This window comes from Ovis canadensis, chromosome 19 (genome assembly GCF_042477335.2).
Source record: "Ovis canadensis isolate MfBH-ARS-UI-01 breed Bighorn chromosome 19, ARS-UI_OviCan_v2, whole genome shotgun sequence".
Classification (NCBI taxonomy): Eukaryota; Metazoa; Chordata; class Mammalia; order Artiodactyla; family Bovidae; genus Ovis; species Ovis canadensis.
The window spans coordinates 31,680,888-32,155,975 of record NC_091263.1 but is presented as its reverse complement, the minus strand read 5'-3'; the positions used below and the strand labels follow the sequence as shown (position 1 = coordinate 32,155,975).

At 44.0% G+C, this 475,088-nt stretch overlaps 3 protein-coding genes, 3 long non-coding RNA genes and 2 pseudogenes across 58 annotated transcripts; 3 read left to right on the top strand and 5 right to left on the bottom strand.

The window, feature by feature from the left end:
- Positions 1–11,889: 11,889 nt before the first annotated feature.
- On the bottom strand, positions 11,890–255,371 carry SRGAP3 (SLIT-ROBO Rho GTPase activating protein 3). 2 transcript variants are annotated; one of them, XM_069562088.1, is made up of 22 exons: positions 254,587–255,371; positions 134,909–135,101; positions 115,130–115,292; positions 93,208–93,270; positions 78,701–78,886; positions 74,378–74,506; positions 72,695–72,916; positions 71,102–71,203; positions 68,292–68,489; positions 64,144–64,228; positions 56,952–56,979; positions 51,683–51,785; positions 46,578–46,638; positions 44,807–44,884; positions 35,232–35,366; positions 31,965–32,070; positions 31,556–31,783; positions 28,288–28,367; positions 20,785–20,965; positions 19,413–19,562; positions 17,027–17,354; positions 11,890–13,460 (listed from the first exon to the last, which is right to left on the bottom strand). In XM_069562088.1, the coding sequence occupies exons 1-22, from the start codon at positions 254,651–254,653 to the stop codon at positions 13,047–13,049; spliced, it is 3,300 nt and encodes a 1,099-aa protein (XP_069418189.1). In that variant the 5' UTR covers positions 254,654–255,371; the 3' UTR covers positions 11,890–13,046. The 2 variants fall into 2 exon arrangements, with proteins under 2 accessions (XP_069418189.1, XP_069418191.1); XM_069562090.1 differs by lacking the exon at positions 17,027–17,354 and having other exon boundaries at positions 12,399–13,460.
- Positions 38,415–39,508, bottom strand: LOC138424772 (guanine nucleotide-binding protein G(I)/G(S)/G(O) subunit gamma-5 pseudogene; annotated as a pseudogene).
- Positions 255,372–281,190: 25,819 nt separating the features above from the next.
- On the top strand, positions 281,191–296,488 carry LOC138424336 (uncharacterized). Its single transcript, XR_011250757.1, has 3 exons — positions 281,191–281,553; positions 293,282–293,346; positions 294,161–296,488. It is a non-coding gene; the product is annotated as an uncharacterized lncRNA (long non-coding RNA).
- A 43,491-nt stretch (positions 296,489–339,979) lies between these two features.
- THUMPD3 (THUMP domain containing 3) lies at positions 339,980–363,841 on the top strand. Of its 2 annotated transcripts, none has more exons than XM_069561754.1 (10): positions 339,980–340,096; positions 341,545–341,833; positions 342,875–342,952; positions 348,581–349,057; positions 351,113–351,243; positions 354,136–354,205; positions 357,664–357,779; positions 358,772–358,882; positions 359,630–359,753; positions 359,930–363,841. In XM_069561754.1, the coding sequence occupies exons 2-10, from the start codon at positions 341,579–341,581 to the stop codon at positions 360,077–360,079; spliced, it is 1,512 nt and encodes a 503-aa protein (XP_069417855.1). In that variant the 5' UTR covers positions 339,980–340,096; positions 341,545–341,578; the 3' UTR covers positions 360,080–363,841. The 2 variants fall into 2 exon arrangements, with proteins under 2 accessions (XP_069417855.1, XP_069417856.1); XM_069561755.1 differs by having other exon boundaries at positions 340,060–340,413.
- On the bottom strand, positions 351,626–353,038 carry LOC138424575 (uncharacterized). The gene is made up of 3 exons (XR_011250872.1): positions 352,716–353,038; positions 351,887–351,986; positions 351,626–351,797 (listed from the first exon to the last, which is right to left on the bottom strand). It is a non-coding gene; the product is annotated as an uncharacterized lncRNA (long non-coding RNA).
- Positions 363,839–379,632, bottom strand: LOC138424574 (uncharacterized). 2 transcript variants are annotated; one of them, XR_011250870.1, is made up of 4 exons: positions 379,549–379,632; positions 371,325–371,936; positions 370,852–371,080; positions 363,839–367,479 (listed from the first exon to the last, which is right to left on the bottom strand). It is a non-coding gene; the product is annotated as an uncharacterized lncRNA (long non-coding RNA). The 2 variants fall into 2 exon arrangements; XR_011250871.1 differs by lacking the exon at positions 379,549–379,632 and adding an exon at positions 372,558–374,408 and having other exon boundaries at positions 363,852–367,479.
- Positions 379,294–459,899, top strand: SETD5 (SET domain containing 5). Of its 50 annotated transcripts, XM_069561713.1 has the most exons (28): positions 379,754–380,075; positions 414,150–414,209; positions 416,866–417,052; positions 417,610–417,707; positions 417,865–418,089; positions 421,461–421,653; positions 421,936–422,041; positions 422,425–422,576; positions 422,915–422,973; positions 423,485–423,663; positions 424,605–424,643; positions 427,872–428,114; positions 428,691–428,839; positions 429,205–429,322; positions 430,038–430,147; positions 431,081–431,330; positions 431,711–431,794; positions 432,524–432,781; positions 433,457–433,777; positions 434,177–434,419; positions 439,588–439,717; positions 446,744–446,988; positions 449,919–449,975; positions 451,869–452,339; positions 455,070–455,368; positions 456,241–456,374; positions 456,852–456,940; positions 457,291–459,899. In XM_069561713.1, the coding sequence occupies exons 6-28, from the start codon at positions 421,562–421,564 to the stop codon at positions 457,897–457,899; spliced, it is 4,437 nt and encodes a 1,478-aa protein (XP_069417814.1). In that variant the 5' UTR covers positions 379,754–380,075; positions 414,150–414,209; positions 416,866–417,052; positions 417,610–417,707; positions 417,865–418,089; positions 421,461–421,561; the 3' UTR covers positions 457,900–459,899. The 50 variants fall into 50 exon arrangements, with proteins under 50 accessions (XP_069417820.1, XP_069417806.1, XP_069417832.1 ...); XM_069561740.1 differs by lacking the exon at positions 421,461–421,653 and having other exon boundaries at positions 379,734–380,075; XM_069561737.1 differs by lacking the exon at positions 421,461–421,653 and having other exon boundaries at positions 379,734–380,075; positions 422,368–422,576.
- Positions 398,652–399,104, bottom strand: LOC138424573 (large ribosomal subunit protein uL29 pseudogene; annotated as a pseudogene).
- Positions 459,900–475,088: the final 15,189 nt, after the last annotated feature.

Genomic DNA, 475,088 nt, shown 5'->3' with positions numbered 1-475,088 from the left:
ATGGAGGAATAACTGAGCAGACAAGGCCTCAGGGCAGAGATCTAAGAAACCCAGGATGCTGGACCTAGTGGGGCTCCAAAAGGAAGATGGACAGTGGCAGGTTAGGGGGTGCAGTGGGTTTGTGTCAGCCAATCAGAAAAGGGAATGTAAATGAACTCCAGGATGCACTGGATACATTGGATCCAGGCTTCTTTGGATGCACTGCCTAGTTCTAGATGCAGGGAGAGAGGGTAGGCTTGGGAAGATAAAGAAAATGAGACCAAGAGCAGATCCCAAGTCTGCATCAGTAATTGTTCCTTTATGGGACTAGTTGGTTACACAGTTTAAGGTAGCAAAGCACTGAGGAGGTGAGAAAAGGATAGAGAGGAGATGAGAAAAGAAAAAAAGGAATGGGGAAGGAAGGGGAGAGAGAAGACAGAGAAAGAAATGCACGCTTCCCGTTCAACTGGGCTTCCCTGGTGGCTCAGATGGTAAAGAAACTGCCTGCCATGCAGGAGGCCCAGCTTTAATCCCTGGGTGGGGAAGATCCCCTGGAGAAGGGAATGGCTACCCACTCCAGTATTCTTGCCTGGAGAATCCCATGGACAGAAGAGCCTGGCAGGCTACAGTCCATGGGGTCGCAAAGAGTCAGACTCTTCATTCAACTATGAATACAGATTTTAAAGCAGGCATCACTTGTTGAACCTTGGGGTCCAAATCCACCCACGGCTCTGAAGAGCCTCCAGGGCAGCACCCAATGCCATTCACCTCTGAGTTCCTGCCACCAGCTGCTTGGTGAAACTGAATGACTGAGTGAATCACCGGAATAAGTGCACATTCCCATAAATCTCCTCCCTGGCTGAGCAGTTCCCTTCCCACCCTCTTCCACAGCACCAGCTCAAGCCCACCTCTGAGCCCAGGGAAGGAAAGTCCACATGAGGCCACAAGCAGGTTCTGAAAGCCACTTTGAGTTCAGGAAAAAAAAGCATCTGTCTTCCCTCCCCCCATGGTATTTACCTACCCGTGGGAGTCAATCTCCTATAACAAGCTGCTGGTTCCACAGACATTCTCCTTCTATTAGATCAATAAAGAGATGATCTAAGTATTCCTTATTCAGAAGTAAAGTAAAGTATTCCTTATTCAGAAGTAAAAACAAAATGTTCTGTACAAAAAACTCAAGTCAGTGCTCAGTAGACTCTCCTATTGTGAGGATCGGGACAGGGTTGCCAGATTAAGTACAGAAAGTGAAAGTGGCTCTACCGTGTCCGACTCTTTGTGACCCCATGGACTATACAGTCCATGGAATTCTCTAGGCCAGAATACTAGAGCGGGTAGCCTTTCCCTCCTCGAGGAGATCTTCCCAACCCAGGGATTGAACCCAGGTCTCCCACATTGCACGTGGATTCTTTACCAGCCGAGCCACAGGGAAGCCCAAGAATACTGGGGTGGGTAGCCTATCCCTTCTCCAGCAGATCTTCCCAACCCAGGAATTGAACTGGGGTCTCCTGCATTGCAGGCAGGTTCTTTACCAACTGAGCTATCAGGTCAGGGAAACCCTTTTAAATATAAGTAGATCCTAAACATGGCATGTGACATACTTAGACTAAAAAATTATTTACTATGTATCTGAAATTCAAATTTAACTGAGCACCTTGTAGTTTTATTTGCCAAATCTGACAACCTTAGTCAGGGGAATATCTTCCAGCTAAATACAGGGCCTGGTCTGGTTATATCTTGAGAGGTCTTGGCCCTCTCTGCACCTTCCTTTTGGGGGTCTCTCTTCATCACACTCCTCTCTGTCCCCATTCTTCCTCCAGGATCCCTGCCATGCCTCGAATGAGGATGTGTGGATCACCTGGCCCGGAGACTCTGGGACACAGACAGTCCCACAGCAAAGCTAGGGACCACTGGAAGGAGGCAGGCTGGGAATCACTCAGGACAGAATTCTCTGTTGACTAAAGGAACAAGATTCAGAGTCACACAGACCTCAGTTTTCATCCACGCTCTGCCACTGACCAGGTGATTTGGATGGGTCACTTACCTTTCAGAGCTTCAGTTTCCTTTTTCGTAAGATAAGAATATAATGCCTGTGTCCAAGGGCTTTTAGAATAATTTTGTTCTTTAAATGTTTTTTAAATGTTGGGAGGCACCTACTAAGGTATCTGACACATTGTGAGTGGCTGGTTATGGCAGGAGGAGTAATATAATAAATATGACTATTATTATCATTAATACCCATTGTTAACCAGAGGGCAGAGCGGTTAAGAGTACCAGCTCTGAAGTCAGACTGCCTGAGTTCAAGTCTCAGCCCCACCATTGACTAGTGCACAGGTTGGGGGGTCCCTAAATACTGTCCCCATGAGGAAGAATAGGGCTCCTTGGAAACGTGGCTCATTTTAGACCTGGGGCAGAATAGGAGAGGAGCCTGGGAAATCTTATTGTGCCCAAATGAGAAAGTTGCCCAAAATGAATGGAGCCAGCTTAAAGCTTCCCCTGCTGACCTAAGCCACAAAAAGAATATTGACTGTAACTCACTGGAATGCATTGACTGTTTTAAAATCCAGGAATTTATAATGGGTCTCAGCAAAAACAAAGAAAGTCCTCATTTTCTGCCAATGGAGGTAGGGATTGTACTGGTTTCTTACTCTTAAAGTTGATAAATAAGGAGAAAGAATTAAGCATTTATTCTTCTCTTCCAGAATGAACTGTATTTTAAGCAAATACTAGCCTTTGTTGATGAGAATTCTAATTGATCAATGCAGAAGAAATAAAATTATAAAATCATTGTAAGACCATTGGGGTTCTTGGGGGGTGGGATACTTGGTTCCAAATGATCAGGCCACAGTGAAGGGCTGAGGGTGAACCCCCCTGGACCTACCGACCCGCCTCAGCAATCCTGAAAGGGAGAGCCAAACAGCACAGAGCGCTCGATGTGACATGATGTGGAGAACACACCCTCCAGGAAGCGTTGCTGCCCGGAAAGGGTGAAACTGGACCTAATCAAACGTTGAAACCCAACTCTCAAGTTACAAGACTGAATTAGATGAACTATTTGGGGAACACTCAACTGCTCCCTACTGCGTCTCTCTTGCCCCGAGTTTCCTTCACTAGACACACAGGACACTTCACTTTGTACACTTCTGGTCACCAAAAGTGTGGGTTTTCCTCACAATAAGCAATCCTCTACAACCCCTGTAGAGTGTCCTACAAGTCGACATAGTTCTGGCACTGTCTACCCAGAGATGATGTCAGATCCTGAGGGTTTAGTTCTCCCAAGACTCCCTCCCTTCAGATGCCAATCAGAAGCTCAAGTGATCATCACCAGGGCTCTTGACCAATAAATAGCCTTAGATCAGAGACCATGGATCCCACCTGCTATTTTACAAATGGCCACATGATGGCAGTAGGGTATTGAGCTGGATGTGGGCCCAAGCTTTGAGGAGGAAATGCAGAGGCGAAATCACCCCATGTATTCCACAAGTATTTATTTCATCTGATCCTCGCATTTAATCGAGCGTTCACTAAGGGGCCTGTGCTGGGCCTCTGAGCGTCAAAGCATCACATTCAGCCCTGATCCTGCCATCCTGCAGCCACTCGTCTAAGTAGTGTCTGTGTATCTGGGGGCCACCAGGAATCTGGAAGGGTCCGTACAGACATGGGTGTCTATGTGTTTGACATTGCTGAAGTGGATACCTAGGCTGGGCATATTGGAGGGACAGGGATGGGGGCCCAGGGGGTAGCCAGCCACCTCTGTTGTTTTGAGTTGGCCTCTTCCACAGGTATTCATGTTTACCGTTTTTCAACTGTGTGCTCTGCAGAAAGTAACTACTTCTCTGAACCTGATGGGGCTTAATAATAGTTAACACCCTATAGTTTCTCTGTGGGAGGAGAATGAGATCGTCCATGTGAGTTGCTTAGAATGGTGCGTGGCACACAGGAAGTGCTCGGTACAGATGCTTTATAAACATGTATGTTCTCATTTGGGGCCCTGCACTAGAAGCAGTCAGTCAGCTTACACAAAGGCCCCAAGGCCCATTGTGGAAACGGACAAATTTGGCTTTGGGCCTGGGGCACTGGAATTAGGACTCTCCAGAAGGAAAGATCATCTTTATAGCAGTTACATGTATTGAGAGTTTTCTCTGTGCCAGGCACTGTCCCAAGCACGTCTTATGTACTAACGTACCTACTTCTGACAACAAGCCTCCGCAGTAGGTACTGGTACTGTCCCTGCTTTAGAGGTGATGAAACTCAGGGGCAGGACTGTAGAGAACTTTCCTGAGGCTTCTTGGCTGGTAAGGAGGGGAGGGCCAGGCGATCTGGCCTTAAAGAGTCCTCATTCACATGGATGGGGATGGCTGTACTCTTCTCAGGCCATGGGTGCTGTGGGGAGGCAAAGCGTTTACCTAGAGATGGGGGTCACGGGAGCAGAGGAGATATGGAATCCTGGACTTAAAGCCCTTGCACGTGACCCTCCTCATGTGTCAGATAGGGATGCTCACAGAAATGACCCCTGTGGGTGGTCTTAGGTGTTCAGGGAGGTGGAGTATGGGAAGTATTCTGCACTGTGTTCTGGGAAGAACATCCAGCATATGACCGATGAGTATTAGCTTTATTATGTACTAATGCTAAATGCAAAGTTGGAATGTATCTACATGAGCATTTTTCTAGTGTATCAGTTAGCTATTGTTGCGAAACTAATCACCCTACAACTCAGTGACCATTTATTATTTACCACGGTCTAGAGTATGAGGACAACCCCCAGGATCTCCTGATAGAAAGTATGGGTGGGGTTGACACCACCCTGGACATTGGGGCTTGCTTACCTCTAGCTGCTTCAGGGATGACCTGCAGGGCAATTCTGACTAAGGTGAATTAAACTTAAGACTTTCCTTGTGTTGAAGACGAGGAGGTGCAGGCAGGGGGAGCTTCTGTAGCCATCGGGCAGTCGAGAGATATCAGAGTCCCTAGGCTCTGTTTAAGCTAACAGGCAGAGCTCAGCAAAGCCCACCTGAGAGGAAGGGATGGTGGCTAGAAGACAGCACCACGCTCCGAACATCTGTGCCTGGACCTTGTTCTATCTAGCCTGGAGTTCCCAGCTGTGTGGGCCAATATATTCCTTAAGGCTGTTTGGGTTGGATAGTTGGTCATTCACAGAATCCTAAACGGACGTGCCCTGAAGTAAGCAGTCCAGCAATGGACTGCTTTTTGGCTGGCAAAGCCATCAGGCAGCTAAAACATGCCTTTTCTTTGTGCCTCTGTGGGTCAGAGATGCCATCATTTTGAACACTGTCATAAGGAGCCAAAGTTGATTTCAGGATTCTGGAGTGATGGTCTTGTGCAATTAGACTGTGAGCAACCTTAGGGTAGGAAATGGGTCTCATTCATCTGTTTCCCCAGCAGCCAGCTTGGGGCAAGGCTCACACAAAGGTGCTTCCCACATCCTTGCTGAATGAATGAGAGGCTTCTGCTTTGGGGTTCTCAAGTGAGCATGGTTGCTTTGAGCCAGTAAACAGATTACAGAACGCACCCCAAATCCAGCCCCTCAGCAGGTTTCACCCTGTCAGAGCCTGGAATTAGCTAGAGGCCGCCACGGAGTGTTGAGTAGCTATGAGGTTACTGATGGACTCCCTGAGGCTGGCAGAAGATCTTGTTCTCTTCAAAGTCAAGATCAGAGGGCTCATGGGAAAGGCAAGGCCCTGGAGACTTCCTGGACTTACGCCCACAGAGAGCTACCTTAATCATGGGAGTCTGCTGCTAACCCTGCTGTGATGAACTTGCTCCAGGGCAGGCAGGACAATGAATGTATAAGGCTGCAGGGTTAGATGGACTGGGCTTAGATGAGGGCTCCTTCACTTCCTGGGCTTCCCTGGTGGCCAGGGAAAAGGGTAAAGCGTCTGCCTGCAATGCAGGAGACCTGGGTCCAACCCCTGGGTCAGGAAGATCCCCTGGAGCAGGAAATGGCAACCCACTCCAGTGTTCTTGCTTGGAAGCGTCTGCCTGCAATGCAGGAGACCTGGGTCCAACCCCTGGGTCAGGAAGATCCCCTGGAGAAGGAAATGGCAACCCACTCCAGTGTTCTGCTTGGAGAATCCCATGGACGGGGGAGCCTGGTGGGCTATAGTCCACGGGGTCGAAAAGAGTCGGACACAACTGAGCAACTTCACTTCACTTCTTGCTGGGAGCCAGCGTGAGGAATTCCACCCGTGACAAGGTCATGCGGCAAGAGCTCTGATGGCAAGGCTAATCAGACCTCAGGTTTTCCCCCTGGAATTTCCTGAGCATCCAACCCCCCAAAAATAAGAATCTGCTCTGCTTTTCCACTTTTCTAATATTCTGTGGAAAAAGTCAACTCAGGGCTTTAGTCTTCTGCATTTGAAAGGGATGTTTCAGTTAACCCCCTCTGATTGCTCTCTAGCTTGCCTAACAGGTTCCCCGGACCTCTTACAGCTTGTGAACTGCTTACAGTCCCCCAACCTCGAGAGGCACAAAGCTTGAAAGCATCTTAAAGATACAGAGCCTTTTCTAAAGAGTTAAAAATTATATTGGTAGAGGGTTTTCACTGTTGACTCAATGACTGCTGCCAGGCCTCCATATTCTTTATCTTTTAGGCACCTGGAAGGATGTTACTCAATTTAAGCAGGATGTAGAAAAAGATGCATAGTAGTTTTGATGTTAGCAACACTAGACTTTTGAGTTAATTGCTTCTCTTTTGCTGTAAATCACTGTACTCCCTCTACTTGTTATAAGTTGCTGTATCTTTGCTGTGTAAGAATGTAACTTTATTTAGTGCTTTCTGAGAGTGGCACCAGACCTTGGGAAGATCAACACAAATAAGTCTTCTAGTTAACAAACCCTTATCAGAAAAAAGGCTGTAAAATGCTAATTGGCCCTTCTTAGCCAGAAGATGATGTAAATCACCTAAGACTTGTGTGTACAATTAGGTATGCAGAGAGAGAAGCCTGGTTTTGATAAGAGTCTGGACTGCTAACGCTGCATAACGTTGTGTTACCCATTGATCTCCATGTTTTATCAAAAGTATAAAAGGCCTTCTGAACAATAGGGGCCGGAGCTAGTTGCTGGACTCGTTTCCCCCGTGTCTCTCTCTTTTTCCTCTTTACTTTAACTTCAGGCTGAATTCCCATCTGGGGCGCGGAGGCTCGCCAAGTCTACTTACTTGCCCTGGCTGTTAAGACCTGCGCGAAAGGGAGCCTAAGGCGAGGCACCCTTAGATATTCAAGCGAGCGCCGGTGGCCCAACATAGATGGTGCAAATTCCTTGTCTGGGATTTTATTGGCCTTCCGTGTAATCCAAGTTATTCAGCCCTCTTTCTCCACTTAATTTTCCTACTACACTATTGTTTCTTAATCTAATCTTATATTAATAAATAAACAAGTCTTTCCTCGCCAACGCCGTCCACCCTTCGAATTCCCTGGATCCACCCGGGGCTGGACCCCGGCAACTTCACTTCCTAGTCTGACCTTGGACAAATTGTTTAGTCTCTCAGAGCCTCCGTTTTCTCTTCTGCAGAATGGGGTTTAAGAAGGGTTTGTTGTTTAGTCGCTAAATTGTGTCCAACTCTTTGCAATCCTATGGACTGAAGCCCACCAGGTTCGTCTGTCCATAGGATTTCCCAAGCAAGAATACTAGAGTGGGTTGCCATTTCCTTCTCCACCGTATCTTTCCGAACCAGGGATTGAACCCTTGTCTCCTGCATCTCCTGCATTGCAGGCAGATTCTTTACTGCTGAGCCAACAGGGAAGCCAGTTACTTACCTTCAAGGGTGGTTTTGAGAATTTGATGAGAAAGTGCACATAAAGGGCTTAATCTAGTGCCTGGGCAAGAAACTGCTCCCAGGTGACCCTAGTGGTAAAAAACCAGCCTGCCAATACAGGAGACTAAGAGATGCAGTTTTGATCCCTGGGTCAGGAAGATCCCCTGGAGGAGGGCATGGCAACCAACTCCAGTATTCTTGCCTAGAGAAACCCATGGACAGAGGAGCCTGGGGGTCTACAGTCCATAGCGTTACAAAGAGTCAGACACCACTGAAGCAACTTAGCACACATGCACGGGGCAGATATAAGTGATCAACGGACACTTCACACACACATAAAAAAGTCCAGGGGCTGTATCACGTGTGTAGACAACAGATGCTAAAATGCTACGTATGTTCACGCTGGAAGTAGTATCCTGTGGCCTCTGGTGATTTGTCATAAACTCTGGAAGGCCTCTCTGCAGATGGCAGCTCCCTCTCCTACTTGCCTCTACTCTGACAGTTCCCAGCAGGCACCCCTCGCTTACCTCTTCCAGTTAGCTCCGCAGCAGACGCAGCCTTCCTTGGACCTTGGCCTTCACCCTGTTGGGTCTGAGCTAAGGGCTACTTCAGGGATGCTTCCTGGTTGGAAGCACACAGACCACGAACTGGAAGGTAGGAACACCTGTCCCCTCCCCATCCCCAACGGGCCACTTCACCCTTCCAAAAAGCCACCAGAGTACATTTGGGAAAAGTTAAGCTGTTTTATTTCACAGGGTAGCTCCACGTCAAACCAGCAGGCACCATGAGAATACGCAACAGAGGATCCAGTCAGACACTCTACGGCACGGGCGCTGGGTTGTAAGGGAGAGAAACGATGTCCGGGAGAGGGCAACACTTATCACCACATGGGGACAGGCAACCAGCAATTTCCTAGGGTGGTTTCAGTTTGATTTTCCTGACAGTATGGGGAGGAAGGAAACCAAAGGAAACTAAATAGACCAGCCACTCTGAAGCAATCAGAACCGAACCTATTGCCAAACCATGTAAACAGTCACACTGCCGGGGACTAGAGCCTGAGCAGAAACCCTGGCCAGAAGCTACTTCCTTCCAAGGAAAGTAAAGTGCACCCTGGCCGTTCTGGTTCAAGGTCGTCGTTTGCCTCGGACAGTTCACATGGAGAGGAGGCATCAGGAAGGAGCAGTCCCAAAGGATGAGACAGCAGGACGCTGGCAGATCAACTTCGGAGAGGCGAGGAGGACCCCGAGCTGGCAGCAAAGTCCCTCGCCCACCCCCAGCTCCCCCAGCAGCTTTGGATATGTGGGGAATTCTCTACGCAGCTGCTCAGAGGAGCGGGGACCCCAGAGAACCAGGGAAGTTGACATGAAACATCAGCACTAGCTCTGCACAGCAGAAAATCATCTCAGCAACACCTCGGCTCACCCCTTCCTAGCTTTTCCTCCCGACCCCTCCTCCCTGAACCCAGCAGCCTTCCCTCCCCCCACAGTCGTGAGCCAGCCGTGTCTTCTTTCTGGGTTTCTCGGGAGGATGAGGCATTTTCTCTAGTGTGAAAAGTCAGGGACAGAGAGACTAAGAGGAAGAACCATTACATTAGTCCTCGTGGTTTTCCAACAGCCACGTCCACGCACTGAGCGCCGCGTAACGACCAGGACCCAGGAAGTCCTCTGCATCCATGCCTCCTGAATGAGAAAGAAATAACCCCCCCGACAAGGCACTCTGAGGGCCTCCAAAAGGGAAGCAAGCCCCGCGCCAGGCCCTTCCCCGCACTGGCCCCACATGGGTACCACCAACCAGTTGGGGAGTGTTTATAAGGCAGATCACTGAGCTGCTGGTTCCGGCCGGCAGCCGAGGGATGGCTCCACTTCCCTGCGTCTCTTCCCACTCAGATTTCTTCATGCGATAGGAACCTGGTGGGAATCCATTTCTCTCCTGCCCCTGAGGGCCCAGTGACCTCAGAGAAAAGACCCCCCCACACACACACAAGTCTAATTCCCAAGCTGACAATTCCCTCCAGTTGTGCGCTCTGTCCGGGGTTCAAAAGGCGCTTCAAGGTGAGAAATCGTTAGCACTGAAAACAAGGAAAGGCAAGAATTTTTCACAGAATCCCACAGTTCAGAGCAGCTCTTTTAAGAGGAAAGGGGACTAAAGGGAGAGAGGGGGCGTGGGGTAGGAAGCACGGCTCGTTCTCAATTTTATCCAAGAAAGGTCCTTAGCGGCCGGAGGCTGGGCCCCAGGCCCAGGAAACTAGACCAGGAATGAATTTGTTCTTTGGTCAGTTTTAAATGAACATCTTGCTGGTTCATTCCTAAAAGAGACTGAACACCGGTAACACAGAAAGACAAAAGGCTTGACCTCAGGGTAAATTGAAGGTTAAGAAATCATTCTGTGAAGAGCAAAACAAAAAACAAAACCAAAAAAAAAATTGCCCGTTATCAATGAACTGATCAGTACAGCTTCCAGTAATGGTGATGGACAGGTAGGTAAACACCACTTCCCCTTGTACAATTGGTTATACTGAGGACTACTAACTAGGTTACTACATTTCCCCCACACTCACTGTACAGTTAGGTTTCTGGTTTTTGTTTTTTTACATTGATCTATCTACTAGGTGCAAAGATTTGGTGAGTGGCATTGGCTATAATTTCATTGTAGCCTTTTTAAAAATTACAGTTTCACATTTTAACAGTTACTTTCCAGCATTTAAGCAAATACAGCAATATATAGTGGACTAACACAGGCAGGAGTCAGAAGAGAATGCCAATGCTCATGACGGTGGGCGGGCCTGGGTGCGTGTGGAGGGGGCCTGAGACATGCAGAGTGCCAGATGGGTGGGGGGTGGTGGGCAATATTTTTCCATTTGGTTCTGCGTCGAGGCTCAGATTTGGAGCTGGATGAGTGGGGTGTGAGTTTGCCTAAATGTGAGCTCATCGGCCACTTCCCAGTTGAAAAACAGGTGCTTAAAGAAAAGAGAAAGGCCCTGTCCTTCAGGTAGGTCAATTCGGTGAAAGGCAGGCCTATATTCAGTAAGGAAAGGTGAAGTTAGTCAGTTCAGAGGAAAACCCACATGACCTGACCGGTGTTATGTATATCAGGCAACAGATCTGTCAACTCAAACTTTCATGTTTCATCTGGTAGTCATGGCAGAGAATGGAATACTTTGCACAGGAGGCCTCTGTATTTAAGGTCTGGGAGTCTCTCTGGGGACGTCACAGAATCCTTGCAAATAAATGGCTTTAGGAGTCAGACCCAGCTGCACCCTCAGCCATCTATTAAATCTTGGGCAAGTCATAGCCATCCTAAGGCCTTGTTTCCTTCACTAAGCTGTAATGCAGTGGAGGGGGAGGGGGGATTACTTTATATGCTAAATGGCAGAGGGCTCCTAGCTCCATCTAAGGCTCTTCCATTTCCAACTCTAGGCAAAACAAAGAAGGTCGAATTTATCACTAGCCTCTCCCTGGCATTCTCTTTTTGAGCCCTTCTTATTCCTCCCTACTCTCGAGGCCAGTCCTTCAGGCAAGGCAGTGTGGCTCACCATCCCTACACACCCAGGTAAATGTGGCTTCATATGACTCCCTCTCTGGGGACCAGAGGAGAGGGCAAAACTTGATCCAGTGGGCTGACATGGTAATGATGGAATGTCAAGAGGTGACTTATCTGCAGGATTGTGCTTCACGACTCTTATGAAGCTGGTACGAAAATTCCACTGCCCACTTCTCAAATGCCATTAGGAGGTTTCAAGAGGAAGGTGCTAGGTGGTTTTCACCTTACTGATGACCATGAAAAGAGCAACCGTGTCGGCACAGAGCTTCCTAGGTTGCATGGTTTGTTTGCTCACATTTTAGGGAGCAGGAAACTGAGGCTCAATGAGGTGACACGCCCCCCCCCAATTCTTTCCCCATATTTTCAATTGTGTTAAATGCGCTGGAGGAGGTGGGTGAAAGGGAAAGGAAGGAGGAGGAGGCAGCTATTTCACTGCATAAACTCCACCGAAGCATTCTCTTGGATGGCAGGTGACAAGGACTCCCTCCCCAGGCCTGGTCTGAGCTACGTACTTACAGCCCAGTGTGCTTCATGCAAAAGGCCGCCAGCCAGAGCGCGTCACGGCCTGATTTCAAATTAAAAAACGATGGGACTCAAACTCTCCTTGCCTGTTTAGTTCCAGAATCTGACACAGTATAATTAGTAGAAAGAGGAAAAGAAAAAATTAAATATTTTGAAAATGGTATAAGTTAAACCTCTACAGTTACCGCAGAATTGTTCCTACAGCGTTTCTAGGTTTTGAAGTGTTCCACACCACTGTGTTTGGTTTTTTGTTTTTTTCCTTTTTCCCAACCACACATAATACTGTGCTACGATGGGGCTCAGGCTCTCACCATCCCCTCTTCTACTAACGAACACAGGCCGCTGAGGTCAGGGCTCTTCTTGCCAACGTCCTCCATGCTTTTGGGGGTGCAATTGGTCTTGGCCTCCGGGTGGAAAGGCAGGGTCTCTGAAAAGGCAGGGTCTCTGGGGCATGGATGGGGAGGGGGCTCTGTGAAGTGGTCCCCACCTGTGGGAGCAGCCTGCCCAGGGTGTCGCCTGCCCCACACTTCCTTTAGGGGCAGACTGTTCTGGAAGGCCACGACTTCTGGAGACAGTGGGAGACTGGTTTTGTTTTTCTGCAGGTTAGTGGTATATTGCTTCATTCGCAGTTACTGTGGGCCTTTAAATTCTCCCAGAAAAGTCCCTGCAAATCCCACCAAATAACTCAGCGGGAGATGTTTGGTGGCATGGGTCTGAGGTAAATCTAAGTTTCATAAAAAGAAAAAGGAGATCCTATATACATTTTGTATGTGTGTCCAGATCTAGTATATGTATATAGATGCATAAATATATATATATACACACACCTACAGACACATACATTCATACATACGTGTACATATGCAGATGCATACATATACACGTATATATGCATGTAGAGAGAATGTCGAGAGAATAATTTTCCAGTGACGATATGCGGGCGAAGCCATTTAACACTGGCCGTGATCTCGGGAATCGCTCCAGCCGGGGTGCCGCTCCTCACCGCTCGCTCGGGTGTCTGTGTGTACCAGGGAGGGAGGCGGGGGATCCACGTGACTGAAGGCGCGCTGCGGCTCGGACCTGGGACTCAGCTCCGCACAGACCCGCTCCCAGGCTGACCTTCTGGTCCCTGCCCGACAAAGCCAGGAGCCCTGGGAGGGCGCGGAAGTCACTGAGGCCGCCCTCAGCCACGGCGGGCCGCAGCGGGCCAGGGCGGTGCCCGCCATCCCGCAGGTCACATGGTGCCCGACTTGTCAGCCGAGCTGTTGGGGAACATCTTCTCGGTGGGCGTCACGGCTGGGCTGCCTACTCCCGAGCTGCTGCTGCTGCTGGACCGATGCTGGACCACGGGTCGCACCGGCCGCATGGGGGGCGGGCGCAGCTGGGCGCCAGCCAAGCGGGCGGACAGGGCTGGCTTGAAGGTGGTCATCATCTCGGTGGAGCTGCTGCTGCTGCGGCGCATGGCGGCGTCGGGGTCGCGGATAACGATGGTGTGCAGGGGGCTGGCCGGTTCCGAGCTGATGGGGCCTGGCGGGTTCTTCAGGGGCTCCAGGGTGTCCAGCACCACGTCTGGCGCCTGCTTGACCGTGTTTTGCCTCTCCAGCTCTCGAAGCTCGTGCAGAGCCGTACTCATGGTCTTCTCAATGTCCTGGGGACAAAGAGAGCTCTGGTTGGCACAGAGCTGGAAGCTTGGGGCCTGACCCTTCCCGGGTGCTGTCCGACTTGTGGGTTCCTTAGGGAGGCTTCCCCACAAATCTCACTGGCTGGGCAGGAGAATCAGTCCCAGGGTGTCTCATAACCATAAGGGAAAATCAATATGAGCACTGTAGATCTCGCAGAGGCAGGCTCCACAGTCAGACAGACGTGTTCAAATCCTGACTCTGCGGCTTCCTTGTTGTGTGACCCTGGGCAAGTTACCGTACCTCTCTCTGTCTCAGAATTCTCATTTGAAGGTTAAGTATAATACTGAACTCAGGGAGTTGATGAGTATGAAATGATATGGCCCCTTTGAAGAGCATGGCATGGCACCTGGTACATACTGTTTAAAGTGTAAGTGTTCGACTCTTTGCAGCCCCATGGGCTGTAGCCTGCTAGGCTCCTCTGTCCATGGGATTCTCTAGGCAAGAATACTGGAGTGGGTAACCATTCCCTTCTCCAGGGCATCTTCCTGACCCAGGGATTGAACCCAGATCTCTAGTACTGCAGGCGAATTCTTTACCACCTGAGCTACTAGGGAAGCCCCAAATGATATGATCCCTTTGAAGAGCATGGCATGGCATCTGGTACATAGTACTTCCCAAATAATATGGAGGTAACACAGAGCACCAGTGTAAGCCCCCTCCCTAATAATTCATTTAATCCTCATACTTATCTGGTAGGAACTACCATTATGCTCACTTCACCCATAAGGAACTGGAAACTCAGACTGGTTAACTTGTCCAAGGTCACACAACTACTTAGCAGCATAGCAGTCTGACTCCAAAGTTCATGTGCCTAAGCATTAATATTAACAAATCTGTTAATATCTCTCCTTCATCCATAGGAAAAGTGTTCAGAGGTTATATATTAGAACATTCACAATGCTCACCCCAGGGTGATGGGACTGTTACTTTCTTCTATTATAATGGGTTTTTTTTTTTTTTAGAAAAAATTGAAAGGCAACAAAAATCCTCATCTGCCTATGCAGTTCCTGTGGATACTGAGACATTGAAGAGCTCATCAGTGTCAGAGCAGTTTGAATGACACTCAGAGATTCTGACAGCTCAGAGGGTTGGCCTGGGGCTCAGCATTCCAGGAGGGGGCGCTGGAGCTGGACTGTAGCATTTAACCCGGGAGCTCTGGGCCAGGATACAGAGCCTGGGGTGGGGAGGAGAAAGACTGCTTTACCACTGCCACTGGGCAACCTCGGGCAAGGCTCAGTCACTCTGCACCACACCTGGTCCCTGAGCTGAAAGCCCCCACTCGCAGTGAAGACAGAGGAGACAGCTGACGTGGTGATGTGTGTGACCTCTGCTCTCCCCCAGCCACAGTCCTCAGCTCCTGTGGGGTTTCCCAGGGATGCCTCCACTCAGGCTGAGCTGGGCCACCAAGGGGACAATGAGGGACAGTGCTTAGAGCTGGTAATGGAAGATGCTGGCCCCACTTCAGGCTCCACATCACTATTGAGACACACTAGCTTTTCCGCCCTGGGGCAACTCTGGAAAAAAAATGCAAAGTGTGGTTAGACTGACAGGGCTGGTGCCTGGAGGTCTCCCGGCCAGCCTCTTCCCCACCCAGGTCTCCCTTTAGCTTCTTTCCTCCCCGTCCACAGGTGGCTCTTGCCTGCTGGGCCCCCATACCAGGCTCCAATCCATCCCAGCCTATCATTCTGCTTTGTGAAGAGACCACTGGCTAACAGGTCCCAGGTGGCACTAGTGATAAAGAACCAGCCTGCCAATCCAGGAGATGTAAAGTGATACGGGTTCAATCCTTGGGTCGGGAAGATCCCTGGAGAAGCAAATGGCAACCCCCTCCAGTATTCTTGCCTGGAGAATCCCATGGACAGGGGAGCCTGGCAGGCTAGAGTCCATAGGGTCGCAAAGAACGGGACATGACTGAAGCAACTTAACACCAAACACAATATTAGCATATATGCTTTGCCAAGATACTTCATCCTTTGCCCACAACACTGTCTACTTTTAGAAGACACTGTTTGTGCCTTTATCCACAAGGATTAGTGGTGGTGGGGGGGTGGGTCCTGCACGACAGGAAAGAAGGCAGTCCTGTCCCCGCTTTTGCTACCTCCCACCCCTGCAGAGATAAATGGCCACCTTCCACGCCCCAGGCTGCTTAAATTAAGTCCCCCACTGATATCACTGCTCAGTCTGCTCTACTCCAGCAGCACCAAAAGGCAAAACTAATAAGTAAAATATAATTATCGCCCCTTTACCACCATCCCTACCATCCCCACCACTCCACCCTTGCAGAGTGTGGGCCAGAAAGACAGCAAGCTCAGAAAAAGATCAGCTGAGGTGTTTAGGCACAAGCCTGGTGTTAGTCTGAGATGTGATGCCATGATCTCAAAGTGGAGCTGCAGAGAGGCGCCAGGAAGTGGGGACAGTGGCGGGGCAGGGGGGCAGGGGGCAGGGAATGACCACTTTTCACTTTGCCCTGAATGAGACCTTCCCACCTTGGATGTGTGTTTCAAGGTCCCCAACTCCGCTCTTCGCAATAGAATCCTCACCGCCCCAAAGATTCTGATTGTCCCTCTTAACAGGGAGAAAACATTGGGAAGGGGATACCTAATGGGCTGCCAGCCAAATTCCAGGGAGAAAAGTGGAAACTTGAACTATGATAAAACTGTCAAAAGCACATGAAAGTAGTTATGCAAATTATTAAACAATTCAAACAAACTGTTTGGTAACAATTTCTTAAATGAATTTGTGTGCTTTCTTTGGCAAGTATAAAAATCACACAGGTTTCTCATCCAAATTTTTAAGAAGTTATCTAACAAAACAAAACTCTAGGCACTTTGGAGGAGCATGGAACATTTTCTGCTTCCAGCTTCAGCTATTTTGTCCTGCCTACCCTTTGGATCTTGGTACTGTCCCCCACCCAGAGACATCTCTCACTGCCTATGAGCAATCCACACATTTTAGGCTCTCGGAACACAGAGTTCCACTCCTTCAAGACTCCTGACCCAGCTGCCATTTTTACAGCTGTGTGTGTTGGTGGTTGCCATCCCTCTCTTCTCTAAACCCTAAGCTCCACGTGGGCAGGACCTGGGTCCACTTTAGGTCATTATTACTTTCTCAGTGCCAGCCAGTGATTGAGCACAACAGATGCTCCATCAGTATTCATCAATAAATAAATGAACAAATGAATCAGGGAATGAACGAAAAGGTGAACAAATGAAAACATGACTAGCACAATCTTGCCATCTTATGGAGACACCTGCCACTGCCACAACCCCTATCTGGGAATCCCACCTCCAGCCGAGACACCGGGGCCTTGACACAGCCTTGACACAGGAGACCTAGCCAGGAGCTATTCCCATCTAGCTTCCGCTCCCAGGGGGAGGCCAGCAGGGGGACAGGAAGCCAGCTCACTATCTATCCTGTGTCCTAGCTCAGCCTGACCTGGCGTGAAGGGCAAAGTGACTTCCCAGTCTGCAGGGGCCCACCCCTACTCCTCTGGGGGTGTCAGCTGGTGCGCCTGCTTCCTGCTGGCCCTTACTTCTGCCAGGGCCTCGGCCTCCAGGGACTTGTGGTCCCCCAGGCTGCTGTGCCTGGTGGAGCCGCACGTCGACCGCATGCTGTGCCCTTCGGAGAGCACCTTCTTGTCGGGGTAGTTGATGCTGCCGGCGCTCCCGAACGTCGCCATCCTCCGCTTCTCGGGGCTCTCGATCCTTCCCCGGGTGAGGGGGATTTTGTGGGGGCTGCTGGGACAGGCGGCGGCCCGGGGCGGTGTGTCTATGCTGGGGCCCAGGCCCCGGGGCGGGCTGTGTGCGTCGCCCCCGCTTCGGCGCCTGGGGATGGCTGCTCCGTCAGATCGTAACCGCACTCTGCAAAGGAGCCAGGGGGCAGGGGCATGGGGCAGAGGTCAACCCTGGCCGGTGTCACATGGGTCAGCAAATCCCCCAGAGTCCAGACATGCTACACACTAGTCTAGGGAGTGGGTATAGTAAAGCCTCATTCAGCCAGACTTGGCGATTCTGCAGTGAAGAACTGTCTGAAAACAGAACTCAGGCCCGCAAGTTTAACCTGCACACACGAAGGAATCAGGCCTTCTGCTTCTAAGCTGCAGTCGGTGGTGCTAATTACACAGTGAATCTCGTCTATATGTTAAGTCAGAGCCAGGAGGATTGCAACCTGGGAACACTTTGCTCATGGTTAGTTGGGTTCATGATATGTTTTTAAGCGGTTTAGATGTCTCCATGATTCCAGAGGGCTTCTGATTGGTTTGAGGCATTGAGGCTTGACTGTACCACAAGTCACCAGCTCCCTACAAGCACAGTAGGGCCCCTGGGAACTCAACACAGCCCAGTGTTGTCACTGTCCCCCAATCCCCCCAAAAGGGCTGTTTTCCATGAGGCTTTTCCAGACCTTGAACATTTCCAGTCATTAAGAGAAAAACCTGTATCACTGGAATGCCTTTTACACACTTGGATACCTTTCACCCTTCAGGGAGGCTGTGGCAGAGAGAAAAGGGCCCTAAAGTATCTATCTGGAAGGCAGACTCTTGTCCTGTCTCTGTCACTGACTTTGCAGCGACTTCTTTCAGACCCTCTTTATTCATCCGTTAAATGGGTCTAATATTCCTCACCCAGCTTCAAGGGAGGTTCAGTGGGTGGGGGACCACTCTGAAGCAGTTCTACCCACCGGGGATTCTGCTCCAGCCTAGGGAGGTCAGCAAAGACCTGAAGGCACGGTGAGGAGAGGAAGGCTGGGAGGGGTGTGGGGTGGGGAGGAGGGACAGAGTGCGGGGATGGGTTGTGACGGGGACCAAGCTCAATGCAGTCAGCAGTGCTTTACACCCTGTGCCACCAGCCAAGCTAAGCATTGCCTGTGCTCACCCCAACAGGACCACAGCGTTGCTGTTGGAGTGGAAGAGTACTGGCAAAGAAGGGAGAAGAGGAAGGCAGACAAGGGAGGATAGAGGGAGAGGGTAACTGAGGCAGGAGAAGGTGCGGCCCCCCTCGATGTCAAGGGACCTCAACTCTGTCATCCACCTACCCCAACCATACACTTCCCCTGATTCTATCTGCTGATTATCGACACACTGAACTGAACAGAGTTCACTGAAGAGAGGTACTGGGACCTCTGCTGAAATAAATTCATAAACCTAGGTTCCTATTGCAGCTGATTTCTCTGGCTCTGTCTGCAAGCACCCAGCGTGTGGGCTGATCCCATGACCTCTCCATCGAAAACAGAGACTATGACATTTTGATAATCTGATTAAGAAAGCAGTGAGAAACTTCCAGCTTTTCTTTTCTCCTCTTTTCCTTATCGTTTTTTTTTTTTTTAAACCAACAAGTGCTTTGGACTCTACCTGTAGACACAGTGAGGAGCCCATCTCCTTACCTGGCAGCAAGGTCATGTGCCAGTCCTGCCCACATGGGAGTGATGAAATTGGCAAACACACTCCCACCAAATATGTGGGTGGAGCCGTGTCAATTCCCCCCCCCCCCCCCCCCCGCAATGTGTGTGAGACTTCTACTTACGTGGTTCGCTTCAGCAAGTAAGACAGCTTTACATTTTAAAATAAAACAACTTAGGTTTTCAACAGAAAGTGGGGAGGCGGTTTAAGAACTGGAGAGAGAGGAAAAGTACTTGCCAATTTGTAACTCTCCCTCCCCCATGTTATTAGTATTTTAAGTAAAAGGACTGGTTGCCTGTATAAGTCTTTCCTCTTTCTCCTCCTTTGTCCCAAGCTGGATCGCTTTTCTACCTGCCATTCGAGGCCAGTTCCAGCCAGCCCAGCAGGCGTGCCCAGCGTCACATCCTATGGGAAACAACGGGCCACAACAGCCTCCCTCTGTCCCTCCCTTGCCCTTCCTTCTCCCGAATCAGGCCCGAATGGGCACTGCACGAGCAGGAAAGAATGAACCCGAGTTTCCTACCGGCCCATCACCCCTCCAAAGCCGTAATCCGAGATGTGCTCCGTGGGGGACTGCAGGTCGTTTTTGGAGGAGGCCTTGTCGTCCAGCAGCGGCCCACTGCTGGCCTCGCTGTCGGCCTTTTGGCTCAGGCTGTCAGAGAAGGCGTCGTCCCTGGGGAGAAGGACAGATGTGAGCTGGGAGAGCTTCGCTCCCAACAACCCGGATGTATTGAGACCTGAGGGGCTGGATCCACACCCACAGCTCGTGGTTGCGCCGCTGCCGCTTTCCCAGCAGGAGGCGCTCTGGGGCACCACTCTCCCGGTCGACTAAACTGGTCTCTCCAAGCCGCTCTGGGCTAGGACAAGCTGAATGCCGGAGGGTGTGAAGGAAACATGGGAGAGTGGGCCTGCAAGCTAAGCCCTGCGCACTGAGTCTCATGTGGCTCGGGGAGCAGCAGCTTGGGGTTCAGCCAGGGAAGAGGAAGGCATTGCCATCCCTCCCCCGCCCCTGGCTTTGGACAAATGTGAAGGGGCTGGAGTTTGTTGGGGTGCTCTTTCCACTGCTCCCTACGCCCTCTCCCTTCCTCTATCCTTCCTGTCCTTGTCCTCAGAGGCCTGGGGACGTCAGAGGGCTCCATAGGGTTCTTCTGTTGTTTGCCTGACCTGGACTTTTCTCGGGCCCCAGATGGTCTGCTTTGCCATCAAGATGTATGCCTTTGGCCCCCTCCCCTTGAGGCCCAGCCTGCAGCCTGGTAAATCAGTTCAACCTGAGCCGGACTGGAACTCAGAGGGAGTGTACACAGGAACTGTCAAAGCTTTTCCAAGAATGGAAGGTGTCTACTTTCTGGGCCTGATGCTGGGGCTAGGTGTTTGGGATGTAGAGCTTTTTTTCTTTTTTTTTTTAAGGCCTAAACTTTTTTTTTTTTTTTTAAATAGTACCCTCTTAGCTGGAAATGAGAGGATGATTGTTTCTGCCCCTCTCCTGGGAGAGCTATCTCAAGGTAGAAAACAGTGGGCAGTTAAGAGGGCAGTGGGATGGCCACTGGGTTACAGTGGAGGCCCTGAAGGGCGAAGGTATATGGCAAGATCCAGTGGACACTGAGAACCAGAGTGGGTGAGAAATGCCCCGGAGGCTATCAGGTGGGCCAGGATGGCAAGCCAAGAGCACAGAACACTGTCCCTGTGGACTGTGAAGTATGAACAATTTGCTTATATGTTAAATCAATCACCATTCAAAGGGAGCTGAGACATAATCCATTCTCACAGAAGACCAAGTGTGTCACAGCAGGGAGAGCAAATCGCTGGCATATAATCCAGAGCTGCTGTTCCTGTGCCCCTTCCAGACATCACTAATCCATCTTGACACTTCACAGAAGGTCCCAACGCCCACTCACATGTCCTGTACAACTATGTACTGATGTGGGATGAGCCCGTCCACGCCGTTGTGACGACCCTCCCACCAGTCCTCGGAGGCTCGGTGGTACAGCAGCAGTGAGGCTCCCTTCTTGAAGGACAGCTCCCGCGGGGACCGCCCCACGTAGTCAAACTTGGCGATGGCCTCGATCTGCTCCACTTCTGGAAGGAAAGCAAGGGCAAGCACATCCATGAGGACAGCAGAAGGCAGCCCAGGAGCCTCAGTCACAGGGCCCTGGCTCCGTGGGGCAGCGCAGACAGCATGCCTGGTGAGGGTAGCATGAGCTGGGGCTCAGGGTACTGGGCTCTAGGCTCAGATCTGCTCCCCATGCTGACCTCAGGCAGGCCACCTCACTTCCCAAGATGGAAAGTGGGGTCGAAATACTACATCCTTCCTTTCCACTGCCCCTTTTCACATTTTAAAAATAACAGAAGAAAATTCTCTTTCTTCTGTCCCTTAAATACCAGCTCTGTTTCCATTTTCCCATGAACCCCTTCCCTCTTTGTTCACATATCACACTGTTGGTGCTTCTTACCTTGTAGGAGGTCAAACAGGTGTTGTGTGTGGATTCTCTTCCATGTAAAATGCTGTACATAATTTTTGAAGGTTCCCAGAAGCTTCTCTCCAGAGCTCATTGTTATAGACTGAACTCTGTCTTCCCCCAAATCCTAACTCCCAGGGTAATGGTATTTGGAGATGAGGTGTTTAGGAAGCAATTAAGCTTAAGTGATATATGACAGAACTGGTGTCCCTCTGAGAAGAGGAAGAGACAGCGGAGAGCTCTCTTTCTGTCTCTGCATGGGCACAGTGGAAAGGCCATGGGAGGACTCAGTGAGAGGGCAGCTGTCTACAAGCAAAGAAGAGAGGCTTCAGCAGAACCCAACCCGAACGGCACCCTGACCGTGGACTTCTGGCCCCCCAAACTGTGAGGAAACACATGTCTGCTGTTTAAGCCACTCAGTCTGAGGCAGTCCATGATGGCGGCCTGAGCTAACGTGCACAGCCACAAACTTAACTTGGGGGGAGGGAGAATTCTTACTGGGGCTACACGTCAAGCATAGCTCTTTGCATACACACATCTCCCCATCAGGGCTGTAATCTTCTCTGGTCAGTGACAGGCCCTGCCCGGGTTAACCAGTGAGAACACAGTTCTTGTCCTTGAAATGCTCCTACTGCCCAGCTGTCACCTCTTGCTTGTGTGACTTCAGGCAGATTACATAATTTCTGTACACCTCAGTTGCCTTTAGAGGATTAAACGATAAAGCATGAAAGAAGACATACAGATAGATAGGCAACAGGCATATGACAAGATGTTCCAACACCGTTAATCATCAGGAAAATGCAAATCAAAACCACAGTGAGATACCAGCTCACACCTGTTAGAATGGCTGTTATGAGAAAGACAACAAACAAGAGTTGGTGAGAATGCAGAGAAAAGAGAACCTGTGCGCTGCTGGTGGAAATGTGCACAAGTGCGCCTACGACAGAAAACACTACGGAGGCTCCTCAGAAAATGAAAATCAGAACTACCATGTGATCCACCAGCTGCACTTCTGAGTATTTACCCACCGGAAATGAGCACATTTGACTTGGGAAGATACGGTGCAGACCCCCATGTTCACTGCAGCACTGTTTACAATAGCCAAGATACGGAAGTAACCGAAAGGTCCGCAGACAGATGAACAGACAAAGAAGATCGGTGTATGTAGACAATGGAAAGTTGTTCAGCCGTAAAAAGATGGAAATCCTGCCATTTGCAGCAACATAAATGGCCCCTGAGGGCATTATGCTGAGTGAAAAAAGTCAGACAGAAGACGACAACGCCGCACGATTTCACTTACTTATGGAATCTAAAATCAGGAACAAACAGAACTCACTGATACAGAGACCAGACTGGCAGTTGCCAGAGGTGAGAGGTGGATGAAATGGGTGAAGGGAATCAAAAGGCACGTGCCTCCAGGGGCTAAATAAGGCACAGGATGTAATACTCAGCATGGTGCCTATAGTCAATAATACTATGTTGTATATTTGAAACCTACTAAGAGAGTAGATCTTAAAAGGTCTCATCACAAGAAAACAAAATGTAACTATGTGTGGTGATGGATGTTAACCTGACTTATTGTGGTGATCATTTATATCAAATCATTATCCCATATACGTTATATTAAAACTGTTATATATCAATATATCTAGATAGGAAGAAAGACTTCAATATATTAAGGAAAAGAGAATATGTGAAAGTTCTCAGCATAGCACAGACATTAAGTATTCAACTTATAGCGGCTCTTGTGATTATGATTATATAATTACTAATGGACATGAGTTTGAGCAAGCTCTGGGAGATGGTGAAGGACAGGGATGCCTGACATGCTGCAGTCCATAGGGTCGCAAAGAGTTGGACACGACTGAGCAACTGAACAACAAAGAAACAACTATGGCTTTAGCTAATGGGGTGGGACCAGACAAAGAAATCTGCGCTGCAGAGAATTTAAATGTTTGCTCAAGACCATGCAGCTAGTGATCTTTGGGAAGGAGACTTTCAGGGGAGCAGGACAGTTATTTATGCCTACAATCTATTTAACTTGTGTTAAAGCCTGTCTACTGGAAAAATCACAGCCTTGACTAGATGAACCATAGTCGGCAAAGTAATGTCTCTGCTTTTCAATATGCTATCTAGGTTGGTCATAACTTTTCTTCCAAGGAGTAAGCGTCTTTTAATTTCATGGCTGCAATCACCATCTGCAGTGATTTTGGAGCCCCCAAAAATAAAGTGTGACACTGTTTCCACTGTTTCCCCATCTATTTCCCACGAAGGGATGGCACCGGATGCCATGATCTTTGTTTTCTGAATGTTGAGCTTTAAGCCAACTTTTTCACTCTCCTCTTTCACTTTCATCAAGAGGCTTTTTAGTTCCTCTTCACTTGCTGCCATAAGGGTGGTGTCATCTGTATATCTGAGGTTATTGATATTTTTCCCAGCAATCTTAATTCCAGCTTGTGTTTCTTCCAGTCCAGCGTTTCTCATGATGTACTCTTCATATAAGTTAAATAAGCAGAGTGACAATATACAGCCTGGACGTACTCCTTTCCTATTTGGAACCAGTCTGTTGTTCCATGTCCAGTTCTGACTGTTGCTTCCTGACCTGCATACAGATTTCTCAAGAGGCAGGTCAGGTGGTTTGGTATTCCCATCTCTCTCAGAATTTTCCACAGTTTATTGTGATCCACACAGTCAAAGGCTTTGGTATGGATGTGAGAGTTGTATTGTGAAGAAGGCTGAGTGCCAAAGAATTGATGCTTTTGAACTGTGGTGTTGGAGAAGACTCTTGAGAGTCCCTTGGACTGCAAGGAGATCCAACCAGTCCATTCTGAAGGAGATCAACCCTGGGATTTCTTTGGAAGGAATGATGCTAAAGCTGAAACTACAGTACTTTGGCCACCTCATGCAAAGAGTTGACTCACTGGAAAAGACTCTGATGCTGGGAGGGATGGGGGGCAGGAGGAGAAGGGGATGACAGAGGATGAGATGGCTGGATGGCATCACCGACTTGATGGACGTGAGTCTGAGTGAACTCCGAGAGTTGGTGATGGACAGGGAGGCCTGGCGTGCTGCAATTCATGGGGTCGCAAAGAGTCAAACACAGCTGAGCGACTGAACTGAACTGAACTGAAAGCCTGTACCCTAAGAGATGCAAATGGGTAGAAATGCTACATAGAAAATTGGTCATGTATAAGTGTTAATGTGCTTGTATTTTAAGGCAAGCACAAAGATGTTTAATACTATAAAAAGATATATGCATGTACCTATATAAATAGACAAATCTATTAAATGCTAATAAACAAAAGAGTGGTGGCCCCTGCTCTCTCTAGCCTGCAGATATCTTCCCGGTGCTGAGCATCCATCAGGACAGTCTCTTCTCTTGTCCTCATGGATTATCTTGATCCTGTCCATGCAGCCATCTACCTGTCCGTCATGGAGCTAAGCCGACAATACCTGGCTTTACCACTTTTTTGTTTCTACCTGGGTGACCTTGACAATTTGGTTCTGTTTTCTAAGTCTCAGTTTTCTCACCTGTAAAATGGGAGTGATAAGAATAGCACCCACTTTATGGGGTTGTCATAGGACTAAACAAGTTATTACACATGAACAGCTTGTAACAGTGCCTGGAACACAATTAGCTTCATATGAGATGCAGTTGTTGTTATTATTAATACCAGACTCCTAAGGGCCATGGACAGCATGGAAGTCATCCCTTCCTGTTATTCCCCACCCCACCCATGCACATTAGGTCTCTTCTCTGTGAGTAGCTGGCTCAGAAAGACTGGGCCGGTGCCCCCGTGAGATGCAGTGGCCTTTGGGTGGACCCAGTCCTCAGTGCCTGGGACAGCCTGCTATAGAGAGCAGGTGTCAGACAGTTAAGCCAGCTTTCCCCAGCTGGTTCCCTGACAAGTATCTTTGCAAGCTATTCTGACAAAGTTGACTCAAAATGACAGACCGGCTAAATGGGTCAAATAAACTCAGATCTTGACTCAGAGTCACCTTCTCAGTAAAATGGAGAGATCTCTGTACTCTCTGCTGCATCTTTGACTCTCACACCATCCCGATGTTAGCAGCACCTACTAACCTACGTGTCTGCCTGGCTTTACAGAGAGAAAGGCCAGAGGGTTTGCAAGGCCAAGAGCTGAACCCCGAGGGCTGGGTGCTCCTGGGAGTGGCCCCACGGGCTTCTTCTGAGCCCACCCTTTGCACTGCTGAAGGAACTGCCCAGGGCGGAGACTTGCTCAACTCCACTGGCTCCAGCAGTCACTGGTGGTAGACTGGAGTAGGGGGCGGGGGAGTGAGGAGAAGTGGAAAATGTAAGGGGGAGAAAAGAAGAGAAGATGAGGAGCAGAGCTAAGCTGCAAGCTGAGAGAAAGCTCGTGTGTTTGCAGATGTCGCTGTGCAACTGTGTGGGGTAGAAACAGGGATAACAGCTACCATTTATTAGGAAGTCTGTCATTTGGGTTCATCACACCTAAAATAGAACATCTTACCAAATCTCCCTCACACCCCTCCCCAAACTTGCTTCATCCCCTCATCTTCCCCATCTTAGGAAACAGAACAACCATCTGCCCACTCCCTCAGGCCACAGAAGCTAACTCATCAGCATTTCCGTCAAATTGTCCCCTGAATCTGACCAGCCTCACCACCTCCAGTGCCACCCTCTCCTCGCCCGTCCAGGCGTCGCTGTCCTTCTCCCTGGCCACCTTGCCTTCATTCTTGCTTGGTAGAGTCATTTCTCCCCACGGCAGCTGGAGGGATCTTTTAAAATCATAAATCACATCATGAGACTCTTGTTCAAATTCCTCTGAAGGCTCCTCTCTGGTGGGGTGAAGCCTGCCGGGGGGGTCCTGAGGCAGCAAGCCCCTGTGCTCTCTGTCCATCCCTCTCCATGGTCCTGGTGCCCACAGCACCTGCCACCTTGCAGTGAGGAGACGGGGTGGCCACACAGCGGGTGCAGGCTGACTGACAGTGATCTGAGGCCCCAGGAACGCTGCAAGGGGGCGCCTGACCTGCCTCCCCACAGACACATCTGCCTCCACCAGCAGCAGCCCCGACAGGTCTCAGTGCTGAGAAATCAGTCTATCTTGTTGGACAAGAGGTGCTTTCCCCCAGTAGAAGTGGAAGAAGAAAGCCTGAGAGTAAGATCTAGAACAAGATGTACGCACACATGCACATAAGCAGGAGTCAAAAAGCCACAGATGGAGAGAACGAGAAGGGGGCTATTAAAAGTGACAGCGCGAGGAGGAGGACGAGAGGTGGTAGGAAAGAGAGGACAAGAGGAAAGAGAAGAGCACTCCACTGCAAACAGAAGGTGGCAGCCTTCATATCTCCTGAAGCAGGCTCTGCAGGACATTTTTCTCAGCTCAGGGTGGCTTTAATCGCTAAGAATTCTAGCAGAGCTGAACATTATGCCGCGATTTACTTTCCTGCCCTACGACCCAGGCCCAACCCATCAGCTCCCTCTCAGGCCACAGTGACGGATTCTTGCCCGGCTGCATGACTCAAGGCAGTGCAGTGAGACTCCAACCAAGGAACTCTACTGGAATCATTTTGAAAAGGAAGCTTTTTGGGTAAAAGGACAATGAAAGCCTGGAACTGTCAGAGACCACCGCAAAAGGAAGATCCCCTCGGAGGATGAAGTCGACTCAGGGAAGCAGAAGAGCAAGGTGGAGACACATCCCTGACAAGGCCAACCAAGCTCCTGGATCCAGCCGTGCCTGAAGCCATGCCTACCCTGGGATTTTCAAGTGTATGATCTAAATCCCTTTTATGCTTACATCAGTTTGAGTTGAAGGCTCTGTGACTAGCAACTGAAATAGCCCTACTAGAATATGAAAACCCACCTATGTAAGAGTCTTGCCTCTTACACCAACTCCCAGGAAACTTACCGGAGTACATCCCAGCTCTCCTGACCCAAATGGTGGCTAACAGGGCCTGGGACTGCCCCCAAGAGAAACACAAAGGCCAGTAAGAAAACTAGTAAATAATGATTTTTAAACAGTGAAACTATCACAGGGAGAAAAGAGGACTGTGCTCAGTCAACACAGGGCAGCACTGGGGGTCTCAGGCCCAGGGTACCCTTGCTTGCCCGGGCCCCTTCCTCCACTAAGAAAATATCAAAATTGTATCTTATGACTGCACTGACATAAAGATGAAAATAATCCAGGCTCACATTGTTTTTAAAATTTAGTTTGAAATGAATTAGAACATTCTCATGGGCCCTGAAAGCAGCACTGTGGGTCCTGGGCAGTGGGCCTGATCTGCCTAATGGAAACGCTGGCCTCAGGCCCAAATCATCCAGACTGCTCGGCTACACAGTTCACGCTCCCCAGAGGTTAAGTCTGATGCCACTTCCTTATCTAGAAGTGGTGGAAGGTCTGAGGAGTTGCTCAGAGCCCAGGTCGGCCTTTCTCCCTCTACCTGCACACACTCTTCTGGGTCACCACTGTCTGGCCTTGTCTTCGGGGAACCCACTGCACCGGTCACTCCTGTAGTCTGGAATTATCACCCTGCATGGTGGGGAGCTGCTCTCCAGCTGCCAGGTGATAAGACCAGGAGCACCTTGATGACCATGTCTGGTTCATTGGGTGCCCCACATCCCAGCACATGCTGGGTGCAGAACAGAGCCCAGCATGGGGAGGGGCAGCGGACAGAGCCTGCTTTCCACTCAGGACACCCTGGTCACTTAGAATTTGCACTCAGGCCAGGCAGGACACAGAAGGAGGGAAGGCAAGCCATGCTGGGATGTGGTGAACTGGAGGTCTTTCTGGGTCTTTCTCTCTGCTGTCGAGAATGATGTGCTGACTGGCAAAGCTGGCAAGGTGGGGGTGGGGTTTGCACAGATCAGTGCAGCAGGTGGACAGGCATGAGCGGGCAGGTGGGGACACAGCATGAGAAGGCCCCCAGATGAGCTCCTCGCCCTGACTCCCCCTCACTCACCTTCGTCACTGGTGTGAGGCTCCGTGCCGTTATCATGGTCCACTTCATCAATGGTCCCTGGCTCGCTGTGCGGGCTGTCACTGCAAGGAAACATGGGGAGGGGTCTCTTGGGGGACTTTGTACCCTCACATTGCCCTCAGCTTCTCGCAGGCACTGGCCCAACCCACCTCTGAGCCTTGACCCAGATCACATCGAGCCCACTTCATCCCATCTTTTCCAGCTGACCACCCACAGACCTTTGTAACAGAAAACCACTCTGGCCCCCTCACCCATCAGGAAGCTTCCCTGAGTAACCTCCTCCATTTGCCCCAGCTCTAGAGTTTGCTGGGCTGTCTTCTTGGCAATGGTTGCTGATGCCTAAGTGTTCTGTAAGATCTCAAAGGCAGTAAAGCCCTGGTGTTTATCCTTGAAAAGACCCCAGGGCAGAAAAGAAAAGAAAAGAACTTTGGAAGTGTACTGAGAGTCATCCAAGTGGCCTGGCTTTCTGTCTTAGAGCAGAGGTGACATGCTCAGTGAGGTGACTGAAGCTCCCAAGGAACAGGCTCCTCAGGGCTGCTTCTCAGAGTGGCCTGCAAAACCCACAGCAGCCTAGGCGGCCAGCAGGCTGGCAACCATCATGGGCACAGGGATAGAGTGAATCCAGGCCTGGAAAATTCAGTATTAATGCATTGGGATAATTTCATCAGCTGCTGCCCCTTCACTGGATTATAAGCTTCTTGAGGCCAGGGATCATTCACAGAGTCAGCCGATCAGTTTTTTTTAATCAAGTCATTCATTGAGTTCTGATATACTAATATATGCCAGGCATGGTGCCAAGTAGGAGGCATGCATTGATGCATAGTACAGATATAGACCCTGCTCTCATGGGCTGAGAAATAAAAGTGCCGCAAGTTGAAATGTGTTATATAGGCACAAATGAGCTGAGACAAGAGCTGTAAAGAGACCTACACAGGGTGCCAAGGAAGGCTTCTTGGAGGACGTGATATTTACAATACCATTTAAAGGAATATGGGCTTTATTGTGAAAAATTCTCTTGGATAAGGTCCAGACTACACAATGGTTTAAGACCTTCCATAACCTGGCTCCTGCTGGCCCGCGGGGCCTCCTCCCTCACGGTCCCCTTGTCACCTGCAACACTGCAGTCAAACAGAAATGCTTTTTATTTCACTGCATGCTCCAGGCCTGGCACATTCTTTGCCCACTCTTGCCTGGCTGAGCCCAATTCATCCTACAGGTCTCAGTCAAGCCACTGTTTCCTTCAGTCAGCCATTCTAACCTCCCTACGTTGGCTCCGGGCCCCCTACTCCTAGAACTGCCTGTCCTCCCTCCCCCGGCCGTGTCAGGGGTTAGTTCTGGCTGGGTTACCTCCCTGTTGCCCAGCCTAGGGCCTGGCGCAGGACGGATTCTCAGTAACCATACGGGAATGAACGAATGTTGTCCCCTTTGATGAGACCCTCAGCCAAATCCTCCTTTTGGGCTTTGAAAACTTGTCCAAAATTACCATGTAATTAATAGTTAATGGGGCACAAATGGGATTAAGAAAAGCTTGGTTATTGTATGTAGTGCTCTGGTAAGTATGCTATGATCTGTAGGTATCTTCCCAGAACACTAACTAACTAACTCTCTCTCTCTCTCTCTCTCTCTCTCTCTCTCTCTCTATATATATATATATATATATATATATATATATATACACACACTGCAGCAAGAAAAGAAAGCTGGTAATGGCTACAAAAACTTTTAAAACTGAAAAGCTTTTCTTTGTCCTAAAAGTATGCCTGCTGGCTGTTGGATCTCTGTTACAGAACAGGGACAGACCGGCTCCTGGGGCCTCAAATGAGATTAGAGAGCAGCGGGCCCAGGTTTCTATGCAAGGAGGTGTTGCAGAGAAACGATGGGGCTGGAACGTTTCCTTTCTTTGAAGCAATTGCCCAAATGTGCCCACAGAACTAAGCGAGGCAAGAGTCCAGGAATGCTCTGATCATCAAAACACAAACTCCCCTGTAGCACCTGGCTGAAAGCAGGGTGGGTAATACCTAAATAGACAGCTGAATGTTGTCCTGGATTGGGAAGAAAGAAAGACTAGGAGCCCTTTGGCCTTTGTTGGTTGGTGTTCTGAATTTTCTGCCTCCATCTCATCTATAAAAAATGTCCTATTTTCACCACATTTTAAGGTTTTAGCTTTAGGAAGGTAGTCAAGCCTGAGTTTGGTAAGATTCTAAAATGCTCCTCCCAAGGGACTTTCCTGGTGGTCCAGTAGTTAAGACTTTGCCTTCCAGTGCAGAGGGTGAGGGTTTGATCCCTGGTTGGGGGAGCTAAGATTCCCAAATGCCTTACGGCCAAAAAATTAGAAAAAAAAAAAAATTAAAAAACCCATACAGTATAGTAAAGTAAAATAAAAAAATAATGAATGAATTCAAAAAAGACTTTAAAATACTAAAACCATCCTTAAAAAATACTGAAAAAATAAAAGAAACTATTTTTCCCAAGACCCAGCGTAGCACCAAGGCACACAGAGGTGCCCAACTAGCACCCATTGACCTGGTGTGGAGCTCTCCAAGAATGTGAACTCTCTCTGCCAGAAAAAGAGAACTCTAGGTGGGAGAGGACAAGTGTGGGAAGTGGCATTCTCAGTGCAAGAGGCTGAGATGGGGCTTGTCCCCTGCCCTGCTGTCTGAGGTGGGCTTGCAGCTCACCTAGCCAATGGCAGCACTGCCTCTCCTAACTGATGTGATCAGTTCACCAGACCCCAGCTTCAGGAAGAGACAGAATACTTGAGTTTGTGTTGAGGCATTTGGGAAGGAAAAGCTTTTTTCCCACTGGGGATGCTGAGAGAACAGGCTCTAAAAACTGGAGTTATCAGGTGCCTTCTTGAAACTATCAAGGGAGAGGCTGCCTGAAAATAAAGCCAGTGTAGAAGAGAACAGAGCTGGGACTGAGAATTACAGGCCTGAGTCCTGACGATAACAGCTGAACCCCCAGATCCAGCTACACCCGTAGCCATGACCCCAGACTTTTTAGTTAAAAATAAATTCCCATTTAGCTTAAGCCAGTTTGATTTATATTTCTGTCCCTTATAAACCAAGAGAGTCTTGACTGATGTATCTATCCCTCATATAAGGCTACTATGAATCTCAGATGAGAAAATATATTAGGAGTATGGACTAAAAAGCAGTAAGAAAATCAAAGGGTTTCTCACTGTTCTGGCATAACAGCAATAATAACAAGAACAATGATGATAATAATATTAAGAAGAATGGAATCTTACCAATATTCTTCCCCTCCAGCCATGCATTTCTCATACACAGGTCCCTCTAGCTCCCGGGGGCTGGGGAAGATGGCTTCATGATGGATGATGATGGTTTTGATGACTTCGTTGACGTGTGCCTGGCAGGACACAGGGTCTTGCCCATCGGGGATGTGCATGAGGGTGGGCCCAAAGCAGATGGCCAGGTTGTAGGGATCCATCATGTTCTCGTCGCTATACTGTGAGAGGCTATGAGAGAGGAGTACCCATGAGCCAGGGAAAGGTGAATCTTCCCCTGTACTTTCTTTCTTTGGGGGGCTCTACTCAAGTTCAGGAGGGTGCTATGTTCTGCAAAAGCCCCAGGATACCCGCCTCCTCAAGGAGGCCAGGGCTGAGTCAGAGAGGGGCCCTTGTTGGCCAGGCAACTCACTGGTTGAGGAAAGCGAAGAGGTATCTCATGACCACGATGACCACGCGGGGAAGGGTGATGAGGATCTGCTGGATCTGGTGCACCCTCTCAGCTGGGTTCTCCAGTTCTGTAACAAAAGGGGCTTTTCAGGGCATCTTTCATCCTCACAGACCCATGCAAACATTTGTGAGCCTACCTGCGAGGTCTCTGTGGCTCAGACGGTAAAGAATCTGCCTGCAATGCGAGAGACCTGGGTTCAGTTCCTGCATTGGGAAGATCCCCTGGAGGAGGGCATGGCAACCCACTCCAGTGTTCTTGCCTGGAGAATCCCATGGACAGAGGAGTCTGGCGGGCTACAGTCCGTGGTGTGGCAAAGAGTCAGACACCACTGAGCAACTGACACTTTCACTTTCACCTGTGAGATCAGCCCATGTGGTTCAGGGGGAGGCAATTGTACTTGGTTTGAGAGATAGGAATATGACCCTGGCATCATGATCCCCTGGGCATGGGGCGGGGCCCAGGGAGGGGTCCACGGCCTAGTCAGAACCATCAGGGTTGATCCTTGGGACTTGGCTGGAGAAAACACAGAGAAAAGTTCCCTCTTGAAACCAGGTAGAGGAGCAGCTGGGGGCTCAGTGGGAAGAAGATGATTCCCAGGAGCGATGGCATCACAGACATGGAAGGGACAGACTCCTGCAGATGTCATATGAGGTCCGGGTCCAGCTGGGCCTAAACTTTTCAGGTATATGAGCCAATATATTCCCTTCTACAGGTTACATCAGTGTAAGCTGAGTTTCTGTCACCTACAAGCTATGAGTCTCGACAAACACAAGCAGGGACCAGGTTTTATCAAACTCTTTAAAAAGATCAGCTGCAGCACAGGCCCGGCACAGAGTAGGTGCTCAGGAAATGAACACTGAATAAATAACCACCTCCTGAGCTGTATGTTGTTCAAAGAGCCTGGTGATGCTTGGGATCTCATCTCTGACCCCTGTTTTCAGGTCAGCCCTAGAGATACAGACATTTTATCAGTCAAGCCAGAGTTGGGGCTAGTAAGGAGAAAAAAGTGCTTTGCGGGCTTGTCTCTGTCGAGAGAGAGAGAGCTCGTGCTAAGCGTGAGCTATAAAAGCTGCAAGGATTATCTGCAGGGCTGATGCATAAACCCAGGTCAATTTCCTTTTCAGACAAAAAACATGATTTTCCCTCCCAGTGTCCCCTCCTCTCTCCAGCCTCCACATTTTGTCACCATGTTCCTTCAAAAACACAGTTCTCCGCCTTTCTCCTCTGCATCCAAGGCCCTTCATGATGGCGCTTCAGCCAGCCTTGCCTGCTGTATCTCTCAGCTGCCGCCCCTTCTCAAAGTGTCGGAGCCACGTTTCCCAGATGAAGTGGGAGGGGACCTCGGGGGCTCTTTCAAATATGCAGGACATTCTCTGGTGTTGTCAGTGACTAGAGGATGCCACTGGTATCTGGAATCCAGGGGCCAAGGTGCCAAGTGTCCTGAATGTGTGGGATACACAAAAGGCACTGCTCTACCCTAAACGCCAGTGGTGCCCCACGGAGAAGCTGTGCCAGGCCACCTTATCTTCTTTCCCCTGCCGGCCAAAGGCTCCCCTGCCCCAGGCCTTTGCACACACTGGTTATGTCTCTTCTCTGCCCAGCACACCCCAGCCTACTTTCACCCACAGCCTGATGCCTCACCCAGGTCTCCACACAGAGGGGAAGACTCGCACACATACTGAGTCCACTGCCCCTCATTCGGGCCCCTCCATTCCGCGGCTTCAGTCACAATGCCCTAGACCACCTCCATCACCATTTCTTAATACTGTTTTCTTGAATACATTTCCTTAAAAAAGGAGACTTCACCTCACTCTGCAAATGAGAAACCAGGATCACTTGCCACAGTTACAAAGTAAGATAAAAAGATACCACAAAAGCAAAACAAAGCTACCAAATGATAGGCAGACACTGTTTTGCATACAAGTTTCTGAGCCCGAGGCCCTGCCCTTTCTGATCTGCAGGGAGACTGACTTGTACGGGTCCCTCCTTGATGCAATCAAGGCTTTAGGAGGGAACTGAGAAAGGACTTCCTCTCTCTTGTGATTCAAGGCACACGATGCCGTGACCTTGTACCAGAGGCCGAAGACCAGGTCTGCTGAGGGCCCTGCTCTGGAACTGGACTAGTGGAGCTTCTGGAAACAGCGGCTGAGTGAGGGACACGGGGCTCAGACAGGGATGTGCCTTTGTGGCCTGGGATTTCTGAGACGTGGTCTGGAGCCTGAAGTGGATCTGGAAAGATGGGCAGGAAGTATGAGGGCAGAAGTGCGGATGGAGGAAGCGTCTTTCACTCAAGGCAAATAAGAGGTTCAAGCCTCCCTCGGCTCTTATCAAATCCTGGCACACCTTCTTGGCTGCAAATATCCCTCAGAACATTGTGAGAAGCATCCATATGTGAACCTGAGTGTGGGGCAACTTTTCTGCAGCTCAAATTAAAGAGTTTATTTCAAAAAAAGGGTTTATTCCAAAATACTAGTATTCTAGTATTAGTATACTAATATTCTAGTATTCTAAAATAAGAAGTTTATTTTATATATATATATATATATATATATATATATATGTATTTCCAAAAGGTTGCCTTGGATTTCAGCATCGTACAGTCAAGGTGCCTTTACTTCAGCTCTGAGATTGGGCTCTTGCCTTTATCCACAGAAAATACCAGTCAAGAAGGACTCTGACGGCTAGCAAGATCAGAGGAAGCCCCCAGTCAATGTATGTTTTTTTATCATTTCCCTTGTTTGTCAAGTTGTTGACCTCACTCCCAAACCTTCCGTGGCTCCCTAATGCCCAAAGGGAAAAGCTATGGAATCCTTGCAAGGCATTCAATGTCTTCACTTTCTTGTTGCATTTTACCCTTCCAATCTCTTAATACCACGTACTGGGTGGGACACCCTCCCGCTGGTCCCATTGATCTGTCTCCAACCTTCCCGGGATCCCCGAGTCCAGTCCTCCTGGAAGACTCATCATTCCCCCTCGGGGGTGATCTGAGAATCCAAGGCTCCCTTGGCCTCTTCTCTTCTGAGCTCCTCTTATACCCAGAGGTGCACCATGCCCATGAGCCCTTCTGTTATAAACCATCTTGTTATTTCCACAGCTAGGTTTTAAGTTCCAGGAGGAAAAGAGCCATATGGCGTCTTTCACAGCACCCCTCCTGCAGCGATAAGCCTGGAGTGCTGCTTCGATAAAGATTTGTCAAGGAACTGATCATTCCACTGGGGAAATACTTACTAATAGTAGATATCAAATCTTGAAACCTTTCCTTAGGAAAGAGTGGGTTTTCCAGTCCTCGGAAATACAGTTTTAGAACACCAGCAACTGAATTGATGTCGCGTTCATTTTGGTCATCCACAAGGGGGTCTTCACCTGAGAGGAAACAGGAGATGACAATTCAGTGTGGTTAGGAGGCAGGGTGTGTGCAGATGGCAGGTGACGGGACCTGCCCCAGCCTGAACTGGAGGACAGGCAGATGCAACAGCCTCCCCAGCACAGTGTACTCAGAGGCCTCCCTATAACTGATTTTGAAACTGTTCAAATCTATTAGAATATTGTAGAATGAAAATAATGAACATCCATCATCATACACTTAAACTCATCTTGCCATATATGCTTTCTCTCCCATTTCTCTCACTTATTATTGCTCAATTATTTGAGAGTACTCTTTAGACATTATAACACATCACTGCTAAATACTTCAACTCATTTCTCCTAAGCATAAGGATCTTCCCCTGTATAACCACACAACACACAACATTATGGCACATAAGAAAACTAACAAGAGTTCCAAACACCATCTCACGTACAGATTCTGCTCAAACATTCCCCCATTGTCCCACGTCTGTCATAGAATTTTTCAAAAGCTAAGATCTAATCAATGTTCACATCATTCATTCAGTTGTTATGTTTCTTTGGCCTTTTTAATGTAAAATAGACTCCAACATTTTTATTGTTAGTTTGCCTTTCATAATAGTGGCTCTTTCGAAGAGTCCAGGCCACCTGCCTCGTACAATGTCTCACACTCTGGGTTTGTCTGATGCTTCCTCATGATTAGAGTCAGGTTAAACATTTTGGGTGAGAATGTGATGTGGATGACGTCTGATCGTTGGGTTAAAGTGGTGGATTCCAGATCTCTGCATTGTAAAGGTATAATTTCTCCTTTGTAATAATCAGTATAAATAAAATATAAGATATTTTTATAAACAGTAGTGATCTATGAGCCTACCACCATACTCAACATATTTTACCCAGTGTTTTGAGCATCCAATGATCATTTTTCCATCATCATTCCAAATCAGTTATTACCCTGGGGTTTCAACAAAATGGTGATTTTTTTGATTCTGTCATTCCATCTATAGTTACTAGCTGACATTCTTCCACAAAGAAAACCTTTCTCCGTATTCCCACCACCTGCCTCTTTAAAAAAAAAAATTTATGGGCTTGTTTTTATAATTTTTAATTCAATGTGTTTAACCCACTACCCACTATTCATTGGGATGCTCAGATTTTCCCCAAATTTGGCCAGGGGGAGTTCTTTCTTATCTCCTTTTGATGTGATCTCTACTGTGATCTCTTCCTTGCTTTCTGGCATAAAAGATGTCTCTGAATCCTTGTACTTTCCTTGACCCAGACCTGTAATAAAAATACTTCTTCAAGGAGCTCTGTTTGTTTTTCGTAGGGAATGGTATTTAGAAACCAAGATCTAGGTTTTATGTGTGTTCATTGCTACAGGAGTGTTATAAAGAACTTCTAGGCTCTTTCAATAGATATAGAGTGTATAGATATATATGTGTGTATATCTATTTTTGCAGGGCTTTTGTTTTTATATTTTAGGTTCTCCAAATGTGTCTCACTAAACATGTATGATCAAAAGACAGAAAGTAGAGGACTTCCTTGGTGGTCCAGTGGTTAAGAATCCACCTGCCAATGCAGGAGACACAGGTTCAATCCCTGGTCAGGGAAGATGCCACATGCCAAGGGGCAAAAGGCCTGTTACAATTACTGAGCCTGCACTCTACCACCTGCGAGCTGCAACTGCTGAAGCCTGCATGCCTTGGAGCCCATGCTCTGCGACAATGCAATGAGAAATCCGTGCGCTGCTGCTAGAGAGTAGCCCCCACTTACAGTGACCAGAGGAAGTCCTTGTGCAGTAACAGAGACCCGGCACAGCCAAAAATGTAATAGATGAGTACATTTATTAAAGCAAAGAACACAGAAAGTAGATTAGCAACGGGGACTGGGTATAAACGGTATATGGAGTAACTACGAACGGGTACAAGGTTCATTTTAGGGATGATGATAATTTTCTGAAATTAGATTTTGGAGATAATGCTGTTGTTCAGTCGATAAGTACCATCTGACTCTTTGCAACACCATGGACTGCAGCATGCCAGGCTTCCCTGTCTTCCACTGTCTCTTGGAGTTTATTCAGATTCATGTCCGTTGAGCTGATGATGTTATCTAACCATCTCATCCGCTGCCACTCTCTTCTCCTTTTGCCTTCAATCTTTCCCAACATCAGGGTCTTTTCCAGTGAGTCAGCTCTTCGCATCAGATGGCCAAATAATTGGAGCTTCAACTTTAGCATGAATGAGTCCTTTCAATGAATATTCGGGCTTGATTTCCTTTAGGATTGACTGGTTGACTGGTTTGATCTCTGGATTGGCTAGTGATGAGGTACAATTCTATTAATATATTAGAAACTACAGAAATGTACACTTTAAAAATAGGTGAGCCTTAAAGTATGAAATTCAACAGAGCTGTTAAAAGCTGTATGACCAGAGCACATGGTGAAAAGTTATTCTCTGTATGGTTCTCAATCTGATATACAGCTTATTTGTTTCTGTTTCCATTCAATTTGGGGGATTTTATTTTTTTATAAATCTTAAAAAAACTTCGCAATTTTGAAAAAACATTTATGTGGTCCAAGAGTCAAAACCAGATTAGAAAGTTGCTTGCAGAGAAGCCCTATTCTTATCTTTCTCCCACCTACACCTTACATTTAACTATTTTCATTAGTCTCTGATTTGCCCTGCTATCTTTCTTTTTGCAAAAATAAGCAGATACAATACATATATATATATATATATATACATATATATATATATATACAACATTTTTACATTCCCTCATTTCTAACCATGGAAGTAATACCCTCTATTACTACATATACTTGTTTTTTCTCTTAACAGTAAATCTTAGAAATCCCTCCATGTCAGTTCACAGGAATCTTCCTCATTTTTTAAAAAAATGTTTTTATACTAAGATTTTATTATATGCTGCCACCAGTGTATATAAAATAATTTCTTGTGAAACAGAAATTCATGAATATTCAGAAAGGTAGACGTTAAGAACTAACAAAAGTAGAAGTTTGTATAGTACGGCCCATGTTACAGCGAGAGACGTTTGTACAGGCTTCAAATTTAGCTTTCCTTTGAATATTCACCAGCTTATGAAAAGTGGTTTTAGAAAACCATGTAAAGATTCCTTTTGCTGCAAAAAGGAACAGACTTTCTGGGGTCTGGAGGGATTTGTCCTTGAAGATACTCCAGTCAGCAGAATGCCTGAGCATTCAGCAGACAGAATTGTTTCAAATCTGCAGCTGCCTGGGAAACCTTCACCCAGTCGAGTCCAGCCTCCAGCCGGAGCTGTTGAACCACTTTCTTCATAGTGGCGATGCCGGAGAAACCAGGCCTGGAGTACTCTGGGCAGATTGGCGGTCCATTGGCCCCTGGGTTCACTGGGCCAGGCACTGGGCCTTCCCCATTTTGTTTAATGGCTGCAAAGTATTCTGTTTCATGGATAGACCATGACTTAGTCAACCAGTCTCCCACGGATTGACATTACAATCTTTTGCTGTTACTAATAAAGCACCGCAACAAACAGCCTTCTAACTGTGCTTCCTATTCCTACCACACGTCTCTGCGGTAGGTTCCTGGAAGTGGGATTGCTGGGTCAAAGGGTAAACTAATGTGTGGTTTCATCAGATAAAGCCAAATTCTCCTCCAGTGGGGCTGCACCATTTTTCTCCTCCTACCAGCAACACAGGAGAAGGCTGCTTCTCCACAGCCCTGCTCGTGGGATGTCTTTTAAATTTTTGCCAACTGCAGAGGGGAAAACATCTCAGGAGAGCAGCACTTCTTAGTTTCATGGGGGCTGCTGGAGCTGGCAGCAACCTGACACCTCCTTCAACCTCCTCCCCCTTCCAGAACAGCCCAGAGCAATCTAAGCCTGGTAAGCAATGAAGAGCAGAATGGGAAATTCATACTTGGATCTCTCTAAACTCTGCCTCTGTGGGAAGAGAATGTGTGTGAGTGGCAGGCCTCTGCTAGCCCCAACATGCTTTAGTGCAAATTAGAGAAAGCACCCCGCCCCCACCCTTTTCTGAACCACGACGTGCAGCTTCCAGGGCCTGAGCCAGAGTTCAGCTCCCTCTTGCCCTCATGGATGAGTGCCCTTGTGCAGTGCCCAGCCTGAACGACCATCCACGTGTGGCAGCCCAGGCACTGCATTCCACCGCTCAGATGTTCCCACAGGAGGAGATGCGAATGCTTACCCCACAAGACTTTCTCATGGGGAAAGAAGAGAGAAAACATTGAAAAGTATATTGCTTTACTAACGTAGCACTTTTCAAGTGAGAAGCACACTGGCACACGTGATGTCTCTTAATCCTCACACAGCACCACAGGAGGCATGGTTCCAGCACCGCCCCTCTCCTGGGAGAAAGCTGAGGCCGCAAAATCAAACAACTTGCCCGTGGAGTCAAAAACCGACACCAGCAGCTCCCAGGTCTCATGATGCCTGGGAAACATCCCTTCTTCTACCTGTGGTTTTCAACTCTGTCTGCTGCCTGTCTGCACACGGGCCTATGTATCTATTTATGTATGTACCTATGTATCTATTTATCTATCTATCTATCCACACATCTGTCATCTTCCTTCCTTTCCTCCTTCTCTCCCTCCTTCCTTTATAGTAGAAACCCAATTTTTTTTTCTTTCTCAAGAAAAAAGTTCCCACGGATGAGCAAAGCTGCCGTGATTGAATTTAGAGAAAGGTCCAAGCCCCACCTCCTCAGCTCCCTTCTCTAACCCAGCAGTAACCCTGAGGCCCCTCTGAAGGACCAGAAGAGTCTGAAAACTCTGTGCTGTATCAAGCTGTTTCCTTGTTGTACCATGCATTACTATTGTGGTCTCATGATCCAGAAGCACATGGATTTTATTCCCTCCATATAAGCTCCCTTTGTCAAGTATGGTTAATATATTGACTACACACTGACAGACACAAACCCCATGCATTCTTGCTCTTCCTTCCAGAAGGCACTTCATGAGCCTCCAGGGAAGCCCCTCATTCATAAAAGTGAAAATGAAAGTCACATAGTCACGTCCCACTCTTTGCGACCCCAAGGACTATACAATCCTTGGAATTCTCCAGGCCAGAATATTGGACTGGGTAGCTTTTCCCTTCTCCAGGGGATCTTCCAAACCCATCGAACTTAGGTCTCCAGCATTGCAGGCAGACTCTTTACCAGCTTGAGCCACAAGGGAAACCTTCACTCATAAAAGGAGCCATCAAACATTTTTCCCTCCTAGCCCAGGCCTTCGGCTCTCTTCAAAGCTAGCCAACTTGGCTCCAGAAGAGCTCGAGATGAGCAGGGTGGTGTGTGTGAATGATGGCTTTCTCCAGGAGAGAATTAGAGCTAAAATTCCAGGCACATATGAGAGAAAGTTGCTGTTCCAACTTTGCTAGCTAGTTTCCAGGGAGGGAAGTAGAATCATTACCGAACAGCCCTGCCTGCACCCTGCTCTTAGCCAGGTCACCCAGGCATTGCTGAAAGGCTGCAGGCAGGGCTGTACCCAGGGGAAAGTGAACACACAGCGCATGCTCAGGGCTCTAGGGGAACATGCTGCTGGATGGGGACCTGGCAGGAAGACCACGGGTGGCCTCAAGGGTGGGGCTCCGCAACGTGACAACCCCTCCCTGTGTTTCCTGCTCACACCCCTCTTCCTTGGGCAGGAAACAGATCTGAGAAAGACCAGGTCCTGAGTCTAGAAAGTGTCAGACCCTATATGCAGTGATTTCAGCCCCAAGTCCAAACTCTATCTTGATCGGCACAGGATGAAAGGGCCATCGACTCCTGTTCCAGCCACTCTTCCACATAAGGAGCAATCACTGTCAGCTCTCTCATCTTTACATAGAAAGAGGACAGGAGATTGGTTTGGGGGGAATCAGAGACAGAAGACTAGCCTGGGAGAAAACAGTGAACCACAGCTCTCTCCTCGGAACAACCACTGACTCCTACCTTTCCATGATGTCTCTCCTTTATTTTCCCAGAAGATTACAGGAAAAATCTCAGACCTCAGTGAGTTTAAGATGTATTGACGGCAAAATATAACAATAAAAATCATGTGTGTGTGTGTGTTCAGTTGTTCAGTCATGTCTGACTCTTTATGACCCCATGGACTGTAGCCCGCCAAGCTCCTGTGTCCATGGAATTTCCCAGGCAAGAATACTGAAATGGGTTGCCATTTCCTTCCCCAGGGGGATCTTTCCAACCCAGGGATTGAACCTATGTTTCCTGCATTCTACATTGGCAGGTGGATTCTTTACCACTGAGCCACCTGGGAAGCCTCAATAAAAACCATAATCCCAACTAAAACTGTGGTTTGACTCATGTCAAAAGAAAAAGAACGTGGGTTTAGGAATAATAAGCCAAGAGTGGATTTCCAACATGTAATTATTCAGAAACTTAAGGAAAAGAGATCTGTGCTCCTTTCAACAGGAATGTAGGTATGTAGGCAAGAACTTCACCCAGAGAGAAAGAAAGGGGCCAAGGAGGAAAAGACCCCTATCTGTTTGAACAAATGACAAAGGACAGGCACCCTGCAGGGATTAGAGGGTTTAAGATTTTAAAAATAAAAGGAAGAAAGGAAAAACACACAATGCTCTGGCTTAGAGAGAAAGTTCCATCACACATTAGAGCACATGGGCCCTGAGGAGTGGGCTTGGGGCACCTGGTTACGGGGGAGCTGCAGGGAACACAGCATCCAGGCATGGAGAGGGAAGCCAGTTTCAGGAGAAGGGGGAGGAGAGAAGCTGCTCTTGAGGATCAGCCAGGTCAGGAACCCAAACCCAGGGTGGTGAATGTCAAGAAACAGAAGGTAATTTATGTGAAATCTAGGCACCAGGTGCCTAGAGAATCCAGAAGGGTGTTCTCTAAAAGAGACATCCCAGGGACTTATTTTAGAATAAGCCATGCTTTCAGGTAGGCTCAGGTGGAGCAGAAGGACGAGGCTGGCAAAAGAATGAGATTCATTCTGGAGTGAGGGTGAGACGGAGAGGAGCCTCACTGGACACACGAGGCAAAGAAAAAAGCAGTTTCTTCAGCTGAAGTTCAGGTCAGGTGATCTCTGCGGTTTAAGGCTTGTTAGGACCAGAGAATTCTAATGTGCACATCACCCCTCCAAGGCACCCAAGCAAGTAAAGGAGGTACTGACCTTAGAAATCACATTGAGGAAGGAAAGAAAGCAGGGCTGCTGGGATTGGGCGTGGCTGCCTGATACAACTGGGTACTTACTAATAAGACACTGGCAAGTAAGAAAATGCGAGGGGGTTGGGGGCAGTCAGCAGGCTGAGGCACCAGGCAGTGAGTTTACTCACGAGATAAAAGGAGTTCTGTATAGTAGGATGCTCCCAGGAACCAGCAAAGGGTCCAGAGGGTCCAGCTCTGCTCACTTACAATGAACACAGGGCAGCAGGGGTGCTAAGGAGTTAAAGCAAATAAAGAAACCAAACCCCGGCTGGGCTGGCCGGCGATGCCGAGGAGCTCAGGGAAACGAGGAACTTCCAGTCCTATCTGGGAGAATACCTCTTGCTCTGTGGGCTCTGCACATGCTGTTCCCTTGGTCCGGAATGCCCTTTCCCCTCTTCCCCTGACTCTTACCCTTCAAGCCTCAGCTGAGGCATATCCTCCTCCAGGAAGCCTTCTGAGGCTTTGCTATTCCTCCCCCTTCACCCGAGCTGAGCTCGTGGCTCCCACCCACCTCTTACCCCATCCTTGCACTGATCGTGCTGTTTACCTTCCCAGCTAGCAGTGACTTGTCTCTTGTTCCTGTTGTATTTCCAGACCCCAGTCCATCACCGAGTGCACTGCAGGGCTCAATGGAGGCTTGTTGAGTGGATGAATAAGTGCTTCAGTAGGAGCATGGAGCAGGGCAGTTCTGGAGCTCTCTGGTTCTAAGTGCCCCAGATCCTGGAGTGGAATCTAAAACCTAAGCTTCCTGGGACCCTAGGAGGTCACTGAGAGTCACATCCAGCCCAACCCTGCTCTCCACACCCGGTTCCAAGCCAGAGTGCCCAGGGATGTTAGGCTCTGTGCTAGGGGCGATGGGGGTGACAGGCTGGTGTTTCCTCCACCCTGGAGCTAGGTCTCAGGATCGAAGCAGGAGGACAGGGCAAGGGTGAATCAGGCCTGGCAAAAAGGCAGGAGAATTCTAGGGCTGGAGCCTCGGGGAGAGGCCTGCTCAGAGCACAACCATCAGGGACAAAGTATACACCTTCCAAGGCTATTTGTAGGATTATACAGAAGAATGGGTAAGAAAGTGCTTTGTAATTAGGGAAGTGGTGTACTGTGAGGAAATGGGTTTGGGACTGGGGTCCTCAGACCAAACTTGGTATCTAACCGCTCAGAGAGAAAGGCAGCAGATCACAGTTGAGGAATAAACTATGGAGATGTGATGCCTCCAAATGCTGTGAGACTACAGCAGAGGTTTGCTCAGGACGCCCCAACACTGGCTTTTCTCTCCTCCCCAGGATGGACTTTGTTCAGTCACCAGGGAACATGATGTTAGAAGCGGCTTCCCAGGTGGCACTAGAGATAAAGTACCCTCCTGCCAATGCAGGAGACATAAGAGGCATGGATTCGATCCCTGTATTGGGAAGATCCCCTGAAGGAGGGCGCAGCAACCCACTCCAGTATTCCTGGAGAATCCCATGGACAGAGGAGCCTGGCGGGCTACAGTCCATAGGGTTGCAAAGAGACAGACACCACTGAAGCAACTTAGCGTTCATGCACGATGTTTGAAACTATTTCTTTGAACAGAAATGCCCAGACTCTAAGTTTCACTATAGCAGCAAGATATGTACTAGTATCAAAATGGCAGAGCTTTTCCTGACCCTATTAAGTCCTTACTTTGCACAGGCCCTGCCACTGGCCGTCTGTCCGCATCAGGGATCCTGAGGCCAAGGGAGGCTGAACCAAGTAAGCCACTTTCTGGTGGACATTTGATTTCTGATAAGCTTTTATATCAAAGTGGGAACTAGGTAACCTCCCCAAGGGAAAGGGGGAGTCTATGATCTCTTCCTCCCAATGCATAGCTTTGCCAAGAACACTACAAAAAAAGTGAGAATTAAGATGTTCTAAGCCACTCCGTATTATATATATTCTTCCAACTTTTCTAAAACACAGAAAACTTTACAGATTTGCATAATAATTCCAAACCCCCCTTTCCCCAGCAACCACTGCAGAGTTCACCAGAGAAAGTCACCCATGTGTAATTGTAATTGAAAGTCACCCTGGTAATTGTTCAACAGTGGGGAAAAAAGAAAAATTAAAAGGTTTTAGTGTTGCCCAGTTTCTGTGGTGTAAACTCCCGCCTTGGGTGATTTCAAGGTACCAAGGTAAAGTCCCTGAAGGTGAAGCTGGAAAGGGATGTTGATAAAAGCTGCCCCAACAACACTGGCTCCAATAAATGCATTCATACCCACCCTGGCTTCCTCTGGACACAAGCTGGAGATGATCACTTCGTACTTACCTCTCTCAAAGGAATTTTTGATGTCATTGACTTCAACCTGAGATCCTGGCACTCTGAAGATGCCTTGCTGCTGGAGTCCTAAAAGAAATAAACAAAAAGAAGAAGAGGAAGTGCCTTGAGCTCATCAGATCACTGAGAACATGGATGACCCTCCCCACTGCTGTCTCTCTCTCCCATCATCCTTTGTAAGAGCCATTCACAATGGCCATCTCCCAATGGAAGCCCAAAAGGAGCCTTTACAATGAACTTTTTAGCTGGTCCAAATTCTCAGCGACATTCTGCTTTATATGTCTATGGCCTCTTGTTCAGGCTTGAAGGAAACAAGAAATTTATATCAACACTGGACCAGTGAATAACTTCCACTTTAACTCCCAGGTTAGCTCAATCAAATAACTGGGTAGTGAAACGTTGCCTACCAAGCTCATCAGTTGCACTGTTCCAGGTAGCTTGACCTGAGTTAACAAATGCCACTGGGGTTTAACAGTCACAGAGATTTTGAACAAGAATGATTAATATCATCCCTTCAGCCATCCCCTCACCCATCACAGACTCTGTCTTTCTTCAAGAAAATCTAGAGTCTAGACTGCATGCTAACTTGGGATCGAGGAGTTTGGGGAAGGTTCACTTATTAAAGAGACAACCTCATTTTTCTTGTGTTTCTACAAGGCCATAAAGAAGAGCCGACCTTGCTATCTGACACAGCTGTAACGACAAAACAGTGACCTACAGGATCGAAGATTAGAGGACCTCGCTCATCTGAAAAGGAAATTAAGACGGGGATCCTTTCCCCGAGATTCAGTTTTCTACAGCAAACAACTCTCCACGTGATAATTTACGGAAGTGTTTACCCTTAAAGGCAGGCTTTACAGTTTGGTCTGTATACACAGTATGTGCTCAACAAACATCATTCATTTCTTTTGTTAACCAATGCTGAATTTCTACCACCTGGGTCTCTTACCGCATCCTCCTGGCTCAGTCCTGTCCAGGCACGCGGGCCTTCCTCCCCGTACTAGGCCAGGACACTCGCCATTCTCTCCACCTGAACTGCCAAGCTTGGCTTCTACTCAGATACCACCTCCTCGGAGACGGCTCTCCTCACAACCTTAGCCAAGTCAGCCCTGTCCTCCTCTAGCCATTCTCTGTCCCCTTAGTTAGTTCTTAGGCATTATCACTAGCTGAAATTAGACTATGTATCTCTCTGCTCATTCATTTCCTTGCCCTTCTAATTGGTCATGTAAGCTACTGAGGGCTGGCAGCCTGCTTGTCTTGTTCGCGGCTGTGCTGCCCTTGTCAGGAACAGTGCCTGCTCCGCACTCTGGAAATATATTTTTGGAGGAATGAATAAATAAATAGATGGAGGCACACATTAAGTGCTGGGAACACCATGTAGCAAATCCCAGACACTCTTATTTCCTTCATGCAGCTTGCCACAGTCTAGCAGTATTAGCCGACTGGATGGCCAACCTCAGTCAGCGCTCAAAGTGCAGAGCTCTGGGCTTGGGTGGGAGTGAGGAAGGAACTAACATGGTTCTCCCGTGAACCCCCCTGCTCCACAGTGTTCCGAGTCCCCAGGTCTTCTCACCACCACCTTCAGTCCCCCGAACACAGGAGGCTCCATAGACAGCAGTCAGAATAGCAGCTGTTCTACGGAGCATAAGGAGAGCAGTAGCGTGACATCTACCAAGACGAAATCTGAGTCTCATCTCTGATGAGAACAGCCAGGCACCTGTCCTTGAAAGAGCTGAAGACACGGCCCTGAGATTAAGCTTACCATATAAATTGATGTATCGGATACAGCTCTCGACGACCAGTGGTATAGCTTGTCCTGAATCCTTAAGAAAAAAAGTCGTGAGTTGTATTGGACTTGGCAACCACCACAGGAGAGAAGACACTGCAAACACAGATTACGAACTCAAGCCAGAATATTAGTACCATCGGATTAGTAAGAAAACAAGCAAGGAACCACTAATTCTAAAGTCTCCACAAACAGTTAAAATAGGAAGTTTTCTGTTATTGCAGAAAAGGCATAGTTATGATAATTTTAAAGAAATGCTCTGTCTCCTTACTCAGCTGGGAAGGAATCAGGGCTCGGGAGGCCTCACAGGAACATGGCGGAAGGGGAGGGAGCCCTCCGCATGGAGGGAGCTAGAGTCTGCTCTCCAAGACTTCTCTGCCTCCCACTCCCCTCAGTCCCAACTCAACTCCATTCTCCCAGCATTCAGAGAAGGAGCAAGGACTCTGCCTAGGACTGTAGGACCTGCTGCCAGGACCTGATGCTGGCATGAAGAAGGGCTGGCAGGAGAAGCAAGGCCGGCCCCAGGGGTCCTTCTGAGCTCTGAGAAGGGAAGACCAGCTCTATTCATGATGTAACAACCTAAACATCCAGACAGATAACTTGGTTTAACAGTACACATGTTACAAGGAAAACTTCTAGAAAAAATTATTGTCAGCCACTGACCACTGAGTGGTCACCTTAGTCAGAAAGGTTGGCTAAGATGCAGCTCTAAACACATGTATCTGGGGTGTCAATGTCAAGTTCAATGACATTTCCCTAGGCTGGCCCAAGGCCACAGAGAGCTGGGTAAGGGATCATTTTCCTTTGGATTCCATCATTGGTTGACCCTTCTGCTATTTTAGGCAACTTACAGAGCATACAATCTTAAAAACAAAAAACAAACAAAAAAAACCCTCTTTTTAAAAATGGACCAAATTAAATACTAGCCTCCTCAGAAGGTGAGGAAGCAGAAGGCACATGTACTGGTATGCTCACGTAAAAGGGACAGGGGAAAAAAACATGAAATTGGATGGTTTTGTGGCTCTTCCACACCCCACCTGGGAATTCTTAACTAGAACACCTTAACTCTTAACTAGAGTCACAGAGAGGATAATAAAGTGGACTCATTGGCAACAGGCAAGGCGGGCCCTGTGCTACAAGTCAGGACTAAAGACAGTTTCCATCCAGTTGAATGGGGCTAACGGACCTTTCCAGTAAATACCTGGTTCCTGGTTCGAGCATTTCTTCTTCCTCTGATAACAAAAAATAAACAGGCAGCAGAGCAGGAGAAAAAGAAGAGATTATGCAGGAGTAAGATCAGTTAGAGTAAGCAGATCCTTCAGAGTCCGGGAACGCCGAAATGCAATGGCAGCCACTGAAGGGCCAGGGAGATGGCAGGCAGCCTACGAGGCTCAGGAGCTAGGGACCTGCCCCGCCAGCCTTCCAGGGTGGCTGCTTTGGACACCAGAGGGCAAAGAGGCCTCTTTCAGTCCTTGTCAAAGTGCAGGAACAGTGAGCACTAAACCCTTTCCTAACCTCAAGTCTACCTTCTCCTCAACACAGGGGCTGTTTATTCACCAGCAATGAGAGCCCACCTAAGACCCCTTAAGGTGAGCCCAGCTGCCCACAGAAAGGAGGGACACACCCTCTCGGGTATCTGCTGGGACTGTCCCTGCAGTCAGCTCAGGGAACCTCGATCTTAGCTCTTAGTTAACCAAGACTGTATTTCACAGGGGCCCTCTGGATAGGACTCAAGGGCAAGCTGCCCGGTTCCAACTTCACATGGCGGACCATGCTTTCCCACCAAACAGCTGAGGCAGCAGGTCCCAGGTACGCGCTCAACTTTGATCTCCTTCTGCCTGAGGACCCTCACCCTGGCACTGAAAAGCCCTCAGGGAACCCAGAACTGACAAAACCTGGAGTGAGGGAGGGCCATATGGTCAGAACACCTTGGTGATCTCGCAGGCAGAACCAGAGCCTTTGCTTTCACTCAAACCGCCCATTTGTAGAGGAGAACTGCCTTCCTCTTTTTTCCTGTACAGGCAGCAGGTCAGGCTCTGGGGTGCGTACTGTGTCTCATTCAGCTCCTGGTGGAGGCCACCTCCCTGACTGAGAATTAGGAGGATGTGAGCCTCCTCCCTGGTGTCACCTATCCAGCCCCTGGCATCTCAGCTGCTAGGGTCTTCCTACGTTGGCTAAGCCCACCTGAACCTAGGACAGCAGTGACAGATGGTCAGATGGGGACCATGGGCACCCTCCAGAAAGCCCAGGCAGCACTCGCAGCTGACGCTCCCCTGGTGCTTACTCTGCACCAGGCAGAGCTACTTATCTGATCCTCGTCACACACTCACGTGTGTGCGTGTTCAATTGCTTCAATTGTGTTCGACTCTGTGTGACCCTCTATGGACTGTAGCCCACCAGGCTCCTCTGTCCGGGGAATTCTCCAGGAAGAATAACTAGAGTGGGTAGCCATTCCCTTTTCCAGGGGATCTTCCTGATCCAGGCATTGAACCTGGGTCTCCCGCATTGCAGGCAGATTCTTTACTGTCTGAGCCACCAGGGAAGTACCCTTGTCCCTCTAAACCCTCATAACCATGGCATTTCCATGATGTTATTTTACTGACAAGCCTTTCAGAAGTTTGGCATTTCAGAGATGGGGATTCTTAGTTCATGCTGAATCTTCTTTCAGATAGCATGAGAATCATAAGAGGAAATTTAATTCCGTTCATAAAGGTTGGAGGACTGAGTGCATCACACTGCCTTTTCATTTTCTGAGAGTTAACCATCCTTGAGATACTCTGTCCCCAAACTGAGCTCAGAGAGGACGCACAGAAGAGCTGGTTGAACTGCACTGATAATATGTGGTACAAGCGCATGTGACTACAAAGAAATGCAATTGCTTAACAAACAAACTTTGTTTCAGTCAAACTATCCCCTGAGGAAGCTGTGCTCTTATTCCAGGGACGTGCTACTGCCCAGCTCTCTACGGTGTCCCTCTCTGGGGGCTCTTTTCAGAGCCAGTCTCCTGGCGCCCAATGCAGCCTATACCTCTTGCCATTCTGTGGCTCTGGTGGCTGCAAAGCTGGACTCTGAATGACACTTCTCATTCCAAAAGACCGTGCATTCAAAGACAAGGTTTTGGCACCGCTGACAAAGACGCTTGTTGCAGGCTTGCAGGAGACTGACCAGGTGCAGCAAAGCCTATAGATGCAGAAGGACTGACTTCCTCCAAGGGGCAAACACCCCATGGGTGTTGTGATTGTCAGGGGAATAAAGTCAGATGACTTGATTGTCACACATTTTATGTAGGAGTTCTCCATCCAGAAGTTGTTTCACCAAACAAAACACCTTTGCTTTCAAATGCAATCAGGTGAGAGAGCCTTCCAGGCGTCCTGACAGATCGCCTGTTTTCAAAACACTAAGCGTGCTCCAAAACATGTCCATGTCTCTGAGGTTCCGCTCATTCTCTTCCTTCTCCCAGCAGCTCCTCCATCCATCCTCCCCTCTGCAGACACCTCCTTCAATGCTGCCTCTGCTCCGGTGCTCACAGCTCTTCCTGGTCTAGAGTGCTCACAGAACTTATTTCTGTACCAATCAGTCACCAAGCTCTCATCTTGAATCATTTTCCACGTTCAGCTTCTGTGTCAAAAACCTACTGCATGACATGATAAGGTCCTCGAGGGCAGAGAATAGCAAATGGGCCTCAGTCTCCCCTCAGCTCTGGAGTGTGATTTTTTGAGAAGGAAGTCTTGTAGGAGCGAGGACGGAGGATGAAGGAAGGGCTCTTGACACAAGCCTCTCTTCCCATGACCTTCTGGGTGGCAAACTGCTCACTTGGGGTCACCTCCCAACAGTGCCCCTTTCCTGCTGCACCCAGCAGCAGCACCCTGCCTTTTGGGGTCCTCCAGGCCTCCCTCCTTTGAGGCATCTGAGAGCAGCCGCTGCTGTTTCCCACCCCTTGGGCACCCCCAACTGGGGCCCTCCTGTGCCCCTTTCCCTTTCCCAGAACTCAGTTCACAGGCAGAGACAGCCCTGGGCCCCAGGCTGATCCCGCCCGCACCCCCCCCCCCCCACACCTGAGGCCGGTCCTCCCTGCCCAGTAAGTCCTGTGAACGTCCTGTCTGGGGATGGAGGAGAGAGAGCTGGAGCAGAGGCAGCCTCCAACACTCCAAACGTGTCTCAGGCAGGGCCTGGGAGCCTTCAGGGCCTTTTCTCCCGACTGACATGAGTCTTATTTTCTGCAGTGAGTGTCTTTGTTAGAGGGTGGTGGGCTTCCAGTAACTGGTAGGGACCTTCCTCTTGCTCCCCTAAGTAACGTTCAGAGTGCATCTGCCCTTCCCTGAGGATATTTCCCACCTGCTATCCTTTCCAACTCCATCACTGTCTTAACTTGCCTTGAGCTGTTCTATCTGGGACAGCTTGATCCTGCACCCTTTGCAACCGAGAAGCAAGAACAGAGAAACTCACTGAAGTGAAAACCTTCCTTTTCAGTTTAAGGTGTAAAGGGTTAACCTGGAATTCTAAAGGAACTACTTCATCTCTTTTCCCTTCTCCCAAACTGCCTCACAAGAAGCAAAACAAGGTGGAAGGGTTGTCTCTCACACAAATTGTATGTGTTTCCTTTGTTGGTCTATTCTCAACTTTTAGGAAAAAAAAAAAACGTATAAAAATACACTGTTATACAAAGCAGGGTTTTCCTTTGTGTTGCTTCCAACCAGTCTGCTCCTGGGAGATGTGTATGTGACGGGAGGTGAGGGGGTTTCTCTAACTGTCCTTCAGCCTGGTCAGGACTGCAGTTCCTCAAGCAGGGGAGCAGGGCTGACAGCCCTTCCCACCCCCAACTCAGCCAGGGCTGAGAAGCAAGGGGAGGCGGTCTTAGAAGCCACTGGCCAGAGACAAAAGTGCCTCTGAAGCTACAAGCAGGCCACCAGGAGGACCAGCCAGCTACACGGCCTGGCCAAGGGCCCGGATGGAAAGTTTCGGTTGGTCAGATGCCAGTCTGTCAGTAGGCTGGGGCAGGGCTGCTGGCCGGGGTAGGAGGTGGAGGGAGGCTGCCATCACATTGGGCACGTTCGCGGACTCTGTGGCTCCCCAGCAAGTACCTTAATGAACGTTTCCATACAGCCGTTAAATAGTTTATGGCTACACACTGAGAGAGGCCTAGGTCTCCTCATTTTCTGTGGTTTAGGGGGAAGACAGGGGGGCCTAGGGGAAAACGGAACAAAAGAAATCAAGAGAGCAACCAAGGTAAACATTCAACGGGGGAAGACGCTACTGTAACCCACGACTGAAGGAGAACACAAAATGCAAATGGAAGGCCTGAACCCCCAGTGCATTGGTGCCCAATGCTCCATCTGAAGGCTTCTGGATGTTCAAGGGTGTCTTAACTGATCCACAATGAGAGGCAGGACCAAGACTCATGTAACACAAATGCATTCTACATTATGGGGGGTACAGCACGTGTCCGGGAAACCACTGAAACTCCACTCAGAGGCTGCCATCCTGCAAAGCTACCCAGATGGAGGGGGAGTCAGGAGTGAGATATAACCTGTAGCTGAAGAAAGCAAGAGACTTTCAAAGATGATTGGAAGGGTTAATTTTCATTGTTTTGGCTTAAACACATCACCGAGTCTCAGCTCCCAATGTACCAGGGCACTGATCTTCCTAATGCTGCTAAGCATTTCAAATGCACTTGACTAATCTTTATTCCATTGATCTAAGAGCTGGGCAGTTATTATTCTCATTTTAGAGATGAAGAAACTGATGCCAGGAGGGAAGCTGCAGCTTCTTCGGGGGCCCTCAGGGACCCAGGGTGAGGACTATCTCCTGTCCTTTAGTCAAGTACACTTTCAGTTAGTGTTTTCAAATCCACTGTCATACTTAACATCAGCTTAACCCTGCATGTGTGGCCCCATTTTACAGAGGCCTAAGCTGAGCTCTAGAGTGGGGAAGTGGCAGCGCTAGACCCCAAACTCAGCCTCTTTGGCTCTAAGCCCAAGATTTTTCCCCTTGGGTCAGTCATGGAGCCTTAGGGCACTTTCCCATATCCAGCTCAAACTCATCCATTCCATTAACCCTTGCCAGCAGAGGACTGGCGAGGGGGTTGTGGGGTGGGGATCGGGTTGAAAGTGTCTTGCTTGACTTTAGGATCTCCATTCCCTGTGCTCGCTCCATCTCGGACACAGGGAGGGGCGATCACACCACAGTTCTCCAGCAACAGTGAAACAGCCACAAACACTGAACCGGTCTCCAGAGTTGCTCACATGCATATGCCTGTGTTGGCTTATTTGCTCACCTTTCACCACCCAAGTTGGCCTGACTCAATGATGCCAGCGTTCTAGGTCAAAGGACTTTCAAAGGTTAGGAGGAAGACCCCTAACCAAGAGACACAGTTCACTTTCAACTGGCTGAGCTCACAATTTGGGAGGTACCGAGGGGGGACCCAGCCTGACACAGATAATATCCATGTGTGATGAACAGAGACATGGGCCCCCCACATCCTGATTGATTTCTGTGAATGGGCAAGAAATCATACGTCCTGCGGAGCCCATTAAGGGATGAGACCCATGCTGCTTTGCTCACTGGCCTTGTTCGCCTGTCTGCTTCAGCAGCCCCACCATCAAGGGAACTCAGATCAGCTTCCTCTTGGTGTCTGAATACTGAGCAAATACTGCTAGCTCCAGGACATGCATGGGCAAAGACACAGTAGAATCCAAATCTCATGCCACCCAAACATTGGGACCAAAAATAACAGCACAGACCAAAACTTCGAAAAGAAACAACAGGCAAGGTTATTTTGAGCCCATCTTGGATCTATGTCAATTTGGTTAGCTAAGTCCATGTCATTTCTTTTTCACAAGTTACTTATTTTTTTGAGGATAAGGGCACGTGAGAGTGAGTATTTCTTATGCTAGATCTGCTTTTGAATTTATATATGCCAAAGAGAGTGCCAGAAATGTAACAGGGGGCCATAGGTTTTATGTTTAATAACTGGAGTGTAGCAGCTGAGCCACCTTGTTTCCATGGTGATTTGGGTTTCTGTTTTTGAACGTTGTCTGATCATTTCATTATCTCACACTGCACGATATCCTCACAACAACCCTGAGAAGTAGGCAAGAACTATTAAACCTACTTTAAACATAAGGCAAATGAGCCACTGAGAGATTAAGAAACTTGCCCAAGGTCACAGGAATAGAATTCAGCTCTTCCTATTCCAGGTTCTGGTGTGAGTATGGACATGGGGAAATGGGTTTTACCACAGAACACCCAGCAGTAGCATTAAATTATCTATTAAACGCTCATGGTCAGCAAGAGTAGAGACTCAATGCAGATGCTGGACACCAATAACAGAAAAAGCCTAGGGTGCCTTTAAAATTTATTTCATAAAGTTAAGTCCTAAGGATTTTTTTTTTTCTGTGAGTTATAAAATTTCTCCTGCCCAATCCAGAAAGCAAAGGACTGTTAGAATCACATCAGGATTTCTTCCTTTAGTGTGGTGCTCTGGGCACAGAGCAGAATCTCTGACAAGGAAACGTAGCTATCCCAACTTCCCATGACATCAAATTGATACCGACTTACTGAAGTGCTGGGTGGGGCACAAAGTGGGGAGCAGAGGGGCAGCTCAGCCAAGGAAAGTGGGGCAGCCTAAGCCTTCCATCTCTTCTGCTGCTCAGTTGCAGAGCAAAAAGGAAAGAAAGAGAGAGAGAGGCAGGGAAAACAGGAACAGAGAAAGCCACGGAGAGGAAGAAAGAGAAACCAGAGACCAATGTCCCCTTTCTGCCTTTCAACCAAGATGAAAATTAGCACACATTAGCAACACAGAACTTGGCCTCAAAATTATTCTGTGACCAAAAGGATGGGGATTTTCCTAGACAACCTCACAGACGTGGGAGTCAAAATTCAAAATGGCAGCAATATTATAGTTGGATGGTGGTCAGGCCCTTGGAGGCTGCTCATGGGTGTGCATGGGGTTGCATTGTGTGGACAAGAAAGTTTAAATGATTCCACTACTGATTCAGACGTGGACCAAGTTCTAGGTTAGGGAAGCCAGTCAATGGTTTGAAAAACCATAATCAAATGTTATGTTCGCGTTTGACTTAGCCATTTACCATACAACTTTCAAGTGCATTATTGCATCTGGTCAGCCTAATTTTTTTTACTGTTTAGTCACTAAATAGTTTCTGACTTTTTGATACCCCGTGGACTACAGTGCATCAGGCTTCCTTGTCTTTCACTGTCTTCTGGAGTTTGCTCAAATTCATGTTCATTAAGGCGGTGATGCTAATTACAGGGTTATTATGAATTGGGGCTATTCTAAGATAACATTCTAAAGTGTGAGAAAAAAATACAACGTGTTGCAGCCCATATGCAAAACTGGTCTATCTTTACAAGGCCAGTGGCAGCTTGTTGAGAAGATCTGCTCAACCAATCATCCAAAATGACACTGACCTTTGACAAGTAACTATGGGAGATAGAGAGGGCCACAGTATAGAAATAGCTCACCCAGGGCATTTAAGATTAATTTCAAAAATACTTCCAAGTTAGCAATGCACTCTATAATACATTAAAAATGATTTTTAGAAGTAAGAGGAAGCTTTTAGTTTACTAAGAGAGTTGCCTTTGACCTTGGCCAAGGGCCAAAGTGCAGATATCTGGATTTACAGTTTAGTACAGTGCAGTGCAGTATATCTAAGTGGGAGGTCTGTAATCCTAGCTTGGATTTCCCAGGCCCTAGGTCCATGAGGGTGTGGAAGAAAACATCTCAGGGGACTTTATTTTTTAAAAAAGCAAAACCCCTCAACTTTTCTCTAAGGAACACCCTGGGACCTCGCCAAGGGTTTGATGACAGATCTCTCCTACAATCTGCTGGAACCACTATTCCCGCATGAGTTCTAGGAATTAGGAAGAAGTGAGGGATGGCTCAATTCATCCCCCATCTGTTGCACTGTTTGCAGACTTTGGTGTAAAATGTAGCTTCTGTTGTTTGGGGACTATGACAACACTCTCTCACCACAAATAAATTTTTAAAAAAATTTTTTTAAGGGACAACACTCTCCTGCCATAAATAAATAATTTTTTTAAAAGGCAATACTTGCCATAAATAAATTTAATTAATTAATTCATTTTTTTAAAAGGAATTTGTTTCTAAAAGTTTCTTAGAGAGTAAGCCTGCACATCTGCTGGCCCACATGCTGGGAAGGCCTCCCCCGGCATCACGAATCATCCCAGTGTTCCCAGACTGCCAGGTCCGAGAGGAACAGCTGCACAGACAAAGCTTCTGGAGAGTCCCTAGTCTCCTCCACCCTGGGCTCAGTAAACTGAAAACCCCAGAGCTTTCCAAGCCTCTTCCCAGCCAACTCCCTTCCAGATGAGGAGGGAGTTGAGGGTTCATCCTTCTTGTTGCCAAATAGGACAGCTTTCCAGGATTCGGAGCCACTGGGAAGAACTTGTGGGGAAAGGATGTCACTGGGTCACTGGGCCCAGGATGAGGCAAAAACCAGACCTCAGTGATCACATGATGGAAAAGTGCAGGCCTTGAGGCCACCGGCTAAATTCATGTTGGACGGTGGGACAGGCATTGTTGAGGATGGGAAAATGGATGGGCTCTAAGGTACCCGGCAGCGATGGGGCTGCTTAGGGACCTAAATTCTCTGCAGGTAAAGGAAAGGTCCAGTCCTGAAGCCAGACCCTCAACTATCCGCTGCTGAGTGAAAGTGTTCACTGGTTCTGGTCTGCTCCGGGGAAAGTGCAGAGGGTAATGGTGAGCGAGCTGGAGAGAAAGCGAAGCTGTCCACTGTTACTTCCCGAGCAAGCGGCTCCGCCACCAGTCCATCCCAGTGCAGTGAAGTCGGAAGCCAGTGCGGGCGGCGGGCGCTGTGCGTGCTAGTGTGAATATGCGCATGCGTGTGCCCGGCGGTGCTTTGGCTACTGCATCCCGCCCAGCACCTCCCCACCAACCCTCCTCAGCAGTTTGCTCAGCAGCCATAGAACGGATGGGGAGACAGGTGGACAGCAACCTGATCGCCTCCGGCTTCTGGTTGCCCTCAATCACTCTGCAATATATATTACGGTCCCTTCCTCCCACCTGATGGATAGCACCACCGAGGGACCACACCCACCTCCAGAGCAGCTCTGAAAGGCTCCCTTCCTGTCACAGTCTAAAGCTGGAATGAGCGGAGCAGCCAAAGGCCTTTGCCTCCCCTCTCAGCACAGTCACGGCCCCGTGGGGACACTGGGGAGGCGCTGCTCCCTAAGACTCTGCTGCTCTTGCTCCAGCACCGTGCCCGCTCCCTCGCCCTTCCTGCGCCTCCCGCCTCCTCCCACTTCCCACCTCAGGCGGCAGGTGCAGGAAACAGGATCCCCGGCTCTTACCTGGTTGTACCGCATTCCGCTCTCTCGCCTGGAAAGAAAAGTGTACATTAATGTTTAATTGGTTTTGGTTTTGTTTTTGCTTGCTTGTTTATTTTGCTTTTGACCGTGCACATTTGTCTTTTTCTAAAAACATGAAACAACTCACACTTGAACTTAATTATTTATGAAATGGGAAATCTAATTATGCCTAAGGTGTGGTCTGCTGGGAAGAACTGAGTCTTATTAAATCCTCCGTGTCTCCTATTTGTAGGGCCATGTTCACATATATTTCATTTCTTATTGTTCACATAACTAGGCTTTTGAGGTTCATCCATAGCATGACTGAGTAATTCATTCTTTTGTGTGGTGCTATAATAGAGAACCTCTAAGTCAGCACTGTCCCATGGAAATAAAATGTAAGCCACAATTTCTAGTAGCCACATTACAAAACTTAAAAAGAAATATATATATAGTGAAGTCGCTCAGTCGTGTCCGGCTCTTTGCAACCCCATGGACTGTAGCCTACCAGGCTCCTCTGTCCATGGGATTTTGCAGGCAATAGTCCTGGAGTGGATTGCCATTTCCTAAATAGGTGAGATTAATTTTAAGGATATATTTTATCTAACTTATGTCAAAATGTTATTTCAATATGTGTCAATATAAAAAATTAATAAGATGTTATAGGTATATGCAGGCATGCGTGCTAAGTCGCCTCAGTTGTGTCCGACTCGTGCTATCCTAGGGACTGTAGCCCACCAGGCTCCTCTGTCCATGGGGATTCTCCAGGCAAGAATACTGGAGTGTGTTGCCGTGCCCTCCTCCAGGGGATCGTCCCCACCCAGGGATCGAACCTGAGTCTCTTATGTCTCCTGCATTGGCAGGCGGGTTACCACTAGCGGCACCTGCGAAGCCCATTTCAGTTATATATACACATATAAACATATGTGTATAGTCCTAACTCTTTGAAATCTGATGCTCATTTTGCACATTTCAATTCAGGCTAGCCATGATTCAAGTGTTCAATAGTCACTTATGACTTGCGGCCACCATACTGGACCACATTGCTCTAGATTCTAGAATTGCATTCAGTATTCACATGAAGAGACTTTCTAGAAGAAAGAACTGAGTATTTATGCTTCTCTATGGAAAACAATGCTGAATGGAGCTGGGGAGGAAAATGAGGGGAGGAAGACAGTGAGAGAAGTCTGAAAATAAAACTTGGAGCAAGTCAGTACACAATTCCTTAATTCCTGACCAAAGCCACAAGCAGTCACAAGAGTTACTGCAGGTGGTTGAACTGAAGCCAAAGCAGGAAAGGAGAAAAGTGAGGTAAAACAAGAAAATTTGCTCTACGTAATTTGACTGTGTGTCTGGGGTCTGAGGCAAATTCCTGCCAGACACCAATTGGAATTACATTTTCACGTAGACCTAAGACCCCCAGTGAGAGCTAATGGCAACTCACCTAGGAAAGGGTCAGCCAATGGCCTGGGTTGATGATACAACATGTCATTTCCCTTCAGGATGTAGTTAACTGTGCACCTCTGACTGACAGAGGGGCCCTAGGAAGAGGCTCCGGCTCCACCTCTTCGTGGACTGGCGCACTCCTCTGTGTACTCACTGCGGTCCAGGCACAGTGCTCTTCTCTTCTTCTACCTCACCTCATCCCTTCCTGCCTTCCCATAGGCTGTTCCCTCCGCCCCATCACTCTTTCCCCAGGTTTTCATGTGGCAGACACATTCCCACCCCTCAGAAGTCTCAGCCTAAATGTCCCCTCCCCTTAGAGACCTCTCTGATCACCTACGTTAAAGCAGGTGCCCATGCTCCTCAACCCTATACACAACTATTCTCTATATCAGCCCAAATTTTCCACTCAAGGACACTTACCATAATTATAATTCTTTACTTAATGGTTTGTTTCCTGTTTGAGGTCTCTCCTCCCCCAGGAGGGCAGGAACCTTGTCTGTCTTATATATACTGTACCCCCAGTCCTAGCCAAGCACAGAGTCTGTGCTTTTGATGGATGGATGGACAGATGAATGGACAAACAGGGGCCAGGAGGGAAGAAAGGGATAGGGAGGAGTCAAAGGGTCTGGGTCCCAGAAGTAGAATGTCAGAACACACTCAATACAGACTTTGCTCTGGCAACAAATGGAATCGATTCTCCTTCAGCTTTGACTCACATTCCAGCTCTCAAGAACCACTCTACTAACATCTTTTGAAATATGGTGTTTCAACTTCTAACAGAAATAAAAAATGCTATGCCCTTTACTATCTGAGACCTCCTGGGATTGTGAAAATATTCTTTATTGTTGGTGGCTCAATCCTTTTCCAGAAGGTCAGACTGTCTGGTCCTGGTGGACATTTTGCTCCGTAATGGACATTAAATCTTGGCCTGAAAAGGTTATGTCTCATTCCTTTTTATAGACAATGCACCATCTACCCTTGAGCAGCTAGAGTAAATTGAAAAACCACTGTATCTTAGGTGTAAACCCTGGAACTTACTGATTACCCAGAGCAATATAAAAGGTCAGAAATCTAAGGCTCAGAGATGGTAAACTAAGAATTCTCTGGCCAATAAAATGACGTAGCAACAGCCAAAGGCCCATAAGGGTGTGCGCTCTTGTTTCCAGGATGTGGCAGTGACATTTGTAACAAGGAAGGCCAATTTGCAGGGCACCTAGAAGCACTTTGACTTGTATGCCTGGGGTCAATTATGTTCAAAAATTCACCTCTCAGTGAGGGTGACCCAGAAGACCTAGACTTTCCTCCAGCTTGTGGTTTCTCTGAGGCATGCTGTCAAAAGAGTACTCGAGAGAGACTGAGGCACTAGACATGCCATTTCATTTCAGTTTTTGAAAAAAACCTTGTATCTTTCCTAGCCAAAATATTTCGCTTGGCCCCATATTTCTTACCTGTTTTCAAACAACCAGATTATTCCTTCCAATACAAGACAGCTCTCAGATGACAGAAAAAGGCCACTGATGCAGGTGTCACTGTACCCTAGCCCCACTCTCACAAGAACTTTCTACTGAATGGAAGAGTTAACACGTCCAGGTAGACAGGACTCATCTGATGACTCTCAGAGGAGTAAATTAGAAGGTTCTGAGCTTTATCAAACTAAATCAGTGCAAATTCTTCCCTGTCCCTCAATGCCCTGCTGCTGCTGCTAAGTCACTTCAGTGTGTCCGACTCTGTGCGACCCCATAGACGGCAGCCCACCGGGCTCCGCCGCCCCTGAGATTCTCCAGGCAAGAACACTGGAGTGGGTTGCCATTTCCTTCTCCAATGCATGAAATTGAGAAGTGAAAGTGAAGTCGCTCAGTCGTGTCCGACTCTTAGCGACCCCATGGACTGCAGCCCACCAGGTTCCTCCGTCCATGGGATTTTCCAGGCAAGAGTACTGGAGTGGGGTGCCATTGCCTTCTCTGCCTCAATGCCCTAGGAATCCACATATATCCTTACCGTGCAGGGGAAATACAAAAAAGACCGAAGATTTGGTCTCAGCTTCAGTTTTTTCAGTAATTCAGTAATTCATTAACTTTAGTTAATAATAATTTATCAGTATATATTAATTGTGACAAATATACCACATTCATGTTAAATGAAGATGTTAATAATAGGGGAAGTTGGATGTAGAATATATGGAAACTGTACTGTCTTTGCAACTTTACTATACATATAAAACTACTCTAAAATAAAAAGTTTATCAAAATGAGAAAAAACTTCCCCAGAACTGACCAGTCTAACAAGACCTGTGCCAGATATCAAAAGCACCACAGTGGACTTTACTCACTGCTGGCTTATGAGAAAACAGGACTATGGAAACTTTTCTAGATGGCTCTTTTTTAGCTGCCATTGTACTTCTCAAGTTGCATTTCCTGTTTTTTGTTGCTCTTCAGCTCAAAACTCAGGAGAAGGACTCATATATCATATCTCAGAGCAGGACGCAGCTGAAGTCTAAACACACTTGGAAGACCAAATGGGTCAGGAGTCATACCAACCAAAACTAATTATTATTATTATTTCATTAAGGCCACTCAGGCAGGGGCAGCAGTAAAAGCTTGCATCTGGTAGCACTCACAGGGAAGCTCGAGAGAAACACTTTCTCATCTGGGATCTTATTTTTTAAAAGAACATCTTGTTTTCTAAATCCAGGGTGTCTGATTTCGAAAACATAAGTAGTCAGCAACTCACGTGGACCTGCCTTCTGTTAAATGGCTCATGAGAAACACCCCTCAGCGCCCAATCCCATGACCAGAAAAACCGATCCTACAAGCTGTGAAAGCTGCTCCATCACACACTCATCCAAGCTGCTCTCTAGGCCTTTCTGTCTCGTCCCGTTCTCTCCATTCTCACTGTTTTGGTTCCCTCTGTGTTATCCACAGTCCCCCATGGCCCCACTCTCCTGGTCCAATGCTGAAATGTCAGGATGGGCAGAATATAAGGGTTGCTGGGGGGGGGGGGCGGGGGCAGGGAAAGAAGAAAAAGCTCATTGCAACTCACTCTTCCCCCCTCTTCCCCTCAATCAATGAGTTCTGTCAAATATAAACACCCATGTCTAACCTCTACCCAAATCAAGAAACAGAACGTTTCTATCATCCCCAAAAGATTCCCAGCTGTCACCAGCTAGAGCAGACAAATCTAGTCTGTGGCGACAGAAATCAGGTCAGTGTGGTTTCAAGTGGAGATGGGGGGCGGGGTGAAGGTGGACTGCAAAGAGGCACGAGAGAACTTTTGGGTTGTCGCTTTGGGGCTGGAGCTTTTGAGTGCTGGTTATACCTGGGTGTATGTGTTTGTCAAAACTGATGTCTACATATAAAATGGGTGCATCTTATGGGATTTCCATTATATGTCAATAAAGTTGATTGAAAAAAATTCCACTGGTATTAGTTTCAAAGTCTTGGCTATTCTTTCAAGCCCTAGTTATTCATGTTCCTAGAAGCCTTTCCTGGTCTCTTGGGCCCACGGTGAAACCTCCCTTCTGGGACTCACAGTCCTCAGAGCCTGAATTGTCCACCTGGCAATTTATTCAGTATTTCTGTGTGACAATGTTATCACTATTTAATTTTTTAAAGAATTCATGAGTTGTCTCCCAGCTAGACTGCAAATGACTTGGGGCTGGAAATGGTTTCATTTCTCACCGGTTCCTCTAAGGCATGGGGCTCACACATGCCAAGCACCTGCAGAGCCTGGCAGCTCCCTGGATAGCTGCTGAGTGAACAGGACTTGTGTGGCTCAGACACAGCCACTAGAATGCGCACACACAGGGAGAAGAGAGCAAGCCAGTGAAGGGTGAGGGTGTACCATGGATGGCAAACCCCAGCAGCAGTGCCCACCAGCCCACAGCCCAGCACAGCTCTTGTCCTGTCACGCTCATTCCCCAGAATCCTGGGACATCTCTAAACTGCTTCAAGCTGCCATCTCAGGATCTAATGGCCATGTCTCTGATATTGGCCCCATATTTCCCAGACCCCATGCCAGTCGAGCACATCCTTCAGCCAACAGCCCTCTCCAAACAGAACAGGTCTATTCTGAATGTGGCCTAACAGCTTCAGAAGCCCCAGGTCAGCTCCTCTGCTCAAAGTTAAGCCTCATACCAAGCTCCAGGGCCACCAGGACTTGCTCTAAACCACCTGCGCACTAAAAATACCACCTACTATATCAGGGAGGATGTTGCGCCCATCAACCACTACAGCCAACTGTGACGGACAGCCCCAAGGGAACTCAGGATGAAAACACTATGTCCACCACTGAATCATCAGACGCTGCCGCCACCAGCCCTGGCTCCCTGCAGTGGTGCACCCTGAGGACACCAGGATGAGAAAACACAGGATGCTGGCCCCAGAGAGCTGAGGCACATATCAAAGGAGTGATTTCAGTGAGCCCAGACTCTTGCACCTTCCCATAAATAGAAGAGCCCAAATTCCTTCACTTACGATGTCAGGTTTTCTTTGATTAACACCAATCCTTTGGTGTTCTGACTACCTTGTCTTTGTTGCAAAAACTCCTAAATGTCCTGGTTCCTCATTTCTCACTTTGCCTCTACAGAACAGTCTCTCAGAGTTATCTAAGATACTGCATCCTGGGCTTAAGGCCTCAGTTTTTTCCACCTAATAAATAAAATATAATTTTCAATTCTTAAGGTGTTCCTTTTTTGCCAGTTGAAACATCCTTGATCTTGAATGGTTTCTAGTTCTTGTTCTGATGATCTTTCCGTTCAACATTCGTTCAGTGACTATTAATTGAGTGCCTACCATGAGCCAGGCACTGTCCTAGGCACTACAGATAAAGCAGTGGACAAATCAAGCAAGGAAGTTCCTACCCTGGTTGGAGATATAATGCTATCGGGTGTGGAGGTATGATCAATGACAATAAGCAGGTGAACGGATGATAAAGAGGTTGAATTCACATGATGACAACCAAGATGAAGAAAATCAGACAGAGAGAGTGTTGGGACAGAGGTGATGATCCCCTGAGGCTGGGACAACAGAGTCTCACTGAGGAAGTGATATCTGTGCTGAGCCAACCACACAAAGATATGGGGTAGGGGGCATTTCAGGCAGCAGGAACAACAGATGTAAAGCCCCTGAGGCAGGAATAAGCTGGACGAGCTCTGAAATGCAGGAGGGAGCTCAGTGCAGCTGGAGTGCAGTAGGAGAGTGGAGGAGAAGTAGATGAGGTTAGGGTAGCACGTGGAGGTCAAATGATTTCAGGTCTCATGTGCCACTGAAACAGATGGGACTTTATTCCAACAATCGTTGGAAGCTTTTCGGGAGTTTTAATTCTAGCGCCCAGGTCCCTCAAGGACCACGCTCTGCCTTACATGTGTGAATTCTTCTTGGACCTAAAATCCTGGCCCGGCATTCCAACAGTATTCCTGGCAAACAGAATCTGCTAAAAAAGCATCAGTCCAGAGCCCTGTGCCCTGGATCCCACCCTTAACCTATTGGGGACCCATTATCACTTTTTCTGGGACTCTTCCCCACAACTTAAACTCAGACTTGTGTTGGCCCCATAGTTTTGGCAACCAAACTACACACCCCCTCAACATCTGTACCAGTCTGTTTCCCCAGCTCGCTTGTCCCAGTAGGTGGCCCCAGTCCCAGGCCTCATTCTACCAAGTACCTGGGATCTCCATCTGTAACAGCTCAAGGGGCCACACAAGACCCAGTGGGGAGGACCCTCCAGTGCTCACCCCCATCGCTCAACTCACCTTCGCCCAAAGTCTGCTTGAGTAAGTCGTGCTTGGCTTGCAGCTTAGTGATGAGGTTACTGCCGTTCACATACTCTTTAAATTTCTGTAAGACACAGGCACAAGGACGTTACAGATTGCAGGGCCAAGTCCTGGCATCTCTGCCTCTGTAACAGATCTCGGGGTGGGAAGCCACCCTCAAGGCCCCAGGCATGGGTGAAGCAGGGAGGGGTCTCCACATCAGTTCCATCAGGTCCCCCCCTCTGCCGAGCGTGGCTGTCCAGTCCTATGAAACATTTCAGGTCAGTTTTGGAACATAAAGAAAGCTGGCAGAGGTGGGGGATGGGCAAAGTAAAAGGGGCTTTTGTCACGTGAGGATGGCAGGAGCTGGGGCAGAGGGCTTTTTTAGCGATCAAAGTTCCTCTGTGCTTCTGGGCCAAGGGCATGCAGCCGAGGCAAGAGCGTGTTATCGGATCTGTCAGAGAGGAGCCTCAGAACACGTCTTCTTTCATCTGGCTGAGAACTGAAGGAGGAAGGGCACTGCAGGCCTCTGGAGACATTCCCATTAAAATAACCCAAACTGCACTTCGGGGATATGATTTTCTTCTTTTTACAGAGGAGAAAGGTGAGGCTCACACAAGAAGTAATTTGCCCAAAGTTCCTGGGATCCAGGCTGCCTCCAGTTCAGGGGCCTGGCCAAACACAGCGCACTCGCGTGCAGTCCAGGGAACAAGGCACCCAGAACAGAAACACATTTACCTGCCCCCAGTTTAGCACGGCCTCAGCCACGCCTCCACACAGGTACCAGCTTCCCTTGGCCCCCCTCGCCCCGCGTCACCCAATCACAGGCTGGGAGCCCTCTCTGCTGGGCCAAGAGGCACTATTGGCATGGTCCACACCAGTTCCCTTCTGGATCCCTGGTGCTTACAGCTGCACCTGACATGTAGTAGGTGCCGAGAAATTCAGCTGAACCCCTGACCTGGCGGCACTGACATAGCAGAGTAGGAGCAAGACAATGAGCTAACAAAAATGTAAGTAAAATATACAATAGGTCAATGGTGGTGAACGCTAGGGATGGAAACGAGGCAGGAATGGGATCTGGGAGTGGGAGCAGACCTCACTGCAAAGCTGCTATTTCAGCCCCGGCCTGAAGGAAGTGAGGAAGGGGCCACGGGGGTGCACAGGGGGAGGGGTCTCAGCAGAGGGGAATGCAATTACCAAGGCCCTGAGGGGGAAAGCACAGGGATGGATGTGATTGCCCCAAATCTGCCAGCTACTTTCTCACCAAAAATCCATTCTATGCCTCAGCCAGCAGGCTCAGATGGAGCACAGAGGAGCAGAGAGGTGAGCCTCGGCAGCTCAGGACACATGGAGCATCACTCTGCCCGCAGAAGACAGGTCTGGGGTGAAGGCCCACATGTGCCCGGAGAAGCCTGAGTTTGGTGAACCCTGCCCCCCACCCCCCGGCGGGTTTCTGGAGGTTGGGCATTCTTTATTCTTGGCCTTGGTCTTTCTTAGCTCCTAGGGCCTTGTCTTGTGGTTGTTAAGTCATCCCCATTGTATCTGTAGATGGTTTTCCAACAGGTATATTTGGTCCTCACTGCAATCTCAGATCATAAATGACGGAAGCATCGCTGTTCTCATTCTAGGCAGAGGGAGAAACCGCTTAGAGTGGTGGCCACTTCGTGTGTGACCTTGATCAAATTTCTGAACATTTCTGGGCCTCATGCCTTCCTCGGGGTAAAGTGAGGAGACTCATGGTGCTTCTTCTAGTGTGGTGCAGGCACCAGCTGGGGAGAGTGTCCACAGGCAGATTCCTGCTCTGGACTCCTGTGAGTCTAACCCTGGGAGGACACCACAGAGGCCCAGGTGTCCTCACATTTCCAGGGTGCCATCTCAGGGAGGGTAGCAGTCTGGGAACTTGTGCTTTCAAGAAGTTTCTGACAAAATTCAAAAACACACTTCCGTTTGATAGTTACTCACCGAGAGGCTCTCTGGATGCTTCCAGTAATATTGCCCTCTGATTTTATCCTGTGTTCAAGAATTCACCATGAAAGCTGGAGCTGAGGTATAAGTAAGTGTTCTCTCATCCTGCCTCAGTGCCCCAAGCAGGTGGAGCTCTAATCCCAAACTTGTAACTCGTGCTTTGGTGGGTGACTCACTGGTTAGTGTAAATCACAGCCTGGGGCTCTGGGTCCCTGACTACTGCTTCTATGCTTCACCTAGGCTTCATGCGTGAAGGAAAAAATACCATCGATTCATACTGATGTTTGCTTTAAAAGGAGTGTTACATCCTTAAAAATACCTAAATAATGTCACAGCATCAAATCATGAGATGCACTAGCCAATCAGGTTGACAACTTGAATATTCAAATCAAAGTACAATATCCACGACCTCCATAATGGATGCTGTCTTTTCATTTCAAGCAGGCTGAACTCTCATCTTCGACTCTGCTGCCAAAGTGACTTAATGCCCATCCATTTTCCTCCCTTATCTTTGTAACCTATAAATTCTCTACAAACACCTATGCCCCCAGTGGGAGTGGTGAACCCCCGAATTTGGCATGGACTCATTCACTAAGTCTCACTTTGCTTTCTTTCTTGAAAGCCACAAAACTGATCAAGGAAATGGAGTATGTGTTAACCACTGGCTTTCAACAGATATTTGATGAGCAAGAAACAGAGCTGGATGTTAAAACTGGGTGGGTTTGGTACTGGTTAGATGAACACAATCTGACACTGCTAATTAATGGATTAATATCAGCCTAATGGCATGTTTTGAACAACTCTGTCTTTGGCCTTGGCCTTGGCCTAGCAATTCCTTTCTTGTTTGTTTGTTTGTTCTAACTGATAAACTTTAAGGTACAGAAGCCACACTTACTGAATCTCTAGACACGAGGTCTGAAGAGACAGCACCTGTGATGAGCACCTGGATAAGGCTTGTGACAGTTGGAGCCATGAGCTGAATCCATCAAGTGGAAATCAACCTGGTAATAAACGTACAATCCACCTAAGGCATCACCTACACATCCCATAGGAGGACGGTTTAATGGCGGTATGCTGAGAATAGAGATTTACCTGACACTAGCTTTAAAAAAAAAAAAATAGAATGTAATCTTAGGATGTATGAAAAGAGAAGCATAGCCCCTAATGTGGAGGGAGGGGAAAGTTTAGCCTTCTTCTGTGCTGGTCACTCCACTGCTGGGAGTCTCTTTTCAGAAGAAGCACTGACAAACAGAACGTGGTCAGGAAAGAGTCATGCTGAGGCCACGCAAAACAAAAGCTTAAGAGGCCAGATTAAAACAAGTAGATGTGTTTAGCCTAGAGAAATAAAAGCCCAGCTCCTTGCAACCTTGCCAGACTGTCAAGTAGAATTAGCCTCTCTCTGGGTTGCCCCAGAGAACAGAATTAAGATCAATGACCAGAAATCCTCGTGAGGAAGCTTTTTGAAGATAACAGAGATACGGGAAAACATTATAATGTCCATAGCCAGCCACAAGCCAAACAAAACAGTTGTTTGGGGAGGGAGGGAGCTTTTAATCTGGGGCTGTTCAAGCACAATCTGCATGACTCTGGGGCAGGAACAGGGTGGAATAGGATCCAGTGTCAGATGGAAGACCCTCTCCAACCCAACACTGCATATTCTCTCAACACCCATTGAACCAAAGCCCCGATGCCTCTCATCCCTGTCCCTCCCTGGCCAAATGGAATATAAGTAATTTGGGATTTTACATGAAGGGCTGGCAACTCACCAGCTATTTGCAAAAATCACCCAGGGCATTGTTTGCAGAGTCCAGGCCCAAATTTGACACAACTTGACATGACAACCATACACTTAACTTGGGGGTTGTTACTTGGGATGTGCATCTGGCTCTGTCAGCCCTTTTCCTCTCACCCTACTGAGCACAACCCTCTCTGCGTTGTTTCTAGAACAGGAAAGTTGCAATAACTGTCAATCCAAGATCAAGGCTGATGATACCCACTGGTTAGCTCACTTTCTGCACTTCACAAAGCCAAGACAGACACCTTATTCTGAAGAGCATGTTGGAGGAACTGTAGGTCTAACTGACCCATGCAGTTCCTCTGGCTGCCACTAATTTGGGCTGCTCCCCAAAAGTCACTGCCAGCAGGGCTCCAGACAGCAGGTTCTCAGTCAGGATGCCACTTACAGTAAAATAGAACATTTCTGTCTCCTGCTGGTTGGCTCTCCTCTTCGCAATGTTGATCTTGCTCATGTAGGTCTCGGAGGCGGCCGACTTCACAGATTCCGTGGACCGGCTGTGTTGGAAGGCGTCAGAGACGTCAAAGTCCTCCACAGTCAGCATGTCCTGCAAGGTCTGCATGGTGGCATCCAGAGTTTTTCTAACCTAGAGAAACACCACATGTCAACAAAAGTCCTTTAGTCTCAGAATGTCTGGACACCTCAAAGTCCTTTCCCAATCATTCCTTTATTTCTTCCACGTAAAGCCCCCAGAGGTGGGCTGGACAAAGGTGCTTACTTCTGTTAATGGTGATGTGGAAAATAGGGCTGGCACTGGTTGAGGGGAGAAGCCAGGTCACCTAAGCTCAGTCATGTCGCGGGCCTACTTCTGGCACTGAGAACCTTGGAGAACACTGTGACCAGCAAGGGACTCAGGTTTTGAGGTCTGTGTCTGTCTGTGGTTACACAGCCCCAGAGAAGCTCCTCCTGGGGGGCAGGGCCCTGAGGAGGGACAACCCTGGAAGCACTCCCTCTTCTCTTCATCCCGAGCAGGGAGAAGACAGTCTGGATACAGGGAGCTCCATTCTCAGTGGACAGACTCTCATACTGTCGGCCGCTGAGCCCACACAAGCCTGACTGAGAAAAGAGAGCTCGAGGAAGACAGCCCGTGACACGTATGGCATGCTCGGTCCTCCATGCCCGACTCCTCTCCCAGAACCAAGCAGGACCCCCAGAGGCTTCACACACAGGCCCCAGCCTCCCCACAGCCCTTCAGTGAACGGTACCTAAAGGGCGGACTCGAACTTGAATGGAGGGTGGTTTCAAACACAGTCCTGGGAGAGCCTGCATCCACACTCACTGCACAATGATTGCCACTCAGAGCCTCTCTTGGCACTCAGATCTCGACTTAAAAGTCGCCTCCTGGCCACAACTGCATTCTTAACTTACTGGCTGATATTTCATGTCCTCAATTTACTGTTTGCTTGCTTTTGTATTTCAATTCTCACCTGCCTTTTCTCACCAGAATATAAACTCCATGAGAGAAGGTACTCTACACTGTCCCATTCACTCACTTAACTGGGCACTGGACACAACATTTAGAGTACGTGCTGAATCGGGCTTCGCAGGTGGCTCAGTGGGTAAAGAATCCGCCTGCAAAGCAGGAGACGCAGGCAGGCATGAGTTCAATCCCCGGGTCGGGAAGATCCCCTGGAGAAGGGCATGGCAACCCACTCCAGTATTCCCGCCAGAAGAATCCCATGGACAGGGGCGCCTGGCGGGCTGCAGTCCCTGGGGCTGCATGACTGAAGCGACTGAGATGAGCACAAGCATGTGCTGAACAACGATTTGTTGAATGAATAACCGAGTGACTCAGTTCTTTCCAACACAGCCTCACAGAAGCCCAGGCTCAAAATTAAGTGTTTCCCCGGCCGTGAACAGCCTACCCAGAGGAACATGTGCTTCACCCTCCTTTCTGTGGTCCTGACTTCCAACCTAAATTCCATTACCATTACTACACATATATACCACATGCTGTTCCATGTAGACAATTTAAGATGCTGTGGGGGAAGACAAAGGGCATAAGGAAAGGAAGAAAACACTCTGTCCATATCCTCTCTCTTCTCAGGTTGGAGAAACAAATTCATAGTTTGTCTGTAACCTCCCCAGGATTTGTTCATCCTGACCTACACTCTGGTTCACATCTGTCCTGGTTCCATCCTCTTTCAAGACACAAAGCAACCTGCCCTCTCTGTACGAGACAGCCCCCTCGAGGTCTGAAGACAGGGACCATGACTCTCCGTCTCAGCTCTGACTGCACTCCTCACAGATGGACCTGCCCACAATCTTGGGTGACACCCCCATGTCCTGGTGTCCTCCACTTGGGTGACATCCTCCCTGCGTGGGGGCACCCAGGCTAGAACAGGAGGTCTCCAGTTGGCCGCATCAGTGCACATCAGAACGGAGCTCCCAGCTGGTGCTTCCACTTGTGCCCACCTGGTGGGAGCCCTGAGCCACCAGCTGCAGGGAGGTGTGCTGGCCACAGTGAGACAGAAGCTCCGGGGAGCTCAGAATCTGTGACACATTTAGTGTGCCCTGGGTTGTTTTGCTGTGTGATTCAAAATACCTACTCTTATTTCTGATGATAAAAAAATAACATAAACTCATTGCAGAAAAGAGAGAAAAGCACAAAGAAGAAAACAGATATCACCTATATTCCTGTAACCCAGACAAAACCACTACCAGCATTTCAAAGTATTTCCTTCCAGTCTTCTTCCTACTCCTGTGAATACACTCAGAAATATGTACACAGACTTTAGTATACCCTGGTTAGAATAGTACTGAACACAGAGTACTACTTCCTCTTTGCTTTCCTTTAACATCTTGTAAGCATTTCCTGGGCTTCCCAGGTGGTTCAGTGGTAAAGAATTTGCATGCCAATATAGGAGACGGGAGAGACAGGGGTTGGATCCCTGGGTCAGGAAGATCCTCTGGAGAAGGAAATGGCAACCTACTCTAGTATTCTTGCCTGGGAAATCCCATGGACAGAGGAGCCTGGAGGGCTACAGTCCAAGGGGTCGCAAAAGAGTCGGACATGACTGAGCATGCACACACAAGCATTCCCCCTGCCATTAAAGATTCTTGGCGGGTATGGTTTTAATGGTTGTGCATCTTACAGATAAACCCTGACTTCTCACATCTTCCAAGGCAAGAGTGGACAGCCCCCGAGCAGCCGGGCCTTTGTAACGAAATCCCTCACGGGGTAGTGGGCTCACTCACCTCCTCGTTCTCAATCTTGAGAGTGGCCAGTCTGGACTGCAGCTGGTGGTACCGCATGAGCAGTTCTGTCTGGACAGGCTGCTGGGCACTGACCTGGCACACCTGCAGAAACGACAGCCACCGCCTGCGGTTGCCCCAGGCCCTTGGCACCTCTGCAGAACTGGGGCCGGGCCGTCACTAACATCCCCATCAACAGCTGCGGAAACAGGCCTGGAAAGGTTAAGCTACCTGCCCAAGATCACACAGCTCGTACTGGGCAACAGCAGAGCCAGCCAGGAGGCAGGGGCCGCCCTCTCACAACTCTTGGTCTGTGTTTGTGTAGCACACGATGGCTCACTGCTGACACGATGCCATTAAGTGAGACTAACTGGCTAATTTCCAGGCAGGAAGCAGTGCCTAAGAGTAGCTAATGAAAAAAAGGAAGGATGGGAAACAGTGGAATGTGCCCAGCAGGAAGGTGCTCCAGACAGGCAGCCATGCAGCAGCGATCCTCTTGCTGCACTTCTCCCCACGTGGGCTGACTGAGAGAGAAGGGGGGAAGAGAGGAAGACGAGAGAGAGATACAGTTCTCCTACCCTCAGTCCAGCCAAGGCTCTGACTACCATGGGCTGGGCTGCCTGGTGTCACCTGGCTGAGCTCATAAGAGACAGTGGGCCTCTGTTTTTTAACCCAGCTTCCAGTCACCAGACGGTGAGTCAAAGGGCTGGACACGAGGGGCTGGGATGGTGTGGGAGCTGTGGGGAAGCCCGGCAGAAGGCATCTCTTGCAAACGACGGAAGTTGGTAGGGCCGCGGGAGGGCTCAGCTGAAGGCACCTTATAAGGTGCCTCCGGGCTCCTCCCCGCCACACAGGTGCAGTGACAGCCCACACGAGCTCCCACCTGGATCCAGAGGCTGGCTGGGTACCTCTCGCATGTGCCCGAGTGGCGTATCTTAGGTGGAGGGAATGGGGCCACTAGGAGAAGGTTCTGGGCACCTATCCCTGTAGGTAGAGATGGGGAGCCAGATATGACACTGTGGCTGTCCTCCGTTGTTCCAGGGACCAGGGCACAGGGACCAGAGAGGGAGCAATGACATGGAAAAGCTCAGGAGAGATTTTTATGAGAAGTTTTGTGAAACTTGGGTAACTAGTGTGCTGCTTTGGGGCTAGTGACGAGTGTCTTTTCCCATTTTTTTTTTTTTCCCAGAACATCATGAGGATGTGAGCAGCACAAGCCCTGAAGGGAACTCAGCTGGCTGGTGTGCTGAGGGCTCAGGGTACTGGAGCCCAGGCCAGCGAGGCTCGGTGATCCAGGACCATCTGAGGGGAGAATGCAAGATGATGGGCTAAGTGTAGGCGTGGGGCTCCCTTGGGGTCTTCTAGACACAACTATCAGGGGTTTTATGCGAAGCTAAGGTTCTGCAGTTCTGCAGGCAGGGGACTTGAGGCACCAAGATTAGGGGATTCGTGGTAAACTCCTCTGCTGGGGAAGCCCACGCGCCAAGAACTTGACCCCAGGCCTCTGAGCTGACATTCTCCTCCCCTCAGTACTCTGGGAGCTCACGGCAGAGGGACGGAAGCAGCCTCCAGCAGGGGCTCCTGGGAGAAGCCTACCTCGTCCCCCATGTGGGGCTGAAACTCGAACTTGAGCGGGGGACAGAAGACCTGGTTACACATGTCCATGACCGTGTGCTTGTCGCTCCGGGAATCGAGGTTGTCCACGGCATTCTCGATGACGTCCAGCCCCTCGTGGCGAGAGGTCTCCAGGTTGTACTCGGCTGAGAGGTAGGTCCGGAAGGTGCGGGCCAGGCTGGCGTGAAAGCCCAAGTCGCAGCACTTGGAGAGAAGCACGAGAGGGTGTGCGGGTGAGGGTGGTGATGTGGAGAGGGGCCGTCGCAGTGACTTAGGTTACCTCCTGCTCCACAGCCAACCCTTCCATGCTGGAAGCCCTCGTGCACTTCGGAATCTCACCACACAAGTCTTGCCAAAGCCCTCGGGGGGAGCAGTGGGATTACAATCTGGGCAATGACAGTGCTTTTCTCAGCTCCCCACACTCACCGTGTTCTCTCTAATCTCCATGCCTTCACACACTCATACTATCTGCCTGGACGCCTCTTCCTTTCTCTTCCTGTCTAAATATTCTTCCCTTGGGTTCCAGTTTAGAGGTCATTTCTTCCAGGAAGCCTTCCTTGATGTTCTCCCCACTCAGAGTTTACACCAGGTGTCCCGTATCAGGGGTCCACATCTCCCTCTACTTCCCGCAGTGTTTAACACCTGCCACTTGGCATTACATTTGCCTCTAAAGCAGCAGGGTGATGCAAGTTGAGATTCATGAGAACAGACCCACTGGCTCTTGTCCCCTGTTTGCACCTCAAGACCTAGAGCTAGCAGGTACTCAGTACAAACTTGGTAAATAAACAAATGAAAGAGCTGTGTGAAAAAGTAAGCTGAAAGGGAGGAAAAAGGAGGGTTCCCGCCTTGGAAGCAGGAATGGTGGGCATTTGAAGGCAGGGCCAGGCAGCTCCCTCTCTTGGAGGTGGTGATAATGACACTAATGCATCCCTTTGCATCTGAGGGAAGAGCAGTGCCCGCTGGTGCACCAGGGCCAGAGGAAAAGGATGCCCTCACAGAGCCTGACCAAGCACCTGCTGGGCCGGATACCTGTCTTCATGAAGACACACCAAGCAACTCCAGCTCCATCACAGCTGACATAGGAGCTGCCCCAAACCTGGTGCTCACAGCATTCCCGCCCAAATCTGGTTGTCCCACCAGTGCGTTCTGCACAGCTGGCGCTCAGGAGCCAGTGTTCCATTTTCCTTTTACTTCAACTGCCTGATTTCTCCCAACATAACATCCCCAAGTAAAGCTGATCTGCGTAATTCTGTCTCATTCATTATTTTCTTCCCTATGTCTGGAGGACTGGACCCCAGGGGTGCTGAACATATAACCGTCTTTACAATCGTGGGAAGTCCCCAGGGCATGAACTGTGTACAATCACCCCTCTGTCCCCAAAACCAGTAAAGGACCTGGTGTAGAGGAAGGTGTGCCTGGAAAGTGCACACTGAACTACAATTGCCCAGCCCAAATGTGCAAGGGCCGCCAGAGGCCCACTCCCACTCGGGGAGGTAGAAGCCACGGGGTGATACTCCTCTCTCAAATGCTCCCTGCCTGTCTCCCCCATCAGGGCTCCCGGGGCCACCATCCACCCCACACGGCAGCAAAGAGCAAGGGCCAGCCCTCCCACAGCTGATGACTCTCGCCAGGCAGGTCATCAGCGCAGGCTCCCCAGGAGCTCACGTCGATGAGGTCGGAGACGTCGTGGATGTAGTATTTGCTTATAGCCGCATTGGTGGCTGCCAGATTCAGCAAGTAGTCGTTCCGGGCCTTGGTGCACTTCAGCTTGTTCTCAGAATATTTTGCCTGCCTCTGGAGGAAGGAAAAAATGGATGTGAGAGCAAAGCCACTGATGGGAGGGATTTGGGATTTTCTACATGGCCAGTATCTGCAGTCAGCCCCTCATATGGCCCTGGGATGCCTTACTCCACGTGCTGGGTGAGTAGGATCTAGACCCCGTACTCAGAGAGCTCCACCTTATACCACACGTGTGCAGCCGACAACGGCACTGCTGGGTAAGCTGCAGGCTTTTCCTGGGTTTGCCAGAGCGGAGTGTAACTCACACCTCCAGGGCCCCCTACTCAACATCCCCCAGAGGCTGCTCAAACCCCGATGATGGCCTGTGAAACCCTCCCGACCCGGCTCTTCGTCCATGTTCCCATCCTTTATGAGGCCCTCCTCTGTCCAGCCTTTAGAGGCCAGGTCACTCCTGCCTCTAGACTCAGACTCCTTCCCTCCACATGGCAGGCCATCCTTCCAGGTCCCTGCATGGCCTGCTTCTTAACGTTATTCGGGTCCTTAGCCACGGTCACATGCATCAGTGTCCCCAGCATCTTGCCTGCCCCTTCCCATGCTCTATTCTGCCCTATTTTTCCCATTTATTTAATCTTTATTCAATTTTTAGTGATTATTTTAATTTTTAAAAGACTTTTTTAGAGCAGTTTTAGCTTCACAGCAAAACTGAAAGGAAGGTAAAAAGACTCCGGGCATGCCTCCTGACCCCCACACACTGCCCCCCAACCCTCACCACCCTCTACCAGGTGGTACGTTTGTTACAATTGGTGGACCCATACTGACACATTGCTATCACCCAGAGTCTACAGTTTACCCAAGGGTTCAGTCTTGGTGTATATTCTGTGGATTTGAACAAATGTTCCCATCCTTACAGTATCAGAGCAGTTTCCCGGCTGGAAAAATCCTCTGTGCACCACCCGTTCATCCCGCTCTCCCACGTAATGGTTGTAAGCACTGATTTTTTTTTTTTAATGTCTCCATAGTTCTGCCTTTCTTAGAATGTCATATAGTTGGAATCATATAGTATGTAGCCTTTTCAGATTGGTTTCTGTCACATGCATTTAAGGTTCCTCTATGTCTTTTCATGACTTGATAGCTCATTTCTTTCTAGTGCTGAATAACATTCCATGGTCTGGATGTACCACAGTTACTTAGCCACTCAACTACTGAAGGACATTTTGGTTGCTCAGTTTTTTTCATGAGTACTTTTCACCACCCTAAATTATATTTTTTTACCTCTTTACTAACTCGCTGATTTCCAGTGTACCCTGTGAAGTCAGGGGCTTAATGGTCCCTGTTCATGGCTGGGTCTACAGCACCCAGACCAGTCCCTGCATATGGGCAGCATGAAGTGATTGGCACTGGCTGGATGTGAGTGGTGAGGTGAGGTGGGGTGTGGCGGCCAGACGTGCAGTCTTGACCCAGGCTGAGCTGGACCGCCTCCCTGGGAAGCTGCTTCTGTCCTGGGCCCTCCTGGGCAGGAAGCAAGAATGAGTCCTTGGGTTGGAGAGCTGTCTCTTCGCCCCCTTCAGACAGATGAGTCCCACTGCCGAGGAAGAAGAGAGCCTCCTTTGAAACAAGGCTGCTTCCTACCTAGGCACTCTCAACCTTCATTGCTGCAGATCATGTTCTCCTGTTTAGCAGAGACACTCCATTGTCAGCCTTTTAACTCTCCTCAGACATCTCTTCTGACCTTTATTCGGGGTCCACTTATTCTTGAAATGTCTAGCAATAAGCTTTTGGTAGTCATACCCTGAACCAGCCACACACCCAGCCTCCACAGAGAATTTTGATATTCTTGGCCCATTTCCAGGGGGCTACTATGACCCTGAGACCATTTTCAGCCCTTCATGGACTCATAAAAGTTTATACCTGGAAAGGATCTTGAAGATATCCTAGTTTAATTCATCCATTTTATAGGTGAGGAAATGAACACTGAAGAGAAGTAGGTTGTCCAAGAGCCAAACGATTGATTAGCATACAATCCTGAACTCAAACTTAAGCTTCCAGACCTCTCTAACCAATGCTGTCCCTACCCCTCTATAGGTCCCCTTACGCTGTAGCTCTGTAGTGCCCTGCCTGGTTATCTTACTTTTGAAAGTCTATTTCTAGTGTATTCTCAGACATATTGTATCAAACTATATTCCCAGAATATTGTATCAATACAGCCAGCACCACTATCTAAATTTAGAGTATTTTCATCACCCCAAAGGAAACCCTGTACATTAGCAGTCACTCTCCATTCTTTTCTGCCCCAGCTCCTGACACCCAATAATCTGCTTTCTGTCTATATGCACTTGTCTACTCTGGACATTTCAAATAAACAAGAGTCATATAACATGTGGTCTTTTGTAACTGGTTTCTTTCACTTAGCACGCTTGTTTTCAAGGTTCATCCATGGTATATCTTCACGGCTGAAGATTCCATCATAGGGATTTACCATATTTTATGCATCAGTTGATTGTTTCTACCCTTTGGCTATTATGCATGAAACTGCTATCAAGTTCCAGGAGTGGAATTGCTGAGTTATATGGTAACTCTATGTTTAACATTTTGAGGAACTTTCAGATTATTTTCCAAAGTGGCTGTACCAGTTTACATTCCCTCCAGCAATGGATGATGGTTCCAGTTTCTCTATATCCTTACCAACACTTGTGGTTATCTGACTTTCATATTTCAGCCACCATGGAGGGGGTGAAATGGTATATCACTGTGCTTTTGGCTTGGGATTTCCTTAGTAAAGAATGATGCTGAGCATCTTTTCATGTACTTATTGGCCACTTACATATGTTGTTTAGAGAAGTGTCTGTTCAAATCCTTTGCCCATTTCTTAACTGGGTCGCTGCCTGTTTATCATGGAGCATATTTTTCCTTGGCTTTGGAAATGACTCTGATATTTTATTTGCCTCTGGTTACTTTTCCAGCTTACCCAGGTCCTGTTGGATTTTATTTCCACTCAATCTCCTATAATGAGAGCTGTAGGATCATATAATCGTCAGTCTCACAGAATTAGTCTCATAGAATTAGTCTAATAGAAGCCCAAATAAACATCTGATGCAATGTTTGGCAAATAGAAAAAGCTCAGAAATGTTTGCTGATTGTATGGAATGAATGAATGCAGAGAATTCAACAAGAAAATCATAGCCCTTTAAGAAGTTAGGAACCTAAGAAGTAACCTAATCTAGGATGAAAAACAGCAGGATGCACACTGCCCCTTTAAATTCCCTGGCCATGGCAGGCGATGTCATTAACTGATCACCATACTATCTTTAACTAAAGCCTTGTGGGGGCTCACAATCCTCAACATAAGGCTCTGGGTGCATGTGTGCATGCTAAGTCACTACAGTCGGTCTGACTCTTTGTGACACTACAGACCACAGCCCACCAGGCTCCTCTGTCCATGGGATTCTCCAGGTGAGAATACTGGAGTGGGTTGCCATGCCCTCCTCCAGGGGATCTTCCTGACCCAGAAACTGAACCAGTGTTTCTTAGTCTCCTGCATTGGCAGGCAGGTTCTTTACCACTAGCGCCACCTGGGAAGCCCAGGGCTCTGGGTAGCCACTACCAATTGATGACAGTTCATATGAGAAAGGAGATTTGTTGTAATCACTGTCAAATTTTAAAACTAAAGTTCAGAGGCTTGTTATAAATGTGGCATCTTCAAAACTCAGCCTGTCTGACTCCAAAACTAGCACTTTCACCATGTCCCACAAAAGCACTTCTCCAGCATCAATACACAAGGATTCTGTATGGCCCAGCTTTGGCCTGGCAGTGGCAATTTCTTCAGAATGGTTCTTTAGCTGGTTCCCAGGTGTTGGTTGGTACCCCAGTGCTGTTGCCTCTTGTTGGGACACATTAAGGCCCAGTCAGCACCCTTGGCCACTAAATCGACCTCCAGGGCAGGCTCCACCCACACTAATGCCTGGTGATTCTTGCCAGAAGATGCTCCCTGCACAAGAGTCTCGTCACCGTTCAGCTCTCCAGCCAGCTGAGCATCTCTCCTACTGCTGACCTTGGCCAGAGGCCTAACAAGTGCTAGCAGAGGCATGGCCAGCCCTGCCTCCACCATGGCACTGCCCCCCCCAGGGGAGCAGCTGCCGACAGCATTAATCCACCCCCAGATACTCGGGGTGCAGAGCGGGAGGCCCAGGCTGGAGGGAGCTTGACCCCCCCCCTTCCTGCCCCGTCCCAATCCCCAGGGCCTCCGCTCGCCTTCTCCTTCATCTTCTCAATCTTCTTCACAGAGCTGCGGCGCTGGGGCCGGTCCTCATGCCGGAGCAGGTTCATGCTGAGGTCTCCCGACTTGTTGAACTGCTTCTCCTCCTGCTTCTCGGCCTCCTTCAGCTTGCTTTCCGCACTGATGCTCTCTGCGTGGTACATGTGGTAGGTTTTCATGACCTGGGGACACATGAGCACAGCAATCAATAGACTGTTACAGCCCAGCATGGGTGGCCCTTAGTGCTGCCAACTCCCTTCCAACTTCGGTGTTCTGGTCAGCTCTGCCCCTGCCCTCTTCCCATGACATGCTCTGAAACCTCTAGGCTCTTCATTTTTATACAAACTGTTTCTGAGGACTGGAGGTGATGACCATCATCATTAAGGCCTTACTGAGTGCCAGGAATGAACCAGTAAAGAGGAAATTAAAGGGCCACCGCAGCCCCTGAGCTTCTAGGGGCTCTGGGAAGTGATGTAATGAACGTGGCCTTCCTCAGCTGGCCCCCCCATCCACTCAGCCCTGCCAGCTGTGTGGCTTGCCTCCCATCCCATCCCAGTGTCATTGGAAAAGGCTCTCCTTAGGTACTCGTGGGATTTCAATGGGATCATCCTTCTTACTTACACACAAATCATTTTCTCAGCTGTTTCCTTGAGTAAATTTGGCCTGCAAATGGCTCTGTTCCCAAAAGGAATATTATTGGGTAACCGAATAGATATTCTATGCTCTCAGAGATAAACTCATCCTTAGCTACTATAAAATTAATTCCTTTAAAGAAAATTGCACTGTGCTACCCTAATTCCATATTAAGAATTAGATATTGCTATAACAAGGGAATTTTTGAGTCAGAAGAAATTCTTCCCATCATCTACTCCAACCACCAAGTTTTACAAACAGGAAAACTAAGGTGCAGAAAAACAAAGTGGCTTACCCAAGATCATACAGTATTATCAGTATGGTTTCCAGACTTTATATCCATGTGATTATCTTAAGAATCAAGATACCGAACACTCCCATCACACCAACAAGATCCCTCGTGCTCCTTTCTGGCCCGTCCCCACCACTTACCCCAGCCCCCTGTAGTCGCTGATTTGCTTTCTGACACTGCAGACTGATTTTGTGTGTTCCAGAACTTCATATATATGGACCTGTAGAGTATAAACTATTCTACAACTACCCTTGCTCACTCAGCATATATTTTTCGAGATTCTCCCATGTTGCTGCATGTATCGGCAACTCTTTTTTATTGCTGATTAGTATTCCCTTGTATGGCTATACCACAGTTTGTTGATCTGTTCACACATTGATCACTATTTGGATTGTGTGTAGTTTCCGGCTATTATGAACAACGCTGCTGAGAATGTTCACATACAATTCTTTCTGTTGATGGACGTTTTCGTTACTCCTAAGTAAATAGGAGTGGAATAGAGGGTCATAGAGTAAGTGTAAATGATATACGTAACCACAGTAAAAATTTGGTCTCAGACTTTTAATACTATCATATCATACTGTCTCCTTCATTCATTACCATTTGCTCAGCAGATTTATTTGGAGCAGCTTTAGAGCAAGCGAGGCCAGTCCTATACCAACAGTATTCTATCTCCCAGTTCCCAACTAGGCGTATACTTTCCCTTTGCAATATCAAGTTTATGATCGTCTTTCTATGCTAAAAAACACAAGAAATTTCTGGAATTCATGGCTCCTGAGCCTTGTTGGTCCTTTTCTCCTGCTGTTTGGACAATTAACAGCAGCTAATGGAGCAGAGGTGATCCCCCGGGGATGGGACATGCTTCTGCCTAACCAGGCCCTTTAAGTCAAAAAACTGGCCAACGTTATTATCTCCTTCCCGTCAAAGTCCTGTTAAGTTAGATTATTAAAATGAGATTCTAATAAGATTCTGTGATTCTTACCATGAAATCACAGCATTGATCTGTTGTTAAGGAAGTCTGTCATACATCAGGAGTCAGCAGGGTCAACACCTATTGTAAAGCAGGTTAGGTAAGAACGTGGACTCTGGCCTAAATATCTGGGCTGAATCCTGACGCTGCACTTACCAGTTGTGTGATCTTGGGCAAGTCACATAACCTCTCTGACCTCTGCTCCCTCATCTATAAAATGGGGATAATAATAGCACCTATCTCACAGGTTTGTGGTGAGACTAAATAAGTTAATTTTTTGAGATACTGAAATCAATACCAACTACACAGTAAAAGCCATATAAGCATAAGCCACTACCATTGCCACCACCATCTACACGTTTGATTTGGACTGAGGGTTTGAAAATCTTGAACTTACTTATTTGACTTCAGAAAAATACAAACTCTAGAAAACATTAGCTAATGTGGGAAAAAATGTTACTCTACACCACATTTCTCCCTCCTTTCATCCTGAAGACCTCCCCAAATTTCAAAACAATAAATGAAAACTTGTAGTCAACTTGTCTTCGTGGAACTTGGTGAGAAGACTTCTCTGCATCCGGCCCTTTTTTTTTTTTTTTTTCCAGTTGCTCTAAAACCTCTAAAGAGGCCCTTCTTGCTGGTTTCCTCCCTTCCTTCATCCCCTCCGACTTCTCTAGGCTTACTTCTAAACAACTCAATGGGCCAGAAAGTGTGCCGGATCAAAGCGTTTTCGACATCTAGCGGCCAAAGGCGATGACTGCAGGTTTACGGATGACCGACGTAGTTGCCCACTTCCAACAATCTTTAAGCCATGGCTCCTGGAATGGAACGTGACTCAGAGCTCGGAAGCCTGCTGAAGGCCGTCTCTGGGCCCCTTTCCCATTCTCGAGCCTTTCCTTGACCCCTCCACCTTCACAGACACCACTGGCGTCTGCATTCCTGCCCCGTGCTCCTGGTGCTGTTCGTTTCTGAACTCCATTTCCTTTCTGGGTTCAAGGATTCCTGCAAAATCCTTCCCCCCACCCCCCTTTTCAGCTGCTGAGGTCTGCTTATCTCAAGCACTGACTTATCGTGTGTGTTGGGTAGTTCAGAGGAAGAGACAGCATTTCAATTTGCACTTAGAGCTTCCCATCCAATCATTCATGCATCCATTCATCCAAGTGGTCAAGGTCAGCATCCCGGCTGGGCTTTCTCAGCCTCCCACATTTTCCTTTGGTTACTTTTCTACTCCTCTTGAACCTGGGATATTTAAAAACTCTGTTCTTGAGTTGGGTATTGGATTCAGTGATGCTTATTACTACATAGCTTAAAATGAAAAATCAAATAAGTTGATAAATAAAAAGGATTGCAGCTTTTCTACCAATTATGAGAATCTGATATGATTCAAGTTTATGATTAATTTGGCAGTGCAAAGCTCACGTCCCTTTAAAACCATCTACTGTAGACTGTGTAGAATTGGCTCTTCCTCTATTGCATGAACATACCACAGCCAACTCAATTATTCTCTAATGGCCAATCTCTTAGCAGCTGCCATTGTCAGTAAAAAGCACAAACATCAATATAAATAACTGTTGAAGTTCATGTTCTCAATTTGGGAAGTTTGTTCATGGATTTTCAAGAATTTTTTTTTAAACTGGTTTCACATATATAAATAAAATTAAAGAACACCAAATGTTGATCAAGAGGGGGATGTTATATACCAAGGTTCATGATTAATAATTTTTAGGGCCACAGAATGTTCCATTTTGGAGAAGGCAATGGCACCCCACTCCAGTACTCTTGCCTGGAAAATCCCATGGATGGAGGACCCTGATAGGCTGCAGTCCATGTGGTCACTAAGAGTGGGACATGACTGACCGACTTCACTTTCACTTCCACTTCCTGCCCTCCATCAAGCCAGATTCCCAGAGTAGTCTCCGAACTGCATTCCCAAAACCCCACGATTGGAGAACACAGCTCAATGACCCTGGGGTCAAACTCTATGCGATTCAATTGGTAATTCCTGATCCCAAGAATCATAGTGAACTGGACTGCCCAGGGACACATATGTTAGACAGCTGCTACAAGGAAGTTCACCTGGGGACCTCTCTGAAGTGAGTCTATTTATGCTCAGAACCCTCTAGATGCTTCCTTTATTTAATTACCCGAAACAGGGGCTTTGGCATGAAAGGCCCTTAGCTCAATGGTCCAGAACAGTCTGCTTAATACTGCCAGTCCAGGAGGTGCTGAATAATATTTAAGTTTACCTATTACTTCAGACTTTGCAAACCTCTCTTTTTGCTACCCATAAGGAGCATTTCAATTAATCCTGGGAGGCAGCAGAATAATAATAGCAGCTGACATTTACTGAACACTTACTACATGCCAGGCCTCCTTCTAAGCACCTCACAGACGTGGATTCACTTATTTTTCACAAAACCCCAGTGAGGTAGACTATATTCTGCCTGCCTTACCAACGAGGAAACCACGACACAGGGATGAAAGGGCGCTCTGCACCATGGAGACTCAGGAGACCTGCTTCTGAGACTGGACCCTCCCACCACTTGCCGGTGGCTGTGTGGCAGAGGCCTGACCTCTCTGTGCTGCCTGGCAAAGACCTGGGCAAGCTGTGACTGCAGAGTGGCAGGCTGCCAGCAGTGTGGGGGTGGGGAAGGGAGCAGAGGAGGATGCAGGAGTTCGCTCAAGTCACTGGGACACAGTCTTGAACCTGGGATCTCTGGAGGGGCCTCAGAGACACCCAGAGGCTTACTGCCAGATGGGAGTTCACTTTCCAGGCCTCGAGATCCTATCAGGAACAGCCTTTCAGAAGAAGTCTAGCACAGGTTGAGAAGTACTAGGCAGGGATACGTAAGTGGAGACCACTGTTCTTGGCCCCAAGTCAGTTTCATAGGTTCTCAGAGACGGTCCAGAAACCTTGATAGATTATCCTGTCACTGAAGGAGACTGAGGCCCAGAAATGGCAAGTTTGGGGCCCAAGTCACACAGCAAGCCAGATGGCGGGCTGTCAGTATTTCCTCTTCTGGTGACCACGCTGTGCACGCTGTGCCTCCTGCATCTTCCCAAAACCTCAGATCATGAAAATGCTGCTGCTAAGTCGCTTCAGTCGTGCCCAACTCTGCGCGACCCCATAGATGGCAGCCCACCAGGCTCCTCCGTCCCTGGGATTTTCCAGGCAAGAACCCTGCAGTGGGTTGCCATTTCCTTCTCCAATGCTTGAAAGTGAAAAGTGAAGGTGAAGTCGCTCAGTCGTGTCTGACTCTTAGTGACCCCATGGACTGCAGCCCACCAGGCTCCTCTGTCCATGGGATTTTCCAGGCAAGAGTACTGGAGTTGGGTGCCATTGCCTTCTCCAGATCATGAAAATAAGAAAGTATTATCTGTACAGTTCTTCAAATCCAGGTTTAGATGCAAAAGAAGGCAAAGGCAATCTGGAAGTTCACATCATTAATAAAGGGACAGGCTGGGGCAGGATAAGGATCAGTATTTAGAAAAAAAGGTTCTCAACAATGCAATTCTGTGTACGTGTCCTCCACCCAACAGGAAGGGCCATCCCTGGGCCACGCAAGAGTTGTGAATGAAGTGAGACCCTGGGCCAGAGCATAACAAAGACATCCTTAAGGAAAAGAGAAGTACCCAAACTTCAGTCCGACCACCACACTTGTGCTGCCTACGTTCTCCGCACAACTTCTAATCACTGTCTTATTCATTTTTCACATTTATAAACTGCCTCACCCGACTCGAGTGCAAAGTCCATAAGGGCCAGGACACTGTCCATGATCATAATCCCTGTATTAGAGCAGAGATTGGTACCCAGCAAGTATCAGTGTATATTTGCATGAATAAATGAATGACAGCTAGATGGCTGGCTGGATAAAGTGGTGGCTGGATATGTGGATAGGTGGGTGGGTGGAAGGATGCATGCAAAGATGGATAGATGGGTGGCAGGTGGATGAATGGATGGATGGCTAGATAGATGGGTGAGTAAGTGGAAGGATGGGATGGACGAGTTCTATTGCCTTTGCTCTAATGAATATATCATCTTTGGGGGTAGGGCAACAGCTACACCTTCAATTGTTAAATATTTATTGAACAGCTCATGATGGGCCTGGTACTGCACTCGGACCTATACGAGGAAACACTACAGTGTATAAGACAGAGGCAGTCTCACTGAATACACACTCTAGTAGGGAGACAAACAATTATGCAAGTGATTATCACAGCATATGAGAAGTGCTATGATGAGGGGAGTAAGGGCTGCTAAAGGAAGGCTTCTTAGAGGAGAAGTGATATCTAAACTAAACCTTGAAGGAAGAGCAGCTGTCAGATGGGTGAACAGGGTGTGGAGTGGGGGAGGATTGTTCCAAACAAAGGGAGCAACGTCAGTATTAAGCCCAGTAGAAACCTGAGCCAAACAGGTTTGAGGAACAGCTTATAGGTAGAAGAACACCAGGTGCTTGTCTGAAAACCAGCCAACGGAGCCACTTTCTTCTCCTGCCGAGCTTCTCCCCCTCAGCAGACATCTGCTGTTTCTCTCTGTCGAGGATCCTCCAGTCCTCCTGGAATGCCTTCCTGATTTTCTTTGAGGAAATCCCCTGAATTCCCTTCCACCGTTCTCAGCCCATGTGGTTCAAGAGAAACCGACACTACCCTCCAATCCTTGCATGTGGGCAGGAGACCCAGGCCTGACCTGTCAGTAAACATGATGTTAATCTGGCTGCAGCAATGGGACCCCCCAGCCTGGCCAGTTAGAAACAGCCCTGGGGCTCTGCTGGAGACAGGCGGAGGCAGTGTTTGCTGTCCACTAGGAGGCGCTGAGCTGATAGGACGTGAGCCTGCGGGGGTGGGGATGGGGGTGGTGGACGTGGGCCAACTTTATCTCCACAGGAGAGAAGCCTCCTGTAGAGAAAAACACCACCAAATGAGGGAGGGGATGGTGGAAGGAAGGAAGGGAGGAAGGGAGGGGGAGAGAAAGAAAAGAAGAAAAAGGGAGAGAGGGAATAAGACAAAATGGAGGCGATGTCGTTCTGCCTTTGCTCCGGTGAGGATACTGGTGGGGTGGGGGGCAGCTACACTTTCAGTCATTAAGTATTTATTGAACAATTTATTATGTGCAGGCACTATATACCAGGTGCTGCAAATTCTACTGTGTGGAAGACAGATAGGGTCTCTGCCTTTAGATTACACACTCTGCTGGGGAGAAAGACAATGCAATCAGTGGGTCAGCCTCCGAGACTCAGTACGGTGCCACTTCTACGTGCCAGGCTGTCCTGGCTTTCTCTCTTGCTCCTGAATGAGTCCCAAAAGGCCGCCTTCCTTCCCCACTAGGTTTCCCACCACCCAGATCAACCCTGGCCCCTCCTGGGCAGACTTAGTGTCTGACTCACACTGACTGGCTCAACAGGGGCCACTCATCTCGTGTCCCGGCTTCCTGCTTCTTTCTGTGCCTCCCTCTCCACCCAGGAAACTCCACTGTCATTCAGCTCCAATCCATCTCTTCTCCGCTCATGCTGTGTCCATATCCCTGCTGACACCTGTCACGGGGCTTCGCCATGACCCATCCTCTGGACACACAAATCATCAGTAAACGTCAGCTGTGTGAAGGAATGTCTCCATGGGAGAGCTGAGAGGGGTGGGGAGGTTGTCTAGAGGGAAACATTATTGCCCTCATTCTTCTAAGGACCACTGCCAGCCCTAGACGACACTGGGCACATGCCTGGCCAACAGGCTGTGACAGTCTGGCAGGGCCTGCCCTGCCCTGAATCAGAGCCGTGCCCTGGTCTCCCTCCCAGGGCGGCATGAAGAGACAAGCCTGAGAGGATCCTCAGAATTCCTCTAGCTTTCTGCCTTCATCCTGCAGATGTGGAATCGAGGACCAAGGCCCAGCTAACTTGCACTGCATCAGGGTTTCCCAAAGTGTGCAATGGGAACCACTTACTTGTGTTAGAGAAGTGATTTCAGGTGTTACAGACATGTTATCAACTCTTTTTAGTTCTCTTGGAATCCTTCTGATTATATTAGGGGGAAAAACTTAGCTCGGCACTCTCATATCTAATGCCTGCCTTGGAGGCAGCAGCAAGAATTAATATTAGAAGGGATAGTTAGGGAGTTTGGGATGGACATGTACACACTGCTATATTTAAGATGGATAACCAACGAGGACCTACTGAATAGCACAAGGAACTCTGCTCAGTGTTATGTGGCAGCCTGGATGGGAGGGGAGTTTGGGGAAGAATGGATACATGTTTAGGTATGGTTGAGTCCCTTTGTTGTTCATCTGAAACTATCTCAACATTTGCTGATCACTATACTACAATATAAAATAAGAAGTTTTTTAAAAAGAATTAACATTGTTTTTTCTCCATTTAGCTAATGGAAACCTTCTGTTACGCCAGTTTGTTTTCATTCACCAATGTGAAGTGTCATTTCCTTCCAAAATAAATATATATAAGTGTGTGTGTGTGTGTGTGTGTGTGTGTATGTGTGTGCGTGTGCGTGTGCTCGGCGCTCAATCACGTCCAGCTCTTTGCGGTACCATGGACTATAGCCTGCCAGGCTTCTCTGTCCATGGAATTGTCCAGGCAAGAATACTGGAGCAGGTTGCCACTTGTTTAATATATGTGTGTTTATATAAATAGTTGAATGTATTTATGTAAGCAACTTCTGTGAGTAGACTTGGAGCAGGCCCTGCCAATCCCCCACTGGGTGGCCTTGGGCTGGCTACCTGGTCTTTCTGTGCCTCACACTGCTTGTCTCTAAAATGGGGTGGTAACAGCACCACCTACCTCAAAAGTGAACTGGGAATGACAAGAATTAAGACACTGGGTGTTGAGACCCATTTCTGGCATGTGATAAGCACCGTGTAAGAGTGGAGGCTCTAACCCCTAATGAAATGAAACAATCTCCAAAACATAACTACAATAGCAAAACGCAGAGCAAGCTGCGCAAGGCCCAGCTGGTGTCCCTCGTGCAGGGTATGTGTGTCCATGTACCTTGGTGATGAATTAAATATCTCTCCAAGGAGTCACCCACTGAACTAGAAACTAATAACTGGGCATGTATGGGAGGAGGGGGAGAGGTGGGTAACAGGAGACACACTTATCACTTGGTACCTTTTTGTACTATTTAACTATCAGGGATTTTCTCCATAGTGCATGCATTATCTATCGCTAACTTTAAATATCCAACAATTCTTTACAAATGGTCTCTCTGGCTCGAGCATGAAGGATGGGAGGATGGGAGATGGGAGAGCAATCAGGAGGTGGCTGAACTTTTTTAGGCAAAATATTCTCTGAGCTCGAGCTAGCCTAGTGGAGCTGTAGGCAGGAGGAGAGAGGGAAGGAAAAACGAAAAATATTTATGCTTCACTTTCATAAACATACAACGGTTTAACATTGATATTTGCCAGGCACTGTGCTATGCTCTATGCCACTCACTCATGGAATCCAGAGGATGAGGTGGTGAATCCCCGTATTCTAGGGGGCTGAAACTCAAAGGGTTTGACAAGTGACAGGGCCTGGAACCCAGGTCCATTTGGTTCTAAAAATCTGTATTCTTTTCAGTACACATGGCTGCTTCTCCACAAATTAATTACAACAGGGAGAGGTGTGTGTGTGTGTGTTTTTTTTTAAGAGTTGATTTAAAGAAAACCATTAAGTAAATGGCACAAGGCCCAATGGCATGATGAAAGCACGATGGTTATACTTCCGTGATGACAGATGTCAATCCAGAAAGATACACAGTGAGGCTGGCATGGAGCTGAGGCCAGAACCCAGGTTGCAGGATCCCATCTCAAGCTCTCTCTACTATTGCATCCCTGAGAATGGTCATCGATAGGGAGACAGGGAGACGCCACTACAAAAATTTACCTGAGGGCCCAGAATTGATTTCACATGCCTAAGCCCAGTGCAAATCAAATAGAAGATGGAGTAAGTAAAAGGTAGAACCCATCTGTTACTCCAATCAGTGTCCACCTGTCACCAGCAGTGGGCTCGTGTGGATGCTCCTCAGGCCCCCTGCACGTCGCCCTGAACCAAGTCTCAGGGCCCCGCCGGCAGTGCTGGGCTGGGAAGGCAGACCCAGCAGCCCTGCCTGGGGGAGCCTCAAGCGGAGCTCCTGAGCCCGGAGGAAGGGCCAGGTGACAGATGCTCCAATGTTTGTTGGTGCAAAGCACAACAGGTGCATTTTGTGATGTAGAACTAGTGAAAATCTGAACATATTTTTAGCTGAACAACAAAAACAGAATGTGTTGTTTCTGTTTTGTTTTGGCTTTGCTTCTTCCAGAAAGACTGGCCCACTGGCCCACATTCTTGACCTCTGCCCTTCTTTCCTCCCAGGCCAGTACATGATGAGCAAGAGCCATACTGCGTCAGGCTGATGAGAGTCCAGGGGAAAAGAGGTGAAGTGTGACGCGGGGTGTGCATGTGTGTGTGCGTGCGCCCTGGCATGTTTTAGAAAGAAGGGCACCTCAAGGTGATGAGGACTAGGCAGAGGGAAGCCTTGTCAAGTGAATGAATGAATGAATGAACCAATGAACAAATGAAGTAACAAAACACCCAGCCCCGCAGTCTTCTCAGTGTCCTCCTGATCCCAGATGGGGACAAGTCTTTTCCCTAAAGTGGGAGATGGGCGACCGTAAGCATTCATCCCTATCATCATTATGGCCTTACCATCTCTTCTATAAAACATTACAAGAAAAGACATGGGGTTCCTGCACAATCCTTTCTCAACATCATTTCCTTTTTACTCCCTGTGGTCATGACTTGGACTGGGGGAGGAGGGACCATCTAAAGGCTTGCATAACCAGGCATGGTAACCAGAAAGAAATCCCCAATGACAAAGCGTGGAACTGGGGTCCAGAGTGCCCTCAGTAGCGGGGTGCTTTGGTAAATTGTTTACGAAGCTGGCCACAGCAGTGGCTCGATGGCCTCAGGGAGATCACTTTGCGCTGGCACTTCAGAAGCAGTTTACCTCTCCATCCTACAACTATGGACTTGGCTGTGCGACTTGATTTGGCCAATGAGCTGTCAGCACATATGACACAAAGGCTTGAAACCCCACTGGTATTTTCCCATTTGGAGCTCTGGTTTTTTTTTTATTGTTCAGGAAATTGTAGCCATATCACTGGCTCCAGTGGAACCCAGCCCAAATCACCAATCCACAGAATCCTGAGCAAATAAAAGAGTTGTCATTTTCAGACATTGAGTTTTGACATAACTTGTTACACAGTCATTGATAACTGATAAAGCCTTAAGCAAGGCTTTATTTCTTTGTGCCTCAGTTTCTTTACCTGTAAAATGTGTGTTAATTAAATGATACATATAAAGTATCTGCTGCTGCTGCTGCTGCTGCTGCTGAGTCGCTTCAGTCATGTCCGACTCTGTGCGACCCCATAGACGGCAGCCCACCAGGCTCCCCGTCCCTGGGATTCTCCAGGCAAGAACACTGGAGTGGGTAAGTATCTAAAAGTGTGAAATACATTCTGGCCATGGTTGTTATTACTATCCTTGTTTTGACAATAAGGAAAATGAGGTCCAAGGACGATATTTGACTTGGCTGAGCTGGGAGGTCGTGCAGCAGAAATTCAAACCCACCTGCCCCTTTAATGTTTGCTCTGCTATGATCCTGTGTTGTCTCCCCTACTGAGAATTCCTTTTCTCTTCCTCTCTAGCTGTCTGCTTTGCTAATTCCTACCATCTAAAGGCACTGGGCTCAGAACACCCTGGATTTCAGTAAGCCACCAGGAGCCAGCCCTTTACCTTCTGAATCCTCAGTGAGTCTCTCATGAATGCCCACACTCCCCCGTCATTACCTCACTCAGCCAGTCTGTACCGACTGCCTTCTAGGTAGCAGCACCACCCTTGGGGACAGCGGTGGGGACACTGCAGAGAACCTGGAGCCATCCCCGGGGACCCCCAGTCTAGGCGCCCTCCCTCTGAGTCCACATATCCAGCACACGCTAGGCTCTGACTAGTTCACAAGCTTACTAGCATCTTCCTGTGCAGGTTCTAAACTCCTTGCAGACAAAACCAGTTTCATTTATTCACAGATCCCTCCTTCCAGCCTTCAATAAGTACCCTGGGAATAACAGGGATGTACAAGACACTTCAAAGACCAGCTCTTGAAATGCTCACAGCCTGCTGCTCTTCCTCCGGTGGTGCTAAGACCATAGAAGGCAGTCCCAAATATCTGAATTTAAGTGAATTTCTGGTCAACGACGGAAAACTCAGTACAGACAACAAATGCCCTGATGGGGGTGGGGGTGCTGTGGGCACTGCCAGGATCTCACTTTTCTGCAGCAAGTGGCAAAAGGAAAGAGTGGGGAGGGGCTGCCCCTTCCTTCCCCACCAGTTCTGAGGCCACTGAGAGGCAGCTGGGAGACGGGAAGAGGGACCAACCTGCCCATCTGGCCTGTTTGTCTAATACCAAGGGCATGCACTTCTCTCCAGCCACCCTGCCCCACGGCCAGCAGGGACACACATGTGTAAGCACCACCCTCTTAGTCCCTGACAACTGCCTGCCCGATCCAGCCCACAAAGCGGAGAAAGCTCCTATTGCCAACCCGAGTTTCACTGAGAGCTGAAGTAGCCAGGTGTGATCTGAGGCTTTAGGGGTCAAGTATAGTGCTTCTCACCAAGATCTGACTCCAGGGAGTGTATATGCCAGCTGAACAGACAGGGCAGAGAACTTCAAGATAACACAAGGAGGTTTTTAAAACAGGCCCAGAAGTGACGGCTTTCTTAAGATTGTGGAGCTCGGTCTGGGTTTGCAAACTGAGTATGACACAAGTATAAGAGGAAAGAGGGCAGCTGTAGGCAGGAGGAATAACAGGGGTGAAGGAGCCAAGGTTGGGGGAATTGGGGGTGAACAGAGAGCACCCAGGAGGGGCGCCCAGCGGAAGCCCAGAGGAAAGCTTCGAGATCTGAGTGGGAGCAGCCAGGGTCCCAAATACAGACTCAGGTGCTGGAATATGCTGGAATACCATGGAGGTGAAGTGCCTGAGAAACAGGAATAGGTCCTGGATGGAGAACAAACCCTCTGCAGAGAAACATTCCATCTGGTCCCCGGTCTCGCCCCTTTGTCACCACGCTTCCCCGCCGCAGGAGCGCACAGCCTGCCTCACCCTCACACGCTCCAGGGAGGTGGAGACAGAGCGTGAGAGAGCTGTGGGCTCCAACACATTGTGCCTCTGGGCTCTCTTTCTTCTGGGTGTTCTTCACATATCTTCTCTTTTGTTCTCACAACGGGCTATAATAAGCAGGCATTGTTACTTCTGCCTATCAGCTGGATCTGAAGCCAGGTGTCCGGCTCCAGAGTCTGTACTGTAAACCACGAGGTGGTTTTCCCCCACAGTCCCAGCTGCCTCAAAGTCAAGTCATGTTTTCTTCATCAGCAGTGCCTCTTTTCACCCGAAGCAATGATCTAATTAAAAACTGTCAGGGCTCAAATTTTTCTCCTTAACTTGGAATCATAGAAAATATGTGTTTTGACGTTGGTAGACCAACCACTAGGAAGTCTCATCCCCATTTTTCTGATTGGGAGACTGAGGCCCAGAAGAGAAAATGCCTGGCCCAAAGTCTCTCATAGCTGGTTGGAGCCTGGGCAGGACTTCTTATCTGAAGTCCAGGCTCTTGGGCAAAGGCTCTTAGTCCCTGAGGGGTCCACCAGCTACTAATCACACAGGATGTGGCCTGAGAAAGATAACAATATCAACGAGAGGGGCCTTCTCACAGCCTGCTCTTGGTCCTCTCATACCAGGGATTTTCAAATATAATTTTAGCCTCAGAATCCTCCCCTTTTAATGAGACACTTGATAAGTAATCTCCACATACTTAAAACATAACGATTTGATTCCAGCCTGGTGGCCTTAGGGGTGGAAGTCCTGTGGTTCTGTCTGCTGGGCCTCCCTACCCCAGGACTGTCCCTGGGGCTCTCACTTCTCCCCAAGGCAGCCCATGGCTCCTCAAAGCATAGGCTGTAACTTCCAGCACCATTAACCAGTGAGCTTGTGTTCCCCATTCCCTCACCTTCTTGGATTCTAATACCCATCCCAAACCCAGTTAGATCTCAAGCCCAAACAGGCAGCAAGGTTAATTCTGAGCCAAATTGTGCACATTCTGAAATTATTACCCGGAGATCCCTGAGATGGCAAGGCATGCTTATCAACCCCATTCCGGCCTCATGTGACCCTTCGAATAGTACTCCATTTTGCAGATGAGAATACTGAGACCCAGATGAGCTCCACGCCCCACAGTCAGTAAGAAGAGGGCCTCAGCTTCTTCCTGTCCTACCTGAGCCTGGCTCTCCCTATCTCAGCTTGGCATCTTCTGCTTTGAAAGGTAACATGTTCTCATGGCTGGCAGGTAATCTGAATCTCTGTGAACTTTTACAAACTAAATGTGCCCAGGGCCCCTCCCCAGATATTCTGAAACAGAAGCTGGGGCTGTGAGCCATTTCATCCCACCCTGATAATCCTGCTGTCACTTGGGCAAAGGACAGAGCGAAAGGGCCCAGGGTTACCCCAGACCACTGGTCAGCCTCCCTTCAGTGCTGGGCATGGAAGCAAAGGGGGCTCAATCCCAAACAGTAGCAGAACCCAGGGTGAGACTTACTGTGTAGAGCTCGTTGGTGACCTTCAGTAGCTCCTCGTGCATCTGCAGGCCAATCTCCTTGCTCTGTAACATGGAAGAACAAAAGTCAAGGGGGCAGAAGGGTGCTGGCTGCACTGACCAACTTCCTTTTCAACACAGGAAGGGCAGCAATACTTGGGGTCGCGCGAGAAGGGGTACAGAAATCCACATAAACCTCACTGACCCAGATCTGAATTCTTCAACTCATCTCCATGAAACAAATCTCTCAGAGAGAGACTCCTTACAACAGGAATTCCAACTCCGCACAATCTCTCAGAGACAGACTCCTTACAACAAGAATTCCTGGACCATGTAAGCTGGGGAGCTCTATATATCACCTCCCTACCTTGGTGATTCACAGGGACATCATACTAAAAATTCTGAGGAGCTCCACAGCCAATCAACCTGTTCATCTTTCTGTAATGCTGGATATCCTAAGCTGATGTGGTCAGAATATGTGTCCCCAGCTCAGCATTCCTTAACATCTCATGAGACTGGGGTTCCAAAGAACCTGGTTTAACAAATAATTATCTAGCCTTTCAATTCAGTGAACACCCCAAGTAAACAGAGAGTCCACTGGAGCATGAGGCAGGGCATATGGGTTCTAGCCTGGCTGCATCACTGTCTGCCCCATGGCCTTGGAACTGAAGTTATTGAATATATATACATATATATAAATAAATATATATATAAACTTTCAAAAGTTGCTTGAACAAAATGAGACAGGTTTTCTTACTGCAGAACTTTTCAGAGGCTTTCATCCCCTCATATGCGTGGACTTTCTAAGGCGGGGGGGGGGGGGGGCGCATACAGCATGCAAGTGTAGTTGACCTCAACCCAAACCACAAGGTGACATATATATTTAATACATTGAGGGACACAAGTCAAAGAACAATGAACAAATAATTTCCAGGTCCTCTCCAGCCTGAAGAGTCCAGGATTCTGTTATTTTGTGTATTATTATTATTATTACAGTCAGCCAAGTGTTCTGCATCCAAGGATTCAACCAACTGTAAATTTAAAATATTTGAAAAAATAATAATCTAGAGAGTTCCAAAAGCTTCGATTTGCCTTGTGTTGCCAGCTATTTACACATAATTCTATTCACATAGAATTCACAACTATTAACATGGTATTTACATTGTACTAGGTATTGTAAGTAATCTAGAGATGATCTAGAGTGTATATTTAGAGAATGCACATCTATACGCAGGTGCTATGCCATTTTATACAAGGATCTAGCGCATCTTTGGATTTTGGTGGGGCCGCGGTGGGGCGGGGGGAGGTGGCGGTGTTGATGGTCCTGGAACCGAACTCCCCATATTGCTGGATGACTGCATTGTCATTATTAGTTGAGGGGAGGGACAATGCTCTCCCTGTTTTCCCAGGCCATCATGTGAAACTTCCATACTGACAAAGGGAGCTCCGCCCCTTGAGAGGAGAGCCCTCCTGTCCTTTCTCTCAGCTCCCTCGGCCTCCAGCATGGTCAGCAACTGACTTGCAGAGACCAGCCTTCCTCTAGTTCCTGCATAGATCAGAGCCCCGGACTCTGGGGTCGCTAGGAAGGTTCAGCACCAAACATCATGCCTTCCTAGGCTCTGCTCCAGGCCCATCTCATTACCCTCAGCTTCTAGGCCTGGCAGGGCCAAGAATCACCTCTCCAAAGGCAGCCCTTACAGGTGTCAGATTTCCTAACAGAGAACAAGAGCTCTGGGGCAATTCCAGAGATCTGTTTAGATGTCCCTCCGGCTCTGCTGACTAAAGCAAGGGGACCCAATGCAGAAGCTCAGGACTATCTCAGCAGAATTTTCTATGCAGAGCTCCCAGGGAACCTTCTGTCACATCACGGGCATCTACAGAGGCACCCAACAAGCCGTTCCCATCTCCTTCCACTCTCCCTGAGTCTCAGCAGCTGCCTCGGTTTCTCCTGAAGCCCCTCCCCCTGAGGTTTGCTTCAGACTCTCTGACACCCCTCAGTGACCTCCTCTTGGCCTGGCCAACGCCTCTGACACCCAAGACTTCATTTCTTATGTATTTATTTTTATGATATAACTTTTTGCTAGGTAACAAGTGTACATGGTTAAAGAAACTAACAGCCAGCAAAGAAAAAAGTGAAAAATAGGTCTCTTGAGTTCCCAGAACCCCACTCAGAAGCACCTACTATTAAAGGTTTCTTCTGGTGCCTTCTAGAAACAGTCTATGAATATACACACATACAGCTGGATAGCATATGTTCTCTTTTTAATATAAATGAAAGTAATCTACACAAGCCTTTGCACCTTGTTTTTTTCCACCAAACAATATATCTGACAGATTGTTTTCCTTGACAGGCCATGTAGCTCTTGCATTCTCCTTTTCTATTAATAATAGCGCTTCGGGTTCCATACACCAGATATGTCATAACTAATTAACCAGCCGGTTGTTTCCAGTCTCTTAATATTCCAAACAAGGATGCAGTGAACATCTCTGCACTCTGTCACTGTGCTCATGGGCAGGGACCCTTGTCAGATAAATTTCTTAAAGCAGCTCTATTGGGAAGAGTCTGGCCTTCTCAGCTCTGGCCCAGCCAGCTCCCCACGCACTGCTGACTTCCGCTCCCACTTCTCGGTGATTGGCAGCCATGTCATCACCTCCACGGCCCTCTCTTGGGCTCTGTCTGCACGACCCCAAAGACCCTATCTTCAGCTGCTGCAAAACAGTATCATGTGGATGACCCCCTCATCACATCAAATTCAAATTATCCAGAAGAAAATGTGTGATGTTTCCTCCATCTCCTCAGGTTCAGTCAATGGGATAATATCTTCCCAGACATGGCGACTGGAAATTTGGAGCTATTTTTGACACTTCGAAAAAATTCCTCCATCCTCAATCCAACTTGTCACCGCATCCTACCATCAAACTGCCCGGTACTTTGTTCTCTGCAGCAGACAATGCCAGCTCCCTCCCCAGCATCCAATCTTGCCTTTCCTGATTCCTAACAGAGCCATGAATTTGGCCTGTGTTCATCTCTCCAGCCAGTTCTTTCAAGGACATAGCCTACCCCATCCCGACTCAAGATGGTGCACTCTGTATGTGTTGGTAGTCCAGGGGTGAGTATGTGACAACTGCATGGAAGAGGACTGAGAAGGTGGAGGGGAGGTTTTCAGCTCTTCTACTGAGTGGTAGCAAAAGTGCTGGGAGCCTCAGTGGCTATCAGCAGACCTCTTAGGACCAGGAGAGGAAGCAGCTTCGGGTGGCAGAATGAAAACCTAAATCCTAATGACCTCCCTGAACCCACAGGCTGTCTCCTGCAGAACTTCCACTTCTGTGGCTTCACTAGTTAAGTTATTTAAAAGCTGGAGTTTCTGTCACTTGCAGCCCAAAGCAACCCACATTTTCCACCCCCAGTCCCAGAGCAACCAATGGCATCACTGCAGGGCCCAGATTCCTGAAGCTGCCCCTCAACAAAGCCCTGACTCTAGCCCCCAATTCCCATGCCCATCCCAGTGTCATTTCCTAGAAAAGTATTTTACCGTGTTCCTCCAAAGCTGCCTCAATGCCTACGGGATCGAGACCCAGCTCGTTAGCTTGACTTTAAAGGCTCTATGTGACTAGCACAGGGTGGTGTGCTTGTGTGCTAAGTTGCTTCGGTCGTGTCTGACTCTTTGGGACCCCGTGGGTCATAGCCCGCCAGGCTCCTCTGTCTATGGGATCTCCCAGACAAGAATACTGGATTGGGTTGCCATGACCTGCTCCAGGGGATCTTCCCGACCCAGGGATCAAACTTGCATCTCCTGCACTGCCAGGCAGGTCCTTTAGCATTAGTGCCACCTGGGAAGCATAGTTACTAGGTGGAGAGGGCTCAAACTCAGAGCCAAAGGGACGGGGATTGGAGATAGGATGTTAAAAACCGTTTGACCTCTCAGCACCTCTGCTTCCTCGCCTGTAAAAGGAGTGCCTGTTACTGCCCTTCTCTGCACTTATAATGGGAAGCATAGTGACCGACTTGTTTACGCACTTGTCACTTGTTTTTCCAATTTGAAGGTAAACCCCATGAGGTCAAAGAGACTTTCTCCCTGATGAGAGATGCTCAGACCCCCTCGTTGCTGGGACCACTGGCAGCAGACAACCCCCCGGCTGAGAGCATGCTTCAGTGATGGCATCAGAGGGCATGGTGACAAACCCTCCAAAGACTGACGCCTCATCCAAAGATATGAGGCGTAGAAACCAGTCTCTCCTGTTTCAACCTGGACAGCTTTAAAGGGCCGTTCTATCTTTAGAACTCCTTTTAGGGCTGGCTAAGACCTTGAGTAAGACTGCCTGCATCACAGCCTGACTTCACTCTGCTCCCTCCTCCACCCTCCCTAGGGGTGGATCCCAAGTATTTCCCTGTTAAATTTATCTGCTGTTAAATTTAGGCCTCAGAGTCAGTTTCCCGGTCCCCAGCTTGCAGTGTCTCACTTTGCCACTCTTCCCGCGATGCCACAGAGCCTGTCACCCAGTGGGTGCTCATTAAATACGCTTGCTGAGTGAACCTATGAATGAATGTAGTGACGATTCCGCTAAGCCTTACTCTCCTTGTGCATAAACATGGAACGATGCCATGCTGTCATGGAACGATGCCATGCTGTCATGAAGTCCTTGTGAGCTGGAAAGAGGTGACACGTATGGCAGCACTGGTATCATACCAGACACAGGTGAAGAGCTTGGGAAATCGTGTTACAGCCTGAATCAATACCCACTGGATGCCAGGGGCAATGTGAAGAGGTTGCCCAGGAAAGGGAATTCATAACTGAATTTTTTATCAACTCTTCCCAGTTTAGTGGGCTCAAGGGTCAAGAACCAAAATGGCATGATGTGGAAAAGGCTTCAAAAGAGTGAAAGAGGTGATATGGGATGAGGGGATAACGAGGCTGGAGGGACCACCTCACCTTGCATGGGTGGCCAGAGGCGGCATTCTAGGCAAAGGCCACAGCCTGAGCAAAGGCATGCTCCCCAGGAACAGGGGAAAGTATGGTTTGCCAAGAGAGGAGCATAACAACAGAAGAACAGAAGGCATGCTTGACATGGAGGCTGGGCCCAATCACAGAGGCTGACAAAGTGGATCGGGAGCCTCTGAAGGCTTGCAAGCAGGAGTGTCTGATGGGCAGTCTGTGCTCTTCCAAGAAGATGAAGCTGTAGGTAGATGGAGGGTGGGCTGGATGGAGGCAGTAAGTTTCCAGAGGGAAACTGCCTGAGTTTCTGCTCTCTCCCCATCAGCACCAGCCTGGGTGGGACTGGCCACAGCGAGTGCTCAGCCGATAGTTACTGAACTGTGAAGGACTAAAGGCATTTTATTTTTTATGGTTGGGTTTTGTTGGGAAAGGAAATAGTCTCAACTACAGTTCCAGAAACTACTGAATGAGGAACCCAAACCAAACATTCCATCATGAACGAGAGGCCAAATCCCTGATCATCCCTGGCAAACATCATGCCCAGCCCTTGGGGACCCCAGGGACAGTGTATTCACACTCTCTGTCCACATTTCTCACAAGACTTTCACGCCTATAGAGGCTGGGGTGGTGCGTTGCTTCCTTCATGCACAGGAAGTATGCAGACTGTAAAATATGATTATATTGGACCAACGCAGGTTCAACCACAGCAGCCCCGGTTCCTTGGGGATGGAAGGACAGAGCCCTGTCTCTTTGACCCCAAAGTCTGTAAAATCAGGTGGCAGGTGGCCCTGGCCCTGCCTCTATTTTTTGCCCACGGCAAAGGACAGTTAAACTTCCCTTAGGACCAGATAACTCTGAAGGGGGTTGGGGAGCTGTCCTGGGCTTAATTATAAGATGCTTAGCAGCCTTCCTGCCCTCTAATCTCTAGATGCCATAAGCACCCTCTACCCCAATCCCAAGATGCAACAACAGAAATTATCTCCAGACATTGCCAAACATTCCCTGGGGGACAAAATCACCCTGGGTGGAACCGCTGCCCAAGGGCTCCAAGTGGCAGCCTCTCTGGCCTACAAATGTGTTTTATTTGGCCATTCAGAGTGTTCAAAAAAATCTGACTCTTCCCAGTATTTAAAAATGAAAAATTCTCCTTACATGTCCAGATTTTCAGCTTCCCTTGCAAAACTAAAAGATCCAGAGAGGCTGAGCTCCCCAAGTTGGAGAACAGGGCCCCCTCTGGATGGGTCATGCTCTCCGGTTGGCCACAGAATCTCCATTCATTTGTCCATTTGAGTTTATGACCCAGAAACCAGTGGGGTCTCCCTGGGGTGGCTGTCTGTATCCTCCTGGTGCTCATCCCGACAGCCATCCCAGAGCTGCCGAATCTGAACCTGTGAGAGGATCTTTACACAAGCACCCTTCTTGTGTCCCCGCCTCTGAGAGCTGCCGAAGGGTCTGCTTCCTCAGAATGAACCTCCTGACTCCCCTGTGGACCCCAACACCACCACCTTTGTAGAATCCCACACCCCTGAACCCATCCTCCTGCTTGTACTACTGTTTCCTGGAGCTCTGTGGCCAGGTCCTCACCTGCCTTCAGTCTGATTTACACCAGCATTTGTTGAATGGCCTACTAGACAACAGCCTCCATGAGGCACTAGAGACTCAAAGCTGAGTGAGACCTGGCCCCCGTTCCATCAGCCACAGCCTGCATTTCTGGAGTACATTACAACAGTAAACACCGTCCAAAGTCACCTCCATACATTATTTAAAGGAAACCTTTAAGGCAGGTACTATTATACCTACGTGGCAGAAGAGAGCTGGCGGCTCAAATGAGTTAAGCAACTTGCCCCAGGCTATACAGCTAGGAAGGGGCACAGCCAGGCTCAGGTTTTGGTTGGTCTAACCCCAAAGCTGGAGAAGGCAATGGCACCCCACTCCAATACTCTTGCCTGGAAAATCCCATGGACGGAGGAGCCTGGTAGGCTGCAGTCCACGGAGTTGCTGAGAGTTGGACACGACTCAGTGACTTCACTTTCACTTTTCACTTTTCTGCATTGGAAAAGGAAATGGCAACCCGCTCCAGTGTTCTTGCCTGGAGAATCCCAGGGATGGGGAGCCTGGTGGGCTGCGGTCTATGGGGTCACACAGAGTCGGACACGACTGAAGCGACTTAGCAGCAGCAGCAGCAGCAGCCCCAAAGCTGGCACTCGTAAGGACCTTCTGTGGCCTGTTTCCCCAGCACCTAGACGGGATGCGGGCACATGGGTGAAGAGAAGCCACTGGAGTGCTGTCACAGAGATGAGTCCAACCAGAAGTCCAGGCTGCAAAGGAAGACATGCCCTCTGGACTCCACCTGCCCATCGTGTGCACGCTGTCACCACCTGTGCAAAAATCTGCATTCCCCGGTCCTTGCCCTCACCTGCAGGCAGCTCAAGTTCCCCTTGACTTGGTACTCCTTGGCTCGCTCGCCCTGCTACGCCTAAGTCAGCCATGCTGGTCATCTCTGGCTTCTTCCTTCTTCCTTGCTCTGATAATAAAAGATGAGACACGGGAGGAACTGACTGCCGCTTGCCTTGTCACGCCAGATGGTCCATCCGGCACGGGACCCGGGATGACCAGGTGCTCTAGTGCCTTGTGTCTAGTGACTGGGTCAGAGATGGAAACATATTTCAGGCTGAGCTGATGAGAATCTTCCCTGAAGTTTTCTAAGAACCATATTCTCAGATCTTCTTTCCTCTGGGGTTGCTAAGCGAGGACGTCAGGTGTCTTGGGCTGCCCACCACAAGGATTGTCGGGGTCTTGACAACAGTATTTGTGTCCTGATCTCGTGATGCTTAGATAAGATCTACCTGTGGACTTTTCCAGCTTATAGAATCTCGTGAATTTCCACCTTGGCTCATGTGAAAGAATACTGATGCATTCTGTGCTTATTTTAGCATGAAGACACCACAATGACCACGGGGCAAGACAGTTTTCTGAAAACCCTCTACCAAACACCAGTTTTCAAACAGTTTCTGCAAAAGAACAACTTTCCAACCAAGTAGAGAGAGTGTAAGCCCCTTCGAGGCTGGGGCTCTGGCTTCCCAGAGTGCTGATAACAAAGATTGGCAAACAAAAGGAGCTCCGTAACACCTGTGCATGAGCTAAGCAGAACACAGACACTAAAAGGAGGCCACCTTCGACTCACTTTTTTGCAAAAATAAAACAAAACAAAACCACAAACATTCACATCAAGATGGCATCAGCTGACATTTTTTGGCACAATGGTTCTGGAGTGAAATCAATGTTTTCACCAAAAAAGTCCTGCCATGGATGACTGGATTTGGTTTTCAATGCAGAGCTAATCTCAGTTTTAAGAGGAAACCCTCAAAACTGTTACTACAGATCCTAAGACTTTATGAATTATATTTGAAAAGTCTTCTTCAAGGGTATGTCTCTGTCTCTCTCAAGTTAAATGTGGAGCTGGTCACTCTGAACATTTAGAAAACATAAAAATGCGGAGTTTCAATCACAGGACTCCCTCTCACTGATTCAGAGGTCATGGTTCGAAAAAACGCTTCAGGAAACTGCAAGGCAGGGAGTAAGGTGGAGCCATCCTCAACTCCAGATATCTCATCAGGAGCTGAGTCAGCAACATCTGTCTCCCTTTTCTCTTTGCTTGATATTCTCATGTCCGGTTTTCCCCCTGTGGGAACATTCCATGGCTTCCCTAGTTCTGGGGTTCCAAACAAACAATGGGAAACCAATACACAAACCAAACAAAGTAAAAACCAAAAACTCTGTCTCTTTTCATTCTAATCCACTGCTTTTCCACACTCCAGCTTGTTTTCTCATCAAATAACAAAACTGGAGACGCACAGATGTTCCCTATTTAAATAAATGATATATGTGAGCATTGACCATCTCCCAGAGAGACTGTGTTTTTATTTCTAAAGCAAAGGCCTTAAGGGTGTGTCTCGGAGGGATGGAGCATTTCCAAGTCTATCCTGGAAGGCTGGCTCATCCCTGAACACGGCCGCTTGGACAGCTGACTGGCTGATTTCTCCGAGTAGTACCTAGCTTGCTGGTAACTTAGCAGCCAGCACTCTGGCACGTCCCCACCCCTTGCCTCCCAACATCCTCCTCAGCCTACACTCTGCCCTCCTTCCACCTGGACCTCTGTTACCCTTCCCCCTCCCCCCACCCCCTTCCTTTCCCTGCTCCTCAAGACCTCTCTTCTTTCCTCCCCTTTGCAGACTGATGTCTGTCTCCTGTGGCTGCAACTCAAAATGTTGGCACCGACTTGTTTTCACAAGAAGCTGGAACATCCGGGCTGGGAGGTCGGGCTTCAAGGAAACAGGAAGGCCCTGCACCCATTCATCAAATGCCCTGGACAGAGGTGGGCCCCACTGGTACCTCCCCAGGAGCCCTGCGATGGTCTGAGGCAATAAGCCTGGCGTTGTGTCTGTCTAACCCCTTAATTACTCCCACCATCTCTCTGGGACCCTGTTTGTGCGAAAGGCTTCATTTTCAGAAATGCTTAAAATGACAGGTCTGAAGAAGCCCAAGGATACCTTGAAAAGGCATGACCAAGTGACCTGATGTGGTCAAGACAGGAGTTTCTGAATCATTCCTAATAATACTAAATATTATTAATAAGTTATCACCGTTAGTAACAATGCTTAGTACCAGCACTATAATACTTATCATTAAGGATAATAACAACAATAATAGCTATTGTTCCTTTGATCTCTTAGCATGTACCAGGCCCAATGATAATTGCATTATAGACAATACCTTACAAAAGCCTAATATCAGGAATTTATGGGATATAACCCCTATTGTAACCCCACTTTAAAGATTAGGACAGAGAGCCTCAGGGAGGGTGAAGAATTTGCTCAAGATCACGGAGGTAGTAAATGTGATTCTCTCTCAACCATTCCACTCTGTTGTTGGGAGAACTATGACTCTATGTGCCTTTAGATTTTTTTCCCCAAATATTCCAAAATAATAATAAAACACACATATTCCTCTGCCTTACTGTAAAAAGCACGCTGCTATTTAAGAGGCTCTCCTTTAGGTCACTGTCAGTATCGGACAGCACCCTTTAGTAGAATCTCCTGTTTCTATGACCAAGTCCTGGCCCCAACCACTGGCTTCCCGGCCAAGGCAGGAGAACAGGGCATGGACCCCTGGGCTGAGTCTCTGTGAAAACAGAACATACTCAGGAACAGTCTTTCCTGACCATGTCTCAGACTTCTTTTTTTTTTTTTTCTGCAAGGGTGAAGGGACATGAATCTCTTGCAGATCAGCGTCAAAAGGCTCAGGGAATGGTTGAGGGTCTCTGTGTCTTAAGGAGTGTGACAAACCTGTCTTTCTGAAAAACCCATAGCTACAACAACCGAAAAATCCCTCAGCCTTGAGCTGTTTTCTCCCCCTCTGCTTTCTCTTCAAAGCGGATATGGATGTTGTCAGGATTATTTGTTGGATTTAAAACATTACTGATCATTTATTCCTGCTGAATCACTGACCTGAGACGACTCTCCAACCTCCTTGTCATTTTTTAATCTGATCTTCTACTGTATTTGCATTGTTTGTGTAGACGATGTAACAGGATTGCATTAGCATTTCAAAAATGTCCGTACCCATGTATCCACCCATCAATCCACCACCTTCCCACCTATCCACTCACCCATCCATCCATCCATATCAACCTCCCTGACCCAGGCCCCTGTTACCTTCCACGAGCAACTTGTGCATTAGTGTATACGTGTAACAACCGAGTTCAGCAACCCTCTTTTCAAAGCCATCAAACACACCAAATCAATCATCCTTAAACTTGGCTCTGATCACATTACCCCCTATTCAAGAACCTATCTTAGGTCGTACTTAGAAGTGGAACTGCTGGGGTGCAGGCTGTCTACCTCTTCCTTCTCTGTCACTGGGCACTCCCACTCTTCTCCAAAGGGGCGTCCAACTTACATGCTTATTAGGAGGATGCAAGTGGCTCTGCTGTGTCGCATTCTTGCCAGCACTTGGACTGCTTGACCAACCTAAGAGGAGTCAAACTGTGCTTCATTTTGTTTTATTTTACCTTCTTCTAATTACCAGTAAGTTTGAGCATCTTTTCTTATACTTTTAACCATTTAAATTTCCTTTTCTGTGATGCACTTATTTATATCTTTAACCCATGTTCTTACTGGGTTGTTTGCCCTTTTCTAATTTTTTTCTGGTAGGAGCTGATTTTTATATTCTGGTTATTAACCTTTTATTAATTCTTTGCAAGCCAAACATCTTTTCCTTTCCTAGTCTGTATCTTCTCTTTATTTATTTGTTGCAGTTGTTATTGTATAGAACATTTAAATAAAATTTATATAATGAAATCTATCATTATTTTCCTTTATGGTGTATGCTTCTTTTGTTTTGTGCTTTATGTTTAAGCAACTTTTTCCTACCTCTAAGGTTTTAAATAGAACCTTCTACTATATCTTCTTCCAAAAGTATTTAGTTTTATTTCTTACCTTTAGCACTTTAACCCATTTAGAATATTTTTTTTTTAACTAAGGTGGAGGTCTAATTTTTTTCCATATGGAAATAAAAGTGTGTGTGTGTGTTTAAACCGGTTCCTAAAAAAATAACAAGAAATGGACAAGAAACCAGTGGAATCAGCCCCATTTCCTAAACAAGCCATCCTTCCCCCCAGTCTGTAATGCACTGCTGCCATACTGCGTTCCCATTTGTGGGGGGCTGTGTTTCTGAGCACTGATCTGGGCCCCCTGTTAGTTTGCCTAGCACTGCTCTAGCACTACCCATTGTACTATCACATAAGAGGAAGTCTTGATATCTGATAAGGTAAATGCTCCAACAAATACCCAAAAAATATAACCTACTTATTTTCTTTTTATAAGAAAATATTTTCTTATAAATATTTTCTTTTTTATGGGGCAATCAAGCTAAAAATTTAAAGCAAGTAGATGGTTTCAAAGAAAATCTTTGAAAAAATCTTTGGAACTAAAATATGAATAATTCTGAAAAATTTACGGGGCATAGAAGAAACTGCAAAATGGAAATTATGAAATATTTATACCTGAATGATAATGAAAATATCACATCAAAATTTCTATGATGCAGATAATTTATAGCACTAATGACATTAATTTTCAATCATTCTTGTATTCTAATATATGCATTTTTTAATTACATTTTCTAGTTGGCTATGACAAGCATACAGGAACATTATTAATTTTTGTATATTTATCTTGTAATCAGCCATCTTGCTGAACTCTTTAACAGGAAGTACAATATTTACTGGTGGTTTTTTGGTAAATATTCTTTATCAGGCTAAGGAAGTTTCCATTTATTCCTAATTTGCTAAGAATTAAACGGTGAAAAGTTAGAAGTATGCTTTTTAAAAGTCAAGAATGTATTGAAGGGGCTATGAGAGTGGTCTAGTGGTTAAGAATCCATCTTGGAATGCAGGAGACTCAGGTTTGATCCCTCAGGGAACTAAGATCTCATGTGCTTCAGAGCAACTAAGCCCTCACACCACAGCTAGAGAGTCTGTGTGTCACAACAAAAGATGCAACAAAGATGCTGTATGCCTCAACCAAGACCCGATGAGCACTAGGTCGCTTCAGTCTATGGGATCCTCCAGGCAAGAATACTCGAGTGGGTTGCCATTTCCTTCTCCAGGGGATCTTCCCACTAAGACCCAATACAGCCAAATAAACAAATAAATATTTTAAAAGAAATGTATTCAACATCCTGTGATAAACCATAATGGAATATGGTTTATGATGGAATATGGTTTATTGTTTATGGAATATGGTTTATGATGGAATGGAATATGAAAAAGAATGCATATATATATATAATTGGTATATGGCACAAACCAAGACAATATTATAAAGCAATTATCCTTCAATTAAAAATAAATTTTTAAAAAAGATAATATATATGTATAACTGACTTACTTTTCTGTACAGCAGTAATTAACACAACAGTATATTTAAAAAATTAAAAAATTAAAATAAAAGTTAAGAATGCCATTTCTCTCCCCATTTTCCTCTACTGAACCTATTTAGGTCCAAAAGGCAAGTAAAGGAAATAAGAGGTTATTTAAATTAAAAAAAAAAAAGACAATAAGTTAGAAGCAATCAGTGAATGATTTCTGACCCTTTATTTAATCTGTGTGCCCTGAATGTTTCTTTATCCCATCTCTGAACTTAATTCTCACTGCATTTTTCCTCAAAGGATTATTATTTCCCAATAATCATCCTAATAGTAGTTAATATTTAATGACTACTTACTGCATACCAGGTAGACATTTTATATCATCACTTTTTAATCCTTACAATGACCCTAAGAAGGACATTTTTAATTAGCTCCATTTTGAAAATGTTGAAACCATGAGGATTTAGGGATTAGGTTGAGTTCACGCAGCTAAAAAGTAGCAGAACAGGGACCCTGCAGTCTGTCCACAGCCCTAACCATAGCACCATGCTGCAAGGCTGGCCGACCTGCTCACAATACAGGACCAGACTTTTCTGCCAATGGACCCTTGCTTCGGTCTAGAATCCTCTGACTTTTCCCGAATTTCTGCATGTCTGCTGGGGACACAGTGAGGCACCCCTCAGAATGCCTTCAGGATAGGGGACATATTCCCTCACCTGTGGGGAGTACTGTCTATAGATGCCCCACTGTCAGCCCTGTTTGGAACGGCCTCACAAACAGGCATTTGCCCAAGGCCACATCTCCCAGGAGCCACATGAAGGTAGAAAGGCCCAGCTTCCTCCCCACAAACCAGGACAACCTGGAAGGGCCAGCCTAGCCTCAGAACTCCCCAAGGAGTCATTTGAGGCCTTTGTTGTAACTGCATATTCCCTGAGTCCTGCCTCTCTCCCTTCCTTCTGCAAGGGGGTGGACTCCAAGAATACTGGTTAACATATCCCTGCAACATAATCCCTGTTTTGGAGTCAGCTTCCCAGGAATCCAAGCTGGTATAAATCCTAAGCCTCACTTAGAGATTCACTACAAATGCTGCATCCCCTACACAAGACCTTCCCCAAACTGCCCCCTCAGCCCAGATTAAAAGCCCCCCTTCTTCTGAATACTGATATCACACATACACGCCTGTCTTCACTTCCACTGTTCACTGTGAGCTGGGAAGGCACTATGTCTGACTCATCCTTCTACCTCCCTTAACGCCTGCCTTTTCCATTGAGCATGGGCTCTGGGATCAGACAAAGATGGATTCAAATCCCTTCTTCACCTTTATTGGCATCAGTTTCCTCATTTGTAAAATGGGAGTGATGACAGCATCTTCCTCTAAGGCTGTAAGAAGTGAATGTTTAGCCCAGAGCCCAGCACACAGTAGGCACTGATTGTTTGTTATCTATGATTATTGTGTATCTATTGTGATGAGAGCCATAACGCGTGTTTTCTGAGTGAGCTGGGAACTCCTGACAGCGACCAGGTCAGCAGGCTGCACTAGCAGGGTGAGCGCTCACAACTCATCTCCCTGGGAGACAGTGGAGACAGCTGAAGGCTCCGAGCCCCTGGCAGTCTGCCCGTGTCGCTTGCTCTCCGTGCAGGCCTCAGAGCTGAACCCTCCAGCATGCAAGCCCTCACTCTCTCCTGCAACCCAAAAATTTAAAAAAAAAATTTAAATAAATAAACTTGGCTTTGAATCCAAGGCTATTGGTGCTTTTGATCTTGGTTACAAAGCAAGGCAATTATTAGATACAAAAGCCCTGATTTATTTATGAAATGCGACGGATATCTTCAAGAAGGGAACGAGAAAGCTCACTCTAGACCAAGCCTTTATTGCCACACCGTGAATGGCTGCTTTCAAACACAGGGCCCCCGAATGCCCTCTCTTCTCTGCTAAGAGTCTTTTCTCATTAGCGCTTGCTTCAGAACACCACAGCTTCCAACAATCAAACTCACTCCAGGGCTGGGACAAGTAATTAAATTCTGCAGGCATCCGAGCAGAGGATAATGGATGGCTATTGTTAAGGAAGCTGAGGCTGGAAATGAAATGGGCTCCAATGCTCAACCTCAGAAATGGTTGAGGCGGAAAGAGAGAGCAAAAAGGACGCAGATGGACCCTCCCTGCTGGTGCATCACAGGGGACAGTGGAATCAGGGCTGGACCCGGAGTAGGAAACCTGCGTCAGGGGCCAAACTCTGCTCTTACTGGAAAACCAAGAGGTGGGACTAGGTAAATCATTCCCCGTGTGTGATTCCCAGGTCAGCAGCAAAAGCAGCGCCTGGGAACTCGTTAGAAATGCAGGTTCTCAGGCCTCACTACCACCTGGTGCATCAGAAGCTGTGGGCTTAGGGCTCAGCAATCTGTGTTTAATAAGCCCTCCAGCTGATTCTGACGCTAGACTTGAAGAACCACTCCTGTTTCAGAATGAGGCCAAAAACTCAACTGCACAAAGGACCAAGGAGCTATTAAAATAAAGGGGTTGGTGTTGTGCGCCAGACAGTGCAGGGGCTGTGAGGCAGTGGAGTGAGTGTGCCCTGCTTGAAGGGCCAGCAGCCTCTCAGCTCTGGACAGCCACATATGGATCTGGGACTGTCAGAGTTGGTTTTTTGAGAGAAATACAAAATTCTGATTTTTATGTGAAATTTCACAATTTTAAAATATTGGTTGAAGTTTTCTTAACAAAGTGAGGGCCAAGCAGATTAAACTTGAGAACCAAGTTCAGCTGGGGACCACCATTTTGCAGCCTCCATTCCAAGCTGCCTTGGACCCCCATCGTTGACATTCTGTCCACTGTGCTCCAGCCCTTGTCCTAACACTGAACTCCTAACCTCCTTTCCCCACTTGGGAGACTCCTATTCATCCTTCAACGCCCAATTCAAGCATCACCTCCACTGCTGAACTCATTCTCAACTCTCTGTTTCACATTCTATCGTCTCCACTATGCAAGTAGAAAGGAATCAGATGGGGCCAAAGAACTAACATGAATAAGAAGGTAACACAGAGGAGGAAGGCATGGAGAAGTTAAAACAGCCTTTTCCCACAGAGGAGGAAAGAGGAAACTCCTGCAAAAGGGACCATTTTTGCTGTTTGAAAAAATCACTTAAATAAGGACACTGATCCCATATGGCCAGAATCTAATAAAATGAAGTTTTAAAAGGGCAAATATAAAGAAACACAAGTGCAGAATTCATAGGATAGATTAAAAAACATTTGGTACAAAATCCCCAGGAGATTTGAGCTGACAGTTCAGAGTGAGTCAACCATGTGATGAGACGATCATGAAAAAAGCAAGTGCCTTCACAGGTTTCATTATTAGAAATAAAATGTCTAGACAGCCCTGCTCTCTTCCTTGCTGCTCAGAGCTTCCTGTAGAGTTCTGAGTGGTTCTGAGAATCAATTTCTGTAGGTCAGCGAAGCCCTGACGTCTGACCCAGGAAGAGAGAAAATGCAAAGCCAAGTTACAAGGGTCAACTGAAGGAACCTGGTGTGTTCACCCAGAGGCAAGATGGACCTGGGTATGCGGTCATGATTTCTGTATTCAAGTAACAGATAGATTTCCATGTGGATTGATGTAGTGAAAACCCTGGAAGATTTTATCTCAACATTGGGAAGAATTTTCTATTGATCTCAGTTGTCCCTGAATGGAATACAAGATAACGAATGCCCTTTGCAGGGGCCGAGTGGGGGGTGATCTGGCAGAGAAAGAACAGCTCAGGAAGAAGATAAAAAAAGGACTGGAAGAGAAGACCTAGAGGACAGCCATTGCTTTATTTTTCACCCCTCTTGTAAGGAAAAGCACTCAGTTTTTCTTGGGCAACCACCCTCAGCCGTTCTCTGTCCTCTATATCCGGGGGAGTTGAGTGTACACCCAATTTCAGGGATGTGTTTCCCGGGCCTGGCAGGTCTGCACTGTATCTTGCCAGAACAGGTCCAGCTTCAGGAGCACTCATGTGATCCACACTGGGTCAGTCGCAACCTGGGAGACCCAATTCTGAGAGAAGGGACCTCTCACTTTCCGCTGGACTTGAAGCAGGTAGGATGTAAGCCTGGGGCTGTGGGGGCCATGCTGTCATCACAGAGAGAGACTGGCTGTACATCAGCCTTTCTCCCACCCTTCTTAAAACAAAACAAACAAACGAACTGGAAAACAGAAAACATTGGAGCAGAGTTGCAGAGAGACTAAGTTCTGACAACACCCTTTGTGTCACCTTTAAAGCCCACATGCCTGAAGACAGTCTTGGCTCAGAAGAGCAGATAAGCTCCCTTTCCACCCTCAAGTCAGTGGAACTGGGTTTCTGTTGTTTGCAACCGTAAGAGTCCTGATCACTACGGTGAGCACTAAGATTTCATACAGTTCCACTCTGGTGGATCCACTTCTCACACTTAAAGCAATAGCCACCTGTGTGCACAAGCCCATTTGCCCAGAAGAAGCCTAGAATGGCTATGGAATGGGAGCCGCTGCCTCCAGGCATAACACACTGCACTGCAGAAGGGAGAACGGAGAACCAGGAAAGGGTGAGTTATTGAGTCAAAGAGCATTCAGCACTGCTGAGAAGCTGGCAGGGGCCACTGCCCCAGGCCCAGGCCCAGGAGGGACACCTGGCCTGGAAGCCACTCCTGCAGAGGCAATGCGGGAATGTGACTTAGCAGATGGTAAAGGAATTCCATGCCGCCATGCGGCACTGTCTCCATCTCTACTTCCCACATGAGAAAACTAAGTCTCTGAAAGACCTACTCAGGGTCTCACCACCAGTGAGAGGCAGTTCTGAGACAGATCCCAAAGCCCAGGGGTGGTGCCTCCTGCAGACGATGACAACTGGCCATTCTCGGGCTTTACCTTCTCATCTGTAAAATGGGCTGAGTGATGATCCTGTTCCCTAGTCTGACCAGAGACCAGCCTCTGCAGAACTATCCCTCATGTAAGGATGCGGGCCTTGATGCTGAGATCATCCATAACTGATAGGATACACAGGGCCACACTGTGCTAAATCAGCCCATCAGGCTCATCCTCAGCTCTCTCCTGGCCCAGAGGGGCCGGGTCATTTCCTTTGTTCTACAAGCACAGGCCTGGTAACAAGGCAGCCAGGAGCTCAGCTGTAGACATTTCTTCATTATTTTCCACCCTGTTAACCTCCATCACAAGTGAGGCTGCTGTCAGCCTAAATGAGAGCTGAAAAGATTTATCTCACTTGTCCAGGGCTCAGCTCATGAAAAGACCCTCCATTTCCTAAAGGCCCTAATGACCTTTCTCTGTGAGTCCCTCTCACCCAGGAAAAAAGATGTGATGGTGGTGGCTGCAGGCAGGGGCCTGTGATGGGACCAAGTAGTCTGAATCACTTCTGTATGGCTTTGCAAAGCGCTATGTGAATGTTTCTTATGATACTGGATTTACCTTCCTAATTATGTTTGCTTATGCAAATATTAAAGTTAGACTACACTTCAAATAAATAGAATAAAAGCAATAGAATGGAAAAGACTAGAGATCTCTTCAAGAAACCTGCAGGATATCAAAGGAACATTTCACGCAAGGGTGGGCACAGTAAAGGACAGAAACGGTAAGGACTTAACAGAAGCAGATGAGATTAAGAAGAGATGTGAAGAATACACAGAACTCTACAAAAAAGGTCTTAATGACCCGGATAACCACAATGGTGTGGTCACATAGCTACAGCCAGACATCCCAGAGGGTGAAGTCAAGTGGGTCTTAGGAGGCATCACCATGAACAAAACTAACGGAGCTGACAGAATTTCAGTAGAGCTATTTAAAATCCTAAAAGATGATGCTATTAAAGTGCTGCGCTCGATATGTCAGAAAATTGGGAAAACTCGGCAGTGGCCACAGGACTGGAAAAGGTCAGTTTTCATTCCAATTCCAAAGAAGGGCAGTGCCAAAGAATGTTCAAACTATTGAACAACTGAGCTCATTTCGCCTGCTAGTAAGGTTTGCTCAAAATCCTTCAAGCTAGGTTTCAGCAGTACGTGAACCAAGAACTTTCAGATGTGCAAGTTGGTTTTAGAAAAGGCAGAGGAGCCAGAGATCAAATTGCCAACATTTGCTGGATGATAGAGAAGGCAAAAAAATTCCAGAAAAATATCTACTCCTGCTTCATTGACTACACTAAAGCCTTTGACAGTGTGGATCACAACGAACTGTGGGAAATTCTTAAACAGATGGGACTACCAGACCACCTTACCTGTCTCCTGAGAAACCCATGTGCAGGTCAAGAAGCAACAGTTCAAACCAGATATGCAATAATGGACTGGCTCAAAATTGGGAAAGGCGTTATGTCAAGACTGTATATTGTCACTTTGCTTATTTAACTTCTATGCAGAGTCCATCATGTGAAACACCAGGCTGAATGAAGCTCAAGCTGGAATCAAGATTGCCAGGAGAAATATCAATAACCTCAGATATGCAGATGACACCACTCTAATGGCAGAAAACAAAGAGGAACTAAAGAACCTCTTGATGAAGGTGAAAGAGAAGAGTAAAAAAGCTGGCTTAAAATTCAACATTCAAAAAACTAGCATCATGGCAACTAGTCCCATCCCTTCACGGCAAATAGAAGGGGAAAAGTAGAAGCAACGGCAGACTTTATTTTCTCAGACTCCAAAATTGCTGCGGATGGTGACTGCAGCCATGAAATTTAAAGATCCTTGCTCCTTGGAAGGTAAACTATGACAAAGCTAGACAGCATATTAAAAAGCAGAGACATCACTTTGCTGACAAAGGTCCATCTAGTCAAAGCTATGGTTTTTCCAGTAGTCAAGTATGGGTGTGAGAGTTGGACAATCAAAAAAAGCTGAGCACCAAAGAATTGATGCTTTTGAACTGTGGTGTTGGAGAAGACTCTTGAGAATCCCTTGGACTGCAAGGAGATCCAACCAGTCAATCCTAAAGGAAATCAGTCCTGAATACTCATTGGAAGGACTGATGATGATCCTGAAGCTCCAATACTTTGGCCACCTGATGCGAAGAGCTGATTCACCGGAAAAGATCCTGTTGCTAGGAAAGACTGAAGGCAAAAGGAGAAGAGGGTGGCCGAGGATGAGATGGTTGGATGGCATCACCAACTTAATGGACATTAATTTGAACAAACTCCAGGAGATAGTGAAGAACAGGGAAGACTAGCGTGCTGCAGTCCATGGGATCGCAAAGAGTCGGACACAACAGCAACATTTCATAAACACGGCCCCAGCAAGAAATCAGAGCAGACTGTGTGGCAGGAGGGAATTAGCTTGCAGTTACAATTCTGCCAAAGAAGACATCCTCAAAGCGGACAATCCACATACAGACCAGGGAGAGACGACTGTACTTCAAACCAACTTGGCATCTTCCTCTGTGTGTCTGGCAATCCCATGTCACCTCTTCCCTAAAACTGGCACCAGGCAAAAACGGATGAGCTGTGTCATTTCAATAGTAATTGTCTCCTCCACTAGCATAATAACAGCCAGCTTTCCTCAGCATTTATTCAGTGCCAGGCTCTGCTTTCCATGCTTTACAGGGATTAACAACCCTCTCAACCCAAGCAGCTGCCCTGTGGGTATTTCTATCCCCATTTCACAAATAAGGAAACTGAGGCTCAGAGAGTTTAAGTAACAAACCCAAAGACATACAGCTAATAAATGATGCAGCCAGGAAAATGAACTCTGAGATTTAAGAATTCTGGACCCAAGACAACACCCTGAACCACCTGTCAATAACAGCCCCCTCCTTCACATGCACCACTTCATTAAACCCTCACACTGCCCTGGGAAGCAGAGGATCTTAACCTCGTTTCACAGACAAACAAATGAGCAAACTGTGACCTTAAAATTCCTGTTACAGAAATTGATCTTAAGAAAATAGCAGTAGCCCATCAAATGATGAATGAATAAGAAACTTGTGGTGTATATATATATAAATAGAATATTATTCAGCCATAAAAATGATGAAATTCTTCTATTTGGAACAATGTGGACGAACCTAGAGAATATCATGCTTAATGAAATAAGTCAGAAAAGACAAATACTGTATTATATCATTTATACATGGAATCCAAAAAAATAATACAAACAAATGTATATGCAGAAAAGAAACAGACTCACAGATACAGAAAACAAACAACTGGTTGCCAAAGGGGAGAGGAGCAAATAAGTGGTATGAGATTAAGAGATACAAACTACAATAAATGAAATTAATAAAAAATAAGGATATACTGTATAGCACAGGAAAATATAAACATTATCTTGTAATAACTTTTAATGGAGTACAATCTGTAAACATACTGATTCACTATGCTATATACCTAAAATGAATATAATGTAAATAAACTATACCTAAATTTTTAAAAAATAGCAGTGAATATGACAAAGGTCTATATAAAAGACGCTCACAGCAGCAATATTTAAAATAATATGGAAATCACTGAAGTGTTCGACAATAAACGATTGGTTAAATAAACTAGCGTATATCTATATGATGAAATACTATGTAATCTTTCAAAATGTTATGGAATTATACTCATTGATATGGAAAAATTTTATAATACAGTGGTATCCAATTTGTTAGGTAACATAAGGAGTAAAATCATATGCAGTCTGACCTCATTTGGGAAAAGTACACACATATTCTACAAAATGTATAAAGACAAGCAGTCATAGAAAAGGTATTTACATATGTACATATAAAGAAATTCTTTTGACAACCAAAGTGATTATGGCCGAGAGATAACATTTCAGGTGATGTTATTTTCTATGTGTGAGCTCATCTGTATTTTTCCAGATTTCCTAGGAAGAATGTACAACTTACCTAACCATGCAAAGGTTTTTATTTTTGTGGTGGTGGTGGTTGCTGAAGTGGCTGAGATCCCAGCCACATCCAGGACTCAAACCTGGAGCCTGGGGGCCCAAGTCCAATCCTCAGCCTCTTGTCCCCTTCAGCACACCTGCCCCTTGGTCCCATGTTCCCAGACCACACCCTACCCTTGGCAGTCTCACCATAGCCAACCTGGGGCAGAAACCCAGGTGGCCCAAGCACCCACCTTTTTGAAGAGTCTGATGACATCCTCACTGATCTGGGAGAGGCGGACAATGACATTGTTCATGAAGATGTCGTTGAGGGTGGCATGGTCTCGGCTCTCCCGCCTGGTCTGGTGCAGGACTAGATACCAACAGTTCACGGGCGAGAGGAGATACTGGTCTTTCCTATAGAAACCAAGACAGCTTATTGGAATTGTCATCCACAAATGTTCTACGTTTTCACCCACCACAGCTCTTTTGATCTTAGTGTGGCCCTCTCAAATTCGTTTTCCTATAACACATTTAACAGCAACAGAGACCATGAGGGCTGAAGCAATCCTCCCAAGGTCACAGAGCAGTGCTGGGGCCACTTTGCATCTGTGTTTCCTTAAGAAATGAAACATTTCTGTCTTCTCTGTGCTTTACCAAAGACCCCTCTGTTAGCCTTAGTAAAGTGTGTATATACCCTGGTGTCCAGGAAGAGTGAAGGACAGTTAGAAACCAGTGTCAAACCAATAACCCCATGTTGCCACACAGGGCATCAGGGCTGTGTTCTTGACCTATAACCCTTACTCCACTTTCCAAGGTGGAAAGGTGATGTTGAGGCAGAGGCTCATTCATCACCTTAGGGTGCCTGGCCCAAGGTCCAATCCCCCAGGCCTGCCTGGCTCCCCCAGGGGGCTGGCCAGGGTTCTCTCAGGAAACGCAGCCTCCTATCAGCACTTTTTTTTTTTTCAAATACTTTATTTTACTTTACAATACTGTATGGTTTTGCCATACATTGACATGAATCCCCATGGGTGTACATGCGTTCCCAAACATGAATCCCCCTCCCACCTCCTTCCCCATAACTTCTCTCTGGGTCATCACCGTGCACCAGCCCCAAGCATGCTATATCCTGCGTCGGACATAGACTGGCGATTCGATTCTTACATGATAGTATACATGTTACAATTCCATTCTCCCGAATCATCCCACCCTCTCCCTCTCCCTCTGAGTCCAAAAGTCCGTTATACACATCTGTGTCTTTTTTGCTGTTTTGCATACAGGGTCGTCATTGCCATCTTTCTAAATTCCATATATATGTGTTAGTATACTGTATTGGTGTTTTTCTTTCTGGCTTACTTCACTCTGTATAATCGGCTCCAGTTTCATCCATCTCATCAGAACTGATTCAAATGTATTCTATAGAAAGCCCAGAGATAAATCCACTTTTTAACAACACTATCAGCACTTTTGAGGAGGGGAATTCAGCTGACTCCCAGTATGACCATATCATCTTCCCAAAGTCAAGTGGAAGTAAGGGAGAGGGGAGCCCTGAGGGCCTCTAGGCAGCTATGACCGCCCCCCGCTTACTCCACCCAAACCCTGGGCTTGGGAAAGATAGGTGAGGAGAGGTCAGTTGACTTTTCTGTCACCAAATGGGCTAAAAATCTGTCCAGAAAACAGGAATCTGGGAGAAGGGAATTTGGTTTAGACAGAGGATAGCTAGGTTAAAAACCTCTAAGAGAAAGAAAGGAGACATTATGCTATAAGATAAACGAAGCATCTTCTCTTTTGCTTTCAGCCTAGAGAAAAAGCCGGGGCACCGAAAGCCAACAGCCAAGCCTCCTATCCTCCTAATCCCTCGACATTTGCTCCACGTCAGGTCTCAGGTGACTGTGGCACAAACCTGCCTCCCAGGGGCTCCTAATGAGGCAGTGAGGCAAAAGGATTACAGTGGAAGGTGCTGAACGTTATGATGGAGACGTGCAGGGCATCCGTTCTGCATGAGAAGTTGGAGAAGACGCAGAGTTCCGCCTGCGTCCCCGTCACATCATCCCCTGTGCTTTCCTGCCAACCTCTCCCCACTGGGGACTTCTGCATTCTGTGCCTCCGGAGCACATGAGCCCCACTTTTCTCCCTGTCTCTGGGTCTCAGCCTAAATGATACTCTCTGGAGAGCATGCCTCTGACCTCACTCTAGGACTGGAGTTCTCAGAGGTGGAGCCCAGCCCAGATGCATCAGCTCCACTTGGAAATTTGTTGTAAATGCAAACTCTTGGGGCTACCCTAGACCACTTAATAAGAAGTCTTGGCCCTGAGCTCAGCATCTGTGTTTTGACCAGCCCTCCAGGGGACTGTGATGCATACTCAGGTTTGAGGATTTCTGCCTTAAGGAGCCTCCCCACCCATTGCCCTACTTGAAGTTCTTCGAGAGCAGGAAGTGTTTCCCTCTTAGTTACCATAATCAGTGCCCAGAAACATGCCTGACACACAGCATATGCTATGGAAGAAAAACCCAACAAGAAGGTCACATTTGTGCTGGGTCCTGAAGCATAGGTAGGAGCTTTCCAGAGGGGCAGAGAGAGATGGAATTGCAGGCAGAGGGACCTGTGGATACAAAGGAGTAGCTCCGCAGAGCTAGAAGCAGGAGAGCAGAGCTAAATCCTGAGTGTGTTAGGGGAGGATATAAGGATAGGGAGATCGGTTAAAGGCTTGACTGTGGGGAGCTGAATGCCAGCCTAATGAGCTGGGGTTTTATCATCTAGGCCATATGGTTCTCAACTCGAGTTGCACACTAAAATCGCCTGGGAAGCTTTTTAAAAACACCAAGATTCAGGCCCCTTCCAAGACCAATTAAGTCGGAATCTCTGGGGGAGAGAGACTTGGTATTGGTATTTTAAAAACATTCTCCAGAAGGGTCTAACGTGCACCCAATGTTAAGAATGCCTGCTGTGGGCAGTGGGGAGTCATGGAAGTTACTTAAGCAGAGGCATGATCTAACCGACGTGTATCTTACAAAGATCACTGAGGGCAGACTGGAAGATGGTGGATGGACGGGTAGATGGGTGGAGGGATGGTTAGACAGACGAGCACAGGGGTGGGTGGGCGTGGACAGAGGCATGGTGCTGGAAGCAGGAGGACCAATCAGGAGGTGACTCCAGTCCAGGAGAAGAGAGATGATGAGGGCCTGGGTGGCGGCCAGAGAAGGGCAGATTTAAGAGACTGCTCACCGGGAAAGATGAGAATCTTGAAGACTTCCTAGAAAGAGAGAGGAGGTGGTGGCTCAGATGGTAAAGAAACTGCCTCCAAAGCAGGTAGGTCCAGATTCAATCCCTGGATTGGGAAGATTCCCTGGAGAAGGGAATGGCTACCCACTCCAGTATTCTTGGGCTTCCCTCATAGCTCAGTTGGTAAAGAATCTGCCTGCAATGCAGGAGACCCAGGTTCCATTTCTGTGTTGGGAAGATCCTCTGGAGAAAGAAATGGCAACGCGCTCCAGTATTCTTGCCTGGGAAATCTCATGGACAGAGGAGCCTGGGAGGCTACAGCCCATGGAGTTGCAAGAGTTGGACATGACTTAGCGACCACCACCAGGAAGTGGGATGTGAACGGTGATTCTGAGATCTGATCTCAGGCGGCTGGGTGGATGCTGATGACATGAACCAAGGTAAGAACCGCAAGGGGAGATGTGGCTTTGGGAAGGAAATAGTTTACATCCTATTTCCACTGCTTCCTAAGTGGTGATGGGAATGGAAAGATTAAAGGTGAGATGAGATAACCGAGTTGTTACCTAAATTACTTCAGGGGCTGAACTCAGCCTGGGGATTCAAGAATTGAACAGTATCAGGGAAAGGAAAGTGCAAAATTTATGGAAGTCACACCAGAAGGTGAGTTTCAGGGAGAAGGAAAAAGATCTTGAAAGGGCACAGAAGTGCTGGGACAGCTTGGGGACCATTAATTAGGTCACCTGGCCAGGGAGGCTGGATAAGAGAGCAGAAGGGAGCTGCTTTCCTCAGCTGTGGACAGGAGGCAACACAGCCTCACACAGGATTGCAGGGGTGGCAGAAGGAGCGGAGGCAAGGAGAGAATTACCTGGAAGCGACCAAGGACTTGTCAAGCTAAGGTAAGGGGCTGCTGGGAAGATGAAGGCCTTGGTTCCTTCAGGCTTTCACTCGTTCATTGTCGGTCTCTGTGTGGATGTACCAGACAGGCGGGCGAGGGGCTAGGCATGCACCAGTGACCACAGCAAGTGTACAAGCCTCCCACTCAAGTAAGGAAAAAGAAGGCAACGATGCAGCCTCATAAACGTAGTGACAGGAAGGAGATTATGGGGCAGAGAAGGCCCCCTCACCCAGATCTGGCGGAAGGGTGAACATGGGTGGATCCTTAGGGAAGCACTTGTTAGACTGAAAACTCAAGGCTGGAATGGAGTTTGACAGGCAGAGTTTCTAGGTGGAGAAATATAATGAACAAAGGCCTAGACAGAGCAGATTAGTGAGTCAAACCACACTTAAGGGGGTTCGAGCATGGTGTCCTGGAGTGATGGGGGGGAATGAAAAACGAGGCTGGAGAATTAGGCAAAGGCCACACAGGCCTTTAAGTCACAGTAGAGAGTTTGATCTTCATCCTGATGTTGGCCATGACTCCATTGAGGGTTTAGAGCAAGGGAGTGAAAGGGTAAAATTTCACTTTCAAACTCTCACTCTGGCTACTGTGTGAGGATGAACTCGAGGGGGCCGCAAGGGAAGTTAACAGATTCAAGAAACATTTAGGTGGTAAACTGACTGCACCCTGAGATTGACTGGTTGGAAGAGAGAAGAAGATGCTCAGAATGACTCCAAGTCTCCCAGGTTGGGCTCCTGAGAGCGGGGTTGGCATTTACTGTGATGAGGGCACTTATAGAAGCAGAGCAGGAAGGGAAGGTGATGGGTTCCTTCTAAAGGGCGTATGGAACACCCAGAGGATGGTATCTGGCCTAGAGAGACAAATGTGGACGCTGGCAACAAGTCCTTGGATGATATTGGAAACCATGGGGTGACCTGGAACTCTTTACAAATGCACGTGGCCACATGGCAGAAGAGGCCAATCCTCAGGAGGCTATGGCTGGGGGGTGGGGCAGGGCCGGCCTCCTCCTGCCCTGGTGACCTGGAAGAAGCGCAGGATGCGGATGAGGGGTGAGCCCATCCCCTGCAGAGATACTGTCCCAGGCCTGCCTTCCAACCAGCAGGCCCATCCTCTGGGTCCACCCCACACAGGAGGCTGCTCTGGCTCACCCCACCTTCTCCCATCCCTGGCTCCCCTCCTATGGGGCAGCTCACCTGTAAGACTAAAAGACTGGAGTGAACAGGGCTGTCCACAGCCAGGGTCAGGGAAGAGTTGACCACTCTGTGGAGAGCTGCCATCTGTGATCCTGCCACAATGGCACCTGGTTCTCACCACATCAGGAGGAAGAGGGAAGGGCCAAAGACTGGGGCCTAGTCAGCGAGACAGAGAGACACAGTAAAACAGAAGCACGCCTGGACCTGGCTGGGGTGTGGGTCTTCCCCTGCGTCCATACTGCCTGTGTGACTATATGTAGGTCCCTTAACCTCTATGGCCTGGCTACTCAGACCACATTGTCAACCTTGGTGTTAAACACCAGAAAACGCCTCCACCATCATTCGCTCACGGTCACTCAGCAGTTTACCCACTTGATGCACTCTGATCGAATATTTCACATGGACCAGTCTCCAGGGACATAACACGAAGGCTAAGAGACACAGTTCCCACTTCCACGGCGCTCACAGTCCAGCAGGGAGACAGGTAACCCCCAGAGCGTTCAATACGTGCAGATGAAGTCACAACTGCACAAAGTGTTAGAGAAGAGAGTGTGGTGCAAGAGGGCCCACAACAAGGGGACCTGGCCTGATTTCGGGGGTCACTGAAGTGTCCCTAAGGGAGAGGACCTGGGCTCTAAAGGAAGAGATGGGGGAGCCAGATGAAGGTGGGCTCGGGGGAGAGGGTTCCAGGCAGAGGGAACATGACAGGCAATGGCTCACTGGGGGACAGGGAGCTTGGGGCACTTAAAGAACTGAGAAAAGGCCAGTGTGGCTGGAGCCCAGGAAGCAAGGCAGAGGCGGGGGCAGGAGCAGAGTCCCAAGAGTTCTGGCCAGCGCAATGGCTACCATCCCGCTGGCCATCTGCAGTGTACCTGGACCGCAGGAAGAAGCATGCAGGCCACGGATGGCAGAGCTGGATACTGACTTTCTCTTTTCTCTTTCCTTGTCCCTTTTGAAAACAGGATCCCTTTGACCGGAGACCCAGCTCTCCACATTTACAGCCATTTCGCCTGCTGCAGCCACACTTCGGGAAGATGCCAAAATTAATGTGGGCAGGCGCTCTGTCCTCTATGGTACATCCTGAGGACTTTTCTGCTTTCCCAGTCCTGCATCTCTGTGTCTACGCAGCACGTGGAAGCTGCTGAGCTGAGGTAAAATCGAGAACTTTCACATATACATGTGTGTTTTCCTTTTTACAGCCAGAAAATAGCAATGACAATTTCTGGTGAGTCACAGCTTTCTTTCCTTGGCTAGGAGAACTAGGTATGAGGCTCCAAGTGACTGCAGCTAGAGGAGCTAGGCCTTGCCAAGCTGGCGAGTTGGGAAAATGAAATCAGCAGTGAGCCAGCTTCTCCCACTTCCCGGCTGGGGGCCGAAAAATGCTGCTTAGCAAACAGTACCCACTTTCAGGCCTGCTGAGCCCCGCTTTGCAGATGAATCCAAATCCACTGCCTTGGGATGGTGGACCCTCTAGGAGGGAGGGGAGCCCCTGAAGCTCATCCCATCCCCAAGATGCCGAGTCCCTGCCTCTGGCTTCCTGCTCCCTTCCAAGATATTCCCGGGTCTTGCACCGGGCTTGCTTGGGTGGCTGCCAGCAGAGCTCAGGAAAGCACTCTCTCAATCAGTTCTGGGGCCCAAGAAGTATGCTTAACCTCTTGCTACCTAAGTTGCCCCAAGGAGGATTTGGTATTCCTTGTCCTTGCTGAGAGCATGAATGATTAATTATGCAAATATCAACTGGGTGCCATCTTTTGTGCCAGACAGTGGGAAGTAAAATGAGTCATGCTCCCTGACTGATGGAGCTTACAGTCCAGTAGGGGCCTCAGAAGACAACCAACTAAGCCCATAACTAGACAGGAAATGGCGTCAGTGATAAGAGCTATGAAGGAGAAAATGCATGGTGTGTCCCCAGTCTATAATGGCAGAGGTGGGGGTGTGCACCTCACCCAGGGAAGGTGGCGGTTCCTCCTGTCACCGAGACCTGGTCCCTCTTGTCCCTGAGAACTTAGCTGAGAAGTTTCTCCTCACTGAGCCCTTCTCTGCCCCCCAGCGGCTCCCTGGTCTCTAGCACACTACCCTATTTTTACTGTTATTAAACCACTACCATTGCTGGCATCCGCCTATTCATTTATTTTTTGCTTCTGTCTTTGACTCCTTGATAGCTTATGTCTGTCTTTTTCTTTCTTTTTTTTTTTTACAGCAATATCCTTGCTGTCTCCTGCCCTTCCTCAGATAAGACTGATACAGGCAAACAAAGTTTAGGTCTATCTTGTTCACTGTTTCTCTGGTGCCAGGAAGGTCTGGGCACACAATTGGCAGATAGGAGAAAAGTGCCTAGAAGGATGAGCTGGGACCAGAAAAACGGGTAGGGTGTACGGTGGTGGCCGAGGGATCAAGGGGAGAATCCCCCGAAGTCCCCGAGGGCAGAGCAGGTGGACGAGGGGCGGAGGCCTGGCCAGGGGGGCAGAGTAGGCCAGGGCTGGAAGGGCAGGATGAGCGTCTGGGTGGTATATTGCTGGACACCAGGCTGCTGTGTGTCCAGACAGCACCACAAATGACTCACTTCAACAGCAGAAGTGTACAGTCTCCCAGCTCTGGAGGCTAGAAGTCTGGGATCGAAACATTGGCAAGGGTGGTTCCTTCTGAAGGCTGGGGGGGAGCCTCCCTGTTCTGTGTTCTTCCCACAGCTTCTGGGGGTGAGCTGGCCATCCTTGGTGTCCCTTGGCATTTGGCCTTCACCTTCATGTTCACATGATGTTTTCCCTGGATGTGTGTCTATGTCCAAAATCCCCTCTCTTTATGTTACAGGGACACTAGTCATGTTGGATTAGGCCCCACTCTAATGCCCTCATCTTTACTTGATTACCTCTGATAGAAAGACCCTATCTCCAAACAAGGTCACACTCAGGTACTGGAGGGTTTAGGACTGCAACTGTAGATTTTGGGAGGACTTAATTCAACCCATCATAGGCTGCTACCCCAGGTGGATCAAGAGTTTGAGCAGAGTTTGAGTGGTAACTTAGGCATCTTCCCTGGGGTTCATGAGGGAAGCAAATGGACCTTGACATGGAGGATAAAGTCTGACCTCCTCTGCTGGCATTTGAGGCCCAGCCAATCTGCCGCCAGTCCAGCTCTTCCCCTTAACCCCCTCTCTGCTCCAGGCAGTAAGTAGGGGAAGCTCTGAGCCAGGAATGGGTTGCTTGGCTTATTTATTTTTCGCCCTTAAGGAATCTGAGGCCATTTTACTGAGAGTTGAGGAGCATGCTTCAGCTTGTGGCCTTACTTTGCTAACTGGCTGTGTGTTCTTGGGCTTGCAGCTCAAACCCTCTGAGGCTTTCCTGCCTCATCTATCAAAATGGGTGGGTGAGTGATGGAGTGGCCAGTGAGGGCCTTTTGGACCTCTATGACAACAGCCAGTGCATGTTTCAAAACCAAAGGTACACATGTGATCTCACAAAGGATTTTTTTTTCTCTAATCCCACAACTTATTTGATAACAAGAAGCACAAAAATGAAAATGGTGAATGGCTATTACCTCCCTATTTATGTATCTAGCCTCTAAGACAGGGAAGGGAGGCTGCTGAAGCCTGGGAAGAGGGGTAGCTCTTCCGGGGTCATGGGCATTCCTGCCTCGCTTCTTTGCCTTCACTCACTTGGAATGCCTTCCCCTCCTTACTCCACGCAGCAAAATCTACTTCAAAGGCCTTTCCTCCAGGGGTCATCTGAGAGCCACTCAATGTTCCATCTGAACCGCTCACGTCAATCTTCTTACATAGTTACTTCCGGATGACATTTTATCTTCTTGCTTAATTCACTCGTCAGTTGTCCTTCACGCGTGCGGGCTTGTGTCATCACTTAGCCCCTGTGAGGGCAGGAACCATCTCTCATATCTCCCTGTATCCCTCTAGAGCCATTCACCCATTCACTCACTCTTCTAATATCCTTTGAGTATCTGCCACATGCCGGGAACTGTCCAATCCCAGGGAATTAAAAAGATGACTGGATGAGCCTTGAGAAGGCTCACAATCTAGCAGCCAAACTTAAGCCAAACCAAGAATTCTTGTGGCCACTGTCAGAACTCCTTTAGTTGAAGTGATAGAAAAACTTACTTCAGGCTGACTTAAACAAAAACGGCAGTCATGGGAGGAAGAAAAATTTTAAGGGTCAAAAATTGTAATAAAAAATTGTAAAGAGGCATAGCTACATCCAGAGGCTGAAAGAAGGTCAGCAAGACTGCTCTGTCTCTGAGCTCTGCCTTTGTCTCTCTGCGCTGGCTTCGCTCTCAGGCAGACCCTCTCCAAACGGCAAGTACTCTGACCCCTCACACCTCACACCTCAGTCGTTTCACCAAAAGTCCTGGAATCACATGTTGCTAGAGTAAAGCGCTGTGACCAAAAGGGCGCAGTGCTGGTCACAGACTCACCACTGTTGAGGGATGATTCCCCAGAGGAAAATCAAGGTCTTGTTATCAGGAGAAGAAGGGAGGGATGCTGATCCGGGGAGAGTACCAGACGCCTCCTTTGTTATGCTGTTAAGAAAGGGGACCTCAGAGGAGGTGGGGAGGGAGAGGCTTATTCTGCCTCAGGGTGGATGGGGAATCATGGAAACATATGCAGTGGGCTTGAAGTACACGTGAGAGTTTGCTGGGAGGGACATGCAAAGACGGGCACATTCTGCAGGCAGAGAGAAGGCTGAGTGTGAAGCTGTGAGGTCAGACAGGACATAGATGTTCCGGGGCCGAAGAAGTTCTGTCGGGCTTGGGCAGGGGTGATGCAGGACATAGTGAAGAGGAGGCAGCTGCGGCAGGAAGGGAGGAGCCAGACCATGAAGGGCTTCCAAAGTCAAGGTCAAATGAAGGTTCTGAATGGACCAGTGATATGGTCACTGGGCGGGAAGACCACGTGGGAGGCAGAGCAGCTGCCCAGGTGAAGGGGCAGAGTGTGATTGGGGCTTTGCCTGGGAGTCGCCTGGTGGCAGACAACCGGTGTGAGGCTTTGGGGCTAGGGCAACCCCTTCACTCAGCTGCAGTCTGCTGACTTAGAAGCTGCCTTCAGCTGACACCAGCCCTGAGACAGTCAATCCAAAAGGGAAAAACTGCATTAACTGAGTCACCTGGCTGAAGCAGGTTCTGTTTACCCATGCTGGGTGCTATGGCATCAAAGGCTGGGCTCCAAATACCCAGTTCTGCCCCTCACCATCTGGGTGGACTTGGGAAGCTAGCTAAACCTTTTATTTTCCTTATCTGTAAAGCAGGGTGTATAACAGCTAACTAAATTTAAGTGCTTTAAGGATTAAATGAGGAAATTCATGAGACACTCTCAGCATCAAACCCAGCATCTGATACTAATGATAATTATTATTGGTATCACTGTTATTACAATCAGCAAGTCACCAGGTCACTGGGGAAATTCACTGACTGATGTATGTGGATGTAGGGCCCACAGTAGGTTTGCTATAAATATTGATTTTCCTCCTCTCATTACCACCTTCTCCCCTAGGAAACCCTCACGAGTATTTCAAGGCCCGGGGCCAGTGGCCTAGAGATGCCCCACCTGCCTCCTCCACCCTAACGTAGAATTAGTCACCTGCTCGCTGGCTCAGTCCTCACACCTCAGAGTGCAGGCACACTGAACCAGTGCCCAGCAGCACTGCTGAGCTGCCTTTTGACTTGCTGAACGGACTCTGAGTACCAGGACAAAGGCCCTGCCTCGTTAGGCAATGTCCGGGCAACCTCATCTTCTCCTTTCACTTTGGTTTATCCACCTGCCAAACGGGTGCATCCCATAGTGTGTGCAGCACTCTGCAGACAAATGGTGCTGACCCACAGCTCCTCTGGTCAGCTCTTTCACCAATCAGTGCGGGATCTTAAGCGGGACCCACCCTGGCTAGCCTTTGGGTCCCTTGCCTGTTAGATGGGGATGACAACACCGTCCCTGACTCCCCAAGCCCCACCAGGATTCTGGGAGTATTTTAGCAGCCAAAGGCTGGGGAAGTCCTTTGCAAAGTGTAAGGAGCTATATAATCTTGGAAGGTCATTATTATACACTTTGCTTAATGGAATGGAGTCAAAACTAAACCCCTGCATACTACTGCTTGTTAATTATTAGTAACAATAGTTACTGCATACTACTTAATTACCACAATTTTACCTTTATTACAATATCTATTGTTCATTTTTAAAATAAAATTGAAATGATAGGCATGTATCTACGTATATTAAGCATTCATGCACGTGTACTAAGTCATTTCAGTCATGTTTGACTCTTTGTGACCCCTTGGACTGTAGCCCTCGAGGCTCCTCTGTCTATGGGATTGTCCAGGCAAGAATACTGGAGTGGGTTGCCATGCCCTCCCCCAGGTATCCAAATATAAGTAAATCATGTCCTGGTTAATACTTTGGAAGTTGCTGATGAGTCTCTGAAGATTCCAGGACACTGGGTGTAGGATCTGGGGAGGGCCCAGAAGGAAAAACTAGGAGGAAAAGGGGATATAACCACTGCAAGGACTACTCAAGAGGCTGACCCTCCTGCCTTAAAATCCCTCCCAGCAACAAAGACAAAGGTGGAGGATGGAGACAGCAGAGATGAAAGATGTTCACTTCCCAAGAGCCAGGGGCCCTCAGGGTGTCTTATGCTTGCTTCTGGATTTCTGCCACCCTGCACAACACACCTCCCTGCTCATTGCTTCTTTTTACTTAAATGGGTTTATTTACAAAGGGCTCTCCCCAGTCTTGGTTAAAATAAGAAGTTTTTAAAAACAGCATCACTTGCCCTAAAGAGAAGGTAACTGAAAAAGTAAGTGCCAAACAGTATCATTCAATCCTGGGCAGATGCTGATGCCCTGGGTTTGCCATCTGTTGGTTAAAAGGGGGGTTAGAGAGGCGTTAGCAACACACTGGAAACAAACTGTAACCACAAAGAGTAGAAGAGGATTGACTAATCAGTCAGTATTTATGGCTCATGGGCTATGGACGATGCCTCCCTCATTTTGAGAAACACCAATCCATCTAACTAGCCTTCATGTTACAGACGTGTGTTCCTAAAACACCTGGCCTTTGTGCACACACCTTTATGGATTGGGAGCTCACACCTCCCAAGGCAGCCCCTTTAATGCTGGACAGTTCTGGCTACAGGAACATTCTCAAGGTTGAGTGAAAATCTGCTTTTCTGAAAATGTTATCCTTGGACCTCACATCTCTGCTGTGCAGCCGCACAAGGTAAGTCTATTTCCTTCCATTTCTGAAGGAAGTTTTTGGTAGTATCTTGGTCTTTTCAGTTATTCATTCAAAATCCTTTGATAGAGCTTCTATCTGTATGTCAGAGAGAGAGGGGGAGACTGCCTAGAAATGGTCCCTTGCCTTCAAGCAGCTAGCAGTTTCAAGTGGGAGAACCAGACACACGAACTGGATCATTCCTTGATAATCTGACCCGAGCCCCAGGACAGCCTCCTGTGGGAGGCCAGGGGAGGAGCCGCTGACTATGGGGCTGTGCAGAGGAGGTGAGCCCTGAGCTGGCCCAGGGGTGACAAGCATGAGCTGACCAGCAGGAGAAGAAGAGGCCCTATGATACCCACACAAGGAGGATGTGGTCTGGGCTGATGGGTGACTCTCAGGAAACATGAACCCAAACCAGAGCAGCGAGGGGCACACCCAGAGTCGTTCAGCCAGAAGCAGTTTTGCATTATGGAGCTAGTTAAACCAAGATTAGAGTCTTAGCTCTGCCACTTACCTGCTCTGGCTGTGTCCTTCTGGACAAATTACTAATTTCTCTAAATCTCAATATTTCCAACTAGAAAGACAGAGACAGTACCTACCTCAAAGGTCACAATGTCTACCATGAAGGTTAAACGAGATAATGCATGCAGAACATCTAGTAGAGACCTCACATTCGGTGATGTGGACGTTGGGGGGGGTGCAGGGAGGAATATGAAAGATTAAACACCCTGCACAGCACAGACACAGAGCCCTCGGGAAGGACTCATCTGGCAACCCGGCCCAGGAGAACACCAGCTCTGGAGAGCATTGTTGGAAAGCCCTCACTGGTGCGACAGGAACCACAGCGACAGCAGCAGCTATGAGACGCGGGTCCCACCTGGAGGACCTCGCCCATCGTCCCCACCTCAGTCTCAGCAAACCTTTCCATTCTGAACCCTTTGCACATCGATAGGCTCAATTTACTCACTACAGAAGTCCTTCTGTCCCCAGGACTCACCTGGAAGGTTAAGTCTAAATTGTAGCATCTTTGTAGGGAAATGCTACAGCTGTGGAAACAAAACATCCCCCCAAAGAAGCGTTTTCTTGGCAATCGAGTTGGTTACTCACTGAATCCTCCTTCTCAACTCCCCTGTGAAGCTGAGATGCTCCAAACCTACTTCACAGAGAATATTAAACATCATTCATTGACTGGCCAACCACCTTCCAGCTTTTTCCACACTCTGAATTTCCCCATCTTAAACATATTTGAATAGAAGTCCCTGTTCCTTTCATCACAGCTGTCCAAATACTAGCAACCAACACTTAACTTCCGAAGAGAGCATTTTTATCAGGTATTTCCCCAGAAGGTCAGGGGTTTCAAAAACTGAGTGAGTCATAAATAGAAGGGGACTCTCTCCCCTCCCACACTGTTTGCATGGAGCTCTAACATTCCAAAGGGGAATCCAGAGTTTGTCTCAATGGAGCTTTTCAAACTGGGTCCCAGAGAGTGCTAGTTTGGTTAAAAAAAAATGTGGCGTAGTGGTAAAGAATCTGCCAGCCAACGCAGGAAACACAAAGAGACACAGGTTGGATCTCTGGGTTGGGAAGATGCCCTGGAGTAGGAAACAGCACCCAATTCCAGTATTCTTGCCTGGAAAATTCCATGGACAGAGGAGCCTGCTGAGCTATAGTCCATGGGGTCACAAAGAGTCAGACACGACTGAGTGACTGTCCACACATGCACACACTGGGGAGGGAGAATTCTGTGGTCTAACAGCTTCAGAAAGAAGTCAACAGGCTTATTTACTATAGAATCTCTCAGAGTCTCCCATGTCCTAAGGCCCATCAGGAATCTGTGAGGGGAGGTAAGAAGCAGGCAGTCTTTCACCTCTACTCATTTTTTCTCTCCTCACCTCCCCTCCCTCTGACCAGACATCTCAAAGTGTTGGGGTTTCAGAAAACACTTCTCTGCAGAAAGAAGAAGTCCTAGTTCCAGGAAACCCCTAGTTTCCTAGAACTACCTGGGTTGTTTGGAGGATACCCACATATCTTCAGAGGAAGGATTTACGCCCCCGTGTGCCGCTTGCCATGCTGCTGCTCATGAAGGGCTCCCAGCTCCAGGCCTCAAAATGGACAAGGCCAGTCTAGGTCAGGCCTGGCTGCAAAAGGGCACTGGATTATGGATTTTACCCTGGGGGAGCTGAGGGATGTGGAAGGCTGGCATAGGTTGACAGTGAATTGTAAACAGTTTATCATCTAGAAAGTCATCCTCTTGGGCAACTCTTCAATGTGAATGGCCATTGGAATCCCCTGAAGGACTTGTTAAAATACAGGCTGCTAGGCCCCACCCCCAGAGTTTCTCATTCAGCACGTTTGAGGGGAAGCTAAGGGCTTCACATTTCTGACAAGTCCCCAGAGGACGGGGACGCCAAAGCTGCTGGTCAGGACCACACTTGGTAAACTAGAGTGCAGGCCCTGATTCCTTAGTCAGAGAGACCACTGTAAAATCCACGCTGTCCTCTCAGCAACTCTGTACCTGTGCCAGCTACCAGAGTGTGTGGCCCTTCACCCAAATAGCCTCCCCAAGCTCCTAACGCAGCCAGAAGACAAATGTCCCCTTCCTTGACTCCCACCACCCCTAGCCCAGAGCCACTCTAATTACCGTCTGACCTTCATTCATTCAATAAACATCCAGTGAGGGCTGATGCCAGGTGCTAGAGACCCCAAGTCAACAGCCACCCCTTCTGCCATCTTGGAGCTGGCAGCCCAATTGTCAAAAGAGGGGCAGACAAGGAAAATAGATAATTACAACACAGGGTGGCATCTTCTGCCACATCTCCTGAAGTCCCTTCATCTCAGGTCAGATATGGATTCCTCTCAGTTCTACCTCTGAGAGAGTTCCCAGCACCTGTCCACTTTCTTTCTGCTCTGCTGTCACCCAGGCTACCATCATGCCTGCCCGGAGAGCTGTACTCCTATCAGCCTACTGGTCTCCTCAGCGTCACTCTTGCCCCCTCCAAGCCAGGGTGACCTTTTAAAATTGGAAATTAGATCATGCTACTCCCTACTGAGGATGCCTCAGCGGCTATGGCTTCCCTCATCACACTGGCCAGAACCACTGGCCTCTCTTCCCTTCACACTGTCCCCCGCTGCTTCTTCTCAACCCTCAGCTCATGTTTTTGCTTAAATGCCACTTCCTCCAGCAGCCTTCCCTGACTGCCATTCTAGCTCAGTGTGGAGGATTCAAGGGGCCGCAAATCCTCTGAGGGTCCTCCAGTGAAAGCAAGACTTTGTTTTCCCTCCTCTTGAAGCTGAGCTGGAGCTCAGACCACTTTGATCAACAGAATCTGGGCAGGGGATGGAGGTGGGTATTCAAAGAGACTGCAGCTCCCCCACTGCCACCTCGGGACCCTGAGCTCCCATGGCTGAAGTGAGACTCTGACCCCATGAGGAGAGGGTAGCAGCCCAGCTGAGCCCAGCATATAGCTGTCTTCACCAAAGTGCCAGGAAAGGTAGGGGAAGCCGTCTTAGACCTTCCAGCCTGGACTCTAGCAACCATTCCATCCTAGCAATCATTTGATGGCAGGCTGTCTTTCATTTATTTGCATATGTTTGATGCCACATCTCACTCCTCCATGAGATGGTAAATCCCACCAAGGCAGGAACCAAGTCTGTCTCGTTTGCCATTGTAAGCCAGCACCGGGCATTGGTGGGTACTCAGTAAATACTGGCTGAATCAGCAAATCAACAAGTGCAGAATATCGTGGACACACACAGGAGGGCACCAGGTTAGACTCATGGAAGCTTTGCAGAGGAAGTGACACCTAAATGCTAGGCCTGAGGAGCAAGCAGATGGCAGGGTTCAAAGAGCAGGGCCATAGGGACTGGGAGTCTGCCCCAACCACATCACCTATGGACAGTGCCCAAGCTATGTACTCATAAGAGAGAAAGAGGAGGGATTGTGGCTCATTCATGCATGTGTCTTCAGCAAGAAGCATGGTCTAGGAAAATAAGAGATGCTTGATATACACCCATGTGACTTCTTAGGGAGAGAAGTCTGAGCTGAAAGTCAGGAGCCCTGGGTTTTCTCACTCAGAAGCTCATGGTGTATCCTTTGGTAACATCCCACTTAGCTTGCCTGGTGATCAGATGGTTTGAGATAAAACCAATGACTCCCTCACTACATCCCTGGGTTATCATGAGGATTATAAGAGAGCAAAGAAGTCAGAGTGCTTTGAAAAACGTGTGTTAGAACAGAAATATGTGATGGTGGAAGAAGACACACGTGATGGTATTGTTTTCTGAAAGTTCAACCTGCCGCAGGTGAACCCTCAGGGCCATAGGCTGAGCTTTTTCTTGAATGGGGTTGCCACATGGAACTCAGCCTGGGTGAGTCTAGCCCCGACTCCTCTTGGGCATTCTCTGGGGAGCTGGAAATTTTTCAACCGCCCAGGTGGAGACGAAGCAGCTGGGGCCTTAGAAAGACAGAACCCATAGAGCAAAGTAGGAGCATTAGACTTGGCGCAAGAGACATGAGTTTCTGTTGAGGACTGCGTGTCTGTATTCCCCCAGAAGCCACATGTTGAACTCTACTCTCAATGTGATGGTGTTAGGAGGTAGGGCCTTTAGCAGATAAGAAGGATTAAATTAGGTCATGGGGGAAGAAGGGAGCCCTCGTGATAGGATCAGCGCTCTCGAAAGACTCTCTAGAGCTTGCTTCCTCTCTCTGTCCTCCACTCCATGAGGACACAAGGAGGATCAGCGTCTACAAGTCACAGGAGGGAGCTCACCAGAACCTCGTCATGCCGCCACCGGCACCCTGATCTCCAGCTTCCGGCCTCCAAAACTGCGAGAAAACCATTGCTGTTTACAAGCCACCCAGTCCAGAATACTTTGTTATAGGAGCCCAGATGGACTGTGCAGTGGGAATAACATGACCAGACCTGGGCCTGGGCACCGCCCCCCTCACCCTGAGAGGCTACCTGGCAGATAGGTGGACCTTCTTAATGAAGGGCCTACAAGATGGCAGGACAAGGCTTCTCTAGACAGCCAGGATGAAGGACCCAGAGCACAGTCCAGACCTTGTGCACTGAGCTCCAAATAAGAGGCAACCAGAGGTCAGGCTGGTTGGCCCTGGGGTCAGAGCGCAAATCCAGGCATGCCCTGGAGACTTGCACTTCCAAAAGGAATGGGGGGACTCTGCGGACACATCAGCCTGGTGCCCAGGGCCCACAGCAGCTGCACTGGCTTGGCCACACCCTAATTAGACTTTCATGGTGTGTCCAGCAGCCTGCTGGGCCCAACTGCCAGCTGGGGCTCCCATTCTGTCTAGCGGCCTCAGTTAATGAAGCCATGAGGGGCTGACTGAGCTCATTACAGGCAATGCGAAGGAACAGGGTACCCCTGCACATGTTCCCCCAGTGCCTCCCTCCCCCGTGTCCACACTGAGAACAGGAAGAGGGAGCTGAATCCAAATCAAGAGGAAGGAGAGGGGCGGAAGCTGAGCTCCAGCCCAACCACGCAGCCTGAATGGCTCCCGTAACAGCCCAGCCAGAGATGTGGGTTTCTGTACGTGTGTCTGAGTCTGTGGTTTCAGCCGAGTGTTCAGAGCCCATGGCTGCTCTCAGACCACACCCAGGCCTTTCTCATCTCAGGCCAAGCAGGCAGAATGAGAGTGAAGGTTCAAATTTGTCACTTCCCAATAACTGGCCCACAGACATGTTTGTACAAGCCTTTCTGTCATCTCTAAGATGGGATACTGATCTGACTCGAAGCAAATGCTCAGTCAATGTGCTCAATAAATTATTACTGTTGTTACTAAAAGACAGTCACGAAAAGGAACCAAAGCATGAGTTTCTGAATGGCAGGTGAGTGATTTTTTTCTTTTACTTTTCTGCATTTGTAACAAAAAGTGTTTTACTTTTATCTTTTAAAAAAGTACATGCTTCTTCCAAAACATCAGAAAAATGAGATTATGTATGAAAGGGCCCAGACAGTGCCTGGGAGGAAGTTATTAACAGAAGTATCCTCCTGCAATGAAAGTTTGAACAGATGTGATTGGGTAGGAAAACGAGCATGGCATTTGCAAACATGTAATAAGTTGTTGCCCTTTAATAAGGCATTTCTTCTCCCCAAAGGTCAAGGGAAGAAGGCACAGAAGTTGAGAGCTCACAACGCTGAGGCGCCCAGGTAAGGAGATGTTGAGGGGAGCTTGAAGGAAGAGCGCTCCCTGGCCAGGGTAGAAGGCAACACAGAGAGAGAAGGGGGGACACAACTGAACAAAGGGTAGTCTACACACAACAGAGTCTCGTTCACTCTTAAAAGGAGGCCCTTCTGACACATGTCCCAACACGGGTGAGCCTCGAGGATATTATGCAAAGTGGAATAAGCCACAGTCACAAAAGGATCAACACTGTATGCTTCGCATACCTGAGGTCCCTAGAGCAGTCAGATTCATAGAGAGAGAGAGCAGAAGGGTGAGTTCCAGGACGGGGGTGGGAAGGGGAAATGTGGCATTGTTCATGGCGTGCAGTTTCACATTAGTGAGATGAGTGCTGGTGAAGGATGGGGCTGATGATTACACAACAGTGTGGATGCACTTGATGCCACACACTTGTACATTTTAAAATATTTAAGGTGGTAAACTTTATGTTATGTGTAGTTTACCACAATCTAAACCTATGTAGAGAGAAAAAAAGAGATTGGACCCAGAGGAAAAAGGAACAGAACAGACAGGATGGAGCAAGTCTCTGGTCTCCCGGGGTTGAGGGCTCTTCACTGGAGAGATGACTCACAGAGGATGGGGACCTCCAGGAAGCATGGCCGAGGGGGAACAGATGGAGGCAGGGGGCGCAACCTGGTAAGGTCATGGCTTCTATCTGCACTTGGCCGCTGGCCCCTCACGGTCCTGAGCTAGGGGGCATTTACAGCTTGAGGACTCAGCCAGAGATGTGCCCAAGAGGATCAAACCTCCTTTCCTTCTCAAAATCCGAGCTTGGGGTGTGAGAAATTAGGACCTGGAGGATGTGTGTATATAAATAAGCAACTAAGCCTGGCACCATCCTCCAGGGGAGGAAGGAAGAGGAATACTTTGAGCATCTATTCCAAACAGAAACAATTCTGAGGCCACTGTGCTGAAGGAATGCAGACATGAGCTGGCTGATCCCCAGATAAAAGAGAACTGGGTATAGTCAGGATGTCCTGAAAGGTGATGGGCTGGCACCTGGGCCCAGATGGAGGCAGAGCCTGGTGCTTGGTTGCATAATAACAACAGAACCATTTCTTGAGACTTCCTGTCTGTGACAAGTGCTTCTCTCGGTCCATCGTGTATTCCTTTCAGCATCTTTATGGGTAACAACTATTTCTACCCTCACTTTACACCAAGGAAGACTGAGGGCTGGAGATGAAAGTCACCTGCAGACCCTGGGCCTTAAAAGCCCACCATCTGCCCCCAGGGAGTCCTGGTTTCCTTGCTGCTTCCCCTCCCAGCATTGCCTCCCACCGCCCAAGACCCCGAGCCCCTTCTCACTTGAACTGGTGCTCCCGGGAGCTGCGGATCTTGGAGGAGAAGCGCTCGGCCAGCTTCTCCAGGCTGCGGGAATACTCGAGCTCGATCTCAGCTTTCCGGCGGAAAAACTCCTGGAGGTCCTGGAGCAGCTGCAGTCTCGACTCCGACTGCTGCTCCAAGCACTTGAACTGCTCCACCAGCTGCGTGCGGATCTCTGTGGGCAGAGGCAGGAGCGGGCTGTGAGGTGGTGGTGGGGACAGCAGGGGGACCAGCCCGGCCCACCCACCGCCAGTGGCCCAGGCACTGCGATGCCAGCAGCCCCCTCCCCACCACCCACTACCCAGAGCCTCTCCAGGTACTGGCAGGACGATTGAGCAAACGCCAGGTTTTGCCACAATGTAACCCAATGTTTGCCAAAGCTGAATCACTGCATGTCACCACCATTTTTGCCATACCCACACATCACGTGGGTTATTATTTCTTCCATATGATCTAGTAAATTCACTCACTTTTCTTACTGAAAACAACTTACCTAAACCATACAGTTTAATGTCATTATGGCAAGGGTAAAACTAGAACCACTTGCCGTCTTGGTACACAGAGACTTGATTCAACAAAAAACAAAAATTTTGTTAAAATTCTCTCCAGAGACTTTTGCTTACCAAAGGCCCTAAGCCTAAGCTTCTGAGTCTCCATCAACAAGAGGAAAACGGTAGCGTGAGAGGAGTTAAAGACAGACTTCCTCCAGGTGTAGTCAGGACTGAGCAAGGGCTGAAGGGATGCCATTCACCTTCAGGTTTCAGGGTTATTTAAGGGCATGTGTGTTTTCCTCTCTCAGTCACCTTGAGATTCCATGCATCACCATCTCAGGTGCCACCAGAGAATGTAGTCCAGGCTTCAGGAAATCCTGACAGAGCAAACCAGGTCTGTGCACCCAGGGCAAAATTTCACAAGCAGGGGCTCGAGATGAAAATCACAGCCAGATCCCAGTGGTTTCGCCACTGCTGCCATCACCACACAGTAGCCTCTTCCCCACCATCCCACAGGCTGCCCAGCAGATCAGTCTCTCCACACTGTACTCACACCAGCTCCCCGCTCAAAACTCCCCAAGGCCCTCCTCTGGCTGAGTATTAAGCCCAACTCCTTAGCACAGAATTCAAGGCCACCCACTATCTGACTCCAGACTTCTCTGTATCTCCCCACAGTGAGCTCGCTATTCTTTCAAACCAGTCTCTGAGATGTCCAATCCTATTGTAGAAACGGGCCTCCTGTCTGAAAAGGTGGCCAGTACCATCTTAGCATGCTTCGGAAAAGGGGTCTTCAGAGCATGCAGCACTACTCTGGGGCGCTGGAAGCCTTGCCAGGGGGTGCACAGCAGGAACTATTACAAAGGCATGGTTTGAGATCTTACTTCCATTCCCACTCTTCCTTTGCCTGACAATGTGCCTCGGCAACTCTCCTTTCCCACCTGCCTCTTCACAACCATCCTCTCTACTTGTAGAAGACCATCTTCTCCCTTATTCAGAATCTGATTATGGCACAATTTCTCAAAGAATCAAGGTAGAGAACAGTTAAAAACGTTGGCGCTAGCAAAACCTCTTTAATCTAGGGACCATGAACCCTTGCTACAAAAAGTGTGGTCCATAGACCAGCAGCATCAGCATCTTCCATAGCCTTTTTAGAAACACAGCCCTTGGTCAGTCTTGACTATACCTGGAGAAAGTCTGTCTTTAACTCCCCTCCCACTCCCATTCTCCCCTTGTTGATGCAGACAGAAGTCTTAGTCTTAGAAACAATACCCATAGACTTATTAGAAACCTTAGGCCCCAACCCAGACCTTCTGAATCACAATCTGCATTTTAACGAGATCCCTGGATGGTCCTTATGCACCTTAAAGCCATCCCGTCCATCTCGTTCTGAGAAGCACTTCCCATTCTGTCTTACTTTATATTTTTAGTAATTATTTATCAAATTATAAAACACTGATATTATTTTGATGAACTGAATGATAAATCAATATGAAATAAAGATACTTAGGGTTTATGGTCAAAGCAAATTTTTCAATGTCCGTTTCAATTTACATACATATTTTGGACAAAAAGAAAAGAGAAATCAATAAAAAAAGTTCAAGCATGAAAACATACTGTGTAAAATTCTGTGAAGGAAGTAGAAGGGAATTATGAGTTCAAGAAGGTAAAGATAGGAACAATATAGCAATACAATTTCTGACTTGCACAGGTAATTTTTGGTGAGTGGCGGTGGATACAAATGTTTTGTGGTATTTATCTTCAGTTCAGTTCAGTCGCTCAGTCGTGTCTGACTCTTTGCGACCCCATGAATCACAGCACGCCACGCCTGCCTGTCCATCACCAACTCCTGGAGTTCACTCAAACTCACGTCCATCAAGTTGGTGATGCCATCCAGCCATCTCATCCTCTGTCATCCCCTTCTCCTCCTGCCCCCAACCACCATGCAATTCCACCCATAGATCATATCTAGAAGAAATCAGTGTTTATGTCTACCCCCAAAATATGGAAAATACTCACAGCTTTATAGCTAAATATTAGAAACAACCCAAAATGTCCATTAAGAGTACATAAGATTTTTTTTTCAAAGGGGCAGTTTATTTCAAAATACTTGTCTGTCATAAAATATTAATAGTAAAGTGAATTTATGCAAGGAGTGGATAAGATTTTTTAAATGTGAGATATTCATTCAATGGAATACCATATGATAAGGGAAAAAATGATCTACTGCTACCATGCTGATGTCAAGAAGCAAGGAAAAAAATTAGATCATGCAAAAAATAACTTATGGTGACTGAGTTCAGAGAAATGATCACCTTTGGGTGTAGTGACTGAGAGAGGGTTCAAGGTTGCATTCTGGAATACTGGGGATAGACCATTACACCTTCATCTGGTAAAAATTAACTGAGCATTCTACTATACTTAAGTGACACATCAATAAAAAGGCAAGCTAAAAATTGCTGTTATTCAGTCTGCATTTGATACAGTTAAGAGGGTAGCCTAATTTTATTCTACAAGGTTAATATTTACAATATGGCAGAAATGATATCCTTCATAACTCTTTAAATTTCTGGTGAACATTTCAGATGTCAAGTTAAAATGTGTGAGGCAAAAGAGATTTTTTTTCCCCCCAAAGTTCATGTAGAGGGTAGGCAAGCAAAAAAGTTTTAAAATCAGTGTTTTAGAGGCCAAGCACTGCTCCTCCCAGGAAGTCCTGGCTGGCTCAGCCCTCATGACCCCACTCTGAACTCCCATGGTACTTGTAATTGGTCTCAGAGCGCCTTGTGCTGTTTTCTCTTAATTCTTTCGTGGACACATGTCATATTAGCTCCTACAAAAGAAATTTAAGATCTGACAGTGGATTCTCCCAGCACAAATATCAATATCTATATAGCAAACCCCTATTTACCTTTACCAAAGTGCTTTTACCCAAGGACATCAAATGTTGTGATTACGGGAATCTCACCCAACACACACCACATATGCACACACACCCACATACAACGCACACATTACATTCACATACCACATGACCTCACAGTTACACACATCACACACATCTACCACACATACACATACCAGACACACACCGCATCCATACCACAGAAACTCACATACTGCACAAATACCACACATACCACACAATCACCACAACCACCACACACATTCAGACACATATACCACACACCCACACCACTAACACACCACATCCCAAACACACACCACACACAGTCACACACGCCATGCATATACTATACTCATACCAGACATGGATATATTATTGTTACTCCCCTGGTAGCTCACACGGTAAAGTGTCTGTCTAGAATGTGAGAGACCCGGGTTCGACCCCTGGGTTGGGAAGATCCCCTGAAGAAGGAAACGGCAACCCACTCCAGTACTCTTGCCTGGAAAATCCCATGGACCGAGGAGCCTGGGAGGCTACAGTCCATGGGGTCACAAAGAGTCGGACACGACTGAGCGACTTCACTTCCACTCATTTTTACAGTTGAAGAAACCAAGACTCTGTAAACAAATCAGGAGCTTGTCCAAGGTCACATTTTGCTCTATGAACAATCTACACAGGCACTCCGTGATATGGCTTACTTGTTAAACTGGATTGAGATGCCATCACTCCCACAAGCACAAGCCCTGCCATATTAATACATAGTTATAAAAATGTTATCTAAATATTTTAAAAATTACTTTTAGAACATCTACTATTTGGGACTCAAAATAACCTTAATAATAATCGTGAGTACTTACAGAGCACACCATGTGTTCCATGCCTGATGTTGAGTTCTCTGGATATTTATCTCACATAATCTATATAATATCCCCCCTAAAGTGGGTGCTACTAGTATTTCCCCACCTTTTCTCCACAGATGAGGAAGTGGAGGCTCAGAAATAAGTAGCCTCTGGTCATAACAGCTGGTGTGTGGCAATTAAGCTAGGAATCAAGCCTAGGTCCTCAGTTGAGAGAATGACCCTCCAGACACCTCACTAAGAGGAGGCCATGTTATTTTCTTTCAAGATTTTAATCCATCTGTATTCAATTTCTTGTATCCTTTCTGTAGCAAGATGGTGGGCTAAAGAGATAGTATTTATCAAACATGCTGCAGCCACTCCTTTCCTCCATTACAGGGCATTATCAGGAGCCAACATTCTCCTGTTTTAGAGGGAAATCTCATAAATCACACTTCGCTGACAGGAGACGATTTGGAGAGAGCAGAGAAACCTCCCTCAGTTCACACAAGCAGCTGGAGCCTGGAGCAGCTTGGACAGCTCACAGTCAAGCCTCTCTCACAGGAAACGCCCTGGCAGGAGCGACTGCTGCCTGCCTGCCGATGCTGTGGAACCTGCTAGGATCTGATTACTCATCTCCTTATTTCTAACTCCCTCCCAAGTTGCTCCTCCTCAGAGCCAGCACAGATTTGACTTTTCTCATCAGAGATTTCAAAGAGAGAGAAAAATAAATAAATAAAACAACTGCTTGCAAGGCACAGACTTCAATCAGAAGATGGTCCCCCTAGGAATGGTTCCAATCTCGGCACAGCACTGAGTAGCGGAAAAATAATGGGGGTTGGGCAGGGAGGATAAGGGGCTTAGAGAGCTGGGAAAGGCCTTGATATCAGAACTTTTAGAGCTGCAGGTGACCGCCCTGACTCCTCGCACAGCCTCCTGGTTTTACAGAGGTGTGAGGCCCAGAGAAGTTCTGAAGCACAGCCTCCCTGTGTCACTCTCCATGGAGTACTAGGAGAGAACAAATCTAACTCCATATTGCCTCTGTCTCTTTTACATTTTTTTTCTCGTCAAAAGATCAAATTTATTTAACTGGAGGTTAATTACTTTACAATATTGTATTGGTTTTGCCATATATCAACATGAATCCGCCACAAGTATACACGTGTTCCCCATCCTGAACCCCCCTCCCTCCTCCCTCCCCGTACCATCCCTCTGGCTCGTCTCAGTGCACCAGCCCCAAGCATCCAGTATCATGCATCGAACCTGGACTGGCGATTCATTTCATATATGATATTAGTATACTAACGCATATATATGGAATTTAGAAAGATGGTAACGATAACCCTGTATGCAAGACAGCAAAAGAGACACAGATGTATAGAACAGTCTTTTGGACTCTGTGGGAGAGGGAGAGGGTGGGATGATTTGGGAGAATGGCATTGTCTCTTTTACTTTAACCTTTGCCTTCTATTGCTTTTGCTACAAGTTAATCGCAAGTTTATTAAGTTAATTTAATAATGCCTAAAGCCTGAAGTATACAGGATAGCCCGTTCTCAAGGCTGTGTCCCAAAAATCCCCTGTGCTCCACCTATTTATCCTTTCTTCCCTCCTTGCCCCAACTCCTAACAACTACTCTTTTTTGTTTGTTTTACTATCGCTGTGGTTCGGTCTTTTTCTGAATGTCATATAGTTGGAATCATTCATTATGTAGGCTTTTAAAACTGGCTTCTTTTACTTAGTAATATGCACTTATAGTTCTTTCACGTCTTTTCATGGCTTTTTTTCATGGCTTGATAGCTCATTTCTTTTTATTGCTGAATAATATTCCATTATCTATAATAATATTAATGGTTTCTTTATCCATTCACCTTTTGGCAATTATGAATATTTTGGGCAAGTTTTTGTGTGAACATAAGTCATAAGACTTCCCTTGTGGCTCAGCTGGTAAAGAATCTGCCTGCAATGCAAGAGACCTGGGTTTGATCCCTGGGTTGGAACGATCCCCTGGAGAAGGGAAAGGCTACTGACTCCAGTCTTCTGGCCTGGAGAATTCCACAGACTATATAGTCCATGGGGTTGCAAAGAGTTGGACACAACTGAGTGACTTTCACAAGTTATCCTCACTCCATCTGGATAAATACCTTTTTGTTAACTAATAAGCAGATGCTCCAATACTTTGGTGTGAAGGGCCAACTCACTGGAAAAGACTGATGCTGGGAAAGGTTGAAGACAAAAGGAGAAGGAGGCAGCAGAGAATGTGATGGCTAGACAGCATCACTGACTCAATGGACATAAATCTGAGCAAACTCCAGGAGACAGTGAAGGACAGGGAAGCCTGGCCTGCTGCCATCCATGGAGTTGCAGAGTCGGACATGGCTTAGTGACGGAACAACAACAAGACTAAATTTAACAGCAGTTTTAGGTTTATAGAAAAAAGGGGGAGTTCTAGTTTTTAAAATTAGTACAAAATTCAAAAATTAGAAAGGGTATAAAGAGAAAATTCTCTCTCCCACCCTTGTTTGCCAGCCATCTGGTCCCTCTCTAGCAAGGTAACCACGTTTCCAAGTTCATGTTTCTAGAAATAATGGCACATTTGAAAAATATTATCTCCCGTTTTTATACGTATTATAGCATGACATTCACAGTGTCCTGTACTTTTTTCTTTTAAAGAATACTTCAGGGCAGTGGGAGGTGGAGACTTCCCAGGTGGCCCAATGGCTAAGACTCTGCGCTCCCAACGCAGGGAGCACAGATTCAATCTCTGATTGGGGAACTAAGAGTCTGCACGCTGCATGGAGCGATCAAAAAACCAAAAACAAAACACGCATGCACACACACAATACATTGGGGAAATCAATCCACGTAATTTTATAAAGAATTTTCACATTCCTTTTTAAAGCACTATAGAATTCCATATTCTATATTCCAAATGTTAACTTTTTTTAGCCAGCCCCCTTTCCTGGACCTTCAGTTTGTTTGTGATCATTTACCACCATAAAAAGTGCTGGAATAAACAACCATATACAAGCCTCACTTTGCACACATGTAGAGATGTGATCTGTGTGATGAATTCTCCACCTAGCAGTGCCAGATGGAAAGGCAGTGATTGGTCTTAGTATTCTGAGACTGCAAAAGTGCCTTTCCCTGAAATTTCATCAACTTGCACTCCCACCAGAAACTTATGAGAGGGTCACCGGCACAATTAGAAAGCTGACATGCTGGGATTTACTTCAAAATAACCTTGATGGGGGACCAGGGAGTGGTCATACTATGGGTAAAAACAAACAAACAAAAAAAACCATGATTGGCTTTGAGTTGACTGGAGAAGTTTAGTTGCGGTGAAGAACATGGGGAAGAGGCTTCTTACACTATTCTACTTTTTGTAATGTTTGAAACTTTCCACAATAAAAAGCAGAGCAGAGAAAGTCAGTCAAAGCCAGAAATGGGATACAGATCCTGCAGCTTTGATTAACAGGTCTGACCAGTTAGAAATTAAGAATGCCAATAACTTGTCCCCAGAGGCTTCTGCCCCTAGCCCGGGGAGGGCTCTCCTGGGCTAGAGGGAGAGGCCAGAGAATGACTGCAAGAGCAGGCCCCACTCAATCCTCATCCTTGCACCCTGTCCTGAAAATGGGGTAAGTTTTTTGACACTCCCTGGGGCAGCAAGGCCCCACTTTCACAGTCTGTATCCATCCTAAAAATCAAGTGAGTGTGTGTCCCTCTGGTCCACAGAGGCAGCTGGTGTATCTTCCTCAGGATGAAATTTCAGGAGCGAACAAGGAGAATGGTATGTTACACAACTGCACATTCCTGCCTGAGTCTGGTACTGTTCTCACTCCTACTTTATAGATGAACAACTGAGACTCAAGGAGGGGGTGTGAGTACCTAGGGTCACCCAGAAAGTGGCAGAGCCAGGGCTCAAATCCAGAGAAAGGGGTAGACAGGAACCAAGATGATGCAGTCTCCAGTTCAGGGTGCTTTTCCTGGGGTTCTCCGTGCCTTCCCTTCCAAGGATCGTGTCCCACTCCATCTCCAGTCTCCACCCCACACTGCAGCTGTCATCTCAGTGCCATTCTCACTCGCTCTGGCTGTCACCATGTCCCCCACTGCAACCTGACCTTGACCTCAGGCCCTCCTGTGGTGGAGAGAAACATCAGTTCAAATCCTGGCCCTGCAACACTTAGCTGGTGGACTTGGGAACATTTCATTTCTCACAGTCTCATTTCCCCCTGTAAAAATGGGGATGTTAATAATATACCTCAGATTGTGGTCTTAAGTGTTGATAAGTGACCAAGGAGAAAGTTTTTCATATAGTGCTTCATATACATTAGCACTGAACCTAGTGGCTACTAGCCACACGTGGCTCTTTAAATTTGATCAAAATAAAAAATTCATTCCTCAGTTGCACTTGCCACATTTCCAGTGCTCAAAAGCATGGCTACTATATTGGACACTAAAGAATACTTTCATCACTGCAGAAAATTCGACTGGATAGCGCTGTATGAAAGGCTCGACAACGGTTAGCTATGATTGTCATTCATTATTATTGCTTTCTGTGGCCATTTCTCATCTTCTCAGGTGGAATAAAGACCTAAGGCAAGAGTGACATCCATGCTTTATTACTCAGATTTTGCGCTCAACCCCTCCAACTAGAGCCGTGTAATGGGGCCCGCGAGGCCCGCAGAACAGCAAGATGGAGATCCATTCTCATTGCTGCCAGCCCAGTGCACAGCATCCTGAGGGATCCACTGCCATCCTCCTCCGGCCTGACGAGAGACAGCGTGGCAGAGAGGATGGACACAGCAGAGCCTGAAGCCCAGCTGCTCTCAGGAGGTGGACTGCTGTCTCTGCCAGAGGCCACTGTGAGGTCTTGGGCAGACAAGTCATTTTCTCTGAGCTGTTTTCCAGTCTGTGAAAGGCAGGTAACTACAGATATCCTGCAGAGCTGCTGCAAAGATCAGACTAGAAATAACCTGTGGGCTGTGCCAGACGCCTAGAAGACCCTCTGCAAACAGCCTCCACGGAGAGGTGGCAGGACATAGCAGGAAGGAAACAGCCTATAGGCTTTGGGGAGAGCCAGCCTGGGTTCCAAACCTGGTTTTCTTCACTTTGTATAAGTCTCTTTGGCTCTCTGAGTCTCTTTTCTAGTCTATAAAATTGGGAATAACAATAACTTCCTGGTGGGTTTGTCAAAAGGGCGAGAGGTGGTGTGCACATAAGGCTCCCTGTGCCTGGTACCTAGCGGGTAGGAAATAAATGGCAAGAAGGGGGCGTCACTGCCGCTGCAGCCGCGCAGAGTGAGCAGAGCTAGCTGACTCTCAGGCCCAGGCCGCGCCCTCTGTCCACAGGCCCTCAAGGACTGTGCATCGCCCCGCGACAGCCCGGTGAATCATCCTTCAGCCTCTTGGCGCTGGGTTCCCCCCCTCCTTCCCCGCCTCCTCGCCAGCCTGGGCCCACGGTTCTTTCCTTCTCTGAGTCCTGCACCGAAAGCTCCACGGCCCCGGCGCGGGCCCTGCACGCTAGCCGGGTCTCCCAGCCTCGTGTACCTAAAAAGGCACCTTGTCATGGGGCCCCGAAACCCAGAGGGCGCCCGGGTCCCCGCTCCGCGGGCAGGGGCGGAGAGCACCGGCTGCCAGGCCAGAAGCGGCTCCGCGCCGTTCCCCCGGCAACCACAGCCGCCGCGCGCCCGGCCCAGCAGAGCCCGCCTACCCTCTAGAAGCAAGCTCATGTCTGCAGACTCCAGCAGGCTCACAGCACCTTCTATTAAATTATCTCTCTCATTTTTCCCAGGACCCCTACCACTGACATCAGTCCGTCCCTGATTAACTTTGACCAGGCCCTTTCGCATCCTTCATCACTTCTGACCACAGAAATGGGCGGCAGGGAGCGGGTGGCTGTCCCACCATTTTACAGGAAATTGAGGCCCACGAGAAGGTAAAGGACCTGAGGGAATCGCAGGATTCAAACTCCGCTGGTCTGACCCTGCTAGGCGTTGCCGGCTAGCTCTGCTCCCCACCCACACAAGGGATCAGACCCAGAATGGGATTGTTTCTCAAATCTTATCAATGCCTCAGCCCTGATAAATGGGCCACTGGGTGATGCGGTGCCAAGAGCTGAGTCTGGGACCAGACTTGCTGAGTTCAGAGCCTGGCCTTGAAGCTTGATAGCTGCGTGAACTTCAGCAAATCAGTTAGCCTCTCTGGGCCTTGGCTTTCCCATCTGCAAAATTCTGGAAGGAAAAAACAGCAGAAAATGACTGCTTGGTGCTTCCCACAAATTGTCTCCTTAGGAAGAAGTCCCTACTACTGTTATTCCCTTTTGCAAAAAAAAGAGATTGAGGCACAGAGAGGTGAAGTGATTTGCCTAATTTCACCTAATCATTAAGCTCTAACTCATGTATCACTTGCCAGAGATGTTTCCTGGGTGCCTGTGTGTGTGTGTGTGAGTCGCTGGGCTAAGTCACTTCAATCGTGTCCGACTCTGTGCAACACCATAGACGGCAGCCCACCATGCTCCCCGGTCCCTGGGATTCTCCAGGCAAGAACACTGGAGTGGGTTGCCATTTCCTTCTCCAATGCATGAAAGTGAAAAGTGAAAGTGAAGTTGCTCAGTCGTGTCCGACCCTTAACGACCCCATGGACTGCAGCCTTCCAGGCTCCTCTGTCCATGGGATTTTCCAGGCAAGAGTGCTGGAGTGGGGTGCCATTACCTTCTCCCGGGGATCCTCCCGACCCAGGGATCGAACCCAGGTCTCCCAAATTGCAGGCAGATTCTTTACCATCAGAGCCACAGTGGACTCCTGAGCACTTACTATATGTACTATTCCAAGTCAGCCAAGCTTCGATACTCTGTCTTTATCCATCTCATATTACTCAGGGTATTGAAGGCCAGGCTGAGAATAGATGATCAAATCACACTGACTCAAGTCCTCCTTGAAACAAATTATGTCCGCTCCCAGCTTACTGGGGGGTGAAAAAACACATATGCTGGAAAGGAGCTGGGTGAAGTGACTGGCATTTCCCTCTCTGCTTCTCATCACCAGACCCTCCCCCAGAAAGAAAGCACAGGACATGGGCTAATGTTTTGGAAAAAAAATAAGAATTATTTAATGATGGTGATGACCATGCTATTTGTCAACCAGGAAAATCTTCCTCTAAGAGGAAATTATCCGGTTCCAAACAAACTAAGGAATTACAATCATGGTTGACAAGATGAGAGATGTGACCGCCACTCCCCACTGTGATCCAAAGCACAGACCCAGCTCTGCAGCATTGTAAGCCTCCCTACCTCGATTGTTAAACCAGGTCTCTCAAGCAGAGTTCAAAGCCAAGTGGGTGGGAGAGGGGGTTTCCCTACAGCATCTGGGCCGTGTCCAAATAGCAGCCATTCCTTCTCAAGAAGAAGTTAGACAGAAGTTGCCTACCCACCTTCCAGATGTTCAATGAAAAGCAAAGAAAGGTCAGAATAAGGCCATGGCTCCTCCTACCAGAAGCTGTGAGTTAAAATGGGACGTGATCAATTTTCAGCACGAGGTTAATATTCACGGCTTTGCTGCTCAATGGTCCTTGAAAGATCAGCTGCATTTAAATGGGAAAAGATCAGGAATCATTAATTCCTGAATTTCCAGCTGCATCCTCTGACCAAGGGCATTTTCCTTTATGTTTCCAATCCTACCCTGCTCCTAGAATCCAGAAGTCATAGAACTAGGGACCCCTGGAAACATCTAAGTGCTCCCCAAAGTTCAGAGTCATTCCCACATTTCCCATTCTCTAAAAACCCTCTATCCTGTATTTTTAAAAATATATTTCTCTACATCACCTCACTTTTTACACGGGATACTTTACAGTATTGCCATAAATGGAAAAACCTGAGTCACTCTCCATTAATGGAAGGTAACTGTAAAAATAAATACAATGACCATAAAATAATGTTATTAAAGTCTACCTAGAGTCTGTAGCTGAGACCAGTGTTTTGTTTTGTTTTGTTTTTAATAAAAAGAGTTTGGTAAGTATTAGAGGAAGTGTTGAAGATACTCTAGCACCTAACAGCTATTTTCTCCTTAAGAGGTGTTGAAGGAGAATTTAAAAAAATAAGTATCTATTTGTGTGAGTCAATGCTATTTAATTCTGTCTCTGTGAACCACCTAAAATTATCCTATATATACACACCATCAGTGGTGCTCGTCCCTCACTTCAGGGAACAACTGGTCTAGCCCCTTAATTCGCTAAAGGGAAACAGGAACGGAGACCCTTACCCCAAAGTGGTACCAAAATCTATGTCTCCCAGCTTTTTGGCCACTGCTCTTTTGATTACAGTTCTTCATATCCAAGTCCTTTCTTCTCTGTTGTGATGACAGGCACCAAGCACAATGTCAGTGTCAACCACCAAGTTGGTTCCTTGCAAATAGCCGGTCAAAAGAAATGATGTGTTGTAGAAGGCTGAATAATGAAGTCCCCGCTAGGGATTCAGTTCCTAATCCCTGGAACCCGTGACTATCACCTTAAATGGCAGAAAAGAACTGTGCAGATACAATTAGGTTAAGAATCTTGAGATAAGCAGATTATCCTGAATCATCCAAGCAGACTCTAAATGGAATCACGAGTGACCTTATAGGAAAGAGAAAGAAAGAGACTGGCACAGACAGAAAAGCAGGAGGCGATGAGGTTACAGAGGCAGAGACTGGAGTGATGTGGCCACAAGCCAGGGAATGCCTGCAGCCCTAGAACCTGGAAGAGGCAAGGAACGGTTCTCCCCCAGCATCTCTGAAAGGAGTAAGGGGGGGCCCTCTGACGCCATCCTAACTTTGGACTGGTGAAACTGACTTCAGATTTCTGGCTTCTATAACTATGAGAGAATTAATGTGTGTTAAGTCACCAAATAAGCAGTAATTTGTTACAGCAGCCATGGGAAACTTATACAGTGTACATTACACCGTTTTGAAAGCTCTAAAGAATGATAGAATATGGTCTAAGTAGTGAGTGATATAGAAATTCAGATGACCAGAAGGAGGAGGGACCTTGGGGTGCTGAAGAGTGAGCTGAGACCTCACAAAGGAGAAGAGCTGAGGTGGGATTTATAGGATCCAGAGAAGCAGAGAGAAGTAGCTGGGCATCTATTATACAAACCCACAAGCATTTACTGAATGCCTGCTATGTCTGTGTTAGAGAACAAGAGGAGGTGTGGTGGAAATATGTTTACAACAGGATCCCTGCCTTCAAGGAACTGCCAGTGTACGTGAGGATAAGGCATACCTAGGTGAAAAAATAACATGCAACATGAGATGAAACAATTCCCTTTCTAGGATCAGAGGCATACACCAAAAAAAGTATGTGCAGAAATTTATATCACAACATTATTCATAAAAGTAAAAACTTGTACATGACATAATCCAACAACAGGATATTGGTTAAATATCCTCATACATCCATCCAATAAACTTCTCTGCAATTTAAAAATCATACTGTTTACTGTTTACAGCAGCCAAGATATGGCAACCTAAATGTCCATTGACAGAGGAATGGATAAAAAAGATGTGGTACATAAATACAATGGAATATTACTCAACCAATAAAAAGATGAAATAATGCCATTTGTAGCAACATGGATATACCTAGACACTGTCATAGTGACTGAAGTAAGTCAGACAGAGAAGGAGAAATATATCCCTTATTTGTGGAATCTAAAAGGAAATGATACAAATGAACTTACAAAGCAGAAACTCAGTCTTGGAGAATGAACTTACGGTTGCTGGGGGAAGGATGGTAGAAAGGGACACATGGGGAATTTGGGATAGACCTGTAGAGTCCCTTGGACTGCAAGGAGATCCAACCAGTCCATTCTGAAGGAGATCAGCCCTGGGATTTCTTTGGAAGGACTGATGCTACAGCTGAAACTCCAGTACTTTGGCCACCTCATGCGAAGAGTTGACTCATTGGAAAAGACTCTGATGCTGGGAGGGATTAGGGGCAGGAGGAGAAGGGGACGACAGAGGATGAGATGGCTGGATGGCATCACTGACTCGATGGACGTGAATCTGAGTGAACTCCAGGAGTTGGTGATGGAGAGGGAGGCCTGGCGTGCTGCGACTCATGGGGTCGCAAAGAGTCGGACACGACTGAGTGACTGAACTGAACTGAAATGTACACACTTCAATATTTAAAACTGATAACCAACAAAGACCTATGGTATAGCACATGGGACTCTGCTTAATGTTAATGTGGCAGCCTCGATGGGAGAGGAGTTTGGGGAAGAATGGATACATGTATATGTATAGCCGAGTCCCTTCGCTGTTCACCTGAACTATCACAACACTGTTAATTGGCAATACCCCAATACAAAATAAAAAATTTTTTAAATAAATAAATAAATAAATTGTGCTGTATAATACTTAATCATATAATGATCTAATAATTATAGTTAATATAGTAGTTAACATGTAAGTTAATTGGGAAATGCCCCTAATATATAGTTAAATAACAAAAGTGGGTTACAAAAATAGGAGGTATAGTTTAGCCTTCCTAAAATATAACTATATATAGCTATTTATAAACAGAGAAAAACTAAAGAATATACACCAAAATGTGAATTGTGGTTATCTCTACATGGTGGGACTACAGATTAATTTGTTTCTTGGATAAATATTTCCTGAGCACCTAGGTGCTAAGCCATGACTTTCTAAACTTTTTCATAAGGGGCTAGAGAATAACTATTTCAGGTTTTGCAGGCCATACAGTCTCTATCGCAACTACACAGTTCTACCCTTGTAGCAAAAGAGTAGCCATAGACAGTATGGCAATGAATACAAATGGCTGTGTTTTAGTAAAACTTTATAGAAACAGGCAATGGGCCACATTTGACCCCTTGGACCTACGTTTCCAATACCTGTACTAATGACTGTGCTTTCCTACTTCTGTATTTTTCAAATCCTCTACATAATGGGCCTTATCTAATATAGGCAGGGTAGTAAATTTTTTAAAATACTGTCAATAGGCCCTTGAAAGGCCATGGTTGATTCTAGTAAGGCAGCATCTCCTCTAGGGTGACAGCCTCAATTATATCCAGGGGTTAAGCAGGTAACAAAAATGTGATTAGAGAACAGGTATAAGACAATACAGAGCACAGATCTGACCAAATATATTAACATTCACTCTTTGATGTTAATGCTGTATCTGCTAAACAAAAAGGATCTATAAACCTCTGGTTTATGACTCTGGAAAGTCTTCCCAGCAAATGTCACTTTAGCAGGTGCCAGCCCTGATGGATTGGAACCCAGAGCAGGGCAGATCCCACTCTGTCACGGCTGTCCCCACCTCGACCCCATTAACTCATACTGAAATGACCAGTCGGGGCCAGAGTGCTAATCTTCATTGAAAAGGCGCCTCCAGCCATGTGCGCATTCACCTGACAGTAACAGAATGCAGGACGAATTTCCTTGACCTTCTAATGAGAATGCCACATGGAAGAACATCCAAGGCCTCGGTGAAGCCCGAATACCCTGTGCACACTGCAGCTACTGCTCACCGAGGCTTGCCTGGGATGGAAAGGCACCACATCAGGCTGAGTGATTTATGTTTCTGAGAGTCGCATGAATTATTGCCCATTACCTCATCCTGGCAACTTTGCAACTTTTTCCCAATGATTTTTAGAAAGGAGAGAATGAGAAACAAGATGGGTTGGGCCGGTATGCATCCGTGTGTGTGTGTGTGTGTGTGTGTGTGTGTAAAATTCTGCAAGTTTTCAAAGGGAATCTTTGTCCATTCCACAACAGAGGCAGAGGTTAAATTTTCAAGGAGGCCAGAGAGGGGGCCTGTTTATTTGAAGGAATTTTATTTTTAAACTGTACATCAAGCAAGTCTTTACAATCACCACTCTCAGTTCCTGTTGTCCATCAGGAATCTTCAAGGGAATCTCTTCAGGAGACTTTCCATGCCTCAGAGGACAGAGAGGGTACATAAGACACGACAAAAGGAGTCCAGTTATGTGCCTTCTCAAATGCTGTGTCCAGAGAACTTTTAAGAAAAGGCCCAGAAAAAAAAGTACAGAATTATTATGGTTGCCAAATGGCTTAAAAATGGGTTACAAGCCTGAGCACAGATAATGTTAGCACATGTACACGCTGTGGTCTGGTAAGACTATTTCTTACTCAAACATGGACTTGAAAAAAATAGATTCTGAGTTAATTCTAGCTCTGTCTCAAGGTATTAACCTTATCCATCAACTGGGATTTATGAGACTTACCTATGAATTGTGGTAAAAATCAAATTAGAAAATATATACAGACATGAAAGAGTTCTGTAAACAGAAAAGTTAAACAGGTATGATTCTTCTTCATAGTATGATTATTACTACACCTTGTAAGAGTCCATTACCTGCAAATTAGAACAAAATGTGGCTGCGTGTCCACCAACTGCAAGAGTGACACAAGCTCAACCACAGAGGAGGAGGTTGCAGTGTCCTTAGCAGACACGCCTCCAGTGGTACAGCACGTATCGTCAGGCCGGAATCCCATCATTCACACTTGGGCTCAGAGCAAGCACTTACTACCTCAGTATAAATCCACTTGTCCTTCTAATGCAATATGGAACTCTCTGCCAAGTACATATTTCATGTCTTGGGTCCTATTACCAAAGAGGAAAAACACCTCATGTTTACTTGCTTGCCACTTGGCAGCAGAATGTAGTGGGTTCTTTCTGTTCCCTGCTGGGGCCATAATTCTTCATGAGATGGTGGCCAAATAGCCTCACTCTTCTCGGTCAGTGGGTCAATGAATTGCTTTTTTGGTCCTACTCATTAGAGTCCCTTGGACTGCAAGGAGATTCAACCAGTCCATCCTAAAGGAGATCAGTCCTGAGTGTTCATTGGAAGGACTGATGTTGAAGCTGAAACTTCAATACTTTGGCCACCTGATACAAAGAGCTGACTCACTGGAAAAGACCCTGATGCTGGGAAAGATTGAAAACAGGAGGAGAAGGGGATGACAGAGGATGAGAAGGTTGGATGGCATCACTGACTCAATGGAGATGAGTCTGAGTAAGCTCTGGGAGCTGGTGATGGACAGAGAGGCCTGGCGTCCTATGGTCCATGGGGTTGTGAAGAGTCAGACATGACGGAGCAACTGAACTGAAATGATGGATCAAACTCTGGGCTTCAGTGAAACTCTGGGCTTCAAATTCCACAGAAAGCCAAATGGGTATATTAAGGTCTGCTGCTGCTGCTAAGTCGCTTCAGTCGTGTCCGACTCTGTGCGACCCCATAGACAGCAGCCCACCAGGCTCCTCCATCCATGGGATTTTCCAGGCAAGAGTACTGGAGTGGGTTGCCATTGCCTTCTCTGGTATTAAGGTCTATTTCAGCATTAAGAGCTTACTGAATATTAACCAAGTGGGCAATTTCTTAGTATAATACCCCTCTGTGGCCCGTTTGGGCATAATTCAGGTTATGTGCTCTATAGTTCTATGGGAATCACCTCCCAGCCAAGTGCCTACCGCCGGTACTCTTTGCATACAGACGAGCTCCAGCCGCTTGTCCTTCCCCTTCCTCTTCCCTTGGCCTCTAGTGATTTATCCCAACAGTGAGGTGAATTGCTGGCAAGAACACAACAATAGCAGATTCTAACTTCCAAAGCACTGCCTGTTCCCTTCTGTTCAACTCCGATATCCTCCTTCTTGAATGAGGGTGGCTACTGTGGGTCACCTTATGGGGGAAATGAACATAAAATGTCATCTTTGGATCCTGCACTTCATGGTAGGAAATATATGAAATGTCATCAAGGAATACAGGAAAAAATACAAATGCCAGTGGTGCTGATTCCTTTTCAGTATCTGTCTTGGAGAGGTTGAGGAGTGCGAGGCAAAACCAGTCTTTATGAGGCTCTGGGTCCACTGCTTCCCATAAGAAGGGGACATAATGGATCTATAAGCGCCTGCGAGGGAGGGGGTTGATCTGACCTGGGTCCTACTTTCTGGAATTCCAGGGACCTCAATGATCATCAAAGCCAGCGTTTCCTCCCAGGGAGTTCCACACTCCTGTGCCCATGAGCTGTCCCTCACTCCCACCCTGAACCTTCTCTCCCCACATATCACCTAAGTGAGGACACAGCACGTTGAATCCCCTACTCATTCAAGTCACAAACTGGCCAGCACCTTACCTCCCCCTTACACCTCCACCTGCATCCAAAGTCCTTCTGCTGCCCCAGGACTTCTAGATTCATCTGCTTCTCTCCACCTCTTCCACAACCCTGGTGAGAGCCTCTATCATCTCCAACCTGGAGAACCACAACAGCCTCTTCCACCAGTATCCATATCACACTTGTCCCATTTCCAATGTTTTCAAATCAGTTCCTCTTTGGGAAGTAAAAATCTCACTCATGTCACCAGCAGCACGTCCCTCTCCTCCCCACTCTTCACCTCCAGCCTAAAACCCTTCAGTGGATTTCGTCTCTTTCAGGATAACAGACCAAGCCCTGGAGCGGCTACAAGACTCCCTAGGTTGTGCTTTCTCCATCTAGCATCGCATCACCTGGCTTGTCTGCCCCTTGTTCACTGCCCTCTGGCTCCTCGGCTTTCTCTGTTGCTTGAGCACACCAACACCTTTCCTGCCTCAGAGCCCTTCACTTGCTATTCTTCTGGCTGAAATGCCCTTCTCTTCTCTCTAGTTCTCTCTCTTATCCTCACTAGCTCCTACTTATCCTCATGTTTGGAGAAATGGAATAACTCCTTTATGGTGTTGTTAAGATCATTAAAGGAAGTTATGCATGTAATGTGCTTGGCCTGAGTATCCAATATATGTTACATATGCACTATCCATATTCATTTACTTATTTTGAAGCTGAATTTTTATTCAGAATACAATTTAGAACACATTGCCGGAAGAAATACATAATCATTAAGATATAAGGAAATTTATATTGAGTGGTATATTAGGGCACTATCCCTATCTAAATCTGAAAATTCATCCTTATTCATGCCCATGTATTCTTCTTTTCTTTCTTCTTTAAGTTAACTGCTTTAGCTTCACCTCTAGCAAGTCTCTTCAGAATGCTCAGAAGGGAGATAAAAAGTTTCTTGTTTCCACCTAGACCTGGAAATCTCATGGATACTTCCTTTTCTCTCAATCTTATATAAACTTTTACATTTTACTCAAATCAAATCAAAATCCTCCCTTCCTCCTAAGATGTGGATGACCCAATTCATATCTAACTTCCTATTACTATATTCTATCACTCATTTACACTTTCATTCAACATGAGTTAGCATCTGCCAGGCTCCTTGAGAGGACAGGAAGATACAACAACAGGCCTACCCTTGAAAAATTCAATGGAGACCAACAAATACACAAATTACAGCAACGAGCTAGGATGGAGATGTGCAAAAGAGCCTAGGAGCCCACTAAGAAGGAAGCAGGGTCTCTGCAGGGAAGATGGTTAATGGCCAAAGCCATCAGAGGCTTCACCTGGCATCTGAACCTGGCCTTGAAGAGCGGATGGTGTTCACCAGGTGAGGCAAGAACAGAGACAGTCGCGGGAGTAAAGTCAGTGGGTGAGGCCCCAAGGTCTGGAAATGGCCAGCATGCTCAGAGACTGTCAAAAGGCTCAGGGAGCCCACAAATTAAGGAGTTCACAGTATGCAGAACTCATCTGGGAAGGGTTCTTCTGAGCCAGGTAGTGGATGACCTTGAAGGCCATATCTGAGGCCTCATACTCTACCCCACAGTCAATGCAGCCTGGGGAACAGGTGAGAGGAGATGGGAGAAGAGGAGACCAGTCAGGAGGCTACTGTGATCCTACACTCAAAGACAGGGAGGCTCAGCCGAGAGAGAGATTAAGTTCCTTCCACAGAGTAGTCATTGCATGTGATGACTGACAAATCCTTCTTTCTTAACTTTTATAGAGCCCTGGGCATGCAGTGGCACCAGGCCATTTTCAAATGCGGAGTTTCTGGCCGTAGCCACCACACATAGCCTCTCCTTTACCGTGTCTAGCTCAGAGTTCCACTCCAGCTTGGCTGGTGGTGATGAAGGCCAGGATGTGATGTGCTGCCGCTGCCACACGAAGGCAGTTCTGAGCCAAAACTGAGACCAAAGGTGTCAGGCAGGCAACCCCACATCTGCGTGTGTAGCTGAGTTCATAGCCCTATGAGAAGCAGGCTAAGTAAAATATGGGTATTACATTTACGCCTCACTCTGTGAACTCCTACTCATACCTCAAGGCCCAATTCAAATGTCTCACGGGAGACCCTGTGAGACTTCATGATAAAGCTTAGCAGAGTGAGAGAAAAGGGCTTCTCCCACTCACTGGCTTAGAACTGAGATGGCTCTGGGGACAGAGCAGGATCACAGGGGTGCCTAAGGGGATGCAGCTCAGAGAGCACTGCACCAGCCTCTGGAACCTAGATGGTGATCCCATAAGGGCACCCTGCTGGGGGAAGGGGGTGATGCTTCACTCTTGGTTTCTGGCAGGAAGCAGATGTCAACTACAGCATGAGCACACACTTGTTCATGGCACATGTGAGGGACCTTCTGGACATCCGGCACTGCTGGGCCCCTGCCCGGATTTCCCCTTCTGTAAAGAACTTGAACTTGCCATCACAGGAGTCACTGGAGAAATGATATAAGAAATCCAAGGTTGATCCACCTTGAATCAAATTCAAAATCTACCTGCTGGAGGCAATCTAACACAACTGATCTCACTTAGTGTGACTGCGCACCTAGAGGAGCTTGGGATGAGGAAACTGAGGCTCACTGGACAACCACCCCAAGGCCACAGGGCTGCCACCAGCTGCGGCCAGAACCTGAGCCCAGGATGGGTGAGCCCAGGAAGGCTCGTTCCCCTAGTCTCAGCGCCTCGGCTTCCCACTTACCAGGGTACCAGGGTCCCCAGTTCCGGGGACAGAACCGTAAGCCAAATGAACCGCTCCTGGCTAGATTCCGGGCACAATGATTCATGAGAAAGGGAAGAAAAAAATAACACTGTGCTGTCAGCAAGAAGTGTTCAAGCGCTTCCTCTTGCACTTTTGTGGGACCTGGACGTGCTCTGAGCCAGGTGCTTCCACATGACGAGCCAGAAGCAACGGCCTCCGGAGAGACGTGAAGCCTCTTGAAGGACTGCAGCCTATGCTGGAGCCACAGCAGCAGATGTCAGAGTGCAACCCGGAGTCGTTGTGGGCTCAGAGGGGCACCCAGACCTTGCACCCAGACGTTGCATTAGTTTCTCTGACCTCTTCCTCCCATTCTGCAAGGCCCATTTTTCAGAAGCCCCCTTTTCCAAGTTCAGCAATAAAGGTCCGAAGCCCCACCTCCCACCCCCGGGACTGTATCCAGAGCCAGAGAGGGCTGCTGTTTTGATCGAGGTTTTCCTCCCAAGCCAATGGGAGAAATGCCCATGGATCCAGTTTAGCTCCAGTGTCCAAGTGTACCTCCCATTAGCATTTCAGAGATGCTAATTACCAAGAGCCATAAACTCAAGGGAGGGTAGGAGAAGAGATGAAGGAAACGTATGCTTTTCCTCCAGACACATGGACTTTTATCTGAGGGGGTGACCGTATAGGACTGAAAAAAAGAAAATGGGGAGAAAGCACCAACATAGCATGTCTCTACTCTGGGCAGGTGGCAGGCAGGGGAACCTGGGGCACAACCAGCAGCAATTCTGCAGGCAGAGCTGCACAGTGCTCGTGCAGAAAAAGGACACCCAGCAAGAATCACTTGTCATTTTCTTGGGCTATGGAAACATCTTTATAGAACAATTCACTCCCAACCATCTCATCTCCTGGGGAGACAGAGGAAGTGCCATGGGGTAAAGCCAGACTCATCAAATAGCTACTTTGGCAAAGGTGGCCCTGTGTCTAATAATACCTTACAATCACATAATGCTCAATGCTTTTCAAAACCCATTTACATCCATTATTTATTAAACCCCACGTGGCCTCCAGTTCACAATGGAAAACCTGAGATGTGGGAAACCGAGGATGTGGGGCCAGCAGGCAGGTTCCTGGTCTCGCCACCAACCCCTCCTTTGCCCCACCTTTCTCCCCAGTTCGGTTGGGCCAGTGCCCAGGGGAGAGCGATCCTGCTGCCCACATCACAGCACTGTGAAGATTAAAAACTGCTTCCCAAACTCTGAGAGTTGGCCAAAGAAAGAAAGAATGAACTCCTTGTGATTATGAGATGGGCAGGGAGGACAGCATCATTCCCATTTTCCAGGTGAAGAAACCCACCTGATAGGTGTGACCTCCCTGAGGCCCCAGCTAGCGGTGAACTATGCCCAGCCTGCCAGGTTTCATTAAATGCCCCAAACTTCTTTAGCCCCTCCCTGTACCCACTATCTTTGTCATGTGAATTGACAGTTCTTTTCTCACTAAGGGGTAAAGTCTATTTCCCCACCCCATGGGTCTGGGCTGGCCTATGACTTGCTTTGGTCGAGAGAATGTGGTGTGTCAGGTCCAGCCTGGGCTCCAGAGGTTCCAGAGGCCTTGGGTGTTTCCACCTGATCTTACGCCCCTGCCCTCGCCAGGAGCACGTGCCCGGGCTAGCCTGCAGGATGACAGGAGACATGGGAGTGCAGCTGCATCGCCCTGGTTGCCCTAGACCCAAAACATTGCCCCAGTTGTGCCCTTGGCCCATGTGAGTGGGCCCAGCGAAGATCAGCAGAGCTGCCTAGATGACATCCAGCTTACTCCAGATGCTCCTGAGTTGTGTAGGCAGCTGTCGTGCACGGTTCTGTGGCAGTGGCTAACAGGCACACAGTGCCTGTTCCATCTGCCCATCCTCCTATGCCTCCATCCATTCACTCAGCAGGTATCTGTTGAGTGCCTACCATGTGTCCAGTGCTGTGTTCAGCACTGGGGACACAGTGGTGAGCAAGGCAGACCCTGCCATACCTGTGTGGAGTATGCAAATCAGGGAGGAAGCCTGATAAGCAATTAGAATTCATGGAGAAGAGGGAGGTCCAGGAGGCTAGAGGGATTCCTGGAAGGAGTGACACCTCAACAGAAATCTAAAGGCTGAAGAGGAGCCCATGGGTCTAGGAGGGGTGTCACGGAGAATGTTCCCAGTGAAGAGTCAGCCTGGCAGAGGCCTGATGAGGTGTCTGGTGCTGGAGCCTGGAAGTAAGAAGGTCGGAGAAGAAAGGGGACTCCAGAGGGGCCAGCATAAAGAGAGAGCCAGCCATTGCCCCAGACACTTTTTCCATATTTACTTTCAAGGCCAAGTGCAACCAGAAGAGGAAACAGGAGCATTCTCCATGCACAGATGGAGAAACAAAGGCAAAGGCCACAGAACAGTTCTGGTGCACACTCAGGGGAGTGGGGCCCATAGACAGCCCGCTGAGGGCAGCAGCCAGCAGCAGCAGTTCTTGAGTTTTGATCTAAGGGATGTTTGCTACCTGCCTAAAGCTGTAGGTTTGTTGCTGTTTCTCTCACAAGACAGAGTCAGGAAATGAAAGCTTACTACTGAAATCTAGAGCACTCCTCTAAAACAGCCAATCAGAGGGAGACAAAAGTGTGCTCATCTCCATGGAGAAAAAAAAAAAAAAAAACAGAAAATCTCAGAGGGGGTTGTATGTTGTGGCATTCATTCATTCATCCATCACCACCGTTCCTTCAGCCAAGTCTTCCCTAAGAGGCCACATTCTGCACCTTGAGGAGAACTGAAAGATGACTGGCTCTTGATCCTGTCTGCAAAGACCTCCAGTACAGAAAAAACTGGGGCAACTCCAGACTTTCTGTACAAACAGAGCCTCTAGGTGGCAATCTGCTGGAAGAGGACACATGGAAAATTCCTTTGAAGCTGGCTGAGAATAAGGAAAGCCTATTTTCTTTTAGATTATGTATTTATGTGGGGTGACTTGGAGAGGAGAGGCTGAAGCTACACTTTGGCTCAGCTACTAGGTAGGGGAGATCAAGTATGCGTGGAAGGGCCTGCAATACAATTAACAAGTGGGAAGGGATGGCAGTGAGATTTAGATAGAATTTGAAGAGTTCAGAAGAGGGCAAGATGAGCCATTACTGGCTCAGTGAATCAGGAAGAGCTTCTAAAAAGAAAGACGAGTTAAGGACCAAGGAAAAAAGGGAAAAGTCGAGAAGAGGAAGGAACCACCCAAAGGTGTGCAGGTAGGGAAGCCTGGAACCAACCTGGGGACTCTTTCCAGGTGCCTGGAGCATCAACAATAGAGAAAGTAGAAGGTCAGCTGGACAGGCAAGCTGAAGCCAAATGAAGGAGGTTCTGAGATACCAAGAGAAGGAAGCTGAACTCTATCCAGAAAAGAATTGAGTCAAAGAATGTGACATCAGTAGTGCATTTCAGGAATATTAATCTGACCAACTAATGGGTTGGAAAGGAGAGACTGGAGCCAAGAGGAGCAGTTAAGAAGATCTTGCCAGAACTGGTTGGAGGAGACAGATGTGAGAAACAGACTCCAAATGACTGTACAACTGGCTGGATGGAAAGAGCAGAGCTGAAGGTCATCCTAAGGTTTCCGTCTATGAAGATTACTGTGAACTCCACTGCAGGAGGGAAGACGGGAAAGCTGCTGGTTTACGGGCCAAGGAGATCAGACACGGTGGGTTGCACTTCCGGAAGGATGGCCAGCAGGGAGCTCAGGGGAAAGCAGAGGTAAGAAAGATGCTGCTACTGAAAGACAAGCCAGGTTTGGAAATGAGGAGATGGTATTTAGCAACAGGGAGCCAGTCAGAAGGAAATATCTGAAAATGCAAGGGAGAGAGAAGATAACAACAAATCAGGCGCTCATCTCCTTGCTCCCCAGGCACGTCATCACCTGTGCCCCATGGGAGTGCTGTTCAAGGTCCCCAAGCCCTGCCTGGATTGGGTCTTATTTATTTCTTCAGTCAGTCTCCCCTCAATAGAACATGTCTCCATGAGGCTGTTATCAGCTGGATTTTCCGCAATAGCCTCTGTACCTCGAATACCACCTGGCATGTTGGAGGTGCTCCTAAGTGTGCCATAGACATGTCTGATGGAGCCTAACTTGGCCACAACCCCTGGATAGAAGAGGTACAACATGCCAGCTCAGTGACTGGACTGGCAGTGGACGGTGATCCAAGCTGGAGGTGTTAAGAGGGTGTTCACTGACAGGCTGGTCAAAGCCAGCCAGTCTCTCTCATACACTGAACTAAGACACAGGGGTTGAGGGCAGCCATGATGGGCACTGGAACCTTAAACTCATGCAGGCTCTGAGCTGGTGGCCATCGTGGACCTTAAGCAAAGTGCACACATAAGAAAGCCTGTGGTCAGAGAGGCAAGAGAATGGGGCAGAGAGAAGCAGATTCACATGGTTCCTGAGAAATGAGCAGCACAGCCTCCCTTCCTAACCTCCTTGCTCCAACCCTGGAAAGACTGGCCTAATTTAGCTCTCAGCCCCTGAGCACTGGTAGGGGCACAGAATCAGCCAACAGACTCTCCTGAAAGAAAGGAGGCTTCATCTCCCCCAGCAGTTGGGAATGCTTCCAGAAGACTATTCTAGGCTGCCAGCTCCTCTGAAGACTGGAGAATACCGCCTTGTTCCAGGTCACGTCCCTTCCAGTGGCAACCCATGTCCATGACTAGTCAACATCCCATGTAAAGTTCTGGGCTCCTTGCTCCAGCCTGCAACAACACTGAAGGGCCTCTCCAAGTTCCAGAACATCCCATGGAATGGGCTGAGGCCTTCACTGGGACTGCATCAGAGTTCAGCTGCTCCCTCTGACCATTCCCACTGTCTGGGCTTCATCTCCACAGGGGATGACCCCAATCAGACTCCTCAGTAAATGCCCTGCATACCAATCTCCATCCCAGTACCTGTTTCCCAGGGAACCTCACCCTCGACAGCCCTAATACCGCCTATTATATCCTTATAATAAACTCTTTATATACTAGCCAGCACAAGTAAATCTTGATTAGACTAAGGGTACCAGTTCTTTTTTTATTCGTAAGAGCACTTCCTATGGTGTTTTGCAAATAATCAAAAAATCATAAGAAGAAGAAAGGGAGGCGACAAGGAGGAAGAAGAGGAAGAAGAAATCTTTATTGAGCAAAAACTATAGGGAGGCCTGGCTGCAATTCATGGGGTCGCAAAGAGTGGGACACAACTGAGCGACTGAACTGAACTGAACTGAATGTCCTGGGCATTCTTCTAAGCATGTACCAGAACCATTTAAGCTTCACAGCACCCTTATGAGGCAGATACTATAATCCCTACTTTACAGATTTTAAAAGAATAAAACCAAGGCATACTTTCCCAGAGCCACCCAATGAAGTAAGAGTAAAGTCAAAATGAGAACGCAGTCAGCCAGACACAGAACCTGTGTCCTTAACCACAATCAACCCCGCCGCCTGCATCAAGGACACACAGTCATAATGTAAAAAAATAAGTCAATGGTTTTGAGCTGACTGGGGGCCTGTAAATTATCTGGGCCACTCATTTTACTTTACTGAGGCTCAAAACAATGATTTTTTTACACTCAAGGTTATACAATCCAGTTCAAAATACACATGCAGCAAAAAAGGGTTGATAAAATTATAGTTTTAACAATGTAATTTTCTCCATAATTAATGATTTTGTTATATGGACTCTACTCATGGTACTTTACTATATACATTAAACATATACACACATTACTGTATAATGTTACACACACTAAGTCATATACATTCTATTTTAAGGGCGATATCAGGGACTGACATCACCCAGCATGCTGACTTTGGGACCTAAATCCCTGTAAGATGGGTTTCTCCTCGGAAGGAGCTGATGACAAGAGCCAGACTAGAACTGGGGTCTCCTGATTCATGATCCAGCTTCTGTCCCCCACTCCCACCCACATCCCCTCTATTTGTTTCGCTGGTGTTATTTCAAAGAAACCAACCGGTTCAGAGCATTGCAACAACTGCCATTTAGAAAAACTCAGAGCCGGAGACTCAAGCTATCGAGAAATCCATGTGAATTACCACACTGCAGCCATGCTTTCGAGATCACTGTTTCTAATTAGAAGACCGGCTGACACATTACGTAGCTCCTTGGGAAGCATCCCATCACACCACATAATCTCCCAGATGTCCCTGCATTTCTCCTTCTTGCCTTTTTCATTGGTGTTCTCACCCTCATTACCAAGTAGTGCTCATTTACTCACCACTGCCGTCCCTGGGGAATGATGTAAGACAGTGAACTATGTGACTCAAAACAGACCCAGCTTCCCATTCGGAAGGCGGACACAAGGATTCAGGACAATAGTCAAATATCTCTGGCCCCAACCAACCTCACCTCCTCCTCCCAAACCCCACTGCCACTGAATTATCTCCTGAGCCACTACAGATATATTCACACCTCAAGGTCCCAAGTGACCTTCCTGGGACTTCCCTGGTGGACCGGTGGTTAAGACTCCATGCTTCTGATGCAGGGGAGTGTTCCCTTTGCAGGAATAACAACAATCCGTGGTTGGGGAACTAAGAGCCCACATGTTGCACGGTGTGCCCAAAAAATAAAAAGGAAAAAAAAAAAATCAAGTGCCATTCCTGCTCTTCTCCACTTAACTCATATCCACTCTTCAATTTCCAGTCCAAGCACCAGCTCCCCTGAGAAGGCATATCTGCTCATGGGATAGAGACAAGAGAGCCAAAGGGACATTTAAGTATTGCCTGTACCTGAGGTCACAGACTGAATGGCTATACAGTGTCATGTATTATACATGGCTGAGGTTTTCTTGAATCTTCAAAGTGTTAAAGAGCTTGGTGTGTTAAAAATTACTGAATTCGTTGCAAATCCTTAAAACTCAGGAGACTTCACACAGAAGTTCTGGCTTTGTGGCTTGTTTTAAAAGACCAGCGATCTGGAAACACTGGCTTGCTTCCTACATGGCAACAATCAGATGAAAAGGAGTAGAAACTGCCCTCTCTGCACTTCTTTTTTTTTTTTTTTTTTTTAGGCCCAAAAGTTCTGATTTTGCACTATGTAAAAACATAATCAATGGCTATGTGAATTTGCAATCAAACTATTTCACCAATTTCGAGGCTCAGGTTTTTTCTGCATGCTATTTTTTTAAATTTTCATTTTTACTTTATTTTGCTTTACAGTACTGTGTTGGTTTTGCCATACATTGACATGAATCAGTCACAGGTGTACGTGAGTTCCCAATCCTGAACCCCCCTCCCACCTCCCACCCCATACCATCTCTCTGGATCATCCCCGTGCACCAGCCCCAAGCATGCCATTTTTTAACCTCAATATTTCATCTCACTTTCCTTCTCGATAAAGCCAGTATTTCTCTCAGTAAGAATCAGTGTGTACTAAACCTTCTTCTTTCTGTACACCTGAAAATGCCTATCATTCCCCCTCTTGAGTACTGGTTTAGCTGAACAGAGGCTTCTGCACTGACAGCTGTACTTGCTCAGCTTTTTCAAGGTGCTTCTTCACTGTCTTCTGGCAGCTGCTGCTGCTGCTGAGAAGTTTGCCGTCGGGCTAGCTGTTATTCCTTTACAGGTAATTTGTCTTTTCTCTGCAGAGCTTTTAAGAGTTTGTCTGTGTTCTTGAGGTTCTGAAGTTGTGCTACAGTAGGTTCAGATGTGAGTGCATTTTTATTTGTCACTCACGGCTGCTTTTCTCAATGCTAGAACTCACGTCATTCTTTGGTTATGAGACAACGTGCATTCACCACCTTATCAGATACTGCTTCTCATTCATCTCCTCTATTCTCTTCTTCTGAAACTCTGACATACATAGAACCTTTTGATCTATTCTCCTTGTCTCTCAACTGCTCTTTCATATTTTTAATTTCTCACCCTGGAATGGGTCACTGATGAACTCCTCAGTGCACAAGTGCCTGCTAAGTCACTTCAGTCATGCCTGACTCTTTGAGACCCTATGGACTGTAGCCCACTAGGCTCCTTTTTCCATGGGATTCCTTAGGCAAGAATACTGGAGTGGTTTGCTGTGCCCTTCTTGAATTCCTCAGTACTGACTTTTAATTCACCAGTCCTTTCTTCAGTTATGTCCAGTATTGAGGTCTGTCCAGTTTCCTGTGGTTTTATTAAGAAATTCAAAACTATTTATTTCCTGATTTCTAATTGGTTCTTTTTATATTCTATGTTCTTGTTTTGTTTCTGCTTACTTTTATTTCATTTATTCTTTTTCTTTTTATAGATTCTATTCCTTTCTTCTGTCCTTGGAGGGTCTTCCTCATACATACTCTGCAGACATCATTAGCTTTAGCTCTTATTTCATAGAGTCTAAAGTGAATTCATTTCCCTATTGTTGACTGTGCCACCTATATTCCTTTCTTTCTTCCTTTTCTTGGAATAGCGTTCCTCCTTGGAATTTGGAACTATAGGCTTACCTTGAGCGGGAGATTTGTTTTCTGTCTGTTGCATTCTCTAGTTATATATTTATCTGGCATTTTACACTCCACTTTTTCGGGACCACTAGAATCCCCAGTGCAGACCAGACTCCAGTGGGAGCTCGGGCCTTAAATCCCATGGTGACACTGGGGACACTCAAGCTTTCCACTGAGTACTAGGGGACTTGATGGGTACTGTCTGCAAGGATATATCAGTGTATCACTTTGTATTTGACAAAGCTTCAGCCAGCAATCAAGAGAAGTTTTTTTCCCAGTCTACTTTTCTAGGTGAGGGAACCCCACTTCAGCTCCAGATTTCAAAGAATAAACCCTGCCTCTCATGGGGCACTTTGAATTTCCCATTTTCTCTCCATAATGTATTCCAGGAGAATATTCCTGGAGAATATTCCAGGAGAATTGGTCTTATCACTGAAGCACTGAGGCTCTAGCCAGGAGTGGGGAAGAACTGTACTGGTCAAAGGAGCAAGATCTATTAACATATTTCCCAAGGCATTTCCCCTAGATCTGGGGAAGTGAGGGCAGCAGAAAGAATCCCAGGTATGTATTTCAACACACAAGATGCAGCCAGGGAAAACAGCAGGGCCTAGCACCTCAAAGGGGCATCCTGTTGTACACTTCAGTCCCAAATAAAGAAAAATAGTCATGAAGACTATACTCTGTACCCCCAAGTATACTGTTTTCTTTAGTATTCCAAGCATGGACCCATGGTTATCTGAACTTTCCAATCTGCTTGTATTTCAGAGGCACATATTTTTCTTGAGGGTAATGAATACCGAATGTGCTACTTGAAAAAGAAACCTAACATTCATTGAGTGTTCACTGTGTACTAGGTACTATCTAAGTACTTTAAACACATTAGCAACTTTCAGCCTCAAAGCAACCCTGTGAGTCAGATATTGCTGTATTCCTTATTTATTTAAGCAGAGAAGGAGCTTGGTCAAGACCCAAGTTAGCAATGGTAGAGTCTGTCCCCAGAGCTCCCACTTTTGGCTATTACATGACCAGCCTTCTCTAGTTTGCACTGGAGGACACCAGAAACTAAAGTAAGAGGACCCTGAAGAAAATGAAATCCAGATCAAAGGGTGGAAGACAACTTCTACATCTCTAACCCACACATATATAGACATCAAACAATTAAAACACAAACTGCTGTAGGCTAGAGGGACAACTTCCTGTTTCTTGGGAGCACACAGGAAGTAATCCTACAGGAGTATTTTTAGGCTCAAGGGAAAATTCCTTCAGGGGAAACTCATACTCAGAAGTTGCTTGTGTATCATTTAATGAATAACAGCCATTGTCATTCTCACCTAATCCTTTTGTCAAAGTCCTAATCTGTGAAAGTCCAACTAAAATAACTCTTTCAGATTTTATCAAGAAGTAGTTAACCTGGGACTTCCCTGGTGGATTCTTCCCAGTGGTAATGAATCTGCCTGCCAGTAAGGAAACATGGGTTCAATCCCTGGTCCAGGAAGACCCTGCATGCCATGAAGCAGCTTAAGGCCCTGTGCCACAACTATTGAGCCCGTGCTCTAGCGCCCAGGAACCACAACTACAGAGCCCACGTGCCGCAGAGACTGAAGCCTGGGGGCCCTAGAGACTGTGCTCTGCAACAAGAGAAGCCTCAGCAATGAGAAGCCTGTGCACAGCAACGAGAGTTGCCCTGTTCATCATAGAGAAAAGTCCGTGAAGCAGCAAAGAGACCCAGAACAGCCAAAAATAAAATAAATAATTAAAAAATTTAAAAAAAAAAAGTAGCAAGCCTGGCTGGACCTGCCAGAGCTACACAAAAACAAAGCCCCTTCCGATCTAGGGTGAAACCATGGGGCCCAGCCAGGGATTCTATGTGGGTGTCTTGTCTGCTCAAACCTGGGAGGGTTCTGTAGGACATTCCCACAGAGAACACTGGTCCTTGACAAAGAGGTGGAGGTAGGGAGGATTCCAGTCAAACTGGAGGTTGTACCAACCAGGATCATCTTGAGTTTTTGCTCCCTAAGCCAATACATCGTGTTTGTAGCTCCCCCAGGACATCAGTTCATATGTATAGAGGTGCCTGGTGACGATATTAAGATCTTTCAGCTCTCACTGGTTTCAGTTTGTCTCACAGTAATACTCCCTTAGGTTCACATAGCACTTTGCTGTTTGAACAATTATATTCGCATGTCTGACTGAATTGATTCTCCCCAGAACCCCAAGAGGCACATATCAACCATCCCCATGTCCCAGATGAGGAATTATCCCGTATCACCTGCTGAAGGTCTCACAAGAAGGAAGTGGCAAAACTGGGGCTCAAATCACAAGCTTAAATCTCCTCTGCAGGGAAATTTAAGAAGCTATTCCCTCTCTCTGCACAGAAGGAAAAGTACAGAATTGCAGACAAGATTCTACAGCAGTCATGTTCACTGGGTCTCTTGTCTGCAGTGTCGGACTGGGTGTCTCCTAAGGAATTCGACACTAAAAACTCCTGGAGAACAGGTTCACCTTCACTCTAAACTACAATTTGGACAAGTGAAGCCCTCAGAAACCTGCAGGACAAATTGCAGGGGGTTGGCCCAAGTGAAACCCTCTCCCTTTTCCTCAGTCCTTGGACATAGCCCCTTGGCAGCCTAAACTCACTCCAGTCTTTTCCTATTCATATCCCTAAGAGTGAGACCCTCAGACACTAGTTCAGGCCTAAATGAGATGAAAAGATATCAAAGGGCAAAGCGTACCTGTCTCAGAGTCTGGTCCACATCTGTGCTCTTATCCTGCCCATTAGATCCAGGTTGTGATACCTGCTATCTAGATTCCCTTCTCCAGACCCCTCCTGGTTTCTGGTATTTCCCTGTCCTTGAGTCCTCAGCCCATCTCTCGATGCTTGTCAATCTTCGTAGATCCCTGATGACACCTGCTTGGCTGCTGACCTCTGTTAATTCTCCTACCTAATCCTGTCTTCTGAAGCCAGATGCTTTATAATATTCACCTCCCCTGGCTGGTTTGCCCGGCCTCACCAGCCACCTCTGTCTGTCTCTGCCACCCATGCCATGGCAGGGTAGCTACATTCATTCCCTTCACAAACAATCAGTAGGCAAAGCCAGGCAACCTGCTGGGCACTGTAGTGGAACATGAGGGCAACCAAGATACAAGCCTTGATTCTGCCATTTAAAAGGTAATTACATGTAACCCAGGTCTTAAATAATTTCATGTTTACGTTCTTGTCTTCCAAATGAACTCCTGAGGGTAAAGACCATGTCTCATATGATCCCATTTTTAGGTGCCCCACACCAAACCTTGCCCTAATGCTTTGCCAGGCAAAAGAGGCCTGTACCACCATCCTTCCCACTTTTAAAAATATTATTTACACTGCTTTTCTCTGTCTACCTGCAAAATGAGCGGATGGAAGGCAGCGGGTGGAAAGCAAGGCCTCCTAGCTGCACAGGGAGAAAAAGGATCCACATATAGGCCCCAGCAGAGAAGGCAGTGGGGTTTCCCATCACCCGGCACCCTGCTGCATGCTGCCTTCCACAGCTAGGGAGGATGCACCACGTCTCTTACCCCTTGAACACCTTCAGGAATTCTCTGGTTCCTTGCTTCTTCATCTTAACAAAGCATCCAAGACCCTGCCAGAACAGGTATTGGCTGAGAATGTGGGCCCTGGAGCTAAACTGCCTGGGTTTGAATCCCAGCTTTGCCACTGGCTGCATGTGTGACCTTGGCCAACTGGTTAGAGTAACATCTACCTTACAGGTTGATGTAGTATGGATGAAAAAGTCCACAGAAGTTTATGTATTTTGAGGTAGTTTTACAATACGATCACAAATTCTTTGATTCTCCTCTCTTCAAAAGGGGCCTACAAACGTCCTTTATTTTCCCTTAAGTGTGGGATATAGTCAGTGACTTGCATCTAAGGAATGGACTGTGGCAGAAATGATAGTGTATGACTTTCGAGACGAGGTCACGCAAGGCACTGTGGTTTCCTCCTTACTCTCCCTGCAGGATCGCCCTCTCTGGAAGCTGGCTGCCACCTTGTGAGGACTCTCACACAGCCCTGTGGAGGGGTCCCTGTGAAGAGGAACTGAGGCCTGCAGCTAACAGCAAGGTGAGTTCAGTTCAGTTCAGTTCAGTCGCTCAGTCGTGTCCGGCTCTTTGCAACCCCATGCACTGCAGCACGCCAGGCTTCCCTGTCCATCACCAGCTCCCAGAACTTGCTCAAATTCATGTCCATCGAGTCAGTGATGCCACCCAAGCATCTCATCCTCTGTCGTCCCCTTCTCCTGCCTTCAGTCTTTCTCAGCATCAGGGTCTTTCCCAATGAGTCAGTTCTTCGCATCAGGTGGCCAAAGTATCAGAGTTTCAGCTTCAGCATCAGTCCTTCCAATGAATATTCAGGACTGATTTCCTTTAGGATGGACTGATTGGATCTCCTTGCAGTCCAAGGGACTCTCAAGAGTCTTCTCCAACACCACAGTTCAAAAGCATCAATTCCTCAGTGCTCAGCTTTCTTTATAGTCCAACTCTCACATCCATACATGACTACTGGAAAAACCATAGCCTTGACTAGATGGACCTTTGTTGGCAAAGTAACATCTCTGCTTTTTAATATGCTGCCTAGGTTTGTCATAGCTTTTCTTCCATGGCTGCAGTCACCATCTGCAGTGATTTTGGAGCCCCCAAAACAAAATCTGTCATTGTTTCCATTGTTTCCCCATCTATTTGCCATGAAGTGATGGGACCAGAGGCCATGATCTTCATTTTTTGAATGTTGAGTTTTAAGCCAGGTGAGATAGGTTATCTTCAAAGTGAATCCTCTAGCCCCAGTTAAGCCATTACATGGCTGCAGCCCTGAGATCTCAGCTGAAAGCCCATAAGAGAACCTCAGCAAGAACCACCCAGATAACCCACAGAAACTATGCGAGACGGTAAATTTCGGTTGTTTCTAAACGGCTCTGTTTGGGGATAGCTTGTTTCATGGCAATAAATAACTATTACATATGTGAAGAATTTATATATATAAAGAGTTAATAAAGAAACTTACAGTGCCTGGCACATGGAAAGTGCTTAATATTATTATTATTTTGTGTTACAACCACAGGAGTTTATGTATTATTCTCCGAGTGACATTTTAAAATTTATAGAAAAATGATTTGAGCATCAAATAATGACTGTTGTGGATTACAGCCCACTGAATAAAATAGAAATTCATGTTTGTGCTGATATAAATGAATGAATGGACAAACAACTAAATAAAGGAGGGGTGAAGCCTCGAGCATGTAGTAAAATTTCAAATAATAAAAGGAGAAGGAATTATAGAATCATCATTTGGCAAAACATGACGCTAAAACTAAAGGGTCAAAATTTGATGAGGAACAGAATATGTACAAGGTCTCAAAGTAGTTTCCACAAAATGCTTTTTAAATACTGATTTATTAATGAGGACAAAATACTCATTAATCAAGTTTGTAATGGAGAAACCTGGCAAACAGCATCTTAATCAACTAATAAATGTCAATACCCACAGTAATAGGACCAATCAACATCATGTGCCTCTTGACAGGATGCTCTGAGAAGAACTCCCACAGGCCAGAGCCTGTCTTGTTAATTTCTTCATCCCCAGCAGTGCCTCGCAGAGCAGCAGCTCCTGCTGTCTGGCCGCTGGGCGCCTGATGCTGCCCCTGACGCGCTGGACACATATCATCCCATCCGATCTTCACAATGACCCTAGGCTCTGAGAAGCAAGAAAAGGACCCAAAGCCACACAACCAGTGAGGCAGAGAGGTAGATACACACTCTGCTCTGCCCATCTCCACACTGGACTGGCTCCCATGGGCACTCAATAATTGTTGAATCCAGTCCTCTCTGCAGCTCCAGGGGATTTCTGAACACAGGGCAGTTGCCCCCAGGCCATAGCTGCATTCTCCTCCCTTCCTCCTTCTAAATATCAGAGCCAACAATCAGAGGGAGAGAAAGCACTGGACACAGAGCTTGAAGGCTATAATAGTTTTAGCTCTGTCCCTCACCTTACTCATGCTTGCTGCTGCTGCTGCGAAGTCGCTTCAGTTGTGCCGACCCTGTGCGACCCCATAGACAGCAGCCCACCAGGCTCCCCCGCCCCTGGGAGTCTCCAGGCAAGCACACTGGAGTGGGTTGCCATTTCCTTCTCCAATGCATGAAAGTGAAAAGTGAAAGTGAAGTCGCTCAGTCATGTCCGACTCTTAGCGACCCCATGGACTGCAGCCCACCAGGCTCCTCCGTCCATGGGATTTTCCAGGCAAGAGTACTCATGCTTACTCATATCCATTTCCCTCAATTTTGGTCCAATGCTGTGGTTTTCAAATTTCTTTTAGCTACCTCAATATATCATTGCAGTGTTATTTGCAATAGTCAAAAGGTGGAAACAACACAGATGTCTATGGAGGGATGAAGGAATAACAAAATGTTCTCTATACATACAGTCTTAAAAAGGAAGGAGATTCTGACATATGCAACAACATGTATGAACATCAAAAACATTACACTACATGAAATAACTCAGACAAATATTATATATTCTATGACTCCACTTATATATAAGGTCCTTGGAGACAGAAAGTAGAATGATGGTTGTGGGGGGGAGGGGGAAATGAGGAGATAGTGTCCAAAGAGTCCAGAGTTTCAGTTTGGGGAGATGAAAAGCTTCTAAAGACGGATGACGATGATGATGGCTGCACAACAATATGAATATAATTAATGCCACTGACGTGTATACTTGAAAACAATTAAACAATTTAAATAATTGAAGTGCTCAATTTTATGTTACGTATCTTTTGCTACAATTAAATAAATAAATACCTCAGTGTATGCAACAGATGAAGCAAAAATAAGAGAATGGAGTATTAAGATGCTCCCTTAACACCACCCCACCCCACCCACTTCCGTGATTGCAAAGAATCTCAGTCCCTGAGGAGCACATGGACTATTTCAATCCTAGTATCTGGGATTCCTGGAGCGAGGTCTGTCCATGGAGCACGCTACCTACAATTTCAACCCTGAGCAGCCCCTGCTCCCTCTGTTCCCTTGGCCAGCTGCAGCAACGAAGCCCAAGAGTTAAACCACAGTGAGGACAAGCCCCCCCAACACAGGGGCAGAGGCTCCAGGAGGATCCGGCGGGTGGGAGCACTCCCAGGGAAGTTGGCTGTGGGTGAAGCACATGAGGGTGGCAGGGGTGAGGAGGCAGGAGCTTGACAACCTAGCGGCACAGCTGTACTCATTATTCCACAGTTTCCCATCCAGAGCCTCAGTTTCCACTTTTGTAAAAAGGGAACAGTAACAGCAGTAGCTGCCTCAGAGGGTGTGTTGAGGATTAACTGAGATAGCATACATAAAGGTGCCTGGCCTAGTAAGTGATTCAAACAGGGTGATGGCATGTGACAGGGGTGGTGCCTTGTGGCGGTCAAGGGCTGTGCTTTGGAGGCAGGCTCTGTCACTCACCAGCTGTGTGATTTTGAAACAGTCCCTTACCCTATCTGTGCTTCACTTTCCTCATCTATAAAAGTGTACCTACTTCTTAGGTTATTAGGAAGATTAAATGGGCTGATTGAAATAAGATTGTTAGGACAATGCCTGGTCCACAGCAAGTGCTCAATAGATGTGAACCATCCTCAGGCCCGTCTGACCAGACCTCCAAAGGCAGCAGGCCTGGCTGAACTGAGGGGGATGGAGCCCATGTAATGAGGCTGGTGTGACTGAGCCAAACGCAGATTAGACCGGCCAAACCAAACACAGGCCATGGGGGCCTATTCCACAGCCTGGGACCCCCACTCCTAGGAGACAGAATGGCTCCAAGCTGCACAAAGTTGGGGTGGTGGGCAGGTCGGGGGGTCAAGGGTGAGTCAGCTGGGAAAGCAGAGGAGAAGGAGACAAGATTGTTCTCCAATCTTCCCTCAAAAACAAGCAGAGGGCGTGGACCAAGAGCCTCAGAGCTCAGATTTGCTGTTTATCATCCTAACCAAAGGTATTTAGAAAGCGTGGCTGCCTTTTCGTTTTCCCCTTGGCCTTCACCTGTGGCTCACTGCTGAAGCCAGAGGGCTAAATTTAGGCTTCTCTGCTGCTCAGGCCTAGCAGGAAGGCTGCTGCTTTCAGAGTAAAGAGGGGAGGGGGAAGTGGGGGCTGAGGGGGTGCACAGGAAGAAGGAGGCAGACTCCACCAAAGGCTTCTGGATGCCGCTGGGCTCCAGGCCATCAGCCTGGCCTGAAGCATGGTGAGGATCTCGGTTCCAGGCCTCCAGCAAGCCACAGCCTGGGGCAGGTTGTAGACCTGGGCCCTGTGCACAAGCAGGGCTGGGGTGAGTCAGAGACCCCGAGATCCCACCCATGGAAAACATCCAGAGGAAACTCTGAGACTCCCAGTGGAAACCCTTGTCCTTGTCACCACCGCGATAGACTCATCTCTTTACAAACAAGGAAGATGAGGCCCACTGAATGTGCACCCACCATTCCAGCACTGCATGAAGCACCTTAGGGGCAGCATCCCCTTTAACTCCCAGCAGTAACTAGTATTTCTATATTATTATAAATCTAGAGCTGGTAAACAGCTCAGCTGATCTTTCTCATGACCTTGTGCATTTAAACATATAAATTGGGGAACCGAACTGTTCAAACCTCCCAGCAAGTACTGCTGGTGCTGAGCTTGGATCCCTAATCCCCTGACAACCAGACCAATTTACATGCACTTATACACACAGATTTATTCTGAAAAATCTCCCTAACGGAGACATTGGGTGTGGCCACTGCTAGGCCTCTCTTTGCCTGCTGAACTCTACCATCTTCTTCCCACACAATGGAGGCATTTCAGGTGGATGGCATAGCCACGCCCTACTCCATACAGTCTAGATGGTTATTCTCAGTATCCACAATATTTATACTACACCTCACTTTTAGCGGACCTTCCCTTTGATCCTATAAAAACTCTTCTTTTACAGACAGGAAAACAGGTAAAGTCCCAGGCTTGCTAAATAACCCAGATGGAGACGCACATTTTCACACCCAGTTCCAGATGGAAGCCTGGAGTTAATGAGCCCCCTTCCTGTCTTTCCATCTGCTCCCCACCCCTCCTGTCCCTGTGAGCCACCAATCCTGCCCAAGGCGTCCCTCTGTCCTTCCTGTTCTCTAGCCCTTCTGACCCCTTCCCAATCCTTGTCCTGAACCTTCTGTCTATCCTGCTACAAAGACACTACCTCGTGGGCTTAGCTCTTCCCAGGGTTCTGATCATGTCACTCCATCTGCTTCAAATTCATCCTTAGGATAAAGATCAAAATCCTAAAGAACATTCAGGTCCAGTGTGTGCTTGCCCAGGTTACTTTTCCACTGCCCCTCCCCAGGACCACCTCCACCCTGCCTCAGCCACTCTGGCCATCTTTCAAGTCCTCCATCCCAGGGCCATGCTGTTCCCTTGGTCTGGCCGTTCCTTATCTGGTTAACACCTATTCATCTTTCAAATCGTCATTCCTCCTTCCCTGAACCCTCTGTCTGGGTCAGATCCCTTTGTTAAACACTCTCACAGATCTAAATTCTGCTCCTTCAAAGTCTTACATCAGGTATAATCATCCATCCCATGCATGTGATTACCTGATAAATATGGAATAAATCCTGTTAGGAGGAAAATCCAATGATAGTGGGCACTATAACTGTTCTCACTTATCACTGTATCCCCATCACCAAAAGACTGCTGAGTGAATCACGGATGACTGAATGAATGAACAAATCTCCCTCTCCCGACTGCCGAAGCCCCAGTCTCGCCTTCCTTGACAGCATTCTTCCCTCACAGCTCTCTCCTGTAAAGACCACCCACCTCCCTACCCTCACCTGGTTTGTCCACAGCTCTCACTCATCAGCTGTCTCTTCCTCCTCTGAAGACCTCACCATCCAGTAGGCTGTGTGCCCCATTAGGGCAGGCACTGTGTTTGTCTCCTTCTCCTCTGAAATTTCAGGACCCAGCACATAACAGATGCTGAATAAATATCTATTGAATGAATGACTGTCCATCCTTAAAACCACCTGTGCCAGATTGCCAAATGGTCCCACAAATTTTATTCCTTCCTTTGCCCGTAGGGATAAAGTACTAACTGAACTCATAACTGCCCCAGAGAGAAATTTTCCAGCCTCCCTTGCAGTTAAAGGTGACCTGTGACCAAGTGTTTTCCAATGGAATATGAGTGGTTATCATGGGGCCCAGAAACAACCTGTAAGTAAACGCAACATCCTAGAAAATGGCAGAGCCATAGTATAAAAGTCCCACGCAGGCTTCATGGAGCAGAGCTTTGCTGACTGCCAAAGCCAGCAAGGTTGTCACATGAGAGAGAAAAGTACTTAAGCCTAGTATATTTGGGTGTCTCTATCCTAATCAAAGGGATTCCTGTTCCATCCTTGGGTTGCGAATGTCTTTTGGAGGAGAAAGTGGCAACCCACTCCAGAATTCTTGCCCAGGAAATCAATGGACAGAGGAGCCTGGTGGGCTCCAGTCCATGGGGCCTCAAAGAGTCAGACATGACTGAGCAACTGAACACACACACACACCCTAACCAACACACCATTATTTCCAGACCTCCAGCCACACTCACAAGAGCAAATGTACACTTGGCTGCTGGTACACAGCTTCCTCATGACGTGCCCTGTTGCCCTTCTCTGAAACCAGCTGAACACATCACAACGATGACCAATTATCACTCTTGACTTCAGTTTTGCTCTCACCAGTCTAATAGTCTGTTCTGCAACTTCTCAGAGCCCACTCACGCAGCCCCACCCCAGCCTTGTCAGCTCCCAGGAACTGCCCTGCCTCTGAAATCCTCAACTGGAAAATTCCTCTTTCTAGCTGCAGCTCATTCATTATTTCTGCTACTACCTGACTCCCAACAACCCCTGTTCTCCAGTCTCCTAGAGACCTCAGGTCCTGGGTTCTCCTCTTGTGAACCATAGCCTTGAGAAACACATTGCACTCTCACTACCAATGGAAGCTCACTGACAGCAGTGATTCCCACAGGCAGAGAGAAGGGGGCCATTGGTCCTCAAAGGGCTGGGCGTGCTCCTCCGTGGGCTCTTTCCAGCACCCATCTGCCAGCCCTCTCTGTGGCCCCTGCTAGGCCACCGTTTTCTCCCACCACTCAAACCACAAGAGGCCACTGCTCATCTTGCTGGCTTTCTGTCTACTCCCTCTCTACTCTCCCCCTCATCCTCCACAGCTAGTTGCCTTGTGAACGTGACACTTGGTTCCCTGGCATCAATTCTCTTGCTCTTCTCTACTCACATCTCATGTTCTCCTTAAGCAGCCTTGCCCATGCCTGTGCCCCAGCTTCGCATACTTGCTGGCAACACCCACATCTGCGCCCCATCCTCTGACCTTGCACCTGAGTTCCAGGGGCTGATTCCCTGCCTCTAAGATCCAGGCTACCAGATGCTCCTCACCCTTGGCATGCTGAACACCACTTAAGATCCTCTGCTCTCTCCCTAAATGTGAGCCTTCTTCTCCTGGGTTCCCTGTCTTGAGGAATGGCACTCAGTACATATTGTGGAATGAATGGAAGTGTGACTAGTTCTGCAGCACGGATTTTATTTGGACAGGCGTAGGAAGTATGTGCTGGATGGAGGGAACATCAGAGCTAGAGTGCGGAGGTGGGTGTGAGCATGAAGCAATCGGCAGACGGCAAAGAGACCAGCCTAGAAGGAGAAGTGAAGAAGGAGAGGGAAGCTGAGATCTGCATGCCCTTGCCAAGTCCCTGGCCTTGGGCTGGCTTCAGCCTTGGGATGTGCTAATTTTAAGGAACATCCCTGGACAACCAGGATGTAACATAAGGAAGAAGGAGAATCCAGCTTCCAAACTTGCATCTTCTGAAAACCATCAACTTTCCCACTTCAGACTGAAAAAAGCAAAACCTGTTCTCTCCACTTCTAAACAAAAGCCTCAGCCTAAAAATCTCCCATCTTCTGCCCGCCTTGCTGTTTTCTTCCCACCCTCCTCCTCTGTCGATACCACCTCTGAGCATATTCAGTAGATGCCTCTGGGAGCAAAATGCCCCCAGGGAACGGCAAGAAAAGCCACCTAATGACAAATAATGGTAGTTAGAGCATCTGCACAGCCCTTTCCAACTCACAAAGTGTGTGTTGTTTTTTTTTAACAAACATTAGCTCATTGACTCCCCACTACAATCCTCTGCAGGAGGTGACGCTCTCCCCCTCTGCTTGGAAGTAAACAGAAGCCCAGAGAGGTCAGGAGACCTGTCTAGGGATGCAAGGAGCAAGCGCCAGGCCTGTGTCAACAGGAGGTGTTACAAAGTCACAAGGCAGGAGCAGAATGCACAGCTCGACTTTTCAGCCCAAAAGTCCATCACAGAGAACTTGGCCCCAGGCCTCTCCAATCTCTTGCTTTCTCTGTACAAACTCAGATATATGTACAGGCATTTCATCCTAAAGACCCATTTTTGCCTGTCACAGAGGCCCAACCATCAGCTCTACTGTTACCAGCTGCTCCAGGTTCACTCAGAGAGTCAGCAGGGTGGGCAGCAGCCAATCCATCCCGTTAAGGACCTGCCAAGGCCCCTGGAGAACTGAGTGCTCGGGCATCAAGACTAGAACCAGGACCACCATTCATGCACCGGCAGATGTGCAGCTGCTGCAGCTGCTTTCAAAACAAGCCTTTGTTTCAGTTCACCTGTGCCTTTTCAAAACCCATTTAATAACTGTCAAAGGTCCACATTGGGAGAATGGACTTTTTTAGGAAAACTGTATAACACTTAAGAGGTCCAGATGGAGATTTCTTTGGGGGTTTTCAGCCATTTCTTTGTACCTGCTACAAGGTAAGTCAACTAAAAGATGTGCTTCTTAAACCACGTAACCTGTCACGTGATGACTTCCTGCAGTAAAAAGGGAAGGAAGAAAAAGGAAAACCCTACTGGTTCATAATCTCCCTTTCATTTACATTCGGGCTCCTATTCTGTACCAGAGACTAACAATATGAATATACATGTTTATATTCCTGCAATGGCTCAGTGATTAAGAGCCCAAACTCTGGAACCACACCCCAGAGTGCCTGTGTGCCCCTTCCTCCCAACATTTACAGCTCTGCATCAGGGAGACAGAAAGACTTCAGTCTCAACTGGCCCCTCCCCTTGATGCCCTTGGGCAGTGCTCAGCCACAACCGTACATGAGAGCACTGACTTGAATCCTGACTCAGCTGCCTACTGTGTAACCCTGGGCAAGCTTCCAAGCCTCTCTATGAATCTCGGAATTAGGACAAGTAGTGGTGTCTACCAGATAATGTCATGAAGGACGAAATGAGATAATGCAAGGAAAGTGTTAGCACAGAACCTGGCTGCAAGAAAGCACTTATATATTTAAATACTATTATTGTGTATATGCCAAGACATTTGGAAAACTCAGCAGTGGCCACAGGACTGGAAAAAAGTCAGTTTTCATTCCAATCCCAAAGAAAGGCAATGCCAAAGAATGTTCAAACTACCGCACAATTGTACTTATCTCACATGCTAGGAAAGTAATGTTCAAAATTCTCCAAGCTAGGCCTCAACAGTATGTGAACCGAGAACTTCCAGACGTACAAGTTGGATTTAGAAAAGACAGAGGAGTCAGAGATCAAATTGCCAACACCCACCGGATCATGGAGAAAAGCAAGAGAATTTCAGAACATCTCCTTCTGCTTCATTGACTACACTACATACTTTGACTGTGTGGGTCACGACAAACTGTGGAAAATTCTTCACGAGATGGGAAGACCAGACCACCTGATCTGCCTCCTAAGAAATCTGTATACAGGCCAAGAAGCAACAGTTAGAACTGGACATGGAATAACAGACTGGTTCCAAATTGAGAAAGGAGTACGTCAAGGCTGTATATTGTCACCCTGCTTATTTAACTTATATTAAGAGTACATCATTTGAAATGCCAGGCTGGATGAAGCACAAGCTGGAATCAAGATTGCTGGGAGAAATATCAATAACCTCAGATATGCAGATGATACCACCCTTATGGCAAAAAGTGAAGAGGAACTAAAGACCAACTTGATGAAAGTGAAAGAGGAGAGTGAAAAAGCTGGCTTAAAACTCAACATTCAAAACACGAAGATCACGTCATCCAGTCCCATCACTTCATGGAAAATAGATGGGAAACAGTGGAAACAATGACAGACCTTATTTTCTTGGGCTCCAAAATCACTGCAGATGGTGACTGCAGAAATGAAATTAAAAGACACTTGCTCCTTGGAAGAAAAGTTATGACCAACCGAGAGAGAGCGACTGAAATGAACTGAACTGAACTGACTGTGTATAAGACATTGTTCAGGCCCTCATGGAGTTTACCATCTAGTGGGAGATTGTAGAAATATTACAACTATTTATGACCAACGCTGGAGAGAAGAGCAGTAGGACAGGAATCAAGAAGCTGTTCTTGAAGGATGAGTAGGAGTTCACCAGGCAGAGAATGAAAGGAGGCTGGGGTCAGGAGGGAGAACACGAAAGGCTTTGAGAACAGTACATACAAATGAAATGAGGTGTTACATGTCATTACATATTCAGAGAATGGTGAGACGTTTCCACACTATTAACTACTAATTAGGATTTTTGCTGAGCTCAGGTGCTTGGTAGCAGAGCAAACAACTCCCTCAGGGTGAAAAACTTCTGAGTCCAGACACTTGATTTTGAAACTCAAAGTAGCTCTGCTTTGGGCTAATTAGGCCAAAGCCTTTTGAAGCAGACAATGGCGTGGATTAACCAATAGCACCCTTCTCGAGTTTAACAAACACCTGGGATGTAACCGCAAGAGCATGACTCAATGAGGGCTCCTGCAGGTACTCACTGGGCTGCTCCTAGTAGGGGAGGAAGGGGCAGAGGAGATGCCCTAGAAGTCAGGGCACCTGGGGTCCAGTCCGTCCTTCCAGGAAGTCACCATCCCCCCTTGCCAAGCCTCAGTCACTCCACCTGCAGGATGAACGGACTGGGTGAGAGTTTCTTCAAACAGGAGGTTACACCAGAATTGCTTAGAACCTGGACTTCACAGTCAGGTGTTTGATGTTCAAGAGGAATAAAAGAAGGATTTAATATATGTAAAGCACCCCACACGGTGACAGACCCATAGGAAGCACTGAAGAAAGGACAGAGGGTTTTAATCACTGCACTGAAACAGCACTGGCCCGTGGGGTGGATGCGCCAACAGAGGTTTTAGAACAAACAGCCCCTCAGTCGCACCCGCTGGAGAGTTCCACAACCCGCAGAAGCCCCGTGCCAGGGCAGTACAACCAGCTCCATCAACTTCAGACTCAGTGGTATCATCTTTCTGTTTGGCTTGAATGGGTTTTCCAGAGTTTTTTACATGGAAAACACTCACATGACAACCTCAGAGCTGTGTGGCAGTGGTGGGAGGGGGTGAGGAAGACAGAGTGGAAAGAAACTTTCTGGTGATAGAAACCAGAAGAGTGTTCTGAACAGGCCAAAAAACTGCAGAAGAATGTGAGTCACACCCAGACACAACAAGAGAGGCAGAGGAGCAGGGCAGGACTGCTGGTCAGGAAGCAGCCAGTGGCCCCTCACAGGAAAAAGCACTTATGGTCTTTGCCCCAAACACTCCAGGCCGTTCTCTGTTCTCCTTGCTGTGAGCAACACTGAGGTCAACATTAGGAAGAGCTCGTATTTGTCCTTGCCTCCTCGCCTCTGCCAATGGACGCTCTGCTCCAGCTGCTTCACAAGTGTGGGCCCTGCAGGGCAGCGAGGTCAAAGGAGACTTGCCTGGGGTCACACTGTGCGGAGGCTTGAACACAGGCCTCAGACCCACGCTTTACAGCCATTCCTCTCCCCCAGGCTCTTCACGTATTAGAGAGTAATTGGCACTTTCAAAGTCCCGAGAGAGCTGCCAAGTATCCTGGGACCACACAGAGTCTTTGCATTCCAGGTTGCTAGGAGCCCGTGAGACATGGAAGGGGACCCCTCACCATGCGATGAGAGGCAATCCCACGCCCGGGCAGCCAGCTCCCACCTGGAGCCTCTCCTCACCTGCCGTGTGCTGTAAATGACCCAGCAGGGCCCACTCTCACAGTGGGACCTTTCTCCAGCAGAACCCCAAGAACCAACCCCCTGTGGTCACCACAAAGTCCCATGAGATCCCAGTAATGTCCTGGCAGGCTCATGTCCCCTCTTTCTTGGTCTTGAAAGAGGATCAAAAGACTGTGTTGATCCTTGGGCCTCCAGGCAAGGGCTCAGCTGCCCTTGAACTGTCCCATCTGCTCCAAGTTCAGGGGCAGCTGTGAGGGCATGGAAAGAACACGAGAGTCAAGTCAGAAAGCTGACATTTAAACCCAGCTCTGCCGCTTAAGACAGTTACGGACCATCTGCGAGCCTCAATTCTCTCCTCTCCAAAATGGGAGTGCTCACAGTGCCAACCTCACAGGGCCACTCTGACGGTCAAATGGGCTAATAAATAAGAAAGCTTTTCATAGACTGGAAAGCCCTGTAAAAGTATATGTGGGATTATGGGTTGTTTTATCCTTTGCCCAGCTCTACACCGGCTGGAAGGATATTAAAAAGTTCCTTATTAGAATCTTATTAAGAATTCTCATTAGAGTCTTATTAAAAGCTTTTATTATTATTATATATTATTATATTTATTATTATAATATTATAGTATAATATAACATAATTATATTATTACACTCTGCCCAGATACTTCAGAGTAGCCTCCGTATGTTCAAACTAAGTAAGATGGAAACAAACTTGATAGTCAGAGCATCCTGACCATAATCAGAGGTGAGAGGCTCAGAAGGTAATCAATATTCGTTTCCTGGGGCTGCCATATGAAAGTGCCACGAGCTGCACAGCTTAAACAATAGAAATGCCTTGCCTCTGTTCTGGAGGCTGGAAGTCCAAGATCGCGGCATCGCTCAGGGCTGGTTCCTTCCGAGGGCTCGGAGAGAGCCTGTCCCCCAGTTTGTGGAGATTTGCTGGTGACCTTTGGCACTCCTTGGTCTGCACATGCATCTTCCCTTCTCTGCCCTCGTCTTCACATGGCACCCTCCGTGTGTGTGTGTGTGTGTGTGTGTCTGTCTGTCTGTCTGTCTGTCTGTGTCCAAATTTCCCCTTTTTATAAGGATCTAGAAATACTGGATGCGGGCCACCCTAATGACCTCATCTTAACTTGATCTCTGCAAAGACCCTATACCCAAATCAGGTCGCAGTCACAGTTCTTGAGGGCTCAGAACTTCAGTGTCTTTTGGAAGGACATGATTCAACCCATAACAAACATCTTCCCCAACTCTCTAGGGCTCTCAGAGCCTGCATACCCAGCTCATGTCTGCCTCCGCCTGTGTCTATCCACTCATCTGTTTTCAGTCAAGCTCTGGGCTAGGCTGCTATGGAATGTTCATCCCGTGACTTCAAGATCAACCCCACAGGAGTTGGTTCCTTCCTGGGCACTTGATGGAGGAGCCCCAGATACAACATCATGGGTTTCACATGAAAAAGTACACTGATCCTCCTTCACAGTGGTAGAGAGCACTAGGGGTGGGGTGGGGAGTGTGGGCTGAGAGGGCAAGCCAAAGACAGCACACGCTCTGGAATGAGGCCACCAGGAAGGGCCCAGTGCAGGGGCTTCGTCTAGTGCAACAGATTAGACTGGAGGTGGCACAGGGACGCTGCAGGCAGGGAGGCCAGAGACCAAAGTAAACAGAGACAGAAGTCATGTGAGAGGAAGCTGGGAAGCTACCAAGGCCAACAGGAGAGGTGGCGGGGCCTGGTTCCCGGCCACCAACCCCTGAATGCTGTACACTGTGGCCAGGCCGAGTTGGCCAGGCTGGTGCAGTGAGGCTGGACGTCTGTGGGCCGGGGCAAATGCCGCTGGCGAGGTTTGGCCACATCTGGCCCGGCTCTGGCAGAATGCTTCCCACACTCCCTGCTGAGGAGGCCACAGCGCAGGAAAGCTTCTGCCTGCCGACACAGCCAGCCCCACACACTGGTACTGGAGAATGTGAAGCACATCGAGGTAGGGGAGAGCCAGAGGGAGAGCTTCCATGCTGAGTCAATGTGCGCACGCTTGTCCCCTGCCCAGCTGACAGGCCCCAGATGATGGGGGGGGGGGGCTCCTTGTTTAGATGGTCTGGGGACACTGCCAGTGAAACAACTGACCCCTCCAGGGGAGTGTCTGTTGGAGAGTCACTGACATCTACCAGGATATCCAAGGCAATGAACAATAGTTCCTGCATCAAGCATCTTACTGACCAAGAGGAGAAACAGCTGAGCAAAGGGGCAGTTTGAGTGCACTGGAATAGTCCCAGGTGGAGAAAGTGATGGGGGAGAAGAAATAAACAAGTCCTGGAGGTACCAGGATGCTCACCAGAGGAAGGTACAACCAAGTGACATTGTAAAGACTGAACTTCTTTCAACTCCTCCAACTTGCCACCTGTCACCCTTCAGCAGCTTCACACATTCTGTGTGGACCTGCCCGGCTCCCCGCCCCCCATCTCCCCATCCTTCAGGCCACTTCCTGAGGAGGAATCTCCCATTTGGTGGATGAGGAACCCCAGGCCAATGAAATGAAAAAACAACCTATGCTTGTCCCTGGGGACTCAGGTGAGTCATCTGGGGACATGGGAGTGATCTGGCAACACCGGACACCAGTAAGGCTTCCTTCTGTGGGCTGGGGGACAGTGGGCAGGGGCAGTGGGAGATGGCATTCTGTGCACATGGACGTCTGCTGCCCAAGCGTGGCTGGCATAAGAGCCTGAGGACATGTGTTAAGCCAGCAACTCATTTCCACGTCCCTCTCCACCCTGTGGGGCAGGTGGGCAGGAATCCCCTGGGTGCTTCAGAACACATGGCTGCTCACTGGTGTCAGCCAAACATCTGAACTTGTCCAGATGTTTCAATACCATTTAGGCATGAGCTTAAATCCCAAACCAAAATTAATTTTAGTCAATTTTTTAAATTGCTTTTATCTCAGAATTTACACAGCATTTCTCAGTCTATCTTGTACACTTTTTATGATTTCCTATGCATTGATCTGTCTCCCGCACTAGATAATGGATGTCCTGGGAAAAGGAGTCACTATTTTATTTGCCTGTGGATCCCCAATCCCCAACACAGGTCCTGGAGCACAGAAGGTCTTCACTAAACATTTACAGAATGAACGTGTGTTTAGCAGTGAACTAACTCATGGACGTGACTCGGGACGTTCTCACTGAGAGAAGACACAGCTGAATGGTCCAAGGAAGTCCCAGAGCCAGGCTCCTGGTGGGGCAGCCCAGGAGCAGGCTCTGGGCAATGCGGATGTGGCTGTGTGCCCACAGGCACCAACCCTGGCACAAGGGGTACACTGGGAATATTTGTGGAATTGAGTCTGTGCCAGGTACACTCTTCTGGTCTCAGTGCTACTCCACACGGATTAAGACTTCACCAGCATGTCCCAGATTACAGGTGTAGTCCTTGAGATCTTCTGAGTGTTTGCAGAGAAAAGGGGTTCCATTATCAATATATACAGATTCAGTTCAGTTCAGTTCAGTCGCTCAGTCATGTCAGACTCTTTGCGACCCCATGAATCGCAGCACGCCAGGCCTCCCTGTCCATCACCATCTCCTGGAGTTCACTCAGACTCACGTCCATCGAGTCAGTGATGCCATCCAGCCATCTCATCCTCGGTCGTCCCCTTCTCCTCCTGCCCCCAATCCCTCCCAGCATCAGAGCCTTTTCCAATGAGTCAACTCTTCGCATGAGGTGGTCAAAGTACTGGAGTTTCAGCTTTAGCATCATTCCTTCCAAAGAAATCCCAGGGTTGATCTCCTTCAGAATGGACTGGTTGGATCTCCTTGCAGTCCAAGGGACTCTCAAGAGTCTTCTCCAACACCACAGTTCAAAAGCATCAATTCTTCGGCACTCAGCCTTCTTCACAGTCCAACTCTCACATCCATACATGACCACAGGAAAAACCATAGCCTTGACTAGACGGACCTTAGTCGGCAAAGTAATGTCTCTGCTTTTGAATATACTATCTAGGTTGGTCATAACTTTTCTTCAAGGGTAAAGTATTTCCCCCATAGGACTTCTCATGTCTTCAGTGATTAAGAAGACTGGACACCTATCAGATCACTGGGATTTGAGTTCCATATCTACCACTTCCTAGAAGATAATCTGGGATTCTTAAGCCATGCAAGCATTCTTTTCTCTTCTGTAACACGGGGTGATGAGGGCATCCATTGCATAAGATTATGGTGGCTTAGCAGTAAAGAATCCACCTCCCAATGCGGGAGACACAGGTTTGGTCCTTGGGTTGGGAAGATTATCTGGAGAAGGAAATGGCAACCCACTCCAGTATTCTTGCCTGAGGAATCCCATGGTCCATGGGGCCACAAACAGTCAGACACAACTTACCGACTAAACAACAACAACAACATAATGAGATTACATGTGAAAATATGTATGAAGGACCCAGTAAGGGACCTAACACACAGCAAGTCCTTGATAAATGATAGTTACACTAATGATAATTTTAAATATATTACTATTATTAATGTATGTTGTAACTCTCCAAGAGGAGGAGGATATATCAGATGAGACAGTCTTCTCCAAATTTATTAATATTTGACCACAGTTTCACCCAAACTAATCATCCACGGCACTCCACTTAGAACACATCAACTTAAGTCAGTGGCACCTAGATTATCAGGAAATCTGGCCCAGGTAAGGGGGAGGTCCTCATTTGCAAGGCCCTGCTTTAATGTGAGCTGACTGTCCAGTGCCTTCATTTTTCCATTTTTTATCTTTAGATTCTTTAATCTGACGTTCAGAGACTGACTTTAGGAGGGTGTATGCCACTAAGACCACTCAGGAAAAATCACATCTTTAAAGGTAAATATTAATCTGTCTACTAATAAGCATCAACTACATGCCAGACACTCTACTGGGTACTACAGATATAAAGGGAAACAAAATCAGCGCCCTCCTCCACAGAGTCTCCATTCTGCTGGAATAGACAGATATTAGCCAAATAACCACACAAACAATTTTAAACTGCTCTTGAATTAGGTACCAAGGACAGGTTTATGATGCAGTGCGAACAGACACAGGGGTAACATTAACTCAGAGGGAACAGCGAGTCCAAAGCCCTTTGGAGGGAAGCCACATGGTGAGAACAAGGAACAGCAAGAGGCCAGAGTAGCCAACTGGGTGTCTCGGGGAGGCAGGAGAGACCAAACAGGCAGCACTTCAGAGTTTAGGCTATGGAGTCCTGTGCGTCTTTCTGGGGTGGGGGGCACGTGTCACGGCTTCCACAGTAGTCTCAAAGGGGTCCATGACCCTAACACAGTTCAGAGGGCTCCCGTTGTCAGCAGCTTCATTCTGACACAGGCAGGTCAGCCCGTGGACGCTGAGGAGGGCTTCTGCAGTTTTTGCCTGCCTGACATTCATCCCCCCGTCTTCTGGGATCAGCCCTTCTATGTTCCTCTGGGGAAATCATCCCCTCCCATTCTCCCTCCATGTGATTTCTGTGGGATATCTTCAACTCTAGGGGAGATCATGTGACCCCGTCTGGCAACTTAAGAGGCAGGCATCCCAGCCACAAGACCACACAGACCAATGAGTCTGCCCTAGAAGGCTTCTGCAGAAACTTCTGACAGATGGTTTCCTATTGTGAGTTGCAAGGTCTGTAGAAGATAAGCCTGGGGATTCTGGCAGTCACCTTGAGATCCTGAAGGGTGAGCCTGCCTGTGACCCAAGGCATCTGAGTGGAGAAGAGAGCAAAAGATGGAGACAGATACAGCTGATGATACCATCTGAACCTCCAGATCCAACCATCCCTAGAATCAGAACTATTCCTGGACTTTCCAATCACATGAGTTGGAATATTGTTTCTGTCACTTGCAACCAGTGATTCTTACTGATACATCTCTTGAGTCACAGTTTAGAAAACTGAGGCCCAGAGAGGAATCTATATTCCAACTTCACAGTGCTACACAGGGTGCAGCATGTGAGTTTCTAGACTCACAGAATCAGCGCTGGATGCCTGGGTCTCCTGACCCCTCCCTAGGCCTGGGTCCCCTCCACTTTTCTTCCTCCTCCCTGACTGTAGGAGAAAGCAGCTCTGTTCCTCGTCTTCTCTAGTTTCAAGGCCCAGACTGAGAAATAACAAAAAGGGTATGATCTTTGTTCCTCCCCAGACCCAGAAACATCTCTGGGTATTAATTTCCTTCGGTGGCTATGGCGTGGGCAGCCTGCAGCTGCTGGAACAAACTTCAGCTCCTTTGCTGCAGGTAAAGCCCATCTTATCTCTACTGCTCCCCCAAATGCACCCACCAGCCAGAATTTCCTCCTCGTCTTCCTTCCTTCCCCAAGCCCTCTATCCATAGCAGCCTCTGCTCTTCTGAGCTTCCAATCCTGCCCATTGTTCTTTCCCAATAAATCTCAGCTTCAGGAAGCCATCCCTCCTGATGCCCACAGTCTCCACTGCATGGGGTATACCTCTCGGGAGTGGTGAGGAGGGTTGTGATTACTGCCAATCTACCCTCTTCCTACTATCTTGTATAACTTCTGGTTATTTGGGGCATGCCAGGTTGATATGATCAGCTGGATAACCAATAGCATAGAGGTTACAAGTCCAGACTCTGGGGTTAGACACATCTGAGTTTTGAACCTTGACTCTGCCTCTTCATAGAAAAGTGACCTTGGGAAAATGACTCATCCTCACTGAGCCTCAATTTTCTTATCAGGAAAGTGGGACTAACGCTAGGCATGTAAAGGATTTAGCTCAAAATTTGACAGATAGCAAGCAGTTGACGAATGTGAGGTTATGAAGACTGTGCTGTTGAAAATGCCACGAAACACTATCACCAGCAAACTCCTGGGCAACAGTGCACAGTAAAACAGAATCAAGCCACAGCTAAGTAGCTGAATCTTTAGTTCCTGTTCCTGTTCCTGCTCTTAAACCCCTGGGAGGCCTTGATTTCTCACCTGTAAAATGGGTATAAGAACTGCTGCTGCGCCTACCTCACCAAGTAACTGAAAGAATGAAGTGAGGGGATAAGAATTAGCAGTACTCCCTTCACAGAGCTTATAATTTACAACACGCCTACAAAGTGTTGTAGTCAGTCAGTGTAAGATGTGACTGAGACACATAGGTGAGGTGACAAGCTCAGGGTCACCAGCAGGGGTGGCACAAAGGCTGGGACATGGTCCTCTGCTCTTCAGTGCTGTGCCCCTGAGTCCTAGCACAGGGCCAGGCACACTGCTGCTGCTGCTGCTGCTGCTAAGTCACTTCAGTCGTGTCCAACTCTGTGCGACCCCATAGACAGTAGCCCACCAGGCTCCCCCGTCCCTGGGATTCTCCAGGCAAGAACACTGGAGGGGGTTGCCATTTCCTTCTCCAATGCATGAAAGTGAAAAGTTCAAGTGAAGTCACTTAGTCGTGTCTGATCCTTAGCGACCCCATGGACTGCAGCCTACCAGGCTCCTCCATCCATGGGAGTTTCCTGGCAAGAGTACTGGAGTGGGGTGCCATTTCCTTCTCTGCAGGCACACAGGAGGTGCTTAATAAATACCCATTTTTGTCCACATCCCTGGGCTGCCTCCTGGACTGAAGCCTGTGAGGCCAACATTTCCAGCCATCCCCATGGTGTGTGGCATGGGGGTTAGAAAGACCTCTTAAACTGAAGGGCGCTCCAAAGGGCGGGAGGAAGGACAAGAGAGAAGGAGCTTTCCAGATCCAGGGAGTTCAGGCTTGGGGAAGGTATACTCTATGTCACCTCAGCCATGCAGGGGACAAGACTGAGGAAGGGATGCCCCAGGTTCAAGAAGCACAAGTGGAAGATTGCTAAGGAGCCTTTAATAGGAGGGCAGCTGCCCTCAAAAGACAGGCTATCTGGTTCCCACCCACAGAAAGACAAAGAGAGTTAATAAGAGTTATAGAGGGTTAGCAGGGAAGCCACAGGAAGCCAGGCTGGGCAGGAAGTTATTCTCCGCCTGTGTTTCCCTTACCCCCCTGCTCTCCCACCACTGTTCTTTTGGGTGCAACCGCAGGGTGTACCCTCAGCCACCACGATGGACTTGGGTGGGGAGGGCGGCCAAAGGGCATGAGGTCCGCTCACTTCAGGTCTGACCAAGTTCTTGCCTGAAAGTTTCATCAAAGGAACTGGAATCAGAAGCCATGGGCAAGAGGCATGCCCTGCAATCACGCCGGAAATCTAAACACAGCCATCCCCTCCAAGTCCTAGCGCAGATCAGCCTCCTCCACAGATCTTCTCCAGGCCAAGACAAGTTCCAGGGAGCTTTCTCTCATCTGAACTGCGGCACCAGAAGCTTATCCCACCCCCCACTTTAGATCCTGAATTGAAAAGGGCATCAGGAGGCACCTCCCAGTATCCTTCCACAGGTAGCAGGGATCCCTTCCTCAGCATCCCAAGTAAATCGTCCACCAGCTTCTGCTTGACCATTTCTCACCAAAAGGAAGCTCACGCTCTCACACGGGGCTCAGGCCATCAGACAGCTGTAACTGGGTCCAGACATCAGGTGTTTGGGAAAACAGAATCAGCCATGGGCTGTGGCAAAAAGCGCCTGTGATTTGGAAGAGGAAACCTGGCTTGCAATCCCAATTCTGTGAGGCCTTGAGCAAATCACTTCCTTTATTAAATCACATGGTTTCCTGCCTTGTAAAGGGGGAGAATAATATCCCTACATCTCACAGGTCTCCTGGGAGAAGCAAGTGAAATTTTGTGAGGAATTCACTGGGAAATAACACATTCTGAATGGGGTGACAGTATTATTCACAGACTCAAGAAAGTAAACATGAGGTCCCAAGAATTTCTATCACCAAGTCTTTGCCTTAAGGCACTGAAGGGCCAGGGAAATGGGAAGGTAACTATTCCTTTTCTATTACTGCTAGAACAGATTCCTACTAACTCAGCAACTTAATAAGCACAGATTTATTATCTCAGAGCTCTGAGGCTCAGAAGTCCAGGTTGACCCAGCTGTCTTTCTGCTTAGAGTCTCACAAGACTGAAGTCAAAGTATTGGCTGGCTGGGCTCTTATGGGAAGATTCTGGGAAGAATCCATCTCCTTTTGGATTGTGACTGTGGCAGAATCTAGTTCTTTGTGGTTGTAGGTTTGAGGTCATCATTTCCTGGCTGGCTGTCAACTGGGGAGCCTAGTCTTTGTCATCTAGTCTTTGCCCTTGCACAGGCCCCTATGTCTCAGAGCCAGGGGTGGTGCAGTGGGTCATATCTTTCTAACTTCCCCTCTGGGCACCTCTCTTCTGCCCACAGCCAAAGATAGCTCTCAGCTTTTAAGGGCTCATGTGATTAGACTGGGCTCCCCAGATACTACATGATAATCTCCATTTTTTATGGGTTATATTGTGCCTCCAAAAAAAGATATGTTGAAGTCCTAAGCCCCAAATATCCCAGAATGTGACTTTAAGTAGAAATAGGGTCTTACTGAAGTAGTCAAGTTAAAGTGAGGTATTTGGGTAGACCCTGATCCAAGTTGACTGGTGTCCTTGTGAAAAGGGGAAATTTGGACACAGAGACAGACATACACAGGGGTAAGACAATGTAAAGACACATGGGTGCAGACAGCCATGTGACCGGGGTGCTGTGTCTACAAGCCCAGGAACGCCATGGATTGCTGGCAAACACCAGAAGCCAGAAGAGGCAAGGAAGGATCCTCTCCTAAAGTTGGCAGAGAGAGCACGGCCCTGCCAAGGCTTTGATTTCCAACTTCTAGCCTCCAGGACTGTGAGCCAATAAATCTTTGTTCTTTTAAGCCATTCATTTTTTTTTTGGTGCTTTTTTGGTGCAGCTCTGAGAAACTAATGCAAGGATCTTAACCATAATGACATGTGCAAAGTAATTTTGCCATGTGAGTAACACAGGCTCCTGGGGAACCAGGGCCCTTTCGCAGGGGAGGCATTATCCTGCCTACCAAACTCATCCAGTTGATGAGTGATGATCAATCCTTATGCTAAAGCATGTCTTCTTATCAGAAGAACTGGAAGAGGAGGAGAAGATGGTGAAGGGGCCAAGAAACAACGTGAACACGACCAGCGGGGACACATACGCACCCTGCAGTCATATTTTCACTCACCCACCCCCACTTGCCCCAGGGACCTCACCAAGTCCCACTTCCCCCACCTTGTGAATGGGCATCATGACACCCACACTTCACAGAAATAGAAGAATGAAATGAGGTCATGAAAATAAAGAACAACCTCACACTTACTATCAATCCTAGCACATAGTAAGCATTCAACAAAACTTAGCCACTCCAGTTACATATCTAGTACACAAACATTTAATTATGTGTCTAAAACAGTACACACACACACACACACACACACACACACACACACAGTAGTCTGGGAGATACGTCGACAATGTTAACAGTGAGGATGTAGGGTGGGTGGCAAGAGCTTTCAGGGCTTTATTTAGAAGTCTATAGATTTTGATATTTGAATTTTTATTGTATATTTGAATTTTTACTTTTATAGTTTAAAACTATTCTTCATTAAAAACATATATTTCCCTGGGAAACTAACTAGTTTTGAATGCCTTTCCACATCACACACACACACACACACACACACGCTGTAATGTTCCTTAATGACCTTGTCCCTCTCATGGGCCTTCACCCCCAGTCCCAGCCCTGGCCCCTCAGCCCCACAGCGGTGCCCCGAGATGAAATTCAACGCTCTTTAGCAAGGCTTAGGCAGTGGCAACTCCAGGCCCTCCTGCTCTGCTCTCAGTCTGCAAGGCCCACACCCCTTTGAGCCCCTCACCTCAGGAGCTGTGCTCTGAAAGGCTCTTTGTTGCTCAGCAGACTGCTTTCGGAGCTGTTTGAAAAACATTCTCTGCAGATGTTTCCATCCACTCCCGGGGCAAGGAAGGAAAGGACACTAGTCCAGGTACCCAGGTGGTGCAGCCCCTGAATCTCCAGCCCTGTCCCCAGTTCAGTCAATCAATTAATTCACGTACAGAGATTATAAGCAAAGTGATGCTGTAGCCGAGGTGAGGAAGAAACGTGGTAATGCACTGCTGAGCTCTGGCTTTTAACAAAGACCAATATTGACAAATTGGAATGATTTACTTCTCAGCATAGCACAGGAATTAAAAATACAGACTTTGCATGAGACTTCACTTTAATTTGCACTGCAATAGTTACTAGCTGTGTGACCTTCAACACTGAATTTTAAATTCTTTGAGCCTCAGTTTCTTGAAAGGGGATAAATTTGCCTAAAAGTCTTAACATGAGGACTGAATCAGTCAAACATGTAAATCTCCCAGTACCTGAAAGACCTCCTTGATAAATGGACGCTGTCGTTGACGGTCTTCTTCTTACTAGACATGCAGGCGCAGATCCTGCCCTGTTGGGGACCACCTGTGGTGGTCTAGGTGGGAGCTAGGTAGAGCCCCTGAAAGTTCAGTGAGGACTTGGCTACAATGTAAAAGACATGTGGAGACCAAGGGTCTAACAAATAGGAACAAACAGTAAAGAGGGAGCTACTCGCTCTGCAGGAGAGATTAGAAGAGGGAGCTTATTCCTTTTGGCTTGGCTCCTTACCTTTGCATCTCTCCTCCCAAGAGCCTTTACCCAGCTCCAAAAAGACCCATACCAGATAGAAGGTATGAGTCAGCTCTGTCCCATCCTCTCCTTCCCGAAAGGCTCCCAGGAGGATTAGATGGAGGAGCAGGGAGTGGGCCAGCACACAGGGTTCAGGGAGGCAGAGTGCTGAGAGCCCTCCACTTTCCAACCACACCAGACAGCACCTCATTCTCCAGCCTCGTCACCCCTCAAATGCTGGGGCTAGTGCAAACAGTCACCAAGTCTGTTTCACTCATGCCACACCACACCAGTGGATGCTTCCTTAAAGAGCACCAAGCTGTCTCCATCCTCACTGCCCTTGGACTTGCAGTGTCCTCTGCAAGGAATGTCTCTTCTCTGCTCTTGTTTTCAAGGTCTAACTTGAGAGACTCCTACTCTAGGGAAGCCCTGTCTGTCTTTCCCAGAGAGAATCCATTGTCCCCACCTCTGTGTTCTAACAGAACTCAGAATGCCCCTCTATTACAATGTTTATCACACTGCCTTGTGATCATGTCCTGAGTATTATTTATATGACTCTCTCTGTATTGCTGCACTGCCAGCTCCTTAAGAACAGGAGTCCTATATTATTCATTCCAGAACAGCACCTGGGACACTCAATAAATGCTTGCTTGTAGCATCATCAATACCACCTCTTATCAAATGCCTGCTACATGCCAGAGATGACACTAAATTTGTGAGCTAGAAAATCTCATTTAATCCTCATATAACTCTGCAAACTTAAGTATCACTTATCCCATCTTATTGTTAAGGAAGCTGTTCTTTGGACAACCTCAGCGAAATATGTGGGGAAAGCAGGAACCCCAGCTAAATGTGTGCTGTGTCCTTAGGTAGCCCAAAGTAGATGATATTTCTGAGTATTGAAATCTACTCAATTTGAGTCAGCCCAATCGATAAGCGGCTCTTGAATAAACATTGGGGGCATCTGTTATTCCACAGAGGAACAGCTTGTCATGTGGACAGCCCCAGAGCAAGGTTAATTAGACCTTTCTACAGGCAGTGGGTACTAAATTCTCCCTGTTTCTTACTTTTTCTTCAATGAAAAGAGCTTTAATGGCAATCTCTCTAAAAGGCAATGTGCTTCCCAGATAAAATGTGGAAGCAAAGTGCCAGTTGGTAGATTAACTGAGGAAGGGGCTTGGCAGGATTTAATCATTGTCATCCAGTAATTGAGGGTAGATGAGAGGTAATTAGGGGGAGAACCACACCAGCACACACACAAACTCGATGCCAAGCGCCTCTCATCCATTTTTCTCTCCACACATCACCTCCCTTTCACCTCTTCAAAGAAGTATCATTTCACCACCCTCCTAATCCCAAATCCAGTGGGCTGTCTCAGCCCTGGTCCTCCTCACCCTCTCTCTTCCTTGCAGAACACACCGCCCTCCGTGAGCCCCACCTCCACTCCATGGTTCATATGAACCTGGGCTCTGCTGCTTCTTTCTCTCTGTTGCTCCTTCTCCCAGCATGTGCTCCATTCCACCTCACTCTCCTCCTTGGGTCTCCTTTTCCTTTGCCACCCTCTTCAGACAGGGCCTCTGTCTCATTTCACTGGATGTCTGCTCCCTGGAAATCTCATCCAAGCGTGTGTGAGATGAGGCTTATACCAATCAGTGAAGCCTTCAGAACACTTGCAAATCTTCGCATTAACCATAATGGAGATTAGCAAACAACTCCCTGCCAGGTGCCTATGGAACCAATCGATGGGACTCCTGTTCCAATCTCTTTCAGTGTCCATCCCAAATTAAAAGTCGGTCGAGGGAGGGGAAAGAGGACATAATAAAATGATCATAAAGGGTCACACTGTATGCTTATTAAACGTGCTTATCTGTATGTATATTACACTTTACAAACACAGGTGTTCAAAGACCTCCCAAATGAAAAAACAAACTGCTGAGAAATCCCTAGCCTAGATCAAGGTCACTGAATAACTGAAGCAGGAAAGAGAAACCAAAATATTAATTCACTTTCCTTTTCCTATTAATGCCCAGGAAAAGACTGAACAAGTAAAACCTTGTGGAATAGGAGCAGGTAGCTAATATGTCCATCTGTAATGTCGCATAACTATTAAGTCTTCAAAAAAACTTTGGCAGAGAGTTGCAGACCTAGAGGGAGGAGCCTGAAAGATCACTAATCTACCTTTTCATTTTACAGATGAGAAAACCGAGGCTCAGAAAAGGACCGAGTCTTGTCTCAGCCCAGTGATCATCTCTCTACAACTCTTGCCTCCTCTGTAATCTGATCCACGGAGATACTGACCAAAAGTGTGACAAACGGGCCCACAGAGGTCCCAAGAGAGCTGAGATGCACCTGTCAATATCCCCTGGGCTTAGAGGAAAGCTCACAGCAGCCTGACATGGCCAGTTACAGCGAAGCACATCCCATCTCTTTGGTGCCATGTCTTTTTTTTTTTTCCCTTTGATGTATGATCACTTAATTCCCTCCTTGATTGCTTTTCAAAAGCAATCTAAATTAATGCGAACCCACAAAGGGCAAGACTCTCTGTGCATAATTAGTGCATGATAATAAATGCAAGTAGGGAAATTTGCAAAATGGGGCTAAGAACTAGTGCTCCCAGCTCTCCCCACTCACTTTCTTCTCATTGGGAATTCTCTTTACACCATTAAAGAAAGGGTTTTGAGGAAACTTGAGAAAGGGTGGTGTTTTTAAATAGGTCACTGAAGGAAGGCCAGAAGAAAAAAAACAGAAGCTGAAAGAATCAGACCACTGACTGCTGCCTTTTTCATAGCTTCTGCTGACAACAAAACACTTGCCCAAATTTCTGCCATTTAGAGAGGAACTATCATCACATTCAAGGATCCGCCATCACTTGTTCCCATCCATGCAGGATTTCCTCCCACAAACCTTTAGTCAAGCCTATTTTGTCTCCTTTCTATCTCAGCCTATAAGGCCAAATGGTTCCCACTTTATTCCTGCTTCTAACCCTGTCTGAAAGACCTTCCCTACTGTTTTAGACAAATTCAAATCATATACATCTTTTTCAGAGCCCTCTCTGACAACTCCACACTTTTGGAAGGGAGTTCCTGTGATTCCAGGGTACAAGACAGAAATTGCTAGAGCCCACCAATATATCTGCATCTCTTCCCTCCCTCTTGGGCACACAGTTGTCTTTCCCAGCCTTCCTTGAAGTCAGGTGTGGTCACGTGCTTGGGTTCTAGCCAATAAAAGGTGAGCACAGTAGTGGATGCCTTTCCCAGGCCTATCATATACAGAACTCTCAGACATGGTCCTCACTCACTTTTTCCCCAACTATGGCTGAATGGGAAGGACTCGACAGGCCTCTAGGAATGGCCAAGTCACAAAGATGGAAGAAGCCTGGGTCCCTGAATGATTGTATGGAACAGATTTCCCTACCAATTCAACGTGAGTTTGAAATAAACTTCTATTGTGCTTATATTGTTAGATTTTAAAATATTCTAAGAAGATAGTATACCATATATACAAATTTGTCTGATAATTTGTTATGTAAGAGGATATCATGAAAATGAGAACTTTTTGGTTTGATCTGTTTTTCTCAAAAAAAGAAATAACTAGTAACATTTTGCATGAAGTTTACAAAATTTGAGTTTTTTTCTCCATGAATGCAACTAATTTTTATAAGTAAATACGGGGTTTTATGGGCTTCTCCAGTGGCTTGGTGCTAAAGAATTCACCTGAGGTGCAAGAGACATGAGACCCGGGTATAAGCCATGGGTCAGGAAGATGCCCTGGAGAAGGAAATGGCAACCTACTCCATTATTCTTCCCTGGAAAATCCCATGGACAGAGGAGCCTGGTGGGTTACAGTACATGGGATCGCAAAGAGTCGGACACAACTGAGCAACTAAAAAACAAAAAGTCACTGAGACTTTGAGATTTATCCATTACAGAAGCTAGCTTTACATATTTTAACTACTCAAATGACATATAGATTTTACTACACATGCCAACTCTGACCTATGGTAGTGGCTTCCTGGAACTCCATGTAGAAAAGGATTATTGAGCTTACTAGGAAAGACTACAGTGACTGATTCGTTACGTCTGCCATGCTGTGTTTCTCTTTGATTCATAATGTATGTTTTAGTATTAAACTTAGCAACTGATTGCACACAACTCGGTGCTGGTTTTCCAGCCTCAATCCTACCTATAAAGTTATAAACTCCTTCAGGCCAGAGGCCAATCCCTGTCCACATTTGCCTAAAAGAGGACTTATAAATGCAAATATTTATAAATGTGACTCAACTGCATGAACCCCGAGATGGCAGCCCACCAGGCTCCCCCGTCCCTGGGATTCTCCAGGCAAGAACACTGGAGTGGGTTGCCATTTCCTTCGCCAATGTATGAAAGTGAAAAGGGAAAGTGAAGTCGCTCAGTCGTGTCTGACTCCTAGCGACCCCATGGACTGCAGCCCACCAGGCTCCTCCGTCCATGGGATTCTCCAGGCAAGCGTACTGGAGTGGGGTGCCATTGCCTTTTCCGGAACTTCAGCTAGACTACCTTGAATATTATGCAGAGAATACTGAGGTTTAGGAAATACTGCATCCAGTAAGGCAAGCACCTGCTCATCCCCAGCTAAATGGGATACAGTGAGTCCCTTTTGGAGGTTAGTTTTTATCTAGTATCATACTTAATAAGCAGAGTTACATGGGAAGGGGATGGACTATTTGTGGAACCTGAAAATTAGGCTCCATGCACCCCCTTTATTTAAGATTTTAGATAATCAGAGCTGGAATATCATCTAATTCAGGGACAGAAAACAGATTTCAAATCAGGTACCATCTAATCAATTCACAATGACTGCCTTGAGAGCTGTATGAATGAGAAAATCTGGAAGCTCTACGCCCTTCCTATATCTGTTATTCCTGATCTAATCTACCCTCATCATTTTATCATGACCAAATCAAGTCCCAGGAAGAAGAAATGACTTACCCAATGTTACAGAATAAGTCAGTGGAAGAACCAGGACTCAAACCCAGGTCTTCCGGCATTTCCTATTTTCCTAGTATTCCAGGGTTTAAGATAGGACAGATGTGAGAGTGTAACTTAGAGCCACAGGTAATCAGAATACTCATAATCATTTATTAGCACTTAACTATGTGCCAAGTCCTGTTCCTTATTTTTCCGAGCTCCAAAATCACTGCAGATGGTGACTGCAGCCATAAAATTAAAAGACGCTTATTCCTTGGAAGGAAAGTTTTGACCAACCTAGACAGCATATTCAAAAGCAGAGACATTACTTTGCCAGCAAAGGTCTGTCTAGTCAAGGCTGGTTTTTCCAGTGGTCATGTATGGATGTGAGAGTTGGACTGTGAAGAAAACTGAGCGCCAAAGAATTGATGCTTTTGAACTGTGGTGTTGGAGAAGACTCTTGAGAGTCCCTTGGACTGCAAGGAGATCCAACCAGTCCATCCTAAAGGAGGTCAGTCCTGGGTGTTCATTGGAAGGACTGATGTTGAAGCTGAAACTCCAATACTTTGGCCACCTGATGCGGAGAGCTGACTCATTTGAGAAGACCCTGATGCTGGCAAGGATTGAGGGCAGGAGGAGAAGGGGATGACAGGATGAGATGGCTGGATGGCATCACCAACTCAATGGACATGGGTTAGGGTGGACTCCGACAGTTGGTGATGGACAGGGAGGCCTGGCGTGCTGTGGTTCATGGGGTTGCAAAGAGTCGGACACGACTGAGCGACTGAACTGAACTGAAGTACTGTTCTATGTGTTTTCCACATATAATCTCTTTTAATCCTGCCAGAACAATGAGAAAGGTGCTCTAATCACCTCCACTTTACAGATGAAATTGAGATGCAATAGAGGTTAGGTATCTGCTCAAAATCCCAGGATTTAAACACAGAGGGAAGGAAAAACTCAGAAAAGAACAGAACTAGATTTAGAAATATCCTCACAAAATCCATGGATGAGTCAGTAATTTCACCAACATTTACAAACTCAACTGACATTGGAAAAATATCCCAGGAAGCCTTCGTGATCTTTTCAAAGCTCCTAGAGGCTGCCGAATTAGGAGTGAAAAGTCCTGTCGCAGTGACAGGGAGCAGCAGAGAGTGACTGAGAAGACAAGACTCATATAGGACACTGAGCTCCCGGCATGAACACACAGGTCTCACTACGATCTCAAGCATGACAGGCTGGCCCCTAAAGGTCTCATTTTGCTCAAAAGACCCCTTGAAATGAAAAATGTGGTGCATGGAATAGCACTGACTGGCTCGGTCTCCAGGGCTGTTTCAGAACAGAAAGAGGTGCCCACCAATACATTTATAGGCTTAAAGCTGGCATGTAGCTAAGCTACCTGGGGCTGCTCGACATCTGTTTCAGTGCACATTTCCCCCCATTTTTTTTTGTTTGTTTGTTTCACTAGGTTTTAATCAGCCAGTTATTTTGAGCCTGAACTGCAGATTTCACACATATCCAGGGCCAAATGACATAAAAAAAATAAAGAAACCCCATGACCAAAACAGAACTCGGGGCCAGCAGCTCAGCAGGGGCAGTCCCCTGGGAATAACCCCTGCCTAAGATCAAAAGAAAGGCAAATGGTGCGTCATATCTGAGGGCTGGGGGTCTCTGGGTGTGTCATATCTGAGGGCTGGAGGTCTCTGGGCCCTCAGTCTTGAACTAGCCAGCACATAGCACATAGCTCGTCACTGCTTTGTTCCATGACCTTGGCCTGGAAATCTTTTTCCTCCCCTCCTAAACCCTCCAGTTGCTTTAAGGCCTAGCCCAAATGTCAACTTCTTTAGGAAGTTTTCCCTCACTCCATCCCAACCTCCTCCTCCTCCTCCTCCCCCATGTTGCCAGTGACCTCCTCACACCATGGTGAGCTGTCCAGGGCCTGTCTCCCCCACCACACTGAGCTCCCCAGGACAGGGCCTGCACTTTCCTCAAGTCTATGTCCTCAGCCCATTCCCCATGTTTCTGCACAAAGGAGAGAGGAGGAGAGAGAGAACAGTTGAGAACCCCCCTCACTCACATCCTTACAGAGATTGAGGCAACACCAGGCAGCAACCTGGGGGGCTGAGGCAGGCCCAGACCCTATGGTCACTAGGGTTATCATGTGGAAAGCACTGGGGAGAAAAGGGTGAGAAGCAATGTGCACGCTTAGCCGCGCAGTTGTGTCCAACTCTGCGATCCCATGGACTGTAGGGCACCAGGCTCCTCTGTCCATGGGATTCTCAAGGCAAGAATACTGGGATGGGTTGCCATTTCCTCCTCCAGGGGATCTTCTTGAACCAGTGATCAAACCGAGTTCTCCTGAGTCTCCTGCATTTGAGGTGTATTTTTTTTTTTCACCAGTGAGCTATCAGGGAAGCCCTGAAAAGCAACATACTGCCCCAGTTTTTCTTCCCTGCCCAAGTATTACTTTTATCAACAGAAAAACACAAAATAAACATTATTTTTAAGGGACTATGTGTTCTCTATCCTAAAAGAACATACAGTGTTTTCTACTGTGTGGGAAGTAGGCACTGAATGAGCCATGATAACAGAGACATTCACAGAGCGCTATGGGTGCAAAAGTCGGCCTGCCTGGGGGCATCAGGGAAGACTTCTCACGGGAGGAGATGCTTCCCTGGAAGCTTGAGGCTGAGTGAGAGCATGGCAGGTAGACTAGGGAAGGAGAGGTGCAGCAGAATGCAAGGCAAAAGGAACAGTGCCTGCAAAGGCACGGAGGCATGAGAGTGCAGGCTAAGTGATCCAGCTGGAGGGCTGGCTGCATGGGGAGAGTGGTGGATGTGCATTTAAACGATGTACAATAAAGGGTTCACTCAGCAGGCCTGGGGTGCTCCAACCCTGCACATTCCAGAGAACAGACTCATTCTTGACCAGCTCCTAGGAGCTAACCTTTGAGCTCTTGGAATATCCTACCTGTATAACAGGGGCTTTGGGCCACACCAGATGGTCTACGCTAACAAGGCAATTTACAGTGAAGGCCTGGGTTTGCTTCCTAAGTCCAGTCACATGGGTGATCCATGCCTATGTGATGGACCCCCAATGCAAACTCTAGACCCCGAGACTTGGGTGAGCACCCCTGCTCGGCAACACTTCATGCGTGGTCACACATCATTGCTGGGAGAATGAAGTGCTGCCGCAGGACTCTCCAATGAGAGAGGATCACTGGAAGCTTCTGCCTGGCGTCCCCTGGCGTCCCCTGCACACAACTTTTCCTTAGCTGACTTATCCTTCTGCTGTAATAAACCATAACACAGGAGTAACAGCTTTTCTGAGTGTTGGGAACTCTTCTAGAAAATTGTCTGGCTGAAGGGTGGTCTTGGAGACACTCAGTACACAGGGTCAAGCAGCAGCAGAGCAAGAAGAGCTGTGCCTAGAAGGCTAATGACTTTGAACTTCATCCTGGAGGCAGTCATTAAGGAACTAAAGGGTTCTAACCTGGGGCTGGCATGACAAAATCAAAAGCACATTCCAGAAACACTTTGCACAACAGGTGGGGAAGGATGGGAGGAGGGGACATGGCTGGAAGCAGAATAGCCAACACCAGTGAGGAGACTGCTAAACCAGTCCAGGCAAGAGCTAGCAAGCCCTTGGTAGTGGGCAGTGGCCATGGAGAAGGACTGACATCAAGACAGATTCAGAAAACAGATGCCACAGCTAGACTCCTGGGTGAGGGAGAAAAGTCAAGGCTGACTCCCAGGTTTCTGACCTGAGCAATGGGATGAATGACGGTACTACTGTCTAAAATGGAGGATCCTGGAGGGAAAAGTTTGGGGGTGTCTCAACTGCCTACATGGCTTCTCTCACTACTCATTTCTACCATCCAGGGCAGACAGACTGCCTTGTCCATTCTTTTTTCTCTTCCTGAAGCCATCTCTTCAGCCCTTTGCCTTCAGTGATCACTTACAGATTGCTCCTCCTGAAAAGCCAACAAAAGGTATACTTGGCAGATCTCCCTGACCTCAATTTCTCTGCTGGTAGAATCACAAGGAAGGCATTAGTGCCTGCTGTAAAATGGGGAGCCAGGCAGAGGAGACACCCAGGCTGGGTGGCAGAGGCCTAAGGAAACAAGGGACACATGAAGAGACTTCAAACACTGGGATGGCATCTTAGGTCAGACCCCTGGGAGGTGAAACTCAGATTCCTGTCACGTGGAGTGGGGGTGTGGGGCTGAAGGAAATAGTGAGAAGGAAAAGCTTGTTGGTCTGCACAGAAAATCTCCCCTTGCCTGGAGCTAAGTTGCACTTTACAGGTTTCCAGGTGGCAAGGAGTAAGTGTGAGTTGTGGTCCCTCCACACTTGGTCCAGGACCAGACTTCACAGAGAAGCCGGGCCTTCTGGGTGCAAGTGATCCGAGCCATTCCTAAATCAAGGATGAATCCCACATCTCCTGGCTGCGCTCTGCCAGCCCAGTAGCCCCCATCACAGCACAGAGTCTGCAGCGCCCTCGGGCAGGCATCACTAAGAAATGCTCAAAACCAGCCTTCTTTGCTCCTCTGCCCATCGCTGTTGTCCCAGACAAACGGTGGAGAGCACAGTGGGCTTCCAGCCTCCTGGCCTTCCTCCTTCATTTGCTTATTCAACAGTTACAAAGGCCCAGGCTGCAAAGGGCTTACAGCTCACTCTACCCAGAAGAGGGTTCAGGGAGAGAAAGGCAGAGAGTAAGTGGAAAGGAGTGGAACCAACCAGTTTCTAGGTTCCAGGTGGGGACCCTGATACAGCAAGAGCCACGAAGAAATACTTTCCCAATAAGGGCATGCGGGAAACGATTGAAAACACAGGCACCGGAATCCAGTAGACTGGGCCTGGAATCCCAAAGAGGCCATTTACTAGCTACGTGACTGGACAAGTTACTTAATATTTCTGAACCTCAGTTTTCTCATCAGTGAAATATAAAGAACAAATGAACCCTTTGTCACAGGGCTGATACATGGATTAGATGAGTAAGATCTAAAATGCCTCGTATACAGTAAGTGTTCAATAAATGCTATCTATCGTTACTATCTAAGCCTGGGGATGAGAGAGGAGACTTTGGAGTGTTGGGTCCTACAGTACTACAATGAGACATGGTTCCTGTAATGCTCTCAATGCAGGCCAGGTGGTAAGAGGATCACACTTTTGAGGCTGTGCAAAGCCAGAAGCCTCCTGAGAGACCATATGATTCCTCGTTCCATAGGTGAGGGAGCAGAGATGTCCAAGAGCTTTTCCAAGGTCATACAACAAAGCAGTAGCAAAGCCAAGACCAGAACCCAGGGCTCTAGGTTTCTATTCCATTTCTTTCTCCTCCATGAAAACTTATATAAACAAAAGAGAGGATGCCACAGGTGGAATCATGGATAAAACATCAAATGACTTGCTGTTAGCACCTGTCCAGATCATCTCGTCCAGGCCATGCTTCATCTCTCTGCTGCTATGAGTGCTGACTGCCAGTAGCTCACTCCTGCCTCCTTCTCTGGACAATCACTCCTGCCTCAAAACCCCTGTCCTTGCCCTGCTGGTGGGAGCTGCCTCACCCAGATTATAACCAGTGCTATCTTCTTGGTGGCGGGGGAGAGAGGGGCCCCACATTGTGCATTTGCCACTTTCTGCAGTGCTAATACTCCCACCATGGCTGATTTCACTCCCACCAACATGACATGAGTGACTGTGGAGTTCTGAGGGGATGCACAGCAGCTCTCCATGATACGGTATTTCCACCATAAAGACAAAATAGACAAAAATAACCAAAAGAGCAAAGGTAAAAGAAAACTGTAGAAAAAATAAGTAGGAAGTGATGAGGTTTGAACATTTATTGCCATTGTTTTTATTATTGGTTATTTAGTTACATTTATATACCTTTAATAGCGGCTCATACAATTCCTAAAACTTTGACAACTGGTTCCTCTGAGGCCGGTTTTAGCACACCGCTGATTAACATTCTACCCCATTCCTAACAGCTCAAGGCCAGTGACTGACATGAGGATGTAAAAGGCTGACCCCCCCAATCTCATCTAGGGAACAATTCTGTAGTGTGATTCATTCCAGAGCTGCCAGTGGATCAGGCTAAGGCTAGACTTTACATGCCGCCACTTTCCCCACTGGTTCCTCCTCCTCTATCTGGGTCTCCTCATCCCTTACACATTTCTCCTGATGGGTACTCCTTCAAGAAATCACTTGCACCCAAATCCCATCTCAGGCTCCACATCTAAGGAACCCAATCTAAAATGCTACAGAATAAATATTTAGCGAGAAAGTAGACGGGATCACTTGACTTTGCAGGAATTCCAGGAGACTCTCTCAAGGAGGTAAGATTCAAAGGGTGGGTGGGATTTAGGTTTGGAAAAGAAAAGTAAGACAATACTCCAAATGGAGGAAGTGGTTTAATCCAGGTTACACCCACCACCATGCCGATGGCAGACCCCTCTACCAAGCTAGGCAAAGTTCTCACAGGCATGGACCCTGAGACCACCAGGAGAGCTGCAGGAGATGGTGTTTACATGGCTATGGTTGGATGGAGAAAGTTAAACTGTTCCTCTGTTAAAATGGTGTGGCTCTCCAGAAATGACATTATGGCATCCTGGTCGGCACTAAAACATGAAGCAAAAGGTTGTTTTCAGACCGTCTAGTCTCTGATGAAGGGACGATTTGAAGTGGTACAGGGAAAACATTACTTATTTTAATGTTATATGGTCTTCGCATTGGATTTTAAAAAACCTTAATTGTGGTAAAATAGACATTAACGTAAAATTTACCACCTTAACCATGCTTTGTTTTTGTTTTTAGTTACCTTCACTATCTAGCAACACTGCTCACTTTTCCTTTGCAGAAATCTGTAATGTGGCCCTTTAAAATTTCTAGAGAATGGATCTGTTTAAAGAAAAACACGCAGAAAAAGGTGACAGAGATATGGAAAATTCACAAAGGCAAAACCCAGAAACCACACATTTCTCCAACTAGTCCAACGCTCTCATTTTAAGATAGGAAAAGTGCACCCAGACAGGGCAAAGGAGCTGCTTAAAGGATTGCACAACTAGTTCGGTGAAGAAAGACGACAAGAACCAGGTCTTCTAATTCCTGCTTCTGTGTTTTTACTCTGCACCGCGTCTCCTTTAAAGAAGGAAGACAAAATAATGTGTTGCTTTCCAAAGTTTCTGCCCTCCCTCCAAAAGGTACATTTCAGAGAACCCACCAGGTTCTTTGTCATTCATGAAAGAAAAAAGCCACCTTCCCTTTACAGTCAACCTCACTGATGGTTTTCTGAGTAGAGAGGGGATCGGGTGTGCTGACCTGGAAAGGACACAAATCCTCTTGAAATCTGCCACCTCTGAATTCATCATTCTGTTAACATCAGATGTCAAAGCTGGAAAGGAAAGTTGGCATTTTGATGCCAGCATCTGCCTCCAGCTGCTCCATGGGGCATGCCTGTCAAAGAGGTAGCCTATTTATTTTCTAAACTAAAATGTACAAGCAGAGTTGGTTTAAAATCCTTCTTGATAAGAACTGTGACACAAGAAACTGACTACTGTTGCCATTAAATATGTCTGGAACTTTAGGCTCCTGCCTTAATTTCTCCAGGACTCAGTTTAGCCAGTTTCAAACACAGAAAATCATTCTTGTTTGTCTCAATATTGTTTCAATAACCACTAAATGCTTTCCAGGATGACATAAGAGTTAACATAAGGTTTCCTCAGACATTGTCTCATTTAATCTCTATCAGTTCAGTTCAGTCACCCAGTCAAGTCGGACTCTTTACAACCCCATGGACTGCAGCACACCAGGCTTTCCTGTCCATCACTAACTCCCGGAGCTTGCTCAAACTCACATCCATCGAGTCGGTGATGCCATCCAACCATCTCATCCTCTGTCGTCCCCTCTCCTCCTGCCTTCAAGCTATTCCAGCATCAGGGTCTTTCCCAGTGAGTCAGTTCTTCACATCAGGTGGCCAAAGTATCAGAGCTTCAACTTCAGCATCAGTCCTTCCAATGAATATTCAAGACTGATTTCCTTTAGGATGGACTAGTTGGATCTCCTTGCAGTCCAAGGGACTCTCAAGAGTCTTCTCCAACACCACAGTTCAAATTAATCTGTATAATTGTTATTATTTAATGGATGGGAAGAAAATGTCCAAAAGTGGCCGTGTAACTTGTTCACGGTTATGAGTCAAATCCAGATCCTGTGTCCCTAGACCATGCATTTTAAAAGTTTAGAAGTATATCACCAACATTTCCCAAAGCATGTTTTTCTTTTTTTTTTTTTACTTTTTTTTTCATTTTTATTTTTTTTTAGTTTTTTATTTTTTTAATTTTAAAATCTTTAATTCTTACATGCGTTCCCAAACATGAACCCCCCTCCCACCTTCCTCCCGATAACATCTCTGTGGGTCATCCCCATCAAAGCATGTTTTTCTGAATCCTTATTGATTAACAGATAGAGTCACCAGTTATTATTTTTTAGAAGAGTTATTTTTAAATTTTAATAACTAGTTATTTTTTAAATAACATTGTACTAGAAGTGTTAAGGGCTTCTTTGCTGTCATGGGACTTTCATATGAATAGTAAATCTCCAGGCAGGACCAAAGTATGAAACATTTCTAAAAGTGATTTGTCAAATTACCAATTCTGTCAAATTCCTCTCTCTAAAAACTAATGTTCTAGAGGACATTTTGGGAAATGTGATGCCGTCCTATTGTATTCTTAATCTATCACTATTTTCATTAGGTTATCTGTTGCTTTATGGAAAGTGCTAACCTCTCTACTCCATGTTAACATACAGAAAACAGGCTTTCTATAAGACCTTTCAATCCAATAATAACTAAACTGATCAAAGCCTATCCATTGACTCCACAAGGCAAAACTTGGAATGACAAAGCTTTCTTTCATCACATCCAGATATTTTCAGAGAAGTTGAGCATTCTGTGTATGTCTGTGTGGTCCAACTGCTTGTCTCAAGCAACCAATATTTATTTATTATTTATCATGCCTTTTATGTGCATTCAATTGTCTTTCTGTAGGCCAGAAAGGAAGACACTTTCCCCTTCTGAGGCTGCTCAATTTCCACACATAGTGATAAGAGGATTGGGGTAATAAGGAAGGAATACATTTTTAATCATTTTTGAATAAGGGGTCCCATATTTTTTATTTTGTAACAGGCCCTGTAAATTATGCAGCCAGTTCTGAACAGCCAGTGTTTAAATGTAAGCTCTGTGAAGGGAAAGACCATATCTTTCTACTCCCTAGCATCTAGCATTGTGCCCAGCACAAAAAAGGTGCAAAATATGTATGTACTGAATGAACAGGTGCAAGGAAAGGGCTGCAGAGAGGAGAAACCTGGTCCTCCTTCTTCCCAACCAGGCATAGGACCCTCTCCCCTTGAATTTTGAAGGGCACTGTAAAACAGGATCAGTCATTGAGTGAGAATGAAAATTCATACACAGACAAGCTGGAGGAATAGACCAGCACATGAAATTAAAACCCAGCCTGTACGAAAGCAAGTTAGCAAAAGATAGGAAGCAGGCAGACACACTGTCCTCTCCCCAGATAAGGGGACATTTTCCACCGCTTTGCCAGGCGACAGACACTATCAGAGAAGAACGCTAACCTGAATGTGATGCATTTTCCTTCCAGTCCCCATCCAATATCTGTCCCCCCTTCCTTTCCTTTCTAAGCCAGCTATCTCCGATCCCCAGAACCTCTCAGCTGCTAAAAGCCTGAAATGTTTAATCTCCAAGAAGGATGCTCCAGGGCTCTGTTATCAGAGTTACTTAATTCTGCATTTGCCACGGGCTTAATCACCCGCATCAGACCACACTCTCGTGACTCATGCACACACACCCGCTTTATGGGAGCTGAGGGTTGTTCTCACTTCATCAGCACCTCGGAAGCACTAATAAAGTGCAAATGTGCAGAGGCAAAGGTAGGGCACAGGAGGGGTTCAGTTTTCTGTCTCTGTTTCCCAGTAGTATTGATGTTCCAGCTAGCAACAGTCACTGAAATTGAAAAGAAAAAGTTCATGGCATCTCACCCCAACCACAAACTGGAAGATACTCATTGTTTCAAGTTTCCTTCCTTATTCATCCTGTATCATTGCCATGAAAATAAAATCTTTTACATGTTGCTAAAATATTGCATAGGCCCATAGAATCTTAGGTCCATGAATCAAGGCAAACTTGAAGTGGTGAAACAGGAGATGGCAAGAATGAACATAGACATTTCAGGAATCAGTGAACTAAAATGGACTGGAATAGGTGAACTTAATTCAGATAACCATTATATCTACTACTGTGGGCAAGAATCCCTTAGAAGAAATGGAGCAGCCCTCATAGTCAACAAAAGAGTTCAAAAGGCAGTACTTGGTTCAACATCAAAACTGCCAGAATAAGCAAACCATTCACTATTACAGTAATCAAGGTCTATGCCCCGACCACTAATGCTGAAGGTGAAGTGGAATGGCTCTATGGTGACCTACAAGACCTTCTAGAACTAACACCAAAGAAGATGTCCTTTCCATCATAGGGGACTGGAATGCAAAAGTAGGAAGTCAAGAGACACCTGAAGTAACAGGCAAACACCCTCTTCCAACAACACAAGAGATGACTACACATGCACATCACCAGATGGTCAATACCAAAATCAGATTGATTGTATTCTTTGCCTCCGAAGATGAAGAAGCTCTATACAGTCAGCAAAAACAAGAACGGGAGCTGACTGTGGATTCAGATCATGAATTCCTTATTGCAAAATTCAGAGTCATATTGAAGAAAATAGGGAAAACCACTAGACCATTCAAGTATGACCTAAATCAAATCCCTTATGATTACACAGTGGAAGTGACAAATAGATTCAAGGGATTAGATCTGATAGAGTGCCTGAAGAACTATGGACAGAGGTTTGTGACATTGTACAGGAGGCAGTGATCAAGACCATCCCCAAGAAAAAGAAATGCAAAAAGGCAAAATGGTTGCCTGATGAGGCCTTACAAATAGCTGAGAAAAGAAGAGAAGCCAAAGGCAAAGGAGAAAAGGAAAGATATGCCAATCTGAAGGCAGAGTTCCAAAGAACAGCAAGGAGAGATAAGCCTTCCTCAGTGATCAATGCAAAGAAATAGACAAAAACAACAGAATTGAAAAGACTAGAGATCTCTTCAAGAAAATTAGAGATACCAAGGGAACCCTTCACGCAAAGACAGGCACAATAAAGGACAGAAACGGTACGGACCTAACAGAAACAGCAGATATTAAGAAGAGGTGGCAAGAATACACAGAAGAACTATACAAAAAAGATCTTCATGACTCAGATAACCACGACGGTGTGATCACTCACCTAGAACCAGTCATCCTGGAGTCTGAAGTTAAGTGGGCCTTAGGAAGCATCACTACAAACAAAGCTAGTGGAGATTATGGAATTTCAGCTCAGCTTTTTCAAGTCCAAAAAGATGATGCTGTTAAAGTGCTGCACTCAATATACCAGCAAATTTGGAAAACTCAGCAGTGGCCACAAGACTGGAAAAGGTCAGTTTTCATTCCATTCCCAAAGAAAGGCAATGCCAAAGAATGTTCAAACTACTGCACAATTGCACACATCTCACACACTAGCAAACTAATGCTCAAGATTCTCTTCTCAAGCAAGGCTTCAACAGTATGTGGACCAAGAACTTCCAGACGTACAAGCTGGATTTAGAAAAGGCAGAGGAATCAGAGGTCAAATTGCATCCAACATCCGTTGGATCATAGGAAAAGCAAGATAGTTCCAGAAAAACATCTACTTCTGCTTTATTGACTATGCTAAAGCCTTTGACTGTGTGGATCACAACAAACTGTGGAAAACTCTTCAAGAGATGGGAATATCAGGCCACCTGACCTGCCTCCTGAGAAACCTGTATACAGGTCAAGAAGCAACAGTTAGAATCAGACATGGAAAAATGGACTAGTTCCAAAATGGGAAAGGAGTATTTTGAGGCTGTCTATTGTCACCTTGATTATTTAACTTGTATGCAGAGTACATCATGTGAAATGACGGGCTGGATGAAGCACAAGCTGGAATCGAGATTGTCAGGAGAAATATCAAAACCACAGATATGCAGATGATACCACCCTTAAGGCAGAAAGTGAAGAAGAACTGAAGGGCCTCTTAATGAAAGTAAAAGAGGAGAGTGAAAAAGCTGACTTAAAATTCAACATTCAAAAAATGAGGATCATGGCATCCAGTCCCATCACTGCATGGCATATAGATGGAGAAACAATGGAAACAGTGACAGACTTTATTTCCTTGGGCTCCAAAATCACTGCAGATGGTGACTGCAGCCACAAAATTAAAAGATGTTTCCTCCTTGGAAGAAAAGCTATGACCAACCCAGACAGCATATTAAAAAGTAGAGACATCACTTTGTCGATAAACGTCGATTTAGGCAAAGGTATGGTTTTTCCAGTAGTCATGTATGGATTTGAGAGTTGGACTATAAAGAAGGCTGAACATTGAAGAATTGATGCTTTTGAACTGTGGTGTTGAAGAAGACTCTTGAGAGTCCCTTGGACTGCAAGGAGATCAAACCAGTCCATCTTAAAGGAAATCAGTCCTGAATATTCGTTGGAAGGGCTGATGCTGAAGTTCTGATACTTTGGCCACCTGATGTGAAGAACTGACTCACTGGGAAAGACCCTGATGCTGTGAAAGATTGAAGGCAGGAGGAAAAGGGGACGACAGAGGATGGGATGGTTAGATGGTATCATCCACTTGATTGACATGAGTTTGAGTAGGCTCCGGGAGTTGGTGATGGACAGGGAGGCCTGGAGTGCTACAGTCTGTGGGGTCGCAAAGAGTCGAACATGACCTAGCAACTGAACTGAACTGAACTGAAACTTCTCCAATCCCTCTGACACATACTAACCTTTAAAACAGTCGTACCAATGATACAATCGTACTTACTAAGCACAAATCAATTCACAACTGCCCTTTGAGGTAATCAGCTGCCAATGGTCTAGAAATGCATCAACAGAGGCCATGAAGCAGGAGAGGGATGAACATGCAGGTACCTCCTTCAAATCACTTCCAGAGACTGGTCCACCCCTCCCCTTGACAGCCAACCAGGCTGGCCCAGATAGATATATTCCCTAAACAGGCAGACACCATCTTGTTAACTTAAAATCAGTTTCCCAACAGGAAGACTCAGTAACAGCAGACCAGACATGAAGGACAGTGGCAGGAGACAGCCATGCCCCACACTTCTCCTCAACCACCACCTCTCTCACAAATCAGACTGGAAGACCTCCAAGACCCTGAGTGAGGAAAAGGGAGAGAGGTCCTCTGATGTCCATTGGTGGTTGAACCAGCGTTGAAGCTCAGGTGATGGAAAAGCCCGGAAGCCAAGGCAGATGTTCGGCCAAATTAAGTGGCTCCAGGAGAAAATGAAAGCTTGCCGGCCGACACATCTGGTGTCCATTAACCTCCTAAGCAGAGCTGCGGCAGAGCCATCTGCTGGAATAGACTCTCTGGAGGCAAGAAGCCTCCCCCACCTCCGTGTACCTCAGCATGCTCCCAGCAGAGGCCTGGCCTTAAGAAGAGAGAGAAAGACTCTGGTCCATTTGATTCCTTCAAAACTCGGGGGCCAGCAAAGACAATGGTCAAGAGACACCCTATGAGGCTGCAGTCATAGGATGTGATGCTTGCCATCAGGCAAAGTAATCTGACATCAAGGAGAGCTTATTCACTATCAAGTGTCCACGATACTCAAGGAGACGCTGTACCAAGCCTGAGTTCTACTGGAGAAATGTAATTTCTAAGTGGTGCAATTGATCAATACAGAGAGAGGAAAGAAACTAACATCTAATGAGGACCCACCATGGGACAAGCAATGAGCTAGGCATCTCCACATACATTTATCTCATTTAATCCTTACAACTCTACGCCCTAGATGTTAAATTATTTGCATTTTACAAATGGCAAGACTGGTATTCAAACTCACCTCTCCTAAACTTTGAGGAAAATTTCAATACTTCTTTTGCTAGACGACTGTGCCACAGTTAAGCCAGTTTCACTGGTTGGGAGGATGGGTGGGAGGGATGGGGGAAGGGCTATAACAAAAGCTATTTGTGGGACTATAACAAAAGATTATGCATGGATGAGGTTTGCTGCCTTTGATGCTTTTGAAGATGACCAGACTGAGGCTTGAAATGTATCCATGGAAACAGCTACGGTAGGAGCGGAGGCCAAATGAGTTCACCCTTGAGGCAGTTGGGCTGGGGACTTTAGAGACTTTTCCTTGATGGAGAGAGAGTAGTGTCAGCTCCCACTTCATCTTCCAGGCTCTGCTTCCCCTTTCCCCACAGCTGGACCACTGGAAGGCACAGTCTCCTCACAAGACACCAGCCAATCCAGATAGCAGGCTTTCTACGAAGCCAAGCCTTAATCGCCTCAGAGCCCCCAGTTCCAGGGGGCCAAAATCCCTCGCAGGGAGGCCTGAGAACAGGCTGCCACTCTGGCCTGTGCTCGTTTGCCCTGCTCCTCTAGCAAAGACCTGGGCCCCACCCATGAACTCTTGTCTGGAACAGAAGATTTTACCACACCTACTCAGACCTCCATAGAGAAACTATCTGCCTCACCTTGAGTCCCCTTCTATATTCCTGCCTCAGTTCTGTCCAGCCCCTAGGAACCCTTCTTTCTCTCTGTGGGAACACCCAAACTGACATTTGACCTGGTTCTCCACTGAGTACACAGGCCTCGGGCTTTGTGTCGCTACCTAGCTCTCTATTGTTTCTTCAGCATCCACTTCCTACACTAGGATGGCGGTACCGTCCCCAGCTGCCCGCAGGGTTGGCAGCCCAAAGTCCTCAGCTGAGCCCATCTCTACATGTGCTCTGCTGCTGCTGCTGCTGCTGCTAAGTCGCTTCAGTCGTGTCCAACTCTGTGCGACCCCATAGACGGCAGCCCACCAGGCTCCGCCACCCCTGGGATTCTCCAGGCAAGAACAATGGAGTGGGTTGCCATTTCCTTCCCCAATGCATGAAAGTGAAAAGTGAAAGTGAAGTCGCTCTAGGCCTCTCCAAAGGTCATGGCCTCTTTTGGGAGAAAACCAACCCCAGCAACAGGTCACTGTAAGGGTATAAGTTTGGCCACCTCCACAATTCACAACTCTGTAGGCCATTCCAATTTCGGTGCTCGCTGTGAGATCAACTGAGGCTTTTGATATGACTGCAGAGCAGGTCAGGTTCTCTCTCTGCTCAATCCTGCTTCCTTCCCTCCTGTACAGATGTGGATCCTAAGCACAATCCTCAGAAAGCTTACTGCACAGAAGTCTCCGACTCGAAGTCTGTTTCCCAGGGAACCCAGGCTCATAAAGACATTTGTGCCCTCTTTAAACTAGAGAGCACCATGTCCCACGCCTTTCCCAGCTTGTCTCTGCAGCTGCAGTCTGTCCCTATACTGCAACAATCACCAACTCTCCCAAGGTCATCAAAATCACCTTGGGCACTGAACCTAGATTCTGATCCTAATTCTGCCATATACTTGTTGAGCCCCTTAGGGAATTACTTAACCTCTCTGGTCCAGTTTCCTATCTATAAATTAATAAATGAACATAAAGGCAGTTATTCTTACAGCTCATAGCAATTTTTAATTATTCATTTAATTATTCATTCATGTATTGAAAACTGACCACATGTTCTCACCCCTCAGATCCCAGGCTGGATGTCACTTCTTCTAGAAAGCCCTCTCAAACCCCAAAGCTGAGATATATAGTTCTTCTGTGTTCTCGCAGCCCCTGATCTTGCCTTTCCTGTACTTTTTACCCCTTAAATTGTAATCACCTACTTTATGATTTTCCCTCCATTGGACCATGAGGGCAGGAAAGGTATTCATTCACTTTTATATCTTCCATGCCTAGTCCAGGGCCTGGCCCACAGTAAGAGTACAAAGATATTTATAAATTAACTAATTCGGTCATTAAGCTCGGGGCTCCAGGAAAAGCAAAGACAATATCCTGTGTTCACATGGCCCTTCATGGTGTGCAAATTGCTTTCATACTCAGGTCTCATTTGGTCCTTGTAACAACCCGGTGGGTTAGGCAGGGCTGGAACAGTATTCCCAGTTTGTAGATGAAGATGCAGAGGCCAGCATGTCCAAACTGACTTACACCCTGCAGGAGCTGCACCTCTTGACTGCTCGGCACTCTCTCCCTTCTATCCCTTTCCCCTACAAAAGCACAACGTGGTGGATTTCCCTCATCTGGAGACCACCATCAGAACAATGAGTGAAGGAAGCCATGAGGCATCCCAGACCCTTGGAAACTATGACTATTTAGGCCTCAAGGCAGAAGAGCACATGTGACAAAAATCCATGTAACGCTCAGGAAAGCTGGTGAAAGAGAGCGCTGCCACAGGAGTGGGGCCTGGTGCCTGGCCTCTCAACTCCGGACTAAGCGTTAGTATGAGAAGCGCCCCAGGGATGCTGGTGCGGGGGTTCTCGCCCCACTCCCCCATCCCCCAGGCCTGAGCTAACTGTGCGTTTTCTCCCACTGGCTTCACCTCCGAACTTATCTCTCTCTCTGTGGAACACTCACTGTCTCAGCTGCCTCAATATCCTATCAGCCGGGAGATAAAATGAGGAAAGAGGGAGGGGCGTGCACACAAAAGCTCTCTTGCAGCTGCAAAATAGAAATTCTTTTCTCCTTCGCCCCATAGGGGAAAAGAATTCTACACCCAAACATGGTACCAAATGAATCTTAACTCTCCCTGCAGTCTTTTTATTTTTTAAGTCCTAAATAAATGCATAATTTTTCCCTAAAGAAACTGTGATAATACAATTAGTGATACACAGAGGCTTTAGCTGGGAAATCACTGGCCCTCCCCACACCCCAACCCCGGCCTCTGTAGGAGTCAGGCTTTGAAAAGAAGAAATCTATTGTCACTGGAGAACACGGAGCTGAATCACCAATCCCAGCAGAGTGGCGACGCTGAAACCTCCCTTTGTGGGGGGAACCAGGAGGCTGCACGTTAATGGCTGGATGTTATTTGCAGCAACGCGGGCCCAACTCTTCTCTCAGCCTGTTTAAGCTTCCATGGGCCATAAACATTGATCACCATTTAGAGTGCAGCACCTTTGTGATGTAAATCACTTGTCTGCCTGGAGCTCTGGGACAGAAGCTCCTTTCAGACCCCAACCAACCATGGGAGGAACACACAGGGAACTGCCGTTTGACATCTGAGGATAGGCGGCAAACTAGACCAGAGCTATCCAATCAAAAAATTTGAAGTAAGCCACAGTGTCATTTTAAGTTTTCTAGGAGCCACATGAAAAAAATAAAGAGGTGGGAGGGGGACAAGATAGGTGAGAGAATTGAGAGGTAAAAACTACCAAGTATAAAATAAATTACAAGGATATAAGTATAGCACAGGGAATACAGTCAATATTTTAAAACTTTATAAGGATAACTATCCATAAATATAGTGATTACCATGTTATACACTTGAAACTAACATAATACTGTAAGTCAACTACATTTTTACTTTAAAAATAAATTTAAAAAGGTAAAATTACTTTAAATAATATACTTTGCTTAATGAAGAAGAAGGAAAAGGCAATATATCCAAAATATTATGTTAATACATAATCAATATGAAAAGTTATTACTGAGATATTTCACACTCTCCTTACCCGATATTTCACACTCTCCTTCCCCGATATTTCACACTCTCCTTATCCTAGACTAAGTATTTTGCTTTCACAGCATGTCACAATTCGGACTAACGGCATTTCAAAGCTCAGTAGTCACATGTGGCTGGTGGCTCCTGGATTGGACAGTATAAGTCTGAAGTTTGCAGAATATATCTAATTTGATCTTTACAACAAGCCCCCTGAAGTAGATATTAGCATCCTCGTTTCATAGATGAGAGAATTGGAGTTCAGACAGAATGAAAGAGTTGGCCTATGGTATATACGTACAATGGAATATTACTCAGCCTTTAAAAGGAAGGAAATTCTGACAAACACTATAATATGGATGAACCTTGAGGACATTACATGAAGTGGAATAAGCTGTCACAAAAAGACAAGCACTGTCTGATTCTACTTACAGGAGGCCCCAAAAGCAGTTAGACAGAGAGACAGAAGTTGAATGGTGGTTGCCAGGGTCTATGGGACGGTCATTTGTTTGGTCACTTGGTCATTTGATGGTCATTATTGTTTTAATGCAACCTGATGGGAAGATGAAAAAAGGCTCTGGAAGTGGGCAGAGCATAATAATAATGCATAATAATATGGATGTATTTAATGCTACCAAACTGTACACTTGGTCAACTAAGACTCCAAAAGCCAAATGGCCCCTCCCCCAGCAAAAAAAAAAAAAAAAAAACAGTTTAAATGATTAATTTTCTGTTCTATTTTACCACAGTTTTAAAATCAGCTATAAAAAGAAAGGCAAGGGCTGTGCTAAACTATGAGCATTATCACATCTCTCCCTCCTAACAAACCCGCTGGTAAAGTAGATGGGTTATTATCGCCAAATTACTGTGGGGGAAGTTGAGACTTAAACACATAAAGCAAATAGTTCAAGATGCTATGGCCAGTGAGTGGTGCAACCAGGATTTGAACTCAGGGAGTCTGATTCTCAAGCCTGTGGTTTTAAATATGACATCCTCCACAACATCCTCTCTGACGGTACCCAAATAGAAACAGAAATATAAATAATCCAGGAAGGAAATGGAAATGACATGTCATAATCTATTCTCAGCATGTAACAGTCACAAATCCTCCTTTGAAACATAAACTTCATTGTGCCACTTGCCTTCTCCAAACCGACTTGCAATAAAACCCAAGTTCTTTATTCTCAGCCCCCAGGCCCTGCAGGATTATGGTCCCTTGTTGCCTCTCCAATCCCCTCTCCCCCTTGGCTCATCATGTGCCTGCCACTCACCTCCTTCATCTTTCTTAAACCTGCCAACGCCCAGGGCCTTGGCACATGCTATTCTGCCCTCCTGAAAGGCACTTCCTCTGGCATTTGTATGGCCAGTTCCTCTCTACATTCAGGTCTTTAGCCCTTTGGTTTTCTTTGTCCCCTGACCCTAAACTAGGATGCTTACTCACCCAGGGCCCAGCACCACCATCCTCCCATTCTCTTTATTTTCCTTCATAGCATCTACCATTGCTTGACATTATAGTGTGTGTGTGCTTAAATAAAAGAACAAATGTGGTTCATTGCTGTCTGCCCCAACTCTGCTGAAAGGACGCTGAGTAGGCTCTTCAGGTTGTCCCAGGAAGGAACCTAGGGGTGGGAACAGGCCACGATCAGAGGCAATTCTCAAAGAGGGCTGACAGCCAACCGTCCTGGAGGGACCAGGGGACAAGTCCTTCAGTTCTAAAAGGGACTTCCTCGCCCACCACTCCTTGCAACACACATGGCACGAGCTCAATAAATGACACTGTTGTTGTCATTATCATAGGACACAATTCAAGGTCAGGTCTATCTCACTGTGAAGTCGATGTTCCTTCTGCTCTGCCTCCCAGGCTCTTTATCTGCAATTCTCGTTTCGCCACTTCTGCCTGAATTCGAGTCATGTCTGAATAGATTCCATTTTCCCTATTCAGGTAGTGAGTCTCCCTGAGAGCAGGCCCCACACTGACTCATCTTCGTACCGTCTCCCACAGTTGCCCTTGGCACCCTAGACTTCCTAGTTAACTAATACATGAGCAAGAGCATACCCATACTTTCTTGGATCCCCAAGATTTTTAGGGTCTTTAGTACACCATTGCCTATCCAATTTAGGCAACAATATCACCCAGGGCCAAATGTCCCAGGCAGAGCCATTCTCATCTAGACACCATTTGACTTTAGAGCTGGAGTGCAAAGCACCTCTCTTCTCCCACAACCCCCATCTCCCTCCATTGGGCCTAGATTTAATTACCAGTAGCCAGCTCACTCCTACCATGGAGCAAATAGAAAACCCAGAAGGGTCTTGGGTTCCACTCTTCCTGCCCACACCTCCCCAGACTCTGCTGCAAATACATGCCTTCTCTCCTTACAAGAGTTTTGAAGAGTTAAGACTAAAGCCCATAGATCTTGCAGCTCAAGTTGGTGGCCTTCTCTCTATACCATTCCACTTTCCTGAGGCTCTACAGCCTTTTAATTAAGGCCTCCTCAAATATCTCCTTACTGGTTAGAGTTAGGTCAACTCACTGAATGCTTTAGAAGGAAGGATGAGGGAGTCCTGGTTACGCACAGACTCTAGGGTCAGGTAAACCTGAGCCTGAATCCCAGCCACAGCATTTGCCAACTGTATGACTGAGCAAGTTATCTGAAGATCTCTGTGTCTTTATCCCTGAGGAAATAACTACCTATACCATAGAGTAAATGCAAACATGAGCAGGAACACATGGCACACAGTAAGAACTCTATTTATGTCAGCTGTCATAATTATTACTAGCAAGGGGCTGGGAGCAAAAAATATCCCTGATTTAGTTCTCAGGTTTTGCACGAACATGTGGAGGCTGTGCTTATATGACACCAAAACAATTCTGCAGAGTTGAAAAAAATCTCACCCATTTAGTTCTTTGGTAGATGAAGCACATATTCCATTCCTCAGCTTCTCGCCTATCTCCTTCTGGGAATATTACAAATATCTAAGTGATACTTGTAAAATGTTCACAGATCCTTTTTTCCCTGACAGATATGGGGTACTTAAAAATGTAAAATCTCTGTATAGCACCATTATCATGAGCAAAGTTTTTGAGGGCAAAAAAAAACAGGATAAGCTGAGGAATGAAAAATCTGCAGTTCATTTTACAAGCCAAGAGCCAATTTCCTAAAATACAAAGGGTTGTTTCAAAGTTTAGAGAAAAGATAAACAACCCAGTAAAAAATAAAGAAACTGACATATAAATGGTCAACAGTTTCCCCAATAATGAAATACCAATTTAAATGACAATGAAACATTTTTCATTTACGAGATTAGAAAAAAATGAAAATGTTCATTCTTATACATGACAAGTACATGGGAAAATAGTTACTCTCGTATGCTGCTGGGGGTGGGTGGGAGGTATAAATTGGTACAGCTTTTCTTGGAAGACAACTTGACACCAGCTATTGAAATGTCAAATGTTTACATCTGTTGACTCAGAATTTCCCCTTCTAAATATATATCCTTCCAAAACATCCACCCATATGCACAAAGATGTATGAATAAGGATCTCTAATACAGCATTATTTATTCATCAAGAAAATAAAAATCCAAGTAAATGGCCATCAGTGGGGTTTGGCTAAACACACTGTGGCACAGACATAAAATGAAACTCTATACACACACTCAAGAAGAAAGAAATATATCCACACAGAGATTTGTACACAAATGTTTGCAGAAGCATTATTCATAGTAGCCCAAAACTGGAAATAACTCATAATTTACCAACTGGTAAATAAACAAAATGTGGTATATCCTAAAATGGAATAGTCTTGAGAAGGAACAATGGTTTGCTACATGCTACCACAGGACAGAACCTCAAAATATTATGCTCCCTAAAAAAAGCCTAGGGGACTTCCATGGTGGTCCAGCAGTTAAAATTCTTCACTTCCAATGCAGGGAACTTGGGTTCAATTCCTTGGGTTGGGGAAGTAAGATACCACATGCCTTGCAATGAGGCAAAAAAATAAAAATAAAAAAAGTTAGACACACAAACACTATATATATGTCTAGCTTTTTTATTCTATATTATACATTTGTATATATATATACCCTGTGTTTACAATTCCATTTATGTGCAAACCCATAAAAAGGCAGAAAATATATTACCTTATAATAAAGATGAGGATGGTGGTAACAGCAGACTGACAAAAGGAATCTTTTGGGGTAATGAAAATTTTTTAAATATTGGACTGTGGTGTTAGTTGCACAATTCAAAAATTTTACTAAAAATGTAATGACTGCACACTTTGTTAAATTTGATGGCATATAAAGTATACCTCAGTAAAGCTACTTCAAAAATAAAATGAAACAGAACAATAAATGATCACATGCAAAGATGTCCAAGATACATTGTTAATTTTTTTTTAAGGAAAACAGTATGAATGATACTATATGATTGTTAAGGGAGTGAAAGTTGTTCAGTCATGTCCAACTCTTTGCGACCCCATGGACTGTAGCCTGCCAGGTTCCTTCGTGCAGGCCAAAATACGGTTACAGGTAGCCGTTCCCTTCTCCAGGGGATCTTCCCAACCCAGGGATCAAATCCAGGTCTCCCATATGGCAGGCAGACTCTTTACCATCTGGGCCACGAGAGAAACCAGTATTATGGTTAAAGCAATCATAGTAATATGTCTTCAGGTATGCATGCTCAGTCAGTTCCATCATGTCTAACTCTCTACAACCCTGTAGACTGTAGCCTGCCAGGTTCCTCTGTCCATGAGATTCTCCAGGCAAGAATACTGGAGTAGGCTGCCACGCCCTCCTCCAGGGGACCTTCCCAACCCAGGGATCGAACCAGACTTTCTTACATCTTCTGCATTGGCAAGAGAATTCTTTATCACTAGTACTGGCTGGAAAGCCTAATATATCTCTATATGTATATAGATAGAAAAAAAACCTGAAGGAATATAAGACCCTTTCACTCTCTTTATGGGACACTTCTGATACATGATTTCTTTTTTACTTAAATATTTTTGATATATGTTTGAATGTTTTCTCAATAAAACGTTGGGGGGAAAGAAGACATTTCTTTTATAATCTTAAAAAACACAATATAAATATGAAAATGAATAAGTAAATGAAAGAGCATTGTTTAAAACTGTTTTGCTGATACTGCCAAGTCCCAGTTTAAGATGCCACATCTGGTCACAAGATGTATGGAATCTCTCATTCTTCTGGCGCTACCACTGCCTGGAAAAAAAAAATCTGAAAACCACCCAGCTCTCTTTCATTCCAAGCTCCCCAAACAAACTATGACTAATTCTGTTTCCCAGCCACCTTGAAGCTGGGGAGAATGAATGCCCAAGAGAGGTGATTCCCCCCGTGTTAACCTATTGATGGATGCCAGGGCTTATAAAGCAATTTTTGTGACTTTGGCTGGCAAAAAAAGGATTCCTCAAAGGCAGATAAAATCATCTGATTATTCATGAAGCTGAAGAATTGAGTCAAGGGCCTGAGGACTCTCTCAAGACACAGAGACCCCTGGGAGGCCTGACTTACATGCCTGACCCACCTCCCTGTCTTGATTTCTCAAAAACGCAGATCCTGGAAGCTCAACAAACTTGAGTAGCTGTTCCATAACAGTCAAAGTGTCATAAACATACAGAAAAGTGTACATATTTTATGTGGAATATTTATGAAGACTCTAAGGCTCAAGGGTAAATCTTATCCTTTTTCCAATGATGTTTTCCTTTTGGCTTCTCCTAACAAGAGGTGAATGAACTAGCATAGCCAGGCTGGACCCATCTCCTTAGAAGACTGCGCTCAAGCGTATGTGCCATTGTTTCCCAACCCCAAGAGGTGCTTCCAAGTCAGAGGCCAACATTTCACGTCTCTGAGAACAAGGGCTGAGATCAGCTCAGGCTTCCCCAAAAGAAGCTCTCCACAGATGCCATGAAGAAAGATGGAATGACCTCCACTAGAGTATAAACTCCGGGAGGACAAGAAGCATGTCCGTCTCTTCATTAATAAACCCAATGCCCAGTACATAGTAGGTACTCAATAAATGTTTGTTAGAACAAATGGTGACTGACTGGAATAGAAAAGGCAAAGACAGGCCTTGGAAACTGGGCCACAGAAGCAGAAGCTCCAAGGGCTGGGAAAGGGCTACAGCTAACCCAGCTGAGCCCTGGTGTCAGTTGGAAAAGGGCAGCCCTTTCTCCCTGCTGATACACTTCCATGCCAGGGCAAATGCTTAGTGCATGGAGTTTAAACTGGGTTTCAGGCCACATCTCTCAGCCAAGTGCCCTTGTGCAGGGCACAACCTGCACTGCCATACAAGCGGCCTTGCGTTGCTATCTCTACTGCTTCTTGTGCCCATCGAAAATACAAATCATGTAGACTATTCCTTGGGGGCTTCCCTGGTGGCTCAGATGGTAAAGTATCTTGCCTGCAATACCAAAGACCTAGGTTCGACCCCTGGGTCAGGAAGATCCCCTGGAGGAGGGAATGACTAGGCTTCTAGGCAGATGCCCAGTTCTGTCCACAGGAAAAGCTGACCTGAAGCGAAAATCAAAGACCTAGAAAAACCTTCCTCTAGTCAATAAATGCTTGTTGATTAATTATAGGAACATGTAGCCCCAAACCCTGCATCATTTGAAAAGGAAATGCAGAATTTCCCTGTCCCCACTTCAAAGCAGATGGGAAAAGGAGAGAACATCCTGCTTCGCATCAGAGACTGTCCTTTTCCTGTGGAAACAGTGTGTGAACTTCATACCCAGACGTCTCAAGGATGCCTTCAGCTGTGCATCTCGTGCTGTGCAGGCGGTCCTCTCTTGCCTGGATAACGCCAACAGCCCCTAAGTGGCCTCACTGCTTCCTCTCACCTAACCACAATCGATTCTCCACATTCGAGGAGGAAGGATCTTTCTACAGGAGAAAACTGCTCATGTCATCTCCCTGCTTAAAATCTCTAACTGCACACGGAATAAAATACAGGCTCTTAACAAGGTCCACAAGGCCCTCTATGACCCTGTTCTGGAAAGTCTCTCCCAGTTCTTACAGCATTCTTTATCTTGTTCACTTTATTCTTGCCATACTTGCTTTGTTACAGTTCCTTCCCCACATTTCCTTTTTAATTCTCCAGACTTCTTGTTCCTGCCCCAGGGCCTCTGCATTTGTTGCTTCCAAGGCCTGGATTCTCTTCTCCAGCTTTTCACATGACACCCAGGTATCAACTTAGGCTTTTCCTGATCTTTTATCAGAAATTCCAACAATCCCCCTGTATTCTCTATTCTATTACAGTTTTGTTTTTTTAATGGTTACTATTACCTGAATTTATCTTGTTTACTAAGTTAACCTTTTTATTGCCAGTCTCCCTGCCTTCCCTTATCCCTCAACAGCACCCCCACCAATACACATAAGAATATAAGCTCACTTCCCACTCTATCTCTGTACCCAGAACACAATAGAAGTCTAATAAATACTCTTTAAAAGCTTTACAATAATTATAATTGCAAGGCTCTTAACAGGCTTCCCAGGTGGCTCAGTGGGTAAAGAATCCACCTGCAATGTAGGAGCCATGGGTTCGATCCCTAGGTTGGGAAGATCTCCCAGAGAAGGGCATGGCAACCCATTCCAGTATTCCTGTGGAAAATTCCATGGACAGAAGAACCTGGCGGGCTACAGTCCATAGGGTCGCAGAGAGTCGGACATCACTGAAGCAACTAAGCACCCATGCAAGGCTCTTAACAGTTTGCAAAGTATACACACACTCGTTGCTTTACTTAACCTTAAAAACAGCTCTACAGGGCAGGTAGTGCTCATTTTACAGATGAGGAAACAGAGGTTCAGAGAGGCCTAGCAGCTTGCCAAAGATCATACAGCTACAAAGCAGCTTATTCTGTACTCAAACCCAGGTTTTCTCCCCCCCAGTCCAGAGTTCTTCCCTCAATATATGTTTAACATTCACCAGGGCTTCCTACTCCATGAGCAAACTTGGAAACACCCGAAGAGGAACAAAGCAGTTACTTGCTGGATTGAGTTAAGCTCCAAGACAAAAGAGAACATAAGGATATGAAACCATTTTGGAAATCATCAAAATAGACAATTATGTAAAATAAGCCCCCTCTGAAATCCATGGAGGGAGAAGCTGCAAGGCGTCCAGATGTCATATCTTAAGTTTGATCTGTGCTTATGGGATTCCATGATTCAAATGAAGGATGGGGAACTTAGGAGTGGGGGAATATGGAGAGAGATGAAAAGGGTTGTATCTCTACCCAAGAGTGGCAAAAAGAAACTATGACTAATAGGGAAAATTCATTGTAGGAAACTAACCACATGCTGTAGGAGGATCAGATTTCTCACCCTTCAGACCAGAAAGTTAAAGGCATAACAACCAAAACATGTCCAAAACTATCTTCACAGTCCCAGCTCATAAAGAATGAGAGTAAATATCTCTGAGAGGATAAGCTGAAGTGGCCTTTGGGGAAGGGGAGCTGGGTAGATGGGACTACATTCCACTGTATTTAGAGTGCTTTATATACATACTCAAAAATGAACTAAATTTAAACAGGTAAAACGAACAGAATGAGAGAGTTCAGGAAGGAATGTCAGAAGGTCAGCTCTCCCCATCCATCCTTCCTATCAGATTTCATCTTTTCCAACCCAAACAAAGGTGAGCAGCCAGCTCTATCCTTCCCTCTTCAGAGTGTGACATGTAGGGAGTTCTTCCTTCGGTCTCAGCCAAATCCAAGCCGGCTCCCCTTAGAATCCTGGAGCCACCTTCTCCATACCCTCTTTTACAGAGATAGTCTCACAGTCCTCCAACTAGTTAGTAGCAAAACAGGAGCTTTAATGCAGACCCTCTGCCTCCCGGTGCTGTGTTCCTTCCGAGACACCAAGGCTCCCTCTCTGTGCAATACCCAGAGGATGCAAACACCAACTGCTAATATGCGCAGGTTAAGGCTATCACTCACCAGGCCATTCTCTACAGACCCCTCTTTTCCATACTGCATCCACTTCTACCTCTGACCATTCCAGATCACTCAGCTGGTGACTCTCACCTAGAGGCAGGCTCATCCCCGCTAAAGGCAAGGCAAAATCTGTGGGGCAATGTCACAAAACTGGGGTGCACTACCAGCATTCAGTGGGCAGGGGGCAGGGGACATCTGTGATGTAGGGGACAGTCCACGTAGAGACCTGTCCCCCAAAATGCCTCATGGGGCACCCCTGTCCTATCATCTCTGCATCAGTCTCTGAATCTTCCCCCACCCTTCAAAAGCTGAATGTCCACAGGGTAGCAGAAACCCAAAATAATGATTGGACTGGCCGAAAAGTTTGTTTCGGTTTTCCTGTAAGGAACTTTTTAACCAACCTGATACAATCATGGGCAGTGTTTGATGGATCTCATAGCTAAACACTGTCAAAGACAAACATTTCTTACAACCTCGGAAAAAAGAACCCAACTGTTCCAACTCAACAGACAAGGAAACTGAGGTACTGAGGGGCTAAATCAATTGCCAGAACCACACTGAAAATTGACAAGGCTGGCACTCATCAACTGTCTCCCAAATTCATGATTCCAAACACCGTTAAATAACCTGGGCTGTGGGAAATCTAAACTACTGATACAAGCCATCCATGCCCAGTCCCGTGCCTCCAGGGCCTCACTGGGATGACAGACTGGATCTTCCAGACTCTCCAGAAGGCATGGTGACTCCTAATGGGCCTCACCTCAGACAAGCCTCTAGTTTTCAGATCAGATTTCACAGTTCAGTAAAATCCACCCCTCCACCCCCCAAAATGGGAGGAGGGTCTACAAAGGGTGGCCAACACTGCAAAGTGAATTAAGGAGAAAAACTATCCCAACTGTTTAAGAAAGGGTAATTTCACACACACACACACACACACACACACACACACACACACCCCCTAGAAAAGAAGAACATAAATTAAAATAAAGGATAAAGGACAGGTCATCAGTTACACACAGTGAGTTTTACAAGGAAATCCCTGAATCATCCTTAGGTTTTCCATGTTGCTGCAGAATGGGAGACACTTTAAGGACTGACAGCGGTCCAGGGACCTTTTAGGCAGACAACCTCACAAGGAGGCTTTGGACCTAACTGTACTGGCTGCAGGAGCTAGTTCAGTTGAAGCCAAACCACTGAGAGAGTCACAGAGGTAGCAGAGAACTGTGATGGCAGAAAGAGGCTGTGGGGCCCTCCCGTAGCCTCAGCTGAAGCTCCCCTCCCCCACCCCGGCAAGGAGTCAGGTACCAGTGGTCTACCCACGAGACAAATGGAGGAGAGCAGAAGGGGCTGGCTGGTGCACCAGGGGCAGAGATGTTGCCCCAACTGGGTCTGGCTCTCCTACCCTTTCCCCTCTGCCCTCCCCCATCTCCTCCCACCACCCTCAGAATCAGGAGTAGAGTCTGAACTTCAGCTTTATAAACACAGAGAAAAAGCTAATGCAATCTTTCAGCTGCATTAGCAGTATCAACAGATATGTGATGAGTTTTGCTGGCTTCCATATTGTTCCAAGTACTTCTGAAAGACAGTGCTTAGCTTGGGCTACATATTTTAAGGGATATTAATAAATTGGAAGGTTTATCAGTGGGCTGTAGACTCAGACAAGGTCCTCCTCTATTTAGAAAGAGTTTCCAAAATATACTGCTCTACTAAAAACCCCAGTCCGCCAGCCCAGTTGGTTAAATCCACCCTGGAAATGAAATAGGTGGAAGATCTGGCAGCCAGATGGCTTTCAAATCATTGATAAGTTGAAGTGTGGCAGGAAAAAGAGAACAGAAGGTGAGGGAACGAGTCACCTCAAGCACAAAGGAAGAACCTAGCCTGAGAATGCTTCAGAGAAAATGAACATCTTGCACATAACCCACCACTGCTCACCGGCCCCCAGCAGACGTGACCTTCTCCTATCGACCCTGGAACACAGCATCAGAATCCGTATCAACACAACCCTCCAGCGGCCACCACCAACCCGTCCTCACTGGCACTCGGTTGGGCATCGTTCTCTTCCCAAAAGAGAGCTCTCCCCACAAAGGGGCACAGATGGCACGTAAGATATGAACTAGTCCCCATCCCTCACTTAGGAATACATGAAGGCGGTCCTCACATCATGGAACTGTTACCATGGGAATAAGCTTAGACTTATTTTGGTTGTTCCAAAGGAGGTGTCTTACAATTCTATTCAAGGAAGATCCTTCTAGCAAATCTGTCTAAAAAGGGGGATAGTGTGATGCATGAGGTGGTCAGTGCCTTGCTATGGGAGGTTCCAATCAGAAGCTTCACAGTTATTAAGAGATTCCTGCATAGGATGGGGATTCAGGCAAATTCTGGGATTCTAAGTAGGAATCGAGGTTTAGATACAACATGTATGTACTGAGCATCTAACGTGTGGCAGGGCTGTCTTGGTGGATACCGTGACCCCACTTACAGAGGAGGGCACTGCGCCTCAGAGGGACTGAGAACTTCACCCAGTGAGGGAGGAGTTGATCAAGAATCCAAATCCCTCTCAGCCCCAAATCCTGCATGCACACACACACACACCCATCTTTCCTGCCAACCCCCACCCCCACATCTTTTAGCTGCAAATGAACACCCAGAGAAGGCCTCCTCTGAAGCTAACTGATCCTCAGATAGGACCTATGCTGGCTGCTTTTTCCTCCTAAAGATGTTGCCCAGTTGTTATGTGATGGCCCCACACGTGCTGATCTAAAAGTGCTCAGTCCAGGGTCAAAGTACCTGGACAGCTGGCATCTTCTTTGCGCATTCAATCCCCAAACAAAGGGGCACCAATGGAACCTTTGATGTTGCACCTAGTACAATATCTCTGTCCTAAAATCCCAGGCACTTTCTGCCTCTTGGTTTGAGGCATTTGGGGCTTCTGTTCCAATGCAAACATCTCTAAAATGAGTGACACTGCTTCGATCACTGACTCCCCAGATGAGTAGCTAATCATCAACTGTTGAGGTCCTGAGCAATGGGAGGGAGAACAGAGAAGTTTCAATGAGGGAAAGGGAAGAGAAGAGTTTGAACTCTGTTCTCATTGCTGGCCCTGCTCTGACATCATGACCTGATTCAGATTCCCTGGGATTCTGTCTGGTACCTCAATCCCCGCTCTCTCGAGTCCTGCCTTGTCTCACCCTCTGGCAACAGTATCTGCCTTATTCCCCAGCGCAGGAGTGCTGTCTCTGAATTACCCAATCCCTTGGTCAGGTCTTGCCTTTCACACTGTCTTGCTAGTAGCCACACAGAACCCCATTCCAGACACCCAGGACTCCCACCTAGGTAGACCCACACCTGCTTGGACTCCCCTTGCCCCTGTAGAGCTGGGGGCCCCTCCCCTCAGTGGGGGGGATTTCTAGCTTCCAGGCCCTCCTGTTACAACCCCACCTGCCCCCTCCTGCTGCAGTGAACCAGACCCGTGGACCATGCTTCCAGCCATGTTTCCCACTTTCCTAAGTGTGCTTTGCACTGCATTAAAGTCACCTCCCCAATCTTGTTAACAAACCAGACCACACTCGTGTCTGTAATTCTATGTCTTTATGTATACCCTTTATGTATGTATCTCCCTAGTCAAAATTTTTTTGCTTCCCACTTGCCCTCAGAGAACATATACTTGCTGCCTAAAACCCTTCCTGGTGATGCCAGCCGATGACAGCTCTTTTCTATCTTTTTGCACTCAACATCTGTACAGCAAAATTAGTCCCTTATTTATACTATTACCTTCTTCACTGCCGAATGAAACAGTTTAGCACATCTGCCATCTTCATTGCCACTAAGTGTTTTACTTTCCAACTAGTTTATAAATGTCAGTGAATAAAAATAGTCTATTTCACCTTGAACCTACTTAGCCAGGGCGGAACTGTATAGACCACTCAACTTGGGAAAGTGCCTGCCTCATCAACAGGAATAGCATCCTGACTGGAGTTCTATTGTTAGCCCCACATTCCTGGTGACAGTGACTGGTTCAGGGACCACCTAAGCTGGGTCAATCAAGTCTCTTCCCCAGCAACACTGAGGGAGGAGGAAAAGAAGGCAAATGAGACAGAGAGACAATCTTTGCCCATGTTCACTTCAGCTAAAACATGAACTTTGGAGCTGTCTACCTGTCATGTACAAGTATCAGACATTGCCAGTTTGCTAAGAAGGGAGAGTGAAGCTGATGCACAGAGAGAAGCCAAAATGAGAGAAAGCACATCAATTAACAGGCTTCCCTGGTAGTTCAGTGGTAACAAATCCATCTGCAATGCAGGAAATGTGGGTTCAATCCCTGGTCAGGAAGATCCCCTGGAGAAGAAAATGGCAACCCACTCCAGTGTTTTTGCCTGGGAAATCCCATGGACAGAGGAGCCTGGTGGGCTACAGTCTAGTCCATGGGGTCGCAAAACAGTCAGACCCAACTGAGCAACTAAACACCACCACCACAATTTAATTTCTAGAACAAACCAGGGCTCCCTAGCACCCTGTTTCTGGTCCCAGGTCAGCCCAGGGCCAACTGCACGTTCTCATCTGGCTTCCACAGAACATCCTGCATCTTCATAGTAGACTCCATTTTCACTGCCACCAGCTCCATCTGGCTTTAGTTGTACAACCAAAAGTTCTGCTTCAAGTGAGAGCACATGTTAGGTGTTTAGTCTATTCTTATACATTAATTGGATATATTCCTGATTTCTCACCAGAGACATCTCTGACGGCAGTTGGAAGTTATATACTGGGCAAAGCGTCCGACCTCTATGCCACATTCAATAAGACACAGGCACCATGTCACCTGTTCTGGGGGTTGGGAGGGAAGTTCCTACCTAGGACTCTCTGGACACTTCAAGCAGCTTGTCCCAAGGATGTCTGTTCTAGAACAGGGATCAGCAAACTACAGTCCAGGAGTCAAATCTAACCCACAGCTTATTTTTGTAAATAAAGTTTTGCTGGAGCACAGCCATGCCCACTCATTTCTCTATTGTCCACGGCTGCTATTGCACTCAAGAGCAGAGCTGAGTAGTTGAGACAGAATCATATGGCCCACAAAGCCTGAAATGTTTACCATCTGGCCCTTTACAGAAAAAGTTTGAACATCTAGAGAATGACAGTATACTGTAAAAAGAAAAGGGGGGGGGAGAAAGTACCTCAGTTAATGAGTTTAAGAAACAATGCATTAAATTTCTTTTTTTTTTACAAAACTTATCAGAACCTTTAATTATGTAGCCATGTGCTATAACTCTCTTAAGGAGAGAACACACTAGAATGCTTCCTATGCTTATTTGAATACACAGTCCTTTTCAGAGCAGACATCTTGAGGGACTGGTGTTCTAGGGTGTAGAGAGTTCCTCACCTGGAAAACAGAGATAATAACTCAGCTCCACCTGCTCCACAGGCTGTGGAAGATGAAATGCAACAACGATGTGAGTGGGTTGAGCAAACCACAAGCAAATGAGAATTACAACTTCATCCCAATAACTTGGAGGCATTTTCTCTTCATTTCCCACCAGCCACTCTGAGAACAGACACGAATATCTTTAAGGAGTCAACTATTTCCAAGAACTTGCAGAGTCTATAAAAACTTGCCTGGCCTCCACAGAAAAATGAACTACTAGAAGCCTAATGGGAAGGGTTTCTGAGAGATTCGATTTGTTTCCATTAGCCAACATCAATCAATCTTGATTCTGGGTGGAAGACAGTCATCTCTTCTCATGAAGTTTTGATTAGCTCCCCACACCACAGGAATGACATGGGCTCCAGACAGGTTGTTTCTTCATGCAAAGCTGTTCCACCAGCCACGGTGTTCTGATGGGGACAGAAGCTCCTCCAGAAGGAACATCTGCTCCCCTACCTCAATAGACTCCTCCTCATACTCCACACATACATGCTCTGTGCCCCAAGCTTTTCCATGGAAGGCCTGTAGTACCAACTGGATTTTGTCACCAAATATTACCCAGGGTGCCCAGATCAAGGAACAACTCTTTGAGACACAGGACCTCTCTACTGCTAACTCAGATGAAAGGAAGTACCCAGGGAAGGCTGAGCAGGTTAGGAAGGGAATGGGCAGGGCCCCAGATTAAGAAACAATGATGATGTTATACGGAGATGTCATGCTATTTACCAATGGATATAGCCATTTCTCTTTACAAAACAAGAAGTGAGAAATGTGGGGAAGCGGATAGAAGGAAGACTGTAGGAAGAGAGACAGACCTTATGGAAAACCCCACCCACTCACTCACCACCCTGCACTGCTAACCCTCTCCAGGCAGTTCAGATGACATCTTCTCCCCTACCATAGAGATCCAGCATCTTTCAGACGCCAAGTAGTCACAGACAGTCCCTGGCATTCCCGAGAGATAACTCTTCCTGGAATTTCCACAATTCACAGATACCACTTCTATCTGTGGAAGAAAGATCCCAAGAAAGGGCAAGTCTTCAAAAAAAAAAAAATAGCATGTAAGAATTAAAGATTTTAAAATTTAAAAAATAAAAAACTAAAAAAAAAAAAAAAGAAATATACCAGAGTTTGTAGGTGGTTCAGATGATACAGAATCTACCTGCAAAGGAGGAGACCCAGATTCAATCCTTGGGTCAGAAGATTGATCTGTGGGTTGTGAAGGATTCACATTTTTGTCATGATAAATTAGCCTGATAAATCTGTGCTGATTTATAATGTCTTTTTGGAGTTTTGTATATAATCCTCTTTTTCTATGGTTTTTCTTTGTGTTTTGCCTTTGATTGGACTGATGTTTTATCTTAACTTTTTTCCTGTATACTGCTGAATATTTGCATTTATTTTTAAAGGTTATGATAAGAATTTCACATGAATATTGAACCTAGTAAAATCTAAAGTATAAATAAATCATTATTTTAATTGAAAAAAAAAATAGGGAAAGGTGAAAGGAAAATAACAGGCAAAGATGACTCAACACAAGGATACACAGAGGCGACTACAGTAAAAACAGAAAACTGGAGCCAGATGATTTGTACCGCAGAGAACCAGACAAGACCCTTTGTCTACACGAGAAATACTCAGACCAGAAGCGAGGAGTGGCTCGTTCTGCAATGAAGTGGTCTTGTAGGGAGTTCCTAAGGATTTTGAAGTTCCAGGTTGGACAATTTTGGTCTGAGTTCCTAACAGCAGAGAGACAGGCTCAAGCAGAGTGAGGGTCTAGCAGATTCCACCTTGGGGTGGGGCAGCCAACCAATAAGCCCACAGTGGACCTCACTCCCCTGATTCCTAGCAGCCCTTGACCATCCTCTGCTTCTGGTGAAGATCTTGCAATTTCAACCACCAAATACCAAAGTTTCCTATGAAGATTCCGTTATTCTCAGTCTCCCTCAGACCCCACCAGCTGGCAGAGAGTTTCTGAGGAAACTTTGGAGAGGAAGTTGCTTCATATGAAACTCAGGCTTCCAAGCAGAAGCAGCCTAGCTTGAGAGCCATGTGTGAACATCACTTCATCCACCTCCACCTGTCTGCTCCCCCACCCCTAACCCATCTCCTCCGAGCAGAGAAGGTCAGCTAGCTCAAGAAAGAGAGGAGACGACTAGGCAGACATCTGCAGGGCTGTGCCATGGGAGGGAAAACTATCATTCTCCATGGCTCCAGACTAGGCCCGAGGAGTGGAAGATATGAGGATGAAGACTTGGGTCAGTAGAAAGAAAACTATCAGAAGTCTTGCATGCATTGCTGCTCAGTTGCTTCAGTCATGTCCAACTCTTTGTGACGCCATGGACTGTAGCCCACTAGGCTCCTCTGTCCATGGGATTCTCCAGACAAGAGTACTGGAGCCGGTTGCTATGCCCTCCTCCAAGGGATCTTCCCAACCCAGGGATCAAACCCATGTCTCCTGCATCTCTACATTGCAGGTGGATTCTTTACCTACTGAGTCACCTGGGAAGCCCTCAAAAGGCTTGGAGCAATTTAAAAGAAGAGTGAGGGCTGTTTGCTGAGATGCAAGAAATGGGGGCCAATGGTATATGAGCCACAGTTATTCTTTAGGAGCAGCTCCAAAGGCATCTCAGCTGCCTCCACCCAACTCCCAACCCTCCCCCATGACCCCCAGCTCCTCGCCACACCATTAGGGAGATGACCAAGAGGCATCCAGGACTCCACCTAAAGGATGCCTCTGACCATGCAGGACATTTTGATGTGGCCTTGAAAACAAACCGCCACCTAATGTGCTGGTCATGCGTATATAAACAAATAAACCTCTTCTGCTTCTCGGAGTAAGGCATCCTCTGCAGAGTTAGGAAAATTTCAGTTTGACACTGATGGTGGTGCTTTTTTGCATTCTTGGTCTGCACGGTCTTGGAATCTATAGCAAGCCTTTCCTAAAACTCAGACTTTATTTTATCTTGGTTCCACTGCTCTGAAGATGTCTATTCCTCTTTGAGGTGCCCTTCCCAACCCACATCCTAGAAAGTGAAACCCAGGTAAACCACAAAGGCCATATTTTAAGTTGGACCATCCAAACAGGATACTCCCTTCAAAGTTGGAGAAAATCAGTGGCTTTTACCTAATGAAAATAAAGTTTAATGACATTTTGATTAAAATAAACAACCACCACAACACTGTACCAGGGGTCACTAACGCCAGGACCTACAGGGGCCTAGGAGTGGGGCAGTCAGGTGAACCAGTGGAGCAGGCAAGGTTAGAAGGATAAGGACAGTGCCCAAGTACAAGACAAATCCTGTCTAGGAAGGGCTCTGGTGCTCAGCACCATCGCGTGCTGCCACGTGGGAATACAGGCCCAGAGCTGCCAGACCTTCTGACTTTTTTAAAAGGTGCTGGAAGTCCAGATTTTATGTGAAATCTCATTTTTACTTGTTGGCATCTAATTCACATTTTTCAAAGACACAGTCCAGGCCAAATCAAACACATCTGAGGACTGGATCTGGCCTGTGTGCCGTCAGTTTGCAAGCTCTGCATAAAAGTTCAGCTTAAACAAATTAGCAGAATGTGCAAAACAGATCCTTCCCCACCACCCCCTCTTCTCTGAGAAATGAAGCGGGTGTCAGGATGGTGCTGCAGGTGAGATGAGGTTCAGGGATGAGGCGGGGCCAGGGACATGTGTTGCCCAGATTGCTAGGTAAGAACTAGGAGTTTATATTGCCATTTTGACAGAACCTGAGCGAAATGGCTGCCTCTTCAGTATGTTCTGCTTTTCTCTATCAGAAAGCAAGATTTTTACTTTTGTTATGGAAATTATCTTCTTCCACTGGGCTGCAGGAAGCAGAATCACAGGGTTGGCAGAGACCTTATTTGTCACATAGGACAAACCTCCCTCTGATGCCTAAATCCCCACTCTGACAATCTTTTCCAGGGGCATGTCACCCAGCTTCAAACACCTCCTACACCAGGGAGCTCCAGGCTTCCTGAGGCTGTCTGCCTGTCCTTTCAAGACAGCTCTAATTGTTAGAAAGGTCTTCCAGACACTAGACTTTCATAAACCCAGCCCCAAATCAGATTAGGTTTTTTGGCAGCTGCCTCCCTATGACTCACACCAAACTTAATGTCAACGAGAATCTTGAGTCTTTTTCACCAGTGCTCTGCTAAACACACCTCTTCCCGGTCTGTACTTGGCCAGCTGGGTTCTTAGACAGAGGGCAAGCTCTACACTTTCCTTCTTCTTAACTTTCAGCCCACGTATGTGTTGCAATAAGGTGGGCATCCAGTCACAGGTACAAATCTTTGTCAGTGTCCTAGATTCTTTTAAGTTTTGTTGTTTTTTTTTTTTTCCTGATTCATTGGTTTCTGCTTTTATCTCAATTTCTGTTGCAGTCCCTCAGTTTTTTATTTTTACTTATTGCATTTTTGGCCACACTGCACTCTATAGCTTGTGGGATCTTAGTTCCCCGACAAGATATCGAATCCACTGGAAGCAAGGAGTCTTAACCACTGGACTGCCAGGGAAGTCCCCCAGATTATTTTAAGAGAAACTTGACCTTACCTGTGCCCTACAGATTTTTGGAGCTGAGGGCCCTATGCATAATAGATACCACAGAAGGGACTGGGGCATTTGCCAGGAAACATGACCTGCTGTCTCCTTCTCCAAAGCCTGGTTGCTAGAAATACTTATGGAAGATTTAAATGAAGGTCAATCCATTCCTCCAGATAAAAAAACTCAAATGCCCAAGCAAGTAACAAAAAATGAGTGAGGTGGGCCAAGAACAAAGTGGAGCCCATGCCCCAGTTGAGGGGGGCTGCCAAATCTTGTCTCTGTCTGAAAATAGAGGCCCAGTGTTTCTAGATCTTCCCATTCATAAGAAATGCCAGAAATCTGGATTTGTATGTAAACTCTCCTGATTTCTTAAAGACTTTCTTAATTTTTAAATGTTGGGAATTCATCCACCTTTGTAAATGTTCCAAAGGCCAAACAAAACACACTAGTGGATTTAAGTTTGCCTCCAAGCTGCCATTTCTGCCATAAATGTTCTAATCTCACTCCTGGATCAGATCAAGCCCTCCAGATCTCGGGAAGCATAACAGTTTTGCCCACACTACAGACACTTAGCTAAATACTGAATGAGAATTATGTCATTTAATCCTCACAAGAGGTACCCATTTTAAGAAGGTGGAAGCTGAGGCAGAGAGGGGTGAGATGACTTGGCCAAGGTTAACTGATTAGTGATGAGGCTGAAATTCCATTCTAGGTCTGTCTGACTTCAGAGTTCAATGTACAGTTTCTGGACCACACTGTTTAAGCAGAATTTTGCTTTTAGTGAATCGTGCTTTGGTGTGCAAACTATCAACTTACATTGAGGGATTTTTTTAACTACTAAAAACGTGTTGTGGTGACAACTACAGGGGTGACTAAGGCCACCGTCCACCACATCACCAGGTCCTTAACAACCTCCCACAGCTGAAGGACCCTCCAGCCCACCCGTCCCCAGTTCCCCTCAGGGATGGATCAGAGACAAACCCCACAGCACTTCTCCTTGGAGGACAGTGTCTTGCCCTTGATTCCAGCTTGGAACTCGTCCTTGAGAAGTGAAGAAGGAAAAAAAAGTAATGGCAGGGAGTCTCGATTGTGAAATTTGAAAGGATGGTGGCAAATAAGGCATTTTCATTTCATAGATATTGAATCATTTGTTTCATAGATACTGAATCATTTGATTCTCATTGTTCAACCTTATCTGATGAGCATAATTTGAAAGACAAGATAGAATATGTCTTCTTGGCCTTATTAAGAAGTGGCAAACCCAACTGTACATAGATAGAAACCAGGGAGCTTGGGGAAATGAGTGAAGCAGTGGGTGTGAGATAAGGGGGTGTGGGGACCCCAGAGCTCCTGGCCCAAGAAGTGGTGGAGACTTAAGAACGCAGGCCTCACCTAACAGTGGCAGCTGCCACTCATGGCTAACTGGCTGCCATGAAGGAACGGAGGCCCAGTGCACCAGATCATCCAGTTTGTCTCGTAGAGTCAGAAATACAGAAATACAACTTCTTTTCTATGAAGTTGCTCAACTTTGTTGTGCATCTCAATAAAATTCATCACTGGTCTGCAGACCACCTCTTGCTTGTATGGCAATCAGTGACAGTCTAGAAGAAAACAAATTGACTTTTTTAAATTTAGTTTTGAGCTGCTTTAAACATCTGGAGAAAGAGGAAGGACATCAAAGAGGCATTCTTAAATCCCTGAGGGCTAAATACTCAGCTCCTGGCTGCACAGCAGGCATGCTGCAGAGCAATACTGAGGGTGCAGACAGGGTGTCACTGATTCTCCACTGATTTCTTCCACAGAAGAAGATAGGAAGGAAATTATATTATGGACTTTCCAGGTTCTAGGCACTTTCATGGACCAAAGTTCCAAAAGGTTGTTTCCAAGGAGGTCAAAGATTAAGTCTGGGTGGGTCTAGGCTTTTGACTGTCTCTGCTCCCTTGGGTCTGGTTAGGCCTGTTGGCATCTCAAGAGAAAAGGCAGGGCGGTTGTTCAGACTGGTCCCTACAGGGAAGAGGCAGAGGGTTCAAGCTCCAGATCAGCTTTGGTTACCCTGGAGCAATAGAAACAAGATTCACATATGGCCTTGGAGGGGGAGGCCTATATGCCCAAGCCACCTGGGCCAAACGAGTTCACATACAGCACAGCTCGCCAGACTTCTGCATCAGGGCACTAAGTCACTCTTTGAGACAGGTGTTCATTTCCTAGTCCATGGCCTCTATCATCTATTTCCCTGGAACCTTCTGGAGAGAGGCCAAGAAGCACTTGTATGAAGGACCAGGCTAGAACCAAGGTCCAAGGTCTGGCAGCCTAACCAAAGGCCTATTTTTTAGGCCTCACACTGCTCTCTATTCAAAAAAGAAATTTCTTTCAGGGCTCAATATTTTAAAATGTTTCTTTCTTTTGAAGAGCTGGAGGCTTTCTCTTAAGGATACTATTACACTTACATTTTTAGAGTTCTTACCCTATCCCATTCTCTTAAGACTGCTCAGCTTCCTGGTTTTGTTTGCCACACGATGGGCTGTTTCTCTTCATGGCAACCACTGTTTATGAAGCATCTCCTGTGTGTCTGGTCTGGCCTGAATTCTTTACAGAAATGCCCAAGGTAGGTATTATTGTTCCTATTTTACAATGGTACAGAGAGCTGAGCCTCAGAGAGGTTCAACAATTTGTTTACAACTAATAAGTGGTACAGCTGGAATCTGAGCCCAGATCTACTGGACTCCCAAGCTGGCCATACTAGTCTTATAGTTATGATTACTAACAATAATAGCTAACACTGAGTCCTCATGTCCTCAACCAAATAGTTAAAACAATGAACAGGACAGAGCCTTTTGGCAAGCCACTAGAGACTTCACCTAGGCTGATGATGGTCCACGCAACAATCAGTACTTGTTTGGACAATTATGAACCTATGTAATGGTGCTCTCCAGCTGTTCTGGCTTAGGCAACCCGTACAGGAAAGGCAGAAGACAGTGCAATTCATGGCAGTACTGGAGGATGGTCCAGATTACCAGAGCTGAGACTGGTCCCTTCTGTCCTCACTACAGATCTAGAACAGGGCTGTTTCCAGTCTTGGCCCCAGTCCTCCCCTCAGTCCATTCAGATGATAATTATCTGGGTCTTAGAGGTACCAGAGCCCCCTAAATTGGGCCTCAGATAATCCTTTCAATTTTGTCAAGCAATTTATTTTCCAGGGGAAATAAGGGACTTTGTGGTTCACCAGCCAAGGTCTGGGGTAGAGGCCGAAGAGGCTCTTTGTCTGAGGATTCCAGAGAAGGTTTATTCTAGGGCTCTGATAAACAATAAAGGAAACTGGTAATCCGGGGGCATTTCTGTTTCTTGGGAGACTTTTCTCAAGGAGTATCAGGATTTTCCTTTTCAGAATCTTTTTTCATTCATGTTGTCCTCCCTGGAAACAGTCATCCTGCACTTGACAGTAATGAGGATGGAGAGTTGTGGCCGTCTCTTTAGAAACTGGGCAATTAAATTTTCCTTAATAAAATTCTTTACCTTCTGTGAGCAATATCACTGCTGTTGTGGACTTGAGTGAATTTTTTTAAATTCCTTTAAATAGAAGTAGAAGACAGCATTTCCTGGAAGAACATCTTAGTATTTTCATAAGCTGAAACCTAACTGTGCATGTATTTTTCTATCCTTGATAGCTATTCCAGAACTTGCTTTGAATGCCTCTTGTGTGGCAGGCACTAGGCATAAGAATTTGGGGAATGAATAAAACAAGGCCCCTGCACTCAATGAGCTCACAGGGAGACAGACACATAAACAACCCTGCAGTAATAGCAGCATGAGGGGGAGGGCATTGGCAAAAATAGAAATAATTAACATTTCTGCAGCACTCTGGAGTTTACTCTCTCATACAGCACCTCATTTGATCTTCACAGTGACTAGCCTTAAAGGTAGGGAACACTCTCATCGTACGGATGAGGAAACAATGATGCAGAACAGAGATGTGCCTTATTCAAAAGACAGATCACAGATGGAAAACCAGGTCTATGTCTCTGAATCCCTGAATCTGGACATAGCACCACAATGGCTTCTGATTTAAATCCAATAAATTAAATGGTTGGGCTTGACTATTCCCCCTCCATGCCTATGTCTTAAAATTTTGAAAGAGAGAGAAGGGAAAAGCACTTTCCTTGCTACATGGGGAAATAAACCAGTAAAATAATAATTTCATTTCAGCAAGCATTCTTACCCTACATAATGAATACCATAAGAAGTAAAGCATAACTTAAATCTCTTACAGGTGTCTTTCTTTCTTTCTACCATTCTTTCTTTATTTTGATAAGAAAGATGTTTGAACATCTTCCATAGCAGGAAAATTTGTCAAATGCCTTACTTATTGTCAAGTTGGCAGGTTTTTTAATTAGAAAAGTAATCAAGCTCATTACTTTAGAAGTGAATCAATACTGACCAATATAAGGGGAAAAGGTCTCCTCCTCAGTGTTCCCCGTCACTGCCATCCTGCCCCTATCCCTGACCTCCACCTCAATCCCAGTTCCCAACAGTAATCATTACCAGTCAGTAAGAACTATGGGACTCTTTACACACACGTAAATATATAAAGACACGTGTTTTTTTTTCTAATTTAAAAAAAAACAGGATTTTAATACACACACACACGTACACAGTGCTCAGGTTTGGTTCTTTTTCTCATTCATCAGTAGTCTACATGACAATTAAATGTTCTTTTGCCTTCAAAAAAAAGATACACAAACAGCCAAGCTGGTGAACTCACTACAGACCAGATTCAAATATTCCAAGTTCATGAAAACTGGGACACCTGTAAAATGCAGATTCCTGGGTATCAAACCCCAGAGATTCTGATGTGGGTGGCCTAGAAGCCACCTGGGTAAAAAAATGCAATTGGGCAAGAAAAAGCATCATGCTTACTTAAGGCATGGTGCCTAAGACTTACTAGAGCCTTCCTCTTCTAGCTGCCCATACTTGTAACCCATCATCTCCTGATGGTTTTCAGTACTGCCTCACTCTCTTCTCCCCCTAATCTGGTGCATTCACTAAGGGTTTCACCTGTAGGCTTGGGTTCACTCTCCAGGACTCAATGCTGGTGACCTTCAGACAGGTTGAGCTAACATTTCCACCGTTCAGTGAATGCTCGTATGTGCCAAGAAGCAGGCCAGAAATTCTGATTTGTCTTGTTTCAACTAATTCTCTCTCTCTCCCACCACCACCTCCCGCTCTGTCACACACACACACACACACACACACACACACACACGAAGGATTACTATCCCCATTTTTCAAATAGGGAAACTGGCAGGATATTATCTGTGTTTTCTTCTCTTTCTTATATATAGAAAGACTTATCATTATGCTAATAAACCACAAGCCAAGACTCAAACCCAGGTCTGTGCAATTCCATCCAGAGAATGATCCCCACCCCATCACAGCTGCCTCCTTTTACAATCCGTATTCTTGTCTCAGCCATTTTCTGTGACTTTAGCATAACTCTATCCAACCAAGATGGATTTCAATCCTCTTCAGTTGATCCCTGGCTTTAATTTCACCTTAAAAGCACTTATCCAATGATTATATTTACCAACTTGAGTATAACTATTATGAAATCCCCTTTCTGGAACCATTTTTATCTTTTACACAAAGAATTGTGTATTTCTCTTAGAAGTACCCATCTTCCTGACCCCTTAAGTATTTTGATGGCTTCTGACCCTCTCCAATGGAGAGATGGCTCAGTCTAAATATTATATAACTCAGAAAATAATGGTGGAAAGGTAAGCTTAGCCAATTGATTCAGTTTTATAGACCAATATCAGAAATCACAACATTGTCAACCATTTAGATCAATTTCCTATATGTTCCCCGAAGACTTCTAAATCACTCTTTCATAATACTCAGTATTTTTGTAATTACAAGTTAAAGTTTGTTTTTCTCACAGCACTATAAAGTCTATGAGGTCAGGGAACATAGTAGGAACTCATTAAATACTTGTTAAACTAAATCAAAGTGAACTGGATCACTACATTCTCAACATTTCTTTCCCACTATTCCCAATGGTCTGACAATTCTGTGTTTCTGGCATAAAACAATAGGGCCTCCACCATTTTTGACACAGTTTCGATGGCAATATTATGCCAAGTAGGAGATCCAGCAAGACAGAGGTACTCAGAGTAAGGCCTGAGACAGAAGGATCAGTGCAAAACAAAAGCCCTACAGTAGCTTTGTCAAGGGACAAATAAACTCAAACACAATCAGGCAAAAGGTCAGAAGTCCAAAAGACCAGGCTGGGAAGGCAAGGAGTAACGGATTACCGGGTGTCAGAAGCGAGAGTGGCTGTCGTCCCGCCTTGGTTTCTCCAACATGACATATCTTCAAGAGATCCAAAACATGCTGTCTGGAGAGACCACTGATCAAAATAAAGATTCTGTGAACTAAAAAGTAACATGCCGGTAACTCTGCTTGGAAATGTCCTGCTGAGATGACAGCTAGGAAGCAGCCACGTTGTGCTCGGCCAATTTGTGTTCTTTAGTACAAACGAAATCAGAGAAGAGACACCTGCCGTTTTGTATCCCTGAAGGTGGCTAAGGTGTTTTACTGGGAAGGTCCTTTCGTGGCATCTGTCTCTGGTTCCACGTAAGGCACTTTAAGCTATGGAAGATTCCCCTGTGGAGCTGTCCCCTCCCACTGGGGACAACTCCTCCACGGGAACTCTATCCACCGACAGGGATCCAGGACTTTCTATCTGGCAAAGGATTGGAAAACTTACTGATCAACAGTAAACTATACTCTGAAAATACCCTCACTAGCCATCAGAAGCAAGGGGAATAGCAAGGTACCACTGCTGGGAGCAGACCAGCAATCAGGAATCCCAAAAGCACCACTGATGACCAGGGATGCAGGCAGAGGAGCAACAATGAGGGAAAGTACCAGCGGGGAGGCGGAACCTGCTGTGGAGCCTTAAGTCTTTGCCTTTGACAGGATTCTCCTTTTAATACTTCCTGCCAAAGGCAGGAACAGCTGCCTGGGTACCAACAGGGAAGTGAGACTATGGGGGACAAGGAAGGGAAATTTTTTAGCTGAAAGTAGTAGGAACAGATGTGGAGAGAAGTTCTTGATGAGCCTTATATAAATCTGGTGGGACAGAAATGGCCACACAAGTCTATCACCACAAGAAAATGGTTTCCAACAAACAAATCCCCAGCCCTCCCTTGTGGACCATCAAAACATATGGGAGGTCATGCATATTGATTGATGTTCTTACTTAGCAAAGTCTCTTTATTGTAAAGACATACTCTATTTCAAGCCATAGTCCTACAGGCCTTTGATGATGTGCCTCTCAGCTTTATTTTTATAACTTTTAAAGACCTATTAAAGACCTATGATCCCATCATAGATGAAAGTGAAAGTGTTAGTCACTGAGTTGTGCCTGACTCTTTGCGATCCCATGGACTGTAGCCCGCCAGGCTCCTCTATCCATGGGATTCTCTAGGCAAGAATACTGGAGTGAGTTGCCATTTCCTCCTCCAGGGGATCTTCCCAACCCAGGGATTGAACCTGGGACTCCTGCATTGCAGGCAGATTCTTTACTACCTGAGCCATCAGGGAAGCCCATTTTTTATTATATATATATATATATATATATATATATATATAACAGATTTGATAAAGGTATGAAATCTAAAAGGTAATACATTGAATTTTTATAGTGATTATCTCAAGTAGTAGCTTCTAGATTCTGTTTCCCCCTGTATTTTCAAAACTTTTAAAAGAATGAGCATGTATTACATCCAAAATCAGAAAAAAATATTATCAAAAAATAAGTTTCATCCAGTATCTCCAAGATCAAAGACTCACAGAGCCAATGGCTAGAAATGAACTTTAAACTCCTGTCACTTCTGGTCTCATCCCCTACCCCTACTCCATTCTACTTACTCTGGATTTTAGCAACATCAGACTTCTCACCACTGTCCAAGTACCCAGGACATGGGTACTTCATGACCCCCATGCCTTTGCACATGCTGTTCTCTCTTCATGAAATGCCTTTCAACACTTGGAGAGCTTCTACCCATCCTTCAAAGCCCTGCCTAAAAGTCATTTCTTCCAGAAGATCTCCACCTCTCCCCAACAAAGCTGTCGCTTTCAGTCTGTTTTCACAGTGTGATTCCAGCACTGTCCCAATACTGACCACAGTGTATCATAACCGATTCATCTATTTTTCTTCAACTACCTTTCCTAGAAAACTGTGAGTCCATCAAAGACAGGGGCAGAGGCTATATTTTATCCCCTTTTGTGTCCCCCTTTCAGCTACACACATACTCAATTAATGGAAAATATTAAATTCCCTGTAGTATCCTTGCAAGCCCCCTGGTCTCTCTACTTCATTCCCTTCTAAGCCAAAGGTTGGATAGTTTTACAGAGACACAACTGCCCCTTCTTTGATTCTTCATCTTCTTGAATTACCTCTTGGTCAGGGTTTCAGAAAGCTTGAATCTGCTCCATTTTGTGCCTCTAAACTGTAATTTCTGGTACAAATCATGCACCTCAAAGCAGAATATTTACATGTTCTTATGTACACAGTCCAGAACAATGACATTTACTCTCACCATTCACTCACCAAATCCCACAGTCACCTATTACACACCAAATGTTGTTCTAGGTACTAACAAAACACAAATGAACATGAGAAACAAGTCTTGTTCTTATAGACTTTCAATTCTGGTAAAAAAGAAAAAAAATTTAAAGAGGAAAAATATCATAGAGCTGTAAGTGCTCTCCTGAGTCTTGGGTGATCAGAAAATAATAGGCAAGGCAACGGTCAAATACCTAGAAGGAGCCAGCCATGTGACAATACAGGGTTAATAGGGTTCCAGAAAGAAGGAAAAGTTACATGCAAAGTCTCAAAATGGTTACAAGTTTAGAGAATTCAAGGCACCTGGAAAGTGGAGAGGTGAGGTGTCCAAGATGGACAGAGCATGGCTTCATAAGCCCAGCTAGGCATTTGGATTCAATTCTTGAACAGTGAAATTCTACTGGAGGGTTTGAAACTAGAAAGTGACATGATTAAATTAAGTTGTGTAAGGATTACTGCTGGCTGCTGTGGGGAGAACAGACTCTGAAGACAAGAGAAGAAGCAGGGAGATCAGTTAGGAATAGTGACATTCACTTCAGTTCAGTCACTCAGTTATGTCCAACTCCTTGCGACCCCATGGCCTGCAGCACGCCAGGCTTCCCTATGCATCACCATCTCTCGGAGCTTACTCAAACTCACATCCATTGCGTTGGTGATGCCATCCTACCATCTCATCCTCTGTCATCCCCTTCTCCTCCTGCCTTAAATCTTTCCTAGCATCAGGCTCTTTTCTAATGAGTCAGCTCTTCACATGAGGTGGCCAAAGTATTGGAGTTTCAACTTCAGGACTAGTCCTTCCAATGAATATTCAGGACTGATTTCCTTTAGGATTGACTGGTTGGATCTCCTTGCAGTCCAATTCTCAAGAGTCCAACTCTCAAGAGTCTTCTTCAACACCACAGTTCAAAAGCATCAATTCTTCAGCGCTCAGCTTTCTTTTTAGTCTAACTCTCACATCCATACATGACTACTGGAAAACCCATGGTTTTGACTAGATAGATCTTTGTTGGTAAAGTAATGTCTCTGCTTTTTAATATGCTCTCTCAGTTGGTCATAACTTTTCTTCCAAGGAGCAAGTGTCTTTTAATTTCATGGCTGCAGTCACCATCTGCAGTGATTTTGGAGGCCCCCAAAATAAAGTCTCTCACTGTTTCCATTGTATCCCATCTATTTGCCATGAAGTGATGGGACTGGATACCATGATCTTCATTTTCTGAATGTTGAGTTTTAAGCCAACTTTTTAACTCTCCTCTGCAAGGAGATCCAACCAGTTCATCCTAAAGGAGATCAGTCCTGGGTGTTCATTGGAAGGACTGATGTTGAAGCTGAAACTCCAATACTTTGGCCACCTGATGCAGAGAGCTGACTCATCTGAAAAAACCCTGATGCTGGGAAAGATTGAGGGCAGGAGGAGAAGGGGACGAAAGAGGATAAGATGGTTGGATGGCATCACTGACACAATGGACATGGGTTTGGGTGGACTCCGGGAGTTGGTGATGGACAGGGAGGCCTGGTATGCTGCGGTTCATGGGGTCACAAAGAGTCGGACATGACTGAGCAACTGAACTGAACTGAACTTTCATCAAGAAGCTCTTTAGTTCTTCTTCACTTTCTGCCATAAGGGTGGTGTCATCTGCCCATCTGAGGTTACTGATATTTCTCCCGGAAATCTTGATTCCAGCTTGTGCTTCCTCCAGCCCAGCATTTCTCATGATGTACTCTGGATACAAGTTAAATAAGCAGGGTGACAATATACAGCCTTGATGTACTCCTTTCCTGATTTGGAACCAGTCTGTTGTTCCATGTCCAGTTCTAACTGTTGCTTATTGATTTCTCAGGAGGCAGGTCAGGTGGTCTGGTATTCCCATCTGTTGAAGAATTTTCCACAGTTTCTGGTGATCCACATAGTCAAAGGCTTTGGCATAGTCAATAAAGCAAAAGTAAATGTTTTTCTGGAACTCTCTTGCTTTTTCGAATCCAGCAGATGTTGGCAATTTGATCTCTGGTTCCTCTGCCTTTTCTAAATCCAGCTTGAACATCTGGAAGTTCATGGTTCATGTACTATTGAAGCCCGGCTTGGAGAATTTTGAGCATTACTTTGCGAGTGTGTGAGATGAGTGCAATTGTGTAGTAGTTTGAGCATTCTTTGGCATTGCCTTTCTTTGGGATTGGAATGAAAACTGACATTTTCCAGTCCTGTGGCCACTGCTGAGTTGTCCAAATTTGCTGGCATATTGAGTGCAGCACTTTCACAGCATCATCTTTTAGGATTTGAAATAGCCCAGCTGGAATTCCATCACCTCCACTAGCTTTGTTTATAGTGATGCTTCCTAAACCCCACTTGACTTCACATTCCAGGATGTCTGGCTCTAGGTGAGTGATCACACCCTCATGGTTATCTGAGTCATGAAGATCTTTTTTGTATAGTTCTTCTGTGTATTCTTGCCACCTCTTCTTAATATCTTCTGCTTCTGTTAGGTCCATACCATTTCTGTCCTTTATCGAGCCCATCTTTGCATGAAATGTTCCCTTGGTATCTCTAATTTTCTTGAAGAGACCTCTAGTCTTTTCCATTCTATATTTCTTTGCATTGATCACTGAGGAAGGCTTTCTAATCTTTCCTTGCTATTCTTTGGAACTCTACATTCAAATGGGTATATTTTTCCTTTCTCCTTTGCCTTTAGCTTCTCTTCTTTTCTCAGCTATTTGTAAGGACTCTTCAGACAACCATTTTGCCTTTTTGCATTTCTTTTCCTTGGGGATGGTCTTGATCACTGCCTCCTGTACAATGTCACAAACCTCTGTCCATAGTTCTTCAAGCACTCTGTCTATCAGATCTAATACCTTGAATCTATTTGTCAGTTTTTTAGTGGCATTAACTGGGGCTTATTCCCCCCCAGGGGACATTTGCCAATGTCTAGAGACATTTTTGGTTGTGACAACTTGTGGGGGGAGGGGGTGTTGCTGCTGACATCAAGTGGGTTAGGTCAGGGATGCAGCTCAACATCCCACATGGTGCAGGACAGCTCCCACAACAAAAAAATGATGCAGACCCAAACATCAGAAGTTGTGGAGGCAGAAAAACTCTGAGATAGGGGGATATTGCCATGGTCCCAGCAAGAGGTGGTGATTGACTGGGCCAGGATAGTGTAGATAGGGATGGCGTATTGAAGGTTTTTCTCTCATATTTCCTTAGATTTCCTGAACATTACTGAGGCAGGGAGGGCATTCTCTGCTCAGTGCCTCAGGGATAATACAGGGAAAGAGTCAATTCTTGGCTTTTGACTTTCAAAACCCTAGTTCTCAGGGAGAAGAGAAAGAATGTGGGTTATGGACAAAAGATCTGAAAGAAAGTCTTATGACAAAGAGCCAGAGGTCCACCGCTGTTAGCCCCCTTCCCCTCCCCTCCCCTCCTCCTCACACAGATACAGATTTCAGGAGATTGTCAGGCAAGGTGTATGTAGTTTTTATGGATCTTTAAGAAAATAATCCCCACCCTATCTCACCTTAGACAAGCCCAGGGAGAGTGGGTGATGACAGAATGCCCACATATATTTGCAGAATCTGAGGCTGGAGGAGCTGGGCCACTTCCCCAGGTGGCACCCTAGGGAGGCCTTGGAGGAGAAGTAAGTGGCAACATGAGCCTGAGGCAAATGTCCAGAGACTCTCATGACCCAGCATGGTACGGGAGCCCCAGGACGACTCCTGGTGCCTGCATATCTCATAGAAGGAGCTGAGGGGAACGGGCAAAGTGGCCTCAGGTTTGGAACAGAGAAGTATCAGTGCAGGACTGACCACTGCAGATCCAGCAGGAAGGAGGATATCTCAGTAGCTGCCAAAGTAGGCTGATGAGGGTGGGATGATTTGGGAGAATGACATTCTAACATGTATACTATCATGTGAATTGAATCGCCAGTCTATGTCTGACGCAGGATGCAGCATGCTTGGGGCTGGTGCATGGGGATGACCCAGAAAGATGTTATGGGGAGGGAGGTGGGAGGGGGGTTCATGTTTGGGAATGCATGTAAGAATTAAAGATTTTAAAATTTAAAAAATAAAAAACTAAAAATTTAAAAAAAAAAAAAACAAAGTAGGCTGATGATAAACCACAACAGATGTCCCCTTGGCACTACCCCAGCCCCCCTGGACCTTGGGCCACAACGCTGGAGAAAGCAGGAAGAAACCAATCCCCTTAGATTTATTTCTGTCATTTCCAGCAGAATAGAGATGTGAAATGTAAGTCAAGTTACAGAAAAATAAAGAAAAGCATATTTTTATTGCACCTGGATTTGGGGCTGAGACTGCTTCCTCTGAGGCTCCACAGGCTGTGGGCGTCTGCGTGTCCATCTGCACCATTATCACCTGGCATCGACTGCGCTATCCCAGGGGTGGCACCCAGGTCCATTCAAGGCCCCTTGAACGCTGCCTGCAGCTGAGGGCACCCCCTAAACTGTCACACACAGCCGGGCACACGTGCACATGCCACACATATTGATCAGAAAGAGCTGTCGCCAAATTACCATTTAAATCAATGGTTGAGAGCCCAGTAATTGGAAATGTCAAAACCCACATTTTCTAAGTGACCTCAAAACACCACATTGAAATCATTTATCTGAGCTGGATACACATTTGTTTTATCTCTTCCCTTCTCCACACTGTCCTGTTAGGAAACTATAAAAATTAGGGAACTGGGTAAAAGGCAAAAAGAGAAAGAAACTGGATAACCCACAAACTATAGCCTGACATTATCAACCTTCAGAACACAGTCTTGTGGATATTCCATGAAGGTTTACAAGACTGAATAAAGTTTGAGGAACATCTGTGGCCCCTTCTTGGCAGTTCATACTTAACACATTCAAGGTTCCCATAAGTCCTGTGGGAAACAAGCCTATTTAACTCACTTCATACTAGAACTTCCAAAACCTATTTGACCACAGAACTATTTTTTTCCACCCAATTCCTCTTTACATCCAATTTCATGGAATACACCTCAGGGAACACTACTCCAAACATAAATTGGCCTAATGATTAAACAAATTAAGAGAACAGAGCCAAAACCCCACTCCTGGGCCAGCCAAGAAATTTTATAAACACCAACAAGCCATCAGGAACAAATCATTTACAAGGGAAGTAAAGCCCAGAATACAGCCTGCTGTGGCCTGTATTAGGCCAGAGGTTCTGAATTTAAACTCAGCACCTTTAAGAGTCAGTCCCTATCCCCCCAACTTCCTGGCAGCTACAAGGACAGGACCAGTTTCTGAACCAGCCTAACCTCATGTCCTCCTGACCTCTTCAATCCTTACCCTCTTCTATCCTCACCTCATTGTGTTTTCTAAGGCACTGCTCTGCTCTGCCTCCGAGGCAACCACCACCACCCAGGCTTGCCCCACCCACTGGAGCAATTCAATGCAATATCATTATTGATCACCAACGAGATGCTAGGCACAAGGTTACAGCAATGAACCAAGCAAAAAAGCTTTTTGGAAATATGGTCTAGAAGTGCCTACAAGCCAGAACTCTTCTCTGAACATCAGTCTCCACATCTGGAGGGAAATAAAAGAGTGGGAGCATTGGACTAGCAGACATCTAAGATTTCTGGTTCTGTGTTTCCAGGTTGGTGGAGCCTCTATCAATTCTCCAGTAGGTACTTTTTCAAAGATGACTTCCTGGGGTGGGAGAGAGGGATCTCACACAGCTAACCAGCCTCAAGTTGGGGGATAGGCAAGGTTTCATCAGAAGGATTGTAGAAGGGCTAGGAAAGGCAGGAAGTCAAAGACTAAGACCCGTCCCAGACTGGCCCCCAGTGAAGAAACCCCTGGGTTTCAAAGCAGAATTGCCCTGGCATATTTCTTGCCTCCCTGCACAGCTGGAAGTCAGACCCCTCCAATTTCAACCTTAGTTCTGCCACTATTCACTATGCAATCTAATACAACATATTTCTCTGGATTTCAGGTTTTATCTATAAGATAGTAATAATGATGACTATTTTCCAGAATTTAGGGGATCACAAAATGAGACACCATATGCATGACTGAGACTTAGAGATAAATAAAAATTAATTACATCCCATCGCTAAACAAAACTGTATAGCCTGAAGCATGGCTTGTAACAGTCATTGAACGAATGGTGAGTGAATGGATGAATGAATAAATAATAGAGGTTTCTGGAAAGGAAAAGTAGCCCCTAACATATAAACTCTGGTGGTGAGAACTCCAATACACACTCCAGATCCACTGATTTCCTGACTGGGAGGCACCTGATGTGCCATGCTCCCCAACCAACTTCCCAACATGAACATCATAGACATCACCTTGACTTTAAACACATCACCCTTCATCCAATCTTCATAGATAAATATCTCCCCTATCAGGGACAAACAAGGAAATTCATCAAACCATGAAGAATATTCCCTTAACAAATAAAACCCCTACTTTCAATGGCACAGAAAATATGATGTTGTTAGGGGTTGAATGCTTGGTGTTTCCCCTTAAAATTCACATGTTGAAGCCCTAACCTCCAACATGATGGTGTGTGGAGATGGGCGGGGCCTCTGGGAAGTGATTAGGTTCACATGAGATAATGAGTGTGGTGCCCTCATAATGGGATTAGTCCCCTTCTAAGGAGAGGAGGACAGAGAGCTCTCTCTCTCTCCACACAGAGGAAAGACCATGTGAGCACAGCAAGAAGGCTACAAGCAGGACAACGTGCTCTCAACAGGAGCCAAATCTGTGGGCACCTTGATCTTAGACTTCCCAGCCTCCAGAATTGTGAGAAGTAAATGTCTGTTGTTTAAGCTTCCCAGCTGCCTGTGGTATTTTGTTATAGTGACCCAAGCTAAGACAAATATCAAAGAAAATATAACTCCAACTTGAGCTTGGCTGTGAGTTAGAAAAGTAAAACTTCTTCTTACTAATTATTAGCCACTGCTTCAACTGAATGTACACCAATCACATGGGGGAAATGAGAATCACCATAAGCATTTCTCAAGAGTTCGTGGCCAAAATACTGAACACAAAATTGTAATGAAGGATAATGAAATCCAGAAGAGAAAGGCCGATATGATTCTGGAAGAGTTATTAGGAAGGTATCATGCAAGAGGGATCATTTGAGCAGGCAGTGAAGGATGGTCAGGAGTTGGCCAAACCAAAAAAGTGGGGGGGAGAGGGAAGACATTTTAAGCAGAATAAAGGCACAAATGGGGAAATACTTGGAGGTGGGAAAAGGTATGGAGGAGTCAGAGACAAGGAATCACTCTAATGTGGTTATGACAGCACAGGCCTATTATAAGGAAAACTCCTGAAGACGAAGCAGGTAAACTGGATGAGGTAAACTCATCAGCAGGTAAGCTCCCATCAGCAAGACCCTTTACGGACTTCAACTTGTAGGCCAGAAGGTGAAGACTGGTGGGCATGGGCTGAAGCTTTCCTACCGACAGATTCATTCAGAAAGCAAAGTATTTCTTATAAACCGGCACTACCTCTTAAAAATTTGGAGATTTTCATCATGGCCTTGGATTTGGCAAAGAATCCTTAGATATGACACCAAACGCATGAAAAAATAGATAAAGCTTCATAAAAATTAAAAACTTTTGCGCTTCAAAGGACTCCATCAGAAAAGAGAAAAGATAACCAACAGAATGGAACCAACAAATCTTTTATTTCATAAGGAACTTGTATCCAAAATGTAGAAAGAACTCTTACAGCTCAATAATGGAAAAAACAACCTCATTTTTTAAATGTTTTAAAAGTTAAACTTCTAAATATTTCAAATAAAAATTAGGAGATTTTGTTTTGAAATCCAGATGCTCTGGAAACACTGAAAGAACTAACCACTCTGGGCTTATATCCCTTTGCAGTAATGACAGGAGAACTGAGCAGGGGCTGCCTCCTCTAAATGAGCTCCCTAGTCAGCCACAGTCCCCACTACTCCCCAGTGTTCCCCAGCCCAGCCTACTTTCCTCACTGAAGCCAGTGAAGGTGATGATGGCTCTTAAGGTCATTGTCCAATCACTCTATGGCATAATCTCTTTAAGATGAAATTCATTCTCATGCTAAATTGGGAGTTTCTTAAATTTTAGATTTTTCTTTCTTTTCCTTCACTGATTTTATTGCCATATTCCAAGAAAACTCTTGGAAGTTAAGGATGTATTATATATTTTGCATCTCTCACAACACTCAGCACAAGGCTAAGAACAAAGTCGACACTCAGTGTTCACTGAGTAAATGTGTAAGTGAGTGAGTAAATAAATGCTTCTCTGTGGTCGTCTTCGCTACCTGCTCTTCTTCCCCTCAATTCTAGATTTATGCCACTAAAAAGATGGCCTAAAATGAATATGGATGTGTAATTAAAAAAACAAATACTGAAATCAATCACTGAATTTCTATTTTCATTTTCTATTAGGATGAAATGGAAATCTGAACTCTGAATAAACGCAGAACAGACCATTATATCTGACAGCAGATGAATTAGAACCCAGGTTACTGGAAAATGCTTGTGAATAAGATTACCAAACACTATCAGTGATCTTTGAGGATACTGTGAAAGATAGGATAAGTGCCAAAAAGCTGGAGATGGGAAAATGTTCTGATTTTCAAAGGGGGAAAGAAGTCTGAGTTTGCCAGTTTCAGATTGGAGAATATGGTGTCACTCTCAGCAGGGTTCCTAAACAGGTTCAAAAAGGAACACTTGTGAACACCTCAGACAAGAAACAATATCCATTTGGAGCCGGCACAGGGTCACCAAGAACAAGTCAAATTAAATTCATTTCATTTTCTTCTCTCTGATGAGGCTCCTAGCCCAGTGGGTTGGAGAAACATAGCAGATACAATATATATGGTGCAATGAGAGAGTGGGCAGTGAAAAGGGCTAATTCAACCCTTGAGCTATATTAATAGAAGCATTACATACACCATAAATTAGGAAGTGATGTTGTTTTCTTTCTCTGACCACATTTAAAGCGTCTCACTTATAACTTAGTATCACTCTTGAAGAAGATTTTTGACAGTACAGTATTCTGCAGGTCCATTCGGCAAAATCTCTTTAAAAGCAAAAAGCTTTAATCCAGATTAATGGCATCTGTTGAAAAACTGAAAGATCTGGCTGGGCCTACATTCTAAATGGTAACAACTGGTTGAACCCAAGTAGTGACTGCCCATTTGGACAGGACATGTGTTCTCAAGCCAATCATAATCACCACCCCCCTTCTTATATTGCCCTGGCTGAGGTGGTAGGCCAACTGCCACAGATAATCTTACTTGGCCAGCTTCACTCACTTATTCTCTCTGCCAAGCACTCAAAGGCCTGGAGTTTGCAACCCAGGATGCAGAAGATCCAAAAGAGAGTTAAGATGATAAAGCAGCAGTGAATCACCTTGCATGAGCAAATGAGAATCATGGTTCAGGGTTGATGACCAGAGTCTGCAAATATCCAATGGGCAGTCATGGGGAAAAAGCATCTGTCTCATTCTATGAAGTCCCAAGGTATAGAACCAAAAGGTGGATGAGAGACATACTTAACGCAACATAAAAAAACTCCTTACAACAGCCAGAGTGGTCTAAAAATGGAATATGTGGGCTTGGGAAGTGGTGAGTTTCCCATCACTGCAAATGTGCAAGCATATGGTGTCTATTGTGTCACAGGTATATAATTAAAGGGATTCAAGGGTCTGATTAGGCAAGAGAAGGCATGAGTCTGAAATTTTTCACAATTGGAAAAAGAACTTGGAAAACAGTCCCCTTTGTTCCAGTCAGTAAATTCTTCAAAAAGAGAAAAAAGGGACTAAGCCAACAAAGAACTCAGTATCACTTTTACAAATCAAAAGCCCCCCCACAAAATGCACAGAGGACAAAATCCGTCAGACTAGGTGGAATGTTTGTGCCAAACTGGCCAAATGATATCCAAGGTAATTGGCGTCAGGCATTATTTTTGATGACTGGTCAAACGCTCTTCAGAGGCCAGCAACAAAGGCAAGGGAGGAAAGTAAGAGGGTAAACAATGGACTGTGACTGGGAGGCAGCCGGTCCCCACCACAAAACTGCCATCTGCTACTGACATCAGTCCTTCAAGGGGCAGCTTCAGGCAAACAATGTATCGGGGACACTGGGCCTGAAAGGAAACCAACTGCCTTCACATTTCCCACCTTGTGACCTTGGGCAAGTCATTTAACATTACAAGGTCTCCATTTCCTCATCTCTAAGACTGAGCTCCTACAAACTCTGTCTGTACTTTGCATAAGCCCAGAGGGGCGAGGTCTGGGAGTGAGCCATGGAAACTATCGAGCCCTGAACGCACATCAATAGGTGATGATGATGATGAAAAAATAGAATTTTGACAGAAAAGATTCCAATTTCAGGCACAGTAGCATCCTGATCTAAATGGTGTGGATGTCAACCCTAGAGGAATAAAATGAAACTCTTTTAACCAGAATGCAAAGACATTTAGAGTTTAGAAGAGATAAGATCATTTGGACAAATTTCCTGCTGAAATGCATTACCCTGCCCTTGCTATTTAGACGTTAAAATAAACACAAAAGGTAAAAAGTAAAAGAATCACTCAGAGCTACAAATGCTTAATTGATCTTCAAGCAGAGTTCACGGTCCCAGTGGTAGCAATCCTTCAAAATGAGATAAGTACATTTCCTACCAAGCCGATGCTTATAAAAACCCCAAACTATCCCAAGCTCCGCCTACCCTTCTCTCTGATGGCATTTTTCATGGGAAACTCAGTTTTTAAAGAAAAAAATAAAAATCAGCCTGATTAGTCTTACAGAACATAAACTCCCTAAAAAGTGTGCAGGCTTCTGTATGGAGCAGTCAGAGAATTCAAATCTCTGACCAATAAAAGGGTGGATTTCTAAATTTTCAGCAAGGCTGAAACCTTGTAAGTCACTGTTTTCCACAGTGAACTGAAAACTGCAGAGGAGGAGCCCAGGGAAGAGCAGGGTTTTCTGCTCATTTCTCCCTGGGGTCTACCGAGAGGTGATTTGCATGCTGGGTTTGACCAGAACTAAAAGACACAAGACGGTTGGCAAGGCTGGAAAAAAAAACAAAGCTCTCCCCTGATGGGCTGCTCCCCTCCCAAAGTTTCCCAAGCATCTGAAGCATGGACAGCAGCTGTGATGCGCGACCTCCCAACGCTCCTGGGGAAGCCACCCGACTTCCTGGGTCACTGAGCCTTGAGCAGCAGCAGCACCTAGCAGTAGGTGTGGAACCTCAGGTCACCAGAGCAACAAATAACCAACTTAGCACAATAGTCCTGGGGTGGGGGCAGGCATCAGCATCCCCTGAAGATGTACTCGGTCCTTACTCTTTCTACAAGAGATCACAACACACCCTATGTCACAGCAAGGAGAACCATGACCAGAAGGAAATCAGATGCCGAGAGGCCCAGGCTTCCCTTAGGGTATATCCTAAAAGAAACGGTGAGCATGCTGGATGGTGCTTTCATGGTTTCCTTGCCAAAGCTGAGCCTAGGACTCACAAGGGTGCGAGAAGCCCCAGTCTGGCCTGAACAAGGAATCTACCTGAATTTGTCTATGCAATTGTGTCTGGTTTCCTCTTTCCCCTTGCTAGTGTGGATTTAGGGAGCGGCTTCTGAGAGGAGTGTGCACCCCGTGAGTGGCACTGAAGCTGCAACAAGCAGCCAGAGGTCATCTCAGCCTCCTGGCAGCTTTCACTGGCACTACGGAAGCCAGGCAGCATCTACCAGCCGGCACACTGAACTGCTGGTTTTCAATGAAGGCTGATGACCCTAAACACTAACGCACAGACAGTGATGGGGGCCACACACTGCGAGACAATACATTTTCTGCACTGAGCTCCCTCTTTATGCCTAAATGCCTGCATTAGTTTGGATCAATATGCTCCATAACAGTTAATCCATGGCAACCCCGACAAAGAAGTGCAGCCCAGGGATGCTGCTTCCCATAGTATACGCATGTGAATTCCAGACCAGAGAAAGGGGCAGAGGCAAAGCAACGACAAAAAACAGAAAGGAGAAAGAGGAAAAAAAAAAAGCAGATCACAAAAAATATACATCTTATTATGGGGCTTTTTGCATGGCGGGGGGAGGAGGTAGTGACTGTCTTTGGCAGTGACTGTCAAAATGGCCTGAGAGTAACATGCCACGGCCAAGATGATGGAGTATCTGAGACACTCCTAAAGCCGGGTGTAGGATCCTCCTCACACACCTGCAATGCAGTGATCGCCGCCCGTTCTACAGTCCGTACTCCCAGCGCCAGCGCTCTCTGCAGTCGAAACCAGTCCGGACTTGTGCAGCTGCCACTGTTCCTCCTCACAATAAGATTATTGATGCATAACAACATTTCATGATGGCAGGGAGGAAAAGAGGGAAAAAAAAGCCAAAGCAAGAGAAGGAAAGGGGAGGGGAGGCATGACTCCCCAGCCCGAATCTCACCTTTTATTTGGGCTTCATATTCGGCAATGATCTCTTTGTCTTTCTTGAACTTAGTTTGAGATGACATCTTCCAATGTGGCCAAAGGCACTGACAGGCTGTTGGATTTATTGCTCCTTTTCTTCCCGAGTCCTCGCTCCAACCCTAGTAATCACACGGCTCTGGTCGATTTCACAGGTGTAGGGGGCTAATCTCTTTCACTCAGATGCAGAGCCAGCGGAAAAATCCCTCTCGTTCTCAGAGGAAATTTCTCTTTACTCGGAGAGAAAAATGTCTCAAGTAGCTTGGTCTGGTCAACTCCTCTTGCAGAAGAACCACCACCCTAGGAGCACAGTAACCTGCCCAAGATTTTCAAGATTTTTCTTCCAAAAAAATAATAACCAAGAGCACTCACCCTCACACACTCTCTCTCACACACACACACACACACACACACACACACAGTCACACACTCACGCGTGCACTGGTGCACTCATCCAGCCATGCACACACGCAGTCGTGATGCACACTCACACACCCTCACACCCGCTCACCCTCTCACACACACTCACACACACACACATCCACAAGAGGCACGGCGCCTCCTTGGTCCTGCAGTCAGCCTCCGGCTGGTTTTCCAAGGCTCTGTTAAAGAGATGGTCAGGTTGCCAAAGGGCCGATCATCTCGCATCCTCCCTCCCTTCGGGCGCCTCTGGTCCAATATACAGTGAGGCTCAAAGCCAGGAGAGCGAGGTGGAAGTTCTCCTGCTGCAAGACTTAAGCTCCGGTGAACCGGAGGCTGGACTGCACGCCCTGCAGGGCTGGCTGAGCGCTCCCCCACCGCTCTCGTCATCAAGCTCCACCTCCCGGATTTTATAACAACTGACACATTGTAGCCTACAGGAGAGCAGAACTCACTGCAAGCAAAAAGAGGAAGAAAGGCTCACAAAAGGGAAGGAGGCAGGAAAAAGAACTGGGCTGGGGAGGCCTGAGAGGCCCCTGAAGACTCCTACCATTGGCAGTTGGGTTAGGAATTCTTCCTCCAAAAACTCCAAAAGGTCCACCTTTTTCTTGCAACATGCAATTTAATTCAATTTCTCAAGCAAAGGCTATGTGACAGTTTGTCACTCTGCCTGATTGTCTAGCGGAGGAGAGGGGCTGATCCATGTAGGCAAGCTCATTAATATTTGTGGAGCATTATGGGGCGGCAGGGACAATGCCAAGTGTCTCAGACATGCAGCTTTGCAAAGCCGTTGGGAGCAGGCTTGCTGGAAACCCAGCCACCTCAGGACAAGGGTTTAGCAGGACGCAGGGCAAATCAATAACTCATTGAGCCTCAGTTTCCTCACCAGTAAAATGGTTCTTTTTGGAGGATTTTTTCATTCTTTCTTTCAACATGTATTTCAGTTTAATATAGGTCAGGCATCGTTCTGGGTATGGGGACATGGCAATGATCAAACTAGGCAAAAAAAAAAAAGATTCCCCACTTCTGGAGCTCCACAGTCTCCACATCACCCAACTCTGGGAAGTCAGCACTAGTCATGGTAATAATCTCAGTAAAATCAGCCCCAAGCAGAGCTCAGAATGCATCGTGAATGGTGCCTTCTGGAACTGTGCAAGGCAAGAGGCCCTAGGAGGGGAAGATGAAAGATAAACAAAATGAGAAATGTATGTATGATAGAAGATGATAAGTGCTGTGAGGAAAAAGTACTGCAGGGTAGGGGCCTTCAGGAATGAGGGAGCTCTTGGGGGCTCAAGTAAGAATGTGAAGCTAAGCTTAGCACGGAGCATGGTAATAAGCACTCAGAATACCCCTCAGCAAACCCATAACATAGTGCCCGTGAAGGAACAGGAACAGATATGGGAGGTGACTTGCCCAAAGTCACCAGCATTCGCTCCCGTGCTGTATGACACCAGATTCTGCCCATGAATATGTGCAAAGTTTGCTGCATTCTACTGGAGAGTAAACGCATTTCACACGCACTCAAGGCAGAATAAGATCTGTTCCGTAAAAATGAAATCAAGCACTACAGGGTTGCTGCTCCTGGAATTTCACATGTTAAGACAGTCATTAATATGTTCAGTTCAGTCGTTCAGTCGTGTCCGACTCTTTGTGACCCCATGGACTGCATGCAGCACGCCAGGCCTCCTTGTCCATCAGCAACTCCCGGAGCTTACTCAAACTCATGTCCATCGAGTCGGTGATGCCATCCAACCATCTCATCCTCTGTCGTCCCCTTCTCCTCCCGCCCTCAATCTTTCCCAGCATCACAGTCTTTTCCAGTGAGTTGATTCTTCCCATCAGGTGGCCAAAGTACTGGAGCTTCAGCTTTAGCATTAGTCCCTCCAATGAATATTCAGGACTGATTTCCTTTAGGATGGACTGGTTTGATCTTCTTGCAGTCGAAGGGACGCTCAACAGTCTTCTCCAACACCACAGTTCAAAAGCATCAATTATTCAGTGCTCAGCTTTCTTTATGATTCAGCTCTCACATCCATATGTGACTACTAGAAAAACCATAGTTCTGAATAGATGGACCTTTTTCAGCAAAGTAAGGTTTCTGTTTTTTAATAACATGCATTGCCTCCCAAATTTGGTATTTTCACAAATTTCTGAAAATAATCTTCGATTTGCTTTTTTCTGAGTGTATAATGAATGATTTGATTGGGGTTCAGAAATTAATAGGTTATCCATGCTAGTCCACTGAGGCTTCCTAGACAAAGTGGCAGTTATAGTGAGTCTCCACAGGTCTGCAATGGGGAGGGGAAGGGCATTCCTATGGTGCAAACAGTATGAGCATGGTTGGGAACACACGGGATATGCTTGGAGAAAGCAAGAGAGAAGTCCAGCTGGTGAGTCACGGGGTTTACTATAACTTTGTGCCCAGAGACAAGAGATTACAGGGTTCACGAGTAGATGCCACTGGCCCACAGTCAGTGCCTTCACCGCCTGCCTTTCCCTTCCCATAGCACACTCAGGCCCTCTACAGCAACCCCCGCTTTGGACCGTTTTAAAACAGTGAAAACCACACTTGTTACCTGAGACAGATGTGCTCTGAGATTAGCACCCCTGCCTCAAGGCTAGACTCTCAAAGGAAAATCAGAGTTATTAACATGCATTTTGGGATGTGACAAACTGGATTCCCTGCCCGCCTCTGTGGTTCCAGCTTACAGGGACCTTAGGTAGCTTCTATGCCTTCACTGAGTCTCAGTTTCCTCATTTGTAAAACAGTGGGGATCTCACTCTTTGCATAGGATCTAACAGGAAATTTCAAGTGCCTGGAACACAGCAGAGGTCCACGGAGTATTCCTTTCTAGCATCCAACCATTTGGGGTCTAGGACCAGAGGTGGGGCTCCACAGATGCCTGGGATAGGTGCAGGAAAAGAGGAAGAAGAAAGGGGTTGTGCCCCCTGTGAATACATCAACACATACCATGAAACCACAGTACCCAGAATCTTCCCTCCCCAAGAAGAGGTGGTGTGACCTGGGCAGGCCCCTTGCACAATGCCCTTGCTCTTTTCCTTCCAATCCTCTGCACAGTTCACCCCAGTCTCCCAGCTGCCCTCTGTGACCACATGAAGGGACCATTCCCTTCCATGCGACCTCTTCTTCCTCACTTATGAGAACCAACTGCCATTCCTGGTGATTATCCTTCACATGGTATTAAAGGAAACCAGATTGCGGCAAAAATAAATGTCGTAGGTGGCAAGGTCAGGGGCTCTGCCATGTGCTTTGATCTGTGCCACCCCTCCTCCAAGGATGGGAATACCCCTTGGAGGGTATATTTCACTTTCCTCAGGCTCATTTCCTGGATTCTTTTAAATATTCCTGAATTATACTAATGTTTAATATTTATCAAGCCCTCATTCTATACAGTCACTGGGCCAAGTTTTCTACAGAAATGTTATCAATGACATAGACTTTATCAGTGGGTCAGGGGCTATAATCACCCTTGTTTCGCAGATGGGCAAACAGGGAGGACAGAGCAGTGCAGCAATCTGCCCAAGATCACACAACTAGCTAATAACTGAATCATTTGCAAGCCCACATCCGGCCACATCAGAGCCGAAGGACTCAACCAGCAGACTATTATAGCCCAAAACAATAAGCGTAGGAATAATTGCTGTCAAGTAGTGACATTTTTCTTCAATCAATACCGTGTTCAATCTGAAGTTTGCCATTAAAAAAAAATGTGGAGTTTAAAATATAAGGCAAACATGTCACAAATGGTCATTGATGAGGCTTAAATTACAATTACAGCTGAATAACATAAAACCCACTAAACTGGTTTCTTTTCCTGGTAGGGGAAAAAAAAGACTCTACTTGGAGGAAGAATGACCAATAACTTTTGGTTTAAGGCATTTTTATTTTTCTGGTCGAATATGAAACACTCCCAAGATAACTAATAAGAATTGATATCTTTTGTGACATTCTCCAATGCTACCAACTAATGCATCCTTGGCTGACTTGGTGAATAATTCTGCCCTTCAATCTCTGCTCTGGAAAATGAAAGCAACAACAGAACTCAGCTAGTTAGTGCCAGAATTGGATACAATTAATAGTGATGATGACAACATATCTTGTGTGTATATACTGCTTTCCATTTTAGAAAGCCTTTTCTCTTATTTGGTCCTCACAGTAACCCCGGGGTAGGGTGGGGGCCAAGTGCAGCCGTTTTTAATCCCTGTTTCACTGATATGAGTAGATAAGTGGCAGTTTTAATGGAAGAATTATTTTATAACCTCAAGCATAATAACATTCCTGTGTCACAAGACCCATAAGCCATAAAAGCCTGACAGATTCAACTACAGAGCAATTTCTTCAAAATTCTGCCTGGCCAAACCCATCATAAACAAAGTCAAAGACAAACTGAAAACTGAGAAACAACAATCCCAATACCTACCATAGACCAAGGACTCATTTCCCTAAGAGACAATTCAAGCATGTATTTGTACACGAATTATGCAGCAGCACTGTTCACCACAGCCAAAAGGTGGAAATAATCCAAATGTCCACCAACGGATGAATGGATTAACAAAATGTTTTATCCATATAACAGAATATCATTCAACTATAAAAAGGAATGAAACCCTGATGCTGCTACAGTATGGATGCCCTATTACACATTATGTTAAGTGAGACAAGGCAGACACAAAAGGTCATCTATCGTATGAGTCCACTGATATGACATATCCAGAATAAATAAACCCACACAGACAGAAAGCAGATTAATGGTTTCCACGGACTCAGGGAAATGGGGAATGGGGAGAAACTGCTTAACAGATCCAATCTGGTGAGGATGAAAATTTTTTGGAACTAGATAGAAGTGGTGGTTGCACAACACTGTAAATGCACTAAATGCTACTGAATTGCACACTTAAAAATGGTTAATTTTATATTCTGTGTATTTCAGTTCAGTAAAAAAAAAAAAAAAAGATACCAAAAGAATTTCCTTCAAATCTATGAGAAAAACACCTACAGTCTGTCAGAAAAATCAAAATGAAATGCTAATCCACCTCGTTCACAATGAAATCAGGCATGGCTGGGTCCAGGGGCTCTAGCAATTTTAAGAGGACATATCTTACTCCAGCTCTCCATTCTGCTTTCCTGTATGGTGGGAAGCGCTCCCCATAAGATGGCAAAGGTGGCCCCCACCAATCTTAAATCTCCAAGTTCGGCAATTCTGGCAAGGAAGGCAAAGTCCTTCCCAGGAATTCCAGCAAAAGCCCCAGGAATGGTCGATTGGGCCAAGCTGGGGCACATGGCAATCCTTGCAACTGACTGTATGGCCAGAGGGATAAAATATTCTGTTTGGTCAGGACTGGATTGTGGGCCTGCCCCTGGAGTTGTTGGATGGGTCAGATTCGAACAATCCACATGGCCCAAGAGATTCCCCAGAAAGGATCAGGGTACTGTTCCAGAAGAAGAAAGAGAGGATACTGGATGAGCAATCAACACCTATCTACCATGAAAAGGATATGGGAAAGAAGAAAGGGGGATTCACAGAAAAGATTCATGGAAAATATGATAAAGCTGCTTGGAATTATCCGGCTTTGTTGTTTATAAAGCATGGTCTTGTCCATAATCTTGATCCTCACACAGTCCCTTGAGATAAGTAATTTCACTGCCATTTTACAGATGACGGAATGAAAGGAGAGGGAGGCTGAATGACTTCCCCAGCCTCCTATGGCTAATAAATGAGAGCCAAGCAAGAAACCAGGACACCTGACCCATCTGATATTCTTTCCCCATCCACGTAGGAACCACACTCTACTGAGAGACAATGAGATGATACACACCGGAACTCTCAGGCCCTGGACACATGCCCACTTGGCTCTGTTAAGAAAAGGACACAAATCAGTCTCTTAGCAATCAGGACCTGTCACTAAGTCTGAGGAGGGCCGCCAGTGATGCTACAGAAGTCCTCTGGACTTTAAGAAGAGCAGTTTCTGACATGCAGCCCAGAGGTCCTCCTGTCCCTCCAAAGGCAAGGCAGTCACAGGCACAGGGATTCACAGCTAGGCCTCAGAATCTCAACTCTGGAAGAACAGAGAGAAGGACTTGAAAACCCCTGAGCCCTTGACTCCACTGCCAGCAGAGTTTGCCCACTTCAAGGATGCTAATGCATTGGCCTCCATGGGTTTCAGGGGAACATTTGTTCCACCATTCATTTCACCTTAGCTCAGTGAACACTTTGGCCATTCTCCCCATCTCTCATGCACTCTTCCCAGGAGGATGAAAAAGTAACTTAGCAGATCGGTGAATATGGAAGACGAGACCGAGCTCACCCCCTTAATCTTCTCTTTTCAGGTCGCCCTGCTTATAGGAAGGACCACCCTTACAGAAGGAGCAGGGTTAGCTCTGCCCCTGTAATATGCCTATGAGGGCTGAGACCAGCTAAAAGAGTCAATTCAGCAATAGAGAGTTAGTTCATCATTTTGGACATGCACCTAATCCATGTTCTCCACTGTAATTTTATAATGAACAAAGCTTACAATTTAAGAATCAGAATAACAAGAAGTTTCTGGAGCTGGGTTGGAAGCCTGGTTCTGCCACCTACTAGCTGTGTGGCCATGGGCAAGCTGATGGCTGGTACCTAGGGAATCACCTATGTGCTTGTTATATAAATAATAAGATCTCCCTCTGTGTTTCACCTTTATCTACTGATACTTCTCAGTGGGTTCCAAACTTGAAAAGGGAAAAGTAGGGCTTGATATACTGACCCTATGAAAGTCCAACACTAGAGTACTTAAGCCTTTTAAAGGTTTTTAATTCTAAGGTATGGGGCAAGTCACAACAATGCATAGTCACCGGTGCTTGGTGAGGTAGCCCAGAGTCTTAGTCTGTTCAGGCTGCTATAAAAAAAAACACCACGGACTGGGTGGCTGACAAACAACAAACACTTCTCATAGTTCTGGAGACTAGGACTTTGACACAGGGGCACTAGTCTGATCAAGTGAGGGCCCCCTTCCAACTCAGACTTCTTGTGTATCCTCACTAGGTAGCAGGAACTAGGGAGCTTTCTGAGGTCTCTAACACAAGGGCACTAAACCCATTCCCAAGGGCCCCACCCTCATGACCTAATCACCTCCCAAAGCCCCATCTCCTAATAACATCACATTTGGTGTTAGGATTCCAACGTGTGAATTTTCAGGAGACACAAACATTCAGACCATAGTACCAATCTACAAGGACTCAGGCCAGAGGTAATGATCAGTGCAGGTTGGAGCCTGAGCTCAAAGTAGAGCCTAAATGAGATGATCCCTGAAAGAGACAAGGGCCACAGAGTGAAGAGCTTCCTAAGCCATGTTAACAAGTTAAGAGTTTAGCTGAGGTTCAGTCGGGAGCCTCTGAAGGGAACTGACCTCTTCAGAGTTGCCTTTCAGAAAAGGTGATTCCAGTGACTGTAGAAACTGGGCTAGATGAGGCAAGACAAGAGACTAGAAAGCAGAGAGGCTGTTACCATCATCCAGGAGAGCTATAAAGGGGGTTAGACAAGATAATGCCACATACTATCGTGCTGTGAAGACTAGGTTCATCACAAATGTTGCCTCACTCTATCCTTGTATCAGTAACAGCATACAGTGGGTACTATTATTGTCCCCAAATGAGGAAATTACCTCTCGCAGAGCTACCTTTCTGGGGTAGCTGCTGACCTCAGCCCCTCATACCAAGACCCAGCTTCTTTCACCTGAACAGCTTTAATAGCCTCCTTCCTGGTCCCTTTGCCTCCAGCTTTGTCTTCTTACAATCCATGACCAACCCAAAAGCCAGAGTAAGCTTTTAAAAAATAAATCAGATCCTGATGCTTCCCTTTAAAGAAGTCTCCCACCACACTCTTCCCCATGACCCAGGCAACTGGGCCTCAGCCTTGCCCTTGATCCCATTTCACACTGCTCTCCCTCTGGTTCCCTACTCCAAGCCACAGCAGCTTTCCTACACTTCTAGAATGCTCCAAACACTTGCTGTCCACCCCAGCTCCCTCCAGGCTCTTGGCCCATCTGTCAAGGCAAACAGGGGCTCAGTGAGCACTTCAGTAATTCTCAGAGAAGCCCACCCAGACCACCCTACTCAAAAGGCAACTCTAGCCCATTCCCCTGTTTTATTGTCTTCATAGTACCACTATGTTCAACATTACCTTATTTACCTATATGATTGTTTACTTAATGACCCTCCGCACCCCACCCACTTTATTATGGTTGCATGGCATCACCAACTCGATGGACATGAGTTTGAGTAAGCTCCAGGAGTTGGTGATGGACAGGGAAGCCTGGCGTGTTGCAGTCCATGGGGTCGCAAAGAGTCAGACATGACTGAGCGACTGAACTGAACTGAAGTGATGGACCTTTCTGCCATGACAGAAATGTTCTTTACTTGCACTGTCCAGTACAATGACCATTAGCCTGTGAGCACTTGAAATGCACACCTGTGGCTACATAACTGAATTTTCAATTTGATTTTGTTTTAATGAGTTTACATTTAAATTCTGTGGTTACTGTATATTGTTCTAAAACATAGGCTCTAAGAAGGCAGGGAGCATGTCTGTCATTATATTCCCTGTGCCTAAACAGTACCAAACCTCTAGTAGATGCTCAATTAAAAAAAATATTTGAGTAAGTGGACAAAGATAGAGCAAGTGAACAATGAAATCCCTTCTGACCTCCTCTTGGCTCTGCTCTCCCCCTCTCACTAGAGGCCCTGAGGCCTCCCTCCACCCAGCCCAGGAGGGGGGCTTCTCTGCTGCAGTGACCTCAGGGATTTGGCAGAAACACCAGGTGCCAGGGAAGCAGAGTCAATTACTCCCTCCACTGCACTCCATTTGGAGCTGAACTCCCCCTGTGAGGAGGTGGGATGGTAATGATGCTTAACCAAGCCCCAGTAAATACTGCAGCTGTTTCCTATGCAGCCATTTGGGCTTTACGGAATGTGGAAGTGGCTCGGCCTAAAAATTCATGTGAATCGCTTTATTTGTCTATTCCTCCTCCTCCTCCCTTGTCTAATGTTGGAAGGCACTGGGAGGGAGAACCAAGTCAGTGTCAGGTCAAGAGGCTGAACTTAATTAAAGTCTTATTCAGACCCAATCTCTTTTAGGAAATGAAATCAGCATTGGGCTGAATAATATATTTTTTGCAAGTTAGGATCCCTCCTGGGCTCCGTTTAGGCAGAAAAATAATTCAGAACAGACATTCAGTCTGATCTTATTTCTGCAGAGCGAGGATTAGGACATCTACATGATCCCATGACAATAAGACAAAGTTATACTTCCCCCTGTAATAGCCCCAAATGATGACTGAGAAAGACATGGCTTCCAAGATCTCTGGAAAGCACCACTTCACCTTGTTAACTGTGCCCAGGGTCCGATGGGAAAGGAGCAGACACAGATGCCTTGAGACAGTACCGAGCATGAGTCAGAGAACAGACAATGACTTAAGAGACAAGATAACTGAGCTGAACTGAGCAAACATGGCTCAAGTTGAACTTCCCGGAGACTCCATGTCATTTATGGTCAGTAGATGCTTTCAAGGATCTGGTTATTAGGGGTGTGAAAAAAAAGAAAAAAACACTCTTGGGCCTGCTCTAAAAAGCTGACATGGAGGGACAACAGAACGTGTGACTACAGTATATGTCAAGGCACATCTCTGAAAACTGCCAGTCCCATGGTCTGAGATGCTCCAGGAAAAATGCTGTATTTTCTCTGAGGTTTATGAACCGTCCTTAACCTGGAGAAGACTCTGTGTTATAGTAGGAGACAGGGGACATAGCCTTATATGCAATCTGGACAATAACCAGGCCCTAGAATATCAGATGCCTAAGGAATTATAATAGTAATAATAGTCACCATTTAGGAAGCCCCAACAAGGCACCAGCCTCTGTGCAAAGCTATTAGGTTGGTACAAACATAATCGCTGTTTTGGACCATGAATTTTAAATCATAATAACTAAGCTCAAACACATCTTTATTAATTAAAATAGGAACCATTACAAACAACAGATTTTTGCCAACAAGAAATAAGTTTGTCTGTTCCTGTAGCATAAAAACCTGTGCTTCCAGATTCAATGAACTCTTGGAAAGTATTTTCTATATCCTGCTGGTGTGGAAGCGTTTCCCCTTCAAAAAGTTGTTGAGATACTTAAAGAACTGGTAGTCGGTTGGCAAGAGGTCAGATGAATATGGCGGGTGAGGCAAAACTTCAAAGCCAACTCGTTTCACTTTTAAAGTGTTGGCTGTGCAACATGTGGCCAGGTGTTGTTGTGGAGAAGACTTGGGCCCATTCTGTTGAACAATTCAATGCATCAAATTGCTGAGCATACTTTTCAGATATAATGGTTTTGCCAGGATTCAGAAAGCTGTAGTGGGTCAGAGGAACAACAGATCACCAGTGACCGTGACCTTTTTTGGTACAAGTTTGGCTTTGGGAAGTGCTTTGGAGCTTCTTCTCCATCCAGCTACTGAGCTGGTTGTCACTGGTCAGCACTTAAAATCCATTTTTTGTCACATGACACAATCCAATTGAGAAATGGTTTGTTGTTTTTATGAACAATAAGAAAGACGCCACTTTGAAATGATGATTTTTTTGATTTTCAGGCAGCTCATGAGGCACCTACTTACTGAGCTTTTTCACCTTTCCAATTTGCTTCAAATGCTGAATGACCGCTCATCAAGGTTGAGTTCTTCAGCGACTTCTCACATAGTTCTAAGAGGATCAGCTTCAATAATCCTCTCAATTGGTCATTGTCACCCTCCAGTGGCCAGCCACTGTGCTCCTCATCATCAAGGCTCTCATCTCCTTTGCAAAACTTTTTGAACCACCACTGCACTGTACGTTTGTTAGCAGATCCTGGGCTAAATGCATTATTGAAATTGCAAGTTGTCTCTGCTGCTTTATGACCCATTCTAAATTCAAATAAGAAAATCGCTCGAATTTGCTTTTTGTCTAACATCATTTCTATAGTCTAAAATAAATATAAAATACACACCATGAGATAAACCATTAGCAAAAAAACACAAAGAAAGAAATGCACATTAAAATTATCTATACTATAACCACATTTATTTAAGACTGTATTCTAATATAAAATGGCAAAATTCAACAATGCAAAACCTCAACTACTTTTGCACCAACCTTTTATACATTATGTCAATGAATTATCATAGTAACTCTCGGGGAACTATAACTATTCCCATTTTATAGTGTAGAAAGGAGGATGATTCAGAGAAGTCAAGTCATCCCACTTATCGGAGAAGCTCATGTGGAAGGAAAAGAGGGTGATGTCTGACTGACAGGCAGCAGGGAACTGAGGCCTTCAGTCCAACAACCCACAAGGAACTGAATCCTACCACGTAAGCTTAGAAGCAGATCTGATATGAACTGAGCTGTGTTCCCTGAAAATCCATATGCTAAAGCCCCAATCCCCAAAGAGATGGGACCTTTGAGAGGTAATTAATCAGGTTTCAGTTCAGTTCAGTTCAGTCTCTCAGTCGTGTCCGACTCTTTGTGACCCCATGAATCGCAGCACACCAGGCCTCCCTGTCCATCACCAACTCCCGGAGTTCACTCAGACTCAAGTCCATCGAGTCCGTGATGCCATCCAGCCATCTCATCCTCTGTTGTCCCCTTCTTCTCCTGCCCCCAAGCCCTCCCAGCATCAGAGTCTTTTCCAATGAGTCAACTCTTCGCATGAGGTGGCCAAAGTACTGGAGTTTCAGCTTTAGCATCATTCCTTCCAAAGAAATCCCAGGGCTGATCTCCTTCAGAACGGACTGGTTGATCCCCTTGCAGTCCATGGGACTCTCAAGAGTCTTCTCCAACACCACAGTTCAAAAGCATCAATTCTTCAGCGCTCAGCCTTCTTCACAGTCCAACTCTCACATCCATACATGACCACTGGAAAAACCATAGCCTTGACTAGACAGACCTTTGTTGGCAAAGTAATGTCTCTGCTTTTGAATATGCTATCTAGGTTGGTCATAACTTTTCTTCCAAGGAGTAAGCGTCTTTTAATTTCATGGCTGCAATCACCATCTGCAGTGATTTTGGAGCCCCCAAAAATAAAGTCTGACACTGTTTCCACTGTTGCCCCATCTATTTCCCATGAAGTGATGGGGCCAGATGCCATGATCTTCGTTTTCTGAATGTTGAGCTTTAAGCCAACTTTTTCACTCTTCTCTTTTACTTTCATCAAGAGGCTTTTTAGTTCCTCTTCACTTTCTGCCATAAGGGTGGTGTCATCTGCATCTGAGGTTATTGATATTTCTCCCAGCAATCTTGATTCCAGCTTGTGTTTCTTCCAGTCCAGTGTTTCTCATGATGTATTCTGCATAGAAGTTAAATAAGCAGGGTGACAATATATAGCCTTGACGTACTCCTTTTCCTACTTGGAACCAGTCTGTTGTTCCATGTTCAGTTCTAACTGTTGCTTCCTGACCTGCATACAGATTTCTTAAGAGGCGGGTCAGGTGCTCTGTATTCCCCATCTCTCTCAGAATCTTCCACAGTTTATTGTGATCCACACAGTCAAAGGCTTTGGCATAGTCAATAAAGCAGAAATAGATGTTTTTCTGGAACTCTCTTGCTTTTTCCATGATCCAGTGGATGTTGGAAATTTGATCTCTGGTTCCTCTGCCTTTTCTAAAACAAGCTTGAACATCAGGAAGTTCACAGTTCACGTAATCAAGTTTAGATGAGCTCAGTTGTGTAAGGTCCTCGTGAAGGGACTAGTGTCCTTATAAGAATAGACCAGAGATTTGCTCTATCCCCCTCCAGTACATGAAGACAAAGCAAGAATGTGGCTGTCTGCAACACAGGAAGAGAGCGCTCACCAGAGCCCACTATGCTGGCACCCTGATCTCAGACTTCCAGCCTCTGGAACTGTGAAGACACAAATGTCTTGTTTAAATCACCTAGTCTGTGGTACTTTGTTATGGCAGCCCAGGTTGACTTGTAAAAGTCCTTTCCCCAGTTAAAGTCTGAGACCTCAGTACCAACTGACACCTTAATTATAGCCTCATGACAGACCCTGAAGCAAAGGACCCAGGGAAACCAGACCTCAATTCTTGACCCACAGTAACCATGAGATAAGAAATGTGTGTATTTATGCCACACTTTGGGAGGTAATTTGTTACTCACCTAGAGATAGCTCATACAGTCACACAACCTGTAAGTGCCTTATCTCTGACTCTAAACCAAACCAACCCACTCCCAAAACCCACCCACACTGCCTTCCATGTTTCCTTCCATCACTTTTCCCCAGAAGTGTCAACATAGGCCACTATCACTCTGAAACAGTCCGACACTGACCCCTTTCCTAATGCCCTGTCCACCTGGCATAAGAATAGGACCACATGCACTCCAGGAGGCAATACCGACAATAGAAATCAAGCTGAATCTGGAGTTAGGTGATTTCGACTGGAATTACAACACTGCCAGCACACGTCAACTTTGTGACCTAAGTTACCGCCCCAATCTGAGTCCTCACAAGCCATCTACTGAAAGATGTTTTCTTGTGAGATGACTATAAAGCCTTTCTATGAAAGGACATTCTCAGGACAACTGTAGATAAGGTCTCTTGCCCTTTCAGCCTAAGAAATAACACCTCAAGACAAAAAGATATAATGGGCATTTTGCCAGGTAGACCAAAGTCAGGACTGTCAGTCTGGACTCCCTCAGTAGACACAGTGTTTATTAGCAGAACTGGTTCATGAGGCAAGATGGAGGGTTATTGTTCAACCATAAGCAAGGGCCTAGACAGTGTCCCCAACAGAGCCATATAGCTACTTTTCCTTCAAGATGTCTCTCTCCTCTTCTATTGGCATGACTGTGCTGACCGCCAAGACTTCTGAAGACCAACTCTTATTTGGGAACCAAGTGTCAGCCCTCTGTATCATTCGCCTGGATAGAATTGTTATTCACCAGTTCTGTACCAGATGAGGTTTGTTTGTAAATCTTCCCAAGTACAACTGGAATCATTCCACCCAAATACATTTCCAGCATCATCATTGCTAAATGGTGATGAGAGCCAGTAAAGGAAGCTGCCCACAAATGTGGTCAACTTGGAAAGTAGTTATCCCAAGAGATGGCAAAAGCCAAAGCAGGCCATAATTAGCTTCTTTACTGCACTTACAGACCATACTGATTTTTTCTTAGTCTGGATAAGTTAACTCATTACCTATCATGACATAGTAATGTTTCTGATAAACTGTTTCATGAAAAGGTAGACTGTAAAAATGTGAGCACATCTAAGAAAGAAAGGAAAGAAAAACATTCTGAGGAAATGATTCTCAAATACTCATGCATCAGAAACACCTGGAAGACTTCTTTAAACACACTCCTGGGCTCCAACTATAAAGTTTCCAACTCTGAAGGTCTGGGATGAAGCTGGTAATTTTGCATTTCTTACAGGTTTCCTGATGTTGTTAGTCTGGAGACCAGACTTTGAAAACAACTGTTGTAAGAAAATATGCTAAGATTCAGCAGTTATCTATGGGGAATGGATCTAAGAACAATAATTTTTAATGCTGCCTAAACCAGTCCATCCTAAAGGAGATCAGTCCTGGGTGTTCATGGGAAGGACTGATGCTGAAGCTGAAACTCCAATACTTTGGCCACCTCGTGCGAAGAGTTGACTCATTGGAAAAGACTCTGATGCTGGGAGGGATTGGGGGCAGGAGGAGAAGGGGACGACAAAGGATGAGATGGCTGGATGGCATCACCGACTTGATGGACATGAGTTTGAGTGAACTCCAGGAGTTGGTGATGGCCAGGGAGGCCTGGTGTGCTATGATTCATGGGGTCACAAGGAGTCAGACATGACTAAGCGACTGAACTGAACTGAATATTATTCTATATTTTCAGATGTTGATAATAAAAGAATATACTTTTCACATCCAGAAAGATACATTAGCATCAAAGAAAGGGGAAAAGGTGATTTTTTAAATATGTGTGTATTAAAAGAGTCAGTCCTCTATGCTTCCTTTCATATAAAATTCAAAAACAGACAAAACTAATCCATGATGATAAAAATCATTGTCTTGGCAATGATTTTCTGGATATGACACCAAAAGCACAATCATAAAATAAAAAATAAAGAGAGACCTAAAACTGCTTCTGCACAATAAAGGAAACCATCAACAAAATGCAAAGGCAACCAAAAGAATGGGCAAAAATATTTACAAATCATCTCTCTGATAGGGGTTAATATACAAAATATATGAAGAACTCATACAACTCAATAGCAAAACAACAAACAACCCAATTAAAAATGAGCAAAGGACTTAAACAAAGGTTTCTCCAAAGAAGCTATACAAATGACCAACATGAAAAGTGCTCCAACATCTTTAATCATTACAGAAACACAAATCACAACCACAGTGAGGACTTTCCTGGTGGTCCAGTAGTTAAGAATCTGCCTGCCAATGCAGGGGACACAGCTCCCTGGTCTGGGAAGATTCCTCATACCACAGGGCAACTAAGCCTATGGGCCACACTACTGAGTCCAGCACCTAGAACCCATGTTCCACAACAAAAGAAGCCACCACAGTGAGCAGCCCATGCAACTCAAAGAAGAACAGCCCCCTCTCACCAAAAATAGAGAAAGCCCACATGAAGCAACAAAGACCTGGTGCGGTCAAAAAAATAAATGCAAAAAATTAAAATTAAAACAAAAAAATCCGCAGTGAGATACTACCTCATGCCTATTAGAATATTAGAATGGCTGCTATAATGGCTATTATAAAATAGCCATTTAGAATGGCTATCTTAAAAAATAGAATGGCTATTATAAAAAAGATAAAAGATAAACTTTTGGCCAGGGTATAGAGGAAAGAAAACCCTTGTGCACTGTTGGTGGGAATGTCAATTGGGGTAGCCACTGTGGAAGAGAGTATGGAGGTTCCTCAAAAATTAAAAATAGAACTATCATATGACCCAGCAATTCCACTTCTTGGAATGTATCTGAAGAAACAAAAAAACACTATGCCAGAAAGGAATCTGCTCCCACCCCACCCCACTATGTTCAAAGTCCAAGATCTGGAAACAACTTAAGCGTCTACCCACAGATGAATGGATAAAGAAGTTGTGGTATTTACATAAAATGAAATATTATTTGGCCATAAAAAAGAAACAAATCTTGGGAAAACTAAAAACAACAACAAAATCAAACTCAAAAAAGATCAGATTTGTGGTTACCAGAGACACAGTGGGTAAGATGGAAGAATTGAAGGAAGGTAGTCGAAAGGTACAAACTTCCAATAAGATAAATAAGTACTGGGGATGTAATGTACAACATGATTACTATAGTTAACAGTGCTGCAGAGTATATATGAAAGTTAAGAGAGTAAATCCTAAAAGTTCTCGTTACAAGGGAAAAATTTTTTTCCTCTTTTTTTTTGTGTGGGTCTTATGAGATAACTGATAACTAAACTTACTGTGGTAATCATTTCACAATGTACGTAACTCAAGCCATTATGCTGTATCAGTTCAGTTCAGTTACTCAGTTGTGTCTGATTCTTTGCGGCCCCATGGACTGCAGCACGCCAGGCCTCCCTGCATTGAGTCGGTGATGCCATCCAACCATCTCATCTTCTGTCGTCCCCTTCTCCTCCCACCTTCAATCTTTCCCAGCATCAGGGTCTTTTCAAGTGAGTCTGTTCTTTGCATCAGGTGGCTGAAGTATTGGAGTTTCAGCATCACTCCTTCCAATGAATATTCAGGACTGATTTCCCTTAGGATGGACTGGTTGGATCTCCTTGATGTCCAAGAGACTCTCAAGAGTCTTCTCCTAGTTTTTTAAGGAATCTCCATACCATCTTCCATATTGGCTGTATCAGTTTACATTCCTACCAACAGAGCAAGAGTGTTTCCTTTTCTCCACACCCTTTCCAGCATTTATTGTTTGTAGACTTTTTAATGAGGGCCATTCTGACCTGTGTGAGGTAATAGCGCATTGTAGTTTTGATTTGCATTTCTCTAATAATGAGTGATGTTGAGCATCTTTTCATGTGTTTGTTAGACATCTGTATGTCTTCTTTGGAGAAATGTCTATTTAGGTCTTTTCCCCACTTTTTGGTTGGGTTGTTTTTCTGACATTGAGTTGTATGAGCTGCCTGTATATTTTAGAAATTATCCTTTGTCAGTTTTTTCATTTGCTATTATTTTCTCCCATTCTGAAGGTTGTCTTTTCACCTTGCTTATAGTCTCCTTTGCATGTTGAAGCTTGAGAAAACAGCAAAATTCTGTAAAGCAATTATCCTTCAATAAAAAATAAATTAATTAAAAAAAAAAAGTCTTCTCCAACACCACACTTCAAAAACATCAATTCTTCAGTGCTCAGCTTTCTTTATAGTCCAACTCTCACATCCATACATGACTACTGGAAAAACCATACCTTTGACTAGACAGACCTTTGTTGGCAAAGTAATGTCTCTGCTTTTTAATATGCTGCCTAGATTGGTCATGACTTTTCTTTCAAGGAGCAAGCATCTTTTAATTTCACGGCTGCAGTCACCATCTGCAGTGATTTTGGAGCCCCACCCCAAAAAAAGTATGCTATATACCTTAAAGTTATACAGGGATGTATGTCAATGATATCCCAACAGAACTGGAAAAGAAATGTTTAATAAACCAGAACAGGAGTTGCCTATGGAGGTAGGGATAGCTCCTCTAGGCCCTCCTGCGCCCTCGCAGCCACCGCTCCTCGGGTTGCTCCTGCCGGCCGCAGCCCCTGGCCTCGGGCACAAGGTGGCTTCTCCCGGTCGCCCCTGACCTAGTACGCAGGGTGTCTCCTCCCGGCCGCCACTCACCTCGGATGTGGGGTAGCTCCTCTCGGCTGCCACCCCTGACCTCAAACGTGGGGTAACTCCTCTCGGCCGCCGCCCCTGACATCGGACTTGGGCAGCTCCTCTCGGCTGTTCCTGCGCTATCACAGCCTGGCACTTTCGGCCGCTGCCCCTGACCTCGGACTTGGGGTAACTCCTCCCAGCCGCGCTTAGTGTGACGGGTCGCAGCCGCCTGCGCTTAGTTCTCCAAGCCAGGCTTCAGCAATACGTGAACCGTGAACTCCCAGATGTTCAAGCTGGTTTCAGAAAAGGCAGAGGAACCAGAGATCAAATTGCCAACATCCCCTGGATCATGGAAAAAGCAAGAGAGTTCCAGAAAAACATCTATTTCTGCTTTATTGACTATGCCAAAGCTTTTGACTGTGTGGATCACAATAAACTGTGGAAGATTCTGAGAGAGAAGGGAATACCAGACCACCTGACCTGCCTCTTGAGAAATCTGTATGCAGGTCAGGAAGCAACAGTTAGAACTGAACATGGAACAACAGACTGGTTCCAAGTAGGAAAAGGAGTACGTCAAGGCTATATATTGTCACCCTGCTTATTTAACTTCTATGCAGAATACATCATGAGAAACGCTGGACTGGGAGAAACACAACCTGGAATCAAGATTGCTGGGAGAAATATCAATAACCTCAGATATGCAGATGACACCACCCTTATGGCAGAAAGTGAAGAGGAGCTAAAAAACCTCTTGATGAAAGTGAAAGAGGAGAGCGAAAAAGTTGGCTTAAAGCTCAACATTCAGAAAACAAAGATCATGGCATCCGGTCCCATCACTTCATGGGAAATAGATGGGAAAACAGTGGAAACAGTGTCAGACTTTATTTTGGGGGGCTCCAAAATCACTGCAGATGGTGATTGCAGCCATGAAATTAAAAGATGCTTACTCCTTGGAAGAAAAGTTATGACCAACCTAGATAGCATATTGAAAAGCAGAGACATTACTTTGCCAACAAAGGTCCGTCTAGCCAAGGCTACGGTTTTTCCAGTGGTCATGTATGGATGTGAGAGTTGGACTGTGAAGAAGGCTGAGTGCCGAAGAATTGATGCTTTTGAACTGTGGTGTTGGAGAAGACTCTTGAGAGTCCCTTCGACTGCAAGGAGATCCAACCAATCCATTCTGAAGGAGATCAGCCCTGGGATTTCTTTGGAAGGAATGATGCTAAAGCTGAAACTCCGGTACTTTGGCCACCTCATGTGAAGAGTTGACTCATTGGAAAAGACTCTGATGCTGGGAGGGATCGGGGGCAGGAGGACAAGGGGACGACCAAGGATGAGATGGCCGGATGGCATCACGGACTCGATGGACCTGAGTCTGAGTGAACTCCAGGAGTTGGTGATGGACAAGGAGGCCTGGTGTGTTGCGATTCATGTGGTCGCAAAGAGTCGGACACGACTGAGCGACTGAACTGAACTAAACTGATGGAGGTAGGAGGGCTTCCCAGGTGGCACTAGTGGTAAAGAACCTGCCTCAGTGCAGGAGAAGTAAAAGATGGGGGTTCGATCCCTGTGTCGGGAAGATCCCCTGCAGGAGGGCATGGCAACCCATTCCAATATTCTTGCCTGGAGAATCCTATGGACAGAGGAGCCTGGAGGGCTACGGTCCATAGGATCGTGGTGCATAGGGTTGCAAAGAGTCAGGCACAACTGAAGCAACTTGGCACATGGAGGTAGGAACTAATCAGGTGGGTCACAAGGAACTTCTCAGAGTAATGGAAATGTTTTCTCAGCTAGGGTGATAGTTACTCAGGTATATACATTTATCAAAACTAATTAAACTGTATAATTAATATATTTACATTTCTCTGTATGAAATTTAACTCATTAAAAAAATAACCACTGTGATTAGGAAAAACTGTCTTGCTTATACACATATAATACAAACATCACATACACACATATATATAATATCTGTAATCTTAATTATATAAAACTGGTATGTGCATAAGGATAATCTGACCAGATAACAGCACAGCAAGTGAAAACAAGTAATTCATAAGGAAGACAGGGGTTTAAATTTTTATTTCTGTTTTTGCTGTATATTGGTTGAACAAGAGATTTTTTTAAAGTTAACAAAAAATTCAACTCCTGTTTTTTTCGACTCCTGGTATTTTGTACTACCTTTCCAGGAAATGGCCTAAACCTTGCACCAGGAATTCCTGAGGACCAAAGCAGAGTATCCACACAGTGCCTGTGAGTCTGCTGTGCCACCCGATCCCCAGCAGGACTGATTGGACTGATTGGAGTGAGTGGCTGTTGAGGAGTGGTGGCTGTTGAGGGCTCCCAACTACAACTCGCTTCGGGTCTTGATCTCACCCAAGCAGACCACTCATTCCAGGTCATGCCCTCTCCTCAGGGACTTGCATTAGTGCGTGTGGCACCGGTGGTCACATCAAACTTTGGACAGCTCTGAAGGACCATTCCAGCTTCAGAGCTTCCCAAGGATTGATTCTGCTGGACTCACTCCCTCAGAGGTGTTGCTGCTGAGAGCAATCCCATAAATCTCTACACAAGCCTCCAAAAAACTTACGACAGCTGGTTTCCCCACTGAATAAAAGGTACCGTTTTCCAGGGTCAATTTCCACCACATCAGTTTCGCTAACAAAACAAAATGAACCCTACCGCCAAAGCATGATGCCTGAAGAAGAAAGCACAGGATGTCAGGGGATGGAGAGAAGAATTAGGAACATACACCTCTGTCCTATCTCCTAGAATACATGAAGTCCATAGAAACTGTCTCAAAACTGAGTGAACAAATAGGTACTATACACCTCTCTCTTTCACGGCACTTCTCATATCGTAATCACAGTGAAAGATCATTTGCATAGAAGGATTCAGACCTGCTTCACTCTGACCTGCTCCATTCTACTGACAATAGCTCTGGGGTTTGGATATCTCAATGCAAAAATCTGTTCAGTTTGACAATGATCAACCTAAAGTCGCTTTTGCCTGCCACAACAGATAAATGTTTGAAAATGATCACAGTTTCAGTAGTCACAAGTCCATTGCATTGGTATGGCCATTGTCTCCAACAATTTACCTCTGGGCAGCCATCATCAGTCATTCATTCACAGTTCTCTAGATCACACCATCTCTTCATAGTACAGTGTTTTCAGTCTTTACAATGGTGTGATTTTTCAGTGAGTGATAACTTTTTTATTAAAAAAATTTTTAACTGCAGTAAAATACACTTAAGGTTTATCATCACAACCATACATTTCCCAGTATGCTGTTCAGTGACATCAAGTATGTTTACCGCTGCTGCTACTGCTAAGTCATTTCAGTCATGTCCGACCCTGTGCAACCCCATAGACAGCAGCCCACCAGGCTCCACCATCCCTGGGATTCTCCAGGCAAGAACACTGGAGTGGGTTGCCATTTCCTTCTCCAATGCATGAAAGTGAAAAGTGAAAATGAGGTCACTCAGTCGTGTCAGACTCTTCGAGATCCCATGGACTGCAGCCTACCAGACTTCTCCATCCATGGGATTTTCCAGGCAAGAGTACTGGAGTGGGGTGCCATTGCTTTCTCCGAGTATATTCACATTTCTATGCAATCACCACCATCTATCTCAGGAATATTTTCATCAACCCAAACTGAAACCCTGTACCTATTCCCCCAGCTCCTGGAAAACTCCATCTTACTTTCTTTTCTCTGAGTTTTACTTCTCTAGGTCTCTCATGTATGTGGAGTCATGGAGTATTTGCCCTTTTGTAACTAGAAAATTTCACTTAGAATAATGTCCTCAAGGTTCATCCATGTGGTAGCATGTGTCAGAATTTCATTCTCTCGTTAAGCCTAAATAATATTCCATTGTTTGTATAGACCACAATTTGTTTATCCATTCCTCCATCAGTGAACACAAGAGTTGTTTTCACATTCTGGCTATTGTGATGAATGCTGCTATGAACATTGTTTTATAAATATTTGTTCACTCCCTGTTTTCAATCCTTGTGTAAATATATCCAAAAGTAGAATTGCTGGATCATATGGTAATTCTATTTTTACTCCTTTAAGAAACTGCCATACTGTTTTCCACAGTGGCTGTACCATTCTACATTTCCACTAACAGTGTACAAGGGTTCAAATTTCTCCACATTCTCAGCAACACTTATTATTTTCTGTTTTTATAGTAGCCGTCTTAATGGATGTGAAGTGGTACCTTATCATGATTTTGATTTGCATTTCTCTAGTGATTTTGTGGTGTTGAGCATCTGTTCATGAACTTACTAGTCTTTTGTTTTTCTTCTTTGGAGAAATGTCCTATGTCCACTTTTTAATTAAGTTGTTTTTTAATGCTATTTTTCAGTTATAAGAGTTATTTGTGTATTCTAGATATCAACTCCCTATCAGATAGATGATCTGCAAAACATTTTTCCATTTTATTCATTGCCTTTTCACTCTTTGTTTCACAAAAGTTTTAAATTATGATGTAGTCAAATTTATCTATTTTTTGCTGTTGCCTGTGTTTTTGATGTCATATTCAAGAAATCACTGCTAAATTCAATGTCATGAAAATTTACCCCTATGTTTTCTTCTAAGAGTTTTATAGCTTTAGTTCTTATATTTAGGTCTTAAATTCATTTTGAGGTATCTTTTTTTATGTATAAAATAAAGGTCTATTTTCATTCATTTGCATGTCAATATCCAGTTTTCCCAAAATTCTTTGTTGAAAAAAAACTGTCCTTTCACCCTTGGATAGTATTGGCACTCTGGCTGAAAATCATTTGACCATATATATGAGGGTTTATTTGGGGGCTCTTTATTCCATCGGTCTACATGTCTGTCTGTAAGTGAATGATCACATTAAATATCCTTTTAGAACAACTCTGATGTTCAGTCTCCCAGATGAAAATCTCCCACTGAAACTGTTTCCATACATTTTCTGCCAAAAGACTGTACACTTTTTAGGAGCCAAGACCAGTGCTTGACACTATATCTGGCACACAGTAGGTGCTCCAAAAACATGTTCCAGATGTGGCAAGATCCTGGTGGGCAAGTTTTGCTGATCATATGCCCAGCTTGACCTGGGACTCACATTTCAATGCATTCCCAAAAGAGGTTAAACTCCATAACACATTAATCGGTGGGGAGGCAAAAAGGAATATTTACATGCATATAATATGATGGGATTTCATAAAAGGGCCTTTAAATATTTTTCTTCTTTTCCCTCAAAATCTTCTCCCCTGCTAGTTAGTTCATTTTTGCTCCTTCTCACCCTCTTCCATTTTCTCAGCCTCTAAAAAGCATGCTCCATTTTTCCAAAGCTTTCAGTTCTTAACCTGAGAGTGTCAACCCACTCAACTTAATATGAGCCTGATGGTTAGGCAATATAGCAGACCTATCTACATATTTTTCTTCAAGCTTAATACATAGGAACTCATCTTTACCTCCCACCCCAAGCAGCTGATCAAAGTGTTCACCCATCTACATGGGTCTCCTGAAATAAGGAAGGATGGGCAGTGCTGAGAGGAAAGAACCTACTGCTTAGAAAATAAGACTCTTCTCCATTGGGTTTTAAAGATTGAGTGAATGAGGCAAGATTATCACTATCAAGCCTCAGTCAATGTTAAGATACAGCTGCCTGCCAGAAGCTGCAGTTCCACCTAGTCCTAACCCCTTCTTCTGCAGGGCCCTGGACAACCACTCTTAACAGAAACCACAGCAAAGCTCTCGGCTTGAGATAAAGAGCCTTCTAGGTCACTAAGGTGTCTCCTAGGGTGCTTTCTCTGGCCCTGTGGGTCTCTAGTTCCTGAGCCCACTTGCCTTGCTAGGCCTTCCTTTATTGGCAGTCAGGCCCCACTTGTCTTCCTGGTCTCAGATACCCACAAGTGCTCTGATCATCATTACCTCTCTGGCACGGCCTCCAGCCCACTACGATCTGTCCACCCAGACATGGCCTTATTCTGCCCTAGAGCCACTGCTTCAGTTCTGTCCTGAATGCCAGATGCTGAGCTTTGCAGAGAAATGGAAGCAAGGTAGAAAATAATTCTGTTATCTAGACACTTACACTATGATTAAGAGCTCTTAACCAGCACGTTTAGGTTGAATGGTGCTCTGCCACTCATGAGATATGTGACCTTGGGCAAGTCATTTACCTTCCTATGCCTTGGTTTTCTCATTTGGAATGCAGTGATAAGAATATTAAATAAGATAGTAAATGCTCAACTCATGTTCACTGTTTATATTATTATTACTGTTGCTCACATGCATTGACTTCATTTAATCCTCACAGAAATCTTACAAGGTAAGTATTATTCTCCCTCATAGGTTTTACAAAAGAGGAAACTAGAGTTCAGATACAGTGAGTAAACTTGCGCATGGTTATAGGGTCAGTAAGTGGTAGAGCCAAGATCCAAACGTGGAACTGTTTGACCCCCAGACCCTATGCCCTTGCCATTGTGTCAGACCTCCTCCAAAGGCAACTACCTCCAAGGTATAGAGTGGTCAAGGCTTCCTGGGGGCAAGTAGGAGACAAGAGGCCAGTAGCTGGGGCAATTCAGGAATGGAATGATTAAACCAGACTTAAAATAAGCAGCTCCACATAGTCACTCACATGCAACCAGTGTTCAATTCTCTCATCTAGAAATTGGGAATGATATATCATGTTTATAACAATAAAAATAAATAACCCTGTGGTGGGAGCAGTAAATTGGTCTGTGGTACAGGTCCTGTGAAAGGACTCTGCATATTGTGAAATGTGTCAAAAATATAAGACTACTATTCAAAGCCAATACAGGACCGCAGAAAAGACAGTCTTTAGAGACAAGAAAAATGGGGTCACATTGCAGTAGCTGGGTATCCTGCTCAGGTTATTTCACTTCTCTGAGCCTTAATGTCCTCTTGAATCTTTAATAATATATCAGACTCTGTCACTTATGTCAGAAAACCCTACTCCAACAGGTATTTGCATAAAAAGGGAATTTATCCTGACTCAAGTATTTGGATTACAGCTGAGGCACACAAAAAGCGTCGCCTTGCTTTTTGGTGGAATGGATGCTGGGCCAGCAGCAACAGATGTCCATGACAGAGGATGCTGCGGCCACTTGGTGGAGTTGCCTCTGGGTTTAAAGGAGCTGTGTACATAAGTAGGAGATTGTGATGAACATAGTGGAGGACAGGTCTCTACAAAGTAACATCCAAGCTACTGAGAAGTCAGTTCCGATGAAAATAAAACGAGTGCTCTGATGAGGCCAGTGGGAAAGTCCCAGGACAGGCAGTAAGGTAGCAAACCCCACACTGGACTGGCGCTGGGACAGAAGTCAAGGTCATCCCACAAGGGACAAGGTTTAAGGCTCAGAATGGGCAGGTGATGTGATGTGGTTGGGATTGTGGCCAAAAGGCCAATGCTGGCAGAGCTGTGCCCCGGGCTTTCGGTTGAGTGGACAGCTTGTCCCCCTAAAAAGGCCAGGCCCAGCAGGCGAAGGAAACCATAGCAACCACAAGTTAAGGAAGATGGATGAAAAGCTTGTAAACACAGCTTCCAGCCATGTGGCATAGCTTTGAGCTCCTAGGAGACAGCCACATAAAGACCAGTCTGGCTCATGGAGACTAGGCATAGGGGACTATTTCTGGACTCAAATGTGGGCCGACACAGTCTGTAAACCAGACAAGCAAACAGGCAACACAAACGGACACCACTACTACAAAAGCAGAGTTTCTGTGTACCGCACTTCCAGCTGCTCATGGGTGCCAAGCGGCAGGTTGCTCTCTTCACCCTCCTCCCCTTCCTGTCTCCATGCAAACTTCTGACCGAGCCTCAGCGCTGGGTGGAAAGTCACTGTATATAGAGTGGAGGCAACTAGGAAACCTACTAAGAAGCTCTGTGTTTCTCTGTCATAAATAACCAGCTGTCTCGTGCAATTTCCTGAGCTACAAAACCGGCAATGACAACCTGCCTTTCCATCCATCATCAGGCAGTGATTGTGGGTCCTCAGCAGGACGCTGACAAGTCCATTTCTCAAGGCTGTGGCCAAGCCTGCTTTTCACCACTGGAGGGTTAACTATAACTCTGCAATGCTGGGCATGACAGTACCCACCCAGAACGGACATATAGTAGGAAAAAATCTGTTTTTTCTCCCATGTGATGTTCCAAAGAGAAAAATCAGCAAACTCTTTTTTCCTGATAAATCCTTGAAATTTTAGGTGCACAGAACCTAAACAGTAACTATGGCAACGCAAGCCACTCCAATAAGACTAACACAGATTATTTCCAGCACAATAGCTTGGCTTGTGCTCAGAAAGCAGAGGTAATGTTGGCTGAAAGTAATTCCTGAATTGGGCAGTGGGGGGCGGGGTGGGGGGGGGTGGAATGCAGGGCGGGATAAAATCCTCTGGCAGTGGAACAAGAACTAGGTTTCCGGTTTCAGGCCTCTAGGATTCAGTGGCAAGATAAATTAACTACTGTATTAATATCTTGCCACTCCACAGTAATGAACTGGCAGTCTCTTCATCTGCTTCGGTTTCTTCACTTACAACCACAAAGTCATTCAAACCCCAGGACTCCTAAGAACAGTAAAAAAGAACACGTGCTGTGAAAATTACAGAATTGGGCAGTTTGAACAGACATTAGAGATCACCTGGACTGGGAGCCTCTGGAAGACAGGAGAACAAGCTACATGTTTTACACAGAGCTGAGGACCTGATCCAAGGTGGGTGAAGCTCTCTCTAACCTCATTTGTTTTACGCAGAGAGAAACTGAGACCCAGGAAAATGAGGAAATTTGGTCTTGCTCACTCAGAATCAGGAGACAAAAGGGACTTCCTGGTTAAGACCAGGACAGAGTGAAGTTTGCATCATGGCTATTAAATTCCAGGCAAGTCACTTAACTTCTCTAAACCTGGGTTTCCTTAAGATCAACAATATTTACAGTGATAAAAATAAGAATTAAGCCTACTGTTTAAAGATGTTGTAGGAATAAATGAAGCATTTCACACAGACTCATGTAGTATATTTAGCTTACAGTTTCTGAATGTGTGCTCAGTTGCCCAGTTGTGTCTGACTCTTTGCAATACCATGGACTGTAGCCTGCCAGGCTCCTCTGTCCATGAAATTCCCCAGGCAAGCAAACTGGAGTGGGTTGCTATATTCGACTTCAGGGGACCTTCCCAACCCAGGGATCAAACCCAAGTCTCTGGTGCCTCCTGCACTGGCAGGTGAATTCTTTACCACTGCGCCACCTGGGAAGCCCATGTAGCATAAAATACAGGCACCAAAAATAACTATTACCTTTAATGGCAAAGCCAGAACTAGACCCGTTTCTCCCTAGAAGACTCGTGCATAATGCAGGAGGAAATTCAACTTTGTCTTAACCTACAGGACCACCTCTTTCCATGCCCTGTCTTAACCCATTCACATTCAACAATCTTTCTTTAAGTCCATGGCTCTCAAACATTTCGGTGTCAGGATCCTTTTCCACACTTAAGAACTATTGAAGATTCCCAAAGAATTTTTGTTTATATGGGTTTTCAAAACTATATGTTAGTCTATTTTAAAATAATAATAATAACCTCATTACACTTGAACATTAATACATATTTTCATGAAATATTACTATTTTCTAAAACAAAAAAAAGTTTAATGAGAAAAGTGGCATTGTGTTACATTTATGTGAATTTCTTTAATGTCTGGCTTGATAGCAGCTGGGTTCTCATATCGGCTTCTGCATTCAATCTGTTATAATAGGTTGTTTGGGTTGAAGTATATGAAGAAAGTATGGTCTCACAGAGTTGGAATAGGAATATTTAATAGACTTCAGAAAATTGTGAATTTTCTTCTTTGATAATCAACTACATCAAAACTCTGCAAGTGTCAATTTCTTAAAGATTAGTTGTATGTACTATTTAAAACTGTATCAGTGAACTCTGTTATATTAAAATCTATCAGCTATCCTTTTTTACCTATGCGTGATTTTTCGACATCATGCATTGGTCATTCGGAAAATACTGGCCCACTGAGTTATGCAGACCTTCCAAATGTTGTCACATTTCACTATACAAGATCACATTCATTAACATCACTGCCAATCTCAAGAGATGAGTCTTGAAGTGTTAGGAAGCTGTCAAGTTCATAGTGGCAGATATTCTAATTTTCACTTGAAAGCTTGAATTTGATCTTTGGTAACAAATACTGTCAGTGTTTACTTTGACAGGCTCATTTCAATTATTTTTTGAGAAATTCTCTACTACATATCTAAACTGAAGTAACTACAGTTTTTTGTTAAAAGATAATTTTTTTAAAAAAAAGATCAATCATAACTCTCATACAGATATAAAACAACCACATTAGAGATTTTCTTTAAGTCCTAATGAGGGAGCCAGGCAGATGTTTGAACCTGTTCAAAGGAGAAAGCCAAAGAAGCACAAATCTGTAATGAACAGAAGAATGCTGAAATGAATGTGCACATGGCACAGAATAGAGGGGGATGGGGTATCCTTCCACCAGACACAAGGCATTTGCATTTCTATAGAAAAGAATTATTTTGCATTGCTATCAGTTATCTACAACTTACAGAGTTGTAAAATAGCTCCATAGAATCCTAAGCAGCAAAGCATGTGGTATAGACAACACACAGTTTTCCTTTGAAGCACTAACCTTCCCCGCAGTCCTCTGTCACTCATTCTTTTGAGTAAAAAAAAAAAAAAAGGTGTTTTGTGAAAAAAGCAGCTTGTTCAACTCACAGCTTAACAGTTGCAGGAGTGCTCTTCCTAAGACAATCATGCCACTTTGGCACGCAACACAAGTAATACTAAGAAAGACTGGTGTCACTACCGTGATTGCTCCTAAGGTGCCGACAGCTTCAGTCACCAGCGTTTTTGCACCATTGGGGCTTCCCTAACGGCTCAGACAGTAAAGAATCCACCTGCAATATAGAAGACCAGAGTTCGATCCTTGGATCAGGGAAGATCCCCTGGAGAAGGGAACAGCTACCCACTCCAGTATTCCTGCCTAGAGAATTCCATAGACAGAGGGGCCTGATGGGTTACCATCCACGGAGTGACAGAGTTGGGCACAACCAAGCGACTAACACTTTCAACTCACTGAAACGGCAAATGATAGATTAATATTAATCGAAGAACAGTTTAGATCTTGAAGATCCCCTGACAGGCTCATGAGAGTCTGTGAATGTTCCAGAATCACTGCCCTAAACTATGTTGTTGATCACGGTAATGGCCTAAAGAAGAATGAGCAAAAAGAAGCAGAGAGACGGATACCTGCAAACTGAAAAATCAGACCTCACATGGGTCACTGCTTGAAGAGAGGAAAGTAATCAATGAGAATCTGGGAATAGTGGCATGGAGTTGGGGGAATAGAGGATGTAAACAATGATAAAACCCACCAAAAGTTGGGGAACTTTGTTGTTACTGTGTACCGGCAACTCCAAACAATGCCATTGATGAAATACTCCTCTCCACACAGGCGGACCATTCGCACTGCCCTCCTCTTGTTCATCACTAACCAGAAGTATAGCCCTGAGTGAGATACAGGAGTCCACTCACATTAGAGCTGCAGACTGTATAGGGGAGAGATGGCAACCATCCTGTTCCTACTCTTCTAGTAACTGACAAAGAAATCTGGCAAGCACAGATACTTGTCAAAATCCAAATCGATCAGTATTGTGATCCTCCTCTCCCTCAAAATATAAGTATTATAACACTTCAACTTTAGTCACATTCTCCCCAAATTTTGAACATTATACTTCAGTTTTCTCTTGTTTTTTTTTTAAACTGTATAAGACCTTCTTTTTGTCTTATAGAGGTGAATTTTTTCTGTTCATGCTCATATATAATATTGTGTTTGCTCTTCACTTCTTCTTGCATCTCAGACCAGCCTTCTGCCTAAAGTATATTCTTGAGAATTTCCTTTGGTGAGAGTCTGCTGGCAATGACTTCTCATAGATTTTGTCGGCAAATCCTCCTTTAAAAATATTTTTTGCTGCATATATAATCCTAGGTTAAGTTATTTTTCTCTCAGCATATTTCAATGACAGAGATATTTCAATGATGTCTTTCATTGCTGTTGAGAGGACAACTGTTGGGATAATTACTATTCTTTAAAGATAATCTTTCTGATTGCTTTAAGATCTTCTCTTTGTTTTGGTGTTCTGCAGTTTCATGTATGCTGTTTGCAGGTGTGGATTTCTTTCATCTTACGTGAGATTCGCGAGGTTTCCCGAAAGTGTAAATGGGTGTCTTTCACCAGTACTGAAAAATTCTCAACTATCACCTGTCCAGATATTGTCTCTGCAACATTCTTTCTCTCCCCTTCTTCTGGAACACCTATACGTGTATAAAATTATTTCATTTTACCTTCCAGATCACTCAACCTCTCTTTCATGTTTCCCATCCTTTTGTCTCTCTGTGCTACATTCTGGACATATTTTTTAGAACTCTCCCCTAGGTTACTGATTTGCTCCTCAGTTGTGTCTAGTTAACTGTTGAATCCATAATTTTTTATTTCCAGAAATTCTCTTTTAAATATACTTTGTCAGTTTTACAGTCTGATTTTTATTTATAATTTTATTTCTTATTTCTTTAAACATATTAAAATACTTCTTTTATATGTGATAATTCACTATCTACCGTCTTTATGGGTCTGATTCTGCTATCTGATGTTTCTGTTGTCTGAGTACTCATATTACCTCACTTTCTTAGGTATTTTTATCATTTTTGAGCATGAGTTAAAATTTCTTTAAAACTTTATCATGAAGAGTTCCTTAATTCCTTGAGGGTTAGGGAAGACAAGTTCTTCTAAGAGAATGTACATTTGGTTCCGCTAGGCACCTCGAGGACACTACCAATGTAAGTCACTTGGGTTGTGTGAATTCATGTTATAGATCCTCATAAGAGTTGACTTGTGATCACAAATTTTCAGGGAAGATATTTTTTTGACCCTCTACCCAGCCCCAATGTTTAAGACAAGCAACTACTTTTATTCTTCAGGTGACCGGTTTATTCCTAAATTACCCATGCACTAAACTGCCTATGCACTAAACTGGCCTATGGACATTTGAAGTCCTCACTTTATAGAAGTGGTCCTCTTAGACTCCTATCTTAGGAATATTCTGGGCTTCACCTTCTGTTTCCCCGTGAAAAACCAAAGTTCAAAAATTAAGTCAGTTCAGGACTTCTCTGGTGGCACAGTGGATAGGAATCTGCCTGCTAATACATGGGACACGGGTTTGATACCTGGTGCAGAAAGATTCCACATGCTGCAAAGCAACTAAGCCTGCACTCTACAGCCTGTGAGTCACAACTAGTGAGCCCATGAGCCGAAACTACAAAAGTTCATGCACCTGGAGTCTATGCTTTGCAACAAGAGAAGCCACCACAATGACAGACCCATGCACTGCAAGGAAGAGTAGCCCCTGCTCAGCTCAACTAGATAAAGCCCACTTCCAGTGCAGTTCAGTTCAGTTCAGTCGCTTAGTCGTGTCTGACTCTTTGCAACCCCATGGACTGCAGCATGCCAGGCCTCCCTGTCCATCACCATCTCCCAGAGCTTACTCAAACTCATGTCCATTGAGTCGGTGATGCCATCCAACCATCTCATCCTCTGTTGTCCCCTTCTCCTCCTGCCTTCAATCTTTCCCAGCATCAGGGTCTTTTCCAATAAGTTAGTTCTTTGCATCAGGTGGCCAAAGTATTGGAGTTTCAGCTTCAACATTGTTCCTTCCAATGAATATTCAAGACTGATTTCCCTTAAGATTGCTGGTTGGATCTCCTTGCAGTCCAAGGGACCAAGAGTCTTCTCCAACACCACCACAGGTCAAAAGCATCAATTCTTTGGTGCTCAACTTACTTTGTAGTCCAACTCTCACAACCATACATGACTACTGGAAAAATCATAGCTTTGACTAGATGGACTTTTGTTGGTAAAGTAATGTCTCTGCTTTCTAATATGCTGTCTTGGTTGGTCATAGCTTTTCTTCCAAGGAGCAAGCATCTTTTAATTTCATGGCTGCAGTCACCATCTACAGCGATTTTGGAGCCCCAAAAATAAAGTCTCTCACTGTTTTCATTGTTTCCCCATTTATTTGCCATGAAGTGATGGGACCAGATGCCATGATCTCCATTTTCTGAATGCTGAGTTTTAAGCCAGCTTTTTCACTCTCTTCTTCCACTTTCATTAAGAGGCTCTTCAGTTCTTCTTCACTTTCTGCCATAAGGGTGGTGTCATCTGCATATCTGAGGTTATTGATATTTCTCCTGGCAATCTTGATTCCAGCTTGTGCTTCATCCAGCTCAGCATTTACCAAAAATTAAAAAAGGGAGAATGGCATTGAAACATGTATACTATCATGTAAGAAACGAAATGCCAGTCTGTGTCCAATACAGGATACAGGATGCTTGGGGCTGGTGCATGGGGATGATCCAGAGAGATGATATGGAGTGGGAGGTGGGAGGGGGATTCAGGATTGGGAGCTTGTATACACCCATGGTGGATTCATGTCAGTGCATGGCAAAACCAATACAGTATTGTAAAGTAAAGTAAAGTAAAAATAAAATTTAAAAAATTAAAAAAATTTTTTAAAAACGAAAAATAAACAGTAAAAAAATAATTTAAAAAAAAAATCAGCCGGTTCAACAAATATTCTTGAGGCAAAAGCGACCTTTTGGGCTCTCCTTACTTTATTTGCTTAGTTTTTGGTCTTTCAGGATTCTCTAACAACTTGCTGACTCATCAGGAACACATTTTTAATGGCTTTTTATGTCATTGAGCACATTTAGTTGTTTTCAGCAGGAGGATCAGTTAAGAAGAGCCATTCCACTATACTGCAAGAAATGAAAGCCCCCATAAAAGCATGTGGTACATTAATGATGATTTATCTGATGCAGTTTGGTTGCGTGGAATAGGAGTGAGGGCCAGGAGCAAGGTTGCAGCTGGAGATAGACTTGAAAAGCTCATCAGGAACTAGCCAATGAAGGGCCTTGACTAACATTCTATAACTGAAATTTATCTAGCAGGTAATAGAGGTTCTTCCAACTTTGGACTACAATATCCATAAAGCTTTTCACATACTAACATCTAAGGCTTCTATTATTTTTTAATATTTATTTTTATTTTTTATTTGGCTGTGTCAGGCCAGGCCTTAATTGTGGCACACAGGATCTTTAGTTGCAGCATGCAAATTCTTAGTTGTGATATGTGGTGGTTCTCAAAACGTGGCCAAGTTCCACCTGCAACAGAATCCTCTAGTTCACTTATCAAAACTTGCCCTCCCCTATACCAAACCTACTGAATCAGTATCTCCAGAGAATGAAGGTGGGGAAGAGACTACTAAGGGATAAGAAAATCACTTTTAATGAGATAAAACTGAGGGAGAGCATATCTTGGAGAGCATATCTCTTGCTATACAGATGAATGTTACTTTATTAAACCTTTGTTTAGGTATTAAAAAGTGTGTGTGCATGTGTGTGTACCTGTGTGTGCACACACACTGGAACAAGCTGTAAAATGTGTTTTATGTGTTGAAGTCAAAGAAGTTAGAGAATCATCATCTTAGAGGATGTCTTTTATACTGCTTTTCATCAGGCTTTACCTGTAATTAAAATGTTGTGAGAAAAGGAATGCAGTATAATTTCCCCGTGAATAACCCTACCCATAGCATGCTGGGACACATTCATGTTTGTACATAAATCAATTAACTTGGGCACTTCTTGAATCAAAATGAAGTGATTAAAAAGCATCTCTATGAATCTGGTATGGGTAGAAACACGATGTTAATTGTCACCTATTCAAGAACTGTTTTCTTCTTTTCCTCAAGAGATTACAAAGCCTGTGTTACAGCTCTCATCATCTCAGCAACCCTATACTTCGGGAAAATGAAGTATCACAAAATCCTGGCACAACTGACTCAAAGAACTAAGTGGGTCCTTTTGCCGAGCAATACTAAGTATTGCTCCCACAAGTAGTCATAGCTTGTTGCCTGAATGCCTTTTGCTATTTGGATACTTTTTCATTACACTTGTGCTTGCTTCAATCTGTGGCTTATTCTTTCAAAAAAAAAAACAAATAAACAAGAACAAATACAAAGTCATCCATTCAAACATCACCAACACAAATACACATACAAACTGTTGTCTTAAATATACTTTGCAATGTCATTCACCACAAGCCTTTAGTATGTTTTCCACTTCCCATACCTCTAGTACTTTTTTCTTTAATTTCAATCACATTTTACATAAAGAAGTTTTCAAAGGGAATACTTAATACTTCTTTTGCAAAAGGAAAACAAGCACTTGCCAAAAGGGAAGATAAACATAAAAATAAATGTGAGGGAAGGAAAACCAAGTTATTAGAGTCATTAGAGTTATCTAAAGGCCAAGTTATCAGAGTCAAGTTAGATTCCATTACTTGCCAGTCCTCTGAACCTGAATGCAGTTTATTTTCTCTGTTTAAAAATAAAAGCAACTTCATGAAGCCATGAAAATAATTAATTATTTTTTAAAAGACCTCTAAGGACCAGACTTTTTTTTCCCCTGATGCTATCAAATGACATGAGCAATGGGAAAAGGAAATAACTTTCTTGATAGTGGTTCACTTTGTTTCAAGGCTGAACAGGTATTTTTAGAACTGTCTCCCGTTTCGTTAGTATTTCAGACTTTAGGAAAGGATGGTATAGACTTGGTTCTCAAGCTGCAGTGTGCATTGCTATCACCTAAGGGCCATTAGAACGCAGATGGCTGGGCCTCATTCCCAGTTTCCGATTCAGCAGATAAGGCCCAAGAATTTGTATTTTTCACAAGTTTCCAGGTGGTGCTGATGCTGTGGGTGCAGACCACACCTTGGGAAATACGAATCCTGCACATCTTTCACAGTCCTGTTTAACAGGGTCCCTCCTTCTCTGCAGTCTTTGTCCTAATCACTTCCTGTCCATCTTCCTTATTCCCAGTCTTTTCACCCAATTTACTGCCCTCCCTTCAGAAATCCCAAGCTTTGAAATACTTTTTGTCTATCGACCAACACACACTTATCAAGTAATAATTCATTTTCTCATGTTTCATTAACCAAAGACAAGGGTAACCGCCAATCAGAGCTCCCAGTCAGCATGGAGTAACTGGTGTTTTTATACTGGCTTGCTATAATTCTAGCCCAGAAAAAAGAAACCTGATGTTTTAGTTTAAATAGCCTGTGCATCTAATCTCTGATATATATGAGCGTTTTTTGGTCCATCTTTGTGAAGTACTGAAAATAGCTCACAGACACCCCCTCCTTCTTCCCCCAATACCCCCATGAGGCTGGGAAGCTCAAGTTGGGACCACCTGGTATCTATCACTCATCTGGTAAATAATCACTGATTGTCTTCTATCATTTGTCCTATTGTTATCCCTTAACAGCATGAAGGGACTGCATCTGGCCCTTCTTTGTTACTTGCACAGTACCTTGCTTAGGGCTTTAGAATATTAGCAACTGCCCCTCAAAAAATGAAAAAAAAACTGTTTATTTAATGTTTGACTATACTACAAAAATATCAGGGGAGAGCAACATAATGAAAGAATATTTGTAGTAAAACAGACAGTATAGAAGACAAACTCAAAAGTTACCCTTCGGGGAAGGAAAATGAGTCAACAAAACAATTAATTTCCAGGGTTGGTAAAGAGACCTGAAAATAACTGCTTTCCTGATTAAGTTCACTAGGATATGATTCCATTGGATTGCTCTGCCTGGGGCCTCCTGGAAGGCTGTTAGGAGGAAATGCTGGAAATGAACTGATTTAATCACAAGCAGGCAAACTAGGGATTTGGAGTGATGGTAAGGTCTTAATGAATCAGACATAATTATGCCTTCCTCAAGAGTATGTGACTCTTCCTTTTTCCAAAACTCCACTTAAAACTCTTATCCTCTTAGACACCATCCCAGGTGATGAACACTACCATCCCACCCTGACCTGATTCTGATCACATTTCTTTCTGAACTCCCTTAGCAATATGGACTCCCTGCATGTTACATTGAAACCACTAATGAAGCTTTTTCATGTGTGTGGGGGGCGTGGGGTGGGTAGGTGGGTGAGTGTGTGTGTGTGTGTGTGTGTGTATGTATGTGAAGAAAGTGCCCTTCTTCCCTACAAAAAATAGCCCCCACACATCTGTGACAAAGACCTAAAGCTTGCCTGTGATAATTTCTTTATTGGATGACCTTATTTATGCCAAGCATCTTCTTTCAAAATGCCAGCTACAGTAAGCTGTTATCCATCATTAATCTGTTTGTGCCCCTTCCTTCCCTTGCTGATGATGCTCAAATAGTACTCTAGCACTGCTTTGGATAGTTCCACCAAGGGAATTGCAAGGAAATCTTTTGACTACTGACAACTCCAGAAAGATGCAAAAAGCAAGGTTTTAAGTTGTTGTTTTACATATCCCAAAGACTTATTCAGTTCAGTTCAGTTCAGTTCAGTCGCTCAGTTGTGTCCGACTCTTTGCGACCCATGAATCGCAGCGCGCCAGGCCTCCCTGTCCATCACCAACTCCCAGAATTCACTCAAACACGTCCATCAAGTCAGTGATGCCATCCAGCCATCTCATCCTCTGTCGTCCCCTTTTCCTCCTGCCTCCAGTCCCTCCCAGCATCAAAGTCTTTTCCAATGAGTCAACTCTTCGCATGAGGTGGCCAAAGTACTGGAGTTTCAGCTTTAGCATCATTTCTTCCAATGAAAACCCAGGACTGATCTCCTTTAGAATGGACTGGTAAAGACTTATTAGATATAGCTAATTAAACAGCTTATCAAAGTAAAAATCTCGGTGCTATGTGATGGTCTACCCCCTCATTCATGCTTGATTGAATAATATGGTTCAAATCCAAGGAGCTCCTCCTCTAATGAAGTTCCTGCTTTCGTCTGTTGCTACAGCAACTTAGGGCCATAGTCCAAGATGACAGCAAATGTATCAGCAAATCCATTTTCTCCCTGCTTTAATGACCTCAGAGCCAAAACTGTATTTGATAGTATAGAAGTTTAGAAGAAGTATTGTGCCTATAATTTTTTTTCCTTTTCCAATATGGAAATCAATCATATTTATATTCCTGAGCACAGTGCCATCCATATAATAGGCATTGAAAAAATACTTGATGGAAATTAGTTATACATGATGAAATGACTACACAGATGTACTATCTCTTTTTCCTGAGACCCCACCAAAAATGACAGTGAAAGAATTTAAAAGGAATATATTCTCATAAGTGAAGAAAATGGGAAATTACACCACAGTAAGCAAGTGTTTTCCACTCTTTTTTTTCAGCATTTTAAAAGATTGTGGTAAAATATGTACAACACAAATCTTACTATTTTATCCATATTTAAGTATACAGTTCAGTGGTATTAAGTACATTTACATTATTGGGCCCCATCCCAAAGTAAAACCCTGGAGCCATTAACAATGCTCCCACTAAACCAAGGCAAAACCCTATTCCCCCTCCCTCCACTCATGGTAACCACTATTCTTTTTTTGTCTCTACATATTTGACCACCCTAGGTACCTCATATAAGTCGAATCAGATAATATCTGTCCTGGTGTGACTGGCTTATTTCACTTAACATAATGTCTTTAAGCTTATCTATGTTATATTAATAGCATGTGTCAGAATTTCATTCCTTTCCCCCTCTACTAAATCAGACATATTTCATTTTTAGTTTTATTGAGGAATAATTGATAGAATTTTTTTCCAGGCTGAATAATATTCCACTGTATGGATATTACCACCCTTTATTTATCCATTCATCCATCAAAAGGCATATCGGCAATTTCTACCTTCTGGCTATTGCGAATAATGCAGCCATGACCATCGGTGTGCAAACAATTATTCAAGTCCCTGCTTTCAAAACTTTTGTGTATATACCCAGAAGTGGAAATGCTGAATCAAATGGTAATTCTATGCTTAACTTTTTGAGGAAACATAGTTTTCCACAGCAGCTATACCATTTCACATTCGCACCAACAAGGTGCAAGAGTTCCAGTTTCTCCACATCCACCTCAGCACTGTTGTTTTTTTGTTTGAGGGACTTTTTATGATGTCAGCCTAATGGGTATGAAGGGGCATCTCATCATGGTTTGTTTTTTTTACTTTATTTTACTATACAATACTGTATTGGTTTTGCTATACATCAACATGAATCCACCACGGGTGTACACGTGTTCCCAATCCTGAACTCTCTTTCCACCTCCCTCCCCATACCATCTCTCTGGGTCATCCCAGTGCAGCAGCCCCAAGCATCCTGTATCCTGCATTGAACCTAGACTGGTGATTTGTTTCTTATATGATATTATACATGTTTTAATGCCATTCACATTACGGATTTGATTTGCATTTCCCTGATGGTTGGTGACATGGAGAAGCTTTTTATGTGCTAATTAGCACCTTTTCTGTTCCTTTTTTAAAACATAGAAACCAGATGGAGGAATAGTAATGTAGCAGAGCAAAGGAAGGCGAGCATGGAAGCGGGGTTACAGGTGAGAAGCAAACTGATAGCCTCACAAAACCTTTGAAAGAGTCAGGCCATGATAAATGGGTGGACCAAGGTAAGGATCAGAGCTGAAGACACCCTCTGCCCTTGAAGCCAAGCAGTTTCTCTTTACCTAGGCAGGAGGATGGAACCCTGATCCCTGGCAAATCCGAAGTGGGGAGGCCCTAGATTCCAGTACAGCTGGCACAGGAGCCAGCAGGCGTGAGATAAGGTCTGGAAACGGGGAAACTGAGCAAGAGTGCATCCTGAGCAGTGGGGTCCCCAGCCTTCTTCCTCAACTCTGCTCCCCAAACATAGGCAACACGTGTTACCCCTAGACAGTATATGAGAGGATTCTTCTCCTAAGAAACTGAACTGCCCCACAGGAAGAAAATCATGGATAATACCACTTGGGGTTCCTGTAACAAAAGAGCAAGATCCCCACAAAAACCCAAAAGGAAAGGCTCCCATTTGACAAGCTCTGTATACACACATAGAGAACTTCCGATTAGTCTTTTTTTTTTTGCCTTTTTTCTTAATTGAAATATAGTTGATTTATAATTTTGTGTCAGTTTCAGGTATATGGCAACTTGACTCAGTTTTATATATATATGGGAAAAAATTTTATATATGTATATATTTGTGTATATTTATATTCTTTTAAAAATTATTTTCCATTATAGGTTATTATAAGATACAGAGTATAGTTCCCTGTGCTATAAGTAGGTCAATAGATAACAAGGTTGGTGATCTATTTTATGTATTGTAGTACGTATATTTTAATCCCAAACTCCTAATTTATCCCTTCTCCCTCCAATTAGGTCTTGTGCCTTACTCTACAATATGAAGTGACCACTAAGGGCCACCAGACACCAGAGAAGAGCCCCCATCAATAAAAACAAAGACCAAAACAAAGTCTCCAGATACATGGATAAGGAAGAAACAGGTGATGCCAGAAACAGAGATACCTTCAAATAAAAATTGCAATTAAAACTCCTAAAGAGTTAACAGAAGACACTGCATCCATCAATTTTTTTAAAGTAGTATACTATGAAAAACAAAAAGAACCCTTGGAAATCAAAAGTGCTCATCGACGTTAAAAAGTTAACAGGTTGGAATTAATAAAAAGGCAAAATTGTGGAAAATAATAAGGGTAGTATAAGGATAAAATATTTTGAGTATCAATTGAATTCAACATCGAAATTAAGAAAACAGAGAAGGAAAACATTATCAAAGAAATAATTTAAGAAAAATTTCCTGGAACTGAAGGACACGAGTCACCAGTTGACAATCTAATGAATGAAGAAAGATGAGTGCCAAGGTTCAGCATACCAAGGACACAGAAAAGAACTACAAGTGTCCAGATAGATAAGTCACTTACAAAGAAACAGGATTAGAAATGGTCTCAGACTTCTCAAAAATGACCCTAGAAGCTAAGAAGACAATGGAACAATGTCTTTAAAGGAAAATAATTTGCGACCTGAATTCCATAGGGCCAAACTGAAAATACAGAGTGAGGGTAGGAAAAAAGACATTTTCAGATAAGAACCAAAAAAAAAAAAAGCCCTATCTCCCATGTATCATTTCTAAGAAAGCAATAGAAGGAAAGTGTCATAAAAACTTGGAAGGAAAGCAAGACATGGGACCCAGGAAACAGGGGTTCTGACATAAAAGAAAAGAAAGTGCCCGGTATAATAACTAGGTGAGAGGCCCAAGGTAAAACCTCTATCCTGGAGCAGGAGGACTTTACAGAGGAAAGTTCCAGATAGAGTGGCACACACACTTGGGCATGAAAAATGACTGATATACCATAAAAGTTCTAAACAGAAAGAAAAGGCAACCCACTCCAGTATTCTTGCCTGGAGAATCCCATGGACAGAGGAGCCTGGCGGGCTACAGCCCATGGGGTCTCAAGAGTCAGACACGACTTAGCGACTAAACCACCGGAGAAAGACTACCCTCAATTTGGCAGCAAGTGACAACTGTCCTTAAGATTTCTTTTTTTTTTCCCCTGATAGAAAAAGAAAACACGTGGAAAATGAAAATAATAAATTTTCTATTCAAACATAAAATAAAAGAAAAGGACATGTACATAGGAAACAATGCAAGTAGAAACAAACAAACAAACAAGCATTATCACCTCCAGAAAAAAAAAAGATACACAAGGACGGCTTTTTGGCTTTGCAATACATAATAATTATATAAACATAACATGATATCAATAAATACTGATAATAATGGCTTTCAGGAAAGGGTAGAAGGCAAGTAATTGACACTTTTATCTCAGATAACAGCAAGTCAATCAGTTCAGTTGAGTTGTTCAGTCGTGTTCGACTCTGCAACCCCATGGATTGCAGCACGCCAGGCCTCCCTGTCCATCACCAACTCCTGGAGCTTACTCAAACTCATGTCCATCAAGTCAGTGATGCCATTCAACCATTTCATCCTCTGTCATCCCCTCCTCCTGCCTTCAATCTTTCCTAGCATCAGTCTTTTCCAAGGAGTCAGTTCTTCGCATCAGGTGGCCAAGTAACGGAGCTTCAGCTTCAGCATCAGTCTTTCCAATGAATATTCAGGGAAGGGCAGGGGCTCTGGGTGCAGCAGACCTGGGTATGGCATAAGCCCTCTTGGAGGAGGTCACCATTAGCCCTACCATAGAGCCACCAGAACTTACAGAGGATTGGGGAAACAGACTCTAAGAGGGCACAAACAAAACCTTGTGTGCACCAGGACACAGGAGAAAGGAGCAGTGACCCCACAAGAGACTGACCAAGTCAATAGGTGGCTTCTATAAATGGATAAATGATACATCAAGAAAGTGTTTTATTTTGAATGTAGCAACAAATATCTTGATGGTTGAAACTGAAAACTTTTGGATAAATGATAGCCTAACGTGTCCTTTCTGACTTAAGTATCTTTTTATGGAAACAGTGTAGCTTCATTCTTTTTTTAATTGAAGTATATAGATGATGTACAAAATTATATGATACAGGTGTACAATATAGTGTCAAAATGGCCATACTACCCAAGGCAACCTACAGACTCAGTGCAGCCCCTATCAAAATACCAATGGCATTTTTCACAATATTTTTTGGATCTGTCTCCTAAAGCAAAAGAAATAAAACCAAAAATAAACAAATGAGACCTAATTGAATTTAAAAGCTTTTTTATGTAGCAAAGGAAACCACTGAGAAAATTAAAAGATCTATTGAATGAGACAAAATATTTGCAAATAATATGACCAATAAGGGATTAATATCCAAAATATACAAATAGCTCATACAGTTCAGTTCAGTCACTCAGTCGTGTCCAACTCTTTTCAACCCTATGGACTGCAGCATGCCAGGTTTCCCTGGCCATCACCATCTCCCAGAGCTTGCTCAAACTCATGTCCATCCAACCATCCATTCAAAAGCATCAGTGCTTTCGAACTGTGGTGTTGGAGAAGACTCTTGAGAGTCCCTTGGACTGCAAGGAGATCCAAACAGTCCATTCTAAAGGAGACCAGTCCTGGGTGTTTTTTGGAAGGAATGATGCTGAAGCTGAAACTCCAATACTTTGGCCACCTGATGCAAAGAACTGACTCCTGGGAAAAGACCCTGATGCTGGGAAAGATTGAAGGCAGGAGGAGAAGGGGATGACAGAGGATGAGATGGCTGGATGGTATCACCAACTCAATGGACATGAGTTTGTGTAGACTCCAGGAGTTGGTGACGGACGGGGAGGCCTGGTGTGCTGCAGTCCATGGGGTCCCGAAGAGTCGGACATGACTGGGTGACTGAACTGAACTGATCTGAGGTTGGTCATAGCTTTTCTTCGAAGGAGCAGGTGTCTTTTAATTTCATGGCTGCAGTCACCAACTACAGTGATTTTGGAGCCCCAAAAAATAAACTCCCTCACCGGTTCCATTGTTTCCCCATCTATCTGCCATGAAATGATGGGACCAAATGCCATGATCTTAGTTTTCTGAATGTTGAGTTTTAAGCCAACTTTTTCAGTCTCCTCTTTCACTTCATCAAGAGGCTCTTTAGTTCTTTGCTTTCTGCCATAAGGGTGGTGTCATCTGCATATCTGAGGTTATTGATATTTCTCCCGGCAATCTTGATTCCAGCTTGTGCTTCATCCAGCCTGGCATTTCGCATGATGTTCAGTTCAGTTCAGTCGCTCAGTCGTGTCCAACTCTTTGCGACCCCATGAACCACAGCATGCCAGGCCTCCCTGTCCATCACCAACTTCCGGAGTCCACCCAAACCCATGTCCATCAAGTCGATGATGCCATCCAACCATCTCATCCTCTGTTACCCTCTTCTCCTCCTGCCCTCAGTCTTTCTCAGCATCAGGTTCTTTTCCAGCGAGTCAGCTCTTCTCATCAGGTGGTCAAAGTAGTGAAGCTTCAACTTTAGCACCAGTCCTTCCAATGAATATTCAGGACTGATTTCCTTTATGATTGACTGGTCTGATCTCCTTGCTGTCCAAGGGACTCTCAAGAGTCTTCTCCAACACCACAGTTCAAAAGCATCGATTCTTCAGCACTCAGCTTTAGTTATAGTTCGACTCTCACATCCATATATGATCATCGGAAAAACCGTAGCCTTGACTAGATGGAACTTCGTTGACAAAGTAATGTCTCTGCTTTTTAATATGCTATCTAGGTTGGTCATAACTTTCCTTCCAAGGAGTGTCTTTTAATTTCATGGCTGCAATCACCATCTGCAGTGATTTTGGAGCCCAGAAAAATAAAGTCAGCCACTGTTTCCACTGTTTCCCCATCTAACTGCCATGAAGTGATGGGACTGATGCCATGATCTTAGTCTTCTGAATGTTGAGCTTTAAGCCAACTTTTTCACTCTTCTCTTTCACTTTCATCAAGAGGCTCTTTAGTTCTTCTTCACTTTCTGCCATAAGCGTGGTGTCATCTGCATATCTGAGGTTATTGATATTTCTCCCAGCCATCTTGATTCCAGCTTGTGCTTCTTCCAGCCCAGCGTTTCTCATGATGTACTCCGAATATGTTAAATAAGCACGGTGACAATATACAGCCTTGATGTACTCCTTTTTCTATTTGGAACCAGTCCGTTGTTCCATGTCCAGTTCTAACTGTTGCTTCCTAACCTACATACAGATTTCTCAAGAGGCAGGTCAGGTGGTCTGGTATGCCCATCTCTTTCAGAATTTTCCAGTTTATTGTGATACACACAGTCAAAGGCTTTGGCATAGTCAATAAAGCAGAAATAGATGCAGGATGTACTCTGCATTTAAGTTAAATAAACAGGGTGATAATATGTACTTGATATACTCCTTTCCCGATTTGGAACCAGTATATTGTTCCATGTCCAGTTCTAACTGTTGCTTCTTGACCTGATCGTACAACTCAACATCAAAAAAAAATCAACAAGGAATTACAGCATAGATTCATTCTTTATCAGGTTCCCAGAAGTGCTATGGAAGAATAACAGTTATGAGTACGTATTCTTACTCTCACTCAGTTGTGTCTGACTCTTTGCAACCCCATGGACTATACAGTCCCTGGAATTTTCCAGGCCAGAATACTGGAGTGGGTAGCTGTTCCCTTCTCCAGGGGATCCCAACCTAGGGACTGAAGCCAGGTCTTCCACACTGCAGGCAGACTCTTTACCAGCTGAGCCATCTGGGAAGCCCAAGAATACTGGAGTGGGTAGCCTATCCCTTCTCTAGTGGATCTTCCCAACTCAGGAATCAAACCAGAATCTCCTGCATTGCAGGCAGATTCTTTACCAGCTGGACTATCGGGGAAACCCCATTCTGGACTCAGATGACCCGAATACTCAGCTTAACTCTGCCACTTCTTATTAACAAGGTGAATTTGGGCAGGTTAATGCACCACTCTACCTCAGTTTCCCCATATGTAAAAGAGGAAGCATAATAATACCCACCCAATGGAATTATTGTGAGAATTAAATAACACATGTAAAGCACTTGGCACTCTGCCTGGCACACTGGAGACATTCATAAAGTATTAGCGATCACTAACACCATCCCCTAGGAGGGTTCTATCCGGATATGCCACCCTGCCACCTTTCAGTACCCTTCCAAAAAGATCACTGTGATAGAATGACAGGTGAAGGACGCAAAACAGCTAACTGGAATCCAAGCCCTGCTCCTCAGTCAGAAATAACTAAGTTCTAAATGCAAAGCTCTATAGCATTGGTATCTTCCTCCACCTTGTTCTTTTCTGCTTGGTAATGGAGCTGAAAACAACTTAGGGTGATACTGTAAGGAGTAGTCAACAACAGGAGCCTTAAGTCAGACAGACCAGGTCTAATTCTGGCCTCCCACCTATTAACTACATGAGCAGAGGCTAATCACCTGACTCTATGGGCTGAACTATAGCCTCTCAAAAACTGTTTGTTGCAGCCCTAACTCTCAGTTACCTCAGAATGTGACTGTATTTAGAGACAGAGTCTTTGAAAATGTGATGTAGGTAAAATGAGATCAGGCAGGAGGCCCCAATCCAATAGGACTGGTGTCCTTATAGGAAGAGATTAGAACAGACACAAACAGGAGAAAGACCCTGTGAGGATACAGGCAGAAGACAGCCCCCTGCAAGCCAAGGCAGGAGGCTTCCGAAGAAGCCAGCACCTTATATTGAGTGTCTAGTTTCTAGAACTCAGAAAACGTTGTGTTGTTTAAGCTACTCAGTCTGTGGTGCCTTTTTACGGCAGCCCAAGGTGACTAACACACTTGATCTCAGTTTCAGAAAGGTAAAACAGGAATGCATCTCATGGGCTAACCGTGAGGATTAAATTGTATAGAAATGTACTTACCACAGTGCTCAGCATATAATATGTGCTCAGTAAATGTAGGATAGTATGGTTACTGGCTTATTGTTATTAACAAAATAATTACTCCAGTCTTTTCCATTCGTTGAGTGACCAATTCAGTGAAAGTTGTTGAAGCCATTACAGTGACTTCATAATTCACCTTCGTGTCTTTGATCTTGCCCTCTTCTCCCCATCTCCGCCATACTGACAGAACATTCTTTCTGGAATGAAAATCTGGCTGTGATATTCAGTATCCCAAAGTGGCCCCAACTATTCTACTCCTGTGTGGCACACGTGTGCCTCTTCCTCTTCCAGAGGCAGACCCTGTGTCCCCTCCCTGTGAGTCTGGGCTGTGCCTGTGGCCACTTTGACTAGAATAATACAACAGAGGGAATGACATCCTGGGACTTCCAAGTCCTCTTGGTGGCAGCCACTGAGCGACCAAGAACTGAAGAGCTTCGTGATAAGGGTGAAAGAGGAGAGTGAAAAGCTGGCTTGAAATTCAACACTCAAAAAACTAAGATCATGGCATCTGATCTCATCACTTCATGGCAAATAGATGGCGAAAAAATGGAAACAGTGACAGATTTTCTTTTCTTGGGCTCCAAAATCACTGTGGATAGTGACTGTCGCCATGAAATTAAAAGATGCTTGCTCCTTGGAATAAAAGTTATGACAAACTTAGACAGCATATTCAAAAGCAGACACATCACTTTGTCAACAAAGGTCTGTATGGTTTTTCCAGTAGTCACGTACAGATGTGAAAACTGGATCATAAAGAAGGCTGAGCACTGAAGAATGAATGCTTTCGAATTGTGGTGCTGGAAAAGTCTCTTGAGAGTCCCTTGGATTTCAAAGTAATCAAACCAGTCAATACTAAGGAAATCAATCCTGAATATTCACTGGAAGGACTGATGCTGAAACTGAAGCTCCAATACTTTGGCCACCTGATGAGAAGAGCAGACTCAATGGAAAGACCCCGATGCTGGGAAAGATTGACGACAGGAGGAGAAGGGGTGGCAGAGTATGAGATGGTTACATAGCATCACCGATTTAAGTGACAAGAGTTTGAGCAAACTGAGAGACAGTGAAGGACAAGGGAGCCTGGCATGCTGCAGTCCACGGGGTCGCAAAGAGACACGACTTAGCAACTGAGCAACAATAATGAGACACTTTTGGTTGTCACAGGACTGAGGGAGTGCACTGGCATCTACTGGGTAGAGGCCCAAGATGCTGCTAAACACAGGACAGCCAGATGCTGTCAGACAAAAAGGAATTATCCAACCCCAAATGCCACTAGTGCTGAGACTGAGAAAGCCTCATCACTTATGAGAAAGAGAGAGCACTGAATACACATACACATAGGGGCTTAGATGCACATCCCCACCCCTGCCTCAGCTCAGCCCGCTTCTCAGCATCCCTGAGAGCTGGAGGTACCAGGAAAGGTACCAAGGATAAGTAAGGGCTTAAATCCAGGCACCTTCTTTCCTGCTCAATGTGATCCTGATCAAGAGATTTCCTTAATCAGGGTCCTTTTCTCTGCATCCTGTGGTCACTTCTAGGCCTGACTGACATTCTGTAATTCTGCAGTTGTATGTTGGTGCCTGCTGTTTCTTTCTCGGCTAAAAGATGTCAATGCTGCAGGCTCTCTCACATGCCAAGAGAGGAGAAGTCCCAGATAGGCTGGTCTGAGTCACTGAGAGCTCACATTACATCCTGGATCGCCCAGAACTCAGTGAACTCAGCAGGCACAAAGGCTGCCCAGGTAAGTGGCCTTCAAGCTGCAGAAGAAACGGGAGGCTGGGAAGGTGGCCACTGAAGGCTGGGTGGCTAACTCAGCTCTAATCTGAAGAGCCCTCCTTGTCAGTCAAAACATGCTGTGTCTTTGCCAGGAAGCAGGGAGACCTCTGTGAAATCTGCTTCTTTGCCTCCCAGGGTAAGAGTGCTAGGACACCTCACCCTGCCGAAGGATTGCTTCTGAGAGAGAGAGGTCCTGCAGAGAGGCAGTGAGCAGAGCTGATGCCTGGGGCCACTCCAGGGGCCTGACTTTATTGTTTCTAATTGGCTTCAAGAGGAGGTCAGACCGTGTAGTGGTAAAAAGCCTCAGCTTTCACATCACACAGGCCTGAATGTGAGTCTAGTCTATCCCTTTCTGTGTGACCCTGGTAAAGCGAGCCTGCCTTAGTCTTGACTAATCCTCAGTCCTGATTTGGGAACAATAATAGTATCCACGTTGCTCTGTGGATTAAGTAAGACAGTGAAACCACAGGTTTATCATACTGCACAGCCTAACTGCAAGTAGATGGTTATCATGAAAGGATACTACAGACCAGTGAATAGCTGAGGAGTATGATGGAATTCTCACATCAACTCCTGTATCCAGGTAGGATGCCAGATGATACTGAGAACTAACACTTTGATGGCAATTACGTGCTTACAACTATTTCAAGTGCTCTGCACTTACTAACTCAAACCTCACAAAGACCCCGTGTGACAGGTATTTTATAACCCTTGTCTTACAGATGGGACAATGAGACACAGAACTGGTAAGGGGAGGATGAGGGTTTGGACAAAGGCAGCTTAGTTCCTGAATCCCTGCCCTTAGCAGTGCACACAGCACCCTGAAAGACTCCAGAAAATGGTAAGAAATGCAGGGGGAGGCCTCCCCAGCCTGCCTCAACCGTTGTCCTGCTACCAAATACCTTCTTCACCCCTAGGTAGCAGAGCCCTGCAAATGCCCAGCAGAGAAGCTCCCAGCTCTGCAGGGCAAAGTCCAGAGTGTCTGTTGGGGTGTGGGCAAGGGACGACACAAGAAGGCAGGAAGCAAATGAGATTCGGAAATGGGCAAACATCCCAGCACCATTTGGTGGCTGTGGGTGACTCTGGGCCCAGAGACATAATTTCTCAGCGCTTTATTTCTCTCCCTTGTAAACAAGGGCTCACAGGTGGTCAAACTCCCTACTAGCTCTAGAACACTAGGTTTTCCCAGTGAGAAAAGGCTGCCGGTGGAGTCTAGGCTGGATCCTATCTCGGGTGAAGAACGCCCCCTGGCGGATACTTCCAAGAATGTCCCAGAGCGCTGGGTTGGGACTCAGAGAGGACTTGGTTGGGCTGCTCTGCCCATGTAGCAGTGTGGGCACACATGTAGCTGTGTGGTCCCTAGCACGGTGCTTCGGCTCTCTGACTCTCCGAATTCTGATCAGAAAATGACACATAAAAATCTACCAGTAATGGTAATATTTATAATATCTAACACTTTTTCCCCACACACATTTTTTCACCACTTTATTCTGAAATAGTAATGGGTTCTAAACCAATGTGAATGATAAATTTTAGGAGTTACGTATTTGTTCTTGGCACTCTATTATAAGGTTATAACACTGCCTCTGTTTTTCCTATACTTATTTTTGTCCTTCGTGGGGTTTTTGTTTTGTTTTTATTTCAATTTGGGGGGAATGTATTTAATTGCAATAAGAACAATTCTTTCTTACAAGAAGAATGTAATTGTGGTGAGATCTATTCTCTTAACAGGTTTTTGAATATACAACACACTGTTAACTATAGTCACTATGTTATCTAGAACTTACTCATCTTAAATAACTGAAATTTTATATCCCTTGATTTACCTAAGACTTTTTGAGTGTTTATGACATGATAGGTAGGCCCTGTTCTAATAATATATATATTTAGTTAATCCTCCACATAACCATGTAAGAAAGTTCAAAGACTGTACAGCTCACTACAACAATCCACAAGAGACTAGGCCAATTAGAAAAGTATACAATAATGACATTTATAAGGTGATGTACATTTGATAAACATGACCCCATTGACTCCACACAACCACCGTTTCATACTTGTTTACAGCAAGGAGACAGAAGACCACCGCACCACGCCCTGGAGGCACGCAAGAGCAGGGTGTTCGGGGGTCACGTCTCACAGAGTCCCATCTAGCAGGGAAGGGAGACACCTTTTAAGGGCCCATGGGGTAACGGTGCACTATGGGAAAACCGAGAAGCTACAGAAGCTTCACTCAGTCTGGGAGGGGAGAAATTGCAAGAACCGTTCCACCCATGGTCATAGGCTCCCAAGCTTTGTCCGTCGCCATCATGGGACCCAGTACACTATTAACAGAACAGACCCATCGTCTACCCCTGGCTTCTGAGTCAGTATCTGAGCCCCTGAGGAACACAGCCTGTGTCCTGATCACCTTCATAAACTCAGCACCCAGCAGAGGAGGTGTCATATGGTGGCTGCTCAACAAACATTTGCCCAGTGAAAGCCCTACTCCTCTTCCAAGCCCACACACCCTTCTTCCTTTCACACCTTGGACATTCTTCTCCTTCACAATAACCCACAGAGATTAGGACAGTGCCTCCTTAGTCCAGGCCCTGACCATAATTCTCCAACACAGAGAAGTTACACTGATGTTAACTATTCCAAGTATAATAGAATGAAAGTGTTGGCAGGGGGGAGCGGGAGATGGCCAACAGTTTTCAGACACTTACTCTGTGCTGAGCATTCTATCTTTATCGCTGTAAATCTCAAAGCAAGCCTCAGAGGTAAGCCGTGAGTGACAGGGCTAGGATTTGCATAGAGGAGCCTGGCTCCACACCCTTGCACCCTTGTTCACCACATTCCACTGCCCTGTGGCTCTTTCCTCCAAGGTTCAGTGAGTGACCAGTGCTACTCTCAGCCAAGGAGAGACTTCAGAGACAGTCCATTCAGGCTTTTTGCCCTCCACATTTGGACCTTCTTAGAGTCAGAAGATTCTTCTGGAAGGTCTAGCCTCACTTTCTGAAGGCCATAAAGTATCTTCCCATTATTTCCCATTTTCATTTTCTAGCCTTTTGTTCCTGAAGAAACCCTGAAGGACACGGGATATAGGGGCAGTCCACTGGGTTGAACCAACCAAGGAAACTGATACCTGAAAGATAGCATTCTCCATCTGCTTACCTGGGGAATAAAGTCATTGAAGATGATAATAACAGAAACAACAATGTGTATCCTTGACTGAGTCTTAGTGGATACTGGCCTTTGGCTAAGCCATTCTCAAATATCATCTCATTTTAATCCTCACCACAACCTTCTGAGGTATGTCCTACTTGATTTCCATCAGGTAAACTTCTGGAGAACAGAGCTTTATTTGTCTGGGCCATCCAGGGAGCTGATAGCAAGACAGAATTAGACATACAAGAGACTTAATGGGAGACCCATCTCTGAAAGATGAAGGAGCAGGAGCAGGAGTTGGCAGGAAAGCTATCCACCTTGATACACATCTGACCGATACGGAGACAGAAAGGGAAGGAAGGGCTGGACGAGGAGAGCCCAGGCTGCAGTGGTCTACACCCTCACTGTAGCCTCGGGATGAACATGGTGGTGCAGAGGAGGCATGCTTAAGTTAGCTGCTTCATGGTTCTCAAGAGTTCCTCTCTTAAAGGTGCTCTGAACAGCATGAGCCCGTGGCTGCCACAAATAACACTGTTCCCTGCTGATTCCTCAGCACCTAGAACAGTGTCTAGCACACTGCATTCAATAAATACTTATTGAATCAATCTGTTACTTGAATTAATCCCCTTTTATGTATAAGGAGGCTTGAGTGCAGAAAAATTGAGTGACTTGCCCATGGTCATGCAGCTGCTAGGCTGTCTGGCACAGACTTGAATCTTGGTTTTCCCATTCCAAAGCCCACACACCTAAGGCTGTGTGTCTCTGTAACTTGGCCTTCCCCACCTCTTTCCTCATCCCCTGCACTTAGCACCGAAACATTGCTTGACTGGAAATATCAGGATTTTTTCCTTGCCTTTACTCACTCAGTCATTCATTTAGCAAACATTTCTCAGGTACTGCACAGGACACCTGGGTGACACAGACCAATAGGATAGGCTCCTCCTTTGAGATGGTCACAGCCCAGGGTAGAGAGGCAGTCACATAACAAAGGATTAGTGTGCAATGGGACAGGGTTAAAATAACAGGGCACTGCCCAGAATTCCATCTCGGGATGAGGCGGTGAAGAAGTGGAGCAGAAGCCCACCTAGGCCACTGCCCACCTCACACCCTACCCACAATGCCAGCCAAGGCACAGAACTTCTGGAGGGAATTTAACCCCTGAACACCCAGGCCAGCCAAGGTTCACTGGGGCTGGAAATGCTGATGGTATGAAATCACTTTAAGGAGTGAATGGTAGCAAGCCTGGTAACCATGGTTACACACAATTCAACTCAACAATACAAAGGGAACTGGCCAGCCTAGGAACCTGCCACACAGCTATTCAGGTGATGGTTTAGTCAATCAAATGTAGGCTACATGTAAGGAAAAGACTGAATGAGGCCTTTAAAAGTCTATCACACATTACTTGAAAACCACTTAGAAACTCCTATCACAGGGCTAAATAAAACAGATATCAATGATCAAAACTGACAAGACAAAAATAGCCGACAAAGATAGCATCTTCAGCTAACTAGAAAAACATGTCCCAGAGAAAATGGAAAACCCCTAGGGTGGGCAGTTAAAATCAGAGAATAAAAAATTATCTAATCCTAGTTTAAAAATTAGAAACAAGCCAAGTATCCATCATTGTGGGATTGCACAAATTTGAACATTTACAAAATGGGATTCTAAAAAACCAGGTTACAGCCCAACACCAGTTATTGTATCATGTACATATATCCACTGAGGAATGTCTGAAGACTGTTTATGAAAATGTTAAGAGTGATGCCCTCAGGATGATGGAATTTTGAGAGATTTTTACACTTTTCTTTCCACTCATCTGTGTATTCAGGTATTTCTAAACAAGCATAGATAATTTTCAAAAAGAAGAAAATGTATAAAGTAACATGGCATCTGGTCCCATCACTTCATGGGAACTAGAAGGGGAAACAGCGGAAATAGTGTCAGACTTTATTTTGGGGGCCTCCAAAATCACTGCAGATGGTGACTGCAGCCATGAAATTAAAAGACACTTACTCCTTGGAAGGAAAGTTATGACCAACCTAGATAGCATATTAAAAAGCAGAGACATTACTTTGCCAACAAAGGCACATCTAGTCAAGGCTATGGTTTTTCCAGTGGTCATGTATGGATGTGAAAGTTGGACTGTGAAGAAAGCTGAGTGCCAAAGAATTGATGCTTTTGAACTGTGGTGTTGGAGAAGACTCTTGAGAGTCCCTTGGACTGCACGGAGGTCCAACCAGTCCATCCTAAAGGAGATCAGTCCTGGGTGTTCATTGGAAGAACTGATGCTGAAGCTGAAACTCCAATACTTTGGCCACCTCATGTGAAGAGCTGACTCATTGGAAAAGACTCTGATGCTGGGAGGGATTGGGGGCAGGAGGAGAAGGCGATGACAGAGGATGGGATGGCTGGATGGCAGCACCGACTCGATGGACATGAGTCTGAGTGAACTCCGGGAGTTGGTGATGGACAGGGAGGCCTGGCGTGCTGCGATTCATGGGGTCCCAAAGAGTCAGACACGACTGAGCGACTGAACTGAACTGATTTCACTCTGAAAAGCAAAATAATCAGAAAAGCAATGAAGTAATTCCAAACACCATGGACAACAGGGAGATAAAAAGGAAGCTGACAGTCTAGGAAAGACTATCTAGAAGATTTTTTTATGAACATCTTTAAAAGGAAGCAGTTATCACAGCCAATTGTTAAATAAGATTCAGTGAGTAGATTTCAGGGTCCTCTCCAGAATGTCATTAATGCCTGTGATACCACATGCCCAGCACATGACAGGTACTCAGCAAATATCTGTTGCATGAATCAATGAACAATCATTTTGGCAGCTATCTATTCCCTGTAATGCATCTCTATTCCTTTCAAATTTAGGTAATCCATTGGTCTGCCTAATGGATTCACTAGATTTTATTTCCTTTTATTTACAATGTCTGTAGTAATTCCAAAATTTTTACCTAGGTGCAGCTTAAAAGGAAGCAGTCTAGCTGGAGATTAAGCCTGGAGGCTTATCTTGAAACTGTGTTTGCACAGTACCTTAAGTAAGACTGAGAAGATGCCAACTGTTCACATCCAAGGAGAGAGGATGATGGAAACGATGAAGAACTACAGTCCTCCCAAGTGACCCCTTGGCTCTACCAGAGGACAAAGTTAATCAGCTCGGTCACAGGAATGTGGTCAACATTCTTGACCTGACCTCTCTCCTCTACTGCAGCCCGACACCACAGCCCATCAGTCATGTACACCTCTTGCCTCACTCTCTTGATGAGTTTAGGCTCAGGGTCCCTGAGCCCCTGCTGTGGCCTCCAGTGACTCCTGCATCCTGATAGTCACATTCTTGGATGGACTCAGTCCCACACTGACTCTGGGGTTGGCCACAAGGCTTGCTTTGTTTTTGGCCAGTGGAATGTGTTTTTGGCCAATCCCATAGACAAATGTGATGCAGGCAGAGGCTAGCTAAGCACTCACACATTGGGGCTGGTCCCCTTGGAATGCTCCCTTTGGGGACCCATCTGTCACATAAGAAGGCTGGGCCAAACTGGATGGCGAGAAACCACAATGGGACAAAAGCCCGACCCAGTCATCCTAGTGTTCTGCTTTATCAGCCACATTAGGGACCACAGGGTGAGACCAGCATAACAACTGCCTGGTCAAACCCCAGAATTGTGAGAAATAATTAACTGTGTTGTGCCATTAAGTTGTGGAATGGTTCCTTATGCAGCAGTAAATAACTGCAATAGCCTCTGGTCCCTGTTCCCCTGTAAACCCTGTGATGACCTCAGTGGCTACTCCTCTCCCTGGAGTTTACTCTGCTCTACTGACACTGGTAGCCTTGCTGTTTCTCAAACATACCAAGCTCCCACTCCAGGGCCTTTGCACTTGCCGCTCCATTCACCTGAAGAGTATCTCCCCTGAATACTAATATGGCTTGTTCATTCATCTCCTTCAAACCTACTCAAATGCCGCCTTCCCAATGAAGTCTTCCCTTAGCCGTCAATTAAAAATTATCCCCTTTCCCTGTCAGTCCTTGCTCTATTCTCTTTCCGTGTTTTTTCCCCTTTGCACATATCTACGTTTTAAAAGTTTATAATTCACTTATTTTATCGCCTGCCTCCACCTGTTAGAATATACTGTAACTCCTTGAAGGCAGGTATTTTTGTCTTGTTCATTGCTGTACCTTCAGAGCCTAGAACAACACTTGTACATGGCAGTTACTCAGGTTGTTGAATAACTGAGTGAAAATATAATATGAAAAATGTGGTGCTCCGTACATAAAAGAGCTTACAGAAATACTGAGGAGAGATGTCTAACCCAGTTGCGGGAATTAGGCAGAGCACAAGAGGGTGGAAAGATGTTCAGGGCAGAAACCCAAAGTAAAGACACACTCTCTGCTCTTGTGGGCACACAGAGTCGGAGGGAAAAAAGAGCCTGTGCAATGAAACAGCTGTAACATGGCATTAAGTTTCTGTCCTACCCTGCTGCTGCTGCTGCTGCTAAGTCGCTTCAGTCGTGTCCGACTCTGTGTGACCCCATAGACGGCAGCCTAACAGGCTCCCCCGTTCCTGGGATTCTCCAGGCAAGAATACTGGAGTGGGTTGCCATTTCCATCTCCAATGCATGAAAGTGAAAAGGGAAAGTGAAGTTGCTCAGTCGTGTCCGACTCTTAGCGACCCCATGGACCGCAGCCTACCAGGCTCCTCCATCCATGGGATTTTCCAGGCAAGAGTACTGGAGTGGGGTGCCATTGCCTTCTCTGCTGTCCTACCCTAGCCCCTCACAATATGAGTCCAGCCTGCTCCTCCACTCCCCACAGCTGAAAGGATGTGATCCCCTACCTCCAAGTCTGGTCCTACTCCTAATTCCCAAGACAAACCTGACCTAAGATGGTAAGGACATACCCCTCTGTGGAAACCAGCATTGAGTCACTCAGGCAGTAGCCAGGCGATAGGGGGATCAGGGTGGCATTGAGGCCACCAGACTCCAAGCTCATTCTCAGCACCTGGAGCCTTGTCTTAGTAAATTCCCAATATCCCTGGACTCCAGATCTGCCATGGCAAGACCACTTTTAAAAACAGAAAACCCAAACACAATTAGCTTAAGCATTAAGGAGATTTGTTGAGTAGAACAATTAAACATTCTAGTGGTAGGGCTGGCTTCAGGTACACGGCTTAATGATGTTATTGAGACTGGGTTTCTCTGCATTTCATAGCTTCAGTGGAGTTCACTTCATTCATCCTCAGGCTCTTTAAAAGGCCTCCAGCCTCTACCATAGCTTCAGCCTCTCACTTCCGGGTGTCAAATTGGCTGCTGTGTCTCCAGCTCCACCTTCTCCCAGACTTAGCATCATCAGTGGGAGGAGGGCGCCTGTCTCTCACCCACCAATCCCAGAAAAGTTCCCACTGGATTTCACTGGCTTTGGCTATGTCATGTGACCCACTCCTAAACCAATCTCTGTGCCTTTCCCCATTGCTGGGAGGGAGAGAGGATTTGCTAATTTGATCTGCAGGGATCATGTGTTCCCCACTGGGTGACAGTGGAACCTCACAGAGATCCACTGGCTGGAATTGGAAGGAAAGGGAATGCTGCTGAAGGGGCAGATAATAACCTCTTACTCCAAGTTTAGTTCCATAGCCTGGCCTCCAGCAACCTGGCCAGAGAGATAACAGTCTTTGACTGAAGCATGTTTTATACCTTTTGCCACATTCTACACAATTCAAGAGAGATGTTATGGGGAGGGAGGTGGGAGGGGGGTTCATGTTTGGGAACGCATGTAAGAATTAAAGATTTTAAAATTAAAAAAAAAATTAATGGTGAAATCATATCTTTTATGATGAAATGAAAATCAAAGATGCTCAAATATACATAAACCACTGAAATATATGGGCACCAAATGATGATAATGATTTTTCAATATAATTTGCTCCTAGGAATTTTTTTAAAAAGAATGTGATGCTATTAATATTCATCTTTGAAAAAGTAGGATAAAAATCAGAAAGGGAAAACAGAGATGACCTAAATCATGTCTATTATCAAAAACTTATTTCAACGGATTCCAAAGGCTGTCTGGATTCCTCTCTGGCAATGTAATTTTGCTCTGTCAAATATTTTATGAAAGTGGGTCACTGGCTAGAGCCAAACACAGGTTTTGTTTTTTTTTCTTTTTTAGTGCACCAATTTGTCCCATGTGATTTGTTTTAAAGCTGGATTTTTTAATTGAGTCAATATTTTTGTCCATCTGAAAGAATGTATCAAATGTATTTGTCTAGAAATCAGCTGTCCTAACAACTTTTAAAATTGTTAAAGAAATATTTGATATAATAACTGTTCTTCCCCTTAACTACTTTCTGCTAAGCATCTTAAGGCAGAAGAAGTAGGAGGTTTTATTTTTTTAAGCCTGAGAAACTGGGACTTCCCTACATTTCAAAGCACAAAGGCCTATTATTCAAGGAAAGGGGCCAGGAAGGCAGAGCAATTCAATTTTGAAGGCTGCTCTGTACTTCTTCCTTTCTCCTGCCAAATTAAGGCTCACCCCGGTCCCAAGTGGACTACATGCAGTGCAGCCCTCTGTGAAAAAGTGAAAACAGTCGAGGAAAAAGAAGAAGCAGCCAGCCAGGACAGCCTGGGGAGCACTCATTATATTTGAACAGAGCCAGTGAAAGGGGCTCTCTGCTGAGCTGCCTGGGTGGGGCCACTCCATTCAGGCTCCCATTGTAAATTCCATCTGTGTGCTATCATTTCCTGACCCACAAACAGGAAAATGTTTAGGCCATAAATTTCCCCAGGACCTTGCTTACTTGGCCACAAAAATCATTCCCTCTGAAGTTCATCAGCTCCAAAGGTTTAAGACCATGTCTTTCTGTGATTCCCTCTGCCTATTTACTGAAGGGCCTTCTCCCCATCTTTCTATTTTCCTTCCAGAAACTGGATCCTCCATGAAGGGAAATGAAACTGAAATGTTTATGAGGAAAACTCGGGCAAATCAGAAGCTCTCCTGTCCTCACGTGAGAAGCTTGAATTGTCTAGCTGGGCCAAAGCTGAAGCTAGTCAAGTGTCAAACTATAACTTGACTGAAAAACTGAGGGTGTTGAGAGCAGCTGTTCTCAAACTTGCAGTTCAGTTCAGTTCAGTCGCTCAGTCGTGTCCGACTCTTTGCGACCCCATGAATCGCAGCACGCCAGGCCTCCCTGTCAAACTTTAGCATGCATCAAAAATGACCTAGAAGAGTTTCTGATTCAGTTCTGGTTCAGGGCCTGAGAAAGTGTGTTTCTCACAAGTGCCCAGGGACCACATTTTGAGAACCCTTGATGTAGGGGGTGGCTGTACCAGGCCTCAGACATCAAGCAGGACATTATATTCAAAGGCTCAATAACATCTGGATTCGGATTCAGTAAACTTAGTCTGGTACCTACCTACAGACACAGGTTAAGTGCTTTCTACGGTAATGTGGTTATGGCTCTCAATCATGTCCGACTCTTTGCGACCCCATGGACTATAGCCTACCAGGTTCCACTGTCCATGGGATATTCCAGGCAAGAATACTGGAGTGGGTTGCCATTTCCTTCTTCAGGGGATCTTCCTGACCCAGGGATTGAACCCAGGTCTCCCGCATTGTAGGCAGACACTTTACCATCTGAGCCACCAGGGAAGTCTCATTTCTAACACACAGTTATACACAAAATATAAAGATATTTTTATAGCTCAACTTCATTCTTAGCCTCTATTCAACCAGAGTGGTAAAAATGTGACCTCAACTAATTACATTCTTCCTTCCACCTGCAGAGAATGTCTCTAGGCTCTGGGTGTTTATGGATAATCATTGGGGCTAGGGGAGGATCAGGACTTGCATTCTGGTCCTTGCTGTCATCTATCCACACAGCTGTCAAATGAAATCGCCATCACCTTGCTTGGCCTACAGGCTTCAATCCTCTCCGATCATCACTGACAAGCCCCTCACCTCACGATGCATGACCCCTTCGGGCCCAGCACTATTTCTGGGCCACACTGGGAACCTGGAGACTGCCAGCCATGTCCTTTCTGCTCCCCAGGGTTCTGCCCAGAAGGCAGGGCACAGGGTCCCGCTCTGGGGTTTGCTGCATCTTATTTTTATCAGACTCTCCATGTTTCTTCTCCTTCGAACTTTTACCTCCCCTTCCTCTGCCAAGAACAGTGGACTCTGCTCATCTGAGGGAGAATCTCTTCAAAACTCTTGCCCCCACTCATTCTGGCCAAATCCAGAGTTCTCAGTGTTCCCCTAAGGGCTTTAGACTTCTGGAAACCAAAGCAAAAAAAGATTCTTATTTGTTTTTTCTGCCCTGACATTTCCTTCCCTTGGTTAACGAGCACAGAATGACCTTACTGCTTAAAAACAGGGAAGACTGCATAAACAAAAGAGCCATAAAAGGGTGAAAAAAATTGAAATACACATTAGCATTTTAGAATTAATATCTATTATTATTTTATAACAATTTGGAGAGGGGGACTCCAAAATCACTGTAGATGGTAACAACAGCCATGAAATTGAAAGACGCTTACTCCTTGGAAGAAAAGTTATGACCAACTCAGACAGCATATTAAAAAGTAGAGACATTACTTTTCCAACAAAGGTCCATATAGTCAAAGCTATGGTTTTCCAGTAGTCATGTATGGATGTGAGAGTTGGACAATAAACAAAGCTGAGCGCCAAAGAGTTGATGCTTTTGAACTGCGGTGTTGGAGAAGACTTGAGAGTCCCTTGGACTGCAAGGAGATCCAACCAGCAATCCTAAAGGAAATCAGTCCTGAATATTCACTGGAAGGACTGATGCTGAAGCTGAAAGTCCAATACTTTGGCCACCTGATGCAAAGAACTGACTCATTGGAAAAGACCCTAATGCTGGGAAAGATTGAAGGCAGGAGGAGAAAGGGACGACAGAGGATAAGATAGCATCACCGACGTGATGGACGTGAGTTTGTGTAGGCTCCGAGAGTTGGTGATAGACAGGGAAGCCTGGCGTGCTGCAGTCCATGGGGTCACAAAAAGTTGGACATGACTGAGCAACTGAACTGAACTGAACTGATTATCTTACAATATCTGAATTCTCCTGTTTAATTTTCAAGGCAATCCTGTTAGGTAGATATTATTCTTCCCATTTTACAAGTGAGAAGATTGGGGTACAGAGAGATTAGAAAGCCTTGCCTCAAGTCACATACGCCAGATTTTGAACTGAGGGCTTCTGGTTCTGAATCCAAGGCTTATTCCACTGTATTGCAGCTTGTTCTCCCAAAGAAGAAGGGGAGAAAGGGAAGCCTGTTGATGGAGAAGGCATAGCCCAGAATACTGATCAGTGTTAGGAAATTATTTGGCCGATTAGATACGACTAATCCAAGGCGTAGTTACCATAAAGCAAAGTAATAAAATAAACAAAGAGACAAGATGCAAGGGAAGAAGACTCCAAGTCAAGGCCACAGGTCAAGTGGTAACTGCTTCTGGACTATAAGAGACAGGTTAGGAGTACAGAAAATTAAGACCAAAACCAAAGTGTCCTATGCTCCTCAAATCTTAATCTGGTCAGGGGTCAGGAACGCAGGAGTCACAGAAGTAAATTAAGGCACTTACAGTAAGAGCTGGACCGTAGACTATGAGACTATCCTTCTTATAAGAGGTAGATTCCCTGTTCCTCAAATCTAAGCTGATCTTGAGACTTGCACTGACAGAATATGGTAGAAGTGATGGTATGTAAGTTCCAGAACAGTTGCAGCTTCCACCTTCATCCTCCTGGAGCCCCAAGGCCATGGTGGTAGGAAGCAGCCTAAAATGGAATATCACACACAAGGAGAGGCCCAGACGTTTCTGCTCGCCCAAACGAGCCCATCTCCCAGGTGATCTTCCAAATGAACGTAGTCATGTGAGTCAGCCCAGGCAAAATCAGCCCCAGACTACCCATCAAACCCCCAGAATAGTGAAAAGTAATATACTGCTGTTGGATTAAGCCACTAAGTTGTAGGGTGATTTATTATGCAACAATAGCTAACTGATACAACTTGAATGTATAAGCTGAGAGCCACTCTCAAGTAATTGAGGTGCCTATGTGGATTAATGCTGCAAAAAATTACTACAGTAACACAGTGAAGTAAAAGCCCTTTTGGTGAGGCTCCCTTGCACTTCTTTTCCTGATATACAGATCAAGTGTACACTCCATGCCCAGAGAGTGATTATAGATTTTATGCTCCCTTCTACACAGACCAAAGATTTCTTCTGAAAACAGAACTACATACAACCAAACAGAAACTAGCAAGAATGTGTAGAAGATTATTCAAAAAAAGAATGTTAAGAGAGCTCTTTCTACATGAAAGCAAGGAATTGTTTACATAGGAAAATGTGTGCTGAAACCAATTAATTTCCTTTTTTTTTTTTTTTTTGCTTTTACAGCACATTAGGTTCTACTTTCAAGATTTATTGAGTCATGAAACATGTTAACTGTGGCAGGCTGAGTTCCAATTAAAGACAGAAGGCAAGGGTCATTTACCTACACCTAAATGCTTCTTCAATAATAACAGACTCATGAACGAAAGGAACTTGCTCCAGAAAGAATATGACAATTTGTGAATATAGCTGTCATTTTTATTCAGACACAAATGGCTCTAGACCAGAAAATCGCATTAGCTCAAAACATGATATGGAACCCACTGCCAACAGGAAATGTTTCTTGCACGTGGGTAATTCCCTATCAGAATCAGCAACCATGATGATAAAAAACTACTCTTGCTTCTTGACTTATCATCTCTCTTGACAGGATGCCTTGGCATATTTTAGTTTTACAAAATACCAGAATGTTTTCACAGAGTAATCAAATTCCTAAAATAAAATTATATACACTTTAAAAGCAATACTATCACAAAATACTGCAGTGGTGTTTGGGGTTTGATGATGACAATCTTTTTCAGAAAAAAAAAGCATCTCACGGTTGGGGCTGGACAGAGAATACAGATGGTGTCTGGTGGCTCCTTCACAGCGGGTCACTTTGCACTCCTTAGTCTCTTTTAAATGCTATCTACAAGCGCCCTCTCAGTCTTTTCCTTCCTCTCCCTTTCTCGTATTTCTTGGCCTATTCCCTTTGTTGATTTCAATCACTTGGCCCTTTCTATCCCCTCCTTTCCTTGAACCTTAGTCCTCTCTTTACTCCCTTACCTGATACACAAAGAGTACAACTGCTCATCACATGACAGCCCCGCATTCTCTGGTATTAGCACAAAGAAAGAATTCTCTCTCAGACAGGGTATGGTTACCCTGCAATTTCCCACGTCCTTTTCTCAAAGATACAGTCAGTCCCAGCTCCCGCCCCCCTCTGTCTCTCCATCCAATTTCTGATAAAACAATGAGTATATTTGGTTGGTTATATTCAAAAGCCAAAGCCTTTGACTGTGTGGATCACAATCAACTGTGGAAATTTCTGAAAGAGATGGGCATACCAGACCACCTGACCTGCCTCTTGAGAAACCTATATGCAGGTCAGGAAGCAACAGTTAGAACTGGACATGGAACAACAGACTGGTTCCAAATAGGAAAAGGAGTACATCAAGGCTGTATATTGTCACCCTGCTTATTTAACTTATACGCAGAGTACATCATGAGAAACTCTGGGCTGGAAGAAGCACAAGCTGGAATCAAGATTGCCAGGAGAAATATCAATAACCTCAGATATGCAGATGACACCACCCTTATGGCAGAAAGTGAAGAGGAACTAAAAACCTCTTGATGAAAGTGAAAGAGGAGAGTGAAAAAGTTGGCTTACAGCTCAACATTCAGAGAACTAAGATCATGGCATCTGGTCCCATCACTTCATGGGAAATAGAAGGGGAAACAGTGGAAACAGTGTCAGACTTTATTTTGGGGGGCTCCAAAATCACTGCAGATGGTGACTGCAGCCATGAAATTAAAGGACACTTACTCCTTGGAAGGAAAGTTATGACCAACCTAAATAGCATATTAAAAAGCAGAGACATTACTTTGCCAACAAGGGTCCGTCTAGTCAAGGCTATGGTTTTTCCAATAGTCATGTATGGATGTGAGAGTTGGACTGTGAGGAAAGCTGAGCACTGAAGAATTGATGCTTTTGAAAACTGCAGTGTTGGAGAAGACTCTTGAGAGTCCCTTGGACTGCAAGGAGATCCAACCAGTCCATTCTAAAAGAGATCAGTCCTGGGTGTTCTTTGGAAGGAATGATGCTAAAGCTGAAACCAGTACTTTGAGTTGACTCATTAGAAAAGACTCTGATGCTGGGAGGGATTGGGGGCAGGAGGAGAAGGGGACAACAGAGGATGAGATGGCTGCATGGCATCACTGACGATGGACATGAGTTTGAGTGAACTCCGGGAGATGGTGATGGACAGGGAGGCCTGGCGTGCTGGAATTCACAGGGTTGCAAAGAGTCGGACACAACTGAGTGACTGAACTGAACTGACTGAAATGGAGTCAAAGTAGACTTAGTCATAAGCAACTTTTAAGTGGTATTTTCAAACATTTCCCTAAACTGGTAACAGACACAGCTTCTAACATATAGAAATGGAAAAATATCTTCATATCAAGAATTACTGAGTGTCTGCCACCTGCCACATCCATGCTGGGGATAAAGATCTACGTAAGGCTTAGGCTCTGCTGTTAGAGAGAAACCCTTGCATAAATTATATATAATTTTTTATATTATATATAATATGCTGATGCTGATGCTGCCGTCCCTGGGATTCTCCAGGCAAGAACACTGGAGTGGGTTGCCATTTCCTCCTCCAATACACGAAAGTGAAAAGTGAAAGTGAAGTCGTTCAGTCGCATCTGACTCATAGTGACCCCATGGACTGCAGCCTACCAGGCTCCTCTGCCCATGGGATTTTCCAGGCGAGAGTACTGGAGTGGGGTGCCATTGCCTTCTTCATATATATAATACAAATATAACATAAATATTATTTTTATTTATACAAGAATATAAAAAGAATAGCAATCAACTGTTTGATGGAAAACCTGACAAACATCACCTAGTAACACCAATCTGAGAGAATTCAAGACACTGAGCTTCATTTCTATTCTTAATATGGTTATAATAATGTTAATAACAACACTTGCTTTGCAGGGAGATTATTATAGGGAATAAAATTAGAATATGATTGAATGTCTTTTGCAACTGTGCAATTGAATTTCAATTCCATTCAATGAAATTCCATTCCATTCAACATTTAGGTAGCACCTACTTTGGACCAAGTCTTGTGCTAGAGAGATTGGAAATAAAAATAATCCCTAGAACTAAAACACTCAAGGACTAAGGGAGTAAGTGGAAAGATACATTAAATGATAGAGTATGATTATGTGCTATAATAGAAATACAGAAAATTACTAGATCTTAGATGAGAGGTGAAAAGTATCCAGCCAGGGGTACAGAGAGTAGGGAAAGAAGGTAAAGGGCATCATGGGATGCTATAGAAACAAAGTGAAAAAGTGAAAGTTGCTCAGTTGTGTCCAGCTCTTTGCAATCCCATGGTTTATACAGTACATGGACTTCTCCAGGCCAGAATACTGGAGTAGGTAGCCGTTCCCTTCTCCAGGGGCTTCTTCCTAACCCAGGGATAGAACCCAGGTCTCCCACATTGCAGTCTGATTCTTTACCAGGAAGCTACCAGTAGATAATAATAAGAGTAACTATCTCTCATTAAGACCCTTCTATACACTAGGGGTTTCTTCTTGCCTTTTTTTTTTTTTTTTTTTTGCCTTTTCTTACTGTTACAAGGTTCTCAAGGCAAGAATACTGCAGTGGTTTGCCATTCCCTCCTCCAGTGGACCATGTTTTGTCAGAGCTTTTCACTATGACCTCTCCATCTTGGGTGGCCCTGCATAGCGTGGCTCATAGCTTCATTGAGTTATGCAAGCCACAACAAAGCTGTGATCCATGAAGGGGTCAAAGCTATGGCTTCTCCAGTAATCATGTATAGATGTGAGCGCTGGACCGTAAAGAAGGTTGAGCACCAGAGAATTGATGCTTTCCAATTGTGGTGCTGGAGAAGACTCTTGAGTCCCTTGGACTGCAAGGAGATACAACCAGTTAATACTAAAGGAAATCAACCCTGAACATTCACTGGAAGGACTGATGCTGAAGCTGAAGCTCCAATAGTTTGGCCACTTGATGCAAAGAGCAGACTCACGGGAAAAGATCCCAGTGCTGGGAAAGATTGAAGGCAACAGGAGAAGAGGACAGCAGAGGATGAGACAGTTTGATAGCATCATCAACTCAATGGATATGAATCTAAGCAAACTCTGGGAGATAGTGAAGGACAGGGAAGCCTGGAGTGCTACAGTCCATGGGGTTGCAAAGAGTCAGACTAAACTTAATGACTGAACAACATATACTGGTTAGTAAATTAAGCGCTTTACAGAAAATATTCACAATAAATCAAAACAAGATAGAGGGCTCCCCTTTTTGAAAACATGGTGCTCTATTAACTTACAGAGTCTGGCTTTGGTGGCAGCCAGGTCTATTGGCCTGGAGAGAATGGCAGTCAGTTGCCCAGATGGAGGGGAGAAAACATTAAAGCATAAGTGAAAAGTGATGTTTTCTCATCCTGCTCTGTCACTGTGTGGCTCTAGGGATGTCCTTTAGCTCCCTAGTCCTCATCTGTAAAATGAGGACATAATACCAGCTGACCTTGTGGGGTTGGTTGCTGGGATAATGGATGTATAAAAGGCTTTCAAGTTTGTTGAATGCTCTTCAGGGTAAAGCTCAGGCTAGAAACTCACTTGTGTACAGGCGCAGGGAATTAACATAAATGAGTAACATAACTGAAGCAGGCCTATGGGGACTGTACCAATTGTATCAGTATTATATCTGTCAACTATACTCCATAACAAATCACCCCCACAAGGTAGTTGCTTAAATCAACAACAGTATATTACTTTTCACTATTTTATGGGTTTGCTGGGTAGTTTTTCTGATGGTTTTGCCTGGGCTCACTCATATGGCTACATTCATCTAATATGCTGGCTGGGGGCAAGGCTCGTTTGGAATAGCAGCACAGCTACTCTTTGTTGGTTAATGACAAAGATTGCCAGGTAGGAAACTGGGTGCCTTGCTGCCAACTTATTTTTCTTGAAACATTGAAAGATTTGTCTGTGTGTATATCTGTAAGTGTGTGTGTGTGTGTGTGTGTGTGTGTGTGTGTAAATCCCTGATTTTTAAACCTTAACTAATTTCCTTTAATGGAAAACACTGTGTGACCTTACAAAACACATCTATGGACTAGATTTGGGGTTTGGACCACCAATTGGTAATCTCCACATAAACTAATGTTTTCAGCCTTGCAGAAGAAAACATGAGTGTGTTAGTCCTAATTCCTCCTCAAGGGATATATATAACAATCTGATGGATATCTTTGAATTCTGCAGAAACTAAGACTCCACTCAGATGGAGCAAAAAAAAAAAGGAGAAGCTAAGAGATATGCTTGCAATCTTCTTTTTGTACTCATGAAAATATGTCTACACGTCTTCAACCAGTTCAGTAAGTACTTACAATGTACCTACCATGCACATGGCCCTGAGGGACCCATGGGCTTGTCCTTCGCAGTGGACCTCTGGAGTCACACAGCCTCATCTTTAAATTCCAACTGCAACCTCTATTGGTTCTATGAGTCTGACTAAGTTATTTAACTGTTTAGGGCCTTGGTTGTCTCATCTACAAAAATAGAATTAAAATGCTACATTCATTATTTATGTGTTCATGGGTACATTTATCCATTCAAAACTCCTACCATGTAGCTTTGACTATACTGAGTACAGGGTACTCTCACAGTGTTGAGGGAAAAGATTTTCTTGACCCTCTTAGGGTGCCTAGCTGGGTCTGAAGGTTAAACTGATATAGACAGACTAACAGGAGAAAATAATACAAATTAATGAAAGATAAGTTTTATGTTGGGGCTTCCCAGGTGGAGTTAGTGGTAAAGAACCCACCTGCCAGTGCAGGTAGACATAGGAGATGCACGTTCGATCCCCAGATCAGGAAGATTCCCTGGAGGAGGGCATGGCTACCCACACCAGTATTTTTGCCTAGAGAATCCCATGGACAGAGGAGCCTGGCAGGTGCAGTCCACAGGGTCACACAGAGTCAGACATGACTGAAGCAGCTGAGCATGCACACATGTTTTGTGTTACATGGGTGGCTTCATAAGGAAATGAAGACCCAAAGAAACAGTAGGACCTGAGATGTTAGTGCTAGGTTTGACAGAGAGGGGACAGTCAGGGAGGAATAGGGAATGTTAAGTAATAGGAAGGAAATCAAGCAAGATCTGCTTGTTGAAATTCTCAGGATCCCTTTGTCTTCAGAAATAAGGATGCACATTTCCTTCAGGTACAGATATGCCGTGCTTTTCGAAAGCTCGCTTTATGCCACGTCAATTTTACAGAAGACCCACATTTTCCTGCTTCTGATAACTGAGAGAAATCTGAAAAGGATCTTCATTTTAAAAAAAAAGGAAAGAAAGAAAAAGACCCCCCCCCAAAAAAAATGAAAATAGCACTTAGCATTTGTTTTAAAGCAAGCACACACCCAGAGCAGAGTGGCTAGGCCAAGCTCCTTCCCTGGGAACTACACTCAGCATCTCAGCATCTGAGCACCCTAGCTTTGAACAATGTCTGTGAGTATCTGTGCTTTATCTTGACTGACTTTGTGCATCCATTAGCAAGATGTGTCCTGAGGTAATTGCTTCTTCACTTTATGCCACTTCGGCTTACAAAAGATTTTACAGGAATACATTACTTTCAGTAGCAGGGGAAATCTTTACAGGGAGGATACTTCTCTTATGAAGGTTTTATGACCTGTTTTGGGGGAAAGGGCAGGGAGAAGGGTGGAGTGATCTTCCTGTTTCTGCTGTGTTCTCAAATTCTTTCAGCTTAAAATATTCAATATGCCAAGGTGCCATATTTTGAGGTAGCATGTCCTGAACCCATAACAGGCATGGTTCCTGTTGCACTGGAGCTCAGATCTTACTGAGCTGTTAGGAAATCAAGTGAGATCATATGTGCAAGTTACAAGACACAGTGGTTCATGCATAGAATTCAATAAATGCTAGTTTCTTTCAGAAGAGTACCATAATATGCCATTCAAAAATATGCCTTTTTGGCATACTGATTATTTTAAGTTAAAGGCAATTGGAAAACCAGCAAAAGCAAGAAAAGCTCTTCATCTTCTCAACTGCTTAAAATTAGAGTATATTTCCCCTTTTGTAAAGGAAATTTCTTTTTATGAAGGAACTTTCCATTTATAAAGGTGTCTTTGTACCAGGAAGAAAGACAACTTTTATTACCTAAGAAACTCTTATCTACATAACGAGACAATTATATTTCCTCCTCTCACTTTGTCATAACTTTCATCTCCTATCCAGAAGCCCCCAAACCCCTTTTCCTTTGTCTAGCCTCAGTCATCTGGCCACTTTCTTGAGTCTTGTTTCTTTGCAAAACTTCCATGTGTACCTATGTAATTAAAACTGGTTTTCTGCTCTTGTTAATCTATGTCTTATCAACTTGATTCTCGCGCAAAGCCATGAACCCAGGAGGGTAAAAGAGAAAAGCCTTTCCTCCCCTACACCACCTTCCTATAGATCATGGCACAGAAACTCAGGTGCCACTGGTGGCCAACATAAATGAGTGCAGCACCCAGGACTGTGGCCACCTGGAGAACCACGTCCCCACCAAATGACAGTGACCCAGGCAGCATCAGCCCATCATTTCTGGGAGAAGTTGTTGGGCCAAACTTCCAGGTCTTTCAGTTTTAAAAAGAAACAGGAAAATTGGATATGGAATATCCCTATTTTAAAATGTTGGCACCTAGTATCCAAACCATAGGTAGACCAAATAAAAGACATCAGACCCAGGGCTGCCTGTTTAAAACTTCCCAAAGAAAGCCAGGCATTCAGGGCAACTCCCAGTTGTAAGCACCATCTGAGGTACTATTATGTACCAAGACCAAGGGACTCTCTAGTGAAATCCTTATTTCGTTCCAGCTTGGTCTCAATCAATCAGCCTAATCTTCACACTCCAGTGAAACAGGAACCTGGTGTGACAGGGTCATTATCAACAGAGGAAAGGACAATCTCATCATGGGTCATCAGCCTGCATTATATAAATGAATCTCAGGGCACAGTATGAGGAAACAATGGAAATGCACTCAGCAGGGCAGTGAGGCGCAAGCAGTGCAGGAACCCAGTTGTGCTGATCGGACATACAGGACCAACCGCAAATAGAGCAGGAGCATTCAGTCAGCACTTTAAGGGGACATTTTCCCAGTATGACACTCCTGCTTTCATGCTTCCTGCATCTCTGACTCATTCTTTCCAGTTCAATCTATTTTGTTTATGGATTTAATATTTGACACTATTTCTCTAAAGAGCTCACTAGTTCCCTCTGTCTTCTCTTCCTCCTCCTGCTCCAGAGCAGGGCAAATGGAAAACCAAATAATAAACAATGACAGACGTAAAAAGATATTGATATTTATACTGCTTCAGTTCGGGGCCCCAAATGAAGCTGGCCCAACAAATGTTAAGATTGGAGTTGGCTCATCCCTTGCAGGAGAGTCTAAGCATTATGCTGCTGTTAAGTCGCTTCAGTCGTGTCCGACTCTGTGTGACCCCATAGACAGCAGCCCACCAGGCTCCCCGATCCCTGGGATTCTCTAGGCAAGAATACTGGAGTGGGTTGCCATTTCCTTCTCCAATGCATGAAAGTGAAAAGTAAAAGTGAAGTCGCTCAGTCGTGTCCGACTCTTCGCAACCCCATCGACTGCAGCCCACCAGGCTCCTCCGTCCATGGGATTTTCCAGGCAAGAGTACTGGAGTGGGCTGCCATTTCTAACAAATGCCCTGCTTTATAAAATCCAGTACTTTTAATTTATTGCTGCAGATCCACACTTTCTATCTGAATGTATTTCTTTTACTCTACCACTTAAGGGCAAGAGCATTCCATGAGTCAGGGATGACCTGATAGATGTGAGTCACCTAGAAGTCCACTGTACACTCTGAGAAGACCAACATCCCATAGTCGTCTCACCTGGTAGGGAGGTTCAGGGATTATGAACTTGGCACCCAGCTGCATTCCTGGATGTGCATGGGACACGACAGCCTCATGGAAAAGATGTTGAACACAGCCCACAAATGGAATATGCTACAACCTGCGTGATGGACCTTTTAGTTCCTTTAAAAAGGCCCAACTGTTAGAGGGACAATAGGACACTAAGAGAAAATCATCACAAAGGAGGGAGTCTGGCAGGGTGGATGTCTTAGTCCTCTCAGGCTGCCATAACAAAATACTATATCTAAAATAAATATTTGGATTATATTTCATGAGACTGAAAATTATTTTCATGGGAATCTGAGCTTGGCAGTACCCTATGTATATGGTCGCAAATAGCCCTAAATTGCCATATGTAGTATATTACTTCACCTCGCTGACATCTGATATTGTTGACAATTCCTTCCTTGAAATTCTCCCCTCCCTTAACTGCCTTTTCCCTCCGAACCCCTCTGGCCACTTTTGGAATGCCACAGCCAACCCTGCATGGCAGTAAGAAGGGGCTAAGAGGCAGTAAGAAGGCAGAACACACGAGAAAGTGCCTGTGAACAGCAAGCAATTGCCTTAAGTAGTAATACCTGGATCCTTGAGGGCTGTTGGCCCCCTCCCCAGCCTGAAGAGCCGTGAGGGGCAGATCAGACTTCAGAGAGAGCACTGAGCCCTGAATTCTGGTCACACAACTCCACGAGGAGCAGAAGAAACCCCAGCATCTATTCATTCAGTGTTTGCTTGCACATTAGGGAGTAAGCTAAAACGAAAGCAACCTTGAACCTGTCCAGCTGGTCATTCCTGCCAGGCTTTGAGCCTGCAACAGGCTTTGAACCGCTCTGTTAGAGGCTGGCCTAGTTCACCACTCCTCAGTCTTCTCAGGGGTCTCCTCTTCTCCTCCTGCCCTGAACTGATATGGTTCCACAAGGTTCCCTGCTCAGCCCTTTTCTCGCTGTTCACTCTCCAGGTAACCTTACCAGCCATCTGGTTTCAACAAGCATTCATTTACTGATGATCCCTAATTCCGTGTCTCCAGAAATGAGCTTCAGACTCATGTACCACAGCTTAGTACACATCCCCCAAATCCCTCAGACTCCACACATCCAAAACTCGATTAATTTTCTCCCTCCACAATCCAGTCCTCCTGTTAATTCTCTTTCTTAGTCAACTGGTTTTCCATCAACTCAGCTGAATAAGCCAGAAAACCAAAACCCTGTCATCAGAGATGACTCTCAGTTTCTTTAAACGCATATCAGACGGTACTATAAGGATACAGGGAAGATCCCTTGGAGAAAGAAATGCAACCCACTCCAGTATTCCTGCTGGGAAAATCCCATGAACAGAGGGACCTGGTGGGCTACGGTCCCTGGGGTCACAAAGAGTCGGACACAACTGAAGTGACTAGCACACAGCATATAAGGATACAGATGAATCGTGTTGGCTCTTTAAAAGATGAGTGATATTACTGACTGGGAGGTGTGGTGTATTCATAGTTCTCAGAGGATTACTGAGCATGTCTCCAGTAAGCCTTTCCTTCTCTGTCTGCACTGCCGTATTCTTCATATTGTCTTTCGCCTGATTCACTGCAACAAGCTCTCACGCAATCTCCCTCATTCATATTCTTACAACCACTGCTGCCAAAGGGATGTATTTCAATTTTAAATGTGTTTAGATAGTTTTTTCTTATTACAGAAATTAATACATGTTTATTGTGTACATTTGAAAAGAGTTTGTAATAACACAAAAAAGATAATCAGTTACCATTGCATTATATATACCTCTGTCCATTTTCTAAAATATAAATCTTTAGATAAAAATGATTATACCATACATACTTTATAGCGCCCTACTTTTTAAAATTAGTGTTATGAAAATAAATAAATAAAATTAGAGTTGTGAGCAAGTTTCTAGTATAAAATTATCTAATACAAAAATATTTTTTAAAAGATGCTGTAATAAACATCTTTGTACACATGTCTTTGGTCATATCATAAGTATCACTTTTGGAGTAGAATTGTCAGGTCAGTGGGGATGCATATTTTTAAGACTTTGAATTTCAGCCAAATACTCCCTGGAAAGGTTATATTCATTTATTATATTTCCACCATAGAGTTATCATTTTAATGCAGAAATCAGATCATTACAAAAAGACTTGAAAGAAAGTTACAAGTTCAAAAATACAGAGCAGAGAAGGCTCAGAAATAAAGCTGTTATGGTCATTTGGGCCAGCAAGTTTCTTAGTTGTAGCCCACTAGAGTCTTCCTGATGAAACATAAAGAGGTCAAAATATGAAAGTTCTTTCTTCACCTCTTACAGCAAATGCCATGCAAGGCCAGGGACTTTCATTTCCATGTATGACTAAGTACTTAATAGCTTCCTTTGTTAATTATTAAGAGTGATTAAAATTTTATATTCTCCAAAAAAATAAAGTGCAGTGCTGCCCATTATCAAAAACGTTGGCTGCCACAGAAAGTTTGGCAATGACACAAATTTCCTGCCATGCATATGACAATATAGATTACTGAAATTTCCATAGTTTTCAAAAAGAATGATTTCAAGGGGGCTAAATCACTGCAGATGGTGACTGCAGCCATGAAATTAAAAGACGCTTACTCCTTGGAAGGAAAGTTATGACCAACCTAGATAGCATATTCAAAAGCAGAGACATTACTTTGCCAACTAAGGTCCGTCTAGTCAAGGCTATGGTTTTTCCAGTGGTCATGTATGGATGTGAGAGTTGGACTGTGAAGAAAGCTGAGCGCTGAAGAATTGATGCTTTTGAACTGTGGTGTTGGAGAAGCCTCTTGAGAGTCCCTTGGATTGCAAGGAGATCCAACCAGTCCCTTCTAAAGGAGATCAGCCCTGAGTGTTCTTTGGAAGGAATGATGCTAAAGCTGAAACTCCAGTACTTTGGCCACCTCATGCGAAAAGTTGACTCACTGGAAGAGACTCTGATGCTGGGAGGGATTGGGGGCAGGAGGAAAAGGGGACGACAGAGGATGGGATGGCTCGATGGCATCACCAACTCGATGGACGTGAGTTTGCATGAACTCCGGGAGGTGGTGATGGACAGGGAGGCCTGGCGGGCTGCGATTCATGCAGTCGCAAAGAGTCGGGCACGACTGAGCGACTGAACTGAACTGAACTGAAGGAGATTTCACAGTGTCTTAAGTTTCAAATACAGCCCTTCTTGTATGTGTTATTTCATGGGTCAAATGTAGCTGTTTTTCTGGTTTCACCATATAGTTCATACATAAACCTTACGACGTTGCCATTTAGTGTAGCTATCTTGTTCCTCCCTAATTCTTTGCTATTATCAAACTCTCCTCCCACAAGAAGTGCAATGGAAGAGTTAGGTGTATTATGGGTCTTTTGCACCAATTAACATGTTTGCATATCATTGGTCTGAATGCCTCAAAATCTCACTACCCTGAGTCTAGGTTAATTCATTGAGTTGATTAACCTAGTAAAGAGGCCTGGTAAATTACTGCCTTTAAGATGAGCAAATGTTTGAGGTAGAAAATAAAATAGAGTGGCCAAAAGCAATTTTGAGAAAAAAAATGATAGGGGTTTCACAGATTCACTCTTTCTCCTCTCAACTCTCAATTTTTGAAACAGAGGTCTTATGTAACAGAATATATGCAGGAATATATATTATATGAATATATATACGTATACATATATGCATTGTTGCTGTCATTTAGTTGCTAAGTCATCTTCAGCTCTTTGTGACCCCACGGACTGTTCCTGGCCAGGTTCCTCTGTCCATGGGATTTCCCAGGCAAGAATACTGGGATCTTCCAGTCCAGGGATCAAACCCGTGTCTCCATTATTGGCAGTCAGATTCTTTACTGCTGAGCCACAAGGGAAGCCCATATATATGTATATGTATATATTAATATCTATATATACAGGACTCTCTTAAGCATTAGCAGGACTAAGAGGTCTGAACCACCTATTAGCCTAACAGAAACAAAAACGAGGCTGTGTTGAGGACTGCACCAATACTGTTTTGTACTCAGCTCAAGCTATCCAGCCATTGACCTACAGATTCATGTAACTTCTGCTTTGAATTTGAAAGACTAGCAGGAAAGAGGAGAGAGATCTTCCTACATGAGTGATTACTGGAGGAGATAAAGACATTTGTATAACTGGTTCTGATGATGGGTTCAAAGCTTCCCTATGATTTTAAAATATATAGGATTTACCTTGACAAACAGCTCATGAGAGGATCTGAGAATCTGGTATCCACCAGTCCAGCTTGCATTTCAACAGGAATTCTGTAATGTTACCAGCCTGAGAAAGAACTGCTCCACAATGCGTGGCAGTACATTTCCACTCCCTTATGGAAAAAGAGGAGAAGAGAAAATTAGCTAAATCAATTCTGCTTGATTCTGCTCACATCTCTACTGCCAAGAGTAGCAGTTACTCACCAAAAGGCACTAGAAAACACCCACACACCCAGAAACATGTAAAGTCAGGCATTTGTTAGACTATAACTTAATAAGCAGGTTGTTTTCCATTATCTAGGCCTATAGTTAAAATATCCAGTAATACCAGAATTTAACTCACCTCAACAGCAGAATTTTATGTACAGTCCTAAGTCAGTTATGAGCCATGAATAGTTACTTATCATCCAAGACAAAGTTCCAAAACCTCTCTCTGCCCATCCTCTAAGGTAGGGTGAAACACCACCAGCGAGAGTCACTGAGCGGCTACAGGTAAGGCAGGAGGATAAATGCAATGGCAGAAAAAGAAAAGAAGGGATAAAGTGGAAAGAAAAGTGAGGAAAGAACACAAATAACAGAACATTTAAAAGATAAATGTGAATGATTTCATGTGTTACACTACTGAATTGTCATAGGTTGTATTTATTCAGCATCATCTACCCTGTGCTGGACACTATTCTAAGTGCTTTTACATGCCTTATTTAATTCATTCAACACACTATTGTGGCACACTTTCTGTGTGTGAGGCATTGTTCTAAGTAAAGAATGTTCTGTAGAGAACAAAATAGGTAAAAATCTTCTTGAAACTTACATTTCGGTAGAGAAGATCTTACTTAATCATTAAATAAAGAAAAGAGAAAAGAAAGGCATGTAAGAAGCGACAGAAAAGAGAGTTAAGACAGAAAGACACAAAGGGACAGAAAAGAAGAATTTAGGGAAAGAGATATAAAGGAGATAAAGGTGAGAGTGCAGTGTCATTCTCAAGGCTTCCAATGCTAGATTAAGAGGATAGGTCTCTGTTCGTGCCTCAAATCCTCCAGTATTAAGGTTTTGGAAGGTCCCACCATAATCAGTATGGCTTCAGCAATACGTGAACCATGAACTTCAATGTTCAAGTTGGTTTTAGAAAAGCAGAGGAACCAGAGATCAAACTGGATCATCAAAAAAGCAAGAGAGTTCCAGAAAAACATCTACTTCTGCTTTATTGACTATGCCAAAGCCTTTGACTGTGTGGATCACAATCAACTGTGGAAAATTCTGAAAGAGATGGGCATACCAGACCACCTGACCTGCCTCTTAAGAAACCTGTATGCAGGTCAGGAAGCAACAGTTAGAACTGGACATGGAACAACAGACTGGTTCCAAATAGGAAAAGGAGTATGTCAAGGCTGTATATTGTCACCCTGCTTATTTAACTTCTATGCAGAGTACATCGTGAGAAACGCTGGGCTGGAGGAAGCACAAGCTGGAATCAAGATTGCCAGGAGAAATATCAATAACCTCAGATATGCAGATGACACCACCCTTATGGCAGAAAGTGAAGAAGAACTAAAGAGCCTCTTGATGAAAGTGAAAGAGGAGAGTGAAAAAGTTGGCTTAAAGCTCAACATCCAGAAAACTAAGATCATGGCATCTGGTCCCATCACTTCATGGGAAATAGATGGGGAAACAGTGTCAGACTTTAATTTTTTGGGCTCCAAAATCACTGCAGATGGTGATTGTAGCCATGAAATTAAAAGATGTTTACTCCTTGGGAGGAAAGTTATGTCCAACCTAGATAGCATATTCAAAAGCAGAGACATTACTTTGTCAACAAAGGTCCGTCTAGTCAAGGCTATGGTTTTTCCAGTAGTCATGTATGGATGTAAGAGTTGGACTATAAAGAAAGCTGAGCGCCGAAGAATTGATGCTTTTGAACTGTGGTGTTGGAAAAGACTCTTGAGAGTCCCTTGGACTGCAAGGAGATCCAACCAGTCCATCCTAAAGAAGATCAATCCTGGGTGTTCATTGGAAGGACTGATGTTGAAGCTGAAACTCCAATACTTTGGCCACCTGATGCGAAGAGCTGATTCATTTGAAAAGACTCTGACGCTGCGAAAGATTGAGGGCAGGAGGGGAAGGGGACGACAGAGGATGAGATCGTTGGATGGCATCACCGACTCAATGGACATGAGTTTGGGTGGATTATAGGAGTTGATGATGGATAGGGAGGCCTGGCGTGCTGCGGTTCATGGTGTCGCAGAGTCAGACATGGCTGAGCAACTAAACTGAACTGAACTGAACTGAACCATAATCAATTAGTAAAAAGTCCAAATTGTAAATATTTGAAGATATATGCTTCTATATTATTTCAAATATATACAGCGATCTGAAACACTAACAAAGTCTTTCTGAGTAGATATCCGGCAATATTCTATATTAATAAATATACAAGATATGCCTGTAATAAGCAACACTCACTTGCACATAAAACTCATGTTTCTCTCAGCCTGTTTCAGTGAAAGGAGGAAAAAAAATAAACAGTGACCTAAGAAAAGATAAACCAGACATTTGGTTGAATCCCTCACCAGCATCAATTATAATACTAATTGATGTCATTTAGTATTATAGATGTCATTTATTGAGGACTTTCCATTTGCTGCATAACAAACTATCCCCAGACTTAGTAGTTTCACAGCGAGTTATTTTTTTCTCATGATTCTATAGGTTGGCAGGTTAGTTAAGGTCCCAACAGCTCACTTGCATGACTGCATTCAGCTGGGACACTGGCTCCCTGGTGCCTCGTGCTCCATGTGGTCTCTTACCAGTTTCCTTAAAGGGTGACATGAGTGATCCAAGAAAGCAAAAGTGGAAGCTGCCAGGCCTCGTAAGATCTAGGCTTGGAACTGGCCACATTCAAAGACACATCTGCCACATTCTACTGGTCAAAGCAAGTCAGAAGCCCAACAAGATACTATGGGAAGAGAAATAGATTCCATCTCTTGCTGGGAGCAGTAATGATCCTTACAACGATTAGAACTGCTGGCAACCATTTTGCAGGCAAGCCATCTGATTTGCCACATGTCAAAAATTGTATATTATCGCAATGAATCTTCAACAGCAGATTGTGAAATAGTCACCATTTTATCTCTCCCCTAGTTTACAATGAAGGAAAATTAGTTCCTGAAAGGTTAAGTATCTTCCTACAAGTAAGTGGCAGATCTAAAACCAGATCTTAACCACCTTTAGAGCTCGAATGCACAACTATCCTTCAATACAATAGTCATTAGAGGAGTTGAACCCCATGTTTTCTCTCCCTTTGGGAAGCAGCTGCTGCTGCTGCTGCTGCTAAGTCGCTCTAGTCGTGTCCGACTCTGTGCGACCCCATAGATGGCAGCCCACCAGGCTCTGCCATCCTTGGGATTCTCCAAGCAAGAACACTGGAATGGGTTGCCATTTCCTCCTCCAATGCATGAAAGTTAAAAGTGAAAGTGAAGTCGCTCAGTCGTGTCCGACTCTTCGCGACCCTAGGGAAGCAGGAGAGCATGGTAATGAAGAGTGTAAACTCAGATCAAACTGCCTTGGCTCTAAGTCTCACTAGTTCTGTGACTTTGGGCTAGTTAATTAGGTCTTACGAGGCCCGGCAGCTTCCACTTTTGCTTGCCACTTATGTCACTCTTTAGGGAAACTGGTAAGAGAGCACAGGGAGAAAGAGGCACCAGGGGGCCAGTGTCCCAGCTGAATGAGTTCATGGACTCCTAGTCTATCATTATTTTTTCGTTAATATCTAGGGTTGTAGACACACCATTTGCTTTCCAGTGAGGTCCCAAAAAGTTTTCTTGGAAAAGATCGAATTTCAGTAGCTTCTTGAGTGAGAAGCAGGAGTAGGGGCATCCTTTTTTTTTCAATCACATCCCCACAGAAATCCAATTTGCCAAGTGGAATCCTAACAAAATAGGTTGGGAACTATAAAGAAGAAAGGTAGAGAAATGTATGTACAAAATGAGTAGAGGAAAGAAGTAGAGAAGAAGTAGAAATATGAGGGGCTGGTAGAAGAGCAGAAGAACAGGGCTGGTAACAATGTCCACTCCACAGTACTGTTACGGGATAATGCATGTCAAGCACTGCCTGGATAGAGTATGTGCCTTAGAGTGCTGGACAGAGTATTTTTGTGATTTTCTGAGTTTTTCCTGAATCAGGCAGTTCCACGGTCCCAAGACCATGGTCTCCATGGCTGTTGCTGATCCTGTCTATGTGACTTCATCATCATTGTCCCCACTGGCCTTTCTTCTAGGTCTGCTCTGCCCCTGGCCCCATGTTGCTGCTGCGCGACCACGGTGGAGGGTCCTGCCTCACTGCAGTCCCTCCCTGCTCACTTGTTGCACTTCCAGCTTATTTATGGAGCTGCTACTTCATACTAGAGATCTGGTGGCAGTCCGTGTTCACCTAGCAACATTTTCCGTTTGTCAGCGCCCTGCTAATTCCTCTGATCACACAAAGGAAGAACCGCTCTCAGAGACTAATTCCAAGGAGTAATTCTGTTAATACCTTGTTTCATCAGTGACTATTTAAAAAAGACCCAAGAACATCCCTTTCTAGCAAAGGAGGAGGGAATGGAAGTTTCCCCAGTTCAGACCATTTGCCAGATGTTTCCTTTACCAATTCAGTTCCTTTTCAGCTGCCCATGCTTTGAAAGCACGGCCATGTTTCAGAAGGACCACTAGGTGGCAGGAGTGTTCCACTCCCCAGCTCGTTTCCGTCTTTCTGCTTGCAATCTCAAATTACAGCCAAGATACAGTTCCTTTCAAAATGAATGAGTTGCTTTTAAATAAACGTAACTTATCCACATGAAGTTCAAGGTGAACAATAAATTTCAAGTACATTCTTTTGAAAATTCACTGTGATATCACTAACTGTATCAGAGAATTCTCACAAGAGTTATGTTACTAAAGCGGTTTTACAGCCTTTGGCTTGAGAGAGCATGGGAAACGTAAATAAATCTCATCTTATTTAGGGCACAGCCAAAGCTGATTGTTTTCCTCTCTAGTTGTTATCACCTGACAGACCAAAGGTCTGTTGGGTTAAGAGTTTATGGACTCCGAGTCTATCATATTTTTTCATTAATATATAGGATTGTAGACACATCATTCACTCTCCAGTGAGGTCCCAAAAGAGTTTCTTGGGGAAGATGGAATTTCAGTAGCTTCTTGAGTGAGAAGCAGGAGTAGGGGCATCCTTTCTTTCAATCACATCCCCACAGGAATCCAACCTGCCAAGTGGAATCCTAACAAAATAGCTTGGGAACTATATAGAAGAAAGGTAGAGACATGTACAAAATGAGTAGAGGAAAGGCCAGGAATGATGATTAAACCCTTGCCTTACAGTATGGGGAATCAAGAGATACTGTCTACTGCTGATAAAACAAAAAGATGTCTTATGTATCATTTATCACTTATATGACCCATTAAATAACACAGAGAAACAAACTATATTGGATTGTAACTTTAATGGGAGGAGTAGGGAGGGGAGAATAATGTGGTGGGACATTAATAGGCTAAACCTCAAGCACCATAACAGACTTCACAGATAATGTTTAAAATTGAAAAAGCAAGATATAGCACTATAAGCCTGTTATTCGGGAACATGTAGGAAATCACCTTGTGAACAAAAGGCAGAAGTGCTTAACAGCCCTTGCTTCTATAGAAGAGCAGAGGGAGGGACCCGGCTGGGGATTGGTTGCACTATTTCTAGCTTTCTAACCTGGACACTGTTTTACCCTTAAGAATTGGCAAGGATAGACAGCTATTAGGGTAAAATAGATGTCTATGTTCATGGGAGCAACTACCACTCAGTTTGTAATCTGCATCACTATATCTGATAGGAATCATTAAATTTAATCATTTGCTTATTTACTTAGGAGTCACTTTAGTTTCCTATAAGACAACTATCAATTGGAAAGAAATTAGAGGTTTCAATTTCCACAAGTAAATGTTATTTATTCAAAACTGGCATTTTCAGGACTTCCCTGGTGGTCCAGCGGCTAAGACTCTGTGCTCCCAATGCAGGGGGCCAGGGTTCAATCCTTGGTCAGAGAACTAGATCCCACATGCTACAACTAAGACCTGGAGCAGTCAAATACATACATAAAAACAAACAAACAAAAAAACTGGCCTTTTCAAGCAAGGACACACTTAGTCAACATTTTCACAGCAGTTCATTTGTTTCCACGGCAGTTCATTAGCGTTTTTCTGATATAAACTAAAATACTATTACTCTTTGCAATAAATGAGAGTTAAGAACGTTAAAGAGCAAATGTGTCCATTTTTACCTTCTCTGCAGCATTTTAGCCTGAACTCTTGAGCATTCATCCCCCAGCAGAATATGGGCAATTCAGATCAGCAAAATCTGCTCAGCCTTAGCCTTAAACGTCCTGCTTTTTACCTTGTTTTCAAACCCACAGTTAATTCATAACTAATAACAGGTCATTCTTCAAAATACACCAGAATCTAATTCTCACCACACTCACATCCAACACCACTAATATCCTAGTTTGAATCATCATGCTCTCTCACTTGGACCACTGAAATGGCCCAAGGACTGCTTCCATTCCTGCCCTCTACCATTCTCCATACAGATATACAGAAATCAGGTTGATTATATTATTTGCAGCCAAAGATGAAGAAGCTCTATACAGCCAGCAAAAACAAGACTGGGAGCTGACTGTGGCTCAGATCAAGAACTCTTTATTGCCAAATTCACATTTATATTGAAGAAAGTAGGGAAAACCACTAGACCATTCAGGTATGACCTAAATCAAATCCCTTACGATTATACAATGAAAGAGGCAAATAGATTCAAGGGATTAGATCTGTTAGAGTGCCTGAAGAGCTATGGACAGAGGTTCGTGTAATCGTACAGGAGGCAATAATCAAGACCATCCCCAAGAAAACGAAATGCAAGAAGGCAAAATGGTTGTCTGAGGAGGTCTTACAAACAGCTGTGAAGAGAAAGTGAAAGTGAATTCACTCAGTCGTGTCCGACTCTTTGCGACCCCATTGACTGTAGCCTACCTGGCTCCTCTGTCCATGGGATTTTCCAGGCAAGAGTACTGGAGTGGGTTGCCATTTCCTTCTCCAGGAGAGTTTCCCAACCAAGGGATTGAACCCGGGTCTCCCGCATTGTAGGCAGACGCTTTACCATCTGAGCCACCAGGGAAGCAGAAAAGAAGAAAAGGGAAAGGCAAAGGCAAAAAGAAAAGATATACCCATTTGAATGTAGTGTTCCAAAGAATAGCAAGGAGAGATAAGAAAGCCTTCCTCACTGATCAATGTAAAGAAATAGAGGAAAACAATAGAAGGGGAAAGACTAGAGATCTCCTTAAGAAAATTAGAGATACCAAGGGAACATTTCATGCAAAGATGGTCACAATAAAGGACAGAAATGGTATGTATCTAAAAGAAACAGAAGATATTAAGAAGAGGTGGCAAAAATACACAGAAGAACTATACAAAAAAGATCTTCATGACCCAGATAACCATGATGGTGTGATCACTCACCTAGAGCCAGACATCCTGGAATGTGAAGTCAAGTGGGCCTTAGGAATCATCACTATGAACAAAGATAGTGGAGGTTATGGAATTCCAGTTGAGCTGTTTCAAATCCTGAAAGATGATGCTGTGAAAGTGCTGCACTCAATATGCCAGCAAATTTGGAAAACCCAGCAGTGGCCACAGGACTGGAAAAGGTCAGTTTTCATTCCAATCCAAAGAAAGGCAATGCCAAAGAATGGTCAAACTACTGCACAATTGCACTCATCTCACACGCTAGCAAAGTAATGTTCAAAATTCTCCAAGTCAGGCTTCAACAGTACATGAACCATGAACTTCCAGATGTTCAAGCTGGATTTAGAAAAAGCAGAGGAACCAGAGATCAAATTGCCAACATCTGCTGGATCATCAAAAAAGCAAGAGAGTTCCAGAAAAACATTTACTTCTGCTTTACGGACTACGACAAAGCCTTTGACTGTGTGGATCACAACAAACTGTGGAAAATTCTTAGAGATGGGGAATACCTGACCACCTGACCTGCCCCCTGAGAAATCTGTAGGCAGATCAAGAAGCAACAGTTAGAACTGGACATGGAACAACAGACTGGTTTCAAATCAGGAAAGGAGTATGTCAAGGCTATATATTGTCACCCTGCATATTTAATTTACATGCAGAGTACATCACGTGAAATGCCAGACTGGATGAAACACAAGCTGGAATCAAGATTTCTGGAAAAAATATCAATAACCTCAGATATGCAGATGATACCACACTTAATGGAGAAAGTGAAGAACTAAAGAGCCTCTTGATGAAAGTGAAAGAGGCGAGTGAAAAGGCTGGCTTAAAACTCAACATTCAGAAAACAAAGATCATGGCATCCGGTCCCATCACTTCATGGCAAATAGATGGGAAAACAATGGAAACAGTGAGAGACTTTATTTTGGGGGGCTCCAAAATCACTGCAGATGGTGACTGCAGCCATGAAATTAAAAGACACTTGCTCCTTGGAAGAAAAGTTATGAGCAATCTAGACAGCATATTTAAAAGTAGAGACATTACTTTGCCAACAAAGGTCCGTCTAGTCAAAGCTATGGTTTTTTTTCAGTAGTCATGTATAAATGTGAGAGTTGGACTATAAAGAAAGCTGAGCATTAAGGAATTGATGCTTTTGAACTATGGTGTTGGAGAAGACTCTTGACAGTCCCTTGGACTGCATGGAGATCCAACCAGTTCATCCTAAAGGAAACCAGTCCTGAAGTCATTTGAAGGACTGATGCTGAAACTCCAATACTTCTGCCACCTGATTAGAAGAGATTAGAAGAGCTGACTCATTTGAACAGACCCTGATGCTGGGAAAGATTGAAGACGGGAGGTGAAGGGATGATAGAGGATGAGATGGTTGGATGGCATCACTGACTCGATGGACATGAGTTCGAGTAAGTTCCAGGAATTGGTGATGGACAGGGAAGGCTGGTGTGCTGCAGTCCATGGGGTTGCAGAGTTGGGCACGACTGAGCAATTGAACTGAACTGAACTGAACCATTTTCCACGTAGTAGCCAGAGTGATTCTCTTAAAATCTACATCATCGTGATAATGTGTAAAACATTGGCCTATACAGCATACTCACCCTATCTCATCTTCTCCCTCATCCCCTCCTCCCTGGCCATGCTGGCTGGCCTCTTGTCTGGATATTCCTAAACCTTGTTGAACATGTTTCTGTCCTCAGCCTGGAATGCTCTTCACCTAGATATCCAAATGGCTTGCTTTCCTTCAGGCTCTGCTTTGTCACCTTATCTCAGGTTTTCGTGACCACTTGATATTAAGTAGGTTTTCCCCTCCATCCATCTAGCACTCTTCATCTCCCATCTTGCTTAGTTTTTCTCCATAATACTTATCATCATAGGAATGTGATATGTTATGTATTTTTCTGTATTGTCTTTTTCATAGAATAGAAGCTCAAAAAAATTCATTTCTAGATCCTTAGTTCTTGAGAGTGCACGACATGTAATGTTCAAAAGTCTGTTGTTTAAACCACAGCATGACATGTATTGTTCAAAAAAGTCTGTTGTTTAAACCACAGACCTAACAAAACACTGTGAGTAGATACTGTCTTAGGGTAACTTTCCCCATGTATGTGACTTTTTCAAGAGAGATGATTTTTAAAAAGGTATGCATTAAATAACACTGAATCAAGAGGAAAGAATCTATTCAATTTTAATCCCTCTCGTTAAGTCAAAAAGGTCTCACTTTGTGCAATTTTGTCTCTAACACTTGATAATTTGCCCTTCTAAAAAGAGAATGGGCCTTAACATTTACAACCTTTTGTAGGAAACACTATTTGGCCAAAACTTAATAACCTTGCTTTGTTTCCACTGTATTTAAAGGCCTCATCTATTTTAATTATGTCTGGTAACATGTTGATCTCATTTAAATCCTCTAAGAACTCTTATGAGTGAAGTATCATTTTTGCACATGATGAGTTTCCCATGAGACAAAAGTTTCCTTTAAGATAAAATGCACCAATTTAAACTGCACAATGCAGTGTCTCTTAGCATCGTCACAGTGCTCTGCAACCATCACTAATTCTAGAACATTCTCAACACCCCCAAAGAAACCCCATACCCTTTAGCTATCACTTTCTAACCTCCTCATTTCCCCTAGCCCTAAACAACCACTAATCTTTCTGTCTCTAATTGCCTATTCTAGACGTATCATACAAATGGAACATGTGATCTTTAACGACAGGTTTTTTTTGAGGGGGGGGCTTATTCCTGTTTTTCATTTTGCATGTTTTCAAGTTTCATCCATAATGTAGCACGTTCCAGGATTTCATTCCTTTTTTCATGGCTGACTAATACTGTATTGTGTGGATATATCACATTTATTCATTTATCAGCTGAGGGGTATTTGAGTTGTTTTCTCTTTGGAGTTATTATAAATAAAGCTGCTGGCACATTTAGGTAGAAGTTTTTGTTTTAACATGTTTTCAGTTTTCTTGTATATACATACCAGTAGAAATGCTGGACCATATGGCAATTCTGCTTAACTTTTTGAGGAAAGGATAAACTGTTTTCTGAAGTGGCTGTACGATTTTGCATTCCCACCAGCAACACCCAACTGCCCAACTGTTCCATTACTTCACACCCTTACTGAAACGTGTAACTGTACTCTTTTTAAAACTTTAGCCACTCAAATAGGTATTTCATTGTGGCTTTAATTTGCATTCCCCTAGTGACTAGAGACCTTGATCATCCTTACATGTGATTATAGACTATATGTGTGTCTTCTCCGGGAATATTCTATTTTTTGCCCATTTTTAAACTGAAATATTTTTTTGTTGCTGAATTGTAAAAATTTTTCTTTCTAAAGTATCTCATTAAAACTATATATTTAGGAATTTCCCTGGTGGCCCAACAGTTAAGATTACTCACTTCTAATGCAAGGGGCCAGAGTTCAATCCCTGGTTAGGAAGCTAAGATCCCAAAAGTCCTGCGATGCAGCCAAAAAATTTAAAAAGAAAGCAAGCCACCCAAAAAAGCAGAAGTTTAAAAATTATATATTTAGAGAAAAATGTTAACAACAGTACAAGTGGGCAAAAATAATGAAGGCAAAGTTCAACTCAAGGCCCAGTTTCAGCAATACTGGCTCACACACTAAAGGCAAGATTTCTGGCCTCACAGCCGCCAGGTTCAAATCCCAGCTCTGCCTCTAAAAAGCTGCCTTTTAGGCAAGACAGTCCACCTCTGTCAGACTCAGTTCCCCCGGCTTTAAAAAGGGTGGCACCTGCCACCTGAGAGCTACTGAACAAATGACGCGTGTGAAGCGCTTACTCAGTGCCAGTGCCACTAGCGCTCTCTAAAATTAGTTACAATGACGACCGGCGACGAGGCCTGCGGCCTTCCCGGTTCAGTTTGCTGAGGACTCAGTCCCGCAGGGCCGGTCCACCACAGATTCGGCGCCAAGGCATACAGGTCTTTATACGCATGCGCTTCCCTCAGCGACCTCTCACAGGCACCTGCCCCCGGCTCGGAGCCGTTATGGCCGCGCCACCAGACTTCCGCTTCCGGGTCACCGAGGCGACTTCCGGTAGCGTGACCGGGGCGCGCTAGGCCGGCGGGGTCCCGGAGCCGGAAGGGTCTGCGCTGACGGCCGGTTAACCGGACGCTGGGAGTGGCCAGGTGGGGCGCCGCTGACCCTCGGCCGGGAGGAGTGACCTTCGTCTTCCGACCCGGACGGGCCACTGGCTGCATTTCAGCTCTATCCGCAGTGGACCCCTTCTAATTCCCTTTCCCTGGGCTTCACGTGCTCCCCGGGATTCCTGTGATTAGGGCCCTTCGGGTGGGAGTCGGGAGACGTGGGTTTCATTCCCGGCTGCGCCACTGGTTGGCACTCTGACCTTGGTTGGATACGCCCTTTCGTGGGCTTCCGCTCCCTTATTTAGTGATTGTGTGCTCCTTAATGGCAGGAACAATGGACTTCCCTGTTGACTCATCTGGTAAAGAATCCGCCTGCAACGCGGGAGACCCGGGTTTGATCCCTGGGTTGGGAAGATCCCCTGGAGAAGGGATCGGCTACCCACTCCAGTATTCTGGCCTGGAAAACTCCATGGACTGTATAGTCCATGGGGTCGCAAAGAGTCGGAAACGACTGAGCGATTTTCACTAATGGCAGGAACGGACTTTTATTTGTGTTAGACAGTGTCGCCTGTCCCGGGTACAGAATAGGGACAGTGTAGGAACTCCGTGTCTGCTTAAGTTGTTTGGGGTTACGAAACTGAAAATCTGGCGAGAACTTTTGATCTCCACCTACCAGCTCTCCAGTCCACCCTGCCTCCCACATACCAATGCTCAGATAAAGGAAATTTCGCTTACAGTTAGTTTCAGATAGTTCACAGATCTCTATTGATGTCCATTCATGTATCCCAGAGCCTGTCCTGTCCTAGGCATTCAAATATTTGTAATCACAAGACAGTAAATGTTCAGTTAATTATTTTTTTAAATGCATGAGTCACTATCCATTTCAAAGAGGAAGATAGACATCCTTAATTAGCAAGTAGGAACTGGCAGTAGTATGCCATTCTTGCATAAGTCTTTTAATAACCCTAGGAGAGAGCCATTATTCATTTCCCATTTGCCAGGTGGGGAAATAGAGGCAATGGAAAATAAACTTATTTTAGGTTATTCAACTTTTGAATGTCCAGGGCAAGAATTCAAACCCAGCTCTGAAATTCCAAAGCCCCCTGTCCTTAACTACTAGCTGAAGAAGGATTAAATGCGGGAATATTTTTAAATGTGCCCTAGCAACCTCTGTTTTGAGATTAACTTACGTAGTTATGTGATGACTATCATCAAGATGGGTGATCTCAAACCAAAGGTTGCATACTGTGGAAAGACTTGTCTGTCTACATTTCTTTTATAGTATCTGTGTTGCTTGTTTAATAATACTGTATTTTAAATCCTCCACTTTGACCCATGTTATTCAGTCCCTATAACTTTGGTGAATACTGATTTGGTTATGTTGGATTGTTCTGCTAGACTTCCAAATTAGATATTTTTAATTATAGTTGAAGTAAGAGGTGATAATGTGTGGGCATTATTTCTTTTTCTTTTCTGTACTACTTTTAAAGGGACTATATTCAGTATCTTGGAAGCACTGCCAATATGTCTGATGTTCAAGAAGCCACTAACCAGCTCCTGGATGTGAATCTTCGTGAGAACCAGATGTCTGTACAAGTGACTGAAAGTGGCCCCAGAAGTGAGTCTGAGCATCTCCAAGTCACTATTGGTGCCACTGTGCCTACTGGTTTTGAGCAAACAGCTGCAGATGAAGTGAGAGAGAAATTGGGGTCATCATGCAAAATCAGCAAAGACCGGGGCAAGATATATTTTGACATTTCAGTGGACAGTCTGGCTCAGGTTTGAATGAAGCAATATTTAAAATGGCTTTCTAAATAGATGATTTTATGTTTACTTTCTTAGTTTACAGACCTCTCTGGAATCCTAACTGCTTTTCTTTGCTCTGCCCTATATCAGGTGGTTTTAAAGTATTCCTGCATTTTCTGTTGGGTACTGATTTGTAAGTTTGCTTTATTATTATTTTTTCTTTTAGAATTGATCCTAATATTTCCTGAGGATCAATTCACCAGAAAAAATCCTGTGAGACTCAGGAAGAAATTCTTAGTATCTGCTATTCCTCTTAGAATTTATTTACTTTGGCATGTAGCTGAAATTTAGACTTCAGTGTTGAAGCATAAAGGGAGAGATTTTTCTATCTGTGTCAAATTTATTCATGCTCAAAAGTAATTAGGATCACTGAAGGTGAGAAGTGAAGGTCAGCAAACTGCCATCCCTCTAGAGTGAACACTAAGCTGTATCTCAATGCCACATAAGCAACACGAGGGCAGGGATTATTGCCTGTGTTTTGGGGTTTTTTTTTGGTCATTTCCCAAGCTCTTAGTGTCTGGCATATAGTAGACCCTGTATTTTTCATCCAATGTTTAGTTGATAACCTCAGCAGCTTTGTAAAGATAGGCACTATCATTATCCTCATTAATCATTAAGCTTAATAATAGGTAATTTGCACAAGATTACTTAGCTAATAATCACCAAGCTGAAGATCAGACCCTATACAGTATACCCCAGAGAGCCGTGAAGGCAGAATAAAGCCCTATTTCACTGCTTCATCTTTTCCTTCTCCCCTAACTCATGTTGTCCACAGAATACTTCTAGCTTCTAGTCTTCCATCTGTGTTTTTTCCTTTTCTGTAGGGGAATAGAACCTGATGGGTAGCCAAAAAGATGGGAGGGTGGGGAAATGGGAAAAGTTTTAAATACAAATTATAGGTATTAGCTGCTTTAAAATCTTTGTACCTAATTTTTATATTTAAATGCTGATAGTTTATGCACTTCAAAAGCTTGCCCAGAATTTGTCTCTTAACATTTTTTTTTCCCTACCCAGGTTCATTGTCTGAGATCAGTTGATAATTTATTTGTGGTTGTTCAGGAGTTTAAGGATTACCAGTTCAAAGAAACAAAGGTAAGCTTTCCTAAACATGGAAGCTAATTTTCAGCCATCTTCCCAAAGAGATTATTTCCACTTTTCGTATTCTGTGTATCATTTAACATTACTGCTGCTTTTATGATAATAGAATGCTGCTGCTACTGCTGCTAAGTCTCGGTCAGTCATGTCCGACTCTGTGCGACCCCATAGACGGCAGCCCACCAGGCTCCCCCGTCCCTGGGATTCTCCAGGCAAGAATACTGGAGTGGGTTGCCATTTCCTTCTCTAATGTATGAAAGTGAAAAGTGAAAGTGAAGTCACTCAGTCATGTCTGACTCTTCGAGATCCCATGGACTGTAGCCTACCCGGCTCTTCCGTCCATGGGATTTTCCAGGCCAGAGTACTGGAGTGGATTACCATTGCCTTGTCCGATGATAACAGAATACTGGGAGGCTTTTACAGTAAAATCCAGAGATTTGTTGATAATCCATTTCTAAAAGTTGCTTTTAAAAATTATTATTGCAGGGTGTGGGGAATGGGTGAAGGAAGTCAACAGATACAAATTTCCAGTTATAAGAGAACTGAACATGGTGACTGTAGTTAGTAATACTGTACTGCACATTTTCCAATTGCTCAGATAGTAGATCTTAAGAGTTGTCATCACCAGAAACCTGTATGGTGACAGGTATTAACTAGACTTGTGGTGATCGTTTTCCAGCGTAAACAAATACTGAATCATTTTGTATATACCTGAGACTAAATTATATGTTAATTATATCCCATTTTCTTTTAAAGGGGAAAGAATAACAGAAGAAATAAAAATCAATATTGAAAAACAAAAAAATAAATCAATATTGAAAAACAAAAACTTAACAAGAAATAGAACAAATGATTTGACTTTCTGACAAAAGAAAGGCACCTTAGATGAGCTTTCCTGATATATATGGATTCAAATAGAATTGCTTCCCGGCTGTGAAGCAAAGAGCAGGCATCAGTTTGTGTCATCTACCAATAACACTTTCTCTCACCATTCTGTTTTTGCCCTGCTTTCTTCTCTAACTTGTTTTTTGAAATAAAGCCAAAGTAATATCTAAATACTCCTTCAGTTGTTAGGACAACAGCTTTGTTCCTAACTTGTATTTAGCATCAGATTCCTAAATATTGAGATGCTGCCTAAGCTGAAGGCTGAAAATAGATTGCAGGCCGGCTTTAGTATTTTTCCACATTGCTTTTTAAAGGTCTCATTTCCACAGTCAAATGCTTGAAAACCTTTTTCTTTCAGTTTTATTGCCTATATTAGAAAAAATCTTTTTAAAACTATGATGTGCTGCCTGATTGTCTAATTTTTATTTATTGGTAACAGGTTGGTTTCCAAAACATCATTCAGAAACCAGTCAAACTGATATGAACCCACAACCTGGAAAAAAACAGACCAAAAAGAATTCAGACTGAAAATAGATGATAATTTTATTAACTAAAAATGTTTAACTTTTAACACTAGTTTTGTAACCCTTCAGCCTTCTGATGGGCATTGCCAACCAAATCATATCTACAGAATTAGTAAATAACAGGCAGGCTGCTGACAATCTTTGCTCTTAAGTATTTCAAAATTTTAATAGCTGATTCTATACATGAATAAATGTTGACATATTTTAAAAATAAGTGTCCATCTTAAATTCTTGCCTCTAACCTACTAGGGTATTATTAATAGTATTTTCTTCAATTGCCATGTTTTTGCCATCCTGGCATTTGTATTATTTTGGGTATTCTTGATCTCTCTAATTGGAGGTGAATTTGATATTATGGAGCCATGTTTCCAGAGCTGCCTTCTAAGTAACTGCAAAGGAGGTTACTGGTAGAAGTCCCAGAAGAAAACAGCAAGGATTAAAGTAGATTTTCAGATCTCGGCAAGGGCAACTTCTGTTGCATATGACCATGAAAAATTGTTAAGCCCTTCGTGGACTTGAGTTGCAACATGCCCCCAGTAGAACCTTGTTTTGTTTGGCTTCTAGTTTTCATTCTGTTGACCATCAGTTTTTTCCTTTGTTGCATTATACTTTCACATGTCTATAAAAACCTGTTCGTTTAAGCATCCTAATGGGTTCTCTATTTTTAAATACTCAGATGATATCATGAATTCTATTAGCTTTTTTATTAACTAATTTTTTTAAAAGGGTAACAACTGTGATTTAAATTGTTTAGCCAGTTTATATATTTATTTAGAACAAAATTGTAAAGATTGAAAAGATATACAATGAAGCATGTTCCTCTGTCTTCATACTATCCATTTCCCTTCTTGAAGGCAACAGTTATTACCAATTTCTTAGATATCCTTCAAGAGATATTTTAATATGTGTATTTTTTTTACATATTTACACAAATGGAAGTATACTATACATACTGTTCTGTTCTGTGTTTTTACTTGTGATCTTGGAGATCACGCCACCATCATTGTTGGATTTGACTGCATCACAATTTAATCAGTCCCATTTTAGGACATTAGAATTTTCCACACTCTCATCATTACAGTAGTGCAATGAACATCCTACATACATCCATGTACATGTTCAGTCTGAGGATCATTTTCCGTTTGATAAGTTTATTCCATTGATAGGACAGAGATGTTTGGTCTTGGTTCTGTCATGATCATTTTCCGTTTGATAAGTTTATTCCATTGATACGACAGAAATGTTTGGTCTTGGTTCTGTCATGTTTATGTTACACACATTCAGCTTTTTAAAAATTTACGTGTTTGCTTTTTCCGCATGCATGTGTTTTAAAATATTTGGAAAGTTTGTGTTCTTTATCTAGCTGTTAACTTTTATAAATACTGTTTACACAGTATTTCTTGAATCTCTCCTAAGAGCAGTGATGAAGTTGGCATATTTTCCATGTCTCCCCTCCGTCCCTTTCATCCTCCAGTTTTATAATTTTTTCTTGGTGTTGACTCATATGCCTTTAAATCCTTTAAGTATACTTAAAAAAACATTAGCTTTAATTTCTATCCTTTGACCTCAGGGTATAAGAGAAGAAGATATCAGTGTGCTTAAATTACTTGCCATGTTCTGTTACCTTTCACTCCAAGGATACATCCCTTTGTAACATTTACATTCTGCTTTGCTGTCATAATCCGTGTGTTTGTTTTCATTTTAGTCTTTTCGTTAAATTGATTATAGGCACACTGCTTGTCTTTTTGTTACAGGTTTATCTCTTGGATGGCATGAGTTCAGAAATGTTTGTCTTTCACCTCTATACTTGATTAATAGTTTGGGTTAAAAATTGGGAGTCATGCTGTCCTTCCTTAAGAATATCATAGACGGTGTTCGTTCTCTTCTAGCATGAAATGTTGCCATGGAAAAATCTGAAGCCAGCCTGTTATTCCGTCCCCCTTATTTGTTGCTTTCTTGTTATTTCTGCTTGATGCCCAGATGATTTTTTTTTTTTCAATCTTTGAAGTCACCGGAATATGTCTCCTTGTTGATAATTCCTAGTTAGGACATGTCAACTATAGAGTAATTCATATCCATTTATATTTAAGTTTTCTTGAATTATTCTTTTAATATGTTTTATTTTAAATCCCTTTATCAGGGATAAACCAGTTATACATATGTAGGATCTCTTTTGATTGTCTTTGATGTTTTCTGTTGTTCTCTCTAGTCCTTTTAAAAATCTTTGCTCATTTTTACTGTATTTGCTTTGTTTTCCTTCACATCCCTTACTGTATTTTCAGCAGTGGTTTTCATAAGTGGTGCTTTAAATGTGGTCTTCATTTTTGCAATGGTTTTGTTTTCTCATTCAACTTTTTCTTTGAACTTTACAAACTCCTGTTTCATCTTCTTCTGGCAGCTCCCCTCATCTTTTTCCTGCTTTTATATCTCTTCTTTGAGCTCTTACATTGCAGAAGTATTTCCTTATTACATATTTTTGATTTCATGTCAACATATCTCATCATGGATTTCAGTTGCTTTGTGTCAGTATCTTTCTGGTCACTGGTTGTTTTCTGCTGTTTGTTTTTCTGTCCCTTGCCTCCTTTTTTCCATTCATGTAAGTTTGGTGCTAATAAGTTTTGATAATTGCTCGTCCTTGAAAGAGGGAGTTCCTTCTTGATGGGAGATTCAGGAACTGTTCCAGGCCAGCAAGAAATCCCCCTGATTCACTCTGAAGTTCCTTCTGGCAAAAGGTTGTGGGTGAATGAGTTCTCCTTTTCCTTTTTTAAAATAGCTTTATTGAGGTATACTTTCCATACCATTTACTGAGTTCTTTTAACCATTCCTTTTCCCTAGCTGGAAGGGTTCAGGAACTTAAGGTTATTTAGTATATAGAGTATTTCTGCACATCCCTATTCTTTCTCTCCAGCAAGTAGAGCCAGTCGCTGAGATTGCTTTTTCAGCCTCCATTTCTCGCCTCTGCTGCTTTTGGAAACAAACAAGATCCGGGGAAACTCCCTCTTGATGCACTCTCTTCCCTGCTTTTCCGAGAAGAATTTATTTATTCCTCCTTTGGAGACTGCTCCCCCCTTTGCCTGAGATGTGTAGGTATTCTTCCTCAGGTGTCTTCCTACACCTCTGCTTGAGCTTCCGTGCACTCAGGAATTCTTATGTTAGAATTCTTATGTTCAGGTTCTAGGTTAACAGATACCATGTAGATTCTATTACTATCAAGTTGGTATGTCTGTTGTTCTTTTTCTTGTTTTGTTTTTGTTTTTCTTTTTGGCGATGCCGTGTGGCGTGTGGGATCTTAGTTCCCTAACCAAGGACTGAACCTGCACCCCCTACACTGGAAGCTCAGAGTCTTAACCTCTGGACCGCCAGGGAAGTCCCAGCACTTACCTTCTGAGAGGGGCCTTGGTAGTGCACCTAAGAACTTTAGATGATGCTAAGTTATGTAAAGAAAATAAAATGAGAAGAGAGTGACTTGAGGGTAGAGCAGGTCTCTCAGAAGATGTGCTTTTTAAATTGCTGTTAAATAATGAGAAGGGAACCAGCAGTGCAGAGAGGCTGTGTGAAACACACACCTTCACATGTGACGCAGAGGTGGGGAGCTTGGGAGAGATGATCCTGACATGATACAAGAAAAGGAACATAGACAGGAGTTGGGTTATTTGGGCTTTTTAGGGAATTTAAATTTGGGGGGATGTAATAAGCTGTTGAGGTACTTTACACATGATCAGATTTACTTTTTTCACAGATGACTGTAGATAATATGTAGATACTGGATAGATACCTCTTTAATTTTTAAAGTTTGGGTTTTTTCTTTTCAAAACTATATAGTATGTATATACAGCCACAAAATTAAATAGGAAGTCAGTCATTGAGAGGTCTGCTGCCCTCTCATGTCTTTCATCCACCCACTTCCCCTCCCTAGAGGTAACCACTGTTAATAGTTCCTTATTTGCTTACATTTTAATCTAGAAGCCCAGCTTGTAATCTACCATTTTATCTTGTATTATTCTGTAGTGGCCTTAATTTGTATAAATCTTAATATTCTCAATTAAGGCTTTAATTTCCTCAGTTACAGGCATATTATTTACTCTTTTGTCCTATATTCCTGCCACCCCCAACATAGCAATTAATGTAGTCCATAGGCAAAGTAGGAGTTTATTTGTTCAATTAAAGTGGTAAAAAATGAATGAAATTAATGGATTTCATTCTCTGTCTTTTATAGGAAGAAGTTCTAAAGGATTTTGAGGAATTGGCTGGGAAGCTTCCATGGTCAGACCCTTTAAAAATATGGAAAATTAACACATGTTTCAAGAAAAAAAAAACAAAGCGCAGAAAGATAAATCCGAATTCAAGTAAACAGAAGATTGATAATGGACGAGGAGACACAACAGTTGAGAAGGATGTTAAAAAAGAGTTCACTAACAGTGTCTCAGATTCACAGATCTTAGACTGTTACGAAAATCCAACCATCAAAGAAGAGGTATCAACATTAATAGGTGATGATTTGACATCTTGCAAAGATGAGACTGAGGAAAACTCAAAAGAAGAAGGTGATCCTGAAGTGCTGAAGTTTAGAGTCACATGCAACAGGGCAGGAGAGAAACACTGCTTTTCTTCAAATGAGGCAGCAAGAGATTTTGGGGGTGCTGTTCAAGATTATTTTAAGTGGAAGGCTGATATGACCAACTTTGATGTGGAGGTAAGTGCATGTTCTTACTGTGATGATTCAAGAAGGTTGTCATAACAAATTTGTAGAATTTTCAAGACTGACTTAGTGTTATGGACAATTAAACTGAGGTCACAAAGTTAATGGGGTATCATTAACAAGAGTATGGGCAATGGAAACAGCTAAATCCAGATTTGTACTCCATAACTGTGTAGCTTTGGACAAGATATTCTCTCTGAGCCTCTATTTTGAATTGGAGCTGATAACACTTTATACCTGTGTGTCCTAAAGGTTAAATGAGATTATACTTTTGAAGTATCGGGAATGATACTTGGTCTATACTACATGCTCAGTAGGTGGGGGAGCTATTGAGATTTGACTTTTCTAATTTCTAACCTCATGCTTTTTCTAACATGGTGTGGACATTCAGATTATAAAATTCAAAACAAAGCAACTGTTTTGTTGTGTGTCTTGGTTGCAGACTTTACTACTGAAGTGGAGTATATTTTTAAAACAAACCTTGACCTTCTAAAATGAGGACATCATTGCTAACACTCATCCTGGAGCCGGCTCTCTTCTTTCTTAGATTGTTCTATATTCCCAAGCTCAGATCCTCCTTTTTAACATGCTCACTCTCCTTGGTCTCAATCTTCTGCTATATGGGTGATTCCATGTGGGCCATACTGACTAATCTTTCCATCTCCCAACAGTTTAAAGGCCTCTGGCAGCTGATGTTTTTACCAAGGGGTTGTTTACTGTTGCTTCAGGGACACTTGAATCTGGGGCAAGTCGTTATTCTCTCTGTTATTTTTGCATATCGAATTGGAAGAACAATTCCTCATTCCTTTTTCTTTGTAACAGTTGTTATGAGGAGGAACAGGCTAACTAGAACAGTGATGTCCATAAGTTAGCAAAAGGGCTCAGAGGACAGATTCAGGAGCCATACTACCTGGGATTATTTATTTATATTATTTGGCTGTGCTAGCTCTTAGTTGCAGCATGTGGGATCTTTGGTTGTGACATGTGAACTCTTAGTTGCAGCATGCAGGATCTAGTTCCCTGACCGGGAATGGAGCCCTGGCCTCCTGCCTTGGGAGCGCAGAGCCTTAGCCTCTGGACCACCAAGAAAGTCCCACTAACTGGGTTTAAATCCCAGTTTATGAGCTGTATGACTTTGGGCAAGTAAAAGTGACCTCTTTCTGTCTTAATTTCCTTATCTATAAGAGGAGGATAATAATATCTAGCTCAGAGGGGGTGGATATGAATGAGGTAACAAATATAAAGTGTGTAGAACAGTGGTTTGCATAGAGCTAGGTAAGTGTTAACTGCTGCTGTTGAGATCATGATGAGGAAATTTGAGGTGGAAGATAGAAGAACCCATTTTTCTTTTATTTGAATAGTTAATATTTAACTGTGTGTTAGAAAAACTATAACGAGGACCAAAAAAATTCTTTCACAGGCATTACTTATGAGTCAAATTTTTTTAAAGTACTAAGAAAATAATAGGTGTTAAAGCATATGTAGCCTGGCATTAACAGTTGGTTAATCTAAATGAAGGGTATACTTAGAGTTCATTTTGCCAGTATTATTGTAAGCATTTCTATATGTTTGGAATTTTTTCCCCCAAAGTTAAAAAATTTTTAAATGCATTTTAGAAGCCTGAAAACTTTCAAAATATGTTTCTCTTATAAAAATCGGAGGAAATCTGGTTATACCTAACTTGTGAAAACAGTGAATCAAAAGGAGAATAAAATAATTCTAAAATAGTATATACTTAAATAATTTCCTTTATATGAAGCTCAAAAAAATTAATTTATCATGATTATGGTCAGATTAATGACAATTTGGGATGGGTTCTGACTTAAGAGGGCAAGAAAAACTGTCTTTTTCTGGGTGGTGGTTACACAGCATGTACGTGCAAAAATTCACTGCACTACATACTTAAGATTTGTGCATTTTACTGTATGCAAGGTATACCTTAGTAATAAAGTAACAGAAATTCATGAAGCTTCAAATTTTAAAATCTTAGTAATAAGTATAATTTGAACTCTCTTAAAGCTATTTTATTCTGTCTTATTTTATTTGTAGGTTCTTTTGAACATCCATGATAATGAAATTGTTGTGGGCATTGCGTTGACAGAGGAGAGTCTCCACCGAAGAAATATCACACATTTTGGACCCACAACTCTTAGATCTACTCTTGCCTATGGGATGCTCAGGTAAGAGAATGAGTTAGCCTTGTAGGTTCAAGTGACAGTTTGCTTTGAATTTTCCCTTCAAAATCTTCTGTGAGGTACTGTGTTAGAATCTAGTAGATAAAGAACAGGATGAAATGTTAAAGATCTCTTTCTTTGTATCCAGTGTTGATTCCTTGAGATTCTGAAAAGATCACATAATTAATATCTCAATTTTCTTGATTTAAAATTAGAATCATAGTTTTCATCTGCCTTTTGAATATAGTTGTCACATTTCTGTTTAGAAAGGATATATTCCATGTTGAGAAATAGAACAAATTTTGTTCTGTTTCATTTCTGTGCAGTGAAGCAGATGGATAGCAGAGATTTCATAAATGTGTATAATGTATAAATGAACACAGAGAGCTTTTACTTATATGTTAAAATTTTATACTCACATAAACCCAGGAATCATCCTGGAATTTTCTACTTTACAAAGAACAAAATGGCTTTCTTTCTTCTTTGCTTGTTTCCCTTTGACTGGGTGTTTCTTTCCACCACTAGGACAAGATGTCTTCTCTAGGTTTCTGTTTGCCAGACTGCAAAATAGGTTTGATGTGAGACTTAAAGGATTATGAGTGAGGAATAAATGCAGAAACAGATGCAGAATACCTGTTACATACATTACCTGGCACATCTCGTAGTTAATTCTATTTCCTTGTCTTCCAATCTTTGCTTCCTCTTTTCCCCTGCTCATCCTTGGAATCCTAGTTCCTGTCAATTGGAACCTGTCAATTCAATGACAACAGTAGGAAAACTGGGCCCATTTGATTAAGTAAGAGCTCCTAGTCATCATTCATTTAACGAACATTTATTATCTACTGAAGGCATTATGGTAGGAGCCAGGAATATAGAGAATTATTATGGGTGCAACTGTTAGAAACCTAAATAAGCTAGTTTAAAATTTTAAAAAGTGATGATTGTGTGGGAGTGGGAATTAATGGCAAAATACTGAGATGTCTTAGGGAACCCCCAGAAAAACTGAAAGCCATGTCTTAAGAAAAGTAGAATCCTGGTCTTAGAGAAAACCACCAGAAACCTAGACAGTCACTTTTATCTCCCCTGGGAGCTTATGGGCTCTTGCCTCTACTTATCTCTATAAATGGCTCCCCCTCATCTAAATTTATATGTTTCTGATTTTAAATAACCAGGGTTTCTAGCTCTTTGTTTCCAACTGTTAGAATCTGATTGACAGTTTTGGTCATGTGTTTACTCAGACCCAGCAACAGTGGCTGGGAGTGCAGAGTTGCTTACTCCCAAGAGGGTTGCCAAGGATTCTGTTGCTCTGTGTTTTGAGGGGCAGGAATGGGGAAGTAGAGCTGGACAGTTCAGTTCAGTTCACTTGCTCAGTGGTGTCAGACTCTTTGCAACCGCATGGCTTCCCTGTCCATCAGCAGTTCCCAGCGCCTACTCAAACTCCTGTCCATTGAGTCAGTGATGCTATCCAACCATCTCACCTCTGTCATCCCCTTCTCCTCCTGCCTTCAGTCTTTCCCAGCATCAGGGTCTTTTCCAATGAGTCGGTTCTTCACATCAGGTGGCCAGAGTATTGGAGTTTCAGCTTTAGCATCAGTTCTTCCAATGAATATTCAGAACTGATTTCCTTCAGGATTGACTGGTTGGATCTCTTTGCAGTCCAGAACTGTGGTGTTGGAGAAGACTTTTGAAAGCTGGACAGGAGTTACAATAAGAATCCAGTATTAAAGCAACTATTTATTGGAGAAGGAAATGGCAGCCCACTCCAGTGTTCTTGCCTGGAGAATCCCGGGGACGGGGGAGCCTGGTGGGCTGCTGTCTGTGGGGCTGCACAGAGTCAGACACGACTGAAGTGACTCAGCAGCAGCAGCAGCAGCATGGTGGTTTAGTCGCTAAGTCGTGTCCGACTCTTGCCACCCCATGGACTGTAACCTGCCAGGCTCCTCTGTCCATGGGATTCTCCAGGCAAGAATATTGGAGGGGTAGCCTTTCCCTTCTCCTTGGGAACTTCCCAACCCAGGCATCAAACCCGAGTGTCCTGCATTGCAGGCAGATTCTTTACCAACTATAAAGCAACTATACTCCAATACAAATTAATTTAAAAAAGGAGTCCAGTGTTAGTCCTCAGGAATCTCAGTTTTGTGAGGGAGAACCATAATAGAATGTGGAAAGAATAGCAGGACAAAAGAAGGAAAGAAGAACCTTGTCACCTGTCTGAGGAGGAGATATTTCATAGAGGTGTAACATTTAAGCCACTAACAGTAATGCCTCTAATTCTGACTCTGTCACCTATTAGCTTTGCATCCACAGATGGATGGGTTTGCATCAGCTTATCTGTAACTGAGAATAATAACAGTAACCTATCTCACAAGGCTGTTAAAAGGATTAAAAGAGATAATGCATGCAAAGACCTTAAATCTATGCCTGGCAAATACTAAGAGCTGAAAACTAAAGTAGTTATTTTAATAGCAACCTTTATTGTCTTTAAAAGTAATTAGGAAAGGAATCCTGAATGAGTAATTGCCAGTAAACTTGTATTGATACATGTTGTACTTGACACGTTTGAGTTTTCAATGTAACAACATAAGTTTATATACAAAATAACAGGTATTTTCTAAAAGCATATGTACACACACACACACATGAAAAGATCTACAAGCCAAATTCCATTCAAAGTGAAAAAGAGATTTTGGACGATAGAGGACTTTTAGTTATGTGTAATTTTTTTTAAGTGTGAGGATATAGACTCAATATATAGTTACAAATTTATCTTTAAAATAAATACTGATTGTTGTTTCTTCAGGCTGGCATAACAGACCTGTGATCTGACAGCATCAGGAATAGTCATTGCGGGTGTCTTGGCTATTGACATCTGTTCACATAGGCTGTTTTCTTCTCTAGGCTCTGTGCACCTCAGCCCACTGATATAATAGTTGATCCGATGTGTGGAACAGGGGCAATACCAATTGAGGTAATAACTTTTCTTTAGCTTTTAGATAAGAAAGTGATGCATCCAGAATGTTCTAGAACTAATGGGTAATGACCAAGGTTAAGTCCATGGACCCAAGATTTGAGTGAATTACACTAGTAAGGCTGGAACTTTTGTGATAAAGATGTAGCCACTTACTATAAATAGCCAAGGACTAGACTTTAGATTAGAAGTCATGTTTATTCACTGGATTACAGAGAAGGCTGAGAATTACAAACTGATGAGTCCCATTTCTGTAGACAAACGGGTAGACTTGAACAGAAAAGATAATTGAAGGCATAAGCATAAACTGGAAGAGGGCATTTAATCTCTATAAAGTGAGATTATGTTTCCTAATCTACTTAGGTTCTTGAGGGAGTAAGTATAGTAGTATGATGAGGAAACCTAGGAACCTTATTTCGATTTTTTAGGATGTTTAGCAAGGTTCAGTTCAGTTCAGTTCAGTTCAGTCACTCAGTCGTGTCTGACTCTTCGCGACCCCATGAATCGCAGCATGACAGGCCTCCCTGACCAGCACCAACTCCCAGAGTTTGCTCAAACTCATGTCCATTGAGTCGGTGATGGCATCCAGCCATCCCATCCTCTTTTGTCCCCTTTTTCTCCTGCCCCCAATCCCTCCCAGCATCAGAGTCTTTTCCAATTAATCAGCTCTTCACACGAGGTGGCCAAAGTACTGGAGTTTCAGCTTTAGCATCATTCCTTCCAAAGAACACTCAGGGCTGATCTCCTTTAGAATGGACTCGCTGGATCTCCTTGCAGTCCAAGGGACTCTCAAGAGTCTTTTCCAACACCACAGTTCAAAAGCATCCATTCTTCGGCACTCAGCTTTCTTCACAGTCCAACTCTCACATCCATACATGACTATTGGAAAAACCATAGCCTTGACTAGACGGACCTTTGTTGGCAAAGTAATGTCTCTGCTTTTGAATATGCTATCTAGGTTGGTCATAACTTTCCTTCCAAGGAGTAAGCGTCTTTTAATTTCATGGCTGCAGTCACCATCTGCAGTGATTTTGGAGCTCAAAAAAATTGTTTTTTTTAATTTTTCCCATCTATTTCCCATGTTTTCCCATCTATTTCCCATGAAGTGATGGGACTAGATGCCATGATAGCAAGGTTACAAAGTTTAAAAAAAAAAATACCATCACATTGAGAGGACTCAAAAACTACCTAAAGCAAAGCAAGAAATGGAAAGGCATCTTCTAAGTGGAGAACATGTAACAGGAGTTTGCTTGAATCATTGTTACTGAATCAATATTATCTAAACTTTTATAATAATGGAGAAGAGGGCACCCCCAGTAAAATTGCTTAAACTTGTGAAACAGCAAGTTCCTTAAATATAGTATATGTAAAGCCAATGGGTGGGGAAGGCAGTGGCACCCCACTCTAGTACTCTTGCCTGGAAAATCCCATGGATGGAGGAGCCTGGTGGGCTGCAGTCCATGGGGTCACTAAGAGTCAAACACAACTGAGCAACTTCTCTTTCACTTTTTACTTTCATGCATTGAAGAAGGAAATGGCAACCCACTCCAGTGTTCTTGCCTGGAGAATCCCAGGGACAGGGCAGCCTGGTGGGCTGCCGTCTATGGGGTCGCACAGAGTCAGACATGACTGAAGCGACTTAGCAGCAACAAAGCCAATGGGAAGAAACTTCAGGGAGATACCACAGATTCTGAGTGAGCAGAAACTGGACACATGAACAAGTCCAAAGCAACCTACAAAGGGAAAAATAATCCAGAGTGCACTTAGGAAAGGACATCTGCCACTTGGGAATTAGGATCCCAGAAGGAAATCACAGTAGTCCAGATGATTGCTGTTTTCTGTTAGTATCAACTAGAGAAATTTACTCTGGCTCAGGAGCCACACAGAGGAAAATCAGTTGTTGTCGCAAAGAATTCTGGAAACAAATCAGAGTGTTCTCCAGCTGTAAACCATGATGTGTCTGTTGTCTGGAATAGCAGTGAAGTTCAATACATGTCAAGAAATACACAACTAGAGCTAGAGACAGTCCAGAAGAGCCCCTGGCACTGCCGATAAAAAGAAAATGTTTGAGGCCTTTCCATGTAGGGGTAGACATGAGAATATCAATGTAGAAAAACCTAGGCTGATATATGATCCAAATGAATGAAATTATGAAAGGAATTGACAGGTTATAGGACACAACTGAGCGACTTCACTTTGACTCTTCACTTTCATGCGTTGGAGAAGGAAATGGCAACCCACTCCAGTATTCTTGCCTAGAGAATCCCAGGGATGGGGGAGCCTGGTGGGCTGCCATGTATGGGGTCGCACAGAATCAGACACGACTGAAGCGACTTAGCAGCAGCAGCAGCAGCAGCAGAGACAGTTTGTTCACCAAAGTCTAAAATATTTAATTTAGAATACTCCCTTTAAAACTTGGAAGTACTACAAAAGGCTTGTCTTTCAGGAGCTGAAAATCTATATAAATAGGTTTAGAAGAAAAAATTAATATTGGGCAATCAAAAAACACCCGAGGCTTTCATCAAACTCTTCATCCTCCTCCCGACATCGCCTTTCTCCATTACCCTCAAGGATCTGGGCAAAAGAAACAGCTATGAAGCACTGTGTCCATGGATGAGGGGGTATTACTGTTTACCAAGAAAGAGGTGCTGTTATTCATCCCTAAACCAAGGGCAGAACTGTTTGTGCTTTCATGTCAGAAACCTGTTAATCTGCACAGAACATTGTTCATGCCTAGGGTAGTGTGTCACCTCACTGCACAAATAATACGAAAAGCTCAGGGTTTATGTTCTGTTGACATATTTTAAACTTACAAAATCCTTTCAAGAATATAGTGGTTATCATTCAAAAGCCCATGTAATGAAGATTACACTTCATTTAAATTCTTAAGTATTCGTTTCTCAGATTATATAAAACTCCCATAATCACAAAAGGGTATAGGTGAGTCAGTTTGATTTGGTTAACTTTTTCAGAGTACATTTAAAGTCTGCAAGGCTTCCTATGTGGTAGGGAGTACTGGGTGAAGGATTGAATAACATACCAGACCTATCCTTAAGGAGTTCCCAGATTTGTTGAGGACGAGATAGGTACAGAAGTATGAAAAAGGGAACAAGTACAGTGGCAGATACATGTACAAAGTGCTTTTGGAAAGGCAAATGAGAGACAGCTTGGAGAGCTGGGGTTGATGTCACAGAGGCATGACGTTTGAGCTGGGTCTTCAAAGATGAGTGAGAGTTGAGCAAACAGAACAGGAGGGTGTTACAAGCAAGGGAAGTAGGAATGTTGACAGCATGCAGTGTTTCGCCACTTAAGAAAAGCATTGGATTATTGACTTGGATTGTCTTGAATATTGACAAGTGGTTGAAATGATTTTACCTTTAATCATTTTGGGTTGTTTTTTTTTGTTTTTTTTTTTGCAGTTTGCTAATTCTGTTTTAATAAATACTCTTGTCTTTTAGGGGGCTACAGAATGGTCTAACTGTTATCATATTGCTGGTGATAATAATCCATTGGCTGTGAATAGAGCTGCAAATAACATCTCATCTTTATTGACCAAGATCCAAGTTAAAGAAGGGTAAAAATTTAAAAGATTTTGTAGCATCACTTAGACTTAGATAATCAAATTTCATATTGGCTTTATGAATTAATACAACCAGTGCATTGTGACATTATAACCAAATATACATACTGTGAAACTCCATTTAAATTTTAAGTTGACTGAAAGTAATTTATATTTTTAAAATATTTTAACTATAATTTCCCTTATCCTAATGCAACTATTTAAATTTCTGTCTTCCTTCTTATTCCTATATCTTCTTTTCCACATAGAAGAATTACATAGATTCATTTTAATTAAGTTTTCCATTATGCGTGCAGGCATCCAGCTGGGGGCTTAACAGAGACACAAGGGATGTTTTATTGAGTAGGTAATGTACTTTGGAGAAGGCACCCCATGCAGGGGTGAGAGAAGGGGCCTTAGCTGTCCTCCCAGGTCTTAGGGAAGAGGAAGGAGATGGCAGTGGTGCCCTGTTGTCTGAAACTTAATTGAATACAAACAAGGAACTCAATCTTGTGCTAAATGTTACAGGAATTAGAGAAATCCAGGGGGAAAAGTCACCTAATACCAAATATTTGCCTATCCCACCCATATAATCTTTAATGTCTTCTTATTGGTATGCTTCAGGACCACTTTTGATGATTTCATAGTCTTACAGGACCACGTGTATCCCAAGATTTGATTCATTCATAACTCAGACTTGATAATCATTTTTTCATTTCAGAATCTGTTCTTATAAAACAAGTACATATTAAAATATTTTCTTATGCAATTAAAGTTGAAAATCAGTCTTAATTTCTAAATTTACTTGTTCTTACATATTGTCATTATAAATGTTTTAGCTTATGATCTGTGCTTTCCACATACATGCTACCGTAAACATTGTTAAAAAGTTGCAGATGTCACTGATTTCATTTTAATTTTTGGACATTATAATAGTCTCTTGAGAAGTCTTTTTAAAATTTCATTCTTCAGGATATGCTGAAGCACCTTTTCTTTTGTCCCCACAGCAAACTGTCCTTGGGCTTGCCCATAGATACTATTCAGTGGGATATCTGCAACCTGCCACTAAGAACTGGCTCTATAGACATTATTGTAACAGACATGCCATTTGGAAAAAGGTGAGACTTGTAAAAAATGAGTTTGTTATTGTATTAGTACCCACATGTCTTCTAGGTCTGTTGTATTTTCTTTGAGCTTATTCTGTCAGAAATCTTCAGTTTCTTTTTGGAGACTTAGGTTTTTACTTCCTTTAACAGTATGATAGATTCACCCATTTTGTTTCTTCTGAGAACTCAGAAATGTATTAACTACACTTTGATCCTGACCATCACAGGAGGTTCATCCACTTTGTAGCCCATTGTTGAATTACATTAATACTTCAGAGAAAGGTTGAGGAAATCTCAGGATGTTTTTAATCACTAGTTTATATGGTTTCCCCAGTGTTTCAGCTAGTAAAGAACCTGCCTGCCAATGAGGGAGGTGCAGGTTTGATCCCTGGGTCGGGAAGATCCCCTGGAAAAGGAAATGGCAACCCGCTCCAGTAGTCCATCACGTTGTAGACTCCGACACCACTGAGCATACATGCATCTTGGTTTATATAACTGCTTATACTAAGACAACTTATTATTATAGTTGTCAGTGTCTTTTTCCCTTAACCAGTTCATCCCATTCAAGATTCTAAGCAATTTAGTAGTCTGATCATTTATTTCATTGACACATAAATGGCAAAGCTGTGGCTTTAAAAGGCAACTTTTTTCATACTTCAGGATTTTCTTATTGCAATGAATTTTTAATAACTTCTCATATACAATCCTAGCTATTTACCTTTTGCAAAAGTAAGTGACTTATTCGACTTCCTGTTATAGGATGGGCTCCAAGAAGAGAAACTGGAACCTTTATCCAGCTTGCCTGCGGGAGATGAGCCGTGTCTGTAGGCCAGGGACAGGCCGAGCTGTACTACTGACTCAGGACAAGAAATGCTTTGCCAAGGTGCTGTATGTTAGCACAAAACCTCAGCCTGTGACAAATTTGGGACCTTTTTAACTAGACTTGGGGATATTTGACTAGGAAATATTTTCTCTTCTCCCGGTGTTTTTTTTACTAAGACCTCTGTGTGGTAGAGAAGCAGTTATCAGCTAATTACTTTTCTTTTTGTGTATACACAGGCATTATCTGGAATGGGACACCTATGGCGGAAGGTGCATACCGTTTGGGTCAACATAGGGGGTCTTCATGCTGCAGTTTATCTCCTGAAACGTACACCTCAAAGTTTTGTTCATCCTTCAGAACAAGATGGAGAAAGATGTCCTTGGTAATACAAAGATCGAAAATGATTACTAATATCTATGATATCAGCACGAAGAACTTGCTTTGAGAGAAAAAATAGTATTAATCAAAGATTTGGTATAAATCTCTTCACCATAGTTAGGAAAAGGTATAAATGGAATAAGTCTTATAAGAAAGTAGAGCTTTTCTTTGGCGCTGTTTGAAAGGGGTAGTTGAGCAATTAGTACTTTTCTTAAAAGGCTTTAAAGATGCTAAGCCTACTAAAATGTTCCGGGATTTGGGTTTAGAACATTTTCAGGCTTTGTAACAGTTCCTGTTTTCCACTGTAGGTGGAAAGTTACTCTGGCCTCATGGAAAAGCAGAGAGCCTAATCAGAGCATGAGGTTACATTTCATTGCCTGTGCAGCTTTGCTGTTTAGTTACTCAAGTTTTTTACATCAGTTTCTAAAAATGAAGCATTATTATGCTTTGTAAAATAGTGTTTGTTCCATGACAAGCTAAATCTTATATAAGTCTTATATATGAGACTTAGAGTTTACTTTCTGCCTTAAAAGTTATAACATCAGTGAATACATTAATCTGAAGATAGACACTCCTGTTTGTAAACAGCAGCAAATACAATGGTAAATGAAAGAAGGGACCAACAAGCCATACTTAAAGAAATTTTATTTTTTTCTTTTAGTACACAAAGGTGATGCTTTTCAAAATCAGACATAAACCTGTCAAAGTATTTTTGTTGGCTTTTCTAAAGGATTAGAGAACTGATGAATTAAAAACTTCACGCAAGTCCTGTTATTTTTCTCAGTCACTCTGCTGTGCCGTGCTTAGTTGCTCAGTCATGTCCAACTCTGTGAGGGTCCATCGACTGTGTAGCCCTTCCAGGCTCCTGTGTCCATGGGGATTCTCCAGGCAAGAATACTGGAGTGGGTTGCCATGGCCTCCTCCAGGGGATCTTCACGACCCAGGAATTGAACCAGAGACTCCTGCATTGCAGGTGGACTCTTTACCAGCTGAGCTACCATATTTGCTTTTCCAGTCCTTCCCAAAACAATGGAAAATGAAATAACCTAAAAATTGAGTCGTGTGAAACCAGCGCTTCCCTGGGACAGATTAGATGTGCAGTTTTATGTGGGATTCTGTATTCAGTTTATCTTGGAGTTTCTGGCTACATTCAGCTTAGATTTTTCAGTGCCACGTTAGTTACATAACAGTGCTGTTCATAATTAACTTTTGATGTCTCATCTAGAATAAAAGGACAGTGTTTATTTCCTTTGAAAGAGAAGTTCAGATTAGCAGCATAATCCAGTCTTTGTATGGTTTCTCTCTGATATACCTCCTATTTGAGTATGAATTGGAAATGAGACATTTATAAGGGTCTTATATCCTAGACTCGAGTTTCTACCATTATCAGAATGCATAGTTGGACTATTATAGGTTCAACATAAAATCTTTCAACATAAAATCTTTCATCTCATAAAATGTTTAAACCTTTTAAAACTGTTAGTCTGCAGTCCACGGGAGTAGAGTTCAAGGAACATGTCTGTTTTCTTTGCTGCTTACCAAGTGCCTGACACATGTACCTACCAGCATGGACATTTAATATTTGTTGAACATAGACATTTTTGCATATTGGCTGTTCTTGAGTATATCAGATTTGTGCTGGATCTATCATAGCTTTAGTCCTATTAATACCATTGTAAAAACATGAACAGATTGGTTTAAGATGATATATGTAGTGAACACTATAATGGTTTGTCATCTTCCTCCCTAGTATTGTTTTGTAATCTGGTGACAAGAACAGGAAATGTGCTACGTGAGGGATTCAGGAAAGCTGAGATGAGTTATACATGACACTGCCACCTACTAGTTGCATGATCTTGGTTTTTCACTTTTGAAGTGGGCCTGCTGCACCATGGTAATGTCAAAAGATGGGGAAGGTAATCTTAATAATCTGAACAAAAAATGACTTGAGGTAATAGACCAGACATTCAATATATTTTAGAGGGAGGAGAGAAATAACAGACATTGAGACAAATTTTTTAAGTTTAATGAAAGGAAAGGAAGATGGTTATCTCTGAGACTGACAATGTACTAGTGGCTAGAGAGAGAAACATTTGTTTAAACATTTCTTTTCAAGTGGTAATAAGACTTTTCAGAAAATTTTAGATTCTTAACATACCAGTGTCAGACATGGTTTAAGTCTGCACTACAGGGACTGTAGAGTGAAAAAAAGTATTTTAAAATATCTGTAAAATACCTAAAGTACATTAATGCCCACAAGTGTATATTATTAGTGAGTTAGGCAGAGAAAAGCCTTTTCCAAGTTTAGGTGAGGTGTTATGTAAGAATATAAAGTTTGAAAATTCTAGGACAAAAAGTCAAAATTATTGTACCTTGGTTACATTTTTAAGTTCAAGAGAAACTCTCCTGTACCAAATTTTTAAATGTGCACAATGTGGAAAAAACTATAAGCTTGCTATATCAACCCTGATACCTTTGTCCTAAAGGCTAACACAAATACCAATCAGTTATGAAGTAACAACTGTTTAATTATATATTCCATGATGAAAGAAAATTTTTACTGGGAAGGAGGATGGTGGTGGTGTTTTTCCCAAGCCCAAATTTTGAATTTCCAACTATCTACTGTTACTTGCCCTTTCTCTGTATGTCCTACCTAATATTAAAACTCAACATGAACCTCTTTCCCCACTAAAACCTGCTCCCTGTCCCAGCATGCCCATCCTCCCAGTAATCCACATTTAACTCTGGGAGCCACTGTAACTACATTGACATATTCGACAGGTATGAATGTTTATATATATATATACACACACACACTATGCTATAGCAGGTTTCTTCTCAGGAACTCTTTACATTCTTAAAAATTCGGGGCCCCAAGTAGCTTTGTTTACCAGTATCTTATCATATTAGATTAAAATGAGAAAAAAGGTTTCAGTAACAAATATGTAACATTAACATTTTCATAGAAGAAACTATTTTCCACAAAGACTGGCAATGTTGTGTATTTTTGTAATTCAGCTCTCTGAAATCTCTGCCTTAAGAGAAGGCACTGTGCTGGATTTTTATCTCCTGCATTCAGTTGGTTGAAATGTTACTTATTTGCAATTTTGTTATTTTATGTATTGCCCATGTAGAAATTAGTGGCTCACCTTAGTTACAGAAATATTCCAAGTGTTGGCCCAGCTTATTACATAGTAGCTAAAATGGTTACATTAAAAAAACACTAAGTACCGAAAAGATGTCAAACTCCTTTCAAGCTCCTTTAAATTTTCCAAAAGTTCTACTCTTTACTTCCAAATTTGAAATTTTATCATTGATAACTGTCAGTTGTTTCCCCTGAAAAGATTACCTCCATCATACTCAGAAAAATGTCTGCCGAACAGCCAACTCTGACAACAAAAATTTGACAGTCATTCTTTGGAGTAAAACTGGTATTATAAGAAAACAGGAGCTAATTCAGCCTGCAGTTCAATTGCATATTTTTTCTTGAGACAACCAGAGTACTTTAGCATGTAGCAGAAGCACCACATGTAAACTTTCCATTTCATAACTTAAGTTTTTGGCCCAGATTTAAATAAATAATTTTACTATTTTCACAAGGACATCACTAAATGAAACATGAAACTCTGACCACCACACTGCAAATGGGTGGCAGTAAAGAATGACTGCTAGTTTGGGACCACTGTATTATGCCAAATGCTGGCAGTTTTAACTACCTTTGCTTTTCAACATTAGTGAAAATATCAGAATAAACTGAGATTTTAAAGTTATTCAACACTGTCTCAGGAAATGTGTTTATTGTGCATCACGTAGGATAGTTTGACGCTGCTGCTGACAACTAAAAGCAAAATAACAAAACACAGCCATGTTTGTAGATTCATCCACTGTAAGGCGTTAAGTATATTTCTACGGATGAGATATTCACACAACACTTCCTTCATGTCTGACGACAAATCTTAAACTCATTGTTAAAGAGTAGCATTACCATAATTTTAAATTTTTCATCCCACACATATTTAGGAGCATCAACTATCTGTAAAGTTTCTCTATCACCATGTATGTATGTTCCTTTAGCCAATGCCATATAGTAAATTGTCCTTTAATATACTTCAGTAGATATTATAGTTTTTTTGGAATTGATTCTCCCTCAGACCACTGTGAAATATTAACCTTTTTAGCATTTTCAGACATAAATGGTATAGTTGTGCATTGAACATGTAGTCTTACAACCAGTCTTTTAAGCCAATGATTCATTCTTAAATAAGAAAAATATAAATTGGTTTATTATGAGAAAATTTATATTCTAAAATTGTAATTCAATATAAAAGTTTATAAGTTGTGAGAAAATATTTAAAACCTTATTTTACAACAAGACAACAGAATGTATTCATATTCATGCTTAGGCACAAAGTCTACAGGATTTTATAACAACTGCATAATACTGAAGTTTGCTGGGATTTTGAAGGTATAACCTAAAGAGTGAGTTAACTTGTACAGATGCAGACATTCATACTTAAACCTTAGGAAATTATAGTAAATTGAAGAATATACAGCACCATTCAATTAACATGTGATGACAGTACCACATACCATGTAGCCTCTACACACTTGTGAGAATAAGTCAGAAAGGTTAATGAGTTTCGAAAAGTTTGTTTCATTTTAGTATAGTATTTCTGCTACATACAAATGAGTTTCATTCGGAGAGCACACTGGTGAATCTAATTTGTTTGTAAGTATAACAAAGTTAGCCTAGGTATTGTTATGCCCAAGTTGTGAAATCTCCCAGGGACCACCATGGAGCAGATGTCCGATGCAAAAGCAATGGAGTTTTTATTACCAAGCTCAAGCTGGGGCCCCCATCGTTACCAACACAGTGGCTATGGGAAGGAGCCCCGAGTTTTGGGTTACATTGCTTATATAGGGTATATTCATGTAAAGGGGAATTTCCAGGCTGGAGGACATCTGATTGGTCACCCTCTTTCGAAGGGTTGTGTGTTGATTTCTGATTGGGTCTTATTACCTAGGCAAACCACAAATTCCTAAACGTAAAGTCAGGAGATTTTGGTCTGAGGTCTGATTGGCGCGTGGATAGTGGGGTGAGATCGGGTGATTTCCAAAGTCTTTTTCTGGGAACCTCACAAAATGGAGTTTCTCTTTTTGACAAGATGGAGTAGCTTAGGTTCTTCATTCCCCCATTCCCAAGGATCCAGGACAGACCCAATCATGGGTCTGTAGTCAGATCTATATTGTCTCCCGCTAAGGGGGCTGTTGGTAGGGCTGTATATTGGGACCTGAGCACCATAAGCTGCACCATGTTGATGCAGCTTTTCATGAAGGTTATTAGTTTGTTTAATAAACATGGTCCGAAGGTGAGTAGCAAAAGCAAGATAATCAGAGGCCCTGCCAAGGAAGATATGAGGGTTGTGAACCAGGGGGATGAGTTGAACCAGGATTCAAACCAACTCTTGAGACATTTCTCTTTCTCTTTTTCTCTGATTTAGCCCTTCCCTTATCTTGGCCAGGGATTCTCTGGCCACCCGAGTGATCTACATAAAAACAGCACTCTTCTCCTAATGCGGCGCATAGGCCCCCTTCTATTTTGCAGTACTACTTCCGCCAGGGAGCTCAGCAACTCTTGGAGGTGGCTGATTGAGCTTTCTAGTCACGCGATACCAAGATCAATGGCTGCCCTTAGGCTGGAATAATGTTGATTCTGTAATAAAAAAGAGGATATCCCGGTTCCTGCCTCAGCTGTTCCTAACCCCAACAAGACTGTGAGGGTTAAAGCCGTGACCGGTTCTCTCTTGGGCCAGTGACAGTCTCCTAGTTGTTGGAGTTCATCATTGGAGTGATAGAACAGTCGGGGGACTAATAGTACTAACACACAGAAATCTTTTGAGTCATTTAACATCTGCCCATGTATACAAGGTGCTAAGCCTGTGGAGCATGCCCACCAATTTTCTTGGGGAGGTACCAGGTACTCAGTTGTTTTTATAGAGTCTGTGGCACTGCAGAGGTATTGATAGGTTTGGGGGACATTCCCTATGCAGAGGCCCTGTCCAGTCACTCATTGGAGAGTTAATCTTGCATCCCTTCTTTGCTGCCATCAGCAAGCTCTGTGGTCTCTCGTTTGGGTGTAATTTCCCAGGATGGCTATGTCTTCATAAGGGGGTTTGATGTCATAACATAACCAGCAACTATTAGGTCTGGGTGGGTGGAATTTAGGACCTGATAGGTACTATCATGTCAAATAACAGGTCCTGACCATCTTTAACACTGGCCACTGTTAAGTTGAGGGAGGTTGTTTGTACTGGTAAACCTGGGCCCGGGAGGCGTCCAGGTAGGCTCCGGGGCACTAGGACAGAATTACGCCCTATGCCTTAACTTGGGCCTGTCTGTGTGGGCTCTATTTTTAGCCTAACAGTGAATAATAATCCATTATCATATCCTGATTGATATAGCCGGAGGCCCCAAGATTGTCCTGCCTCCCAACTGGGGAACTTTTTTCCTTCGGTTGAAAATTTGAGCCTTACCGGGTTGCAAAGAAACCTCATACAAGGCCCCGTAACGAGAGATCCCCTCCCATGTCCCCCAGTTAATCCGGTGGGCCCTGGGACGCGACTCAAAGTAATCAAGTCTCCTCGAGTAGGAGGTTCCCAGTCGACAGTCCCCGTTGACTCGCATCCCCAAGTGGCACAGTAAAATTTGTCAGCGCCCCCGCAGTTATTGACTGTTACCCGGTCCCATCTTCCCACGGGGCATACATAGAAGGTAGTGTCCCGCAAGGCTGCTTGTTGAATGAAATGACTGCATCCAGGTCCTGAGTTGGTAGGGGGTCGGGTATTGCAACGATTAATGCCGGCCCCACATTCTGGTTTACCGGGCGTTCTTACCTCCCAGTCACCGATGTCCCAAGATCCCACGGCCAGAAGACAGATGTCAAATTCCAAGTCTGGCCACCAGGTATTTTTAGGATAGATGGCCGAGGTAGAGTTAATTACCTCTCCTGTGGTCGTACTTAAAACCATCCAAGTCAGGTTCATGGGTTGACGGGGGTTAGCGGCAGCATCAGGCCATATAGACAACAGCATAAACAGTATTTTTATCATCCTTGTAGCTTGAGCTTGAGTTTGTCTTGTCCAGCCTGGCATTCCATTGGGGAAGGAACTCTTCTCTCAAGACAAACAGGTATGCAGGCCGTACGTGAGTGTAGTAAACCCAAGTGGATATGCTGTCAACCTTGAGTGCAGTGGGCGTCTTCAAGACAACCAGGAAGGGTCCTTTCCATCTGGGTTCTAGGGTCTCCTGGTGATGGCGGTGCACGAACACCCAGTCTCCTGGCCGGTAGCGGTGGGGTTCAGGTGGCAGGCCTGATTCATACAGAGCCTTGAGTCTCTTCCATGTGTCCCTGTGGGAGATGATCAAAAACTACTCTTTTGTCTCTGGTCATCTATTTCTTTTAGCACCTCTGTTTTTAGGTTAGGAATTATTGGGGGAGGTATTCCATACATAATCTTGAAGGGGATAAGTCCCAGTTGGTAGGGGGAGTTCCACACCCGGTATAGGGCTAAGGGTAGGAGAGCCACCCAGTCCCCGCCAGTCTCAGCAACTAGTTTTGTTAATGTTTGAGTGTTCTATTCACCCTTTCTACCTGTCCCAAGCTCTGGGGCCTGTAGGCGCAATGCAACTTCCATTTAGCCCCTAAAGCCCGGGCTACCCCCTGGCTTACCTGAGATACAAAGGCTGGCCGACTGTCCGACCCTACCTGTGCAGGAAAACCTGAACCGTGGCAAGATGTCTTCAATCAACTTTTTGGCCACCACCTGTGCTGTTTCTCTTTTGGTGGGGAAAGCTTCTACCCAACCTGAGAAGGTGTCTATGAATACCAGTAGATACTTGTATCCATATCTACCCGGTTTTACCTCCGTGAAGTCCGCCTCCCAGTAGGTTCCTGGTCGACTTCCACGCTCTCTAGATCCTGGGTTGGTTGGGTGCTGGGCAGCGTTGGTGAGCTAGCAGGCGTTGCATGTAGATACAGTGTTTTTTATTGTTGGTCTGACGTCTCTCATGGTTATTTTGGCATGTCTAATCAAGTCCTGCATCTTGCAGGTCCCCAGGTGAGTGGCGTGATGCAGCTTCAGTATTTGTTTTCCCAGCTCTTCTGGGAGGATCAGGGAGCTATCCGCTGCCCGCCACCACCCGGTCAATTGTTGGGTCATGGGCAAACTTTTTATCCAGTCTGTCTCTTGATGAGTAGTCGGGCTGAGCTGGCAAAACAGGACTTTCAGGGTCAGGCAGTTGTAGGGTGCCTTCTATTACTGTGCCCTGGGCAACATCTCAGGCTGCCTTATCTGCCAAGTTGTTTCCCTTTGATCGGAGTGTTCGACTTCTGGTGTCCCAGGCAATGTATTATGGCTAGTTTTTTAGGAAGCCATAATGCTGAGAGGAGGGCCTTTTATTTCTTCGTTTTTGATTGTTTTACCCTCCGCCATGAGGAGGCCCCTGAATATGAGCAGTAGCAAAGGCGTATCGGCTATCAATAATGATGTTAAGTTTCTTGCTCTCTCCCAACTGGAGAGCTTTTGTTAGGGCGATTAACTCAGCCTTTTGAGCCGAGGTGCCCGGAAGTAATGCTTCCGCCCATATGATTTGGGTCTCAGTGGTTACGGAGGCCCCTGCATACATGAGTCCATTTTAGACAAAACTGCTCCCATCCATATACCAGGTAACTTCAGCATCCGCTAGAGGGCGATCTTGCAAGTCCTCTCATGTTCCATGTACCTGGGTTAGTATGTCACCGTAGTCGTGGATTTGGGCTTCTAAATCCGGGTTAGGAAGCAGTGTAGCTGGGTTGAGAGCAGTAGGCTGCAGAAAGATGATTCTGGAGGGGTTTAGCAGTAGTCCCTGGTAGTGGGTAGGCCGAGCGTTGTTGATCCATCTATCTGGAGGTTGTTTTAGTATACCCTCAATGGCATGGGGGGCCGTGATATGCAACTCTTGCCCCAGTGTCAGTTTATCTGCATCCTTGACCATTAGGGCCACTGCTGCAATCATGCGGAGGCATGGTGGCCAGCCTGACGCCACGGGGTCTAGGTGTTTAGACAAGTAAGCCACTGGCTGCTTCCAAGGTCCCAAATGTTGCATCTCCCTTTTGCCACTCCCTGTTTTTCATCTACATACAGGAGAAAGGGTTTTGTAACGTCAGGCAACCCCAGAGCGGGGGCTGACAGCAGGGCCGTTTTAATGGTTTTGAAAGCCGTCTCCATCTGTTCCGTCCAGCTGAAAGGGGTGGTACTCTTTGTAGCTTCATATAAAGGTTTAGCCAGTTCCGCATAATTAGGGATCCAAAGGCGGCAAAAGCCAGTGGACCCCAAAAATTCTCTCACATTTCAAGGTGAATCTGGGGTAGGGACTTTGAGTATCATCTCCTTTTGTGCCCCCAACAGCCGTCTCTGGCCCTCTTTTAATACATAGCCCAGGTAGGTGACCTCCGGTTGGCATATTTGAGCCTTTTTGGCTGAGGCTCGGTATCCTAATTTTCCAAGGGTCTGCAATAGTTCTTGGGTGCCCATGAGGCAGGTTTGTTGATCCTTGACTGCAATCAAGAGGTCATCTACATATTGTAACAAGGTTAGTTTGGGGTGTTGTCTGAACTCACCCAGGTCCTCATGAAGGGCCTCGTTTAAGATGGTGAGGAATTCTTGAATCCCTGCAGCAGCCGGGTCCAGGTCAGCTCGCTGTTATTTCCTTCTTCCGGGTCGGACCATTCAAAGGCAAAAAGATCCTGGCTTCTGGGCGCCAGGGGAAGGCTGAAGAAAGTGTCTTTTAAATCTAGGACTGTATACCAGTGTTGGTCTGGTGGGAGTGAGCTCAGGAGGTTGTATGGGTTCGGCACAGTGGGGTGAATATCTAAAACTCGGTGGTTGACCTCTCGTAGATCCTGTACTGGCCGATAGTCATGAGAATTGGGTTTTTTGACCGGGAGGAGGAGGGTTTTCCAGGCCGACTGGCAGGGTCTCAAGATCTTCTGGGCCAGGAGTCTGCGGATATGGGGGGTGATCCTGTCGGGCCTCCAGGGTCAGGGAGCATTGTTGGACCCAGACGGGGTCGGCCCCTGGCCTGAGACCTATGTATATAGGAGGGCGGTGTCCAGCAAAGCCAGTTCCCCGTCTTGGCCCATGCATCGGGGAATTCATCTAGCCATTTTTGAATGTCCACTGGGGGTGGTATAGGTTTCTGGTGCAACTGATATTCATCTTCTAATTGGATGGTCAGTACTTGGATCGGTCTGCCCGACTGGTCGAGTATTTTAGTTTCCCCTGGGAGGAAATGAATCTGGGCCCCCATTTTGGTCAACAGGTCTTGTCCTAACAGCGGGAAGGGGCATTCCGGAATGACCATGAAAGAGTGGGATACCCATCCTGCACCCAAAGTCCACTGATCTTCGGGTAGTCCATTGATAGTTTCATTCCAGTAGCCTCCCGCACCCAAGAGGTGTTTTCGGCCGGTTTTCCCTGGGGCTCTAGCAAAACCAAATATTGAGCCCCTGTGTTGACAAGGAAGTCAATTGGGGTCCCCTCCACTTTTAGGGTTACCCTGGGTTCAGGGTGGGGCGCTGAAACCCATCCTCTCTAGTCACTCATTTCTTCGATGGCCAGGATGGGGGTGTTTCATGGCCCCATTTTTCCTTGGGACATTCTTTGGCCCAATGTCTCTCTTCTTTACAATAGGCACACTTTTTTTTTTCCCAATGCTGGTCGCGTAGGGGGACGATTCTTACCTTTAGTAGCTAGGCGGCGCAACTGGCACTCCTTTCTCCTGAGTCAGGAACTGTAGTGGCCAGCAGGATGCGTGCCATGTTACGGGTCTGGCAGTCTGCTGCTTTGGCTTGTTTTTCCTCGGGGGTCTCTCGGGTGTTGTAGACTCTCTCTGCTAGTCGTTAAATCTTGGATACTCTTTTCACCCAGGTGGTCTAGTTTTTGTAGCTTTTTTCTAATATCAGGGGCCACCTGATTGACAAAGTGCATTATCAAGGTGGCCTAGGTGCCTTCTGCTTCTGGATCCATGGGGGTGTATTGTCTAAAAGCTTCCATCAGCCTTTCCAGGAAGGCTGCTGGGCTCTTGGTGGGGCCCTGTTGAACATCTACTCTAGCTAGGTTAGTGGGTTTCCGTGCAGCTGCCTTAAGCCCCCGCCGCCGCCCCCCCCCCGCCCCCCACCAAGAGTCTGGCGGTAGACCCTGAGCCTCTCCTTACCTTGCGCTGTATTGTAATCCCAGTCAGGTCGTGATAAAGGAAAAGAGGCATTAATTTCATCTATATTAGTGGTGGGTTCTCCATTTGCCCCTGGGACCCTTTTTCAGGCCTCATTTTGTATTCTCTCTCTTCTGTGGTAAAGAGAATCTGGAGCAGCTGTTGGCAGTCATCCCAGGTGGGCTGGTGGGTGAAGAGCACAGTCTCTAGAAGATTGGTTAAATCTCTAGGGTTATCTGAGAACTTGGCATTTTGGGATCTCCAGTTATATAGGTCACTAGTAGAGAAGGGCCAATATTGATGAGTTTGGTTTCCTTCCTCATCGGGGGGGCCGGCCACTCGTAAGGGGAGGGCAACGGTTGAGTCTGCTGGCCCCTCCAGGGCCATGGCTCACCGACGGCGTGTATTTTGTGCAGGCCCCCCTCCCTGTGTTTCGGCCCTGGGTAGAGGGATGGCGGGGGCAGGCGGTGGTTTGGGGGGTTGGTAAGGGGGAGGGAAGAGGAGTTCTTCTTCTGTTCCCTTCTGCAGAATAGGGTAGAGTGGTGCCGTTGGTTCAGGCTCCTTGGGATTCTTCAGGCTCTTTCGGGTCACTAACACCTGATTGATGGAAAATCCCTGTTGAGGAAAGAAAGGTTTTACCAAAGGGGGGGGGGGGCAACACAGTATTTTCCCATATGATGATACAGGGAACTTGGTCAGGGTGTCCGATGCGTGGTCGGATGATATCTCGGACTCGGTGTACAGTTTCCAAATCAAAGGTGCCTTCTGAGGGCCATCCTACATTCAAGGTTGGCCATTCTGCACTGCAAAAAGTGATTAATTTATTCTTTTTGACTTCCACAGAGGTCATGAGTGCGCATTCTGACCTCCTTGAAATGATCAGTAATCAAGGATAGAGGCGTGGGGCTAGAATGGCGTTGCCCCATCGTCCCTGGATCAATCAAATGTTGGTAAATTAACACAGACAAAATGGACAGCCAGACAGACAGACAGAAGAAATATACCTCCGGGAGTTCAGAGGCAAAACTGAAAGTAAGACGACAGCCTCCAGCTGTTCAGCAGGAGCGACCTGCTATCGTCTACAGAGAACAGGGGCACTCCGTCCCCTCCGAGGGGGTCAGGGACGTCTCCCAACGACCCACACCGGCGACCTGTTGGCGCATCTGCCTGAGTCATATACCGGTTTCAGAAAATAGGCCTTATCAGAAACGAGGAAAAAGAAAGAAAAAAGCTTACTGGCTGCAGATGACTCTCCGGATCAGTCCTCCCGTGGAGCCGGTGGGAGATCCTGGACGAGCCCCCAAATGTTAAGCCCAAGTCGCGAAATCTCCCAATGACCACCAGGGAGCTGATGTCCAATGCAAAAGCAAGAGAGTCTTTATTACCAAGCTCAAGCTGGGGCTCACACCGTTACCAACGCAGTGGCTATGGGAAGGAGCCCCGAGTTTTGGGTTACATTGCTTATATAGGGTATATTCATGTAAAAGGGGATTTCCAGGCTGGAGGACATCTGATTGGTCACCCTCTTTTGAAGGGTTGTGTGTTGATTTCTGATTGGTTCTTATTACCCAGGCAAACCACAAATTCCTGAAGTCAGGAGTTTTTGGTCTGAGGTCTGATTGGCACGTGGATAGTGGGGTGAGGTCGGGTGATTTCCAAAGTCTTTTTCTGGGAACTTCACAAAATGGAGTTCTCTTTTTGACAAGATGGAGTAGCTTAGGTTCTTCAGGTACCTAACTAACACAATTGACTATATTGTATTATACTGAAACAGGTTTATAATACTTTTCACAGAAACATTAATACATAAACATTTTTTCAGTACCCTGAAAAGTACAATAATATAGTGCAAAGGCTGGCATAAAGGGCTGGCATCAAGGGAACAGGCAAGACTTACTGACTGGAGGGGGGAGAGGAGGTGGGAGATAGTAGAGTTGAAGGTTATCAGCAATAGGAGATGGAAAGTAAGCTGCAGTTTCTGTGATACCTGACCTGGATGGCACAAGTTCTGTTTCCTTGCTGGATTCAAGTCTATCTGAATAGCACAGATTCTGGTTCTTCGCTGGATTCAATTCTGTCTACCCTCTTGAATACCTGATCCAGTGATGTCTGGGTAGTAGCTCTTTTTTTCTCATCAGAGAAGACACAATAGCATTGGATTGCATTAACAGTTGCTGCAACCTCTATGTACTGGTCTACGTTTGGATCCTGTGTCTCAAAGAGTACCAGTGCCTCCTCAAAGAAAACCCCTACATCATGACAATGTACACAAGACATGTGAACTAACTTACATGAATGGAGAGAAAGTTTGCAACTTGAACGTTCATATGTAAGGAACTTAACTGTATTACGAAAACAGTTTTGACCCTGAAGACCTCCATATACTTAGGCAACAGGGATACAGCCATAAACAAGCAAAGTCATGCCCTGAAGGAGCAAACTAAAGAAGTATGCAGAAAACACCCCAATTAATAATTATAATTGTGAGAAATGCTATGACACCATTCAGTTGGGGAACCCAATATACTGGAGTTAAGGCATCATGGAAGGCTTCCTTGAGAAAGGAATCTGTTGAGACTATTCTTTTCAGTGACTGACATTTAGCTAGTCCAAGTCTTTGTCTTTCCATCTTGACTGCTACCACTGTATATAAGCCCTTATCGTTTCCTGTTTGGACTACTATAAAAGAACCTAAGTGGTCTCTCTGCCTTCAACCATACAGCCTATCCTGTATGTGCACCTAGATTAAATTTTCTAAAAGACTATTTCCATCAGAAAAGACAGTACTCTAGATTGGTAATAATAGCTAAGCAAGTCAGACCAGAGTTTGGATCCCTGGCCCTTAATAAATTGCTGTCTATAGGAAAGTTGTTCAGTCTCACAGCTTTAGTTTCCTACTCAGTTAGATGAGGTTTTATGTATCAGAACCACCCTAATACACTGGCCAAAATTCAGCATACTATCCAGTACACAACTGGAACTCAATATTATTAGTTCATTTCTTCTATCCTGTGCTTCCATTAGCTTTGCCTATAATATGCACTAGAGTAAGCTGCCACTGCTTATTATAGTAAAACATATGGGATGAGATTTTGACTGAAGGTCAGTAAAAAGAAAAAAGTTTGTAAAGAGTGTTGATTGAACTGACCAGAATCCATTCGCTAGACATGCTTAGTTAGCTGGTAAAATAACTAGTTCTACAAATGTACCTGAAAATGTGTTACTGTTGTCAGCAGGAAGAGCCCAGTATAAACAACTTTTTCAAAAACCCGAAAAACTAGAAAACAGGGTAATCAAGTACTACTACAAACCAAAGGTCCAGGAAAAAAACTGGAAAGTAGGATTATTAAATGTAACCATGACTTTTAGATATAATCAGAGAGGAAGAAATAGTCTCTCTAGTCACCAGTAAGGGTATACTTTACTGGTATACCTTCAACTGTGGCCTACATAAATCTAAATATTTTATTCCAGCCATTAACAGTTCTCTAATATTCCAGTTTCTCACCCATTCCATCAAGACTCCATGGGGGTCATGGATAAGAAAGTCTTCTAGAGTAATACATTCTCCAATATAAAGCAGTACACTATCAGGTAACTAAATCAACAATTCTCAGTCTGCAATCTAAAGTACCAGACTTCTGGGTACATGACCTAATGATGTGTTCTATAATTAAGGTTGGCCTGTGAACTTCCCTGGTGGTCCAGTGTTAAGACTCTGTGCCTCCAATATTTGGTGAATTAAAATCTCACATGCTGCCTAAAACAAACTACTCTTACCCTCCTGATGCTGATCCCTATCACATTTTGTATTAATAGTTGCAAACCATAATTTACCGTACCTCTTCTGTACACAAAAAATATGATAGAAAAATTTATGTTCAAATTTTATAAATCTTTTAAAAAATTAAGAGCATTTACAAAATCTTCAATTCTCTCATGCAAGTATGTTTTCATTCTACTCAGTTTTTGTCCTAGGAGTTTAAGAAATAATATGGCTCTACTTCAGAAGGAGCTAAGTAGTGGGTTTGTTTAAAAAATTGTTAATAACAGTCTAAGGAATTCAAGCACAGGAAGAGGCTAAGTGCAAGGGTTTGTACAGGAAACCCAAGGAAGAGCTAAATGGCCAACAAATGTATTCAGAGACCATGAAGTATCAGTTTCCTTTATGAATAGAATATTAGGTAATTTGGGTTAAGTTTCTCCATAAAAGCAGCATTGTTTCTGTGGACTTAAAACTCTTATCTGAAAATCAATTTCACATATAAGTCAATAAAATCAACATTTATTGAGTACTCAGCTCTAGCTTCAGGCACCAAGGAATCAAAAACAAATCCATATCCTTGAGGAATGCATGTAGTGGGAAAATAGACAAAAAAGGAAACGTCTTTCTCAAAAAAAAAAAAAAAAAAGATTTACTTGAAATAGTCTAACATTCCTTCTAAAATAAAAACAAAACAATCTGACCTATAAGCTTCTGAAACTACTAAAGACAGGCATACTGTAGTCCCACAGGACTGTATTTATAGTGTGATTTCCAGCCTACCAACATCGGAAGGATATAAAAGACACAGAATTCTAATGCCCCCCCCACCAATCTTAACTGAATTCAGAATCTCTGGGTGTGACACTGGGAGTCCACATCTCACATTTTAAGGAAAAATTTTAAGTTAAAACATTTCCCTTTTAAAGTCCTATTCCTCACTAAACTTCTGTCGTCATTATGGTTTAATGAAATCCCACTTTCCTAAAATTCATTATGTATTATTTTTTGAAACACAAAACACATCAATACTTGCTGTCTCAACACTGTTCAAGGCAGGTTTATCTTTAGAAATGGTTTTCTGGATTTAGCTGTCAGGAAATGGCAACCTGCTCCAGTATCCTTGCCTGAAAAATCCCATGGATAGCGAAGCTTGGTGGGCTGTAGTCCACCAGGTTGCAAAGAGTCAGACATCACTGAGCAACTGAGCAGGAGAAGCATACAAATAGGTATTGGGTTGGTCAAAAAGTTCATTTGGGTTTTTCCATATCATACGAAAAGCCCAGATGAACTTTTTGGTCAATCCAGTATTAAAACCTGCCAGCCAACCAACCAACCAACCAACCAACCAACCAACCTGGCAGGAGTCAGGGGTGGTGTGGGAGGAACTTAAATGTGCCAGAGGTTCCTTACTGCTCTGTATGAAGAGAAAATTATCAATGTCCATATAAAGATTGAAGGCAGGAGAAGGAGATGACAGAGGACAAGATGGTTGAATGGCATCACCGACTCAATGGACAAGAGTCTGGGCAAGCTCCCAGAGATAGTGAAGGGCAGGGAAGCCTGGTGTGGGGCAGTCCATGGGTCGCAGAGTTGGACACGACTGAGTGAGTGAACATTAAGTATTCTGCAATCCAGAGTCTGTAGCTAGAGCCTCACTAAATTACAGCAGTAATTTAAATTATATAAAATTTAAAATTCAGTTCTTCAGTCACAACTGCCACATGTCCAGGGCTCAAGAATAACATATGGTTAGTGGCCATCATATCAGCACACTACAGAACATTTCCATCACTGCAGAATCTTCTACTGGACAGTGCTAATCTAGAGCACTGGCCAGCACACAAAGAAGTATTAACAGAGGACAATCTATCAAGCCTTATAAAGACATCTACAAGTCACTCACTCTGTTTAAGGTTGGCTAGCCATCAAGGAATATACTAGGAACTTAGGTACAACACTTAACAAGAAGCTCAGAATAGTTAAGAGAACTTAAATAAGCACTGACAACCACCTGAGAAGTGCTATGATTCAACCTGCTATGGGACCAAGAGAAAGGGGATTCTAGCTTAAAGCACAGACCACAGAAGGCAAGATCATAGGGGAGATGATATTTGAGTTTCAACAGTCTTTACTGGAAGGGTAAGGACTATCAAGGGTGGCATTCCAGGAGGAACCACCCTACAAAGAGGTCTAATAATGTTTGGGTTATGTATGTGGAAAACTGTCACAAACAAAAAGGCTGTTAAGATGAGGTTAGTCCACTGAGGGACCTTTCACATCACGTTTGTGATGATGGAATTCATCCTGTCAGTAGTTACCACCCAGTAAAGGAGTTGATCAGTTACTTCCATGCTGTATCTTTGTATGAGAACAACTGTCCTGGACACATGAAAGTTGTATCAGCAGATACCAGACACAAGAGATACTAGTTTGGAGGATACTAGCCTTATGGCAACTGAGCTTGATTACTAACTGATGAGCATATCAATGAAAATGGATTGAAAGGTATTCTAAGGATATAAAAGAGATGCTGCTGAACCTCACGTCCAGTTCTCAGCAAAGCAGTAGTCAAGATCATCTGGACTACTAAGAGGGACAGTAGAATCCCAGCTGAGGTTAAAAAATTAAGTGAATATCAAGGTAAAGACTCAAGAATATCCATAAAAGAGGAATAAACGCATTGCTGGGCAAGAGTGAAGCCTATGCTCGAGCTAGGTAGCCTTAATTGGTGGTGAAACCTGTCTAGTTTCATGACTCACCGGGATACCAAAAACAGGAGAGGAGAAAGCCAATGGTATGACTGGGACAGGCTGAGCAAGTATAACAAACAGAAAATGGGCTGAAAGTATGAGTGAGAGTTGCTAAAAGGCCTGACTCTGAGAATGCAAGGGTGGGGAATTAAATTTTTAAGATCTAATCTAAGACGCTCTGTTTTGGCGGTGTAGCAACGGTCTCAAATGGGGAACTCAAGAGATCATGCCTTTAACCTATTTCTCAACTGTCTCAAACGGGGAGAGTATAAAAGTCAGGAGATCAAGCTTTTAACCTCTCTCTCAATCTCCTGGAAAAAATGCAACAAAAGGATGTTAAGTAGTAACACGCAGTCTCGCTGCATAAAATCAGTCCCAGGTGTTGCCTGGACTTCATTTCACTCCACCACCCCATTATAATTATTTTGTGACACAAACTCAAGTCTGTGGGAAGATAAAGAAATTGGGTTCGTCCTCTAAATCTTATACCTGCTCGATCCACTGCAGGACAACGCCCAGGATTAAGGTTAAGCCTGGGCAAAAGAATCCCGCCCATAATCGAGGAGAGACTCGACATGGAGGCGATGACGAGATCGCGGGGGAGGGAGGGATTCTTCTAGGCCCAGGGCGGTCCTTAGGAGGCAGGAGGCAGCAGAGAACTCCCATAAAGGTATTGCGGCACTCCCCTCCCCCTGCTGAGAAGGGTGCGGCCTCCTCTCCGCCTCCTCCACTGCAGCCACCTCAGGATTGCAGCTCGCGCCGATTTTTGGAGAACATGCACCTCCCACCCACAAGCCAGCGGCACCGACCCCCACTCCTCCCTTCAGCCCCACGGGTCCAGGAGCAGGTCGGGCTAGTCTTGTCCTTCAGGCAGCGGGCGCCCAGGGCGGAGCCGAAATCGCCACCACCCAGAATCCTCGGCCCGGCAGTCCGCCCCCACCTCCAGCGCGCGCTTCCTGCCACGTTGCGCAGGGGCGCGGGGCCAGACACTGCGGCGCTGGGTCTCGGGGAGGACCGTACCAACGACCGCCTCCCCGCCGACCCGCGCAGTGGTTTCGCTCATTTGGGACCCGAGCCAATAACAAGGGGCCGTTCCCTGAGCTTCAGCAGCCAATCAGATGCCGAAGCCAAGCAGGCGGCGGGTAAACCGACTCCCCCGAAGGAAGGGGAGGGTGGTAGGACGCCCGCGCGAAGCCACTTTCACTGACCCTCCCTTCCCACCCCCACCCCTACCTCCCCGTGGGAGGCCGACCGCGCCTGCTCATCCAAGTCTCTCTCCACCCTACCTACCTAAGCACCCACCCAGTGGGCAAAGCGAGAGTCCCTAGGCGGCTGCGCACTCCCGAGGCTGTAACTGACAGGCGCTTTACTCCAACCAAAACCCGCCATTTGTGTTTTCACACACGGCGGGAGGAGCAGCAACCAATCAGTGACAAGACAAGAGCCGGAAGCGCTCCTCCCTCTGCAGGAGCAATGGCTCCGTCCGGATTCGAGCCTTTTCCGCTCCCTTCTCCCTCCCCCTTCGGTTGCCGCAAGGGGGGCCGCACTCTCGCCTGCCTCTGACCACCTCTTTCCCTTTCAGCGTAACAAACGCTATGCTCCCGTCTTCCCACCGGGGAAGGCGACCCCCAGATACCGGCCAGACGACCTCAGCCACCCATCCCCCCACCAATCCGCCGGACCCCCTCCCACCAGAGTTCCGCTCCCCTACCTAGCCGAGGCTCTCTGAGGAGCCGGAGCCCCAGAGCACAGCCTCTTCTCTAGGTGGCCCCGGCGGCTTCCGCTGATTGGCAGCGAGTTGGCCAATGGGTGCGGGGCGGTGGGCGGAGGGGCCAATGGCGCGGCGGGAGGGGGCGTGTCCCGGGTGCCCCTGGCGCCGGCGCTGGGAATCCCCGTGCGGTCAGTGGCGTTTCCGCTCGGGCAGCGGGCTGAGTGAGCTGCTACCGCCGCCGCCGCCGCCGCCGGGGGAGGGGCGGCCGCCGCCCGCCTGCGCTCAGAGACTCACGCAGCCCCAGTCCCGCCAGTCCGCCAACACTGTAGTGCCGGCCCTCCCTCCTTCCCTGGCCCTTCCCCCTCCCCGCCTTTGGCTCGCTCCGCCTTTCTGCCCCCCACCCCCACCTCACGGGCACGGGCCATTCCCGGCCAGGAAACGCCGTGGCGCCGCGTTGGGCCTAACTCGAGTCCTGCTGCCTCCCGGGAGTGCCGTGCGCCGCAGCCCGGGCCCAGGCCTGGGACAAGGTAAGGGTCCAACAGAAAAGAGAGACCTACCCTCACGACCGGGCCCCGGGGGAGGGAAGGGTCACCTCCTCCGTCTCCCCGCGCTTGCTCTCGGGACGTGGGCCTGGCCCTCCCCAGGCTCTCAGTAGGAGGATGCTGCCCCTTCTCATCCCCCTCGCCGCCCCCCACACACCGTTGCACCCCTTTCCCAGGCGGAGAGGCCCCATCCGTAATCTCGTCGACCCCACTACCCTTTTCACGTCTTTCCTGGGTCAGGACGCTTCCCCTCCCCCCACGCCTCTTCACCCCCTTTCCTGGGAACTGCCTACTCCACGTTTACCTTTTACTTGAGGATAGGCCTCTCACTGCTCTCCTCTCAAAATACACAGGCACACTTTTTTTCCCCTCCCCAAACCTCACCCCCACCCCCATTCGCGCGGCCTTGTGACAACTCTGATCCTTCTGGGGGGGGCTTCGATCTCCCCACCCTACCCCCAAATGTTCCTGGACGCCTTCCCCCTCGTCCTGGGGTCCCCATTCCAGATGATTGCTTCGTTTCCCACACTAAGGACATTACCTTCGCCACCCCCACCTCACATTCTTGGGCTCTCAGTGGCGTAAGCCCCAGTATATCTGAGATGGCCTCACTGGATTTGTAGGGTTCTAGCTTGGAGTTGAGCCAGATTGTGTCGTTTTCCCTGCCTTGGGCGTGGAGAGCGATCATTTGCGAACGTCTTTAAAGGCAGAAAAATGTAGCCTTTATGAATTCTCTTTCCCTCTGCGTGGAAGCCAGGGATGCGAAGTGAATGGTGATGAGAAAAAGCCCTGGTTTTTAAGTAGGTGAATCGCGTGAGAGGGAAAGTTTCTGTTGGGAAAGCCCCTTCTATGCTAATTTATTCTACAGAGCTCCTTTGCTCCTCTCACTTCTTGGGAATAACTGGTCTTTCCCTTGGATACTGATGCTGCAGCCAGCTCTGCTGGTCTGGGTCAGGGTTGCGTGTATGACCTGCATTTTCTGCTTTCTCATGTTACTTGTGCAATGTGTTCACCACTAACTCATTTCTTGCCCAGACCTCTGGGTTGCATTGGGCTTTGTCTATACTTAGTTTATTTTTCCAGTTTTCCCCGTTCTCATAGTACTAAAAGAATCCCCAGGTCCTCTGCAAATTTCCTTTATCTCTTGATGAAACGAGTTGCATTTAATGACATATTTATGACCAAGGTCATATTAACATTTTTGTTGGGCAGATGTTACATATTACATAGCAATACTGTGATTAGGGTGGATCCAGCTGAGTTGAGTGTCCTGAGCTTTTCAAGAGAATTATGTACCCCCTATTTGGGAAATTTTCTTGATTAGTTTTATATCAATGTTTGTAGGTCACTCTGAGAGGAAAATTATAAGTGGTAATTTGAGGTGTGTGGAATCTGAGATAGTAAACCTCACCTTTTCAGAGGTTTCTGGGCCTGTTGGAGGACAAGAAATTTTTTTGTTAGATTTCTACCGGTTATTTCAGGAGGATCATTAGTTTTCTTCTGTAGCCAAAAATTCTGACTCGTTATGGGATTAGAATCTTTAAAGGTTTACTGAAGATGTCACTGTGTAGAAAAATGATTATGTCCTTTCATAGGACACAACACAAGCTTCTGTCTTTAACTGCAAATTTAAATTTGACTGTAAAGAGAATGTTTAGCAAATAGGCCTTTTAAAGACTAAAGGTTAATCTTCACTCCTAAATTGGTGCCTTATTAAGTGTATATTTGGAATTTGGTAAATGTTGGTTTTTCTAATAAAAAGCCACAGTTAAAACTAAAAGGGTGACCTTAGGATTGTTTCTTTCTAAAGGCATAATTCCAGCCCTTCTGGCATGGAGCACTGGTCCAAAAAAAAAAAAAAAGAATGTGTAAGGAGTGGGGGTGGGGTAAGAAGGTTGTTCCTTTGGGCTGGATCACAGGGGTGAGTATACAAGGCAGCAGCAGCTGCTGGCTCTGGAGCTCTGGTTGCTACGTGAGGAGCTTGAGTAGTGCTGGCTGCTGTCTCCAGGGAAGGACAGCAGTGCAGCGTCCATTAATGCTGTTGGCTGCAGGGAGCTGCACTTAGGCAATGGCTGCTTCAGGGCTAAGACGGAAACCTTGCTTTCCTGGGAATTTTCACTGCTGTGCTGGTTTGCATTTTATTGGTGGGGAAATGAGAATTAGCAATTCATAACCTTCTACCCATTTATGGATATCAGCATTTGGAAACTGAATCGTAGTTAAAGACTTTTATGTTTGGTTTTTGTGGCAGATTTTTTGTTTTAATCTGGGGATTTTGCTTGGATAGGACCAGAAGTTCCATTTGAGTTTTAATTTTTCAATCCTTTTAAAACCAAGGTAATAAGAATTTAAGGATCTTCATGAGAACCAGAATGGAGAAAATATCAGTTGATTTTTCTGCAGCTGGCATGTTTTCCTCCATCTTTTTAATCATTAAATCAATTTTAATACTTTACTTGTACGTCTTCTTCCTTCCAGTTGTTAGACCATAGTTACCTTATTGAACAGATGTTTTGCTAAACATTTTACTATATTTAGGGTCTTAAATTCTAGAAACAACTGTCCTTTGCAGAACGATTTCTATGTATAAATATCAAGTATTTTCTTATTTTCTGTATTAGTAATAGATTTCTCCAAATTAGATTATTTCTTTAGAATTTGACCTGTGATATTGATTTATAATATGTGTTGAGTATAGTTGTCTAAGATCACAAGGATCTATATGTTTGACAGTGATCCATTTGAAATATGACAGACTAGAAGGAATACTCAGAAATTGAATAAATCTAGTATACAGGATACTTGAGATGATAGCATCTAGGCCCCTTATGTAGTCTTTCTTCTTCCACGGTTCCCACAGTTCAGGAAGATCTCTGATTAAGCAGAACAGTTTGTTAAATATGGAAGTACTTGAAGGAGAATCACCAGCCCAATATACCATCAGTTACATCCGATACTTATCAGATAGATGCCTGTTATTGTCTCCCCCTAAGACTCAGGCATCCTATATATATATTTTTTTTCCTTCAGAATTTTAGTATGTTTGGTTTTGTGTAAATGAACCCAGTCATCTATAATGTGTAGTATGACTCTGGCGTTTGTGGCGGGAACCAGAAAGAATGGAAATGAGTTTTGTCATTCACAAATGTTACTTGCATTGTCTTTCAGTGTTGCAAGGGGAATAATGAAACAGAACCTATAATGGATAACATTTTAGGTGGTTCTAATTCTTATTACTATCACATATAAAAGATGCCATATCAGATAAGTATGGTGTCACTCATACTGGCTGTTTAACATAGATACAAATGTCTGTAAGTTGTCTTTTATATAATATGAAAGCTACCTTATAAAATAATTGCTTTTAACTTGCATTTCCTGTTTGGAACCCCTTTGAGATCTTAACGTAAGATCATTTCCTTAAGAGCATAGAAGGCCTTTTCATAGAATTTATTTTACCAGCATGCTTGAAATTTTTACTGTCTTCTGATAGTGTTTTGTGTCCAGAAATGTACATACTTTGGGGACTTATTTTGGCCTTTCTGGAGGAGGATGGCCACTTCATTTTTTCCCTTTGGACAGGAAAATAATATTGTTCAAAATGCATATGTGCAGACAACCACTTTTACGTTATCCTCTTCATATTCAATTAATTTATGAAATATTGGGCAGAAGCTAAAGACAATCAGTGATTGTTGGATACATCTTACCAGTGAAAAAGTGGATTATGAATAAAGTTTTCTTATTTTTTGTTATTTAGGACAAATGAAACTTCAACCCTGCAAAATTATGAGATATATTTAGTAATACAACTGGCAGTTATTTGTAAAAAGAAAAAAATTCAGTCATTCCTCAAAGTGTAATGTACCTATGATAAATAACGATTGACACCATTACTTGCTGCCAAAAATTCCAAAGTATGTGATGAAATGGCATTTTTAACCTTTCTGTTGAAGCAGTGATGTCTCTTGTGGTGAAGATTCAGGGTAGTTCATGAGAGGTTGATAGATTATCATTTCTTTAATTTCTCAGTACATATTTTGTTTAATCAGTTAGTCTTATGAAAAATGTTCTGCTGTATATTCATTCTGAATTGAGTAGATACCCCATAGCTTGGTGAGGGGGTCAGTGTGTTGGAAAGCATTGCTTTAGAGAATTCTTATTCTGACAATATATTAAACTCCTAACATTTTTGAAGAGAAGTACAAGAGATAAAAGGAACAATGAAGCAGAATCTCTGTCTACTTTATATCTGCTCTTACCAAGCAAGGAATTTGTAATCCCATCCTGCCTCACTCAGTTTTTCCATCATATTGATTTTGTTTGCTGAATACCTCAGGGAGAGATGTAAGGGTCACTTTAAGTATCTTTGACATAAAGACAGGGATAAGGAATTTTTTGCATATTGGAATAATGTCTTAGTATTTTTAAAACACTAAGATTATTGGATGTCTTTATCTGATATATGTGACTTGATAATGATCTTACCGGTATCTGTGCTCTTCTGCCTTCCCTTGAAGTATGAACATTCTCAGGAGTTTTGATGGCAGATTGAAGTAGTAATCATTTCCTGAGCTGTGTTAGTCATGTATATACACCTAGGGCTGAGGATACTCCTTGGCCTGTGTTACGAGTCACAGAAAAAGCAGTAGATGTAGGACTTTACTCAATGTTTCTGTCTGGGGAGTCAAGTTTCTGATGTGTTACCTAGTTGAGGGAAAATGCAGAATTCCTTGCTGTGCTGTTTGAAAAATAGATGGAAGGATGGGAGGAGCCAGAGTTGCCTGCAGCAGGACTTGGTCTGAGTAGAAAAGGAAGATTTTTGTTTCAAATTGCCAGCTGCTTATGGCAAACTGACTCGCTTATTATGCCTCTAGTTGGCCTGTCAATATGGCCAAACAGCTAGATAAGTGCAGGGCAGGACAAAGGGCTCTTTGCACAGCAGGGAGGCAGTGCTGGTGGGGGAGGGGCAGGAGGTGGGAAAGGCAGGAGGAGGAGGTTCTTTTCCCTGGGAGATGATTCAGTTTGGCTTACAGTTAAAGAAAACATTTATAGTTGCTACTCAAGCATTGAATTTGTGCCAACCATATAATGGTAACCCAAAATTTAGTATATCCCTGAATATCTGGTAGGAACCCATCCCTTCCTCCAAGGAAAAATGAAATCTTAAAGCTTTGTATAGATTAAAAAAATAAATCCCTGTGCTCTACCCCCTAAATTCAAATCACCTCCCCAGTAGACCAGTTCTAGAGCATCTGAATGTTGAATTCTCATTTAAAAATAGGAAAGAATATTGTATCTGAATAAAACCTTTATATTTCAATATTTGATTGTCCATATTTGATTATTGGGTTAGACCAGAATAGTAGAATAATTTGTTTCCCTTTGTAAAATAGTTACATATTGTTAGCTGCAATTTTATATCAGTATTATGAAGAGCACCCTTCAGCATTCAAGTGTTGGGTTGCCATCATGTAAAATGTTAATTAAAGAAAGGCTGATTATTATTTCAGTCTCATCGCTACTTCCTGGACAACCTGATATTCCCTAGAGATTACCCAACCTCCCTTTTAGGTTAGGCACAACCTTGTTTGATACGTAAGTGCTCAGCTCCCAGCTGCAAGTGGGGTGGTTGCATCTAGCTTATTAGAATTAATATGAATCACAGAGTTGGAAGAGATCTGACATTATTCCTTTATGCAAAATCATAATGAACTACTTCAAAGTTTGTGTAAGTTTGCATTAAAATTTTAAAAGGATCAATGTCCTAAACAGTATTTATAGTTACTTTTAAAATGTTGAACAGTGCATGTGTGCCTGTTCTTTTTGTTTGGTTGAATTTTTGGGCCAGTTGTTTTTAAAAAACCAAAATATTGAAGAATTGCATTTACAGACAAGTTACACAGCAATTATTTTGATTGCAAAAGGATTCCTACATTTAAAAATATATATATATATTCTTTTAAATGCTTAATATATTTTCCAAGAAGATGATTTTTAGACATAATTGATTTGAACTCAGTTTTCTAAGAGTACATCTGTTGCCTGGATTGAGATACCACCTGCATTGCAATGTTATTAAACCAGCCTTAGAGTTTTCCCTTATATCCAGACTGCAGGCGATAACAAAGGAAACTGGAGTGTTAATTTTTTTCTTATGGATTCAGAGCTTGTGGCTGTTAGCAAAGAAGAGGTGTTTCAACTCAATAGAATAATTAAAAATACCTTTAATGCACATTTTAATAGTAAGCAAGCCTGACCAAGTTTTGTGTCTTCTCCCTTAGTAAAAGAAATATAAATGTGTTACCCACTTAACATTATATTTTTATGCACAGTGGTCTTGGCAGTAATGATATATTTTGACCTGAAAAAGGAAATTTGAGTGACTAATTATTGCCATTAGACTATTTTTCATGAAATAGTAACAACATTAACATGAGATTTAGTGGGCTGCATTTTATATTATTATAGAAATTTAGGGTAGTCATTTCTTCTCTTTAAAGTTCATTCACATGGATTATTTCCATAGATTTGTGTGACTAAAATAGAAGCAGTCTAGTTCAAACTCTGGCCTCCATTTCAGACAGTTTTCTCTACGTGTCCTAAGACTAACCTGGCTAGCACTAGGGTAAACATCCTTTGTGCATATACATGTGCATGCACACACACACAGGAATGTGCACACCACTTTCCAAGTAATTAGAAAGCGTGTCATCCTGGCTTCTAGTACTCCTATTACCTGAATCTTGCCAGGGTCCCTAAAAAGTTCAGGCAAAAGTGGGGAGGAGGCACGATTTGATCCCACAGGTTTTGATAACTATCTGGCTCCCCAAACAGCTCATCCCATTTGCAGTAAGCCATAGCCAGCAGTGGGCTAGAATGGAGGTAGAATGCAGCGCTGTACCTCTTGTCTGTGCAGCTGCTCCACCTTATTTCCTGCTATTATCCCACAACGCCTCTCCCTAGCAAAAAAAATAAAATAGGACAAAGGGGAAAAATTGGGTTGGCAAATATGATTTTTATTATGATTAGATTGTGTGCTTGTTTTTTTATGTACTTAAATACAAAACTTATTTGTCCTATTCTCAAACAGTTGTCCAATTCTCAAAAGTCCATAGCAAAAGAGATTTCATAACTAAAGTATCTTCTATTCTCTTTCTTGATAAACCATTCCAGTTCTTAGCCTTCTGGGGAAAAAAGAAATGTTTTTAAGCATACTTGTGTTTCATTGATAACACAGTCACTATTAGCACCAGATGCCACCATATTAGCTTGAAGAAAGAAAAGAATTTCTTCTGTAGATAATATTTGGAGTTTGAATTGGGAATTACTAACTTGTATAACTCAGATGCATGATAATAGTAAGGTTAAAAAAATTAAACCTTGATGAAACCCCTTTACCTTAGTGGAAGTGGAATTGTTTGAATATAGATTTTTTTTCATCCTTCAGAGCTCTTTTCTTCAAGCTGCTAATTTATGTTCTGCAAGCCTTGTTTTTTCCGTACAATTCCCCCCATAAGAAATGTTATTGTTTTCTGATGGTGAAATTTTCTCATCCTCAGTCCTGAAATGTGAAGACTCAAATAAAACCTAGTAGTCTAATTAAGGCATCTGCACTGCTGAATATAGTAAGAGGATTATTTCATAATTCTTAGAAATTATGATCTAGTTAGGATGTTCCAGTATAGTGTTAGCATATTTAATAATAATAACTTGTTAATTTTGGTGTATGTCCATATGGATCTCCTGGTTTTATATTCGAACCCATTGTTTGTCATTTTGTTTAAGGTTGTTTTGTTTTGGTTTTTTTTTTTTTTTTGGTCCCCCTGTCTTTGTGGGTTATTTCTGTCCTGTTATGATCTTTGGCCTGTGTTGAAAAATTGTTTCCTTCCACCAACCTCTGTATTCCTCAACACATAAAATTTGTTTTCTCTCACAGCTCTGTGAAAGAGGATGATCTGCAGTTAATAATCAACTGTTCAGGCATTCTTGATATCAAAGGAATGTTTTTTTTCTGAGGAATAACCTGGAAGGACCTGTTGACAATTACTTTGCCTGTATGTTACATTTTCCTTCATTGATGTAGGCTGTTAAGAATTGACTTATTTTATAAGAGAAACCAGGTAGAAATGGAAGAGCCACAGTTACATATGATTAATTTAAAAATAAATGTTTAATATGGTAACATTGGGATAGAATCTAAAAGGTACTTTTTTTAAAAAAAACCTGTTTAAAAAAAACCTATATTTTCTAAAAACAAAGGTGTTTAATCACCTAAAGTAAAATCAAGAGAAAGACTTTTGAGGCACTGTGATTGATTGCATGCTGAACATTTAGATTGCATGCTGTAGCATTAGATTGTTGGATGACATAAACTTTTATTTTCTTGATTTCTGTGGTGCAGTCTGCTATAACCATGCAAGTTAAATGTCTTTATGCCCACAGTCTGGAAAATATAAGGTGAAATGACTTTAAGAAAACAACAATAACAGAAAACAGATTTGAAGAAATTGTAGAAGTCTAAATTTTTGAAATCTGTTTTTAATTATTTTTATTCTTAGACTTATTTATGGCAATTGAAACTTTAATGTTATAACTCAATAATAGAACAGAATAAAAGGTTGAAATCATGTCAGTGCACATTTTAGGATGGGGCTAAATTATAGGGCTCCGTGGTGAAGAATTCATCTTTCAAGCAGAAGATGCAGGTTCAATCCCTGGAGAAAGAAATGGCATCCCACTCCAGTATTGCCTGGAAAACCCCACGGACAGAGGAGATTGGCAGGCTAAGCATGGCATGGGGTTGCAAAGAGTCAGACTACTAGCAACTAAACAACAACAAATTGTACCATATTGTTGCATATTTTCGTATTTAAACTACTTTCATTGGAAAAACTTACAAATATTTAAAAAACTGATTAAATGGGATAAAGTATTTAGAGCTTAAAGGTACTCATTTCTTGGTGGCATATATTATATAAGCAATATTAAAACCAGATATTTGCTAAAGATTCTTTTTTTTAAAAAATTATGCCAACATCCTGTATGAAACTCTGCAGTTACTATAGCCATACCGCTTTAGATTAAGTAGGTGATAATAATGCCAGTGCTGTTTGGAGCCTAGGCCAGATGAAATATTTTTGCTTTTTCTTCCTTACTTTACCCTTAGGCCATTAAGATTTGAAGTGTTGCTACTTGTAAGGTATCCATTCATAAATTGAGTAGGAGCCTGATTAGGTCTTATGTGGAGGTCCATGGGAAGACATGTATTTTTAGAAAAGCAAGGCTCTGGGTAAGTGTAGCTTTCCTTTCATCATTTATCATGCACAGTTGGTATGAAAAGGAATGGCTGGATGTTTGTAGAATATACTAAGCAACAAGAGGAAAAGTAAACATATCTCACTTTATGATACAACTGTGCCAGGCAGGAAGGATGAAACATAATTTTTTTGTATAGAATACCTTAGCTCTTCTGAACTCTGTAATACTAGGAATATGGTTCTTTGGAAAATAGTTAACCCAGAGGATTGAGTTGAATATCTACTGTGAAAAATGATTTTTTTTTAATTTAATGTTTTATGGATAGAGTGACTATGTGTCTTGTTTCCCTGGGACTCTCCTGATTTATGTCTCCCAAGTAATTAGTAATGGCACCCTTTTCACTCTCAAAAATGTCCTGGTTTGGGCCATAAATTATATCCTCACCCTAATTATAGAGGATCGTGGGAACTGTTTATCACTCTGTAGCAATGCAGTGTTTTTAGAGCTCTTCTGATTGTCTTTGCTAGGATTTTTCTGTTTGCTTCTCTGAACCCTCATATTAGGGTCTTCCCTAATAGCTCAGTTGGTAAAGAATCCACCTGCAATGCAGGAGATCCTAGTTCGATTACTAGGTTGGGAAGATCCACGGGAGGAGGGATAGGCTACCTACACCAGTATTCTTGGGCTTCCCTTGTGGGTCAGCTGGTAAAGAATCTGCCTGTGATGCCAGAGACCTGGGTTTGATCCCTGGGTTGGAAAGATCCCTTGGAGAAGGGAAAGGCTACCCACTCCAGTATTCTGGCCTGGAGAATTCCATGAACTACGTAGTCCATGGGATCGCAAAGAGTCGGACAGGACTGAACGACTTTCATTTTCTCTGAACTCCTATTTTCATATGGACAGTTTTAGAATGGAGAAGAAAATGGCAGCCCACTCCAGTATTCTTGCCTGGAGAACCCCATGGACAGAGGAGCCTGGCAGGCTCCATGGGGTTGCAAGAGTCAGACATGACTTAGCAACTAAAGAGAGTTTTAGAATGCCCTTTTTCTTTTTAGTGGTAGTGAGGAAGGAAATAGATACAGATTTAATTTTTTGTTATGAAAAACTCCAAATACAACAAAACAGAGGGGAAATAGAAAAAATAGGCTCCCTTTGAATTTTAATGAAACCATTCCATTTGATCAAGATAAGGTCCATACACTGCACTTGGTTGATAAGTTTGTCTTTCTAATTTATAGATTCTCTTTTCCTCATATTATACACTTAATGAAATTTATCATTGTGTTGAGTTCTTACTGTTGGATTTTGGAAATTATGTCTCCATGTTCTACTATTAGATGACACCCCCCCCCATATTCTGTGTAAATTAGCGATTAGATCCATTGCAAGTATAGTGACCATAGTGAAGTCGCTCAGTCGTGTCCGACTCTTTGCAACCCCATGGGCTGTAGCCTACCAGGCTCCTCTGTCCGTGGGATTTTCCAGGCAATAGTCCTGGAGTGGATTGCCATTTCCTTCTCCAGGGGATCTTCCCAACCCAGGGATCAAACCCGGGTCTCCCGCATTGTAGACAGACGCTTTACCCTCTGAGCCACCAGGGAAGTCATACTTTATAATAAAGTACTAGGTACTTTCCTTAAGAGTTACATAATGTCTGCTTGTCTGTGTGTTGTTAGGCAGCTGTTCAAGGCCCCAGAGAGTTTCTGTTTGTATAGTTTCTATTGAGATTTACCATACTAGAAATTAAAATAGAGTATTTTTTAATGTTATTAACTAATTTTAGAATAGCAATAACAAATCCTGCTGATGTATGTAACATGATTATGAAAAATAACTTTCCACTTTTTTAAATGGTATTAACATTTAACAAATCTCTTTGGTGATAGAAGACAACTGATTTCTTATAGTCCAGTTCAGTTCAATTCAGTCGCTCAGTCGTGTCCGACTCCTTGCGACCCCATGAATCGCAGCACGCCAGGCCTCCCTGTCCATCACCAACTCCTGGAGTTCACTCAGATTCACGTCCATTGAGTCAGTGATGCCATCCAGCCATCTCATCCTCTGTCGTCCCCTTCTCCTCCTGCCCCCAATCCCTCCCAGCATCAGAGTCTTTTCCAGTGAGTCAACTCTTCGCATGAAGTGGCCAAAGTACTGGAGTTTCAGCTTTAGCATCATTCCTTCCAAAGAAATCCCAGGGCTGATCTCCTTCAGAATGGACTGGTTGGATCTCCTTGCAGTCCAAGGGACTCTCAAGAGGCTTCTCCAACACCACAGTTCAGAAGCATCAATTCTTCGGCGCTCAGCCTTCTGCACAGTCCAACTCTCACATCCGTACATGACCACAGGAAAAACCATAGCCTTGACTAGACAGACCTTTGTTGGCAAAGTAATGTCTCTGCTTTTGAATATGCTATCTAGGTTGGTCATAACTTTTCTTCCAAGGAGTAAACATCTTTTAATTTCATGGCTGCAATCACCATCTGCAGTGATTTTGGAGCCCCCCAAAATAAAGTCTGACACTGTTTCCACTGTTTCCCATCTATTTCCCTTATAGTTACTTCTGCATTTAATTTGTTGTGATAAATTGTTTTGGTTGACAACTGAAGAAAATCTGGCCTCCCACAGATACATAATTGAAGGGAAAAAGCCTTTACTTGCTCCTTGAAAGAATCTAAGAACTTCAGAAGTTCTCAGACCACACTTCGAGAAGAACAGGCTTAGATTCTATCACTGCTTAATTTATTTTCTGTAATACTCACCCTCATTAATTATGTGGGTCCCCTAAGGTAACAATTTGAATAGGAAAAGCAAAATCAGTGCTTGCTTTTTTCCCCCTTACTTACTAGTTTTTTCAAGATAATGGGTTGGTAACTTAGCAACCTCTAGAGCTGAGCCATGAAGAGTCATTATTATTGTGTACTTAGGGTTTTATACCTGTTTGATATGTTTCAGTCTCTTTTGGTCATTAATGTTGACATTTAAAAATGGCCCCACGTCTGGCTGTTAGCTCCAAAGCCTTTTTACTCCTTATCAGTTGTTTCCTGACTTGCATTGCTTGATTTGTTGCTTTCTAGTGTGACAAGATATTCCCGGATCATTTTGTATATTTCCTGCTCCAAACCTGGACTTAACTCATTTCTTCAAAACTGATTTCTTTTAGTGGGAAATGCTATTTAGAGACCATGGTTTGGGTGTTTAGAAGTGTTTGGTTGTAGACCATTTCCATGAATAGAACTAAAAAACGGTTTCATCCTTTCCTCTTTTTTTCCTTTTTCAAAATACCAGTTGTTGATATTATGTGGCAGCCTGGATGAGAAGGGATTTTGGGGGAGAATGGATACATGCATATGTATGGCTGAGTCCTTTCACTGTTCACCTGAAACTGTTGCAACATTGTCAATTGGCTTTACCCCAATACAGAATAAAAAGTTTATAAAAAATAAAATATCAGTTGATATTTGATAATTTTTGTTTTGAATTTAGTGCTCCATGATATTTTTATAAATGTAATCTTTCCCCATGCCCCAAATCTCAGTTTCCACTAATACACAATGTAAGTATCATGCTTTGCCCCACATACACACACAGCAGTTTAGAATGGCAGAACAATGTGATTACTGGAAAGTGAGTTTGTTTGTTTGTTTTTGCCCTTAGGATATATCTTTCCAGAGATATACAGTCCAGTCAGATTACAGTGTTTTAAAATCCCTTGGGATAGATCTTTGTGTGGTTATGTCACCAACTTGATACACAGGTTAATTTGTTGTATTTCACTTTCAGGCTTTTCAGGGATTACTTTCTGTTTTATAATTATATAAAATATGGTTTCTAACTGGAATTTAAAAATTGAATATAGTCAGATCTAGCTTCTAGATTTTTCCCATTGTCTTCTTTTCCCATTCCTATTATGTAAGACAGATAAATTATGAATGCTGTTTAAAGTGAAATTTTGTCATGGTACTTCTATTATAACACAAGAAGCATTTAAGTTATTTTATTTACTAAAATTATCTGCTTCTAGATTTTTCAGTTAATGGTAACTTTTAGGCCATAGAAGAGGAATATAGACTTTTTTCTTCTTCTGTTGTCCAGAATTTCTTGACTTAATATAGCCAGTTCCAGATAAAAGACTTCCTTTCTCTGGGAAGAAAGGAAAACTTTCTTTCTGCATTTGGGGCGTGGAAAAAGATTACATTTATAAAAAATACCATGGAACACTAAATTCAGAATAAAAGCTATCAAATGCCAACAACTGATATTTTATTTGTTATAAACTTGTTATTTTGTATTGGGGTAAAAATTCTCTCTCTTGAAATGCTAAATCATTTTCCATTTATCTTTGATGATTTCAGATACTTGAAACCTGACTAGCACTGGGGCCACTGGTACCACTTGTAATACAGAGATCATCAATACCATTTTTTGAGTGATTCACCCTTAGACCTGAAATTTAGATATTATCTTAGAAAGTATGACATCTGATTTTTAACTTTTGTCATTTAAAAGTCAGATTACTTGATTTTATATGTTTTAAGTTAAAAATCAGATTGTTGAAAATCTGAAACCTGCTAAATATTAAAACTGTTTTATCCTTTCTAATTATAATACATAAAAGAAATTACCACATCATTTCAGCAATCTATCTTACATTCTAGTATATTTATTTTTATTGCTGCTGCTGCTAAGTCACTTCAGTCGTGTTCGACTCTGTGTGACCCCGTAGATGGCAGCCCACCAGGCTCCCCCATCCCTGGGATTCTCCAGGCAAGAATACTGGAGTGGGTTGCCATTTCCTTCTCCAATGCATGAAAGTGAAAAGCGAAAGTGAAGTTGCTCAGTCGTGTCCTACTCTTAGCGACCCAATGGACCGCAACCTACCAGGCTCCTCCATCCATGGGATTTTCCAGGCAAGAGTACTGGAGTGGGGTGCCATGTTAAATCAAGATATGCCAGATGGTGACATGATAGTAGTTAAAGGTGTGAGTGTTCTGCAGTTGGGTAGATCTTGGTTCGGGTTCTGGTTTGTGGGTTTTCTTGCTCTGGCCTTGGACAAGGTTCTCAACTTGGTGAGTTTAATTTTTTGGCTGCATAAATTTGTTTTGGGCATTACATGAGCTGGTGCATGTAAATTGATTTAGGACACAATGGCTTTAGAAAAGGAACATCCTATCAGTGTTAGCTTTTATTTTGGAAGTTATTGTTAGGAATATTTGATCATTTCTCTAAACTCATATCTGCATCTTAGGATAAGTAATGTAAACATAGGACCTAATTTTCAGGCCTCCACCAGTTACATGAAAAGAATGAACTGGTAAAGGAATAATTGGTGTCTAGCTAAAATTTGAGGCTTCTGACTACAGATATACCAGTGCTTGCTCTATGAATATAATTACATTAGAAATGTTAATAGAGAAGGGAGCTTTAAGGAAACAAAGCTTCTTTTCAGGATCCAAGGTCCCTTTCAGACATTAGAAGTTGTTTTATATGAACAACTTGTATAGTGACTAAAGTTAAAGGGATTTTTTTTAACTCTGGAGTTTTAAGGTATATCTTGAGGCCTTTTAAGTGCCTTCAGATAAAGCTGTATAACTCCAGGTTACTCATCTGGTCAGATGTTTGGGAGGTTTTTGTTTTTAAGCTCTATTGAGGTATAATTGACAGGTAAAATTGTGATAAATGTATAGCATACAACTTGATGACTTGATATATGCACAAGTTGTGAAAAGGATTCCAGCAACTGAGTTAACACTTTTCATTCATCACGTTTACCTTTGTGTGTGTGAGAGAGAGCCTATGAATTCTAATCTCAGCAAGTTTCAGTTTTATAGTGTGTGTTATACTTTAGATCCTTAGCTTTTTCATTGAAAGTTTGTACCCTTTTAGTGACTTCCCATTTCTTTTACACTCCTGGCAGCCACCATTCTACACTCTGTTTCCGTGAGTTTTTGTTTCTTTTTCCATAATTCCATATATAAGCAATGATTTCTCTGTCTTCACTTAGCATAATGCACTCCAGGTTCCGATGTTGTAAAAAATGGCAAGATGCCCTTTTTTTATGAATACTGTTCCCTTGTAGGTAGGTAAGTAGATAGAGATCATGTTTTTTTAATACATTCATCCTTCAGCAGACACTTAGGTTGTTTCTATAACTCGGCTATAGTAAGTAGTGCCACAGTGAACACGAGAGTACAGATAGCTCTTGAAGATAGTGATTCTGTTTCCTTTAGACATAATCCCCGGAAGTGGGATTGCTAAATAAAATGGTAGTTCTACTTTTAATTTCTTGAGGGACTGCCACATGGTTTTCTGTAGTGGTTGCATTAATTTACATTCCCCCCAACAGTGCATGGGGGTTCCCTTTTTTCCCACATGTTCATCAGCATATATTATCTCTTATCTTTTTGGTAATAGTCATACTAACAGGTGTGAAATGATGTCTTACTGAGGTTTTGGTTTGCATTTCCCTGATGATTGGTGATATTGAGGACCTTTTCAAGGATCTGTTGGTCATTTTTCTGATGACAGAGGATGAGATGGTTGTATGGCATCACAGACTCGATGGACATGAATTTGAGCAAGCTCCAGGAGTTGGTGATGGGCAGGGAAGCTTGGTGTGCTGCAGTCCATGGGGTCACAAAGAGTAGGACAAGACTGAGCAACTGAACTTAGGAAAGTACCTATTCAGATCCCTTGCTTTTTAAATTTTTTGATTAACTTGGCCGTGCTGGGTCTAGTTGCGGCACTTGGAATCCTCGATCTTGTGGCATGCAAGATCCTTAGTTGCACCATGTGGGAGCCAGTTCCCTGACCTGAATTGAACTCAGGACCCCTGCAGTGGAAGTGTGGAGTCTTAGCCAGTGGACCAGCAAGAAAGCCCCTGCCTATTTTTTAACTGGAATTTTTGTTGTTCTTTTTTGGCTGTTGAGCTGTATGTGTTCCTCAGATGTTTTTTATGTTAACCCCTTACCAGCTGTGTGGTTTGCAAATATTTTCTCTCATTCCATGATACCTTCTTGTTGCAGTGTTGGTTTTTTTGCTCTGGAGAAGCTTGTAGTTTGTTCTAGTCTCACTTGTTTATTTTTGCTCTTGTTGTCTTGGCCTTTGGTGTCAAATTTTAAAAAATTTTAGGCAATAAGATAGTGGTACACACATACAATGGAATATTACTCAGCCATAAAAAGGAACAAAATAATGCCATTTATGGCAGCATGGATGGACCTGAAGATTGTCATACAGAGTGAAGTAAGTCAGAAAGAGGCGTATCATATAATACCACTTATATGTGGAACCTAGAAAAATGGTACAGATGAACTAATTTGCAAAGCAGAAATAGTCACAGATGTAGAAAAACAAACTTATAGTTACCAAGGGGGAAAAGTGGATGAATGGGTGGAATGAATTAGGAGATTGGAATTAACATGTATGTACTGTGCTATGCCTAGTCGCTCAGTCATGTCCAACTCAGTGATGCTGTGGGCTGTGGCCCACCAGGCTCCTCTGTCCGTGGGATTCTCCAGGCAAAAATACTGGAGTGGGTTGCCATCCTCCAGGGGATCTACCCAACCCAGGGAGCAAACCCAGGTCTCATGCATTGCAGGTGGATTCCTTACCATCTGAGCCACCAGAGAAGCCAACAAGTCTGCACTATTGTATATAAAATAGATCATTAGTGAGAACTACTGTGTAGCAAAGAGAACTCCACTCAGTGATCTCTGGTGTATGTGTAACTGATTCACTTTGTGGTACAGCAGAAACCACCACAGCATTGTAAAGCAACTATACTCCAATAAGAATTAATTTTAAAACCTTACTGGCAAGATCAGTGTCAAGGAACTTACCCCTCATTTCTTCGAGGAGTTGTATGGTTTCAGGGTCTCACATTCATGTCTTTAATATATTTTAAGTAGATTTTTCTATGTGATATAAGATAGGGGTCTAGTTGCATTCTTTTGCATGTGGATATTCTGTCTTCCAGACACCATTTATGGTGAAGAGAGATTATCGTTTCCTCATTGTGTATTTTTTTAATGAATGAAATTTTAATTACTTGCATTTTTATTTTATATTTTAGTTATATGCAAATCAAAGAGCCACTTTTAGTTTCTTTTACAACTACCATAATTTACAGAAAAATTTAACACCAAAATGCCGTTGTATAAATTTACATTTAAAGTTAAATTCAAACTTAAGCAGATTTGTATAGTTAAACTTTTTAAGAAAAATTATTCCATCAGAATCATCAGCTTTAGAAAAACTGATTTATATTTTGAAATGATTCACTAGAAATTTATTCCTTGTATCCCTTTTCTCCTTGGTAACCATAAGTTTTTTGTTCATGAGTCTTTTTATGTTTTGTAGATAAGTTTGCTATTTTTGAAATTCCATGTGTAAGTGATACCATAAAGTTTTGTCTTTGTCTGACTTAGTATGATAATCTCTAGCTCCATCCGTTTTGCTGCAAATGGCAGTATTTCATTTGTTTTCATAGCTGGGTGATATTCCAATATATATATACTGTATCTTTATCCATTTACCTGTTTACGGACATTTAAGTTGCTTATGTGCTGTCATAGCCTATAAAATATTCTTAACAGCCCTAGTAACAGAGAGGCTTCTCAAAATTAAAGACTATCCAAAAAAAGTCCTGATTCATAGCTTTTGCTGAATTTCTCCCCATTATAAATTCTTAATATCGTTGCTGAAAATTAGTATGCCATATATGTATGCATTTATTTCTGGGCTCTCTAGTCTGTTCCACTGATATATATGTCTTTTTATGACAACACTGTACTGTAATTTTGTAATATAGTTTGAAGTCAGGAAATATGATGCTTCAGATTTCTTTTTCTTTCTCAAGATTGCTTTGGCTGTTCAGTAAAAAAATGCCTTTGGAATTTTGATAGGGATTGCATTGAATCTGTTGGTCACTTTGAAGAGTATGTACACTTAGCAGTATTTCAGTTGATGAGCATGAGCTATCTTTTCGTTTGTGTCTTCAGTTTCTTTCATCAGTGTTTTATGGTTTTCATTGTACAGATCTTTCACGTGGTTGAATTCATTCCAAATTATTTTATCCTTTTTGATGTTTTTGTAAATGCGATAGTTTCTTAATTTCTCTTTCCTGTAGTTCGTTGTTAGTGTATAAAACAATTGATGTTTTAAATGTTGATTTTTGTATTATATGACTTTGCTGAATTTGTTTATTCTAAACAATTTAGGTGGAATTTCTAGGGTTTTCTAGATGTAACACCATCATCTGCAAAGAGATGGTTTTACTTCTTTTCTTTCTTTTTTTTGCCAGCCAGTGGTCTGTTTTATTGACAGCTGGATGCTCAAGCCTTAACTGCATACTTCCGGAGGGGGTACAGCCGCTCCTTCCGCTGCTGCTTCTTGGCCTTCAGGGTCTTTTCATGCTTGTTGAGCCGGCGGCGCATGGCACGTGTTTTCTTGGGCCGCAGATCCAGAGGCTTGTACTTCTTGCCCTTATAGAATTTCCTGAGGTTCTCTTTCTGAGTCTGGTTAATGACGGTCAGTACACGGGCAATGGATTTACGAACCACTCGGATCTTCGAGTTTGGAAGCCGCGCTACCTGTCAGTTTGGCCACCCGCAGCTGGGACAGCTCCACCTTCAGGTCTTTCAGCTGTTTTAGCAGCTCCTCCTTCCTCTTGCCGCGAAGGTCTTGAGCCTTAATCTTGGCCATGGCTGTAGAGTCTGCCTCCGCTGCCTTCTTGGAGGGAAAGAGGAAGGGGCGAGGCTGACCTCGGCAACTACTGCCGGGTGGCGGCGGGCGTGGTCAATAGAGCGGCCTACTTCTTTTCTGATTTGGATGCCTTTTCTTTTCTCTTGCCTAGTTGCTCTGGTTAGGACTTACACTAGTCAATAAAAGTGATAAGAATGGAAATTTTTGTCTTGTTCCTTATCTTAAATAGCTTTTAGCTTTAGCTTTTCTCTATTGAGTATGATGTTAACTGTGGGTTTGTCATACATGGCCTTTATTATGTTGAGGTACATTCCATTTGTACCAAATCTGTTGAGAAGTTTGGTTTTTTGTTGTTGTTTTCTACTTTTTCTGCATCTATTGAGATCATACAGTTTTTATTCTTCATTTTGTTAACGTGAATCATGTTAATTTGGGTGGTGTCTGGCTTTGGTATCAGGGCAAAATGAGTTTTGAAGGTTCCCTCTTTTGAAAGTTTTTTCTTTTTTTGTTCTGCTTTAATGCTTTCGCATTAGAGTGAGATTGAGAAGTGCGATGATAAATTCAGAGTGGATGACAGATACAGGAATTGGGAGTTCTAGGAAGGGACAAAATAATGGCTAAAATTATCTCTCCCCACCCCCAGAGGGGGTAGGGGATAAATCAGGAGATTGGGATTACTATATACATACTACTACATATAAAATAGTTAACTAACAAGGACCTACTGTATAGCAAGATGACTCGACTCGGTGCTCTGTAATCCTGTATGGGAAAAGAATCTTAAAAAGAGTGGCTATATGTATATGAATAACTGATTAACTTTGCTGTACACCTGAAATTAACACAACATTGTAAATCACCTCTTTTCCAGTTAAAATTTTAGAAAACAATGATCTTTCCCCCAAAACAAAACTACAATCCACGCACTTTTTTTTTAAAGACTCTACCTTTTGGCAGTGCATGCTGAAATATTTGTGAGCAAAATGATGTTACTGGTGTTTCCTTTAGAATGAAGAAGGGAAAGATGAAACAAGATTGACTGTGAGTTGGTAATTGTTGAAATGATATACATAAGTGAAGTTCCTTGTAAAATTTTACTTTTTATTACTTGTCTGAAACTTTTCACAATAAAAAAGTTTAAAGGTTAAAGTAAACGTATCAACTTGGCTGTTTTAAGCCTTGTTAAAGAAGGTTAGTAACAGACTCAAATGTTTTGGTTTCTCCCCATTGGTGCTACTTGACTTTTGAGCCCAGTTCCTCTTGTGACTATTACATGATGTTTCCAATCAGTGTAAAAACAAGAGTGACTACACAGATATATAATGACTTTGAACTAAAAAAAACTTTAATATTTTTTAAAAGTCTTTATAGAATTCAGGAAACTCTTCCTGACAGGAATTGTACAGGAGTGAGGAAGCAAGTGGGTAAATTAATAGTATATTCAGTATACAGATTTCATTTTACAAGATGGGTGAATTTCTGAAAGGGTACATTACAAATAGCACATCAATGCCAGAGAGTGAAGATTTCTCTAAGAAAATTAATAGAATATTTGACTAAGAGTGCGAATTATTCTGTGACTGTTAGCAAGTCTTAACGTTAGTAGACTTGGGGAGTTACTAACAAAACTGTAGATTTCTCTCTTCCACTAAATACTATTGCCTTGGAAGCAGGAAAGTGGCTCCTATTTGTCTTCCTTTTGACCTCTATTTGCTTCTTTAATATTGTAACTCTGCATACCAATGTGCTAAGTGATTGGGTAGTTCAAATTTTTCTGTAGGATATAGTAGAAAAACCCGATCTACCTTTTTGGCCCAATTTCTTGCTAAGTTCTACTAGTGTTATTTTACTTCATTCTCAAAGTAGTGTTATAGGGTGGTCTCAAATGAACAATCAATCAGTGATTGCACGAGTAGTAATAAGGTGAGTCAACTCTGTATGGTTCCAGGATTTTTTTCATTATACTACATTACTTAAGGAAGGCTCCACCAATATAATCCGCCCTTTCCTCTCCTGACTTTCCGTATTGCTGTCCATCTGTAATTTTCCCCTTTTTCCTGTAGGATTGTTTGCCTAAAATTGGATAGAGGAAATGGATGAGGTTTTATTGGACTTTGTCCCCTACTAGACAGATTGTAAATTCTGACTTCCTTGATATTTACCAGGGTATTTACCATTCAGTCAATTACAGGCTTCCTTTATCCCAGACTGCCTGCAGTGCAGGAAAGAGTGTAGATCAGAGGCTGTGAATCCCTGGAATTCCCTCAAGTGAATTACCTTGAGTTTTGTCTCTGCATTTTTCTGAAGGAAAGGTTCATAAGCTTGATAAGATTCTCACAGAAATATGTGATTACGCCTCAAAAAGGTTAATAACTATAAACATCCTAGGATTTATTCCTAAGAGAAAAACTTGACTCGGTTGATTTCTTCTTCAGCCTGAAAAAAGGCCCCCCTTTGACCTGTTGGGCCAGGCAGCAAACTGTTACAGAGCCTTCCTGTGGACATATTCAGTACTTGTTTTCTTATAAAGAATCTGGAAGTTCTTGTATTTTTGAAAATTCAAATAATTTTGCTACTAGAGATCAAAACCTGCTTGTATCAGATTGACATAGATGCACACTCAGTTTTGCTTGGAAACCAGTTTTTTCCCAAAGAAAATACCTTCTGCAAAGGGAGTAAAGAAAGGAAATCATTAATAATAAGGCTAGAAGTCAGCTAAGACTTCTTAAAGGAATTGAATTTCTGTAGAATAAGGAATGGTGTCAAACAGCTTCCAAACATCTTTAAAACTTATTCGACTTGTAAATTAGGATTTGTTTTTCATTGTAATAGACTGATAGCCAAAGAAACATTCATTGTAGGTCCCCCTCGAAACAGACAAATATTGTTTCCTTTTAACAGTTCAGTAATGCACAGTTGGTAGGAATTTAATGAATATGTATGCTCACATAATGGCCAAGAAGTATTCTGCTAGAAAAACAGTAACAAGGTAGATATACCTCAGGTGAATTTTTAAATATTAATGCTAAGGCAAATGGAGATCCTGCCGCATGGATTTGCTTCTTGTTTTCATATACATATAGGGGAAGAGTTGGACTTTAAAACGTGAAACACAAACTTGAGTCTTAGTGGATTCTTAGGAAACTAAATTCATTGATGAGCCATGCATTGTGTGATTTTTTTTTTTTTTTTCCCTGCTTTAACCAGGGGCTTTATGGTGGTTTGGCCCAAGAGGTCAAAGGACAGCACCTTCTTAGGGAGCTGCTTTGTTTCCCGTTTTTTTTTTGGGGGGGTCACACTTAGTAAATATCATCTGATATATTTATCAGAGTATAAATTGTTTAGCCCCAATTGCAAAAGATCTAATGTTTGCTGTTTGTTTTACTGTATTTTCCTAAATGGCAATTAAAATTTTTGCACTTTTCTTTGAGGCTAAAACTCTGAGATCAAGGTGTTGGCAGGAGTGGTTTCTCCTGAGGCCTCTCTCCTTGGCTTGCAGTTGGTCACTCTCTTGCCTCTTCGTGGGGTTATTCGTCAGCGTGTACACATTCCTGGTGTGTCTCAGTGTATCCAAATTTTCTCTTATAGGACACCAGTCATATTGAATTAGGGCACATCCTAATGGCCTCATTTTTTAGGCTGTTTTTTAATTGAGACTAAATTGACATATTTCAGGTGTACAAAATGATGCAGCCTAACATGCTGCAGTCCATGGGGTCACAAAGAACCAGACACAACTTGGCGACTGAACAACAAAAAAGCATAATGATTTCAAAATTATTTGAATACAAAGTCTTGTTAACACATCTCACCTTAAATAGTTAAACAAAATTTTCCTCTGATGAGAACTTTTAAGATCTCTTAACAACTTTCAAAGTTGCAGTACAGTATTAACTAGTCACCATACTATAGATTATACCCCCATGGCTCATTTATTTTATAAATGCAGGTTTCTACTTTTGATGCCCCTATAGCCATTTCTTCCACCCCTAAAATTTTTGCAGTTTTAAAAAACGGTGCCCAACAAATTTGGGAACCACTACTCTTTAAGTAGGGGTGGTCTACAAGAGATTTATCAAAGTCTGGGGCATAGGATTTCTTACTTGTTTTAGTTTTCATATTGGTTATCAAGCACTAGAAAAGGATATGTACAGTATTCAAAACCAGTAGCATTGAATATTTAGGAATATTTTACTTAGGAAAAAATAAGTTTGTAAATAGAAGATGTTTTAACAAAAAGGAAAAGTGGAGGGTAAAACCTAAGATGCTTCATGTTCTCCACTTGATTCAGTGCTGGAATTCTGGGCTTTGCTTAGGGTCAGACTCTGATAGTACCGAAAAACTGGCAGAGGCGATTGAAAGAGATGGTAAAATACTTCAGGAATTTCAACAGAGCTTATGGTTGTGATTATATTTTGCATAAGAATTTGGAGCAATTTACTAAACTCTTTGTATTCATTTAAAAGTAGTGCTTTGACTGTGCCCTGGGGCTAATTTAAGTATTCCTAAATGAAGGGCCTTCCTGGTGGCTCGGTGGTAAAGAATCTGCTTGCAATGTCGGAGACCCCAGTTCGATCCCCAGGTCCAGAAGATCCCCTGGAGAAGGAAATGGCAACCCACTCCACTATTCTTTCCTGGGAAATCCCATGGACAGAGGAGCCTGGCGGGCTGCAGGCTATGGAACTGGAAGAGTCAGCCATGACTTAAGGACTGAACCCCCACCATCAGTCAGTAAAGAATCTGCCTGCAATGCAGGAAACTTGGGAAGATTGTCTGGAGAAGGAAATGGCAGCCCACTCCAGTGTTCTCGCCTGGAGAATCCCATGGACAGAGGAGCCTGGTGGGTGAATCATGCTGTCACAAGAGTCTAAACCACCACCACTCATTAATGAATGAGAATTTTGGCCCCAGTATAACTGAAGTGTTTATTGAAACTGGTTTATCAAGGTTTTAATTTTTATTTCTTTATATTTTGGCCACACTGCACTGCCTGCAAGATCTTAGTTCCCCAGCCAGGAATTGAACCCAGGCTCTCAGCAGTGAAGGCACGGGAGTCCTACCCATTGAACCACCAGGGAACTCCCTGTATCAAGGTTTTAAATTATTTTTCATATTAAGATTTCCAGAGAATAGTTTTACAGTTCATAAGTTAAATATTTTTTATGTTTTGCAGATACATAACATTTCTGAGCCTCATAAAAAATTACTAGCTAGTTGGTCCAGAGATGTTCAGCTTCTTCTAGGGAAATAATGTACTTATTTTTCCAGAGCTTTCATTCTACTCAATAACCTACTGTATAAGTAAATATAGGCTAGTTTCTTGCTTAGACACACACAAACCACTGGATACGTCCCTGTTTAACTTTACTGTTATCAATACAGTTTATGGCGGGTAGTTTGGTAATAGAATGTTTAATGCTATATATTTGCATTGACAGTGATTTGGGCCTCTTTTCCACTAACTGAATCATCAGATATCTCTGCTTTGTGGTTCATGTAGGAATCAGCTATCTACATCCCACCTGTTTCTTTTCTTTGACACTCACCATTGTTAGTACTGTGACCCTTACCATTATTGATAAGTTTTTTTTTTGACTGTAAAGTATGTCTTCATTGAGTCGGTGAGCTTTTTTAACCCTAAGTTTGTCATCATTCTAAGGTTCTCGTACTCCTTAAGAAACGGCTTATTAAGAACAGCTGGCCAACACCTCAGATATGAGCCATTGCTACTGTGATAATAAAGAGAAGGATAATCAGTCCTCCTCTTTTTAATGCTCTGGTTTCACTTATTTTTACTTATTGGTGTATAACATATACTTACAGAAATACTATGTCACAGACTGGCTTGTGTGTCTGCTTGTGCTTAACTCTGCTACAAGGAGAAACTTGCATTCCCAAGAACACAAGAAATCTTATCGTCAACAAACTCAAATCAAAAAATAATTGTATACAGGGACTTAACTTCCCTGGGCTTCTGCTGTAGGGGACTTGGTCCACGGGGGTTGCGTAGCAGCGGCACACCAAGATCCCACATGCCCTGTGATGCAGCCAAAAAAGTTTTTATAAAATGAATCATAAGTGACAAAAGCTTTTTTTTTTTTTTTTAAATTTCTTTCAGTCCTTTTTTTTTTTTTTTTGGCCACATGGTTTGTGGGATCCAAGTTCCCCAACCAGAGATTGAACCTGTGTGCCCTCCAGTGGAGGCAGAATCCTACCACCAGGGAATTCCCAGTAATTTTTTTCTTAGGGAAAAAAAAAAAAGACATTTTTTCATAGCCATGTGTGTATTAACATTACTCAGCAAATCAGTTGATGGGTTACATTAAGCTTTTTATCCATTTTCACTTTTGCAGTGAAATGATGGTCTTTCCGTATCACTGCCACCTGTCATCATATGCTAACCACTCTCACAATATTTAAAATAAACAAGGGACAACTTTACTCAGCAGATGTAATACATACTACTTGTATTTCTGAAATTTACTTTAAAATAATAGTGTAGAAGAGGAGAGGTTATAAATAAGATTGACTGTGAGTTGGATGTTCATTAAAGCTTGGTAGGATCTGTATCAGTTCAGTACAGGGTTTTCTGTGGTTTTATATTTGTTTGAAATTTCTCATAATAAAGTTTTTTTAAGGTGCAAAAAAAACACAAGCATATCAGACAAGTAGTGTGAACAAAATTTTGAAAGAAAAGGAAAAAACAAGGTTAATATCTAATTACCAAAGGCAATCTTTTATTCAGGCAGAGTCTGAACTAACCCAATAGATATTAGGTAGCCATTTTAAGTTTTAATAGTAGAATGATAATGACCATAATTAGGCCCTAGAAGGATTAGCGTTATGGGAAAATGAAGAGTTGAGAACCCAGAGGCCATGAGAGTAGTTCATTGCCACCTTGAATCGTGTTACTGAATGGATGGAAGACAATTCGTGAACTATTTCAAAGGAGAAAGAATCGCTGTTCATCTAGGCTCTCAGGTGCCAGTGCCAGCACAGCGACAGGGAGGGATGTTCTGCCTCATTTGGCACCCACTCCAGTGCTCTTGCCTGGAGGATCCCAGGGACGGGGAGCCTGGAGGGCTGCAGTCCATGGGGTCTCGAAGAATTGCACATGTCAAGCGACTTCACTTTGGCTTTTCACTTTCATGCATTGGAGAAGGAAATGGCAACCCACTCCAGTGTTCTTGCCTGGAGAATCCCAGGGACGGGGGAGTCTGGTGGGCTGCCGTCTACGGGGTCGCACAGAGTCAGACATGACTGAAGCGACTTAGCAGCAGCAGCATGAGACAACTGTAAAAAAGTACTTTTGTTCCGTAATAGTACCTTATCTAAGTTTTACTTTGAATATCCCAGCCCAAATTTAGTGAAAAAGTAACTAAGATCTCCTACTCAGTATAAAAGAATTTCAGAGGTCATCCAGTGCACTCAACAGTATGTGAACTGTGAACTTGCAGAGGTTCAAGCTGGATTTAGAAAAGGCAGAGGAACCAGAGATCAAATTGCCAACATCCGTTGGATCATCAAAAAAGCAAGAGAGTTCCAGAAAAACATCTACTTCTGCTTTATTGACTATGCCAAAGCCTTTGACTGTGTGGATCGCAATCAACTGTGGAAAATTCTGAAAGAGATGGGCATACCAGACCACCTGACCTGCCTCTTGAGAAACCTGTATGCAGGTCAGGAAGCAAAAGTTAAAACTGGACATGGAACAACAGACTGGTTCCAAATAGGAAAAGGAGTATGTCAAGGCTGTATATTGTCACCCTGCTTATTTAACTTCTATGCAGAGTACATCGTGAGAAACGCTGGGCTGGAGGAAGCACAAGCTGAAATCAAGATTTCCAGGAGAAATATCAATAACCTCAGATATGCAGATGACACCACCCTTATGGCAGAAAGTGAAGAGCCTCTTGATGAAAGTGAAAGAGGAGAGCGAAAAAGTTGGCTTAAAGCTCAACATCCAGACAACTAAGATCATGGCATCTGGTCCCATTCTTGGCAAAAAATGGGGAAACAGTGTCAGACTTTATTTTTGGGGGCTCCAAAATCACTGCAGATGGTAATTGCAGCCATGAATTAAAAGATTTGCTCCTTGAAAGAAAAGTTATGACTAACCTAGACAGCATATTAAAAAGCAGACATTACTTTGCCAACAAAGGTCTGTCTAGTCAAAGCTATGGTTTTTCCAGTAGTCATGTAGAGTTGGACTGTAAAGAAAGCTGAGCGCCGAAGAATTGATGCTTTTGAACTGTGGTGTTGGAAAAGCCTCTTGAGAGTCCCTTGGACAGCAAGGAGATACAACCAGTCCATCCTAAAGGAAATCAGTCCTGAATATTCACTGGAAGGACTGATGCTGAAGCTGAAGCTGAAGCTGATGCTGATGCTCTTCAACTGATGCAAAGAGCTGACTCATTTGAAAAGACCCTGATGCTGGTAAGGATTGAGGACTGGAGGAGAAGGGGACGACAGAGAATGAGATGGTTGGATGATATTACCGACTTACTGGACATGAGTTTGAGTAAAGTCTGGGAGTTTGTAATGGGCAGAGAGGCCTTGCGTGCTGCAGTCCATGGGGTCACAGTCAGACTTGACTGAGCAACTGAACTGAACTGAGTACACTCAATCAATAGTCTTAATCACTGAATTATTGAGAATTCGTAGTTAACTTTCATTTTAGGATTTTCTCTTAGGCAGTAGAGAGTCTCTTCTAAGGAAGAGACTGTATGAAGACTGTTAGAATTGAAATTATTTTGAAACTTATGAGAAAATACAGCTTTCCCACTGCGTTTATGGGAGTGTAAAATGGCTTTAACTTTCTGGAGTGTGGTTCAGCATCACTAGTAAATATGCTTGTGCCCTTCTGGTAGTTCCACTTCTAAGAATGTCTCCAAAGGAAACGTTTATACACGTGTATACAGAAAGGCATATGTACATGCATTCAGTGCAGCATTGTGTATATTGTGGAAAATTAGCAACAGTCTAAACATCCACCTGCAGAGGATTGATTTGAATTATAATAGATCCGCAGAATAGAATACAGTGTTGTCATTTAAGAGAAATAAATTTGTACTTATGCATATAAATGTCCAAAACTAAATGAGCCAGGTAGATTAAAGAACAATAGGGTTATCACTTTCATCTTTGGGAACTAGACTTGTGTGAGAATTTCACTTCTACTTTTTATGCTTTTGTAATGTTTGTATATTTTTATAATACATTTTATATTATATAATATATTTTGTAACTTTATTTAAAATAAAGCACTTAAAATTTATGTTGTTATATTATGATATTTATCTTTTTATTTATAAGTCAATAAAGATACGGCTCTTGATCAGGAGAGGATCCCTGTTGTGCATATCAGAGTTACTAAGCTTTAATTCCTTTACTGCCATATACTTTGGCACCTCGTCAGCCAGATAATCACAGGACATGTATGGTCACGTTCTGTTTGAGTTTTGAAGGTTCTTGCTGCCCATTGTTCATCATTCTTCATTCTTAATAGAAAATTTCATGAGACCAGTCAATGATAAGTTTTGTCTAAATAGTTTAAAAGATTTATTACAGAAGAATCTGTTTCTGTGCTCCTCCGTGTCACTGCTAAACTATGGAGTGGCTTGGGTTTTCTTTCTTTGGGGGCAGGGTGGTGTTTTCACTTCAAGATGACTCATTAATTGTAGAGGCACACTTTAGGATTTTCTATTGCCTTCATGGTTGTGAAAATGAAATACTTGGCACACAGGCAAACCAAAAGAGTTTTTACTGAGTACCTACCCTTTTCTAGTTGGATAAGAGCAACATTTGTAAATAGCTCTTAACATTGTTTTTATACATAGTATAATTATATGAGTAGTTACTTCATGGTTATCGAATGAATGGATGAAGAAAACCCTGACAAATTTAGATAATATAACTCCCAAGAACCAGGAATGTTGATCTGAACTTGTTTGTCTAATGTAGAACCAGTAACAACTGGTGCTTAATTTTTTTTTTAATTTCTTTTAGGAAATTCCCTGGCAATCCAGTGATTTGGACTCCATGCTCTCACTGCAGAGGGCCTGGGTTCATTCTCTCATTGGGGAACTAAAATCCCACAAGCCGCTGAGCAGCCTCCAGAAAAAAAAAATTTTTTTTAATTCCGATGTTGGTATCTAATTTTCTTTCTGTACTCCACTACTGAGTATGTGGCTTCTTCTAAGTTAATATTTTTAAAGCTCTGGGGTTTTTTTTCATCTATTTAGACTAGTGGATTAGACCTAAACTTAAAACTCTGAATTTTTTATCAAGTAGAGAAATTTTGCTTAAACTAAGGAAAGAATAAAATTAATGCCTTATAAATGTGCGTAACCTACTATGTCAGGAGTAAATAAACGTTGTTCCCGTTTCAAGGTTTGGAAATGAAAAGGTATGATTGAGAGGAGGAGGCAAACAGAGAAGTAGGAGAGGTGCTTTTCCAGTCTAATGTAGAAATGGCTCTAAAGCATGATCAGAGGCTACAGAGTAGAACAGAACCTTTAGGAAGTCTTTTGAATATAGCTCTTGAAAGAGATAAATCAAAGTTCATTGAGGGCATCATCTTTACTTGATACTTAAAAAACTAAAATTTTCCCAATTGATTATTTCTAAGGATAGAAAGAGTCTGCATCCTTGGTTAGTTTCACAGTAAATATCTGTTTACCATTGTTAAATGGGTTATAAATAAAATACTTTTTTCCTTAATGTAATCTAAAAATAATTTAAGATCGCAGTAGTTCCATTATTCACAGCCATGTGCTCTTATCCTGTCACCCTCCCCTCCTTCCCAAGTACAGTGAAGTATGTCTTTGTCTCTATAGTATTACTGTTAATGAAGTTTTTCATGGGGAAAGAAATTTTTACTATGGACTGAAATAGGGGTTTTGTTTTTTGTTTTTTACTGGGTTTTAATTACCTCCTATTCTAGTAAATTTAGAGCTTTTATAGACATCAGTTTATTGTGCCAAACCCATTTGCCCCTAGATTGAGTATAAATTTAGGTAAAGGAGCCAGGGGATAAACAAGTGTTGAAGGAGAAGAGGTGGGAGAAAAGGAAAACTTTATCTTGACTCTACATTACTAAATCATGGTCTTTCGTTAGTCTCTAGTTTATCACAACACGTTTGTCTTTTCTTCTCTTCAGCCCTGCACTTCTAGATCCTTTGCCTGTATTAACTTGCTTCAGATTGTAAGCCTAACTTATACTTACACTACCCCAAGTATGTGAACTTTCCCCCAGAACTCTGAGCTCTCGAGTTTATGTCTTATTTTCCATTAATTCTTATTTATTTATTCTAATGCTTGTTTCTTATCTCTCCTAGTTTTTTTTGCATGTTTCCCACATATCCTTTGCTCACATTTTTACTGTAGGAAAGTTGAAATACACACTGTTGGAAATGAGTGAAAATAATTTTTAGCCATCTTCAGGTTATTAATAGCAGCTCCTCTCTGTTTACATATATTTAAAAGTTACAGCCGTTTAAATTCTTGTTTGCTACAAACATCAATCCATGTGTACCTCTGAGTCAGCAGAATAGGTATTCTTTCTGTTGTACAATGAGAAGATGGACTTTTAACACATTGCATTAATTGTCAGTGCCAGGATTCACAGAAACTTAGAGCATGAGGAAACCCAGTGAAGATTTTAGAGGAATTTAAGGTTCATCTATAAAATGTTATTTTTCTGAGATCACCAAATTAAATAAGTCGTAGGTTAGAACTCAAATTTCCTAACTCCTAATATACTATTTTTTCATATTTTTTCTTGTCCCAAGATAAAAAGCTTTTATGTTGCTGTAAAACGGCAGTGTTTTTCCTCAGTATCTCACTTTGGATTGGAAATGGAAGATAAGTATCTAAGGTAGCTGCCACATTAGTTCTCAAACAAGTTGGTCATTTATATACAACAAGTTGTATATTTATTGCATTCTTAATTATTGTGACTTAAAAATTAAGTTGAAGGTAATAATCACCAAAAAGTCTTCTCAGATACTTTCCCCATCTTCTCTTTTTACTGTTTAGTCATTCAAAAGTAAGAAATTTAAGTAAAGAACATTTAAGAATAAATTCAGCTTATATGTATAATAAAATTTTGAATAATCAGATTCAGAAATTAAATCTTAAAATTAATGGTTATTTCCTTTTAACTAACCCTTATTGAAAATTTTTCTGACATGTTTTCTTCTTAACTGAGTTGGGTTTATTGGCCTGTTAAAGGTCTTTTACTGCTTCAGAGTTATTCTGTTAATCTGTTGATTTTTAATTTAATGTTATTTAATAGTTTAAATATTAGGATAGTAGATTTGACTGAACGCATTGGTTTCAGAATGCATTTTAGAAGCTTGTGTTTTTAGTGAACCCCAGTTTAAAGGTTATTGCTTTCAGAAAGAAAAAATTTGGTTAATTGTGGCTTCTGGCTAAAGAGTTTAGAGAATAGAGTTGTCTAGTATACAGCCTTTTATTTAGTATTCCAGTGAAGGAGAATCCTAATAATTTTATAGTAACAATACTGTGTTAGCAGCCTTATAGCCAAAGCTCTGAAAAAGAAACCAGATCTAGGAGGTGAATCTAGGGAGTATTTAAGTTGATTCTAGAATAGTAAGTTGTGGCTAATAGGATGAAAATAATCATTATCCCCTCTTAAAAGATTGATATCACTGCCCTTGAGAAAAGTGGGCATTGCATACTGTAACTCAACCTACCTTTTATGTCAGCCTAAGTGGGAAGAGATTATCTCTTTTTCTGTAATACGTGCCTACTTTTAACATACTGAGTTTAACATAATTTCAAAAATACCTATAAAATACACCTTTCTGGCCCTTAGTTAGTCATTGTGCATAATTTATCTTTACTCTGAAATCTCATAATTTTGCCCTAAATTTCAAAGTGATTTTAAAACTTAGGAAAGCTACTATACCTCAGAACATATATTTATGAGAATGAAGGAAAAAGGTGTAAAATTTCAATGTAAGTAAGTACCTTGGTGATAACATGAGAATTCATAAAATACAAGCAATCTCAATGTTTTATTTCACATTGAATGATAGAGGATAGATATTATAAAACCAGAGGAACTAAAAAGGGACACACTGAGAAAATGGCGTGCTAGTGTATGCCTAAATATATATTCACTTACATGCTTTGTCAGAGACCAAAATTTAAGAAGAAATTTGACTTTCTGGTGGTTTGTGGAGAGAGCTGATCAGAGACTGCTTCTTGGCTAAGTTTCTGTCTGCATAGGCTGTTAACAATTGTTTCTCTGGCAGCAGATCTTGTTCATCAGGATTGCATCATTTCTGGGAGAATGGCCAAGGTCCACAGCCACAGTACAAAGACTGTCTGAAGCATATGAGGCCTGTTCTTTTTCTGAAGCGGCACTCCTCTTCCTGCCAGTCCTCTTCACAGGATTACTGAAGCAGATTTGTTCTGAGTTTCTTTCATCGGATTGGCTGTTTATTGGACTCTTGTCTCCCAGCTGCTTCCGGCTCACCTGGCTGATGCAATTTCTTTTTCTGAAGTCTCTTAAAACACTTATTGTCTGTCTCCTCTGAGAGTGACCTGGCAGACCACACGGGTCTTGTGCTTTCAGCAAGTCACGTAGAGAAGAGACTGTCAGAAAGACAGATACAGAGACTGTTGACCATTTCTGAACCCAATTAAAAAGACAGGAGTAATGATAAACCGTTTCTGGCATGTTCTTAACAGCCTTTTCCTTAGAAACTGTAGGTATCAGTAAATGGTGATTTCTCAAAGAGTACTCAGGACTGGGAGACAAGCTGATTGTGTTTTTGAGTCTAAGAATTTATTACTGTTCCTAGGGGTTCTAGAGGAGTGTTCTAATTGTAGTTAAATTGAAATTCCAGAGCATTCATTTTCCCCCTGTTGTATACTCATGTATTTATTTCTCTTTTTACTCCTGTCATTTTTTTTCTTATTTGTTGTTGCTAAAAGACTGTATTTCTTCCCTGATGTAATTTCTTCCTCTCATTTACTATTACCGTCATGCTTTTCATTTTTATGACTTCCCTGGTGACTCAGACGGTAAAGCATCTGCCTACAATGCAGGAGACCTGGGTTCAATCCCTGGGTCGGGAAGATCCTCTGGAGAAGGAAATGGCAACCCACTCCAGTACTCTTGGCTGGAAAATCCCATGGACGGAGGAACGTGGCAGGCTACAGTCCATGAGGTCGCAAAGAGGTGGACACAACTGAGCCGCTTCACTTCACCCTCAGCCCTTTCATTTATATAGTTCTGAATATGGTCCTTTAAAATGGTTTCTAAAGAATAGTTTATTTTCCAGGTTTTAATCAAGTTAGAAATCCATAAGATAATCAGCATAAAGAACATTTACTCTACTGCTTGGTACTGGAATCCCTCAAACAAGTATTTTCACATATATGATATATTAACACTTCAGATATTGATACCCTTTTCAGGCTACTGTCAAATTGACTTTGTCCCCCTCCCCAAAATCCTGGGTCATCACCTGTTTTCCTTTTCTTTTTAGAGTATAGAAAGCAAATTAAAGCTCTATTTTCTACATGTCTTCCATTGTGTAGTTGAGAAATTGACTTGTCAATCTTTCTGTAATAGGATAAGAGGATGGAGAGATGTGTTGGGGGAAGAAAAGAGTAATATGAACTTTAATAAATGATGGCGAGTCCCTGTTTGACTGGAGAGTCACATGGACTTGATTAAAGAAAAGCCTGTGAATTTAGGAATGGGTCAGGAAAGAAGCACCTTCTCAGAGCGAGAAAAAGAACGAATCCTTTGGGAAATGGAAGAGAATTCTAATTGGATGGAAACAAAAGGATCACCCAGAGACAGTACTTACCACTTCTTAACTCAAAGACAGTTGCCTTTTCTACCTTTTATTTAGGTTCTGGGTTTACAGGAAAATAATGTGATGAGTTTAAAGGACAAAGATAAAGCACTAAATGGAACATAGTATTGTAAACAAGGCAGAATACAGAAATGAAACAAAATTGCTGTTAAAATATTATTTCTCTAGAATTCCATGCTGTGTGTCCATCTTTGTTATTTCTGTCTATACTAATTCGTTTCTCAACTTTTTCTAGGTCTTCACAGCTACTGGCAGATAATTTGGGGGGACTTCATATTCAGAGGTCTATAAAAAGGTGACTGAGCCAAGTAACTTTTTTTGTTTTAACTTTCGCACTTTAATGAATACTAAGTTTAATTTTGATATAATAGTGATCATAATTTATTCAGCAAATATTCTCAAAAATCTCTGTGCCAGGAAATATTCTCAAATACTTGTTCTAGACTTTGGAACTACAGCAGAGGATAAAACACAGAAATCCTTGTCCTGATTGAGTTTATATTTTGGTAGGAATAGAGACAAATTAACAAGTAAAAGAAATCTTGAAACTGTTCCACAAAGAGATGTTAATTCTTATCACTCTTTCTAGGACATATCTCCAAACTGTGTGAAAAGTTAGTAACTGCTATAACTGCTAAACTTTGTAAACTGTAGTAGGAGCCTGTTATGTTATAAAACTAGAGTAATTATAATTACATATTGCATATAGATAATGTTAGAAGTTCTTCAGTTAACATTTTAATAGCTACATTTTACATGTTATTTGGAACAGGAACTAGGCTCAGGGTTATATGAGAAGTTTGATTTTGCCATCTTTTTTATTATTATTAAAAAGGCCCAATATTATGAAAGTATTACTTGAAGCAAGATAACCATGCTAATCTAAAATGCCTTCATCAGAAGAGTGGAAGTGGTCATGTAAAATTACAAAAAAGTTTTATTTTTTCTAGACACCTGCATTTTTTTAATGGTTATATAACAGTAATGGCTATGACAGGATTTTTTAGTGGTGTTGAGTAATTGGGGGTTATACTGAAATATAACACGTGATTCGGATTCAAGTATTGGTCAAGCGACTTCACTTTCACTTTTCACTTGCATGCATTGGAGAAGGAAATGGCAACCCACTCCAGTGTTCTTGCCTGGAGAATCCCAGGGACGGGGGAGCCTGGTGGGCTGCTGTCTATGGGGTTGCACAGAGTCGGACACGACTGAAGTGACTGAGCAGCAGCAGTATGATTATTATTAGATTGTGTTGTGGTTATTAACTTAAGTAGCCTTTGGATTTTTTATTTATGTTTTTAATTCCAGAATTATACTGTGATATCAAATAGAGAAAGAGTTGTAACCAACAGCTCCCAAAGTTCAAAATTGCCCTTTTGGACTTACTTGATAAGCATTCTCTCTTCTGTTTTTTTGTAGATTTTATTTCAGTTTCCCAGAGGCTCAGAGGGTATACAGATCCACTCTGTTTGAATATATTGTTAGGGAAAAGAAACATTTATGTGTAGGATGGGCCCAAAAGCATAAAGTTACGCTAGTCACTTTTTTTTTTTTTTTTACAAGCTGTAAAGACAATAGATAGGAAGATCTTCCTTTTTCATTTCAATCTCAAGGGGAATATGTCACCCCAAGTGGAGTAGGAGCAAGCGTATTGCCACACCCAGATTTTGGAGCATCCTAGATCAATTGGTGAGATCCAGCTCTTTCCACTGCAGATGCCAGGGAGGACTACTTAGTTTACAGCTGTTCTAGCACTTTAAAATAATGATATAAAACAGAAATATTATTTTTATGTGTTCTTAAAAATCTTGGCCTGATTCACTGTTCACAGTTGGTTTTCTTTTCCACATTAATTTGCTTCATATTTCAAAATAAGAGTCAAGCATCTCAGATCATCTTAATCATTTTAAAATTTGTATTAATCCCCTGGATTGACTCAATTAATATGCTATTACTTTTCATTTGATTTAATTTTTTAGTGTAAATGATCATTTTCTATTTGTCTTATCATGAATCAGTATTTCAATCATGACTTCTTACTGGGTTTTTTTTTTCTTTTTTGCAAAAACCTTTGTTAACCTGAACCTTAACAGTCACATTGAGTTTCTTTCCTCCCACATAAAATACTTCTTGTTCCATTATTTTAATGATTTTTTTTAACAAAGCTGTAAAATCACTAATGTAAAAATCAGAGTACACTTTTTCCCTTTGCACCATATTTCCAAATCTCTTAATCTGATTTTGTTTGTTTGTGTTACTGAGCTTGTCTTTCTGCTCCCAAATTCCACTGGCTGTGGTCACCAACTCAAGGTATCCTCACTGCTTTTCCATGCAATATTTTCTAATTTTTATCATGAAACTGTACACTTTGTGTTTTATGTTTTTATTCATACATATCGGTGGATGTCACCTTAAATATATAGTTAATCATTACATTTTCTCCCCAGATTATAGTTATTTTAAAAAGTTTAAAAATAGCAAAAGGGTATTCTATGTCAAAAGAAAGCAATAAAAAACAGCTATTTTCAGTCAAATATAAATAAATTGATCGCTTTTATCATCCTATTTAATTTGGAAGGAATAACATTAAACTGTGATAATTCTTTTACCATTATCTGACTTAAAACTCATTAGTTAGGTCCTAGAACATCTTGTTTGGTAAGCAGTTGTGGAATGGGAGAAATGTGCTTATTGATGAGCAGACTATAACTTTTTCCTTTATCTGAAAAGAAAAAAATGAAAATGGAAATGAAAAGAGAGCATAATTTTTGTTACCTCACTTTGTGGAACATTAATGCAGAGCATAGTAAATGGACAATGCTGATTCCTTGTACTTTATATCTATCCCTTAAAAACTTTGTTCAAAAAAAATAGAAAAATATTCATTAGCATTTGCAATAAATTTAAAGAACTATCTGGTTACTAGATATTTTCATTTTTTGTGCTAGGATTCCTCATGTCCATAACATGTTGGTTGAGGCTCTGCAGCTCACCCCCACTCTCAGAGTGGCCAGTCTCCAATAATTGTACCCCGTGATTTCCACTCTCTGCTGTGCTGGACGTCATGAGCATTGCAATCCCTCTGGGAGTCACCACACCAGATACATCCTACTCAGATATGGCTGCTGGATCAGAGTAAGTGCTGCTTCCTAGGTAGTAGGTACATTACCAGTTTGTATCAAGACAAATTTCTTATGGGCATCTAAAAGTAAATATGTAGTATTTTCTACACCCAAGCCTAGCCCATTATAAATGACATTAGACCGTTCCCTTTCCCCTGTAGAAGCTGGAGGCAAAAAAGAGTTAGAAGGGGGAGGAAAAGAATTTGGGAGGGGGGAGGTATTTCTGAGTAAATAATTAATAGAATTAAAATTTCAAGATAGTGATTATTTTCATTTGTTTTGATGGGTAAGGAAGACAAGTAGGTGTCACTACCTGCTTCTGTAGAGTTAATGATTATCTGATGAATGGAGGATAAAGAGGAGTTCTCTCCTGCTGATTTTCCTTGAAGGCCTCTTCCTATGTACTTCTCATTGTTCTAGAGTAAAGGGGCTGCTACTGTATGGGCAGGTTACTTAGACCTTCTGATATTTGGGATAGAAAATGTGGAAAGAAGTGTCACCTGTTTTTTATAATATTCATTGCCTAGAAAGAGGACCTTCAAAATCAGTGGTACCAAACTTTTTTTTCAGCTAAGAGCAGCTTTAGGAGTTCAGAATTTGTCGAAAAGTCCAATCCCTAAAATAGACTCTCAATTCTTGAAGAATTTAAATGCCAAATGGCAATGAAGGTAGGCCTTCATTATAAAACTTTATATATTATTCAAAGTTTTAAAATTTTTAGCCTTTTGTATCCCTTCTCTTTTAAGTTGTCCGAGATTCCCCCTGCTCACAGATTCCCCCTCTTGTCCTTTTACCTCCCTTGTACCCAATCTTCCTTGCTTACAGAAAGGAAGTGGAAGCCCCCTACCTTTCAAGACGAAGTGGCACTACACCAGGATGTGAAAGTCCAGCGAAAGAGACCCAAGGGGCCTAGGGGGCAGCACACCCCCAGAAGCCAAGTCTATTCCAGGCAGTACCAGGGATTAGGGTCTGGGCTGGAAAAATCCTGGTGTTTTGAATATGTTCAGGTCCAGTTCAGACTCTTGATCCCACAGCCACTTCTTGAGTGAGGTGGGTGTTGCTCTAATTCCCCTGTTTCTCTTGCCATTTTCACAGTCCCTGGGGATTCTTTCCCCTTCAGCAAAGTAAAGAAACTGTTCCAAAACTCTGGGTTCAACTGCATCCCTGATAATAGTGGTTTTCTTCCTGGAAACTGAGAATATTAGTAAAGAGCATGTGTATTTCTTCACAAAGCCACCTAGAATAACTGTTTGATGACTTCCTTAAAGAGGAAGACTTAAAATGAAGCTACCCTAAGAGGCAGTCTGTTATATATTCTGGGGTAGTCTGTAATTGAAAGCAGTCTGGGGCCTTATTCCCATATAAAAAAGAAAATGGAGGGTGGGGGGTGGGAAAGGGTGGATTGTGTTACTTCCAGAGCCCTTTTTCTTGTTTTGTTTTGTTTTTATTTTTTTTGCATGCCAAAGAGATTTAGTTACACCAATAGCTGAAGCTTCCAATTTTATAACCGTTTCCCAGACAAAGTACTTAAAAACTTAACTGCATCAGTAGGTAATTGTATAATGTTAATAGATTTGTATAAAATCAACCACTAGCCTCCTATATGGAATGATTAACAAACTGTATAAGTAGACAACTCCTAACATTTTTGAGAAATTTCAACAACAAAAAAATTCAGTGTTGATTAACTCATCGAGATTGGGATTCATAGCTAAGAAAAAGACCTAAAACAGTTATTCTTAAAACATGTATTTTTCCCATAGTACAGAGGTGACTATCCATAATTGTTGCTTAGGGAGTCCAGAAATAATTACAGAATCAAAAAATATTTCTGGTCTAAAAATTTGACTGCAATGTTTCTATCTCGTGAAACATTTTCATCTATGATCTCCAGACAGATTTCCGCTACTGTAGTCATAGCTAATTTTTCAGTTTTTCATTTTGTATCCCTACAAGGCGAGAGAATGTCAACAATTAGCTTATATACCATTCTGTTACATAGTTGATGATATTTGTTAATGCTTCATTATGCGTATGACACGGTCACGCATATTCCACCGTTTTGGGCACTCTGAGATTAAACCTGGTATTAAGGGCAATATACTCAACTAAGTGAAAAGACCTAGACCTTACTTTATGGGATTTTAAATCTGATGGCAGTGGTGTACATTATGTTTTGTTTTTGTTTTTGTTTTTTTGTATATTTGTAGGAAAACCTCTAGATGTAACAATAGAAGGAAAGACTTTTCAGAGTTTACTGTCCTGCCATAAATGAATTTCAGAGGTAGTGTTACAACAACAGGCTGCACATTGTACTTAAAACACAATTGATGGAGTATATCTGTTGTGAGCATGCCTTCTGTGTATGTGCCCAGCTGTCATAGAAGTTTAAACATAGGGGAAGAAAGGCTCCAATTATATTTTCATAAAACAATTGGCTAATAAAGAGATGCAAACCTAATACTCAAATTCTTTATCAGTATTTTAAAATATAGAGATCTGGTATATGTGTATATGTCAAGGAATATCCTAGGAAATCCTGTAGTTACCTGTCAACGTGTAATTATGCATTTAATCTGTAACCAGTATGGAAATTGCAAAGTTTCCTCATCAAAAGATATGAGCTTAAATTTTAGTATTTGTCACACATAAATAATATATTAAGTGCTATGCTTAACTACAAAGTATTATGACCATGGGATGGCCTTTTAACCTACACAATATACATTTTATTTTTATTCCCTAGACTTGCACATGAAGTGCATATGTTCATATTTACCCAGTTTGGAGATGGGTAAGATACAACCAGCATAGCTCCATCTCCATGGCCATCTTTTATCTCATGCCACTTTCTTTTATCCCGTCCAAAAAAAAAAATCCATTTCTAATAAACAGCTGTCATGTTTCACCCCATGTGTTCAGTGGTACAAAATCTTTTACATAAAATATGTACAGCTCTTTGAAATACTTATTTATGTAGTAAATTAACAATGCTGTATGAAGTTATTACTTTCTCTTAACTGTCCATCATAGAAACTAAATTCTACCTTCATTTTATTAATGCTTGTTTGCCTTTGGTTTCATTTAGGAAACTCCACCTGTTTCCTAATAATCAGAGCTGATTGCCTCTCAGTGAGCCATATTCAGATCATCTATTTCTCAAGAATACTGACCTGCATTCTTGATGTATTCCCCCCCACCCCTGTGCAGTTCCCATCTTGCAGACACTCTTTAAGTAATAAAATGCATGCACTTCACTAACAGAGAATACTTTCCTATGTCTAAAGTTCTTCTTCACCTAGAAATTACCTTTGCTGTTATTTATAAGATCCCTTCTCACAGTTTTGGAGCATATAACTGGGTGAGTTGGATACATATCTCAGAATTTTCTTTTATCCCTCACTTCTCAGCTGACATTGCACCACATTGAACTGCACACTTTATTCCACCCAAGTCCTATATTATGTATATTTCCAAGCAGGAAAAATGTTTATTACGTGATACAAACAGTAGTCATTATTTGATTCCCTAAAAGACCCTTTGATCGATCACCAAGGCTGAATTATGTGTGTCTTCGGAGTTTCTAATTTATGAATCTCAGTGCACGTTTGCTAGTTAATTTAAATGACAGATAATCCATTATTCAATTTTGCAAAGTCAACAGTTGCATTCCTTAATAATCTTGCAGAATTCTCCAAAACCTAACCAGTTACCTAAGCAATCAGTTAAGTTCTTTTTGCCCCAGAACTTGAATTTTGTCCTTAGCCACCTCTATCTTGTTATTATCAAATAAGGGCTTACATTAAGTTTCTTAACTTAAAACACATTTATAAATATTTTATATTAATAAATTGTGCTTAAACAGTTTATTTTCCACTCAGTGTCAGTACAGAAAGATACTTAACCAAGCTTCTCAATAAGCCTGGTTACTTAAGATCTTACGTCATTTTCTTTAAAGGAAGAAGGTTACCCTGGTTTCCAAACTAGTTAGGTGTAGTGGAAAAAGCATAGATTTTGGAGTCACACATTGACTGACTGTGTGACCTTGGTAAAGTTATATAATCTCACCACCTCAACTTCACATTCTGTAAAAATAAGGTGCTCTTTACCATGTTTAGTAGTTGCAGAGTAAACAAATTAATACTGTAAATCTCCTAGAAAATAATAGACAATTCAGAATGGTACTTAGTCCTACTGTTGTTAGTTATCACTAGAATAAACTTCTGAGTGCAGTTTTGATTAGTTTGAAGTTCTGTGGTATTACCATGCAGCTATTAAATAATTGTGTCCTTGATATGCTTGCATGTCATTGGTGGATGAGAAATTATTATTCTTAATATGTGGAAGGTGTTTGGGGGTTCATCAAGATGAGAGGTATGATAAATATAAGATGCCATTGTTTTTACCTGTACTTTCTTCAGGGTATCCTGTCTTGGTAGTGAATGGAAGAGGGCCTGGTCCCTGGGGCAGTGCAGAAGGCACTTTCATCATCTCACTCACTGCAAATGTCATGTGAGGTTTCATGGAAGTATTAAGAGAGCCAATTAAGAAGAATAGTTCTGAGTCTAAACCAGCCCAGAGTGGCTTCTCTAGGGGAAACTCCCTGCTCAGCTGGTACGTTTGTGTTTGTCATTAGGGACACCTTGTATCCCAGGTGCCTGCTTTGAGACATCTGCCTATACTGGCTTCATGTTACACACAAATCCACATTTAATAACACTCCTACTGTTATTTATAGGCTTAGTTACGTTGATGAGATTGTTTCACTGAGTTCTTTCTCTTACTCTAGTGGCTGGTGGTTGTGGAAAGAGGAGGGGTTAGAATGGGAAGTTAAGTCTTAGTTTAAGGAAAGATTAGGTGTTATGCTATCATGCGTTGCTTTTCGCCTTTGTGCAGCCCTGAATCTGTGGAGGCTAGTCCAGCAGTTAATGAGAAGAGCGTGTATTCCACTCATAATTATGGGACCACTCAGAGGCATGGGTGTCGAGGACTGCCTTACGCTGTGAGTATGCATTTATTTCTCTCCAGAGCAGTGATCTTCCTGGAGTGTAATCCATTCTTATACATTGTGACTTTCTTGAAATGTTTATATGCAGCATGACGAAGTTGCCCCTTTTGCACTTCCCTGCCTCCAGCGGACGTCTAGCCCTGCATCATTGTTCTTGTTTTTATGTCCCAGTTGACCTTGGCATTTTGTTTTATCACTTTCCTGGTTGAAGCCAAAAAACGAAGGGTACTACTTTCTTCTTTCTTTCCATATGTACCATACTTTAGGGGAGAGAGGGGCCAGTGTTTGGACACTGTTGATTTAAAAAATCTTATTTTCAGGATCATAATTACGGAGCCCCTCCTCCTCCGACACCTCCTGCTTCTCCCCCTGTCCAGACGATCATCCCTCGTTCTGACCTGAATGGCCTGCCGTCGCCCGTAGAGGAACGCTGTGGAGACAGCCCGAACTCAGAAGGAGAGACTGTTCCTTCCTGGTGTCCTTGTGGTCTTTCTCAGGATGGCTTCCTTCTCAACTGTGACAAGTGCAGGTAAGATCGTGTTCCATCTAAATCCAACCCTGGGTTACTGGGATTAGGGTTTCTTATTAGTAGGGAAAAGCTCAAAGTATTCTTTCTTGTGTTTGTTAATGTAGATGATTCCTTAGTGCTCCTTGGCTCGAATTCTCTGCACTAGGTGAGAATTGCTGACAACAAGGAATGAGAGATTGATCTTAAAGCTATTGAATTTGATATGAAATTTAATGTCCTGGAAACATTTGGTAGGTGGGAGGAAGGGGGTAGTATATGCAGAGACACTTCTCCCATGTGTGCGATGACGTGCTGCATGCTGTTGGAGGGACTACTTTAAGTTTGTTTTCCCTCTTTAGGGGAATGAGCAGGGGGAAGGTTATTAGACTTCATCGGCGGAAGCAGGACAACATATCAGGTGAGCCAAAGATGGGTTAGGCCCATGTTTTGACACATACTATTTTTGGGTTTTAATATTCATCCTAAGAACCCCTCTTGAAAGTTCCCATGGTCCCCAGCTCTTTTCATGGATAGTCATTGAAATCTTCTCAAAAACCATTGTAATTCTGTTGTTATGAATTAATTGTATCCAGAATCAAGAGTTTAGGCCTATACTAATCAAAATATTCCCTGTGAGTGTACACACACACCTAAGAACAGATCCTTTTCTGTGTTACATACACATCAAGGCAAGGGAGCCTGGGGACCAGATTCAAGGGGGGAAGTACACATAGAGAATAGAATTTGTATGTTTAGTGAGAAAGATACAGATAGAATTTTGTTTTCATATGGATTGTGGTATTTATGTTCTAATACAGTAGGTAGAAGTAATGACTTACTGAGTATGGGCTAGATGTAAAGAAATGAGCTGTTTTTTAATGTACTTAGGATTCTTATGCACTGTGAACTGTGAACTGACCTTTTTCCAGGTGGGGATAGCAGTGCAACAGAAAGCTGGGATGAGGAGCTTTCTCCTTCCACTGTGTTGTATACAGCAACACAGCACACACCTACAAGCATCACCTTAACTGTTAGAAGAACCAAACCCAAGAAGCGGAAAAAGAGTCCAGAAAAGGGTCGTGCAGCACCAAAGACGAAGAAAATCAAGGTATGGAGGGTAAAAGTATCTTAAATAGAAATATATCTGAAATAGCCCAAATGTTGGATGAAGAATACACCGAAGTTCTCTTAAGAAATTTGATCCAGATGTTTGATGGGCCACTTCTGCTCTGTTTGCGAAAATCAGCTAATCTGTGTTACTCACATACAGATCAACCTCTTTCTGCCACTCCATACCATCACAACTGGCACATAGTCTCTTTTACTCCAACCCCACATCCCAGGTATGAAATCCCAGCCCCACCTGACACAAGTCCATGTGTACAGCTGCCTCCAGTCTAGGCTTCCACTGTCCTTAAAGTATCTCCTGCCTCCTCAACCCCAAAACCCAGTCTGAAATTCTTGTGCTGGTACATGCCTAGTTCATGTTGTTGGTTGATTGTTTTTTCCCTTGTTTCCAAAAATTCAGGAAACGTCTCTTGAATGGTCTAGGCTTACTCAGTGTTGTGGTTACTTTCCTGTATTCTCAACTAAAAAGTCTCCAGAGGAAACCTCTTCTGTTTTGTGTTCTTTCTTCCCCATCACAGCAACTTTGTTGCTTCTAGGTGACTTGCCCACCCCTTATTAAGGGGATTGGTCTTTATTTCCTTCTTAATTTCAAACTGGTAAATCTGTAGCCTTACTTAATATTTTTATATACTTTTTCTTTTAGTGTCAGGGGTGCATATAGGGTTTAAGTGATGCATGCTCTTCCCTGTTAATTACCTAATTTCACAGTGGAAAGTATTGTTATTAGCCTCAGAGTTCACTGGCCTTATGCCACCCCTTTTCTTGACAATAGTGTGGGGAATTCCATTGTATTTGTTACCTAGAGTAAAGGGGACAGACCAGAACACTAGTTCTTGCCTTAGTTTTAGTCTCAGATAGATGTAACTGTCATTCTTGGTACCAAGTTTTGTTTTGTTCTACTTGTTTTCCTCTTTGGGATAGGCATTTCGAGAGGGATCCCGGAAGTCCTTGCGGATGAAGGTAAGGGGTCTTCTTCTCTGATGCTGTGTTTTACTTCACTGTGATCTTGCATTTTGGTCAGCTTCTTTCCTGACATTGATGGTCTGGGAATCTTGGATTCTGCTTTTTGTTAGTTTTTAATTGTTGCCATTCAGATTTCATAGAGCCTTTCTCCAAAGTGGATTTTCTTGGCCATTTTCTAAAATATTTTTTCCTTTCTGTAATCAGGCTTCGTTTACTGGTTTTTCATTAGCTGCTTTTCTTGGGGTACAGGGTGACTGACATTTGGCCAAACAAAATGAGGTTGATGTTTGGCCTCCATCTGATTGGCCTCCATCTCAGGAGTGAGGTTTTTCTAGTGATAGGGGATCTCTTGTGCGTTCACCCTAGCATCATGTACACTATAATCACCAGTTGGAAGGATAAATTTCATCAGTAGGAAAGTAATAGTGTTGATAAGAATTATTCTTATTGGAATTACTTACTTTTGAGCTGTTTTCTCCTGGCATATCTACTTGGTATAGAAGACTCAGGTGATGTTAGTGCACTTCTTTTCTTTAGTTATCAAGTAAAAGCTTATGAGACATGATTTCAAATAGTAGTTGGATAATGCAGAAATTATGTGCAATATTTAAAGGAACTTTTAGCCGATGAAGAGTTTGCCCAAAGGAAATTTGAATATACTGTCTGATATCTTCCCTTACCTATTTGCTTATGTAGGATAGTGTACCTCCCAAACCATTACTTATGGCTTCAAAGTATTTAATTAGAATTAAGGTCTAGTTTAGTTCTGTTAGTATTCTTATATGTGGATGTGTAAATGATATAAAAGCAGAATCTTTCTTATTGATCATTATAGGGTAAACATTAAACTCTTTAGTGAGGATAAGCTTTCTTAGGAAATATAGATATAATACGCATTTATATGTGGAATACCAAATTGACTCATTTAAAAAGATCACAGGTAGCACTTTGTATAAAATTACAAGGCCTCACCTTGCATATACCCATAAACAGACTTGTAAATATCTGTATAAAAGATGGGAGAGGACTTAGAGCCCAAGACCACCAGAATCCTGGAATGTCTTGGAACACAGTTACTATTTCTTTGCTAGATCATTCTCCTGTAAGGAGACCGATGCTTAGAGGAGACCTTGAATAGATTTATGGGGCAGACATAGCCCTTATCCCAGGTGTTAAACCCTTTTCTCTTTTATCAGCTATTGTAACTTGCCTCTAGAAGTTTGAAACTTTCTGAAAGCTATTGACTGGCTTTCCCAGAAAACTACATGTTAACTCCAAATATTGCTTGCAGTTTTTGAGATGTTGACAGCTCCATAAGCATGTTAAAATTTAAATAATTAAAAATTACTGGTTTATTTTGATTCTTGTATCATAATTCTGAGTTATAAATTCTGTACTCGGAATTAATTGTTACTAAGAACCTTACCAAAGATCTGAGTGGGAACCATAGCATAAGAATGAGAAGAATCTATCATTTGGCTTTTTAACCCTAAAGTTGAATTTCTCTACTGGAAACTGGTCTAAACCAGGGTTTTTTAACCTCAACACTGTTTGAACCAACAACATTTGAACCAAATAATTCCTTGTAGGGATCGGAGCTGTCTTTTGCATTATAGTAAACTGTGTAGCATCATCCTTAGCATTTACTAAGTGCCAACAAAGCCACATATTAATCAAAAATAACTTCAGGTATTACCAAAAGTCTTCTTGGTGGCAAAATCCCCACTGGTTGAGAGCTGTTGCTCTAAACCCACTGAGATGGCATCTCTAGTACTCAGAAGAACAGGATAGCAGACTAGACAAGAGTTGTGTTAGTGAGCAATAGCTAAAACTATGACACAGGCTTCCAGTATACATTGTTTAACAAGTCAGAAGTTTAGTGATCAGTACTGGATGCTTAAACCTGGGAATTCTACTGGGGCACCCCTAATCCCCAGTCTTATAAGCTCCCTTAAAGTCTTAAGTTTTGCACTTTTTCTTTTGCTCAGCTGCTACTGTCCACCTCAAGCAGGCAGTGTTCTATTCTCAATGTGTTGGCCTTAGGTATTTGTTAGATCCTTTTGTTTATTGTTCATCCTTTTGGAATCTAGTGAGTAATGTGAAAAACAGTGGTATTAAATTTTTCCTTCCATTTTCCTGTTCCTTGGGGGAAGGATGGTAGACAATAGTCGATCAAAACTAGTGACAGAAATGGAAAAAAGCTATTGTTACAATGGGTGTAAGTGTTTTCTCTATTGTTCGTGGAAACCATATTAATTTTTGTATACCTGTTTTTGCAAGTTTAAAGTCGACATGGATTTATAAGTAGCTTTGGTATTAGTGTCTTTTCCTTCTAGTCATCACTAGTGTGAAATCATCACTATCAGTGTTTGTTTTGTTTTCTGATAACACCTTAAGTCCTGAACACCGTGGAGGAGAACATATATCAGACTTCAGCTGTGTCTGTATAGCAGAAGCACATATAAAAGTATTTAGGAAGATGTTGCCAAGATATGATGTTTCCTCAGTACTGTACTGTCATAGAGGGCAACGGTTTTCCGAGTGAAGTGTAGCAGATTATAAGCATTTCCTACACTGCATCTACCCGTGCCCCTCCCCCACCTTACCTCTTCATTGTGTGGCTGTTTTGCAATGTCATAAATAGCGTGCTAGAAAGATATACTGAATGATAGCTTTTTCTGTGGGAGGCAAGATTATGAGTTACTTGTTTATTTGGGTCACATGTAGCTTTTAAGTGAACATAAATTAATTGTATAATAAGACATGCAAAAACATACTCCTGGATAGTAGTAAAACTACCAATTTGAAATGTCATACTGATGTTTGATAAGTATTGAAAACTTAAGCAATGTGAGTATTTTGAAGTATCACTGTTGTTCATTTTTATGAAGATTTTCTTACAAACCTGATGTCATTCTTCTGATAAATTTGATTTTTATGACATAAAGATGGTCATAAAATCATAGTGATGGGATTGAATTGCAGTCCAGATTGATTTCTCACTTTATAAATAAGGAAACTGAACCTCCCAGCTTACTGCTAATAAAACCATGATAGAAGCCAGATCCTGACTTCCCAGGCCATTGCTCTTGTGCCACACAACTGCCAAGTGAAAACTAATTTTCTCTGAATGGTTAGCCTGGCAGTCCCCCACCCCACCCCTTCCTGTCCCATCCTGTCCCTTTTATGGACTCTCCTAATCTACTTGACCTTTGTTCTCTACAGAATTCTCCTTCTGAGGCACAGAATTTAGATGAGAATACAACTGAGGGATGGGAAAATCGGATAAGACTATGGACTGATCAGTATGAAGAAGCCTTCACTAATCAGTACAGTGCAGATGTACAGAACGCCCTTGAACAACATCTACACTCTAACAAGGAATTTGTGGGCAAACCTGCTATTTTAGACACTATTAATAAGACTGAATTGGCCTGTAATAATACAGTTATTGGGTCCCAAATGCAGGTAAGGATCAAAGGGTTAAAGACTCCTAATTAGTTGAGATTTTAAGAACTCAGGAAAAGGATGTATTTTGAAATTAGCCTATCTTTCAGATGTATAAGACCTTAGGGTAACAAAATAGCCATCTATTGAGGAGCATCTTTAACCAAAAGCAAGTTTTGCTTACTTGAAAACTGTTCAGATACATACTTTAAGATATATATCTTTATTAATTAAAAATAGATAAATTAGGATATAGAAAATTTATACCACCTCAATAGAGATTATTAAGATTAATGGAAACCTAAGCTCTTACATTACACATAGAGCCACAAAAATTTTAGTCATATTTTCCTTAGATTTTTTTTTTTTCCTTTTCTTTTCTTTGGGGGTAAGGGGGTGGCAAGTTCACTATACAGAACCTATTTCCTAGAAATACTAAGATTTTATCAAATTTTAAAATGTCTCATCATTGAGGTAAATAACATAGACAAGTAAAACCTAAAAGTATTAGTGCCTTTCCTGCAATTAAGAGATAATTTAAATATCTACTTAGCTCCTGTTGATAGCATCTAATGTCAATACTCTGATTTTATTTAGCTACAATTGGGAAGAGTCACTCGTGTTCAGAAGCACCGGAAGATCCTGAGGGCTGCAAGAGATTTGGCTTTGGACACTCTTATAATAGAGTATCGAGGCAAAGTCATGTTACGGCAGCAATTTGAGGTCAATGGGCATTTCTTCAAAAAGTAAGACATCATTCATTAAGTATTAAGGGCTAAAGTGGGTCTAACAGCAGTATAGCTGTAAAAGCCATCCTTGTGGGTAGGATGCTCTTGCAGGAAAACTCACGCCTCTCTGCTATTTGTAGAGAAGTGCAAATAAATCTGCAAGTCGTTTAATCTATGAAGTGGTGATGACTCCTTTCTAAACAAAGCATTCCTTGCTTTGTGCTTTTTCTTTAATCAAAAGCAGACAAGCATGTGATGTTTTCTAAGTTCAGGCGTTGCAGAGGGCTGCTGCCTCTCCTGTCATCGTGTGCTTCATATTTGAAATCATGGGGTAGCCTTTTTATTTCTGTTGAGAATTACAGGAATTTTAATTATATTCCTAGACCATACCCCTTTGTGCTCTTCTACTCAAAATTCAATGGTGTAGAGATGTGTGTGGATGCACGTACTTTCGGTAATGATGCTCGATTCATCAGAAGATCATGTACACCAAATGCAGAGGTAAGATTTCTGTAGCAACTTCTCTTTGAATGGAACCACCAAAAGGACAAATCAACTCTGAAAACTTCTTCCAGATTAAGGTCTGTAGATGGTGCTCATAATATTTCATTGTAAGAGATGAAAATCAAAAGTAATGGTTTATTTATTCTGACAGGATGAGGTCAAGGAGTAGATTTTCTTTAGAGAAGGCAAAAATGCAAAAAAGCAAGTTGGCATTTGCTAAAGAAAAAGAGCTAGGCTGGATAGGAAGTCAGTGAGGTTATATTAAAGAATTGTCATACAAAAGATTTATCAATGGGCCAAAACTAAGGTGCATGGTTTCATTTTTTAGATTTTAGGTGATCAGGTTGAAAGAGTGATTCTAGACATTTCTAAAGTTGATTATTTGGTGCATAATGAACACAGCCACATTAAATGCAGCAAGAAAATTCACAGAGCTTTTTTTATAGACTAAGAATTTTAATTTTCTGGTACAGTGAAAATAGCTTTAAGATGTAGATCAGTGTTCTTACTCTGATTGCTAACATCTAAAAATTTCTTTATTTCAAGAAATATCATAAATTTTCAAACAATTACTGTATGATAGTATCAAATGGAATAACAGACTACCATAACTAAGTAAGGAAATATTATTTGAGTAAAAGGTTTTTTTTTCCTCTTACAGAAAGTTTTTGTTGTTTTTGATAAATCATAATCATTAGCCTTGTTCACACAGGTGCGACACATGATTGCAGATGGGATGATTCATCTCTGTATATATGCTGTGTCTGCTATCACCAAGGATGCTGAGGTCACCATAGCATTTGATTATGAGTACAGTAACTGGTAAGATCTCAGCCTTTCCTAACATGAGTGGCCTTGTCTTACACTTTAAGCTGTTGTTTCTGTTCAGTCTGCTTTCGTGCCTTGCCATTTCCTTTTTCTTTTTTTTTTAACCTTTTGTTTTCATGAATAATGCATTTTCTGCCTAGAAATTATAGAGGGAAAGACAGAATGAGGGTGTTGTGTTTAGTTTTAAGAGAGACATAGTGTGATACTGCTTACCAGTCTTCTAACCAAGGGTGTTTTGGCCTTTGCCTCTATGTAGCAAGAATAACAAAAAGAGTATGTATGTAACACTCCTAGAAATTACAGTAGTTATCTATTGTTACACACATAGCTGGTGTACCAACTATCACACAGAATAAGAATCTAAAGATTCACCTCATCGACTCTCATCATCCACTCAGATCATCCACTATAATCCAGCTGTATATGTCAGTGCAGAAAAACAGATAGTAAGTCATAGATGATTACATGATGGGTTTTGTAAAATGACTGCTTCTTTTGCCTTGGTCCTTTTAGGCAATAGGGTCTATATAGTAAACTGATGTCCGGCACAGGTGCATGAAGAAAAGGTATTAATAATAAGTAGGGAATCAATAGGCAAGAGTGAGGACATGGGGAAGGCAGACACAAGGTAAGTATGACTACTTCAGACTCTGTCACGGATTCACTGCCTTTAAACAGCACAAAGACAGTTGGGAGAACTGAATTTAGTGAGGGCTTGCTTTCCCGTCCACTGAGTGAGTTTGGGTTATATAGAGAAATGCAGAATATTGAAAATATTTATAGGACTCTCTTAATGACTCTATTTAACTTGTTCAAAAATAGTACCAAAGGAAATTACTATACTAAGATTTCAAGATAATGAATAGATAATATAACTGATTTTCAAGGGTACTGAGACAAGCACTTTTGGTTGTTTCTTTGGAGCAGTAATTATAAAGTGGACTGTGCATGTCACAAGGGGAACCGGAATTGCCCTATACAAAAAAGGAATCCCAATGCTGCAGAACCACCGCTCCCACCTCCTCCAAGTCTACCTACCATCGGAGCAGAGACAAGACGTAGAAAAGCACGACGGAAAGAGCTAGAGATGGAGCAGCAGAATGAGGCCCCTGAAGAGGATAACAGCCAGCAACCAGAGCAAGTTCCTGAGAAAGTAACTGTATCCAGTGACCATGAGGTAATCTTCCCTGGTCAGAAGATGTTGCTATGGTGTTGATCCTCTTCATATGAAGTGGATCCCAGCTTGCCACATGTTGTTTTATGTAGGGAATCTATGTTAACACTTAATACCCTTCATATCAAGGTGGGTATGCATTCATTCATTCTGTTTTGTCTTTTTTTTTTTAAGCAATGTCAGGAGCATCCTTTTGGGTACTTACCAGGTTTCAGTGCAGTAAATTGTATTTATCATCTGTGTTTACCACGTGACCCCCATATAAGTAACACTAAAGCACTGGAAATTGTTTCTACAGAGTTTTAAGCTCCCAGGGAAAAACCAGGGGTTGATTTTTTTCCTAAAGTTTAAGAATACAGCTGAATATTGCCTCTATCTTAAAGGAAATAGACAATCCAGAAGAAAAAGCAGAAGAGGAGAAGGAAGAGGTTGCAGATGACCAGGAGAGCCCAGCTCATAGCAGGAGGGTGGGTACCTTCTAACATTTTTTGTTACTGCTGATTCCTGCTACCTATGGCATGTGAGCCCCTCCAGAATTTATATCATTTTATTTCTTCAGTAAGTTCCTATACCATCACCTTTAGGTCACAATTTGGGCTTTTTCTATAAAGTAGATTTTATGTTTATTTTTTAAACATATAGTTAAACACATAAAGTTTATATATAGTTAAACACATATATAGTTTATATGTAAATATATATAAACACATATATAAACATATATATTAAACATATATAGACAGACACACATACAGTTCTCTAGTGGCTATTATCTGTTGATGGGTTTAAGAGGTTTCTTACTGACAGTTTGGTTTAAGAAAACTGTCTTGTTGAAACAAAGTATCTTTGTTTGGGCTAACTTAGTAATTTCCTACATTTGTGTGACTTGACATTTAAAAAACCAACAAAACCTGCAGTCATAATGGATTCAAAAGTTCTTCTTTATGGCTGCAATCAGTCATGTTTATTTTTGTCCTTGAGAAGCTGCTGAAGAAAATCTACTTGATTTTTTTTTTAACTGAAAATGCAGAGAAAAATTAGTTTTGATGGCTATTTTTCTTTTGTATTAAAAAGTTTCAAAATAGCTGACCTCTTTTGAAATAAATGTCTATCAGTTTGCATTAATAATACTTGTGAAAAGCTGTTGTCTTCTCCTGGTAGAGGCTTCCTTCTATGCTAATGTCTTTTCTTTCTAGACCCGGGAAGATAGGAAGGTTGAAGCCATCATGCATGCTTTTGAAAACTTAGAGAAAAGAAAGAAGCGACGGGATCAGCCCTTGGAACAAAGCAGTTCTGACGTAGAGATTGCTGCCACCGCCTCAGAGATTCCTTTGGGAGAGGAGACAAAAACTGAAGCCCCTGAACCTGAAGTTAGCAACCCTGCTTCAAATATTGCCATCACAAGCAACCCACAGAGTGTTGGAGTGAACACCCGGAGGTCTTCCCAAGCAGGAGTAAGATTAAAAGACTCCAGGCCTTAGATAACTCTTGTTAATATCAGTTGTCTATCTTTTGGAATGGCTATAATCAGCGTTTTCAGCTTTGCCTTATTTTGCAGTAAATAAGCTGATTTGCTTATCACTTAGCTGATTTGTGGAATCAGGGAAACAGAATTTGAATAACTAGGTACTCTCAGACTAGAATGGGACTGTCTACAATTTCTGCCAGATAAATTGTTGGTGGTGAATTCATAAAGATCTTATGGTTTCTCTTTGGCCATCTTTGTAGCATAGTTATGTACCTGACATTTCATAGGATCCTCAGAGTAACTCTTCCTTTTCCTATCTTTGCCACAAATTCTAAGCCTTAAGCTAAAACCTTAGTATCTGAGGGAAAAACAGAGGAGGATTTACCTTCCCTGCTAAGAACCTAAAATTTGGTGGCTACTTTCAGCTGACTTTTGACCAATTTTATAAATACTTTTTGGAAAAAGAAGTAACGGACATCTTCCTGTAGGCTTTCTGGCTGGTTTAAATGTATAAATTTTGTAAGGATTATATTTGAAATTAATGTTTGTTAATGCTCAGTTTTTTCACCAGTGAACATTCAGAGTGCTTAAAGTGAATAGGAAGCGGGATAAAATATTTGCTGATATTTCTAGTAAGCAGTTAACTTTGCTGTTATTGTAGGATATTGCTGCAGAAAAACCAGTCCCCAAACCACCTCCAGCAAAGCCTTCTCGGCCCCGACCGAAGAGTCGAATTTCTCGGTACCGGACCAGTTCAGCCCAAAGACTAAAGCGTCAAAAGCAGGCCATTGCACAGCAGGCAGAGTTGTCACAAGCTGCCTTGGAAGAAGGGGGAAATAACAGCTCAGTAACTCCTACTGAAGCTGGAAATGTAGACAGTTCAGGAGAAAACAGGCAATTAACAGGGTCTGACCCAACCGTGGTATCAGTTACTGGATCCCATGTCAACCGTGCTGCATCTAAATACCCCAAAACCAAAAAGGTAAGTTACAAATCCATCTTCCTAAGTGTAGTCTGGCAAAAGCTGTTCCTTCGTAAAGTAAAAGGGTGTATAATCCTCAGGGGAGAAAAAGCAGTCTACGAATTATTAGATTTGAGATAAAATGCTTAGACACTGAGTCCATGCTGCTACTTTACTTTGGTTCCCATAATTTTTAAACAGAGCTTAAATTACTGATAGCTGAAATCATTCCTCCCATAATGATCATGGAGAGGGTGAGCTAAGATGCCCTTGTGCTCTGATTATGCGAATCATACTCTGCAGCTGTTTTATCTACCTCAGTCCTAGTTCCTAGATGAGGATTGTCTTTGTGAGTTACACTGCTGCCTCTGGCCTTTACATCTGCAACATCATCAACTGACAGTCTCTTTTTTAACTTAGTATCTAGTTACAGAATGGTTGAATGACAAAGCTGAGAAGCAAGAATGTCCTGTTGAGTGCCCTTTACGTATCACCACGGACCCAACTGTACTGGCAACGACCCTGAACATGTTACCTGGTCTTATCCATTCCCCGTTAATTTGCACCACCCCCAAACACTACATTCGCTTTGGCTCACCCTTTATCCCTGAGAGGCGTCGAAGGCCACTTCTGCCTGATGGCACGTTCAGCTCCTGTAAAAAGGTACATTTACGTGATTTCTTTTCTTTTTTAACCTAGGATGCCTGTAATGGTGACATATCAAACACATTCTCTAGATGAGCACACTCTGCCCATATGAGTTTATAATGAGTTAGTTGTTAAGCCACCAGTATTGGTACATCAAGAGTCAGTGAGACTAAGGTAGGATGTAGACTACATTTTGGTGCTCAGTTTGTCTTAGCAACTTTGTCTTTGTGTTCACTGTTATCTTAGCAGTTGGTGACTGGGTAGAAAGGGGTGTTTTGTGTGTGCTCTTGTGATACTGGTTAACATGTCCATTTGTGATTATTCTGTAAGATTGGGCCCCAGGTACTCTAGAGCACTGTTGCACAAGTTAAAGAATGATCAAATTTTGTTTTGGATTAACTCAGTCACTATTATCATTTGATTGAGAGTAGAGGAAAAGTCTTGTCACAACTGACAGAATTCCTGTTCCTTGATCAAATGAGTGTTTATTCCCTAGTGGTTATGGAACCTAGTATAAAGTTTTCTGTCTCTCTCTCTCTCTGGTTTCTCTTCTGTAGTTATGTTTTGCTTTTGGATCTAGTGGCAGTCATATTTGATGGTTGTTTATTTTTGGAATGCTTTCTTAATTCGCAGAAGCCCTGCTTATTTTCCAAAGGTGTCTCTCAAGAATAGATCACACCCTCAGATCTGTAATGTCATTTTCATGTTTCTAGACGTATAGGACACCCTTTCATTTGGTACCTTTGAGGTAGAGTCTGTTCCCTGGAACACCCTTTTCTCTTATCCTCAGATCTGGATTCAGGCTGCCTTCCTCAGTGTCTGCCATTGCCCTCCTCCACTGGCATCACGTACATGAGGATGCTGCATATAGATTATTTGATGTGATGAAGTCTCCAACTCCAGGCAGGTCTTCCCTGACTCCTCAAACTTAAAGCTTTTCTCTTTTCCCAAAGAGCAGATACTATTTCTTGGGGGAGGGGCTTAATAGATGAACCCAAGTGTTGGGGGATATGGAGGGGAGGAGGGCAGCAGGGATCTACACACAAAGCAAAGGCGCTACCACTGAATCAGCAACATACAGTGAAGAAAGTCTTTTCCTAATCTTAATCCAAGTGTTTGAGTCACTTACTGATTTATTTAGGGGAAATTCCCAAGTAGAACAGCTCCTAAAGAGAAATTTGATCATGAGATCTTTGCCAGAAGGGTTTGTGGATAATAGAGTAACATAACTTTCAGTTGTCAGAAAAGAAAACAGTGACATCTTTAAAAAGAAAATAAGACAAGATATTTACTAAAGGAAATGAAGGTTAGGTCTCTGGGAATCCTTTATTCTATACCAAGTTATTTATCTTGGATCTTATAAATTATCTGAGAAGGAAAAAAATATATTTGCCATTTAATGACCATTATTGATTAACCTTGGCTTCTCTGGTGACTTAGTGGTAAAGAATCTGCCTGCTTTGCAGGAGACTTGAGTTAGGAAGATCCCCTGGAGAAGAAATGGCAACCCACTCCAAATATTCTTGCCTAGGAAATCCCATGAGCAGAGGAGCCTGGCGGGCTGCAGTCCATGGGGTCGCAAGAGTCGGACACGACTTAGCGACTAAACAACAATAACAATGATTAACCTTATTCTGTAATAATTGGCGGATTTCATTAACTCTGGTATGGCATGTAAAACTAATCTTACCATTACTTTTAGCTCAGTCCCTCATTAAGGGTAATAGCCCAGAATCTACATTTTCAGAGTAGTATCGAACAATTAGAGAAGCTGTCTTTAGTTTAGAGGAACAAGTCAAAAGATGGCTTAATATATGAAATAAACTTCTTCCTTTTGTTCTGTCTTTGGATGGACATAGTACTAGACTTCTAGGATGTTAACTGTTGAAGTATCTTATCAAGTCAGATAATAGATTTTCTTTGATCCTTTAAGAAGGGCTAATAATTATTAATACAGAATAATAAAGAAGTCTGAACTGTAAATAGTATGGACTACTTTCTTGAAATGCTGCCTTTATCATTCTGATGCTAGGTTGTAATCTTTCTATTCCCATCTTACTTTTTTCCAAGTAGCAGAGTTCTGTGAAAATCAAAAAGTGTAGAAATATGACTTCAAATCTGATAGAAAATATATTTCTTAGAGCCCTTTTTACCTGGTTATGGTTTCAGACTTACATCTGTATCTCATCTTTGTGTCTCTCCACTGGCAACAGTTAGAAATCCCATTTAATTCATATTCATGTTATAGTCTCTACATGTATCTGACCATCCTTAGTCTTGTTTTATACAGGCTCTACTCAGACACTTTTATCTATTTGTGTCATATTAGTCTTTAAGAAGAGTTCAGGCTATGTATGTTGACACATAGCTAAGTATCTTACTTAAGTTGAGTCTTTGAAAATTGTTTAAATCACAAGTTTAATATTTGCTGATAATGTATCAAGATTATATTTCAAAACAAGAATATAACTTTATGGGACAAAACTAATGAAATTGGGTCCTATGTAGAAATTGAACTCAGGTTTATCCTAGATGGAGATTTTTTTAGACTGGTTAGAAAATACTCACATGGTGCAGAACCTAAGAAGATTTCCATAATAAACTTGTAATAAATTTCTAAAAACCACTGAGAGAAGAATATAGTTAAACAGAGAGATGAGAACAGTCGTCCTCCATGGGATTAGTTATAAGTTTAAGAGTGTAAAGTTGCATGTGTATATTTGCACCCAGATTTTTAGAGTATTTGGCAAAATGTTTTATGATGTCGCTGTAGTTTCTAAGTTAAGTCAATTCACAGCTCTGAACTAGCATGTTATAGTATGTCTTGTTGAATTTTACTTAACTTGTTCTTTTGAAATGGAAGCATTTATGAGTGGCTAACAAGCCTTTCAGTAGTATCTCTCCTTGTTCTCTCTAAATCTCTGAACTCACCTTGTAGGCATGATACGTGTGGGGCATTCGATCTCCCATTTAGACTGAAAATGAAACACTATGCTTTGCATTGATATTTTATTGTGTGCACTGGAGTGATATTAATCTGTATACTCTGTACATAGCCTGAAATTCATTTGAACTAGTTCTCACTGAACAGTGTGTGCCCAGTACTGTGCTACAAGCTTTCTTCACATGCACTGTCTCACTTAGTATTCATGATAACCCTGTGAGCTTGGGATCATTGGGTTCAATTTACAGATCCAGAAGCTTTGGCTCAGACGTGAAAGTAACTTGTCCAAAGTTAAGCATCTAGGAAGACGTGCAGCCAAGTTTCAATCCATGTCTTTGGACTCTAAAACCCAAATTAATTTCTTTCCCTTTCCCCATCATTATGATACTCTTTAAAACATTTCTATTGCCCATCTCTGAGCTTCCTAAAAATCTCTTCAATACAGAATTCCAGAGAAGGAAGAAATGTTCTTTTGACCTTAATAACTGTAGCTAGAACTTAGGGAGAAGGGTCTAAAGTCAATTTATTATCCATAGGAGTGATTCGAACTTGTTAGATACAAATAACTGTTGTTGTTCCTTCTTTATGGGCCCTAAAATACTGTGTAGACAGACAGTAGGGCCAGGAGGAAAGAGTTGATCAAGTTGCTGGGTTCAACCATAAGCTAACCAGAGTAGCATCGTATTCCTTAGAATGCCCCTGTCTTGGTTTTAATTTTCCTTTTTGTAGTCATAAGATGCAGAGAATTATTTTATGAGTGCACCTATTTGACACTGGAAATTAACTTGCCTTGGAGAAAAGCACAGTGACCCCAAATGAGTCCTGTCATCTGCTCTGATAAGGAAAACTTATAGTAAGGTATCTATATAACAAAGAATTTTCCCTAATTTTTGGTCTCCTGAGCCTAATTTTTCCCCATCTATACAAGAAATACTTTGGACAAGGTGACCTCTGAGGTCTCTTCTATGTAGGGAGTTATAGTTCTGACAGTTCGTCTTCACATCAGTATTCTGTATGTAGGAGAGTAAGTTCATTCTTGGTCTTATTTTGGCTTCAGAGACTAGATCAAATCCTAATATGTGATTCAGTTGATGTTACCTCTCTTTTAGATATTCACTCTCTATCTCTTCATGTTTATACTTTTGCTTTTATTTGGCAGACCACAATGCCATTTACATGGTGTAAATGTTTTCTTGGCTTCCTCACATTATTTCCTAAGTTCCTATTAGAATTGCTATCTTTGGTAAAGAGAATATTTACTTACCTGTAATATTGGTTCTCTAAAGGTGTAAGTTACAATCACCTTTACTCTTCCTATTTGGGATATGGTCTGACTCAGAAATTGATGTTTATCAAAATTCGATCTGTCTTGTGTCAGGGCAGGAGAGCCACAGAGTGGTGAGCAACCTACAACTGTGTGAGTGTATCTTAAGAGAACATAATTAGAGGTAAGAAATCTTCTCTGTTCCACAGGTTGCGTAATCTTACTATCCTTATCTCTGTAGGCTTCCTTTCTGAACAAAGTTTGTTTCCATCATTTTAGGTTCCAATATTCATTACAAAAAAAAAGTGACTGATTAGAGAGCTCTTTTTGACTTTTTTCCCTTGATTTCTGCAGAAGGATTCTGGTAATGATTTGTATTATTCATGCATAATTTAACCAAACTACTTAACAAGGAGGGAAAACTCATAGGATATTGAGAGTAGTCTTTTTGGAAGCATTTTGGCACTTGTAGTAAAGAGCTATTTATTCTCATCCACAGTTTTCCTGTGAAACTTTTGTTGTTTCTTCAGATATCCCCAGCACAGGACAGACAACTCTTAAGAGATCTATCTTCTTTTTACACACTTACTTTATGTGCTAGCTTTATTCTGTGTGATCGGAGTCTCTTATGTGAACGCTAAGATTTCTTCCTTCTCTTTTCCCGTTTATTCCATTCTAAGCAGTATGAAAAGTTAAATAGTAATCATTTTTATTGTTTGTTTTTTTTTAAGTGGGACTTCATTATGTGTAATCCAGGCTTTCTCAGTTATGCTCCATAGAAGGAATTGATGGGGCAATATCCTAAAATGCTGAAACACAAGACAAAAAATACTTTTGACTGTGGACCTAAATGAATGTGTTGTATTAATATCTGTCACCAGTTGATATATAGTGACGCAGTTGATGCATTAAAAATAAATAGCCAAATAGTTTTAAATGATTGTTGATAATTCCCTGGTTCTTTTCCCATTATAGCGCTGGATAAAGCAAGCCTTGGAAGAAGGAATGACCCAAACATCATCTGTACCCCAAGAGACTAGAACTCAGCACCTATACCAAAGTAATGAGAACAGTAATTCTTCTAGTATCTGCAAAGACAATGCAGGTACGTATGGCAAACCTTTCTGAATACATGAGCAATGATTACTTTGGGTCTACATTAAAAATTTCACTGAATACTTTAAAAAGTATGATACCAAAAAAAAAAAATAGCATTGTTCTCTAAATAGTTACTTTACGTCTGTCTTTACAGAGGAAGAGAGAGATCTCAAGTCAGGGATCAGTATTCCCAGGACGGCAAAGAAGGAACTAGACAGTGTACAGATAACAGCAGAAATGGTTTTTAAAAAGGTTAGATATATTTAAAGTAGTAAGTTTAGGACCTCTATATCCATATTTATAAGAGGGGAAATAAAAAAAGATGTGGGGCACTCTTCGAGAAAGAATCAAAAATGTAGGTGATTGAGTGGGGTGGGACTTGTTGAAGGGGCACGGGGTGAGTAAAGTAAATGAGAAATTATTATGAATTGGTTGTTTTCAAAAGAGCTTGCACAATTAGTGTAAATTTTTTAAAAGACATGACCTTGAATCCAATTTAAAGTACTCATGAATTTTTAAACGGGAGGGTCATGAAAAGTCATCTGGTCCGTTGGTTTTGCTGTAACTCTTGCAGGGGTCTTGATTGTAGTTGAAAGCACAGGTGCATGAACTTGATACCAACTTATTTGGGGATATTCTTATTACCAAGTTTCTCTTGGCCAATATTAATTTAATTGAAAAGTTCTGTATGATTTCTGTTTCTTTATCTCTAAATCAATTTTGTGAATATTATGCAATCAAAACAAAATACCAAAATAAATACAGTGCTAAAAGTCATGCAAGTCTGTATCTAACATAGTAATATTTCAAATTTTCATAGAAACCTCTTGTTCATTGCCTAAGTAAATATGAACTTGAATTAAATAGAGATTTGTACTAGTAATATCTGATTTATACTAAAACTTTGTGTAAGATTATATTTGGAAAAAATAGGCTGCTAAAAATAGGGTTTTTTTTCAAGTTATTGATTTAGTTTATTTTTCTATCCCTAGACTGGATTATACCTTATAAGTTATCACATATATAACCTCAATATAATAAAATCTCAGTGTAGAACATCTGGAAGATAAATGATACCATATATTTAAAATACTTTATTCTCTTCACCAGTGATTAGGAAGATTTACTTGAACCAGGTTAATATAAAGAAATGCTGGTAACAGATTTTCATCAATTTTATCAATTTATTGGCAGCTTTTACAATACAGTGAGACTATAACAATTGGAATCTTACGTGTAGAACACATACATATGTATATGTAGTCTGTGTGTTGTGTATGTTAGTATTTGAGATTGGGAAAGGGAGGCTGTATTAGCAATTCATGTCTTGACTGGCAAAGATTCATAAGGAAGGAAAGTGCCTTCATTATTATGTGCCCTAGTTAGAATGGAGTTAAGACTGGTGTCACCAACCTTTATTAAAGTTCTCTTGTCTCTAGCATCGAGAAAGATTCAAATCATACACTTTGCCTTTAAGCAACAACATAAACTGGAAAATATTTAATTGAAATCAAGCAGTACTCAAATGAGCATCTTGGTATGTTGCTACTAATGTAAATCCTGAGGAGTTATTTTTATTTGTTTCTTTGGTTTGGGGTTTTTTTATTTTGTTTTTCTCATCTCAGAAAGACCAAGGAGATATTAATCAAGAAAGGGAGATAGATTGATACAGTGGAAAGAATCCAACAGACCTGAATTTAAAGATCATCTCTACCCTTTACTAGTGCTGACTTCCCTGTAGCTCAGATGGTAAAGAACTGCCTGCAATGCAGGAGACCAGGGTTCTATCCCTGGGTCGGGAAGATCCTCTGGAAAAGGGAACGGCGATCCACTGCCGTATTCTTGCTTGGATAATCCTATGGACAGAGAAGCCTAGTGGGCTGCAGTCCTTGAGGTTGTAGAGTTGGACATGACTGAGTGACTAACACACACACACCCTTCACTAACTCAGGCAAGTTATAAAATATCTCTGAGGCTCATCCGTGAAACAGGTGTAGTAATATCTGCCTTGTAGAGCTAATATGAGATTAATGTACATAAAGTGCAGTATCATACCCTCATTATTATACACACATTTCTTGTTGAAAATTTATGGAAAATTTACAGAAATTAATCATATACTAGAATACATTAAGTTCCTTAAAGCTAAAGTTGTGTAGAAATAAACAGTATTAAGTCTGCAGACAAGGGCAAGTATAATGTTCATTATTTGTAAATGATGTGGATATATACCTAGGAGTCTAAATATATTTATTATTTTGAAAAAAATAAACTGCTAGATATGTAAAAATTAATAGCATTTATGTACCAAGAAAATAAATGAAGAAAAATTTGCATTGCTGAGCTCAACAAAATGAAGAAACTGCCTAGGAATAATGATGGAGACATGTAGAACAAAGCATCACTGAGGAATATTTTTTAAGTCTTGAGGAAATAAAGGGAACTTCCATATTCCATTCCAGCGCTTCCCTGGTGGCTCAGATGCTAAAGCGTCTGCCTGCAATGCAGGAGAACCGGGTTCGATTCCTGGGTCGGGAAGATCCCTTGGAAAAGGAAATGGCACCCCACTCCAGCACTCTTGCCTGGAAAATTCCATAGACAGAGGAGCATGATAGGCTACAGTCCATGGGGTCGCAAAGACTCGGACACAACTGAGCGACTTCATTTTGACTTTCTTCCATAATCCTTAATGGAAAGAGGAAATATAATGAGTGGGTTTTTTTTCTTCATACAGTTTCCATCAAGCTAGTTTGTTTGGGGGTCTGATTAAATGGTCTTGGAAGTTTATCATAAAAACTAAACATGAAAGTAACTAAGAAAAATTGAAAAAGTAATGACGAAGTACCTAGTAGTATAAAACTAGCTTCTAATGTGATGCTGTAAATTGGTAATTAAATTAGTACAGATTCAATAATGGATATATATGTGGAACAGAATAGCCAGAAACAGGCTTTATGTAAGTGAAAGATTTTGTAAATTATAATTTTTACTTACGTGGGAGATGGGAAAGAATTAGATCTTTGCCAGAGTAAATTCTGTTGTACATTCACTGTTTGGCTTTGTTTTCTTTTTTTAATTAAAGTTTCTATATCTTTAGCTCTCTGAACTGATAGAGGACAAAAATACTGGGAGAAAGGATTTGCAAAAATGACAGGGAAATAATATCTCTACTAGAAATTTGAGAAGATTTATCATATACATTTTTAAAAACCTAGTTGTAATTTTTCTAGTACTTATTGTACAGAAGTAGGTGTGGACTAAAAGTAGGAGTAAACTGTGGACTCTCGCACAGTCTTAGTCATGAAATGATTAATAATTGCCAGTAATACAGAATAAAGGTGACCTGGGTTTCAGTGAATAAAGAAATGGTAGAATTTGTGGTTTACCTTCTATTGCCTATACTTTTGATGAAATACTATACAGTAGCATTAAAATTTTTAAAATTTTTTAAAATTTTTTTTAAATTTTTTTTAAATTTAAAAATTTTTTTTTAATTTTTTAAATTTTTTAAATTTTAGCATTAAAATTAGCATTAGTAGCATTAAAATTTAGCATTAGTAGCATTAAAATTTTTAAATTTTTTTTTAATTTTTTTTAAATTTTTTTAAAAAATTTTTTTAATTTTTTTTTAATTTTTTTTTAAATTTTTTAAATTTTTTAAATTTTTTTTAAATTTTTAAAATTTTTCCATGGAATGTAAAGGAGGTTCAGTACTTGAAATTTTATTCATATAATAATTTATTAGCCAACCAAATGGAGGAGGGGGGAGTAATAGCATAGTAAATGTGATTTTAATGATAAATAACATACTGAATGATTTTCTTATTTTACATCTATCTGAAAACAGTTGCCAGATATACTTCATGTTGAAAAATATATTAAACCTTTTAAATGGGTTATAAGATTATCCCAGTATTACCATTCTTATTTAACAACATTTAGAATTGTTGTCCAAACTGATTATCAAAAAAAAAAAAAAACTAAAAAACAATGATGTAAAGTTTTGGTAAAGAGAATGTATAGGTTATCATTGTATGCAAATAATATGCTTACCTCCTTAGAAAAGCCAAAAGAATTAACTGAAAAACTGGTAGAGGTCAATAGGGTAGCTAGATACAAAAATATGTAACATACTGAATGATTTTCTTACATGTTAGCAATCACATTTAACTAATATATAGGGAGAAATACATCTAATTCACAGTATTGACAGAAAATACAGAACACTGGAGAATAAACCTAATTTAGAAATGCAGCAAACCTGTAGTGAAGAAGTATAATATAAGGGATTCTCCGGCGATCCAGTGGTTAGGACTCCACGCTCTCACCGTTGAGGGCCTGGGTTCAACCCCATAGGCTGCCCAGATATTAATAATGATGATGAAGAGGAATATGAATGAAGGCATAAGTAGATAAAAGATCATGCCACAGTGCTCAGTGAGAATTCTCCACAGAATACTCATGAATTTAATACAGCCCCAGTCAGTCTTGGGAAGGGGAAGTATCAGCATAGTTGACAAATGATTTCTACAGTTCATTGACATGGAAAGTATGCTAGAATAGGCAAAATAATTTGGAGAGCTAGAATAGAATAACTGGAATTGTCCAAACAATTTTACTAAAAGTGTACAGAATAACATTCAGAACTAAACTCAGTATCTAGTAGGATAAATATCATGTTTCAAATCAGTATATAAATATTATTCTATAATTACAAAATAATTTGGAAGAATATGCTAGCCATTTGCCCTGTGAAAAGGTTAGAACATTCTGAGTTAAATTTGAAAATTAAATATGGAGATAATGGGAAAATAGGTCATTTTTATAGTCTTGGGGTGGGGTAACCGAAGACATGTCTGAGGCAGAAAATAAAGGAAATAGTTGATACATTTGACTAAATAAATACAAATATAAACTTCGTATAGCCAAAAAAGACTTAATAAAATTAAAATATAATTGTTAACATTTTTGTCATTGTAATGGAAAGATTTTTATTATGAGTGAAGATAGCAGGTTATTTATTCAGTGTGATTTAGACAAAGAATCAGTAAGGCCATGTCAAGAAAGAGATTGGGATGAAAATACCCCAGGACATTAGCAGTGCATTAATTTGTGAATATGATTTCAAGTTAAGTATATGTTTCAATATGTGGATGTTTGTTTATATATCTTTTACTTATGAATTACATAAGTAAAGGTACAAAACAATAAGAGATAGATTTAACCAAGAGATTTGATAACTGTGTATGGCAAAAAGAAGAAAAATGAAACTTTAAAAGAAAATTTTGTAAATATAGTGTTGTTCATAGAAAAAAGTAGGCACATTACCACTGGCCTGTAAACTTCATAAGGACGAGTGCTAGGTCTCTTTTGTTAAATATATTATAATAAATATTCAAAAAATATATTTTAAATGAGTAACCTGTAAGTTGATTTGGAGATGGGAGAGTTCTTCTGAACTTCATAACTTTTCTACAATGAGCTTTGTAACTTACATAATTGCTTTTAGTAGTTACAGTGTTGGACCTAGCAGTATAGTGGTCTTCTAAAAGATTTCGCTGTTGAAGACTCTTGAAATATATAAACCTAAATGTAAGTTATGAATCACATGTTTGTTTTGTTTATACCTAGGCACTTTTCAAAAGGAGAAAAGAAAAACATAGTATCTGGAACAGAAGGAAATTACAAATATACTTCTAATCTAGGAAAATTTTTAATTTTTTAGATATCTGAAAGGAAAAATATGTATCTCCAGTATTTTTTGCTTTTATTTTTTTCTCTGTTTCTCCCCCTACTGTGCTAGTTTAGTGCTTCATAACTCTTTCTGTGTAACTACTCCATTAACTCCAAATAGTTTCCCAGTGTTCATTTTCATGCTAACCATTGCTACCAGGGGAATTGTTTTGAAGCATAGCCATGCTGCTGTCCCAAAACTTTTCCTCAATGGCTTGGGAGGAAACCTAATCATTTAACCTAATGATTAAGAATGTAGATGGGAACCAGATTGTCTACTCCTTTAAAATAGGAATGATAATACTAGTACTAGATTTATAGAGTTATTCAGGTTAAACCTGCTAATTTACATGAAGCACATAGAATAATGCCTGGTATGTAATAAGCCCTTAAAAGCATAATTTTTTTTTCCTTATGCATAGTAGTATGACCACCTCTGTTGAGGTTCTTAAATTTATATTAAACATCTTTTATATATGTTTTCTTTTTCTTATGCTTTCATAAACCCTTTTAAAATAGAATATATTTTTAAAGTATATGATAACCATTTTCCCACACATACCTAGTTCAGTGGTTTCCATTTAAGAGGTACTAAATAAATAAATAGATTAAACGAATAAAAATAGATTTTTCCTTTGAGAAAGTGAGATACGTGCATTGCCTTGAGTAGTCACTAAAATTTAAAGCATGTTAACTTTCTTTCAAAGTGGAACTAAGAAGTCCACCAGAGAAAGTAGGATATTCCAATCAGAAAAAGTACCAGCCTAGTTTTTGAAAATGAGGTTTATGTAGAAATGATTTCACACTTTGAAGCACTCTAAAACTAAGTACTCAGTAAGGATCAGGTAATCATGTGTAACTCCCTCTTGCTGAAGCAGAATATTATGTAAAGAGCTGCTAAAGAACAGAAAAATATATAAAAGCTTGAAACTGAGTTGGTGAACCAACAATTCAACAGAGAGTGATTTTAACAGAGACACAGATTTGAGGGTTTTTTTAGAATGTGAAAAATATAAATTCATGTTTTCCACTACAAGAGATTAAATTATCTCCAGGGATTAGTTATTTAAAGTGTCAGATTCATCTGATGAGTTTTTGGGAGGTTACAGAGTTTTGAGAATCACTTTTAAGTGTGGCAATTAAGGAACCTTTGGGCTTTTGGTTTGATTGCAGGAGATAACAGTGGAATGAGGCGAAGGTGGAGTTACGAGCCATTGTGGGCTAGAGATTAATGGCTTCACTAGGAGTATCCCTTTAGGCTGTAATTTCAAACCTCTCATCCAAGCTTTGTATTTCACAGACTTGTTGAGCCCATTAAAGAAATGGAAGTCTCGCTATCTGATGGAGCAGAATGTCACCAAGTTACTGCGGCCTCTTTCTCCAGTCACACCACCCCCTCCCAATCCAGGCTCAAAGAGCCCCCAGCTGACCACACCTGGCCCATCTCACCCGGAAGAGGAGTGTCGAAATGGATACAGCCTCATGTTCTCACCAGTCACATCTCTTACTACTGCTAGTCGCTGCAATACTCCTCTGCAATTTGAGGTGATTTGGGTTTGCTTGTTGGGAGTTCTGAGTATGAAAATCATCATTTGCACCTCCTCATTTCAAATATAATACCATTCCAAATGTTTCTTTACCATGTTCTTTGACCACCTTAGCAAGAGAATGGGAAACCTCAGGGTCATTGTGACCTATTACCTGGTAGCCTCTCATCTTGGCAGTCTCTATACTTCCCCAAATAGGAAGAGCACTCCCACAGGTGATACTCATCTATCTTTTGCATGCAGTTCATCAACCTCCATACCTTTAGGTGGTAGTCTTGCTAGACCTTCATCTTTATCTTTACTGTATGCCTTGGTTAAAATTGACCTCTAGTTTCCTAGTAACCATTAAAATGACACCAGCCTGAGAGTGCAGATTATAGTGATTGGTTGTGCCTCCATTTCTTGGCCTTTAAGTCAGTGAAGTGTCTTTGTTATTTTGCATTCTCTGTGTGGCCTCAGTAAACAGATTTGGAAAGCATTGAGGTATGGTTTATGGCAAGTTAGGATTTTCATTTCCAGGTTACTTTCCCTTCTTGTAATAATGTGTTAGAAATGAGAAGTAGAAAGAAGCTAGCAACATGCATTTATAAAAACCAGATTTATTGCTCACTCTCTGGTCACCTGTTTCAAAAAGTTAATTCTGAATTGCGTTAGTGTTCAAGTTTGAGTGATAGTAGGTTTATGGAATAGAATCCACGTGGATGCGTTAAAAAAAAAAATCTACTGCATGTTGCTTTGACTTCTAATTACACAGACACTGTTCCTTCTCAGAAAAATTTGTTTTGATGACTAAACACAGCTTGTACTTCTCCAGATGTCTTGTTTGATAGAGGTGAATGTTCTAATCAGTGTCATCCTACCTATTCAGTTTTTAAAAGAGGACGGGAATTAAAAAGACCTGAACCTTTAAATAGCTAACTCAGAAAGGTAACTAGCAACCTTGAAAATAAGAGGAAGCTATATTCTATGCCTAAACTACTTTTGGAGCAAACATGTTTCTGAGAGGGGGGATAAAAAACCTTCCTGGTCACATTTGATTTCTAGGGAAGTTATCCTTTACCAAAGTCCCTGTGACATTCTTTTAAGCCAGATCGCAAAACATCTGATATGGGCCTTAGTTTACTTAGATCTAATTGCAGTTGACTTTTTATTTAGCAGCTGAAGTTCGATGGTAAAATTTCATGAGAGGACATTCTCCCTGTCAGGCAGTAGATTATAGGAATAGAATTTCATAGTTTATTATATTATAATTAAAAGTAAAATTAGAGAGGGGAGTTGCCTTCTAGAACAGACAGGTTTTGCACTCAGTGTATGCCCTGCTCCTTGTAGCATTTCGGATAACTGTGAAACTCTATGCAAATGTAAAGTTTTTTGGTTTTTTTTAATCAAAGATCATTTAAGTGATGCATAGTCTCAGCATAATGTTAGAACACCAGGAAAGAAAGAAAATATTATAGTATATTAAATAACTCATCCCTTCAAAAAGTTGAGTGCGTGTTTTCACTATTTTAGTCTCATGATTTAACTAAGAAAATTTGGCCTGTTTCATCAATTCAAAAAAAAAAAAAAACCAACAACAGATTTCATCATCCTGGCCATCTTTATCACCATTTTAATTGCCATACACTTTCCTATATTCTAGTATGGGGAAGTAGGGAGCCTTACTTTCACCTAAGACTGTGACACACAAATAGCAGAGAGATGGCACAAGTAAAGATCAGTTTGTTGGGGAAATAACATTTTTAAAAGGAAAAATAACCTTCCAGAATAAAACTGAGAAATGCTATGCGGATGAGTTGAAACAACATGTAATAAAAAAACAAGATCATGAGAGGGAAGCATCAAAAAAAGAGTAAAGCAGCATTGGGAGGGCAAGCTTAATGAACCCCTTCTTTCCACTGAAATAACCTTTCCCTTCCTGCCTTGAGAGCCATACCCCACTATCCATCCCATACATATAGCACCCCACCAAATGAAATTATTAACAGCCAGTAGCCCTGCTGAAACAGCCTCATTTCCTCTACCACAGAATTGTTCAGCCACCCACGCCACAGCTATCCAGAGGCTACAACATTAGAAACCCTCCTCTTTCCTTGTCACAGCTACCACCATCATTCCCTGCTTTCCCTGCTTTTTCCCTCCATATCTTCCTATCTAAACTCACTGCCCAGTTACTATTTCACTCAGGAGTGCTGCTTCAGGCAAAAACCCTAAGGATAAGCCCTTGTTCAGGACCAGAGGCTTGAAGGGTACACATCTGCCTTTTTTTTTTTTTTAATCCTTTTCTCTCTGTTCCTCAAAGTACAGTGGATTATGTTACGAACCATCTAGCCTGTGAGCTGGAGAATCCATCAGTCATAACTCCTGCAACTGTCATTCAAGAGGAACTGGCCATCTCCCTAGCCCTGGCACCCCCCTGCATGCTAAGCAATTCCCCTGGGTAAATATGGCAGGCCTGAGTCACACAAGGGAATGAGAAAATGTGACGTTCAGAAGAGGGAGTGGGGTAAAGAGGAAAGGTGCCCTGAAGCATGAGGGATGAGTAATAGGATGCCTATCAATAACAAATACTACAGGTTACTAAAATCTCATCTAACATAGAAAGACATAATGTAACAGTATAAAATCTCACCAATTTAACTCTTGTTATCCGTTTGAGATGTTTACTTATAGCATGAAACATAACCAGTTTATCCTTAAATGCTTTCAGAGACACCAGGAAGCATTTTAACAAGTCATTCTGTCCATTGAGATGATTCTGCATTTAAACATTTCCCTTGTGCATTCTTATTCCTCTCCCTGCCCCACCCCCACCCCACCCCCCCAAATTTGTGGCTAACCATCTATGCTTGCTTTTGCTTTATTTTTTGTTTGTTTTGTTTTGCTTCTTTGAGTAGATGAATAACAAGATGCTTTTCCCTCCTCTAGAACATATCCTCCCCTGAGAGTTCCCCTGCGAATAGGCCCGAGTCCCTGTCACCCGAGGTAGTTATCACACCATCTCAATCACACTTGGAGGCTGTGAGTGAGTGGGCACGAGTGTGTTCCTGCGTGTGTGGGGAGGGCTTGGGGGATCCGAGTGAATGGGGTGATGGGCTGGAGGGTGGCCGATTGGTCACTGTAAGGTGAATGAATCTTCCCATGTGTGACTGTGGTTACTCAGAATTCTCAATGTAGATGGAGGAAAATGAAGTAGGTGTGTGTGTGTGTGGTGGGGTTCGTTTTTGTTGTTTTTGAGGGGAGGGCGGTGGGTATGGCTGAAGAGTTCTTCTAAAGTAGAATAGAATCTAGAAGTCAAGTTTAAAGGAGCTGAAAATGTGGGAACCTTGTTAAAGTCTAACAAAGTGTGTTTGTTAAGTAAGGAAGGTTAAATCAACAGTTAGTAGGAGCTGTCTTTTGATATTTATTATCTTGGGCTTGATGGAAGGAGCAGCTTATATTGAAAAAGTTAGGCAGTGATTTATGCTTTATTCCAGAGTTAATCTGACAGCTCTGTTTAACTGGATGTTTTGAGCTTTGGTTGATATATTAAGCATCTTCTTTAGAAAGGCAGAGTCATAACTCTCAGCTTAAATCAGCCCATGGCTTCTGTAACTCAGGCGTCCATTCTACAGTGGTTGAGGAAATGGTTGCTGTACAGATGGTATCTCTTAGAATATCAAATCTTACTGCTATGGAGATGTTAAATTCACATGTGAGTGCTAGAGTTTCTTAACTTGTTACAAGATTTCGACAAAGGTAGCAATGATAACTCCATGAATCCATGTGGAGCCTTACTCCTCTTGAAAAGAAAGTTACAGTCGCTCATAAACTTTTAGAAATACAGAACTTTTATTCCCACACCCTTCCAGTTAGTGCTAAACTCAGTGACAGGTGACTAAATTCTGAATTGGTAGGATTTTATAGATCAGTATGGAACTAAAGATTATATTCTAGTGTACTAGAGGTTTTCTAAGTAGTTTTTTTTTAGTCTTATTTTATAAGGAACACAGAGCTCTCTCTCCTCAGTTGCTAAAGATTCTAAGATAAAATAATTTGGAGGCTGACAATGGTGTATTATCTGGGTTTCTGATTCTATTCTTTCTAGAGAGTTAGCTATAGTGGACATAGTGGCAGAAAATCTTTGATGTTAGGAGGTAATGATGACCAAGTAGATGGGTTTATTTTTGGTACGTTTCAGCATTTCAGATACTCTGCAGTCATGAACATTAGTGGTCTTTTGGTATGTTGACATACATTAGAGGATGCAGAAAGAATTGAGTGACCAGAAGGTTTATGAGAAACACACATACTTAATAGTGGAAGTGAGTGAAGAACTGGTTGGTTGATGTCTTCAACTAATAACCATTCTCCTTCCCTGAACCAGTAACTTAAAGACTTGACTTTTCGTCTACTTTCTACTTTTTTTCACCTTTTCCCCTCCTCCCACCTTCCATCAATATTAGTTTAGAAACGAATAACACCAGAAGCCAGTTATCTTAAGACACCATTCTCATCTCTGTGGCTCCATGGGGCTCAGGTAAATCCCTGATTATACTGCCAGTCCCTGAATGTAGTGAAAGGTGACTCAGCAAACCTGATGAAAGGCTAAGCAGGCAAAATAGTCACATTTGGCCAATTATCTGATTCTGACTTTCCCAGTATTCTCATCCAAAGACTTTAAATCAATTTGGGAAAGGACAGGATTCTTTGGTAATCTGGCATGTGTACACTGGTGCTACATGGGACCTTTACAGATGTTAATGGCTTTCTCTATTCTACTTTCGTCCCTCTTACCTTTCCTTATTCACCTGTGCCCCCTCACTTCCCTTCTTTTCTGCCCTTTGACTTTTTCCTTTCTCCCCTACCCCATGTCTCCGTTGATTTTTATTCTTTCAGCTTTGTCACCGAAAAGACCTGGACCTGACAAAAGTAGGCTACCTTGACTCCAACACTAACAGCTGTGCTGACAGACCTTCCCTGATCAACTCGAGTCATTCTGACCTGTCTCCTCATCCCTCTGTCGGACCCACCTCTGAGACTGGTTTTACAAGCAGGAGTGGAGATGGACATCAGACTCTTGTGAGAAACTCGGACCAGACATTTCGGACAGAGTTTAACTTGATGTATGCCTACTCCCCATTGAACGCTATGCCTCGAGCAGATGGATTGTATCGAGGGTCTCCCCTGGTAGGGGATAGAAAGCCTTTACATTTGGATGGGGGCTACTGTTCCCCTGCAGAAGGCTTTCCCAGCAGATACGAACATGGTTTTCTGAAAGACCTCTCTCGTGGATCCATGTCACCTGGTGGCGAAAGGACTTGTGAAGGAGTCCCATCTGCCCCCCAGAACCCACCACAGAGGAAAAAGGTAAGTGTTTCACATTTTATAGACACTTTTGAAGAACATTAACTGAATAATTCAGTAAGTAGTCACTGAGTTACCACTATGTTCTCAGCACTGTTCTCAGTGTGAGGAAAACGAAGTAAGGCGCAGTCTTCTGGCATGTTCAGTGAAAGACTATATATTAATACAATTTGATGAGTGTTGTAAATATTAAGCAAATTTAAATGCTTCTCATGTATGTGCCATATAGTTGGCTAGACAATTCAAAGGATAAAGCAATGAAAATGAATAATGCTACTTTACATGTTTTATGCTACTTTTCATGTTCTGGGCACCATTAGGCTCTTGCGCATTTAGCCTCACAATAGTCCTATAAGATGGATAATTTCCCATTTTGCAAATGATGGAATTTAAAACCAGTTGCATAACTTGCCCATGGTCACACAGATAGTATATGATTGAGCTAGGACACTCCCCAGGTCTGCCTGATTCCAGACGGTATGCTCTTATTGCCACCATGCCATATTGCCGCTTCGATTTCGCCCTGATGGAGCTTATAGCAAGTGAGACTGAGCTTAGCAGATAATTATATTAATGATGAGAAAAAAGAACAACTTAATAGAGGAAACCTGGCCAAGTTGGATAGTAGAGAGTGCTTGAAGACAAACAAGAGGTTCATAGCCAAGTTTGCGAGGAATAGCGTGAAAGGTGACAGGTCACTGGTTTGGCTGATGTCAAATAGTAAGTGATCAATCACTCAACATATTGAGGGGATGAAGATGCTGCAGAACAGAGCATAACAAGTAACTGTGACACTCCATTGAGCGGGCAGCAGGAATGTGATACGATTGCAGTTCAGTGTTGCTGTGGTAGCAGGTGAGAAGTGAGGAGAATAAAGATGGACAGGGCCAGGTCACAGAGATCTGGTTTGGGGCTTGACTTGTAGGTGATGCCTGTTTTGGAAATTACGAAGCCAAAAGTTTGCTTTTTATGTCAGTGATTTTCAGCTAGGTTTATTTGGAAATGCACAGGAGTATTTTGAGCTGTCCAGTAAACTTCCATTTACTGGTCAGATCTAGAGATCCTTAAATGTCCTCCGTGTGTGACAGTCTCACGTAACTGCCAAGTGTCTATGGTACTCTTGTTCACATGTAGGCTGGGGCTTTTTATCTTTGCATTGCAATGAAATACATTACCAGAATTCTTACACTCCTTTCTGTGATTGTGTATAGAAATTGCATACACAAAATTGTCTTACTTTGTGTTTTTGTTATATTTGAACAGAAAATTGAGAGCCCTAAGTGATTAAAAGAAGGAGGAAACACTGGCAGATAATTTGTAATAAAATAGCACTGGGGGCACTGCCCTGGCAGTCTAGTGGTTAAAACACTGAGCTTCTACTGCAGGGGGCTTGGGTTGGGTCCCCAGTCGGGAAACTAAGATCCTGCATGCCAGGAGGTACGGCCACCCTGCTCCCACACCCCACCAAAAAAAAGAAAAAAAAAAATAGCATTAGGTTTAGAATACTGTTGCATGAGACTCACAGATTTAGAGAACAAACTTCTGGTTGCTGCAGGGGAAGGGGGACAGTCAGAGAAGTTGGGATCGACATGTCTGCACTGCTGTATTTAACATGGATAACCAGCAAGGTCCGACTGTATAGCACAGGGAACACTGCCCAGTGTTATGTGGCAGCCTGGATGGGAGGGGAGTTCGGGGGAGAATGGATGCATGTATATGTATGGCTGAGTGGCTCTGCTGTACACCTGAAACTGTCACAGCATTGTTAATCAGCTATACTCCAATATAAAATCAAACGTTTTTTAAAAAAAGATCACTCTTGCATGAACAGTATTGACTAGCAGGAACAAAAATGGTAACAAGTCTTTGGATTTCTGGTTTCATTTGTTGTGTGCAAAAATGATTGAAATCATGATCTGTTACTTCAGAAATATTGTTGAGCACCTGCTATCAGGCAAGTTCTGTGCTGGACATTAAAGACAAAAAGCCAAACAAATTTGTTCTCTGCCCTTGTAGAACATAACAGCTTATAAGTATACAGGACACTGTGTTAGGTCGAAAGCCAGTGTAAGCACAGTGTGCTGTAACAGCCAGAGGTGGGTGTACTCGCTGGGGCAGTCAGGAGAGTGTAAGGCCGAGGAGGGGCGAGGTGGAGAGAAGTTTCGGTGGCACAACTGTAGGGATTTCTGGGGATTGAGGAAGAGACTTTCTCAAACTGCACAAACTCCCAGCTCTTTACCTTCCCTTTTCATGTATTTTTGTTTGTTTTTGGCTATGCCACACAGCATTTGGTATCTTAGTTCCCCAACCAGGGGTCGAACCTGTGCCCCTGCCTTGGAAGCACAGCATCTTAACCACTGGACCAGCAGGGAAGTCCCCCACCTTTCTCGGTGCTACCTTTGTTGCAAATAACTGTGATAGCACACTTCTGTTACATGGAACTGTGATCTCACTGGTTTTTCTGAAGGCAGAATAAAGGTTGTGGTCTACTTGTAAATGCCATTTTTCAAAAATGTCATATCCTGGTATATTCTGTTTTTCTAACCAGCTTCTCACTGATTTAAATATGTAGCTGTGCTCAGGTCTCTCTCACACCTGGAAAAAGTCACCTGTTGGTGCCTGCTTTGTTTGCATGGCCTACTAGCGGTTTCCTAGGGTTCCATGTTCTTTCCCCGTTGCTAGTGATCCACAAATGATGTCTAGCTGGAGTCCTGTTTCTTTTTTCTTTCCTAGGTATCCCTGCTGGAGTACCGCAAACGGAAACAAGAAGCCAAGGAAAATTCTGCTGGTGGGGGAGGTGACTCTACACAGAGCAAAAGCAAGTCTGCAGGAGCTGGGCAAGGCAACAGTAACTCGCTTTCTGACACTGGTGCCCATGGTGTGCAGGGATCCTCGGCCCGAACCCCATCTTCCCCTCACAAAAAATTCTCCCCGTCTCATTCCTCTATGTCTCATCTGGAGGCGGTAAGCCCATCAGATTCCAGAGGCACTTCATCTCACTGCAGACCTCAAGAGAGTATCAGCAGTAGGTGGTAAGTTTAAGTTTGACACTCTTATGATTAAATTCAGGAGGGAAATAAACGTCTAGACTCTTTACCTAAGATATATGGAAACACTTACTTTAGAAAGCCAGCCAGCAGTACTGTGTATCATATTCGGCTGATTTAATAGTATCAGTCACAATCCCCGAACTTTACAGAAGCAAACAATTGCCACCGAGCCTGCAGAACAGTATGTTGGACGGCATATAGTTGTGAACACAGAGGAGCTATTTCATTCACTGGGCACTAACACTGCCTCTTCTATTTTCTCATTTCATGTGCAAGGTAAGTCAGGAGATGAGCTCAGTTCCACTGAAATTAACATCAGGTGTCTCAGTTCCACATTGCTAGCATATATATATTTCAGACACACTCTGAAAGGATTTGTCTAGTTTAAGATAGATGACAAATAAATAGATAATGTTGTCAGGTACTGAGTATCAAATGAGTGAAATATAAAGAATGAGGCATTTTAGGGATATTGAACTGAAGAAATGAGGTCTGGGAAAGAAGAGACATGGCTCAAATGAGTAATGTTCATTAATCTGTGAGACATTACTACTACCTACCAGTCACATGACTTCACAGAAGAGAAAAATAGCATTTCAAGATGGAGATTGAAGGCAGTAGACATCTCTAAATACCCCTTCTCCTTGATTGTGTTTTCTTAAAGTGTTTATTCTTAGGTGCCTGACACAGTTTGAGGCAGAGAAAATACCTTGTTTTAAATTGGTCATGAAGAAAATGTTTTAAAAGAGGATATTTTAAGAAACATGGTACAGCTGTTTGTCAGAGCCTTGTTTGTTCCGTACTCTTAACTCTCAAGTCCTGTGGCATAAGCGTACACCCTGTTGCCTTCACAGGATGGTTCCCACATCGGTAGAACGACTCCGAGAAGGAGGGAGCATCCCCAAGGTCCTCCGAAGCAGTGTGAGGGTGGCCCAAAAAGGAGAGCCTTCTCCCACATGGGAGAGTAACATCACAGAGAAAGACTCAGGTGAGCCGATGGCCTTTTTCTGCCAGCCAGGTTCAGGGCCACATGAGCCAGGCTCCACACAGTTCACACCAAATGCTGGGCTGAGGTGAGTCCATTTCTTAATGAGGTTGGGCTCTCTTACATGCAAAGTTCCAGCGCAGTCTTGCTTTCATTTTCTTGGGCAATAGCATTCTTAAGGTCTAGCATTGCTTGCTCTCTGTCTGCTCTTTTTTCCCAAAGGATACCTTTCTGTAACTCATCTCTCCAAAGCCCTGGGAATCACCTTGATGAAGGATGAAGAGAAAGAAGGAGACAGAAATCAGATCAGGCATTTAAAACAGCCCATAATTAACCACTCATTTTGCCCTTGTGGCATGCTGCACTCAACTGATTTATCAGAGAGCAGCATGGGTTGGTGCTGGCATTGGTGACTTGAATGAACAATTGCTCTCTCTCACTCATTCTTAGAAAATGAGTTGATTTTGTATTACCTTCCAGACCCTGCTGATGGTGAAGGCCCAGAGACACTGAGCTCAGCACTCTCTAAAGGAGCAGCCGTTTACAGCCCTTCCAGATACAGCTACCAGGTGAGGCAAGAAAGTGCTCATCTCTGGGCGTAGGAATGTGTTCTGGGTTCCAAATGTTTTGTGATCCTGGCCGTCCTTTGCAGTTGAGATACCGTCTTTGCATATAGTTTCAGCAGCCTTGGAAGTAAGTCATCATCAGCTCACCTTCAGGTAATAAATCATGCCAGAAAATTGAAATGACCAAAGACAGCCATTTTACTGTCTTTGGTATCCTAAAAAGAACAAATGTTGAAGAAGATGAAGAAGAAGAAGAAAAAGAAAAAGTAGGGTCTTTTAAATTTCCACGAGCCTAAAAGGCTTAAATAGGGACGTTTTCACCTCCTTATGCTTTTCCTCCCAACTCTTTCTAGCTCCTGCAGTGTGATAGTCCACGGACAGAATCACAAAGCCTCCTTCAACAGAGTTCCTCCCCCTTTAGAGGACATCCCACCCAGTCTCCGGGATACAGTTATCGAACTACTGCACTGAGACCTGGGAACCCCCCTTCTCATGGTTCTTCAGAATCCTCCCTCTCTTCCACGTCCTATTCCAGCCCCGCCCACCCTGTGTCCACAGACTCGTTGGCCCCATTTACGGGGACACCAGGGTATTATAGCAGCCAGCCACATTCTGGAAACAGCACCGGCAGCAGTCTTCCAAGGAGGAGCTGCCCTTCTAGTGCTGCTAGCCCTACCCCACAGGGCCCCTCAGACTCGCCGACCTCAGACTCGGTTTCCCAGTCCAGCACAGGAACTCTGAGTTCCACCTCCTTTCCTCAGAACTCTAGGTCGTCATTGTCATCAGACTTCCGGACTATCAGTCTGCCCAGTGCTGGGCAGTCAGCTGCCTACCAGGCCTCCAGGGTATCTGCGGTTTCCAATTCACAGCACTACCCACATCGAGGGAGTGGGGGTGTGCACCAGTACCGACTCCAGCCACTGCAGGGGTCGGGGGTCAAGACTCAGACAGGACTTTCCTAGGGCTTCTGGATTTGGGCAAACAGAACTTGAATGAGCCCATAGCTGCTTCCTTCCAGCTGCCTCTGGAACCTAGGCCGAGCATATTGCTGGGGAAGGGGGTACAAGGTGCCAGAGGATTGGGTCTGGTCGACAAGAAACAAGACTTGTGGTCACGACTGGCTCTGGCCCTGGAGAAAGATGTAAATCTTGTCTGAAGCAGAGACTATAAAGAAGTTGCTCCCTGCTGTTAAGGGTACATTGTTGACAAGCAAATGGTGTTTCGGTTAGTAACGATTCTAAGTGCAATGAGTTGTGTTGAAGCCTCCATCTCCCATCCTTGCCTGTAGCCTGTAGTCACTTGTGCAGTGAGGACATCTTTTTAAATCCAAAAAAGAAAAAAGTTTTCAAAGGAAAAAAAAGGTGAAAAGAGCCAATCTCAAAGCCCCAAGCCATCTGAGTAGTGTTAGAGTTTTATGCACTTAAGAAAAAAGGTGGGTATATAAAACAACCATTCCAAAAGCAGGTATCTGGCCAAGGTGTGTTCACTGAGAATATTCCTTACCTTTGTCTTAAAAACACCAAGAGGCAGGGATAGTGAAGTTTGGTGTGTGCTCTGAGGGGGTTCCTGGATCTCTGAAGAAATACTTGTGGTCAGTTCTTGATTATTCAGAAGCAGATTATTGTAGTAGATTGTCTGAGCCCCCAGCTGGTACCAACCCACTCCCCTTCCCCAAGCTATTTCACAGCTCAGTAACCCATGAAGTAAGTAGGGAAAGAAAAGAGATGGGCCAATTACATTGCTACTTACCAGCCATTGACAATGCATTTAATTAGGAAGAGTTCCAAGTAGTTTGGGAGTTCTTTGAATTTTATTTTTTCTACTCCCAGTTAATCAGGAGTTGCCAATCCCCAGAGTAGGACCACCTCCTTGATTGGAGAGCATGCACTCGTGACTGCAGGGTAAGAGTGGAAAGCTTTGATTGTGGAATGGCACCGACAGGACTGTGATTGTGTGTGGGCATGTCCCACGTTTCTTTGGGAGATGCTTATTTGAGAGTGGCCCAGGTGAGAGTGTTTTAAAGCCACCCACACACCTAATGACACCTGTTCTGGATGAGAGATGAGAGCAGACTGGCTTCTCCCCATCAGTGCATTGTGCCTGTTGTACACCCCTGGAGGAGCCCTGGGCCAGCCAGGTGGGGTACACAATCTTTTTAAATTCCATACGGTTGCCAGCTTATTTCTTTCACTTGTTTACTGTAATATCTGGCGTGTTTTTATTTATCTAATTTTTGTATTCAGTTATAACCATGGTAGGGGTAGCAAATATCTGACAGGTGTAATCCCTGGTGCTGCAGTGGACCTTACTTCTTTCTTTTGGACAAGATAATACTGTGAGTCTCCCTCCTTCCCTCCAATTTGTTTTTTCCTTTTTTCCCTCAGCCTCTTGCATCCCCTTTTCTTTCTACCCTCTCCTACCACTATCATATGCACAGTCTTCTCTCTTTGTGTGTGACTGTTACAAAATTTCACTTTTTCAAAATTCAAATCAGGTGTTTGCTCAAATGAGGGGAGATTTTTTTTTTAATGCTGAAACGTCAGCAGAATACTTTTCTTTATGTTGTTTCCCCCACAAACCCATCAGTCTGGGAGAGCGTTGGAGTGGAAATCATGTTGCCTGGGATGCTGGTTTCTTTGTATATTATATAAAACGTATGTAAATGTCTCTCCATTTGGGCTGGGGTTTGCATTCTCCCCTTGGCTATTAACCAAGGGGAGAGGCCAGCGGGCAGGCGGCCCTCACCCTGCCTGGCACGTGCAGAGACCCCAGCCACTCTGTGTGGGCAGGGTGCTGTCAAGACCAGACCTCTGGGGGGGGGTGGGGCGGGGGGTGGGGGGGGACTCTTGGAAGGGAAGAAGTATCACTTCTTTCTCAAGTGGAGTGTTTACACCTTGCTGTAACATTTGAACTTTCACAAGAGATGTAATAATTTTGATAATAAAATTCTTAACCATAATAATCATAAGTTGAGAACTTCTTTGTCCAATTCTGTAACACTGCCTTGCTTAGTTTTCCTGAAGCTGTCCTTAAAGGGAGCAAGATGGACCCACATTCAGGAGAGTGTGCTCTTGATGGAGTTGTGTTGCCCATAATGGGGCCAGGAATACAGTTTGATCTTCCTTCACCATTTTATGACTAAGATCAGGCAATAAGTGGGACTTCTCTGTTGGTCCAGTGGGTAAGAATCTACCTTCCAATGCAGAGGACCCAAGTTCAGTACCTGGTTGGGGAACTAAGATCCAGCATGCTGTGGTCAACTAGCCGCACACTACAACTAGAGAAGCCAGCATGCTGCAGTGAAGAGCCCACGTGCCGCAACAAAGACCCAGCCTGGCCCAAAACCATCAGGCAGTGGTCCTTTACTAGAGAGCTGCTGGGTGCTAAACTGTATATGAGGTGCTGGGAGTATGAGGTCAGACAGCCACCGGCTCCATTCCGAGGTGCTTTGCTTTCAGTGTGACGCAGATGTTAGAAGCGGAACTGTGGTAAGGAAATAAGCAAGTGCACGTTGTATTCAACTTCATGGTTCACCAGATTCTTCCACTTAAGTCATTTGCTAGCTCATTGATCCTTAAAATGTATAAGGTACGTATATTATTCTCATTCTATAATTTTTTTTATAAGTTTCAGAGGATACAATATGTCTAAGATTTCTCTCATCCAAATGACAGGCTCCAGCTGACAGTCTTGGAAATTTTGCAGTTTACCCAGGAGACAAATAAAGATGCTTTGAAACTAACTAAAAATCACTTAAGTAACTGAAAAGTTGTATCATTTTCTTTCTTGCCTTAAAAATAACAGTCTGGCCTTTTTAGCTCTGAGGAATCATTTTTATGGTATAGGTTCTCTGTTTGGCACAGCTCACCCTGAAGAAAAAAGTGCACTGTTCTCCAAATGGACTATGTATTTACTTCAAAACCACACTGACCATCAGGGCATCAACCAGAGCTGGAACAGCCTTCGTAACCTGCTATGAGGCTGAGACAGAAAAGTTCCTATGCTGAAGATCAGTAAAGGAAAGAGCTTAGAGATAAGCATAGCTACTGAAGGAGATGCTGTGCCTGCTCCTACATTCAAAACTTAACTCTGGGAAGATAATAGTTTTGTATATTTCTCAGGTACTCCATAAAAGCACACTGGGCAGTCACGGTAGCAGAACAGAGCCTTGGACAACTTTATGTTATAGGAAGCCTCCATATCCCCATCAGCCGCAGAACGAAGAAAGCGTGAGACGTTCGTGTTCCCGTGTCCTCTCCCAGAGGAAGCAGTGGCATGTCTGCTAGGTCTCGGAACTTCAGATGAACACTCACCTGGAAGTTCAGCAAGGCAGTGTGAGAACAGCAGTCAAGCTAGCCTGGGTGTGCAGTGTGTACAGAAGGTGAATGGTTAAGTCTGAAGGTGCTGGAGCAGTCTGGGCCCAAGAAAATTCTAAATGGAATTTTGCAGGGGTGAAGGATCACGTTAAATGAAGTATTTTGAACGAGTAAAACTAGGATTGTCCATAAAGGTGTTAAATAACTTTATTTTGTTTTTAACTCCTGAGAGAAACAGTTGGTCATAAATCGGTCAGCTGGATTTCATCAGCTGTTGTTTGCAAAGTCCATATTTTAGTATTTTGCACGCACAAAATATGTGCTGTAGAACCTTGAAACTGGGGGTAGGGGAGAATCATTCCTCCCTTTATTGACCCATTAAAAGTGGGTAATAATACCACAGTCAAATTCCAAACATTTACAAGAAAGGAGCAGAATAATATCCCCACAGACAGTAAGTGCATACTAATACAATATGACAGGAAAAGGAAATAACAGTATACAGATGGGTAAGGAAGAAATAACTATTCACAGAGGACATAAATATCTTAAAAAGAAATGACTGCTCACAAAAACAAACTCCATGCAACTAATAAGCATTTCTAGCAGGGTTGCAGGGAATGAGGTTAATAACTAATGTCAACTGTTTCCCTATATATCAACAACAAACAAGTGGAATTTGAAAGTTAAAACACAACATTTACATTTGAACCCAAAAAAATGAAATAAGTAGACATCTAATAAAAGGCCTAAAAATCTATATGAGTAAAACTACAAAACTCTTGGTGAAAGAACTGAAAAATGTTCCATGGCCATGAATGGGAAGACTCTGTCAGGATGAATGATCTCAACTTGATCTTTAGATTTGTAATCCTAATCAGATTCCCAGCTGATTATTTTCAGGATATCAACAGAATGATTCTGAAGTTCATAAGCAGAAGAAGAAAGGCCCAGAATAGTGAACACAGTGCGAAAAGGGATGAATAAAGTCAGCCAGGCTTTAATATAAAGCTAATCAAGACAGCCTGGCATTGAAATAAGAATAGACAAATAGGTCAGTGGAACAGAATATAGCACCCAAAACCAAACCCACACAGTTAGGTTCAGTCGCTCAGTCATGTCCGACTCGGCGACCCCATGAATCACAGCACGCCAGGCCTCCCTGTCCATCAGCAACTCCCAGAGTTCACTTAGACTCAAGTCCATCAAGTCGGTGATGCCATCCAGCCATCTCATCCTCTGTCGTCCCCTTCTCCTGCCCCCAATCCCTCTCAGCATCAGAGTCTTTTCCAATGAGTCAACTCTTCGCATGAGGTGGCCAAAGTACTGGAGTTTCAGCTTTAGCATCATTCCTTCCAAAGAAATCCCAGGGCTGATCTCCTTCAGAATGGACTGGTTGGATCTCCTTGCAGTCCAAGGGACTCACAAGAGTCTTCTCCAACACCACAGTTCAAAAGCATCAATTCGTCAGCACTCAGCCTTCCTCACAGTCCAACTCTCACATCCATACCTGACTACTGGAAAAACCATAGCCTTGACTAGATGGACCTTTGTTGGCAAAGTAATGTCTCTGCTCTTCAATATGCTATCTAGGTTGGTCATCACTTTCCTTCCAAGGAGTAAGCGTCTTTTAATTTATTGGCTGCAGTCACCGTCTGCACAGATACAGTCAATATTACTTGACCAGCAAGGGCGATACAATAGAGAAAAGATAGTCTTCAACTAATGGGGCTTGAATAACTGGACATCCATATTCAAAAAAGGTGAATCTAGACTCAAACCTTACACACATCACAAAAATTAACTCAAAATGGATCACAGATCTAAACACAAAAAGCGAAACTGTTAAACAAACCTAGGTGATAACAGTCTGGAAAGTATACCACCAATACCACCATCCTTGAAAGAAGTAACTGATAAGCTGAACTTGATTAAAATTAACATCTGTTCTGCAAAAGACTGTCAAGAGAAGAAGAGCCACATACTGGGAGAATATACTTGGAGAAGACACCTCTAATTAAAGGACTGTTACCCAACATAAAAAAGCTCTTAAAACTCAACAGTAAGTAAGCAGACAATCTTCAGATTCAGTGTAATCCTCACCAAAATTCCAGTGGCATTTTTCGCAGAAATAGACAATTCTAAAATATGTATGAAGCCACAGAATACCCTGAATAGCCAAAGCAATTTCGAAAAAGAACAAAGCTGGAGGCAGGTTTCATGCTTCCTAATTTCAAACTATACTACAAAGGTATGGTGATTACAGCAATATGGTACTGGCATAAAAACACATGCAGATAAACGGAACAGGACAGAGAACCCCAAAATAAATGCTTGCACGTGCGATTGATTAATTTATGACAGAAGAGCCCAGAATAGACAGGGAAAAGAGTCTCTTCAGTAAGTGAGAAAACGGGACAGCCACGTGTAAAAGAATAAAATGGGATAGCTATCTTGGACCAAGTTCAAAAATGAACTCTCGACGTATTAGAGACTCAAATGTAAGAACTGAAGCTATAAAACTTTTAGAGGGAAGCAGGGCAGTCTCCTCCTTGCCATTGGGCTTGGTGATGGTTTTTTGGGTTTGACACCACAAGCAAAAGCAACGAAAGCCAGAGTAAACAAGGGGGATCACATCAGACCAAAAAGCCTCTGCACAAGCAAAAGGAAGGAGATCATGGACAAAATGAATGGGAGAAGATATCTGCAAATTTAAAAAATGACCAGGAGATCTGGAAATATATTTTTCCAGATAAGACACACAGATGGCAGACAAGTACATAAAAGATGCTCCCCATTATTAAGCACCAGGGAAATGCAAATCAAAAACTACAGTAATTCATCACTTCACACCTGTTAACATGCCTGTTATCAAAAAGACAAATCTAGTGAGGATCTGGAGAAAAGTGAACCCATGTGCACTTTTGATGGGGGTATAAAATTGGTACAGGCTTTATGGGAACCAGTATGGATGTTAAAAATTAAAAATAGAACTACTATATGATCTAACAGTTCCACTTGTGGATATTTAACTGAAAAAAAACAAAAACAGTAACCCAGAAAGACATTTGCACCCCCAAGTTCACTGCAGCATTATTTACAGTAGCCAAGATACAGAACCAACCTGTGTGTCCATTAACGGATGAATAAAATGTATATTGACAATGACAGCCATAAGCAAAAAGTTAAATCCTGCCATTTGCAACAACACATGTTCCTGGAGAGCATTATGCGAAGTGAAATAAAACCAGATACCATATGGTCTCACTTACATGGGTAATCTTAAAATCAAGTCATGAATACAGAGAACAGATTGGTAATTGGTTGCCAGAGGTTGAGGATAGGAGTAGGCAAAATGGGTGAAGGCGATAAAAAGGTCAATCTTGGACTTTACTAAATCAGTCTTAGGGATGTAACTACAGTGTGATGACTAGTTAATAATACTGTATTTGCCAGTTACTAAAGGAGTAGATCTTACAAGTTCTCATCACAAGAAAACAGTTTTGTAGCTGTGGTGATGGATGTCGATTAGACATTGTGGTGATCATTTCACAATGGGACTTGTATACAGGAAGCTAATATGTTGGTGATAACCTGTTTTGTGTTTTTAATTAGAAGTTGAGGACAGTACGGCAGCAGATCTACATAGCCTTCACATTGTAGGTCCAGCCTACACTTTTAGCTTTATTTCACTTACATAAACTTTTTATGTCAACTAATATGACTCTCGCTTCTTTACGGTCAGGATTTTACTATGTTTACAGAGGTTTGCATACAGGTTGTCTTAACTCTTTCAGAAATTGACGGAAGGGAAGTGAGAAGGAATAGCACTTTTTTGAGAAGTAAATGGGTTTTCCTGATTAGAACTTCACTAGACAGAGTTGAGGTCATGAAGTGTAAGTTGAGAAAAATGTTTACCTGGAGAAGCTTGCAAAATGGAAATGGTGGTGAGGAAAGTAGCAGTGTTTAATTTACTGAAAGGGTTTAGCAAATCAGTCAGACTAGTTGGTTTTCAAAGACTGTACTTCAAGATGTGGATACATTTTAAGGTCCAACAGTATTGAAACCCTCCAGGAGGTATATAGCCTACTAGAGCTCTTCAGTTCAAATAAAACTCTATTTGGGGTTACCTGGAGAATGTTTTTTTATCATACCCTTGGCAAGAATAAAGAAAACAGCCTTATTTCTAAATGGGCAAAAGACCTTGATCAGATACTTCATGTACAAATGGTCAAGGAGCATGTGAAACGATGTTCAACAGCACATGTCACTAGGAAACCGCAGGTTGACGCAATAGTGTGACGCAATAGTGTCATTACCTATTAGAATGACCAGAATCCGAAACAGTGACACCGCCACATGCTGGTGAGGATGTAAAGCAACAGGAACTCTCATTCATTGCTGGTGGGAGTGCAAACAGATGAAACCACTTTGGAAAATAGTTCGGTAGTTTCTTAAAAAACTAAACATGCTGTACTCCTACCACACAGTTCAGCAGTCGTGATTCTTTGTGTTTACCCTATTAAGGTGAAAATGTATGTCCACACAAAAGCCTGCACATAGATGTTTACAGCAGCTTTATTGATAATTGCCAAATCTTGGAAGCAGCCCAGATGTCCTTCAGTAGGTGAATGGGTTAATAAACTGGTATTCCTGAAAAGTGGATTATTATTCAGCACTAAAATGAAACAAATTACCAAGCCATAAAAAAAAAAAAAGGAGAAACATTTAATACATATTACTAGTAGAGAAAGAAAACCAATCTGGGAAGGCTACATACTGTGTGATTCCAATGATAATGTAGAAGTGTAGAAAAGGTTACAAAATCAGCAGTTGAAGAGACAGGAGGGTGAATGGGCAGGACACTTTTTACAGTGGTGAAACTATTTTGTATAATCCTGTAATGAGAGAGACACGTAATTTTACATTTGCCCAAATCCGCAGAATGTGAACTTTAAGGTAAACTGGACTTTATGGTGTGTCAGTGTAGGTCCATCAACTGTAACATGTCCCATTTGATGGAGCTTGTGGATAATAGGGGTGTCTGTGCATATGTGGGGCAGAGAGAATGTGGGAAATCTCTACCTTCTGACTTTTGTTGTGAACTTAAAATTGCTCTAAAAAAGTCTCTCTTTTTCCTTAAGTGACAAAGACCAGGGGGAAAAAAGACACGTAAAATAGATGTTTCCAAAGACAGACAAAACAATACCAAAAGTTATAATTTGAGAAAACTTTCCCTGAAATATTTCAAACTACAAACTGAAAAAATATATTGCATACCTTGTAAATTCAACCCAGGATTCAAACCCAGTATCAAAACATCCTAAAATTGGTGGCATTCAAAGAAAAGAAGCAAAAATGAAAACCTGGGTGGATATCCAGCCCTCCTTAACAAAGTTATTTCTAATGGAAGAATGTTAAGCTCTATCAGGCTTCCTGACAGCAACACTTTATGGCAAGAGAGAATGATACATTTAAAATACTCAAGACTGAACCAAAAGTTTCATAGCAACTATGTTATAGCAGCAAACTGTCATCCGCATGCAAGAACTTGGGGAGCTTTATTCCTGTTAATTCTCTTAGGAATCTGTTAGAAACAGCTGATTGAGGTGAACAAACTGTCTTGAGAAACATCAGCAGAAAGTCTGATAGTTAATTATATGCAGTTAGAACTATGAATGCAGAATGTAAGGTGAAATTGCAACATCAGCTGGTGTATGTGTAAATCAGTTGTAAATACAGTGCAACTACAAAGAAACAGGAAAGAATATGGTTTTACATATTCTTGTAATGGTGATTACATTGATGGTATTATATCTGATAGCTTTAATGTGAGATAAATGAATCCAGTTGTGAGAACCAGAGTTCACTTAGAGGTAAAAAGTTACAGATGTTAGGCCAAAACCTTCCTTGTATAAGTATTAACTCGACGTATTTTGTCACAGATAGATTAGATTGACAGATCCCATATCTACATAAATATGTGTCTGTCTTAACTCTGTCAACTGGAAAGGCTTAGAGAAATGGCAGATATTAGTCTGAGGGAGGAAATGTACCAGGAGCACACTGGAACATCTTGTCATATCAGAGAGTGAAAGTTGCTCACTCATGTCCCACTCTTTGCAACCCAGTGGAGTATACAGTCTATGGAATTCTCCAGGCCAGAAAACTGGAGTGGGTAACTGGTCCCTTCTCCAGGGGATCTTCCCAACCCAGGGATTGAACCCAGATCTGCATTGCAGGCAGATTCTTTATCAGCTGAGCCACCAGGGAAGCTCAAGAATACTGGAGAGGGTAACCTGTCCTCCAGTGTATCTTCCCGACCCAGGAATTGAACCAGGCTGTCCTGCATTGCAGGCAGATTCTTTACCAGCTGAGCTACCAGGGAAGCCCATCAAGGGAGCAATGATACTATCAAAGATGATTTACGGTTAGGTTTGAAAGACTTCAACTTTTTTTAAAGAGGCTTCTGCTGACCGATGATACAACATTTTGAGCATTAATTATGATAAATGTGTCCGAATCAAATACGTTTAAATCCATGAGTTCATAATGGTAACAAAACACAAGTAATTGTTCATCTTGGGAGAATGTTAGGAAAGCAACTCTTTCTGAAAACTAGAAAATGAAAGAATTCAGCAGTCTTGCCTTTCCTATACAACTGTATAGGCTAGATCGAAAATGAGGATGTTTTTCTTTATAGAAGCTTTCCCACAAATAAGAGGATGATAGAATTGGAGCATCACTATTTTTCAACCCCTAATTACACAAAAGCAATTAGACAGTATCTCTTGATGAAGAAAACAACTATGAACCAGTCATTAAAATGTGCAAACACACGCTTGAGTGTGAATCAGCATCCAGATCCAATTTGCTGGAAATACAGAGAACAGAGGAAACTCGTTTAACTGAACCACAAGAATAGGGCCAGCAAACTCCCAGCTACAGAACTCTATAGAACAAATGGTCCAGTTTCTTCAACCAATTGCAAGGAGGGATAAAAAGAAACCAAGTGGTAAAGACATAGTCAAAGACAAAGAATAGTCAAAACTAAGCCATTTTGTTTGAAGATGCTCTCGGATGAAGAAATTACAAACGTTGGGAAGTGATTACACTAAAACAGTGGTTATTAGGAGAGAAGGCAGGGGATGGTGTTTGGGAGCACTTGAAAGGCTTCTGGGGTGGTTAGCAAGAGTCTCTTTGGTTATGGTTAGAAGATTATGTGTAATAGTTCATCTACCTGTACATTTGTTTTATACTGCAACATGTCTAACAAAACAACATGTCTAACAAACCACAATAAACAGGCAAACAGCCCTGCAAAGGTCATTTGAACCCAGAGCCTCTGTCTGACTTATTTGCATATTTCTAGAGCCTAGAGCAGTACCTGACTAGAACAGGCATTCAACCCATGTTTGGTTGAATGAGTAAATGAATCTGAAGAAGCCTCCAACCACTCAGGTTGAATTTCGATACCTAGGTGAGCTTTCCAGCACCTCCAGATCTGTATGGGTGCCAGCATATGACATCACCAGTCCTGCCCTGCCTCAGGAGATTTGAAAGGGTCTTGAACTAGAGCTCTGTTGTAAAGTTGGAGTCTGGCAAGTTCCACAGGCTTCACGCTCAGTCACTTGCATGATGACAGCTCTCCATGCCACCTGGCTGCCCAGTGCTTCTGCTTTGACAGCGCACCATCCTTCTGTCTTTCTGTCCCACCCTTCTCTTTAGTCTTTCCTGCAGGGCTGTTTCTATGATAGACAAAGCCTTAGCTCCTCCATATTGTCTCCTGACCTTAACTGAATATGGTCCTCTCCTTAGGACACCCTCTCCTTTGCAATCTTTGACATGGAGGCTGCTCCTTTCTCACACCCTATCACATGGAGGCTCTCCCTCAGTGTTTCCAGACAAAATACATCTTGTACCTTCTATTAAAAATCTGTATTTCTTCTGCTCACGCACTGGTTATTGTGCTTTCATCCCTCTTCCTGCTGTGGTCTTAACCATCCAAACTCTGATTCTTTGATTCTTGGGGCAACTTTGGCTTGTCTCCTGCCCCTCCATTTCTGCCATTATTGTCATCATTTGGGTGGACATTCTAGCCAGGGTACCTCACATCTCAAATCTTTTTCAAGAATTACTCAGACTATTCAGGTCAAATACCCAACTTTCCGGTTAGCCACAGTCTCCTAACCTTGCAGCTGCTTTGTGTTAACTTCAGTGCTTTCATTTCTCCATGTCCTGCATCAGTCTGCCCCGCTGCAGTCTCTCCGTTTCCCATACCCAGCCTTGATCTGTTGGTGGGTCTCAGAGTCGCCTTACCTTGCCCTTGCTTTTCAGTCTGTAGTCTACCTTCTGTGCCTGCCCTCCCACATGTTGGTGCCACCACAAATTCAGTCACCTGTCAGTCCTTTTATTGATCCTTTTTTATCCTTTGACAGCTCCATTAGCAGCTGTTCTAAAGTTTCATAATTCTTACTTATTCCCTTCTCTCTTCAGTAGACAGTCTTGCCTCCTGCTTCACTGAAGAATTGGCTGCCATCAGGCGTGCATGTGTGTTAAGTTGCTTCAGTCATGTCTGACTCTGTGGCCCTATGGATTGTAGCCTGCCAGGCGCCTCTGTCTGTGGGATTCCCCAGGCAAGAGTACTGGAGCAGGTTGTCATCAAGAGCTCCCTAAACCTTGTACTTAAACCCTGTACTCTCCCCCACAAAAGAGGCTTCCTGTCTTCCGTTAGTCATCCTCTCTTTATCTTTAAACTCTTGGCAGCCATGACTTAGAAACCCTCAGAACTGTTCCATGTTGAAAAGAGATTCCATAGTTTCCTCTGGATTACATGCTGATCCTGTCCACTGCTGGTTCACTATACTTCATAGTTCCTGAAAAAATCCCACTGATGTCCCCTTCTTGTCTACACTTCTACGGTAATCCTCAGTCACCTGCCATTCTCTCCCAGAACAGACCTCAATTCGATTCTACTCTCACTCTGAACATGCTTTTACCAAATCCAGCAGTGGACTCTTTGTCCCCAAATCTGAGGGACCCGTTTTCAAGTCCCTAAGTCTGGATCTCTCTACTCCATTTGACCAGTTGAACTTCCCCTTGAATTCTAAATCCTTGGTTTCCCTAACACCACATTCTCACCATTCTCGTCAAAGCTCTGACTCTTTCCGGACATCCATTCCTCTGACCATTATATATTAGTGTTTCCCAGCACTTGGCAATGCAGTTTTCTCACACAACACGGCCGCCCTGAATAAGCTCATCTGTGCTTCACTTGTCATCTGCCACCTGCGTGTTCATCTATCTGGCCCAGATCTTTCTCGAGCCCCCAAAGCCATGCAAGTCAGCTGACTACTGGACAGTCCATTGGGATGGCCCACATGTATGTCTCAAATTGATTGTCTCGTCCCCTGCTATACTGGCAATTTTTCCCTTTCCCCTCAAGCAAAAAATTTAACTCTCCTCCTCAGTGCCACAGTCCCTTAGCACACCACCACCACCTCTGTCAGTATAATTCAGATTCCTAAATGTTAAATCCTTTACCTCTCTCAAAACCACTGCCACCACCTTGCTTCAGGCCAGACTTCTGCTTTATTAAATTGTCCTCAGCTAACTCAGCCCCCAAAATGCGAGAAGAAGAGGGATCTATCTGAAATGCATATCTAATTGTGTCCTTTTTCTGCTTGAAATCCTTCCCTGTTGCTCTTAGGTCTGAACTGCTGTAAACAGTGTCAGAGCTTTGTCATCACCTGGCCTTTGCTGATCTCTCCAGATGAATCTCTGACCCTCCCTACCTCACACTTTACAGTTCAGCATTATTAAATTGCTCTTCTCCACAGGTTCAATTCTATTTCTCATCTCAGCCTTTTCCCCCAGCTGCCTTCTTTCATGAATGGCTTTCCTGGCCCCTGCCTACCTACCTCCTGTTCATTCTACAGTAAAACCATCCATCCCCTGCTCCACCCACCCCACCTAAAGCCATGTAAGGTATCCCTGTACCCACAGTACGCTGCACCAGGCAGATTTCACATTATTGTTACATGTTAATATACCCAACCAGACCATTAAGACAAAGGCTCTGATTTTCTTCAAGTTCTAAGCATATACTATGTGCTCAAAATGTGTTGAGTGAAGGCTCAATTCCCAAATGCAAAAATTATAGTCAATAGAGCTGCCATCTGGGGCATGTTACTATGTGTAAGACACTGCAACACAATTCACGGGCATTCCCTCATCTGTTCAAGTTCCCTGAGAGCACTGTCATCATCCCCATTTACTCAGTGGGATTTACAGGTGAAAGGACTTGCCCACAGCCACTCAGGAGGAAAGGGTGGAGCCTTGTGTTCTAACCCATGCAATCAGGAGCTGGCAAAGATGGCCAGCTATTCTCATCTCCTGGAAACAACTCCAGTTTTAGTTGTTAACAGACTACATTTCAGTTAGGTGTGTGGTGTGACTCAGTCCTGTGGGATCTCAGGAAGTCTCCTTAAAATGAAATATGGACCAAAGTGACAAGTTCAGACAAGGTCATGAGGTGTCCTTGAGGATGAAAGCCAGGATTGAAGATGGTGCTGAGTTCTGTGTCAGTCATGGTCTGGCTACCTTCATGTAAGGTCTGTTAATACACGGCTATACCTGGTACAAAGGGTCAGTTTGAATCTCACCCCTCTTAATCCCCTGGGGGCCAACTCAGAGAAGGAGAAGCTAGCATGGGTGATATAAAGTGTGTCTTTATTTGAACATCATTCCACCTGCACTGAAGCTCAAATCCAGCAGCAGCAGAAGGGGTCAGGACCAAAATCAATGTTACCGAACTGGACGATGAACAGCGAGGACACGTTCAGACAGAACTTACTAATGGAGTGTAGACAACACCAAGCTATCCTAATGACACACAGCACGGGCCCTCTGCTGGTCAGAGCTCAGGGGAGGACTGTGGCCCCCTTGTTCACTTCTCAGGAAACTCCAGTCCCACCTGAGGGCTAGCCCTGAGCCAGGCAGGGGCCTGCGGAAGTTTCTCGTGCCAGGAAGATCCCAGCTTCTCCAAAGAGAGGGTTTTTTTGGTTTCCCTCAGTTCACACTGGGAGCTGCAGAAGGGTGAATCCCCTGTGCCCAAGCAGGAACCTCAGCAGGCAGCCAGGCAGGAATTTTTCCCCACACAGCCTTCTCTAAAAGCTCCCCACTTCTTGGCTATAACAGGCCTGAAAAAGATCTTGAACCTACCCATGGTACTGATCCCCAAAGAGGAAAGGTCTCACATCCGGAGACCTGGAAGGACTTGAGCAAGCAGTGCTCTGAACCCCCTCGAGGTTGGAGCTGCCTTGGCCTCTCCTGAGAGTCCTGCATCAGGCAGAGGAAACCCTTTCTGGTCCAGGCACGGCGAGGGGAGGGGTGCCTCAGTGGACTGCTCACACACGGCTCAGCCTCTTTCAGGGACCAAGAGATTCAGCTGGGAACAGACCATCTCTGCTTCCGCCTCCTCCCAGAGGCTTAAACCAAGTGCCAGGTGTGGGTGAGAGCAATGAACATCCTCGCTGTGATGGCTTCCTGACCCCAGAGAGCCATCTGGGTCCTGGCTTGCTTGACGCTTCAGCCTCACCTGGGGCCTCGCTGAAGCATCTCCTTCTACTCTGCTCCCACCTCTGCTGAAGCCTCAGGGACAGGACTTTGGTTTGGTACCCACTCCAGCCTCTTTCCCTTCCCTAAGGTACCCTGGTGTTCCTTCAGTCCCACCAACACTCTCCTCCTAACCCAGGCTCCTGGGTGCATTGCCCACTGCCCCCTAGTCAGGGCAGCAGGGGGCTGGGCAGATGGTGGCAGGGAAGCACCGTCCAACCACTCCAAAGGAAACCACCCCCCTCTACCACTAACCCACTCCAGTGGCGCTAACCTGCTGGGCAATCACCTAGATGCAATTCCTTCCCAACGGGGTGGGGCATGGCTGCCTGGGCCCTGCCTCTGCCTCTTAGGAGCTAGGTCCTAAGCTTCCCACCAGCAGCGCACAGGGGTTTGTGGCTCCTGGGTAGCAGCGGCTCCCCATTCCCCATCGCCCTCCCCTTCCTTTCTTCCCCAGCACCTGGCCCCCTGCAACTCGCCTCTTCCTCTGTCTCCTCACCATCCCTGTGCCTTCCTTGTCTCCGGCCACCTCCCCTCCCACATCCTAGTTCTCTATCCATCACATCCCCTCTCTGGTCACTCTTTCTCTACTCTGTCCTACCTCGTACAATCTCCTTGTAGCTCCATCCCTCCCCCCTCCCAATCTCTTTCCCCTGTCTCTATCTTCTTCCCATTTCTAATCACTTGTTCCTGCTCCCTCCTCCTGTTGGCTTCCAATATCGGGCTTTGGTTAGGATCTTGAAGGAACTCACTTCTACCCCTCACCCACCCCCCACGAGGCTCCCCCACCCTCTCTCTCACTCAGTGGGTCAGCGCGGGACCCTGGGGGGAGCAGGAGGAGGGGCACAGTGCAGGGGCCGGAGCATGGGGGAGGGGGGTGGGGGGTGTGTTTGCCCAGGAGGAGGGAGTAGAGAGGGCAGGGATCAGGACTGTGCACGTTCCAGGTTTCAGGAATCCTCCCAAAACCGAACACGTGATTCCAGTTAGGGTCCAGCTGGGGGACTCTAGGGTCTCTCTTGGCAACCCTAACTCTCAGGTCCAGGTCCAGGGGAAATGAACACAGGGTTGTGAACACATGGCACTCGCTGCTTTCCTCTCTCCTTCGGCCTCACGTGACATGGTGACCACGTGCTTCCCCACTGAGCCTGCAGGGGCCTCCTGCTGCCCCTCCACAGTGGGCCAGGCAGCAGGTACCTGGAGACAGAAGTAGGCACACAAGATGAAGCTAACCGGCCACCCAGTGTGGGGCTGGAGGGGGCCATCCACACCCCAGGCCAGATGGCTCTACCACCAGGTCCCCCAGGCAGTGACGGGAGATCAGACACACCTATAGTCTCCATCCTGTGCTCCCAGGGGCAGAGGGGAGAGAGAAGACCCTTCAGCTGCCCCCCACACACACACACGCGCGCACACACACACTCACACACATTCACTCATGCCTCGGCTCCAAGCATGCCCACTGGGTTTGAGACCGTGGGCAAACCGCAAGGCAAGAGGTGGGCAGGGAGAAGGAAGAGGTGGGGACAGGGTTACAAGGCCTGGGGATGGGGACAGGGGGTACCCTGTTCAGAGGTGACCTGCAAGTTCAAGTTATGCAGAAAAGTATCAAAGAGGCAAGACAGTCTCTGCCCTTGGCAGAAGGGGGTGGGGGACAACATGAGATGGGGCAGAGGGGTGAGGCATCCCCTAATTCCCCACTCATGGGCCTCTCCCCCAACCCCCAACCCTGACAACAGGGCCAAGAAGTCTATGCTGTACAAAACAGGCCAGGGTCAAGGTCCAGTCCCTGGTGAGCTGTCCACGCAGGGAGGAGATGGCCAGCCCCAGGCTGAGCCACTTTCAGCCCCAGCCTGCAGCAGCCACACGCCACCAAGACAGGAGTCTGAGCACGGTCTCCGGAGCGGCCTGTCTTGGCTCAGAGTCCGTGCTGACAGGGCCCCAGTCAGCAGCAGACCCGGAGGCCCTGTGCTTTCTCCCTTGGTGCAGCTCGGATTCCTTCAGGAGAGCTGGAAGCAGGCTGGAGCAGAGGGGCCTCGGGGAGGCCGGTGGTGCCTGGAGCTCTGTGAGGAGATGATGGAACCGTTGTTGGCAAAAAAGAAAAAAGGTAGGAAAGAGTCCGGTCTGCCCTGGAGCAGTATCTTGAATGAGTTTCTGCAGGAGGTGGGGACCAGAGGAGGCGAGGATGGAGCCAGGCCGCAGCCCTCCAGACTGGGGGAGCC

What these genes read in the sequence shown, in the direction of transcription:
- THUMPD3 (XM_069561754.1), top strand. Translation starts at nt 341,579, where the DNA reads ATGTCTGATGTTCAAGAAGCCACTAACCAGCTCCTGGATGTGAATCTT. An exon ending in CAGTGGACAGTCTGGCTCAG is followed by an intron (nt 341,834 to 342,874) that starts GTTTGAATGAAG and finishes TTCCCTACCCAG; the next exon opens with GTTCATTGTCTGAGATCAGT. An exon ending in GACATGCCATTTGGAAAAAG is followed by an intron (nt 358,883 to 359,629) that starts GTGAGACTTGTA and finishes TTCCTGTTATAG; the next exon opens with GATGGGCTCCAAGAAGAGAA.
- SRGAP3 (XM_069562088.1), bottom strand. Translation starts at nt 254,653, where the DNA reads ATGTCATCTCAAACTAAGTTCAAGAAAGACAAAGAGATCATTGCCGAA. An exon ending in GCGGAATGCGGTACAACCAG is followed by an intron (nt 51,786 to 56,951) that starts GTAAGAGCCGGG and finishes GTTTTCCCCTAG; the next exon opens with GCCCCCCTGTCTTCCCCCTA. An exon ending in GTATGGAAACGTTCATTAAG is followed by an intron (nt 46,639 to 51,682) that starts GTACTTGCTGGG and finishes TTTTTTCTTAAG; the next exon opens with GATTCAGGACAAGCTATACC.
- SETD5 (XM_069561702.1), top strand. Translation starts at nt 421,562, where the DNA reads ATGGAAGTATTAAGAGAGCCAATTAAGAAGAATAGTTCTGAGTCTAAA. An exon ending in CTGTATCCAGTGACCATGAG is followed by an intron (nt 431,331 to 431,710) that starts GTAATCTTCCCT and finishes TCTATCTTAAAG; the next exon opens with GAAATAGACAATCCAGAAGA. An exon ending in AATACCCCAAAACCAAAAAG is followed by an intron (nt 433,778 to 434,176) that starts GTAAGTTACAAA and finishes TTTTTAACTTAG; the next exon opens with TATCTAGTTACAGAATGGTT.